At 37.8% G+C, this 576,716-nt stretch overlaps 28 protein-coding genes and 2 long non-coding RNA genes across 35 annotated transcripts; 14 read left to right on the plus strand and 16 right to left on the minus strand.

Annotated features, from left to right (window-relative positions):
* Positions 1-9,941: 9,941 nt before the first annotated feature.
* Positions 9,942-12,758, minus strand: LOC134805248 (protein archease-like). Its single transcript, XM_063778561.1, has 3 exons — positions 12,492-12,758; positions 11,270-11,294; positions 9,942-10,353 (listed from the first exon to the last, which is right to left on the minus strand). Exons 1-3 carry the CDS (start codon positions 12,553-12,555, stop codon positions 9,963-9,965), a joined length of 480 nt encoding a protein of 159 aa, XP_063634631.1. The 5' UTR covers positions 12,556-12,758; the 3' UTR covers positions 9,942-9,962.
* A 4,748-nt stretch (positions 12,759-17,506) lies between these two features.
* Positions 17,507-43,763, plus strand: LOC134804895 (uncharacterized). Its single transcript, XM_063778208.1, has 4 exons — positions 17,507-17,904; positions 21,039-21,128; positions 22,085-22,192; positions 43,339-43,763. Exons 1-4 carry the CDS (start codon positions 17,677-17,679, stop codon positions 43,477-43,479), a joined length of 567 nt encoding a protein of 188 aa, XP_063634278.1. The 5' UTR covers positions 17,507-17,676; the 3' UTR covers positions 43,480-43,763.
* A 7,993-nt stretch (positions 43,764-51,756) lies between these two features.
* LOC134805152 (transcription factor E2F2) lies at positions 51,757-79,735 on the plus strand. Its single transcript, XM_063778453.1, has 10 exons — positions 51,757-52,199; positions 52,568-52,773; positions 64,422-64,585; positions 64,690-64,886; positions 67,656-67,897; positions 67,974-68,079; positions 68,176-68,287; positions 69,284-69,465; positions 70,976-71,092; positions 79,279-79,735. Exons 2-10 carry the CDS (start codon positions 52,570-52,572, stop codon positions 79,404-79,406), a joined length of 1,452 nt encoding a protein of 483 aa, XP_063634523.1. The 5' UTR covers positions 51,757-52,199; positions 52,568-52,569; the 3' UTR covers positions 79,407-79,735.
* Positions 79,736-104,077: 24,342 nt separating this feature from the next.
* LOC134804866 (uncharacterized) lies at positions 104,078-122,383 on the minus strand. The gene is made up of 6 exons (XM_063778168.1): positions 122,229-122,383; positions 115,474-115,566; positions 114,364-114,511; positions 113,376-113,454; positions 104,765-104,948; positions 104,078-104,264 (listed from the first exon to the last, which is right to left on the minus strand). The coding sequence occupies exons 1-6, from the start codon at positions 122,341-122,343 to the stop codon at positions 104,113-104,115; spliced, it is 771 nt and encodes a 256-aa protein (XP_063634238.1). The 5' UTR covers positions 122,344-122,383; the 3' UTR covers positions 104,078-104,112.
* Positions 122,384-128,400: 6,017 nt separating this feature from the next.
* LOC134805309 (protein takeout-like) lies at positions 128,401-151,155 on the minus strand. Its single transcript, XM_063778626.1, has 6 exons — positions 150,996-151,155; positions 139,548-139,666; positions 133,620-133,741; positions 133,243-133,376; positions 131,463-131,612; positions 128,401-129,605 (listed from the first exon to the last, which is right to left on the minus strand). Exons 1-6 carry the CDS (start codon positions 151,057-151,059, stop codon positions 129,454-129,456), a joined length of 741 nt encoding a protein of 246 aa, XP_063634696.1. The 5' UTR covers positions 151,060-151,155; the 3' UTR covers positions 128,401-129,453.
* A 3,664-nt stretch (positions 151,156-154,819) lies between these two features.
* LOC134804686 (uncharacterized) lies at positions 154,820-158,092 on the minus strand. The gene is made up of 3 exons (XM_063777801.1): positions 157,976-158,092; positions 156,951-157,216; positions 154,820-155,998 (listed from the first exon to the last, which is right to left on the minus strand). The coding sequence occupies exons 1-3, from the start codon at positions 158,037-158,039 to the stop codon at positions 154,943-154,945; spliced, it is 1,386 nt and encodes a 461-aa protein (XP_063633871.1). The 5' UTR covers positions 158,040-158,092; the 3' UTR covers positions 154,820-154,942.
* A 4,179-nt stretch (positions 158,093-162,271) lies between these two features.
* Positions 162,272-166,214, minus strand: LOC134805339 (uncharacterized). Its single transcript, XM_063778670.1, has 3 exons — positions 166,032-166,214; positions 165,605-165,867; positions 162,272-163,342 (listed from the first exon to the last, which is right to left on the minus strand). The coding sequence occupies exons 1-3, from the start codon at positions 166,096-166,098 to the stop codon at positions 162,287-162,289; spliced, it is 1,386 nt and encodes a 461-aa protein (XP_063634740.1). The 5' UTR covers positions 166,099-166,214; the 3' UTR covers positions 162,272-162,286.
* Positions 166,215-167,443: 1,229 nt separating this feature from the next.
* On the plus strand, positions 167,444-190,630 carry LOC134804871 (uncharacterized). Its single transcript, XM_063778178.1, has 6 exons — positions 167,444-167,607; positions 174,459-174,601; positions 174,949-175,043; positions 183,804-183,937; positions 189,679-189,828; positions 190,377-190,630. Exons 1-6 carry the CDS (start codon positions 167,541-167,543, stop codon positions 190,526-190,528), a joined length of 741 nt encoding a protein of 246 aa, XP_063634248.1. The 5' UTR covers positions 167,444-167,540; the 3' UTR covers positions 190,529-190,630.
* Positions 190,631-195,740: 5,110 nt separating this feature from the next.
* On the plus strand, positions 195,741-218,566 carry LOC134804874 (protein takeout-like). The gene is made up of 5 exons (XM_063778180.1): positions 195,741-195,977; positions 203,291-203,382; positions 216,258-216,406; positions 217,430-217,563; positions 218,137-218,566. The coding sequence occupies exons 1-5, from the start codon at positions 195,911-195,913 to the stop codon at positions 218,433-218,435; spliced, it is 741 nt and encodes a 246-aa protein (XP_063634250.1). The 5' UTR covers positions 195,741-195,910; the 3' UTR covers positions 218,436-218,566.
* LOC134805061 (transient receptor potential protein-like) lies at positions 207,857-209,046 on the minus strand (the record flags this gene model as incomplete). Its single annotated transcript, XM_063778346.1, has 2 exons — positions 209,031-209,046; positions 207,857-208,989 (listed from the first exon to the last, which is right to left on the minus strand). Coding segments are annotated over exons 1-2 (1,149 nt in total), but the record flags the coding sequence as incomplete, so codon positions are not given.
* On the minus strand, positions 209,250-209,900 carry LOC134804926 (uncharacterized). The gene is made up of 2 exons (XR_010146185.1): positions 209,672-209,900; positions 209,250-209,587 (listed from the first exon to the last, which is right to left on the minus strand). It is a non-coding gene; the product is annotated as an uncharacterized LOC134804926 (long non-coding RNA).
* Positions 218,567-240,130: 21,564 nt separating the features above from the next.
* On the plus strand, positions 240,131-441,878 carry LOC134804902 (small ribosomal subunit protein uS14m). Of its 2 annotated transcripts, XM_063778218.1 has the most exons (4): positions 240,131-240,135; positions 440,729-440,800; positions 440,894-441,117; positions 441,693-441,878. In XM_063778218.1, exons 2-4 carry the CDS (start codon positions 440,735-440,737, stop codon positions 441,793-441,795), a joined length of 393 nt encoding a protein of 130 aa, XP_063634288.1. In that variant the 5' UTR covers positions 240,131-240,135; positions 440,729-440,734; the 3' UTR covers positions 441,796-441,878. The 2 variants fall into 2 exon arrangements, with proteins under 2 accessions (XP_063634288.1, XP_063634287.1); XM_063778217.1 differs by lacking the exon at positions 240,131-240,135 and having other exon boundaries at positions 440,643-440,800.
* LOC134805267 (uncharacterized) lies at positions 243,366-263,513 on the plus strand. Its single transcript, XM_063778582.1, has 17 exons — positions 243,366-243,606; positions 244,466-244,569; positions 244,895-245,031; positions 245,624-245,763; positions 248,415-248,558; positions 249,665-249,836; positions 252,597-252,818; positions 253,638-253,771; positions 255,234-255,377; positions 255,969-256,105; positions 259,465-259,695; positions 260,088-260,235; positions 260,318-260,407; positions 260,925-261,072; positions 261,961-262,094; positions 262,492-262,644; positions 263,323-263,513. Exons 1-17 carry the CDS (start codon positions 243,549-243,551, stop codon positions 263,472-263,474), a joined length of 2,448 nt encoding a protein of 815 aa, XP_063634652.1. The 5' UTR covers positions 243,366-243,548; the 3' UTR covers positions 263,475-263,513.
* LOC134805265 (protein takeout-like) lies at positions 264,480-281,538 on the minus strand. The gene is made up of 5 exons (XM_063778579.1): positions 281,102-281,538; positions 267,615-267,855; positions 266,231-266,364; positions 265,339-265,488; positions 264,480-265,044 (listed from the first exon to the last, which is right to left on the minus strand). Exons 1-5 carry the CDS (start codon positions 281,199-281,201, stop codon positions 264,893-264,895), a joined length of 777 nt encoding a protein of 258 aa, XP_063634649.1. The 5' UTR covers positions 281,202-281,538; the 3' UTR covers positions 264,480-264,892.
* On the plus strand, positions 285,330-286,119 carry LOC134804670 (uncharacterized). Its single transcript, XR_010146175.1, has 3 exons — positions 285,330-285,535; positions 285,581-285,833; positions 285,900-286,119. It is a non-coding gene; the product is annotated as an uncharacterized LOC134804670 (long non-coding RNA).
* On the plus strand, positions 290,860-301,255 carry LOC134804523 (MFS-type transporter SLC18B1-like). The gene is made up of 10 exons (XM_063777612.1): positions 290,860-291,263; positions 294,285-294,454; positions 294,977-295,124; positions 297,587-297,773; positions 297,997-298,112; positions 298,580-298,773; positions 299,072-299,167; positions 299,487-299,655; positions 300,245-300,399; positions 300,843-301,255. Exons 1-10 carry the CDS (start codon positions 291,153-291,155, stop codon positions 301,012-301,014), a joined length of 1,518 nt encoding a protein of 505 aa, XP_063633682.1. The 5' UTR covers positions 290,860-291,152; the 3' UTR covers positions 301,015-301,255.
* LOC134805268 (uncharacterized) lies at positions 306,731-316,355 on the minus strand. The gene is made up of 4 exons (XM_063778583.1): positions 316,335-316,355; positions 314,545-314,700; positions 307,517-307,952; positions 306,731-306,759 (listed from the first exon to the last, which is right to left on the minus strand). Exons 1-4 carry the CDS (start codon positions 316,353-316,355, stop codon positions 306,731-306,733), a joined length of 642 nt encoding a protein of 213 aa, XP_063634653.1.
* LOC134805271 (uncharacterized) lies at positions 316,432-319,461 on the plus strand. The gene has a single exon (XM_063778587.1). It carries the CDS (start codon positions 316,432-316,434, stop codon positions 319,459-319,461), a length of 3,030 nt encoding a protein of 1,009 aa, XP_063634657.1.
* Positions 329,617-391,273, plus strand: LOC134804708 (mucin-2-like). 2 transcript variants are annotated; one of them, XM_063777867.1, is made up of 7 exons: positions 329,617-329,783; positions 343,396-343,586; positions 378,550-378,915; positions 382,949-383,073; positions 383,850-384,140; positions 384,221-384,410; positions 384,718-391,273. In XM_063777867.1, exons 3-7 carry the CDS (start codon positions 378,572-378,574, stop codon positions 388,397-388,399), a joined length of 4,632 nt encoding a protein of 1,543 aa, XP_063633937.1. In that variant the 5' UTR covers positions 329,617-329,783; positions 343,396-343,586; positions 378,550-378,571; the 3' UTR covers positions 388,400-391,273. The 2 variants fall into 2 exon arrangements, with proteins under 2 accessions (XP_063633937.1, XP_063633938.1); XM_063777868.1 differs by lacking the exon at positions 343,396-343,586 and having other exon boundaries at positions 329,617-329,779.
* On the minus strand, positions 391,565-398,002 carry LOC134805291 (zinc finger protein 883-like). Of its 3 annotated transcripts, none has more exons than XM_063778607.1 (6): positions 397,711-398,002; positions 397,507-397,628; positions 396,161-396,370; positions 392,941-393,102; positions 392,747-392,818; positions 391,565-392,340 (listed from the first exon to the last, which is right to left on the minus strand). In XM_063778607.1, the coding sequence occupies exons 1-6, from the start codon at positions 397,827-397,829 to the stop codon at positions 391,655-391,657; spliced, it is 1,371 nt and encodes a 456-aa protein (XP_063634677.1). In that variant the 5' UTR covers positions 397,830-398,002; the 3' UTR covers positions 391,565-391,654. The 3 variants fall into 3 exon arrangements, with proteins under 3 accessions (XP_063634677.1, XP_063634678.1, XP_063634676.1); XM_063778608.1 differs by having other exon boundaries at positions 391,567-392,340; positions 396,161-396,366; positions 397,503-397,623; positions 397,711-397,832; XM_063778606.1 differs by having other exon boundaries at positions 391,568-392,340; positions 396,161-396,366; positions 397,503-397,628; positions 397,711-397,996.
* Positions 408,473-421,246, plus strand: LOC134804825 (thiamine transporter 2-like). Its single transcript, XM_063778087.1, has 7 exons — positions 408,473-408,855; positions 409,816-409,946; positions 410,554-410,698; positions 411,205-411,344; positions 411,716-411,907; positions 412,530-412,747; positions 420,359-421,246. Exons 1-7 carry the CDS (start codon positions 408,621-408,623, stop codon positions 420,597-420,599), a joined length of 1,302 nt encoding a protein of 433 aa, XP_063634157.1. The 5' UTR covers positions 408,473-408,620; the 3' UTR covers positions 420,600-421,246.
* On the minus strand, positions 423,325-424,639 carry LOC134805338 (single-pass membrane and coiled-coil domain-containing protein 4). Its single transcript, XM_063778669.1, has 2 exons — positions 424,502-424,639; positions 423,325-424,344 (listed from the first exon to the last, which is right to left on the minus strand). Exon 2 carries the CDS (start codon positions 424,335-424,337, stop codon positions 424,155-424,157), a length of 183 nt encoding a protein of 60 aa, XP_063634739.1. The 5' UTR covers positions 424,338-424,344; positions 424,502-424,639; the 3' UTR covers positions 423,325-424,154.
* LOC134805001 (polyisoprenoid diphosphate/phosphate phosphohydrolase PLPP6) lies at positions 425,700-429,056 on the plus strand. Its single transcript, XM_063778288.1, has 4 exons — positions 425,700-425,858; positions 427,108-427,254; positions 427,882-427,981; positions 428,498-429,056. Exons 1-4 carry the CDS (start codon positions 425,856-425,858, stop codon positions 428,890-428,892), a joined length of 645 nt encoding a protein of 214 aa, XP_063634358.1. The 5' UTR covers positions 425,700-425,855; the 3' UTR covers positions 428,893-429,056.
* On the plus strand, positions 429,894-435,480 carry LOC134804680 (uncharacterized). The gene is made up of 3 exons (XM_063777797.1): positions 429,894-430,106; positions 432,271-432,441; positions 435,317-435,480. The coding sequence occupies exons 1-3, from the start codon at positions 429,963-429,965 to the stop codon at positions 435,455-435,457; spliced, it is 456 nt and encodes a 151-aa protein (XP_063633867.1). The 5' UTR covers positions 429,894-429,962; the 3' UTR covers positions 435,458-435,480.
* On the minus strand, positions 436,124-440,380 carry LOC134805312 (gem-associated protein 2). The gene is made up of 4 exons (XM_063778630.1): positions 439,965-440,380; positions 439,486-439,810; positions 438,214-438,313; positions 436,124-436,863 (listed from the first exon to the last, which is right to left on the minus strand). Exons 1-4 carry the CDS (start codon positions 440,202-440,204, stop codon positions 436,755-436,757), a joined length of 774 nt encoding a protein of 257 aa, XP_063634700.1. The 5' UTR covers positions 440,205-440,380; the 3' UTR covers positions 436,124-436,754.
* A 1,761-nt stretch (positions 441,879-443,639) lies between the features above and the next one.
* Positions 443,640-446,170, minus strand: LOC134805241 (large ribosomal subunit protein P1). The gene is made up of 3 exons (XM_063778549.1): positions 445,984-446,170; positions 445,504-445,756; positions 443,640-443,747 (listed from the first exon to the last, which is right to left on the minus strand). The coding sequence occupies exons 1-3, from the start codon at positions 446,053-446,055 to the stop codon at positions 443,734-443,736; spliced, it is 339 nt and encodes a 112-aa protein (XP_063634619.1). The 5' UTR covers positions 446,056-446,170; the 3' UTR covers positions 443,640-443,733.
* A 6,389-nt stretch (positions 446,171-452,559) lies between these two features.
* LOC134804635 (small G protein signaling modulator 3 homolog) lies at positions 452,560-455,203 on the minus strand. The gene has a single exon (XM_063777744.1). It carries the CDS (start codon positions 455,070-455,072, stop codon positions 452,685-452,687), a length of 2,388 nt encoding a protein of 795 aa, XP_063633814.1. The 5' UTR covers positions 455,073-455,203; the 3' UTR covers positions 452,560-452,684.
* A 157-nt stretch (positions 455,204-455,360) lies between these two features.
* Positions 455,361-480,614, plus strand: LOC134804703 (uncharacterized). 2 transcript variants are annotated; one of them, XM_063777854.1, is made up of 16 exons: positions 455,361-455,466; positions 456,754-457,787; positions 459,314-459,452; positions 460,964-461,184; positions 461,956-462,540; positions 466,603-466,769; positions 469,285-469,815; positions 470,065-470,159; positions 473,128-473,437; positions 473,548-473,659; positions 473,801-474,652; positions 474,854-475,005; positions 475,638-475,858; positions 476,916-477,259; positions 478,256-478,402; positions 479,313-480,614. In XM_063777854.1, exons 2-16 carry the CDS (start codon positions 456,779-456,781, stop codon positions 479,438-479,440), a joined length of 5,013 nt encoding a protein of 1,670 aa, XP_063633924.1. In that variant the 5' UTR covers positions 455,361-455,466; positions 456,754-456,778; the 3' UTR covers positions 479,441-480,614. The 2 variants fall into 2 exon arrangements, with proteins under 2 accessions (XP_063633924.1, XP_063633925.1); XM_063777855.1 differs by lacking the exon at positions 455,361-455,466 and having other exon boundaries at positions 456,749-457,787; positions 462,178-462,540.
* Positions 480,615-487,043: 6,429 nt separating this feature from the next.
* Positions 487,044-489,319, minus strand: LOC134805182 (proteasome subunit beta type-6). The gene is made up of 4 exons (XM_063778491.1): positions 489,208-489,319; positions 488,787-489,052; positions 487,993-488,127; positions 487,044-487,364 (listed from the first exon to the last, which is right to left on the minus strand). Exons 2-4 carry the CDS (start codon positions 489,049-489,051, stop codon positions 487,087-487,089), a joined length of 678 nt encoding a protein of 225 aa, XP_063634561.1. The 5' UTR covers position 489,052; positions 489,208-489,319; the 3' UTR covers positions 487,044-487,086.
* A 35,909-nt stretch (positions 489,320-525,228) lies between these two features.
* LOC134805120 (protein hunchback) lies at positions 525,229-529,876 on the minus strand. Its single transcript, XM_063778419.1, has 3 exons — positions 529,788-529,876; positions 528,316-528,410; positions 525,229-528,211 (listed from the first exon to the last, which is right to left on the minus strand). Exons 2-3 carry the CDS (start codon positions 528,406-528,408, stop codon positions 526,436-526,438), a joined length of 1,869 nt encoding a protein of 622 aa, XP_063634489.1. The 5' UTR covers positions 528,409-528,410; positions 529,788-529,876; the 3' UTR covers positions 525,229-526,435.
* Between the last annotated feature and the right edge of the window lie 46,840 nt (positions 529,877-576,716).

Here is a 576,716-nt window from a genome sequence, read left to right on the forward strand (position 1 = left end):
ATCAATACCGGGATCCCGGTATTGATGAAGACAATCCCGGGATCCGGTACTAATAATCGCTTATTTTTTTTAAGTTTTATAAAAAAAAGGCTCACTGTAACACCAGATATGTATGTCCTTAGCTTAGGATAAAAACAATAATCGCCATCTGCAATAATTATCGTGAAATGATTGGCAATCATTTTATCCGCCTTGTTGACTTCACCAGTCACATTTTAAGTTCAACCCAATAAACCAGCCAACTAAATTCAAATTTGCCACCAAAAATTCGTTTGCCATACTACAATTCCTTGCTCATTTATTTCTACTTTTTGATATAATTTTAAGAATGAATTATATTAATATCATATCCTGAACATCAGAATTCATCAACAAATATTTCTCTAACGCATATGCATAGATCTTGTTTCAATAAGGGATATTACTACAATGTTCTGCCACCAGAGTGCAGCACTACCGACTCTAGTAAATTCATAGACTAACTTATACATACAGTGCCTTAAACTGTTTTTTGACAAGTTTTCACAGACAATTGTAATATGGCGATTGTCCACTTTTAGTGTTTAGCAGTAACACTTTGGTTTACTGCGACATAAACGCGTATTGCTTGTGTCAGCGCAACCTAACGTGTATATATAGGCAGGCATTTAGAGAATATATGTTCTTATACTATCACACATAAGGTGTTTCAATACATACTCCCTGCTACTGCTCGAAACAACATAACAAGATCTCTCTTGTTATTTGATGGCGACCCAGACCAGCGAACCAACGAACTAATACTCAAGAAAGAAGAAAAAATCTACCAAGACTACAACCCAGATAACCAATCACACTTTCAACGCAAGAATCCACGCAGTCAGAACCAACCACCATTAAGAACCAAGAAAAAAGAAGAACCACCCAACATCAAAAAACGGAAACCAAGTTAAGAAGAGAAATCAAGAAGAGCGAAGGTCGAAGAGCGTTGTCCAGGGTTTCCCGGCTCGCAAACCAAGAGGTGTCCAGGGTTATCCCGGCCCACCATAATCATCGGAAGCAGAGCCAGCCAGCCATATGAATCGTCAAGCGAGTGCCACGTGGAGGTGCCAGCTCGCCAGGCCGCGTCAACAGCTGCCAAGAATGCCGGTCGCGAACTCGCACCGGACCGGACGAAGACGAAGCCGAGGACGGCCAGCCACGCAGCAATAGGATGTAAATCCTACGTGTAATTTAGTATTTTATTTTATTTTCTCTAAAAGCCAGCATTTTTTTTTTTCCAATTCAGTAGCAGTCATATTTAAATCATTCATAATTATTAAAGGTTGTCGTTAAACTCAATTTCGTTTCGAGCATAAATAATTTTCATAAGAAGTCATAATATAATATAAAAATTAAAAGTGTCGAATAGTGTCCTCAATTATGTATGTTGCAATTTGCAGCGCGTGCCACACGTTGTGCGCACGTCGACAGAAAACTTAACTAGGCCGCGAGACTTTGCCGCGAGTTAGAATATTTTAATAAGCGATGAATGGAATTTGATACATCGCATAACGATTAAGTAATAAACAACTCAATTCAATAAAATTATTTAATTGTTTTTGAGTAATGATTAATACTTTAGCTACGTGTCGGACTGATCACCTGATATACAGCGAAAGTTTGATTTATTACATTTTTTTTTAATTTTGGAAGTTAAATAAAAGTGTTTATTTTATAAAAAACCTTACAGTACGGTACAAGTTTGAGAAGTTTTAAGGAGTTTAATAGGCACATTCGTACAATGTGACCTTATAGCTAGAGCACTAGTCCTTCGTACTTGATCATAGTGTGATATACAGTATCCTCCGTGAAAGTTGTAGGAGACTTTTAAGTCTTAATGTATTTGTGTCTCTAGGTACAGGCAGAGCCGTACAGCCTGGCCTGATATGCCGCTATTATTGTGTTTTAGGGTGACCATGCCCTCGGGTAGCCAATCCCGCATGTAGTTATGAAGTTCGGATACGCACGGGAGCGTAGCCCATGATGTATTGATTATAGGGTGACCATGCCCTGGGTAACCATTCCCATTAATTATGTTAGGAGCTTAGGACTCCGTCTTAATACGGCATTAGTTATTTTTATTACGAGATTTATAGGGTACCGTAACTATAAACAGCGAGAGTGAATATTTTAAAGTTGAATACCAAATGTTTTTAAATGTTTTAAAGTTGAATAGTAAATGTCTTAAAGATGAAGAATAGGTAAATGTTTTTAAAGAACGAGATTTATATTTTATGAGAAAAGGAAGTAAATTAATATATTAACGTTTGAGAGATGATAACATTTTAAGTGAAGATAATATTTTCTTATTAAAAGATAACGATAATTTTTTACAAGGACTACGACATTAATACGACACATAAAATCAAGCTAAATAAAGATTGTTTGCATTATACCTATATAATTTATTAACATTTTTTTTTATTGATTTCAGAAAAAATTGTAAACAAGTAACATGCGTTTAAATTTTTTCTTCTGCCACCCCGGCGGTGAGAGGAACTTTCGGGGGAGGTGTAATATGGCGATTGTCCACTTTTAGTGTTTAGCAGTAACACTTTGGTTTACTGCGACATAAACGCGTATTGCTTGTGTCAGCGCAACCTAACGTGTATATATAGGCAGGCATTTAGAGAATATATGTTCTTATACTATCACACATAAGGTGTTTCAATACATACTCCCTGCTACTGCTCGAAACAACATAACAAGATCTCTCTTGTTATTTGACAATAAAATATGACATTGATGCATCAAGGCGGTTTGTTAACAAGGGCCTACCGGTAAACTCGAAAATCGAAATTTAGTTATCTGCCTCTTTATCGCTCGAATATGCAAGAGTGTTAGAGAGGTTAGATAACGAAATTTCGATTTTCTTGTTTCGCGGTAGACCCCCAGATTGTGACAGATAGGGGTAGTGGCGCTACCTATGCAGAGTTTCGCGTAATATTTCCTATTAAATGATCTTCTTTAATTAAATGGGCAAGTAATCTTCTTGATACAGCCGAATTCAATCATTTTATTGGATTTTAAACGGTATAATCGGCACATTTTCCTTGTTTTTGAAAATACCGGGATCCCGGTATTGCATTAAAAATACCGGTATTGAAAAATGCGTTTAAACTGACGGGATCCCGGTATTGGAAGCCCTAAGGGCAAGGCCGTTAGAGTTGGTTTTGCGTGCACGACCACAGATAAGATAATGGCTTGAATTTTGTCCTTTCTGTACGGTAGTACTATTATTTATTCTGTGGCAATGCACAATGCTGAGGGCCTACCGCGAACTATGTTAGACATGTTGCCTCTCTGTCTCACTTGTACGTAAGTGTGACAGGGAGGCAACACTTCGAACGTGGTTCGCGGTAGGCCGTCTGAGCCGAACGGAGCCGAGTTTGCCCGAAAGGAGGAGTGTCTGTCCACTACTATAGTAAACTGTCACCCTATACATGAGAATAACAGCGCCCTCTTGACAAGGATCATTATTATACACATATTACTGGTTGTTACTGGTCAGGCTTTAAAAATTAAGTGTACTGCTGCCAACTTACAAAATATTCATTAGGTTGTATAAGTCAGAAACGCGCATGTGACACCCTTAATACAGCATCATCCATAGACTACGAAGACCGCTTAGCGTTTTTTGTTAGTCTCCATAAAACTTTCCAAAAATATAATTTAGCAAGGAGCAAGTACATAATTATATTTTTTTATAGGATGTACCTCATGTACCTTACCTATATTCCGAATCCAAGGACTATGAGGTATCAGTATCACACGTATTTTTAGGAGTATTATCTCTATTTTTCACCATTTTGAATTGGTCGACTAGACAGAGAGATGAAACAAATGATCATAAGTCTAAACCTAAGTTAGCCTGAGGCATTGTTCCCGACACTGGCCGCGTTCCCCCTCTACTGAGTTTTTGCGCAAAAAATGCGCCAGCCCGTAGGTCCCCAGACACCCAGACTAGTTTGGTAGAAATTTATTACTAGTTTGGTAGAAATTTATTACTAGTTTTTTTGGTGTTTGGACCGAAAGTTTCAATCGCAAGTGCCGCAAATACATAATTAGTTTTCAAAAATGCATTAGGTACCTATTTACGACACTTGGCTATTTGGGAGTCGTCAGAGTACCTACCTATACGTAGTTATTTTTAATGTATAAATTTTAAATACTTGATTTTTTTTCTGTGTTACTAAGTACCGTAAAATGGGGTGAGTAGGGATTGCGTGGAGAGTTGGGTTATGAATGGGGAGAGAAGGATGCCAGCATGGTACCTAAGGACATAGGACCTAAATAATGTATTCGTATTACAAATGGAGCTATAGTGATATTCATAAGAAAAAAAATCGATCCAACAATGTTCCAAAATCACCTTTGTATGAAATCCCATCTCACCCCAACTACGAGGTACTACGGGGTGAGGAGGGATTTTGTGTTTATCGGTAAAGTTATGAAATGAAACTACCCAAAATCATAAAAAAAAATTAAAATACAAATGTCCGGAAAATTTATCATATATACCATTCAGTTTACATATGTAAAAATAAAATGTTATCGAAGTTTGAATGTCAGTTTTGTCCCTACTCACCCCATTTTACGGTACCTACACCTACCCAAGTAACATTTTAGTCCTATAATTTTAGTTTTTATCGCTAAAAGCTTGTATAGACGTCGTATTAAGGTTTCAGAGGTGACCACCTATCGTATAAAAGCGCTTGGCAACACCTTTTTGCTCTATAGGCTTATACAGCTAATATATTCTATAAGCAATTGATGTAAAGGTTTATTTCATCATTTTATAGAGCCGTTATAGGCGTGTACTATAACAGGTTCAAATATAACCACTTTAGAGCAATATTACTGTATAATAGTATTTGGAATCACTTTTATGCAACTAATTTGCGCTATTAATGTTCCCTGCCAAGCCGCTATAGTTTTGTGTTTTAACAGTGACAAAAACCCAACTATACAACGATTTTAGGATATAGTGGCTTTAGAGATCACTGCTATAGTACATAATACTTTAGTAGTTTGCGCTATTAAGGTTCCCTGCAAGCCGCTATAGTTTTTTGTTTAAACAGTGACAAAAACCCAACTATACAACGATTATAGGATATAGTGGCTTTAGAGATCACTGCTATAGTACATAATACTTTAGTAGTCATATGAACACTATTATAGAACTGTTTTGCTCTATAGTAGCGTTTTTGGGACATATTTATAGCGTTGAAAAGCGCTTTAGTAGTTTTGATATAAATCCCTATTATATCTCATCGCTGTAAACGTCACAATGACTCTTTTATATCACAAAACTGTTGTATAGTGGGTTTGTTTTTTCTTTTAAAAGACAACAGCGTTATAGTTGAGTTTTTATGTCTTATATAAACCGAGTTAGATACATAAAGGTAGAAAACGACTACTTGTAAATGATAAATTTGATCTGTAATGGCTACTTATATCTTGCTTATATAAGTTCAGGCCTAAGCCATATAATGTGGTTCCGTACAAAATATTTTTATATTTTAATGAATTGATAAAAAAGACCCCAGTGATATTAGTGATTGTAGGTGAGATTTATCATCAATGATTTAATACAAGCATAAAATCGTGACGGTTTAGATATTTATCGACATCCATTATTAGCACATTTTTTTTACCAATCACACTGAAAAAGGAAACAACAGTAATGACTACATCTAAATTTAAAAAAATCCTATAGTTTGTAGGTGTAACTGGGTCACAGCAAAATTCTTTTGGAACCCTAATTTTAATCATGATGGCGGTGAATATTTCGTCGTAAGTTCTATAGTTAGCCTATAAAAGCGTCGGATTTACTTCTTGGCTGTATAGTAGTAACTATGGTAAATATCATAATATTTTATTAAAAACATAAATAAATCGAGGGGGCATTTAAAATTCCTCATTAAACTAATACTATTCTAACGGTAAAACTTCCGTCCCATATACTTTTTGCACTAAGGACCGAATTATTCGACATCTAAATGGCGCATATTAATATAAAGTCTTTACTTAGTACCGTTTTTGTGAAGTAAACACACAACAAAACCACTCACAACAGTTGATGGAAAACTTGATAGCAAATTTCGTAGTAAAGGAACTATGAATTCTACAATAGTATAAAAAGCACTATAATACAATTTCAAATACTACTATAGTATAAAACAAGCACTATAATGGAATCTCCAATGCCACTATAGTATAAATTAACACTATAATGGCGTTACTGACAACAAATCAGCACAAAAGTGATCATCACATCACTTTTATAGACCTAAAACGTCACGACTGACACTGCTACAGGTCTACTATATCACTGAATGGCACATAAGATGCGCCATTTCGGCTTTATACAATGTTCTTTGGTCTTTTATAGGACCTTAGGTGGTATTTGGGAAACGTTCTATCGACTACTATAGAACCACAAATTGTTACTTGGGTACTTTTTATGTGCAATAGAAAAGTGTGTACCTATGTACGTAATTAAGTATAACATGTTGTCACGCCCTAGTAGGGTCCATGACTGTACCTACTCATTTACTTTTAAGAACATCAGGTTATAATACCATGGTTTGCGACAAATAGGTAAATGATTATGAACAAAACTTCCGTGAGACACAGACATATTAAATATATTAAGAACGGGTCACTCACGTATTTTAAGTCGAAAAACGCTCGACATGTTTCACTCCGTACCGAGGAGTGTCATCGGGAGCTTGCGTTTACGGTGACGGACCGGCGCAAACTGCGGGCCGCAGCCCTCCGCGCCCGATGACTCGGCGCAGGCGCTGGTGGCGGCTTGGCAGGGGGAGCGAGAAACTACCCTCGTTTATCGCATTATTATTAGAAAAGTTTGTGATTCAGCGAAAAGTACGGGAGGCTATCGAAATTGGTCGTCATCCGAATTTTAACCGTGATTGTGGTTGGTCAGTGCCTACAAGCTGGAAAACTGTTTTGGGTACTACGTCGGTGGACAGTGTGGACGAACCTTTAGCGAATGACGTAGTGAGTGTTGCGTGCAATCCATCATTTGACAATAATGCGATAAACGAGGGTAGTTTCTCGCTCCCCCTGCCGCCACCAGCGCCTGCGCCGAGTCATCGGGCGCGGAGGGCTGCGGCCCGCAGTCTGCGCCGGTCCGTCACCGTAAACGCAAGCTCCTGATGTCACTCCTCGGTACGGAGTGAAACGTGTCGAGCGTTTTTCGACTTAAAATACGTGAGTGACCCGTTCTTAATATATTTAATATAAATGATAATGATACTAACTGGCGCAGACGCGTTTGACTGATTTTACCCACAATGGCACCTGCGCGCCCGCTCTGTGCCCCCGCGCCAGCTAGAGGACGAATACACAAATTCAAGATGTTGCCGAGATAGGGGGGACTGGGGTGCCAGGATAGCGTTTTATAAAACCGCCTTTTTAGGATTCCGTACCCAAAGGGTAAAACGGGACCCTATTCAGGGTGACCACTCTTTACTATAACCCAAATTTCCTGACTTTTCCCGGTTTTCCAGGCGTTTTTTCAAGTTTTTCCCTGACCATAATCTTAAATGTAATAAATATAAAATATGTAATTGGAATACATTTTTGAGTTTTTGCAGAATCTGAATTAGTCCAGTCATTATATCCAAAAAACCGACCCTACCCGTGAATAATCAGTTGTTGGATTTTTTTTAAAGTAGACTGAATCAGGCTCCTGTGTATATTCGAAAAACCGTGAGGACAAAAATTTTAGGAAATTTGATTCTCTACAAGTTTGGTCCTCACAATTTTTCTTCTAGGATCGATATTTTGGAAATTAAATTTGAAAAAAGAGACTAATTCAAAATATTTTCATCATCTACTAGATACGAGCGATAGAAATTGGGAATCTAGTGGTAAAGTGGTATTGACCACTCGATTTCAATTCTATTAGTAGAATTTAAACGCCAGATGGATTAAATGGAGATATCATTTAACGAAATACACGAAATCGAGTGGTCGAATTTCAAAAATCGGCCCCCTGGACTTAAATTTTCTATCTTTTTGTGTAGCTCCTCCGTGTACAAAAAAAAATGATCCACGCGGCTCGTAATGCTCTCTTTACGAGCCGCGTGGATCTTTTTTTTTTCAATATTTATTTTGTCTATACCGCCGTGGTAGGATATAGCGTTACCTATTATTAACCTATTTAGCGGCAAACGTACGACCCCAATTTCATAGAAAACCGCAAATCGATGTACGGGGTTAGCCGTTTGGCACACGCATGCTAGAGATCAAAATAAAATTTTTGACCCGCAGTTCCTAAAAAAAAAATCCATAGGAGGGGAGTGCTGAGTCATTGTTTTTTTTTATGAGAAAAAAAATTTTTTTTAGAAACTAATCGTGTATGGTAGGGTTAAAGAGGTATTCCCCGTTGGATATATGGATATTACGTATCATTTTATGATTAATATGCACCGTATCTGCAGTACAGTTCCATTAAGTCTCGTAGAATAGATACTGAAGTAGGACTGTATCACTTAGTATTATTGAAAAATTAAAAAAAAATACTAAATGAAATTATTTGCAAAATTGCTTTATTAGGGTTAGATATGAGGATATCACGTATCATTTGAGGTATATTGTACAAAAAAAATCAGCCATATCGTACCTGGAGAAGCCCAAACTTGGCATGTTTTGAAAATTATTTTTGCTTTAATTTAAAAAAAATGGCTGAAATGTAATGATGTGGTATAGTTTTAGAATCGCCTCAAAAAGCTTTTCTGAAAAAAAAAATTTCCCTCCCATACAAAAAAAAAACAATGACTCAGCACTCCCCTCCTACGGGAAATATTTTTAGGAACTGCGGGTCAAAAATTTTGTTTTGACCTCTAGTATGCGTGTGCCAAACGGCTAATCTGTACATCGTTTGGGGTTTTTAAAGTGAACAGGTTAGCACATTCACTGCCCCCGACGCAAATGTGCGTCCACCGTCATACAAGTTTGTTCCTAGGCCACGCCCTCTGGCAGTGAATGCGTTAGACTAATTATAGTAGATATATAATATTTGCAGATTATACATAGATTATAGATATATAATGAAGCGATGGTGGCCTAGCGGTAAGAGCGTGCGACTTTCAATCCGGAGGTCGCGGGTTCAAACCCCCGGCTCGTACCAATGAGTTTTTCGGAACTTATGTACCTACGAAATATCATTTGATATTTACCAGTTGCTTTTCGGTGAAGGAAAACATGATGAGGAAACCGGACTAATCCCATCAAGGCCTAGTTTCCCCTCTGGGTTGGAAGGTCAGATGGCAGTCGCTTTCGTAAAAACTAGTGCCTACGTCAAATCATGGGATTAGTACTCAAGCGGACCCCACGCCTATTACTTATTCTGTGCCCAGGCTCCCATTGAGCCGTGGCAAAATGCCGGGATAACGCCAGGAAGAAGAAGATATAATGTTTGCAGATGGTAAAATTAATAAATTTATTTTTATTTTATTATGTACATACAGAGACAATTTTTATTCCCTGACCTCCATTAAATTTCCCTGACAATTCCCTGACCTTTCCATGACTAGCGAAATTCCCTGACTTTTCCCGGTTTTCCAGAAAGTGGCCACCCTGCTATTACTAAGACTCCGCTGTCCGTCCGTCCGTCCGTCCGTCAGTCACCAGGCTGTATCTCACGAACCGTGATAGCTAGACAGTTGAAATTTTCACAGATGATGTATTTCTGTTGCCGCTATAACAACAAATACTAAAAAGTACGGAACCCTCGGTGGGCGAGTCCGACTCGCACTTGTCCGGATTTTTCATAAATGTGGTTAATTGTTGCAATGAGGTAAACCAATTACAGGACACAACCCTTTTTAAAACGCGACTCTGCTCATGAATAAGGATAAGAATTAAAAATTGTACAATTAAAAATAATGAAGCAATCAATATTTATTTAGTTATATATCTATTATAACAAATACTTCATATTTATTATCTTTTGGTTCATCAATAATTTGCATAGCAGAATAAGTTATAGCTTTTACTTCTGTCCCCTGGGGATGTTTGCCAATCTGAAACTCTTCACCATAACACTTGCAAACAATCCGAAACTCTTCCACATTAAACTCTGTGATCACCAGTTTTTTACAGATTAAAAATGGTTCAACTGAAAACAAAAACAACAGCTCGTCAAGAAAATGATACAAAAGACCCATCATGTCATCAGCATTGGCCTCGACGGTGTGCACCTCTCTGATGGTCACATAGTTCAGTTCCGTCATGTAGCCGAACATTGCCATCCCACACTGTTCAAAAGCTTCTTTCAGACTATCGCCCCACGCATGTAATCTGAAAATAATCAAATGATAGGACCGTACATTGTATTATAAGTTTTATACCTACTGGATATCGTTTTAGGAATTGTTCATGTTACTTTTTACTACTAAATTAATATAATCTACCAGCATAACTTATCAGTAGAAAAAGGTGTAGGCGCGAAGATCTATCTCCCATACAAATTTAGAATTTCGTGTCTTTTTCTACTAACAAAGTTGGCTTACCAGATATAGTTCATACAAAACTCTGATTTAGTTCAAGACAAAAAAAATCGACAAGGAGACCACTGCAATAAAATATTTGTGGCTATCCATTAGAGAAGGATCCTTAATGCCTCATGTGCATAAGGACCTTTCCATCAAAAGCCCGCTCCACACTCGTGAGCGAATCGCGGCGCGAAGCCGCGAACGCGAGTATGGAGTCGATTTCGCAGGTCTGCGTTCAAAACTCCACACTCTGTGTTCGCGGCTTCTCGCCGCGATTCGCACATGAGTGTGGAAGGCGCTAAAAGCTTTCAAAATTACCAACAAATAAATGTGGCTTTCCAATAGAGAAGGGTCCTTATGCTTCATGTGCATGAGTGGTCCTTATGGACATAAAGCATAAGGACCCTTCTCTATTGGAAGGTGTACTTTCGTTTGGGCCAAATACCTTTCGCCAAATTTCACTTCCCAACAAACTTATCGCAATAGTTTCATTTCCCAAAGGAACCCTTAGCAATGTTCTACTTGACATTAGATGTCGACTACGATGTTTTAGTAAGAAAACTGATGCACGGAGTTACCAGCCTTCTTTACTTATGGCGGAAGTGCATTATTTTTTATTTTCCAAAATATATTGGTAACAGGTCATAAAGTCATAATATATTATTAATATTATTATGCTCAGGCATCCATTTGGTAGATGTAAGAAGCGCAAATGTACTTACTGTACATCAGCAGTGTGGTCCAAATCTGTGAACAATAGAAATGTTTTGAACAAGGAGAATTTTTTAAATTGGACACTGAGAGCAGTTACCAATTGAGAATTGTCAGTTCAGAGTTGCCTGTGGTGCTATGCCAAAATGGTCTTAGGAGACAATGGCACAAAAATTAAAAGCTCCTTAGAGACCTACCTATGTTAGAAGAGCACTAAACAAGCTACAAAAATGACAAAATATTTTTCATTAAATCCATGAAATAAAATAAAAATAATTCACATTCTATATATTTCTCGCCTATTAAGTTTAAGGAACATGACACTGCAAAGTGGGATACATGAATGTTTGGCATAAACAAAAGAATTAAAGTACATAGATACAAATATAATTCTAATAAACCATTTAAAATGCTTCTATTACATTAGCAGCCTAAGATGAATTGCTTCCTAGGCAATCCCCCGGACACAGACTGTTCAATAGGCAAGGGTGTCGCAAAAAAAATTACAACACTCCAAATTAATCAAACATCCAATATATTCCACATGTCTCATCATATTGTTTTAATGACAATGGGGTAAACGTAACCTGATGGAAGGTAGTACTTGGAAAGTTCTGAAGGACCTTACTTTTTAAAGTGTTGCAACAGAAAAACAATAAAAATATTTATTGAATATTCTGCACTTTAACTGAATAATTTGGCCAAATAAAAACATAAGTATAATACTGAATAATTACTGAATATCGGCCCATGTCTAATATTGATATTTTCTTGGCACGGTGCGAAGTTAGTGGAGGGAAAAGTGGCACTGGTTGTCAGAAACACACATAATCTTATGAAATGGTACACATTAACGCTAGTGGCCGTTGGAACTAATTTTACTCCATAAGATTTTACATATAAAAGCCCACAAAAGGTGGGCAGCACCAGTCGTGCACCTAGGGAATGCAGATATGTTTAAAAAACTCTATGGGTTTGCACCATCTTGCAATTCTTGCATCATATCCTGTTCCAACTATGACATGAGGACAAACATTCAGCCAGACTAGTAAATGTCAAACTAATGTCTAGCCAATACCTAGCTGGTAGCTAATGCTTAAATTGAATAGGCAGCCAAAGTAAACAATATTTACAATTGCATATTCTGCCTACCGGTTTTATTTTTATACATTTGGAAGGTAATCTTAAGGGAGAAATGAAATCCTGTCTAGTTAAAAATAAACTGCAACTTACATTCGTATTTCACTGGAGGTAAATCATAATTCTCTTGCGTTACTTCTCCTAATTCTTCATCCATGACTGTTATTCAAATGTATCAGATTTTGACTTATTACTAATACAAAATGTATATAATATAATCTTTACTATTTTATTGCTGGATTGCAAATATTCCAATTACAATATGACCTGAGACAGAATCGGATTGAAACATGGGCATGATGTGGGCACTAAATTGACTAAAAAGAGAGATATAATCACAGAATAATTAATAGTACTACCGTACAGAAAGGAAACTTCCTACAAAAACGAAGTTTGACAGCGGTTCGGGGTCGCATCATGATGGCCCTTTCTAATATATGGCACTATCCTTTTCGGCTGTTTAGGGTTGCCAAAAATCAAGTGAATAACTTATCTGTGGTCGTGCACGCAAAAGGAAGTCAAGTGGTGCCAACCCTAACAATTGCTCGGAGCAATGCTGAGCCGAGCGGAGCCGAGTTTGACCGAAGTCAGGAGTTTCGCACCCCTGATATAATATTATTAAATATAGATAGTATCGACTCTTTTGACAGTTGACAGTTTTTTATTTTTTTTATTATAGCCAAAGGGGCCAAAGGCTAACCTCGGAGAGGCGCTCGGTATTTTCATTCCGTTTCCGTACGGAACATAGATAATTTTAATTTTAGTTCAAAGGTTTAACGATACCTAAAATGAACAAAAACGCTTTTATTCTTTATTGTGGTTATCAGATCACAATTTTATCCTCACGCCCCAGCAGGGAACCAAGGGAAAGTTCAGATATTTAATTAAAATACATAAATACCTACTATAATATGTGTTCCGCAATAATTGAATTATTTTATTATATTCTAATATATTTATTGTTCATTAGCATTTCAATTGTGTCTATGTTTAACGAAGATATTGAAGCTTCAATTAATAGCTATTTCGTTCCGCTGTGTAGCGTTTATCGATATATAACATGATTAAAATCGACTTTTCACATCCCTAAAAGAGCAAACATACACGTTTTTACGCACACATACACAGCCTGGATGCACCAAAAAAGGCAACACTTTGATTTGAAGTTCATCTTGTCAACAGTATGGTTGTCCTTTTTTGACAAATGGCATTTTTAAAAGAGCGAGGAGAGAGAAGTGATACTAGTTGCTGCGCCGTCAAAGTGAACAGACAACGTTGGGGCCTTGTTCCGTCCACTTGACGGAGTTGCCACAACTTTGGACTTACTTCGTATTGCGATCCTTAATCAGTTTTTATTTATTTTTAAGGCAATTCATCTGCCGAATACGTACATTTTTATGCATCATTTCATTTCACGCTTAATTTCAATTAGGTACATACATTTGTACCCCTCATGTGTATGTACAATGCATTTTTGGGTGCAAGTGCAGTGCAATATGCAGATGATGTCATTTCATAACCTTGAAATAGATGGACTGCGCCTCTGTCTCCCGGCAGTTTTAGCCTAACAACTAATAATATTACTTTGGTAGTGGTTACCGACTCTGAACTATATTCCGACTAGGGAAGAGGACTATATATAAGTAGCCTTGTAGTTGGTTGGTATTTAAGTTGGTAGTTGGTTCAGTTGGTTGGTATTTAAATACGGAAATTATTGAGTAGTGCTCTAATTTGGAATTTGGTTTCGTTTAATGCTCGTAACTACGCACACATGCACAACCTGGGTCTACCTAAAAAGGGGACACCTTGATTTGATGTCCATCTTGTCAACAGTATGGTTGTCCTTTTTTGACAAACGGCATTTTTAAAAGAGCAAGGAGAGAGAAATTATACTAGTTGCTGCGCCGTCAACTCTAAAAGTGGTAACAGACTATCGCACCGCACCAAGGTCATTGTGCGACGCACCCATAAGTAAGAGCGAGAAAGCGATATCTCTTTCTCGCTCTTACTTATCGGTGCGTCGCACAATGACCTTGGTGCGGTGCGATAGTGTGTTACGGCCATAAGCCTAAGCGCGCACCACGATTTTAGTTTTGGCGACACGATATTAGAATCGCGCTGTAATATATCGCAGAAAATTCACTGCGCGCACTGCGATGAAAAAGTCGACGATTTGTTCATTCTCAACATGGATTTCGTACCAGTCGTTTGTCATGAAACGTTGTCTTTAATATGTGATCGCTGTATGATTTTGAGTATTTATACCACAAAGGTGATCTCCTTCTATTTCCATAATTAAATGGTCAACATCTAGCGTCTTCAGCAGCAGGTTCCGACATGTTGACGCTTGGAGAGCGATATGCCGACTGAGGTCCGGGTGCGATTTTATTATCGCAGTGCGCGCGGGGCCATACAACTCCGTATGCTGCAATTCACTTTGCGACAGTCGCGTCGCGAGCAGTCGCGGAAAAATGTGACAAATCACAATTTTAAAATCGCTGCGATTTTTTTGTCGCATATGCGCGCACTGCCATATAAACACATACGTTACATTTCTGCGACTAAATTATCGCGCGACAAAAAGTCGTGGTGCGTGCTTGGCCTAATATCACTCTAATATCACCATAAATCTAAAATTGGAGATTGACGCCAATTTCATTTCTGATCAAATCAACCGATTTGATCAGTCCCGTCTGGATACCAATTTATACTTGGTCAAGCAGATGTTGTCAGTAGAAAAAGGTGGCAAATTTGAAAAATGTAGGCGCGAAGGGATATCATCTCATAGAAAATTTGAATTTCGCGCCTTTTTCTACTGACAAGATTTGCTTAACCATCTATAAAGGGTCCACTGATTAACAGTCCGCCGGACGGTATCGGCCTGTCAGTTGTTCGGAACTGTCAAAATTTTGTTCTAACTGACAGGCCGATACCGTCCGGCGGACTGTTAATCAGTGATTTTAATTCTAGTATTTTATAGTACTACCGTACAGCCTGGTAAAAAAGAGTAGAAATTTAAAAGTGGCAACACTGTAGTGTCGTCCCGTTCTCTTTAAAGGCCCCAGTACACAATGGGCCATCGCCGGCCACTCCAAGGGACGCAGCCATGAGGTAGAATGAGATAGCAATACCACTTGCTCCCTTTAACGCATAAATGCGTCCCTTGGAGTGGCCGGCGATGGCCCATTGTGTACTGGGGCCTTAATATTGATTGATTTGAAAGGGACGACACTCCAGAGTTGCCACTTTTTAATTTCTACTCTTTTTTGCGAGGCTGTACGGAGAAGACCGTGAAAGACACTTCCTACAAAACCGAAGTTTAACAGCGATGTCGGAGCAATGCTGATAGCCGTTTAAGGCCGTAACACACTATCGCACCGCACCAAGGTCATTGTGCGACGCACCGATAAGTAAGAGCGAGAAAGAGATATCGCTTTCTCGCTCTTAGGGATCATCCATTAATTACGTCACACGAATTTCTAGGTTTTTTGACCCCTCCCCCCCTCCTTGTTACACGTGGTCACATTTTGCAAATCCCTCCCCACGGCGTGACGTCACATTTTAGGCAATTTCGTTTTCAACGAAATCGGTAAGTAATAGTAACTCGGCATTATTTTTTTTAATTAAAAAATATTTTTGTTAAAAGAAATATTAGTAATTTTATAACACAAAACCAATGAGGAACGAAAATTAGTTCCAAAAACTCATTATTTAACTGTACAGCGAATAAAAAAATATAAATTAATTTTCGGTTACTGATGAAGTTAGGCCAAGCGCGCACCACGACTTTTTGTCGCGCGATAATTTAGTCGCAGAAATGTAACGTATGTGTTTATATGGCAGTGCGAGCATAAACGACAAAAAAATCGCAGCGATTTTAAAATTGTGATTTGTCACATTTTTCCGCGACTGCTCGCGACGCGATTGTCGCAAAGTGAATTGCAGCATACGGAGTTGTATAGCCCCGCGCGCACTGCGATAATAAAATCGCACCCCGGACCTCAGTCGGCATTTCGCTCTTCAAGCGTCAACATATCGGAACCTGCTTCTCCAATGGAGTTACAAGATGAGACGCTAGATGTTTATAGAAATAGAAGGAGATCACCTTTGTGGTATAAATACTCAAAGTTATACAGCGATTGCATATTGTTTCACGACAAGCGACTGGTACGAAATCCATGTCGAGAATGAACAAATCGTCGACTTTTTCATCGCAGTGCGCGCAGTGAATTTTCTGCGAACTATTACAGCGCGATTCTAAAATCGTGTCGCAAAAATTAAAATCTTGGTGCGTGCTTGGCCTAAAAGTGACGTCACAATGTGTGTGACTCCCCCCTCCCTCATGTCACAACATGACACATTTTCTTGACCCCTCCCTCCCCTTAAACGTGTGACGTAATTAATGGATGGCCCCTTACTTGTGGGTGCGTCGCACAATGACCTTGGTGCGGTGCGATAGTCTGTTACCACTATTACATTCGCGTGCGAGCCACAAGCCGAGCCATCTCTTCTCGTTCTCACCCAAGGTCGCGGTGCGGTGCGATAGTGTGTTACGGCCTTAAGCGGTGGGCTTGTGAAGGCATCTACAAAACTTTCAACAACGAACGATCGAATGCTGCAATGTATTTCATAGCCGGTTTAGACTCTCGCGCGAGCCACGAGACGAGCCGCGAGCCGCGCCACGAGACGCGAGTGTAAGCGGTGGGCTCGCGGCTCGTCTCGTGGCTCGGCTCGCGCTCGCCTGGCTCGCGTGGAGGAGCGGTTTTTTGGGCACGAGCCAAAGGGGCTCACGCGGGACGCGAGCTTGCGTTCACACTCGCGTTCGGCTTGTCATTCGATTATAAACCTTATTCCGTGCCGTTAGTGTTTAAAATATATTAGCTCGACGAGCTTACGAGCCATGAGACGATCCTCGAGCCGAGCCACAAGGCGAGAGTGTAATCATTATCTCGACGGGCTCATGCGCTCAAGGCCACTCGAGTCGAGCCACGAGACGCGCCGCGAGCCGAGCCGCGAGACGAGAGTCTAAACCGGTTATCAAATTTTATGCGATTATCGATGACGTTTGTATAGGACACCATAATGACTAGCTGGAAAACAAAACCCTACACTTTTTGTTTTTGGTTTATGTCAGTGTCAAATATTTAATTCAAGAAAAGAAATAAGAATTCACTGCTACTTTTATACTTATTTTATCACTTTACTTGCAGTCCTCGGTTTAACAAAATACTATTGGTTTAGTTTTTATTTATATTGAATTGTTTCGATAATTTCTGAAATGGATCCAATTACAGTTTTACAAAGTAGAATTGAACAACTTGAAGCAAAGTTAGGTTTAGCTGTGAGTTCGACTCCAGACGGCCAACAGGGAGATTCTGCTACCAGTCATTTACTAAACGCGGCTCAAACTATGAACAATGCCACAGTGGGACACGAAAAGCTCTCTGAAGCTGTGAATATGGCCAATGAACTGAATAATTACACCGACCCAAATTTCGTTGAAATGGTAAGAGAATTTTAAAACGTATAATTTATAACTCTCTCGCTTCTTCTTTTCAGTATATTAGCGTCCACTGCTGGACATACGCCTATTTCTTGGACATGTAATTTTGATTGTGGAGGTTGGATGACAGGTTGGCTCTGCAGTCTTTCCTAATGTCACCTGAGCCTCATCCGGATCGTCGCCACAACATGAAGTCCATTCAAGTTTTATCTGCCATCAAATATGAATCAATAGATATGGTTATTGGAAAGAATAGTAAAGTCTGTGCGGAAAGAGAAGAGTCGTGGAATTTATTGAGCCCCATACATTCCACGACTCTTCTCTTAACCGCATGGACTCTAATTTAGTGTAATGATCATGACCAATCAACAAGTTTCAGAGTTCTAATAGGTAAGACTGAAGTGAGCTATGGAATCAATATTGTGGTGGTGGTTTTGTGGGAATCTGTTGAATCCTACAGAATACAGGTGATGCAGCAAATAACTTGTCAACTAAACGATTTTTGGTCTCTTAGGGCCGATACAGACGGGCTGCAATGTCGGGGTGCAGTTCCCATACAAGTTGCAGTTGGGTTGCAGTCAGTCAGTACCAGCCCTAGGCCGAGGCGGGCGCAAGGAAATTGCCTCGCGAGTATGCTCGTTCTGTGTGGAACCGGCTAATCTATGTTTCTTTTAATGATAATAGGATTCATTATTATATTTCCTTATAAAAATTGGCCTTCTATTTCAAACTCGATTAATATTACACTTAATTATCTGAACAATTGCGATACTAAAAAAAAAGAAGAGTTTTACAATCAAGAAATAATTATCCAAGAAAACAAAACACCTATAGCACCAATAGACTGTAAGAAAATTATAGAAACTACTTGTAAGCTAAAGTCGGACAAAAGCCCAGGAGCGGACTGTATCATAAATGAAGCCATAAAGGTCACCCAGGAAATTTTAGCGGCACCGCTAGCAGTCCTATGCAATAAAATAATGGAAACACAGGAAACGCCCATTCAATGGTCAGAATCAAACATTATTCTATTATATAAAAAAGGAGATCTTAAAGACATAGGCAATTACAGACCCATTAGCTTGTTACCAGCAACATATAAACTTTTCTCTACAATTGTTAACAATAGAATATGTGCAACACTAGATAAGAAACAACCTGTCGAACAAGCTGGCTTCAGGAAAGGATTCTTGACCATGGATCACATACACACTTTAGAGCTGTTAATCGAGAAGTATCAAGAATTTCGACGCCCATTATACATTGCATTCATCGATTACCAAAAGGCATTTGACACAGTTTCTCACGAGAGCATATGGACGACTTTAAAAACTTAAGCATCCAGCCTTGAGTTTTTAAAGTCGTCCATATGCGTCCATATGTCCATATGGATACATAAATATATTTAAAAACATTTACAAAAAGGGCAGCAGCAGAGTAAAGCTGGAAACCATGGGTCCGGCCTTTCCAGTGGAAAGAGGAGTCCATCAAGGTGACCCCCTATCATCAACTATTTTCATTGCCATACTAGAGAACGTCATATGCAGCTTAAAATGGAAAAATCGTTCAAGTGCGAGTCGGACTCGCGCACGAAGGGTTCCGTACCATATAAAAAAAAACAAAAAAAAAAGCAAAAAAAACGGTCACCCATCCAAGTACTGACCACTCCCGACGTTGCTTAACTTTGGTCAAAAATTTGTTGTATGGGAGCCCCATTTAAATCTTTATTTTATTCTGTTTTTAGTATTTGTTGTTATAGCGGCAACAGAAATACATCATCTGTGAAAATTTCAACTGTCTAGCTATCACGGTTCGTGAGATACAGCCTGGTGACAGACAGACGGACGGACGGACGGACGGACGGACGGATGGACGGACGGACGGACAGCGAAGTCTTAGTAATAGGGTTCCGTTTTACCCTTTGGGTACGGAACCCTAAAAACCAAGGCCTATTTATCAAAGGGAAATACCTAAGCCACCTCAGATTCGCAGACGATCTGGTGCTGCTCGCGGAATCGTCCCTAAACCTGCAATCCATGATAGAAGGTCTTCAAAATGCAAGCAAACAAGTAGGACTGGAGATGAATATAAACAAAACAAAAACCATGACGAACTCAAAAAAAAATAGATATCATTGTAGACAACAAACCATTAGATTATGTTGAAAACTATATATACTTAGGAAAGCAGATTGGTTTCAACAACAAGAACAATGAACTAGAAGTTGACAGAAGAATCAAAAATACATGGAACAAATATTGGTCTTATAAAGAAATATTTAAAAGTAGCATGCCATTAACTCTTAAAAAGAAGGCTATGGACACGTGCCTCATCCCCAGCTTAACATATGCTTGCCAGACATGGAAATTCACTGAAAAAATAAAAAATAAAATTATTACTTGCCAGAGGGGAATGGAACGAAGCATGTTGAACATAAAAAAGATACAAAAGATAAGACATAGTAAAATAAAAGCAACTATAAAAGCAATAGATGCTCTAGAACACGCTAGAAAGCTAAAATGGAGGTGGGCTGGACATGTGGCTCGTCTTAAAGACCACAGATGGACAGCCATAGTCACGAACTGGAAAGGCCCAGACGGTAAGCGCCGAAAAGGCAAACCAAACATGCACTGGGAAGAAGACATGAAAAGAATGGCTGGTCCAAATTGGAAAAGAATAGCACAAGACCGTGAAAAATGGACGTCTTTGGAAGAGGCCTTCACCTAACTGGTTCCTACAAATTAAATTACCAAAATTATATTAACAAACTTTATGTATAATGAAAGGAAATAAAAGGCTTTTTATTTTTATTATTTATTTATTATCTGAACCATGAAACTTATTATTTCTTTAAGTCACCTCTATCTTTAAAATCACAATCTCTATGTACCCTAAATCTTGAGTTTAATGTAAAATGTCATGCCATGATTGGTAATCTTTCTATTAAGCAACAGCTCTGGAAAGTATGTAATGGGAAACAAATTGATTTTTTTTGATATATAACATGGTAGGGTCCTCAAAATAAATGATTTACAAAAACAATATTTCATTATTCTTTGTTTTAAGTTTCTTGTAACATTAAACAGAAGTATTGTAGCTGTTAAAAATGAAAATATATTATCTTTGTTTTTGTGTAGAGTGAGCAGAGCGACAAGCACAAGCAGGTGGTGGGAGCTGCGGAGCCCATGCTGCGCCACCACTGCTCCTGCATGCACCGCTGCAAACAGGTCACTGATCACATGCAACCTTCCTTTTGCACAGCTTGCATTATTAGGGTTCCGTACCAAACAGGTACAAAAGGAACCCTTATGGTGCAACTCTGTCTGTTCATTTGTCTGTGACATCGCTAAATATCCCGAAAACTACTTAAGCTTTGATTTGAAATTCGGAATAGTCATGAACAATGCTACTAAACCAAAGTGTTATTTTTTTGTTTATTAAATATGAAATATGTCCCATATGAAAGGGGGGCAAAATTGCAAAGTCTACTTACTAGTTAGGTCAAGTGGGGTATCCTTTGAAAGAGCTCAAATTGTACATTTCAAAACAATTTTATATATTTTTTTTCATAGTAAATAAAATTATTTATGAAGGAAAATGTAGAAATAAATTTACTCGCGCACCGTGGGTTCCGTACAAACTTACAATTATATCATGCAACTATAAAAACTAAAGATATTTGACCATTAAATTGTGTACATTACATACATTGTGTACATACATTGTCCCGTCCTCTTTATTGCACGCGTGTAATTATATTGCGGTCCCGTCCAAGCGCCGGCGGTCAATGGCAATGAGTCGACTCGAATGTTGACCTAAGTGTAATGTATGATACGTACTATTACGTACTATACAAGTAAACTAATGCTTGGTGCTAATGGTGATATCAGTTTTCGTCTATTTTAATATAATGCTCTTTTACCAAGTTTCAACTTCTATCCCCTTTTTAACCTTCTGGGGGTTGGGGGTTGACTTATCCTTAAGACCTCCTAAAAAGTACCTTATTTATACTACGAGCGCCTAAAATTACCTTACCTACGGGTATTAGGGGTTTTTTTAGAGCCATTTCACTCGCGTTTCAGATATAAAATATACATTGTTAAAAATTGGGTAATGTACGGAACCCTTGGAACGGGAGTCCGACTCGCACTTGGACGGTTTTTGAATTATTATTTATTTTTAGGCTGTTCCAGTATTAGAGTCTGAACCAATACAGCATGTTCCTGAAATGCAGGCAACTGTTGATAACATGCACCAAGTTGCAGCAGAAGTAAAAGCTGAAGCAGACGCAGTAAGTATATGTTACATTTGAGGTAGACTTTTAGGTAGAAAAGTATTCATTTCGATTAGGTGATTTTTAGATGGTAGCTGGGTTTTGGCAGATTGGATTATTTCTATCTCTTACTGTAGGTAGACAAATTAACCCACTTAGCGAACGTCGTACCATCGCCCGCACTGTTAACTGTACATCGGTGGACCTTACATATAGGAGTGTTGCTGTATGTACAGTCGCCATCAGATATATCGGAGCGGCCGAGGTGCTCACAAATATCTGAACACGCCTCTATTGTCAAGGCGCTAGAGTACGTGTTCAGATATTTTGAACATCTTGGCCGTTCCTATATATCTGAAGGCGACTGTACTAAATGTTTGGGACCGTTAACCCTTTACCAGGCTAAGGGATATAGGGTAATTGGCCAGTAACTGGCCACCTGTTAGTAACTGGCCACCTAAACTAAATTTGAATTCTATTCACCTATAAACAGAATTCATTTTAGTATAAGGTGGCTAGTTATTGAAGGCTGGCCAGTTATTGAAACCTTATACTAAAATGAATTATGTGTATAGGTGAATAGAATTCATTTTTAGTTTAGGGTGGCCAGTTATTGGTCGGTGGCCAGTTACTGGCGAATTACCCTATGCGTCCCACATACGGCACTTTAAACATGTGTTCTATTTTCGATCAATAAGACTGACATTCGATTGTCATTTTTGAACTGACAGCCTGGTAAAGTATTAAAACTTAATATTTTGGTTATTTCTTCTTTTATTGTAAAAAGTTATTGATGTGATTTTACTCATTGTGTACTTTAGATAATATTAGTTAAACGTTTCTTGATATCTTTAATATTTACAGAATAATGGCCTGTAAACACTTAACGATTAGGTACACCCTGTATGTATACAGGGCGGCCCAAAATACGTTGACAACGTTTTTTCTAATTATTTTATTAAGTACTTACGTAAGTAGTACAAAGTAAGTTAAAAATTAAAACTACAGTCTTTTTGTGCAACAAAAAATAATTGCCTTCAAAATATCCTCCTTTCGCTTTGATACACAAACACAAACGTTTGTTAAAATATTCAACGAAATGCCGCAGCTACTCCAAGGATATTTTGTCCCATTCTTTGGTAAGTGATGCTTTTAGAGCGTTTACACTTTTGTTTTTAGTAGCACAGGCCCTTGTCTCTAAGATTGACCACACACTATAATCCATTGGATTTAGATCAGGCGACTTGGGTGACCACTCTTTTGAACTTATGAGTCCAGAAAAATTATCTATGCACCACTGCTAATTTTCCCGGATTCATAAGTTCAAAAGAGAAAAAGACTGTAGTTTTACCTTTTAACTTACTTTGTACTAGTTACGTAAGTACTTAATAAAATAATTAGAAAAAACATTGTCAACGTATTTTTGGGCCACCTGTACTAGAGATGCACCGGATATTCGGTTAATATCCGGTATCCGGCCATTATTCTAATATCCGGCCTGATACCGGATAGTGACCTACTATCCGGCCGGATACCAATAGTGACATTGCTTGATTTCGGAGTAAACAAAATTAGATCTACTATTATTTTAAACTCCTTATTATTTTAAAACATTTTAAAATTTAAACATTCCACAGACATGCACGCGCACTCATTTCGAACCCAGAAATGAGTCCGCGCTAATGTTCACTACGGAACAGGTCAAAATCTGCCCAATGCGCACCTGAAAACCCGAAATGTAGGTATAGTTCCGCCGGCCGAGTATTCGGCGGCCGGCTACCGAATATTCAGCCGATGGGCAAGGCGAATATCTGATATCCAGTATCCGGCCAAACAACTATCCGTTGCATCTCTAGTATATAACAACATTGTACAGTTGTGTGCAATATAATAGCAGTACCTACATAAAAAAATGAAAATTAGGGGAAAACTATAACTTTAGATCTATTATATTGGATCTTTTTTTATAATTCTTCTGCATTACTTTACCTACCTTTACTTAAATAATATTGGAAGCAAAAAATAATAATCATGAAAACCGGCTTTTTTTACTAATTCGCGGAAATTCTTATGAAAACGTAGAAACCTACGAAAAAAAATACAATTGTGGACCCTGTCCGTCCCAGAAAAAAGCCTTTAACTGGCTTAGTCGTTTATCGAATAGCCAGAACAATTTGCTTTCGCTTTGAATTGATTAACCGTTCATTTTGCGTAGCTCTAGGAACTGAGGAAGGGGTTTCCCTTTCAGAGCTACCGCTACATGAAAGGGTATTCTTAATTCAAAAATGTATGACACCTGAGCTGTCAACGCGCTAGACACCCCCAGTCCTTCACTTTAAACATAAATTGTCACGAAGTTTTGGGAGGATTTTGACGCAGTGACCATGACCATACCAGCAAATGAGGAAATATATGTGGGAGGGGATTTTAATGGACATGTTGGAAGAATGAATGTGGGGTATGAAAGAGTGCATGAGGGTTTCGGTTTCGGAACACGTAATACGCAGGGTGAAGCATTGCTGCAAGCAGCTACTGCCTTGGACATCGCCAATACCTGGTTCCAAAAGAGGGATGAACACCTGATAACCTACAAAAGTGGCAATCACACCACGCAGATTGATTATTTCCTTGTGAAGCGAAATAAGATCAACTGCATCAAAGACACAAAAATAATACCAGGAGAACACCTCACTTCACAACACAGGCTGCTTGTAATCGATGTGAACATTAAAGTCCAGTCTCGTATGAGAACCGAACGCCCCCCTGCAAAGATAAGATGGCATATGCTAGAGAAGAATGAATGTGATATAAAATTTAAAGAACGTGTAATAGATAAAATGATAGAAATGAAGGGAATGGAAGGATTGAATGCAAACGAATGTTGGAACGAAATGGCAAAGTACATACGGAGCGTTGCAAAAGATGTTTTAGGAGAGACGAAAGGGAAAGGTGTGATAGATAAGGAAACGTGGTGGTGGAATGAGGAGGTGCAGGAAGTATTAAAGAAAAAGAAGCAGGCATTTAAAGAATGGCAAAGTGTTGAAACTGGGCAGGAAATTCAGAAGGAAATAAATAGGACAGAATATAAAGAATGTAAGAAGAAAGCAAAGCAGTTGCTATAGCCAGAAAAGCAGCACAGGACAATTTGTACGAGTCTTTAGATAGTCCTAAAGGCGAAAAGCAGCTGTACCGCCTAGCCAAAGTGAGAGAAAGAAGTTCCCGAGATATGTCTCATATAAAATGTGTGAAAGATGATGCAGGTAAGGTGATTACGAAAGATGAAGCCATAAAATAACGTTGGAAAGTCTACTTCGAAAGGTTGATGAATGAGGAAAATGAATGGAACAGGGTGCTACAGCACAGGCTGATAAATATGGGTGCAGTGAAAGAAATATGTATGGACGAAGTAAGAACGGCTGTGAGAAGCATGAAAAATGGGAAATCTGTAGGACCAGATGATATACCAGGAGAAGTATGGAAGTTACTGCGTGAGGATGGATGTAAGTGGCTGACTTTATTCTTCAATAAGTTGTTGTATGAAGAAACCATCCCCGACGAATGGTGCGACAGTTTGCTGGTGCCCATTTTTAAAAAGAAAGGGGATGTACAGGAATGGAACAACTATAGAGGAATATAGCTCATGTCACATAGCATGAAAATATGGGAAAAAGTGATAGAGAGACGCTTGAGAGATGAGAGTGATATAACACAAAACCAGTTCGGGTTTATGCCGGGGAGAGGTACAACAGACGGCATTTTTGCACTTCGCCATCTGTGCGAAAAATACAGACATGCCAAAAAGAACCTGCATATGGTGTTTGTTGACCTCGAAAAAGCATACGATCGAGTACCCCGAGAGGTTTTGTGGTGGGCTCTGAAAGAGAAATGCCTGGGAAGTATGTGGACCTAATCCGGTCAACACACGCGTCCGGTCAGCTGCTGGCACGACAAGTTCAGTGTCACGGTAGGCTTGCACCAGGGATCGGCTATAAGCCCTTACCTCTTCCTGCTTGTTATGGATGCTCTGTCGTCGGACATACAGGAGGAGGCACCCTGGTGTATGCTGTTTGCCGATGACATTGTGCTTGTTGGTGAAAACGAACTCGAGGTGTAGAGCAGACTTGAGAAATGGCGGCAAAAATTGGAGAATGTTGGCCTGGAGATCAGCAGATCTAAAACAGAACACATGTTCTGCGATTTTGGCGGTCTCTCCAGTTTTGCTGCCATAGAACTCGACGGCGTTACATTGCCGGTCTGCTCCGAATTTAAGTACCTCGGTTCGCTCGTACAGTGCGATGGCGACATTGACCGTGACGTGAAAAACCGGATTAGCACAGGATGGATGAAATGGCGGCAGGTCACGGGAACCATTTGCGACGCACGAATGCCTCTTCGGTTGAAGGGTAAAATTTATAAAACCATCATAAGACCTGTCGTCATGTATGGATCAGAGTGTTGGGCCCTAAAGGTGACGGATGAAAAGAGATTGCATGTAGCGGAGATGAGCATGTTAAGATGGATGTGTGGCGTGACGAGAATGGATAGGATAAGGAATGAGTATATAAGAGGAAGCCTGAAAATTGCACCCATAACAGAAAAAGTAAGGGCAAATCGCCTAGCGTGGTACGGGCATGTGATGCGGAGGGATGAATGTCATGTGACGAGAAAGGTATTACGAATGAATGTGGAGGGAAGTACGAGGAAAGGAAATCGAGGAAAAGGTGGATGGACTGTGTGACAGATGATATGAAACGAACGCAAGTGAATGATGAGATGACGGGTGACAGAGAGGTGTGGAAGAGAAAGACATGCTGCGCCGACCCCAAGTGAATGGGAAAAGGGCGAGAGAATGATGATGATTATGATTCTATTTTTATGAATGCGTTATAAGGGATACCCCTTCAAGAGGTTAGCGCTTAGGAACGGGTATCACTGGCATCAGACATTTGAAAAGAGAACTGCTAACCCGTATTATAGGCCAAGAAAGGTACGCTCGGCTAGTATGGCGGAATGGAAATAATTAGTAATAGCTGAAATTTTCGGTGTACGGGACAGATAATAAATCTAGTGATTACGTCGACACATAATCCAAATAAATATATTACATTTAGGTATTTAAAAAAAAATGTAAAAATATAAAAAATCACAGAAAATTTGTAAAAAATATTAATAACATTTTTTAAAATTATACTCATAGATAAATATTTGCTTTATGACATTAAGCATGAATCACACAAAAAATAACTCTGTATCCTACATTTAAAGTAAGTAACCTACGGTTATTATTAAATTCAGTATATTTCCGTCCTCAAAAATGGTAATAGGCAATTTTTTCTCTCATTATTTCCAAATTACAATAAGTACAAGCGTTGCAATTTAATCGTACACTAAATAATACCGTATGGTAGGTTTTATGGGGTTGTGCATTAATTGCCTGGTTAAAAATGGTAATAGATCAATATCATATGGGATTTTTATTATGAGTTCTCTTTCGTCGAATACTGTTAAAATCGGCTTGAAATATGATTCGTAACACAAAAAACCATCAAAAACGTTATCGTTGCTTTAAAGTTGCCGCGCACGAGCCAGCGAGCTAACGTGATTGGTCGTTGCATGGAGCGGGGCGACGGAACGATGAAACTTCCATCGCCCCGAGCGCGAATATTTAAAAAAGTATTTAGTATATTTACTATTTACTCGGTCAAAACATATGTACCAGTGAACGTAAAAAATATGAGAGACTAGATACGAACTAATTATCAGCTTTAATCTGGACAAGAGTGCTGTAAATAAGAAAGTAAATTTTACGTAATTGCAGGTTTTCCGTCTTTGCGTGCGCGTTAAATTTAATACAATAATAGGCCAATTATATAGGGCTATTATACTGACACACACCCAATTTGATAGCAGAAAAAGACGCGAAATTAAAATTTTCTTAGGGAAATCAAATCTTCGCGCCTATAAGTTTAAACCATTTAGAATTTCAATAGCGGTCATTTAAGTACCACCCCTCACCACTAAAATGTAATTATCAAAAACGACAGTTGCTAATGTTCCCCAAAGTAAGCATTTCTAGTTATTGCTGCAATACAGTGGTACCGGGCACCTTGCGACGCAAGGCCGAGCAGGAATCGCAAACCTTAAAATATTTGCACTAATTAATTGAGTTAGGATTTTGTTAGTACTCTTTAATTGAATAGCAAAAAATATAAGTTATGTATTAGAAATACCGTTTTTATTCGATTTTTAATTAAGTAATTATTGTTAAACTTATTTTTACCGTGTGGTGTCGGTTAAAATTTCACTAGTAACATCATTTGGCGACTAGGGCAATAAAAGTCGACACCATAACCAACAAATTAACAAACAACAATAACCAACAAATTAACAAACAACAAAAATTTGCAGTAATATTCCAAAACTCGACTGAACGCAAGCGCACCGAACCGTGTCGCTCCCCTGACGCGACTCAGTGTCATAAAACGTAAGGCCGTGGTATTAACGACAGCGGATAGCTGAGCGGCGAGCGGTGACTGCAGGCGGCAATAAGGTGTTCAGTTAATGTTTTTATTATTTGAAATGACTTCGTTTCCATGTAGAAATAACCAAACAGCCTTTAGAAGCATTTAATATTTTATTTGTGGCCGTATAAATTATGTTTTATTGGTAAATTAACTACAATTATTCATATTTGTGGATAAAACAATATACATACTATAATTAATACTAAATTAACATTAAATAAATACATTATTTATGACATAAAAATACATTGCGCTTATTTAACTACTTAGCACTGTTTAATTACGATACTTGCAAGCAAGTAGTAAAGTATATGGCTCCGTCCTATCCTGTACCACGATATACAAGCGATAACATTTTTGCGACAGTTTTGTATAGATAATGGATTTGTCGCTAGAAAATTACGATATCGAGATAAAAGTCAGGTCTCTGAGCGCTATTTAAACCTTAAATGCTTTTTACTCATACATGTTTTAAATTTGCCGCGCTTTTTCTAGTCAAGCTGAATGTGTTTCACTATAGAATAGTAATCGAATTGGTTCAGATTTAACGTTTAATGCATATAAATAACATAATTAGTAAATAACATAATTTTGGACTAAGTACATTATACATGACATCAGGCTATGGTTTGGCGCACCGTGACCCTGAACGGCGCGATAATGTGTTACGGCTGTTAAGTGAAGTCCAGACGGGATGATCAAATCGACCGATATGATCAGAAATGAAATTGGGGTCAATCTCCAAATTAAGCAACAATTAAACAACTGTACCGATATTTGGAACCTCAGAATAATATACCCGGCCGGATACCGGATAGTAACTTTGCTTGATTTCAGAGTAAACAAATTGGATTTAAGAAACAGTCACTGTCATATTGTACATTACTCGTTTATTATTTCAAAACAATTTAAACATCCACTCACTTGCACGCGTAGGTACCTACTCATTTCGAACATAGAAATGAGTCCGCGCCAACGTTCACCACGAAACAGGTTAAAACCTGCACAATGCGCACCTAAAAACCGAAATGTAGGTATTGTTAAATTTAGTTTGTAGTTAATTTTATTTATTTATTTATTGATCTTCTTATATAAATGTTAAAAACTCTACCATAAAATTGTAGTTAATTAGTTTTTTGGTGTAAGTGTATGAACCAAGGTCTGAAATAAATGATGTTTTATTTTTTTTATTGTTCCGCCGGCCGAAGATTCGGCGGTCGGATACCGAATATTTGGCCGACGGTCAGGCCGAATATCCGGTATCTGACCAAACAACTATCCATTGCATCATTTGCATCTCTAATTGAGAGTGGCAACACTGTCGTAGGTCGTATTGCCCTTTTCTAGCATATACGTCCCTCGCTCCTACACTCCCACCACACAGGCAGGTTGCTTTGTCAGTTATACAAGGCAAATTTTCAAGTCATTGGCTTGCTGTTTTTCCATCTGGAAGGTCGTGAAGCTAAACTGCTGGTGAGTTTTTGAATTTGTACCTCAGTTTAGCTGACTATATTGAAATAGTTATTTATTTTACAAGGGGGCAAAGTTGTTGTTTAACCGCTCGTGCTAATATTGATACTTGAGCAAGTAAAACATTCGAAACATGGAATCTTGAGCGTTGCGAGGGTTTCAAAGCACGAGGGTTAAACAAAATTTGCCCCAAGTGAAACACAAAATGTTTCACCATACCAACCCGAAGCAAATATTAAATGTAAAAATATCATACAAAATCAAATACAAATGAATGTTATTAAATATTTATGATTTAAAAGTCAATTCTACCAGCAAATATAAGAAAACAACTCAAAATTTGCATTTGATTCCTTTGCCTCACTTGTGAATAAAATGAAACTTTGCTCTCAGTTTTTGAAGCGCAAAGTAAGCCTTTCCGAGCTGGTGTGGTGAAAAACAGTTTCTAACGGCTTATGCCGCTCGAAATAAATAATTAAATTTTTTACGCCACTGTTCGGAAATGTGGCAATAGATGGTCTAAAACCAAGCTGGAAAGTAGGCAATAGCTGTAGCACCTGAACCACCACTACTACAATGTTTCATTGTTATCATCATCTGTCATTGGTGACAGTTCGCTACAGCAATGAGTATAATTTAAAACATAAAAATCAATAAAAGGTCTTTTTTGGCGCAACTTTTTCCTTCAAAAATAAATTTAGGTTATTTATAGGACCAATATCTTGTTAAAAAAAAAACGAAATGTCAAACTATTCATTCATTCAGTCAGTTCATTCGATTCACGCTTAAGGCGTTTTTTACTTTTGTAGCTGTTTGTGGTTTTTTAGCAAAAACGCTTCTAAGTTTAGAGTCCGTTTGAAGCAAACAACAGAAAAACGCCTCTTAAATGTGATAAAAAAGAAAAAAGGCGGGATCGGAAAATTCTCACTGAATTGGATAGTACTATAAAATATAAGAAACACGTATCTACGCTCGCTATAAAAATGAGTTCTTCTAGTGAAGAAAATGATATTCTTACGCTGACGCCTACCGAAATTCAAGAGACAGCACAGGCAGTGGCTAGTAATTTGCTACCAGAGAAATCGCGGGTTAGTACTTATAGTTATGCAAATGTTTCCTTATTTCCTCGCAGTAGTCGTGAAAAGCACTATGTAATGCCTCGGCCGGAAACGCTAAAGATGGAGTCGTATTATTAGAGGGCCTCCACCAACGTGTCGGCCCTCAAACTCACTCGTCCATCTTTTAGCGGTTTTACGTCCTCTCCTACAATGTACTATAGTTGTCCGTTAAATTATCTAGCAAATAAAAACGATCCGGAATAGTGATGTGAAAGTGCAAGAGGATATTAGAAAGAGAGATGCCTAAGAGTACCATACCATAATGAATACATGTGTCTTAGCTGTATATTGTATTGTTATAAATAATGTTAAAAATGTTTTATGTTGTTAATGTGTTCCAAATTGTGCAGTTTTGGCATTAGCTGTAAGGTGCAATTTGTTATTTTAAATAAATAAATAAATACAATAAATATTAATTTTACAAAATGTACCTATCAAATTGTATACTTTACTAAATATCTCTCTTCTCACAGGTGTTACAATAAAGGGTGTACGTACTACATAATTAATTAAACACTCATAATATAATTATATTACATACACATAATAAGTATATCATAGGATAATATCCTATACATATTATGTATAATCACATTGGTTTGGCGTCTTCCCACCACCAGGCGATAACAAACATGTTTCAATATTATTCGTAGGTTCCGAATATCGGTACAGCTGTTTAATGACAGCATTTACACAAAAATAAAACGCTAATTAAATAACTTATCATATCCGGAACTACAGATGCAACGGATAGTTGTTTGGCCGCATACAGGATACCGGATGTACGGCCTGACCATAGGCCGAATATTCGGTATTCAGCCGCCGAATATTCGGCCGGCGGAAATATACCTACACTAGATGAAAACCCGGCTTCGCTCGGGTAAAATAAATAATAGTAATAGGTAATACTCATTTTGAATTAAGTAATTATTTACTTTTAGACTTCATACCTTCATTAAGGCGGTTACAAACCTATCTCATCTCAGAAAACTTTAAATCCGTAACATACAATCATAACTCGAAAAATTTACTATTCCGATAATTATATCTAAAAACAAATATGTAATTAAAAAAACCTAATCCGCTTTTCTGGTAGCAGTTCGGTTCTGTAAGGATCACGGTTCTAACCTGACCCACTTTTCTGGTCGCAGATCGGTTCTGTGAAGGCCGCATTTATAACCTAGCCCACTTTCCAATCTCAAAAGAGGGAACCCTTTTGTACCTACCCTTCATGGCACTAAAGTATAAGTATGAAAATTATCACTACTATTTCATTCTTTAATATTAATGCCTATCCGTTAATATTAAATTCGTTTACAAAAAAAAAACTGAATAAGTGCGAGTCGGACTCACCCATCAAGAACGGAACACTTTTTAATATTTGTTGTTATAGCGGCAACAGAAATACATCATGTGTGAAAATTTCAACTGTCTAGCTATCACGGTTCATGAGATACAGCCTGGTGACAGAGGGACAGTGGAGTAAACTGAAATAAAGGTTCCGTCACACCGGCGCGATTTCAGAGCCGGGCCTGAGCGTTTTATATGAAAAAGCGGCGCGCCCCGCTCACGCGCCGCACGCGAAACGCGCCTGTGTGACGGAGCCTGAAATGTCAAACCGGGCAAGTGCTCGCGCACGAAGGGTTCCATACTTTTTAGTATTTGTTGTTATAGCGGTAACAGAAATACATCATCTGTGAAAATTTAGATATTAAATTTTAATATTAAATATTATTAAATTAAATTCGTTTACAAAAAAAAAACTGAATAAGTGCGAGTCGGACTCACCCATCAAGAACGGAACACTTTTTAATATTTGTTGTTATAGCGGCAACAGAAATACATCATGTGTGAAAATTTCAACTGCCTAGGCCTATCACGGTTCATGAGATACAGCCTGGTGACAGACAGACAGACAGACAGACGGACAATGAAGTAAAACTGAAATGAATGTCATATACCTACTAAGAAAAACCGGCCAAGTGCGAGTCGGAATCGCTAATAGGTTCCCGTTTTTTAGTTACCCTTCAGGTACGGAACCCTAGTATGAGTGTAATAGATTTGTAACCGGTCAGCAATGTGAGTCCCTTGGAGAAGCAGAGGTCTAGTCTAAACCCCCACTTACCATCGGCAGTAACAGCCTTGTATTCTTGTTTGCCACCAACATGTCATATTAAAACATATTAATAAAAATTTACTCGGTCAACAATGTGAGTCCCTTGGAGAAGCAGAGGTCTAATCTAAACTCCCACTTACCATCGGCATTAACAGCCTTGTATTCTTGTTTGCCACCAACATGTCATATTAAAACATATTAATAAAAATTTACTCGGTCAGCAATGTGAGTCCCTTGGAGAAGCAGAGGTCTAGTCTAAACTCCCACTTACCATTGGCATTAACAGCCTTGTATGCTTGTTTGCCACCAACATGTCATATTAAAACATATTAATAAAAATTTACTCGGTCAGCAATGTGAGTCCCTTGGAGAAGCAGAGGTCTAGTCTAAACTCCCACTTACCATCGGCATTAACAGCCTTGTATGCTTGTTTGCCACCAACATGTCATATTAAAACATATTAATAAAAATTTACTCATTTCATCAGTCATATCCAGCCTAGCATTGCATTGGCCCCGCTTAAATATTTCTTTAATTTGTTTTTAGTATTTGTTGTTATAGCGGCAACAGAAATACATCATTTGTGAAAATTGAAACTGTCTAGTTAATCTAGTTATCACGGTTCATGAGATCTTGAGATACAGCCTGGTGACAGACAGACGGACAGCAGAGTCTTAATATTTAATAGGGTCCCGTTTTTACCCTATGGGTACGCAACCCTAAAAAGTGACCAAGGCCTCCAGTGCCCTAGGCTGGAATCAAAGCAGCGTCCTCTGCTATTGCAGCAGGTGCCTGTGCCATTCTGCCACCGGGCCACCCACGGCGGCATAGGTCGAATTTTTCCAAGGATACTTATGCACTACTTACTGAAGGTTTATGGAGCCTCGCCATCCCTAAGCCTAAATTAAATATTTTCTGAAAATAATTTGTTTTGATCTAATAACATATTGGAGTCCTCGTAATAGGGGTCCCGTTTTTACCCTTTGGCTACAGAACCCTAAAAATCAACCTTGTTTGGTACTATGTACTATGCTTCACTATGACTCTGAAATTTTAGCAGGAATTAATATTTTTTTTGTTGTCACCTGTCAAATTAGAATAGAATAGAATAGAATAGCCTTTATTGACCAAAAAATTAAATTTCAGCACATATTACATTTAAATAAATTCACATTTCATTTATATCAATTAGTTTCAATATTTTTTCCTTAGTAACTTTATTAAATAATTTTTATGTCATTGCTTTTTAATAATTATTTCAGTCTGCCTTCTTGGCATAGGCCTCCCCCAGCTCTCTCCACAGCTCTCTATCCCTTGCCGTCCCTATCCAATTAGGTCCCGCATGCTTCTTTATGTCATCCGACCACCTCATTATTGGTCTCCCTTCTCTCCTTTTTCCATCTCTAGGATACCATTCCGCTTCCTCTCTATCCCACTTATCTTTACCTTCCCTTGCCATATGTCCAGCCCAACCTGTTGCAGTCAAAAGTGTGAACTGGCCAAAGAACTTTTAACCGACAAAAACAGGCAAAACTGCTTTGACTGAGCATGTTGGTCAAAAGTAGTTTTACCTGAAAATCATACCTATTTCTGGCAGCAGTTTCGTTTTTAGGGCGTAGCAAAAAAAAAATAACCCTAACCTACCTATCTCTGGGAACAGTTTCGTTTTTTGGGCGTAGCAAAAAAATAACCCTAACCTACCTATCTCTGCGAGTACTTTTGACTGATAGTAACAGTCACAACACAATTACTATTAACCAATGATTTTCAGGTATAACTACTTTTGACCAACATGCTCAGTAAAAAGCAGTTTTGCCTGTTTTTGTCGGTTAAAAGTTCTTTTGACCAGTTCACACTTTTGACTGCGACATATATACTATCTATATATCTTATTATATTTAATCTTATATTCAACTTACATTGACTCCGGAGATAACTTATTAGCTTTATGCAGTTGACTTTCCAATTCACCGATACACCTCAAATTTGATTCATAGTCTAAAGCACAGTTATTAAATATGTCCACAATACACTGTAGCTTTTTGCACTGTTTCACACTGGCAATGTACTTAATTAGAGTGTGTTACAGTCAGCTGGCACTTAACTCAAAGTTTCTTTGAACAACGTCATTTTCATCTCGCTCACTTATTAGTTTATCACAGCTGCTTCAAGGTTGCTTTCACTTGCATTTCCAGGTAGCTAGTAGTGCCTTGACATGTAAGAATATTTGGAATCATTCTGAAATATTAAAATACAACTGAGAGACCGATGTTTATACTAAACACAATACACCCATGGAACGCTTTGAAGTTCAAATCTCGTTACGTTACGATGGCGTTTGCACTTTGCACTATGTTCGGTGACTATTTTTTATTGTTAACACACACAATACACTATTTAACAGGTTTTTATCACGTCTGGAGTACCGGATAAAGTATTTTCGAATAACAGCCGTCGTTGACGTCTAGGCAGTGTTGCTATCGTCTTAAAAGCCGTAATAGACTATCGCACGTTCTGGCTTAAAAACTAATTTATGTAATAATTATACCCAGGGCCGGATTAACCCTAAGTCAAAGTAGGCAACTGCCTAGGGGCCCCGCCTCGGCTAGGGGGCCCCAGCGGCTCAGCGCGCACCAAAAAACAATTTTGTTCCATAGGGTCAAAATTCATGAGTACATTTTTTATTCTTATAATAATGAGTATGCTTTGTTTTTGTTTTTTTTCGATCCATTCTTTAAATTAATGAAATACTTACTGCAATAAAATTGAAGCAATACGTTACAGTTTACGGGGCGTATTCTGCGTACCTGTTGTAAAGTTGTAATAATAGGGGTTTTCAGGAAAAATGGCGTCACCTTTGGCCTCGCTGCGCCAAGCTCGGCCTGCGGTCTCGCTTTTTAATACAATGGACATTGGTTCGTGTCTGTGCTCAACTATTTATCCTGAAGCCTGATTATTAGCATTTTATATTCTGTACTAGTTTTATATTATATAGTATTATTCCAAGCTTAACAACGTAACGGTTTAATAAAACAATATGGCTAACAATATGACAGTGTACCAACACAAGATGATTGTAATATTAGTTATAATGAAGTTTGTAAAACCATCCAGGTACATCACAACCCTAAGCTTAGTGATCATGCGATGATATTGGTAGAGTTGTTAATAAAAAAACCAAAGAAACATCCTCAATACATATATAAACGACGTCTGAACCAAATAGATATGACTAAATTTAAAGTAGATCTGGAAAATATGCCTTGGTGGGAAATTAGGGAATTGATGAATATCAATTGTAAGGTCAACCGTTTTAATTGTCTTGTCACGAGTATATTCGACAAGCATGCCCCGGTTCGCCGAACTCAGGTCAATCGTGGATCTCTTCCCTGGGTTACCGACACAATTAAAACTATGATGCGTCTCCGTGATAACGCCTTAAAGAGAGCTCAACGAACTAAAAAAGAATCGCACTATAACCACTATAAAGACTTACGAAATTTCACTACGGGGGCCCTGGAACGTGAAAAAACGGCGTACTTCACCTTTTACGTCAATAAAAACAAGTCACACCCAAAACAAATGTGGAACTACCTAAGAAGCTCCTTAATTATAGGTGAAACCGAAGCACACTCAATTCCTCCACATTTATGCGACGCTGACAAGATCAATAATTTCTTTTTAACACTCCCAGGAACTCCCGAGACGGACCGTGACATGCAAGCGTTGTTTGAGCATAATAATCAGGAAAATGTATTTATATTAAAAAGCTGTACCGAAGACCAAATCCTCAAAATTATTAACTCAATAAAAACAAACGCTAGTGGCTTTGATAATATTACAATAGAAATGATCCGCCTCACGCTGCATGTTACCCTGCCAATAATAACACATATAATCAATGCATCTATTGCATCTGGTACCTTTCCGGAGGCTTGGAAGCTTGCTCGGGTAAAGCCAATACCCAAATCGAATAGAACCGAAGACTATAAAGATTTACGCCCGATTAGTATCCTCCCGGTACTTTCAAAAATTATTGAAAAAGCAGTCTGCGATCAACTCACAAAGTACTTGGAGGTAAACAATCTACTACCGTGTACGCAGTCAGGTTTTCGGAGCAAACACGGAACGGCCACGGCATTGGCCAAGGTCACAGATGACATCATTACAGCGACAGACAGGGGTATGGGATCTGTCCTCGTCCTACTGGATTTTTCCCGCGCATTTGACTGCCTTAACCCGACACTGCTGCTATCTAAAATGGATTACTATGGCGTGAGCGCATCTTCATGTACATGGTTTCAATCATTCCTCACAGGTCGAAAACAGTACGTAGAAATACCAACGGAACAAGGCAAGTTGATAAAATCGAGAACGGAAATAATCAACCGCGGCACACCGCAGGGATCAATTTTGAGTCCGTTGCTCTTCATTCTGTACACAGCTGATATGATTAGTAACCTAAAACACTGCAACGTACACTTATACGCAGATGACACGCAATTATATCATTCATTTGATCCAAAAAACCTGAATGAGTCCCTTAATAAGATAAATGAAGACTTACTAGCTATAGCAAAGTGGTCGCAGAAAAACAATCTTGTGTTAAACCCATCGAAGTCACAGTATATAGTTCTAGGAAATAAATGGCAGCGCGCAGCTATTAAAGAACAGAACCCAAGCGTACAAATTGGTAACGAGCCTATCACCCAAGTCGAAAGTACAAAAAATCTGGGTCTCGTTTTGGACGGCGAGTTGCGTTATGTAGAGCATGTTAATTTAAAAATCCGTAATGCCTACTACCGACTCAAGGTACTATATAATATCCGGAAATACCTATCAGTCAAAGTGAGAGAGATACTAGTGGAATCGCTGGTACTCTCTCATTTTAACTACGCAGATGTGGTGTACGGGCCAAGACTGTTAGCAGAAACTAAAAAAGCTATACAACGCGTACAAAATGCATGTATTCGCTTCTGTTATGAGGTGCCTAAACGAGCACACATCACCCCATTTCTTAATGACAAGAAACTACTAAACATGGAGAACCGTAGGCATCAACATTTGGCTTATACAGTTAGAAAGGTTTTGGATCTCCAGGAGCCCTACTATCTATATGAAAAGCTAAAATGGATAAAAGACACACGCACCAGGTCGCTAAGAAGCTGCACTAAACTTGCTATCCCTAAACATAAAACAGCACTCTTTAGAGGGAGTTTTAAATTTGCTGCTGCCAAAGTGTGGAATGACTTGCCTCCACCTCTCCGTGAGCCTATGCCGCTGTTTAAATACAAATGTTTAGTACACGCTCACTTATTAGACAAACAGAGTGGAACTTTCCCTCCCTACTAAAGTTTTTAACCACGTAAGTGTCCGCACATCACATACACATAGACAAACGTACAATCCCCCCCTCCACACACAGGCATATATATATAAATATATATATATTATATATATACACACACACACACACACACACACACACAAAGACACACACACACACACACACACACACACACACACACACACACACGCCGACATACAAACATAATCGCGAGCATGTGTATTCTCATAATATTATTTTCCAATTTATTATAAACCCAGTGTTGCAATATAGTATGACTGTTACTTTTAAGTGTCAAATGTAAGCAAGCGTATCATTTTTTCTCTCATGTCAATTCAACTTTTTAATATTTTTTAATGTATTACTGTTAACTTGTAACTTATCTGCTAAAAGCAATAGGTAATGTTAAATACATTCGAAATGTTAGTTAGTAAAATTTTAAATGTTAGTAGTAAAATTTTAAACGAGCACCAAAGTACTGAATTTGTCATAAATTATGTAACATTCTCCGACCGTCCTTAGTCTGGGACCGGTCTGAAAACCAGCGCCGGGCATCTAGGCCTGGCACACGCTGAGACTGGAACCCTTTGCCTAATACAAAAATCTTCTCACCTTTTGCTCTGTATAATTTGATAATTTAACGGTTGTATTTTATTATGTAAGTAATTCTAACTCTATGTTATTTTCATGTATGTGGCAATAAACCATTCTTATTCTTATTATTCTTATAATGACAGTTATCGAAAGCCCGCCAAAACTATACTTTTTAAGAGTGTAGGGCTGATATATGTTATCTGTGACTTTTAGCTTTTGCCTGTCAACTTGTGAAGTATTGCGGCAAAATGAGAAACTTGCTTTGTAAAACGAATATTAATTATAAACCTGTCAAGAAGAACATCGTCTTTATATTTGAAAGCAGCATAATAATCCCCGGAACAAGGCTCACAGGGTGGGCTTTCATGATGAAGCACGGCTTTGACTTCGCATGAAGGCTCGCCTCACTGGGGCACTTCGGACTTTTTATTTTAGGCTCAGATGAAGATCGATACCCGGCTTTTTAACACGCTTTCACAATTTGCGATATAGTTAAAAAAAATTTCGCGCTCGCTGCGCTCGCGTTTATTTTTTTTCCTTAGTTGACCCTGTATTATCTACCTACATGTTAGCTTAACTGGTGTACCAAATACTGGTTGAATAGAGGTAGACCAAAAAAAGTCTGCAATGATTTTTTGATAGCATAAGCAGTGCAAGTGTTATTTATACGTCATAATTGCATAGAAGTTTTGACGTTTAAATGACACTAGCACTGCGAGTGCTATCAAAATTGTTGCAGACTTATCCTGGTCTAACTCTAGTAATTTAAGCAATTTTAACATATGGAAATTCTTTATTATTAGGTTAATACTAATCATGTGGCTCGGCGTTTGGTCTTATGGTCGGACAATCGCTGTTCAGCCTCGCAAAATATTAACTATTGAGAAAATCAACTTTGCGGCACTAGTTGAGCTTAGCCTTTAGCCTCGCTTAAAATTTGCCATTAGAGGTAGATAGGAAAGTGACGCTGAAGCTCACATCTTTGGTATTCCACTGGGAATTGGCCTTAGGCCTAAAGGGCTCTCCCCACACTTGACGCGACGCGGAATCGGCAAAAACCGACAGAACAAAGCTTTATGTCCACGCAATAAGAGCGAAAAAGACATCGTTCGATTTGGATCGGCTCGGCCGACGCCTGAAGATTGAAATTAAAAACGCACTTATTTCCCCGTACTGAATATGTTGTGTGCAGAATTGACTGTAGGGGGCCCCGAGCCTCGCACTGCCTAGGGGCCCCGACATGCTTAATCCGGCCCTGATTATACCGGTATACATATCCATATGAAACGAAACTTAATGCAAATAATAACCATTATACATACCGGAAAGTCATCAAATAAACAGTAATATTCGTCTTGCTTTTTATTAAAAAAAAAACGACCAACCTAACTTGTAAGCATGTTTGCAGTTTCTAAACGCAACGCATAGCTGTCAAATGTCAACCAACAAATTGAGCCTTTAGTATTGTTTGTCGAAATTTTTTCACTTTTAAATGCAAAATACGCAACAATACGAATTTTGCGGATATATGTTCTCGATTCAAAAGTGATATTTTTTCAAGCTCTTTCGATTGAGCATAATTTAATTTGTTTCTACCGTCATAGCCGCTCGCGTTTATATATAAGGATTCCGGTTTTTCAGGTGCGCATTGTGGAAGTTTTGACCTGTTTCGTAATGAACTTTCGCGCGGACTCATATAGGTCTATCACTAGGTACGAAATTAGTGCGCGAGCTAGTGAATGGAACGTTTAAATTGTTTTAAAATAATAATCGAGTACGATTATATTCCGATATCAAGCATAGTTACTATCCGGTATCCGGCCGGATATTAAAATAAGGGCGAGATAGGATACCGGATAGTAACCGAATATCCGGTGCATCTCTATTCGGAACCTAAAGTTTTAATCCTGCATGGTGCAAATATGTATAATTTTGAGACAATGACTTGAAAATTTGTCTTGTATAACTGACAAAGCAACCTGCCTGTGCGGTAGGAGTGTGGGGGAGAGAGGGACGTATATGCTAGAAAAAGACAATACGACCTAGGGGCTGTCCATACATGACGTCATCTATTTTTGACGATTTTTGTCCCCCCCCCCCCCCTAAAATCATCCAAAAATCATGCTTCGAATGACACCGTTTCCTCCTGCGTCATGCTACAATCATCCGATGTCCAGACCCGCCCCCCCCCCCCAAATTTGAAATGACTTAAATTTATGAATAGCCCCCTACGACAGTGTTGCCACTCTCAATATTATTTATTCTTAGGTTCCGAATATGGTGCAAGGAGTAAGGTGCAAAAGTGTAAACATATATTTGACGTCGACTCTTATTATGCTATGTTATACTTATTATGGAACTTAGGAACATAAACTATGAATAGAAAGAGCACGAAATAGTCAATATAATACGTTTGTTGAAAAAAAAAGTCTACAGACGCTTAGGCGCGAAGGGTTATTGTCTCATAGAAAATTTGAATTTCGCGCCTTTTTCTACTGAGAAAGTTGTTGGATAGACGTTAATACATATCAAATGAAAGAGTGGGCCTACACACTTCGCTGTGACAGAATGTGAAAGTGTCACCAAAACTGTCAAATGACTACGATAATAAGTATTCCTTTTATAATGCCACTCCACACTATGCCATTCTGAAATTAAATAAGACGATAGATAGTCATTCGCAATTTTTATTTTTGTAGTGGGTCATAATTGACGTATATAATTACGAATATAATTTGAACATCAACCAATATTAAAATAATATTGGAAATGATATCAGTTATTTTTAATCAGCTATCATTCACGCGCGCGTTCATTTTGCTCAGACTTGGCCGCACAAATATTTGGTGCGAGCGAGACGCCCGCGCACGTTCGAATTGGCCTGTCACTTGTAGCAACTTGTAGGTAAGTACATACTTACCTACATACTATCCACGCGTCCTTGGCACGAACTCCCGCCACCGCTCGCATTGAAACTGTCCCCGCGCGCCGCTAGGAAATGTAATCCTTAGCATTAGCGCAAAGAGTTCAAATTTGGTAGTTTCATTTAGCGAATTTGTTAAAATGCACATATTTATTACATTGACCATATTTTTGTGTGATTATGTATTGAATATCACTTTGAACGTTATCAGAACAAAGTCTGCAAGAAATTATATCTATAACCATTTTTTCTAGCATGTTTAATGCGTAAATATATATACAAGTGATACAAATAATATTGATGTCGGATTCTCGGATAAATAGCTTAATGAGGTAGTTTTATGGTAATTCAATCAAAGACCTAATTATTACTTTTTTTTTATATCAAGTTACGACGTATATCCGTGAGGCCCCGCCATTTATTGAATTAGTTATTTTCCGTGTTAATATTTTGACTGATTCCATTGTCGACTTATTATAAATATTATTTTCGTCACGTTTACGAACTAAAAATACTATTACTATTTTTAACAAACAAGAACGGCTCTTTTTTTTAACTATTTTTTTTTACCTACTTCCGGACAGAAAGTTGGTTGGATTCGAAAATAAAGTATCTTAAAATGATCTAAAGAACAGGAATAAAAAAAGAATTGCCTATTACTAATTAATGTTTAACGTAACCGTATCTTTACTGGAGTATTACGAAGCGCTTTAAAAGCCGAATGAAATTCTTTAGAGAGCAACGGTTTTGATAAGCAAAGCCTTACGAAATACCAAAACCCTCGAAGGGGATACCGGACCGGTCCCTGTCCGATACACGGTTTTTTTTCATATTGTACGAAGGTACCATCTTCCACACTATTACTGAGAATTTCCACTAATGGTCAATTTGCTGTTAGAACGAAATCCTCCATTTGGTATGCTCCAACCTTCCAACACGTACTTAACTGTTTTTTTTCAAAGTTTTCGCTTAGATACATTAGAATCATTAAAAGCACAACACATGTCATGTACTTCCTTATTCAGTGTACTTTCATAAACGAGAGTTTTGATCATGATTGGTTTTGTGGCAGGTATCGCTTGGAATACAAGAAATAGCAGAGACGTGCGGCGCGGCTGCTGCGGCAGCGTCGGAGCAGCTGGCGGGTGCAGCGCGGCGCGTCGAGCAGGCCGAGCACAAGCTGTTCCCGCAGCGCAGGAACGGCCTGGATTAGCTCGGCTTAGCCCATCACTCGGTTCTCCACTTTCCATTCTACGCTCCACTACTGCTTTACTGCATTTGGTTCTTTATCTAGCAAGTCGATTATACATTTTTCCGGACTTCTTTCGGATTAATCCGGACTTCTACTTAATTTGTCTACATTCTAAATTTTATCACTCATAAATTTAAACTGTCGTGCTTTTTACGAATCGTTAAACTTTTAAAGTGGTTGTTTTTAAATTGTATTATTTTTATGTGATACAAAACTGATTAAATAAATTATTCTGTGACCTAAAATCTCTAATATTTACACGAATTTCCTGCATCACAAAGCCAATAGCCTGTAACACTAGCAGGGTCACGTACGACACATTCAGAAGTTACTCTTTTATGGGTGGAATATGACAACATTCATGCGATCGACACATGCTCAACCAAAGAGAATATAATCACTACGTAAGAATATAATATAATCAATAAGAGAATATAATAAACCAATGCGACCTATGACCAGTGTTACCAGTTTCTACATAATATTACTAGTTTTGTAGCTTTATTAAGATCGGACCATGACATCGATGTGTAAGTTGTAATAAGACATATGACTTGTACATGACGATAAAATATACATACATCTTGCAGAGTATGACGGCCGTTCTCGGCTTTTACCCTTCAACCATCAACATCATGTAAACGAGTGAAGGCGGGATTAGAATCCGTCACCGTAGGAGGTGTTGGTAGGAGAGCCGGTCGAACCGAAAGCAACCGTGTAAACTGCATTTTGTGATACATAGTTACTTGGCGCAGTGGCTTGGGTGGGTTACAATAGGTGTAACCCGAGCCACTGTGAGAGCCCTAAATAAACTTTCAAGACTGGATATCTCAAAAACGAATATTCAAGATACCGAAAAACTTGAGTGAATAAAACGTGTAATAAATTAAATTAACTTTAATTTTGTATATAAGTGGCCATGTCGCTAAGATGCATAATTTCCGAGATATAATCGAAAAACCGTAAAATGGGACCTTCAACGTATTCATATAACGTCATTCATTGCAAATATTAGCGCACGAGGAAGTATTCTAGCCTTCGAGCAACACCGGCTTCCGACATTCTAGCATTCATTATTATATGGTTTTTTTTTTCTAGAACTGGCATTGCTCGAGTGACTGTTAACCTTTTCCACGCCGTGCCAAACACAAAAGCTGTCACGCGGACGCCACGTCACCGAAGTGCATAACTGAAATTGAACTTTATGCATATGCACGTAGGTCTATGTTGCTCTGTGGTCTGTAACCGATTAATCAGTCTGGCGTTGAACCTGCGGTGCGGATATATCGGTCATTAGCGTCCAAAAGGTTAAGGCCACCCCAACCCCACACTAGAGTATTGAGCGTCAGCGTCTAGTCAGCGCTATGGAAAATGGCGTCGTCGTCGCTGGATAGTTGCGCCAACGTTGCGTCGAGCAGCAGTTGACTATGACGCGACGGTAAACGCTTAGGTCGAGCGAGCGCTTGTGGAGGACGGAGGAGCATCGAGGTCAGCAAGCAACGAAACCAAAAAGCAAAGCGCACACAAGCGGTCGAGGGTGTCTGCAAGTCGCCGAAGGGGCAACGAAGCGGGCCTTGAGCTAACCCGTCCCCTCCGCCCACCCTTACCGTGCCCTCGAGTCAAAAATAAGCAATCCAACATTTCAAAATATAGAGTCATACACATAGGTACCTAACCTACCTACGCCCAAATCATAGGTACCTAGTAGTTGTATAAAAGAAACAGTCGCACAATTTTTTAAATCTATCTATTATCTATCTATATATATAAATACACGTGTCCTGACTGACTGACTGACTGATTCATCAACACAGAGCCGAAACTACAAAAGCCAGAAAGTTGAAATTTGCAGACTAGGTTGCATTTATAAAGTGTTTAAGAAGTGATTTTGAGAAATTCAACCCCTAAAGGGGTTGAAAAGCCGATGAAAGTTTGTATGGTGTTCAAGTTTTATTTTAAGCTAGCAATTTAAAACTACGTAAAAAGATATATTATTAAAATATACGAAAACTAATTACTTACAGCGTTTTTGAATATTCATCCCCTAAGGTGGTGAAAAAGGGGTTGAAAGTTTGTATGGAGATCAATATTTTTTTCTAACGTAGGACTTGAAACTTTGTATATGGGCTTATTGTTAGAATACTGGAAAAGTACTTTCAGCGTTTTTAAAAATTCATCCCCTAACAGGGTCATAAAGGGGTTGAAAGATTGAATCTATTACAAATGCTTTGACACTTCTTAGAAAGGCATAATAGCCGATTACAAAATAATAGCCTAAGCAAATTAGAAAAATCTGCGGAAATAATTCGTGTAGTTTTGAAAATTGGTACAGGTATACCTTGTGGTGTGCAGACAAACATACTAAAAGTCCTCGGGGGTAGGGGGTGTGCTGGGGGTGTAGAGGGGGGTTGAAGGTACCTTTTTTCATATTATTGCTCATATCTCGAATATCTGTACGAATAGCACTATAATTTCTTTGATAAAAGTTTTAACATAAAATTTACTACAAATTTGGTTATGTTTATTTTTAGTCTGCGATCAATACTTTAGGAGCTACAGGCTGTTAAAGTTAAGTAAGTGATAAAAAATAGACGGTTTAAGAAAATGTCATTTTTTTGTAATTGTTCAGAATAAATAAAAAATTTAGCTTAGAGTAAGCAAGCTAAGCGACCTGCTGATAAAATATAAAAAAATAGGCTATGAGCATGTCGGACCATGCTCAAGTGTAGGGTTCCGTAGCTACCCGTCTGTCAAAATAGACTATTTGCCAAAACTCAAAAACAGCTGTACCGATTAGGTTCGCTATATTTTTCCTTAAAAGTCCTTACTAAGCTATATCTTCAAGATTTTTTTCATATTTTTTGGACCCATGGTTCAAAAATTAGGGGAATTAAAGGGTAAAACACAACTTTTTTTCCTTCAGATCGATTATTTCCGAAAATATTGAGTTGATCAAAAAATGGATTTAGAAGACCTTTATTCGTTTTAAAAGACCTATCCAACGACACCCCACACTATAGGGTAAAAGCGAAAAAAAATTTCATCCCCACTTTAATGTAGGGCAGCCACCATAAAAAAATATTTTTTCTAATTTATATTCTTTTTTTAGTAATTTATAGTCTTTCAAAACGAATAGGGGTCTTCGAGAACCATTTTTTGATCAACTTAATGTTTTCGGAAATAATCGACCTGAAAGAAAAAAAGTCGTGTTTTCCACTTTAGTTCCCCTAACATTTGAACCATGGGTCAAAAAAATATGAAAAAAATCGTGAAAATAAAACTTAGTAAATACTTTCAGGGAAAAATATAGCGAACCTAATTCCCATCGGTCTAGCAGTTTTCGAGTTTTTGCAAATAGTCTATTTTGACGGACGGGTAACTACGGAACTGAGCATGGCCCGACATGCTCTTGGCCGGTTTTTTATATTTTATCAGCAGGTTGTTTAGCTTGCTTATTCTAAACTGAAAATGTTATTTATGATGAACAATTATGAAAATACGACGTTTTCTTAAACCGTCTATTTTTTATCTCTCATTTAACTTTAACAGCCTATAGCTCCTAAAGTATTGATCGCAGAGTAAAAATAAACATAACCAAATTTGTAGTAAATTTTATGTTAAAACTTTTGTCCGAAGTAATTATAATGCTATTCGTACAGATATTCGAGATATGAGCAAACATATGAAAAAAGGTACCTTCAACCCCCCTCTACACCCCCAGCAACCCTACCCTCGAGGACTTTTAGTATGTTTATCTGGACACCACAAGGTATGCCTGTACCAATTTTCATAACTACACGAATTATTTCCGCAGCTTGCTCAAATTCGGCTTAATTTGACGTGGCTATAAACCGATTTCGACGTTTTTGGATATTCAACCCCTAAGGGGGTTAAAAAGAGCATGAAAGTTTTTCTTGGGGTGCAAATTTTATTTTAAGCTAGGAAAAAAATCATCCCCCAAGGTGGTGAAAAAGAGTTGAAGTTTGTACTTAGTTAGTTCAAACATTTTTTTAAGTGCGGGACTTGAATCTTTGTATAAGGCATATTATTAGAATACAGGAAAAGTAATTTCAGCGTTTTCAATAATGTATCCCCTAAAGTGGTTAAAAAGGTGTTGAAATTTTGTTGGGGTCCTAATTTTATTTTAAGCTAGGTACTTGAAACTTCGTAGAAGGATATTTAATTAAAAAGGAGAAAACTAATTTCAGCATTTTTGAAAATTCATCTCCCAAGGTAGTAAAAAAGGGGTTGAAAGTTTTGCTGCATAATATTCTATGCTCATGTAGAATATGTTAACCACCAACACACAAATCCACGCTTTCGAAGTCGCCGGCAAGAGCTAGTTTTCTTATATAAATAAGCTCCCATGATTATTACACTTTTTGTCGAATATTCTTAACCCCTTACCGCATACGAAGCCATATATGGCGGATATGATATTTAACTCTATTGACAGCTATTAAAGTTCAAATTTCAACAAATATTTTTTATTATATGCAGTAAGGGGTTAAGACGAAAGTGGAGGACCCGCGCGAAATCTCCTTTTCATCCAAACGTATAGTCCTCAGTTTCCTCTCTGGATATTAACATTATTGAAAATACTATGTCACAAATAGTTGTAGATATACCTAGCAACCACCGCACAGCTATGCCTCTACGTTTGATTTTTTTCGAATTTTTAATTATTATGAGAGTTAGGAGCATTTAAAAAATTGTATGAAATTTGTCTTATGCTCCAAATTTTTACAATAGTCAAATTTAAAAAAAAAAAGTCAAACGTAGAGGCACAATATACCTATGGTTATATACATCAAATCATGTAAATATACAGGGTGGGCCAAAAGGGTGTTGGCAGTTTGAAAAATGAATTTAAAAAAACTTCAAATTGTACAACATTTTTAATACTACTTTTAAAAACACAAGTTATGGAAATTTTATGACTCAAAATAAATATGTAGATTAGTGGCCCACCTGAGTTTCTTGGCACCCTTGAAGGCAAAGTCACAAATTCCGGATTTTTTTTTCGAAATATTCCCCTGGGGACATTGGCGGATTTTTGAGCTGGTCAAAATCTCTCGAATTTATGTCAAAGACTACAGATTTGAGGTAATCCTACAGAAAAAAAATCATACGGACCGAGATCGGGGCTGGGTGGTGGCCATTTGTTATCATTCTTTCGGAAATGAGATAAGAGCATCTGATTGGCAAAATGAAGTCGGTTATTCGCATCATTTGGTTTTAATTCATAAACAAACTCAATCTTTTAAACCTTAAGATGCAAATTATGCTTCAAAACTTGTCGCAATGTTGAATTTTCTATTGTCCATAGCCCAAACTCTCTTACGCGATGATTGTTGCGGATTTTGCCGAATTGAACGTCGAACTTGCTCCACAATGTCGGCCGTTCTCTCAAAGGCTGGACGTCCGCCAGGCATTATTGCTATGGTCGAGCCGGTTGTTTCAACCATTCTGATCAATTTGCGTATCACATTAACACTTGGAACCTCACGCCAATCTCGTAAATGGTATTCCTGTCGATACACCCATCGTGCAGTAATCACCGATTTAGGGTTTTGGTAAAAAGCTCATACACAAAATTCAGGCTCCGCTCCTGTGTACTGCTCTATGGCGATTAAATTTCCACGAAACGAGGCGTATAGCAACATACCCCCCCGCCGCACCCCGCCAAGCGGTTTCGAAAAATTCAAGATTAAAACTGCCAACACCCTTTTGGCCCACCCTGTATTTTCCAAAACATTTCCAAAATGTCAATATCCAGAGAGGAAAATGGGGACTACGTGTCATGGAGAAGCGGCCGTCACCTTTCCTCTTAAGAGTCACAACAACCGAAGCCGCCATACAATCTAGAGTCCAGATTCTAGACACGCGGCAGCGTGCCAAGCCAAGTTCAAAACAAGAGATCTGGTGACGTAGCGGCCGTGTGACACGAACACCTTGGAGCCACTTTTGACCCCCACGTAACTCAAAATCTATTAAACATAAACTGAAATTTGGTTCATTTAAGGCCTGCGCAAACAGGTGAAACTCATCACCGAGGAGGACTTACGCCGCGCAGCACTCAGCCGCTCACCAACGAAGTAAAATTCCCCGCCATACTGCGAGCGAGGCGCCGGCGGCCGGCGCCTACTGCCGCGTGTACTCTATCAAAAGGGATTAGTGACTAGTGTCGTCCCGGCGCTACCCCGGCGCACTCAGGAGGCCTCGTTGCATACCGGGGGATGCCAAGGCATACCGGCGCCTACCGCTTCCGTATCCTCTATCATGCCACGGAGTAACAATCCCCCGTGATGCTCCGAGGTCGGTCTCAGAGCATTCAAATTTATACCTGAATGTAATTGAAATGAAATAGGAATGAATATACATTGATAAATTTAAAGTTATTTGCGCTGCGCTCCGCCGGTTTGCGCAGGCCTTTATTAAGACCCTTAAGGCTAACTAGAACTAGAACCCCAAATTTAATTATATAGCTCAACTGGTTATTGAGATACATACATCTAAAATTCGAGATTTTTCTCACTTAGGTAGTTATTCACTGACTGACGTACGTACGTACTGACTCACCTAATATCCAAAACCTTACCCACTCCGAGATGACCTAGCAAGTTGAAATTTGGCATCCAGCTGGACAATTGTGCGTTTACGAAACTGAGATCAAGAAACAGTATTTTTTTACGATTTGTACTTTTTTTTAAATATTTACCTACACATTAATCGCCTATCGAATTTGTAATAGCAAATATAAATTTTAGTTTCGAAATATATAATGTAACATGTACCTACGTAAAGACTAACCAAATCAAATCCTGAACTTTAATTACATCCCAAATCCCAAGCGAACTTGGCAACCATATAGATCTCAATTATTTTTTAACAACGTCGCATATTCTTAATAGGTATTGAACTTGGCTCCTCACTTCACATTTATGTTTTGATGGGTCGAAAGGTCGACCCTTTCCCCTCCCTTTTTGGGGGGTAGGCACGGTACGATATCGTGGCTACTGCGCCAAATCAGCTTTGTTTGACCTTAGGAACAAGCGTGCCAAGCGGCATCGCCTGAGGCAAAAGTGTATACTCACTGCACTCACTTAGCTTATGAGCTCATTTTCAAAAAATCTAAATTTTGAAAGCCTTTATCTCGGAAACTATTCAATCTACAGAGACAGTTCTAATCTCGTATTGTAGCAAATTTAGTCTTCTTTAAAAACGTCTAAGGAAGGTACTATCAAAAACTAGGGTTAGAATCCCCCAAAACTAAACAAAAACCGAAATTTTCGCAGGTTTTTTCGATTTTTGACAAAGTTGCGTTCGGCGCTCGAGGTCATCAACTTGGATTATTTATTGGACCAACATCATAAATAAGTCTGCAAAAAATCAGAACTACCGGATTTGACGCAGAAGAGCCAGGTTACAACATTCTACAATTTCACTGGATTATCTCATTTTAAAACGACATGCTGGTATTCGTTTTCGTTTACCTACTAGAAAAGTAAACAAAGTTTTGCACGGAACACTAAAAATACCTACAAAGAAAATAGAGTGACTAGAATTTTTATATTTGGGTACTCTTTGGTACAGTACAACCCATCCCACGCGGACTACAGTACCTACGTGTAGGGTGTAGGTAAGGTATGCATATCTCAATCTTAAGGCTAAATACTAAAATGAGGTAGGTAACTACTATAAATTGATTAAGCCGAATTAGCATACCTATTTACCTATACCTATTTTTTTCAATAGGTTTTTGGGGTAATTTTACGTAGGAGAGCATAATAATATAAGGGATACCGTACAGGAGGAGTACCGTAAGGAATTTAATACATATAGTAATGAAAGGGACTTCGTAAATTAGTATCGTCTCTAGTAGTACCTCCTAGTGAGTATTATATTCTTTGGTACAGTCGCCATCAGATATATCGGAGCGGCCAAGGTGCTCACAAATATCGGAACACGCCTCTATTATCAGGGCGTTAGAGCGCGTGTTCAGATATTGTGAACACCTTGGCCGCTCCGATATATCTGATGGCGACTGTACCTAGTCTCAGTAATATAATCGAGTCAAACCTTTGCGAAAACTTAAATTATGAAATGAACTACTTAATTATCGTGCCAATGAGTTTTACAAACCCAACGAGAGAATTTAGCTACATTCGCTCAAGAGATGTAAAAAATCGTTGACTGTATTTTTTATTTATGGCTTCAAACGGCGTCGACGGAGGGGTGGAATTTCGTTTGGAGCGGATAGAGCGCGTCCGTTAGGGGCAGGTTAGGGGTTGCTTAGCTGCTACGCGCCTGCGCGCGTACTTCGCGCCACTCGGCTACGTCGCTTGCTAGCCAGTAGCCACACTAGCTAGCCAGATGTTCAGAAAAGCTTTCTGTCGATACTTTAACGCTCCTACAATTATTTAAGTAAAATGTGCATTTGGACTAATTTCATGTTTTTATTTCGAAGTCAAAGGTCCAAAGAATAGTTAAAACAATGTGTACTTTGTGAACTGTGCGTCTAACTGAAAATTATCTGGCGTCTTAATGTCCACGAGTTCGTTCGAGACTAACAAAGCGGCGGACATTTTATTTTGAGTATTCGATAATGTAGCGTTGCGTCGAAAACATTCATGTCGTTTTATGGTTATAACTTAAGATATCGTCCGCTTACACCTTTCGTAAGTATAATGCTTTTGTAAAGGTTTTAGTTTTGTAATATAACTTAATGAGTATACCGCTACTATAAAGCGGTTTTGCAAATGTATTACCGTACCTAAGGATGTCGACATTTTACGGAAAAAATGTTTTATTAAGTGACGTAGGCAATCTAAACATTCCATAACATAAAAGTTTTATATCTATTACATAAAGCTAATTTATTTGATATCGACCCACTCAGCTTCGGAGGTTCTTGTCAGTTATTTCCGCGCGCAAGGCGCCTCTAACCTCTACTCTAATCAAATTGTCACGATTACAACACGGTTCATCAAAAAGTAGGCTATGAGTTTGTATGTTATTCTATTTCCTTTTATTCCTTTTTAAATAGCGATGCCGAGGGGGGTGAAGCGAGGGTCGGCGGAGGGTGAGGGCGAGGTGGTGGTACGCGTTGGGGCGTCTCCGTCGCAAACTACGCTTTTGGATGACAGCCCAGGCCAGCCCATCAGTTACCATCTGCTTGATCACGGCTATGGCGCCACGCCACAACATCAGATCAGAAGGGAGGCACCTTCTGCACCACCAAAGACATCTGAAGTAAGTACCTTTTTATTACCTTGTTAATTTTTCTTAAGCACTATGACAGTGAATTTTACATTGGGTAAATTACACCCAGTTTATTACAATGATCATTATTGTATAAAAACATTTATATTTAAACAATAATCTCTTAGAGGAGGATAACTGACAATTTGCTTGGGATTTGGATACATGAAACAATATTGATTATAGCAACATAATAAATTGGTACAACAAAGACTGTTTAAATCAATTTAACTTCGCATGTTTACTATTTAATTACATATAGGTAACAAATAATATAAGTTTTATAATCTGACCAACTGCTTTACTATGCACAATAGTTGGAATTGTATGTTGTTGTCAGTTGGATAAATAAAGAAAAGCAGGTTTTTCATAATTCACTAAATGTATATTTTGCCTAATCGGGTGAACAAGTACTTGCTTAATATATAAATTAGGAGTGTGATTTCTTGATTTGGATATATCATTTAGTGTACTAGCTGCTGTGGATAATTATTTAAAAATAGAAATATTTTTATTCAAAAACACAAACAGTAATAGACATACATGAACATAGTGAGAATAAAGTGTCATGAAATGGCCTCATCTGAGCATGTTGCTGGCGACTTCCAGCGCTCATCTTCTGTTGAGATCATCAAGTGAGAAAAAAAATCTAATTATTAATATCAGTGAGGTCATGTACAGTCAGCACAACTATTAGCTTAGCCGACTGTACCTATGACATAAAATACAAAGTTTTGCTTAGTGTTTCTTTAGTATATCAATCAGCCATAATATTTTTTAAAGTAATTTTTTTAAACACAAAGACAGATTTTTCTAGCAGGAAAGAGGCAATGCTAATGACTTCCTTCTGATATTTAGCTTATTCTTGTTCATTTATTTCCAAATGTGGCCCTTGTATATTAAGATATACATTGTTATAATATAAGATAGGTATCGATAAACTAAACATCGGAAGTAAGTCAATAGCGTTGCCTAGTTTGTGCTAGAAAAATCTCTAAATATTAGTAACTAATCTACTAGCATTTTTTTGCTACTGGAATATGCAGTGTTAGATCGAATTGCAACTAGATTGAAGAAAGTAACCGAACCTATAAGTACTAGAAGGTTATATGAATATTAATATTATGTTAACTTGTAGTTATTTTACTAACTTGGATTAGTTTCTTATCAATGTGAGTACCGGTACTGTACTATACTGTCAGCATCAGATTATGCATCAGAAAAGTAACGGATCAGATTATACGTCAAAAGTATCTCTAAAACATTCTCTAAAGGCTTAACAAAAGTAAATGTCTATACCTATATGTAGATTATGTAGAGTAATTAGACTATACTTATTTTAATTAGAGTAATTAGACTACTTTTGAACCAGAACTGTAGAGATTTATCTCTGTTTGGTAAAGTTTTCCAGTATGGCAGATACTTTTGGCACATTGTTTCATCTACTACTATCGATGCTGACTGTACTAGACAACCAAATAATATAGGTAGGGCAATCCTCATTTATGTTCAGTGAAAACTAGTGGTTTCAAAGAAATCATTGATATTTGGCTTCATACTTTGATAGCCATCAGAACATTACAGTTTATAACTACATTCTGGTTTCCTGACCATTATCTAGTAAGGGCACATCAAAGGCACATTCATACTTTTCAAATTACAAAAGTTCATGTACCATGATTCACAGGAACACAAAATTAATGATTTCTCTGAAACTATTAAGGTCCTCTAGCATGGCATACTGAAAGTGACACCTTATCTACTACTACTATGAGTAAGACATTATACATATATGACTTACTGTAAGCTCTGCAGAATGGATTTGTGCACCAGTAACCATGGAAACATGTTAAATTTATGTTCTAATAGTTGAGATCAATAGTCCAATAGTTGAGTTGAGATAAAGAAGAGTAGGTAATATCATAAATATACTAAATATTAAGACAATGATAACTTTAATATTTATAGGAACATTAGTGTTTATATGTAAACGTGGCAAATAATATTTGCTGCTCTATGTACATATAATATAGGAAGCTTGACATGCAGTATTCAAGTGTTAATTGAATTTAAGTAATCCATTCTCAATTTAAAAATATAATATTTACATTAATAATATATAATGGAGGAGGACGCGCCGGACCGCGAAAAATGGAAATCCCTTCTGAGAGCCCTATATATGTCCCTGATGAGGGGTAACAGGATATCATCATCATCACTGTTAAACAGTGTTGTACAGCTTCTTAGCTTTCTTGACAATGATGTCAATGATATATGTAAAGGTACTATGTACTTAAATACATAGAAAACATCCATAATTAAGGAACAAATATTTGAGATAAACACACAAATAAATGCTCATACCAGGATTCCAATCCAGTACCCACTGCTTTGTAGGCAGGGTCACTACCGACTAAGCTAGGAGGCTGTTAGCATTAATCAATGTATTAGGGGAATATTCTAGTGGAAAGCAGTAGAGTCACTTTGTTAAGTATTATCCCAGGAGTCCAATGACCTCAATAATATTTGACTCCTGTACTGGACATACAGGTCGATTTGTGGTTGAAATGAGAGGTGATTTTAAGATACCTACATGTAAACCTGTATATTTTATAGGTGGGTGAGAAGGGGACGGAAGGCATTATGTCATTCATACTCGTACAAAAGTAACAATAAACATACAGGGTGGAACATTTCTAGGGACTGAGCTGAAAGGATATTTAGTGTTATCTAAGTGATCTACAATCGAGTTATTATAATCGTAAAGCTGGATTGAAAAGTATAACAATTTTTTTAAAATGAAATATTTTTATATCAGTGACAACCCTACAATAGTACATTGTGCAACATGGGGCGTAAGTTGAATATTGCAAACGAGAGTAAGTTAAATCGCGACGGCTTGCCGGAGCGATTTATAGACTCGAGTTTGCAATATTATTACGCCCCGAGTTACACACAACGTTTTTCATCACACTTGCGATACAAAAATTAAGTATAAAGACAAAAAACTGTTAATTATGGTACTAGAAACTTCAGGACGACTTCAGGAGAACGCTTTTTCTATAACTCCCGCTAAACCTGCGTGCAATTCCACATTTACAGAGCGAGTGTGATGAAAAGTTATTTACCACTTATTTCACTACACCTTATAAAACAAAGTCCCCCGCCGCGTCTCTCTCTCTGTTTGTATGTTTGTTCGCGATAAACTCAAAAACTACTCAACGGATTTTCATGCGGTTTTCACCTATCAATAGAGTGGTTCTTGAGAATCTTGAGGGAGGTTTAGGTGTATAATTTGTTAACCCGCGCGAATCCGGGGCGGGTCGCTAGTTTACATTTAAAATTGACCTATATATGTCATGTCATTCATCAGATCTACTTGCTAAGGTTGAAACAAACAGATTTTTGCACTAATGTTTAACAAACTGTATCTCAAAAACTGTTATAGTCCGTGGCGCTCACGACAAAAAAGTGCGATATACGGCAAATGATGATGATGGAATTTCCTTTTACACAGTTGCTCCTTTTGACTTACAGATTGATTTAGGAAGGGGAGCCAATCGAATTTTTGATGCAAAATTTTGACTTAAGGAGGGGTGCCCCCCCAAAATTTGTAATTAAAAAAGTTTTGCCTTGTGTTTTCATATAAAAAACTTAAAAAAAAAAAAAAAAAATTCTACGTTTCGATTTTTTTCAAATATAAGCCGATTTTTTTCAAATATAAGCCGATTTTTTTTTAATTTTAATATGTAGACAAAAAACAATAATTTTACGAAAAAGCCCTATTATTCCTCATTAAAAAAAGTATAAACATGAATATGTTAATTTGATAACTCTGGATGAAAAAAATATATATTTAGACCTACTTTCGAACACAAGCTCACTAAATAGGATACAAAGATGCGAGCTATGCAATTCATGGCGTTTGATGATGATGAGATCCCCTTTTGCATAGTGAGTCTTTAGGATCCTTAGGCCATTTTAGGAAGGGGAGCCATCTTGATTTTTGGTGCGGTGGGGTAAGGTGAGGGGGTGATTTGTCCCATAAAATCATAAATTATGGACGGCGGACTGGGGCTGGACAGATACCGGAGAAGTCTGGAAGCTTAGGTGGACCACCCAAAATAATAAGATGTGGCTGCAAGAAAGCCTGTAAAGGTCAATGTTCCTGCATAAAACAAGGCCTGCCATGCACACTTTTATGCAACTGTAGAGGATCCTGCGACAATTCCAGGTAATGTTTTGTTCACATAGCTTCTCAACCCATATAACCCATATAACCCATTTGAAGAATGGAAGGTATAAGCTGGAAAGAGAGGAAAACTAACACGGAAGTATTAAATTTGGTAGGTCAATAGAGATCTCTGCTGAGAACAGTTGAAAACAGAAGGGGAAACATGTTGGGGCACCTGATACGTCACGATACTTACATAAAATCTATAATTGAAGGCAGAAAAAAAAACAGAGGCAGAGGAAGACCGAAACGTGCGTATTTGGACCAGGCCAAAGAGAAAATTAACGTAGTGACGTATCAGGAGCTCAAAACAGTGGCAAAGAGAAGAACGGAATGGCGATTACTCCACCGACAAGAACCAGGTTCTTAAGAATTATGATGATGATGATGTAACCTATTTTCATTGCTCTTGAGTGTATTACTTATAACACTTATTTTTATTTCATTTGTTGCAGTGTAATAGACAACGGAACAGTCATAGATGATATAGAAGATGATAGCCAATATTAAGTATATATTAATATATAGTTACCAATTGTTCATTATAGTAAAACTGTTTTTTATATATATATTCATTCTAGTGTCAATTTACTTCGTATTATTTGTTCTTAAGTCCATACATACACAATGACATAGTTTAAACCATATCGTTGTTTCCTATTCAATGGAATTTTTGTCGAAAGTAACTCAACATTTTATTTTATTTTGTCCACATCTCTTGTAATGAGGAATAATAGGGCTTTTTCGTAAAATTATTGTTTTTTGTCTACATATTAAAATTAAAAAAATATTGGCTTTTATTAGAAAAAAATCATAACGTCGAATTTAAATTATACATTTTAAGTTTTTTTTATATGAAAAGGTATAAATTAAATTTCAGAAATGAATTCAGCATCCTTAAATTACACGAAAATGATACCAAACTTGACCACAAGGCAAAACTTTTTTTTTTACAAATTTTGGGGGGGCACCCCTCCTTAAGTCAAAATTTTGCATCAAAAATTCGATTGGCTCCCCTTCTTAAATCAATTTGAGAGACAAATGGAGCAACTCTGCAAAAGGAAATTTCATCATCATCATTTGCCGTATAATTAAGTGAAGGCCACGGACTATTACAAATTTTAACGTGATAAATAAGTGAAAAATAAATCACGTTAATCTTGAAGTCGCGAATATCAGCGGGTTCAGGCGTGGTTTGGCTGCAGATTTTACTCCCCAGCCGCACCCTTTTCAAACATTATTTTGAAACATTTCACCATTGTAACCTGACCGCAATCAGGCGAGGTGGTCCGGCTGTGGAGGATCACGCACAACCCTAGTGTGCAAAACGTTCAATTTGTTATTTTTTTTAATTTTCCTTCTCGTCTTATACAATCGACATACATGGTAATATAATCCAGTAACTTTGTCACAGAATAAATAATAGTACTAGGTACAGAAGACTCACTCTCTAACAAAACGCGTCTGTTACGATCAGGACAGATATGACCGCTAGGTGGCGACAGCGCCACGCGCGGCTTATGGCTAACCCCAAAATTGGTGTGGAACGGATGTACTTTTAGCTACCTGTAGCAAAGCGACGAAATCGCGGAGTGAGCCACGCCTGACTTTGTCTTCTGAAAGCACGGGGTTCGTTTGCGTCTAATCCGGTAGTTCTGATTTTATTGCAGACTTGTTTAATGTTTATGATATTGGGCCAATGAATAATCCAAGTTTGAAACCTCGAGCGCCGAACGCAACTTTGTCAAAAATCTAATAAAATGCGAAAATTTCGTTTTTATTTTTATTTGGGTGATTATAGCCCTAAAGCAGTGTTTTTCAAACTGCGGGTCGCCTCAAAGCCTCTGCCTGCCTTAAATCAATACATCGGGGGTCGCGTCATGAAAAAGTTTTAATAACACTGCCCTAAAGGACTAGTTTATGATAGTACCTTCTCAGGAGTCGTCCCTAACGTATATGAAAATGATATATGAATGAATGAATGAACAATATTTATTTCAGATTATTAATAATCCATATTCTTATTAGTTAACACAATATACCTACACATAAGTCAACAGCGTTGGTTAGTAAACAGTGTAAAAAAGAATACAGTACCTTAATTAAAATAAAAAAATAATTTAATAAGATTTAAAATTAAATTAAATCCATAACACTAATTCACAACAACATTTTTGGGATGATACAACTCGATGTTGTGTGTAGTACCTTAATTAAAATAAATTATATAATAAGATTTAAAATTAAATTAAATCCATAACACTAATTCACAACAATATTTTTGGGATGATACAACTCGATGTTGTGTGTAGTACCTTAATTAAAATAAATTATATAATAAGATTTAAAATTAAATTAAATCCATAACACTAATTCACAACAACATTTTTGGGATGATACAACTCGATGTTGTGTGTAGTACCTTAATTAAAATAAATTAAGTAATATAATAAGATTTAAAATTAAATTAAATCCATAACACTAATTCACAACAATATTTTTGGGATGATACAACTAGGGAATGCAAATCGGTTATAACCGTAACTGAAATATTCGGTTATAACCGAATATTTTGACAAAATTTCATAACCGAATATTGGAAACTCGAATAACCGGTTACGGTTATTTTCGGTTATTTTATTTATGACTTAAATTGTATGTTTTTATCATGTAATGACTACAATTTTTGGCTGTGACGCCTGTGACTATAATTTTTGTCATTCGTGGACTTTAATAACTAAAATATACCAAGTTTACTACCCTTATTTATAAAATATTTTTATCGAATATTGTATCACGTCCAAGGCCATATTTTACTTTTACTGTATTTGGTGTGTTTTATTAAAAAACAAAGACTTTTACTCACATTCCTTAATACTGTACGTACTAAAGTAATGATTTTTGTATTTTTTTAATTATTTCATTGTAAATTTAAAATTTTTCGTAGCCGACCGACCGAAAATAACCGTAAGCGATTATAACCGATATTCGGTTATTTTTCGGGCATAACCGTAACCGAAACCGGTTATGAAGTTTGGCCGGTTATTGCATTCCCTAGATACAACTCGATGTTGTGTGTATTTTCACCCAGAAAAATAGAATTGGGTTATCCCATCTATCAGCAATGGCTTCTTCTGGCTTTCAGAAAGCTGTTGGTGCTGTTCCATACCCTGTGCATCAGGGAGGCGACTCGTTTACGGATTATTGTATAAAAACAATCCGTTCGAGCCTCCGCAAACATTCCCGATGCACTGCAGTATTTATTCAACCCCATAACACAGTACAAGAACAGTAGTGAATCTTCATACAAATGTGCCGCTGCCGGCTTGAATGTGTGCGTGCGCATCGGGCGCCGTGTACGCACGCGCTGCCACGCACACATTAGCATAATATACGGGGGAATACGGTGGCGGCAGTGTGGGCCGTGCCGCGACCGCGACTGTGATCGCGCGCATTCGAGTACGCTGCACGCCCGCTCGCATTTGCCTGTTCTTACCGGCCTTAATTTTTTTGATCATGACTTCGAACAAAGGAAACAAATATTGTACTTAGTGTCTTTGAGTGTCACAATAACGACTCCTCAAACCCGGACTTGTCATTCTTCACAATACATTAATTACAGGAATTATGGTACAGATCGAAATTACTCAGAGTCCCACCGTCGTCGTGAATATAGAAAGGATGGAGAAGGTGTTTCGCAAAGCGTTTGAAAAGGACCACATCAACATTAAAATCGGCACGTCAATTTAGGAACAATTAAAAGACATAGAATTTACGATGCCCTGCCCATGCTTCCCTAAAACCTTTTTACTAATGTTATACGTAAGGATGAGAATTTACTTGACTTTAACCGCTAACAGTAAAGCGTTCCGAACATGCAGAAACCGGAGGAACTTTTTTTCAGTATTGAATTTTTTTTTTTTTTAATAAATGCCATTTCCTAATGTAAATATTTAATTAGCGTTTTATTTATACGTCATTTATGAATTGTTAGAACATTTCATTATATTATATAAATAGAAACCTAGTGCTACTCATAATACGCAAATAATATTTAACTAAAAATAAAAGTGACAACCCTAAGCGCCAACGCAAGAGTAGGTAAATAACTTGCCGAGCGGCCTTAGATTCACTACTGTTCTTAGTGTACTGTGCCCATAAGCACCCTGAAAGCATTATTGTACTGGACTCGGAAAGCACTGCGAGCTCTTCGCGTATATCTGGTCCACAGGGAGCAAGTGTACATAGATTGACAATAGGCCTTAAATAACGTCACTTTAACTTCTTTAGTACACTTTGCGAACCTGCGTGTCAACATATTGCAGCGAACGGCGCTCTCCGCTCCCTCTCCATGTCCAGATCATCTGTGAGATCGTCTGTGACCCAGTGACCCAAGTATTTAAACTTTTGTACTCTAACAAGCGGCCTGCCGTTTAAAGTGACTGGTGGAACCTTAGGGTATATTTTATTCCCAGCCTTAAACACCAAAAGCTCGCTTTTAGTTTCATTGTACTTGAGCCCATGTGTCACGGCATATCTCTCACAGATGTTAATAAGTTTTTGGAGGGCGTTGACCGATGGTCACAGCAGCACCATATCGTAGGCGTAACTTATATTGTTTACAAATTTACCGCCGATTGAGCATCTGACTCCGGCGCTGCTGAGCTCACCGATTAGTCCGTTCATGTACAGTCACCTGCAATAATATGTTACTCTTCGAAGGCCGCAAAAATATGGCTCTGTAGAGAGTGTTATTTAAGAGTTATTTGTAAATAACTCTTGTTCTCCTGTCCTGAAAGACCTATTAGTATTGAAGCCTCCGGAGGTCTAAATTTATCAAATTTCCTACAGACAGACTGACTTCCATATAAAGGTCCTAATCCTTAACCCCTAAGAACCATATTATATTTTTTTAATTAGTTTAATTTAGAGCGTTCATTAGATTATACTAATAAAATAAACTGAACACCGAGAGGGGTGTCTTTATTATGTGTTATCTTGAGGCCGTAGCGCGGAGGCACATCTGCTCTGATTACGCGCTCCACACATGCGCAAAAGGAACTTACGAACCAGTCAATTGACAATAGCTATCTGTTAATAATAATACTAATTTTAAGGCTAAAAAATGCCATTCTTTTGCTCGAAGTCCCTTCCGAGGGCTCGGTACCTTTTGTGTAGAATGTAATTTATGTACCGCATTGTTGGCATCGGGTCGCTTGCTCCCCACTTGCCTGGGTCGGCTCCAGCCCGCGTGGCCTACGAGTTGCATTTGTTGTTCACCGACTTCACTGACAATGCCCTGTGTGTTCTACTTCTAAGTGATTAGATAATCAAGTTCAAGCATTACCCTACAGTGAATTAAAATGGATTTGCGGAAGTGTTAAAAATGACAGTTTTCACGGTTACAGTAAGAATTACTTAAATTATTTACCTAAATGTATAATCATACAACATACTTAGATCTATTAGGGACGCTTCAGCTTTTATGGTAATTATTGTTGCCTGTGAAAATTTAACCTATCATTATCAAGTTACACGTTATCACGAAACTTACGGTGTCCTGGATCTAAGTTCTTGGTTCTGTAGTCTTTCGTTATACTCGACTTGTACTCATTACGTCACAATAATAGTACATTATTGTCGAGGCTCGGAAGTCGCTACTTGCAGGCTGAGGATTCGTTTTAAACGGACGACCTTGGGAGTCCGTTTAATTGAATCCGAAGCCAGCAAGTAGCCTTCCAGCCGAGTCATATATAGTGCTTTTCTCAAAAATGGTGCAAGAAATATAAATATCATAGAAATATTTTACAATAGCAACGTTCTTACGTATATATTTTCACAGAAAAAGTAGAAACAATTGAAAAAATTAGCTTTGCCGCCTTTTTATTTTTTTAATAAAAAAGTGAAGTGTATGTTTCTGCCGAAAATACGCCAACCTATTTGAGACAGCTAAATAGTCGCGGTACTAATCATCTGTTTGGCTGTTTAATGGGCCTGTGCCTTCATTTGATATGGCCATTTCAACTTTTAAAAAGTTTGGAACTCGACAAATAATGGAATTTGTATGCAACATTGCAGTCCCAAATAGGTTGGCGTATTTTCGGCAGAAAAATACACTTCTATTTTTTTATTAAAAAATAAAAAGGCGGCAAAGCTAATTTTTTCAATTGTTTCTACTTTTTTCTGTGAAAATATATACGTAAGTAAGTTGGTTTTGTAAAATATTTCTATGATATTTATATTTCTTGCACCATTTTTGAGAAAAGCACTATATATGACTCGGCTGGAAGGCTACTTGCTGGCAAGTAGCTACTTCCGAGCCTCGACAATAATGTACTATAAACGTATTAAGTATACCGTGTTTAAGTTTAATGATAAATGTGTTTATTTGTGCGAGTACATACTTACGATACTAATTCATTCAGTAATTATACGCAGTGTTAATGGTTTAATATGTAGTTTTGTTTCACCTGCCAAATTAAGTAACGTTATGTTCCCCTTAGGTGGATGGGTATTCTGCATCAGATATACATTTTAAACAGTATTTTCTTCTCAGAGTTATGTTATGAGTCAATAAATTCATGCCGTGAAATGTTTGACTGTGGCTAAGAAAGAGTGTCTTTTCAAGATTACCTATGTTCTCCATATTCTCATTAATTGAAATTTATTGTTTTAACGAATAGGCACACTTCCTTTCGTTTGCCATTACTTTTATCTTACCAACTACCAGTTGAATGTAATTTTCCTAAAATTACTAACATTCGGTTGCTCAATCTATCTGGCTTTATACTTAGATAATTACAGTTCGATTGATTGAGACATCCCTCTCCCATGTACGCCGAAACCTGGTGATATAGTCAAAGAAACCATACCATACCGTAATAAAGGCTGTTTTGGAATTCAATATATAAATCCCTACTAATAAATACATGTGAAAGTAACTCCGTCTGTCTCTCTGTTACTTCTTCATGCTTAAACTGCGAAATTTGGTATGGAGATAGTTTGAGGCCCGAGGCCTTCCTCAAGGGTACATAGGAAAGGTTTATCACTTTTATCAATCATCATCATCATTATCCCACGCAGACAAAGTCGCGGGCAGAAGCTAGTATTCTATAAATGTAAGCTTCTCTTACACTTAGAAAATAAAATGACATGCTTGCTTTAAGTTTTACTAATGGCATCTTGCCCTACATTTCCACTTGATGAGATATCAAAATGATTATGTATTAGCATAATTATTTTAGTAATTTACTTTATATTCTAACTCCATTGTATAGCCATCAATTTTATTTTTCGATAGGAAATTTATTTATTTTTTTAAATATGACGGATCAACATGACCATCAAAAGGGTTACAGGTCATTGTATCTCAAACACGATAACAACAATTGTATATTTTGCGCAGGCGGTGAAAAGAAGACTGAATTTGAGTGAGAGTAGTTCCGGTAGCCAAGGCCATGTAGTACCTATGAAGGCAGATTTCAAAACGCCGAAGCAAAAACGAGTCAAAGTTCTCACACCGTACAGCCGACCGTCCAGTTCTATGAAAAAGTACAGCGAAAGATCAAGGTATGATTTAATATGTACCTACATATATAATAATAATCGTTTAGATATTGTAAGGTCGTTCACCGTGTTGAATCTATTCATCACTGGGGAATAAATGTTTTCAGGTTCGACACATCATTAGGATTACTTACAAAAAAATTTGTTGCTTTGCTGAAGTCTTCCCCAAACGGTGTCCTCGACTTGAATATAGCCGCGGAGCACCTCTCGGTTCAAAAACGCCGCATATACGACATCACTAATGTTTTAGAGGGTATAGGAATTTTAGAGAAGCGATCAAAAAATAATATTCAATGGAAGTGTGGTGAGTTATTTTTTCATTCATAATTAACTCTCAAGGGGATACATCGAAAGTAAACTAAGTTACGAGAGGCTACTGCACGCAGTAACAAGTGAAAATAAAACCCATTTTATTTTCACTTGTTACTGCGAAGTTATATTTGTAACTTCCCTTTTAGAGTTATATTTACATCGTTGTTAAATAACGTGATTTCACTCCGTACGTGTTTTCATTGTGGTTCAAATATTGCTAACAAGCGATCGATCTATCCCCTTAATAATATTGAATGTTTTTAACCTCTCATGTGTGTGTGGTGGCAAAAATCATGGGTTCCAACCTTGGTTGTGATATACCTACGTGTAATAGATCAGAAAAAATCGTTCTCGTTTGAAAGGGTGTACCTCACAGTTCCTAATTGTTAACATGTCATGGATTTCAAACTGTGTTGTGAAATCGATTGTTTTTATTTATTATTATTGTTGGGAAGTTGTTGCTATTTTTGTAATGTACAGTATTAATCAAGTTCATGAAATTTCAAGGGGGCTGTTACACGCATTTGCTAATTACTTCTGGCTAGGGCTGTCTGTCAAACCGGCAGCCTGATTTCCGTTTTTGGGTTGATATAAATAAATAAATAAATATTATTAGACAATTTAACACAGATCAACATAGTCCCACAGTAAGCTCAATAAGGCTTGTGTTGTGGGTACTAGACAACGATATTTATATAATACACATATACATATATAAATATACATAGAAAACATCCATAACTCAGGAACAAATATTTGCGAATAACACACAAATAAATGCCCTTACCAGGATTCGAACCCGGGACCTCCTGCTTCGTAGGCAGGGTCACTACCGACTAGGCTAGGAGGCAGTTATAAGAAACATGGTGAACAAGCGTTCTGATTAGTGCCTGAGATATTATGCTGTTTTATTTTAATATATTTTAGAGAGGAGTAAATTAATCAAGAGCTTTAATCTCTATACAACGACAGTTGCGCCTCGTATTTGTTTTATTAGGTAACCGGGTAAGGTGTCTTCTGAGGCACGCGGTGGTGTGTTGAACTACCTACTTTTCAGTTTAGTCCAATTGGATCGTGTACTCACTGGTCGACAGTATTCCGTTGTCAGTCCTGTAGGCCAAGCACATATTGGCGCGACAGTATCTCGCCCGACTACCCGACTTTTTCTAACTATGTTAACAAAAGCAGTGGTGGCCGAGTGGATATGACGTCTGACTTTCAATCCGGAGGTCGCGGGTTCAAATCCTGGCTCGTACCAATGAGTTTTTCGAAACTTATGTACGAAATATCATTTGATATTTACCACTACCTTTTCGGTGAAGGAAAACATCGTGAGGAAACCTGCATACATCTGCGAAGAAATTCAAAGGTGTATGTGAAGTCCCCAATCCGCATTGGGCTAGCTTGGGGACTATAGAGCCCAAGCCCTCTCGCGCATGAGAGGAGGCCTGTGCCCAGCAGTGGGACGTATATAGGCTGAATTGATGAATGATGATGAATGATGTTAACAAAAGAGCGACGGGTAGTCTATCTCGCCGCGAGATACTGTCGCGCCAGTCATATGCTAGCCCGGCTGGTACTAAATATCAAACAATAGAGGATGTGCTGCAAGCTGTTACAATAAAGTTGATGTTTTACGCAGTGTAGGTACCGAATCCTCTTATTCTCAGGGCGCGTCGAGTTTCGTCGTCCATTATGTGATATGTCACTGAATGTTAATTCCACGAATGAAATATACCTACCGTTAAATCTTTGCTTTGCGAACGCATTTCTATATCTTCATAATATCTCCTAGGATTGAGAGGGGTAGGTATATTGTAAAACTAGGAGAAACTTACATCTAGTAAAATGTACTTGTCTATTTAAAACGAACTGTGAGTGGCTATCTAACTGGGAAACTTAATCAAACACTGTTAAATGCCATGCATGTTCTCTGCGGCAAAGCGAATGATTACTTGGCTTCTCTGCGAAATATGTTTTTACAAATCAGGTATGCGTATTATTTTTATTTACATCGTTATTTTATAGATTGTGTACTTTTCGAAATCATTATATTTGTCTGGTTCTGAAGCGGAATTACTTATCGGTATGACCCGCGCACTTGTACAATGCAACATCATCACCCAAATAGTAAGGCAGCATTGAACTAGCACTGCACCCTCTTCATACATATATACAAGTCTGTTGGTTTGACGAGGTGCCTTTGTCCGACAGCTGGTCACAAGTGTACCATACAATATGCGTATGTATCAGTGCCAAATGTATCAGCAAAAAATTAAGAGATCTTTGTCAAAATGGAATGACAATAGGTAGAAGTACGTCTAATCTAACAATTATTTGAGAGAACATAGTGTGCGAGTGTCAATATTAACGTCATAATTTCATAGAAATTTGAGGTTTATGATGACCACACTTTTGATACCTAGGTGGAGTTAGTTTGGTCCAAATCTAACCTATTTATAAGTATATATCTGTGATGTGGTTCAGTCAACTAAAATAAGCATTAAGTACAATCAACTATTTTGGGTAATATAGTAATAGGATTCTTATTCGTCCATTGTTTCCATTGGGGACTAACGGGCGGAGACAAATAGGAATAGATTCCGTTATCAGAACCGGACTTGTTGAACTGTGAAGGTACAACCCTTTCAAATGAAAAAAAAAAACAAATCAGTTTTAAAGAAAGCGACTTAAATTGTAAAAAAAGAAATAGTACATATTAGTAGTGTATAATGTGTGTGATGTGGTCTGTGTGAAACAGGGTCGGCGGCGTGCGGCGGCGAGCAGGCGCGCGCACGGCGGCTGCGGCGCGAGGTGCGCGCGCTGGCGACGCGCGAGGCGCGGGTGTCGCGCGCCGTGGCCAGCGCCGAGCTCGCACTCGGCCGCCTCTCCGCCGACCACGGTGCGCTCGCCTACATCACCTACGCCGACTTACGCTCTATTAAGGATTTCCGCAACCAAACGGTTATTCCTATTAAGGCGCCGCCGGACACGAGATTAAGTGTAAGTTTAACTCTAATTATATTCTTTCAGTTTTGCTACACGTATTTACAGCGGCTCAATATAGTTTTTTTTATAGGTTCCTCATCCTGATGAAAAGGGATATATGATACATTTGAAGTCATTATCGGGCGAAATTGAAGTGTATCTATGTCCCAAAGAACGACCTTTTTCTCCACCTCCACGTAAGTTATCCTATCCTGTTATGAATATGTATGAATATGCGTGCAAGTGAAGTGAAGTGAGAACAATACGTGTACACTGTGTTGTTGTGGTTGCAGCGCTGGGTCTACTGCCGGCGGACCCGCTGCTGGAGGACAACAAGGCGCTCCTGGCACCGCTCGTGGCGCAGATGCAGCCCGCGCCGCCCGCGCCCTTCGCCGCCAACTTCTCGTAACTTACATTTCTCTTTATTTAAACATGTAGCCCTAGTGTTGTTGCACTCGGAACCAGTGACCATGGACACTTGACATTTGGTCCAATACATTTCAACTGTACTTTTAGCTTTATAAAATAGGCCCCCAGGCTGTTCCATGTAACTCGAACGTTGTAGCTGTCGGCGTAGGCGGCTTGAGGCATACGCGGCTTGAAGCGTAGAAGAAGATATGTGAGCCATTAATTTCCGGAATGACACATTTCGCCAAAATTTGCGTGAAATGTTTTCGCCATTTGCGTTAACATAACTTCAGTCAAAAAGTTATTGATTGATAGAGATTAAATAACAAATACGTAGTAAGATCCTAGAGTACAAGAAGTGGACTTAATGGTACTATAAGGCATTCAACTGGTCAATGTTTATTATTAGTTAGTATCTAATATTGAAGACGTAAAAAATTGCATGTAATTTTTTTATACCTTGTTGGAGGCAAGGTGACAACCTTCTTCTTCCTCGCGTTATCTCGGCATTTTGCCACGGCTCATGGGAGCCTGGGGTCCGCTTGACAACTAATCCCAAGAATTGACGTAGGCACTAGTTTTTACGAAAGCGATTGCCATCTGACCTTCCAACCCAGAGGGGAAACTAGGCCTTATTGGGATTAGTCTGGTTTCCTCACGATGTTTTTCGTTCACCGAAAAGCGACTGGTAAATATCAAATGATATTTCGTACATAAGTTCCGAAAAACTCATTGATACGAGCCGGGGTTTGAACCCGCGACCTCCGGAATTACAAGTCGCACGCTCTTACCGCTAGGCCACCAGCGCTTAAGGTGACAACCGAACTGGACAAATATATCGCAACACATCCGTATTCCTATGGTAAGAAAGGTGTGTTGCAATATATTTAGCCACTGTAGGGTCCGCCTGATGGTAAGTATACACTGTAGCCTATGGGGCAAAGTATTTTTATGTGGAATATGAAGGCAATGAAGTTGTGTTGATTACCGCAGGACGCCTATTAAGCGGGAGCCCGGCGTGGAGAGCACGGGTGGCGCTAGTGGGTCGCGCGGGCTGGTGGTGTGCTCGCCGTGCGTGACCGACCCCACGCTGCCGCTGGCCGCGGCGGGCCGCGCGCGCGCTCCGCCCGCCGCGCCCGACGACGCGCCGCACACCCCTCAAACCACGCCTGACAGTGAGTATACACTGTATTCACACTTTCATCATCAACCCATTAGGAATCTATGACTTATCGATAACAGATTGATCGATGTTTCATTTTGTCAAACACTCGTTTTTGCCACAAAAACTCCTAATGTCTGGTAATGAATCTTAAATAAAATATGTACTTATTTTTACAGTTTTTAACAAACGTTTGCGTTTGTACATCAAAGATTAAGGATGATATTATTTAAAAAATAAGTTTTAATGTAGTTATGTTTTGTAACATTTGTAATATTCATTTTTAATGACAATTTGTAATATACACTCAAAGAAAAATTTAGAGGAACGCAAAAAAAAAGTCTAATTACTAATTTTAAAATTACTTTACGTGCGTATAATATTGTGCGTATAGAATTATTTTTCAATTGTATTTTTGAGCCACAATGTATTTTGCCCGCAGCCGCGAAAACCGCACTTAGATTGGTTGCGATTTGCGGCCGAGATATTTGTTCAAATAACCGGCTCATTGGGTATAGAAATTAAATCATTATCTGTTAAGCGTTGCATAAACGATCGATTACCTCCAACGATCACATTATAAGGTACCTATTATACCATACATGATTAAGAAATTTTGTACATTAATAAATACTACATATTTCATCACACTTGCTCGAAAAAGATCTTATTTCATGCCTTCATTACACAAGGACATAAGCCTATATTGTTCCCGAAGGAGTTATGGATTGTGAAAGCTATAACTTATATATTTTTAAATTTTGTTACAAATTCATACGAACCAAGTAGGTATAAATAAGTTATACTTTTAAAATACTTTTATAATTAAATATTTTTATTTATGTTTAAAAATATTTACTGAATTAGATTAATTTAATATCCATTTAAAATGTTTTTACACAATTTTCAATCGTGGCTAATTGCTGGATGGGTCTTCGATGCCTAACCTGTCAAAAATGACAATTTATGGCAGACGAATGTTTGGAGTGTCACCGTATCCAAGTGTGATAAAAACATTGTGTGTAACTCCAGGGGTAAGAATAGTGCAAACTCAAGTCTTTAATTCTCTAGCCTGCGGCTGTCGAGAATTATAATAACCCTCCCTCGTTTAAAAAAAATCACTTAACCCCCCTCACGTTTAATATGTAGCTTTTATTGGACCATGTGCGAGACACAGTTACTGGTGAACGAAATTTATATTCGGACTTTTCCGGACCGATCATGGAGCGCCAACAATTGTCGATCGGAAGTTGTTTTAGGAACACCACGTTACTTTCAGTTTCAATAAGTACACGTTCTCAGTGCGCCTCATTCACACACAACTGTCCACACCGAGTGTATCAAATGACTGTTTCATCTTTGAGTATGCATTGTCAAAAATGACAGTGATTCAACAAGAATGGATCGCGCGCGGTACTGTACTGTTTTGGACTACACCTCTGCAGCGGTCGATCGGAGTACGCTGAATCGTTCAGTTAGTTTCGTTTACCCGCATTTGTAGTGTTTCGGTTTTGTATTTGCAGATGGTACGGCGCGGGGCCGGCTACGCAACGCGTTAATTGCCGACAGCGACGACTTTGCACCCATCATGGGCGGCGGCCGCTTTCAGATGCAAACAGAAGACCAAGATACCGAGTCAGGTAAATATGATTTGTGCCTAAACACAAAACTCACGTTACTTGTGTTTTCACGTGTTTTTATAAAATTTTGTTAGGGCTTATATTCCAGATATAATTAGTAATTAACACCGTCCTTTTTCTACTGAGCATTATTATTGTGTAAAATTTTAAGTAGGTATAGTTTTTAACGAATAAAAGTTTACCAATAGGGAGTAATACCGCATGTTCTGCATCCAGAAGCAGCACTAGCAGAAACCGTAAACCATAGAGTAACTTATATACCTATACTATGCCTTTTAACAGTTTTTTGACAAATTTTCACTGTAACACTTTAAACTCTCGCGTTTTGTACAAATATTTAATTACACATGTTTTTGCCTTAAATTCCGACGTTTCAGCTGAGTTGCACCAGCTGCGGTCACGGAAAGAAAGTTTTCACTGATTATTTGTTACGAATAAATATTACATTGATCCATCAAGTCGGTTTGTTTACAGTTTGTGCTAGTGGCGCCCCCTACGCAGAATTTTGCGTAATATTCCCTATTGCAAATTATTATTTACTATCGCTTCATCAAGTGGGTAGGTAGGTATGAAGAGTAGAGTGGTTTTTAGCAGATAGGTGTAAGTATCTGCGCTGGATTGCATCATGGAAGAGACCGCGAGGAGGAGGAGGATCACGTCTTGTGGCTAGCCCTCAGACTGTGATTTGTGTGCTCATTCACATCACAGTCGGAGTTCTAGCTACACGGCGCAGCCCACCAGCCGCCCTCCGACCCCGACTCCGACCCCAGCCTTCCCCGGACACTACAACTAACAAGGCATGCTTATTGGGTCGTTACTCATTTTCATCATCTAGCTTCCATACTAACTTTATAGTAAAATAACATTTTCGAATCGATAATGACAACTAGTTTTGGCTCTGGATCTCTAAAAATAACGTCCTACGGGACCGGTTGCTTAAAAACTGCTTGGATATATTTTGCTGAAGTTAAATAGTAGTTATGTGACTGCTACATAATGAAAGGTATTAAAATACGAGTGTGGCCGTACCACACGAGTGTTTTAATGCCTAATAATAATTATGTGTAGTTATATATACTATTCTATCTACACGCATATTATAAACTCTCTATGATGTATTCACTAACTGCATGTTACGACCGGCATTGGGCCACCGTTGCTCTCTGGCGGAACTCGCGGATATGTCGCGGCGTCTCCAAAATATTTATCACACTTTTATTTATCGCTCATTTTACAGTTTTAAAGTGTCGATATAGTTAGTTTAAAAACCACAATACAAATTCATATTATACATACTTACATCCGTAGTTTTTGTGACACTGAGACAAGCTAGAGTCCGGAGCCGATTGCACGATTACCAAATCGATTGATACCAACTACCGTGCCAGATTTGTCAAAGTTGTTTGCAAATAAACAATATTTTTTATTTAACGATTGAGCACAATAATCATTACACTAAAAATACATGTCAAAACTTAAAATCTAAATTATCTAAAACCAAAACTTATGCACATAAAAAACAAAAAAAATTCAAACAAAGACACTAATTATAGTTTTCCGAAGAGTCAAAGATGCCAATTACCAACTTCGTTTTTTAAGTATACATGCTGAATTTCCTAGTACCGTGTCAAATTCATTTGAAACCGTCGTGTAAAATAAATCATTGTAAAGAAAAATTTGAGATGTACAAACTTTTACCTCCGAGTGTGCTTACAAGTCATTAATACCACCTCGATTTTAATGATTCTACGGAATTCCTATGTTCACCTTCGGTCGCCATTATTTATTATAGATGTGCTGGATTTACCATACCATTGCATTATGTCCTGAGTTACGTAAGTATGCTAATTTTCAGCTCAATTGTACACAGGTGACTGGGTATGATGACACCGGTACGGTCGGTGCCCCAACTTAAGTACCCACGTCGCCATACTAATTGTATAGAAAAGTTGATATGTATTTACGTTAGGGAACCGAATGTCACTGTACATTTGAATGAAAATTAAACCTTGTAGTAAGATATCTTCTTCTTCTTCTTCTCGGTCGTATCGCTCTTGACAGAGCGGTCGTGGTCACGTTGAGGCGTCCGCATCGGTAGTAGAGGCGGACACAGCTCTTCGCACGATCTCCCGCCATCTCTCCCTGTTGGCAGACTGTCTGGCACAGTCAGATACGCGGTTTCCCACTGCGGATTTTATTTGGTCAGTCCAGTGCATAGGTGATCTGCCGCGTGATCTGGTTCCCTCCACTCTTCATTGTACGACCAGTCGCTCTATGGAGTCGTTATCTCGCCTAAAGACATGGCCAAAGTACTGCAGTATGCGCGACTGTACTACGGTCGATAAACGCTGTGTGATGCCGAGCTGCTGGAGTATGGACACGTTGGTGCGGAAATCCGTCCACGATATCCCGAGCATTTTTCTCCAGCACCACATCTCCAGGGCATCTATCTTCCCCTTTTCCAACTCGCGCACTGTCCACTTCTCTGCGGCGTAAAGAAAAATGGTAAATACGAATGTTCGCACGAGCCTGACCTCAGTGGTTTTGGTAATGTTGCGATTCCTCCATACTTTCTTTAACTTCTCCATCGCATTTCTGGTAATAGCCATGCGCCGTTTCACTTCATCCACGCAGCCGCCGTTGTTTGAGACTAAAGCCCCGAGGTAAACGTAGGTCTGAACTACGTTACAGTTCGCAATCTGTGTCACTTCGGGCGAATTGTCGTTGACGCGATCCACGATCATAATCTTGGTCTTTGATCGGTTTATTTTTAGCCCAAACGTAAGGCTTACGCGCTCAATTTTGAGAAGTAATTCCTCCATAAGGTCAGCGTTACTGGTAAATAAGGTGGTATCATCCGCGTATCTCAAGTTTGCAGATAGATATACCTTTTGGTTTGAGTAAGATATTTTTTTTTTATACTAGCCTATTGAGGTGTCCCACTGCTGGGCAAAGGCCTCTCCCCTTGTCTTCCACGACTCCCGACATAGCCCCTGCTCTGGCCAGTTACTGAGAAAGGTGTCTAGGTCGTCCCGCCATCTCCGTCTGGGCCTGCCGCGTCCGCGCTCTCCTTCTGGCATCCACTTGGTAACTACACTAGCCCATCTGTCTGGATGCATGTAGCAGACGTGACCGGCCCAGTCCCATTTGAGCCTAGCAGTCTTCTCGCCGACGTCAGCAATACGGGTTTTTGCGCGCAGCGTGGTGTTCCGGATACGATCAGTCCTCTTTACACCTAAAATGCTGCGCTCAATAGCTCGTTGGCAAACCTTCAATTTGGCCTTCTGACTCTCTGTGAGTGACCATGTTTGAGCACCGTAGGTTAGGACGAGCAGGATACACATGTCGACGAGTTTTCGCTTCAGTGACAATGGAAGGCTACCCTTCATCAGCGCCTTCATGGACCAGTAGCTCTTCCAGGCGTTTTCGACACGGCGCTCAATTTCTTTGTCTTGCCTGTTCCTGAAAGAGACTAACTGGCCCAAGTAAATATACTCGTCAACATAGTGTATAGTCTGCCCGTCTACCGCAACCGTAACCGTACGGTCATCACTTTATTACCTGAAGTTCGACAGCGGAATGGGCAAAGAGAACGATGTCATCGGCGAAGCGGATGTTTGATAACTTCCTGTCGCCGATGACCACTCCTCTATCCTGCCAGGAAGCTGCTAGGCTCTTAAAGATTTCTTCTAGGGTGCTTGTAAATAATTTCGGAGACAACGGGTCGCCCTGCTTGACACCTCGCTGTATTTGGAACACTGGACCGGATGACTGTAGCTTAACGTCCGCTGTACTGTTGTTGTATATGGCTTTGATTAGGTTTATATAGATGGAATTGATACCTTGATTTTCGAGTGCAGTTACTATGGCGGAATGTGTAACCAGGGGCGTATTTTAAATTTTGGCGCCCCGGGCCAATACGTTTCGCCGCCCTAGAAGTCAAGGAAGAAAAACAAAATGCAATCCGCCAGGGGCGGCATATGCCGCCCCCGGGGGTTGGCGCCCCGGACCATGGCCCGGATGGCCCTAGGGTAAATACGCCCCTGTGTGTAACGCTGTCAAAAGCTTTGGTGTAATCCACAAATGCTAAGTATAGGGGAATCTTGTATTCAGTAACTTTTTCTATAATCTGGTTGAGGGTGTGTAAATGGTCGGTGGTGGAAAATCCAGGGCGGAAGCCAGCTTGATTTGGGGGTTGGTGTCGGTCGAGTTGTCCAGCAATGCGACTCTCAATGACTTTAATGAATGTCTTGTAGACATGAGACACCAGGCTGGTCCAGGCTGATAGGTCGATAATTGCTAATGTCGCCTTTATCGCCTTTCTTGTGTAGCAGTACGATATTAGAATGTAGTAGCTTCTGTGGAATCTTACTTGTTTTTAATATGTTATTGAATAGTTTTGTCAAGGGGAGTAGAAGACTAGCTTTGCCAAAAACGAGCGCTTCTGAACTAACACCATCTGCTCCAGGGCTTTTTTCGAATTTTAGACTTGATAGGACCTTAGCTACTTCATCGGTTGTAATTGGGGTGACGGTGTCGGTGCAGAGGCGTTGCTCGGTGATGTGTGTTTTGTACGGGTCTGAATATAAGGACGTGTAAAATTGTGTACATATATCCATTAGTTTGGTTCTGTCGCTGTATTTCTTACCATCTGTGTCTTTTAGGACGGTGATCCAAGATGTACCTTTTGGTATTCCGTTTTTGGCTACTCTGAGTGATCTGTTGTTAATTAATGCTGTTTTTACTATATTTGTGTTGTGGTTGCGGACATCAGAGCGGATGTTCCTTTTGGTTTCTTTATCTAATGTTCGGTATTCTATGGTACCTATTTTTAATTGAGTTCGTTTCTCTAATAGATGTAGGGTTTCGCTAGATAAAATGGTGCGTTTGCTTTGTTTTATTTTAATTTCATTACTTGCTGATTTGATGGCGTCAAGGATATTGTGGTATTGGGTCTCTGTATCATCCGAGTCTAAATTGAGGGCGCTAAACCTGTTTGTAAGTTCCATATTGAATTCATTGTAGTTAGCAGTCAATACAGATCTATCCAGCTTTTTAAATTGTTTTGTAAATTGTATTTTGCGGTGTATCTTAAAATTAAAGGTTACTTTAGCTCGAAGAGGTCTGTGGTCAGAACTAAATTAAATTTTATTTAGAGTACCTACGTTATTGATTATGTCGTTAGTGGTTGCAAGAATAAAATCTATAAAATTAATCAATAAAATTTTATTTTCATTTTTGTATTGGCCACCCGGTGACACCCAGGTCCATCGGCGTTGGGGTTTTTTGGGGAAGAAGCTGTTACAGATTTTCAAACTTTGCCCAAAGGCGAACTGAATCAAACGAGAACCACGTGTATTTCGGTCTCCTAACCCGTATGGTCCGAGAATTTCAGTGTTGTCCAGCTCTCGCCTAGGGCCAAGCTTTGCGTTAAAATCGCCGAGAACTATAGTCCAAGATCCTCGTTTCTCATCGTAAGCCTTATTCAATAGGTCGTAAAAGACTTCAACCTCCTCATCACTGTGCGTGGACGTAGGTGCATAAACCTGGATCACCGTTAGGGTCTGCTTCAATGTTAACTTAAATTTCAGAACCGCAATCCTGTCGGAGTAACTGCAGAATTCTAGGATGTGATTCTTCCACTTTTTAGCTACCAGGAAGCCTACACCACCTTGCCCACCAGTATCTCCAAAGTGGTAGAATATAGACTTATTTCTTTCCACAGTCTCTTCGCCTGATCTTCTCACCTCTGATAAGCCTACAACGTCCCATTTAATACTCTCGAGAGCATTCTCGAGCTCTATTAGTCGCTCTTCCTTTAGAAGGGTCCGAACGTTGTAGGTCAGTACGTTAAGCGTTTCAGTATCCGTTTTGCGTGCCTAGGTCGTTTGATTTAACATGGGTGTCCTCGCTCGGGGATTCTTAGCACCCCTGGCTCTGGGGACGCTATCCCCAGCACCGCCGAGCACTCGGGGCCTATTCGGGGAGTTGTACATTCATGGGGAGGTTTGGACCTTAATCCCCCCACGCTGGTCCAGTGCGGGTTGGTGGGTCGCCAGTTATGCCTCGTTTGCTGTTTGGCAGGGTGTACCACGGGCAGGGGAGGTTGGCTTGGGTTCCGTGAGATGTTGTGTGGAACCCCTTACACCCCTATTAGATAGATATACCTTTATTAAAAATTTTAACTGCTGTAATTTTGAAACTTTTTCCATACAATTTTGGAACTACGTACAGTCTAAACGCAAAGTGAAAATCATGTGCAGAATTAATTCACGAACCGAGGATCCTACAAATGAACCAATTACATAAAGTTGGATCTCGGTATACCTACGTTATGACTCATCTTTTAGTCCTGTTTCTAATGAACCAATAGTGCCTATACCCACAATATCGCGTCTATTAATGAACGAATGTTACGAAAGTACAATCAACTGAGTAGTGTTCATCCATAGCTTAATACCTACCTTCGATGGCAGTAAAATAATCTTGTATGTATAATCTTATAATGTGTTTTCGTCTTTAACGTGTGAATGCAAAATATCAACTCAACCAATAGGGGATACATCCGATCCGTGACATGTAGCGTCAGCAACACCCACTCGATCGGCATCAATAATAGTACATTATTGTCGAGGCTCGATTCTGAGGATTCGTTTTAAACGGACGACCTTGGGAGTCCGTTTAATTGAATCCGAAGCCAGCAAGTAGACTTCCAGCCGAGTCATATATAGTGCTTTACTCAAAAATGGTGCAAGAAATATAAATATTATAGAAATATTTTACAAAAGCAACGTTCTTACGTATATATTTTCACAGAAAAAAGTAGAAACAATTGAAAAAAATAGCTTTGCCGCCTTTTTATTTTTTTAATAAATAAATTGAAGTGTATTTTTCTGCCGAAAATACGCCAACCTATTTGAGACAGTTAAATAGTCGCGGTACTAATCATCTGTTTGGCTGTTTAATGGGCCTGTGCCTTCATTTGATATGGCCATTTCAACTTTTAAAAAGTTTGGAACTCGACAAATAATGGAATTTGTATGCAACATTGCAGTCCCAAAATCGAGACTGCAATGTTTTTAACTTTTTAATTTTGACCATAAACTACGCGCTTCGTGACCTATTTTTTAGACGGCAAAGTCGACTTTGCCGTCCATTTTTGAGAAAACTATTAGATGGTGCGAGGTGGCTAGAGAACGTTACCGTTAGTCATACATCATAGCATAGAGCAGTATTGGTAAGTATAGCGGGCACGGAGGGGACCGGGGCGCGCCGCGCGCTGTATCTCGTGCGGCTGCAGTCTCGTGGCTATCGTGTAGCACCATGGGATTCAGCTCACGGCGGCCCCACTAACATCAGACTCATCCACTAATACTTCGGTAACAGCGCTCTCATCTCTAACTATGATCACCTTAACCTCATAACAATTATTTTATTAGTTACTACCACCATGAATTTGGTGCTCATATGCTGCAGATACCTAATAAATTAAATAAGTATTGTCGATTATTACTTTAACCGCTTAGCAAGACTTGCGTTGTTGCGCGCAACTCTGTTACTCCTTACGTCCGTTGTAGTCGACACGACATCGCAAATGCTAAGCAGGTTGAAGTATGAGAAGTTTTAATTTATGTTAATGTTCTTGTGATTTATTGACTATTGTATTTGAAATGTGATACTGATAGGTCAGTTAGAGCGATAGGAGTACGATTATTTTGAGATACGGACTATCTCGAGTTTAAATTATATACATAAGTAATGTAATAAAGCCTTACAAACTAAACTGGGAAATGACGAAACTCAAACTTGAAGTAATCGTACTAATCGATCTAATTATTATACGATTTTTGTAAATGTGTGATCCGCTAAAACATAAGTGCTTTTGGATGGAAGTCTAATGCGTTTCACGGGTTTACCCAGCTCTTATCCCAAGTTGTTACCACTGGTAATAATTCAATTTACTGGGAATTTTGTTTTCGCAATAGTTATCACAGATAAAAAAGAAGAAATATATAATTCCCAGTAGTTGCAACCATAATCTATTTTTTTAATATATTTCTTAGAGAATTTTCGATAAAGCTAGTTTAGTATGTTATATATATATATATATATATATATATATATATATATATATATATATAGATGTAGCAAGTAAAAGGGGTTGAATGTGGGGTGGTACGTTGCAGAGCCGCTGGAGCTGGAACCGTTCCTGGCGTTGGAGCCGCCCATGTCGGCCACCGACTACGGCTTCTGTCTCGACCACGACGAGGGGCTGGCGGAGCTCTTCGACTTCGATCTCAAGCTGCCCGAGTGACCGCGCGTCACCGGCTCATAACAAACTCTCTTGTCTCATCTAAACACTTGTATCGAACGATCGATTAGTGAAAACAGCTCAATCTAGCTGGTTTGGTTTTATTATTTTCGTTTCGATATAGCCCACGCGAGAATCGACGAACGCGGCTTTGCTTTACGGTCGAGCCTGTTTTACACTGCGCACTTCCAATGGGCCGCTACTTAGTCCTACACAATCGTATTTCAGAATTGGACATAAATTGATTTTATATAAAGTAAGTTTACATAAAAATATGATTGAATGAATTGTAATATTTTCGTTAAAACGGTTATTAGGCATTAGTATTGATTTATGTTTTTGTTTGTAGTAAACTATACCGTTATTCGTACAGACGTGTCGAGCTATTATGCCGCTTGTTACTGGAGATGAATGTGCCATCGACTGTATTTGATTGCACTCCTTGTAGACGACGTTTATCCGTTCTAAATTAGTTGTCTCTCCTTCACTAAAGTATAACTGTAATTCGGCAATCAGGCCCATGTGAGTACTTTGCGAGGAAAATTAGAAAGTATTCCTCAATATAGCGGTGTTTTTGTTTAATTTCTTTGTTATCAGATGTGATAACGCGTTTCGTTCTAAATGTTTTGATCATGTACAGGATTTTATCGTTAAAAGTTATAGCCAAATTCTATTTTCCTATAGTTGTAGGAAAAGAAAGATAAGTACCTATAGGTATATCTACTTATGTTCATTTTAATCTATAATGTATATTTTATTTTCTACTCCACATTTTGAATCTGTGTCGAACGCCTGTTACAGATGTATATAGTGCATAATTCTTTACCATCGTATTTTCACGGAAACGCGTCATGCTCTTTCAGTCAGTTTCAGTACAAAAAGTACTGAGGTTGATTGAAGTAATATGACAGATTATACGGTGGTAAAGGAGTATGCACTACATCTGTAGTTCATTGGACACAATTACATGATAAATAACGGTCAATAACGTCACTTGGGGGTTTATAAAACATGGCTATATTCAGCAGATTTGTTGTAGGCGCGAGTGGTTGGAGTAAACTGGCTTAAGAAAATGTATCGTCGTTCAATCACAATACCTTAGTCAAAATGCTCAGGTTAGTTTCTCCGCACCAGCAATACAGATTAATAAATTATAATTATAGTTTAGTTAATTCTAGTTTATTCCAATTCCAATTACAACTATTGGTTACAATTAAAACGATTTATAAATTCTGACTGAAATATTAAAACTGTAATTTCGTGCCTCTTATTTGAAGGTAAGTGTCCTTGACTTTTTAATTTATTTTTATTTTACTTAGAATATTTTATTGGAATTACTTGAGTGAATATCTAAAAAAAACTATTTAAATAATTTTGCTGTTGATAAAACGAATGGCACATTGAGATGAGTCATTAAGCCCAAGGTCATCACTAATATTTGTAATTAATTTGAAACAAATTTAATTTTATTGATTATACGAGGCGTTGAGTGATCTTGTTCAAACTAGATTAAACATGGTTCGAGGTTATTGTCAATTTGGTAGTAAACGTTTAATAATTTTGTCACGCGAATTATTTCAATAATATTTTCTTTAGATTATTCGATAAGTACTTAGTCTACCAGTTGTAATACTTTTGTGTGTAGAGTCGTACCAAGCTAATTGTGCATGGCGTGTGCAACGATAAAGTGTGGCAATGTCATAATAATTAATGTACGTATATGAAAATATGTCGTATATTATGACATTAATGACACTCCCTCACTTTGTTTTGTTCAAATCGGTGCAAAGTTAGCTTAGACGGACTCTAGTTACGAAATTTACTTACTTACGAGTATGAACTGACCTTAAGAGGGTCAAGAGTTGGTACCGACCGTATTTTGACTACTAATTTGTTGTAGTGTAAGTGAAAAAGTTGCATGCGAACTTTTTCGTTCACAATTATTTTGAAAACTGTTCACCAACAAAGCACAACGTGTGCTAAGATATATTTTTTGTTGAACAGAATTAATGAATGTAGTTAGAGTCAATCAAATCAGACCCATGATGAAAATAAAATTAATTGTGATATGTGTAATCAACAAATCGTCAACAAAGGGTTTTCGTACAGTACCGGTCAAAAGTTAAGTTCACCCAGTATATGAGTATACGAAGCGATTTTAGGGAATGAGTTATTTAGAAATGTACGTAAATCGTGTCTGACTAATCAAACACATCTCTGGAAACAATAACGGATCAGTTGGAAACAAATTTGGGCATCCGAACTGCAAAAAAATAACGCACAAAAGTACTCATATATATTACCGAAAACAAAGGCAGGCGTGGCTCACTCCGCGATTTCGTCGCTTTGCTACAGGTAGCTAAAAGTACATCCGTTCGACGCCAATTTTGGGGAAAGCCATAAGCCGCGCGTGGCGCTGTCGCCACCTAGCGGCCATATCTGTGCTGATCGTAACAGACGCGTTTTGTTAGAGAGTGAGTCTTCTGTACCTAGTACTATTATTTATTCTATGACAAAGGGTGAACTTACACGTTTGACTGCTACTGTATTTAACAACTTTCCAGGAATACATTTTAAAGATGTACCTACCTCTTAAATATACCTAGTTTTTGGTTACTTTTATTGTGTCATTTTCCTTAATTTATGTAGTAAAACATATATTCGGTATTCGGCCGAATAGTATGCAGCATTCGGCCGAATACCGAATTGTTGCCGAATATTCGTGGCATTTCTAGTTTAAACTAATGTAGTCTATTGACTCAATTGTACATTAAAAAAAAAAATCTGTGAATATTAATAACCCCTTTCATACCGAACAATACAGCTGTGTGTGATAATGATAATAACATCTTATTGTAAATTTGAATCAGGTACATGACTCTCGACTTCATTTTTGGCACAGTCGTGTTGGGCGGTCTGAAAGGGGCCCGTTAAGGCAGAAGAAGATGGGGTAAGATAACTTGCACGCCGACAAGCCTTTACTGTCACATCTCAAGTGGTAGACTTTGAAATTATCAGTCTCATTGCGGTGTCTATCTGAAATTAGTCTCAATTCTCAATGAGCTTGCGGCCGCCGCGATGCACAAGCAATAGTGATCAAAGTCTTGAGTTGTTTGAATCATCAAGTGCTTCGTGTTGTGCCGAATTACATTGGCAGGCAGTTTTATAAGTTAAAATTTATAAACAACAAATAATCAAATTGGGTTTATTGATACCTGACATCTTAATAAAATATTTGTTTAGTATATCCTGCGTTAGGGTATATCTCCACATTACATAACAATATTACTGTTATGAATGGTAAGAATATACTTAACAAAAATTCTTACTGTTTGTCGAGGTTGAAACGTGGTGGCGTGCATTGCGGCGTGTTTGCCAGATCTTATTGATCAAAACTCTTCCAACAGCCTACATAACCTTATAATATTTCATCAAGGATATGCAACAACAAGGCAACAACCTATGACAAGCTTTCGTTTATAATTGTTTTATACTTATATAATTTGTTAACAAACTTTTTAGAATAATGATCATCTCTGACATGTGTGGTGCGGTTTAATATTATCAGTAGACTGTCATGCTCACCCAAAGCTCGCTTAGCATGAGTTGCGTTGTCGCGCGCAACTCCATACTTGGAAGTCACGGTTGACATATAGGTATAGCTTACTTTGAGGAGTTGAATATGCCTAAAGTATAGGTTGTGACCACTGTGACGCTATATTAATATGTATACTGATCTGGGGTGAACCGTTGGTCTACAAGCTACATGCGTATATAGTGTCGTTTTAGCGTGTTGTGTATAATTTATCGTCTATAAAGTTTTTCAAACTCGAAGGGTAGGATGACACCTGTCATTTCAATACAATTTTGCGAGATTTGGCGTTTTTAGGTTATAGTTATAAATAATATGGAGATGACAGGTGTCATCCTACCCTTCGAGTTTGAAAAACATTATACATTAGTAATATTTAAGCCGTTTTTCTTTCTCATCTCGGAGACGTCAGGTTTTAAGTTGAGATCTGTAAGCTGTTGAATTTGAAGGTATATAGATTTACATAATCACGTAACGTGTTATTTTTGCGATTGTGTTGAATCGTATATCACTATATTTTCGGTAATTTCATTAATAAGTATGTAATGTACTCGACAAGTCAAGTTGTGAGGCTTGGTAATGTCAGTTGTTTATGTACATTTTAATGTATATAATTGATGTAGTAAGCCGGGTAGATTTTGTAAGGAAACTTATAAAGCAATCCTTGCGCTGGCGAGGCTCTCGTTTTAGTGAAGGTGTGTATAATGATGGATAGCGGATTGTTTGCGCCCGCGGCCGCTTTGTACATAGACTCGCTCAAGCTGCGGGCGCGCTGCCAACCTGTATATATTACCTACTATTAATGAACAGTGATATTTTAGCGGCCTTCGATTTTATATGTAAAGCTAGCCCTAATGTTCTCATTAATGTAGACTCGTGCCACCGCGTAAAATATTTCACGGTGATTCTATATCAATGAAATTTCCAAAACGAGACATAGCACAATTACACTAATTTACATCCACTTATCTGAAGCCATTAACTCTCGCTGAACATACATTGGGGTAAAACAGATAGACCTTAAAACATTGGCTCTCATTTAATCCGTACTGAACACGACACTGTATTGATTACACATATTTATTATCCGCTTGAGTAACTACAAAAATCCCCTCTTGGGCTCTATAATATAGAGGAAACTCACCCGTTCCGATATATTTGGCCACTTTGGCCGTCACTGTCTATTTGATGATGACCAGACATAGGAATCCGCGGGACAAATTGTGAATTAAGACTTTGTGCACGTATGGTACTAATTACAACAAAATAGTTAAAAATTAGTTTTTAATTGCCTAGTTAATCGTTTTAAAACAGCCTAAATTTTGTTGTAATTAGTAGCAGAAGTCACTAAGTGGGCCAGGTGTTCAAAATGATCTTGACGCGACTTTATTGTTAAGAGAATAAGAGCGTGTCAAGGTAATTTTGAACACCTCGTCCGCATAGCAACTTCGCACTTCTGCTGCTGACTGTACCATAAGTGCACAAATATAAAGTCTTAATTCACAATTTGCCCCGCGGATTCCTATGTCTGATGATGACTATGTCAAATTTGTTTTTTTTTTCATACGTGTGGTATTCGATGCAAAATAATTGGCACGTGCAATGTAACTTCGTTACTTCGAAATCTGGGGTTGCATGGGTCATGAAGTGAAGGCCACCTGAACTGACTATCCCACAACTAGTGTGTCGGGCAGGATTACGATCTACCCATCCCGATAAAAGCGACTGTTATACGACTTCTGCGTAAAAGTATTTTATTTATTATTATCACAACAAGTGTAAGTGTGCTGGGATCACTGTGATTAATAAATATGTATTTCGATGCTAATTAAAACTATGAACCGAGCTGCGAAGTAACCGAATATTGCCAAATAACTTGATATACCTAATAGCAGAGTGTATTTGCTATAATTATGTCGTTTCAATACAAGTACTTTTGTTAGCTTTGTACATAGCGTTAAAACAAACGGCTGGGCGCCAGGTGACGTGTTGCACTTCCACTAGAATCACAGACGACGCCGGGGAAAACGGAAAATTTTAGGGTTCTTTATTCCAAACACCAAGTTGTGGCCATTGGTAACAGCGGAGAATTTTCTCTTAAGAGGCCGTTATCGATTTTGTCGCATAAATGTAAAATTGATAGATTTTGACGAAGAAATTCTACACTTTGTGCTACCTAATAGAAATAACAAGTACTGGTTTCTATTCGCACGTCTTCCCATCTTGCACTTTTGTAGATCATTTTTTTGAAAACAGACTCACTAAATTAGTGATGATTTTTTTCTGAATGATGTTTAGGTAAACGCGCGTAAAGCACTGATTTTGACGATCTTATTTGTAAATTTCGTAAAGTTTGGACTGCTAAAAATGGTAAATTTGTATTACACATATCCTGTACTCGAACTTCTGTAGACTACATTTTTGTTATTATTACTTTGAAGTAGTGTAAATGAAAGTTAGACGAAATCAATTTTCTTCAGAAATTACTTCAAAATAGGTGACAATTTCTTTGAAACTCTACTTAATTTCAACGTAATTTTGATACTTAAACAATCGACAACATTTCCTGAAACTGCTTTTATACATCATTTAGTATAATTGACTACCATCATTTTTTGATGAATTTTTAAAAACTGCCCCTTCTCGTCATGTATTACCGGTGACGCACGCTCGCGACCTCATTATTAAAAGCCAAGATGAGAAGACGTGCTAATAGAAACCAATACTTGCTATTTAGATATTACGTAACAAAAGGTGTACAATTTCAACGACCAAATCCATCAATTTCACATTTCTGCTCTAAAAGCGATCACGGCCTCTTAAGTATCTGCTACTTCTGGCAAATGTTGGTGTGGTGGTAACAGCTAACCCGAAAATTACATGCTATGAGTAATAGTTGTACGCTGTTTATATGCACATGTATATCCTTATCGTGTAACTTCATTCGCCATCTCCGTGTAGGTACAGTCAGCGTCATATAGTAGGTAGCATCCAAAGTATTCGAATAGTTCTGTACGCCATACAAATTATATGGTGTACCAAACTATTTGAATACTTTGGATGCTACCTACTATATGACGCTGACTGTATGTACTTGTCGCACTGGCGCCTCATCTGGATGCGGCGCCAGTGAAGACCGCCGCAATACAACACCCGTCCTCGCCCCGCCGTTTCCTCGGTGCGGCACAAATGTCAATGTAATAAATCTTAACTAAGAGCATATCAACATAATGTTAAATGTTAGACGTAAGGTATATAATTGCACGAGGATCATGTGGTGTAAAAGATGAGGACTTGTCGAGCTTTTTGCAATTAATGTGTAGACTTACCGTGGTTTAAGAATCTGTTTTTTTAAGGTATTGTGTATTTTTGTACATATACTGCGTTTCAAATAACATTAGGCCTGTTGATTTCGTGGTTTGTTTACTTGTTACATATGTAGTGCATAATTGTTTTCCATCGTATTTTCTCGGAAACGTTCGTATTTGTCATGCTAGTTCAGTCAACCTCAGTACTTTTTGTACCGAGACTGACTGAAATAGCAAGACACGATCGTACGTTTCCGTGAAAATACTAATGCATTATATCTGTACATCTCTTTCCTTAACATGTCATACCATCATAACAAGATAACCGTTTTGACAGTTTTAATATTATTTGGAACGCATAGTAATTCTTCCACAAAAGTTAACGGTTGTAGGGCTGTTTAAATCAGGATTATACCTCTACAAAGACCTCTGACGTTTTTTGATTAATTTTCAATTTATTGTTTACTTAATCGCTTAACGACAACCTTAGTAATCATGTGATAAACAAAATTGTTCATAATTTAAAATAAAAAGGTCGTTTATATAGCAAAACATTGAAGAAAATCATAAGCAATTACATACTTATATTAAAGCACATTGACAATACCTATTTACAAAGGCGTATCGGACGTATTATAGCGCCCATAGCCCAGATGTGACGTAATCTTCGTTTAAATAAACTGAAATCATGAAGAAATCAGGTACCTACTTACTCAGTGTCTATGCACTAGAACTAGAGCCCATTTAAGCTAACTCTACTCCGACATTAACACAACAAAGTGTGGGAGTGTCTGGGAATTTCTAATGAGAAATTACATATTTTGCCTAAGAAATTCGATTCATTTCCACACTTTATCTTAGAAAATGCCTTGCAGAGTTAGCTTGGTTAAACTTTATTCAGTATAAAGGGGTGTATATGTCGTAGGCCGATCGTACGTTCAGGCAGATCGTAATGTTCCTGTGTAATGTTTTGACGATAGTCACATCAAACCAATATATAGGTAGGATAGGTTCGTTAGGTTGCTTCAGATGCCCGAAGGGCAAACTGCCCAGAAATAGGAGCCCCGCGTAGCGGGGCTCCGTCGACTCAGGGAACGAGTCAAAGATTTTCACGTTTCACGATATGCCTAGGAATTTCACGATGTGCCTGATCTTACGATCGGCCGCCGACATATACAGAGTTTTAAAAGGGACACACCACACCACTCTTAGCCTGCCCTAGCAACTGCTTTCGTTCGGCAAGGGTGCACTGAGATGGGTTTGTTATTAGTATCATACATATTTACAAAATCACAGTAATCGGGAAACTTTTATTGCCGGCTTGTCGATTCTCAGCGAAACTTTCCCAATGGCTTTAGTGACGATATGGACCTCCCGGCAGTAATACTTACATACGTTAATATAGACTTAAAAGTTCTGAGGAGGTTTCTAAATTCTTTGTAGTGATGACCTGACGACGTGCTCGAACTAACGTATGCGGAATGAAATCTGGATACAATTCAATGTCGTATTAAATAACAACAGCTGTTTACTCCAATGCGAAATTTTTAACGGCAGTTGTGGTGCTTTATGGCCTGCATCGCTCTCGAAAACACAAATGTTGGCAATTTTTAAGTTCCAATTTTATCTTCCTTACAAAAACTTTTTTGGGAACTTCGTATGCTCGACATATTTCACATTCTCGTCCGTTGGACCATCGGTGTTCTCAAAATAATAATTACCTTGCCAAGAATTTCCATTTTAATTGACATATTATTAGTCACCCATAAATCCCATAATGCAAAATCAACAGCGGTTTTTGTATTTTTTCGGCTTTACTTTTCTTGAACGTTTGCCGATGTATAATGCCCATATTTTCAAGATAATATTAAACATTTTCACTGTCACGTTTAGGGTTACCAGATGACAGGAATTTTCCTGACATGTCAGGGATTTTGGCCTTTTGTCAGGAATGGGGACGGAACGCGAAAATGTCAGGAATTTTTTGAATTGATAGACTTTTTTATAAAGTACGGTTTTATTTACTTAAATTAACAGAAATAATAAATTTAATAAAACGCGGCTATCGGCTCAATCGGGTGGCCATCGCTAACGGCTAGACACCTCTCGTCGTCGGCTCGTCAAAAATATGAATGTCAGGAAAAATATTTGGAAATCAGGAATTTTGTCAGGAAATTCTAAATTTGTATCTGGTAACCCTAGTCACGTTTGAATGTTCTCGTGACCTCTCTGTAACATTTTGTGACTCAATGGGCCGTCATTTTCTTTAATCGATCTCTCTCAAAAAACTGGCTAATGTTGGAATGTTTCCCAGAACCACACTTTCTAGCGGTCGTTTTTGTAAAGAAAAAGGGCGCAAAAGTATCATAAACAGACCTTTAGCTCTAACTCGTTTCTACAAAATGTTCCACTATCCTTGCTTTCGGCCATAGGGAATTAGTACCCAAGAAATTAGGTACATACCGTTTTGCGACGTTGTTGTTCTCGGTTGACCATAATTTTAAGGGAAAGAATTCAATGCCCATGAAACTTACCGGCTTAATTAACAGATTATATAATAGACTTTTAATTAGCAGTTAGATATAATTTCAGTTTATTTATTTTTCACCTGTTCAAAACTTAGTCCAGATTTTTTTCCGCATACGTTATCTATGATTAGCCATGCATAAGGTTTTATTTTGTATCTGCTATATTTCGCATTTCTAATGGTTTTTTGTGTGAATAGGGAATATTACGAAAAACTCTGCGTAGGGGGCGCCACTAGCATAGCACTGAGGGCTAGCCGCGAAACAAATCGAAATTTCATTATCTGCCTCTCTATCAGTCTTGCATATTCGAGTGATAAAGAGACAGATAACGACATTTCTATTTCGCGTTTCGAGGTAGGCCCCCTGCAAACAAACCGATTTGATGCATTTATGAGCAATTCTCAAAAAGTTTGTACATTTCGATCACATCTTAGATTTCTATAAAAATTGGTATGCTGGTAAAGTACATGAAGCTGAACAACTTCCACCATATTTCCCAAAATGTCCCAGAAAGTTATTATAAAACTTTCCTGTTTTGTTACCAGATTTCCTTACACATTTGGTAACAAAAAAGGAATGTTTCTTAGAAACTTTCCTTTCTGGAGCATTTTGGGAAATGTGGTGGAAGTTGTTCAGCTTCGTATACTCTACCAGCATACCAGTTTTTATAAAAGTCTAAGATGTGATCGAAAAGTACAAGCTTTTTGAGAATTGCTCTTATTGATGCAGTTATTCGTAACAAATAATCTTTGAAAACTTGTCAATAAACTGTTTAAGGCATAGTAGGTATAAGTTACTCTATGGTTTATAATATTTGCTAGTAGTGCACTCTGGCGGCATAACATTGCAATAATATCCTCTATTAACGGGGCGCTGAATATTAGATTTGTAATTGCACCCGGCAGGTGGCGCTGCATTAAAGATGTTCGTCGTTATTGATTTAATTAATCGAGGAATTCAATATAATAGATTAGATGGTAACCTATACGAGTAGATTAAATTAAAACTGCGAAATGCGAATTTCCTTTTCGCGCGTGTATTGTACGTTTTACAGTTAGGTACATATGGCCCTTTAAATGTTCAACATACAGACGTAATTGCCAGTTAGGCAAATTAGCACCATATGTACTGTAATAGTACGTTACGATACAAGTGCGAACAGTAGGTAATTCGCAACGAGTGGCGATAAATCGACACAAATTGCGAATTACCTTTTCGCACGTATATTGTACAACGTTTTACAGTAGATATGGCCCTATAAATTTTCGACATATGCACGTATTGTGCCAATTACCGCACTAGCACTAGGGCGGCAAATTAGCACCATATGTACTGTAAAAACATACCCATCACACCCAAGTCCCAAACATAGGTTCAGTCGCTTAGAATAATTTGATTGGAGCGCCACCTTTTTAGTCAAATGATGTATAGTATCCAGTGATCGTACATTTTCCAGCATTTTTGGTGCAGCGGAGTAGTGTTAACGGAATTGGTATAAATAATTTCAACCCAATGATTAATTAGCGTTAATTACTTTAATATTAACCTTAATTTACCATTTCAGTTGAAATTATCTATACCAATTCCGTTAACACCACTCTGCTGCACCAAGAATGCTGATAGTATCTATGAACCGTCAGCGTCATTTAAATACAAACACAATCATTATAATATACCGGGTGTGGCCTGTAACACGAGCAAATAATTAAAAGACAGATTGTACTCCTCAAACGATGACATTTTAGTTCAACAACTTTTTAAAATTATGAAGTATTTAGACACCCTATTTTTTATACAAAATAAATATTATCTTCAATGGACGCCATCGCCACGCCATATCATGCCTTAAACAAGTGCTTAAACATAACAAAATTCGCGATACATTGCGTCTTAGAATAAACTTGTGTAGTGTATTAAAAAACAAACCACAAATAATTTTTAAAGTCGCTGAACAAATAATGTTGGTCAGTATGAGGAGTATAGCCTACAGTTTAATTTTTTGCCCGTATTACAGGCCACACCCGGTATAACATACAAGACGTGCTGTGCTGGTAGGAACTCTAGTGAGTCTTTTGAGTCTAAATGTAAAGAACTCGACTCGTTTTTAGCGCTGAGCTTAAAAACGCTTCCGAGACTTAAGTCCCGAGTAAAGTCCTTTAGTGAGTAACGGATAAAGATCAAATCAAAATACATTTATTTCAGATAACCAATCTATACATGTTAACCTTAGAGCATTTAGTAACTGGAGACGTCATGGCTGTCATTTTCAAAAACAGTCTGCCGATTTTTGCGGGGGAGGGGACGTCAAATGTATTGCTATTTCTACATGATTTGTACGTAACATACAAATAGCCATGTCAGTCCAGACAAAAGTTTGCACTATTGTCAACCGGTACTAATTTATTTACATCTATGTATTTTCACCTGAAAATCGATACAGAGGGGCTACCGCGAAAACCGAAATTCGCAAATTGCGGGGATCTTACTCTTTTACTCCAATGAAGGCGTAATTAGAGTGTTATTAGATCCTTCGTCAGTCACCGGGTTGTGTCCGTTGATAATAAATTTTAAATTGTTATAATTTAGAGCTTACTATTAAATTAGCGCGAATTAATTATCCTTTCAAACAAAATGTACCTCTATATGAATAATACGTTGTAATAAACCGAATGCAATAGAAGGATGTATTTATGAGAGACGTTACATTTTGATATATCTTGTCATAGTATTTATTATTCTTTCTACTTTCTACCAATATTAACGTTATATTAATATATGTACAAAAATGTCGAATAATGAATAATCGCCACAATGTTCCAGTGAATCGACACATTGAATGAGACAACGTTCATAATATGAATTATTTGGGCTCTACAGCCGCGACAAGTATCTTACACACAACGCAGGCTTCAAAATTATTCCTACACGCGTTTTCTTAAAATAGAGTCTGTACGAAAAGAGAAGAGTCGTGGAATGTATTGTATGGGAACCAATACGAACTACGACTCTTCTCTTTTCGCACAGACTGACGATGTAAACATGTAGAGCTTTTCATAATTTGTATGAAACCTAGCACCATTTGGCTGTCATCTGTAGCCTTTTCGAAATGTTTGTAGAATTCTGATTTAATATATTGATAAGAAATTAAGGTGCAATGTTATAGATACGTAAGTAGGTATTTATATTAAGCAAGGGGATATACAAATACGGCGAACCTACAAGGCCACGGAAAAGGCTCGACTAGATTGGCTCTGACATCTGTGCTCATTTGCACCAGTTGTTCTTGGTGTAAAGACTGTTTGATTTGTATTATTTGTGTTGGAAGACTGAGGTTTTACTATTCCAGTTTCGACAAACGTACGAGTTATTTGTTGTTTGAGTTACTTACAATATAATTGAATTTAAAGTCATACCTATATATAGTTAGGTTATATTTTTAATAAATAATAATAATATTGAAATATGTAATTAAAGCAGTTGTTTTATTTTCCGAATATAAATGTTGTAACATACAGCGAAGATCTGCAGACTTCTACCGTAGGTACGAGGCTAAGGGCTTTTATGTCTCAACATTACCTACATAATGTCAGGTGGGGTAAGAGAAACAGCTCCATTTGCTCGGCACAAAAGAACACGGTAGGGGAAAGTCTTTCTGCGTAAATATTTTGAAAGTTAATTTTATTATTTAATGTAGTTTAATATCTATAATTAGGCATTAACTGTTTATTTTCACGACAAGTTTTTTTCTTGCTTCATATATACTTAGTTTCTCTTGCCCCACCTGACCTTACCTATTTGATTTTTAGAAAAATCGACCATGAACATGTCGGGCCATGCTCAGTGAAGTGAGGAGAAGGAGTTATAGTTGGATATGTTTAACACCTTTACTGTCCGTGCTCCTCATGTGGGGCCACGGCTAGTCTCTATTACAAAGCCATAACGTTTACATGTCAGATTGAGACAGTGAACGTGTTACGGTACCTTTCAATTCAATTATTTTCTCCTTCGTTCTTTGATCGATTCGGAGCATCGTATTTTAGTACTATACAGGTGGCCCATTTAGATCGGTCAGTATGGAAAAATCTAAAACTATAAGACATACACCGATCTCTTCTTAGGAACCATATGTCATCGATTTTAGTAACAAGAAAAACTGCATTCATACATTAAAAAAAATGTGTACTCAGCTCGGGAATCGAACCCCGAACGTTTTGAAAAATAAAACTAAGAGTACTTCTATTTAGATAGGTATCGATTGTGTAGGTCTTAAGCAGTAAATGTTACTATGAAACATGATGTCTGAAATGAATAAAATGCATTGTTTTCATATTCTTTAATTTATTTTAGTAAGTTTTCGAAAAGACCACCTATTTTTCAATACATTTTACATACATTTTTTTAAATGTATGAATGCAGTTTTTCTTGTTACTAAAATCGATGACATGGTTCCTAAGAAGAGATCGGTGTATGTCTTATAGTTTTAGATTTTCCCATACTGACCGATCTAAATGGGCCACCTGTATAGTACTAAAATACGATGCTCCGAATCGATCAAAGAACGAAGGAGAAAATAATTGAATTGAAACGTACCGTAACACGTTCACTGTCCCAATCTGACATGTAAACCTTATGGCTTTGTAATAGAGACTAGCCGTGGCCCCACATGAGGAGCACGGACAGTAAAGGTGTTAAACATATCCAACTATAACTCCTCTCTTTATTTTGTTGGTTGGACTCATGATCCGCAAGAAAGGTGCCTCCTCTTCTGTAGATGTATGCGATAAAAACATCACTGCCATGCATATCTATCTATATCTATATACATATAATAAAGCTGAAGAGGGTCGAAAGTCTGTACATGGAAGATATTTGAAAAAAAGTTGGCTGGGGATACTTAGAATTGATAACAGAACACGTCCCAACAGTTTTTATTTTGTCTGTTTGTCTGTTTATCTGTTTATCTGTTTGTCTGTTTATTTGAACGCGCATCACGTGAAAACGGCTGAACGGATTTTGACGAAAACTTTACTAATCTGTCGAGAAAATCCCCGGCCAGGTTATAGGCTATAAAAATTCAACCCCTAAAAGGGGTGGTAGCCACAACACTCGATTGACTTAAGTTTGCCCCTGAATCGTATGGCGCTACTTAGGAAGGAGGGGCAAACTTTTTTCAAATATGTGCTAACACTATAGAGTACCCTGGTAAACTAACAGATGGCGCTGAATTTAATACGATGTGACATAAATAAGCCACCGAGGAAGGATTTTGCCAAATTAACTCTAATTTTAGATGACTCCTCTTCTAAAATTTCAATCAATCGTACGGATATCAACAAATTTAATTGAATAATTGTGTTGATTTAATAATACAACAAAATTAAACGACGGTAAATTAATTGCCCCTCATTGCACAGTGCCATCTTTTGGGGAGCTGAGTAAACATTAAGTAACCAAGAAAACTAAAAATGAGTTTACATAGTTACGTAGTGGTAAACTAAACACACATAATCAACACGCGTATAATTGCATAAAATTATTTAAAATTATTTTTTTCTCCGTCATGAATTATACCTAATCGTAATTATATCGCATCCATATCAAATCCATATTCATACGTATCGCCTCCTTAAGCACTTAATAATGGCCACGAAGGTGGGTACTTTGAAAAAAAAAAAACATTGACCTCTGTCATTTGCAGTGCCGGATTAACCCTATTAAGCAAAATAAGCACTTGCTTAGGGCACCATGTCTAGGGGGCACCAAAAATTATCGAAAAATTTACGCGTTCGCTTCGCTCGCGTTTTCAATAACTTTCTAAGATATGATAAAGGTGACATTCGGGTGGACATTCTGCAGCAGCATTAGGTATTATGTTGCAACGTTACTGCTGCGGCACTGTCAATTTTCGTGATAAAATGATGTGACTGATTTCCGTACTAAAAGTAAAAATGTACAACTGTCTATCAAATTGCGTTTGTTTTATCGAAAAATTTTCGCGCTCGCTGCGCTCGCGTTTTCAATTACTTTCTAAGATATGATAAAGGTGACATTCGGGTAGGGACTGCAGAAGCATTATTCTGTTGCAACGTTACTGCTGCAGCACTGTCAATTTTCGTGATAAAATGATGTGACTGATTTATGTACATACTAAAAGTAAAAATGTACAACTGTCTATCAAAATGCGTTTTTTATATCGAAAAATTTTCGTGCTCGCTTCGCTCGCGTTTTCAATTACTTTCTAACATATGATAAAGGTGACATTCAATTTTCGTGATATAATGATGTGACTGATTTCCATACTAAAAGTAAAAATGTACAACTGTCTATCGAATTGCGTTTTTTTATATCGAAAAATTGTCGCGCTCGTTTCGCTTGCGTTTTCAATAACTGTCTAAGGTATGATAAAGGTGACATTCGGGTGGCGTCTGCAGCAGCATTAGGTACTCTGTTGCAACGTTACTGCTGCGGCACTGTCAATTTTCGTGATAAAATGATGTGATTGATTTCCATTCTCAGCTGAAATGCAGCAATGAACGTCACTCAATTTACCAAAAAAATTCAATGTAATCTTGATGACCCTAAGGAGAGGGGGCACCATGGTCTAGAAATATTTAGGGCATCAAAATATCTTAATCCGGCACTGGTCGTTTGCGGAGTCAAACGATTTGGGACTCGCATTTTATACGCATTACCATGCCTTCCCGAAAAAAATCGAATCATTCGCGAAAGTTTCGCAACGCATTGAGGTTACAAGGGGAAGAGGAGTCTGAAGAAGACCACGGTAAGTGGCGCTCTAGCCATGCAGGCCGCTTCACTTTCGCTCGCGCGCGTATACCTTACTGTATCGTCCGATATACACCTACTACTCTGTCGTTTAAATTCTTAGAGAATATAACCAACGGAGACGCCGTGTCTTAGATAATTTTCGGTACAAAATAGTCTCGCGTTTTTTGCGGGGGATGGGCACATCAAATGTGTACCTACGTAACGTAAACATAGCCATGTCACCTAAACGTCGGATGACCATTTTCGACAGAGGGGAACGCCTGTTAATGACCACTCCGTTTGGTTATATTCTCTAAGTTTAAATCACGTGTAAAATTTGAATAAGGGCGAATAAAACTATTGATCTTGGAGTGTAGTTTTATTTAGTGGTACCTAATTGTAAAATATTTTATCTGGACTTCAGTACTCTAGCATATCCATATGTCAACTTTATTTCAAGTTCCGCCTCCAGGGGAGAGGGAGAGAAATTACTGACACAGACCGAATTACACGCGGGCGGAGCCGCGGGCACAGCTAGTACGTAATATGCTAACTGTTGACCATAGGAATGACGAATTTAGTTTTTACAACTTAGCAGAGAGGATAGAGTATACGGAGTTATATATATATCTTTGAACTTATTGTTAGTATAACCTAGCAGTAAACATCAAATGGCATTCCGCACAGGAGTAATCTAAGGAACGCCCACTGCGGGTTCAAACCTACAACGTCCTGTTAGAAGTCGCGCATACGCTACATGTGACATATCTTCAAAAATTATATAAACTAATGCGAAATTAACATAAATACAGAAGACACAAATTAATAATAGAAATGAAACCCAAAAACAATAAAAAGCTGTAGCTCTTTAGGTGTGTGCGACTGAGATTTGAACCCGCGGTCTCTGCTTTGAAAAGCAAATGCCTGTTACTGAGACCACAACGTGCCTTGACAATAGTGTCCGACCGAAACATGTTTTTTTGCCGAAACCGAAACCGAATGTTCGGCTTTGACTCTAGTTTCGGCCGAAACCGAAACTTTTGTAGACTTGTTAAAATCGTTGAAAAAATGTCATAAAACCGCTTTTACACACATATTATGGCCAGGGCCGGATTAACCCTAAGTCAAAGTAGGCAACTGCCTAGGGGCCCCGCCTCGGCTAGGGGGCCCCAGCGGCTCAGCGCGCACCAAAAAACAATTTTGTTCCATAGGGTCAAAATTCATGAGTACATTTTTTATTCTTATAATAATGAGTATGCTTTGTTTTTGTTTTTTTTCGATCCATTCTTTAAATTAATGAAATACTTACTGCAATAAAATTGAAGCAATACGTTACAGTTTACGGGGCGTATTCTGCGTACCTGTTGTAAAGTTGTAATAATAGGGGTTTTCAGGAAAAATGGCGTCACCTTTGGCCTCGCTGCGCCAAGCTCGGCCTGCGGTCTCGCTTTTTAATACAATGGACATTGGTTCGTGTCTGTGCTCAACTATTTATCCTGAAGCCTGATTATTAGCATTTTATATTCTGTACTAGTTTTATATTATATAGTATTATTCCAAGCTTAACAACGTAACGGTTTAATAAAACAATATGGCTAACAATATGACAGTGTACCAACACAAGATGATTGTAATATTAGTTATAATGAAGTTTGTAAAACCATCCAGGTACATCACAACCCTAAGCTTAGTGATCATGCGATGATATTGGTAGAGTTGTTAATAAAAAAACCAAAGAAACATCCTCAATACATATATAAACGACGTCTGAACCAAATAGATATGACTAAATTTAAAGTAGATCTGGAAAATATGCCTTGGTGGGAAATTAGGGAATTGATGAATATCAATTGTAAGGTCAACCGTTTTAATTGTCTTGTCACGAGTATATTCGACAAGCATGCCCCGGTTCGCCGAACTCAGGTCAATCGTGGATCTCTTCCCTGGGTTACCGACACAATTAAAACTATGATGCGTCTCCGTGATAACGCCTTAAAGAGAGCTCAACGAACTAAAAAAGAATCGCACTATAACCACTATAAAGACTTACGAAATTTCACTACGGGGGCCCTGGAACGTGAAAAAACGGCGTACTTCACCTTTTACGTCAATAAAAACAAGTCACACCCAAAACAAATGTGGAACTACCTAAGAAGCTCCTTAATTATAGGTGAAACCGAAGCACACTCAATTCCTCCACATTTATGCGACGCTGACAAGATCAATAATTTCTTTTTAACACTCCCAGGAACTCCCGAGACGGACCGTGACATGCAAGCGTTGTTTGAGCATAATAATCAGGAAAATGTATTTATATTAAAAAGCTGTACCGAAGACCAAATCCTCAAAATTATTAACTCAATAAAAACAAACGCTAGTGGCTTTGATAATATTACAATAGAAATGATCCGCCTCACGCTGCATGTTACCCTGCCAATAATAACACATATAATCAATGCATCTATTGCATCTGGTACCTTTCCGGAGGCTTGGAAGCTTGCTCGGGTAAAGCCAATACCCAAATCGAATAGAACCGAAGACTATAAAGATTTACGCCCGATTAGTATCCTCCCGGTACTTTCAAAAATTATTGAAAAAGCAGTCTGCGATCAACTCACAAAGTACTTGGAGGTAAACAATCTACTACCGTGTACGCAGTCAGGTTTTCGGAGCAAACACGGAACGGCCACGGCATTGGCCAAGGTCACAGATGACATCATTACAGCGACAGACAGGGGTATGGGATCTGTCCTCGTCCTACTGGATTTTTCCCGCGCATTTGACTGCCTTAACCCGACACTGCTGCTATCTAAAATGGATTACTATGGCGTGAGCGCATCTTCATGTACATGGTTTCAATCATTCCTCACAGGTCGAAAACAGTACGTAGAAATACCAACGGAACAAGGCAAGTTGATAAAATCGAGAACGGAAATAATCAACCGCGGCACACCGCAGGGATCAATTTTGAGTCCGTTGCTCTTCATTCTGTACACAGCTGATATGATTAGTAACCTAAAACACTGCAACGTACACTTATACGCAGATGACACGCAATTATATCATTCATTTGATCCAAAAAACCTGAATGAGTCCCTTAATAAGATAAATGAAGACTTACTAGCTATAGCAAAGTGGTCGCAGAAAAACAATCTTGTGTTAAACCCATCGAAGTCACAGTATATAGTTCTAGGAAATAAATGGCAGCGCGCAGCTATTAAAGAACAGAACCCAAGCGTACAAATTGGTAACGAGCCTATCACCCAAGTCGAAAGTACAAAAAATCTGGGTCTCGTTTTGGACGGCGAGTTGCGTTATGTAGAGCATGTTAATTTAAAAATCCGTAATGCCTACTACCGACTCAAGGTACTATATAATATCCGGAAATACCTATCAGTCAAAGTGAGAGAGATACTAGTGGAATCGCTGGTACTCTCTCATTTTAACTACGCAGATGTGGTGTACGGGCCAAGACTGTTAGCAGAAACTAAAAAAGCTATACAACGCGTACAAAATGCATGTATTCGCTTCTGTTATGAGGTGCCTAAACGAGCACACATCACCCCATTTCTTAATGACAAGAAACTACTAAACATGGAGAACCGTAGGCATCAACATTTGGCTTATACAGTTAGAAAGGTTTTGGATCTCCAGGAGCCCTACTATCTATATGAAAAGCTAAAATGGATAAAAGACACACGCACCAGGTCGCTAAGAAGCTGCACTAAACTTGCTATCCCTAAACATAAAACAGCACTCTTTAGAGGGAGTTTTAAATTTGCTGCTGCCAAAGTGTGGAATGACTTGCCTCCACCTCTCCGTGAGCCTATGCCGCTGTTTAAATACAAATGTTTAGTACACGCTCACTTATTAGACAAACAGAGTGGAACTTTCCCTCCCTACTAAAGTTTTTAACCACGTAAGTGTCCGCACATCACATACACATAGACAAACGTACAATCCCCCCCTCCACACACAGGCATATATATATAAATATATATATATTATATATATACACACACACACACACACACACACAAAGACACACACACACACACACACACACACACACACACACACACACACACGCCGACATACAAACATAATCGCGAGCATGTGTATTCTCATAATATTATTTTCCAATTTATTATAAACCCAGTGTTGCAATATAGTATGACTGTTACTTTTAAGTGTCAAATGTAAGCAAGCGTATCATTTTTTCTCTCATGTCAATTCAACTTTTTAATATTTTTTAATGTATTACTGTTAACTTGTAACTTATCTGCTAAAAGCAATAGGTAATGTTAAATACATTCGAAATGTTAGTTAGTAAAATTTTAAATGTTAGTAGTAAAATTTTAAACGAGCACCAAAGTACTGAATTTGTCATAAATTATGTAACATTCTCCGACCGTCCTTAGTCTGGGACCGGTCTGAAAACCAGCGCCGGGCATCTAGGCCTGGCACACGCTGAGACTGGAACCCTTTGCCTAATACAAAAATCTTCTCACCTTTTGCTCTGTATAATTTGATAATTTAACGGTTGTATTTTATTATGTAAGTAATTCTAACTCTATGTTATTTTCATGTATGTGGCAATAAACCATTCTTATTCTTATTATTCTTATAATGACAGTTATCGAAAGCCCGCCAAAACTATACTTTTTAAGAGTGTAGGGCTGATATATGTTATCTGTGACTTTTAGCTTTTGCCTGTCAACTTGTGAAGTATTGCGGCAAAATGAGAAACTTGCTTTGTAAAACGAATATTAATTATAAACCTGTCAAGAAGAACATCGTCTTTATATTTGAAAGCAGCATAATAATCCCCGGAACAAGGCTCACAGGGTGGGCTTTCATGATGAAGCACGGCTTTGACTTCGCATGAAGGCTCGCCTCACTGGGGCACTTCGGACTTTTTATTTTAGGCTCAGATGAAGATCGATACCCGGCTTTTTAACACGCTTTCACAATTTGCGATATAGTTAAAAAAAATTTCGCGCTCGCTGCGCTCGCGTTTATTTTTTTTCCTTAGTTGACCCTGTATTATCTACCTACATGTTAGCTTAACTGGTGTACCAAATACTGGTTGAATAGAGGTAGACCAAAAAAAGTCTGCAATGATTTTTTGATAGCATAAGCAGTGCAAGTGTTATTTATACGTCATAATTGCATAGAAGTTTTGACGTTTAAATGACACTAGCACTGCGAGTGCTATCAAAATTGTTGCAGACTTATCCTGGTCTAACTCTAGTAATTTAAGCAATTTTAACATATGGAAATTCTTTATTATTAGGTTAATACTAATCATGTGGCTCGGCGTTTGGTCTTATGGTCGGACAATCGCTGTTCAGCCTCGCAAAATATTAACTATTGAGAAAATCAACTTTGCGGCACTAGTTGAGCTTAGCCTTTAGCCTCGCTTAAAATTTGCCATTAGAGGTAGATAGGAAAGTGACGCTGAAGCTCACATCTTTGGTATTCCACTGGGAATTGGCCTTAGGCCTAAAGGGCTCTCCCCACACTTGACGCGACGCGGAATCGGCAAAAACCGACAGAACAAAGCTTTATGTCCACGCAATAAGAGCGAAAAAGACATCGTTCGATTTGGATCGGCTCGGCCGACGCCTGAAGATTGAAATTAAAAACGCACTTATTTCCCCGTACTGAATATGTTGTGTGCAGAATTGACTGTAGGGGGCCCCGAGCCTCGCACTGCCTAGGGGCCCCGACATGCTTAATCCGGCCCTGATTATGGCGCTGTCAACACCCTGTCCTTGAAATTGATGTTACTTAAGCAGTTTTTTAAGAAAATTACTAGAGTTAAACCAAGATAATTCTGCAACGATTTTGATAACACACGCAGTGCAAGTGTTATTTTAAACGTCAAAACTTCTATGAAATTATGACATATACATAACATTTGCACTAGTTGCACTGCGTATGCTATCAAAACCATTGAAGAATTTTCTTGGTCTAACTCTATTCATTCACCAGTCAAGCTAACATGTAGATACAGGGTCAACCAAAAACGCGAGCGCAGCAAGCGCGAAATTTTTTGTTAACAATATCGCAAGGCCGGGTACCGATCTTCACCTGAGCCTAAAAGTCCGAAGTGCCCCAGTGAGGCGAACTTTCATGCGAAGTCAAAGCCGTGCTTCAGGCTTCAGGATAAGTAGTTGAGCACAGACTTCAACCATTGTCCATTGTATAAAAAGTGAGGCTAAGGTTGAGCATTCGTATGAAAAACTGTACTGGGGACACTTTTAAGGGTTTTTTCTTCGTTTTAATCAATAGTCAGCCTGGCAAAATATTAACTATTGAGAAAATCAATTTTGCGGCACTAGTTGAGCGTAGCCTTTAGCCTCGCTTAAAATTTGCCATTAGAGGTAGATAGGAAAATGACTGAATAAGTGAGTGAATAAGAGCGAAAAAGACATCGTTCGACTCGGGCCGAGCTGATACTCGGACAACTGCTACGTGCGACAGTGCTATCCCATTCACTCCGATACAATTAGACAGTGTGCGCGTTATAGGTGTTGACAGCCTCTTAAAACTGCGTCGACCGTCCAATGGCCAGACCACAAAACAGAACCACAGACAGAACAAACAAACAGAACCAGAGACCACAAAAAAAAAGAAGAAGTCTTTCCGTGACCACAGCTGGTGCAACTCAGCTGAAACGTCGGAATTAAACTAATTAAAGGTAAAAACAATGAAATTATATCGCGGTAGATCCGTTTGTGTAATTAAATATGTCCTACTTATTCCCCAACTTTTGGTCTTTGTCCGAAGTACCATTTGTAGTCCATTTGGTAAGTTTCGGCCCGGCCGAAAGGTTCGGCCGTTTTTTGGCCGAAACCGAAACTACAGCCGAAACATGATTTTTTGGCCGAAACTGGCCGAAACCGAAACCGAAACCGAACCTTCGGTCGGACACTACTTGACAATTGGTTCTAAATTCGGCTTCAGTTAGCTTTCGCTATGTGTCATTCGTTTTGACGATTCTGCTAAAAGAAATAGTTTGTAGTAAGTTGACCGAGAGGCCCCTGTCAAATGGTTGAAGGGCAAATCGTGAGATAGATGTATGTGATGACAATACTGTACTGCTTTCGATGATTGTCAAAACGCTTTACCTGAAATTAGCATGGCTATTTTTCATTCAATATTCGGCCATACTTGTATGCTTTAAACGTCTATTTTTCCATATTGTTCAGATATATTTGACACGTTGACCGCTTAGATACCAGTGGTTTTTTGAGCTAAGGTATCAATGACTTGTTGTAAGTGTAGAAATTAATGAATAGCGACTGTTAAGATATTTGTGACACGTTGAGCGTTCAGAAGTAAATACTACCATGACAGTCAACAACTTTTTGACAGCTTAAACGTTTACCTCTCTTTGAGCACCTGGAGTGTATAGCGACTTCTGCTGCTGACTGTACAAAGCGCTGCAAAGGTACTCCCTTATGGAAACTACGAAACCCTACACTGACCATGGCCCGACATGCTCTTGGCCGATTTTATTTTTATTTCGGAGCGATTATTTCCGAAAATAGTCACTAAAAAAAAGTGGTTGTTGGACCCTTAATAAGGGTCTTATTCGTTTTGAAATGCCTAACGATATAGTTGAGTGTGCTCAGAGCATAAAAAGGTCAACCACGGCGTTGCATGAACAAGAGATTTTCTTTGGCAGGATTGGTCCTTAGGACGCAAGGATGGATTTAATTAGTCTCATTTTCAAGTAAATCAAAGATGTATACATAGATTTCATCTAAATCGGTTCAGCCGTTATTGATTCCCCATACAATCTTACACCTACCTTTTCACTTTTAAGAGATTTTTTTAAATAAAAACTATCCTATGTTCTTCCCCGGGACTCAAAATATCTATATACCAAATTTTATCTAAATCGGTTCAGCGGTTATTGAATCCCCATACAAATTTCCACCTCCCTTTTCACACCCTTAAAGGATGATTTTTGAGATTTAAAGTAGGCTATGTTATTCTCTGGAACTCAAACTATCTCTGTACCAAATTTTAACTAAATTGGTTTAGCGGTTTAAGCGTGAAGAAGAATTTAAAAATAAGTATTTTTTTCATATTTTATGTGTTTTTACTTCGGAATGGTGTCATTATGATATCAGAAATGAATTCGGCATCCCCGATTTATACGAAAACGATACCAAACTTGGCCTAGTAGCTTAAATGATATAGATATCAAGATCAAGTTTAGAGCGCCCCCCTAAAAATTTACATCAAAAATCTCGGTGGCTCCACTTCTTAAATCCATCCTTGGGTCCTAAGGACCAATCCTGCCAAAGGAAATCTCTTGTTCACGCAACGCCGTATTTTAGGCCCAGCACCATCCGCTAATACCCCACACCGATGGGTTAAAAAAAAACGTTTTGTATGGGAGGTAAGTACTACCTATTGCGGACTATCTATAAAATTACTGTAAGTATGAATGAATGTATGTAGGTACCTATTGTGTAAATATGTGGATCGAGCTGAAGTTAGTTTTTAATTAAGTTTTGGATATTGAAGTGCTTAAAGGATTCACTCCAGATATTGGTAAAGGCACTGCTTACAAGGTCATTGATCACAGGTCTGACTAGTCTGAAACCCGGTTTCCAAAACGTCTTGATCACACCATCAACTAGTTGTTCTGAAAGAAAGAAAACAAATTAATATGAAGCATGGTTGTTGACAGATTTTTAAATCCTCCTTAATAAGTTTCTGTCGAAAATTCTAATAAGTAAGTACCTAACATTTTTAGTATAGTTGGTCAAGCAGATCTTGTCAGTAGAAAAAGGCGCCAAATTTGAAAAATGTAGGCGCGAAGGGATATCGTTTCATAGAAAATTTGAATTTCGCGCCTTTTTCTACTGACAAGATTTGCTTGACCATCTATAACATATTTATTGTCGATTAAATTTGCCCTCAAAAATAAAACGAGTCAATAGTTATTGGTTTTACAAGGGAGCCAAGTTATTGTTTAACCGCTCGTGCTAATATTCATGTGAGAGAAGAACACGAACCTAGTGGGCCTTAACATAATTTGTTATCTATAGTTATAGATACCAAAGTACCAAATAATGTTAAGAGGCTCTAGCGCCTATGGACTTTAAGGTTAAAGATTATTTCATTTGAGAATTTCATGTTTACCTAATCCGGTTCCAGTAAATAAATTAGTGATATGCAGGTCCATGTCGCCTATGCGGTCGATCTGTACGCGGACGTCGACGGCGGCGCCGCGCCGCGCCACGCGCGTCGTTTGCGCGTAGTCGCGCAGCGTCAGGTTCCATCGACCGGAGCGCGCCGACTCTGCTCCCGCCCCCAACACACCGCTCTGCCAAATAACCAACACCGGAAGAAATGATTTTTAACCGACTTCAATTTCATAGAAGGAGGAGGTTCTGTATTCGGTTGTGGCTATGTTTTTTTTTTCTATGTACGTTCACCGATTACTCCGACATCCGTAGTCCGATTTGAGTAATTCTTTTTTTGTTTGAAAGGAGCTACCTCCAAGTTGGTCCCATATTAATTTGGTTCTGTTCTGATGATGGGATCCATGAGGAATTGAGGGAACTCCTCAATTTTTAAAGGCACGTGTAACGTGATTTCGGTGTTTTCTAAAGTAACTCGAGCATTTGCTTCCGAATACCACCAATTTGATGTAGTGCGACTGTAGCCTTACCATGAGTTTGACACTACCCCCGATCAGTAGCCTTACCACGAGTTTGACATTGACATATTCGCTACCCTAGTAGCATTTTCGTTGGGGCCCACGGTGCCAACGGTAGGGAAAACGTTGGGATGAGGTTTGTTCCGTAGCCAACATTAATTTTGTATTGGCCCACCATCGCATTTACCAACATTCGCTGTGGCACAGATGCCCAACAATGGGCCTTTGTGTATTTTGGTACCGTTGGCTAAACAACGATAATATTCGTTGGCCCAATGATGACATATATCGCATTTACCAACATTGGCAGTGGCAGTGATGCCCAACAATGGGCCTTTGTGTATTTTGCTACCGTTCGCTAAACAACGATAACATTCGTTGGCCCAATGGTGACGAATACCGCATTTACCAACATTGGCTGTGGCACGGATGCCCAACAATGGGCCTTTGTGTATTTTGGTAACGTTGGCTAATCAACGATATCATCCGATGGCCCAATGACGACAAATATCGCATTTACCAACATTGACTGTAGCATTGATACCCAACAATGGGCCTTTGTTTATTTTGGTAACGTTGGCTAATCGACGATATCATCCGATGGCCCAATGACGACAAATATCACATTTACCAACATTGGCTGTAGCATTGATGCCCAACAACGGGCCTTTGTTTATTTTGGTAACGTTGGCTAATCAACGATATCATCCGATGGCCCAATGACGACAAATATCACATTTACCAACATTGGCTGTAGCATTGATGCCCAACAACGGGCCTTTGTTTATTTTGGTAACGTTGGCTAATCAACGATATCATCCGATGGCCCAATGACGACAAATATCGCATTTACCAACATTGACTGTAGCATTGATGCCCAACAATGGGCCTTTGTGTATTTTGGTAACGTTGGCTAATCAACGATATCATCCAATGGCCCAATGATGACAAATATCGCATTTACCAACATTGACTGTGGCACTGATGCCCAACAATGGGCCTTTGTTTATTTTGGTAACGTTGGCTAATCAACGATATCATCCGATGGCCCAATGACGACAAATATCACATTTACCAACATTGGCTGTAGCATTGAGGCCCAACAATGGGTCTTTGTGTATTTTGCTACCGTTCGCTAAACAACGATAACATTCGTTGGCCAAATGGTGACGAATACCGCATTTACCAACATTGGCTGTGGCACTGATTCCCAACAATGGGCCTTTGTTTATTTTGGTAACGTTGGCTAATCAACGATATCATACGATGGCCCAATGACGACAATATCGCATTTACCAACATTGGCTGTAGCATTGAGGCCCAACAATGGGTCTTTGTGTATTTTGCTACCGTTCGCTAAACAACGATAACATTCGTTGGCCCAATGGTGACGAATACCGCATTTACCAACATTGGCTGTGGCACGGATGCCCAACAATGGGCCTTTGTGTATTTTGGTAACGTTGGCTAGTCAAAGATATCATCCGATGGCCCAATGATGACAAATATCGTATTTACCAACATTGGCTGTGGCACTGACGCCTAACAATGGGCCTTTGTGTATTTTGGTACCGGTGGCTAAACAACGATAACATTCGTTGGCCCAGTGAGCACAAATATCGCATTTACCAACATTGGCTGTGGTACTGATGCCCAACAATACCAGTTGAGTTTGCTTGTGGCGTCACTAGATGGCGTTACTGTCTCCAAACATCGAAGTTATAGTTATTTTCTCGATTATTCCGGATATAATCATAATATTTTTTAAAAGTAACTTATAAATCTAATAGCTATAACTAGAAAATTTATACATAAATTTAAAAAATTGTATTTTACCAACATTTTCTCAATTTAAATCTCAAAAAACATAAATCTCGCTTACGAAGTTTCGAAGTGCGGTTAGTATATATACAAATTAGAGTGTATAGTAAGTGTACTTGCTTCGGCAGTACATATACTAAAATTGGAACGATACAGAGAAGATTAACAACAACTGCTGCCTAGCCTAGGGCCTTCATGTGGATACAACCAATGCCTACCGTAGTGTAATTGTAATATTTATCAGCAAAGGCCCAACGTCGTATTACACAACCACTTACTTAACGTAGGGTAACTGTAGGACTCGTAAACAAAAGCCCATTACATAATTAGACTGTAGGCACACTATAAATTACACAACTATTTACCTACGGTAGTATTGTAAGAATCCTACACAAGGCCCAACGTTAAAGTTACAATGTTGGCCCTTTGTGGGACAAGCTGTGTTGGGCCTTCAACCTGGTGCACGACTACCTACCGACCTACCTGACTTGCCGTTGGGTAATTGTTGAATTTGCAAACAGAAGCACAACGAAAAAATTGCCCTTTTTTATTTTTTTTTGCAGTTGGCCCTACAGCAAGCCATACGGCCAAATGTAACAATTAACCAACCATCAAACAAATGTGTATAGGCCCAACCACGGCCCAACCAAAACCACCACCGTTGAATAATTGTATGATTTATTTAAATAGGCCCAACGAAAAAATTACTCTAATGGCCCTCTGTTGGGAATCTTCGGGAGGGCCTTTGTCGGGGGCCCTCCAGAAAATCGTACGGCCAAATGTAACAATTAACCAACCATCAAACAAATGTGTATAGGCCCAACCACGGCCCAACCAAAACCACCACCGTTGAATAATTGTATGATTTATTTAAATAGGCCCAACGAAAAAATTACTCTTATGGCCCTCTGTTGGGAATCTTCGGGAGGGCCTTTGTCGAGGGCCCTCCAGCAAATCGTACGGCCAAATATAACGGTTGCCCAACTAATACGTAAACAAAGGCCCAACAAAATCCCTACAAGAAAATGCTATTACGGTAACGTCTTCGTAACTTACTTTTTATGCATCTCGCTCGCACTAATATGCCAGTACGAGCGAGATGCAAAGAAAGTAAGTTACACACACGCTAGCGAATATATCAATGTCAAACTCGTGGTAAGCTGGTAAGGCTACTGATCGGGGGTTAGGGTTAGGAGTAAAGGGGTCAGGGATTAAGGGGTCGGGGAATGGCGGTTGAAGGGTTGCTGGTTCACGGTCGAGGGGTTCCTGGATCAGGGGTTGATGCGCTGTGAGGTTGAGTGATCGGGGCGTTGAGGGATTGGGTCAGTGGCGGGGCGGAGGATGGATTTAGTGTAGTGACAGGAATTATAATTTCCCAGACGGACTCGAGAAAATTCCTGATTACATATTTATTAAAGTATTAGGTACACAAATTTAGTGTTAAACATGATCTTGTTTTTCATTCATGCGTCGCGCTCTTAACAGTGCGTTAAAACTAAAAATAGAAAAATAAAAACTTTTTACAAAAAAAAATCAAACCGACTTCAAAACGGATGAAATAAAATATTATCCTTTTTGAAGTATATGCGTTACCAACTGATATGTTTGAAGTCGGTGCCAAGCCAAGTGGTAAATCCCATTAGAACTGTACTAATAACTATTATAAATGTGTAAGTAATTCTGTCTGCCTCTTTGTCGCCTTTTCATGGCTAAACAGTCTTGAATTGTTTTATATTTTCAAATGTATTCCTCTGGATAAGGGACGGGAAATAACGCAGTCCCAATCTCACACTTGCGTGCTATAGACTGTTCGAGCATTAGTAAGAAATGCTCTTTAAAAAATACGACGGAAAAAAAATGCATTGAATTTCCACTAATGTGCCGATAAACATGGTACAGACTGCGCCAAAAAGGTTTGATCGTGTGTTCTGAGGTGTGTTCTTAGATACAATCGACGTCAAAGATATGTTTACACTTTTGCACCTTACTCCTTTGTAATAAGGCGAAAAGTGTAAACATATTTTTAACGTCGACTGTACCTACAGAAAGTACGTTCATTGTCGTCGTGTAAGGCAATCCAACGTACATCCTTATCGAATCGCACCAAAATCATGGTATGCTTCAAAATTTGGCTTGGCACCGACTTCAAACATATCAGTTGGTAACGCATATACTTCAAAAAGGATAATATTTTATTTCATCCTTTTTGAAGTCGGTTTGATTTTTTTTTGTAAAAAGTTTTTATTGAATAATGCAATACCTATAGTTTTAACTTAACCTTTCAGTGACATTATTGAAGATGCGGGATATTTTAACGATTTTCGATAGTGAGGGCAGGCCCTCAGCAATGGTTTTGTCCATAAAGGATGACTCACGTTAGACCGGGCCGTGTCTGGACCGGAGCTTCCGGCGCATCGTTTTCTATGGAAAGCATCACGTGATTGCCTGTCATGTCATAGAAAAGTAAGCGCCGGAAGCTCCGGCCCGGACACGGCCCGGTCTAACGTGAGTCATCCTTAACGAAGAACTTCTCGTACTATACATCTTATTATTATAGCCTCATTTATTCCTTAATACATTAAAAATATAGTACATAACAATAACAATTCGTAGATAATTTCACATGCAAAATTAGTCTAGATTTACAATCCATTTTGATAGTAAGTAAATTTAAATATTTATCTAATCTAATTCATTATTTTTTTTTGTTTTTTATTATTAATATTCAATATATGTCATGCAGTTTAATTAAATTTAAATTATTTATGTAGAATTCGAGTTTGCATTAAGGACCTCTCTTCGAGTGAAGGCCTCCTCCATATTATTCCAGGATACATCTCTATCGTTAGCTTTGTTCATCCAGTCTTTGCCAGCTACTTTGTTTATTTCGTCTATCCATCGCTGCCTTGGTCTTGCTCTCTTTCGTTTATGTTGTGGTCCTGGCCAAGTAGTCACTTTGTATGTCCATTTCTGTTTGCTCATGCGTGCTACATGACCAGCCCATCTCCATTTCTGTTTTTTACAATGTTCCAAGGCGTCTATTACATTTGTTGTTTTTCTGATATCTGTGTTTCGTTTCCTGTCTCTCCTTTTAATATTTAAGATACTCCTTTCCATAGCTCTTTGGCATACTTGTAACTTATTGTTTATAGTATTATTGAATATCCAGGTTTGGCTGCCATATGACAGACATGGAAGTATACAGGTGTCTAGTACTTTTTTCTTAAGCTTTATAGGAAGGTTTGATTTCAACACTTCTTTATAACTCCAGAATTTACTCCATGTAATATTTATTCGCCTGTTTATTTCGTCGTAGTGTCTTGATTTAGTAAATGCTAATTGTTTACCCAAATAAATATAATCCTGTACATATTCTAGTTTGGTCGTGTTGACGTTGATGGGTATTTTTATAGAGTTAGTCATGATTTTAGTTTTTGTGGCATTTAACTCTAGTCCTATTTCTTGGCTGACTTTATGAAGTTCGCAAACCATTTTTTCTAATTGTACTGCTGTTTCTGAGAAGAGAACGATGTCGTCGGCGAACCTCAAATTGCTCAGAAAATTGCTGCATTGTTTAAACCTCTCTGTTTCCAGTCAAGTTTTTTCATAATACTTTCAAGAACAGTAATGAAAATTCTAGGCGAGAGCGGGTCTCCCTGTCTAACTCCTCTGCAGATTTTGATTTCAGAGCCTTTAGTTTCCATTTTTACACAAGATACACTCTTGCTATATACATATATCTTTTATAAGCTCTATAGTCTCGTACGGTACGTCACATTCATATAAAGCTGTCCACATGCTTTTGTGAGATATGGAATCGAATGCTTTCGCATAGTCGATAAAAGCTAAGTAAAGCGGACTTTGGTGTTCTTCATATTTTTCTATGATTTGCTCTAGCGTATGGATGTGGTCCGTTGTCGAAAAGCTTTTTCTAAAACCAGCTTGTTCTGGTGGTTGATGTTTTTCAGTGTATTTTGCTAGGTGTTCTTCGAGACAAGACGCAAATAATTTATACATATTCGGTTGTAAGCTGATAGGTCTGTAATTATTTATATTGGCTGGGTCGCCCTTTTTGTACAACAATATTATATCTGACTTTGCCCAGTCGGTGGGTATTTTTCTAGCATCTAGGATCTTGTTAAACAAGTTTGTTAAGTGAGGGGCTAGCAGAAACTTGCCTATTTTTATTGCCTCGTTTGGAATACCGTCCGGTCCATGACTTTTGTCCTGTTTTAGTCTATCTATTTTTTTCATAATTTCAGAATCAGAGAATCTGTCTAAAGTTGTAGAGTTATTGGCGATGGGTTCAATTTCCTCTTGGTAGTTATCTCGCGATGAGTAGAGATTTTTATAAAACGATGTGGCAGTCTCTATTATTTTTGATCTTGAGAAAGTCTTTTTATTGGTAGAGTTGGTAGAGTTTTCATTTAGGCAAGGAATCCATTGTTTGGTACTTTTCAGCGCTTTGTACCCTTTTTTCAAGCTGCCTGATGAGGTAAGGTGATTTTCTAATATTTTTATCCTATACTCTTGATGTTTTTTTTTGATAAGTCTATGTATATGTTTATATAAGTAGCTGCGCTCCTCCTTTTCTTCTTTTGTCAATTTTTTCTTAGTTGTTAGTTCATGTCTTCTTGTTATTAGTTGTTTTATATCTTCCGTAATAACACTGTATTTTTTCAAAGGTTCATTTTGAGTGCAGTTAAGGCTCTCTGATACATTTTTTGAAAATGTTATAAAAGGACTCTACATCTGCGCATTTGTCTAAGTTGGCTGTGTTAATTTTTTTACTTAAAGTTTGAAGGAAGTTTTGCTTATCTTCTGGTGTAATTAATTTAGATTTAGTACTTCTGTAGTTAGCTCTACTTTTCCTTAGCTTTGACATAACGATTGTACTTCTTATAAATCGATGATCGCTGTGGAATGATAGACTGTTTAATATTTCAATATTAGTGACATTTTCTTTGTGATTAGTCAGTATGTAATCTATTTGACTTTTTCGTTTTTTTGGAGATAACCATGTCCACATGTTTTTCGTATTTTTTTTTAATAGGCTATTTAGAATGAACTGGTTATTTTCCCAGCAAAACTGTAGAAGCCTTTCTCCTCTATTGTCTCTTTTCCCGTAGCAGTAGTTACCAAGGATTCTTTCTTCTCCAGCCAGACGTTGTCCGACGCGCGCATTGAAATCTCCTAGTATAATTTGGTGATGGTAGCATTGTCGACGGGCTAGTTGGAGTTGATTGTAAAATTCGTTTATTTCTTGTTCGGTTGATTCTGCAGTTGGCGCGTAGACCTGGATTATTGACAATGTTTCGCTGTCGAATTTAAGGTTCAAAATACATATTCTTTCTGTTAGTGCGATAAAACTCTCTATGTTTAATTTATACTTCTTCTTTATGAGAAATCCGACTCCATAATGACCTTTGGTCTCGCCATAGGAGCAGAATATATGCTCATCATCCTCTTCTATGTTATATCCAGTTCTTCTAATTTCAGCTAAACCGATAATATCATACTTAATATTTTTAATTGCTTGTTTAAAATCCATTAATCTTTCACTTGATAAAAGAGATCTCGCGTTGTAGGTACATATGTAGTGTTGTTGGAATGGAGGGTTTTGGTCTTTCGCCCCCGCGGTGACCGGCCGTGGTGGGGGTACTATACATGAGATCTGGTAAATTATAGTCTCGTCTTGGCAACATTTTACATGAATATGTTTTGGTGGGATTTCAGCTTTGGTTTCATTACACCGAAGTATCATAATTCATAATGCTATTATATTTGCCATTTATGTCCTAAAGTTATAATTGCTCCCAAAATTTTATATGAATATGTTTTTGGTGGGATTCTATTTATATTGCCAAGGATTACCAACTGTTAAAATTGTTAAAAGTATAGTAAGAGTCTGACCACAGAGGCGCGTCTGCGGCATTTGCCGTAAGTACAATGGTTGATTCTAATAAGTACAATCTCCATCAGATAGGTATATCGGAGCGGCCAAGGTGCTCACAAATATCGGAACACGCCTCTATTGTCAAGGCGTTAAAGTGCGTGTTCAGATATTTTTGAGCGCCTCGGCCGCTCACATATATCTGATAGCGAATGTACCATTTAAGCCTTCGGTGCAAAATGACAAACAATTTCGACGACAAATTACAGCGCAGCAGTCAAAACTTTCATTCTTATCGCCTCCGTTGAAATGTCGGTAGACCTAGGTATCTACGATCTACGAGTGGATATATTACATATAATTGGTTTTAACCTTACCTTGAATTCATATTGCCCCTCTAAGTACTTTTCTGGGAAATACTGCGAATAGATAATGGATGCGTTTGCCCAGTTAGTCCTGAAACATACATGATGTTAGTCACATAAGTAATATAAATATGCAGAATGACTTTTCATTTCTCATGCTTTGAAAGGGGGTAATGGCTGATGGCTTCACTGAAAAACAGCGTCACGTATTGTGTCCCAGGATTCACTTCGGGACATCAAATTGAGTGAGGACCTTTTAGCACAATTCTGTTCTGTTTTGTTAAATGAATTTATGTAAGTAGTACCTATGTTTTATTTTGTGCTAATAAATATTTCTTAAAAACAGAAACTGATACGTTTCTGCACAAGAGCATTTTACTTTCCAAGTACGATTTTTTTAACATTTATCGATAAGCAATTGACATTTGGGTTTAAATGGATTTATTATACAATTCTGATATTTAACTCCATAAATTCCAAAAATAACGATACTTACTTTTACCTAAATGGTTAATTGAAAGTACCTACCCTCAAGAAATGCTTTAAAAAAATAAAAATCATACTTAGTCATGTTTTTTACTTTCCTCGTATTCGAAATGAAAAGTAGAGTGTTTAACTCGGGTGAAAGGCATCATTTCATCCCTTGGTTAACAATCTAGGTACTATTGTATTACGATGTTATCACAACTATTGGCATATTTATTATTATTTATTAGGGAAATCGATAAGTAACAAAATTTTATAATAGCACTTGACGATTTGGCACAGTTAGCAACAGAACCAGCAATATATATGTAAATACCTATGTATGTACGGTAAGTGCCTACCTCTGAGTAAGTACCTACTATAAATACTCACATGAGATTATGTTTAGCATTTCAACCGTGCACTTAAATTATTACCTACTAGATACTTCTACTGTTTAATGTAGGTAATCTATCCAATAAATAGTCCGTAACAGATTCACGACAGCTAAAAGTAACTTGAAATTGGTACTCGCTTGAATTTAGTAACGGTAGATTGAGTCCAGCCATATTCATAAACATCGCGCAAAATGATAGTGTATTTAAGTCCAAGTATTGTACGTGTTTGCTTGACTTCCTTCGCCGTGTGGGGATCAAAGGATGCGACGCCAATTTCCGGTATACCTAAAATAAACGTGAAGTAGTTAACTAACCAATATTATTTTTGTCTTCTCCAAGACCACGGGGACAACGCCGTCCTCGAAACGTCGGAGGTAAATCTTAAAACTTAAATACGCGATTAAGTCCCGTTGTGCAATTGAATACTTAATTATTTTTGTGTTATTAGTTTTTGTACGAAAACTCAGATTTCTACGCCTGAATGCCCTTATGGTGTTAAAGCGACAAACGGCACTAAAACTTAAATATACAGGGTGTTTGGTACTTCGTTTGCTAAATCAAAACGGTAGATAGGTCGAGTCATTTGCTATCTTCTCAGGCCTAGAAATTTTTAATTTCGCGCACGTTTTTTTTCAGCTCTATGCCAGTTTTTCGTAAATTTCAAATTTTTACTTGTGCAGTAGTAAAAAAAAACATTGCCAATTTTTTTTCTAGGCATGAGAAGATAGAAAATGACAACCTATATGCCGTTTTAATTTGGCAAAAGATGTACCAAACACCCTGTTAATACAGTAAAATTATACATTTAGCGTTTGCGTCAAATCCGGTAGTTCTGATTTTTTGCAGACTTATTTATGATGTTGGTCCAATGAATAATCCAAGTTGGTGACCTCGAGCGCCGAACGTAACTTTGTCAAAAATCGTAAATACTGCGAAAATTTCGGTTTTTGTTTAGTTTTGGGCGATTCTAACCCTAGAGGACTTAGAATCGCCCAAAACTAAATAAAAACCGAAATTTTCGCAGGTTTTTCGATTGGATTATTAAGTGGGCCAACTTCATAAATAAGTCTGCAAAAAATCAGAACTACCGGATTTGACGCAGAAGAGCCACGTTACAAAATTCTTCAATTTCACTGGATTATGTATATACTTACTTACGAAAATTTATAATATCCATCTGACAATGACAATACTACATCTATTCCACCGAAACGAACAATAATAATACAAGCATTTCTCCAACTCACCTCGCTTAAAATAAGGTCTCAGATCATTCAGAGCCTGTTTCATGCAAGCATCGAATTGTGCCGATTGCTTCTTGCACTTTGTAAATATTTTTTCTGAAATACATAATAGGCTAGATGACAAATTTTCATTTATGATATCAATCGATCAGGTTTGTTTTTAGCATCAAATGTCTATATGAGACCCATTACATTAAAGCAATACAAAAGTCAGAAATGATAGTCAAAGTCCGACAGTCGTTCTTCACTCGCCAAACGCCCCTAACAAAACGATAAGTGAACGTGACGTCAAGGTCACTGAGAATCCATCTTGAATTATAGACAAAACATGAAAATTGTGTTTTTGTCGGTGAAATATTGCGTTTATGTATACAGGTTGACTTCAAATTGGTAATACAAAATGAATGTTTTAGATACATCTTCCCTTAATTAAGCCCCTCAATTAAGTCTCATGCTTTTAAAATAATCAAAAGTATTTTTTTATAATTTTTTTATTTATCCCATTTTTTTAGGCTTTACATATTCTTTGCTTTATATCTTCGAGCAACACCGGCTTCCGACACATCGGAAGGGAGGGGCCCAAGCGATATCTCACCGTACAAATCTTTCTGCCATTTTTCGCGGGGGGAAAGGTGCACACAGTCGCACTTCTCACACACTTACATACAAAATCCAATCTGTAATGACGACACAAATACATAGAAAATGACACACGTCAAAGACAAATCTTGCAAACCTCGATCTCTTTTTGTGTACGGACGAGTGACAAGTCTCACAACACGCACACTAACACATTTTCGTTGAAGTATGTTATTGTATTCTGAGAGATGAGAAGTCGGATTTGTCGCTCGACCGATCCGCAATTTGTACTGAGCGAGCAAAATCGATAAATCCAACAATTACATGAGACTAAAATATAATAATGGTGTTTGAATGTAATTAAACGTATGATATGTAAAAAAAATATTACATGTGAAATGTAACACTTTCTTTTTGTAAATTTGATGTCCTCGACCTCTTTTTATAACAAAAATCCGAGCAAACAGGCATTTTTGTGCAGCAGTGTTCACGCGCGCGTCTGGACTCGGTCTAGTGAAAAATCCAAGTGCAACGAGTTTTATTACCCGCGCTAGATTAGATTGACGCGCTAATCTTGTACCTCGGCAGAGGGGAAATAGTGCGAATGCCGCCTCCCTTCCGTGTTGCTCGAAGCTTTACATGGTTATCTTAACATAATGTTTAACAAAGAAGGTTATTATAATTTCAAAAGAAAACTTTCCGCTTTGGTTATCAATCACCTGTCACAGTATTTATGAAGTAAACGTGTTTTGATTAGTAATTGTCACTTGTCAATCGAAAATTAGATTTTCCGCAAGATTGTGATTTTACAATAAATTTTTAAATAAAACAATTCCTGAGAAACGTGTTACCGATTTTGCTACAAAAGGTGCCGGAGCAAAATTTGGAGAATCTCCATTTCTAGCAAGATGGTGCACCAGCACAGTTAGCTCCAAGTGTGCGATATCATTTGGACCAAGACTTCCCTGGCAGATGGATTGGACGCAACGGCCCAGTCGTATTGCCGCCTCGAAGTCCCGGTCTTCGCATGGCCGACTCGACTTCCTTTGTAGAGCGAAATTAAAAGGAGAGTGTACTCACGGGAATCAAATACCCTCGATGAACTTCGCCAAAAGATAATTGAGGCGTTCAATTCCGTGAAAACCAATGAATTTACTCTTGGCAGACTCAAGAATCTCAAGAGTAATCATATGAATCAGACTTATGTGTCCAGAAAAGCGGTGGTCATATTCAACAGCTCTTAAAATACGTTTAGTTAAAGTAGGTGCACACTTATCTACTTATTGAAAGTATTGAAACATAGGTATTTTAAGATTGTGTTACAAATTATAAATGATTTAATTTAAATTAATTCGCTTATTATTTACCATAGATTGTACAGTCGACTTCAAAGATATGTTTACACTTAAAACTAAACAGCTTAACCCTTTGACCATTATTTTTTTATAGCAATGAATCGAGAACTTTAACGATACGCACAGCATGAATTATTTTTTAATGATTTTTGAGAAAGAGAAATATATATATTATTTCGGGGTTTCCGAATTATAAGACAGCAATATGTTTGCCGCTCGCGCTATCAGCAGGGCAGTAAGTGACAAGACCGTCATGTCAGTTTGCCGGGGGAACTACGGGTGGCATGAATTATCTAAAATGAATAAATTAAAAACCAAGAATGATAAGATTGATAAGAAATAATTAAAACGTTTATTTAACTTATAAAGATTTGTTTATTCTATTTATAATATTTTTAATATATACTATTATATGTAGGTATTGTATATTATTTTCAAGTAGGTATTGTAATCCCAGCAAAACTGTGGATAGGTTGCTAGCATGTAATAATTTGAAGTATTGAATTAAGCTATTGCTCCATATATAAACCAATAACAATAGTAGCCTAACCTATCCTTTCCTTTAATAAACACCAGACACTTAACGGATAGTGGCAAATATGTTGCCGTCTTCATTTTTTTAAATTATCAAATAACAGATTTTTTTTCATTAAACTTTATATCGCCAAACTTGTCTCTGAAACTAGAGAATTGTGCCTATCGGATAAATTCAGCAAAAAAAAATTTATTTACAAACATTTTTGATCAAATTTAGGCAATAGTTAAAAATCTAAGTTCAGGGGCCTATACCACGAAACTTACAATTACAATTTACAAATATGTATTTAGTACAACTGGGCATATAACAAAATTTACAAATGCCAAAATTGTAATGGAAAATTTATACAAATATGTAAATTGTCGCGACAAATCTACAATTACGCGTATCACAAAATATTACAATTTACAAGCAATTTCCCGGAAAATTTGACAGTTTTGTAATTGACAATTGTACGTAAAAGATTTGTGTTACAACTAATTGTAAAAGAAGGTATACATATTTGTGGAAATGTAAATACAAGTTGACAATTCTCTCGGCGTGAGTCAAGAGATGCAAGAGCATAATACAATTATTGTAGATCCATTCTACCGCAGAACTTTTTGTTTCGTTAAAATGTTCAGTACCAGTGATAGTAGTAGCGAAGAAGAATTAGTTGTTAGGCGTCATAGGACGTACAACGATCGCATAAAAAACTTGCATAAACATTTTCAACCAATTTTAATGATAATGTAATAAGATATGCTCCTATCAAAATTTGCTCCTATCTGTGCCATCTTCCTCTTCCAAATTTTATAATTGCTCATTTACTTTTCAGGCCATTCGACTATGGAACTCTCTCCCTGTTGAGTTAAGACGTTCACAATCTATTACCTCCTTCAAATCAAACCTTAAGGAATACTATCTTTCCCTACCTTAGTTTTTATTTTTATAATATTGACACTGTTGTTTCTTTATTTAATATATACTTTTTATGTATGTGTGTATGTCTATGTATGTTTATGGTTATACGTATTTAAGTATGTTTATCTATATTAATGTTTTGTGTTGTTTAGTTATATTCAATTCGACTTTTCATATTTTTTCTTTGCGCCACCTACCGTATATTCTAATTCTTATGTCTCCGATACCCAAAGGTTGTCTGGAAGAGATCGCTCTTAAGCGATAAGACCGCCTGTTGTTACCTCTATTGTCTTTGTTTATGTTATTGTTCATTTATTGTAAACTACGTGTATGTGAGGCGTGCAATAAAGAGTATTGTATTGTATTGTATTGTATATGCAATTTATGCTCGTAAGGTATTTTTAACGATAAAAATGAAATACTCTCAGCATAAACTAAGAGAGGAATATTAATACATACCTATTTGTCAAATTGTAATAAATACAATTCTACGTATGTCACTATATTATTACGTATTTGTCAAAAAACTAAATTGTAATAAATACAATTTTATATTTGTCACAATACCCTCTAATATCTTGACATACCCTGTATGTTTTGTGTTACGGGTCCTCAAATGCAAAATATTTGTGAATTGTAGAATTGTACATGTGACATAAGTAAAATTATTGTGGTACGTATTTTTCTTTACAATGTAACAATATTGTCGAATTGTACACTTGTAAAGTTTCGTGGTATAGGCCCCAGGCCTAAGAATCATCATTTAACAAGGGATGGAATAACGTTTATCAGCTCTCCTTTTTTTCGTAGATTAGTACGGTGAGTATATTCTCTTAGGCGAACCAAAATTTATATTAACTAACAACACGTTCATTGAGAAAAAAAATAAAATATCCTAGTGGTATGACGGCAAATATCGTGCCGTTACCCACTAAAGGGTTAAGGCCAGTCCAGGGGGCCGATTTTTGAATTTCGATCGCTCTATTTCGTCACTCGAAAATCTGTGGGAAACGGCGAAATGCTAATTTTTGAAATACGAGCGATAGAAATCGGGAATCTATTGGTATTGATTGACCACTGGTTTTCAATTCTATTAGTAGAATTTAAGTGCCTTGTAGTGGAGATATTATTGAACGAAATACACGAAATCGAGCGATCGAATTTCAAAAATCGGCCCCCAGACGGGAACATGCAGTTTTGCGCCAATCTGATTAAATTGTCTGATCAAAACAGGTGGTGTGGTTGCAAACTCCATTTGGCTCGCCGGTTCCCCTTTTATTCGATTGTAAGAATGATCGATAAAATGGTGGTGCGGACGCAAGAATAGGTACTAATTTGTGACGCGCATACTCGTTTAGGGGCATTATTTTTAATTTAGAGCGGATGTCACCATAATTCCCCCGCCCGTCTGCACTGTCCTTTACACGAGTGTCACTCAGTGATATCGATAATTAGGGCTTGTGCACAAATCACGCGAGGTTCGATGGGGGAGGGGGGTCACGAAAAAATCACGATAGATCACGTTGGGGGAGGGGGGGTATAAGAAAACCTCACGTGTATTTTTCTACAGTGAACGAAACTAAGAAAAAAAAACCTACCACATGAGTAGATACTTTTTCTCGGTTTCGTTAAACATAATTCTTCACTCTGCACTTCAAAATAGCGAGCCTATTTAACGAAAATAGAAAAATAAACAAGATATTCTATATAAATTACTATTTATCATAAAATTAGGTCGAATTAAAAAATTTCAAAAAAATACACGTGAGGTTGTGTGGGGGGAGGGGGGTAGCCAAAAACCTCACCAAATATCAACAAGGGGGAGGGGGGGTCAAAAAGTAGCCGAAAACACCTCGCGTGATTTGTGCACAACCCCTTATTAACTTACATTGATAACATCGAGTGACAGGTATGATAGTTAGGTATTTAATGTGGGGTAACCACACTTCGGGACTTTAATTATTTGTTTTATTAGAAAATTAGCGATAATTAAATACAGATAATTTTAACACCGGAGTTACTGTGGTATACTATTGGGCATTAACTGAGTCCCAATCAAGTGTTTTGTATTACCAATTTGAAGTCACTCTGATAATAGGTACTGTACACCGTTGTACGATACATATGCGAATAGGTAATTCGCGACTCGTGTTGATTTAAAACACTCCCTTCGGTCGTGTTTTAATTTATCGCAAATCATTGCGTATATCCTATTTTTCGTACTTGTATCGTAATGTACAATTGTTGTACAATGTGTTTGTACAATTACTTACCTCTGAAAAAGGATATGTTCATTCTTTTACCTCTGCTCTAACTCGAAAACTCTTTAAGACGAACTAAAGCCATTACATATACATTCTATAAGACGAAAACTCGTTAGCACGAACTTTTTGGCGTTTCTTTTGAGATTCGTGCTACTTATCGAGGCTCCACTGTAATACAATTTAGTTAGAAGATTTATGCGAAGCAGTCTCTTAAAAACTTATTAAGCTTATTGTATTTAATAAAAACACAGGATCATAATATATATATACATATAACAACGCAGTTCTACTATTTATCTCCATCAGAATCCGGATATGACACTTTCCGAGAACAAATAGTTGCGTCAGGTAAGCGACATACCGCAGACTGCACTACTTACCTATAGGTACGTACTATAGTACCTACCTACAGTGATAGTGATAGCACCTAATACCCATCATTCCTACAGGTTTTCACTATATTTTTGTATAGTATATACACCGTGTTTTTTTTTATTTCCGTTAATTTAAAGGGTGCATTGCTGACCTTAAATCAAATACCTTTCTCAAAGACACCGGTATTCTATTTAACTCCATTTTGGAGATAATTATGCAATATTTTTTTTCTGATAAGGCCCCTACGAGTGTGTACACTTGCCTTAGGGCCTGTTTACAATGTATGAACTCGTACTAAATACTAATCAATAATATTGATTAGTAAAAACTGTAATGTCAGCAATATATGTATATTGATTAAATATACATATATTGCTGACATTACAGTTTTCAATTGTTTGGTTGAGTTAAATGTAGGTAATGCCCGTGTTACAAAAACGCTATATGCAACATTTAATTACTTTTTATAAAAAAAAAGTTTTTAGAAAATTCACTAGGTATGCATGCCATATAGTTTTCTTAAACGTACTTACTTAACCATACCCTGAAGTTAACGGAATTAAAAAATAACATGGTGTATACTTCTATATTAATGTGTGTGTAATTATTAGTTACTTGCGATACAAGTGCGAAAAATAGGAAATACGCAACGAGTGGTGGATTTTACTTTTCTTGGTCTAATTATATTAAGATTAAGTTAATATGTGTAGAATTAGCTTAAGTACCTACTTTAAAAGTACTTACCGATGTCTTGTAGTTCGTGGTTACTTTCCGTCATACCAGTAAGTACACAGATAATAATTAATATTCTTTGAAATAGTGCATAATATGCATCCATGTTTATTTTAAATACTGGCATTTAACTATTAATTTCTTGCCTACAACGTATGATAACTTTAAAAAAATTGGTTATTCGATCTGTAAACCTAGGTGCGCAGCTGCTTAGGGTTCTACTAGTCAAGTGCGAATGCGATCCGTGCCGCCGTCCGTCCGTCGCGGAAGGCGAGGCGCGAGGCGCAGCGAAAGTGCCGCAGATATGCGCACATCGATGTGACCTCTACCTACTCCAAAACTTGTTCCACGAAGGGTCCTAGGTCCTAGTATTGTAATAGAAATAAGTTGTCAAAAATTTCAATTTTTAAACACACCTTTTGTTGACGACAGTTGGTAGTAGTTAGTACATAGGTACAAAATTATTACGTGTCAAAATATTCATAACAAAACTATGCAAAAAAGAAAAAAAAATCATGGCCTAGAACAGAAAAGTGCCTTTTGAGCCCTCTTAGCAGGGAAGAAAAGTGCCACTTTGATCCCTCTTAGCAGGGAAGAAAAAACCCTTTTCCGAATAGGTGATGTGAAAAAGTAATTATCGATAGGTCATACTGCTAATGACATAAATAAATACCTATTTTGATTTTAGCACTTCTTTAAATACAATGGTTCAAGTCTCCCGGACTCCCCCTACTCGTAACTAATTTACTTAGCTCGACAAGTGATCGTTTATTACTTCATTATAATTAGTAATAAAGTATGAAGGTACAATATATGGCACTGCGCAAGATTGCAATGTGTTTATTTACGACGACGTTTCACCACGCACAGCGATTATGGGTACCTATTATGACGCTACAAAATAGGTTGCAGCCACACTTACACTCCGCAGGTATAAGGTACCTACTCTAGTAGGAGATCCCACATATGGTCGACCTTCACCAATCTGTTTGACGGATGAAACTATGAAAATATGAAAGAAAATATGTTCCAGAACATAAATAAATAGGTTTGCCTAATGAAATATGGTCAAGGCTAGTTTTAATAAATAATAAAAAAAAATCGCCAAATTTCACCGATTTGTCTGACGAACGAAATAAGTTTAAATGGAAAGTATACAACTTGTACAACATAAATCAACTAGGTTGCCTATCTTTTTCCGGTCACTATTATGTGGTTGCCATGTTTAAAGAGGTGATTTTATATCGATAATTGCACTCATCTGTCTGACGCATGAATTATACATCAAAATGATGGTAATTTTATTGCAATTACAATGGTATAGGGTTGCCTGCGAAAATCCGGTCATAAATAAGGGTTGCCAGGCTTTTCATTAAAATAAGAAGGGAAGACTTTTAGCGATAACTCATAAACGGCTTAACTGATCAAGTTTATTTTAATTTTATTTGGTTGAGTTTTTTAAGCACAATTTTCATGATTTTTTCCATATTTTTTGGACAGATGGTTCAAAAGTTAGAAGGAAAAACCTTTTTTTTTCTTTCTAAACGATTATTTACGAAATGATTCACTTTATCAAGAAATGTTGTTTAAAGACCCCTATTTATTTTAGAAGGCCTATCCAACGACACCCCACACTATAAGGTTGAAACGATAAAAAAAAAGTCACACACATTTTGTTTCTTTCAAAGCGATTATTTCCGAAAATATTCACTTTATCAGAAAATCTTCTTCTAAAACCCCTATTCATTTTGCAATAAAATGTCAACTTTAAGCGTCAATTTTTTGAGTTGACATCTTATTGAAAAATTAATGTGGGTTGACACATTATTGCTTAACAGCATCCATATGTGGGATCTCCTACTACTCGTATTCTAATCGTGCAAGATTCGTGACTGAAACTCAAACAACGTAACGTAGTAGGGAGTTGCGTCGGTGCCGTCGGTGGATTATTGTTTATGGTATCATGGTATGGTATGCATATTTCATTGAGGTGTCTAAGGCGGCAATTATAAGTAGACTATCATAGAAATGATCATTTATATTATGTGATCCTATTTGAAAGCAATCCTACAATTATGATCATACAGGGTGATTCAGGAGACGTGAGCAGGACTAACCTGCGCATTTCGTAAATTATAAGCAACTGCTTCGTATCAGTATTAGTGATGTTAACGCTAATTTTCTAGTCGTGTAGAAAAAAAAGTTAATAAATTATTTACGACATTCACCCTAAAATTAGAATACTAAACTAGGTACCGATATTCTGTGTTAAATTGAATGTCATCAACTCATCACTGTCATCACGGTCTGGTTAGTTTTGAAAACTCGTATCTCACTTTACAGTTTACAGTTTGACAGTTTATTTTCTTCGTAATCAAAATGCTGTCATTACGGTTAAAGAGGTTTTATGTTTATTAATTAGGTCTTGTCTTGTAGGGTGACCACGATTGTAGAGAATTAAATTTGCCCTCACAAAAAGTTCTATAATAGGAAAAAGTGTGGATGTTTCACGGTGATCAATCAATTATCAGTTACTGAGTGTGCAGGATTAGTCCTGCTCACGTCTCATGAATCACCCTGTATACGCAAAATTTGTTAAAATTGTACAAATTTAATATTTTTGCCAGACCATAGGTACCTACGTTATTAGACATTATGAAATGTCAGTTGTAACGTTTGTTATACAATATACATATAAATCATTTAATGGTGTTAGTTGGTATATAATACATATTTGAACACAACACTCTGAATCATCTAAATTCCAAACAGACCCAGTTGTCCCATTCGTAACTAGGGTTTGCAATCCGGATCCGAAATGTATGAAATTATCTGGATCTGGATCCGGATCCGCGGATATTCCCATACATTTCGGATCCGTCGTGCAAACCTTATTCGTGACGCTGCCTAGGGTAGGGCCTAGTTAGCTAAGGGCCTTATTATATCCTTTTTATTGTATTGTCCTAAGACAATATTAAACTTAGTGTCTGGAGAGTAAATAAGACTACCTTAATATTTTTAAAGGTTTTATTGAACATAATATAATATAATACGTAAATTATATTAATTATTATTAGCCCTTGATCTGATGGTACCGAAGTGCCTGATCTATTTTAGATAAGACGCTATTCTTGCACACATATCATTCTTATTACCTAAAACATACGACGTATGTTAAATGCTTAGTCTCTCCAAGATAAGTTTAGATACTTAACTCTTCACCGACTCTCTCTCGTCTCAAGCACCTACTTGTCAAAAGACAGAATGTGGAAGTGCCAACAGCATAGACGTCAAATTACTGTGAAAATAATATAACGTTTCTACTTAGTAGGTTCCTATGCAAGTATCACTACTGTCGCTGCGCAGTCGGTGCAGAGTTAGCTTAGACGGACTCTATTAAAATTAACATACAAACTCGGTACAAAGTACAATATTCCACATGTAAAATCTTGGATTTAAGGAATTGCTCTCAATTACGTATCCATATAACCGTAAATAATGCTATTTAATTAGGTTCCAATACAGTAATCGATGGTCAATCAATAACTCACTTTCAAAAATGTAAAATAACAAATGTTTTTGTGTTATTAAACATGTATTACATTCGTGTTGCTAGCGAATCCATTTCCATTACAGCAGTGGTTCCCAAAGTTGACTGGGCTCCGACCCATCTAACAAAAACTGCCAAATTCGGGACCCAATATCCCTTATGGTCGGAACAGATAGCCCGATCGGTCGGAACGTAGTCATACGACTGTTTCAGGGCCCACTCAATATTCGCTCGCGATCCACCAAGGGGTCGCGACCCATAGTTTGGGAAATGCTGCATTAGGTACAGTATACGTGTCCACCTTCTGCAATGTTTGTTAGTCAGTCTTAATGGTACACATATACAAGTTTGGGAAAACTTTTAAATATACAGGGTGACCTTAGCCATTGGACAAACCCTGAAATCCCACGTAGGGTTACTTCTCAGAAATGCTCTAACGGTAATATTTTTTTAATTAGAATAAAAGATACAAAAATAAATTACCAAACAAAAGTTATTTCCAATAATCGACAACAAAAAGAAACACTGTATTAATCGTTGGCAGTGCTTTTAACAATTTGTTTGAAAATGTGCGGCAATGATGACATTTGTCAAAAGTCAGAATCTTATTAATGTCATCACAATGTCATAAATAAAAAAGATAATCAAAACGGTCGAAGTAGGTTTCATACTATTTATTACCTCAGGAGCTACTAACACATACAGGTTGCTCCAAAGTAAAAAACCGGCCAAGTGCGAGTCGGACTCGCGTTCCAAGGGTTCCGTATATTACCCATTTTTTAACAATCAGTGCCGGATTAAGATATGTTGATGCCCTAAGGATTTCTAGGTGCCCCCTCTCCCTCGGGTCATCAAGATTACATTGATTTTTTGGTAAATTGAGAGAAGTTCATTGCCTCGTTACAGCTGAGAATGGAAATCAGTCACATCATTTTATCACGACGATTGACAGTGCCGCAGCAGTAATGTTGCAACAGAGTACCTAATGCTGTTGCAGTCGCCACCCGAATGTCACCTATATCATAGCTTAGAAAGTAATAGAAACGCGAGCGAAGCGGGCGCGGAAATTTTTCGATATAAAAACGCAATATCATAGACAGTTGTAAATTTTTACTTTTAGTATGGAAATCAGTCACATCATTTTATCACGGAAGTTGACAGTACTGCAGCAGTAACGTTGCAACAGAGTAATGTTGCTGCAGTCGCCACCCGAATGTCACCTTTATCATACCTTATAATTTTATTCAAAACGCGAGCGACGCGCGCGCGAAAATTTTTCGATATACAAACGCAATTTTACTTTTAGTCCCAACCAGGCGCGAATCCAGGATTTCATACAGAGAAGGGATGGGACAGTTTTCTATCAGCCTAGCTTCGCATAGGGCTCGATATTTCTTAGGCTTCGATATTCGAGGTTGTTTTCATGCATAAAATATGCAAGAAAGCAGAGCTTGGAATTGAATTGGCGAAGTGTGAGAAAGGCAGTAGGCCTAGCTGCGAAAGAGGAAAGCTTGGATTTGGATCCACGCCCAAGTGTAATTAAGGCAGAAGGCCTCGCATAAGACCTAACGCCGAACCGCAAAAGAGTGGGTTGAAATCGAATCTATGCATGTAATCACGACTCTTCTACTGCTACCGATTATTTCCCAAAGAATTACGCGCCATTATTTTTGCAAATTAGCTTTTGGACAGCTAAAAAAAATCGTGTGGTAAAAACGATGTGTCTGTCCCTAATTTTAAAATTTGTTCACCTTTTTCAACCTGGCATTTTGGTGCCCCTCCTGAACGTGGTGCCCTAAACACGTGCTTGTTTTGCTTATTGGTTACAAAGTCTTTATTAATTCAACCATTAAAGTCGACGAGTACAAAAAACTTTAAGCTAGTTCTCAATTTAACATTTTTTTTAAACATTATTTTTAATTTGACCTTACAATTACTCGTAAGTAGGTAAGACCGTTAAATATTTAAAATGATTATCTTATCAGAAAATTATCACCAATTACTCTAAGAAAACTACTACTCTAAGTAATCCGGCACTGTTAACAATGTATTTTTTATGTGAAACGTGAGTGAAATCTCTTTAAAAAATCCGTAGGGGTCGGATTAAAAACTGTAATTAAGTCTGACTCACGCTTGACTGTACATTTCTAATAGGTTTTCCTGTCATCTATAGGTATAGACCTATTTTATGTATTTTTTTCAAAATTTTAGACCTAGTAGTTTCGGAGATAAGGGGGGGGGAATGGTCATTTTTTGCCTATTTTCTTGAATAACTTCTAAACTGTTGATTCGAAAATTATAAAAAAAAATATTTGAAATCCTTACAATAAGCTCTTTCATTTGATATGTAACATGATATAGTTTGAAAAATTTTTTTTTTCATTTTTTCATTTACCCCCCAAAAGTGGCCCCCATGTTTAAAATTCATTTGTTTACGTTACATGTCCGTATTCGGGTCACAAACTTACATATGTGTACCAAATTTCAACTTGATTGGTCCAGTAGTTCCGGAGAAAATCGGCTGTGACAGACGGACAGACAGACAGACAGACAGACAGACAGACAGACAGACGCACGAGTGATCCTATAAGGGTTCCGTTTTTTCCTTTTGAGGTACGGAACCCTAAAAAATGAACTTAATTTGTTAATTTCTTCGTAACCGCTACACCGATTGTTATGATACTTTGTATATTGGTTCTAAATACCCTAATGCATATGTATATTTCGGCTTTGTCCAATGGCTAGGGACAGCCTGTATACAAGGGAGGTTGGTAAATCCCATTTAGTATCTATACTTGGTCAAGCAGATATTGTCAGTAGAAAAAGGCGGCAAATTTGAAAAATGTAGGCGAGACGGGGGTATCGTCCCATAGAAAATTTGAATTTCGGGCCTTTTTTACTGACAAGATTTGCTTGACCAGCTATACTTCTACGACACAGCCAAGAAAACTATTGAACTTTTTACTTTAGATAAGTAAATTAACACTGTTTGGATACAATCTTGATTAATGGTAGACATGAGTAAATTAGAAGTAGGTACCTAAGAATTAAAATTACCTACATTAAATTATATACATAATTTTAACATCTAATCGGCAGTGCCTACAGTCTGCACCGCATATTCATAGCTGTCTACAAAGAAACGGAGTGATTTCGGCGTCTACTTTTAACTAGTCTACTAACACCAACGTTCCCTCAGGAACGCGATACATTTAGTTCCTGGTGTTTAGTAACAATAAAAAATAATTCTGTGTAAGTAAACACTGGGGATAACAAAAGAACTCACTATTGCCTACTTCATTTACCGAACTATTAGGCGATTTTTTGAATTTGTTTTTAGGATACTATATATACCTAGATACCTTCAGAATCAAGCCCTACCAAAATATTTCGGGTCAGACTGTCATTGCTTACGTAGATATCTAAGTCCCTAGGTAGTAGGTACATAGTGGGAAGTGACACAATTCGAATTTGTTTACAACTTTGCTCTTTTGTGTACAAATAAATAGGTAACGTCAAAAGTAGTGAATATGTTTTATGTTATGAACTTTTACTTGGTGAAAAAACACTACCCATGACAAGATAATGTTAGTTTAAATAAATGGTAGCCTTACAATTAAAAACTAGTTTTCAACAAGTTATTAAAATGTTGCGAATAGTTAAGTTTGGAGTTACAAGTAAGTGCGGTCAGTCGAGGATCCACTCGTCGTAGGGGATGTGGTCGAGGATCCGCGCCAGGAAGCGCGCCATCTTGTCGGCCAGGTCGCGCTTCAGCTCCGGCTTCATCTCCTTCAGTAGCTCCTGCGCGTTTGTGTTGATGAACAGGTTCAGCGCCGCCTCTGTACATACCAAAACATTACATTACATTACAGGCCGTGACCTTCGGAGTGGTCATTAACAGGCGTTCCCCTCTGTCGAAAATAGGCGGCCAATGGTCAACGACATGTCAACCAAATGTATGGACTGACGTTTATCTGACATGGCTATGTTTACGTTACGTATACCTTTGATGTACCCCTCCCCCACAAAAAACGGCAGACTATTTTGTACCGAAAATTACAGACATGGCGTCTCCGTTGGTTATATCCTCTAAGGCCGTGACTCTGCAATGCAATGGCGGACGGTTAGAACGTGTGCGTGTCACGAATGCAGCAGTTATGCAGCAGTCCCTGGCCGGTAAGAAGTCAATTTTGACAGTTATGTATTGACTCTTATGTATATGACACTAATCTATCAGCAGGCTATCAGTTACACGGTAGCTTCGTAAATATAAGGGTGAATTCATACTTAGGTAGGATCTGTGCGGAAAGAGATTAGTCGTAGAATGTATGGGCTCCCCTACATTTCAAGACTCTTTTCTTTCCGCACAGACTCTATCAAACACCTTTCTAGCTCGGTGATAAGGTTCCATTTAGTATGGAAAAACAAGTGACAGCGCTTTCCACTTTAGGTAGAACTTCATGGATTAATATCGCATTTTGTAGAGTCGCGGAAAGAGAAGAGTCGTGGAATGTATGGGGCCCAATACATCCCACGACTCTTCTCTTTCCGAACAAACTCTATTAAATATTGTTTTATCGTGATAATTGATTAACTTATCTATGAACATTTATTCTCTCTTTTTTTCTTTCGATCGGTATAATTTTTGCAACATTTGACCACGCATGTTGGCGTAAGTATTGAATGTTTTTCTTCGAACAATTTACAGCACTGACGTTTCAATCCGACTGATAGTGTAGTAAATGAAGCAAGTTGTTGTATGGAGACCCATGCATTAATTTCTCAGTCGATGAAATTTAGCTTGGTTATTGTATAGTATGAGCCGAGACTAACATTATAAATATCCAAAAAAAAAAAACACTCCTTAACAAGTTAGGTAAAAACACAAATGTGATTATATATTGAACCGAGTAATTCCCCAGTCCAAAATTATTTAAAAAAATAAGTTATTTGTATCAGTATATGATACTAGAAAAAAATCTAAAAGTTTTGTCAAACATGAGAATATTTTTTTATGATACTTCCTTTTTTTGACGCTCATTTTCATCGGAAAATTGCTCTGTATTTTTTTTTCTTCTTATATGATCTTAGAATATAATTTGGCGCAGTGGGTAAAAAAATCCAAAAAAAATGCGTATCGAAATGTATGTATTATAGAACTATTAAAAACTGAGAGTGGAAAATTATTAGATTTTCATTTTGTAGGTATAAAACGGCAATAAAATGGCATTCCAGTGAAAAAATTAGACTGAGCAATTTTCCGGTCCAAGACACGCCAAAAAATTTTATTTTATTAATACTGGTATTTCTGCTGGGATATTTTTTTGATATTTCATATATTGTTGCAATACGTTACATGAATATGTCTGGTGAAGAAAGTTTGAACGGAGCATTTTTCCGTAAAAAGATATTAACGATTTAAGACTTTAGGTATTTACTTTAATTCTATTATTATTATTCTTTGGAAATTTATACAATACTTTTTATTTATTGATACTTTATCATACTGTAAAGTTTTTTCTGGCTGAGGAATTACTGCGGGGTCCACTACCTTTATTTACTACACTATGACGGCAGATTGCTGGATGAAGTCATAGAGATAACTGTCAATGTGTGTGTCTCGCATGGCATATTTATCGTCAAATATGCTATACCTATAAGTTACAGGAAATAAAAAAACAGGAAAGGCATCTTACGCAGTACTGCGTTCCCATTCTGCAGGTTCTCGACGCCCATCTGGATGTCTTTGACGGAGAAGTCGAGCTTGAGCTGCTGCAGCCGCAGGTAGGTGCGGCCGTCGCGCTCGTACGGCGCCCCGCGGAAGTACACCTTAGCCTTCACGCCGTCTGTAATAGGTATTATCGTCTAATTCCAAATTTAAACCTATAAATCTTTTTTATCACACTTATTTCATGCAAGTGTACTGAATCACAAAAGCTATGACTCCCTAGGGAATATTTCTTTTTTAATCTGATTTATAATCATTGTTTTAGGAAGGGTTCTTAACAACAAAAAATATATGGACGTTTAAAGATCGACATTTGTATGGAACTATTTAGCCATTTGTAAGGCGCTTTTGACATGTATAAGGCATTTTTTCGACATTGTATGGCAGTATCAACATGTATATGCCACTATTTATTATTTTTGTTGCATTTATAAGACCCTGACGACATTTGTATGGCACCTTCTCGACATCTGTATGACACTATGTCGACATTTGTATGCCACAATCGACATTTTTACGGTCAAAATAGCCGTATAAATGTCGCCATACAAATGTCGCGACATGTCTCCAATAATATATTTAGCGATATTACCTACACAATACAACCTATTCACTTATTTATTTTACTATACTTTTTAACACTATATTTGCAACTATTATTATAAAATAAACATTTTTATTTCAACTATGTACCAACGTATTAAGCGTCCATACAAATGTCATTGTAGTCGTACCAAAATATATCAAAAGAGATTCTTACTTGTTTTTAAATAAATTAAACTGTTTCCGCGTCCACACTTGATGTCAATCGATGCCCAACTAACCGCACTATTGCGTCGTAAATTTAATCTAACCGTTATTCAATAGACAAAGAAGATTATAGGGGCTATATTTAAGTCATAACTAAACAGGTGCCGCGCGGGACAGCGATAAAAAGGCTTCCCTTCACCCTTGTTTTATTAAATAACGCATTAATTTATCAATATGATTAAATCAATTCTCTACAAAATGCTCTTTATAAAAATACAAAGTTGTTTATAATAAGTTGCCTACATCCAAAGTTATGATTTTTTTTATTGCGCTATGCCGCCACTGGGACACGCGAAAAAGCGGTATATTTCGCCGTTTTTGGAACTTCAAATGCGATTTTGTCAGAATCAAATGATATTTTAGATACAGTTGTGCATGATTTTTAAAGTTTATAATAAGTTGAATGAAAATATATACATACTCAGTCTTTTAGTCCTATGGACCTCGAGATTTAGCCGTGGGACAGCAAAAAATGCCTATTTGAAAATTGACCCTTTCAATGCACGAGAAATATTAGCACGAGAGGTTAAACAACAACTGTGCTTCCTTGTAAAACAAATAACTATTAAAGTGCCAACCATATTATTACGATAAGGTATTCCTATGGAAAAGCGGCGTAGGTCCCCACGGGGGTAGTAATTCCTAGGCTCGGTACCAATGTTTAAAAGTGAGACGAGCGATAGCGCGCGCACTGATGTGCGACAAGTACGGTTACCATCAGTTTGTCACTGACGTAAACGCCGTCGAGAACGTAATTTACTTTCTATACATCCCGTTTGCACTAATATGCGAGTGCGAGCGAGATGTATAGAAAGTAAATTACGTTCTCGACGGCGTTTATGTCAGTGACAAACTGATGGTAACCGTACAGAACGGCATCATCTCGAACTGTCTGTATTGCAAACATAAAAAAGTACAACAGGCGATTCTGTACTGACCGTACTCGCCCCAGTAGTCGCCGCCGCCGGAGGCGCGCACCAGCAGCAGCACGCCCGAGGAGCGGTACCGCGCGCGCGCGCTGATGTGCGGCCCGAACAGCGTCAGCTGGAACTGGTGCGTCTCCAGGTCGGACCTGCATTTTCAAAAGTCTGTTGCATGACTATATTTATAGACGAAACTTTCTAACTATAGATGGTCAAGCAAATCTTGTCAGTAGAAAAAGGCGCGAAATTCAAATTTTCTATGAGCCGATATCCCTTCGCGCGTACATTTTTCAAATTTGCCGCCTTTTTCTACTGTTTAGATCTGCATGACCAACTTTATCTCTCCCGCTTTTTTTTAGAATGTTGTATGTACAGTAGATTAGATACAGCACCTGACATTAGTGATGGTCATGTTGGAGACTCCGGTGGCATGTATGTCTTTGAAGGTGGCTCGGTAGCCGTCGGGCCCGCCCCCCAGTGCTATCGATAACTCGTCGATCACTATCGGCTCGTCCTGAAAACGTTAAACGACCATTTTGAACCAAGTTAAACGGTACATAAATATTCTATTGGTTATGTTACACCTACTGAAATATGTATGTAAGTAATAATATTTGCTTAATACTACAGTGGTTCTTTAAGAGCCCAGAATTTCTCTAAATCTCCAAAGCAGGTAACTACGTACCTACCTACAAATTGGATAAATATTTAACATTGTTTGTTCTATAAACACGGGACATATTAATACGCAGACTGAACAGTAAGTAAATATTTGATAAGTAGGTACTCGTATATTTATGTACACTTGTCCACGTATTTGTTCCGTGTAGGAATATTTTGGTTATGATACAACATCCGGGTCGAGTTCCCGGAAGCGCGAAGAGCCATTTACATCAGGCAGAAAGTGCCTACATGGAAATAGATACATCATATTTTCAGAGAACACATCTTTGGAGGAAAAAGTAGGAGTTGGATCAAACAAAATCTGTCCAAGAATAGGTATTATATAAGTAAATGTGTTATTGGCTGGTCCCTTGACCCCCAAGAGCCCTTGAACCCAATTTTTACAGTACTGTATTCTAACCTCTATATTGTAACTCCTAGGAGAAAATCCAGATGAAAAAGGTTGAAAAACACTGTTGTGATGGACCCCAACTATGTCTCGCAGGATAGCTGGGCTGGCCAGCGGCCGATGATCAGGTCACCCTCAAGGAAATTCGCGAGCGAGTTAAACCCGCAGCAGGCATGATATGGCCGAACATTTATGTATTTATTTATTACTCAAATACACAGCATTACAGTAAAAACCGGACAAGAGCGAGTCGGACTCGCCCATCGAGGGTTCCGTACTTTTTAGTATTTGTTGTTATAGCGGCAACAGAAATACATAATCTGTGAAAATTTCAATTGTCTAGCTATCACGGTTCATGAGTTACAGCCTGGTGACAGACAGACAGACGGACAGACGGACAGTGGACTCTTAGTAATAGGGTAGGTATATACCGTTTTTTAGGGTTCCGTACCCAAAGGGTAAAACGGGACCCTATTACTAAGACTTCGCTGTCCGTCCGTCCGTCCGTCCGTCCGTCCGTCCGTCCGTCCGTCCGTCCGTCCGTCTGTCACCAGGCTGTATCTCACGAACCGTGATAGCTAGACAGTTGAAATTTTCACAGATGATGTATTTCTGTTGCCGCTATAACAACAAATACTAAAAACAGAATAAAATAAAGATTTAAATGGGGCTCCCATACAACAAACGTGATTTTTGACCAAAGTTAAGCAACGTCGGGAGTGGTCAGTACTTGGATGGGTGACCGTTATTTTTTTTGCTTTTTTTTCGTTTTTTTTTTTTGCATTATGGTACGGAACCCTTCGTGCGCGAGTCCGACTCGCACTTGCCCGGTTTTTATACCCTTTGTGTAGGCACTGTGAAACTATCCCATATAACCATTCCAGTCGCAGAATCACAAAGTGGTAACTAAATGTCAGATGTGTCGTAACAGAGTCCACACAATGTGTCTAGAATTGTTTCGAAACAAAGTGTCGTCGCCGTGTGTACACTTTTCCGTAACAAGGTGTCGACACATTTGTGTGCACTTTGCGTGCGGTTTGCGACTAAATCTGACAGCAAATTTGTGACAGCAAATGTCAATATAAAATACCTCTTGAAAACCAAGGTTTGTCAAACTACTATTAGTGTCTCGTGTGCTCGTAATTCTAGTAAGTCATCATGGGCAATGCAAATGATAATAATCGACCGAAACCATATAAACACCCAACACCCGTCAACCTTTTACAGAAAAGTTTTTAAAGAAATTCAATAAGCTACTTAGGTCAGGCAACGAATGCTCCAAAAGTTGTAGAGGGAACACAATTTTTGACTCCGTAACTCGGTTTGACAAGTTAGGAGGTGAACATATCAAAAGTCCCCGGTCGTAGCCCTTGAGCGGGGGGGAGAGAGGGGGCTTTGAAGGTCCCATTTTCCCGTTTTTCGATTATATCTCGGAAACTATGCATCTCAGCGACATGGCCACTTATACAAAATGAAAGTTAATTTAATTTGTTACAAGTTTATTCAGTAAATTTTTTCGATATGTTGAATAGTTTTTGAGATATCCGCTCTTGAAAGTTTATTTAGGGCTCTCATTTTTATCTTGATATATCTATATCAGGGAAGGTGCTAGGCCGTGTTTGGTATCGTTTTCGTATAAATCTGGGGTGCTGAATCCATGTAAGATATCACATTGACACCATTCCACAAAATAAAAATAAATCTTTTTAGGGTTCCGTACCTCAAAAGGAAAAAACGGAACCCTTATAGGATCACTCGTGCGTCTGTATGTATGTCCGTCTGAATACACAAAATAGTTCTTTACCTATAGATGACAGGAAAACCTATTAGAAATGTGCAGTCAAGCGCGAGTCGGACTTAATGTACGGAACCCTTAATACGCGAGTCCGACTCGCACTTGGCCGGTTTTTTTGAAACTCTTCTTGACGCTTAACCGCTGAACCGATTTCGTTGAAATTTGGTATAGAAATAGTTTGCGTCCCGGAACAGGACATAGGATAGATCTTATAACCAAAATCATCTTTTGAAGGTGTGAAAAGTGGCGTGGAAATTTGTACGGGAAATCAATAACCGCTGAACCGATTTATATGAAATTTGGGATGGTCTACATCTTTGATTTAGTTAAAAATGATGAAAAAACATGACTTCAAACCTAAACTTAAACAGTATTAACTTCAAGAAGTCAATTCTGAATTCCCCCCTACACCTCATTTCACACCTTTAAAGGATGATTTTTGAGATAACTTATTATATCCTGTCTCGGGACTCAAAATATATGTGTACCAAATTTAAATTAAAACTGTTCAGCAGTTTAAGCGTGAAGAGGAGTTTAAAAGAAAGTATTTTAATAAGTTTATATGATTTTACTTCGGAATGGTGTCAATGTGATACCTTAACTAAATTTGGTACTGCGAATTTATACGAAAACGATACCAAACATGGCCTCGTAGCTTTACTGTTGTAGAAGTCAAAATAAAATTGAGCCCTAAATTCTTATTACTTGGCCAAACTTGTGTAGAAGGAAAAGGTAAAATAAAAGTCTTCGGCAGGAATATAAGACACAAATATATTTTTTTTTGCGTTACTATTTCATTCATCAAATATAAACATACCTTGATTATACTATTCTAGTGAGATCCTCATAGATAAACAAAAACATTTACTTAAAAAATTACAAGGTCGAAATGTCACGGAACTTGTAAGAGTAATATGTGAAAAATAAAAACTTTTATGACAAAAAAAATCTGGACACAATTTAAGAATCACCCAATTGCGTCGAGGAATCATCTGTATTTTTGCTTGTTTCATTACCTCCTCGCTTCTTTTTTGTCCTTTGTATTCTGTAGCAATTTGTTAGATCTGAAAATAAAGATAACTTGCGTCGTCACGGATGTCGATTTATAGGTTTTAGGGAGTGCAGAATTCGAAAACGATGATCATTTTATAATCCAAGATGGCGGCTACGTATTTTGTCATAAAAGTGGAATCCAAAATAGTCATCATTTTCGAAATCTGCGCCCCCTAAAACCTATAAAACGATATCCATGACGACTTTTATAACATAGTGCATTGCCGCCATTTTAAAATTGAAAATGTTATCATTTTCGAAATCTGCGCCCCCTAAAACCTATAAAACGACATCCATGACGACTTTTATGACATAGTGCATGGCCGCCATCTTGGAATCCAAAATAGTCATCATTTTCGAAATCTGCGCCCCCTAAAACCTATAAAACGATATCCATGACGACTTTTATGACATAGTGCATTGCCGCCATTTTTAAATTGAAAATGTTATCATTTTCGAAATCTGCGCCCCCCAAAACCTATAAAACGACACCCATGACGACTTTTATGACATAGTGCATGGCCGCCATTTTGGATTCCAAAATGGTCATCATTTTCGAAAGCGGGGCCCCCTAAAACCTATAAAACGACATACATGACGACTTTTATGACATAGTGCATGGCCGCCATCTTGGAATCCAAAATGGTCATCATTTTCAAAATCTGCGCCCCCTAAAACCTATAAAACGACACCCATGACGACTTTTATGACATAGTGCATGGCCGCCATTTTGGAATCCAAAATGGTTATCATTTTCTAAATCTGCGCCCCCCAAAACCTATAAAACGACACCCATGACGACTTTTATGACATAGTGCATGGCCGCCATTTTGGTTTTCAAAATGGTCATCATTTTCTAAATCGGGGCCCCCTAAAACCTATAAAACGACATCCATGACGACTTTTATGACACAGTGCATGGCCGCCATTTCGGATTCCAAAATGGTCATTATTTTCGAAATCGGCACTCCCTAAAACCCCCACACCCATCACACACCCATCTCACCCCACCACACCCACCCATCCCACCCACCCATCTCGACTTTTATGACAAAGTGTTTTGCTACCATCTGCATGCAAGACATTTCTATTATTTTTACGTACAAAAATGGCCCCCTGTCAACTTTCAATCGAGATTTAATCGATAGTTTATTCGATTAATATTCAGATTAATTCAATTTCAATCTATGTTAGGTCGACTAAACTAATCGCGATTAAAATTTGAGAATTAACTTTTTTTATTCCATTAATTAGTCGAATAAACAGTTAATCGATTAATGCCCATCTCTGACCACGGCATTTTTACACTTTGAGAATATCTGAAAACAAATCAACACAAGGAGCCATTTTGCAAATCCAGTAACATACCAGTGACTTTGTTATTACTTTTGACAGCGCGTGTCATGTGTCAACACAGAGTCGACACAAAGTCGAAACATTGCAACTACTTTGTGACTGCAATATTTCTCAGCCTTAAACCATATTTATACATCATAATTAACAAGTTTCGTAGTATGTAAAGCGTTATTTCTGTTATTTAAGTATAGTATACGCATCGAAGTACTAAAAATGCTTCAAATAATATAGTTATGAACACAGGCACTGAGAAGTAAACAATTTCATTTCCGGCTAAACTAAAACAATGTGGTGGCGCGTTGATTATATTACACTTAGTTTATCAAATCACTCGAGCAGTTTAATTCCCCATAATAATTTAAGTCCTATTGTAATATAAATGCAAACAATATATAATTACGTCTTGTAATCCGTTTTAGAGATGGCGTATTAATGTCACTTATTTTTATTTAAGTATTTTTCCATCTGACAGTTTCCATTTGACAGGAACAAAATGAACGAATGAACGAATGATTTTGGCATAAAGTAGTCGCAAACCCGAAACAATGTGTGCACACGGCGACCACACTTTATGTCACTTTGTGTCATGTGTCGACCCTTCCCCATTTCTGGTAACTGTGTCGACACGGCGACGACTCTGCGACTGGAATTGTGACCGAAACAGACGGTGTCGACACAAGATGTGTCAACACCGCGTCGTAACGGCGACTGGAAATGGTTGTATGGGTACAAAATAAAAGAGAATGCAAGGAACAAAAAAAAAAACAAAAGTGCAAAGCAATACATCATCTGTGAAAATTTCAACTGTTGACAGACAGACGGACGGACGGACAGACGGACAGCGGAGTCTTAGTAATAGGGTCCCGTGTTTACCCTTTGGGTACGGAACCCTAAAAACTACAAACAAAACCAAAGACAAATAAAACATTATATTTGGGCGAGGACATAACAGCGTGGCTCCTTTGCGTCGCCTGACCGTGTACCTAGGATTCGGCAGATTGCCCCAGAACCGAAACCGAAAACATGTCGGAGAAACAGGCTCACCTCTTCGATGCCCAGCTCCGGCGCGCCGCCCTTCAGGTGCTCCGCGAGCGAGTTGAACGCGCGTAGTAGGCAGGCGTCCACGGCGGGATCGCGCCGCGAGCAGCGCCCACCGAACATGTCTGATACAACAAAAACAAAATTATGTTATTCTCCTCCTATATAGGATTTTTGATTTCTATGACGTAGCAGATAAACCATATGGGGTATGGGGCTCCGAGTGCAGGGTAGCGGTTGGTAGCGGGTAGCCCAACTAGCCCAGTAGTAAAATGATTACTCGAGCAGCGAGCTCTTAATATAAACAATCAGACGATGTCAGCGTGCGGTAAGGAAAAGGGCGTAGTTATCACATGGATAAACAGTTTATTGAACGCGTCAGAATTTTATAACCACGGATCACATTGACTGTATTATAGTTATGCATGTTGGACAGCTGACTCAGTGAACGTGTAATGTGGCTTTCGCATGCGGTGGCGAGTGCGCGGCATCAGTATGCAAGAGGGTCCTCCGCGGCATAACGGTAGAGGCAGTGCGCCGTGCCGGCCGCAGCCGCGGCGCTTTCGCGGCTTCGACCACGGCGCACAATGCTTGCACCCGTCACGTGCCAGCGATAACCTTTCATGATTAACCCGCCTCGAGGATAGCCTTTGTCTCTTGTGTTTAGGACTGTGATTTACTCATCTTTCCATATTCATAATATGTTAATTATTTATGAGTCTTTGACTCCTTTATCCTTCTTGAATTATAATGCACAGTTATATCCCCAATGATAGTTATTATAGGTATCCTGGTGATTAAGGTGAATAATCGTCATTGTGTACCAGATACCGTCCAGTGCTTTTCGTCCCATAGATATAATATAATATACTTAAAGATTACGTCTAAGCGAGCTGTCACTGTAACCACTTATGTTTAGTGTACGATTAACAATGTAACTCCACCTTGCTGTAGCCATGTCGATAAAGTCATATCGATAAACTATCGACATTTCTTGCAATTTTAATTTTACAGGTTTAACGATACCTAAAATGAACAAAAACGCTTTTATTCTTTATTGTGGTTATCAGATCACAATTTTATCGTCACGCCCCAGCAGGGAACGAAGGGAAAGTTCAGATATTTAATTAAAATACATAAATACCTACTAAAATATGTGTTCCTCAATAATTGAATTATTTTATTATATTCTAATATATTCATTATCCATTAGCATTTCAATTATGTTTATGTTTAACGAAGATATTGAAGCTTCAATTAATATTAGCTATTTCGTTCCGCTGTGTAGCGTTTATCGATTATAACATGATTAAAATCGCCTTTTCACATCCCTAAAATAGCACACATACACGTTTTTACGCACACATATACAGCCGGGATGTACCAAAAAAGGCAACACTTTGATTTGAAGTTCATCTTGTCAACAGTATGGTTGTCCTTTTTTGACAAATGGCATTTTTAAAAGAGCGAGGAGAGAGAAGTGATACTAGCTGCTGCGCCGTCAAAGTGAACAGACAACGTTGGGGCCTTGTTCCGTCCACTTGACGGAGTTGCCACAACTTTGGACTTATTGCGATCCTTAAATCAGTCTTTATTTATTTTTAAGGCAATTCATCTGCCGAATACGTAAATTTTTATGCATCATTTGAATCATTTCATTTCACGCTTAATTTCAATTAGGTACATACATTTGTACCCCTCACGTTTATGTACAATGCATTTTTGGGTGCAAGGTGCAGTGCAATATGCAGATGATGTCATTTCATTACCTTATGGATATAGATGGACTGCGCCACTGTCTCCCGGCAGTTTTAGCCTAACAACTAATAATATTACTTTGGTAGTGGTTACCGACTCTGAACTATATTCCGACTAGGGAAGAGGACTATATAAGTAGCCTTGTAGTTGGTTGGTATTTAAGTTGGTAGTTGGTTGGTATTTAAATACGGAAATTATTGAGTAGTGCTCTAATTTGGAATTTGGTTTCGTTTAATGCTCGTAACTACGGAACGTATTTTACATTTATTTTAAATATACTATTTTACATGTTCGAGTGATGTTACGAGGCGTGCTGCGCGCTTGGGGCGGGCTCGCCGTCCGCAAGCAACTGTTCGCATAGGTAGTCATATTATTATGAGAGGCCTATAGAAAGGTATAGATGGTCAAGCAAATCTTGTCAGTAGAAAAAGGCGCGAATTTCAAATTTTCTATGAGTTGATATCCCTTCGCGCCTACATTTTTCAAATTTGCCGCCTTTTTCTACTGACAAGATCTGCTTGACCAACTATATATTATTAAATCCTATTTTGAATTTTTACCCGATTTCAATTTCATAGAAGGAGGAGGTTCTGTATTCGGTTGTGGCTATTTTTTTTTGAAGTGTAAACTTCTTTAGCGGCGCTGAGCAGTTTTTGAGGTGGGGAAAAAAATGATAAACTCGAGACAGCGTAAGGCGTAACGCGTAAGGCGTCTCTCCTCTCTTTCTACCGCACGGCGAAAATGTATGCCTGAGCCTGCTGTTTCATGTAGGCGGCGCAGGGCGTTTGCGTGACTTTATGTTATGTGTGACGGACAATGTTATTCACCAAAGAACTTTAGTCATAACGTATCATAATCAGGTCAGTTATTTAAAACTGGACTTTTATATTAAGCAATAAAGCTCAATGTTCTAATCTTGTACGGGCTGAAATACGAGGATCTCGCAGTTACATTCTAACTTTATATCACTCCAATATAATTCAATAAAGCTACATCTTGATGAAATCGCTAATAAAAGTGAACTCTAGTACTGGTGAATAAAACTCAAAATATCATGACCAAATATATTTAGATGCGAGGTCTGCAAGGTAACTTTTACAATATCTATTCGAATTTTAAACAATTAACGCTACAAATTTAAGTTCACTGGCCAGCAATTTCGGAACTAAAGTTTTTCAATAGAAAGGAGGATGGGTCAATTATACATACTGCTGCAGACATTTTGGACTAGTTATTGAGTTTTCACTTCTGTCGGCACTCCCGGAGTGCAACCCGTTGTTTTTTGAAGTGAAAACTTCTTTAGCGGCGCTGAGCACTTTTTGAGGTGGGGAAAAAATGATAAACTCGAGACAGCGTAACGCGTAACGCGTAAGGCGTCTCTCCTCTCTTTCTACCGCACGGCGAAAATGTATGCCTGAGCCTGCTGTTTCGTGTAGGCGGCGCAGGGCGCTTGCGTGACTTTATGTTATGTGTGACGGACGATGTTATTCACCAAAGAACTTTAGTCATAACGTATCATAATCAGGTCAATTATTTAAAACTGGACTTTTATATTAAGCAATAAAGCTCAATATTCTAATCTTGTACGGGCTGAAATACGAGGATCTCACAGTTACATTCTAACTTTATATCACTCCAATATAATTCAATAAAGCTACATCTTGATGAAATCGCTAATAAAAGTGTACTCCAGTACGGGTTAATAAAACTCAAAATATCATGACCAAATATATTTAATTGCGAGGTCTGCAAGGTAACTTTACAATTTCTATTCGAATTTTATAGTAGTTTATGTGACTGCTACATAATGAGAGGCATTAAAATACGAGTGTGGGTTTAAGAAACGAACGTTAGTGAGTTTCTTAATAGGATCACACGAGTGTTTTAATGCCTAATTATGTACAGTTACATACACTACTTTATCTAAACACATACTTAAAATAAAACTAACTAAAAGATAAACTGTACGTCAATTGGCGGTGAATGAAAACTTTTGTACGCATGTCACACATCCGTAGTTTTTTTAAATTCCTAGACAAAAGAATGAAGTCTCTATTCTCATGTCACTCGTGATCAAATATCGTGCGGTTTATATTTAAAAAACATACTAAATTGACGTTTCGTATCGATAACTGTTTTAATATCTATGGATACTAGAATAGAGACCTACTTGAGTTTTGACTGCTGTTCCAAATTTAAACTCATAACCTACAAAAATCTATAACGTTATGTACATTAAAGTACAAATTTTCCTACTACCACAGATAAGAAAATTCTCATAGTAAAATTGGTTGTAATAAAGCTTGTCATTTCCTACGGTTTCTGAACGCATTATAGAGCACTAATGACATGTGTGTAGATAAAACAATTAACGCTACAAATTTAAGCTCACTGGCCAGCAATTTCGGAACTAAAGTTTTACAATAGAAAAGAGGATGGGTCAATTATACATAGTGCTGCAGACATTTTGGACTAGTCATTGAGTTTTCACTTCTGTCGGCACTCCCGGAGTTCAACCCGTTGTTTTTTTTTTATGTACGTTCACCAATTACTCCGGCATCCGTAGTCCGATTTGAGTAATTCTTTTTATTTTGACAAATTTCCATAGGATATTAAGTACTAAAGAACTTTACAGAAAAACATCGGATGCGATGTGGATTTAAGTGTTATTTTTCGGATATTAAATTATTTTTCTGCTGTAACTACTAGGTTTGATTGATAGTAGTGTCCGACCGAAACATGTTTATTTGCCGACACCGAAACCGAATGTTCGGCTTTGGCTCTAGTTTCGGCCGAAACCGAATCCGAAACTTTTGTAGACTTGTTAAAATCGTTGAAAAAATGTCATAAAACCGCTTTTACACACATATTATGGGGCTGTCAACACCCAATGTCCTTGAAATTGATGTTACTTAAGCAGTTTTTTAAGAAAATTACTAGAGTTAGACCAAGATAACTGCAACGATTTTGATAACACACGCAGTGCAAGTGTTATTTTAAACGTCAACACTTCTAGAAATTATGACGTATAAATAACATTTGCACTAGTAGCACTGCGTATGCTATCAAAATCATTGCAGAATTTTCTTGGTCTAACTCTATTCATTCACCAGTCAAGCTAACATGTAGATACAGGGTCAACTAAAAAACCAACCAAAAACGCGAGCGCAGCGAGCGCGAAATTTTTTGTTAACAATATCGCAAGACCGGGTACCGATCTTCATCTGGACCTAAAAGTCCGAAGTGCCCCAGTGAGGCGAACTTTCATGCGAAGTCAAAGCCGTGCTTCAGGCTTCAGGATAAGTAGTTGAGCACAGACTCCAACCAATGTCCATTGTATTAAAAAGCGAGACCGCAGGCCGAGCTTGGCGCAGCGAGGCCAAAGGCTAAGCTGCAGTAGAGGACATGTGGAACACAAACCAATGGTAAATTGAGGTAAAAAGTGAGGCTACTGTCGAGCATTAGTATGAAAAACTGTACTGGGGACACTTTTAAGGGTTTTTTTTCTTCGTTTTAATCAATAGTCAGCTGTTCAGCCTCGCAAAATATTAACTATTGAGAAACTCAACTTTGCGGCACTAGTTGAGCGTAGCCTTTAGCCTCGCTTAAAATTTGCCATTAGAGGTAGATAGGAAAATGACTGAATAAGTGAGTGAATAAGAGCGAAAAAGACATCGTTCGACTCGGGCCGAGCTGATACTCGGCCAACGGCTACGTGCGACAGTGCTATCTCATTCACTCCGATACAATTTAGACAGTGTGCGCGTTATAGGTATTGTCAGCCTCTTATATAAGACCAGCGTCGACAGTCCAGTGGCGCCCTAATTTGTGGAATTGTGTTTTATAATAAACCAATTAATTTCTGTACCTATAAATAAATAATAATAAATAAATAAATATTATAGGACATTTTTAGGGTTCCGTACCTCAAAAGGAAAAAACGGAACCCTTATAGGATCACTCGTGCGTCTGTCTGTCTGTCTGTCTGTCTGTCTGTCTGTCTGTCCGTCTGTCACAGCCGATTTTCTCCGGAACTACTGGACCAATCAAGTTGAAATTTGGTACACATATGTAAGTTTGTGACCCGAATACGGACATGTAACGTAAACAAATGAATTTTAAACATGGGGGCCACTTTTGGGGGGTAAATGAAAAAATGAAAAAAAAAATTTTTCAAACTATATCATGTTACATATCAAATGAAAGAGCTTATTGTAAGGATTTCAAATATTTTTTTTTATAATTTTCGAATCAACAGTTTAGAAGTTATTCAAGAAAATAGGCAAAAAATGACCATTCCCCCCCCCTTATCTCCGAAACTACTAGGTCTAAAATTTTGAAAAAAATACATAAAATAGGTCTATACCTATAGATGACAGGAAAACCTATTAGAAATGTACAGTCAAGCGTGAGTCAGACTTAATTACAGTTTTTAATCCGACCCCTACGGATTTTTTAAAGAGATTTCACTCACGTTTCACATAAAAAATACATTGTTAACAGTGCCGGATTACTTAGAGTAGTAGTTTTCTTAGAGTAATTGGTGATAATTTTCTGATAAGATAATCATTTTAAATATTTAACGGTCTTACCTACTTACGAGTAATTGTAAGGTCAAATTAAAAATAATGTTTAAAAAAAATGTTAAATTGAGAACTAGCTTAAAGTTTTTTGTACTCGTCGACTTTAATGGTTGAATTAATAAAGACTTTGTAACCAATAAGCAAAACAAGCACGTGTTTAGGGCACCACGTTCAGGAGGGGCACCAAAATGCCAGGTTGAAAAAGGTGAACAAATTTTAAAATTAGGGACAGACACATCGTTTTTACCACACGATTTTTTTTAGCTGTCCAAAAGCTAATTTGCAAAAATAATGGCGCGTAATTCTTTGGGAAATAATCGGTAGCAGTAGAAGAGTCGTGATTACATGCATAGATTCGATTTCAACCCACTCTTTTGCGGTTCGGCGTTAGGTCTTATGCGAGGCCTTCTGCCTTAATTACACTTGGGCGTGGATCCAAATCCAAGCTTTCCTCTTTCGCAGCTAGGCCTACTGCCTTTCTCACACTTCGCCAATTCAATTCCAAGCTCTGCTTTCTTGCATATTTTATGCATGAAAACAACCTCGAATATCGAAGCCTAAGAAATATCGAGCCCTATGCGAAGCTAGGCTGATAGAAAACTGTCCCATCCCTTCTCTGTATGAAATCCTGGATTCGCGCCTGGTTGGGACTAAAAGTAAAATTGCGTTTGTATATCGAAAAATTTTCGCGCTCGCTTCGCTCGCGTTTTCAATAACATTATAAGGTATGATAAAGGTGACATTCGGGTGGCGACTGCAGCAACATTACTCTGTTGCAACGTTACTGCTGCAGTACTGTCAACTTCCGTGATAAAATGATGTGACTGATTTCCATACTAAAAGTAAAAATTTACAACTGTCTATGATATTGCGTTTTTATATCGAAAAATTTCCGCGCCCGCTTCGCTCGCGTTTCTATTACTTTCTAAGCTATGATATAGGTGACATTCGGGTGGCGACTGCAACAGCATTAGGTACTCTGTTGCAACATTACTGCTGCGGCACTGTCAATCGTCGTGATAAAATGATGTGACTGATTTCCATTCTCAGCTGTAACGAGGCAATGAACTTCTCTCAATTTACCAAAAAATCAATGTAATCTTGATGACCCGAGGGAGAGGGGGCACCTAGAAATCCTTAGGGCATCAACATATCTTAATCCGGCACTGATTGTTAAAAAATGGGTAATATACGGAACCCTTGGAACGCGAGTCCGACTCGCACTTGGCCGGTTTTTTTATTTTACACAAATTGACTAAGCCCCACGGTAAGCTCAAGTAGGCTCATGTTGTGGGTACTCAGACAACGATATATACAATATATAAATGCTTAAATACATAGAAAACAACCATGACTCAGGAACAAATATCTGTATCATCATACAAATAAATTGCCCTTACCAGGATTCGAACCCGGGACCAGCGGCTTCATAGGCAGGGTCACTACCCACTAGGCCAGACCGGTCGTCATCAATGAATCAGTATATGTGGGTATTAAATATTGTTGTTCTATTTATTCTCCAACTTTTGGTCTTTGTCCGAAGTACCATTTCGTAAGTTTCAGCCCGGCCGAAAGGTTCCGCCGTTTTTTGGCCGAAACCGAAACTACAGCCGAAACATGATTTTTTGGCCGAAACTGGCCGAAACCGAACCTTCGGTCGGACACAAATTGATAGTAACTGGTAAACCAGTTCAATTTATAGGTATTCACTTTTAAGAAGAAATTCCTATAAGTTGTACCAGGTAAAGTGTAGGTTTTAACAGACTAGTAGTGACGGTCAAGATATCAGATAGACAGAAATAGGTATTACTACTTATATTAATAGGTTTGCGGATGCTGTAGCTCCGGAGAGTTCTCGTCAGCTTATATTGCGCGTTGTATTTATTACCTAAGCAAGGCTTAATTTTAAAATGGACGTGATAAAGAGTGATGTGATGAAAGGAACTGGTTTATGATGGGAGCGCATCATGCCCGCAACGCGCGTCGAGAGCGATGACCCTCGCCGCAGCCGGCCCGGCCCGCCAGTTCCTTCGGCACCCGCAAAAACACTTTACTGTTCGACAATACAGTTAATTCTTTGCACACGCTAGACGCGAGGCTTGGGTGTAAACTGGAACAGGTGAAAAATCTGGATGCGCTTGCGTTGTTCTACCAACTCCCTACGTCGTATGACAGGAATGCATTTCCTTCCATGTTCAGGGCTACCCGCCGCACTATCTACCCGCGATTATCTAAACCCTTTTGAACTCTAATTAATTAGTCGGTGTCATAAATCATGAAAGAGATCCTTCACGGATAATCGTATCTTTACTGAACTGGAATAGATTACTTACATGTGAATTGCACTTGCAAAATGTGTGTATTTTTGTAAAATACTTGACTATCATTTCATTTTGCTAGGTAGACAAATCTAGTATTAATGTCATATCTACCTATTTGCTGTTTACTTTATCATTATTTAGTTTCCAAGAACAGCGTGATTTCGGTGACTATTATGTACTTAATAGTAGGTAGGTAGAGCAGGTACGTACTTATAATGTGTTAACACGGAGCTCATCTGATGAATCTGCTGGGAACGTGGCCAAAGGAACGTCTCGATATAAAACCACATCGAGTTTAGTCATAACAAAATCATAACAATTTTATTAATATTATTTTAATAAATATAGAAGACAATAAATATAGGAGTAAATTAAGTATCTAAAAATTAAATATGAAAGTATCTATTTACTTACTTATTGCTAAAAAAGAGTTTGCCGGAACTTCGGTAGTAACTTGTACGTAGGTACTTAAATTGAGCATGTTCCCATTTATGAGATTAGTAGGCCGAGCAGAACTCAGGTTCCTTCTTATTTATACCTACAACCGGGAAAACGCTAATGAGAAGGATGAGGAATTACGTATACATAATAGATACCCATTGTACTTATACATATAAGAACTAAATTGCTGTAGGTATCTACTCATCCAAAATTTGAAAATTAGGTGGGGACAAAATAAGTTACTTGGCACAATAAGACGATGGTCTAGTCGACGACGGTGGAGTGGCCTGGAGACCGCGCGGTGACCGGCGCGGCGGCGGCGCCTGTGCCTGGCTGCGCAAATGTGCTTGGGCATCGCCATTTCCCATGTTACTCAACTTCGTGTCCACTTTTCACATGCGCGAAATGCGTTTTCTACATTTTCCACTCTTCCGCGTTCAATTTATGTAATACCTACAACAATTTCAGAGTGTCTTGCTTTCAAGTGTGATTGCTAAGATAGGTATGTACAATCTAACCGTCTATCTCTGTGTTGTAGTCGCTTTGTCATTATTATGTTATTTATGTTAAGTTCCGCGTGTAGAAAGGTATGCGAATGACCTAATGTATGTATTTAGTTGAGATAATCAGAGTATAATTAATACCAAGAATACCGTCTGTTTTTATATTTCTAAAGTTGTAGGCTGCGTCAAATAGTTAGACACATGACATAGGCGACATAAGCATGTACCTACCTACGGTTAGGAACCCTATGTAGCAATGAAGTCTGTAAGATTGAAAATACATATACATATGCACAACTTGATATCGACATTCGTGGCCCACTTAGATGCATAGTGCCATCGGAGTAGGTAAGTAAACATGTTCAATGCGATGCCATAACGGGGCCAAAATGGAAGAAAGTGGTAAGATTTAATTCAGTATTGGAAGTGAAAGGTATCCGTCGGGTTTTCGCGGTACACTTTTGAGCTAAATTTATTCTTGTTTGATTCTTCAATGACTTATTTAGCTTAAAGTTAGAGCCGAATGTGTTTAGGTACCATCTGATTAGTCTATGTTAAAATTGAAATCGTACCTTTAGTCATTCAAAAATATATATATTAATATGACATCAAATTTATACCGCGTCAACTACCTTTGATGTCTCATGTTTACTTCGACAGAGTTCTGTCTAATCCTATAAAACTAGGTATTTTAAAAGCATAATTTATTACGAGTTCAGATTTGTAATGTTTACTGCTAGTGTTTTACACGCGATGATGGAATGAGCATTTAAGGAAGCATAGTTTGTTTAATTCTCATGGTTTGAAACCCTCGCAACGCTACGCTCAAAATTATACTTTTTTACCACTCGCTTTGCTCATGAGTCGTATGTCAATTTTGAACCTTTCGCATGCTCAGGTCTCAAAATAAGCACGAGGAGCAAACAATAACTTGCTTGCAAATACCTGAATCACGTAATCAAGCTTAAAATATATTACCCAAAAATGTTTCTCTGTCATCAGGTCTCTTTGGCTCTCGGGCAAGTAACACAACCCGCGGATAACCGCCCTGATTGAAGACAATACGGAATAGAACACGACCATCGACACGTATATCATGTAAGTAGTTTCGAGTGCAAAACATCCCAGAACTAACTAATAATGTTAATTTCTTTTTAACCGCCTTCCAAATCTCAAAGAAGGAGGTTATCAATTCGGTTGTATGTTTTTTCAATGACAATTATCCAATGAAACAGATTAACATGAATATTGCTGGAAGATCTCTATTAGTTGGCACAGTCGTAAGTCGCAGTCTTATCTTCATAAGGTGGCTGCTGGTATCTAGAGAACAATGACCTCGTGGTATGAATTAAATACCAAGCGCTGGCTCAGGTGCGGCCGGTAAATAGGGCGGCTCCGTCAGGGTAGATCTCGCGAGTGCAGGATAAATTTACTTAACTGTACAATGCAGGTGTAATTATTACCTATGATGAAATATCACGATCAAATTTATTCCGTGATTTTTTCATCGAGTTGAATAGAAGGCGATGTGTTTATCGAAACTTAGTGACAATGATATTTGTTTGGAAATTAATTGCACTTATCATCTGTTTAGCTTAATAGCTAAAAGTAAGATCGTTAAAAATTGGCAGCCGGTAAGTGTAGTCCTAGGTTTGATACACATGTTTTCGTAAATAATTTATTTAAGGAGATATCAGGCTGATGTTAGCGTTTATTTACCATAAAAAAATATATGGGTATCGGGATAGGTGTAATAAAAGTAACAATGTGCTGCAGTGCACCATACATAGAGAAAAAAGAAAGTCAATGTTTTCCTTTAAGTACTTATTAAATACGTTTAGTACTTACTCGTGTTACAAGTTCCTGATGCGAGCACAGCAGCAAAAATAAGAATATTTTGTAGCTTGTCCATCGTCTTGAAGTATATTTGAGGTTACGCGTACGAGGTGCCCATTAACTCAAGAGAGGAGCGCGTGCGCCGCGATCTGCAGCAGCTGGAGCAATGCCGGCGGCTCCGGCGCCGGCGCGCCACCACCACTCCCTGCCCAATGATACAAACCCCGGTGATGGAATTTTCATTCTTCCTTACTACTACTGTTTATCAAGTAAGAAACGAGAATCGCATAATAAATGTAGGTCCTATTAATATTCTAAGTACCTAATACAATGCATTCTAGGTGAGTTTTCTAAATGGATCAGTTGCTAATGGATCCCGTTGTGCCGCTACATGAAAATAAATTTTCACCACACCAGCTGGTAAAGCCTCTCTTGATTGTTCAAAAACTGATGAGAAAGTTGCAGTTTATTCACACGTGGGGCAAAGTAATCATATTCATGCAAATTTTGTATTGTTTCCTTATGTTAGCTGGTTGACTTCTAAATGATATTTAATTTCGTGCATTTGGATTTGATTATGGGTTGATTTTGTTTCATATTTTACACTTGATATTTTCTTCGGGTTGGTGTGGTGAAACATTTTGTTATTCACTCGGGGCCAAAATTTGTTTAACCCTCACAATGCTCAAGATTCCACTTTTCGCACCACTCGCTACGCTCGTGGTTCAATTATGAAGTCTTTCGCTTGCTCGGGTATCAAGCACGAACGGTTAAACAACTTCGCCCCCTTGTAACACAAATAACTATAGATGGACTATAGATGGATGGATGTTAAGGATTGATTTTTGATGCCTCATCCAGGACGTATTTAGAGATCTTACATATATACCTGTCTTGTGTCCGTAGAAAGATACGCGAAATGCAAAATATGTATAAAAGATCCACCCTTACTGCCTATATTTTTCAAATTACTGCCTTTTTCTACTGACAATGTTGCTTGACTTGTAAATTATCCGTATTTTTTTTACTTTTATTTTAATATGTACCTACCTACTATGTAGGTATGTATCTTATCTACATTATTTTTAACCATTTACGCCCATGAAGGTAGTGTGTCTAGTGTTAATTAGTGTTATTAGGATGACCTATCAGTTATCAATGTTATTATTAAATAGTAGAATTAGTAGGTCAATCGGAAGTAATGTGAGTAGGTAGGTGCAATAAGTTCAATCGTACTCTAACTACTCGTCAGTTAAAATTGTACCGTTGGCTCACTTCGACCGGTTCCAATGAATTCAGTCCCATCAAAAACAAAAGAAACAAACCGTTATTTATACTATAGGTAGGTACCCACTTAATACAAAATTATATGTTAAGTAGCCTGACAAGGTCTAGGTTTATTGTTATGTACATACATTAATGATACTATTTTAAAAATAATTGCTTCTTCACTCTTTGACGATCATCAAAATTCTTAGCGTACTTCCTGAAGTCCTAGAAAGCTGAAATTTGGTATGTAAGCTAGTGTTAGTACACTGAGAGAAAAATCACCACCAGGAATTAATAAACAGTTCTGTACTGGGGGAAAAAATGAAGTTTTAGTAGTAATCATGGAAGTTTCACTATTTCTGTAAAATTTATTTATTTCTACAAACAGCTCAGTAATACTAAATCTAATTTCAGCAAACAGACTTTAGTAAATGGAGCATTAAACAAAGTTCAGTATTTGTTACAATCCATTTTTATTACTACTAAAATTCTCCGATTTTTACGAGTAAAGTTTGTGATTTTTGGAAAAAAGCATCTGTGATTTCAAGTTATGATTTTAGTAAATGTCTCACTTACATAGTTTTGTAATATCTAAAAAACGAGTTCGCGGGAATAACATTACCCCATTTAAAATAACAATTCAGTTGTTACTATAGCGACATTACAAAGTTTACTGGTATTTAGTAGATAGACTTGTTGTGTTTATGTTCATTGTTGTACCAATCACTAAACGAGTTTTGTAATACCAACACAGCTACTTGCTACGTTCATTTGGTTAGAGTTAGTATTGTGTCGGATGTCGGGCGGGCGTGTCTCGTGTCTTCTTTGTTTAAAACATACTTAAGTTAAATAATAAATTTAGGATATATTGTGGGCCATGGACATATTAACCCGCGACCTACTGTGTAGTTGGGGTCTACAGGAATATATTGTTCTGCAACTTCGAGCTAGCTGTTGTTATTCTAGTGATAATGACATCAAAGGTAAATCTAAACTGTTTGCAATTCCAACCTCCCTAGCACAGGTGCGCCGCGAGAGCATGTTGCGCGCGTAATAACTACTAGTCTCTTTCTGACTGTATGAATAAGAAAGGAATGGGTAGAATATCTCGACAGGCTTTTATAGTGCCTCTTTAGTACAGAGATATACTACCAAATGCTTTTTTATTCATACAGACAGAAATAGAGACGGGTAGCTACCACGCGCGCGACATGCTCTCGCGGCGCCCGTTTGCTAGGGGCGGAGGAATTGCAAACAGTTTAGTTTTTGCCTGTGACGTCATTATCTCTAGAATAACAACAGCTAGCTTGGAATCGCAGTACAGTTTAGTAAAACCTATGACGTCATCGTCTCCGATATTGCTAAAGCACGCTTAGAATTACAAAACGGTTAGTTTTCACCCATGACGTCATCACCTCCGATATTGCTAAAGCACCTCTCGGAATAACAAAACCAAATTTCTGAAATTACTCTAGCATACTTCAAATTACAAATATAGAAGTTGTATTTCCTACTAAATGGAAATTGCAAAAGTCAATTTGTTCCTATTAGTTGACTCTCCTTGTCCCCGGATTAAGTTTTATTTTTGTAATTCTAAGTGTGTTTTTGTTAGTTTTTTCTCTCAGTGTACATACATAACAAAATATCCTAAAACATGGAACTTTTACCCCCAGCCCCTTAAACTGGGGGATAGAAGTTTGTATGAGATTTCTGCAAATTTTGATGCTAGAGGACTGAAATATAGGGACTCCTGTGTTTGATGTTTAGTAAATCACCCCCCATACTTTAAATTAGGGAACGGAAATTTGAATTGATTTTCCCATACCTACAAAATTAATTTCATGAAGATAAAATAATAGATGAGAAGCAAAGATAAAGAGTGGGCTATCAAACAAGGCAACTCTGATGTGCAATAAGTACACCCCAAAAAGAAATAAAAAATGAACGGAAATAAAATATTGTTATATGCAACTTACAAAAAGAAGTAAAATCCCACCATAACATTTTCATGTCAAATGTTGCCAAGACGAGAACATAAGGCTCACACTGTCAAAAAGTTATCAGATCTCATGTGCAGCCAAATTTATAACTCTCTACACGACCTAACTTCACAAACTCTACACCTTACTTAAAATAAGTGGCTTGGCCGTTTCGCTACCGTCATATGGAAGTAGGTACCTAAAGTGAAACATTTATTTACTGTTCATGACTTTTCTGATATACAATAATAGTTGTTGTAGTAACGACAGGACTCTCATACGCCTGCCGTCTGGCCATGGGCAAGGAAAAACTGAATTTTATTAGGTACATACTTTCTACAGTCTCGAATGGGTCAGGAGCCGGCGTATTCGAAATTTACAATCATGATTTGGCATTGATTACAAGTTACTCTCTGGCACCAACCAAAATCATTGCGAGTTAAGTAGATACCAACGTTGTAAAGTTGTAATTTTGAAATTTGAAATCTAATTTGAGTTGCACTGAATATTTTATTGATTACAGGTACATCTGGTAGTCACTATCGTGACTGATGAGGCAAATAATATTAATGTGTTTATGTAAGTAAGTATTTTTTTAATTATTTCTAGGCATTTTTGAATAATTTAAATAAAATAATAAGTACACACTAAAACTAATAATTTTTCGAATTTATACACGTATCTACTTAAATTACTTTAGGGTGTTATCCATTAAAAATTAAAGAAATCATCTTCGTCGTATGATTCAGCAGTAGTGGGAGCGCCTCTTATAGCAGATAACTTTAAGCCTTGTGCCTGCATTTTGTCCAACTCTGGTAACTCCTGTTTAATAGTTTCTTCGACGTTTATTTTGTTTAGTTCTGCCTGAATCTTTTCTTTTATAGGACCTTCTAAGGCATCCATAATCTGGTATCTCAGCAGATTAGGCAGTATATTGACAACGAATTCAATAAGGTAGTCGAGAGTGCCGGCACCATTGCACCGCACCTGAATGTTACCGACCTCTAGGTCCACGTTTCTGAATTCGGGTTTCTCCCTAGTGTCGAGCGGCTGTGCGACGACGACTCGCCCGATGATGTACTCCACTGAGAAGGACGCGGTGCCGGCTCTGGACAGCAGACCGCCGACGGCAGCTATATTCCATTGCGTCGTGCCTTCCAATTTTTGAGTGCCTATTTCAAAATCTGCTATGACAGTATTGTTCTGCATCTTTAAAGTAATATTTCCGACGCGATGAAACGATGATGCACCTGTCACCCAGGTGTTAGATAAAGACACAGAAAATATACTAACTGTAGCATTATAATCGTTTACTTTGTATGGGTCCATTTCCATCTCGCGTACTTTTCTTCTCGCATCCGCTATCACCATGTCTAACGGTGATATGGAGTTAGGGAACTGCATGTCTCCCGCGACTTCATCTAATTTTTTATTTATTTCAGCCCTCGCTTTAGTGTAAGCTTCTTTAAGAATATATGGCTTGATGGAGTCGAATAAAAAGTTTCCGACAGAATTTACTATTCCTTGGAACATGGCTCCAAATAAGCCTAGGTTCTGGAAATTCATGGATATCGTGTTAAAGGATATATCCATGAGGATGTCTTGAGCCCTGAGCTTGCCGTCGCGCTCCACGCCAAGGTTGGCCTTGGCGGTGAGGCGCAGGCCGGTCACGTCCACCGTGAAGGGCCCCTGCGCCTTGTTCACCCACGTCGACATGGTGTAGTTGCCCCGGGCCTGTAGCTTATCTATCAACATAGCCGCATTCACCTGAAATACAATAGAATGCAACTGTGTAAGTAACTCTACAACGAACTACGACTGTCTCGATCACCACTCAGTGGTGTTCAAAAAATTAATGCATTTAACCATTTTTGGCCATTAACCATTAAGTATAAATTTAACCGTAAACTGTAACCGTCCGTTACGATTTACGGTTCAATTTATAATGGTTAATGGTTAATTGCAATTAACGTTCGGCCAACACTGCGCCACTGCATGTTGATGACTGCAAAATATGCATTGATGATGTTTCTCAAGAGTTGACGTTCTCTAAGCTATCTCTACTATAAAAGCTCTTACATAGAAGTCAAATAAGTAATATAGGTATTAAAGTTTTGGAAAAATATGCCTCTGGCTCTATGACAACACATTGGGTTTGCATTCTGGGTAGCAAAATCCAATGAGTCAATAAATTAAGTTAGTACGCACAGGAAAGACTCATAAGTCTCATAACCTACATTTTTCACTTTATACGTGTATACGGTCGGTGCCCCAACCACGTCGCCATACTAATTGTATAGAAAAGTTTTCACTTATGTTAGGGAACCGACTGTACATACCTAGAAGTTTGTATGAAAGTGCCATTATAGACTCCCTCGCGGACGAATTCGCGGGCATTTGTTAGTGAGGGTAAAATAAAAAATTCTGGGTAGCAAAATCCAATGAGTCAATAAATTAAGTTAGTACGCACAGGAAAGACTCATAAGTCTCATAACCTACATTTTTCACTTTATACGTGTATACGGTCGGTACCCCAACTACGTCGCCATACTAATTGTATAGAAAAGTTTTCACTTATGTTAAGGAACCGACTGTACATACCTAGAAGTTTGTATGAAAGTGCCATTATAGACTCCCTCGCGGAAGAATTCGCGGGCATTTGTTAGTGAGGGTAAAATAAAACTAAACGAAAATGTCGACACTGTGCTAGCTTACTAACCTCCATAGCTCCAATTTCAGCGTCCACGTGGAGTATTCGGAATTTGCTGATTCCGTAGACTGCCGTGTTCGTGAAGTGGAGAGTGGTCCCGAACGAGATCGTCTGCTTCATATTGGGCACCGGGTAGGGTTCCGGGATATCGGCGCCCGGGATCCCAATCGGGTCCGGCTGTTTGAAGTGTTCTAAGATTTGTATAATTTTTTTGCTTATCCTTTCTTCACCCTCGGCTAGCATTTCCGATGTATTATCATCTGGTATGTCCGCATCTGAATAAAACACAAATATTTAATAGAGTTTTACTTAAGCGTAAGTATTGCCTCCTTATTGAGTAGGAATACCTATGAGTTATTTTCACTACTGAAAGATAAGACAAAGCAGTATACGTATTTTTATTACATAATTATACAAGAAAAAACTATGAATGTAAGGTGCAGTTCAGAAAACGGAGTTATTAAAAAGTCGTAGCGCCTTTTTGGATCGCAATACGGCTGCCATAAATTTAATTACCAATATTGAGACCTTTCTTATGTTTCTTACTGTATCGATTCGAATCCTGAGTTTTTGACTTTCGCTTGATAGAAAAAACTTGTAACAAATTATGCTCAAAAGCTAAAAGTATGAAAATTGCTAGTAAAAATCGGCAGTATGTTTAAGGGAACGCATAATTTGGTACTTTTTTTTTAAATTAAAATGTACAAAAAATAATTAAAAGAGAAGATCTCACTTACGCTTACGCTCAGTGTGAGTGAGAGAAGAACACGAACATACTGGGCCTTAAATCCGTTTACTTAATTTTAATAGTTAATATAAACTTTATAATCTAAATTGATTAGATCAAAGAACAGATCATACAATGTATAATAGTTATACGAGTAAGTAATTCCGTTCGCATAAGCCGACAAACAACGCAAATGGACAAACAAAGGTACGCAGTGTGTTCTTAAAGTTAGTGAAGTCTCAATATCACGATTATTGACATGTTTAACAGCATGTTGTTTTTCAGAACAAAAATAATAAAAATGTACCTTGAGCGAGATCGCAGCGGCAGTAGCAGCTGAAGACTGCGATGAGCAGCGCGCGCGCCCACATCCTCGCTTCCCGTCTAACGCTCTACTACTCGCCATCCGTCCGGGAGGGGTCACAGTTTATCTGTCTGCCGCGTCACATTTTGCCTTAGTTTGTTATCATAGGGACTCAGTACTAATGATGTCTCGTGGTTATTTTGATATGCATTAGTTAATGCATTGCTGACAATAACATTATCTTTAAAATGTTTATGCGGCGCTTTGTTTCTTATTTGCTTAATTCCTAGTTACTGACGGTGGATTAGCATAACACGAAAAATAATGCCAATAAATATCATTAAGTGAAATGCTTATCTATGGCAACAAGTAGGTAATATTTCAAAGTACCTAGCTAAATAATTACATACATATGTAATAGCCTAATAGCATACCGAGGGAAACAGTCCTAAATTAAACGTGATAAAAAAATCTGTTTATTTTTCAATCGAGAGGTTAGTTGTACAATCAGTCTCAGTTACAATCTCTATATTTGGAGATTATTTAACCTAAGCTTAGCCTTAATTATATATAAACTTATATTGTTTTGTTACAGTTAGTTAGTGCTTACATGTTAATACTAGTTATATCTTACATTAATTCATGTTAATCAGTGCTTTCTTAAGTGTACTCTTTGCTTTATCAGGATATTTTTCTAAAGTTTCTATTATTTTGTTTGGGTAAGCTGTTCAGGATATTAGGTAGGTATATTGGCCAGAGCCTTTTCCCATACTCATTGGTGCTTTTAGGTATTTTAAAGTATGGTTCATTGGTTAAGGTCCGGAGGTGGGATGGTCTTTTATACCTGTCCAGCAGCCCCAATAAGGGTTAGTTTTGCTTTATCATATACACTAAATATTCTACAGTATTTAAACAATTTATGATAATTATTTTTATATTGAAGTTTAATTTCAGAGGAACTATTGTTTTTAGTAATCTTATTTGAATATTGTATATTTTTTGTAAGTATGTATTATATGTTCTCCCATAACTAGAGATAGGTATAAATTTTAATAAGGGTTAGGTATAAATTTTAAACAAAAGCTTGAGATGGAATAATAAGATTAATAAAGCTCTTTGTGTGAATCATTTTAAATTGGCATAAAAAAGTGTGCCTATACCTACTGTTACTGTACCTACCGTTACTGTACCTACTTACTTTAAAACTAATTTCCCATAAAAATTACTTATTATAATATTCACTTTATCAAAAATATTTGTTTAAGAACCCTATATAATTCGTCTTGAAAGACCTATCCAATGACACCCCACATATGGGGTTAAATCAAAAATTAAAAACTTACCGGAGAGGTAGTTACCGTAAGAAAATATATTTGCAATCAATCGTGAAAATGAAACAAAACTTAATTTTTTTTATTGGTCAGTGTACACATAAATCAGTTAATATCAAAGGTTTCGATTTGTAGTACAGAACATGTCGCAACATTTTTTTAATCTCAGAAATCTAAGGTATTATGATTTGTAGTCAACTACTTATGTTTTAACTTACTTCAGGAACATAGTTATAACGTGGCTAAACTTAAAACGTCTCTGTCCTAAAGTTGCTCATATTACCGTAGACCGGGGTGACTTTGGAAAATTTGGGGTTACTTTGATAGATTTAAAACGGCCATAGAATTACCATTATTCATTATTTACTGAAAATGTTCCTGTAACTAGTTACATTACTATATGTTATATTCATATTCACCTACTGTAAAAAATCTCGCATAAATATATATTATGGCTTAAAAACTAGAATTTTAAAGTCGCCCCTGCATTTGAAAGTCACCCCGGTCAATGGTACAACATTATTTTCAAAAAATAATATCTCCGTAACTACACAACTTAGGAGGTAGATTTTTTGTGTTATCGATAGCTTATTTATTGTAGATTACTGGGATAAGTATGCATAACTCCATACCAGCCATAAGGTACCTTCAGCTGTGGAACGTTACATTTATATGATACTTACAATATAGATATATTCAACCCCGTTCAGTATTGTGACTTGTGACGGACGGGTACGGAACCCTATACTTCGAACGAACCTTTACTTATATGGCCCAAAGTGTCTTGGCCGGTTTTTGTAATATACAGCCTTTACAAGATGGTGAAGTAAAAAAGTCTTCTTTTGATTAATTTGACTTTTTTTTTTATCGAAATACAATCCAGTTGCAGGACGCCATCTAGTAATCTTTACGGAAATCATAATTTAGTGCGCCCATATTCTATGAGCGCTGCCTTATTGTTACTGGCACTGTACAGTTAACACGCAAGATGGCGTTATGTGCAGGTTATGACACATAATTGACATAATAGTACATTAGACCTGTGTAGTATTCATGAACAACAATCGTAATGAACAAGTGGGTACATAGTTCAGGGTGCTTAGCCAACGTGATAATCGTTAACGCTCAGTAGCGTATCGTAGTCACCTCTCTATCACTCTTCCATATTAGTGCGACAGTGACAGTTGCGTTTCGCTACGGAGCGTTAACGAGTGGCACGTTGGCTATTACTTACGCCAGAGCAGGTGGTCTAGCCTAGGTGACAATCGCTTGTGCTTCGCCATCGAATCGCTTTGTGTCTCTCTATCACTCTTCCATATTAGTTTGATATTAGTGTGACAGTTACGTTTCGTTCGCTACGTAGCGTTAGCGATTGGTATGTTGTCTACGGGGCCGTAACCGCTTCCAAGATTAGTATTAAAGTACCAACTTCTTTTATATATATTACAGGGCGTTTCGCTAGTAGGTATATGTAGGTAAAGGTATATATATGTATGTATATATATTTTTGGTGCGGCATCGGCACCTACATAGGCAAGCCCGCTTGAATTTTTCGCGCCAACGTTTTGATTTACGATAACTCCTTAGACATTCTTACCTCAACTTACCTCTATTTATATATAAGTCGCTGGTTAGGTCACAAATAGAATATGCCGTGTCAATATGGAATCCTTTCTATGATAAGTACAAAAGCTCAATAGAGACTGTTCTAAAGAAATTCTTGCGTGCCATGCATTTCCGATGTTGCCGATCTCGTTTAAGTTACCAACAGCTTCTTGATAAGTACAAATTACTCAACTTACAAAACCGATGCCTCCTTCTGGACGCGATGGTCCTTTATAATCTATGTCATAACAAATTTGACTGTCCCAGCCTGAGCGGGACTATTTGCTACCGCGTACCGACGAGGGCGCGGGAGCGCGCTGCACGTAAGCACCAGCTGTTTGCAGACTCGCGCTGCCGCACCCACACTGGAGAACGTGATCCCCTATACAGGCTGGTTAAATGTTACAATTTGTATTTTAATGAAATTAACATTTTAATGTTCTTTGATAATGTGTATAAAAAAAATTTGATTCGGTTGCTTCAAACAAAACATAATTAAAAGTTGCTCCCATGGGCCATGCTGTTTTTACTGTTTTTACTCGCTCATTAAAATGTATTAAATGTATAAGACTACTTCTGCCAATATGTATTTGTAATTGCATCCATAAACTTATTTTGTAATCTTATCTTTGTTAATTTTAGTTTTACTTACATCATTTATATTGTTACCTTGCGCTATATACATTGTAGATTTATCAGTAGGTAATCTAGTAATCTGTGGACGATGTTGTTGGTCTCACACCTTATTATCCTTTGTACTCTATTTCTGTGTGTTACTGTTTTTTGTCCCAAATAAATTGAAAAAAAAAAAAAAAAAAAAAATTTATAGCGTAAAGGGTCATTATAATCTGTATGAAACGCACAATGTAACTAACGTTTTTCATTTGATAATGATTAACTCTGTATATTCGTGTAAATAGCTTTGCAAATGTTTTTAGAAGTTATTAAGAATGGGTATAGTAAATGTCGCGGACTTATTTGTAGACCAATTAAATAGAGACAATCCGACCATACATTATGTTTTTATATCTCAAATGGATTAGGCAGCGTTTTCCATTAAAGCTCCTAGACAGCGTGATTTTTTCCGACATCATTAGCAAACATCGTCATATTTTAACACTTCCTCAAGAATCACTCTAGTGATAGGTGAATACCGCATGAAAACCCGTTCGGTAGTTTTTGAGTTTATCGCGAACATACAGACAGACATACAAACGCGGCGGGGGACTTTGTTTTATAAGGAGGATAGATAGGGTCAACCGGCTTGATTTTATAGATGTATCTATTAGGAGTAGGTTAGGGTAGATAAATAAACTACCTACAATAATCAGAAAGTAATATATGTAACTCAGTTAAGTTTTTTAAGGTAGGTACTTAACTAAAAATTGAAAAAATCATCTTCATTAAAAGATTCTGCCACAGAAGGTACATCTTTTAGAGATGATAACTTAAACCCTTGTTGCTGAATTGCATCCACTTTTGGTAATTCCTCTTTAATTGTTTCTTCGACATTGATTTTATCTAGTTCTTGTTGCACTTTCCCCTTTATTAGACCTTCTGAAGCATCCATAATCTGATAACGTAATAGATTGGGCAATATGTTGACCGACAGTTCAATGACGTAGTCCAAAGTGCCTGCTCCATCACAACGAACTTGTATATTACCCAATTCTAAATCTAAGTCTCTAAATTCGGGAGTTAGTCTTACGTCTAGTGGCTGAGCCAAAACAATTCTCGCGTTCAGATATTCAACTGAAAATGAGGCAGTCCCGGAACGCTTCACCAGGCCTCTGATGGCTGAAAAGTCCCATTGCAAAGTACCTAACATTCTCTGTGTGCCTATTTCAAAGTCTGCTATGGCCGTATTATTTGCCATTCTCAAGGTAATATTGCCGACACGGTGAAAAGACGATATACCTGTAATCCATATGTTACTCAAGGACACAGTGAATATGCTGACTGTAGTATTATAATCCTTAACTTTATATGGATCCATGCCCTTATCCTGTACGATCTTTCGGGCGTCTGAGATCACCATATCCAACGGCGACACGGAATTAGGAAACTGCATATCTCCGGCTACTTGTTCCAGTTTTTCGTTAATTCCATTTCTGGCTTTGGTATAGGCTTCCTTGAGGACGAATGGTTTGATCGAATCAAATAATAGAGTACCAGCTGAATTTATGACACTTTGAAGCATGCTGGCGAATGTGCCAAGGTTTTCAAAGTTGGCAACCATTGAGTTGAAGGACATGTCCATGGCAATGTCCTGAGCCCTGAGCTTTCCGTCTCGCTCTACCCCAAGATTGGCTTTGGCGGTGATATGGAGGCCACTGACGTGCACTGTGAACGGCCCGTTGTTTCTGTTTAACCACGTCGATAACGTGTAGTTTCCTTTAGCTTGCAGATTTTCTATCAATAAGGCAGCAGTCACCTGAAAACGTACCATATTACGGTTATTTTTGTAGAATTAGGGGAGATGTGGACATAATGATCCCTCGGAGTAAAATGATCCCTCGGAGTAAAATGATTCCCCATCGTATCTGAGCAACTACTGGTGCCATCTATCTAAATATGCAATAAACGTATGCCCTGTGACCCCGCCAGTTGCCTCTTAAAGTGTCATGACGGTACGAGCATGCAGCGAGATTTTATTAGGAAATAATTAAAAAATATATGTCTAATCTACGGTATGCCTATTTTCCGAATTCCATTACTTTTAGCATGTTGCGTTTTATTCAAATTATGTTTCACTGTCGGATCTTAATGATGTTTATCTACTTCTATTTTAAGGATGTTTATACTGAAGCAAGTTGAATTTGAAAGATATATTTTTGTCGATATTTCAAATTTGGTGTTTGAGGTCAAATGATCCCTTTACGTAGGCGTAAAATGATCCCTGGAATCATTTTACCCCCTAAGTAATTTACTATGAGCATTTCCTGTACAGGCCATAACATACCACGTCGGGAATTTATGTGCGCAAAGCCACTTACTACCTAAAAAAAATCCCTTAGGAAGAAATGCTAAGGGCTCTTAATGCGATTAAATTATTGATTGCCTTTTAAAATAACAAGCAGAATCTGTGCCTCTGATGGTGTTAAAAAGAAGGCCAAAAGAGAAAAAAAAACAGCATTTATCTTCTGAAAATAAAAAAACACTGTGGAATCGACCGGCCTAAATGATTTAGAGTATTTAGACAAAGAAATCCTGATATCACAAAGGCATCATCTGTGATCATTTTAATCCTACCCTAGGGATCGTTTTACCCATGCATATGTATAAAATGATCCTTTACTAGACTTTAAAAACATAACATAAATAATAAACTACATGCAAAATATGAGAAATGAGTATGCAGTTACTTAGATAAGTAAATGGACTATTCATAAATATCTAAATGTTGTGTTTATCTCTTCAACTTTGAACACAGTTAAGTTTCTCCCTTAAGGGGATCATTATACCCACATCTCCCCTACCTTCTATACTTTATAACTAGTTCTGATTAAGAAAAGACGTCAGTTCTTTACCCTCGACCCTTCCCTAACCTTCCCACCCTTATGCTCCATTTTCTGATCTAGATGCAGGTATCTTATCGAGTTCTTTCTTACGTTGCTGACGACTTAGGAGATGTTGCAATTTATATTTTATTTTTGTCATCACATTTTTATTCAAAAAGATAAATTTCCATTTTCACTCTATTTGTGTGTCTGGTTCTGATGATAACAAAAGCTAGAAAATAATCTGAAAACTATAAATTCATATATAAATAAATATTAGGAGCATTCCATGAAATTGTTTACCGTTTGTCCCGTACAAACGCATGAATTTTCTGAAGATTTGCAGGTATGTATAAGAGTTTCCTTTTCTATGACAAATGGTCAAAAATATGCACAGAAAAATAATCGCCTGCTTTAAATGCCGAAAAAAAAGTCGCAACGCAACAAATAAAAAGAATTATTTTATTATTTTAAACTCAGAGTTCAGCAAGTAGACCAAGTATTCAGTTAAGTTAATTAAACCTTGTAATATCAAGCTACTGTGGGAGCATATTCCAAGGTCGTAGTTTAAATTTGATAAGATTTGAAAGAAGTAATGAATACACTGTAGGCACATAACTTGTAACTATAATTACTTTTGGCACGTCGCATTTCAAACGTTTCAGATTATAAAATGGAATCGATAAAAATTAAACAAAAATCAAGATTACCGATGTGCAACGAAGGTAGGTAGGTTACGCTTTTTTGGTGGTGCTGGTGGTAAAACTACTCTCTTTGTTCTTTTTTAGAGTTGCGTAGTCAACTAGGAACCCTTATAGTTTCGCCATGTCCGGCTGTCTGTCTGTCTGTCCGTCCGAAGCTTTTGTAATTGTACCTACTTATCATTTATGTTATAAAAGTATGACATCTTCCATTATGTCTGGTCTGAAACGCACTTGACAGGGTTTTTCCTTATTTCATCTTTATTTTACTACCCTCCTGTGACCTCCGGTACAATTATTTGTACATATTCCACAAGTTAAGGTTAAATTCAATAACAAAACAACTGCTTCTGGGTCTCGGTACAGGAGGCTTCGGGTACTATTCGCTATTATTATTGTTGTATTTAGCATATAGGTATTTCTGCAGAATAATCACACAGAACAATCTAGAATTTTGTCTATTTAATACAGTTTGTTACGGAATTCTACTCATACCTCCATGTCTCCGATTTCTGCATTGATATGTAAAATTCGAAACTTGCTAATGCCATAGACAAGAGTGTTTTTGAAGTGCAGCGTGGTTCCGAACGATATGGAGTGCGTCATATCAGGCACGGGGTAGGGGTCGAGCACGTCGGCGCCGGGCAGCCCCACCGGGTCCGGCTGCTGGTAGTGCTCCATCGTCGCCAGGATCACTTCACTTAATTTTTTCTCGCCATGCTCCAGGCCAGCTTCCAGTGATTGATCTTGACCGACTCCTTAAAATAATAATAAAAAAACGTTTGTTCGTTGAATACGACATTCATGATGTAAACGTACCTCGTTTATCTGACTGGGTGTAATAAGGTACACATAAATGTCATATTTAATTATACATAACATGCTACTGCCACATAAATATATTGAAAACAGTGTGACGCACTTTGCGCGGCGACGGAGGCGGCGGCGACAGCGGCCACGAAGAGCACGAGCGACGGTGGGCCCCACATCCCGGCGGCTAGGGCGCTACTGCTCAACTCGCTCCCATCTCATTGTACCACTATCACAGGTCACATTTTATCGCACATGTTTTTTACGCAGAATTGATTCATATAATACTTATATTTCTGAATCTCTTATCTATTCCATGAATAGGTGTCTAAGCTTGAAATAAAAATAACATTTTGGGTTATGCTTAGTGAAGGCTTTGTATGAGGTAAAGTGTGATTTTCAGATATACAAACACAATATTTTAATACACCGGTTTATTTTTTTGAATGAAGTTATATTAGTTTCCCAAAGGAGACCGTCGCTGATTATATGATACCTACATATTTTGTAATAGTATCGAATGTATGTCATATGTCAGCTATGACACTCTAACAGTTATCTTAGACAGTGGCAGTATTTGGGCAGTATGGTTGCAGTAAGAGTCAAACAAGAATACCCTCATGTCTAGCGACCATAAAGTTTAACAGTCGCCATCAGATATATCATATATCGGAGCGGCCAAGATGCTCACAAATAACGGAACACGCAACGACTGTGTACTCGTACATAGGTGGTGCGTGCCGGTCCTTCTGTAAGATAATGATATGATCGGCACTTAGAAAAATTACATTTTCCTTTCCTTTGTTTTTGTGTACCTACCTGCTTATACCCCAGGGATGCTTTTTTGCATTAAATGGTAGCAGGTAACATATTCGTAGAAGATTATCACCGTCTGCCTATACACCCTCAACCTCATATCATGGTGTAGGCAACTTTATGTTACAGGTACTGGGGTTTACAAAACCAAATAATTAATCTAGCTGGGAGAAAGTTTATATTTTTTGGAATTCCGCTTACCTCTCGCTTAAAATTTTGTTTGAACAATTACGACGAAACCGACGTTCGTCGGTTATCCACAGTAAAGTTTATCTTGATTAGGCATTTTGAATGAGATACCAAAAAGACAACGGTTAACGAATGACAACACTGCAAAAAGGCAATAAACTTAATTTTTACCTCAGCAACTCAAACAAGGGTGTTATGATGCATACGTTTATGTAGTTACACGCACGCGTTTGTGAAGTGTTCATTGAATTCAAAGATTAACCTATAATGCATGATGGGTTTTTCACTCGTCATCTCATATGATCATTACCTGGTACCGCCGGTATCAGTCGGAGATTTAATACGAAGTCTTAAACATGTTTGGTGTACCTAAACGATTCTAATAATATTGTGGGGGACCCCAAACGTTAAGTGATATTATATATCTATAGGTACCTAAATTCATTTCAATGAATGATCTCGAACTTTAGCAATGACGTAGCAGTTAGATTCCTGTACAGTACAGTATATAACTCGGCAAGGTCGGCCCTAGCTCTTAGTGGCGTGAGCACCGTTGGCTGCCTCTTGCCTATTGTCTTATGGCCTCGCAACTTGTGATTAGCTCAGTTCTGGCAGAATGACTAAGTCTCTCTCGGTAATCATTTTCTTGCAAGTCGTTAGCAGTGTTTTCCCGAAGGATTTACGTAAGTGATCGTGTGAGTCCAGTACTCTATATCCAACCATAATGTGCACGTACCGCAGGTCAATAATTATTAACCGTTCATTAAATAGTTGTTTTATTTTATTATGCGTCAAATTTTACGTTAAATAGAACAATTGTAATTTTAAAAGTATAAGTACAATAGTAGAACAGAATACGTCACACCGTCATAAGGGCCGTTCAACTTCACCCCTATAACAAAACACATACCTATATAAAATACTAACTGTAAAACTTTACAAATCAGATTTAAATGAACGTTATTGAATAGGTATTTATCATTCAAAATCACTCAAAACTGACTTTTTTAATTGACATTTTGATACAAGAAAGTAGTTCTTGGCCCGAGATCTATAAAAGGTACAAGACATTTTAATTTTTGGACGAAGACATTTTCGAGTTTCCTTATATCGAAATTCGAAAAGAACTTAGTAACAAATAATTCTTTGTTTAAGACCTATTTTCTATAGGTATAAGGTATAGGATAGGGGAATAGCTAAGTTTTTTTATTGCAACGTCATTAGTAGCAGGCAATATATATATTTTTTTAATATTACATTCGATTTTTAAAGACTTCTAGACAAGTAAGTAAGTACTTACCTACTTGCTTTATTTTTATTTACGTAGGTCACTCGATTTTTGAGATACTTACACAAGATTTTTTTGAGATTTTTGAGATACAGAAGTTTTGAGATACAGAAAAACTATTCAAGATATAAGTACAAAGTTCTATTCGTCTAAACCAATTTTGAAAACATTTTTGCCAGTTTTGAGCCTATAGGGCAGAAATCGCAACTTCATCAGTTTGTTAGAGCAAACGCAGGATCTAACGACAACAGAGCTTCCAGACTCCAAGATGTTGAAGTAAGATGATATTAACGCTCACCGAACTAACCCCTAGGATCTTTTCAATGTCCGTATATGTAATTTGTGGGTCTTCTCGGACCAACATTTCAGTAATAGACACGTTTTCTACAGTTACTGCTGTTTGCGGGTGACCGCTCCTTTGGTCATCTTCGAGGTTAGTTTTACCCCTTTTAATTTCTATAACACATCTAAAAACTGTTACTCGGGATGGAACGGAGTCCCCTTATGCTGATTGTAATCGTTGTAAACTTAGTTGTTCGGTAAAACCAAATTTAAAATCATAAAATATAATAGCACGCATATGTTCCAAACTGAAGTTCCCCCGTTTCAAAGAAAAACCGCGGGAGCGGTCATAGTAAAATGACTGCAACAAGATTGTTTTTTTTTTAATTTAGCTAATCGACCACTTGTGTTCTATTTTTGAATAAATTTGCTTTTTATAGACATAGAATACAAGTGCGGGCCATTTTTAATTTTCGAGCATCTCAAAACTTATCGAGTGACCTACGTAGTAGTTTCCGACCTAAGCCAAACTTTAAACGGATATCTTCGCGCTACCAATTGCAATTAAAAACAAAGGGAATCCATTCGCGTGACCACAGTACAACATATGAAAACATCTGTCTTTTTACTTTAAAATCTTGACTATCAAAACTTTATGTATGTAAGTACTTACATTATTTTTGCAAATTCATTTCTAGCATGATAAGGCAAACCTACAGGATGCAGTGGTGTCTTGGAAAGGCACAGGGTAAATTTAAACAATAAAGACTTATGAACACAGAACAAAAATTCGAAAAGCACTTTACAGAAAGTGTTTTAAGTTTTAAATGCCGCCATAGGTACATTGCTGTTAAATAATAGCCTGTGTAAGCTGTGTTCAATGAATCGCTCCCGCAAAATCGTGACAATCGTAATTAGGCAGGTCGACCCCGCCACGCCACGCCACTACAAATCCACTGAGAATCGCATCAAAATTCAATTACTAATTATCTCTACAGGATGTTTTTTGAATTCGTTAACCCTTTACCAGGCTGACAGTTCAAAAATGACAATTGAATATCAGCCTTAGGCATCGAAAATAGAACACAAGAAAGTTTGTGGGAAATATATATACCTTAGCCTGGTAAAGGGTTAAGGCCCAGTAAGTTCGTGTTCTTCTCTTACTCTCACTGAGCGTAAGCGTGAGCGAGATGGAAGTGCATGTCCGGGAGCGCGGATATCATTTTTTTAATTTTAATTTTATGTACCTACGTGTAAATATAAAAAAGTAATCTATACTTCCCCTCAAACATGATATTTTAGAAAGCAATTTTCATAATCACAAATCACAAGCTATTGTGTGCATAATTAGTCACAAACTTTTAAAGTGCATTTTAGACCGGTCTATGTTCGTGATTTTTTTCCTATCGAGCGAAAGTCAAAAACTCACGATTCTAATCGATAAAACCCCCGAGAAAGACCTCAAGATTGCCAATTAAATTTATGACATCCATATTGTGATACAATAAAGTGCTACGACTTTTAATAAACTCCGTTTACTGAACCTACTGCACCTTAATTTCGGCGATTTGCTAAGCATATTTAAGGAAACTAACTGGCATAGTTTGTTTTCGTAAATGTGAGTATTTATACTTTTGAATTATTCTTTCATAATTATATTACATACATAAATATATTACCTAAATATAAAAAAATATATAAATTAAGACTATGATCGCATATCAAATTCATTATGTTTCCTAGTAAAATAACCACAAAAAAAGACTTTGAGACCTTTTTTCATAATATCTCTTACCCTTTATGGTAAGAAATCTTATGAAATAAATACTATAAATGCATAAAACAAGAGAGATAGTTTTGGGGCTAGAGTTCACCCAGCATACAAAAAACAAATTAGAATGTTCATTTCATGAAAATGTATTATCAACTGATTGAATAACTGATAGGTGCAGAAATTTATAGCGGTATCTTACACTATAAAAGTAATCTAAGTGCAGAAATGCTTTAACATTATTGATTATCTTTAAAATAGAGTTAATTAGAGTACCTGTGTCTTTAATATTTAGTTGCTCGATATGCAATATTTAGTCATCTATCAAACATTCAAGATTTGAAACGAAAAGGCGTTTGAAACATGTGTTTGAAACGCGCGTTTGAACCGCCTATTTTTGACACTAGGGTATCCGGACAACGAGGATTCAATCGTAACTAAACAGGAAATCATTACTCATTAGGACATAGGTACATGCCATTTTGAATAGTTATTTGTACAACAAGAGATCAAAGTTTGATATTTCTTCGAGTGCTTATTTTGAGTCCCGTGCAAGCGAAAGATTCTATAATAGATTCACGAGCGTAGCGAGTGAATCTAATTTAGAATCTTGAGCGTAGTAAGGGATTCAAAAGCGCACGAGATGTAAGTAAATAACTTTGATCTCGTGTAGTACACAAAATTTTTCACCCTAAGCAGTGAGAACATACCTAGAGGGACAGAGATAATAAAACCCAAGTATATCGAACTTGTATTAGACCCCGCATGTTGAAATGACATTTGACTATAAAGGTCACTTGAATGTCATTTTGTCTCACTCAGTGAGCAAAATCGCATTTTGCTCACTGTTTTTAAGAAGCAAAGTACCCTTGTTCGAGCTGCTGAGGTGAAAAACATTTTATTGTACTTAAACCTTTTTACTAAAGCCATATGGTTGTAATTCGTAGAAAACGCTTTCGCGTAACGCCCAGATATTTTAAGGACTGCGTTGCTAGGGCTGGGGGTGGTGTCACCCGCTTCTCCCCAGCTGTTTTTTACATTAGGCTAAATTTATTCAACCTAACAAAAATTTAATGCAATTAAGTTTTTAACAAATTACATCATCCAGATGACCTGCGTTTCGTCGCTAGCACTCGTGCAATAGACAGTGTGTGTGTGAACTTTGGAAAACTCGCTGACACTAGTTTGCTGCGGGGGATCGCGGGTAGGTACCTCACACTCACAGTGAATGTTTCGTTTTAATTGGGGTATTTTCATCAGTTTATTAAGGTACGGTATACTCGACTCTTTCGATATCCCCACAGAAAAAAAACGAAAGATGTAAGGTCTGGGCTTTTTGGACGGTAGAAGAATGTTACTTTTGCGAGAAATCAATTTGTTGGAAATCATTTTTTTGACTGCTAGTAAATTCATGTTCGTCGTATGGTATGTTGCTCCATCTTGTTGCATCCAAGGCCTGATGTTGTATCCTTCAAATTCATGCAACTGTGGACCCAAATCTCTCACGACATCTTCACGTATTCCACTGAATTTGCAGTACCTAATTCTTTATTATTTTCAACTTAGGCCCAGACCTTACACCTTGTGATTTTTTCCGTGGGGATGCCTGAAGAATCAAGTGTGCTTTAGTAAACTGATGACAATACCCCAAGTAAAACAAAACATTGACGATCAGATAGCCACGATCCCCCGAAGCATGCATGTGTCAGCAAGTTTTTCAAAGTTTATATAGTCGATTTCAGAAGTGCCAACGACGAGACGGATATGATGTAATTCGATCCATCTGCATTAAATATGCATCTGCAAAAAAAATTGCATCAAATTGTTGTTAGAAAGAATAAATTAAATTAAGAATACCTTGTATAGTTTTAATCCCATCGATGTTTTATTTAAAAAGTTCAAGAATTCATGGCCCACCCTGTATTAAGTATAATTATTTATCAAATTACCTACATGTACCTATTTGATGAAGTTAAACTGGCTTTATTCATTTAAATAAAAAATACATGATTAAGTCATTCTAAACAAAAACCTCAGTATAAACTAAAATAAATCTAAAAATGGCCCTCCCTTGCCGCATAGTGCCGAAGATGTAACGAATACCACAACCAATATAATTCAGTTAGTAATTTTTTACTCTTGGTTTTGTTTCAACAAAAAATGCAATCCTTTTTATGATGATGACGCATATAAATATTCCGATGTTTTGCATTTAGTAATGCTTATTTTGATCAGGTAATTTTCCGCATATTAGCAAAAACGCTATACCTACTGTTAATGAATCGAGTAGATAACATCCTGAGTGAGTAGGTAGGTAAGGAAGCTTAATTATAATTAGTTATGTTATTAAAAAGAGCGCAGAGCGCGGTGATGGCCTTACGGCGGCGGCGGATAAACGCTGGGCTCGAGCCAGCGCGGAGCCGCCATTGTGGCTCGTCTCCGGCCACATCCTCCATTGTTGGCTCATCTCACATAATCACTTGGTCAGTCATTATTAGCCATAAAGCTAAGATTGTAACCTATTCTATACCATTACGTATTCACTAGCATATAAGTAATGCTTGTAGTTTACCTCCTGTTTGAGTAACAATGGGTAACGATTTTTTTAACCAATTATTTTCGATGAATATTAGATACATGTATTATTAGTTATTGCGCAAAAGATAAACTAATTGAACCGGAGGCGAACTTAATATCATGAGGCGTTCTCTACTAGTCAACCTTAGGGCAAAGCAAATAGCAAAATTAATGTAATAAGTAAATACTAAGTAAGCTATCAGCGTATTTCTGTGATATTTTGTAATACATATAAGGTAAATCATTTATTACTGGCCACCCCCAATAACTGGAAACCTTACACTAAAAACAGGATTCCTTGTAATATTTACATAATCCAAGTATTTTTTTTATAAGGTGTCCAGTTATAGGAAGGTGGCCGGTAATAGGCGATTTACCCCATAAGGTAGACGTTCGAGTGCTCGTCAATGTTCCAGTACCTACATCTTTAAACTGAAGTAATTGTCAATAGAGATGTCAGCAGGCCCCTGTTTCACCACGCTGACAATTGCCGCCTAAGGGCCATCACACACTAGCGTTTTTTGAGCGTCGGCGTCTAGTGAGTGCTATGACTGCTATGGTAAATGGCGTCGTTGTGCAGTTGCGCCAACGTTGCGTCGAGCAGCAGCCATAGAGTTGACTAGACGCCGACGATCAGGAGACGCTAGTGTGTGGTGGCCCTAACATTGACAGTATACCGCGTACATTGCTGGTCCAACAAGTAAACTTTGATGCTATGTTCTGACGTTACTTACCGACCCATAAATATACAGTAGGTACACATTAGAAATGCATGTAAGTAGCTATATGTACCTACATACATGCAGGTCTACCATAGTTAGTAAACATTTATTGTGGTTATCTACAGTCAGGTTATAAGACTTGGTTGCTTAGTTGCTTACGACTAAATAATTTGTTTTATTGTAGGTATTTTATTTTTATGACAACCTAACTTAAGTTAAAAGAGAAATAAAGGAAATAAAACTATAATAATTACTTTAATAATTTTAAAAATCAGTCCCAAAACTAAGCTATACTCTAGAAAATTAACTACTTTACCAATCGCTTTTATCATTACCCTCCGGAGACTAAGAACTTAAATAAGATGCGGGGGGGGGGGGCAATTTAGACTGCGGGATAATTTAAACTAATCGAAATATCTTATTATTAACTAGAGTGCCATATCTGTCCAGATAGCGAAAAAGATGTGTTGTGTGTGACTCTATGTAGTTAATAATGTGGATATTTCGATTAGTCTAAATTACCCCGCATTCTAACTTGCAGGGGGCTGCACCTTACACCTTTACCTGTGTATCCTGGATAAACCGATATATGTATAATAAACATTTACTACATGACAGGAGCATAATATCATTAGTTACCAACATAATAGTTATTTACGATACAAGTGCGGAAAAGAGGAATTTCAAATCGAGTGGCGATAAATTAAAACACGACCGAAGGGAGTGTTTTAAATCGACACGAGTTGCGAATTACTTATTCGCACGTGTATCGTACAACGTTTTACAGTACATATGGCCCTTTATCCTTTTGACATACGAACGGAAAGTGCTGTTTCCCGCACTAGTGCGGGAAAGTAGGACCATATGTACTGTAAACGTATTTTAACATTACAGCTGATTACATCCAAGTATGCAAGCGCGATCAGAGCACGATCAATTCGTGCGTTCGCAAATCCATCGAGAGGCTGCGACCCAAACTAGCGGAGGGCATACCGGAGTTTGAGGTGCCGCCCATAGAACCCTTCTACATTCCCGAGGTACGTTCGGACAATTTACGCGGGATTATGTTTGTTTAATAATGAACAACTCCATTCTTTAAGATTTTCTAAAACTTTTTTAATCTAGCTCGATAATAACTAAAGTGGGTACCTACAAGTTCGTAATTAATTGTTATCTTTTCAAACGTAAAAAGTTTAACGCAGCGGACATTCATGGATTTTAACTTTTATTTATATATTTATGTTCACTACGTTAAACATGAACATATTTCTCATTTATACAAAATTCAAACCGAAGCTATGGTTAATTAATACAATAAATAAATATGTAACGTATTAAATATCTAGTTTGTAAATAGTATGAAATATAAAACTTTGATTTGAAGTTGATCGTGGACAGCGGCAACCTCATCCAGTTCCACGCGGTCGGCAAGGACGTGCAGGTCTCGGGCGCGGGGAACTTCTCTATTAAAAATGTCGAGTGAGTACCTATTATACTTCCCTGTTCTTTCACCTTCTCCTTACAATCAATCAATCAATCAATCAATCAATCAATCAATCAATCAATCAATCAATCAATATTTTTATTTGTTAAACATCACTCAACTTGTATCACTATGTCTTACCAGCATTGGGTATACAAATTTATTTGCGTTGGTAAGTTTAACAATAAACTGCATGCATAAATCTTACCTTACTCTAAACATTAAATAAATATTCACACACATACACTCTGAGAATATCATTCAGAATAAGATGTAAGTACATAATATACAAATATACCCTCATTTAGGGTTCCGTACCTCAAAAGGAAAAAACGGAACCCTTATAGGATCACTCGTGCGTCTGTCTGTCTGTCTGTCACAGCCTATTTTCTCGGAAACTACTGGACCAATTAAGTTGAAATTTGGTACACATATGTAAATTAGTAAACCAAAGATGGACATGTAACGTAAACTAATGATTTTTAAACATGGGGGGCACTTTTGGAGGGTAAATGAGAAAGTTAAAAAATAAAGTTTTTCAAACTATAGGTATCGTGTTATATATCAAATGAAGCTCATCTTGAGAATTTCAAATATATTTTATAATTTTAAAATACATAGATTAGTAGTAAATTAGATTTATTTAATAACATTTTTACAACATAATAAAAACACTAAAACTTATAAGTAAAAAATGTGCCCTAAGCCATTTAGAAGTTATTTACCCTTTGGGTACGGAATCCTAAAAAATAAACTATCATTCATAAAATTATGTGTAAAAATACTCAGTCATCTCGTGTCAAACATCAGTTTACTGTATCTTTTCGGAACAAGTACCACATAGGGCTTGTGCACAAATCACGCGAGGTTTGATATGGGGAGGGGGGGTCACGAAAAAATCACGATAGGTCACGTTGGGGGAGGGGGGTATAAAGAAACCTCACGTGTATTTTTCTCTTCTTCTTTCAATTTAAGAGCTGGGCTCTTGTCGGTGCAGCGTGATGAAGTTGTCTCCACCTTGGTCGGTCCAAAGCCAGCCCCTTAGTGTCCTGGTACGACACGGCCCCTACATGCTCCTTTACTTGGCTCATATAACTCTTCCTTAGTCTTCCCCTCCCTCTCTTTCCATTTATTTTCCCTTCTATGACGTTTCTGATGAAGTGGTCGTGTTGTAGCAGGTGGCCTATCATTCTTCCTCTTCTATTTTTAATAACACTCATTAGACTTATCCTTTCTTTCACTCTGTTTAGGACAGCTTCATTCGTAACTCTTTCAGTCCAACTTATTCCTTCCATCCTTCGCCAACACCACATCTCAAATGCTTGTAGATATTCTTCATCTCTCTTATTTAGCGTCCATGTCTCACATGCATATAGTGCGATGGACCATATATATGTTTTCATAAATCTCTTCCGTATGTTTAAGGATATACGTGATTTAAAAAGGTTTTTCTTCTTATAAAAAGTCTGCTTAGCCATTGCAATTCTTGCTTTTATATCTGGAGTACATCTTGTGTCCTCTGTTATGATACTTCCCAAATATTTGAAGTTCTTGACTTGTTCTATATTTCTTCCCCTTATTTTTAGCTCAATCTTTATATTACCTGTCTTAGACACTTCCATGAATTTAGTTTTATTGTCATTAATTTTTAGTCCAAATTCTTGAAATATTTTATCCATTGTATTTACCAACTTTTCTAAATGAGTGTTGTTATTGGCTAAGGCTGCAATATCATCCGCAAACCTAACAAATAATACTCTCTTTCCATTTATTTGAATGCCCTGCTCTTTTACTGAATCCAAAACCTTTAGGATGGCAGCTTCAATGAACACGTTAAATATGAGTGGTGATAATGAGCATCCCTGTCTTACCCCCTGTTTTATTTTAGCCATTCCCTTTTCATTCTCTACTTCTATAATTGTTACTTGTTGTCTGTATAGTTCATATATTATCTTCCGATCCCTGTAGTCCAATCCTATTTCTTTAAATCTGCCCATCATCAGCTTCCAATTCACCTTGTCGAAAGCCTTTTCCAGATCTATAAAGGCTACACTTGTATTATGGCCTATATCTAATCGCCGGTCTAAGGTCAATCTCAATGCCAGTATTGCTTCTCTAGTACCCTTTTGTTTCCTGAATCCGTATTGGTCCTCTCCTAGGTTGATCTCAATCTTATCTCGTATGCGATATTGTATTATCTTCAGTAGGATTTTTGAAGCTTGTGATATTAGACTAAGCTAGCGTTCTGTGTTCCTCACACTTCATGGTGTTTGCTTTCTTTGGTAACATTACTGTTTTCGTCGTTGTAAAGTCTTTGGGTACTTTTCCTTTTGCGTACATATTCGACAGCAGCTTAAAAACTTGTTCTATTAAGATTGGGTTGTTAGCGTATTTTATCATTTCTATATAGATTTCATCAGCACCTGCGGCCTTTCCGTTTTTTATTGATCTTAGTGCTCTATCGAATTCTCCTCTAATTATTTCTGGCCCCATGTCATCTTTAGGCACTTCCCCTTCAATCTCAATATCATTTTTTTGTACAGATCTTCTACATATCTTATCCACCTTGCCAGAATATCCTTGCTGTCCGTTATTATATGTCCATTCTCGTTTGTATTTTTCTACAGTGAACGAAACTAAGAAAAAAAAACCTACCACATGAGTGTATACTTTTTCTCGGTTCCGTTAAACATAAATGTTCACTCTGCACTTCAAAATAGCGAGTCTATTTAACGAAAATAGAAAAATAAACAAGATTTTCTATATACAATACTATTTATCTTAAAATTAGGTCGAATTAAATAAATTCAAAAAAATACACGTGAGGTTGTGTGGGGGAGGGGGGTAACCAAAAACCTCACCAAATATCACCAAGGGGGAGGGGGGTCAAAAAGTAGCCGAAAACACCTCGCGTGATTTGTGCACAACCCCATAGCACTCTGCAATCAATTTGAAAACATGTAGGTATTTGTCACTTTAAATATAATCTTAGCGGCTCGACTTAAGACTCTAATCGACTTAAGTAAAGTTTTAAAAATACCTTTTCAATATTTATTATTCATCAATTTCATCATAGCTGTATAAAGTACCAACTCACAGTGTTCGATTTCCCTCAAAAAATTTCCCTATGCTGTTAATTGCATAAATCAATCAAGGAATGCATTTGAAATGCAAGACTAGAACACCCAGAAGTCTATTTCAAATACTTTTTTTAATAAAAAATAAATTATATTTCATGACCTTGACATCGAAAAACTACTAAATAAATTCTACAAAAGTATCTGATGAAGAAGTCGCTTTTTAATCAATGTAGTTCGATAAAGAAGCCTTTGGCGCATATTTTCTGTTTCTTAGTTTTGGAATTTACCCTCTGGTTACCGAGTTATTCATATAAATAGAGATTTTTTATTTCATTTTTTTCTCCTAAATAACTCAAAAGTGCGACTTGTGACTAGCACTGACAGATTGCTCTTAACTAGGTCAACCACTGGTAAAAAAATCACGTTCCACTATCGCGGCGTTTGGGAGTTATCGAATTTAAAAATACAGTGTTAGGGTTGACCCTCAACTTGACCTTTAATTTTTAGTCAGTATTAATTCAAAATTTTCCTCTATTACAAAACTGTATATTGTTTAGACATACTCCAGGTACATAAATAAAAATACAGGAACACTGGATTGACGGGGGCAAAAGTGCACCAGTGCTAGTGATTAATTAAAAATCGACTAATCGTAAAATAGTTATTTGTACAACAAGAGATCAAAGTTTGATATTTCTTCGAGTGCTTATTTTGAGTCCCATGCAAGCGAAAGATTCTATAATAGATTCACGAGCGTAGCGAGTGAATCTAATTTAGAATCTTGAGCGTAGTAAGGGATTCAAAAGCGCACGAGATGTAAATAACTTTGATCTCGTGTAGTACACAAAATTTTTCACCCTAAGCAGTGAGAACATACCTAGAGGGACAGAGATAATAGAACCCAAGTATATCGAACTTGTATTAGACCCCGCATGTTGAAATGACATTTGACTATAAAGGTCACTTGAATGTCATTTTGTCTCACTCAGTGAGCAAAATCGCATTTTGCTCACTAAGTGAAACACGCTCAGTGAGCAAAATGCGATTTTGCTCACTGAGTGAGACAAAATGACTCAGTGAGCAAAATCGCATTTTGCTCACTGTTTTTAAGAAGCAAAGTACCCTTGTTCGAGCTGCTGAGGTGAAAAACAATTTTATCCATCATTATCAAAATGGCTAAGTTTGAATACATTTAATTGTGTGCAAACCTCTTTCATTTATACTTATCACAAGTATAAACAACCGATATCTGACATTGACGGTGTCGAGTCACTTGTGATAGGGAACACCATTGCCGGAAAATGAACAGGAGAAACACTATGATAGATCTCTTTCACCGTGCACTAGAATCATCAGATCCGTTCGTGTCTATGGCACACTACAGACAACGCCAAAAATCGTCCAGTAGGATTAGTCTACCAGAAGCAGTTCGTGAACTTCTGAAGCCGATTCATGAGGAAAACTTACAAGAGGCTGAAGTCGATGATGAAGATCTAGCTAATGATGGATCTTCGTTAATAGACGGTGATGAAAATCCATCCCATGTTGACGACTGCACGCTAGTTCTCGAAAATGAAAATGATTTGTATGAGCCACAAAATACATAAAATCTGAGACCAACTTGCGAAAAGAAACTATAACTTGACTTCTGAATTTCTTTCTTTCTTTTCTGAATTTAATGACTTTATTGTTTAACAAAGTGCACTGCACTTAAAAGTTTCTGCGTGGCCCAATGGTTGACTGGTAGAGAATGCCTTTTGGCAAGTCTGCCATTTGTAATTTCTTGTATTGTGCAATAAAGGTTAAATAAATAAATATAAATAAAGTTTCTTATGTTGTTCCTTAATTTAATTTAATCAGATTTTTTAATTACTCCGACCTTTCATATTTGTTTGACCTTTAAGTAACAACCCTAAAAAGTATAATTTGACCTTTATACGTAACTCCCAAACGCCGCGATAGTGGAACGTGATTTTTTTACCAGTGGTAGACCTAGTTAAGAGCCATCTTTCAGTGCTAGTTACAAGTCGCACTTTTGAGTTTTTCAGGAGAAAAAAATGAAATAAAAAATCTGTATTTATATGAATAACTCGGTAAGCAGAGGGTAAATTCCAAAACTAACTACATTGATTAAAAAGCGACTTCTTCATCAGATACTTTTGTAGAATTTATTTAGTAATTTTTCGATGTCAAGGTCATGAAATATAATTTATTTTTTATATAAAAAAGTATTTGAAATAGACTTCTGGGTGTTCTAGTCTTGCATTTCAAATGCATTCCTTGATTGATTTATGCAATTAACAGCATAGGGAAATTTTTTGAGGGAAATCGAACACTGTGCAACTGTATCATGTTTTTTTTTTTTTGCATTTATGTACTTTTTATTAATATAAATAACGAAAATTAAATTCAAGTGGAAAGTTAATACTTCACTCACAATAATTGGTAATAATAAAAAAAAAACATTAAAACTAACTATGAATTAAAGATTTAAAAAACTGAACTAAAATTTTAAATTTTGTAATTGGTTTATTAGTAGGTATAGATAGATATTAAAGCGTGATTAGGGGAGAGACTATGTATTCCATTGAGCCGGAGGTTGAAATTAGGGTTTCTAATAGGTAGTACACTCAAAATACATATTTGTAATTTGTATAAAAGTGAAGCACGAATAAAAAAAAGAATAATGATTTTCCACCTACAAATTTTTAGGCAATCTATGGAGGATATTCTTCATTGCTTAACATTTTTGTAGGTACCTATCTAAAATTTTAGTAGTTATGATGTTATGATCTACGGCCTAGTTTGATTAATGTACACATTTAACAGATGGATAAAGTACCTACCTCCGTTGTACCTAGGGTTGCCAGATCGAAAGGCGCTATTATCGGGAAACAAGATCAATCTTTCGGGATTTTGGGACTTAGGTCGGGAAAAAAAATACATTCAAATTAAAGTAATTGTATTAAAAACCACGATATTTTACCTTATTGCCACTTCGTCAGCTCGCTCGCTTGACGACAGTTCGGAACTTGAAATTATTGTTTCATAACTTGAAGCTGTTTTTCGGGACAATTTTCACTTTGTCGGGAATCGGGAACACGTGCTAAAAATCGGGAGAATCCCGCTAAATCCCGACCATCTGGCAACCCTAGTTGTACCGGAGCGGAAGTGAAACTAAAATAAATATGTATAAACTTCTAGCTGTAATTATTTACATTCGTAAATTACCTCGACCGGACATAAATGACTTTATACTTAATAAAATGACTTCAAGATATATTTTTTAAAGATATGTAAAAAATATATGAGTTCCTTTGCTCCGTTGCACCTAAATATTATTGCACGTACGAGTAATAGGTATTTAGTACATACTCTAGCTAGGCAGGGATAAATGTACTTATAATCGTATCTCTCGTATAGCGCCTACCGCTATTGAAAGCAACTTACATATTTTTAATATGAAGCCAGTAATTGCTATGTTCGTTGCCTAGGCAATGTTAGTAAGTATGTGTAAAAACTTAGTTAGTCCCTTTTGTTTGTAGTGATGTCTTCGGATAGCCATTCTATATTTGTAATTTGTAATAAACGTAACATTTACATAACGTGCAGGGGGACAATCTCGACTGCGGGTTAATTTCAACTAATACAACTACGGGATTCATTTTAATATACTTAATTATAAATTTACGATAAATCATTACATAACTTGACGGCCTCCTAGCCTAGTCGGTAGTGACCCTGCCTACGAAGCAGGAGGTCCCGGGTTCGAATCCTGGTAAGGGCATTTATTTGTGTGTTTATCAATTATAATTTGTTCCTGAGTTAATTATGGATGTTTTCTATGTATATAAGTATTTATATATAATTAATATACCTTATATATCGTCGTCTAGTACCCACAACACAAGCCTTATTGAGCTTACCGTGGGACTAGATTGATCTGTGTAAAATTGTCCTTTAATATTTATTTATTTAATATTTAATTATATTCATTAAACGAACAAAACTATATGTATATAAATAGTAATTATCTATATCTATATTATAAGCGAAGATCTTGTTAAAGTTACTAGTAGTCTGGGTATTTTAAAGTTAGGATAAATCTAATTTACAACTTGGTGGCAACAATGTATGTTCAAAATCAAACTTGGTATCATTTGGTTTATCCTAACCCACTTTTTATATTGTAACCAGCGTAAGGGAAGAAAAACAAGCAACGTGGCTAAAAAGAAAATACTTTAACTACCTAGGAAAATAGGTACCACTTACTTATCTCTTCCTTTGCCTGAATTACAAACTTTAGGCCCTCAGAGAGTACGGCAACATTCCTACTCCTTAATAGGTTCTTAGAATTAGTTCATCAAATCATCACTTTTAGCTTAGCGTCATCGTATGATAGCAGTGGTTATTATTATAATATTAGCGCGCTGTCATAATGTAGCTTGCGTAAGCGTTGCGTTACGGTCTAGTGGCAGTGCGCCGCCGGCACACCGGTGCGGCGTCCGCAATATACCCTCCCTCCCTACATCACCTACCTACGAGTACATGCTTGCATTTGTTTTTATTAGCTACTGTGTACTGTGTAACGTGTGTAGGTACTTGAAATACGTTTCATCATCATCATCATTTCAGTCCTTAAATGAATAAATCTGATTCATAGGTACTTTATTTCGAATTCCTACGTTAACGTATCAGTAAAAAGAAAACGTTAACCTACTAAGACCCTGCGTACAATTTTTTGTATATAGGGACCTATTCTGAGGTCTATTTTGAATTTTTAATGATTAACTAAGAGTTCCAAATTCGAGTACAAAACAAATGCGTTTGGGTCTCAGGAGGAATGTCTAAAATACGGTCCAGTTTATGATGGCATCGGTGCATTCGGGTTGAGAGCCTTCCTGGCCGCCACGGCATCAGACGCAAAAGGAATTGTCGCCTTGTCTCCATCCAAAGATAAAAAAATAGTGACAAGGTCCACAACCCCCTCTGACGACGCCAAAAAGGACGGCAGACTGATATGCATCCCGTGCACGCCGTATGCCCAAACCTGGCCCAAACCACCGTTCCGTATGGACACAGATGCCAAAGCCCACAGATCTGGATTGAGGGAGAGATAAGCTAATTACTTAAGCTGTAATTATATTCACTATATATTATTTATTTATTGCTGCAAGCTTCCGTAGGTATAAATATATATCCAGAAATTACAATATAATTACATAGCCAATTATAGGTTCTCACTGTTATAAGATCGATTGTAGATCCTAATAACTTCTTCAATTTCCCACAATTTAGGCTACTCTTTTATAAAGTTATCGTATATCTCCAGCATACTGCTCAATATTCAACCCCCTACCAAACTATCAAAACAATATCAAATTCGTATTAATTTGCGCTTATCGTTCCGTTTCAGTCTTACGTTAATGTCGAAAAGTTGCTGCTAGTTATAGCATCGCTGCCGACTGCATTGCTACAGGAAATGTCAGTTATCCAGGACACGAATATTTATTTTGAGATTTGTAGGCAATAGGTACTGCCGACGGCATTGCTGTGTATATTTTAGCGAGTTGTAATGTATCACGTATATTTTTGTCTAGCTGATCGTCGCATAGCATATGTTTGGTGGATGTGGTTGTCTACCACATATTAAGTTGTAACATGAGTGTATTGCAGCGTGGACCTGGAGTCGCTGCGCATCAGCGCGCGCGTGCGTTTCCCGCGGCTGCACTTCGTGGGCCGGTACGTGCTGGACGCGCGGCTGCTAGTGCTGCCGCTGCACGGCGCTGGCACCATCGTCGCTGATGCCAGTATGTTTTATTTTATACTTATTTTATATTTTTGCTTCTATTCTAACCATAATAAATGTCCTGTCATCCGTCCGTCTCCTAGGGTTCTTTTTAGGGTTCCGTAACTCAAAAGGAAAAAACGGAACCCTTATAGGATCACTTGTGCGTCTGTCTGACCGTCCGTCTGTCCGTCTGTCACAGCCTATTTGCTCAAAAACTACTGGACTAATGAAGTTAAAATTTGGTACACATATGGAAGTCTGTGACCCAAAGACGGACTTGTAATAAAAAAACCGGCCAAGTGCGAGTCGGACTCGCGTTCCAAGGGTTCCGTATATTACCCATTTTTTAACAATCAGTGCCGGATTAAGATATGTTGATGCCCTAAGGATTTCTAGGTGCCCCCTCTCCCTCGGGTCATCAAGATTACATTGATTTTTTGGTAAATTGAGAGAAGTTCATTGCCTCGTTACAGCTGAGAATGGAAATCAGTCACATCATTTTATCACGACGATTGACAGTGCCGCAGCAGTAATGTTGCAACAGAGTACCTAATGCTGTTGCAGTCGCCACCCGAATGTCACCTATATCATAGCTTAGAAAGTAATAGAAACGCGAGCGAAGCGGGCGCGGAAATTTTTCGATATAAAAACGCAATATCATAGACAGTTGTAAATTTTTACTTTTAGTATGGAAATCAGTCACATCATTTTATCACGGAAGTTGACAGTACTGCAGCAGTAACGTTGCAACAGAGTAATGTTGCTGCAGTCGCCACCCGAATGTCACCTTTATCATACCTTATAATTTTATTGAAAACGCGAGCGAAGCGAGCGCGAAAATTTTTCGATATACAAACGCAATTTTACTTTTAGTCCCAACCAGGCGCGAATCCAGGATTTCATACAGAGAAGGGATGGGACAGTTTTCTATCAGCCTAGCTTCGCATAGGGCTCGATATTTCTTAGGCTTCGATATTCGAGGTTGTTTTCATGCATAAAATATGCAAGAAAGCAGAGCTTGGAATTGAATTGGCGAAGTGTGAGAAAGGCAGTAGGCCTAGCTGCGAAAGAGGAAAGCTTGGATTTGGATCCACGCCCAAGTGTAATTAAGGCAGAAGGCCTCGCATAAGACCTAACGCCGAACCGCAAAAGAGTGGGTTGAAATCGAATCTATGCATGTAATCACGACTCTTCTACTGCTACCGATTATTTCCCAAAGAATTACGCGCCATTATTTTTGCAAATTAGCTTTTGGACAGCTAAAAAAAATCGTGTGGTAAAAACGATGTGTCTGTCCCTAATTTTAAAATTTGTTCACCTTTTTCAACCTGGCATTTTGGTGCCCCTCCTGAACGTGGTGCCCTAAACACGTGCTTGTTTTGCTTATTGGTTACAAAGTCTTTATTAATTCAACCATTAAAGTCGACGAGTACAAAAAACTTTAAGCTAGTTCTCAATTTAACATTTTTTTTAAACATTATTTTTAATTTGACCTTACAATTACTCGTAAGTAGGTAAGACCGTTAAATATTTAAAATGATTATCTTATCAGAAAATTATCACCAATTACTCTAAGAAAACTACTACTCTAAGTAATCCGGCACTGTTAACAATGTATTTTTTATGTGAAACGTGAGTGAAATCTCTTTAAAAAATCCGTAGGGGTCGGATTAAAAACTGTAATTAAGTCTGACTCACGCTTGACTGTACATTTCTAATAGGTTTTCCTGTCATCTATAGGTATAGACCTATTTTATGTATTTTTTTCAAAATTTTAGACCTAGTAGTTTCGGAGATAAGGGGGGGGGAATGGTCATTTTTTGCCTATTTTCTTGAATAACTTCTAAACTGTTGATTCGAAAATTATAAAAAAAAATATTTGAAATCCTTACAATAAGCTCTTTCATTTGATATGTAACATGATATAGTTTGAAAAATTTTTTTTTTCATTTTTTCATTTACCCCCCAAAAGTGGCCCCCATGTTTAAAATTCATTTGTTTACGTTACATGTCCGTATTCGGGTCACAAACTTACATATGTGTACCAAATTTCAACTTGATTGGTCCAGTAGTTCCGGAGAAAATCGGCTGTGACAGACGGACAGACAGACAGACAGACAGACAGACAGACAGACAGACGCACGAGTGATCCTATAAGGGTTCCGTTTTTTCCTTTTGAGGTACGGAACCCTAAAAAATGAATTTTAAGCATAGGGGGCACTTTTAGGGGGAATATGAGAAAATTAAAAAACAAAGTTTTGTAAACGATATCGTGTTACATATTAAATGAAAAGGCTTATTTTGAGGATCTCAAATATATTTTTTCTATAATTTTATATGAAATAGTTTAGAAGTTATTTAAGAAATTAGACAAAAAATACCACCCCCCCCCCCCCCTTAACTCCGATACTACTGGGTCTAAAATTTTGAAAAAAATACACATAATTGTTCTTCACCTCTAGATGACAGGAAAACCTATTAGAAATCTACAGTCAACCGATGGCCCGAAGCGTCCCCTAGAGACTTTTTGAAACGCACGGCCGAAGGATGAGCTGTAGGGGTTAGTGCTCAAACACAGAACAATTATAGTACAGTAGTAGTATAGTAGTACAAGTGTCTGAACGCGAAGGTCGAAGGCCCTGAAGGGCCGGGGCCTCCGACATGTCCATGCTTCCTGCAAAGGAGATCGTCGATTTTGTTCTATCTTTTGTTAAGCGATTGGGCCCGATACCTATAGATTACTGGAAAAACGTATAAGAAGTCTACAATTAAGCGTGAGCCGGACTTAAGAATAAGAATTGCGGATAAGCTCTTGCAGGGCCACAACCGCAATTGTTTACGTGAAACGTGGTGTGGACAGCTAGTGCGAAGGTCGAAGCCCAAGCTCTGCATTGGGCCGAAGGCCTGAATCATCCGAGAGAGGTGCGCCTCCACGTAAGGTCGAAGGATGAGCTGTAGGAGGTTAGTGCTCAAACAGAACAAATAATTGGTTTAAATACCTACGAGTATCTAAATGAGAAGGCTGAACTGTCGTATATCAGAGGATCTACCGCGAACACCGAAGTTCGCAAATTGCGGAGATTTCTCTTTTACTCCAATGAAACCGTAATTAGAGTGACAGAGAGAAATGCCAGCAATTTGGGAACTTCGATTTTCGCGGTTATAGCCCTGTTCAGGGCCGGATTAACCCTAAGTCAAAGTAGGCAACTGCCTAGGGGCCCCGCCTCGGCTAGGGGGCCCCGGCGGCTCAGCGCGCACCAAATAAAATTTTGTTCCATAGGGTCAAAATTCATAAGTAATTTTTTTATTCTTAAAATAATGAGTATACTTTGTTATTGCTTTTTTTTCGATCAATTCTTTAAATTAATGAAATACTGTAATAAAATTGAAGCAATACGTTACAGTTTACGGGGCGTATTCTGCGTACCTGTTGTAAAGTTGTAATAATAGGGGATTTCAGGAAAAATGGTTCACTTTTATTCGAACAACCAACAACTTTCGTGTTATTTCGACTCAGAATCACGAGGACTATTGATTAAAACCAAGAAAAAGAAAGAAGACGAACGTGTCCCCAGTTTTTCATAGGAATGCTCGACCTTCAGCTTCACTTTTTACCTCAATTTACCATTGGTTTGTGTTTCACATCTCCTCTACTTCAGCTTAGCCTTTGGCCTCGCTGCGGCCTGCAGTCTCGCTTTTTAATACAATGGACATTGGTTCGTGTTTGTGCTCTGAACTATTTATCCTGAAGTCTGATGAAGCACGGCTTTGACTTCGCATGAAAGCTCGCCTCACTGGGGCACTTCGGACTTTTAGGCCCAGATGAAGATCGATACCCAGCCTTTTAACACGCTTTCACAATTTGCGATATATTGTTAACAAAAAATTTCGCGCTCGCTGCGCTCGCGTTTATTTTTGGTTCTTTAGTTGACCCTGTATCGTCTACATGTTAGCTTGACTAGTGAATGAATAGAGTTAGACCAAGAAAAGTCTGCAATTATTTTGATAGCATACGCAGTGCAAGTGTTATTTATACGTCATAATTTCATAGAAGTTTTGACGTTTAAAATAACACTTAAACTGCGAGCGTGCTATCAAAATTGTTGCAGGCTTATCTTGGTCTAACTCTAGTAATTTAAGTAATTTTAACATATGGAAATTATTTATTATTAGGTTGATTCTAATCATGTGGCTCGGCGTTTGGTCTTATGGTCGGACAATTGCTGTTCAGCCTCGCAAAATATTAACTATTGAGAAAATCAACTTTGCAGAACTGAGCTTAGCCGTTAGCCTCGCTTAAAATTTGCCATTAGAGGTAGATAGGCAAGTGACGCTGAAGCTCACATCTTTGGTATTGCACTGGGAATTGGCCTTGAGCCTAAAGGGCTCTCCCCACACTTGACGCGACGCGGAAGCGGCAAAAACCGATAGAATAAAGCTTTATGTCCACGCAATAAGAGCGAAAAGAACATCGTTCGATTTGGATCGGCTCGGCCTACGCCTGAAAATTGAAATTAAAAACGCAAACTTAAACTTTCCCTGTACTAAATATGCTGTGTGCAGAATTGACTGTAGGGGGCCCCGAGCCTCGCACTGCCTAGGGGCCCCGACATGCTTAATCCGGCCCTGGCCCTGTTATCTTGAAATTACAGAGATACGCCTAACCAATGCAAAAAAAAATTAGGCACTATGCTTAACACAATACTTGAACAAAATTTAAAAAAAATATTGCGTAACTATCCTCTGATAGCTCAGTTAAAAAACACGGAAAAGCCGGGGTGTGCCCCTAGCCAGCCGTGTGTGGAACAATTGAATGAACAGTTGAATGTACTTAAGAACTTCCCTTTGCTCGCTCGTTCGAAAATGTGTGCAGTACGGAACCCTTGGGACGCGAGTTCGACTCGCACTTGACCGGTTTTTTTGCTGTGACGTTGCTTCGATATGTCCACTTAAGTTTAATGGGAGAATTGTGGTTTTATTATATTTAAAAAACCGGCCAAGTGCGAGTCGGACTCGCAAACGAAGGGTTCCGTACCATTATATATAAAAACGGTCACCCATCCAAGTACTGACCCCGCCCGACGTTGCTTAACTTCGATCAAAAATCACGTTTGTTGTATGGGAGCCCCACTTAAATCTTTATTTTATTCTTTTTTTAGTATTTGTTCTTATAGTGGCAACAGAAATACATCATCTGTGAAAATTTCAGCTGTCTAGCTACCACCAGGGGCGTATTTTGAAATTTGGCGCCTCGGGCCAATACGTTTCGCCGCCCCGGAAGTCAAGGAAGAAAAACAAAATGCAATCCGCCAGGAGCGGCATGCCGCCCATGGGGGTTGGCATATGCCGCCCCTGGAGGTTGGCGCCCCGGGCCATGGCCCGGATGGCCCTAGGGTAAATACGCCCCTGGCTACCACAGATCACGAGATACAGCCTGGTGACAGACGGACGGACGGACAGCGGAGTCTTAGTAATAGGGTCCCGTTTTACCCTTTGGGTACGGAACCCTAAAAAACGAAATTTATTGACGAGAAACAAAATATGTATCTAGGTGTAAGCGTTTTCTTTACATGATTGGGAAGTCTAGATTTTTCTGTAGGTAAAGATATTTTGAAATTAATAGGTAATTTACAATTGAGAATGTACCTGTATGTGTTGTGTAGGATTCGTATTCGTACTCGTACCTAGATTTTATAATATTTAGCATATTTGATTACTTATTTTCATTAACATCGACCTAATTATCCGATGTTATTTCAGTAAAGTGCGACACGGAGATAGTGCTGCACTCGCAGCTGGTGGAGCGCGATGGGGTGGAGTACTTGCAGTTCTCGGCGCTGGACGTGCGCCTGGACGTGCGCGACTACCGCGTGCGCCTCGACGGCCTCTTCGACGGCAACAAGGCGCTCGGTGCGTGTCTCTGCCTCACGAGCTACTACCAATATTATAGGTTTTACTTTAAGCTTGGAAGTGCTCTGCAGCTCAAAATTATTTGTCTAGTGGGTTAAGAGGAGGTTGAAAGTTTGGAACGAGATCTAAAGAAATTTTAAGGGGCCCACTGATTAACAGTCCGCCGGACGGTATCGGCCTGTCAGTTGTTCGGAACTGTCAACTAACTGACAGGCCGATACCGTCCGCCGGACTGTTAATCAGTGGGCTCCTTTAGTGAGTGAGGGACTTTAAAATTTCTGAAAGACATTGTGACAGACAAATGTGTCGCGTTGTTTAATTAATAAAGCAGCTGCTATTTTTTGCTACAAAATATTTGTATAGAATTCAAACAACTAATATAAAACTCGCGAACGAAGTCGTGGACAACAGAAGAGAAAAATCGCATGAAAATTATAAATACCTACTATTAAAGGCGTATATACCCGAGTATTATTAACAAACTTTTTATTTAAATTTTACAATACGATATATAAAGAAAATAAAAAATATATTATATTATTTTCCAGGCGATGCGGCGAACGAAGCCATCAATCAAAGTCGGGAGGAGATCCTTCGTGCCACCAAGCCCTACGCCGAAAGAACCGTTTCCAAGCTCTTCCTTGACACTGCCAATAAGATTGCTAATATCTTCCCCTTCGATCAGCTGATACCGCAGTAGCGGAGTCTACACTGCACGGAGGATTACCTAAATTACTTTATGGAAAATGTATGAAATGAATGAAAATGTCAATGGAAATTTTCTATTAAAAACAAAAGTCTTCTAATATATAATTTGAATGACAAATTCTTAGTATTGGATCCTATACTTGGTCAAGCAAATCAGATCAGTAGAAAAAGGCGCGAAATTCATTTTCTATGGAACGCTAACCCTTCGCGCCTACATTTTTTTAAATTTGCCGTCTTTTTCGACTGACAAGATTTGCTTGACCATCTATACTTACTAAATCTAAATTTATCTAAATCCGCTAACAAAGCCACTAAATTGTACATGTGAGCCAACAGGAGTGGTCATTCCTCCATACAAACGTAGGTAGTCCACGTTTTCCTCCGTGGTTTTTGAAGCTAGAGCAATGATTTTTTCAACACAGATTAATATAGTCAATATCTGTGTCGGACCGTTTTGCTTTTTTTGATATTTTTGTTTTTTAAGGCGCTAGAGCCCTTAAAAAATGGCCAAAATGGCCTAATTGACTATGCCGCAATGAGAGGCGTGGTATTCAAAACTGATATCAATTAGCCAAAAAAGCAAAACGGTCCGACACAGATAATTTCATCATCATCATCATCAACATTCAGCCTATATACGTCCCACTGGGCACAGGCCTCCTCTCACTCGCAAGAGGGCTTGGGCTATAGTCCCCACGCTGGCCCAATGCGGATTGGGGACTTCACATACACCTTTGAATTTCTTCGCGGATGTATGCAGGTTTCCTCACGATGTTTTCCTTCACCGAAAAGCAAGTGGTAAATATCAAATGATATTTCGTACATAAGTTCCGAAAAACTCATTGGTACGAGCCAGGATTTGAACCCGCGACCTCCGGATTGAAAGTCGGACGTCATATCCACTCGGCCACCACCGCTTCCGATAATTTCATAATCATTTAGATTGCCAAATTTGGTTACAATTGGTTAAGTTTTGGAGGAGGAAACAGTGGAGTACGAAACCTCGATTTTTGACATTTTTACGCAGGATTTTTCGCCTCAGCTGCAGTTGTCCCTATCGCACTAATTTTAGGGGCGGAGTCAAGTTTCTAAATACGTACACCGCCAGAAAAGTGATGGGCAATATCGACATTTAATGTCGATAATCTAGTGATGTAAGAAGTTATCGATAAACCGTCTTGTGTGAAAATATATAGATCCTCCTAAGACACAAGGGGTTTTGCGTTGAGAGGGAACACATTTTTGTAGCTACATATACAATCTATTTTGAACTTTTTGATTCTAATATTTCAAATTAGAAATCAAAATCAAAAATATTTTATTGCATGGTTATGGGTTTACAAAATTTTTAGGTACAGTCACGCTCCGTGATTGTCGAGCAATTTAAGGTCCTAGCTAGGGAATGCAATCTCGCACCAAGATTGGCAATTCGAGATCTCGCACGAAAAATCCGAATCGAGATTGGGTGTTTCGAGATCTCGACAGTCAGATTTTCGGGATCGAGATTAATCTCGACGAGATCGAGATTTGACAAAGTAACTAAAAATGTGTTATTTTAATCAAAAATCTCAAAGAATTCCATATATATGTCGGCGGCAGATTGTAAAATCGGGTATATCGAGATATTCCTAAACGTATCATGAAACGCCGCCATTTCATGATCTTACTAGCGATTACCAGCTATATCGTTCAAACCTCAACGTTTGACGATTTGCCTGGCGACGTTTAGGCATATCAAATAAGTATATAGGGTGTGATATTCCTAGGCAGATCATGAAACGCCGCCATTTCATGATCTGCCTAGCGACCACCAGCCATATCGTGCAAACCTCAAGGTGTGATATTCCTAGGCAGATCATGAAACGCCGGCATTTCATGATCTGACTAGCGACCACCAGCCATATCGTGCAAACCTCAACGTTTAGACATATCGGAACTCAAAAGGAACGTAGGTATAGTGCGAGGTATTAGTCAGATCAAGAAATGGCGGCGTTTCATGATCTGCCTAGCGAACTCCAGCCATATCGTGCAAACCTCAAGGGGTGATATTCCTATGCGGATTATGAAACGCTGCCATTTCATGATCTGCCTAGCGACCACCAGCCATATCGTGCAAACATCAAGGTGTGATATTCCTAGGCAGATCATGAAATGCCGGCATTTTATGATCTGACTAATACGTCGCACTATACACACACCCTACTTTAATTGATACGCCTAAATGTTGAGGTTTGCACGATATGTCTGGTGGTCGGTGACGCTACGTTATTTTAGTACGCATGCTACTCAAAAGGAACGTATAGTGCGACGTATTAGTCATATCATGAAATAAATCATGAATAACCAATAGCAAAAAATGTTTTATTACATGAATAATTTACATAAAATTTCCTACAAATAAGGTTATTCAAAAAATCTTTTTCGCTAGGATCTATATTTAAAAAGGGGACCTTAGAATTTATTTTCTCTCTTTAATATCGTTTTCAATTTTTGATCCTAGCGAAAAAGTTTGTATAACCTTTTTTGTAGGAAATTTTATGTTAATTATTCGTGTAATAAAACACTTTTTGCTATTGGCCATCGTTTACGAGTTATTTACGAATGACTAAAAAAGGGGACCTTAGAATTTATTTTCCCCCTTCAATAGATTATAAAATAATCAAAAATAGTCTTTTTTTTAGTCTTTTCTACTTTATTCTTTTTTTTTTGTTACCAAGTGCATTGTTTTTGTTCTAAAATAGATTCCTCATCCTCACTTTATCCGAAAATGATATATTACATGCCCTAATAGGTATAGTTTTAGAGAAATGTTGCTCCAAGTGAAGCGCCGCAGCGTCGAATTTCTTTTTTATAAAATAATTGACGAGATAAAAAAGAAATAAAATAAACATAATACAGAAAGATTACGGCTTACCACAGATACAGTTTCTGGATGTAAAATATGACACGGTAAGTATTCAGCAACAAATATTGGTAATAAAATATACGGTTTTAAACAGACATAACATAAATTAAGGTTACATCCGGATGGCTACTGTAATAGCGTCGCTGTTGCAGCGTTAACGCGGGCGATATCACTGAAGATTGTTTAAGGCCAGTCTAAGCCAGCTAAGTAGTACCTATGGAATGTCACTTCTCTGCCATAATTAAATAAATAAATAAATATTGGACATTCTTACAGACCTACACCTAACGATTTTGCTGTAATTGATGACTATTTCCTTGGGCAGATTAAACTTGTTAAGTCTAGCCTTAAGTAAAAGACTAGACAAAAAAAATCAAAATCGCTCTCCTTCTTGATGCGACTGGCAAATCATATTACTTTTAAGCAACCGGGTTTTTTAACCTAATTAGACCCCGCTGAATCCGAATTTGCCGGTTGCTCGATCGAAATCTTGACCGGAAGTGAGATATTTGACATTTAAGGTCCCTTTTTTTAGTTTTTCGTAAATAACTCTTAAACGGTGGCGCATAGCAAAAAATGTTCTATTACATAAGTAATCTGAATAAAATTGCCTACAAGAAAGAATCAGTACAATTTTTGGCTAGGATCAATATTCAAAGAGATATTAACGCGGGAAATTTAATTATAATCACTTCTGTCCCTTTTTTTAGTTTTTCGTAAATAACTCATAAACGGTGGCCAATATCAAAAAATGTTGTTAAACGTTATAATATACACAAAATTTGAACAAAAAAGATTCAGTACAGTTTTCGTAGGGATCAATATTTAAAAAGATAATAAAGATGGAAAGTTAATTATAATAAATTGTAAGGTTCCTTGTTTTTTATTTTTCGTTAATAATTTGAAAAGTATGACTCATAGCAAAAAAAATCTTATACATAAATAATAAACATAAAACTTCCTACAAGAAACATGTAGAACACTTTTCGCTAGGATCAATATTTAAAAAGACAAAGTAGCGGGTAAGTTAATTATAATCAATTTTAAAGTCCCTTTTTAGTTTTTTGTAAATAACTCGCAAACGGTGTCCCATAGCAAAATAGGTTTATGAGAATAAAATATCAACATAAAATTTCCTCCAAAAAACATCTGGAACACTTTTCTCTAGGATCAATATTTAAAGCGATATTAATGGAAGAAAGTTAATTACAATCACACACACACACTCACTCACACAGGTCACTTTTTTTTTTAGTTTTTCTTAAATAACTCGTAAAGGGTGGCCCGTTGCAAAACAATATTATACATGAATATTAAACATAAAATCATCCACAAAAAAGGTTCTGTACACTTTTTCGCTACGATCAATATAAAAGCTTTGCTTAGTTTGGGGCTAGGTCGGTCTTTGTAAGATTGTTTATTTCATTGACAAATATTTATTTATTTATTTATTTATATTTATTTAAGTAGGTACTTAACCAGGTATGTAGGTACTTATATGTAAGTATATTTTTATTTTTAAAATTATTTCTCTATTTAAGCACAAAATCAAAACAAATAAGAATCGTAGACTGTATGAATGGCATTATTTACCATATAATATACATAATTACATATACTAGTGAAACATAATAGGGCTAAACAAAGATGTAAAAATAGTGCAAGGTAAAAATTAGAATATTTTTATGTTAAACTATTGCAACCAACTGAAAAACGGAATATACTAACATGTGTAATAAGTATACTGGAATAAATTATATGTAATAATAACAAACAAAATGAAAACAAAAAACTAAACGTTAAAATTAAAACTAAAATATAACAAATCTTAAACTAAACTTATAAGTAAAAAATGCTCCCCAGGTCACCTTCATGCGTTATGTAATGGAACACATATAATTAATATACCTGCTAATACAATATATCTTAAGTAACTACATATTTAATAAAATGTTGAACGCTGGTCGAACTCTTGTTTCAGCAGATACAAATACAGAGATTTTGCTATTGTCCCACTAAATATATAAATATATGAAATATTTAGTGGGACAATTGCAAAATGCGGAAGCTGCGCAACGTAGGTAATCACGCGCTAAGATCGGAAGAGCTTGCGCCGCGCATCCAGGATAGCCGCAGGCGCGTAGTTCCCCCTGGCGCAACCGACGGAACACATCAATCCGAGCACACGATTCTCTACAATATAACCTTCAGTGGGGAAGTACATAAGGTATCAGTACCTATCTTGCTCACACTCGGTGTATTGTGAGCGGAGTAGAGCTTGAAGTCGACTCGAATCCAGAATAGCAGGGCGGTTGGACAATCACGCGTGTCCTTAGGTCGAGTGGTGGAGAGGTGGCCGGCACGCGGTGGGCGCGCACAGTGCCGGCCGTCGACGCGACTGGGCTGGCTGAGACCGCGTCCACTCCGGCGCAGCTAACGGAGCCCGTACCTACTTCAGCACCCGTCACTATGGCGATCGACATGTTGCCCGCTGCCGTACTTTTACTGGCGCTGCATTTTGTAGCGGCTGAAATTCGTAAGTACTTAGGTAGAGCTCATAAATATTATACCGGTATTTCAGTGGTAACATACATACGTGTAGCTCTATGTAAGGCGACTACTTTTACTTACGTATTTGGATTGCAATAGAATCATGATTGCTGAAAATGAAGAAATGTTAATGTAAGTTGATTTGATTTCAACAAAGCGTCTCACATGTTTATGAAGGTACGTTTAATTCCACATAGGCAAGCATTACCTACTGTATAACATGCATGTTGGTGCGAATTGATTACTTATATTTTTAATTGTTTAAAAATAACTTGTAATTTAAGTTACTTTTATCAAAACAGTTATGACATTGACTTTTATCTATCTTACCTACACAAAAGGCGAAAGTATAATGTTATGTATGTGTTACTTTACGACAGCAAAATTCAGATATTCCGATTTGTCTCTGGTTAATTATTTTATGTACTGCCTGATTACTACAAATAGATCACCATTATTTTCTATAATTTATTGTAAACTAAATAATTGTCTCTCTGTTTTCAAAAACCCATTGTTGTAACTAACCGATTGTATACTATATTATTTTCACTGTAAGCCGCATTATTTCTCCCACGGGACAGGCTATGCCTAGTGTGGGAATCAGCATAACTGTAACACTGCTATTTTCTATTTCAGAAATAAAGAATTTATTATTTATTTATTTTATTATTATTATAGATAATAATATTTGATGTTAAATAAAACTCTCTACCGGCTCTTTTTTGCTATAAAGGCAATCAGAAAATCGACCCGTAATAGCTATTAATTATGTAAAAGATTTATAATAGTTACGAAGCTAGGTATTTTGTTATCAATCTATGTTGGATAAAAGGTAATTGTTGTAGTTTGAGAATGCGATTGTCCAGCGTGTTTAAAATCATCCTATATACCGGGTGTGGCCTGTAACACGAGCAAATAATTAAAACACAGATTTTACTCCTCAAACGGTGACACTTTTGTTCAACAACTTTTGAAAATTATTAAGTATTTAGACTCCCTATTTTTCATACAAAATAAATATTATCTTCAATGGACGCCATCGCCACGCCATATCATTGTGATTGACGTTGCTTGTCACGCCTTAAACATAACAAAATTCGCAATACATTGCGTCTTAGAATAAACTTTAAAGTGTATTAAAAATCAAATCGCAAGTTATTTTTAAAAGTCGCTGAACAAATGTTGGTCAGTATGAGGAGTACAGGCTACAGTTTAATTTTTTGCTCATATTACAGGCCACACCCGGTATGTAGGTGTACCGGTCTATACAAGCATAACATTTGATTAGTCCAATATTTTTAACAGCAATAAATTGTGTATCAAGTCAGGCTCTGACTCGGGAAAACATAGGTCGTGACCTAACCGGCATTCTTCAAGCGGGAACTGGCTTATTAGGTACATTACTGTTCTTGCACTAATGCAGCGAATGGGTTAATCTTCTTAAGATTAACTATTTTTGCCAGAATTTTCGGAACACGAAGCTCTCCCTGGATCCGGATAGATTTTTGCGGTATGAGTTCATTACCTTAGACATGTAGGTAGTTATCTTTGGTATATTGTTTTTACTTATTAGTAACGAATAACGGGTATTTACTATCCATAGGAAATAGGTATATGTATTTGTTTACATATTACAATTTAAATAGCTTAAAATAATGGTCACGGAGCGTTAAAAATCATGCAAACCCCTATTGCCCTCGTCTTGTGCCACATAATCGATCTTGCTTCTTCGTCTTTTTTAAGACATCTATAGACACTAATAGACAGCTATTGACAAAGACCTTCAAATTAACGTTAAGTACTAAAAATGTCATATTTGAGTAGGTATTACCTACTGTAGTAATGTAGGTAAATTGACGATTTAACATTTCCATATAATCCTAAACTTCGCTGAATTATTAATAATTAATAAGCCATATTGTTGCTTTCAGTTACGAAATCTTAGGCACTTGGCATGTACTCGTATCAAGGAGAATCCATGCATAATTAGGTATGTTGAGTGGCCAATCGGGCGATCCCGATCCTATTTATTCACGTCACAGGCTGTTGAATGAACGTCGAGTACCGCTCCTGTTAGACATGTGCCCGAGAATATTTGACTAGTTTTCCTGGTTAGTTATGCGGTAGTTGGTCCGGTGTTAGTGTGTTACGCACCGATGACATAATTCCCTTCGCGTCTCTCCCGCCACCGCATCACTACTCTCATTCAGCGAAAGTGGGCGTCTTAAATAGTTATACCTACTCCCGATTGCCTTAACCGTGACATCATTATGAATCTGCTTTAAAAATATATAGGTAGGTACTTGAGAGTTATGTGGATATCGCCATGAGGTTTATAGCCGGGTATTTATATCGAATCCACAGAGACCGATTTTGAACATGATTCAACAAAAAATGAAGAAATTCAAGATGGCAGCCACCATTTCCAATTTTGTCTGAGGTATCAGCCTCACGGATCCAGATATTAATGTTGACCATGATGATCTGACAGAGTTCAAGATGGCGGGCGACTCTAGACACTCGACCATCTATATACAATATCGACTCCGCCTATTTTCCGCTTACTCCCAATCCATAACCCATTCCTATGAGAATGACCGAAGCAACGCTGTGACCATTTCCTTCCTTGGTATTGACCAGGGGGCCGATTTTTGAATTTCGACCACTCGATTTCGTGTATTTCGGTCAATAATATCTCCAGTACCCGGCATTTAAATTCTACTAATAGAATTGAAAACGAGTGGTCAATACCACTCGATTCCCAATTTATATCGCTCGTATTTTCAAAAATTAGCATTTCCCTGTTTTCCACCGATTTTCGAGTGACGAAATGGAGCGCTCGAAATTAAAAAATCGGCCCCCAGTACTTATATCAAGAACCTCGATCTTAATTCCATAAATCATGAATGAATCCAGCACATGTTATACTAACATTTAATTAAACATTGTCCCAGATATGCACATGCCAGATGTGCCCACGAAACTATCTGTGGAAAATACCAGGACATAGAACCGTACACTATAAAACACATTAACGGAAAAGAAGACACACTCGATTCCTTTATCAAGTACACAAAATATATAATTGACACCTTAAAAACCTTTAATAAGACCTAATAAAATTGCTTACCTGAGTTACACCATGAAACCGCCAATCCCGGCGAACACCTGGAACTTAGGGCAAGGCAAGGCCACCCGTATTCGCTGAGGGGACCGATTGACTCACAAAAATGATACAAATTAAAAAAAAAACAACGGGTTGCACTCCGGGAGTGCCGACAGAAGTGAAAACTCAATGACTAGTCCAAAATGTCTGCAGCACTATGTATAATTGACCCATCCTCCTTTCTATTGAAAAACTTTAGTTCCGAAATTGCTGGCCAGTGAGCTTAAATTTGTAGCGTTAATTGTTTAAAATTCGAATAGAAATTGTAAAGTTACCTTGCAGACCTCGCATCTAAATATATTTTGGTCATGATATTTTGAGTTTTATTCACCAGTACTAGAGTTCACTTTTATTAGCGACTTCATCAAGATGTAGTCTTATTGAATTATATTGGAGTGATATAAAGTTATGTAACTGTGAGATCCTCGTATTTCAGCCCGTACAAGATTAGAACATTAAGTTTTATTCCTTAATATAAAAGTCCAGTTTTAAATAATTGACCTGATTATGATACGTTATGACTAAAGTTCTTTGGTGAATAACATTGTCCGTCACACCTGACGTCAGCGCGTTACGCGTTACGCGTTACGCTGTCTCGACTTTATCATATTTCCCCACCTCAAAACGTGCTCAGCGCCGCTAAAGAAGTTTTCACTTCAAAAAAAAACTCCATTCCAGATAACATTAGACTAAAGTGACAAGATCAGGGATTCTAAGGGTCGATTGCACCAAACTGTCTGTTACCTAACGGTGACACCTAGCGTTCGCTCGTAAAAACTTCAACAATTGTACAGTCAAATCATTATGAATAAACTTCCAAATACACGTGTGTGCCCTGAGCTGACGTTAGTCTCTAGTACACTGTTAAAAATTATGTAATTTTACATGCAAAAAAATTACATAATCCTTTAAAATTCCCGAAAAATCTGGGAAATTTACGGAAAAATATGACATTTTACGTAATTCTCGTAAAGGTCGGTCTTAAGCGTAAAGTTCAGAAAAAAGTAGGTATTCAGTGAGTAGTTTGCTTCAAAATATGCTTAATGTTTTTTAGTAGGTATGCCCTTTTGCTATATATGTAGGTACTTGTATTTTATACAAAACTTGTAATCATTTTTTTTACCACACCAGCTGCTAAAGGCTTTCTTGATTGTTCAAAAACTTATTAGAAACTTGCATTTTACCCACATGTGGGGCAAAGTAATCAGATGCAAATTTTGAGTTGTTTCCTTATGTAGAATTTAATGATGTACCGACTATTGATTTGGCCGACTAGCCGACTAATCGGCGCTCGAATGGCCGATTAGTCGGCCGACTAGTCGGCTAGTCGACCAAATCATTAGTTTCGTATAAGTTCAGGTGAAAAATAGTTTGGCTCCTTTGGTTGCGCTATTCATCATAATTTAGCTAGGCTAAAAGGTGTTCTCTACAGTTCAAAGACCTATCACAAGAATCCTCGTTAAATTTCTATCTTTAGTCCTTTTATTTTGCGATCCTGAGCAGACCGTCAGTACAGCTTGTAGGAGGTATTTCCAAGGCTCTATTTCCCGTACGTAGTCGCCAGTTAAGAACCTATCCCCTGTGGTCAGCGTCTTTACGAGCAACGTGCCCTGACTAAGTCTCAAAATTTTGCAATAACATTAATAGTCCCTCGTTCCTCATGACTCCACCATAAAAAAAAAAACAAAAGCTAAATAATAAAATAACAAAAAAATAACTATCGAACTTGCATATGAAATTACACGACTTTACGACGAATTACAAACTAATTCCTTCGAGCAACACCGGCTTCCGACACATCGGAAGGGAGGGGCCCAAGCGATATCTCACCGTACAAATCTTTCTGCCATTTTTCGCGGGGGGAAAGGTGCACACAGTCGCACTTCTCACACACTTACATACAAAATCCAATCTGTAATGACGACACAAATACACAGAAAATGACACACGTCAAAGACAAATCTTGCAAACCTCGATCTCTTTTTGTGTACGGACGAGTGACAAGTGTCACAACACGTACACTAACACATTTTCGTTGACGTATGTTATTGTATTCTGAGAGATGAGAAGTCGGATTTGTTGCTCGACCGATCCGCAATTTGTACTGAGCGAGCAAAATCGATAAATCCAACAATTACATGAGACTAAAATATAGTAATTGTGTTTGAATGTAATTAAACGTATGATATGTAAAAAAATATATTACATGTGAAATGTAACACTTTCTTTTTGTAAATTTGATGTCCCCGACCTCTTTTTATAACAAAAAACCGAGCAAACAGGCATTTTTGTGCAGCAGTGTTCACGCGCGCGTCTGGACTCGGTCTAGTGAAAAATCCAAGTGCAACTAGTTTTATTAGCCGCGCAAGATTAGATTGACGCGCTAATCTTGTACCTCGGCAGAGGGGAAATAGTGCGAATGCCGCCTCCCTTCCGTGTTGCTCGAAGACTAAATCAGTTGAGATCGACCTGTAGAGGAAAATACCAGCCCAGCAACATACGATAACGATCAAACGGTCAATTATATGAACCATAGACTAAACTCTAAATCTTAATTAGATTCCAAAAAAAGTAAGACAATGTTGCCACTTTTTACTAGCGCGTCTTGTATTTATGTAAAAATAAGTAAATAAAAGTACTTTTTTAAATCGTAGTAGTAAAATTACCAATAAATAAATTATCTTAGCGTATTTATTTATAAAAAGGAATTTACTATTTTACAAACAAATTATTGCAGTGGCAACGTGGCAAAAATACGGGGGTGCGGGGGACGAGGTCAGCGAGTTCCCGTGCCGTGATTGGTTCGTCCAAAGACACGGACGTCACACAAAGACACTTTCTCGACTCGAAAATGGAATAAAACTACCGTATTTGTGGCAGAGGGGGTAGAGCTACTATGCTCAGTCTGGAGGATGTCTTGTCTGTGATATCAACAAAAGTTTTCGTATGCACCCTTCGAGCAACACGGAAGGGAGGCGGCATTCGCACTATTTCCCCTCTGCCGAGGTACAAGATTAGCGCGTCAATCTAATCTAGCGCGGGTAATAAAACTAGTTGCACTTGGATTTTTCACTAGACCGAGTCCAGACGCGCGCGTGAACACTGCTGCACAAAAATGCCTGTTTGCTCGGTTTTTTGTTATAAAAAAGAGGTCGGGGACATCAAATTTACAAAAAGAAAGTGTTACATTTCACATGTAATATTTTTTTTTTACATATCATACGTTTAATTACATTCAAACACAATTATTATATTTTAGTCTCATGTAATTGTTGGATTTATCGATTTTGCTCGCTCAGTACAAATTGCGGATCGGTCGAGCGACAAATCCGACTTCTCATCTCTCAGAATACAATAACATACTTCAACGAAAATGTGTTAGTGTGCGTGTTGTGACACTTGTCACTCGTCCGTACACAAAAAGAGATCGAAGTTTGCAAGATTTGTCTTTGACGAGAGTCATTTTCTATGTATTTGTGTCGTCATTACAGATTGGATTTTGTATGTAAGTGTGTGATAAGTGCGACTGTGTGCACCTTTCCCCCCGCGAAAAATGGCAGAAAGATTTGTACGGTGAGATATCGCTTGGGCCCCTCCCTTCCGATGTGTCGAAAGCCGGTGTTGCTCGAAGTATGCACCCTAAATAGGTATTTTAGTAAAATAAACATAAAACATATCGTAAATATTTTATTTTTCTGTTTTTCTTTCACTAATAAAGTGCCGACTAATCGGCCATTTTTGCCGACTAGTCGCCGACTAATCGCCGACTACAAATGTGGCCGGATAGTCGGCTTTCCCGACTAGTCGGCGACTAGTCGGTACATCCCTAGAGAATTAACTTTTAAATGATGATTTTGAATGATAAATATACAATGACGTTCTGTATTGGTTTGGTTTGATTTTGTTTGATATCTGACAATTAATATTTTCTTCGGGTTGGTGTCGTAAAAAATGTGTGTTTCACTCGGAGCAGAATTTGTTTAACCCTCGTGTTTTGAAACCCTCGCAACGCTCGGGTATCAATAGCACGAGCGGTGAAACAACCACTTTGCCCCCTTGTAGAACAAATAACTAGGTATTGTTTTATTTTGAACTTAATGAATAAGTTGTATACGTACTAATATTTGTTTCAGCATCTTACATAAAGATATGTCAACGTAACGACCCCAACGTGGACAAATGCATCATGAACTCAGTGGACGAGTTGCGCCCGAAAATATCCAAGGTAAGTTATTGTGACAATACTTATCGCCCACTCATCAATAATAACACAATCATATTTATAAACCGAAATAAAGGATGACTCACAGACCGGGCCGGGGCCGGGGCCGGGCGGGAGATTCGGGCGCTTCGTTTCCTATGGACAGCACCACATGATCACCGATCAGCCGTCGGTCGTCGTCGTCATAGAAAATGATATGTCGGACGCCTCGGCCCGGTATAGCGTGTCGTCGTTAAATGTCATATACGAAGAAAAAGTAACCTAAGTAAATTGCATAATTGCATACTTGAAAAAAATCCTGCAGTAATATCAGAGAACACTGGTTCAATTCCAGCCCTGGCCAATACTGGAGCACATAATTATTCGATTTTTAGTGGATTAAATTTGCAAGTTCTCAAAAGTACCACTATCTTATAATCTCAAATTCTACATAATTTTAAAATAGCCCCGAAATAATAAGTACAAAATAAAAATAAGGTTGAATAGAAGAATATATATTATCGAGCAAGAGGTTCGAATATTTTGACTTTGCTCAGCGGCTTTGCTCTGTGATCATTAGTGCCAGAAAGCTGCAATTTGACATGGATATATGGATCAATCATATCGACAAAGTGGTAAAGTAACAATTGATTCAGAAACAATCGCTCGGAAAGAAAAAGAACATGCCCCTCCCCCCTGTAACTTTAATTTAGCGTCAAACATCATCCAAATTAATGCTGCATAGAAATTGACCTTATTCAATGTCAATACAGATCTTTAACACACTATCTACTGAAAAAATTTGCACAATAATAATAAGTTTATTAAAAAATTAAAATCATACTTAATAGAAAAGTCATTCTACAGTACAGTGTAAATGTAACTAATCCCATGAATATCTCTATGTTTGAGCCATCCATTCGTTCGTTCATTTCCAACAACCCACTGGATATGCGCAAAGGTATTTATAAATTGTCTGACCAACCGTTACTGCTTCTAATTAAAGATTTAGACAAATTGGGAACCTCCTCCTTTTTTGAAATCAGTTAAAAATGTTGAATAATTCAAAGAAAGTAACAACAAGAAATCGACGTTCAGAATGTACGAGTACGATTGTTGAATTTCCGTAGTACTTAAACAAGGAACCCTTACCCCTTATAACTCAGCCGTTTCCGTCTGTCTGGTTGTCCTTCCGCTCCTTTCTTAACTCAGAGACCAGAGAAAATTAATTAGTAAGTACTAGATATGTTATGCTTATGGGCATGGGTATAAATGTTAAATATAAGTACTAAAATAAGGTCTACATGTGAAAACACATCGAAAAACTGATTAAAATCTAAATAAGCGCTAAGTTCTGTAGATAATCAAATTAAGAAAAAATTAAGCTCAAGACGTGTGTGATGCTGATGTAACTTTACAATATAAAATCAATCAATAACAACCAAGTTGTATGTGACTCTGACCATGGAGAGACCGGATCTTTTTAGCTCCTTCCTTTTAAATTTGATCCGTGTCATGGCGGGGATGCATAAATTATGAAAAGATGAAGAAAACAACAAATAAAACATTTTGAACATGATCGGTTTAATTTTTTCATATTTTGAGTTTGAGTTTTCGTAAAAAAATATGCCTATTTTCTCACGTAGACGACCCCGGCACAGATTAATAAATAGTTACTACGTACCCCGGCGCCCATCGGTAAATCTCGTAAGATTCTAAAGAATAAATTTAAAGAATAAAAATAAATTTTGTCGTATAGCGGTTTGTCCATTTTTAATCTTATCTACCAGTGGCGGAGTGTCCTTTCCCATACCCTTCGGTTAATTTTGACTGTGAGTACTTTAACTTCGTATCATGAAGAAAGGGGAACCCAAATTTTCTTTGGTAACTGAACGTAGGTTATATATATCTAAACTTGTTTAAATTTCAAGGCATAGGTACAAACAACAACACTCTTAACTGTCCATCGGTGGACCTTATGCGTTTTGTAATAACTGTAATGAGGTTTACAGATGGACAGTTAACAGTGTGGGCGATGGCATCACAGTTATATTTTTGATAATACATATTGATTCGTTTGCTTCTTCTAAAACCATTAACAACTAAATAATGATAATTTTCATCGCACTTGCTAGTAAAGCGTGGTATTCCACGCTAGTTTAGCGGGAATTACATCCCCTATTCGGGCGTAATGGATTTCTTAAACGAACCAAGAATAATTTATAAATCAACCATTTATTTAACATCAAGCTACTTATATAAATGAGTTTTACCTACTTTAACACAATATTCACTTGTGACTGTATGCCGAACGGGTAAATGGCCTTGCACGTCTTTATGTCAAACATTAAACAAAATGGCGTACGATATCTGCTGCTTGGTGGGATGATGCAAGTGGCCCTTAGAGCATTAATGGCAGCGCTGTCTTTCTTCGCTGGCCCGTAATCACCTGAGTTGATTCGGTAAGGAGATCGAACCATACTGTTTCAGTAGGGATGACCAGGGGGTGCCACAAGCCCTCAGGAAATACTTGGAAATTTCGACCCATGACACCGTGACTGGATAGCCGAGCGTCCTCGGCATCGGACGCGTAAACAGAGAACACTGGTTCGATTCCAGCTCTGGAGACCTTGGTGATTTTTTCCTACTTACATGACATTATTTCGGTTTACATTACATATAATTAAAATACACCTCTAAAAGTATTAGGTAAGTATGTAACATTGATTGATATTATTATTTTATAGATAATTCAACCTAACGCACTCGTTGGGGATCCAGAGAACTTTAAGCAGCTACTAACTACTATTAACACTGCATCCTTCGACGCTTCATCACCGGCAGGTTTTGTCTCATCATTGGTCTTTATTTCTTTTGACTCATCTTTTTTGTCAGCTGGTTTGGACGAGTCTTCTGGTTTTGTATCTGTAGATGATTTGTCACTAGGTTCATTTTACTTTTCACTTTTTGCATCACCCGCGGTCTTTGCATCCTTTGATGTTTCATCAGCGGCAGGTTTTGTCTCATCACTGGTCTTTATTTCTTTTGACTCATCTTTTTTGTCAGCTGGTTTGGATGAGTCTTCTGGTTTTGTATCTGTAGATGACTTGTCACTAGTTCCATCTTTTTGTCCACTATTAACACTATCCGGGGTCTTTGCATCCTTCGATGCTTCGTCACCGGCAGGTTTTGTCTCATCATTGGTCTTTATTTCTTTTGACTCATCTTTTTTGTCAGCTGGTTTGGATGAGTCTTCTGGTTTTGTATTTGTAGATGACTTGTCACCAGTTCCATCTTTTTGTCCACTATTAACACTATCCGGGGTCTTTGCATCCTTCGATGCTTCATCACCGGCAGGTTTTGTCTCATCATTGGGCTTTATTTCTTTTGACTCATCTTTTTTGTCAGCTGGTTTGGATGAGTCTTCTGGTTTTGTATTTGTAGATGACTTGTCACCAGTTCCATCATTTTGTCCACTATTAGCACTATCCGGGGTCTTTGCATCCTTCGATGCTTCATCACCGGCAGGTTTTGTCCCATCATTGGTTTTTATTTCTTTTGACTCATCTTTTCTGTCAGCTGGTTTGGAGGAGTCTTCTGGTTTTGTATCTGTAGATGATTTGTCACTAGGTTCATCTTTCTTTTCACTATTTGCACCACCCGCGGTCTTTGCATCCTTCGATGCTTCATCACCGGCAGGTTTTGTCCCATCATTGGTTTTTATTTCTTTTGGCTCATCTTTTTTGTCAGCTGGTTTGGATGAGTCTTCTGGTTTTGTATCTGTAGATGATTTGTCAATAGGTTCATTTTCCTTTTCACTTTTTGCACCACCCGCGGTTTTTGCATCCTTTGATGTTTCATCAGCGGCAGGTTTTGTCTCATCATTGGTCTTTATTTCTTTTGGCTCATCTTTTTTGTCAGCTGGTTTGGATGAGTCTTCTGGTTTTGTATTTGTAGATGACTTGTCACCAGTTCCATCTTTTTGTCCATTATTAACACTATCCGGGGTCTTTGCATCCTTCGATGCTTCATCACCGGCAGGTTTTGTCTCATCATTGGGCTTTATTTCTTTTGACTCATCGTTTTTGTCAGCTGGTTTGGATGAGTCTTCTGGTTTTGTATTTGTAGATGACTTGTCACTAGTTCCATCTTTTTGTCCACTATTAACATCCTCCGCGGTCTTTGCATCCTTCGATGCTTCATCACCGGCAGGTTTTGTCCCATCATTGGTTTTTATTTCTTTTGGCTCATCTTTTTTGTCAGCTGGTTTGGATGAGTCTTCTGGTTTTGTATCTGTAGATGATTTGTCAATAGGTTCATTTTCCTTTTCACTTTTTGCACCACCCGCGGTTTTTGCATCCTTTGATGTTTCATCAGCGGCAGGTTTTGTCTCATCATTGGTCTTTATTTCTTTTGGCTCATCTTTTTTGTCAGCTGGTTTGGATGAGTCTTCTGGTTTTGTATTTGTAGATGACTTGTCACCAGTTCCATCTTTTTGTCCATTATTAACACTATCCGGGGTCTTTGCATCCTTCGATGCTTCATCACCGGCAGGTTTTGTCTCATCATTGGGCTTTATTTCTTTTGACTCATCGTTTTTGTCAGCTGGTTTGGATGAGTCTTCTGGTTTTGTATTTGTAGATGACTTGTCACTAGTTCCATCTTTTTGTCCACTATTAACATCCTCCGCGGTCTTTGCATCCTTCGATGCTTCATCACCGGCAGGTTTTGTCCCATCATTGGTTTTTATTTCTTTTGAGTCATCTTTTTTGTCAGCTGGTTTGGATGAGTCTTCTGGTTTTGTATCTGTAGATGATTTGTCACTAGGTTCGTCTTTCTTTTCACTATTTGCACCCCCTGCGGTCTTTGCATCCTTCGATGCTTCATCACCGGCAGGTTTTGTCCCATCATTGGTTTTTATTTCTTTTGGCTCATCTTTTTTGTCAGCTGGTTTGGATGAGTCTTCTGGTTTTGTATCTGTAGATGATTTGGCACTAGATTCATTTTCCTTTTCACTTTTTGCACCACCCGCGGTCTTTGCATCCTTCGATGCTTCATCACCGGCAGGTTTTGTCCCATCATTGGTTTTTATTTCTTTTGAGTCATCTTTTTTGTCAGCTGGTTTGGATGAGTCTTCTGGTTTTGTATCTGTAGATGATTTGTCACTAGGTTCGTCTTTCTTTTCACTATTTGCACCCCCTGCGGTCTTTGCATCCTTCGATGCTTCATCACCGGCAGGTTTTGTCCCGTCATTGGTTTTTATTTCTTTTGGCTCATCTTTTTTGTCAGCTGGTTTGGATGAGTCTTCTGGTTTTGTATCTGTAGATGATTTGGCACTAGATTCATTTTCCTTTTCACTTTTTGCACCACCCGCGGTCTTTGCATCCTTTGATGTTTCATCAGCGGCAGGTTTTGTCTCATCATTGGTCTTTGTTTCTTTTGGTTCATCTTTTTTGTCAGCTGGTTTGGTTGAGTCTTCTGGTTTTGTATTTGTAGATGACTTGTCACCAGTTCCATCTTTTTGTCCACTATTAACACTATCCGGGGTCTTTGCATCCTTCGATGCTTCATCACCGGCAGGTTTAGTCCCATCATTGGTTTTTATTTCTTTTGGCTCATCTTTTTTGTCAGCTGGTTTGGATGAGTCTTCTGGTTTTCTATCTGTAGATGACTTGCCACTAGGTTCATCTTCTTTTTCACTATTTCCACCATCCGCGGGCTTTGCATCCTTTGATGTTTCATCAGCGGCAGGTTTTGTCGAATCATCGGTTGTTTTTTCTTTCGGGTTATCTTTTTTGTCAGCTGGTTTGGCTGACTCTTCTGGTTTTGTGATTGTAGATGATTTCTCACTAGGTTCATTTTCCTCGGTGTTCGCATCCTTTGACGTCCCATCTTCCGCCTCGTCTTTTTTCTCTACTGCTTTGGTTGGTTCTGGTTGTTTGGGTAAAGGAAACATAGAAATAGGTAGTTGAACGTATATATTAGTTTTGACGGGCCTGCCGTTGTATAGAGGCAGTTTAATTCTGCACTCTAAAGCAGATCCAGATGTTGATTTTTTTGTTTCAATATTATCAGATGTTTTACAGTAGGGATAAGGTACCATTGTACGCGGCGTTTGCTTGGTACCTTGAGAAGGGTATTTCATTTGGTTTCGAATTTCCAATAGGCGTAAGAGTGTCTCAAGAGAAGGCCCTTGTTGTTTACAGCTCCGGTTTTCACTATAGTTGCACTGTAAATATGAATTTGTTGCGGTTATTACTTAACATTACGTACCTATAGGTGCATATTATTTTAATTAAAATAAAGCACTTACCAACATCAAACAACCGTAGGCTATAAATATGCTAGCTTGGAGCCACGACATTTTGAACAAATACTCATTCGGAAACTATAACACGCACTTTTATACATCGTTGTGGGCTAGATAGAACAGTTTTGGTGATATGTAGGAAGCGATTATTTGGTGTAGTGAAGAACCGAACGTTGGTTGGGCACGTAGACCCTTTGTTGACGAGCTCGGCGATAAGGCCAGCTTGCCAGGTGCGGTGGCCGCACACATACCTACAGCTTTGTTATTTCTCTCACTCAGCTGATGCAATTCACACGTGTTCCGTTTATTGATTACGTTTACTTATTAAAAGTAGGTATCTACGGACTTTCTACGTCATTATTAATTCCAATAGATACGATAATATAAATTCAGCATCCAGAAGGGCTAAGATGGCCGGCTCTTTATCATTTGTCACCATGTCTGTCATGTTCTAACAAGTATGTAAGTGTGAAAGTGACGCATGACATGACAGGTAATAAAAACGCGACCTTGATACCGCTGAAGCATGATCTATGATTTTAGATAATTTTTTCATGTCTCCTCATGCCATTAAGTATACCATTAGATACACATATGTGGTTTCCTAGTCAAGAGATAAATATTCAATTACTTACAATCCTCATATTTCTATAACTGCATTCATCATTATTATAACTGTATTATTATATGTATTTGTTATTAGCAACAGGCACTACTAGCATAATTCATTTAAGTAGTACCTGACGCCAATTTAGATTATTCTCGCAGTAATTCCACTTCTGAACTTTAATTATCATACAGTATCTAATACCTACTTCGGCATGGACAACAACGGTTGTCATACTTAATTAAAAAAAACCGGACAAGTGCGAGTCGGACTCGCCCACCGAGGGTTCCGTACTTTTTAGTATTTGTTGTTATAGCGGCAACAGAAATACATCATCTGTGAAAATTTCAACTGCCTAGCTATCACGGTTCATGAGATACAGCCTGGTGACAGACGGACGGACGGACGGACGGACAGCGGAGTCTTAGTAATAGGGCCCCGTTTTTACCCTTTGGGTACGGAACCCCAAAAATATCCGATAGATTACGGGGACTTGAGCCCGCCGTTAGGGTGAATGGAAGGGAAATTAAAAAAAACTATTTTTGTTTGAAATAAATACTATAATATTAATATTATATACTTACGAAGAATAAGTGACCAAGGCCTCCAATGCCCAGGGCTGGAACTGAACCATCATCCTCTGTTATCGCGGCAGGTTCCGAAGCCCCTCGGCCACCCGGGCCCCGGCGGCATGGGTGGATGGAAATATAGTTATTTGTACAACAAGAGATCAAAGTTTGATATTTCTTCGAGTGCTTATTTTGAATCCCGTACAAGCGAAAGATTCTATAATAGATTCACGAGCGTAGCGAATTTTCACCTCAGAAGTGAGAACATATTAGACAACCCGAACCTGAAAAATGTAGGTATTAAATCCTTCTTCATCACTTATTCACTTATGTTTTCTGAAGATATTCTAACAATTAAGTTTAAATACCGCAATCAAATACAAAAACAAAACGAAATAAATTTCAGTAAAATAATATGGAAGTAAGAAACATCAGTTGACACTTCAATAGACAACTTTTTTTTGTAAAAAAAAACTTTGCAAGATACGATCCGAATTGTGGATTATATTCGTCAACCATAGTAGAGATTGTTAAAGGTAAAATTATTTATATTTTGCGTGATTTTCTGTGCATTTTTTTGAGTTCATATTTTAGTTGTACCTACCTACCTCACCATACGTAAAATATAGTGTTTTTTTATCAAATTTCAAAGTTTATTTTCATTCATTAATTATTAAGTATTCATGCTCGTACGTGATTTGGAACGATGCGTTCTGACGTTTTTCGGGGGTCGGTTTATAAACTGACCATATACCGTTGAATGTCGTTTGTACTTTTTTTGACTCTTTCTTTTTGCTAACGACGTGAAAGGGACAGAGAGAATAGAATCCAAGTATTTCGAACTTGTATTAGGCCCCGCATGTTGAAATGACATATGAATATGAAGGTCAATTGAATGTCATTTTGTTTCACTCAGTGAGCAAAATCGCATTATGCTCACTGTTTTTAACACATTCGCTGCGTTACGGGAAGCATTTGGCCGTATTAGACTTTCCGCCGGTGCGGCAGCTATCTGCGCTTGTCTTACCCCCGGTGCGGCGGTGGTTTTTTTATGTTCTCGTGTGAGTAAGAAGAAGATGACTATACTCCCGATATTCTTACTTCAAGTATATTCTATTTCAAAAGAAAAAATGTACGGGAAGTATTTTTGCGTAACGCACTAAAAGGTATTTTTATTTCTTTAGCGCGGCACGGGTACCGCACCGAAAGGTGGGTACGCAGCGCTCAGATAGGTCATAGTGCTGCGCATTTTTCACGTTTCCGCATCGATACGACATACGACTCTAAAAGTCCGACACCTTTTTAAAATTATATGAGGATGAATAATGTTTAGTTTGAACACAGTACAGTCACGATAACGATAATAAATATTTTATTTTAGTATTTATTTATTTTATACTTTATTGCACAAAAGAAATAACTTAGTGTACAAAAGGCGAACTTAATGCCATGAGGCATTCTCTACCAGTCAACCTTAGAATATTTTGTCGATTATAAAAGTCGTTATCGATTCCTTAGTATCCCATCACTAGTGTTATATACGGCCTGTGCGGCAAGGGAAGTATATTCCCGTAAAATTAAGGGTTTTGAAAAATGCATATATCTTTTAGAATTTTGTACAGATCCGCGGGCGACAGCAGCTGTATATACACAAGGATCTAGTCTATTGATCAGAATGACTTTTAGTTCAAATAGATAACATTCCAGATCTGTAGGGACCTTTAAAGTCAGGACATGGTACGGGAAAATTTGCCGTGCCGCAAATTTGGCTTTTTCAATACGGGAAGTATATGACTCGTAACGCACTGGCAGTAAGTTTGGGTTTTGCGCTGCCGCACCGAATGTGTTAAGTAGCAAAGTACCCTTGTTCGAGCTGCTGTGGTGCAAATTTAATTTGTTCTAATTGTATTTCATTGGTATTTAGGCAATGAACCTCTTCAATGGTCGTTCGTCGTCCTGCTTAGGAAAAGGGAAGGACTATCAATATGTAGGTATTGGACTGGTATTGAATGAAGATGGTTCAAGTTCTATAAGTACATTAGGTTTTATCTGTATACAAACTGCTTACCTATAATTGTCCATATGAATAAATGACATTACGTCCATTACTACCTATATATCTACAATAAAACATATAAAGGTTTTTCATTGCAAGGAAGGCTAAATACCATTCGTTTTCCTATCAACACATCCGTTACAACAACATCCTATGAATTGCCGGTGGCTCTTTACATTTAAGTATAATAGAGGCTAAGTAACATGTTTATTTATAGTGTAGCTTACACTAATACCCGCCCAATAATTGTAGGTAGGTACTCGCTGTTATGTGAACTGTTTATGTCCGTGTCCGTACACAGACAGACCCACGAATTATACACATTAGCATGGAAAGCTGCAGTTACCGTTGTTGAGGCGCAAATGTTCTCGAAAACAGCGTACCTTGTAATGCCTATAATAGTGCAGTCGGGAACCATTATTCACTGCGATTTGAATACTACAGATGTATTGCATAATTGTTTTCCATCGTGATTTCTCGGAAACCCTCGTATTTGTCATGATACTTCAGTCAACCTCAATACTTTTTGTACCGGGACTGACTGAAATAGCGTTCACGTTCTGTACCTACACGTTCGCACTTTTCCGTGAAAATACGATGAAAAATGTAATTATGCACTACATCTTACGTAGGTATTGGAAATTTGTATTTATTCGTAAATTCATCACACTAGTATAAAGAGTACAAAAATTTCCATAAGCACAACAATTAGATTCTAGACCAGAGGATCATTTAACATAGCAACTAGAGACTAAAGAGTAACATTGAAAATACCATTTATGTTGTAACCTTCGTAATACGTAGGTACGTACTATTACATGCAACTACATAGGTAATAAAAGAGAGGTATGGAGATATTTGCTTTAACAGCATGTTGAAAAGTATGTCATTGTCAAGAGCGTTTTGCAATAAGTTAATGTCAAGATAAATGGAATCTGCAAATATTTGATGAGTTCAAATTGCCTTCGGTGGATTATAACAACAGAAAGAATTGAACGGCTATTTCTCAAAAAAGTGGCACCGCCACCAGAAATAGGTTTAAGTTACTTTTTTTTAGGGTTACGTACCTCAAAAGGATAACCGGAACCATTATAGATAGGATCACTTTGTTGTCCGTCCGTCCGTTTATCCGACCGTCCGTTCGTCCGTCTGTCTATCAAGTCAAGACCCTTTATCTCAGGAACGCGTAGAAATTGGTATCGAGTTAAAACTCAAAACAGTGTTGTGCAATGTAATAGCAGACAAAAAGAAAATGATAATTAGTCGAAAACTATACTAGGTCAAGCAGAACTTGTCAGTAGAAAAAGGCGGCAAATTTGAAAAATGTAGGCGCGAAAGGATATCGTCCCATAGAAAATTTGAATTTCGCGCCTTTTTCTACTGACAAGATTTGCTTGACCCTCTATTATATAACTTTCGATATTGGATCTTTTTTTATAATTCTTCTTCATTACTTACTGACATTGTTTCATAATTAACTGTAACCTTTACTTAAATAATATTGGAAGTAAAAAAGGACATATAAACCGCCTTTTTTACTGACTCGCGGAAATTCTTATAAAAATGTAGAACCATATTCATGTAAGAAATACAACAAGTTTCATCATCATCATCATCAGCCTACTCTGGTCCACTGCTGGACATAGGCCTCCGCCTTATTTTTTTTAATTTTAATTTTAATTTTTTTGACTCCTTGTCCATCTCGTGGCGATAGGGGTGGGGGGTGGGGGGGAGAATTTGGCCCTACCCACTAAACCCACTCCGTCGTTTCACCCTCTTTGCCGTTCGTGAGGGCGCACTGGGATCGATTACATTCCACCACAGCGCCCTCCGATTCGTGAGGGCGCACTGGGATCGAGTTTGTGAGGGCGCACTGCCTACAACAAGTGTACAGCACTATAATTGTAATTTTGTATCCTGCCTATTATTTCCAATCAAAGCTACATCTAAACCCATGTCATCTAGCAAAAAAAATAACTTTTCTATAAGATGATCTTCTTCCCAGAGTGTACTAGTAGCCCATCATTCGGACTTTGTTTTTGATTGTGACCGACTACTTGGTTCGTCATGGGCGGCAGTATGCTATAGAGCTTCAAGCAATCAAACAAAACCAAGTGACCCCCAATTTTTTATTTTCTTATTGACTGCTGCTCACGCACACAACTGTGCTCAGATCTACAGCACCTTGAAGCTGTGAAAAACCAAACTTCTAAGTTAACGTAAAAATAAGATACGGCCGTTTAAGCCGCAAAAAACGTATATTTCGACACTCCCAAGGGAATCAAAATTTATAGGGTACTTCCCGTTGACCTAGAACTATAAAATTTGGCAAGTAATATATAATATATCGTCTTACACTATAAATACTTACAGGGACAATCTGATACTATTAACTTGTAAAAAACAGTTTAATTTGTACGGAACCCTCGGTTGGCGAGCCCACTCGCGCTTGACCGGTTTTTTCACTAAGTACAATTTATAAAAATAAATTATTAATACATATTTTCTACACTTTTTGCTTTGAAATAGAATCAATGAATATTTAGGTAATAGGCACCTGTCCAAATTTTCGTTTGAATTTTTATAATAATTTCTCGCTAACCTGCCTCTATTCTTGATATCTTTCATACGCCTATAATCTTCTTAAACAATTACCTATAATGTATCTTCCCTTCAACATTTTCAATGGTTTAATTTGCATCCAGCAGTGGGACACAGTGGGCTCTGAATAATAATATCCCAATTAAAAAGATACGAAATGCAACTTTTTTTGTGAATATTCAATTTTTATTTCACGGTGGCACATTTTTGAGAACGAGCTACACATTAATTTTTAGGGTTCCGTACCCAAAGGGTAAAAACGGGACCCTATTACTAAGACTCCGCTGTCCGTCCGTCCGTCCGTCTGTCACCAGGCTGTATCTCATGAACCGTGATAGCTAGGCAGTTGAAATTTTCACAGATGATGTATTTCTGTTGCCGCTATAACAACAAATACTAAAAAGTACGGAACCCTCGGTGGGCGAGTCCGACTCGCACTTCTCCGGTTTTTGTCTCTCCTGGGGGCCCAGTCAAGTGATAATTGTCTATAGACAATGCCAATCAAATCTTGAATACTGAATATATATCCATATTATAGAAATGAGAACTTGACTTTTTATCGCATGTCTTTCTTTCCTCATTGTTTTGCTAGGCCCGGAAAGTTAAATTTTCATATGTGTAAATAGCCAACTAGAAAATCGTTTGATCCATTCCAGGGCTGGAAAATATTTATTTCTTAGGTATGTATCTATATACCACTTATTCTGTAATGATTTATGATTCAATGAATGACAATGATTGTTTGTAACCGTGCAGGGCATTCCCGAGCTGGACGTGCCGGGCATCGAGCCACTGAGCCTGGGGCAGATAGCGCTGGCGCGCGGCCCGCAGGGCGCCAAGCTCACCGCCGTCGTCAACGACGTCAAGGTGCAGGGGCCCAGCAACTTCATCATACAAACACTCAAGTCAGTCTAACATTTAATACTACCTTCTGCCAGCGACTTTGTTTGTCTAGAACAGTGGTCAGTGATTAGAGACAAGTCGTGAAAAAATATTGCCAGGGTGTACCTACTCTTACCACCTTAGGAAGTTATTATGTGGAACCGTAAGCATATATCTTAAATAACTCTTGTGACTTGAATGTGTAGGTAATCATAAGTTGTTAGAGTTAGACCAAGATAAGTCTGCAACGTATGAGGAAATTAAAAGACTGGCACAAGAAATAAATTATTGGCGATTACTCCACCGACAAGAGCAAAGTTCTTAAGTTATGATCTTATGATGATAATGAAGTCTGTAACGATTATGATAGCATACGCAGTTTAAGTGTTATTTATACGACATAATTTCATAGAAGCTTGACGTTTAAAATAACACTTGCACTGCGTGTGCTATCAAAATCGTTGCAGACTTGTCTTGGTGTAATTCTAAGTATGTACCTAAAAATTTAAGTTGCAACTTGAAACAGTACCTACAGCTGACTTTTAAACCTGTACGAGTATCCAACATGTGTCGGTCAGTTAACCAATATGAGCAGGTACCTACGAGTGGTTCAGTCTGGTCCTTAGATACGCGACTAAAATACGTGATTAGATTCATCATTGCTTCATAGCCACTGATTTGTATTCTACCAACTAGACCTCCTCTTACAAGTAGGTAGTTAGTATGCATTATACAATATATACATATGTAGGACTAGGTATATATTTATAATCAAGGTCTGGTTTTAGGTTTACCTGCTTCTGACCTCCGGCCTGGGTCTGCCGGGCAGGCAACCTAGCCTGACAACCTCGTTCTGCATTATGTACTAAGAAATCATGAAATCCATTACATTATATAATTCATAAATTATAACTAGCGCCGCCACTTATTTCCGTTGGAATAGGACCTATGGAAAACCTCATTTTTGTACGCATTTTTTTTATGAAATCACTTGATAACCTTGCAAAATCACTTGTAACATGCGCTATTATTGTGTGTCGTTTCAGGTCTGATTTAAACAAGAACCGGTTCGACTTCAAGTTGCTGCTGCCGCGGTTGGACTTCCACGGGAAGTACAAGATGGACATCCAAGTGTTGCTGCTGCGGCTGCAGGGCCGCGGCAACATCACGGGCACCTTCAGTAAGTAAACACTATTATTTGACCTTCTTATAATTATAGGGTATATTGTTATGTTGGACCATATTTGAGGCAACCCCGAAAATGCGAAAACGTCTTGCATTTCGGCGACACATATCGTTAATTATAAGCAACTGTTTCGTATCAGTATTAGTGAGGTTAACGTTAATTTTCTAGTCATGTTGCAAAAAAAAAGTTATTAATTTTTTTACGACATGCATGGTCACGCTAAAAACCGATATTTGGTGTCAAATTGAATGTCATTACTGTCATCACGGTCTGGTTACTTCTGAAAACTCGTATCTCACTCAAGTTTGATAGTTTATTTTTTTCGTAATCAAAATGCCATTACGGTTAAAGAGGTCTTATGTTTATTAATTAGGTCCCGTAGGGTGACCATGATTGTTGAGAATTAAATCTGCTCACGTCTCATGAATCATCCTGTATATCCAAGTACTTAATTGAACACGTCAGAATTATTAAAATATAAGAAATTAAAGCGAAGCGAACCTCTTTAATTGTTAAAAAACTTGCATTTTTAGTGTAATATAATACGTTTGTTCGGTATCCTTGCAGAAGACTACGCGTGCAACGTGACGATGCGCGGGCACAAGGAGACGCGCGGCGCCGACGAGTATCTCAAGTTCGACCCGTTCAAGGTGAAGCTGCGCGTCGGCGAGTCCTCCATCTACCTCACCAACCTGTTCGACGGCGACCCCGTGCTGGGGCCCGCCACCAACCGGGTCATCAACGACAACTCACAGCTGTTCCTCGAGGAGATCCGACCAGTGCTCGAGCGCTCCCTAGCCGATCTCTTCACCGAGATGGCCAACAAGATCACTTCCAAATTTACCTACAAGGAGCTGTTCCCATAGCAGCGCTGCCCACTCTCTAACCGGAGGGCTTCTAGCTAAGTAGCAATATCAAAGATGTGATGTATCTTTAATTATATTTAACGTATTTACATAAATAAGTACCTATAGTGACTCGGGATCGAAAGAAAGTTAGTTTAAGTAATATAAAATAAGATGAATAAAATTTAAGTTATACACGTCCTGTACATTAATCTACGGGACAGTTGCACCAACCATTTTGACAGACTGATCAACATCAACCAGCAGTAAAGTTTGAAACATCCCAATTTATCGAACGTTTTAACAGCGAGATAGCTGGTTTGTTAGTGCACACCGTTGTATGGGGACCTTGCACTTTGAGACTATGCGCTGAAACTTGGCACAGTTGGTTCTTAGCTGGTCTTGAGCAGATACAGACCGGGAGACATCGAGAGCCACCTCTTATTTAGTGGGGGGAGGGGGGAAGTTCGACGCTGCCGCGCTTCACTTGGAGCAACATTTCTCTAAAACTATATCTATTAGGGCATGTGATATATCATTTTCTGATAAATTAAGGATGAGGAATCTATTTTTAGAACAAAAACAATGCACTTTCTAACAAAAAAAACATAAAGTAGAAAAGACTAAAAAACGCATTTTTGATTTTTTTATAATTACCATTTTTTTTAAAGTGTTGCAGGAATCTAAAAACAAAAAAGATAGTCGTAAAGCTACACTTATTACGTTTAAAAAATATATAGTTTATTATAAAAATCTGTTGATAAATGGGAGATAAAAAAGAATATTAAGCGTGGGTAAGAGTAATCTCATATGAAGGTGGGAAGGTTACTTATAATTTGTTCTACAATCTTTATTTTTTTTTAGTTTTTCGTAAATAACTCGTAAACGGTAGCCCACAGCAAAAAATATATTTTACGTAAATAATCTGTTTCAGATTTCTTATAATATAAGTGCTCCTTTTTTTCGCTAGGATCAATATTAAAGAAAATATTGAAGGGAGAAAATAAATTCAAAGGTCCCCTTTTTTAGTCATTCGTAAATAACTCGTAAACGATGGCCAATAGCAAAAAATGTTTTAATACATGAATAATTTACATAAAATTTCCTACAAAAACGGTCATTCAAACTTTTTCGCTAGGATCAATATTAAAAACGATATTAACGAGAGAAAATAAATTCTAAGGTCCCCTTTTAAAATATTGATCCAAGCAGCGTCGAACTTCCCCCCCTCCCCCCCACTAAATGAGAGGTGGCTCTCGACGGCTCCCGGTCTGTATCTGCTCAAGACCAGCTAAGAATCAACTGTGCCAAGTTTCAGCGCATAGTCTCAAAATGCAAGGTGTCGTGCACTAACAAACCAGCTAAGAGACGCTTTGGTGCAACCGACCCTAAGCTCGGTCTAACTAAATACTTACCCCCTTATTCTTACGTGCTACAAGCCTCTATTAACTAATAGGTAATGGTTTGTCTATATCTGTCATTTTGACTTGGGTATTTGTAAGAAAGGGATAAAATATAATTTAACTAAATCAGGCCCGTAAAGTTTTATGAATAAAGGTGACAGTCCATTTCCAACGACAGCAGCACTACCATTCATTTTACTATAGAAATTGACAATAACACCGACGCGTTCGTACTAGTATGCAGCTGCGGTCAGAAATGGAATGTTACCCTAAGGGGGTTACTCGAGTATGCTATAAGTGGAATCCATTACTTTGCACCGATTACGAAGTTGACGTACTTGAAGCTTAATATTTACTTAAACTTACCTATTTATTGAGGTAGTTTATTTGGTGGTTTGTAGGTTAATTGTTTAAGTACCTATGTATACGATAGAAGCAAATCATGATTCTATTATTTTTATTTAATTTATCTAGGAACTTATAATAACAGTCGTATTCATAAATATGTATGTATACATTTGTACCCAATTGATTAAAATGAAGAAATGTATACATATTTATGAACTCGACTGTACCATCAATCTTGTAAAAACTCAAAACAATTTTACTAAAATAAATGCAGGAATTTCTTAAAATTGGAAATCATTACCATTCCGTAAATGAATGGTACAAAAATATAAAGTTGAGTATGAGTATGATGAATGTTCCCTCTCCATAAAGTCCTTTTTGTCTATACAAACATAATTCAATTGTGGTCTAAATCGGAAACCTAATCATGACATTGACACTTTGCGACAGTAAGTTACTGTTAGCAGGAGATCTAAGGTCCGGTTTTCTTAGGGGACCTTGCATTTTGGAGACAAAGCAAACCGCTTGGAACAGGTGTTCCTGGGGGTGACCTGAGCTGATTAAGCCCGGTTGCCAAGAGGTTCCCCCCAGCAGGTGGGCAAGGGAGGGGGGGGGGGGGGGGAAAGTGACTCCGGCGCGCCTCACTCTAAGCTTTATATCTGCATACATCTCGCAACTATATCAAGTTTGGTGTCATTTTCGTATAATTCGAGGATGAAGAATTCATTTCTGTGACTAAATTTTCACTCACCCATACAAAAAATACGAAAAATTCAAAATTCAAAAAAAATCTCTTAATTTTTCTTGTCGAAAATCCTGTACAAAATTTATACTATGAGGATTTGCTCTAGAAAAAAAATATCTGTGAATAGCCCAGTTATCCTACTATACAGAATAGTAAACTGGTCAAACATTTTTTTTCATAACTCTGTTAAAAAAAATGTTTTGTGTCGCGCGGCGTACCTGCATTGTAAGAGCGGTATGCAACGTTTAGGATTTTTAAGTATGTTTAGATGATTTCTGATAAGTTGTTATTCTTCTGGTGGTAGATTACATTAATAAATTACTTCTGGACGTGATATATATACAAATATAAATTAAATATATAAATAAAGATGTTGGGAAAACTTTCGCTAATAAAGTTAAGTATTATAAATGTGATAAAATTAACATAGGAGATGTTTGACAAAAAATGCGGGTTAAAATAAGACATATATTGTTCGTAATTGCCATTACATGCCCATGGGACTGTGCATTTTAGGTTTTTTTTAACGCAGTTGCACCTCCCTGCGCATTTTGTTTTGCAGCGGCAACGAATAAGCTCTAAACAAGCAGCAGCCGCCGCAGGTAGGCTTGTCCATATGGGCTCCGAATAACCATGTTGTTTGGACCAGCCCCAGTCAGCAGGGCATGGTGGCTGTTGCTGAGGGGCTATAATCTGTCCCCAAACATAGACCAAATCCTACACCGGAACATGCGACACAACTAGGTCCACACACACACAACACAACAGGTAGGTCTAGGTAGGTATATGTCTTTTTGTACAATAAAGAGTTTACTACTACTACTACTACTACTACTACTAGGGCTTGCAAATATTCGAAACTTCCAGGTATTCGAATATTCGACTTTTACTGACGAGATATTCGAATATTCGAATAATTATTCGAATATTTTAAAAAAATAAGAAAAGGAACGAAAAATCGGTTTATTATCGTTTTATTCAAAAGCTTTTTTCACATATTGCTAAAATTAATGATATTTTGCAGAAATCCACTTATTGACTAGATTTTATCATCCTACTCTGAAATACCCACGTTTATAAAAGCAAGTAAGTACCTAAAACGCAAAAATTAGACATTTTCAATATTTCTTGATAAAACTTTTTATTATAAATGCGTCGTTGCGTGAATTAATATAACTTTAACCATCCAAACACGTATGTAAGAGAGAAAACATTTTAGTACGTAATCACTAATCATTTTCTGATTTAAATTAACTTCTTGTCGTTAAGAAGCCTGTAAAATGGCCTTTAATTCCATTGTATTTTGAATCTTTATTGACTTTATTAGTCTTGGCAAGTTTAGTTTTGATTCCTAATGGTCGGCTGTTATATAATAAGTTATATAATTGATATTGGAATATTTAAGAGAAAAAGTTGGCTGACTACGGGGTGGATTATTCGTTAGCTAAAGGTGCATGGTTAGATTACCTAGTTCGGTAGGTTTGGTATGATCAAATTTGTGAATTGCGATAAAGGGCAAGGTTTAGACTTCGAATATTCGCTTAAGGTACGCTTTTACTCAATAAACAAAATGATCCTTTATCTTAAAACTTACGTAAAGTTACTTGTACCTAGAAAAAGCATTAGCCGCACCGTAATAAAACATACTTTTTGATTTCGTTTCCTTTTGAAATTGAGTTAGGTTCTTAGGTTTAACTGTATTCGCGAAGCCTATTGAGAGGAATACAGTAAAAACATTATTTCCTTCGCATTTGAGTACCTACGGTTCCTCATTCACTGTTAATACCCGGCAAAATACACAGAAACTGTAACTATAACGGATGAAAATAGATTTTACCTAGTAATAAAAAATATTCGAATATTCGAAACCTGAGCGGCCGAATATTCGAATATCAAAACAGGTCGAATATTCGACATATTCGAATATTCGAATTGCAAGCCCTAGACACAACTGAAAACCGCCGTGTCGCCGAAATGTCAACCTGGTTGACAAGGTGCAGAAAACCCTAGAGGAAAAGCAAACCGCTCTATGTGCGTTCCTTGATGTTGAAGGTGCTTTCGACAATACACCCACAGAGACCATACTCAATGGTATGAAATCAAAGGGAGTAGACGAAACCACCAGATGGGTACATAGCATGCTCTCGAACAGAGTAGCCACTCTGACCATCAATACTATATATAGAGCATGAATTTTATACCACTAAAGGGTGCCTACAAGGAGGCGTTTTATCCCCACTATTATGGACCCTAGCGGTGGACCAACTTCTTGCAATCATGTCAGGCCAAGACTTTGATACACAAGGATATGCCGACGACCTTGTAGTCATCGTCAAAGGCCCTTGCCTCAACACAATATCCAACCTAATGCAAGGAGCTCTAAACACAATATTCAAATGGTGTAGAGAAAATGACTTGTCCATTAATCCGAGCAAGACTGTAATAGCCATTTAACCATTCACAAGGAAACGGAAGCTCGATAAACTCACAAAACCAAGACTTAATGGACAAATAATACCGTTCTCGGCAGAGGTCAAGTATCTAGGGGTCACCTTCGACCAAAAGTTAACTTGGAACCCTCACCTGAGAAACATTATACAAAAAGCGAAAATGGCCATGTGGTCATGCTGTCGAATGGCAGGAGCAAGATGGGGCTTAAGACCTAAATTGCTATGTGGTTATACACAGCGGTAGTGAGGCCAATTGTCACCTACGCCTACGCAGTCTGGTGTAACAAAACCAGCCAAAAGACAGCAATAGACACTCTAAACAGCCTGCAACGCACGGCTTGTTTAACAGTAACAGGCGCCTACTTCTCGACACCGGGAGCGGCCCTAAATGCACTGCTGGACATCATACCACTCCACTTTCAGGTGCAAAAGGAGGCCAAGTGCGTCTACAGAATATGCACGCTAAACAGGCCAAAATGGCGCTCTCAGGCATTAACCGATCTAAAGGCCTGGGTTTTTGCGAATAGAACTCTTAGCATACCCACTGATGACACGCGCACCGAATGTCACCTCACCAAACTGTACACAGTAGAAATACCTCCTAGAGACAAATGGATCAACAACCAAATGTACGTCGAAAAGGGAAGCCACATCTGGTATACAGATGGTTCCAAGAAAGGCAATGATGTAGGAGGTGAGAGATCTAAGCTCAGAGCGCTAGCTAGCATGGGCACACTGGCCTCAATCTTGCACGCAGAAGTCTTCGCCATCAACAAATGTGCGGAGATCAATCTGGATAGAAACCTAAGACACCAGCATTTCTACATCAACTCAGACAGCCAGGCTGCTCCGCTGGCACTAGAATCCCTTGAGTCAAACTCAAAACTAGTCCAGAACTGTAAAACAAACCTAAATGCACTGGCTTACTCCAACAAAGTTACACTTAGATGGGTACCAGGGCATTCCGACATTAACGGAAACGAAGAAGCGGACGAACTTGCTAGAAAGGGCGCAGACACACCCCTGGTCGGCCCAGAACCGTTCTGTGGAAGCACAAAACGAGATGCATATTCTCTGCTCAGCAACTTAGAAAAAACGAGAGCAATCGATTGGTGGAAGTTCGTTAAAGGACAAGAACACTCGAAAGCTCTGATCAAAGGGTTCAACAGCAAAACTGCTAAGGAGCTTTTAGGACTCAAAAGGCACAAAACCTGCGCGGTGACCAGAATACTGACTGGACACTGCAAGTTGAACAAACATGTTTCAAATTGGCAAGAAACAAATGCGACATGCAGGTTCTGTCAGGAGTCAGAGGAGACTGCAATGCACATTCTCTGTTCTTGTGGACCACTAATGTCAAAAAGAAGTACCTACATAGGGCGACACGTAGTGCAACCCTATGAGGTACAAAACATTACGGCCCAAAGAATCTGGAACTTTCTGGATGCAACGGGCATTAGTAATGAACATAAAGGGCCGTCACAATAGATCAATGCTGGTCAATGCATCACTCAAAGGCCCACAACACCACAATAATAATAATAATGTCCCGCGGGGGCAGCTTGTTGGGAGCTGACGGTGAGTGGCGACACCGCGGACCCCTATTCCAGAGGGCCCTGTCATCTGGCCCTCGCCTCTGTGCTGACCTTGATTGGCCGGCCAGAATGGAGTCGCAACAGCGGGACCTATGCTCCAGGTTGGAAGTGTAAAATGTCATAAAGCCGGCGGCCTGCTGAACGGATTACCGGGATCTGGCTACCGCAGACTCACATCTCGACAACCTCACAGCCACTCCAAAGTGTTGCCCTGTTGTCGCATTGTGCGTGCGGCCATTGCGGGGCCCACTCAAGGAGTTGGCGAGTCACCACCTGTCATTTACAATTTTGAGACTGATTGTCACGGCAGGTGTCCGCTAGTCTCTCCCATAGCCCATTATCCAGTCCATCCAACTTTCAAATCTATAGCCCATGACCTTAGTTCCCATCGCAGCACAAAATTGCTGCACTGCAATAGTCTTTGCACCTGGCGGGGACCATCTCCGGATGTATCACATTGTGCGTTCGGGGATAGTATCCACCACATGTATCCCTTGCTTTTAGATTAAAGTGCCTTAAAGGGACTCTGCGCTGTTGGCTTCGGCCCCACGTACGCCTCCCAAAGGTCCGGGACCCCATGGTCCCGAGATATGGAAAAGACATACAAATAATAATGTTAATTTTATCACATTTATAATACTTAACTCTGTTGGCGAAGGTTTTCCCAACATCTATATTTATATATTTAATTTATATTTGTATATATATCACGTCCAGAAGTAATTTATTAATGCAATCTACAACCAGAAGAATAACAACTTATCAGAAATCATCTAAACATACTTAAAAATCCTAAACGCTGCATACCGTTCTTACAATGCAGGTACGCCGCGCGACACAAAACATTTTTTTTTAATAGAGTTATGAAAAAAAATGTTGGACAAGTTTACTATTCTGTATAGTAGGATAACTGGGCTATTCACAGGTATTTTTTTCTAGAGGAAATCCTCATAGTTTAAATTTTTTAGAGGATTTACGAAAAAAAAATTAAAAGAATTTTTTTGAATTTTGAATTTCTCGAATTTTTTGTATGGGTGAGTGAAAATTTAGTCACAGAAATGAATTCTTCATCCTCGAATTACACGAAAAAGATACCAAACTTGATATAGTTGCGAGATGTATGCAGATATAAAGCTTAGAGTGAGGCGCGTCGGAGCCACTTTTTCCCCCCCTCCCCTGCCCACCTGCTGGGGGGAACCTCTTGGCAACCGGGCTTAATCAGCTCAGATCACCCCCAGGAACACGTGTTCTAAGCGGTTTGCTTTGTCTCCAAAATGCAAGGTGGTGGACCTTAGATCTCCTGCTATTATGTACGATTTAGCATTTATCAAACTGCACAACGGGACTTAATCGCGTATTTAAGTTTTAAGATTTACCTCCGACGTTTCGAGGACGGCGTTGTCCCCGTGGTCTCGGAGAAGACTGGCTCAAGTTGACATCAACATCTTCTAGCCGCGCGAGTTTTTCGAACTACCCGCACTTGGTCTTGTTTATCAGTTTGAACGTTTTGCGCACTAGGGATGTCACTCTGTCGACACACAACACTAACGATATTCGATTTATCGACTGTTCCTTAACTCTTTCTGCTATGGTGCGCTTAGTTTCTCCGATATAAGCGCACCATAGCAGAAAGAGTTAAGGAACATATCGCAGCTGTCAAAAATCGTCAGGTCAACAAGTCTGCGGTGGCTGAGCATTTGCTGGAGTCAGGACCAAACCACTGGATTGAGCTGCATAACCCTAAAATCCTCTCCACGGATCGCCATTTCTACAGTAGAAAAGTGCGGGAAGCCATTGAAATCAAAAAACATTGCAATTTTAATCGGGACGAGGGTTTTAAGATCTCATCCACATGGAATCCAGTCATTAGTAAATGTAAGCGGAAACGAATATCGACAGTCGATAAATCGAATATCGTTAGTGTTGTGTGTCGACAGAGTGACATCCCTAGTGCGCAAAACGTTCAAACTGATAAACAAGACCAAGTGCGGGTAGTTCGAAAAACTCGCGCGGCTAGAAGATGTTGATGTCAACTTGAGCCAGTCTTCTCCGAGACCACGGGGACAACGCCGTCCTCGAAACGTCGGAGGTAAATCTTAAAACTTAAATACGCGATTAAGTCCCGTTGTGCAGTTTGATAATGTTTAATAATCGTGAAAGTTTAAATCAGTGATTTAGCATTTGATATTTGCCAGTTGCTTGTCGGTGAATGAAAACATTGTGAGGAAACCGTGCCTAATCCCAATGAGGCCTAGTTTCCCCTCTAGATTGGAAGGTCAGATGGCAGTCGCTTTCGTAAAAACTAGTGCCTACGTCAATTCTTGGGATTAGTTGTCAAGCGGACCCCAGGCTCCCATGAGCCGTGGCAAAATGCCGCGATAACGCGAGGAAGAAGGGAGTAGTATACCGCGTGTGGCCTGTAATACGAGCAAAAAATTAAACTGTAGGCTGTACTCCTCATAACTGACCAACATTCGTCCAGCAACTTTTAAAAATAACTTGTGATTTGATTTTTAATACATTTTAAAGTTTATTCTAAGACGCAATGTATTGCGAATTTTATTATGTTTAAGGCATGACGTCAATCACAAATGACATGCCATGGCGATGGCGTCCATTGAAGATAATATTTATTTTGTATGAAAAATAGGAAGTCTAAATACTTCATAATTTTTAAAAGTTGTCGAACAAAAGTGTCATCGTTTGAGGAGTACAATCTATGTTTTAATTATTTGCTCGTGTTACAGGCCACACCCGGTATATATAGTATTGCTTATTCTAATTTTATTGTCTCCGCTAATACCCAAAGGTTGTCTGCAAGAGATCGCGCTTAAGAAACACCGCCTGTTGTTGTTACCTCTATCCAATTGTCTTTATTTGTTTCTATACTTTTATTGTAAACTCACCCACGTCCACCCACAAGATGGACAGACGACCTTGTTAAGGCCGTCGGAAGTCGCTGGATGCGGGTCGCTTCCAACCGGTACGAATGGAGGTCCAAGGGGGAGGCCTATGTTCAGCAGTGGACGTCTTATGGCTGAGATAATGATGATGATGATTGTAGACTGTGTGAGGTGTGCAATATAGAGTATTGTATTGTATTAGAAACAGTAAACTTGCTCTTTATAACTTCAATGAAAAATGATCTTAATTATAGTAATTAAATACTTTTCCTAGGTACGTCTTTAGTACCTACGGAAGATCGAACATTCGCGCCTACATTTTTCATTTGCCGCCTTTTTCAACTGACAAAGTTGGTTTGCCAAACTAAATATAAATGAAAAAGTTAAAGCTTTTCAGGTTGTGTGTCATGTCGTAGTGTCGTAACAACACCAAGATGAGTAAATGTAGGTAGAGTTTGCGAGTGTTATAATTATAATATAAAACTAGACCGTCAACTAACGTTAAATAACGTCAAAAGGATTATTTTTCCAGTTTGCTGAGAAAGTAAGTATATCAGGTAGGTTAAAACAAGAGCCTTAATATTAATAGTACCAAAGAGAATAGATAGTATAGAGGGGTCCTGTCATAGTACATTTTGTAGTCACAGTAAATTTACTGCCATCTATCGACACACGACTAAAACTCAAAATGAAAACGTATAAAACTATCGAAAAAATTTATATATATGGATAAATGATTTTATTATTTTTATATCATTTTGACCCATGTTCATTCACTGATACCTATGTGTTAAAATTGTTAAATATGAAACAGTGTCGTCAACGCCATCTAGCCGACCATAGGCCAAAGGTGTGTGCGCCATCTATCCGAGAATGACATTTTCTTCATTTCCGAGGCACGTTTTTTTCTTAGACTTTATTCATCTTATACGGAGTTACATATGTCTTTGATAGTACTTACCTATCCAACCCAATACCGATAATTACTTATATGGTAAAGGAACAATCCAGTGTAAAGTAGCAATTTTTTTTCGTACGTGATTTTTTTAGATAATAGCTATTTTATTACGTATAGGTAGCTTAGATTAAGGGCTACGGATGGTGCGAGCTATAAACATATAGGTACAATACCTATTCCAAAGTAGTAGTTCGTAATAGTTAGGGGAAGTCTGGGTATAGTGAACACCTTAAGCTTTGAAATGACATACCTAACAGAAAAAGTTAACGAGGAAGAAATGAAAAAAGGGTCAATAATAAGTCTTTATTTAATAAACTTTAAATTTAAAACAACACTGGCTAGTGTTGTTTAATAATTGCTGCAATTTTGACCAAAACGTAAAAAAAGATATGTTATTCGCTTTGTCCAGGGTGCCGGGCAAAGTGAAACAGGCCACCGGGCAAAGCAAATATCACTCATAAAATCTTAGTGAACTTAATAACTAAGTGAAAATTAATCAACATTTCAATAATATTAATTAGAAAAAGCTGTCACAAGTAACTTTTGATATATTTTCACTAATTTCATAAGCATAAGTCTTCATGGCATCTCTGAAGACATTTTAACACAGCCAATCCACGTTTTGATAGCCATTTCCATGACGTCTGTTAGCCAGGAACCATGATCGATCATTTTTTGATATTTATATACCATCTGTAACAAAATATTATCATAAAATAATTTACCTAATAAATTCAAAGTGAACACGCTATCCGCTTTGCCCGATCCACTTTACCCATTCAGTCAGTTAATGAAATTAAGAATTAAAAAAAAAATAACCGTTGGGTTATTTTAAAAGAAATGCGTTGTAAAAGGAAGATACTTTAATAAGCAATAGAAGCATCTTGAATTAAAATTCGAGATAATTACTATGACAAAATAACATACAATGTACTTACCTTTCAAAATCGAATATTTTGGACTAAAAACACTTTATGACTCGTCACCGACGACGCTCGCAGCGACCGCTCCCTGTAACGCTTGCCGCTCATAGAGCGAAGGATCCTGAACATCATATAGGCGCGTGGTGCGTGCGCGATTGGGAGCCCGACTTCGCTTTGCCTGGGGTGTTCGCTTTACCCGATCTTCCCCTATAGTACCTATATTAAATAATGAAATAAACGATAATAAAGAAAAAAAAAAAACTCGCCTACGTAGTAGAAGTAGTAGGTCGAAAGGAATAATTAGTTATATAAGTGTTATAACAATGTCCTTATTTATTTATAAGTAAATAAATAATAATTATACTTATGAAAATAAATCTTAACCACCTAACCATTTCACTTAGCTGTTTACTCTATTGGGCATAATATAAATTCTACATAAATCACTAATTTGTAGCTAATCGTAAAAATACTCGTAAGGACATAATGAAGAAACTAGGGAGTAGGGATGTAACGATACCGATACCGATATATCAGCCGATATAATCGGCAGGCCGATATATCGGCATCACCCATTTAAATTCAGCCGATACCACAGTTTAAAAACCGTGCGAGATACGAATGACGCTGCTAATAATTTGAATAAACTTTGTTTCCATAGCAAAAAATCTACCTAAGGTGAACTATATTTACTGATTTGGATTTACTTTTGCATTGATTGCTTGATGGTTACCTAAATAATTGTTTTCTTTGATTTTGATTTGGCATTTTTCTTTATTTGTTTTACAGTTTTTCACACTTCACAAAATCGAGTGCCTATATTATACATAAGTATGTTCTATGCATATTACGTATATAATTCCTTATTTATTTTATTTATTAACTAACTAACGTGCCATTGATATCGGTATCTGTATCGGTATCGCCGATTATTTACTTCAAAAATCGGATTCGCTTATCGTATCGGCAAAATCATGTATCGTTACATCCCTACTAGGGAGCAAAAACAGTGTACATTACATGGGTATTCAAATTCCCTATTAAATACATAGGTACATACGGAATAACTTTAAAGTTTCAAATATTTAATTAAAAAACTGGACAAGTGCGAGTCGGACTCGCCCACCGAGGGTTCCGTACTTTTTAGTATTTGTTGTTATAGCGGCAACAGAAATACATCATCTGTGAAAATTTCAACTGCCTAGTTATCACGGTTCATGAGATACAGTTTGCTGACAGACGGACGGACGGACGGACAGCGGAGTCTTAGTAATAGGGTCCTGTTTTTACCCTTTGGGTGCGGAATCCTAAAAAATAGCCTATTCTATAAATTGCATACAGTAATTTTATACATTTCGCGTTTGCGTTAAATCCGGTAGTTCTGATTTTTTGCAGACGTGTTTATGATGAAGGTCCTGAGAAGGCACTATCAAAAACTAGTCCTTTAGGGTTATAATCGCCTAAATCTAAAAGAAAACCGAAATTTTCGCGGGATTTTCGGTATTTGACAAAGTTGCGTTCGGCGCTCGAAGTCACTAACTTGTATTATTCATTGGGCCAACATCATAAATAAGTCTGCAAAAATCAGAACTACCGGATTTAACGCAAAAGAGCCAGGTTACAAAATTTGACAAAGTTACTGGATTAAGTAAGAAAGAACCCTAAACACAAAAAACCGGCCAAGTGCGAGTCGGACTCGCACACACACGAAGGGTTCCGTACCATAATCTATAAAAACGGTCACCCATCCAAGTACTGACCCCGCCCGACGTTGCTTAACTTCGGACAAAAATCACGTTTGTTGTATGGGAGCCCCACTTAAATCTTTATTTTATTCTGTTTTTAGTATTTGTTGTTATAGCGGCAACAGAAATACATCATCTGTGAAAATTTCAGCTGTCTAGCTATCACAGATCACGAGATAGGTACAGCCTGGTGACAGACGGACGGACGGACGGACGGACAGCGGAGTCTTAGTAATAGGGTCCCGTTTTACCCTTTGGGTACGGAACCCTAATAATAGGGTCCCGTTTTACCCTTTGGGTACGGAACCCTAAAAATGAAATCAAATATGTTTTTTCTTCTCTTAATGACATTATTCTACATCTACGCATTGACATAGATATCTAGGGACTGGCTTTACGGACAACAATAATGAGGCATGACAGGGGCCAGTACAGCGGTGTGACACCGGTACAACGCTGATGAGTTGGCATCACGCGAGCTATATAGGTCGCAACTAGTTGCGTTAGACTGCACGATTGGCTGGAATTCGTTAGTCACACCGCTAAACTAGTACCATTTTTAGTGCCCGTAAGGCCAGTCCATAGATATATACAGGGTGTCCCTAGCCATTGGACAAAGCCGAAATGTACATATGCATTAGGGTATTTAGAACCAGTATACAAAGTATCATAACAATCGGTGTAGCGGTTACGAAGAAATTAACAAATTACGTTTTTTTACTCTGGAGCAACCTGTATGTGTTAGCTCCTGAGGTAATAAATAGTATAAAACCTTCTTCGACCGTTTTGATTATCTTTTTTATTTATGACATTAATAAGATTCTGACTTTTGACAAATGTCATCATTGCCGCACATTTTCAAACAAATTGTCAAAAGCACTGCCAATGATTAATACAGTATGTTTCTTTTTATTGTCGATTATTGGAAATAACTTTTGTTTGATAATTTATTTATTTATCTTTTGTTCTAATTAAAAAAATATTACCGTTAGAGCATTTCTGAGAAGTAACCCTACGTGGGATTACAGGGTTTGTCCAATGACTAAGGTCACCTGTATATGCATCTACGTATCATTTATCTCATGTCGAATGTTCTTATATTCTTTAATCTACACATATATCAATTGAATATCATATACCTTCTATGATGCGTTCAAAAACTGCAAATTACGGCCAGCATAAAGTTGAAACTGTTTTGGTAGAACAAATTTCTTATTAGTGAAAATGTTATTATTGCGTAACAAAAACGAAGGATTTTGATTTGTCCTCAGTCAATTGCAATGGCGGTCGTAACACACGGTTTCTTAAAACATCATAGAGAGCTTATAATTGTGTATAAAGCAGTGTATCTAACTGTTCATAAGTAGGCATTAAAACACTCGCTTTCAGCTTGTTTCATAAACTCACACTCGTATTTTAATGCCTTGCACCAACTACGTACTATCAAGCACCATCTTTTAGCCCTCTACTGAACCTCCTACATAAAAACGTTCACTTTTTATTTTGATGATTATCACCGCTCTATATACACTCAATTAGGTATCTCGGCGGTAGGTTGGTAGATGTCGCCGAAGTATACCTACTTAGGTACTTATTGACTTCCGGCCTAATATACTTACTATACTTTTTGCTTCCGGCGCAAAAGTAAATTTATTGATCATATAATAAAAATATAAAGAAACAGCGAGTTTCATGACATTGCGATATTTGATCGGTCGGCTCATCGGCTGATTTGGATGTAAGCTCAATATTCCGCAATGTAACTAAAACTTGCATGCGAGTTCACGCGCCTACAGGACAGGAATAACTAACTAAAAATTGTTTTTCCTAGGTGCCTAGTTATTTATATTATTCGAATAAGTAGTTTACAGTATTTCCTTAAAAAAGCCTACTTAATTATAATGTTACTTTATTATATTTATTTCAGGTAGCTACCATCTACAATAAAAAGAAAAATAAACTAACTTATCTATAAAATAAAACTAAATTAAAACTAAAAACTAAAACTAAATAAAATTAAAATACGTCTAAAAAATTGGGCCCCTTTGTAATGTTTATATTCATAAATTAATGTCATCATCATCATAACTTAAGAGCTTTGCTCTTGTCGGTGGAATAATCGCCAATCATTTTCTTTCTTGTGCCAGTCTCTTAATTTCCACATACGACGCATTATTTTTTATTTGGCTGAGATAAGTGATTCTAGGTCTCCCTTCTTCTCTTGTCTTTTCAATCCTGCCTTCCAGGATATTTAGGAAAAAGTTATCATGCCGTATAAGGTGTCCTAACATCATGCCTCTCCTATTTCTTAATGCATTTAACAAGCATCGCTTTTCTCCTATCATTCTCAGGACCTCTTCATTCGTCTTCCTTTCAGTCCAGCTAATCCTCTCCATCCTCCGCCAACACCACATTTCGAAAGCCTCCAACCTCTTTCTATCTTGTTGTCTCAGTGTCCATGTCTCACTTGCATACAACGCAATGCTCCAGATAAACACCTTTATCAATCGTTTTTTGGCTATTTTTGAAATGCGTGCCTTAAGCAGATCTTTTTTGTTATTGAAGGCTCTTTTAGCCATAGCGATTATCTGTTTCATGTCCTCGGTGCATCTAGAGTCATTGGTTATTACGCTTCCTAAATATTTGTATTTATGTGTCGTGTAATATGATGGATTTGTAAACTTTAGGGCGTTTAGATTCTGTCATGATGCTTTTTGATACTGTAAGAGTTTTAGTTCTTTTGCAATTTATTTTAAGTCCGAATTGATTGAAAACTTCATCCATTTTTGAAACCAATTTTTGTGATTCACCCCGGTCATTGGCAAATGCCGCGATATCGTTAGCGAAACGTATGAAATGAATTTTGTGCCCATTTACCTTAACCCCTCCCAAATCTGACTCTATTATAAATGTTATGGCTTGCTCTATGAAAATGTTAAAGATGAGTGGTGATAATGGACACCCCTGTCTCACTCCTTGTTTGATTCTAGCTTTCCCTTTTTCTTCTCCTACTTCGATAATGGTCTCCTGGTTCTTATATAGTTCGTAAATGATCTTCCTGTCGCTGTAGTCAACTCCAATTTCATGCAGGATACCCATCATCTTCTTCCAATCCACCTTGTCGAAAGCTTTTTCGAGATCTATAAAAGTGTGTGTCTAGGTTTACCTCTTAGTCGCCTGTCAACTAAAACTCTAAGCGCTAGTATTGCCTCTCTGGTCCCTTTATTTTGCCTAAACCCATATTGATCTGATCCTAAATTTCGTTCAGCTATTGGTCGTAATCGATTCTGAATAATTTTAAGTAATTTTTTTTATGCTTGTGATAAGGCTTAAGGTTCGATGTTCTTCACACTTTAAAGTGTTAATTTTTTTGGAAGAGTTACGGTTTTACTAATTATGAAGTCTAGTGGTAACGGTAGTATACATTAAACCTATTAATGCAAAAATCTCTTGTCTCGTGGGTTCGCATTCTACATATCCAGGAGCTGATTTAAACACTGACCATAACCTGGTACTAAGTAAACACAACTTTTATAGTAGAAAACCAAAAAGGAGACAAAAGACAAAGAACCTCGATCTCAAGAATCTTAGTGATAAGAATAGCAATACAAGAGTGCAATTTAGTAATAACGTAGGAGATAAATTGAAAGAGTATAAGAATGCAGATTTATATAATAATTTAAGTATAAATGATAAGTGGAGTAAAATAAAAGACATCCAGATATCTTCAACTGGAGAATGTATAAAAAGGGAGAAAATAGTACCGAGGAAAAACTGGATGACCACAGAAATTATCGATTTAATGTAAGAAAGAAGGAAATTCAGGAATGGAAGTGATGAGAACAGTATAAACCAGTATAAAAGATTGACTAACAAAATTACAACGAAGTACCGGGAATGCAAGGAGAAGGATACTTTGGAAATGTGCCAAAAAATTGATAAATTTATTCAGAAGGGTCAAATGGACAAGGCCTACAATACTATAAGAACGGGACATAAAAAGCACACAACAAGAAGTACGTCAATTTTGGACGAACAGGGTAACATATTATTAAATAATAGTGAAATAGTAGAGAGATGGAAGATATAGGCTTTACATGATACTACTTGATTTCTGAATGTGGATTTAACTAGTATATAATCTAATTGGTAACGTCCTATGTCCCCGGGCATTTTCCATGTGTATAGCCGTCTCTTTGGTAGTTCAAAATAAGTATTGGTGATAACTAAACTATTTTCTTTACAGAACTGTACCATTCTATCCCCTCTGGTGTTCCTCTTTCCCAGCCCAAATTTTCCAACTGTATTATCTTCTTCTCCCTCTCCCACTACTGCATTAAAATCCCCCATTACTATAAGATTGTCTTTTTCTTTAACAACATCTATGATTGAGTCTAGCGAATTATACATTTCTTCAATTTCGTCATCACCATGGCTTCCGGTGGGCATGTAAACTTGTACTATTACTATATCTACAGGTTGAGCTTTAATCTTTACGGCAGTTATTCGGTCACTGTGATGAATCGTGTTATCTACCACCTGGTCCCATTTTTTGTTTAATACTATTGCCGTTCCTCTAGCACTTTGTACCTCTTCTGTGTATATAATTCTATAATCTCCATCCCAGTAATCTCCACTGCCTCCCCATCTTACTTCGCTTAATCCCACTATATCTATGTTTAATCTTTCCATCTCCATCTTCATTTCCTCAATTTTTCCATCCACTAACATCGTCCTCACATTCCACGTCCCTATCTGGCAAGGATTTCGCAGGATGACGACCGATTCAGCCTTGCGTCTGAGCCTGCCGGACTTGGACCGCCACGGCATGTTACTTCGTGGAAGCCCGTTGTCAAGAACCATATTATCATTATTTGTCATTCCTATTACTCCATTTTTGAGGAAGTTCAGTGCGGTAGTATCCTCATTTGCTTTCCGCGCCGCAGTTCAGAAGCCGACTGGTCGCCCTCTGATGTCTGGTTACAGAAGCCCTTCCGGAATCCATTTCTTCGGCCTTCTGCCAGTACTAGTATCACTGCTGCCTGATACTAGGGGAATGCTTATTTAATGGCGGCATTGATTCGCCATGTCACAAAATTGTCTTGGGATTCCAGTGTTACTTTAGTAAGTATAGGTAAACCCATCCCACTGGGTTTCCCATCACATCCTGTTAATCTTGTCGCTGTGTGGTTGGGAACTGCTTATTCAACATATTCGCAGCTAACCACCGTATCTGGTGGCCGTTCACTATCCACCGCCTGTGACCCCGTAGGTAGCCTACAGCTCAGCCCCTACTTTTGATATATAAATTAATTAAATTAAAAATATATAAATTAATGTAAAACTTACAATACATTTTCGTGTTATATTTGGTTATATTAAGAATTAGTTTCAAATGGCAGTATGTATTTAAAAATTGGCCAACACCTAGTCGCGACTGATCACCTCGCGACTGGTCACCTAGTACTCCGTACCATCGTAAGCATCGTTATGATTGGTTAAATTTTAGTCATTTGCCTGGCTAGAGACAGCGGCTTGTATATCAAAAGTTCCAAAGATACATCGTCAACGTGCTATGCTAAGCACCCTCTCGTTTTCTCACTCGATCCTTCTACGAGATGTTGGAGAGTGAGCCGAAGACAAGGAATTCTCGTTCCTGTTTGGCAGTGATAGGTACATACTCGTACCGTAGAGTTTCGTATCTTTGCCTGCGCTACCTATTTTCGCCTAGTTTGACATAAGTTGTCATTAACAAAATGTTTCTAATGTAAGCCTTACATAAAACTGCTAAATACAAAGTATTTTTTACGGGTGTCAACATTATTCGAACAATCTGCGGCTAACTTCACACAGTTGACCTTTAGTGAGGTTTTTTCGTGACACCGACCACACGTTTTTTTGAACCAGTGTTTTAACTTCAGTTTTAAACGGTGATTTGGACCCGGTAACCGGTAATGATAAACTTTTTACATGATTATATCCTATAACTATTTCTTTTTCATATGAAACTATTATTTAATGGCTAGCTTACGTTTAGAAGTCACAATTGGATAAAACATTGGTGAGGGTACTTTGCGTCCATCTTGTTGCCAAATTTCGCCTACCCCTAGGGTTGAATTTTTTGTACCACATTCATTGGTGGATGACATTACTTGTTTCCAAATTTTAATATTATCTTATGTTTGGTTATTTTAGTTTGCGCTATATGCAAATGTTTATTTCTACTCTTATCGATGTTGAGTAGGTACCAAATAGGTATTTTTATGTCTCACTTTGTGTAAATAAGGTTGATTTGCTGTCAATTACGATAATAACAACAATTTTGCAACAATTATACAATTTTGTTAAAAATAATATTTTTTTAACTTATAAACCATTACTCCCCTTTATTTGGCATGTTGGTTAATTTTTGGCAGCCCTAGCTTCATTATAGAAAATGTATGAAAACAACTTCACACCGTTACCAAACTTTGCCTACTACCCCGTTTTTTTAAAATATGCCTAGTCTGGTGTAGTTAAGGTTCATAGTATATTAGCACATTCCAAGGAGATACGACTTAACATGTGTAAGTCACAGAAAAGTAAGTATTAGCGGCAAGGCATGCCATAGGCGAAGATGGGGAAAAATACCCAAACATCGCCTATTGCCTTTGGGGCCATTTATTACCAACTCAACCAATGAAATTCTAAGTTTTAGTGGTGTATACTGATAGTTGGGAGTACTAAAAAACATTTTTTCGTCTTAACGGATTAAAATGCTTTCAAATTTGAGAGATTTTTTGGGAAAAGTGTCAAAATCCAGGCGAAGATAAGAAACTCTACGGTATTCATAAACTTTGTCTTAATTGACAGTTTAGAATTTGGAGGAATGAGAATCTGGGCTTGGATACAGGGTAATTGGTGGCGCTCCTGTATACATATTTAAATTAGTCAAATAGTCATTTATAATCGGAAAATGACATACCCTGACTTACCCCGTTTGGTCCGTATCCAGAACTTGCCCTCGTCAGTATGATTATTTTCAATTTCCGCATTACGAGTATTCTTGAGCGTGATGCGGCGATATATTCAACTACAAGCGGAACTTAACTAATAGCGGATAATAAGTAGGTATAATGCTCCTTAGGATATTCACTAGCAATATTTAGTAGGTAGATTTATTAATTGAGTTTTTTTACAGTGCTTCGTAACCTTGTATAAAAATTATTTGGGTGGCGGTCGCTTCTCAAATGTTCTCTTCTTGACAAACTAAGGATGTTGGTACCTAACCGTTATGGCTCCTCTACACGATGGGCCATCATACTGGCCCACTAAAATGGGCCAGCGTGTAGAGAGGGTAGTGGCCTCGGATGGCTTGTGGCGCGGCGGGATGGCGATGGGATGGCCGCGGTGTCGGTTTATCGTCCACACATCAAAGGTAGTGAGTGGGCCAGCGTTTGGTGCGAATGCACGTTGCCCAATCTCGCTGGTCCAGCGCTGGGCCACTGTGTAGAGGAGCCATTAAACCATTTAATACCTATTAGGAGGATGCTAAAATACAAACATGTTTGCAACATGGTGAATATTTATAAATACATAGGTAGTTACCTAAGTCTGAAGGTTATGTAAGAAATATAAAGATAGGATATTACCTACTTGGAATATTTATCAGATACATATAGGTATGTAGGTACATACCGAATGCGTTAATGTTGATCCATTCGTTTACTTAGTACCCAGTGTAAAATGTTCCTGTTATGCGACCGTGGACCGGTCGAATCTTTACGCCTAATTTTTCCTAGAATTCTGGGCACCTACATGCCATGCTCAACCGAGAAGAAAACTCGCCACATATAAATATGACGTTGAGATTCCTAACAAGTACCTAAGTTAAACACCCGCCAACGGTCGAGCGAGTGAGTGAGTGATGGTCTGATGGTAATTCGTGGAGCCAGTTTCATGTGTAAGTAAGTAAGAATGTAAAAACTATACATGTAAGCCGCCTTCAATTCTTATGAATGACAAATACATATTCATAATCGTTTATTGCAGTCATGTACTCGTACCTAACACATAATTTATAATAAAAATAATCAAATATTAATATTCATAATACATTACAGAATTTACTTACACGCTTAGCATAAAATTATTGTTAATGGTTTAAAGTCAATATTTTTATTAAATACATCTTCAATTCATGATTACATTGTACTGATCTGATGAAGAAGATCGGAGTTGGCCAGTGGCTCTCTGTGCTAACAACGCAAACTAATTGAGCTTGGGTTCGCTACAATCGTCTCGAAACGTATGTAGTTGAAACAAATAGAAAAGTACAATCAGTGATAAAAGCTTGTATCAATATTTAATTATGTATAAAAAACTTCCTTGACATGTAAAGACTATTCCTTGTATTAAAAGTTAACCTTTTATAAAACGGTCCCCAGCCCTACTGCGTGTGCGCGTCGGATATTGCAGCATAGTTCTACTTCACTTAACCAGCCAGGTCTTTGCAATGAGATTATTCTTAACGCGGTTATATAACCTGATCCATTTCACGTTCAATACGATTGCGCGATTTTATATTAGTTTTAAACAAACATAATCATTATTCTCAAACCCAAACAATCACACCGGACCTACCTATTAGGTACAATTTTTTATTTTGTTCAGCTAGACAACATTAAACACAAAAAAATTAATAAAACGTTGTAAAAAGTTTGCCATTTATAATTTTTTGCATGACTTAGTATCATGTTTGTGTAGAGTACCTACATATGTTCTTGAAATTTTTACGAAAACAAATGGAGACGATTATGCTGTGTGACATGAAAATCAAAATTTAACGACTCACTGATATACATAGTAGTCAACATCTCCATGTTTCGAATTTATACCTTATTACTTTAATTAGCAATCAACAGCTATGGAAGTTCTTTTCTCGGACAAACAAAAGTCCAGATAGTAAATATAAAAATTAACGTACTTACTTAACAGCCGAGGTCTAACTGATGATTGATGATTGATAAAAACAATCTTATGTCCTTCTCCGAGCCTCAAACTATCCGCATACCAATAGATTGATTCTTGAGGAAGGTTTAGGTGTATAATTTGTTAAGGTTTTGTGTATCCCGTGCGAAGCCGGGACGGGTCGCTAGGAGAATTATAGATCTAGTCTTAAAATTCAGTAAGTTAGTTAGGTACCATATTTTTCAACAACGAATATGAATCCTCTGCCCATTCAGAACTCATTATGTTGATGCCCTCCCATTCCCATTTCACCCCGTTGGAGATGTTTCCCGGGTCCAGGTTATAAAGCCATATGCCAAATCCCATCCAAATCCATTCAATCGATTCGATTTGTTTTTGCCTTATAAATATTCTGACTTGAAAGTTGATTTGAATAAGGAAGTGTTCTATAGAATCAACTTTCATGTCTACCTCGCAATAATGCCAAGCTAACAAAACATATAACAGAAAAAAATTGATGTACGTCGCTGCAATTAAATAATATGCAATTTGACCAATAATATACACCGTGTTTTTTTTTGATTTCCGTTAATTTCAAGGGTGCATACCTGAGCTTAAATCAAGTAACTTTCCCAAAGACACCGATATTCTAATTAACTCCATTTCGAAGATAATCAATATTTTATTTGTTTCCTATAAGGCCTCTACAAGCTTGTACACTTGCCTTAAGGCCGGTTTACATATTGATTAGTGTTTAGAATGAGTTCATACATTTGCTACTAAACTTAAGTAAAATCTCGGTCGATCGATGTTCGAATTGACATTGATATGTCACAGATTTCAATTGTTTGGTTTAGTTAAATGTAATGCTCGTGTTACAACAACGCTATATGCTACATTTAATTACTTTTTAATATTATTTTTTCTGAAAAAAAAAGCAAAAAAAAATTTTTTTTTTTCAAAATTAACTATGCCATTTAGTTTTCTTAAACGTACTTAACCATACCCCGAAGTTAACGGAATTCAATAAAAACACGGTGTATAACAGCTTGAAATCAAAATAATTCATGGAAGCCTGGTAGGTAGCTCTTTAAGGATTACTCACGTTAGACCGGGCCGTGTCCTGGCCGGAGCTTCCGGCGCATCGTTCATCATCGTATTGAAAGAATCACGTGATCGCCTGTCATGTCATAGAAAAGTAAGCGCCGGAAGCTCCGGCCCGGACACGGCCCAGTCTAACGTGAGTCATCCCGTTATTATGTATTTTTGTAAATTGTCTTAATGAATCGTAGACTCATAGTAGGTAAATTTAATAACATTTCGTTTCAATTAACTCACAGGTATGTAGGACTCATGGTATAGCTACAGTTTACATTTTGCAAATTTCGGTTGTGGTCACCTGTATGACGTCATTATTTGGTTCTAGGGCACTATACCGAAAGATGGTCTCCGGGCAGTTTTAGGATCCTGGTCATATTACTAATAATATACAAAAAGCATATGCAGAAAATGACCAATTTGGATTTTTAATCCAGAAAAATTAAGGGTTTCACCTCGGAATGAGAGTTAATAAGCTGGAAACTCGTACACCTACATCTTAATTATGGCGTTCTTAAGGTTCTCTTAAAATAAAAGTCGGCGCTCCGCTCCGACCCGCTCCGGTCCGCTGGCTGCTCGTCCAGTCTGCGGCTGTGCAGTACAGTACAATTATCTAACCAGAACACAGTAATTTAATATAGGTACCTATTTAGATTTAACTATCAGGTATTCATTTCCGATAAAGCTGTAAAATAAAATCTTGAAAAGAGAGCTTTTTAGGTAGGTACTTACCTAGTACAGGTGAAGTGAAAATTATTATTTGGCTTCAACCCGATGGGATGTCTCCAACATAGTGTGTAGTAAGTAGGAGTGTCGATGCTTGGATAGATCGTTCAATAATGTTACGGGTGCCTGAAAAGCATTTTTCGATTCAGGGGTCTGTTGGTCGGTCACTGCAATGCAATGTATCTAGTCTAGGGATCAAGGGTCTCCACCTGCACTCCATTAAGTTATTTTTGGATATGTAAGGTCAGAGAAGATATCACGTGTAATCTTTTTTCAAAGCGGGAAAGCCAAAAACAACAATATTAGGTACTCAAAAATTAATCAGATCAAATAATCATAATTATCACGTGATCTTGTTGCAGGGTGGGTGCGTTAAAATCACCTAATATCACCAAGGGGGAGGGGGATCAAAAATAGGCCAAATATAAAAAAAAACATAGAAATACTCCATCAACAGAAATCTTGGGTTTTTTGAGCTTTAAAAGGCCAGGAATTATGATTTGGCCTGTAACCATGTACCTACACCTAAACGATTTTTTTTTCGAAATTAGAAAACCCGCAATTGTATCCTGACAGAGCCGCATGCGGTTTACGAGTCGCGATTAGCCGACCTCTGGTATAGTTAGTAGGATAGTAGGAAACAGAGGGCCTACCGCCAACACCGAAGATCACAAACTGCGGCCATCTTTCTCTGTCACTCTAATTTACGCTTTAATTGGAGTACTTAAAAGAGAAAAATGTTCGGTGTTCGCGATAGGCCCTCTGATATACTTGTGGAATGTTTTGCGTCTTGTGGTGGATCGTGGACAACAAGGAAGATACTTCATAAAATTACTAAATAGAAAGATAGGTACTGATAATTCACTGTCTCATAAAAGAGCAACCACGCATAAAAATCGTAGTTAAGTGATATTGAAGAGTATAAATAAGATAATAATAACAAATGATTAAGTGTGTGTGTAATTAAACGTGAGCTGAAAATCTACACATAACTTTATTTGAACTTTTCTTGAATAATAGAAGGTACCAAATAAAAAAAATTGCTTCTGTAAGTGAGGAGTTTCAAGGATAGTAGTGGGTGCACATCCCCCGAGGAGCAAGGAGCCGCCGGCGGGCGCGGCGGGCCGCTTGTGGCGCAACGCAGGGTCGGCGCCCGCGCCCGCGCCGCCGCTCCCTCGCTACAAATAACAGAAATTTCGGCGCCGCCGCACATTTACCAACAGACACCCAATCGATGCAAACTTCGCAAATAAACTCTGCATCTAAATAGATCACAGCCTCACGTGCGAAAATGAAGGTGTTTCTGGCTTTAACGATCTGTCTGGTTATGACACAAGGGCGAGTTACGCGTAAGTTACATAATTTGCTTATTGTGAGGATTATTTACGAGTATTATTGTGTGCTTCGGTATATTTGCATATCACGAATATATTAATTAAATAGATTAGTACAGACGCCTCTGCAAAGTGTACGATTCACCTAAAATAACAATTGCTCATTGCTTAGGTAAAGTAGTTTGGCTTTGTTGTTTATAGATAGTTATTGTTTTGATTACGTGACACTGTTATTTTTCCTTATGACATGAGATTGGCGGGAGTGGTTGTGCCTAATACGGCTATATGATTGAGGAAATGCAACGGGCCCAAGGTGTTTCCGCTCACCGCTCCCCGCGCCGGTCCGCTGTCCGCTGCTCGGCACCGGATCACCATGAACGCATATTTCTGTTAAATAATTCTTACCATAATAATGTATTTGATGCTTTTACAGCGATGCACATTTCTTAAAATTATTCATATCTTATTTACTGCAAAGCCGGTTTACTATAACGAACCATTACATTTTTAAAATAACTACTTAGGTACATACTCAAATCTAAAGAATTACCATTACTTAAAGGTAGGTAATATTATAATATTTAACAAGTGCTGCTTTTAAGCCACATACATAATATCTTAAGGGGCCCACTGATTAACAGCCCGCCGGACGGTATAGGCCTGTCAGTTAGAACAAAACTTTTGTCCGTCCGGCGGACTGTTAATCAGTGGGCCCCTTTAGGGTTGTACTGTTTGTAAGTTGTTAAAAACCCCGAAGTTCTCCACCGAACGCCGTCAACGACAAAGGACATGTGTGTTTCATATGTTATGTATACCATACCGTCCGCATGGCCTAGGTCCATGGTATATACTATACACTAGTATTTGTTCGCAGCCGACTACTTTCCGCAATGCAAGAAGAGTGACCCAGAAATAAACAAGTGCATCATGCAGGCCATCGAGGTGATGCGGCCGCGCCTGCGCGAGGGCATTCCTGAGGTAGGTCCTGTTGACAGCATACTGACGGCATGTTTGTCATCTAAGATGGCTAAATAATGGAGCAATGTCTACCTCTGGGAAATTTACTTCATCATATATAACTAAATTGCCTATCCTATTCCTTGTGATAAAGGTAAATATGAGAGTTTGATTTTTGGGTGTCATTTATTAAATTCTTGCTATCGGGCACAAAAGGGGAAACGTAGACTTTCTTTAATTCAAAATGGCGTTAACAGCAAAATAAGTTGTGCAAGAATTTTCCTTTTGGAGTAAATCGCTCCAACAGCCTGACCAAATTCTCGTAACCCTTGTGTGCATATGACAGGTGCACATCCCAGCGCTGGAGCCGTTCGCGGTGCCCACGCTGAAGCTGGACCGCACGCAACCCAACCTGCGACTAAAGGCTGTCGTCAAGAACATCCGCGCCGTCGGCGGCTCCAACTTCGTCGTTGAGAAGCTTAAGTAAGTAACGGCCTGGCCTCAGAATAATAATGCTCATAAGTAACATTTATTTATTCGGCTCATTGAAATGAAAAGTTACCTGAATCAATCTATGGCTAAAGATTGGCAGTAGATTTCAAAACCTTTGATAACCCTAAATTCCATCAAAAGGTGTCCACGAAGGTAGTGTCGAAAACACATTCATATAAAACATATAATAATATAATGTAATGACTTATAGACTCAAAGTTTGCTAACTTAATTCCAGTTTGCCAATTAATTAAATCCTTATTAACACTTGTTTATTGCTACGAATTTATAAGACAAGTGTCAACCAACGATATATGTATGTATATAGTATCGGATCACCCTATTTTCATTATTACTGGGTGTAATGGTTTCAAATTGTTAGTGATATTGGTTAGAATGGTTCTAAAATTCTCTTAAGAGGATTGCAATAGAATCCTATTGAATGGAAAGATTCCCAGCAGGTAATCAATGGGATTTTGGCTGCTATTTTTATATATTACTTTAGAAGTCTGTCAAATGCAAATCAACTATAGTAGGTAGGTAGTTTGTTACCTACTTGTAAGTTTGTATGGTGTATTTGCAGGTTGAACCTGAACAACAAGTACGCGGCGGAGGTGCGGCTGTCGCTGCCGCACCTGGCCGTGTCGGCGGACTACGACGTGCGCGGCTCGCGCCTGCTCGTGCTCGAGATCGACGGCAAGGGCAAGCTGCGCGGCAACTTCAGTGAGCCAAACTTTCATGTCCAGTACACAGTTAATCCCTTAAGGACATCAAACACTTTCCGCAGATACCTTTGTTTTTATAAGTACCGTTTGGCCAGTACACGACACAAAGACAAATAAACATTAAGACCAATGAAATTGTTTAAAAAACTAAGTACATAATTCTCACCCTTCGGGTATACGAGAGACCGAATTCTGCTGTATTGGTTGCGGTTCAGCCGTCGTACGTTAATATCAGATCAGTGTTAGTAACGTCGAACGTCGCTCTTAGTAAAGATAAAGCTCGCAAGTAAAGATGTTAGAGGTTATCCAAATCAAGATCCTTGTATACTTGGACGAGGCACACTCGGTTAAAAGCCTAAATACATGAACTGTAAAATATCTCATACAAAAACTGCGCTCTTTTCTTGAATTTACATATTATTGTGCCCACATGCGCTTATTGCAATGCTCGCAATATGTTGCATTATACTCGTAGCCGCAGGCTACGTACCTACATTACGACAAAAGTAATTCGTGAAGTGTGACAACCGTGTTTCAGAAACATTACGGCTAAATGGCAAATTAATTATGCAGGAATCATGTTAGGAAACCCACGCCAATTGCATCTCATAATACTGATAATACATGTTCCTATTTGTTACTCGACGTATGTAGGTATTACCGACTGATCGAGATCGGAATATGAAATGTTCCGTAATGAGGATAAACAATTGTTAGACAAAGGGCCACTATAGTGAATCAGAATTAATAATGTGTCATTCTAAACATAAATATATGCTTCATTAAAATACGACTTGGGTTAACAAGTAAGAATTTAAATCATTGTGCACGCGTTAAGCACAGTAATATTTATTAAGAGAACAAGCAAGTTAACAAACAAGTATTTTATTAGTTTTTTTACTACCTACCTAACTATTCATATGTTAATTAAGTATATATATTGTAAGATGGGTTGGTACAATATAAACAATACAAAATATTAGGTACAATACACAATACACATAATGTACCTACTAGGGCTTCCAAATACCGGACTTCTTTCAATACCGGTATTAATACCGAAACTGTCTTCATAAATACCGGGATCCCGGGATCCCGGTATTTACTATGAATCGCTTAAAATTTTTGAGTTTTATAAAAAAAGGCTCACTGTAACACCAGATATGTATGTTAGCTTAGGATATTAAACAATAATCGCCATCTGCAATAATAATTATTTCACCCTCCAGATTGGCAATCATTTTATCCGCCTTGTTGACTTCACCAGTCTCATTTTTAGTTCAACATAATAAACCAGCCATACTATAATTCCTTGCTCATTTCTTTCTACTTTTTGATATCATTTTAAAAACTAATAACATATCTGTTTATTCATATATTATATATATTACAAAAACATACCAAAATACAATAAATAAAAACAGGAACCATATAAAAGAACTAATGAGGAGGCACACTGAAAGGTTAGGACAGATGTCTCTGTGATCCGTCATTGTTTACGATTTGTGACAAGCGTATGGTTGCGAATTATTTACTAATACTTGCGATTTATCAAGAAAAATGTATTCATTTATGACTGTACGGGAACTACAAACCAAGCTTCGAAGGAGAAATGCTACAGTTGGTGGTAAAAACTAAAAAGGCTGATTTGATACAAAGATAATCACTTAATATATTTCAGGTTATCTTGTGTATTTTACCATTTATTCAAATTTTCGAAGGCTCACGTGCAGTTTTTCCTCTTATATTTATACAAGTGTTCGATCGAAAACAAACTTTGGTGTATACCTGGATCACCTGGGTGTACAAGAAGGCGTTTCATATACGCCCGCCCTACGACACAACAGATAGGTACACAAAGTCGTGATGCGTATGGAGTACAGCATGTGTAGCCAAGCCATATGCCCTAAATTATGTACTACTTCATTAAAACTAAGCTACCTGTGTATTTACTCTTTCCAAAATATTTATCTTCCTTAAAATGCAGCCTATACAAATGATACAAACGGTCTTTGCATATGCCTTATGTTTTGATACTCAAAGCTTTTTCTCACCGTTTTATGCATATCGGGTCCTTGGGAAAATAGGGAGATCCTATATTTCCACAATTGGTTCGCGGTAAGCCCTCAGACTGCAACAATGACAGTTTGCCTCCTCATTATATTAATATCATATCCTGAACATCAGAATTCATCACCAAATATTTATCTAACGCATATGCACAGATATTGTTTCAATTAAATGATCTTTAAATTAATGGGCAAGTAATGTTCCTGATACAGCCGAATTTAATCATTTTATAGTATTTTAAACGGTATAATCCGCACATTTTCCTTGTTTTTGAAAATACCGGGATCCCGGTAATGCATAAAAAAATACCGGTATTGAAAAATGCGTTTAAACAGACGGGATCCCGGTATTTCGGGATCCCGGGATCCCGGTATTGGAAGCCCTAGTACCTACACGATAGGTTGGTACAATAGATATAAATTTTATTTATAATTAGGAATGGAAATGATACGTTCTGGATCCAATTGAAAACATATCTCATGAAAATAGACCAACAAAGGACTTATTCCTGAAATATGCCAGAAGAATTGTAGAGAAAGGTAAGATAAGTACCTACTACAGTGTGCTTGTTTTTTACAGCTGGAATATCTGTGATCGCTAAGGGTGCGGCTAAGGTGGTGGAGAAGGAAGGCGTCCGCTACCTGCAGGCCGACAAGATCGTCACGCGCGTGAAGGTTGGACATGGGCAGGTGGCCTTCGACGACACAGAGCGGCCTTTGGCAGGTAACGTCTTCTAACAACATCCCTTGAGAGCAGCTAGCCCAGCGGTGAAGTGTGCTGCGAACGTGGGCTTTATTTTTGGCTCTAGTATCTTAGATATCATGTTCATACGAAATATAATTATTTATCAGTTGCTTATCGGCGAAGGAAAAAAAGCTTAAGGAAACCGAACTTATTCATTGGAATTTTAAATTGAAATAACTAACCTAAGGCTTTTGATTTATTTTCGTAAAATATAGTAAAACAACAATGCAATCCATGGCACGCTGTGTATAAATAAGAATGAGAAATATCCCTAGTTAGAGTTAGACCGAGGTAAGTCTGCAACGATTTTGATAGCACATGCAGTGCAAGTGTTATTTATACGTCATAATTCCATAGAAGTTTTACGTTTAAAATAACACTTGCACCCCATGTGCTATCGTAATCGTTGTAGACTTATCTCGGTCTGACGCTACCTATATTGCGGTGTAAAATATTTACGGTGTAGTTCAGTAGGTAAGTATGTTTCTAATACAATCTGTGACCTTGGACCAGTATTTAGTTTCGTATTTCTAGTATATCGATCAAGAACGTGCGTACAGTAATCGGAAAATTATTCGGTAACCCCGTTGAGAAAACAACCGTAACACTTACTTCGCATAAACGACTAATGCGAATCAATGTTGTAATGCATACTAAGTATTTAGTTGCATGATTCGTATTATGTTAGTTACTTACTTCATTTGTATTAGTTCGGTTATATTGAAGACATATGTATTATTAAAAAAAATCTATTTATATTCTCTCCTTTCTATAAAATTACATTTCTCAGTTGAAATCGTTAAATTGAAGATTATTTAAATGAGCATTAAGGAAGCATTTCAACTGGTTTACTGCAATACTAATTACTACTCGACGATTGGTCTTCACTAAGAAGAAAATTGCTTCTTTTTTATAAAGAAACGATTAAACATTTACATATTATATAGATTATTTTTTATATAAATTGTTAATGTGTTTAAAATAAAAAACTCCTAATGATTTTAAGAAATTTACAATAGAGAGAGTATTTTCTGGTAATAAATGTCTTATGCATCCAAAGATTTAAATATAAATTTGTTTGACAGCGGCTTCGGCGGCGAACTTCTTCAATGCCAGCCCAGGCGTGGTGCTGGACATCCTCAGCCCGCTGGTGGACGAGACGGCGGCGGCGGTCCTGAAGGCCTTCCTCAACAAGGTGCTGGCCAAGATCCCTCTCCACGAGTTCCTGCTAGAGGACGACCATGCGCCCTCCTCTTAGTTCAGTTCCTCCTAAAATTAAACCAATCTTAAAATGAACGCGCCGACACCGCGGTTTGCAATCCAGATCTAAATTGCACAGAAGATGCTAGCATGTATGTACTTGAATCCAGATTGTAAGACCTTCCCTCCACTGGTCGACGAAATATGAGCGTGAACAACTATTGGAGGAGTGGGATGCCATTTTAAGATTAATTTAACCATTACCTACTAACATTTACAAATTAACACATAAGTTATTTGTAGGAATATTTTAATTATGAAATTTTCTTTGTCCTTTTCTTAAGGACACCAAAGAGTTCTTGTGTACCTGCTATTGTAGGATAAGATTAGAAATTAAATAATAAATTTACGAATGTCACTGTTTTTTTTTATCCTTGTGTTAACTAACTCTCTTCACCTGTGTAAAGTGATTGTAAGAAACATTTCATGTCGTGTAAGAGTAAACAAAGCCTAAAAAATAGATAGTGGTGAGTAATACCAACCTCACATTTAAATTGGTATGAACACACATATGTATATTAGATTAGCTATGTATCTGTGAATAACTTGATTCAAGATGAATGTACCTAAAGGATGATTCACGTTAGACCGGACGGTGTCCGGGCCGGAGCTGCCGGCGCTTACTTTTTTATGACATGACAGGGGATCACGTGATGCTTTCCATAGAAAACGATGAGCCGGAAGCTCCGGCCCGGACACGGCCCGGTCTAACGTGAGTCATCCTTAACCCTTCATTATAAAAGTATGTGAATTAGTACAACTCTAATTAACTAACCCTAGCGGCTGTGTGAGTTGTAGGTCCTGCGATCCCACACGACTGCGCCATTTTATGAAATTTCGAAAAAGTGATTCGACAAAAGAAATCTACATAATTATCCAACCTGCTCACAAAATTTCATGAGAATCGGTTGAGAAATGTTACGTGTTGAGGAAAACATCCGGACATACGAAATCATTTTTGACCAATCTAAAACGGAGACCTGGGGCCAAATTCGACATGTACAACTGTCGGATTTCGCGTCAATTGAAATTCAACTGTTGAAGTTCATTTGAAGTTCATCAAGTGCGGAAGTTCATTTGGTACAACCAATAATTTAACAAAAAACAACTTTGTTTTATTATTACTTTAAGGTTTATAATGGTTTGGTTTGGTTGTCACCTATTTAACTGTAGATTGCTAATGTCAAATTTTGAAAAGTAATGATTCGATTCAACGGAAGTTCAACATGCGACGTCAAAAGTGGCATGTCGAATAAGCCCCCTGCGCTCCGCTTAATCAATAAAAATACGCAGTCTGTCAGTCTATCCCGACCAGCCACTTTAGGTCATAAGAGGAAAAACGCTTGATTGCTGAGGTCGCCGTCATCGAAATCGATGTGAAGGAGTAACATATCTAGGTATATTATATGTAAGTAAGTATATAAATATTTATTGATTCATCATAGATTTATGAAAAGTAACAGTGATCTTTCTAAGGGTACAATGATCTTCTCTACTAAGTACTTAAATTAAACAAATAAATGAAATACCTACCACTATATCTAATTGTGATCTTGAACTGTGAATTGAGGTCAATGTTGTGCCTTGCATATAAATGGCTTAACTGTGGTAACACAATAGATTCAATTAACTTTAGACTAATTATGTACAGGTGCTTAATTAACTATGTAATTTTTTTTTGCAATTCACTCGTTTGTTGTTCAGCTGATGGTCCTGGGTCAGAAGGAATGTATGATAGGTACCTACCTCCGATCGTCTTGAAACTGATCAAGCATCGGGGCCAAGTTGAATCGGCTTGTCGGAGCTTAAGATTCTTCGTGTAGCTAGGGAGGAAGTGGCATGAAAGAGCCACTTGCATTATTTTGCGCAAATATTTTAAGTAAAATTTTCCGTCACTCTACAACCATTTGATCATACAAAATACGCTCGGAAACTACCGAAATAATACAAGTGGCTCTTACAAAACCTAGGTGTCACTTGAACATTAAAAAAATATAATTATATTAAGAATATTACAGTTGTCAAGTTCCGATTGTATGCATGCAACTTATTTATTGATTTCAATCAAGTTGCCTTAGACCTTAATGGCGAGGTTGAATCCTTTCCACATATGGCATATCGCACTGTACTTAAACTAGTTTTCTTCTTTTATAAATACCGAATCCTTCAATAAATGTCTTAGATCAGGTTTGAAACCACATAGGACACTACGTATTAAATGAATGATGGGGTTAATATTGAGGAAGTTAATTTTACTCGCGGTGTGTGCTGTATGTGTCAGCGGGAGGCGCTTGCCGACTGGCCGAAACGACACCACGGAAACTGAACATCAGAACAACCCGTTATGTAAGTTAAAACAACAACATTACTTATATTGGATACAGTATTTATTTAATTCAAAGGCTTTTGTTCTCAAAGAAAAATTGTACCTAATAATTATAATACAATAATAACCATCAGACCATCACTAAACTTTACCGTAAATATTCAATTTCGTAGCGTTGTATTTATTTGGTGTAAATAACTTTCAAATTTTACGTAATTTAGCCTTAGGTACTCATTTTCAAATATAGAATCTACGTCAAGTATTTTCCTCATAATCCACTTATTCAGATTTTTAGTTACCTAGGTAATAGGTATTTGACGCAAACAAAGTATTAACCTTTCTCGAGTGACTGGGGGAGTCCAGGGATTAATTATACCAAAATACAAAGTACCTACTATGTTTTTTATTTTGTTAGCGGAGTGTCACTACAGCGACCCGGCGGTGAGTAAGTGCATAGAGCGCGTGGCGACGGCGGCGCGCAGCGTGCTGGCTCGCGGCGCGCCCGCGCTGGGCGTGCAGCCGCTCGAACCACTGCGCGTGCCCAGCATCCGCCTGCGCCAGCACAACGTGCCCGCGCGCAGCTTCAAGTACGACGCCTGGCTCGCCGACGTCACGCTCCACGGACTCACCGACTACTCTTTCAACCGATTAGAGTAAGTGCCCTGAAAACGATAATCTACTTACATGTCTGTGATTGTGTTTTTTCAATATAATTACCTAGCAAAAAGAGATTAAGTAGGTATCTCTAACGCTGCCAATATTTTCAGTTAACCCTTTTCCGGCTGCACCAATCTAGAAGGTTTTCCCAAAAAATCCAAATATATTCCAATGAATCCAACTGCATATAATGGTTCATTTGAAGACATTTCCCGAAAGTGCAATCTAATTTAATTAAGGTTTAATCGGAATGCTAAAGTTGAAATTCTATTGGCGCGTATGTGGTCAATAAATCATACTATGCCTGAAAATAGGTTAATTACCACCCTCAATCTACTCGTAATTCCTATCAGTGTCTACAGGTGACAAACAGGCTGTCTACTCCTAGGATATATGTATACCTTGTTAAAAGTTAGAATAGGTACCTAACTAATATCTCAAGTAGGAACCTATAAGGAAAAAATATAAGCTAATAGCAAAGCAAAAAATATCATATACGAGAAATATAGGCAATAATATGTATATCGTCATATGATATTGTTTTGAATTGCGAATCCGAACTGCCTTTGCGAAATTTGATATATTATTCTTTGCTGTAATTTGGCATCATATTTATTATTTCATATATAGTTATTAAGTACCTAGTAGGTATGTAGCTAGTTAGTAGTGGCGATTAAGCAAACGCAAAATCCGGCATGTCGTCATCATTTACAATATCGCCAAAATATTAAGTAAGAGGTCGATGTTGACATGCCGGAGCCCGCAGTCCGCACCGGCACGGCAGTGCAGTAATAAGTATTGCTTCTCTTTTATAGTGTTTATCCAGAAGAGCTGAAGATCACCACGAACATCAGCTTGCCGCTTCTGGCCATGTTCAGCGAGTATGTGATACTCGGGGAATTCCAAATGCTTCCAGTTGAATCTACTGGGAAGATGTCTGTCAATTTCAGTGAGTATTCCGAATCATGCGAATTACATCTACTTACATTTGTAATATCTGTAAAATAATCACTAGCGGATGGTGCTGGGCCTAAAATACGGCGTTGCGTGAACAAGAGATTTCCTTTGGCAGGATTGGTCCTTAGGACCCAAGGATGGATTTAAGAAGTGGAGCCACCGAGATTTTTGATGTAAATTTTTAGGGGGGGGGGACTCTTAACTTGATCCTTGATATATATATCAGGTAAGCTACTAGGCCAAGTTTGGTATCGTTTTCGTATAAATCGGGGATGCCGAATTCATTTCTGATATCATAATGACACCATTCAGAAGTAAAAACACATAAAATATGAAAAAAATACTTTTTTTTTAATTCCTCTTCACGCTTAAACCGCCAAACCAATTTAGTTAAAATTTGGTACAGAGATAGTTTGAGTTCCAGGGAATAACATAACCTACTTTAAATCTCAAAAATCATCCTTTAAGGGTGTGAAAAGGGAGGTGGAAATTTGTATGGGGATTCAATAACCGCTGAATCGATTTAGATAAAATTTGGTATAGAGATATTTTGAGTCCCGGGGAAGAACATAGGATAGTTTGAGGAAGGAAGGTGTGAGATTGTATGGGGAATCAATAACGGCTGAACCGATTTAGATGAAATCTATGTCTACATCTTTGATTTACTTGAAAATGATACTAAACTTGACATAGAACCTAAACTTAAACAATTATTAACATCAGACGTCGCCGACGCTTAAAACCCCCCCACCCCCCACCTGCATCAAAAATCTGGGTAGCTCTACTTCTTAAATCCATCCTTGGGTCCTAAGGACCAATCCTGCCAAAGGAAATCTCTTGTTCATGCAACGCCGTGGTTGACCTTTTTATGCTCTGAGCACACTCAACTATAATACCTCTACCAGTAGGTAGGCACTTATTCAGTAAGTATTATGCGATATGCTAGATTGTAGGTCAGCGCCAATCCAGATAAGTTTTTAAAAGGTGAATTACTTCTAAACAATCTAAACAATCAGTAAAGTATATATTTTACAAAGTCGAAAGAATAGGCAGTGTGAGTTAACCATAAGAGTTGCTGGTGATCTGGATAATGATTCAGATTAGATTCAGAAAATTAATCTTTTTTTAACATCCCCGCTAATATTGTAAATGATATGATGATTCACTCTCTCTTTAAGTTAGCTTACTCGCTTAACCGCTGACTCGATTTTTAAGATGAAAGTTGGTATGGAGATGGTTTGAATCCCGGGAAAGGTTAAATTTTATCACGAAAATCATGATTCTACTACGAGTATATGATTAGTAGGTACCTACATATTTAATATTTTGAAATGAGATCTACGTTTGTATGGAAAGCAGTTGTTCCCTTTCCTCTTATTTAAGTATTAAATAAAAGGCTGATAGTAATAATAAGCTGATATTGACGGATATAAACTTTTCCTCCTGTTGATAAGCAGCTCAGTGCACGGCGTCGATCGAGGCGGTGGGCGCGCGCGCGCACAAGCGGCTGGTGGTGCGCGACGCGGCCGTGCGGCTGCGCTGCGCGGGCCCGCTGCACGCAGACCTCATGGACGCGCACTCCTCCACCGGCGAGATGGGTAACAAATAATCACTGTACAGTACAGTGTGTAGTATAGACTAAAGTAAACGTCGTATCTACAAACCCCACAGAATGTCTGCATTGAATAAATATTTTTAACCGCGAAGCAATTATTTCGGTACATCAAATGTATTTATTTATATTTTTATCAGGTAGGTAGTGCATAAATGACTTTTTCTATCAGAAATGAAAAAAAAAAACGTTCAGTATATTATAAATATATTTTCCACCCATGTCGAATCAAGCACTAGGAAATAGAAATCTATACCTTATACCTTCTTAGACAAAGACATTTCCGTTTTGTATACGATATATATATGAGATAAGTAGATGATAGTTATGGTTCTACAAGAGTAATGCACACAAAATGTTACGCAACGTTATTACACCCGGAAGGCAAATACAGCTAACTTCCATGAAACAAGAAAATATCGATTATACCTTCTCAAGAGTACAATCAAAATTAATTTGACGCGCTCTCTAACTCTCCATTATGCAACCTCAACCTACAATTCAAAACAGTTTAATACCCAGTACTTATTTAGAGGAAATTTACATTGATGCGCACATATCACGTTGTTGTTTTCAGAAATGATAACGGAGCACATAGCGCGCATGCACGCCGGCGACATCGCGGGCGAGGTGCAGCCCGCGCTGGAGACAGCGCTGGCCATGGTGCTGGAGGACGTGGCCAACAAGTTCCTCAAGCACCTCCCTGCCGACTCCGTCTTCCCCAACTAGCACTATTGATTTACACTGGTACCGCCTCATTGACACCGTGCTACAGCTTTCACCATTTTTTTTCTAATAATTGTTATAAGCTCTGTGGCCGTTCGCAATCTATTACGCCGGACAAGATAGCGACCTAGGCCTAGTGAACCGGGGCGATGTGCGCCGTGGCGGGCTGTAAAAATGTAGGTATTGGTAGGTGTACCTACGTATATGCGTGTACCTAGGGTAAACCCTCCAGTGAATGAACACCCCCCAGTGAATGAACAAAATCACGTTTTTTGTCTAAAATAAGAAATACAGCAACTTCCACCACTTGTCGTATTTTTTTTCTTATTAACAACTCTATTTTCTATGCAATGGCAACCCGTGATAAATTTATTTTCGACCAGTTTGAATGTGACTGGCATTTGAAGTTTACAGGTTTCTGGTTTTGAAGTTTTGTAAGGAAAAATTAGATCCCAGGTAAGTACAGTGTACGTTTGGAGCAACATATGAAGTGCTTATTTAATGTTTACCTGTACAAAGTTGAGTTATTTGGTTTGATTAAGAGTTAAACCTTCTATAAATGTACACTTTGTCGGCGTATTATGCTATTAAGTCTTTATTTTTTATAGTTCCATTACTGGCTTATCAAATGTTCTGAAACCAGTAAATGAACGGTGTGTTCATTTACTGGTGTAGTCTAGATTTACATTTTTTTCAAAATTTATATGTAAACGAAATGGTATTGAGCTTGTTTTTTGTGATTCTGCATAGAAAACGATTCTGATTCATTCAGCCAGTATTGGAACAAACCAAATTTCTATAGTCCATTTACTAGATTTTTCATGCCTATGTATGAACAATACAAAATTTGGCTTGTTCATTTACTAGATTTCTACTAATTCTATGTATGAACAATATAACCACGAATAATGCAATGACAAGTTTATTATTTTAAGCATTACTTGCTGAGCCTGACCTATTTTCATCAAAATATGCACGTTATTTCTTGTTTTAAAAATTGATTCTCTTTTTCTTATTAATATGTAACGGTTGCTGTGTTATTGGTGAATAACCATCATTTTATTGAATTTAAATCAATATGAAGGGATAAAAAGATATGAACGCTTTAGCTATACCTACTAAAATAGAGCTACAAACGGTTTCTATGTTAAAAATGTTTTTTAATTCAGATTAAAAATATGTAAATAATGTTCATTCACTGGGTTTTGCGGTGTTCATTCACTAGTTTTTATGTTCATTCATTAGGTTTTTGGGTACTTTTTGATAAATTCTGCTATAACTCAAAAACTATGAAAATAATAAAAAATCGCAGAAATTACTTTCTTGTTTATTAAATGAGGATTGATAAAATTGCAGTTAATTATTCCAATTATTAATGAATGCTGAGAAATGATTTTTCAAACTTGGATATTTGCTTAAGTGTTCATTCACTGGAGGTCTTACCCTATAATGAAACAAATCTTTTATTTCACAAAACAAATAACAAACAAACAATTATAAGGCTAGATAAAGTCAAAGTTACGAATTTATTCATGTAGGCCAAATAATACACACTACAATTAAAAAGTCAGTGCATTTTTTAGTATTATAGAGGTGTCGCTGAAACATTTGGATGACTTTGAGTTTTCTTTCTAGAGAAGGAAAAATAGCAAATGTATGTGTTATATTAACAATGAAACCTTTAAATTTCGTATAGGTATACTTAGTACATATCGAATTATAGTGAGGAGGTATGTATTATTGAACTTTCGATTAAACATACGCAATTTAAAACAATATTTTAAGGCTCCACTTTAAGTGTTTAACATAATTTATTCCTTGTATGTAGGTATCTATTTAATTATTTATTCATATACATTTTTTTGTAATGTTGATCTATGAATTTATGATTTGAATAAAATGTACTGCAATAATTATACGACAACAGTGTATTATTTATAATGTTAAGAAATTAAAAAAGATAAGACAAAAAGGCCATTACTATAATTTGAAGCTAAATATGCCCTGAGTTTGACGTGGCAAAATATTTGAGTGCCAAAATTACTGACATATTTTCCAATGATGGCACTTCAACAAATTTTTATTGAAATAGTGTGCAGATTTCGCTGGGCAGGCCCTTATGACAGTGGTACACGACACCACGACAACGACTTCATACTTTGTATGATCTAAACTACATCGACATACATGACAGCGCTGTGTGTACAGTTGCCATCAGATATATAGGAACGGCCATGGTGTTGACAAATATCTGAACACGCCTCTATTGGGAAGGCGTTAGATCTAAGATAGTCTAGTCGACAAGTTCAAAATGGTGAAAAATAGAGATACTGCTCCTAAAAATACGTGTGATACCTACCTCATTGGATACCCCATGATCACATCATACAGGTTAAAAATAATACGTTGTTTATAATATTTTTTATAAAGTTAACATGCAAGAAAATGAAAAACCATAGTAAGTAGGTAATATTATAAATAAAGCAAAAAAATATATAAACAAAATACGTATTTTTAGGGTTCCGTACCTCAAAAGGAAAAAACGGAACCCTTATAGGATCACTCGTGCGTCTGTCTGTCCGTCTGTCACAGCCTATTTTCTCCGAAACTACTGGACCAATTAAGTTGAAATTTGGTACACATATGTAAATTTGTGACCCTAAGACGGACGTGTAACGTAAACAAATGAATTTTAAATATGGAGGCCACTTAAATGAGAAAATTAAAAAATAAAGTTTTTCTAACTGTATCGTGTTACATATCAAATGAAAGAGCTTATTGTGAGAATCTCAAATATATTTTTTTATAATTATTATAATATTATTAAATTATTATTATAAATTATTTGAAGTGTTTTAAATACACTAAATATTTATCAAATCTTTAAATTAATATTTAACACCTTAAAAAATATTGTAAAATCATTTATTTACATACAATATATATACAATGGTACTACTAAACGAAATTAAAAAATATTGAATGTTACGTACTCGCTTTTGACTCCGCGTCATTATTGAAATGCGCGAAAATGACGCGCGGGAAGGTATTTTCAGCGTTATATAAAATAATTACTTAACTAAATTAAGTTTTAATTAATTTAGTTAAGTACATAAATATTTTATTTCGAATTTCCTCCTCTTTGTTGTTTTGTTTTAATTTCTTAAATGTTAATAGTTTATGAGATATTGGCCATAAACTAAATACCATATTCTTTTTATAACTTTTGCATTCGAATACATTTTCCTAGACATCATTCCGAATCCAATGAGGTATTCAAATTGTTAATGGGACAAGGTTATATTAAAAAATACAGAAAAGCGTTGCCATTGTCGTTCAACTGGCAGGATCAAACTCTAGCAGGGTTCAGTAGCCCGACGCATCATGCAAGAGTGAATCAAAATGAGATGTTTTTAGCGCAGCCAATACGACGCAACGTAACGGGGGGTGACGTAACCGTGCCGGTGCCGGCGCGGTCGCGGCACACTTCTGCAACACGGGGCAAACAAATAGAGCGAGTGTTGCATGGACACGGGCCCTCTGACGCCACAGCCACACCGGGGGACAAACTTACCGATGTAAGTTTGTCCTTCCTTCCTTGAACATCCTACTACGATGACCTCTTTGACCTTACATATTCACTCGACCAGCTACTATCTACTCCAATGGGGGTCCATCATTCAGCGTCATGGTCGGTAATTAAAAATAAATTCATCAGGTAGGTAGGTAAAGCTCGTTACCATATTCAGTCAATGAACCACGTTTTATTTATTATTAATTATTAATATGACACACTTGATTTTTGAATAATATGTTTCGGACAAGTCGTAATATCAATTATAATTTCAAGAAGTTAATCTCTTTTATTGTAGATAATAAAACGTGATGAGTTTATCATTTCATAAGATCTAATGATAGTGTTTCCATAACTATTACTAAATTGCAACTTATATTCAGATAAATATCATGATTTATCATCACGTTTCCTTTATTATTTATTAGCTTGAGCGAAGAAGTCCTGATTAAACAAACTATTTTTATTAAAATGTGGAAAATAATATGTCTCTTTAGTGGAGTTAGTTCAGTATTTGCAGCAATAGACAAAGGCTTCGTGAACTGTAATGTACAATTTAATTAATGAAGTTGTAATAAGTGAAGTTTTACCGTCGACATGACAAGCAATGCTTGTGTGTGTTTCAGTCGGCGGGATCGTGTGTCCTCGCGAAGAAAAGGCACTCGGGCGCTGTCTGCGTGATGCTCTCAACGCCTACATACCGAAATTAGCTACAGGTAATAATAGTACCTACCTACTTCGATTTAAATCACCTACTATGTTTTAATCATGTAATTTCATAGCAAACAAATATAATTATAATTATGAAAACGGCATCTCGTTCACAAAGACCCTCGCCTGATATGTTTTACTCTGTGTTGTGCCAACAAGGTGTAACAAAAATAGCGGGGATTCATTTAAGGGCATATTCGGTATCGTGTCCTGATTAGTAAAAAGTAGAAGTAAAGTAATGGCCTTTGAATGGAAGGTTGGCCAACATGGCTAACCTATAACACTTTAAACTCTCGCATTTTGTACACATATTTAATTACACAAACGGGTCTACCGCGATATAATTTCATTGTTTTTACCTTAAAGTACGACGTTTCGGCTGACCTGACCCAAACAAAAAGAAATGCGTCACAATTTTTTTTATTCTACTTTTTCCTAATGAGAACATGATACCGAATGTACCCCTAAACGGATCCTCGCTATTTTTGTTACATGTTCTAATGAGTCGGCGTGTTGGCGCAGGAGTACCGGAGTACGGCGTGCCGGCGTGCGAGCCGCTGGTGGTGGGCGCGCTGTCGGTGCAACAGGCGGCGGGCCCGCTCGCCGTCACCTCCTCCTACACTAATGTCACCGTGCGCGGCCCGTCCACTATGCGCGTCAAGGACGTCCAGTATGTACATATCACTTCTAACTTCGACTCTTGCCTTACATAACTTTAAGTCATCTCGTTTCGAATTTGCCTGCATATATGCATTACCTACAACTCATTACATTATATATCCGAAAGAAAAAACTGCCGTGTGTCTGGTATGGCGCAAGAATTCGTACAGTCTAGCAATTATTATTAGCTTAATGACAAAGCGCTAATTTAAATAGTACCTATTGATTGATTAACAACACACGGCGTCTATAAAGATACTATGTAGTAAGTAGGTAGGTATAAAAATATGTATAATTTTATTGCGGGAGTAGGATAGCGGAATTTTCATAACATTATTTTGTTTTCACCATTTACATAAACGCCCTTTCGGTCTTTTTTTCGGTAAATGTTATTTTAAACTTATGTTGATGTAACTGTCTTAAAATATTTAGTTCAGACTCTCATCATAAATTCAATTTAATATACATTTGGAATTACAGGAAATTAATGGGATGTTTAAAGGTTGGATTTTGAAACAGGAAATAGGGGCCTCCGCAACGCTAAAACTTGGTAATGTTTTGGCTTCACTTATATTGTACTCTCCAGTTAAGTATGCATAGGTGTCCATTACCCGTACCAGATTACCCGAACACAGCGCAAATGCGCGTGCAGCGCGTGCGCACCGAGTGAGCAGCGCATTCGGGCAATCTGGACGCACCTTAGATCAATTTTAAGTACCTATCTACACTTCTGTAGGACTGGTAACCATAACACAATTATAGATAAGTAGGAACATAATATACTCACACTCGCTGACTTGCTCGCTATTCGAGTATAGTATGTTACTTAAGCTATATTATTATCCCCATAAGAAACTCACACTTGTTTGCTAAAGGACCTGTTATGTTTTCATTTTAGAGTAGACTCTAAACAACATAAAATAGTGTCAGAGTTGTACATCCCCGAGCTGAGGGTGACGGGCAACTACAAGCTGTCGGGGCAGCTGCTGATGCTGCCTATCGAAGGAGAGGGACAATTCTCCGGGAAGTACGGTAAGCACTGTTCGATACCGTTTTGTTGAAAAAAAAGATACTTTATGTCCAAATTCGACAAGTCTCGTAATAAAAACCCGCGTGGTTCATACTTTACAGGCAACAAATGTAATCAAACATGTCAGCTACATGATTAAAATAAATATTCTATTGCGATGATAATTGTTAGTTGGAGTCGGTGAGAATTCAAAACATTATCTACGTAACAAATGTTTAATCGAATTTCATTTCAATAATATTACATGGACCTACTTTATTTTTTGAATAAGAATATCGGGAGAGTACGCCACGCTGTAGACAAGCTAGGATTGTTGTAGGCTAGCGGGGCTCGACTACCATTCCTCAGAATCCAAGAAATGTTCGAGTAAGTACCTATAAGTATCGTGTTGGCTTGCAGCGGATATCGATGCGGTGGTGTCGATCGCGCTGGGACGCGCGCCGCGGCGGCGTGCGCCGGACGCGCTCACCTGCGAGAGCTTGGCCGTCAAGTTCCACATCGGCCATGCGGAGCTGCAGCTCGACAACCTCTTTGGTGGAGATGGGGAGTTAGGTACCTACCTACGTTTCTACAATATATTATTAGTTTTTTCCTAAAGGTCAGGGGGGCTATTTTGTAGGTATGACAAAGAGCTGATGGCTGATACCCTAACCTTAGTATCTATTATGTACTACTTACCCGGTATGGTACGTGCATGATCTGATTATACCGGTTATATCATCGATCATAAATGAATTAGTCTCTTAAAATATGCAGTTTATAGTTACACCAGTTTATTGCTTTCTTGCATTTTCATATAAATGTTAACGTTGAATTTGGATTATATAGTACCGATTTCGTTAGAGCCGTTTTCGAGATCCTCGAAATATATAAATATAAACCTATATGTACAAGAATTGCACGTTTAAAGGTATAAGATTTTGCAGTTTCGGGTGTAAATGAACATGCGGAGTAGGTCACTTTCGAGTTAGGTCACGCTTGAGGATGTCACTTACAATGTAGGTTATTTTTTGAGAACGTCACTTGATGTTCTCATTAAGTAACCCACTCCACCTTAAGGATTTTGCCTATGTAACATTAGGTAGTTAATTATACCTAGGTAACTACGAGGAATCGTGTTATTCAAAATTGAAGTTAGTTAAGTATACCTAGGTAGGTACCCTACGAGGAATTGTGTTATTCAAAGTTGAAGTTGGTATCTTGTAGTGAGCCTTTGAGTGTGTGTCGCAGGTAACGCCATGAACAAGTTCTTGAACGAGAACTGGCAGAAGCTGGCGGAGGAGCTGCAGGCGCCGCTGGAGGAGGCGCTGCGCGACTTCCTCAAGCCGCTGGCCGACCACGCCTTCGGCATGCTGCGCGCCGACGACGTGCTGGCTCCCTGACACCCACACCCACACCCACCACACCACACCTTCATTAAAAGTCTTGGCACTCAGCACTGTCACTTTGCTTTAACCCATTTAGACAAAATTAGTGCTCAAAGTACCTACCGTTAATTATCCTTAAATTATTTAAGCTAAGTAAAGTTGGGTCACCAGCCTAAGCCGAAATGGGCACCTGATAGCTCTGACATAAGTTGGACATAAGCCGTTACTTTATAGCTTACTCAAAACTTGACTCTTAATATATTTCAATTTGTATTTAACATTGTATTAAACTTAATTAACATATACATTAAAAGTACCTGTTTATTTATTATCTAGGTTAAGAACATTATTTATAAAATAAATGGTGTGATCTATTTATTTCTTTATTCGTTTATTATTTAGTTATAACAACTAAACCTACTTTTATAACAATTTGCAGACAAACGAATAGGTACGTTTCCTTAACAATTAAATTACATATACTTAATACAAATTTTCTTTATCCAAAACTGTAATATATGCACTACACTTATACGAGTATAGGTATTCACTAGGATACTATAATAAATAATACTTAAATCCAAAGACATGACATGATGACAGTATGTCAACGTCTTTCTTAGAATACAGTCAATTACCTTTTTAATATTTTTGTGCCCACAATAAACATTAAAATTAATAAAACTGTTTGCAAAATTGAAAAATATCAAGATATTAACTAAAAGTTTTGGCCATGTTCGTAGTAATTGGACAATAATATGAAAGTCTAATAATATTTTGTAAAGTTAGATATGTAATTTAGGTCTTGGTGTACTTATTCATTTAAATGCATATAAATAAACGGCTTATCCGGGTTAAGCGTCACTAGTCGGAGTCACCCTTTTGTAACCAACCGTGTTTGTATTTTGAGGTTGAGTGATAGAGCTCATGCTCTGAAAACCCGATATTTATTCCAATCACATTCATTAGTACAAAATAATCAATTTACATATGTAGGTACATATTTACTAATTAAGTATGTTTTGTAAGTGAATAGTTTTAAGTTCTGAAATAACGGCAGATAAAAATGCAAATCTGTTGTTGTTCTGTTTAGAAGTAGGTACTTACAATACTAATCACATATTACGAAAAGATATAAAATCATCTTTGGACTAGCGTCTACAGAAAATTTCTCAGATTTCAATAGTTTTAAATCTGTAAATTTCCATTAGCATATGAAATATTGTAAAAAATAAAGGAGAAAATATTCTCATCCAAAGCGATCGTTCGGTATTCTTTACAGAACATTGCTCCTTGGACACCTACAAAATTACAATACAATAGGTAACTAACTCATGTCATGCCCCCTTAAAGCCAAATAACTGAAGCCACTTCAGTCACGTGAAAACTTAAAAACAAAAAATGTCGTTCTATTGACATAATTGCGTCGCTCATTAAGGTTTGAGCCAAACGTCGATGGGCACCTTGGTGAAGGCGGCGTTGAGGAAGGCCTGGAAATGCTTGGCGATGGACACGCTCGCGGCCGGGCGCATCTCCTCGATGATCTCCGCCGCGTTGTTGTTCAGGAACTGGTTCATTGCTTCGCCTGAAATATAGCCACAAACTTATAAGTATTGTTCAGAGGATAAAAGGCTGAGGCTATTACGTGACCCGTTGTCTGGGGTTACAACCGGTAAAAGCGATGAGATGCAAAGCGACGCATTAAAGACCGGTGACCCGATACCAAGGGACTAGTACTTACCTAATTATGACAGTTGTCTTAAATAGATACGATCGCATAATTACATCGAGACGCTTTCGCCACTCACCCGTTTACTTTATTTTGGACAACGAGTAAGAAAGATCTTTACAAGCTGAATATTATATGTAGATTTCATACCAATGACGCTTCCATAATTGACGGTGTCCCGCACTTTGAATCGGGAGTTCCGCAGCTTGAAGTCCACCAGGAGCCGGTCAGCCGCCATGTACTTGACGTTGTCTCGCTCAATCTCCTTGCCGAACACCTTTGCGATGGCGGCCACATCGACTATAACAAGTTATATTACGAGCTTATGGTAACTTTTTTTTGTAGGAAGGTTTTCCATTGATACTTACTTAGTAAAATAAAGATTCAGTTTAAAATGCCATCATTTTATGGTCTTCATCAGCAGTTTCACTTTACTCGACTACTTTACAAAACTGTGCTTTCTGAGAATAATTACGAGTAGGTAAGTTATTTAAAAATTACTCCATTCACTTTAAATAGCTCTGATAATCCCATTACCTACGATCTTGACCAGATATATACCAGATTACAACGGGACCAACTGTGAAGCTATCCCCCTTCAAACAAATAAATAATTTTGTTGAAGGTACATAAAATACGATGAGACGAATAACCGACGAATTCGGAACTTGCTCGATCAAAGTGTTTTTTTTTTTTTTTTTTTATGAAATAGGAGGCAAACGAGCAGACGGATCACCTGATGGTAAGCGATTACCGCCGCCCATGGACACCCGCAACACCAGAAGGGTTGCAAGCGCGTTGCCGGCCTTTAAGATGGGAGTACGCTCTTTTCTTGAAGGTTTGTAGGTCGTATCGGTCCGGAAATACCGCTGGCGACAGTTCATTCCACAGTTTGGCTGTGCGAGGCAGGAAGTTTCTGGAGAAACGCACAGTTGAGGACTGCCAACCATCCAAGTGATGAAGATGGTAATGTTGTCGCGTAGGGCGATGGCGAAAAGAAGCGGCAGAATTGAATGCCAACTAAAAACAAGTAATTGCTTACTGAATGCAGCCCAGAAGTCTCCTTGGGAGCGCACAGGGAACAGCAGCACCTGGCCCGACACCTCGTAGCGGCCCGTGATCTCGATGCGCGGGAGCACCAGCCCCATGTCGATGCGCAGCTTGCTCAGGTCGGATCTGAAAACAATTTTATTATTTTCTTATATTGTTCTAAACAATATAATACCGTTATGTATGGCAGACGCATGTAACAAACCGATCAGCTCAATCTTCATAATCCACTGTTGATTTATCCCTGAAAGTTCGCTCTCACTAAACAGGTGCAGAAAAAATAAATGTACTTACATATTTTAGTATAGTCTTTCTAATAGACGGCTAATCCTATTGTCTAGTGTTAAGTAAAACCGCACGTGCTACTTACCTGCAAAAAAGGGTCTTAATTATTCTATTTGGCACCTGAGCGCGGACTAGTCCAACGCTCAAAAAACCAGTGTAAGTGCACTCTCCGATAACGCGCCTTTGTTACGCATCTCGATGACACATTATAGACTGGTTATGTAGCGTTCGACTCGCCGGCACGAAGTACTGTACTTTTTATGCAGGTGTTTGTGGCACGTGGCACGAGCGGTTTTACATAACAATAGACAATAGGATTAGCCGTCGGGCTCTATTAGAAACCTACCTACTGCACATTCATAAATGCAAATCACTGTGACTTACGAAAATATTTTAAATAAGTCTGGTACCAGAAATGTATGGTTAGGTAAAGGACTTAGCCATTATACATCCCCTTCCCAAGCCTAATTAGTAAGATAACTTTAAGATTGCGTATGCGTTGATAGTTTCGGTGCGTGCCCGTCCGTGATTAAGTCCCTAGCGTTGCAATCGCTCAAGCCATCTTACGCGCGATCTCGACGTTTGCGCAAGCTCGACAGCTGCGAGGATTGCATTTCAACGACCCAAATGCGCAAAATATGAACGAGATGCGTTAAGACAATGCTGACAGATTAATACAATAACAAAGGTATTGTCATGTCAAATATCAAATTGCTTGGGAAATCGTTTGGACGTATCTCATTATTTTACAAGTAGAATAAACATTCTAGTTTACAAAGAAGGTAAGTACCAGATTATGCGCAATGCAACATATTGCAGAAATCAAATCGCAATTGCAAACTTAATATAAAGCATGTAGATAGTAGATACCTATAGGCAAAATAAACCTGAAAATAATAACAATGTTATTGGTTTAAATACCTAAGTACTTATATTATAACAATTTTTTTTTGTACCTAATTATAAAATTCGATTGATTGTATGCTCCAATTAAGCAGTTTTTAGTAGAATTAGTTATTTTGATAGTTACGAAACTCGAGAGTATGCTCAATGTTCGGGCATGTATGTGGTATGGTCTATTTAAACCGCACCTTATCTTAGTGACGGTGTAGTTGCTGGGGCCGAGCACGGTGATGTTGGTGAAGGCGGCGGTGACGCGCACGGGCCCGGCGTCGTTGGCCATCACGAGCCGCTCGATGAGCAGCGGCTCGACGGCCGGCACGCCCAGCTCGGGCAGCCCGCGCGCCAGGTACGGCCGCAGGTGGTTGAACGACCGCTTCACGCACGAGTCCAACTGCGGGTCGCTGCGGCTGCACGGCAGTATGTACTCCGCTGGAAATATAAGTACTATAAGTAGTGATAATAGTGAAACTGGAATTATTTATTGTTCATCCATCACAGAACTATTTAGGTATTTACCTACAAACAGGACGAACAACGAACAAGCGAAGTTTACTCGCAAGTAGGGTTGCCAACCGTACTATATTATATAGTATTGTACTATATTTTGGCTCTCTGTACTATATAATTTTGGAAAAATATATAGTACGCTAAAATACTATATTTCCGATTAAACGTATATTACACTCATGTTTAGTATTTTATCTAAAAGTACTATATTTTTTTGAAATGTACTATATTTTTGATGCCTTATTCTGGAAAATACTATATTCCACCAAAAACAAGTTGGCAACCCTACTCGCAAGTGTAAAAAATTCCTCTGTACAATCTTTTAATCGCGTGTTTAGCAAGCTTCATTTAAATACAAAGCCTTTTTATTTCAAATAGCGCGCCTTGCACTGTGGGCTTTATAACCAAAATGTCAAGTTGCACCACACTCCATTTATAATGCAATTTTATTGTTAATATATTTCGCAAACTAGGGCACAACTAATCTATACGTTGACCCTGTTCCCCATCGGTCCCGAACAGTCAGGATCAAAAGTAACGTATCGGACTATGCGTCAAAAGTAAATACCTATAGATCTACCATTCTGTAATAACTAAACTTTAACAAAAATATTTATGTCTCTACGAGTACATGTTGAGCAATTATACTGTTAACTGTAGCGATACATGATTACTTGTAATAATATTCCAGGGTGGCAGATACTTTTGACGCGTTGTATCATCCGTTACTTTTGACGCTGACAGAACATATTATACTTCGTTATTTTGAACTTCGCAGAAGTAAGCTTGAGATTCCAAATCGGGCACTATTTGCGGCAAAATTTTAAAGTAAATTATATGTATTGGCCATGCTACATCAGATAATTCCATAATTATTAACAATAAAAGAGCCTGATAAAAACTGCACCCTTACTTGTGTGAAGTTCTTTCTAATGCTAAGAAAAACGAAGTATAGAAATATTTTATAATTAGACTGATTCGAGGATGGCATTCCTGCCGACGCAACATTTAGCATGTGAACAATGGCTAAATCAGTTAATCAGCAATCAATGTATTCGCAAGAAATGATTAGGTACACGTGGGGCGGTTATGTAAGGCGCGAAGTGTGCCGCATGCCGTGACGCAAGCGGTCAGCGGTGGCAAGGTGAGTCGAGACATGCTGCCCGCCGCGCCGCCGCGCCCGTGATATACCTTGCATCTCATTTTGCCATCTTTCGTTTAGGTTAACTAGACCTTGAAATAGTTTTGCACTGCATTCGAGACCAATAGAAACTGTTTTGACAATATATCACCAATTAATCGACACTTTGATAACTCTCGGGTCGCACGTATTTAATGTCACGCTTTTAAAAAACTGATTAATTGATGAACAACCATCTTTAAATAAATAGTTAAAGTGTAAGTAAGAGTGAGCTACTCCTGTTTCAAGCCAATGATATGTCTTCACTTGGTACCTAACTACTAAAAGATGACAAATAATGTTTACTTAGTTCTCTATATTTACTTTGACATCGATTAGTAATCGTTAGGTAAGGTTTATAAAAATAACGTTGAACTTGAACGGCAATGGTCATTTCGTATACTATTAAGCTCTTGCACAAGGTCAGCGATTACATAAATCTGGTTATGTAAGTGGCAATACCGCGGCGACCTGCAAACCCACTTTATAGCATTTCTCGGAATATTCTCACATTCTTTCCTCTAATCCAATACCTAAACTTCTCCAATTGGCGATTATTATCATAAACAAAAACCACATTCAACCACTTTTACTTGATGTCATGAAGCAAGAAAAGAGACGATATGAGAGTAATTAGAAGTAGTTAGGTAGTTCGAAATTTGTAATTGTCAAAAAACAAAATGTTGTTGTCAAAAAAAGAATGTTTATGTTGTATGAATTATTGGTACAACATAAACAAAACTTATGAACGCGCTTTTACAAATGTTGTATAAGTATGTAGGTACTTAATCAATAGGTACTCTGATTTAATCTGCCATCGTAGATATTGGTTAAGTTGAAATGTATTTTATTTAAAACAAAGTATTGATGAATGTTTAATGTTTTAAGTATTAAAGGTTGGCGATCCAACGATTATGTTAAAAATTAAAATGAATAGGTAAGTAAGACGAGGAATTCTTAGGAAAATTATGATTTCCGATTTTTTCTCGGTCATACATAAAATTATATCTAATATTGTACCCTCTTAGGCTAGGTAATAAAGGCAATAAATAGTGCAGATAAGTGCATCATTTATTTGATAAGTGATGTGATAAAGGCAGGTCGTTTGACGCAACATTATAATAGTGTAATCCGAGCCGAAACGCCGCGCCGCCCCCCGGGCCCCGCCGCTCTCGCGCGCAACTAACGCTCGTTGTGAAACTACTTGAATGAGGCTGAAAGATGGCTCCAGCATTTCATCCTATCAATTATTCACATCAGTTTCTAATCTATCATATATAATACTAGCGAACCGCCCTGGCTTCGCACGGTTTAACAATTTATACACCTAAACCTTCCTCAAGAATCACTCTATTGATAGGTGAAAACTGCATGAAAATCCATTCAGTAGAGTTTATCGCGAACAAACATACAAACACACAAACAGACAGATGCGGCGGGGGACTTTGTTTTATAAGGTGTTGTAGTGATTAGCAAATAAGTACGAGTAGGTACATTTATTGCATCGTGATACTGAAGTAGGTCTCGGTACCTAGCCAAAATGCAAAAACCGGCCGATGCAGATGGCCCCGGACAACGCCAATCGTCATCACGTCTCATCACATGCCAATCATTTGCGCCGTAGCGAATGGAACGCTAATGTCTCTCTGTCGCTTTAACATGGAAGAATGATAGAGAGAGATTACCGTTTTTTCGCTACGGCGCAAACGATTGGCATGTTGACTAGGCCCACTGACGTGACGTATCACAACATAAAAAAATATTTTTATTGGTGGAGCTTTTTTCTACTTGCATGTATCGCCGTTAGATGTTGTCAACTTGCCATTTCTATCTGAAAGCGAATTAAGACAAATTTAATATACCGACAGAACTTACTGTACTCGTAGTTAGATAATAAACGCATTTAACTACCTACGATTCATCGATTTTGTCATTGGTACCGCAGATCATCATACAAGGCAAAAAAAACAATGTCTATTAAGCCTAAAGCACCGTACTAGCTAACAACTCGTAATGCTCTTGACCTGATCTAACTGATCAGTTTATTACGTTGTCAAAGGCATCTAATTAATCTGAAACGATTGTAATCATGTACCAATGTTAATGTGCACCATTAAGCATTATTGTCGCCAGGGATGTGCGTATTTTAAAGCTCATTCGTGCCAAGGTCAGTTTGAACGATTACGTTTGGGCTAGTGGGGCTACGCAACACCGCGCGAGCAAATACTCGTTCGCCGGCGCGGACGTCTGAGCAAACTTCAGGCGCATATATTTAGCAGGAAAAACTAACGTAGGTACTTACCTACCTACACACAACTCATTGATCAAGGTCTTAGCTAAACGTGTACATCGTTTATTTACAAAACCCAGTCATTTATAATAATAAACATCTGAAAATCATATTAATGACAAACCTTAACAGAAAACCACAACTGAATCAGTTAAACCGTTTTGGAGTTTTGGACGTTTGGGAAATTAGTTTATTAAGGCGAGGTATGCCCGAGAAAAATTTTCAGATTCTGTCAAATTACCCCATTTCACACACAAGCACACTTCACGCACACTACCTCAGTTTACTGGGACAGGTCAGTAACCCATCCTGTTTTTTTAAAGATGCAAATGAGAGTATTTTGAGTTTCGTGTTAACCACTAGCCTCCTTTGAGGACGAGAAACTCTAAAAAAGTTCCATTGAAAGAAGGAAGAGAAACAATATATTTTATCTTACTCTCCTTGTCTGTTCATGTCACATGTGACGTATTTAAATGTAAATTAACTAAAATCGAATTCATTAGATACGCGTACTAAATAAACCGAATAAATACAGAAGTCGTCAGATGAAAAACGTTATTTAGGTACTACTCTATTCAATAGGGCTTTCGATAAGGCGCAAAATTAATTCAATGACAATTTCAATGAAATCATATGTGTATTCCGATGATGTTATTATTATATAACTTACTTACGTTAGCTTAGCTTCAATCTGTATATATTTAGTTGTAGTACTTAGCTAATAAGAAAATTTTGCATGCTTTTTCAAGTGAAATGTAGGGGAGAGCGGGGACAAACGTAACGGCGGGTGGAAAGGAAAGTAACTATTGCTCTGTAAGTTTATCTAATAGTCAAAACACCACTCCGCTGCTATTAGGTGATAGACAGTGGCGCCCCCTTCACTTGCATTCAGTCGAAACGGGCGCCACGTGCTATTAGGTGGTGTGAGAAAACGCAACGTGATTTTTCTAATCAAAAGTACGTTTTTCGACTTTTAGTTATTTGATGTTTACGTTGTATTAAAATACATACATTTTCTGAATAATTGCATATCCCCTAGGGTGGCATTGTCCGGCTCCCGGTCTCTATGGTGGCGGGGAGCCGGGAGACGGACAGACATAACAAGCCGTTGAATGGCGGCGCCTCAGATTTAACGGTGGGTTGAAGTTGAGTGGCGCGGCCATTTTGGAAAAATATACGTCAAGTGGCGGGGCCTCCAGGGTGGTCATCGCGAATTTGGCGCGTGTTAGAAATATGACCGTTTCTCAAAAAATATGTATGAATGATATATATTACCTATGTATTATTGAATTCAGCATAAAGTGGTTTATTTGATTGTATACCAATGAATTACATTCTATTTTATGTGAATTATGCTGGACTTGATCAAATCTCATATTATTACCAATTTTTTTCTACTTTCATGTATAAAAATACGTATAATTAGGAAATAAAACAATTGATTGTAGAAAAAGCAGTTTTTATGACAAAACAATACATTTAATATGATTCACACGATAGTTCTAACAAACTTTATTTTACGCGGGAATTCGACCGTTAAGGAATACCATCCTTAATAATTGTTTATTGACGAATGCATCTTGCAAGAGTGGGCAAGCAAGGCATAGGGTTAACGGTTTTATTTTAGGCGCGAAATACGATGTCGCACAGAGGCCGGGAGACGGTCTCTGCCACTCACGGGCTTGTTATGACGGAACCGTCTCCCGGTTCGCCGCCAATTAGGGAAGTGTCCGGCTCCCGGCCTCTGCCAAGCAGGGGCATATTTAAAAAAATGCCCGCGTCATTTTTCCTACCCTTCAACCGGAGGCCCTGCCACCCGAAGGGATATTGATTATTGATTCGATTGATTGCAATTTATTTTCTCGAACACGTTCCGTTTCAAAGATATCTTTCATGTTTTCAGAAAAATGCGGTCGGGTACAAAAGTAACAAAGCCGTATAGGTACAAAAGTAACATTTACATCCCATACAATATATACCTATTGAATCTAATATGGGGTCACATGCTTAATGCGTCAATGATGATTTAAACGATGTATGCCATATTTATGAGTGAAGAAACTCTGAACCTGAATTATCTGAGTATGAAACATGTTTATAACAGAATAATTGATCTCATCACTTGAAATAAATTACAATTTCTAACGAGGACTTAATATTGATTTGTTTTCTTAAAATGCTAATGTTTATGTAGTTAAAATGCAAATATTAAAGTGTGTGATCAATAATAATTTACATAGTTATATAGTACTTTTTTGATTTGATATGTCATATTATATTAATTACAGCCCACTGTGTCTTGTTACTTTTGACCCACATGTGTTACTTTCTGCACGCCAACGGGGTCATAAGTAACAACAGACGATTTTTTAGTCACTCTAGTACTTACATACAAAATACACAATTATAAGATTAATCAAGATGTTAATTTACAGAACATGCAATGAAGTTATATATGACTACATTAATTTCATCAAAATAATAACGGTTAGCCAGAAACTAAGGTCAAAGTACAAAGTGTTGCGTTTCTCCCCGCTCTCCCCTACGCATCCAAAATTACTGTCCACCTATGTTCATCACTATATTTTTGCAAATAAACATATCGTTATCTTTATCAATAAATAAAGTCCTGGCAGGGTGGAAATTTAATTTAGGCGGATTGTTTTTCTCTGCATCTGACTGTACAGCTACGCCAAATTTTTGGTAAACTTACGGTTATATATTCAGAATCTGAATCTGTGTAGTTATATAGTACGAAAATACTTAAGATATATGGACATTCCTCTGGTCCTTGAACTACGTCCAAAAGAGAGGTATGGCCACTGTGAATTACATCTCGCTTTGTGTGGTAGGACACAGCACAGCAGATGTCATTCCAGATCTAGAGCAGAGCTCAACCTTACAGAAATCTGCAGCCAAATAACACTAGATCCTACTCATAGTATTGTTCCTGCCGGTGAGTATGCTTGCCAGTTATCAACGAGGGTGCGGAGGGTTAGGCACGGCAACGCGCATGTACCTAACACCTCTGAAGTTGCAGGCTATATCAATAGGCTACGGACACTGCTTACCATCAGACGGGTCGTATGCTTGTTTGTCATCGACGAGGTATAAAAAATAAAATTATATATGCACAGAATATAATTGAACTAAAAACTTTGTTTTATTTTATAGTAAATTTGGATAACAATCGATACATAGACAATCCCAGTAAACCAGTCCGCAGCCTGTAAGCCTCGTAGGCAAGTATATCTCGGCCTCACGAGCCGCAAAAACTCGCTAGGACTGAAGCTAGACCATAGTCGTTTATTTATTCTTGATTTCATGAAGGTTTGCAGAACAGCACGTAACCGCATTATACATCTAGGCGGACCTCACAGCAACAAAATAGATGTACCGCTTCAAGATTTTCAAGTAGTACACGAAATATTTACATATCGTTCCGTATTAATAGGTAATATTTGAAGATCAAAAGTTCTCTAACATAAATACAAGATCACAAAATTGTCATCACAATCAGTTCATTGACGTTGACGTACAGAAGTCACATGGGTACGTTTTTAAAATGACGCAATATTAGGTAATACCAGCATAATGAAAATTAACTCCAATCAGTAAGTATGAGTTTACAAACTTTTTTCATTTTCAGCGGGGTTTCAAGGAGCAAATTACTTAAATGATTTTGGAACCGTATTGTTTTAAGATAGTTTACTGCGTTTTTTAATAAGTATGCCACGTAAACAACAACAAATCAAATTTAAGATAAGACTCGAGCTCGATGTGATGATAATTTAATTACCCTATTTTTTTAAATACAATTTGTCTACTGGTATACTTTTTCGTATACGTATATGATTTAATGTCAAAATAATTGCAAAACCCAACTGTCAGTTTAGTGCGCCCCGCGATAGGACCGCCTTCGTTCAAGCCCAGCGGGCATCTGATCAAAGAAGTTGCGTGCACGGGACCGCTGATATCATGTTTTTGAACTTATTTATTTAATGTTAAATTTAAAAAAAAAGTAATCGCGGAATTCGCTCAAGCATAAAATTGCGCGTTATTAGAAGCAGTTTTCATATTTTTATCTTTTGTGCACAAATTGTTACGAATCTTTAAAGTCCGTTTTAGACCTATGTTCGTGATCGTTTTCTATCGAGCAAAAGTCAAATAACTTAGGATTCGAATCGCGGAAGTCACTAGAAAAAGCCCTCAAGATTGCTAATTGAATGTATGGCAGCCGTATTGTGATCCAAAAAAGAGCTACGGCTTTTTAAAAACTTCGTTTTCTGAACCCACTGCACCTTAAGCACACTAAAAATAACCTCAAGTGCCATGAGGTCTACCGTCTACAATTCGTCCGGGGTAAAATAACTCTTTAAAATTAATACTACCAAAGACATATGTAACTCCGTATAAGATGAATAAAGTCTAAGAAAAAAACGTGCCTCGGAAATCAAGAAAAAGTCATTCTCGGAGAGTATATTATTATACCATGATTCTCGGATAGATGGCGCACACACCTTTGGCCTATGGTCGGCTAGATGGCGTTGACGACCGTTTTATATTTAACAATTTTAACACATAGGTATCAGTGAATGAACATGGGTCAAAATGATATAAAAAGAATAAAAAAAAAAAAATCATTTATCCATATATATAAATTTTTTCGATAGTTTTATACGTTTTCATTTGGAGTTTTAGTCGTGTGTCGATAGATGGCAGTAAATTTACTGTGACTACAAAATTTACTATGACAGGACCCCTCTATACTACATACTACTATTCTCTTTGATACTACCTAATTATGCACATGGACAATCTCTTTCTCTACTATTTTGCACATAGCTTGGGTACGATGACAGCTGTCATGTGTGTGACAGCTGTCATCGTACGTATGATGCGTTTTATTTTAAAGTTATATAAGTTGTATGTAGATGACAGCTGTCACAGTATCCAAGCTATGTGAAAAATACGATAGCGCGCATAAAAAAAAGAAGTGCGTGGCGTGCCAGGGGTGTTGGATGAATAAGCAGGCGGCGAGACACACTGCAATCATGCCATTTAACGTTTGCTGTTATTTTTCGACAATAAGTAGCGTTTTTACATATTCTTAGGTATTTCCTTGCAAATAACAATTTCATCGCACTAGCCTTATAAAGGCCTATAAAGAATTATCATTATTTGTAATCTTGAAAATGACAGTAAGTAAAATGAAGCAAATTAAAAAATGTATCGTTGTGAAAGGTTTTGTTTCTTATTTCTTCTTGGTGGAATGTTTAATTCCACTCAGAAGAATTCCTCCTAGTAGGTATTCAGATCGAGTTTAATTTAGGAGACCATAATTTTTATACGAGTTTAATATCTTATATGATAGGTATTCATTATTGCATCATTTGCATCGCACGATGCTCACATCGTGCTAATGGAAAAGCTAAGCAAAATACCGGGTGTGGCCTGTAACATGAGCAAAAAATTAAACTGTAGGCTGTACTCCTCATACTGACCAACATTTGTTCAGCGATTTTTAAAAATAACTTGTGGTTTGATTTTTAATACACTTTAAAGTTTATTCTAAGACGCAATGTATTGCGAATTTTGTTATGTTTAAGGCGTGACAAGCAACGTCAATCACAATGATATGGCGTGGCGATGGCGTCCATTGAAGATAATATTTATTTTGTATGAAAAATAGGGAGTCTAAATACTTCATAATTTTTAAAAGTTGTTGAACAAAAGTGTCACCGTTTGAGGAGTACAATCTATGTTTTAATTCTTTGCTCGTGTTACAGGCCACACCCGGTATACACATACATTATATTGAGCTGAGTGACCATTCGAAATGAAAAGAGTGGATGGAAGAAGGTGTAAGTTGGAAGTAACTTGTGCGGATGATACCTATTTGGATGCTATCAATCAGTGACTCCGAGAACTGTTAAGAGGAAAGGGACCGGCCGCTTCTCTATATAATACCTACATCATTTCTCTCTCTGAATATTATAGAAACATTATAGAAAGTATGTTTACACAATTTGATGTATATTGACCATAGCTATAGCTCCTTCGTTTGACTATTTAAATTGTTTGATTATTATAAGAGTTAGGAGCGAAAAACGAATTCCATACAAACTTTTAAATGCTCCTAACTCTTGTTCTTAATAATTAAAATCCGAAAAAATATAAAACGGACATAGCTGGGCCGATATACACCAAATGGTGTCAAAATATTATCAATAATGTTAATATCCATGAAGAGGCGGTATCGGGGCGGTCGTCCACTTTCGTCTTAACGACGCTGAAGCACGACACGACACAAACAGTGCGCGCGAGCCTGAGCAGAATAATATTATCACTTTAGGTGTCATTTCGGGCAAGAGATGGCCCGTTTCAGCCTTGACGAACCTTACGCATGGACTCTTTAAAATATAAATGGTCTCATAGCGTGCGTGACTCACGTCAGGACGCTCTTGTTGGAGGTCACGCCCTAGTGTAACTAGGTACCCAATCGAACAGGTAGTCAATCACGAGTCTTCTCTCTCTTTCATCTTTTCCTATGAAAAGTAGTATTCATATTTTTGACCGTATAGTACTGATATCGTAGGTATGTTTGAGCACAGTAAAACAAAGTAAAAAACAGACTTAACGTTAGCGTCAAGCATATAACTCCCCTCTTTTTGCGTCGGTGGTTATAAACAACAAGCTCCATAAGTAAGTTTTTTTAAGTAAAGGACAAGTCGGTAGGTACTACATGGTACTTTTAAGTTATGTAAAGAGGCAAATTGATTAGTGCGGCTGTTACCTTTACACTATAATTGATTAGCAGAAACTGCACTGAGATGGGCAATTTCTGCTAATTTTAAGGTACCTACTTAAGGAAGGTATTTATTCTGCCCGACCTCTTAATATTTAGGTTTATAATCTAGAATTCTAGATGACTAATGTGTACATTCGTAATTCGTAAGGGTTTAGCTTAGGCCGCGACGGGGTCGGTGATGAACTGTGACGCAACCTTGACACCGCAGTTGCGCAGACGCTGGTGAAACTATTATTTTTGTAGTAACCTCACGATCGCGAGCCCGTAATTAGGGTATGACGCTAACTTAGCTACTTAGCTATTATAATGATGACGCTAAGTGCCTTTGACGTGGGCTTTTCTGAGCATTCAGTGCTTCGTCCAAAATAGCCGCCTACGGATGTTTTGTTTGTAAATGTCTTTTGAAAACATAACATATTTATGTTTAAGTACCGACTGCTACATGTTATTTTATTAACGATCTATCGACAATCCAAGAGTCATGTATATTTACTGGAAATTAACTATCACACCCGTGCTCGTGCACAAATAAATATACTTACCTACATAGTAGCATGGCATGGTACCTATTTAGGTAACCTATGGTAACCTATTTTCTAAATGTACGAATAATTTACCCTCTAAATGTGTTATGATTGATTGGTATGGTGTTTTATATTTATGTAGTTTGTATGTAAAGGTAAACTTTTTTTATTTAGTAAATGATTTAAAACTAAAGCTTTAAATCATTTCTTGTTCTGTGTTGTACATATTTATTATTCATTATTTGCAAATAAAATAATTGATTGATCTAGCCAAAATAGATTAAGTTGCATATTGTGAATAATGCAGTATAAATGGTCACCAACATACTGTATCTATAGTTCGTTTTTTTAGCATTAGAAAGAACTTGAAAGAAGGTAAGTGATCTTGACATGTCTTTTAATTGAAAAACGCTTTTTATAAATCAGTAACTATTACTTATGAAAGCAGAAGAATATAAATGATCGTATTAGATTCGTAATTGTTACATATTTGCCGTAACTTATTTTTAAAATGTGTTTTTCAATTAAAAGACACGTCAAGATTGTTTACCTTATTTCTAATGCTAAAAAAAAACAAAGTATATAAATCTACACCCGTGTGTGTGGAAGATTTACGACACCACACACCACCACATTCACCACACCACATTATAATTAATAGCAAAATATGAATGGACTCCTCGCTAATAGCATTACTAAATAATTGTACCTATGTACCATGTACCCACATCAAGTGATCTATCAGCGTCCATCAAAACATCTTTCAAGTGCTGTTTGGTATGGCACACGGTTTCCCGCAGTCAATGGTCAATGTTAGTTCAATGGTGTTTGTCAACAGCACACAATATATCATAAAAAATTAAATGCACTGATGGCTATTTAAGTATTTATACTTAGTGCTTAATTTAGATTTCTATACTTATCACTACTGGGGGGCGATTTTTGAATTTCGAGCGCTCGATTTCGTGTATTTCGTTCAATAATATCTCCACTACTAGGCATTTATAAAATTCTACTAATAGAATTGATAACGAGTGGTCAATACCAATTGATTCCAAATTTCTATCACTCGTATTTACAAAAATTAACATTTCACCGTTTTCCACCGATTTTCGAGTGACGAAATCGAGCAATCGAAATTCAAAAATCGCCCCCCTGTTGCAGGTAACGTCAATAATGATAAGTACCTATGTATTAAGTACTATATGTACCTACAGGAATTGAATTTAGAATTAGCTTATTATACAGGTTTTATTTATGTATTCGAAATATACAGTTAATAATAATGTCAAACAAAAATAAATTAAACTACTAACTAAACATACTAAACTAAAACTACCTAAAAAGTTAAACCTACAAATAGGTATCATTTATAATATTGATAGAAAAATATGTCTTATTGCGCGATTAGCGACTTGTTGGTTGTTTGAATGGATATTTAAAATAACAGTTTATTTTAAATATCCCTTATAAAAGTTGAACTCGATTAATATTCTCTCGAATACAGTTGCCATTATACAATTATGGATACGTTTGTTACGTTTTGCTGTTTACTACTATTACTGTTTGTATACCATGTTGCGTATACCCATTATAAAGCAAAATAAACTTCTGATTCTGATTAAGTATTTATTAAAACCTAACCCTATGCCTATTATAGTTAAAATTTAATCTGTGAAAATTACTGATGATAATATTAAAAACCCCGTGCCACTTCCACAGCTCTGTTATGGATGATTCCACTTATAATAAGCAGCCGGCAGGCAACTATCTACAAAGCTAAGTTAGTCTCATATTGTTTTGAACATGTTTATTTTCATTTTTTCCAAAAGCTATTTAATAATGTACGATTTAGATTTCTTGCAAAATGTAGGTAATTAGGTATATATGTATATTAGGTATTGTACATCCCTATACCTTCCTTGTGCAGTCAGCATTCAAAGCAGAGGATGAAACAATGCGCCAAAAGTAGTTAAAGTGGAAGTGGAATATTTACTTTTCCTACTAAAGATAAATCTCTACAGTTCGAGTTCAAAAGTATCAGTTACAGTCTGTTCTACATCCTACAGAAACATAATTATCTCTGTTTGTTAAGCTGTTAGAGAATGGTAGATATTTTTGACGCGTAAGTAGTCTCATTCGCTACTTTTATTGCTGACTATAAGAGTTGAAAAAAAAAATTCAAAACAAATAAGAGGGTAATAATGGGACATATTAAGTAAAAATATATGGTTTGGTTAAAAACATTAAAGATCCATTTTAACATAAACCTTATACATTAAATTTAATGCATATTATTATTATACAATAATATGATAATAATTATGCATGAAAACATACAAGTGTTACAAGTTAGGACTTACGAGTGGTGAGGGAGTTGTCGCTGTCCGCGGCCGTCCCGCTGCGGCACACGCCGGCCAAGCTGCACACCACCAGCAGGCTCTGCAGGAGGTGGCCCGCCATGGTTTTTTTTACAAATACTATATTACGTTTAAATGCGTGTAATATTCCAAAATCACAAGATCACTGCTTTGTATTACGATTTTTTCAGGTGTCGGTAACGTCAGTGGAAGTGGTGTGTGTGCTGGCGAGTCGCTGGGCAGATGGCGGGCGTGTGCTCGAAGGGGCCGCCGACTGGCGCGTGTTTCATTTTGTTTGAAGTGAAAGCCCTAGAGACGATGTGTTTTATTCTCGCGTAATTTTCGTCATCCCTCGCGGGCTCCCCACCTCGCTGTCAAACAAATTACAAACACCACGTGCTCACCGCAATCATAATTTGAATCGGAGTCAAATTTGCCTTTACACATGAGATAATAATAAGATAATTCGTCAGTCGAATTATGTCACCAGATACAATAGAGGACACTCCTCCCTGTCTTCTTAATAATTACCACATGAATTCAATAATCGTTTTGCATTCAATTACTTAAGTAGATGGGTAAAGACCCCATTATCTTGTGTAAAACAATAGAACTACTCTCTGAAAAAATATGAAAAATACCTTAGAAAGTTTTTATTTTTATTTATTGTCAAAGTTAAAAACAATCGCATTCGCTTCTGACCATAGAATACAAATACTCTCTTCTGGCCCTCGCCAGAGTGATAGGTGGTAACGTGGCCAAATATGCTCACGGTTCATGAAAATATTAAACAAATTGACATGATTACATTACACCCCTTTATAGTAAAAAGACGTACAGCCACAGGTAAACGTTATTACTATATTAAATGGGTTTTAAAAGTTATTTGGCATTATGCATGTAAATAAAGTAAAATGTAGGATAAAAATTGCTTATTTTACTCATTCCATTGTTATTTAATATTTAATAGGTACCTCTAAAACAGGTTCATTATTGGTTGAATGAGTAATGCCGTTACCTATTGGCAGTTTTAGAACGAAAAAGCAATAGTAGGTATAATTATAGTTTATGTGACTGCTACAAATCGGGTTTTAATGCCTTTCATTAGAAAGGCATTAAAACCCGAGTGTGGGTTTATGAAACGAACGAAGTGAGTTTCATAATAGAATCTCACGAGTGTTTTAATGCCTAATTATGTACAGTTACATACACTACTTTATCTACACACATATTGTAAATTTCCTATGATATATTCACTAACCTCATATTACTTACAGCCGACATTGGGGCATAGTTGCTCTCTGGCTTTTCATACTTTAATTTACAAATAATTTTAAAATTACTGCAGTAAGTAAGTACCTATACCTACCTACATTAAATTGTTGATGTGTTTTTTTTTTGCTTGTAAGTAGAGTCGCACCAAGAAAAGTCTGCAGCGGATTTGATAGCCCACGCAGTGTAAGTGTTATTTATACGTCATAATTTCATAGAAGTTTGACGTTTAAAATTGACACTTGCACTGTGTGGGCTATCAAAATCGCTGCAGACTTTTCACGGTCTGACTCTATGTAAATTTCATGTTCACGTCTAATAAGTGCCCTTGTGGCCTATTTGCTGAATAAATGTTGAAGTTAGAAGTTTGACTTCTGTCACAGTCTTTTAAATAACTATTCTACATATGGGGCTATTCATAAATTACGTCATTTCAAATCAGCCCCCCGCCCCTAATTTGAAATGACGTAATTTATGGACGTAATATCTGGACATCGGATGACGGTAGCATGACGTAAGAGGAAACGGGATCATTCGAAGCATGATTTTTGGATGAATTTAGGGGGAGGGGGGTCAAAATTCGTCAAAAATCGATGACGTAATTTATGGACCTATGTAAATATGTCTCTTTTTTAAGCCATTACAGAATGGTACAGATGTAGGTAGTGCATAATTGTTTTCCATCGTATTTTCTCGGAAATGTTCGTATTACTTCGTATTTGTCATGCAAGTTCAGTCAATGTCAGTATTTTTTGTACCGAGACTAACTGAAATAGCAAGTCACTTTCGTAAGTTTCCGTGAAAATAAGATGTAAAACAATTATGCACTGCATCTGTCCTACTATTTTTATTTGTAATTAGTACATTACGATACAAGTGCGAAAAGTGGGATATTCGCCACGAGTGGCGATAAACGACCGAAGGGAGTCCGACCGGCTACACGCTGAGGGTGTTCCAGCTTCGATCGCGCCACTACGTGCACTTCAACTCTTTTGTGGTGCGTGTGCCGCGTCCGCTGCAGGGCACCACCGAGTGCGCCGACTTCTGGCCGAACGGTGTCGTGTAATTTCGGAGGTTCCAGAGTAAACTGCCGAATCCGACACAAGAGGAGCCGTAGCAACGGAGCCACGCCGTTTTGACGACTAAATAGTGTTTAGTTTTAAGTTTATAAAATACATACCGGGTGTGGCCTGTGGGCTGTAACACGAGCAAATAATTAAAACATAGATTGTACTCCTCAAACGGTGACACTTTAGTTCAACAACTTTTAAAAATTATGAAGTATTTAGACTCCCTATTTTTCATACAAAATAAATATTATCTTCAATGGACGCCATCGCCACACCATATCATTGTGATTGACAAGAGGAGCCGTAGCAACGGAGCCACGCCGTTTTGACGACTAAATAGTGTTTAGTTTTAAGTTTATAAAATACATACCGGGTGTGGCCTGTGGGCTGTAACACGAGCAAATAATTAAAACATAGATTGTACTCCTCAAACGGTGACACTTTAGTTCAACAACTTTTAAAAATTATGAAGTATTTAGACTCCCTATTTTTCATACAAAATAAATATTATCTTCAATGGACGCCATCGCCACACCATATCATTGTGATTGACAAGAGGAGCCGTAGCAACGGAGCCACGCCGTTTTGACGACTAAATAGTGTTTAGTTTTAAGTTTATAAAATACATACCGGGTGTGGCCTGTGGGCTGTAACACGAGCAAATAATTAAAACATAGATTGTACTCCTCAAACGGTGACACTTTAGTTCAACAACTTTTAAAAATTATGAAGTATTTAGACTCCCTATTTTTCATACAAAATAAATATTATCTTCAATGGACGCCATCGCCACACCATATCATTGTGATTGACGTTGCTTGTCACGCCGTAAACATAACAAAATTCGCAATACATTGCGTCTTAGAATAAACTTTAAAGTGTATTAAAAATCAAACCACAAGTTATTTTTAAAAGTTGCTGAACAAATGTTGGTCAGTATGAGGAGTACAGCCTACAGTTGAATTTTTTGCTCGTATTACAGGCCACAGGCATCCTATATGTTAGTCTGTAAGGTATTTGTAATATGGGCCTTGTTGCCTGATTTAAATTTCTAAATAAATAAATCGACACAAGTTGCGAATTACCTTTTCGCACAAGTAAGTATTGTACTACGTTATACAGTAGATACATATGGCCCTTTCAATTTTTGACATAGGCACGTATTGTCCTTAATCCCGCCCCCTAGGGCGGTAAGTAGCACCATATGTAATGTAGGTACTGTAAAGTATAAAGAAATCTTATTTGTTAAGCAAGTAGGTACAATAATTGTTTAACTATATGGCACTTAATGGGATGTCGCTTTTAGCGGGCATTATTATTACTTATCTAAACATCTTAATTTAGATAAACATCAAACACATGGTATAATAATATACTCCGCCTGGTACTCCATTCCCGTCTTTTCTAGGTCACCTAACTGACACGGGCCTACGTCATCATGCGACAGCGCTATATGATAATATGCGATAGCGCTATATATAGCGGCCATGTTGTTGTGACGTAGGCCCGTGTCACTCTGGGAATGGAAGACCATGTTTTATTAGACTATGATCAAACATACCAAACAGGCAGCACGGCAACGCCCAATACTTGCTTGTTTTGTTCAATACATACGTAGGTACGCAGGTGTGGATACTCATAGTCATACATACATACGAAGAATTAGTAAAACAGGACGCAGAAATCGCAGAATATTAAAAGTTGTATCTTGCGTCCCCGAAAGTTAATCATAACCTAACCTAACCTTTCTGATTGATGTGACCGCCCGAAACCGGTTCGTGTACCATTGTATGTATCTATGAGTAAATAGTCTATAGAGTACCTAAATATTCTATAGGTATGTACCCAGTTCATAAGCGTACAGCTCGACTGATAACAGCCTTTTTTTTTTTATTAGGGGGGAAAATGCATTCCGCATACCACCCGGGTGCGGGGGTGACCCGAGTGGTTACGTGGGACTCCCGTCTAGGCTAATGAGGCCCACGGTATACCCACTAAAAACCCCCCATATGCCGCCTCGCCGCCCTATTGGTGGGGTTACAGGAACGCTTTCGTACTCATCCGCGACCCCACCGGCGGCAGCCGCCCACGAGCGGTTCCTTCGCAAATGCCCGAAGGCCCTTCACGCTAGGCGCGCCAGATGGTTCGACGCGCCTTCCTCCTGGGCCTCCGTTCTGCACTGTAGCGGACCCCCCCAAGCCCGCCACAAGGAAGCTACGGGTGCCAGAAAGTTCTCCGGCGCCCGGCGACAGATCAGGTCTATGGTTCTGTCGCAAAACCACAATTCGGCTGCAGAGGACAGGGAGAACGGCGCATCGTAACACCGACACTCCTCTTCCTCTGCAGCCCCACCAACGCCGCTACAGCGGAACGGCCCCGCCAAGTTCGCAGAGGTAGGGCGAGTGGCGATCGTAATACCATCACGCCTCTACCCCTGCGATCCCACCTCGGCCGCCGAGGATAGGGAGAACGGCTCACCGTAATACCGACACTCCTCTTCCTCGACGGTGCACCTCCAACGCGTCACAAGCGGGCTTAACAAGCCCACTTGGAGCGACCTCCTCGGGCCAGCCCGCCCCTCAAACAGGCCGGCCCTGGTTGCCTCTTCGCTTCACCGTGGGTGACCAAGCCACGGTTACTAAGCCCCTCGACCACGACAAGGTACGCAACCCGCGGGGGGGACTGATAACAGCCTGCTGTAACTCTAGGTATGAGTTGAGACTTCAGACTAGTTTGAATTTCATGTTTCATGTACCAGGCAACAATAAATAAATGGATTTTTACACATTTTGGACACAAGGAGAGAACACGGAGAGAATGAAGTCCGGAGGCCTCTCGTCGTCAAAACGTCAAATCTTTACAAGAACTGGCGAAGAAATTAAGTACCTATAGTCTGTCAAATAGCTTCGTCAGTAGAAAAAGGCGCGAAATTCATATTTTCTATGGAGCGATAACCCTTCCCGCCTGCATTTTTAAAATTGCCGTTTTTTTTCAACTGACGGAAATGGCTTGACAGTCTATAGGTAAGTTAGTAGGTAGTATTCTTTGGTGTATCTTCTTTTATTCACTTATTACCGCTAAGTTCAGCTGTCGTGAATATGATAAGTAACAATAAGAACCCAAGTAACACAAAAGTAGCTGAATATTGTTTGAATAATAGAGCATTCCGTACTGTATGCTGAATAAGGTAGCTGTATAACGTCTGTATAAGCGCTTATACAGACGTTGTACAGAAGGTTTGGGCGCAAAGTGGGCTAGCCCACGCCGCTTATTACTGAATAACAGTAATGTAATAGCTGTATAAGTGTGTGCCCACACATTGAATCGCTGAATAACACTTGTATAGAGGCTGTCAAAAGCTTCTAAGTATACCGCTTTTAAACCAAAGTTATCCAGCTTTGTATAGAATGACTCAGTAGTCACACGTTATGCAGCTTTTGGTTCAAAAGGGCATTGTTACAGAAAATATATTCAGCTATTTGTGTATGATTTGTCTTCTATTTTAATTTCTGAACTCGTGTCAAAGTGTAGTGTCTGAAATGAATACAAAATAAGGAGGACATTACCCATATATTGATTTGATGTTTACATAACATCAATTTCATTGCGCATGCGACTTTACTGTAAATATATATATATACATTTTATTTAAAATTTTAAAGCGCCGCGTAAATAATGCACTGTTTAGAAAGTAAATATAGATAATGTAGTACTCCACTTTTAAATTTGTAATTTTTTTGCGGTGTTTAGATGTTTTAGTGATAGAAAATGTACTTTAACAAGTTATGCTACGATAAAACTAGTTTTATAAATGAATATAAATGGGTTTTTCAGTTCATTTTAAATTTCTATTTAATTTTAGAGGTTACAATATGAGCAACCGTAATGGCGTCCGACTGTGCTGAATATAAGCTGCTGCCACAGCTATTATGTGCTAAATTTCTGAATAGGCATTCACATTATTCGCGTTACTAAGCTACATGTTAGATAATAATGGTTTTAGAACAACAAGTTTTGAATAACATCAGTATAATAGTAATTGTTTTCTCAATCTTAAAGCCTATTAGGGTTCTGTACACAAATAGTAAAAACCACATAGATCCTCACTAGTTTGATGAGAAACATTATAGGTATGTAACACGGGCAATATTCAATCCTACTTCCTACTAATATTATAAACGCGATATAATATTTAAGTTATATGATAAATCTGGGGGCACGGCAGACTACACAGTTATTTTTTCCGTTATCAGTTCCGACAAATATGTAGTAGGTAAAGGTATACGCAAAGATGTACGCAGTGAGTACGAAAATGTGTATAGTATGAGTATGGTGTGGTTACGAGTATGGTATGAATATGAATATGGTATAGGTGCGAAGGTGCGGGTATATTAGTAGCGGGTATCACGGGTATGAGTACAAGTATAGTTTGGTATGGGCAGTATTGTTTAGGTATGAGTACGAGTATAGTGTGGGATGGGTATGAGTAGACCCACTTGAAACCTAAAAACAGTCTGTTCAAAATCGATTGATCGATTGTGGAGAATCGATTTCGCTATATTTTAATGGGGGTGATTATTTAATTTTTCTCATACCCAGTCCAGTCTACAAGTTTTTAATGCAACAATATCAATAACTAGCATTTGCCACCTTGTTTGCCAACTAGCAACAACCTTAAATGGCCATTGGTAAACTTTATCTCGTTGCAGTAAGGTATGCAAATGGTCAGTTAACAGTGTTTACGATGGTAGCTAGCAATTGTTTTAGGTCATTAAAACGACAATGCATCTTGTGTAAAATAACCAATCGAAAAGAATTTAAAAAACTAAAGCTCGATTTTTTAAATAATGGTTGGATTAAAGAATAAATACGCAAGATGCGTTTAAAATAAAATAAAAACACGCTCAAGTTCAAAGCAAACAGGCTCAAGTAGCACTGTTGACCGTGTATAAACTTATAAAGCTACGGAACCCTCTCCACCGCGCATTTGTTGATACTAAGCAGTAGTTTGAATAGCGCTGCTCATTGCGTTCATTTTGCAGCTTTTAGCAAGAAAAGATAGTATATGTGTACTAAAATCGCTATAACTTAAGTATAAGTGTTGTTTTAGTATTTATTATTCAGACGTTATGTCTATAAAAGCCATAACTAACCCATATATGCAGCTACTAAATAACAAATAATATGTGGATTTCATTACAGCTTCCAGTAATAGCGTCCACCTTTATTCAAAAACTAGAATTAAAACAGAAACTGCAACCGCTTTTATACAGTCGAAAGTCTTCACCAACGCTTCTTTTCAGCATTTAGTAGCCACTATCACATTTTTCTTAATATTGTCTGCTTAATATCTCACGACACAAAATATATACAGCTAATTGCTGCTAATGCTGCTATTATGCAGCTTTTAGTAACCACAAATGCTTTAAGCTGAATAATGTCTGAATAACTGTGTAAGAAATAAGTATTATTCAGCTTTAATATGCAAAACCGATACTATGCAAAATTTATTCAGCATTTATTGGTATATAGGCCCCACTAGGCCCACATATTTTCTTATTCCGAATTTAGTAATTACCACCGCTTATACACAAAATTTATGCAATCTTAATTTGAATAAGATGTTAATTTTACTCTATTATCCTGCTTGTGTGTTACTTGGGAAATAGTTACTTATCTTATAAACCTTCAGCAATAAGTAAGTCAATTACACGTCTTCCTTTATTTGCTTCTAAAAACCTGACTACCATCAACTGGCGGCCTATGAAAAGCGCTTTCTCGTTTGCATCATAAAGGAGTAAGTATCAAGACTGACGCAGACACCGATTTTTACAAAATGCGTCTTTTGTCTTAAACTACGACGCCTACTGCCAATCTAAACACAACTTATATTTGCTTTAAGTAGAAAAAAGTTCAACGCTTCACAGGCTACCATACAAATTAAATAAAACCAGGCAAGTGCGAGTTGGACTCGCGCACGAAGGGTTCCGTACCATTACACAAAAAACGGCAAAAAAATCACGTTTGTTGTATGGGAGCCCCACTTAAATATATATTTTATTTTGTTTTTAGTAGTTTTTGTGATAGCGGCAATAGAAATATATCATCTGTGAAAATTTCACCTGCCTAGCTATCACGGTTCATGAGTTATAGCCTGGTGACAGACAAACGGACGGACGGACAGACAGACGGACAGTGGAGTCTTAGTAATAGGGTCCCGTTTTTACCCTTTGGGTACGGAACCCTAAAAACTAGGATTCTAAGCAGGGGCGTATTTACCCTAGGGCCATCCAGGCCATGGCCCGGGGCGCCAACCCCCAGGGGCGGCATATGCCGCCCCTGGCGGATTGCATTTTGTTTTTCTTCCTTGACTTCTGGGGCGGCGAAACGTATTGGCCCGGGGCGCCAAATTTCAAAATTCGCCCCTGATTCTAAGCGATTATTTCCGAAAATTTATTAATCAAATAATTTTACCAAATAATGCATAAGAAGGGCCTATTCGACTTCGTTTTCATGAGCTATCAAACGAAAAATCGATTCTTAAGACGTAAACTCAAAAAAATATAATTCATCTCCACTTTAGGTGGGAAGTACCCAATTATTTATCCAGTTTTTATTTTACATCTTTGACGGCTTGTTTGATTTATATACCCATATCAAAATGCAGTATTCTAGCACTGACGGTTCCTCGTTGCGACGGTACTCTAAAAACGAACCATGCATTTCGAAATACACAAGTCCATTGTGCTGTTGATAGATGTTTAATGAGTTTGACATTTACTCTGGAGTATCATTGTATCAAAGCTTACACAGTTGCCAAATTTATATAGTAAACGTTCTCAGTTACATTAAGCAAACAATGAAAACATGTCAAGACCTTAGAACAAGCTTTACTAGATATTTCCTCTGCCTGCATAATTAATATGTAATAATAATATATAATATTTTTAATCAAACTTTTTCTTTCGTCGTAAGAATCGTTATGAATGGAAACTTGCTTTAAATTCTCATGTAAGTTTCCAGGAACTTCCGAAAATTTCCCTGAATGTTTGAGAATGTTCTACAACTTGCACGTTACTACTCTGGGGGGTAAAATCAGACGGTTACACAATACCTTCCTACTTACATTATTTTAGTGCCTCTGTATTTGTAATTGTACAATAATTCAAAACCTTTGAAGAAGAAAGAACCTTAGTTAAAACATTACTATTCCTACTCAAATAATGATAGGTATGGTAAGTAATTAACTTACCCAACCATGCTTCCCTTAAAGTCTCTCGATAAGTTTCGAGATATGCAGCCAATGTGCAGTAATAATATCAAACCTATATTTGAATGAACAAACAAGGTCAAAAATGCATCGAAATACCCATTACTTTGGAAAAGAAAACATAAGTGCGTGATAGCAAGTTACCCTAATGAAGCGAATATTTGGTGAAGCAGCTAATACGGGCAGAGTTCACCCGCGGGCGGTTATCACTCCGCCTCCTTATCTAGAACAGTCAGTGGCCTAGCCGCCTCCCAGATACATAAACGTCTCATTTATTGATTTCTTTTTACAATTAACTTGTAGATACGACAATTCTATTGTTTAATAGTATTACTATCCATTATGGAATCAATTTTCAAATACAGAAGCTCTATACTTTTAATAAGTCGTGTTTAGTCATTTTAGTACTAAGTAAGATTTTTTAAAATATATTTTATAAATAATGGGCTACGTTTTTTCTCGAAGGCAGTGGATGACGATAGTCGTTATTTCAATAGCAGACTTTTGTAATGCAATATGTGTAGCCCTGCAGGCGCCGTTCTACCCTCAAGAGGTCAGTATCTGCTGCATGTCAATAGTTTTAGGAACTACATCTTTACGGGCCATTCCCTCCGGACTTTATGATTCACTGTGAAACGTCTCGTCAATCAATTATAGACTAATTGACTATGATATACCTACTTGTGATAGTGACAAAACATTGTGAATGTAACTGAAAAATTCTTGTTGTATTGTAGGATCAGGACTTTGGTTACATAAGGTGTGTGCATGTACCTCAGGTTTTTTCAACGTCCGACGCAAAAAGAGGGGTGTTACAATTTCTTTGCTTTTTTTTTCAATCACGGCTTAATTCATCCATGTTTGATTTTGTTTAGTGCTTCACATTTATTCAAATTTTGAAATAAATATATTTCCACGCATGGCGCATAATTTTTTAATCTAGAAAAATATATATATTATACTGCCACAGTATATGTATAAGGTGCAAAAAAATGACAGCTACCGATATTTTATAAGATAGCACTGGCACTTTACATTAAAACAATTAACTTTCAATATAAATTAAAAAAACTTTTCATATCTTTTTTTTATTGTTTCATTCACCGAACAAAAAAAGTACTTATAATATAATTTATACCTAGAATAATCATCATGTGCATTTAATTGACTGTTTAACACTTCTGACCTTTCTGTCATTTGAACAACTGTTTGTCTTAAATGTCATTATCAACGTGTCATTTGATTTATCAACGTGAATTTGCCAGTTAAAGTCAGAGCGTGAAAAGTCTGCAGCGATTTTGATAGCCCACGCAGTGCAAGTGTCATTTTAAAAGTCAAACTTCTATGAAATTATGACGTATAAATAACACTTACACTGCGTGGGCTATCAAATCCGCTGCAGACTTTTCTTGGTGCGACTCTAAGTAGGTTCGCGAGCAGTTATTGTGGTGGGCTATGGTGTGGTAGTAAGTCTGGCTGTCAGTATTTCCCTGTTAGTACTTTAATTAGACTTTGATCTCAAACTAAGCTACATTGACTAGGGAACCACCACGCCAGTCAACCACACGAACTATAAAAGAGCCATAATCTACGAAACTGTAAGTGAAACTCCTGAGCATTGAACAATCCATTATATTAAGCTTAGCCAGAATGGCCATACCCTACCGCGCAGGCGCTACCTAACGCTATATCGAACAACTGCCTCAACATTGTTGTTTGCATGACTTACTTCTTTAATTAAAATTACCTTCGCAATCAAAAAATATTAAATACGTTTTTGCATTCCCCAACTGAATTAGGCACCTAAGAGAATAATAAAAAATATGCATTATCTCTTGGTTGTAACAGGCAGTGTTAACCTTGTTCGACAATAATCCCCTTATTCATAATTATTTACAAGCTTCAATTAGTTAATTTATGTTTTATCCCTTTATATCGACTAATATATGACCGAATCCTATAATATATATAGCCATGAATCTTTATGTATATATATTTTTTATATATATATTTATATATATATATATACTTGTAGCACGCTCATGAATTACGCCAAAAAAATCCTTAGAAATTGTAGCAATTCAAGGTTTATAAATATTTATTGATGTTTTTTTTTACTTTGATATAATTGATTTCTCTCTCCTACGCATATAAACATGTCCTATGTAAAAAAACCTAATATGTGGCAACAACCCTATAGTGGATTGAACAGCCTCCATTTACGGATGTATGTATCGAGTAGGTAGGTACACACACCTCCACACACACCATTTCATGAATACCGTAAACCGGAGTTACTAGTTATATAATAAATAAGTATATTTTGAGTCAGTGCAAGAGGAAGAGGATGTAAAATTATAAGTTTGTATGTAGGAGTTGTTTTACCCTTTTCTATTGTATGGAATTCACTTTCTCGGTGGAAATTGGCTATATTTTATCCTGCGGCTTTGATTTAGGGTTTTTATCATACGTGCGCGAGGCCACCAGCCCACCAGGGTATTAATTCTACGATAAATAATAATGCATATTCTTTTATAGAAACAATGCCAGAGATTACAAAAAAAAATCGAGTAACGAGACTACAAAAAATACCAAGAAGTACTCAATGATGCACTCGCAAACATAGTGGCGGGCTCAAAATCTATTCGTGCCGCATCGGAAGCATACAATATTTTATATAGAACTTTATACAATAAGTATAAAGGCAACATATCAAAATCCAGGTGCACAGACCAAATTTACTGAAACGGAAAACCTTGCAAATCAAAAATCTGTTGCTAAGTGCGATGATAAGTTAAACTCCCACGTTATTTATATTAAATGATCTAATAAGCGCTTAAAGTTATTAACCCCACACCTTAAAAAATATATACATATAACTTAAAAATCGGGCAAGTGCGAGTCGGACTCGCGCACGAAGGGTTCCGTACCATATAAAAAAAAAAAACAAAAAAAAAACACAAAAAAAAAACGGTCACCCATCCAAGTACTGACCACTCCCGACGTTGCTTAACTTTGGTCAAAAATCACGTTTGTTGTATGGGAGCCCCATTTAAATCTTTATATTATTCTGTTTTTAGTATTTGTTGTTATAGCGGCAACAGAAATACATCATCTGTGAAAATTTCAACTGTCTAGCTATCACGGTTCGTGAGATACAGCCTGGTGACAGACGGACGGACGGACGGACGGACGGACGGACGGACAGCGAAGTCTTAGTAATAGGGTCCCGTTTTACCTTTTGGGTACGGAACCCTAAAAAGTACTTAACAAATTTTTATTTTTTTATTTTTTACGGGCTTATTAGCGGGTCTACTTTAGATTGTCAGCAAAAAAAGTAGTGGTTTCAAAGTAAGCCCATTCTCAATATAACTTTGATCACGTTGTTTTTATTTTTTCCTGAAAAAATTATAAGTCCTAATTTTTTTTTATTTGGCAGGCGGAAAGAAGAGAAAAAACCGATTATTATATTTTTATTTCATATTTTTACGTATATTAGGATCGTCAAAAAATGGTCCAAAACTCTAAAATTGATCAAAGTATCCCCGGTTTACGGTAGCGTTGTGTTGTGCAGGCCGAGAAGAAGCAATGCTCGGCGACGGAGTACGGGCTGGTGTTCGGCGTGTTCGAGCTGGTGGTGTTCCTGGTGAGCCCGCTGTACGGCTCGCACCTCAACCGCATCGGGCCCAAGCTGCTCTTCAACGGCGGCATCCTCACCACCGGCGCCTGCGCTATTCTATTTGGGTAAGCTCACTAAACTCTCCATCTGCAAAGCTTCGCTGCATGGGCACACGTCTTTACCCGCACTGTATAATTGTATATATAAACACAAGATAATGTTAACAAACAAACCAAGTACTGACTACTAATTAGTACCGAGCGACTCTTAATGAACAAGTACTTTGATAAAATAAATATTTTCATAATTTATACATAAATTACTAACAGGAAGATCTTGTATGTAAGTAAATATATAGTTATTACTTATTTCGTGTTCGTTTGGTGGCGTCTAAACTGATGTCCTCAGAGATATGTATGTCGAAATGCAAGTTCAACGAAAACGGGTCACTTTAAACCGGTGACCAGGTTCCCTCAAGTGGCACTTTCGAAAACGTGATAGTTAATCTGTTCCGAAATAGATAAATTGACCCGACTGACGATACCGTATATTACTTGCATGTACCTTCGGAATGTGACTCGCGGCTAAGGCTGCAGTTGTACTGGGAAACAAAAGAGCAGAGAATTTAAGAGCAGCGTTATCAACAGGATGTTGGACAAGGTGGAGGGACACGGCGCGTTCATCACGCTGAGCTTCGTCATCCGCATGGTGGAGGCCATGGGCAACGCCGCCTTCCTCACGGCCTCCTTCGCAATCATCGCCAAGGAGTTCCCTAACAACGTCGCTGTCATGTTTGTATGTCTGCTTAATTGCTAGTTATATTCAAGCATAGACATTAATTCAACATACTAATAGCGTTACGTTAAACTATAATTCTGATCTGTAAATGGATATATTTTACTGAGATGAAGAATATCCATGTGGTTACCGTTACCGCTAACCGTTCACGTTCTAAAGAAAAGTTGCGCTATTCCCTTACAATGTTCAGCAATAGACAGTGTAATTATGTATTCGGAGACGCAATTAATTTATATTCTAATAATAATAGGTAAGTACCTACCAATCCTACCATTCTATTATACTAGACCAGTTACTGCAATGCGAATAGCAGGTAATTGTTTGTGGATTCAGTATTGTTTACACTCGATAAAAAATCTAACCAAAAATATTACATTTCGCTTTGCCTTATATTAAAAAACTTTTTTTCTAGAACGTAATATTGTAGCCATCCCATATAAAATCAGGTTACTTATTCATTAGTTCAGTTAATCAGTTTTGGCAAAGGTCAATATAATTTTCTGCTTTGCGTCTTAGTAATACTTGGGCCTTTGATAGGTAGTTGTGCGATTGACATTTCAGAGAGACAATTGATAGCATTGCTTATCTTATTGTCGAACCTCGTTAATTAATCACAAGTCGATACGAGTACATTGCCAGCACCGAATACGATAATAAAGTGTATTGCGTATAATTTAATACTCGTAGTTACAATACAATGTGATTGCTACGAGTGCGCATGTTCCTTCACGTGGCGCGCCTCTTGTTAGCTGTTCCATATCTACAACTACTAAGCACATTAATAATGTGCATATTTTCTTTGATGGGGCTAGACAAAAATAATATTAGAGACACCAAAATGTGAAAATACTAAACGGGTCAAAAACATTCTGTGTTCGCGTCTTTCCTGTAGACATACACAAGAGTTAAGGGCTATAAAGGTTAATTTTCTTATTTAACCCTTATCCACGTGAAAAGGTCCTCCTTTTATTCAGAGAACTGTGATAAAATCATTACTTACATGCCCACAAGCTGTTAACTATTGCCCACAGAAGAGAAAAATGTACTGTTCGCGCGAACACGCTAGTTTTCTCTCCTGTGGGCAATAGTTAACAGCTTGTGGGCATGTAAGTAATGATTTTATCACAGTTCTCTGAATAAAAGGAGGACCTTTTCACGTGGATAAGGGTTAAATAAGAAAATTAACCTTTATAGCCCTTAACTCTTGTGTATGTCTACAGGAAAGACGCGAACACAGAATGTTTTTGACCCAAACTTACCAATTAAATTGCCATCGTTCACTTTATAAACATTCTATCATTAAAAAGCATTCTTAGGGCTTATTCGACCTCTTTCAATAACAGCTGGTGACGTTGCATACACCGCCGTTTTTCAAAAATAAAGCAATGGCTATTAAGTGGGAAGTATAGCACGTTATCGTGCACACAAAAAGAGAAAACGTTTATCCACTTCTAAATATTTTCCACAATGAAAACCTAGCATTAAAGTTTTCCGTTTATCAAAATTTGCAACACAATTTTTTTTAAGCGAAACCTATAAACCTAGAATATATTATGCTGAAGCGATCGACATCAAAATCAAAGTGATATGTTAATATTTATGATTCGTTAACTTCACTGTACATTTTCGAATTGTGTAAATTAGTTAAAAAACTGACGCCATAGCTTTTATAAGGGAGGTGGGACGTAGATTTAGGGAGAGGACCTCTGATGCTCGCGCGGGTTCGTACCTGGTGCAAAGGCTGGCCATCGCTATCCAACGTGGCAACGCGGCAAAGTGTCATCAAGTGTCACCTTTGCACCCGGTACAACTCGCGGAGGTCTTTTAGATTAAAATATTTTAATATTTAGATATATTTAAGTTATTTTTGTATGATTTTTTATATACCATTAACCTTTTGTATAATAAATAAATTTTGAACTGTTTAAGACCAAGTTAAAAAACAAAAACATTTATTTGAGCGAACAAGAGATAACTTTCCAAGGAATCAAAATCTGCGGAAAAGAAACAAATTAGCACTTTCACAAATCTAAATATAGTCAATTCCGGTCCTTACCATATGGCAGTCACTGTATTAACAACATACCGCCAGAACTAAAACATATAGAGAAAGATTCAACATTCTTTAACAAACTAAAAAAGTTGTTGGTTGAAAACTCATTTTACAATATCAAGGAGTATCTTAATTATAAGTCTTAATAATGTTAATTGCTAGTGCATGTGTGCTAGTTTTTAAGTGCCTATTAGTTTTTAAGTCTTTATGTATATTGCTGTGCCCCAACGGGGTTTATGCTGGAACATGTAAATACTTTAAAATCTTGTAAAACCCATAAAAGCAATGAATAAATTATGAGTTAGTTAGTGGAAACCGTTTTCTCCCGAAATGGAAATTGTATGATAAAGTACCTTTTGTCAGTAGCTATACTTCCCTCTTAACTATTAGGGTTTTGCCGTTGCAGGCGTCGTTAGAGACGTTCTTCGGGCTGGGGCTGATCGTGGGCCCGGCGCTGGGCGGCGCGCTGTACGCGCTGGGCGGGTACACGCTGCCGTTCGCGGTGCTGGGCTCGGCGCTGTTCTGCGCCGCCATCATGAGCTGCGTGGCGCTGCCAAGGGGCAACGAGGACGAGGACCTGCGCCCCGGCGGACGTAACTATACCAACATATTTGCTATAATTTTAATTGCCATTTCTCTTTTTTTTGAACCAAACCAGAGTCTAGACAATTTTAACGAGGTGGAGTCGATTTAGGAAAGGCTACCTGATCGTGGCAATCTAGTAAGTTACCTGAGGATATTAAATGTAGGTACTTGTATTGTATTTTGTTACCGTTTTGATTATTGTTGCCTTATTCGGTTGTTGTTGGTGTACAGCGAGCATCTTCACGCTGCTGCGAGTCCCGGGCGTGCTGCTGGCTGCCGTGAGCATCATGTGCACCAGCATGAGCATCGGCTTCTTGCAGGCTACGCTCGAGCCGCACCTGCGACAGGTACGTGTGCCCGCTCCTTATAAGACCTGTCGCCTTGGTCTCAAGTAGACGCTGTACATGTAGGTACACGTTCAGCGCCAAGTTGAGCGGGAAGACAGCAACATTCGTAGCGACGGTAGCGTACATACATATATCAACAATGGCACGAACAGAAGAGCTACAACACATATAATAAAATACTGTTAAACGGTATTGCAATATGAAAAAATAAGCTAGCCCTGTAGGTTTGCCGTAGATATCGCGCTCACCATATAGGTAGTACAAGATCTTCCCTCATAATGGCTAACATTATATCGGGCAAATTGATTTCACACGCAAATTTAGCAACGACATCTATTAGTGTAACGATATCTATAGATTGTCTTACTTTAAATAAAACATTTACCGCAATGCACAGCGTCACCAAGTTCCGCTGTCTAAACACTAAAATTGACCTTGTACAAGTATTTTGGGCATGATGTTTCCAGTTTAGTTTCTCGCCCATGATCCTGGGGCTGATGTTCGTGATCAACGGCGGCGTGTACGCGGTGTCGGCGCCGGCGTGGGGCTGGCTGTGCGACCGGCCCTCCATCAAGCCCAAGTACATCACGGTGCTGGGCTGCGCCTTCATCGCAGCCGCCTTCCTGCTCATAGGACCGGCACCCTTTATTTATGATCAGACGTAAATATAACCTTCTTACACTTTACTAATTCATCATTTTTACCTCCGCACTGTCGTGCAGGCAGGCAGATCTAAAATGCGACTTTTTTAAATAAAACTATAGCAAAGGTCACCTTTTAGTTTATCACGTCACGCGCTTTTTACCCCGCAAACGCATATTTGCCTCTGGGATAAAGAACTATTGAAAAATAAAAACTACCACCCAATCACCAAAAGCCCCTTTCGGGTATGAGTTTATAATATTACGATTTCTTAAATATTAGTATTACCTGAATAATCGGAATATTTGTATTTACAGGTTACTGTGGGTAACAGTGTTAGGCTTAGTACTACACGGATTAGGCATGGGGAGTCAACTGGTAGCATCCTTCGCAGACGCGCTCGGTACTGCTATGTAAGTATTTTTGCAACGATCTGGGACCCATTTTAGGCATTTTATTATGCAACAAGCTATAAGTAATTTTAGAGCGACAGGACTAGGTAGTCAAACGCCCGTCGTACTGGTGGAGCGAGTCAAACATATAAATGTTGCCGTTTTAAGTAAGTACTTACACCAGTAGTAACTTTATGAAATGGAACTCAGACATTACCATTGTCTTAGTTTATTAAAAAAATACAATAGTGTTATGCACTACGTAGATAATTTTAAAAATCGAATATACCTAGGTATAGGAATAATCTAGTAATAATAATGTAATATGCTTGTATTTCAGTGCGAGTGGGCTGCCCAATTCTATTGAGACGTATGGACTGGTTTCCGGCATGTGGACGTCCACCTTTGCGCTGGGAGCATTCATCGGGCCTACGGTGTCCGGTCTCCTGTTCGATTCCATCGGCTTTAGAAGCTCTACCATGTTTGTTTTCATAATGAATCTGATAGTGGTGAGTTCGGATATTGATTTACAATGCAATATGCCCAAATCAATTCTTTTAAGCGTTTCTGCCATAGTCTCGTTTTATTGTCAACATACCAAATATAATAACACCTAAAGAACTGCAGATGCAGGTTAAAGTCTCACTAACATTTTCACGCGCATATATCGCATTAAGAAAGATTTCCCCGCATATCGTATGTTACACTTAATATAACTATTCCATTATGGAGGGTCTCTACACAGGTACCTCTACCTTCCATATATTCCATGCCTTGATACTTGACACGGTCGCCATCAATACGTTGCCCTTTTTAAGCTGTTTTTAGCAAAAGAGTTGACTTAGGGGCTGTCATTCAAAGACTACAAAAGTTCATAGGTACAGCGAGCTACAAAATTGCATGGACACATTATGAATGGAATTCATTCATAAAGTGGCCACGGACTTCTGTAACTGGGTTGTACTTTTTACCAAGTTTCACGTCAATCCGACCCGTGGTTGAAAATAGACTTGCAAGCAGCTTGCAAGTCATAAATAGGTAGGTAACGTAGTTCATTCATTAATTTTTAAAGCTTGTAACGAATATGATCGCTTGCAGATGTTAATGGTGGTGGTGTTCTTGTGGACGTCGGACCGCGCGTCGAAGCTGGACGTGTCGGTGTCGGCCGGCGACCTGCTGCAGGTAGACGGCACGCTCGACGGCAGCGTGCTCATCGGCGACGAGTACCCGCCCGCCACTCAGCGCGCCAAGAGGTTACACTTCACTTTTACTCTGGAGACAACTTATGGGACTAGCCTGCTTAGGAGGGCTGGCTCATGTCATGTTAAAATACTAACAATACCTACAGCTCCATGGTAGCAATCACCTGGGCCATATTATTCAAACTATTCATAGATTTTTCATCATACAAAGTCTATGTAAATCGGTAACGGTATATTGCCGGCCGAATCGCATGCTGTAAATTGGAATAACTACCTAGAGTTTAGTAGGACCATTCGACTATTTATTTTTTGCCAAGTAACCATTAGCTGTTTGGAAAATGTTCTGTTGATAATTTCACGGACCGCTTCAGGCGTCAGTTAACAGTTTCGGTGCCAGGCGCCCCGCTTCCAGTACAAAATGAACACACATACCTACGTGTTGTTGGCAGTGAATGTGTTAAGAACCACTATTCAGTTATGATTGGTATTAGCAGCCACCGGCGCGGCATCAGCGTGGAGCAGTCCCGGCCGCCGGCCATGAACAGCCTGATCGCGTGCTCCAGCTACAAGAACCGCCGCACGCCCTGGAGCCAGCGCACGCCGCGCTACCGCCCCTCCTACGGCAGCCTGGACGCGCGCTTCCGCGGCGCCATGTCTGTCGTCTGACAAGACAACCCCTGAGGGTCTCGCCAACTGGCAATCGCTTATTATAGAAAACATCAATCCAAATTTAGATCGTACTAACCCCTTATCACACGATACCGGAGTCTGTTGTTGTCAGCAAACCTTAGTCTTACTTAAACTTATCGAGTCTGATAATATAAATAGGTATTGTAGGTATTATCTGAAACGGTATACCTATCGGTAATATCGGCATACAAATATGTACAAACCGACACTGCTTTTAATCTCCGATCTGATATACTTAGAACATCGTCGCAGACATGTGTGTACCGTACATTATTTATCTGGTTTTGTTATGTCTGACCATACTCATAGGGGTGAATATGTAGGTCAACATAGTCATAGGCTACATTCCTACTAGTCAAATCAGCTTCTTTTTAGGGTTCCGTACCCAAAGGGTAAAACGGGACCCTATTACTAAGACTTCGCTGTCCGTCCGTCCGTCCGTCCGTCCGTCTGTCACCAGGCTGTATCTCACGAACCGTGATAGCTAGACAGTTGAAATTTTCACAGATGATGTATTTCTGTTGCCGCTATAACAACAAATACTAAAAACAGAATAAAATAAAGATTTAAATGGGGCTCCCATACAACAAACGTGATTTTTGACCAAAGTTAAGCAACGTCGGGAGTGGTCAGTATTTGGATGGGTGACCGTTTTTTTTTTTTGCTTTTTTTTGTTTTTTTTTTGCATAATGGTACGGAACCCTTCGTGCGCGAGTCCGACTCGCACTTGCCCGGTTTTTATTTAGAACTGTCAAAACGATTTGCTAATATGGAATTTATATGAAAACGAATGAAGTGACGTCACGGTAAACTCACCTACTTTTTATATTTCAATCCGATATACTAAATACAAATTGTGTTTAAAAATAGCTGCTATCTATGTTTTTCTAATAATTATCTGGTGCTTTATTTCGTGCACGGTTTGAAATAATTTATTTTAAGTACAGGAAACATCCCTATTAATCATACCTCTAGGTACTTTACAACTTTTACTATGGCGACCCCGAAATAACAAAAAAAAATGTTGTAGCCTAGCCAAGATGACAATCGTTTGCGCCGTAAACGAAACGCCTCTCCCTCACTCTATCGCACTAATATGAAAGAGTAATACAGAGATATTATAATACGGCACAGACAATTGTCGTATTAGCTAGGCCCCCCGTTATCTTCGACATACTTATACGAAATGTATAAGACCGCCGGTTTATTTTTCGCGTTTTCAGGGTTGGCTCGTCCATAGTAAAAGTTGTTCTGTTGACCTACATATTCACCCATAAAGGATGACTCACGCTAGACTCTCTCGTTTTCTATGGAAAGCACCACGTGATCACCGGTCAGCCGTCATAGAAAATGACACGTCGGACGCCTCGGCCCAGGTTCGGCCCGGTCTAACGTGAGTCACCCATAAGAGTCTGGTCAGCCATAACAAAATCACTCTGGACACAGAGTGTTTTAAAAGACTTCCGTACTGCTCGGTCATAATGAGTTACTTATACTATCGTACCCGGAATAGATTTCGGGGTTGATCTTACAGTAAAAGTTGTCTAATATATAATATATTCGCCTCAAGAAGTACGGCTACGGCCAAATGTCAAATGCACACCCTGGTGCATAGTCCGATACCGAGACTATGATCCGATACTGGTTGCATATTGAAGCTCCGGACGAATGACGATTTGTACGGCGAGCAGAGCTTTTAGTTATTTTTTAAGTGCGTCAATGTAATGTTACCTTTGCATTTTGAATTTAATTATGTACTTATGGTTAAAAAACGTTGTCAGTAGAAAACCCTTGGCGTCTAAATTTTTTAAATTTACTGTGATTTTCTACTGACGGAAACGGCTTGACAGCTATTTGGCTATAGGCTATAGGTATGTTATCTTTTATTTTTGTAAAAGCAGCATTCGACTCGTCAAATTAATAGGTGTGATATGACTACCTCAATACATACTAAATTAAATGCCATAAGGCATTTTGAATAGGTATTTACGTACAATAGGTACGTACATGCCTATTATTCACATAGGTAGGTACGTACCTACGAAACTACGAATAAATAAGAAATCTCTTTCAGCTTGATGTATGGTTGTAATTATTTTAAAATAAATATTGATGCATATTATCATTTTGTATTTATTTTATATCGGACCAAGCTAACTCTGCATGCTATTTGCAATGATGCAAGATGTAGCATCTTCAATAGGTATTACTCATAATGTCAATTTCTATGGAAATATGTACACACACAAAGCTTGACGGATTCTGTTCTGGCAGAATAATTCATAACATAACAGAGGGCCTGCCCTACATCGAAAAATCGAAAAATGTTATCTGCCTCTGTCGATTTTCGGTTTTTTGGATGTTGGAGGTAGGTAGATCTCATTCTACGGTGATGTTGTCCCCCGAATAGAAGTCAATTTTAATGTATAAGTACGCCGAAATATTCTTGACCAAGAGTTTTTATACTTAACGTGTAACGCCATCTGTTACAAAACTAGATAAATAATATTCTACCTTTCGCACGATCGATGCGACATCATACACCGTGCACTAACTCGTGGTTTTCTTTGCCGATTGACATTACCCTTGCCGTTGTACTTCTCAACGCAAAATTCAGATGGCGCTTATAGTGGCTGTGACTAAATTTTCTTATAGTGGCATTAGATGTTTTAGATCCAACAATTTACATGAAAAAAGAATCAAATCAATACGAGTGTTTTAACCTCCATACGACATCTCGTGCCTCATAAATGTTGTAGATATAGATAGCGCCATTTATTTTAGCGCATTAGATTTGTGCGCAAACAAAACTGGCTTTTTACTGCCAGAATGCTACTTTAGACCTAAAACTACAATGAAAGCATAATAAAGGCATTTTATTTTAAGCATAAACATTAAAGTATTTCGACATTTATTTTAACCCTCTCAATGTCATCGCTAGATGGCGCTGGCACACACATACTTACTTACATAGGTATACACACTAATACACAGACGTGTAACCAATAGATGTATAGCTATATTAACGTTATAGCTACATATATTGATTATAGATGGAAAGAGTAAGGCTGGAAATTTATTTAATTATTATTTATTTAATTTTTGTGTAGGTTTGCTTGTTATAATTTACTTGCCTTTTTAATTGACGAGAAAAATAAAACAAAACATATCAAATGTTGGTTCGGGTTTAATATATGAGGACTGCACACGAATAACAAAGGCAGCTTATGTATGTATACACGGTGGCTAATAAATAACTGCATTCCCGTTGCCAGAGAGATTTTGGGATTATACTGAGCAACTTTTATTATGGGGGAACCCCGAAATTTACCCTCCCATAGAAAATGGTATAGCCAAAATGTATGAAACAGCCAATTTTTTTTTCTCATATTCGGGGTTGGTCTCATTAGTCTCATAGTAAAAGTTGCTCAGTATAATCCCAAAACCTCCCTGGCAACGGAAATGCAGTTATTTTTTAGCCACCCTGTATATTTATCAGAATGTTGCACAGTAAAGGAGATGTTGTACACAATATACCTGAATCGTATCATTCACGATGAAGCGCAGATTTGTCAAATCTAACCATTAATAGTATTAATACCATGACAATACGAACCAGAGCAAGCGTCTTCGTGAATGACACGATCTATACACGCCCGCAAATGTCGAATTAACTCGAATAATTCAGAATATTATTATACGGCTCACACCTTCAGCTTATTTTAAAATAGATGGATTTAAGATAATCCAACAATTAGATTTATCACCTCTACAAAGTTAGGTACCTACTTGTAACTTTTCTCAATTTTTTCCTGGTATAATTGAATTGTGAGCCTTATTATTTTGTTTAAGTGTACTTAGCGTACCTACTGAGATTTCATTTAAGCACACTGCACAAACAATGACCTAAGGTGGTGACAACTGTATTGGATTAAGTAATCTTATTGGTTTTAATGAAACATTTACATTAATGAGATTTTCGCCTTATTCCGTTGCTTCGAAATTAGCGTAAGTATACTGTACACTATAGTTATATGTACAAATGTATAGGCCTTTGCTATAGATGTAAAGGTAAGTACTTTATTTATTAGGTAAGATGCATAGGGTGTTTTAAAAGGTTACATTCCGCAAGCGTTTAAGAAAAGGTCAGAAGCGGACCCTGACTACGAAGACGCACAACCTTTGACGTGGTAACATCTAATATACTTATATTAGGTACCTATACCCATTTCGAACTAAACCAATAATAGGATAAGCTAGGAGGGTAACCTGTTATCTGAATATTAATAATTTTAAAATATTATAACCGTCTAGATATTTACGTACACAATAACTTTTCCATCACACTTGCTCGAAACATACCTTATGGTGTACCTAGTGAAGGACAATTAAAGGCCTAATATTGTTCCCGCAGGAGTTATATCTAAATCTAAATCTAAATTCGAACGTTCCAGTATTTGTAACGGCTATGGATTGTGAAAAAAAGCTATACCTCCTCTCTCTCTACCTATTTAGGTCCTGAAAAATGTATCCCGCCTGTTTGGGTGCAGCGTAAAAATTAACGTTTGATTCTCTTACTTATTCATAAACGCGCTACAAGCCTCGATTAGCTTATAATCGTTTGTATTTGTATGCCATATGGCGAAGCATAGTGATACTTTATTATACATTTAAGACCTACTGTTGTACGAGTACCTATGTTTAACAAATAAATAATTTGGAATTTGGAAAAAAAAAACTTTATCTGTCATTTTGACTTTTGTATTTGTAAGGGATACGAACTGCATCGCAGCCATAATTGTGTGTTTTTAGTTTTAAAATATATTTTATAATAATATGTATGCTAGTTTTAAGGTATTTATCTATGGGCCAATAGTTGCCTGAAAATAAATATTTTCATTTCATTTCGAAACATAATTTAAATAAATTTAAATCAGGCCCGTAAAGTTTTATGAATAAGAGGATTAATCTATAGACGGGAACTAGTTAAGTAAATGTACAATAAAATGTGTATGACACATTTCTTACATAAGATTTCTGTTCTATTATGAATCTTATTATCTTTTAAGCACCACGCAGCGGCGGGTTTAAAACAACTCCGAGGCTATAATGTTACTTTTAAACATATGTACCTATGTGTATTAATATTCTGCGTAAAAACTTGAAACTTTTCCTGTACAATATCCAAGCGGTTTTCCCTTTTTTTTTTCAAGGTTCTATCATCGCCACCTTGGAGAAGAGCGCGAAGGTTGATTTCGCAGTAGGTAGGCAAAGGCAAGTATTTATTTCCTTAATCACTCTAGGTTTACCTACATCCAAATGGAGGTTTTCTTGAGAACTAGATGTGAAATAGAAATGACTACCCAATATTAATCGATGTATTAAAGAAGTAATCTTTCAGGTGTACCAGACAGTCAATGCTTTGACTAACTACCTAGGTACCGTACGGTTGGGACCACTTACTTTACTTTGACTACTTAGGCACTCTAGGCAGCATGATTAGGTATATGTAGGTATATAGAACCTCGTAAGACCCAAGCCAATTATTGCGTTTTTAAATTTGGAACTTTCTATTATTACTATAAGAGTTCATATTTAACTCGAATTTCGAATTTAATTTGTAGTTACCTGTACAAGTAAATACGCGAGGACTTACGAGGTTATTACAAGCATCGTCTGCTCTTGGCCAAGCCTACGTGCCGTACATATTGTTCTTCGATCCTGTTAAACAGAAGGAAAACATGAGTAGGTAATTTTATCAATATCGGAAGGCCACGTTCAAATGAAGGTGTAAAAACCGGCCATGAACATGTCAAGCCATATGCTCAGTGTAGGGTTGCAGAATAAATAATAGTACTAGGTACTACTACCGTACAGAAAGAACACTTCCTACAAAACCGAAGTTTGACTGCGATTCAGGGACGAATCATGCTATCCATTTCTATTGTATGGCACTATCCCTTTCGGCTATTTCTTCTTGATCGCATCCATCATGACTGATGATCGTGGTTGGTGGGTTTTGTTCGGGCACGAACACACTCTCGCCATCGATTCCGGTCCATCGCTTTCCTCACCACGTCATAGAATTTCTGAGATGGTTCCTCGCCTTTGAGTTGGTCAGTCCATCGTGCTGGTGAACGGCCCCGTGACCTTTTGCCATCAGTATTACCAACAACGATTAACCTTTCCAAACTTTCGTCTCCCCTTCTCATTATATGGCCAAAGTAACTTAGGAAGCGTTGTTCACAGATTGTGGACAATCGCACTTTCACGTCGAGTTCCAACAGTATGGAGTGATTCGTGCGCTTAGCTGTCCATGGTATTCTCAGCATACGCCTCCAACACCACATCTCAAAGGCATCGATCCGTTGTTTCTCTCTGCTTTTGATTGTCCACGTTTCGGCTCCATACATAAATATTGGAAATACAAGGGCTCGTACAAGTCTCATTTTAGTGTTTCTGGATATTCCCCGATTACGCCATATTTTCTGAAGCCGCGTCATGGCATCTTTAGCCATTCCTATGCGCCTTTTGATCTCCGGAACACAGCTGCCATCATTACATATCTTTGACCCCAGATATACGAACTCATCAACAGTGTCTATACCCTGGATTGTAGGAGCTGCAGACAGGCGGCCGGCGCGATCCACAATCATCAGCTTGGTTTTGCTTCGGTTGATTGCAAGACCTAACTTCCCGCTCTCGACCTCCAGTCTGTTGACAAGTTCTTGCATGTCAGATATTGAAGATGCCAAAAGTACAGTGTCATCAGCATATCTCAGGTTATTAATTCTCTTCCCACCAACAGCAAACCCTTTGTGCCATCCTTCAAGAGATTTACGGACAATATACTCGCCATAAATGTTAAACAACATTGGTGATAGTATGCATCCCTGTCGGACTCCTTTTTTGGTCTGGAACATTTTGGAACATTCTGATCCAATTCTAATGTAGCTTCTGTTGTCAGTATACAATTCGGCTATTTAGGGTTGTCAAAATGCATGTGATTATCTCTGCGGTCGTGCACGCAAAAGGACGTCAAGTGGTGCCAACCCTAATAATTGCTCGGAGCAATGCTGAGCCGAACGGAGCTGAGTTTGCCCAAAAGGAGAAGTGTCTCTCCACTGGTAGAGGGTTCTGACGTTAGCCGACCGTCACATTGTTCTCGCGGGTATGAGAATAGTTACGTTCCCAAGCAATACAGAAGGAAAGGAAAATATTACCATCTGTCCTTGGCGGGCCCAGATGGGGAGAAGTCATTCCCATTTGTCTCCGCTCCATGTGATCGAGGCGGGGACAGATGGGAATATACCGCTTAAGTATCAAAAGGACACCACAAATCATGCAAACTCTAAACTTCCCAATAATTATAGGTACTTATTCTAATTTTAATAGCGTTTGCTTTGAAATGTAGGTACGAGTACAAATGTAATGAGCTTATTTTTATAAGCAATTAAAGCCTGGACCTACTTATTAACTATTAACTCGCCGTAGGTACAGTATTATGTGTAATTTTTAGCACCTATATGGTATTAACCAAGAGAGCTTAAATAGTTTAACTTAGCTGATGAAACAAAGCAAACTAACAGAATAACCATCATTGCCTTGGTCGAGATATGAAAGATTAATCATTTGGTTGCAGTGTCTGGCTGGTTTGGATGCAGTGAAAACAATAGCCATGAGTGTATTTACATTAGGTTTAATTTTGATAAAAAAATTCACAGATTTCGTGCCTCACACGACTATCGAGCACATTGGAAATGAATCTACGGAATTCGAAAAAATATTGTCGCTGAGCGACGAGAAAGTCTGGATAAGGAAAAAGTTACAAAATAAAACTACAAGGTTGAATGATAATTATTTTATTCTTAGCTTAACACAAGTATCCTGGACATAACGCATGTGAACAAACAAATTTCAAAATTTCCACACGCGTATCGAAGTTTGAATAATTGTCGCCGTGGCGCATAAGTATAGGTACATATTTCATTTTTCCATTATTAAGCAGGATATATTAATGTTCAAAGTACATACAAGAAAATTATTACACGGCAAATCCGTAGTCAACTCGAGAAGTGGTAGCCACATCGCCGTTATCGTCACTCGAGTCCTGATCGGCAGCGGCCCATTTGCTGCAAGATATGGAATTTTCTTGACAGCAGTTTGACGCGACGAGAGATGACCATAACAGCGTTTGTCTATGTTGCACCAAACCTGAGTTCCAATAGGTACTACCAGGGTTCAGCATCAGCTATCTTGGGTAATGCTCTACCATGTGATCATCATGACGAATCGGATGTCCAAAACAGCGCGTGCCTATGTTGCACCAAACCTGAGTTCCGCTAGGTACAACCAGGGTTCAGCATCAGCTCTATCTTGGGTACTACTCTCCTAAGTGCTCATCAAGACGAGTCGGATGACCAAAACAGCGTGTGCCTATGTTGCGACAAACCTGAGTTCCTTTAGGTACAGCCAGGGTTCAGCATCAGCTCTATCTTGGGTACTACTCTCCTAAGTGCTCATCGAGACGAGTCCGATGACCAAAACAGTCAAAACTGCCAGGGTTCAGCATCAGCTATCTGCTAGCAGCCGCCAGCAACATGCTGAGGTGAGACCATTTCGTGGCACTTTCTCTTTTTTATGTTTCTCTGTATAAGTTTTTATTTTGTGTTTGTGCTCACGAATAAAATTATTTCTATTTTTATTTCTACCTCTACCTCTACCTCTACCTCTACCTCTACCTCTACCTCTACCTCTACCTCTACCTCTACCTCTACCTCTACCTCTACCTCTACCTCTACCTCTACCTCTACCTCTACCTCTACCTCTACCTCTACCTCTACCTCTACCTCTACCTCTACCTCTACCTCTACCTCTACCTCTACCTCTACCTCTACCTCTACCTCTACCTCTACCTCTATTTCTATTTCCACCACCACAAGAATGCATAGATTGTCGAATAGTGAACACGTTATCTACGCCCGTCTCAAACAGGATAGATAGAGATAGACCAAGAAAAATCTGCAGCGATTTTGATAGCCCACGCAGTGCAAGTGTTATTCTGCCGTCATAATCCCGATAATTCACAACAAACACCGATAACGAACTCTGCGAAACATGAAGTCATAAATGTCATGTGAAAAATGTCGTTCCGACTTTTTGACTATTTTAAGGTTAGGCTACAGGGCAAACCCTTAACCCGATCGTCTTTGTTTTAGGCTCAAATTGTAGCTAACTAAATTGTCCAGAGCCGTTTTTCTCAAATTTTTGATATCATTCTTCGTTTCCAAATTATCGAGCACCAAAATCAAAAATTCGGAATAAATTGAATTTTATTTTCACTATTTCGACCATAACTTTTTTCGTTTTTGACTTTCTCGAATAATTATTTTTGCACCTTACAGCTCTCATGATTATGCGCAAAGAATATAATACTCACTAGGAGAAGAACGATAACTCCATACAAAATAATGTCCCTTTCAAAAGTTCGTTTATACTACTAGCGCTCTGGTAGGATACCATTGTAATTAGAATTGACAACCCGTTTAGCCTAGCAGGTATTGGCAGTAATCCAGTTCAGGAAGCTACTGGTCCTGGGTTCGAATCCCGGAGAGGGAATTTCTTTTTGTATTTTTTTCTTTTTTGTTGGGGTCAGGTTTTTAAGAGCCCATCAACGAGCACACTAACGCCACTGCTAAATAATCGTGATTATTTAAATTTAACGACGGGTATTTAAAATAGGGGGCTGCTACGGACTGTATTGTGTATTTAAGTACCTTTTGAATACATCAAACTAGTTTTTATGTTGCTGGATTCGTCGATCTATGAGCTCAAAACAAAAACGGCCGTTTTAACTTTGGACGCGTAGATTGACGAATCCAGTAACATAAAAACTAGTTTGATGTATTCAAAAGGTACTTTAATACACAATACAGTCCGTAGCGACCGCCTTTTTTAAATACCTGTCATTAAATTTAAATAATCACGATTATTTAGCAGTGGCGCTAGTGTGTACGTTGATGGGCTCTTAAATTGGCATAACACAAATAAATAAAAGAATACGTTAAAAGATAATTAGGTACTATATTTAGAAATTCGTCAAATTTAAAAGGTAACAAAAAAGTTACGTATTATTAAGATATAAATATTTTCATTCCTATTAGGATTACTGTATATATGTTAGGAGCAATACATATGAATACATACATTGATATGGCAAATGGTTACAAGTTGTTATTACATCTATCCGGTTATCGGACATTTTCTGCTTCACAGCTCCGCGCAGCGTTCTTGGTCACCGGGAAACTAGTCTGGATATGCGGCAGATACGTGCCCTTTGAGCTTTATCCAAGAAATCATATGACGGCCCAGGATTATATTATTATCTCACGCTCAAGCCATCTGCTGATTTGCTCTCTAAAACAAAACAGTCACAAATTAAACAATATAATCTAACTTCCTATTTCCTAATTTATACTAACGTCGCTAATTGCTACGGGTCTAAATTTACCAGCTTAAACAATGTGAGGTTTTACATCTATGATGAATTTTGATTATAATTTCGGACGCGATATAGCGTCCGTGGGACTTACGGGGATAGTAAGATTAAATTATTACATTTGAATTTGGCAATTAGTACGCTCATTTTTATTTAAAGATTAATATATTTCTTACCTTGAAATTATCGCTGTTTCTGGTTTACTACAACGGTTTGAATTTAACTACGTCTGTGCGAAGACGCATTTAGATATGTTGCTCGTACATATGAATAGTTTTTATTTTTAAAATTAATAGGTAAATAAATATATTTCAAGATGATTTCAAGTGAATAAATCGTTTTATATGAAAACTGATATTTTTGCGTTAAATGACTTTAGTGACATCATTGACAGTACAGACTTTTGTCTTCTCTATGTTCTTACCGGCCAGACCCAAATCAAGGCCTATCAAAGAGGCCTATTGTCAAAGATTTTTTTTAAATTTTATCAAGGAGGGTAGAGGCACGTCTACCCTTCATAGATTTTATGAACATAGACAAAGACAAACTGAAATAGATAATATTTAAAATAAATAATACTTTACATATGACTTTGAATTACGAATCACAATATATTTGATAAAATTTATTGGATTTGTTCCTAGAAATCGTATAGAAAAAGCCAGTTCTAGCAATGTTGCTGTAGTAAAATATTTTTATGGTAATTACTGGCAATCTTGCTCTAGGAACGGAGCACACATGTACAATTATGAAGGGTCACGTCATTCCAAGGAAGTCAATAGGCCTTGATTATGCGTCTTTTGAGCCTTTTTTTATATCATATCTTCACAACTATCCGAGATATAAGGGGATCGCACTTTTTCGTGAAATCGGACCCTATACTGGAGCGAACGAAAAGACATTTCCAATGTCAAAATCAATCGGAGAATAAATTTTATACCATTTTACTTACTTTCTTCTTAAGGTTTCATTCCAAATTCGCCATCGGACCCTATCACTAAGCCTACATGTTCCCCGTTCGTGCGTATTTACCTGTACGTCCCCAAGACGGTTAATCGCAGTCAAACCTGCTTGAAGCAATTTCAATAAATGAGTCAATGTTTTGGGTTGAGTTCCAAATCGAGAGAAGACAAAAACGATACAGTAATAACCGGTTCTCAATCGCACAGCGAAACAATAAATCAGAGTGGCGTCAATCGCTTCTCGCACTCGCTTTTAATTGTCAATGGCGACTGTCAATCTCACGTGCTTGAAAATAGCGGTTGATCATCTCGGGACTTCATTATATAATGGCTGTATGTTTAGTAACTGTTGTGATACACTTGAATACATTTGTAATGTATTTATATTTTGTAATCCCTCGCTATAAGTATATACTTATAACCTTATAAGTATAATCTCTCGAGAAAAAATTTAAACTTGGTTACATTCGGATGGCGACTGCATTAAACGGCTGCGACTGCTTCAGCGCTCGCAAGCGATGTGACTGTCAATCTCCTTGAATAAATAAGTGACAGATTGAACCTTCTAATCGAGACAGCAATTCAGCAAAGGTAGCAACTCAATGTAAAGCTGCAATAGCAAAGGTGACACTCGGATGGTGACTACAGCTGCGTTGTGGTCGGTGATTTTATCCCTAAATATAATAATATTTAATAAACTATAGTATTATTTTGATTAATACATATATTTTCAAAACTTTGTTTCGGTATTGTGTCCAGAACTATAGTCAAAGGACCAGTAAGAGAATGACGTCACGAATCCTAAATCTGATTACACAGATTTTGCCTTTTCTTAGTCATTCTGATTGCTATCTTCTTTATATTATAACTCCTCCGGTTATTTTTTTGGTTTGGTACTGTTCAATTATGCCATTCGTACCTTTAGAATAGTTGTTGCGTTCACTGTGGCAACACTTTGTCACAGTTAAAATTCAAACATTTAAAAAAAATAAACTGTTGCTCTGTCATACAGTTGACAGAGCCAGTGTGTCAAAAACCTACCACCAGTTCACATCTACTCTCGTTGCTCTCGTTTATTTTCGCACTTTATTCAAAGCACTACTACCATTTAGGACATTAATTCATTAGTATCAGTGTTGTGTACCGGAGGAAGCCGAACTCATCCGTGGAAGGGAAAATCAGAGGTCTAAGTTGGGCGACTGCAGGTAACGATTTTACGCTTCCTCTAGCTTGCGACAGAAAGCCAGAATCACCACCAGCGGTCTTCAACGGTGACCAACGATTTGGCTCCCACAGTCTCCGGATCAAAGGTAACTTCGTCTACACATATACACACTTTAGTTTTAACTTTCATACTATTTATCTCGACTTATCCCAACTTTCTTGCTCCATCGGCCCTAAATTTCACCTTACTTTCGCCCCTTTTTTCGTTATATACAGTCCACCTTCGCTATCGAACATTTTGGCCTTCGATCCGCATATTTTGATAAAGTACCTATGGTTTGTCGTTTCTCGTTTTGGTACTCATAGTTGCTTAGTCGAAATTGTGTTGTCATCTTTTACATTCAAAATTTAGGGTAGACTTAATAAAAAGTTCGAGGGTAAGCAAGAAAGTTGGTCGTGTAGTGGTGCTTTAATAAAATCATTCGGTCATTTATTTAATTGCGCTGGCAACATTTTTCATAATTGTCAAGTGTCAACTGTCAGCTGTCTGTCATTGAACTCATTGAAGTTGTGGAAAGTGAATTGCAGTTTGTTTTGAACATTTTTTGTGTAATTACTGCAATTTTTGTGTAGTTTTGTGTTTATTAATATGGGAGGTGGTGATAAGTCTGGCGAGAAAGATGATGCTGGTGTAGACACGGTGATGATTGCTCGTGATTATCAGGTAATGAGAATAGAGTATTTGCAAATGTTGTCGGATGCTGAATTAGCTTTGTGTGACGAGAGTGAATTGTGTACAATTGCGAAAAACTTTCATGAAGCTCAAATAAAGCTTTTAAGTACTGCTCCGCGAAGCGAGCACCGCGAGATTTGTTCCCATACCGCGATGTTCGACTCGAAGGTTAGGGCAGTGAGATCGCGTTTGCAGAATAGGAAGCAGGCTTTTGCTGCGGCTTCCGGGGTGTCGGGGACGCCGCAGCCGGTCTTGCCGAAGTTGCCGAAGTTACAAATTAAAGCTTTCGATGGGAAAATTGAAAACTGGGTAACGTTCATACAGTTGTTCAATTCTTTAGTAGATAAGCGAACAGACATTGCCCCTGTTGAAAAATTACACTATTTACTGTCGAGTGTGCAGAATGAGGCATATGACCTTATAAAAAATTATCCTGTCACCGATGACAATTATAAGGTAGCATATGAGGCGCTGTACAAGCAATATAATAAAATTAGATTAATTGCTACAACTTATTATGACAAGCTTGTTCAGTGTGAACCTGTGAAGGCATCCCGGGCTAGTGACTTACAGCGGGTTCATCGGGTTTTCACTGAAAATCTGTCCATTTTGAAAGGTTTCGACTTGCCGGATAAGAATTTCTTACTCATTCAATTACTGTGGTCAAAGCTGGATAGGGGCACGAAGGAGCAGTTTGAATTAGAGCATAACTCAGATGATATCCCGGAGTTCAGTAAATTGCAGGATTTTGTTGAAAAAAGATACCGGGCGCTAGATGCTGCAGGGTCAACAGGCTTTGTTGCTAGTACTCCTCAGCCTAGTAGTAGTAAGTCTTCTAGTAAGCCAAAGATGGCCTTGGTGGTCACTGCTCCAACGTGTGTAGTCTGTAAGCAGGCTCATAGCCTTGTATCTTGTCCAACTTTTCTAAAATATGACCCCGCTGATCGGTTTAAATGTGTAAAAGAAAATAAGTTGTGTATTCTATGTTTGTCGGGGTCTCATTCTGTCAAGTCCTGCAAGTCAAAGCAGCGGTGTGAGCAGTGTCGTTTCTCCCACCATACGCTGTTACATTTCAATAATGCAAATGTGCCTGCCTCCCCGGCTGTGGATGTAAATAGCTCGAAGCATCCGTCTGACACATCTAATCCGCTGGTAATGGTGGCAAGTAATGTTGCGGCCTCTTCTTTGTTTGCAACTGCCAAGGTTTTGGTGAAGAATGCCCATGGCGGCTTGGTAGAGGTAAGGGCTTTGCTCGACTGTGCTAGTGCTTGCAATTTTGTAAGCGAGGCATGTGCAAAGAAGCTTGGTCTCCGGGCAGAATATGGAAAGCATGCCGTGACTGGTATTGGTGAAGTGGTGTCTAGGCCCGGTGGCACATTGTCATGTACCGTCTCATCCAGGCTTGGAAATTCTGATAACGCTATTTTAGTAGAGGCTTATTTGTTGCCAAAAATTTGTCCGGAAATGCCAACGGATCATGTTGATGTCTCATCATGGCGCCATATCAGGGGCTTAGAGTTGGCTGACCCTCATTGGCACATTCCAGGACCTGTTGACTTGCTCCTGAACGTTAACATTCTCGCTTCTTCGTTGCGCCCTGGGTTAACCCATGGGGCCCCTGGCCAGGCGACTGCCCTCAACACCATTTTCGGGTGGATTTTGATGGGTGACGCAGGCGACTGTGCTACGGACATTTGTCGTCCTCGGTTCCGTGGTAACAATTGTCAACTGGTCGTGGGCAGGTTATCGATTGACGACTCTATTAAGAGGTTTTGGGAGTTGGAAGATGTCAGCTCTCCGAACACCGTCATTTTGTCGAAGGAGGATCAGCTAAGCGAAATTTATCCAGCGAAGAATATTTTCTCGCTAACTTTCGTCGCACAGAAGAAGGTAGATTTGTCGTTCCTCTACCTTTCGCTGACCATTCCAATAAACCCACCTTTTCGGGCTCTCGAGCCATCGCTCTCAAGAGATTTTCGTCGCTGGAGCGGAAGTTACTGAGTAACTCCGACTTCTATAGAAACTATGTAGCCTTTATGAAGGACTACGAAAGCTGTCGCCACCTTGAGGAGTGTGACCCTCCGGGGGTGGATGTGGGGAAGTTCTTCTACATTCCCCACCATGGAGTATTGAGGCCCTCGTCAACCAGTACTCCTCTCCGGGTCGTTTTTGACGCCAGTGCCAAGGACAGCCGAGGCATCTCGCTAAATGATGCGCTACTGCCAGGCCAGAAGCTGCAAAACAACATTTTCCACTTGCTCCTTCGTTTTCGGTGGCATAATGTTGTATTCACGGCCGACGTCAAGCAAATGTATAGACAAATTTTAGTGTCCCCGGAAGATGCTGAATATCAGCGTATCCTGTGGCGTCCGTCTGTCAATGAGCCTGTCCGGGACTATCGGCTGCTGACCGTTACTTACGGCGTTTCGTCCGCTCCTTACCAAGCTCTCCGCACCATTGCCCAGTTGGCGAGGGAATCAAGGGAAGAATATCCTTCTGGTTCAGCAGTTTTAGACCGCGACATCTATGTCGACGACGTGGTATCTGGAGCGCATTCTGTCGAACAAGCACGGAAGCTTCGTTCGGAGTTGTCGACGATATTAGCTTCTGGCGGTTTCCATTTGCGGAAGTGGACGTCGAACCACCAGGAGTTCTTCGACGGTGTCCCCTCCTCAGACTTGTATTCTGAGGACTTTCGGGAGTTCAACTCCATTGGGGACATCTCTCTAAAAATTCTTGGCCTCTCGTGGTTACCTCAGGCGGACGACTTCACCTTTCAAGTCGCTGTCGAAGATCGTCGGTGCACTAAACGTACCATCCTCTCAGAGATTGCTCGGATCTTTGACCCTCTGGGCCTGCTCTCACCTGTGACATTCTTCGCGAAGTACCTCATGCAGCTGCTGTGGGTCTCAGGTGTCTCATGGGACGACGACGCGCCAGAGAACCTTGCATCCGAATGGCGAGAGTACAAAGCGCAGCTGCCCTCTCTGAAGTCTGTGTCGGTCCCGCGTCGTATGGTCAAGGACTTCGTTTCGCTCGAAGTTCACGGGTTCTGCGATGCCTCAGAGCGAGGGTTTTGCGCGGTGGTTTACGTCCGAACGACAGGCGAGGACGGAACGCAGTACGTCCAGTTGGTCTGTGGTAAATCGAGAGTGGCACCCCTGCGTAAGTTGTCGATACCGCGTCTGGAGTTGCTGGCCGCGGTACTGCTTGCAGACCTGGTGGAGTCGGTCGCAACAGCTCTGGAGCCTCTCCACAAAATCGATAAGGTACAGGCGTGGTCTGACTCTAGCGTTGCGTTGACTTGGATAAAGTCTTGCCCTTCAAAGTGGAAAACTTTCGTGGCTAACCGCGTGAGCCACATTCAGGAAATTATTCCTCCCGATTGTTGGCGACACGTGAGGACTGGCGACAACCCAGCCGACTGTGGGTCGCGGGGGCTCTTGCCGGACGACCTGGTCCACCATAGTAACTGGTGGAAGGGTCCATCTTGGCTCGTGCTGGACAAGCCTGACTGGCCTAAGTCAACGTTGTTAGTCGACGTGGATGTTCTACATGAAGAGCGTAAGGTGACAGTCCTCACTGTCTCAGTGCAGGAGACGTGGACAGACAACCTTATGACTAAGTTCTCGGCACTGACGACACTCCAACGTGTCCTTGCCTATTGTTTTCGTTTCGTGCACAACGTGAGAAATCGAAAGACGCCCAACAACTTGTTGGACGGCCCTTTAACACCCCTGGAGATTAAACAGGCGCTCATGTTCCTCGTGCGTTCTGTTCAACAACACCACTTTGCTTCGGAGATCGAGAAAGTGAAAAACAATCTTTTGAACTCTCTCCCGAAGGCATTTAAGAAATTGTCTCCATTCCTCGATGACGCGGGTCTCTTGAGGGTGGGCGGACGCCTGTCGCGAGCTTCTCTCGAATTCGATGTTAAACATCCCCTGTTGCTACCTCGCGACGATCGTCTTACCTCCCTCTTGATCGACGAGTACCATAAGCGTTTCATGCACCCAGGCGTCCAAACGCTTCATAATTTGCTGGCGCAGCATTTCTGGATACTGTCCCCAAAGCGAGCTATCCACGCAGTCACGTCAAAATGCATGAAATGCTTCCGTGTTCGACCACTCGGTGCTCCTGCGCCGTTCATGGGCGACTTGCCGTCTTATCGGGTAGCCCAGCTCAAAGCGTTCTTGAGTGCTGCTGTCGACTTCGGTGGACCTTTTGACATAGCTCTGGGTCGCGGGCGAGGCAATAAGACCTACAAGGGTTACATTTGCGTTTTCGTGTGCACCTCGACGAAGGCTGTACACACGGAGCTCGTCACTGAGCTGTCCTCAGACGCGTTTCTCGCCGCGCTTCGCCGCTTCGTCGCGCGTCGTGGTCGGTGTAATCGGTTGGTGTCCGACCAGGGGAAGAATTTTGTCGGTGCGAGCAATATTCTGCAACGTCTCGTAGGAGATGCTGCTACGCATAGCGAGATTAAATTCGAGTTTAATCCGCCAGGCAGCCCTCACTTCTCAGGTCTCGCTGAGGCCGGTATCAAGGCTGTCAAAACACATTTAGCTCGAGTCATCGGTAGCCAGAGGTTGACGTACGAGGAGTTCCTAACAATCTTGACTCAGGTTGAGGCTCTTCTTAATTCAAGACCCCTGACTCCTCTTAGTACCGATCCTAATGACTTATCGGCCCTCACTCCGGGCCATTTTCTCACGACGGAGCCCTTATCTGTCGTACCCGAGGAAGATCTCTCGGATGTTCGGCTGGGCCCACTTCAACGGTGGAAGTTGCTGCAGAAAATGCACCAAGACTTTTGGACCAAGTGGTCAAAAGAATACATGCATACTCTGCAGCAGCGAATGAAGTGGCACGACAAACAAACCGACGTCCAAATCGGTACTCTCGTGCTCGTAGTCAACGAGCAGACAGGGCCCATGAAGTGGCCTCTGGGTCGCATTGTCGACACTCATCCCGGGTCCGACGGGATTTGTCGTGTGGTGACGGTGCGCACAGCTACCGGACTGTACAAACGACCCGTGGTCAAGCTGTGCCCCTTACCCGTTTAATCGCTCTTCGAGCGCTACCATTGTGTCGTCTATTTCTGTATAGTCTTAGTATTATTTTTTCTAAGTTTACTTCTATCGTCTTTGTTTTCGTCTAGTCAAAATACTAGTGTATTTTGGTGGGCGGAATGTTCAATTATGCCATTCGTACCTTTAGAATAGTTGTTGCGTTCACTGTGGCAACACTTTGTCACAGTTAAAATTCAAACATTTAAAAAAAATAAACTGTTGCTCTGTCATACAGTTGACAGAGCCAGTGTGTCAAAAACCTACCACCAGTTCACATCTACTCTCGTTGCTCTCGTTTATTTTCGCACTTTATTCAAAGCACTACTACCATTTAGGACATTAATTCATTAGTATCAGTGTTGTGTACCGGAGGAAGCCGAACTCATCCGTGGAAGGGAAAATCAGAGGTCTAAGTTGGGCGACTGCAGGTAACGATTTTACGCTTCCTCTAGCTTGCGACAGAAAGCCAGAATCACCACCAGCGGTCTTCAACGGTGACCAACGATTTGGCTCCCACAGTCTCCGGATCAAAGGTAACTTCGTCTACACATATACACACTTTAGTTTTAACTTTCATACTATTTATCTCGACTTATCCCAACTTTCTTGCTCCATCGGCCCTAAATTTCACCTTACTTTCGCCCCTTTTTTCGTTATATACAGTCCACCTTCGCTATCGAACAGGTACTTACATATAATATAACAGGTCGGCATTAACTATAGTACAGTCAACGTCAAATAGATAGTGGCTGCCAAAAGTGGCTAAATTTATTGTTGAATACCTGTTTACCATAGAAATAAAGACCTGCCTAAACCTATTATTAAAGTCCCAAATATAGATTATTGAGGTTTACACTGGTTGATTTTGAAATCGAGAATCATTAACCACGTTTTCAAATGTGATTTCTTAGTGTTACACGGAGGACCAGTCACAAATAATTAGCTCATTAGTTAATGCTCAATTAATTAGCGTTACTTAATCATGTGTGGACACCCTATCACGAGACCTAATAACCAGTTAGAGCCAAAATCTTATATCCAGAGGGCCTACCGCGAACCAAGTTCGACGTGTTGCCTCTCTGTCGCACTTGTAAATTCGTACGTAAGTGTGTCCGGAAGGCAACACGTCGTACGTGGGTCGCGGTAGGCCCTGTGACATTAAGTTTCTCAATAGATGAATATAGCCGGAGAGCTAGCCACGTCAATAGGTATGCAATTTATAGAGCCACGAAATCCCTCTAGTTAGTGTGCCATACTATCATTATTAATTAATCCGGGCGCCTGGCAGCTGTTCAGCGGTGGGTGTGGGAGTGGATGGGCAACAAAGGAGTTTGTAAAATCAATTGAAGGTATGCAATTTATAGAGCTCTGAGTTTGGTGTGATAAAATAGCTAATTATGTATTTAATTCAAATACAACAATGCCAGGCGTTTTATTTGGTGGAAAAGTAGTACCAGGTGATAAAAATACACAATCACTTGTGCGCCTGCAGGAAGATCACGCCTAGGTAAGTGTTAGGAAAAAGTAGAAGACATACAGACAGTGCAATTTGCTCGTGATCTTCCTGCAGGCGCACAAGTGATTGTGTATTTTCATCACCTGGCACTACTTTTCCCACAAATAAAACGCCTGGCATTGTTATATTTGAATTAAATACATAATTAGCTATTATACCACATCAAACTCGGAGCTCTATAAATTGCACACCTTCAATTGATTTTACAACCCATCCACACAACAGCTGCCAGGCGCCCGGATTAATTAATAATGATAGTATGGCACCCTAACTAGAGGGATTTCGTGGCTCTATAAATTGCATACCTCTTGACGTGGCTAGCTCTCCGGCTAATATGTTCCATGTTCGCATGGGTAAATTGGCGTCCACAAATAAAGGTGTGCACGTATCATCAAACACGAAACCTTTCTTACTCATCAAAATAAATGTGCTCTACTTTTATTAGTAACTACTGCTGTATTAATTTAGGTACATATGTAACTTGTAAGTACACTACTTATTTTAGATTTTAATTTATTTAAGATTTTAGTGTTATTTATAGTTTTCACTTTTTTTATGGGGTCCATTTTGTCAATTAGTTTTATTTTCGGACGGATCAATCCATCAACATGTTCTATTTGTGTTCGGCAAATTATAACAAAATCTTTAATATATAGGTTAATCCAGTAGGTATCATTTAGGCTTCATACTGAAGTGTTCAACTCTGTTTTCTTTGTTTTGCTTTAAGAAACAAGTCAGTTTCCTTGTGCACCGGTGACCGCACGAATGGAGATTTCAGTGAATCAGTCGGTTGAACAAAAGCTACCTCGGGGTTACGTCAGCGAACTGGTTCCGCGAGGGTTCCATGACACAAGCAAAACCCGCAGAATTCACTTAGTTAACGACTCTTTAGGTATTCTAAGCTTGATGTTAATGTGTAAACGTGTTAGCGGAAAATCATAACCATCAGCGGATAAACCTCTAAGAATTATTGATCTACTTATATATAGAATATCTACATAATAATGAATGAATCACACTACCCACAACTTCGACATTGATAATTGAATGTGCCTATTATGAATTAATGAAAAAAGCATGTTATGCATTGTTGCATTTCATCAACAAAGAGTTGGGTGCAATTTGTCTCGGTACCCGGTTAGACTTATAGGTATAGGAAACCCGCCAAACGGGCCTGAGTCACGCGCGGGATCGGGTTTCGAGCCGCGGGTCGCGGGTCCCACCGATGCTTACTTAATAAGGTAACTTTCTGACATTAGCCCATCATAACATCTAGACCTGTTGACTAATGGGTGTGCTTTCCGACATGGCATTAGGTATAATATAACATTCGAACTTTTTCACCCTGGACCTTATGAGATCTAGCCATTCTGATACTTGGACATATTATGCCCTCAAAGGGCACATCATTCGATAATTCTTGAAAAAGAGGTTGGTCTAATTTAATTGACTTAATGCTTAAATTGTTATCATTTATCAAGTAGGTACCTACCTATTTATGTAAAGAATTACATTCTAGACCACTTCGAAAGTTGAAAAATTAAATAAAAACAAGTTTCTATCGCCTAATTACTTTGCATTATAGGTACCTACAGCCTTGAACTTCTTATTTAGTACAGTAGACTTTTTGAGTCCATTTTTAGACAGGCTCAATGGTAATCGTACCACATAATATATGTATTGCGTGTTTACGCAAAGAGCCGGAATTGTGCCGTGCTGCATAGTATTGCGGTGCAGCAGAAAAATGACAGATTAACATTGACATCGCCCGCTTCACCGCTGCAGCAGTAAGTAAGTATCGTTGTAACAGTAATGCTGCCTCAGTTTCCATCCGTCAGTTCCAACAGTCACATCGTCAGTTAACATTTAACAACAACGCTGCTACGCTGCGGTCGCCATCCGAATGTAAACTTTACTTATACACGGTGTGTGGCCTTAGGGTGTTTACCTATGTACCACGATAAAACTAAACAAATTAACAAATTACCAGTAGTGTTAGAAGTTTCATTATCATTACATAAGGTGGCATTAGCTAAAAGTAATGTTAGCGAACTGCTTTTCACTAAAACTACTAATCATAATCAGCATCAAGTATATTATGCAATGGGCCATTCCAAAGCTAGAATTTTAATGAAGGAGGTGCCACAGTTACCTACCTAATGAATGTCTTAAGCGCTGAGTACAGTTGACTATTATGCTCACCCGACTGGTCCAACGGAACGGCGCCCGGCACTCACCTTGACATATTATACCTACTGTTTTAACAAATGTCACACCGGCCATAATCATTATTATATCACATACCAGTTTAAGATGAAATACAGCGTCTAGTCAATTTGGTCAACAACTTCAACAAGGTGTTAAATTAGATAAGCTATATTATAGCTTATAGTGTTGTTAACTGAGTAGGTACTTATAAATAATAGTTTTTATAACAAACTAAGTATTATACACGAAATTAATCATAGTTATCGATATCCAAAATATTTAGACTACTGATCAAGGCAAGCTCAATATACGAGTGATCAATTAAATTTTCAGTTAGTTGTGAAAAAGTTACCAACGGAACGACTCTGAATAACTTTTGAAGAAAATAAATTTAATTATAATCGGGTTGAGGCCCACTATTTGGAAGCCCTAAGGCCCACCATGTTCGTAACTAATTACATTAATTAAATTACATACTTCACTTAGGTACAAAATTACGAAAGTACCTGTGTGACTTATTCAGGTAACTATACCTAGTTAGGTGTTTAAAGCATGTTTTATTATAGCCTAATCTAGACTAGGTGTTTGTTGTTTTTGACAGCTCATAACATCGCAAATGTTGTGACATGGCCGTGATATCACGCAATACCCATTCACTTCCACCGTCCATTTCAACTTTTTTAAGCTTAAATAATAGCTATACTTCGAACAGGTATACGATATTGGTAGGTCGTCCGTATTAAAATCGCTGCTCTTGACAAAAATGGGCTTAAGGTCACCATGTCACGTGTGGTTTTTGAAAAAGTAGAATACTGCTTTTGTAGCGTTGCACGTTGGAACATCGCATTGTCTGTAGCAATTGAGGCAGGAATGCGTTATGGAAGCTCGAAGCCGTTGCGCCGCGGTGAGTCATAGTCGCACGCGCAGTGCGCGTTGTCGTCGCGAGATTCGCGAGCAAAGCTCGTCAAACGGTCGCCGCGCTTCTTTTGTCTATTGTTCATAGCGAGCGTTTCACATCCCGACCGATTCACATAGGTATATTAATACATTTCATATATACGAGTATATTTTAAATTAACACGCTAATAACCCATTTAACGACCAAAGGTTTGAAACGTAGGGTCATGGGATGGGTAGATGACCCAGATACATATAACAGGCTGTCCATAAAAATCGATGGACACATCGAAACCACTGGAAGACCTTCATGAAAGTGTCAATGAAGTCGACGTCGGCATAGTTATGTACATTAATATCGATGAAATATCGACAGGGTAGTAACAAAAATATTTAGGTAGGTACCTAGGTACACACTACCTTAATAAAGGATGAATCACGCTACAACGGTCCGGGCCCGGGCCGGGGCGTCTGACACTTCAGTTTTCTATAGAAACTATTAGAAAGTGTCACGTGATCACCGTCATCTGTCACAGAAAACCGGGCCTGGACCGTTCTAGCATGAGTTATCCTTAATGTAACGGTAATAAAATTCGCCTAACAGGTTGTTAGTACAAAAAAATTACAGATTTATATTATTTTATAGACTTACAGGTAAGATGTTCAATGAGAACAAGTTAAACGTCAAGATATTTACAGAGGTTATAGTTGAGTTAGTGTCCTTGTATGTAGTAACAAAGACGAATGCTTGGAATACTTCGCCCGTGATATCATTGTGTTGTTTTAGGAAGGATTCGCTCCTCTGCACACATCCTTTCATTCATGTGCTACCTACTCAGGTAGACAGAGGGCCTACCACGTTCGACGTGTTGCCTCCCTGTCACACTTACGTACGAATTTACAAGTGCGACAGAGAGGCAACACGGCGATGGCGTGGTTTGCGGTAGGCCCTCTGATAAGCAAACACAAGGGAACACTTAACGGCTTACGGGATACTTAATTTACCCACTTTATCATATTTTCTAGGTTTTTTACGACATAAATAAAAATCATTCATGTTTAGTTTGTTATTATCATCTATTTAGGTACTTTAAGTTTGTTCACCTGCCTCGGGGTCTGTTAGGTAACGGTCGTATCGTAACCCGCCGAACCAAATATGTACAGGATGAATTTGTGCAAACATACATTGAAATAATCGTTTTAATTGCTTTGAATGTAGATTATAAATGTGTAAATTGCTCAAATTAGCCGTTTTTTGTACTCTTGATTTCAGGATTTAGACAAGATCTAGCGACCCGTCCCGGCTTCGCACGGGTTACACAAACCCGTATCAAATTATACACCTAAACCTTCCTTGAATCACTCTATTGATAGGTTACGTAACGTTACGTTACGTTCAGTAGTTTTCGAGTTTATCGCGAACATACATACACACAAACAGACAGACGCGGCGGGGGACTTTGTTTTATAAGGTGTAGTGATATCAATTACATTACAAGTAAATAAACAAGTAAATTGTAACTACAAGTACATAACTGATAAGTAGGAGGTTAAATAAGTAGGTACAAAATGTATACTTGCAATGCAAACCAAGTGCCCCGTTCAAGCTTCCGCTTTTACTCCTGTTGGCCTTACAACGATCACTTTCGCTTCGTATTTGTACGTGGTAGACCTTGACAATGTTAGATACTATTCTAACTTAATTGGTATTAACAACACTGAATTTTACCTACCTACTCCTACGAAATTGTAATAAAAATAAATAAAGCATTAAAAACGTTATGTTTCAACCTTTCAACTGTCCCAAATCTTCGTACGTACCTCATATTGGTATTTCGTTTCTATGTAATGTAGGTACCTATATTCTTATTATTTATAAATCAATGAATATAAAATGTTAGTAGCAATTTAATCGATGAAAGATGCGTGTAAGGTGTAATGTGAAGGCAAGAAGTTGGTGGTAGTAAGGTGTAGGGCCCGGTCGCGCTCCGCTGGCGGCGCCGCAGCCCCACTTGCTCGCCACCCTCGACGCTTCCTGCCGCGCTGCATTGCGACGCTGACCAAGGTCAGACGCTCAAGAGAGATCATGCGTTTTGTATTACAGTTTTCTATCCTGTTCGTCAATGTAGTTTAACGATCATAACACATATCGCTACACTTGTTAACTGATTTTTTGCGAGTGTGCATCCTAAAATCTGAAGTACTCGTACTTTTACTATATTAATACGCAAAATTTACATTACTTAATGACTTTACAACAGGCACATTAGAAAAGTCTTAAAGTAGACCGCGCGTAACTAAAAAAATTTTTTTTAATACCTAATACATAGTTAGGTTTATAGGTGCAAAGTTTGCGAATGGCCAAAGTTAAATGCCATTAATTCACTTAACAGTTTTTATACTTTATATCGCGTGATATGGCTGCACCACTTTCGTTTACCGTATTGCCAGGAAATCCTTATTAGATCCTACAGTAATTTAAAAAAAAACAACGGATTGCACTCCGGGAGTGCCGACAGAAGTGAAAACTCAATGACTAATGTCCAAAATGTCTGCAGCACTATGTATAATTGACCCATCCTCCTTTCTATTGAAAAACTTTAGGTCCCAAAATGCTGGCCAGTGAGCTTAAATTTGTAGCGTTAATTGTTTGAAATTCGAATAGAAATTGTAAAGTTACCTTGCAGACCTCGCATCTAAATATATTTGGTCATGATATTTTGAGTTTTATTCACCAGTACTAGCTTCACTTTTATTAGCGATTTCATCAAGATGTAGCTTTATTGAATTATATTGGAGTGATATGAAGTTATGTAACTGTGAGATCCTCGTATTTCAGCCCGTACACGATTAGTACATTGAGCTTTATTATTTAATATAAAAGTCCAGTTTTAAATAATTGACCTGATTATGATACGTTATGACTAAAGTTCTTTGGTGAATAACATTGTTCGTGACACATGACGTCAGCGTTACGTTACGCGTTACGCTGAATCGAGTTTATCATTTTTCCCCACCTCAAAAAGTGCTCAGCGCCGCTAAAGAAGTTTTCACTTCAAAAACGATGTAACTATACCTATTGTAGTTACTAAAACGAATCCTTATCAGAATATCACACGCATAACGATGAAGCCTACGGCTTGGGCATTAGGAGTATTAGGACCAATTGGCAAGCTCGATGATTCGCATTCTCAGTTCCGAGTAGCGCGGCGCCGCGGGCGATAACAGCGCATACCTGCGCCGGTGCAGGCTGTGTTGTTCCCGTCGCTTCCCGCGCGCATTAGCCCACGACAGGGCACGCATTAGTGCGGCCTCTGCGTCCATCATAACCACGCACAATCAGAGAAAAAACATACTGGCGCATCTGAGACGTCACATTTGTAACACTATGAGAACAGCACAATCCCTGGCGCAGCCGCGCGCCGCGCCGCCGCCGCCGCTCTTCGCGGTTATGACACGCAGGCTTTCTTCATAAGTTGTCTCCGCAAATAAAACGACCATGTGCATAGAATAGTGTTTTTTGCAGCTATAGTAATCTATGCTGCCTATAGGCGGTAAATGAAAGTTATTTAAGTTAGTATAAGTACTAACTTTAACAGCGAATGCCCTCTTAAATCACCTTATCTCAAATGACTAGCAAACAGTGGTATTTAATATACAAATGTATAGGTATTTTTTATAATTAATTTCAAGCTGATCTTACTAGAAATAAAATTTAATCACTCGTATTGAATACGAGTGATTAAATTTTATATTTTTGTGTTATATTTTTGTGTTATATGGACATAATAGGTAAGTAGTCCTAATACCAATAACATTAAAAAAACCCTTAAAAGTCACAAACTTGTTAAGCTGGAGAAGTTCGTCAAATAAGTACTTTATTACGTATCTTGGTAAAAGTCGGTCGGCAGCAATAGTCGGTAGGGTAAATTTATAAAACATACATAGTTCTGCATTTTGAGGATGCTGTTGCGGCTGCCGAAGCACTGTAGTGCGTCCGGCATGTTCGCTGAGGCGCGAATAGATGACTTTTTCGCCATTAGGCGGAAAAGAATCGCCTCCATGCTGAGGTGGGTGCGCGGCAGCAGCAACAGTCTTCTCAGGGTGTTGGCCGAGCGCCTCGACTGCCCGATTACAAAGTTTTGGGTGGAGGTGGCAATTGGGAGAGCTAAATAGAGCATGGCAACCTGCGCTCCTCGTCTCGCAATGGCCACACATCTGCCAAATACTAGTTTTTAGTCATTAGTTTTTATTTTTATATTATAGTTTTCATTCGATCTTTTATTTTTAGTAATTAACATAGTTTTTAAGTTTATACCTACTAATAACGCTATGGTCAATGATCTGAAATAAACGATTTTTATTATTTTATTTTTTTTATAGTTGGTAGGTATTTGGAATCTAGTGGTATTGACCACTCGATTTCAATTCTATTAGTAGAAATTAAATGCCTAGTAGTGGAGATATTAATGAACGAAATACACGAAACCGAGCGGTCGAAATTCAAAAATCGGCCCCCTGTTCTTCGCTCCTGGTTCATTTTCATAACACAATATTCCTACGTAAATTAAACGCGCCTATAAAAAATAAATTGAAACAAAAACGATCAATTTAAACAAAACTCTAACCTTGCGCACCTCTAAAAATAACGCTGCTTAATTTAGCAAATAAACGATTTTAAGAGAATGTGCCTCTCAAGTGTATCCTTAAGGTAAGAAAAGGTAATTAAACGGAACGGCCAATTTAAGCACCGACAGAGGCAGTGTTTTAATTAAATACGCAGGTGAATTGAATTTTATGCTTTGCCTACTGTTGAACGGGTTATAGACAATTATATACAGAACTATAATCATATGGATTATCTCTCTGTCTCTCCATTCGCGTACCTATCCTTACCTTGTGTGAATCGCCGTAATTGCTGTCAGGCAGCTTGGTGATAGTTAGATTTAGTTAGTTAAGTACTCTAGCCACAGTCTATATACAGTCGTTCGACGAACGTTCGGAATTTTAATAGTCTCCACACCCTAGAAAACAATAATTACCAGAATTCTTATTAGACGTTGGTAGGTATTATAAGTAATATTTCAGAGGTTAACCAGCTTAGTAGCTTAGCACACAATCTTGCTGTAGCATAACTTCCGAGTTCCTGGTTCCGACCACACATGTGTACAGATATTAAGTTAAATCTGTAAAAAATACTATCGCTTACCTTCTTGGATTCTGTACGGCTTTTTTCCCAATCGTCATTACCTCATTACTATCTGTCACTTTGCTTTTAACTTGTTACGCCGCGGAAGGAGCTTTCCGTCTGATGATGCTTTGGAAGGATTTAATATTTTTTAGTGAAGTGTGTCATGTTATATAAACAATGCTTATTACCAAAATTATCAGAAAGTATCGTAAAAATGGTTATTGTTGAAGTATTCAGTAAACAGGAGGAAAGCACAGGAGGGCTCCGTTGTAGTGCGCCGGCGGCGGGCGCGGGACAGCGGGCCGGCGCGGCGTGGCGCGGCGGGCCGGCGGGGCGCGCGGCCGCCATTCGTGTGCGCGCCGCCGAACACGTCGTGCCTTCGTCGCCCCTGACCGCAACCGTTGCTCATTTCAAATTTCAATATTCGGTTAGTGCCTGCGTAACGAACTTTTAAAGGATTTCTCTGTGCACGTGTGATTTCTGTGGTGCTTCTTCGACAGGTTGGTTTTATTACATTCATGAATCATAAGATTTATTGATGGTTGTTTTTTAATTTATATTCGCCTTTTATGTTTTATCCGTTCATGTTTTAGTATACTGAGTAATAATACCTTTTTTAATTTAATCGCTGATTTAGCCCGTGCATCCTTTATTCATTCGTGGTCTCCTTACAGTTGAACATTAGGTACCTACTTAATTTCGGTTCTGTGCCTACAATTTACGTAGAATAATAGTGTATTCCTGAAGTAGAGTATATATGCCTTATATCCTTGGTTGATAATTAGTTACATCCTGAATACCAATAGTTTTTGACGATACAAAGATGCTAAAGGATACCTTCTAGTATCGTTTGCGGGACAGTCGTGATCAGTCATTCGTCTTAATAAAAGACTTCAACGAGTGTCGATTCACAGAAGTGTTTCGCGTCAACTTTTCAGACAAGCTCAAGCTTAGCCTTCACTTAACTTAAAACGTTGACTTATGTACTCGTACATACCTACATTTGATATTATGTTATATATCTCAACTATCCTAAAAGGGTGCGACAATCATAGTAATGTAAATGCCTCATTTTGATTACCACCAAATTATTAACACTATTTATATTTCTCTGTAGTTCCTACAATGACTACCTACAATTAAATCTTATTTGGCACATTCATATTAATCGTAGTATCTGCAATGTACAATTGTACAAATTAGGGTGGGGGGTCTGGACATCGGATGATTGTAGCATAGCATGACTTAGGAGGAAACGGGGTCATTCGAAGCATGATTTTTGGATTATTTTAGGGGGGGGGGGGGGGGGGGGTCGAAAATCGATGACGTAATTTATGGACAGCCCCTTACTACCTACATAATATAAAAAACTGTAACGTCAGGTCCAACGGCGATTCTACTTTAAGAACTACTAAAACTATTCAGGTTTTTTGAGTCCCGGCTTGTAACGTGTATCCCACAGTAGCCCTCGTGACCTCACATCGCCAACTTTGCGACTTATAGATAATTTATACATTGTCAATTTTGTATATTGGTGGCTTAATTAATTACGTTATCTAAATAGCATACAGAATGCCTTTTACATCACAATCATATCACAACATCGACGATATAACGGGTTTAAAAGGCATCAAATCCGCTGAATACCCCTACTGTGTTGTGCCGTGCCTGTAGAGGCGGGTAAAGTTCCGCGAGCTTTTCGTGGCTCGGCGGCGGCGGCGGCGGCGGCGGTGGCGGCGCGGACCCGGCGCGGCGCGGGGGCGCAGCGGGTTGCGTCACGCGCGGCGCGCCGCAACCTCCTTTTACTTTCCGCGCGGAGGGTGGCTCGCCGCGACAAGTGCTCCTGCGACTGTCAGCCACAGCGATTTTGCATTCCAGCGAATGTGCTGCATGGCGACTTATATTTTTTGTATTTACATATTTATTTTATTCATAATTATGACCTATTTGTTTTAATGCAAGCTTTCAGTAAAATATTAGAGGTTTGAAATAGTATTTAATATAATAGGTGTGTAAATCTTCTGATGTAGGGCAAGATGTAGTTACTTATTTGTTTTATAAGTGGGAAAAGTTGTTGTTTAAACGCTCGTGCTAATATTGATATTGATGCCCGAGCAAGCGAAAGATTCCAAAATTGAACCAAGTTGTTCGAAAAATGGAATCTTGATCGTTGCGAGGGTTTCAAAGCACAACAACGGTTAAGGAAAATTTGCCCCCGAGTGAAACACAAAATTTTTCACCACTCCAACCCGAAGAAAATATTAACTGTAAGATATCAAACATAATCAAACTCATTACAAATGGATGTTATTTAATATTTATCATTCAAAATCATCATTGAAAAGTCAATTTTCTACCAGCAAACATAATAAAACAACTCACATTTTGCATTTGTTTACTTTGCCTGACATGTGAATAAAATGCAACTTTGCTATCAGTTTTTGAACAATCTAGAGGGCCTTTACCAGTTGGTGTGGTGAAAAATATATTTGAGCTTTGGCATAGATACATACATATATACCTACATACAAGTTAAATTTTAACTCGAAACAGAAGTCGGTACTAGGATGGGTAGGGGTGAGTATTTACTGGGTATTTACTCAAAGCACCCGATAAATACCCGTATTTACTCATTGAGGTGGGTAAAAACGATTGCTTATAAAATATTCAAAAAGTGAGATTTAAGAACAAAATTGTCTTTTATTGAAGAGTGCTAACGTGTATTAACAATATCTATAAAATAAAAAAGCATATGGGACGATTAATTTAGGAAAAAAATGTAATTATTAGTGAGAGGCAAATTGTGATAATGCATAGTTAACAATTTTGTTTTAAATAAGAAGGTATTTACTTTAAAAATATGGTACTTAAATCCAATCGATGTTCTAGATAACTGCATGTCGCGCAAAAGTGCGTGTTTACGCGGCACTTACGACCTTTTATTAAGGGTTTTTTAATGAAAACTCAAAAATGGCTCAACAGATGATGTTCAAAATATTGTTTTTTTGTACTCTATTATACGGCTAATCTCCCGATATGTTATCATATTTTTTCTGAACTTTGGTTCTAAAGTTATAGAGAGATAAACATTATTTAAGCCTTTCGAAACGGTTTTTTTTCCAAAAATATTCAATTTATCCAAAAATGTTCTTAGAAACATTCCAGTTATTTTTAAAGACCCATTTAATGATGTGCAACACGTTGGTGGTTTCTGAATTTTTTTTTGTGACAATTAGTTACATGTATGGAGTGGCCTTCTTAAAAATACATTTCTTACAATAGGCCTGATGACAAATTTTGAAAACCCTTTTAATATCGTCGGTACACTTGTATTAGTTCCGAAAAACACTATATTTCAGTTATACTCATAAGATTTAACATAGATAATTGCATTTTATTATAGCTAGTTTAAACTTCGCGCGAAAACGCCTCGCATGCCATTTGTGACGTCATCATTTAGTTGGTGGTAGGGTGGTAGATATTGTTTACATACTTACAGTTACGAATTTCCCTTGAATCCGAATGATATTGTTAATTCAGCACCATATATTACGATTAGGGATGATAAATACATTACAAAAATTTATCACAATAACTCATTTTACACAAAAACTCTCACAGGGTTGCAGTTTAAGATGAATTATTTAGATACATGTAAATTTTGAGTGAAAATCACCGAACGCCGCTTTTACTTTTTAATTTTTAATTTTTTCTAGTTACGACAGCCAACATGGCAATGATAGTTCAATTCAGCCAAATAATTAAAAAAGTTTGTTGTTGAAATATCGTATTATTTAGCATTTTATTTAAATAATAACAAATAGATATCTACTTTATATCGTGTAATAATATTTTTTGGACGTAATAAATGTTTAGTGGCGAAATAACATTTTTTTTGCACCTTTCGAACTCTTTGGTGCCCACGTATAGATTTCGGTCAATCAGGTTGTCTATGTTGCTCTAAGAAATATGTTATGGATTGATGACGTCACTGTTTGGAACGTTTCTGATTGGCGTTTCAGTAAAAATGGCCGATTGGAGAATTTTGCACTTTTATTTTATTGAATATATTAATAATCCTTCAGTTTATACTGAGATTGGGCCATTTTTTAGAATCATATTAACATATATGTTTCGTTGAAACCATTATTTCCATGATTCTTTGTTACTTGCAACAGGCCTATTTTGATACTTAATCCAGTAGCGGCTTACAAAATACACCTATATTTCAAATGTATATGCCCTTTTCGGCACTCTAAATAGTTTATACCCACCAATTTAGGTATAAACGAGTAAATACGGGTATAATGAGTAAATACTGAGTATTTACTCGGTATTTACCCGTGAGTATTTACTCACTACCCATCTCTAGTCGGTACATATTTCCAAACCAGGACTAGTAAAATAAATTTTACGAGTAATGAACCATCGTAACGTAACATCTATCTATAATTAAATATAAACAACGACTACGCAAATATTTGCCAGTGATTGCAATAGGTACCTATACGAAATCCTCTACATAGTGTACAACCTCTATAATAATAAAAATAGGCACCTAAACAGCCGTTTTTGTTAATCAGAGAGTCATGCAGTACTCGCCATGCTCCACTAAGCATTATTGGTCGAGGCGACGCATACGCAATATGATGCACCGGTGTGGCGTCTTTCCGGTTTGTACACCTTGCACTTACTTTTAATTACATACCAATTACCTTATTAACACTTGGGAAACATTTTGCAATCTGTTTTACCTCACACAATTTATTGTTGCTAATTATGATAGCAGGCAACACTAAACACACTTTAATCTGTTAGTAAACATTTGGGTTGTTTTGAGTCGTTCATATTTTCTTTTACCCTCTAGTCACTTTTCACATTTCATGTAGGTAACAGCTTTAAATATTTATAATCCTTCTTCGTCTGGATAAAGGAATTAGTACAAAAATACAACATATATTAGTTACAATATATTAGGGTATATTGTGACCATAATTATATCTGTTCCGACGGAGTGTGGTGCAGACGGCAAGCAAGGCCACAAGTAATTCCGGGTTCTGATTACTATAATAGCATTTTAATTTAAACTGGCCTTTCCTGAAGTTGTCTGACTCACATTAAGTACCTTTAGATATCGCACATTGTAGTATCAATATCTGTCTAACGTCACTACTAATTTAAGCTTTCGTAATGAATCGTAAATTAGGTAGGTATTTGACATTCAAGTGTTTGTCATACAGAAAAAGTAACAACCTGTCCACTGAATACTTCGTAAACTAAAGTTGTTTTCATAAACTTCTTTAATCGTAAATCCGCTTGCTTATTGTAATTGAAATCAGCCAGTCTAAAGTCGTATCACATCTACTAGTTTAACAGGTAATAACGCAGATGTTAGTATTAATCAACTTCCTTTTGTGTGACCATGAACCTGCATACGGATCTTCTTTATAATTAAGCAATGTAATGAATAATGATGTTCTCATCAAGCTAAGGAATGAGGCGTACTATTCATAATTCTAAAGCTTGGCTATGTGCAAAGTGCACAGAAGTGAACGATCGAAAAGCAATGATATTTTTTTACTAAACTGCCTATTAATGCAGCTGAAAAAGCTAGCTATAGGCAAAGACATATATAACTTCGTATAAGATGAATAAAGTCTAAGTTAAGGAAAAAACGTGCCTCGGAAATCAAGAAAAAGTCATTCTCGGATTAGATGGCGCACACACCTTTGGCCTATGCTCGGCTAGATGGCGTGACGACACCGTTTCATATTTAACAATTCTAGCACATAGATATCAGTGAATGAACATGGGTCAAAATGATATAAAAATAATAAAATCATTTATCCATATATATACATTTTTTTGATAATTTTATACGTTTTCATTTTGAGTTTTAGTCGTTTAGTAGATGGCAGTAAATTTACTGTGACTACAAAATTTACTATGACAGGACACCTCTATACTATCTATTCTCTTTGCTATAGATAATTGAAGCTGTAAAGTTAACGTAAAAACAAGATAGGGCAGTTTATGCCACACAAAACGTTTATTTTGACACTCTCAAGGGAATCAAAATTTATAGGGTACTTTCCGTTGACCTAGAACTAACCGAAAACTAAAAATTTGTTAAAAACTAAAAAATATAAAAACATAAGTTAAATTTGTACGGAACCCTCGGTAGGCGAGTCCGACTCGCACTTGTCGGTTTTTCAATACCATTAAATATTTATTTATGACATAATAAAAACAAATGATTCAGTATCGTATACACAGTGAATATGAAAAGAACGATACTGACCATTTATAGTGTCATTTGTGTCGTCATATTGAATTGGTGAGTTTGATCGGGTTAGTCTTATACTCGTATTTTGTATTTGTTTTTATTTAATAAAAAGTATTTCATTTGTACTCGAATCCCAGACTGAAAGTTATGTAGTACCTTGTTGAGGTTAGTGGTTCCGAAAGCACATTATTAATGTCAAGCTAGTCGAGGGCCATCAGCGTCAGAAATTGGAATTATGTTGCCATGGGGCTATTCATAAATTACGTCATTTCAAATTAGGGGGGGGGGGGTCTGGACATCGGATGATGGTAGCATGACGTAGGAGGAAACGGGGTCATTCGAAGCATGATTTTTGGATGATTTTAGGGGGGGGGGGGGTCGAAAATCGTCAAAAATCGATGACGTAATTTATGGACAGCCCCCATGAGTAACTAATATGTTTGTAAAGCTCTATCCAAATGTCGTACAAAGTTTAAACAATTCCACCCCTAAGCTCTGACGTGCTATTAAAAGCAATAAGTATAAAAGCTTTCGTAATAACATTAAGAACTGCTCCCCTTTCGCCAGATATAATTCCCCGGTGAAGGCGATAGGTATTGAATAACTAACCGTCGTCAAGGCAACATGCATTCGTATCAATTTAAAGCAATTATCATAGAGTTAAATTGATTGTAGATATAAGTAGATAACTAAGAAAAAATCTTGCCCTCGAGTTTGACAGCCGAACTGACACTTTATAGTTCCTCTTCTACTAGTTATTAATATAACTTTTTGGCAAATAGGATAAAAGTCAATACGTAGGTAGGTACCTTCTACCTTCTTTAAAGTTAACTGTATATCATTGTTAACTTTAAGGAATTGATACCTATCAAGGCTATAAAATATTTATTGTAGATCGTGATCTATTGCAGTCATGTCACCGACTTGATCTAAGAAAATGTTTTGTTAGTGTTTCGTACTTATACATATATCCGGCATACTATTTATCCACAATCAGTAGGTAGTTAAAACAACGGACTTACTCGTACCTAATCTAGTGAAGTTTCGTTATAATTCACTTGTTAAATTCGTTATTATAATAAGTAGTGCTTTGGTATTTAGGTATACCAACCGTACGTTTTGTACGTCTAGTGTGTTAAAATTTCTTCTTAAATCTTAATATTTCGCAAAGGGATCGCGGTAGAGAGGACATTGTCCCAGACCCAAAACTTCAGAATTGCATAGGAGTTGCATAGCGTCTATCAGTGAATAGGTTCGTTTGTCGTTGTCGTGGTCGCTCATTCCTTTCATCGTCAGGACGTTAGACAAAAGCGCTCGCCGGCCTTCGGCCGACCGGTCGCCTCGCCTGGCCCGCTTACTTTCGCATGCCTTGCATGCACCTACACTACAGCACTGCGCGCCGCCGCTGCGCTGCGCGGCCAATTGCCGACATGCCGACCACGCTTACGATAACTCACCTTTAGTCGAACGCCACGGTCATGCACATTACTTACACTCTTGAATAGTTTCTCAATTAAGCTCGTTTCTGTTTTATTTAGAGCGTCAGGAGTGGGTACTTCCTCGTCTCAATTAGAAAAGATAATGTTTTAGCTGCTTTCCGCAATTGGCAAACTATATGAAAACACATACCTATTCCCAAAAAAATATCTCAACCAAAAATATATTTGTAATCAGCACCAATACGGATTAGTAGTACCTACTAGGTATACGTATACAAATGTAACAATTGTTGAAGACGTATTGCAAATATTGCAATGTCTTGCTATTGAAATTTTCCCGAGAACAGAGAAATCTATCGGAAACGTTCTCGGAAATTTCTCGGAAATGTTCTCTGAGAGTTTAAAACCCTTTCGTCGCAAAAGCGATGAATTCTTTTGTTGAATCGCTTAGTGTAGGAGATAAGACAAATACCATGACAGCTTAAAGGCAAATACTTACATTCATAGCAATATAAAAAATAATACTAATAAAAAAAACCAGGAGTAAAACACCACAAAATTGCCCAAACAAGTTATTTAAGCAAAAGGTATATACATATACACTTAACAAAAGTAAATATTGTCATTCCATTAAAAAAATTAAGTTTAATCATAACTTATAGTGTGTTACCGGCATGCGGGCTTTTATTAAAACTGGTAATAATATGATCCATTAGCAGTTATTTGCGTGTATTAGCAAATCATAATTATGTAAATTAACTGCTCAATTAAATTTCCAAAATTCGCACACGCAATGTAGTGGGTGTACTGCGTAATTGTCGTTACTCATATCGCTAACGCACGTGGTACAAGGCATGTCGTGGTACGAGGGTAAAAAACTGAGATAATTATATCGTAAAATTCCTTATCATTGGGTTCATGTATGGAGGTTTTAATACATTATTAAAGAGTTTTTTGTCAACTTTGACATAACAATTTCAAAAGTCGTCAACACGTCGGATTGTCAAAACAAACCAAAAAATATTAGAAAAGCTGGTATTAGCTTTTCTTTAAAATGTGTTACAATGATCGAGAGTTGTTGATACGCGTGGAACTGCAGGTCAAGGCTTAAGGCTTTATAGGAAACACTTCCCAAATTGACGATATCCACACAATGCTCGATTGATAATAGCGGCTTTTCAGCGAGTTCGTGAGAATAGGCCAATCGCCCCTGGTCAGCCTGAAAGGGCCATGCACGGGATCATGCCAGTGCAAGTTGAGGAAAGGATTCTCGAGCACTTCAGACAGGGGGCCGATTTTTGAATTTCCACCGCTCGATTTCGTTCGAGTTTCGAGTATTCCGTTCAATAATATCTGCAGTACCCGGCATTTAAATTCTACTAATAGAATTGAAAACGAGTGGTCAATACCACTCGATTCCCAATTTCTATTGCTCGTATTTCAAAAATCAGCATTACGCTGTTTTCCACCGATTTTCGAGTGACGAAATCGAGCACTCGAAATTCAAAAATCGGCCCCCAGGTACCAAACCAACGTCAAGTACTCGTATTATGCGGGGTTAATGGATTATTTTATTAAAATGTGGGGTTTGTATTTAAGTTTAATTTAGTTGGTAGTACAGTCTTTATCAATGAGACCAGAGTGGCTTTAATTTGGTGTAGTTATCTTAAGTGCATCTTGAAATAAATTTCGTAATAAACAAAGTATGAAGAGCTGTCATTAGCACTTACTTATCAATTTACTGTGCTGTACATTGCGGGCAATTAAAATTTTGTTAGAAAGTTAACGAAGTCTGAAATTTAGTTTATTAATTAAATTAATGTCATGGTTACATTATAGATATACGATATTTTAACCTCCCTTAAAAAAAGCCAGGGTCCTGGTAACACACTGTATAAAATATAATAATATAAATTCTGCTTGATTAACTTTTTCATCTTCCAAATTTGAACAAAAAACCCTAATTTGCATTTAACTTTCTTTCTTCCTCGCGTTATCCCGGCATTTTGCCACGGCTGGCATGGCATCGGGAGCCTGCATACTTGCATTTATCTAAAGAAACAAAAGTACCTATACTAGTACAACTCATATAGGTACCCGAGGTTGCCATATGCTGCTGACGAACTAGATATTATTGCTGATAAATTTAAATTTTATGCTGACTAAAGTAAAAAATGTTGCTGACCGATTAAACGCCACTTATTACTATTTAGGTCGCCCCTTATTTACTTACTTACGCAAAATCGACGTAGGTATCGAAGTGAGAAAAAATCATTTTATGAATCAATGTGAATGTGAAAACTTAGATCATTTTACACATTCATGGGGTGCACTCAATTGAAGGGATGTTTACAAAAACAACATAACTGACTACACTGGTTGACACCTGAAACGATTAACAATGTTCTTAAAAAAGTGTCAACCGCTCTAATAATACAGTAAAATTATACATTTTGTGTTTGCGTCAAATCCGGTAGTTCTGATTTTTTGCAGACTTGTTTATGATGTTGGCCCAATGAATAATCCAAGTTTGTGACCTCGAGCGCCGAACGCAACATTGTCAAAAATCTAATAAACCGCATTTTTTTTAGATTTGGGCGATTATAACCCTAAAGTACTCGTTTTTGATAGTAACTTCCTAGGGCGTTTTTAAAGTAGTCTAAATTTGCTACAATAAGACACTAGAATTGTCTCTGTACATCTAATATTCTCTGAGATAAAACCTTTCAAAATGTATTCGAAGTCACAAACTTGGATTATTAATTGGTTTATTTTCTGCAGGTTGCAAAATTCCTGAACTTGCACTAGACACTAAACCCAAAATCATATAAATAATATATTAAAGCCAAATGTGTGATAGCTGTAAGAATCAATCAAGAGGCGATAGTTGCGCCACGTGCGAAGAAGATACAGCACGCCGCGAGCCTCGGTGGATCGCGCGCATGCCGCGTCCACTCTACGTTGCATATTCGTAACCGACATTACGCAAACGGCTGTCGGTAATCAGAATCACCGATAGGTGCTGCAACCGATCACCGGCAACTGACGAGAGAAACATGACAAACGACTCGACAAACTCTTTAATTAAAAAAACAAGCAGTTTTTCTCCTAGGTAACTAGTAGCTCGATTTTGTTTCATATATTTGCCTGGGACAGCTTTTAATCGGAGTTAAAAAGTAACACCTATTATTAAATTGAGAACACGAACATATGCTGCCATAATGCTATCGTTCAACAAAATATTTACATATTCAGGTACAATATTTGGACAGCTATTTATATTTGAGCCGTTAATAATGATTTTTTTGACAAATCACTCCCAAACCCTGTTTTTAAACAATTTTTAAATTGCAACCTTTAAAATTGTATGGCACCTAGCGCGGCCGCACTTGGAAATTACCTAATCATTATCTGTCCAAATACTTAAGGCGCCGTGAGATTAATAAGTTTAGTTTTTACAAAACAATAATCAATCATTTCGATTAATGTAATAATAAAATTCCGCATTTTTAAAAGTACCTAATTTTCGTATTGTAAGGTTTTGTGCAAAATTTGTTACCTACAAATATTCAATGGTGCGTTTTAGACATATGTTCGTGATTTTTCTAGCGAAAGTTGTTTCTGTCGGCCTAGCCAAGGTGACATCGCTTGCGCTTCGCCATCGAATTGTTTTGTGTCTCTCTGTCACTCTTCCATATTAGTGTGACAGTAACAGTTGCGTTTCTTTCGCTACGGAGCGTTAGCGATTGGCATCTTGTCTACGGAGCCAGGTTTCGAAGAGTTGAAGTTACTAGAGAAATGCCCAATATTACTATTCATATTTTTTGACAGCCGTATTGTAAAATGATCTAAATATTCACACCATTTTAAAAAAAACTACTGGCTGAACCCACTGCACCTTAATTATTTATAAAACGAGGTTGGTGACCTGTAACTTTTTTTGTTAACACAGCATAATATTCGTAAAAATTGACATAAAAATCATAACGAAAGCTGGAGTACACGATCAACAAAATCCTCTGTAGTAAGCCCTCATTAAAAGTAAAGCAGCATTTACGATGTAAAAAGCATTCCACAGCCTGTAATAAAGGTGCGTTGCGCATACGCTGGTACCGCGTCCCGCGCCAGTCGCCACGATGCCCGTCTACGTTCATTCAAATTAACAACCGACTTATACCAGTCTTACTAGGCAAGATTGCACATTAATATTCAAATGATAAGCACAAGGTCGTATGAAATAATTCCAACATGATTTTCTATAATAATATGCACATTATCACCTATATTAAATGTTAATTTATTCGCTATATACGAACGGGTTCTTGGATTTGACGCAATAATCAAGTAAACATACACCTCCACGGGCCAAGTCGAATGTAGATTATTAAAGACTTTAAGGCACATTAGGGTGTGATTGAAGAGTCAATGTCGTTTAGAAACTGGGTATTTAATATCCGTACCTATTCTAATATTCGTAATCAGCAGGGCTAAAGGCTAAACATTTTAGTGCCGATGACGCCAACCACACATAGGAAGATTTCAAATGTTCTTTAACTTAAGTGGTACCTAAACATTACCTAGATCTACACTAATTATCAATGTCTCTAATTAAACGATATCGCCGCATAAAAAGAGCAGTAGGTACCTAACGTCTTTGACTGACATTGTCATTCAGATTAACTAGTAGATTGTGTCACAAGGGGGCAAAATAACATATTTACGGCGTGGGCGTAGTGAGGGATTCAAATGTTAACGCCCAAGGTGGATGTAGGTCATTTGGCTACCATGTCGTGCATACTGCTTTTCACATCACCTATGAGGAAATTATTATATTTCATAAGCTAAAAAAATGTATGACGAGTTCAAAAGAATGACTTTTTAAAACGTTTTCTGCACAATAAAAAAATATGATATGTAGACTGCGTTTGACGTTTTTCGCTGCGCAAAACATAACATATTTACCTACATCAAGTTTTGACAAAAACATAATATTGGCATGTGCTTATTATTGATAATGTATGTTGTATTATATGTTGAGGGAGTTATGATTACCTAAATATGGAGGGCCCCTTTAAGGTTTCGTAACCAATATGACAAAAAAGGAATCCTCTTAGTTTCAGTTTTGAATGGTTCACGGTTAGTTTCACTAGACTTATATATAAAAAAAGTTGTTAAAAGTTAAAGGTAATCACGATTCATATCCCGGTCGATATAAGCCCCTTAGTTTCGTCAATTATGTCATGTCTGTCTGTCCAGATAACTTATACAGACATATTAGTGCGAATGAGATGCACTGCGAGTGAGTTTGTGCAGCAGGTAACCTAGCGAATAGTGACTCATGTTAGAGGTGCAGACAGTGCGCGCTTCGGAGTTCCAAGTTCCGCGTTTGAAGGAGCGCAGCGACTATTGCAAGTAGGCTATACAATGATACAAACAAAAATTTTACACGTCAGTTTGTGTGTGCTGGAACTCTTTTGTACATCAAGCGGTTTAGGTAAATAACACGAATCTCCCGAGTGCTCTCTGTCTGCCCGGGCTCAATGGCGCGACTGGCCGGCGGAGCGGCCGGCGGTCACATCGACAAACACGGGAAGGTCATGTTGCTAAACTGCTGACCGTCTGATAGTTTTACCTAGCATGATCGAAATAGAATCGTTGTTGACATGACATACCTACTCGTTCATTACTATGTAGGTTACAAACACTCGTAGATTTGTCAGATGTTTGATAATTAGTCTATAATCGTGCATCAGTTAGCGATTACACATGTAAATTAGAGTCCGTTTCACGTCACTAAGTCACGGTTGGGAACGTACGAGCAACCTTACTAACAACCAGGAAGTGTAAATTTTTGTTAACGTACTACACTTATAATATTATAGTCTTGGGCACTATTTCTGACAGCGTAAATAGTTGTATCCTGACAGGAGATGTAATTAAAGGAGATTCCTGATGTTAGAGAAAATTTAAGTATTTTTGATACTTATTTCATTCGTAGGTTAAACTTAGGTCAATCCTGTAAAATTTTCATTGTTTTGCGCGTTAAAAGTTGTGCTTATGTTCAACTCGTATTTTATGTTTTCGATGGGTTAAATGAAAGTTAGGTACTGCAATTCGTTTCAACATATGGAGGTAATTAACAAATTAAAACTGTGTTTATTTTCTCCAGTCATGGGCAGTATGGCGCCATATATTTTAATACAAACATAAATTAATCAAACGTCAAACTAAGCAGCTCTATAATATTGCCGGTGAAAAGTGATGTTAAACACTTATTATACAGGATTTGTGGTAGTTACACATAGGTACTCATCTTATTAGGTACTGGTGCCACGTCCATTAGGTGTTTATTATAGGTACATAATTAAAGATGAACCTTTTTTTGTTTCAGTTACTGGCCAACAAACCAAGAATAGTAGCCTAAATCTAATAGATAATTTACTGGTACCAATTACCACTGGTAACACTCGTGTGTTGTGAACATTTCATATTCACGTGACTCTCACAGAAACCGAAAGTTGTACGAAAGTGCTCATCGACTATTGGGCGACGCTCATCTGTTTGGGGCCTACTTTAGTATTGGTAAGTGTTTAGCTCCACACGAATGGTTTAAGGGTGTATAGTTTTTACATCTTTGTCGCCCAAATAATAGTATTTAATCAATAGTGATTGAGTGATTTAGGTAGAACGTCAGTAGGGGTTATTTCTTATATTAATATATGTAATACCCACGTCGCCATACTAGCTGTACTTATATAAAAATGGATAGCAGGGGCCTATACCACGAAACTTACAATTACAATTCACAAGTGACAAGTTACAAATATGTATTTAGTACAAATGGGCATACCACAAAATTTACAAATGACAAAATTGTAATGGAAAATTTATACAAATATGTCGCGACAAATCTACAATTACGCGTATCACAAAATATTACAATTTACAAGCAATTTTCCGGAAAATTTGTCAATTTTGTAATTGACATTGTACGTAAAAGATTCGTGTTACAACAAATTGTAGAAGAAGGTATACATATTTGTGGAAATGTAAATACAAGTTGACAATTCTCTCGGCGTGTGTCTAGAGCATAATACAATTACTTACCACTGTGCGTCTTTTCTAATTTTGGTGTCTCTTAAATACTTCCAATTCTTATCCAATATATCTAAACTTTTCAATTGACTTGCTATTTCTTTCCATTTCTTAATTTTATCATCGTGAGTCAATTTACTACTAAAATATTATTCGGGATAATATTTCCTTGTGTTCCAAAATTAAATTAAAAATTGGAAGTTTGTCTTGCATAAACATTTTCAACCAATTTTAATGACAACGTAAAAAGATATGCTATTTATGCTCGTAAGGTATTTTTAACGATATACTTAAATGAAATACCCTCAACATAAACTAAGTGAGGAATATTAATACATACATATTTCTCAAATTGTAATAAATACAATTCTACGTGTCACTATATTATTACATATCTGTCAAAAAACTAAATTGTAATAAATACAATTTTACATTGGTTTCAATTATGTATGTTATCTAGACATACCCCCTATGTTTGGAGTTACGGGTCCTCAAATGCAAAATATTTGTAGACTTGTACGTGTGACATGTGTAAAATTATTGTGATACGTATTTGTGTTTACAATTTAACAATATTGTCGAATTGTACACTTGTAAAGTTTCGTGGTATAGGTCCCTGTACCTATGTTAGGGAAGCCTACTTATCTATATATTTCTTATTAAATTCAATCATCGACGTCTGTTAAAATTACTAACCAAGCTATTCAAAAATTTTACAAAAATGCGCGATAAAACGAATTACGATAACGTTAAGTAAAAAATCTAAGACGTCTAAAAACAAACGTAAAATGTTTGTAGACCTAAACTAATAAACATATTTATTTGAATTGACAGTAAAAAAAAAAAAACAACACAACACATAGTGGAATGGACACCAGTTTGGCACTGACATAAACGCTAGCGTGAACGTAACATACTTTTTATGCATCTCGCTCGCACTGACATATTAGTGCGAGCGAGATAATAATATAATAATAATAACGTAGACGTTGGCGTACCTATATATATGTCAGTGTTGACATTGTCAGTGACTCGTGGTACGGGTACAGTTACAGATTAAACCTTTGTTGTTATGTACAGTCACCTGCAATAATATGGTACTCTTCGAAGGCCGCAAAAATATGTGACACGCTCTTATGGCTCTACAAATAAGATCGTGTCAGATATTTTTGCAGCCTTCAAAGAGTAGGTAACATATTATTGCAGATGACTGTACATACATACTATAATTCAATTTGGTAGAAAATTTACATATGTACAAAGCGATAACAGCAATTTAACAGTTGACATATAATTAGACCTAGTACTGCAGAGTTGATGACAAACTAAAATCGTTTCCGCGTGATGGAAAATCATAGTCCACGGCCTTGACGAGAACCACATGGTCGAATCATTGCAGGCTTTACGTATCCACATAATGAGGCGGTCGTCATTAGGGCACATTTTAAACTCATTACACAATCCAATCGGCGTACACAACGTTTAAATAATAAGTGGCATCTTAAAAAACACATAAATGGTATATCTTCACATTTAGCTGTGCTCGGAGGCCGCGAGGCCCCCTGCCCGTGTCCAATGAATGACGGCAAAGCGCATGATAACAATCAAATCTGCTCTAAAACAAGATCTCCATTCATTCTATTGACAGCGGTTATTTATTTACTAAAATAATTAGTTTTCTTTTTCTGCTAGTTCAGTTGCTTCATTTATAAAGAATCGTGTAGTGTTGTTATCAAAGTAATATTTTAGAGTCTGTGCGGAAAGAGAAGAGTCGTGAAATGTATTGGATCCCATACATTCCACGACTCTTCTCTTTCCGCACAGACTCTACTAGTGCAGACCACTTTGAAATACGAATGAAGCACAGTTATTATGTCCGCATAAGAACCTATATACTTTGTAAAGATTTGACCCTGTCACCATGATGAGCTGTTCCGGTAGCCATTTCCGACGGCGGATGTGAATCTGGCGACCTGTGATCAACGTCATACCAGCATATAGGTACTATATAGTTAGGTACATATATGTAAACAGTAATCATCAGTGCTTAGGAGGACATTACAAAAGTCCTTTTTCTTTATTATGGGATAAGACACGAAAGTACAGTGCTGCTTTTGTGTTAGGAATGTACTTATTTGTTATTGTAAATAGCCAGATGGCGCTCACCTGTTTAGTTTGCGTTATGTCGTATTGTGGGGTTTCGGTCATGGTTCATGGTACTTATTCGCAGATAGGTAGTTATACGACAGAGGTCCGCAGTGGCGGCAGCGCGTGCCGGCCGGCGCGGGTCGGGGACCTGCGAGCTACGTCTGCGTGGAAAGCTGCCCGACCCAGTTTTGATCCCACCCGGACCAGTTCCCGCGTTTTACATAATTCCAACTCTCGCTGACTGCATCCATCTTAAGCTGAAATGTTTTTATCGAACACGAGGTTTTTAATCGATCTGTGAAAATAGCAGCATAAGCTATCGGCGGCCAGTAGGTAGGTTAACCTACCTTCACGGCTTATAAAATAATTCGATAAGCTGTTATTACAAGCGTTGACCCCGAGCCCGCCATCGCCGCACAATCATTGGTCGCCTTCATCCAAGACAATCTATCTGATCAACTTGCTCCACTGATTTTAACTGGATTTCAGAATTTTTATTTGATTTGCATTTGCTTTGTACCAATCATTTGCACAATGCAGTTTTTTAAGTTTTGTAGCTACTTTACAAATATTACAATAATGCAGTAAAAGTGCATGTTTTAAAATGGTCCGGGGTTCAATGCATCTAATGTCACGAGAAACGAAATCCCAAGATAGGCGAGCACTGAAAGTCGTCAACAGTAACTCCCAAATAAGGCAGAACTGCTTTCGCAACAGTTCCTCAGCCAATCAGTCTGTGCCTGTCCATGCGGCTCGCCGACCATTCACACTTATTGATCGATTAACAACCCTATCAAATAAACTAAATTGTACTATAGGTTCTTAGAATGTATATAAGTACTTAGGTAGATACGTTATTTATATTGTAAGTTTAAAAATTAAAATTAATATTGTACCTAAATTAAATATGTCAACTAAAACATTGCAAAAACTAAGTAGTTATAAACTATACCTACCTACGACGAGCTTGTATAAGTTGTGCCAAGTATAAAAATATGAAATTGCTATAGTCCTCGTCAAGCCATTTCATCCTTGTCATAATATATAATAATGAACCAAATTCGAAGTATCGTGCAGTAGTCATTATATAGTGTGTCTCAATCAATAGTTACTCAGTTACGTTCATGCCAAAGCACATATTCTTAGTGAAATCGCAAACATATCTGTAGGTCGCGCTGCGCCCGCGCCCGCGCACCGTCTCGTGATCGTCTCACCTTGTGTCGACATCTTTCAACCAAGTGCAACCTGAACATATCTTTCACGTCACGTAACATCAAGTTTACTTCGTCGAGACTAAACCGTCGTTAATAAGTAATTTTACAGACTAATTCAAACATATGGCATAGGCAGTAGGCTATGCGATTAAATAAAAAACCGGACAAGTGCGAGTCGGACTCGCCCACCGAGGGTTCCGTACTTTTTAGTATTTGTTGTTATAGCGGCAACAGATATACATCATCTGTGAAAATTTCAACTGTCTAGCTATCACGGTTCGTGAGATACAGCCTGGTGACAGACGGACGGACGGACGGACGGACAGCGGAGTCTTAGTAATAGGGTCCCGTTTTACCCTTTGGATACGGAACCCTAAAAAGTACATAAATGGTATCTATTTGGAACGTAATCCCAGAGTTGCACAGATAAATCAGTGTATGTAATTACCTAACAGAAAAAAACCTATGAAGAATTCACGTTATTCACGTATCATCATATCATAATACTTACTATAATAATTATTATTATTGGAATATAAGTATATGTGGTATTATCTATGAAAAGGGACCTTATTGTCGATGGCGCTTACGACACTAACATCGATGAGCACTAAACGTAGTAGTTTAAAATTGGTGATTCTGGCCCATTTTAGTTATTTTGATTTCCAATTTAGCAATTAAGTTTCTTTGATTACTGGAACATTCAATGTTGCTGTCTATCCAATGCGGAGGTCAATTTATGTTATGTGACGCTGATGAACTGATCAGTCATCGGGTTTAAGGTCCCTTTGTAGTTTTTTATAAATAACTCGTATACGGTGACTTGTAGCAATAAATGTTCTGACACATAAGTAATCTACATCAAATTGTCTACATTAAGGCGCGGTGTGTAGTAAAATGCACTTTTTTGTCACCATATTTACAGACTTTTACAAGGATTTCATGCATTATTTTCTAGTATGTATAACTTCAGTCCTTGAACTACGTTATTGCTTGTCAGAAACACGACGGCTCATTATTTTCTCGAGAATCTTACGTTGAAAACATGCCTAACACTGTCTTTATTTCCTTATGTTAGAAGTACTAGGACGAAAATGTATATGAAACTTACTTCAGTCGATAGCTTTTAAGTAAATCTTCATTATTGCTTGTCCTTTTATCGATACGTTAATTTTTTCATTCATCATTTGATGAATTCAACATTTTGCCTACTAAATTACACCCTACGCGGCAATACCTTGCGCCTATTCCTCACGCCAGTACGCCCGTGACCACTGTCAGCGTCGGACCTGTGCTAGTTTAGCGGACGTTTCATAAAATGGGTAATCACAGTATAAATATGCAAATATGTTATACACACAATGTTTTTCAACATACTTACGAAGAAAAGCAAAATAATTCTTAAATACGGTGACATTTCAGACATTCGTCCGTCATATTGTGACACGGCACTTTGCATGTATGATTCAGTTTAACGTTTTTAGGATTGTCTCGAATATAGTATAGTTTTGTTTTATGGCAAGGAAGTCATTGATGTAGCAACAAAACAAATGACAACCATTTGGCCAATTAGAAACTAATTAAATCTGATGGTGTTGCTACTTCAAATTAAATCCTAAATTGATGGAATAGTATTTATTAAATATTTAAATCAAAACTTAATTTTTAAATACAAAAAAGGTGGAAATATGTTTAGATAATTAAACATGATTTATTTCTATATGTTGGACTTACATACAAAAATTATTCCAAGAATTTCATTAGTTACTGTTATTTTGATTGTGTTATCCCAGGGACAGTTAGGTTGAGATCATTTCCTGGTTGGCTTTTGCCCTGGATGGGTATCTTTTAATTTAGAAAGTGAAGCTAAATACATCATGCTATGGTAGCATCGATCCGAGTCTTGATTAGGCAGCAGCCGCTGCATCCATGAGCTAGGAAGCTCATGCAGAAGTTATTTTGCCACAGACAGTAAGTAGAATATGATAATATATAATTGTCTTCAGGTTTGACTCCTTGTTGAATCTTTGTCCCTGCTTATTTGACCATTCGTTTTGTTTCCAGTCTGCTGGCGAAACAATGTGGTGGGATGGGTATCAGAGCTGTGAGATGAGTCCACTGTAGGAATTTCCAGCTGGTGAGAAACTTAGATCACATAATGTCTCTTAGGTTAGCAGAGCACATGCTTCTAGTTATTAATCTTGAATTGTTTCTTTCAGCTGACGGGGTTTTTCGTTTTTATGTTACTACGTATGTGAAATCAGTTCGCATATCAGAGTATGGAAGTCTGTCCATATTCCTAAAACTTCAAGTGTGTATGGTGAGCAGTTCGCCATAAGAATTTCGCTCTTCTGCTGGATGGAGGTGACGTCGCCTTCAAACTGAGACCTTAGTCCTTCGGTGTTGCTCTGCGGTGTCGGGTCAGATTCCCGCTGCAGCAAATCAGCTCCGGCACAGCGGAGGATCACACGTCGGGCTTGAACTGGTGGAACATTGTTATGAGGTTGGTGTACGCTTTCCTTCCGTCCTAGAAGCATTTCCAAATTTAAAGTTAAAGAATTTAGTAGAATCATATGTGATGGCAAATGATAAATTAGGTACTAACAAATTTAGATAGGTCTGCTTGTAAATCATTGTAGAACCATTTTTGGCACGACCCGGCTCTATCGTCTGACATTATAGAATAAGGTGCTTAATGCTAGCTTAATAAATGATTTACTTGTAGAACAACTTCCTCAGTGTGAGAATAGAAATAAATTATGTGTCACAAAACTAACATTTCATTTTGACATCCTTTAGAAACCCCTGAATAGTTGATGGAAATAAGTGTAAGCACCTGCTTGAGTTTTTGGTTAAGATTTAGATTGGTTAATTTAGTAACTTTAATTGTCCGTGGGTTTCCTCTGGGCAAAGCCCCAGCCGGGCTAGGAAAACCCCGTGACAATTTCGCGCCCATTAAAGAGATTTCTTTTTGTTTTAAGCTAAGTATTTCTATCAAATTCAGTTTATATCATTGCCATTACATATTGATGAGAAAAGTTTTGCAATACTTACGGTTAAGTATTAATTTTGAGCTTGTGCTTTGGCTTTGCAGACTTTGATACCATCCAGGTTAAGCTTTAGCTGTTTTACAGTTAGTTTTGTCCAATTTGCTGCACGAAATTCAGAATTTCTGGTGAAATCCGTAAATGAAATGCTTTGATTTTCAGTTAGTAAAATTTGTGCTGACATTTTGTCAGGAAGTTGAAAGTGTCAAACTTTTAGTACATTTTGCTACTTTTTATGCTTGTGAGCTAGTCTCTAAAGACTGAGACCTAAGATATTTTGCATTTTGAGGATTTAAAAAGCATTTTCTTTATAACTTGGTTAGTTATAGACAAATATTTGGGCAGAGCTTTTATAAGTACTGTAATTGAGTTGTATGTCATTTTGTTAAGGTCAAGTCAATGATCTTTTAGGTCAAGTTCGAAAAGCTATTGAGCTTGTGCAGAAACTGTTAAGAAATTTGAGAAGTATTGTTTAAGTGTAAAATTTTAACTCAAAATACCTTTTAACATTAGATATTTAGCCACAGATGGAAAGCTTAAGTTACAATCCAACGTTATTTTGGGCTTTAAGAACAAAGGAAATTGTTTTTGGTAAAATGTATGAACATACAGTGTGTACATACTTGATTTTGGAACGTTTTTTTTCTAGATAGACTTCAACTTGAAAGCTTGCAATTTTAGGACAATTTTGTGTAGTAATTTAATTTAGTTAGTGGCCTGCTTTCACGGTTATTCATAACTTTGATATAAAATCTTGTCTATGTGAAATATGTAAGATACTTACACAGAGCTAAAAAGGGTTCATTGTAGTAAAAAACACAATAAATTTAGCATTGTTTATTATAGTGCCACATCAAATTGTAAGTCTTTTGCCATCATATTTAAATGTTTGAGTTAAACTTATTATACAACGGCGGTTTCAGTACACTTTTAATGTTTAATGCCCGTTGAACTTATTTATGAAGGTGGATCAAATCTGAGGCGTCGCTGGCAGTAGTTGGAAGTTGCAGGAACGGCAGAGAAGTGGAAATATTTGAGTGTCCGGCAGCAGCAAGATTGATAGTCTCCGGCAAGTGACTTCTGTTGTGTTCCTGATTAGTAAATGACTTCGATTTCTGAAGATATACTTCTTCAGCGCACTGCCAGTGCCTATGTTCTCATGATTTAACATTGTTTGATTTTCAAAGTTGCAAATTCCTGTAGTCCGGTGTCCAGTTATAGGCATAGCTGGATATCTATTGCTTTTATGGTGGTCTGTTGTTCAAATTTAGCACAGTTTTATAGTAATCTGTAACAATATCATTAAAATTAGAGTTGAATATACATACTAGTTTGATTAGTTTATAAAATACAGGGAACTTTACAGAGGTTTTGCGTTCAGTTTAGAGTGTGAGAACGAAAGTCGACTCCGTTTCTCATTATTTGGTAGATTACCTGTGTTTATTAGTAGATTTAATTCCATTCCAAGACGCATTTTGACAAACTAAATATTGAAGTTCTAAGTATTGTTCGAAGTTTGATAACCCTCATATTTAGTTTTCCAATTTGTTGTACTTTAAAGTGGCTAAAATATGGATGAATCTAGTAATAAATGATAAATGCGGTGAAAGTTTTTTTTGTAGGTAAGGTTATAATTCGCAAAATATCTCAGTGACATTTAACTTTTTAAAAGCATAGGCGCTATACCATAGAGTAAATAAATAAGTTCAACAAAGGGTGCGTTCAGAAACATGATATTTTTAGGGTCCAAACTTAAGTCGTAACGTGTCAGCGTTTAATAAACGCTCGTTTTTTTTGAAGTTATTGAGTAACTTGGTTTATCATTACGGTTTGTTTCAATACATTCCATTTAATGATGTAACGTTACGATGATGTTTTTTAGCACCAAGTTTAAGTCAAATTGAAGTTTTTTGTATGGTGCTAGGTGAAGTTTCGTTTTGGATTTTGGACATGGAGTTTGGATCGTGGCGTATTAAGGATTCGGACACAAGGTTTTTGGTAGGTTTTGGAGGTGGTGGTTTTCTTTGGACGCAAGGTCCCGGTTTTTTAGCTTTCACCTTGCCGCCAGAGTAAACGCCCTCGCTTACGCTATAACGTTTCGTTCTACGGTTGTTTCGTTTGGAGTGTTGGATAATGTGGTAAAAATATTCAATCACGACTGTATGTGCGGAACGTGGTGAGCAGCAATGTCTGTTTTCACTACTATTTTTTGTTGTGTGTGATGAATGAAAGGGTTCTTGGAACAGTTCTCTAAATGCGTGGAGTATGAAAGGGGCGTTACAATCGAGCTCATTTTTTTAAGTTTTGGAGCGATCCTTAATACGGCCAGGGTTTTTTTTTTGTGAGAAGTTTTGGGTGCTTACCACACCCGAGCGCCGTGTTGGTGCGTTGGTGTTTTGGGTCGACAGGGGTCCACACCCAGGAGATTTTGTGAGGTATGGCGGGGCGCGCACTGCATACCACGGACGTTTTGCGTTCTTTTTGTGTACTCCGATGGGTTCTTGCTCTTTTCAGGCGTCGACTTGGTACTCGCTGGTGGGTATCTTTTTGTGTACGTGTTGCCCATAAGTCCAAGCCATAGAGGCGTTGGTGAGGCACACGATTTTTTGTGTTCGCGCTGCCGATACAACGAGAAATATTTTGTATGCGAAGATGCGACACGCGGTATCGCCGCCAATCATGCCTGGCGTGCGATACTGTTTCAGTACTCAACCTCAATGGTTGAGATTTTTGGGCATGTTGCAACCTCAGAGTTGTGTAAGGTTTTGGTCGGTTTGTTTTGTGATCCGGAGAGTTGGGGGATAGGTTACTCTCACCAACTCGAAGGGCCCAGATGTTTTGGTATGGTTTGGTTAGTTTGGTTTAATGGAAGAGTTGGCACAGTTAAGATGTGTCCAATTCAACCGTTTGTTGTTGGTTTTTTTTTTAGGATGGGTATTTTGTTGGTTTGGGTTTGCTGTGGTTGTCAACCTGAAGGGTTGAGACAATTATTGGTGTCCTCAACCCGTAGGGTGGCGACAATTTTAGGATTAGAATGGAAATTTCGGAATTACTAATTATATTTTGGATTGGATTTTTATTTAGCTTCTCAAGTTTATAAAGTAAACTTCGAAGTAGGAATTATTTCGGAATTTTATTTTGCCCGGTCTAGTAGAGATAGGTTTAGGAATGCTGATCATCAGTCCTGGCAGTTGGTTTGGTTTTTCCAGCGCAACGACGCAATGTTGTGCTGGTAAAACCAAGGAATGTTTACTAGTTAGTTAAGAATAATGTGGTGGATTTTTCTGATGTGTTCGGATACCACATTATTTTTTTAGTATTTAGTGTTACGTGGGTTCGAGAATTGGTAGTTTCAAAAATTATTGGTATAGCGGTTTTGTTGTGAATGTGAGTGGTTGAATACTTTGGTTTTTTAAGGTTAGAGTTCTCGGGACCTGCAGCAATCATCTTGGTTGTTTTTTTTTTAGGTGCTCCCATACTAGGTATGGTCGAGGTAGTTTCGTATTGTTTTGTTTACTTTTCTTTGTGACACATGTTTTGGATTTAGGATAGTCGCTGAGGACAGCGAGCGTTTTACCCTTGGTAAACCGCAACAGCGGGGAGAGGGGTATTGTGACACGGCACTTTGCATGTATGATTCAGTTTAACGTTTTTAGGATTGTCTCGAATATAGTATAGTTTTGTTTTATGGCAAGGAAGTCATTGATGTAGCAACAAAACAAATGACAACCATTTGGCCAATTAGAAACTAATTAAATCTGATGGTGTTGCTACTTCAAATTAAATCCTAAATTGATGGAATAGTATTTATTAAATATTTAAATCAAAACTTAATTTTTAAATACAAAAAAGGTGGAAATATGTTTAGATAATTAAACATGATTTATTTCTATATGTTGGACTTACATACAAAAATTATTCCAAGAATTTCATTAGTTACTGTTATTTTGATTGTGTTATCCCAGGGACAGTTAGGTTGAGATCATTTCCTGGTTGGCTTTTGCCCTGGATGGGTATCTTTTAATTTAGAAAGTGAAGCTAAATACATCATGCTATGGTAGCATCGATCCGAGTCTTGATTAGGCAGCAGCCGCTGCATCCATGAGCTAGGAAGCTCATGCAGAAGTTATTTTGCCACAGACAGTAAGTAGAATATGATAATATATAATTGTCTTCAGGTTTGACTCCTTGTTGAATCTTTGTCCCTGCTTATTTGACCATTCGTTTTGTTTCCAGTCTGCTGGCGAAACAATGTGGTGGGATGGGTATCAGAGCTGTGAGATGAGTCCACTGTAGGAATTTCCAGCTGGTGAGAAACTTAGATCACATAATGTCTCTTAGGTTAGCAGAGCACATGCTTCTAGTTATTAATCTTGAATTGTTTCTTTCAGCTGACGGGGTTTTTCGTTTTTATGTTACTACGTATGTGAAATCAGTTCGCATATCAGAGTATGGAAGTCTGTCCATATTCCTAAAACTTCAAGTGTGTATGGTGAGCAGTTCGCCATAAGAATTTCGCTCTTCTGCTGGATGGAGGTGACGTCGCCTTCAAACTGAGACCTTAGTCCTTCGGTGTTGCTCTGCGGTGTCGGGTCAGATTCCCGCTGCAGCAAATCAGCTCCGGCACAGCGGAGGATCACACGTCGGGCTTGAACTGGTGGAACATTGTTATGAGGTTGGTGTACGCTTTCCTTCCGTCCTAGAAGCATTTCCAAATTTAAAGTTAAAGAATTTAGTAGAATCATATGTGATGGCAAATGATAAATTAGGTACTAACAAATTTAGATAGGTCTGCTTGTAAATCATTGTAGAACCATTTTTGGCACGACCCGGCTCTATCGTCTGACATTATAGAATAAGGTGCTTAATGCTAGCTTAATAAATGATTTACTTGTAGAACAACTTCCTCAGTGTGAGAATAGAAATAAATTATGTGTCACAAAACTAACATTTCATTTTGACATCCTTTAGAAACCCCTGAATAGTTGATGGAAATAAGTGTAAGCACCTGCTTGAGTTTTTGGTTAAGATTTAGATTGGTTAATTTAGTAACTTTAATTGTCCGTGGGTTTCCTCTGGGCAAAGCCCCAGCCGGGCTAGGAAAACCCCGTGACAATATTGTCATTTTATAACAAGTTGGGCAGCAAAGGCACACACCCATCTAACCAATCCGGAATTCAGTCACGATTGATAAATTGTGTAAACATATTTTAAAAGGCTATAAAATTAATCAAATTGAATAATTTAGACTGGTCACATTTTTGTAAAAATCGATTTCTACTGGCAAAACATATTACTTTTTGGCAACCGGGTTTTTTAACCTAATTAGACCCCGCTGAATCCGAATTTGCCGGTTGCTTGATCGAATTCTTGACTGGAAGTGAGATATGTAATATTAAAGGTCCCTTTTTTTAGGTTTTCGTAAATAACTTGTAAACGGTGGCCAATATAAAAAAAATGAACTAATAATCTACACAAAATTTTCAATAAAAAGATTCAGTACATTTTTAGCAGGGATCAATATTTTAAAAGATAATAAAGAGGGAAAGTTAATTATAATAAATTCTAAGGTTCCTTGTTTTTATTTTTTCGTTTAATAATTTGAAAAGTATGACTCATAGCAAAAACAAATCTTACACATAAATCATCATCATCATCATCATCATCTCAGCCATAAGACGTCCACTGCTGAACATAGGCCTCCCCCTTGGACCTCCATACGTGCCGGTTGGAAGCGACCCGCATCCAGCGTCTTCCGGCGACCTTAACAAGATCGTCTGTCCATCTTGTGGGTGGACGTCCTACGCTGCGCTTGCTAGTCCGTGGTCTCTACTCGAGCACATTTCGACCCCATCGGCCATCTTCTCTGCGTGCAATGTGGCCTGCCCATTGCCACTTCAGCTTGCTAATCCGGTGGGCTATGTCGGTGACTTTAGTTCGTCTACGGATCTCCTCATTTCTGATTCGATCACGTAGAGAAACTCCGAGCATAGCCCTCTCCATAGCTCGTTTAGCGACTTTGAGTTTTGAGATGAGGCCGATAGTGAAAGACCACGTTTCGGAGCCGTAAGTCATCACTGGTAACACACATTGATTAAAGACTTTCGTCTTGAGGCACTGAGGTATGTCGGACGAAAAGACATTACGTAGTTTCCCGAACGCTGCCCAACCGAGTTGGATTCGGCGGTTGACCTCTTTCTCGAAGTTGGACCTACCTAATTGGACTACTTGTCCTAGGTAGATGTACGAGTCAACAACTTCGAGTACCGAGTTCCCAACAGAGACTGGGATGGGCACAACATTGGCATTTGACATAAGTTTCGTCTTGTCCATGTTCATTTTCAAGCCCACCCGTTGTGAAACTCGGTTGAGGTCATCGAGCATCATGCTGAGTTCCTCCATCGACTTTGCCATGACTACGATATCGTCGGCAAACCGAAGGTGAGTGATGTATTCGCCGTTGATGTTGATGCCAAGTCCTTCCCATTCCAGGAGCTTGAAGGCGTCTTCCATTACGGCAGTAAACAGTTTCGGAGAGATAACGTCTCCCTGCCTTACGCCTCTTTGCAATGGAATCGCCCTCGTGCTCTGCTCCTGTACTCGGACCGACATGGTGGCGTTATTATACAAACACTTCAACACTTCGATGTACCGATAGTCAATATGGCATCGCTGAAGAGACTCAAGCACCGCCCATGTTTCCACCGAATCGAAGGCTTTCTCATAGTCCACAAACGCTAAGCATAATGGCAAGTTATACTCTTCGGTCTTCTGTATAACTTGCCGCAGCGTATGGATGTGGTCTATGGTACTATAGCCTTTTCGGAAACCGGCTTGTTCGGGAGGCTGGAAGTCATCAAGTCTGTGTTCGAGACGGTTCGTGATGACCCTTGAAAACAGCTTATAGACATGGCTCAGAAGCGTGATGGGTCTGTAGTTCTTCAATAGGTTGTTATCACCTTTTTTGAAGAACAGCACCACCTCGCCTCTATTCCATGTTTCAGGCGTTATGCCCTCGGACAAGGCGGAATTAAAGAGCTTCTGGAGGACTTTAAGTACCGGTGTTCCACCCGCTCTCAGAAGCTCTGAAGTGATTTCGTCTTTGCCCGGCGCCTTGTTGTTCTTAAGCTGCTTCAGGGCCATCCTAATCTCGTACAGACTGATGTCCGGGATATCTTCGGTATAATGTCGGGACAGCTTGGCTCTTGGATCTCCTACCAAGCTGTCAACGGGCTTTGCGATCGAAGTGTATAACTGTCCATAGAACCTCTCGATCTCACCTAAAACCTCCGCTTTGCTCGACGCTATGCTGCCATCTTCCCGTTTCAGCTTTGTCAGCTGGCTTTGCCCAATAGACCCTTGCTTTGCTTGCGTTGCTTTGTCCTTTGCGAACACTTTGGAGCCTTGGTTTCGCTCAATAGTCTCTTTAATACGGTTAGTATTAAAGAGACGCAAGATCATGTCGCAAGGACTTAGATATACGTCTATTGAGCTGCCTATATGACTCCGCGTCATCGGGAGACTGCAACTGTAGCGAGCGTCGTTCAGCCATGAGGTTTAAGGTTTGCTCGGTCAATTTCTGAGGTCTATCTTTACGGCGGGGTCTAAAAAACTTAGACCCTACTGTGTGGACAGTTTCCACTAGCCCGTCGTTGATTTCGTCCACTGAAGCCAAGTTCTCTAGGCAAGCAAAGCGGTTAGAGAGCTCGAGTTGAAAGCTTTCGGGGTTTTGAACATGGGCTCGAGTAGGTCGGAGCGTAGACTTCATCAGGCTGGACCTTTCAAGTTTAATATTGATATTCAGTGTGCCTCTTACGATTCGGTGATCACTACCGGTCTTTACCCTGTTGATCACACATAAATAATAAACATAAAATTTCCTACAAGAAACATGTAGAACACTTTTCGCTAGGATCAATATTTAAAAAGACAAAGCAGCCGGTAAGTTAATTACAATCAATTTTAAAGTCCCTTTTTAGTTTTTTGTAAATAACTCGTAAACGGTGTCCCATAGCAAAATAGGTTTTATGAATTATAAATAATCTACATAAAATTTCCTGCAAAAAACATCTGAACACTTTTCTCTAGGATCAATATTTAAAACGATATTAAAGGAAGAAAGTTCATTACAATCAATTCACATGTCACTTTTTTTAGTTTTTAGGGTCCCGCCTCAAAAGGAAAAAACGGAACCCTTATAGGATCACTCGTGCGACTGTCTGTCTGTCTGTCCGTCTGTCACAGCCCATTTTCTTCAAAAGTACTGGACCAATTAAGTTGAAATTTGGTACACACATGTAAATTCGTGACCCAAAGACGGACATCTTACGTAAACAAATGAATTTTAAACATGGAGGCCACTTTTTAGCCAAGGGGGGTTAGTTAACATTAAGAACCTATTTTGCTATGGGCCACCGTTTACGAGTCATTTACGAAAAACTTAAAATAGGGACCTGGAAATTGATTATAATTAACTTACCCCCTTTAATACCTCATTAAATATTGATCGTAGCGAAAAAGTGTACAAAACCTTTTTTGTGGACAATTTTATGTTCAATATTTATGTATAATATTTTTTGCAACTGCCCCCGTTGCAACCGTTTACGAGTTATTTACGAAAAAAAAGCGACCTGTGAACTGATTGTGATTAACTTTCTTCCTTTAATATCGTTTTAAATATTGATCCTAGAGAAAAGTGTTCAGATGTTTTTTGCAGAAAATTTTATGGAGATTATTTATTCATAAAAACCTATTGTGCTATGGGACACCGTTTACGAGTTATTTACAAAAAACTAAAAAGGGACTTTAAAATTGATTATACTTACCGGATGCTTTGTCTTTTTAAATATTGATCCTAGCGAAAAGTGTTCTACATGTTTCTTGTAGGAAATTTTATGTTTATTATTTGTGTAAAATTTGTTTTTGCTATGAGTCATACTTTTCAAATTATTAACGAAAAAATAAAAACAAGGAACCTTAGAATTTATTATAATTAACTTTCCCTCTTTATTATCTTTTAAAATATTGATCCCTGCTAAAAATGTAAAATCTTTTTTTATTGAAAATGTTGTGTCGATTATTAACGTTTAACATTTTTTTTTATATTGGCCACCGTTTACGAGTTATTTACGAAAAACTAAAAAAAGAGACCTTCAAAAAGTGATTATAATTAACTTTCCCGCCTTAATATCTCTTTGAATATTGATCCTAGCGAAAAATTGTACGGAATCTTTCTTGTAGGCAATTTTATGCAGATTACTTATGTTTAAGAAAATTTTTGCTATGCGCCACCGTTTAAGAGTTATTTACGAAAAACTAAAAAAAAGGGACCTTTAATATCAACTATCTCACTTCCAGTCAAGAATTCGATCAATCAACCGGCAATTTCGGATTCAGTGGGGTCTAATTAGGTTAAAAAACCCGGTTGCCAAAAAATAATATGTTTTGCCAGTCGAAATCGATTTTTACAAAAACATGATCAGTCAAGTATACACTCATATTGTATACATATAATTAATAATTATTTAGGTACACTCACCGACCTCACCGTCTTACCTACCATTTTTAGGGTTCCCTACCCAAAGGGTAAAACGGAACCCTATTAGTAAGACTCCGCTGTCCGTCCGTTCGTCCGTCCGTCTGTCAGCAGGCTGTATCTCACGAACCGTGATAGCTAGACAGTTGAAATTTTCACAAATGATGTATTTCTGTTGCCGCTATAACAACAAATACTAAAAAGTACGAAACCCTCGGTGGGCTCAGTGGGCGAGTCCGACTCGCGCTTGTCCGGTTTTTAATTTCATTAAGTACTCATCAAAATTCGAATTTACTAATAAATATTTTTCAATATTAATTGCCGAACGAAAAATCTCGGAACTGACGATTCAGAATACCGATGTCGTCAGAATAAGGACGTAGACGTGCTGCGCGGGAATGGTGCGGTGCGCCGCGCGGGGCGCCCGCCTGCCCGTTCTACCACTCGTCTGCTTCACCCCCTTGAAAACGTAAAACTCGAGTATAAGAGCGCCTTAAATATTCTATACACTTTTTCACTAGGATCAATCTTCTTCTCCTTCAACCTAGCGTTTTAGCTAAGCGTCCGGTCTTCAGCATCCTCTGGTGTGAGTAGATTTTAAGTAGATTACTTATGTATCAGAACATTTTTTGGTACAGGCCACCGTTTACGAGTTATTTACAAAAAATATTAACAATTGATCATATTTAACTTTTTACCTTAAATATTTTTTTAAATACTGATCCTAGCGAAAAAGTGTATAGAATATTTAATGTAGACAATTTTACGCAGATTACTTATGTATCAGAACATTTTTGCTACAGGTCACCGTTTACGAGTTATTTATAAAAAACTACAAAGGGACCTTTAAACCCGATGACTGATAAGTTCATCAGCGTCACATAACATAAATTGACCTCCGCATTGGATAGACAGCAACATTGAATGTTCCAGTAATCAAAGAAACTTAATTGCTAAATTGGAACTCAAAATAACTAAAATGGGCCAGAATCCCCAATTTTAAACTACTACGTTTTGTGCTCATCGATGTTAGTGTCGTAAGCGCCATCGACAATAAGGTCCCTTTTCATAGATAATACCACATATAACATTTGATCATAAAAAAGCGTGAGAAGTACCTAGTTGGTTAGAAATAGTTAAATGTATGTATACCTATTGGCAAGTTTACTCGTAAAACAAGTCTGCACTCAAACAACGTAGGTAATATAGGTACGCACTTTTAGTGATATCGATTTTCCTTCTCGTTATGGACTTAATTATTTGATATTCGTTTAGTATCCTAACGAACTAAGCTCAAACATCATTAGTATATAAGGCTCTTTATCTAAAACTATCAATGAAAGTGAGACCAAACTGTACAACCCTATAAATCTGTACTACGGGTGATTCTACGAGCTGAAAAATAGCTTTTGCGTGACTTCCTATATTTTTAACCTACTGGGGATCTTGAGGTTCTTGACTTCTTGCCTACCTAACCTTACTACCTAAAAATCTAATTATTATGATCTCCTCTGTGCCCTCAAATACTTGAGGTAAATTACAACTCCGATACATATTAGAATTAAAATGGAGAGTTGTTAAAATAAAATAAAGTTTATGTCGGTATTTACCTTACGAGTATATGCTAAAATCTTGCTTAATAGATTTGTGTAAATTTATGGCCATGTTAGTTTAAGAGCGGGATCTACCTACTCGGCTGCTTTTATTTGACATGGCTAATATGCTTAGATACAGAGAAGATGTACATAGGTAATCATGCGGATTTACGTACTTTTCAGGAATCCTCGGTCACTTGACACAACTTTAAAGCACTAACTCTATATAAATAAATTGCTCCACCGATTTTCCAAATCCACCGAATGACGAACAATAAAACCGCTTTGTTTCGTAAGTAATAAAATTGTCCAGTCCAATCGAAAAATTCCACCAAAATCACCATATAGGTTCTTCATTATAACTCCAATCTAAAGCCCTATCCTGAGTAGGTACTTAATCATTTTTTACTGCATTTGTTGCAGGACGCTCCCACCTACCATAATTTTTCGTTTTTTTCTATTAACATTTTTTTAAATAGGTAAACGCTTGAGTTTATTTAGACATATTAAACAGTATATTCAATATTTTTTTGCCCCGGACACGTAAAAATGCCGCTCCGTGGAAATGCCCCTATATGGTAGCAAATTTAGTTACTATAAATTTAACGAGTAGAAGAACTTAAATTTTGCGTGTTGAACTGTTAATTGATGAATGCCTTCTTAAAATATCACACGAGAATAATAGTATGTTGAGCCAAGAGTCATCCGACGCACAAATATTCACCAGTTGGCATGCACTTGCCTATCAATCAGGCTAATGGGTTATGTAATTCAACATCTTCATGTGGTCCGCTCGGGCTCTCTCCCGCCGAGTGATGTAATGCAGTTAGCAGTTCAGGTAACTTTCTACTTACACCGGTGTCTTCAGCTCCTCTTGCTGAATGCAATTTTGGTGCAATTCTCGAAATACCACGATATTTATTATAAATATCGTAATTGTACACCTCAAAAGAATAGAATTATTACAATGCCCACATAACTACATATGTATATTATATTATATGTAGTTAATACAGCCTACTTATACATCTGGCAGTGCTAGCAAAGGAGATACAGTGTAGCTTAAGGAGTTTCTCAAATCAAGCTACCTATAAGTATATTGAGCGAACCTAAATTTAGATACAGAGACTCCCAACGCCAAACCGCTAGAAAAGTAGGTACAACATAGAGGACATAGAGGTGCATAATACAGAAGTGACAATGTAGAGATATAATAATAAACGCATGTTGTTCTTATCCTATGGCATCCCTGAGGTGCAGAGGGCTTTCATAAATTCTGGCCACGCCTTCCTACTCTCAGCAACACTTTGAGCCTTGTAACTATTACTTACGGGATAGAATTTTTAAATTAATGCCGATTGTCATTTCGCAAACAATTTTTCACATAATAAGTTTATTTCACCGGATGACCACTTTCTCGTAACACCATGAGATGTAGGCACCTATCGTTTCTCAACGTATTTAGTTCTTTGTTTAGACATTGATATGGGAATGGTTGTACCTAACGGTGCAGACCTCATCAACATTTTCATATCATTAAGAAATAAAAAATAAGCTTAAATCTAGAATCACTTCCCAAAAAGTAACGACGTAAGTTGGTCAGGGCAAGCCTTTTTTTGGTTCTTTCTTCTTCTACACTACCTACTGAACTCTCCACAGTCTCCACACTTTATGTTAATGTTTAAAGCGTTGTTAAGTAAACTTTTATTTAATTTATTCTTAACAAAGTTTCCTAATCAAAAGTAATCGCAATGACACTGCGCGTTGATTGTTTGACAAACGTACCTCATCGAAACAACAACGCAATTTACCTTCTGTGACAACTCTCTAACGATCAAATATAATATGTATAATGAAATATTTTTGTGTGTTTTTTACACGGCTACATTGAGATTTGTCTGAAGGAGTCTTATGTAGGTAGGTAATATCTAACTTATGACTTGATAATGATTTTTTTATGACGGAAAACTTGCTAATACCAAAACGTGCACAAGGGGCTATTCATAAATTACGTCATTTCAAATTAGGGGGGGGGGGGGTCTGGACATCGGATGACGGTAGCATGAAGTAGGAGGAAATGGGGTCATTTGAAGCATGCTTTTTGGATGATTATAGGGGGGGGGGGTCAAAAATCGATGACGTAATTTATGGACAGCCCCTTTGACATAAAATGCAAATTTTAGTTAAGTATACATTTATTTAAAGCACGTTGCGGAATATTTCTGATATTTCTGGAAACTTCACAAGAGATACTTACCTAAAGGAAATTTCCACTTTGGCAATGTAAAGTTTCGTTCCCCATACAAAAAAGTGAGGTACTTATAATTTTTTTCCATAAGGAAAATTTGCAATTTAGTGGATATATAAATTAACATTAATTGACCTTCAACGTGGTCAAAGCTGGGTTCAGGTCAGGTATTCTGTTATAAAGTGATTTGTTTTACCTACGAAAACAATAGTCAAAACGGGTTAAATATATTTTGAAAGTTTAACATACCTATCTGCGTAATTTTTAGAGCAAGGAAGCTAACGTGTGGTAATTAAATGTAACATAATTATAATATCAATATTTATGACATGGATTCAAAAACAGTAAGTAGGTACCTCTAAGAAGAAGGACCAAAAAATTATTTTTAATTTTAGGGTTAAGCTTAGGGTTCCGTACCTCAAAAGGCAAAAATGGAACCCTTATAGGATCACTTTGTTGTCCGTCCGTCCGTGCGTCTGTCTGTCTATCAAGACCCTTTATCTCAGGAACGCGTGGAGGTACCGAGTTGAAACTAAAACCATAATATAGAAACTATCCGGAGATAAACGCGCGCGGCGCCCGAAATCATTCGCTGATGTTGTAACGTTGCAAATATTTGTTCATTTTATTACTTACCTCAATTTATGTCAAGCATTAAACAACTTTCAATACCTACCGTTTCAAAATGTACTTCCAACTCCTCATTGATTACAAAATATAAGTTGAACCAGGTAGATAAGTAAATATGCTGATTACGGGTAAAGAACGACTCACGCTAGACCGGGCCGAGGCGTCCGACATGTCATTTTCTATGACAGCATTGACGGCAGGTCGGTGATCACGTGGTAGTGCATGGTGCTTTCCATAGAAAACGAAGCGCCGTATGCTCCGGCCCGGTCTAGCGTGATTCATCCTTAAACCCTCTACTACCCTGAATCAGACAACATGTAGGGTACCTACCTACAAATATTCTAGCTGTTTAGTCTCATTATTTAGATGGGTAAATAATTATAATTAGTATTAGGTAGTAATTATTGTGAAACAAACAAAGATTTGTCTTTTCAGCGGGCTCTGGGTGGACGGTCGAAAATATGTAGGTACCAATGAGAGCAATGAGTCATTCTTAACGAAAAAACAAAATATTATAAAAGTTGTGTGATGCTACGGAACCCTTAGGGCTTGAATCCTAGAAGCACGTGGCCCGTTTTAGGGTTCCGTACCAAAAAGGTTAAAAGGAATCCTTATGGTGCAAGGTGCAACTCTGTCCGTCCATCTGTCCCATTGCTATATATTTTTTCTATGGGTAGCACTTAATTTCTAGTTTTATTTTGTTGTTATAGCGGCAATAGAGGCAGGTATACACTCTCTGAGAAAAGTTTCTGTCTAATCAATCACGGTTCTTGAAGAGATATAACCCCCTGGCAAATAGACAGACGAACGGACAGCGGAGGATTAATAAGGTCCGTTTGTCACTTCAGGTACGGAATCCTAAAACTGATAGTAGCATATCCAAAACTACCCAGCTAAATATTAAAAAAAAGCAATCGATTATAGTGTTTTCACGCCACTGTTTGGAAATGTGGCAATAGATGGTCTAAAACCAAGCTGGAAAGTAGGCAAAAGCTGTAGCACCTGAACCACCACTCCTACAATGTTTCACTGTTATCATCATCTGTCATTGGTGACGGTTTGCTACAGCAATGAGTATCATTTAAAACATAAAAATCAATAAAAGGTCTTTTTTGGCGCAACTTTTTCCTTCAAAAATAAAATACGGTTATTTATAGGACCAATTTCTTGTTTAAAAAAAAAGAAATGTCAAAACCATTCAGTTCATTTTTTTTAACAATTATCCATTCAGTTCACGCTTAAGGTGTTTTTTACTTTTGTAGCTGTTTGTGGTTTTTTTAGCAAAAACGCTTCTAAGTTTAGAGTCGGTTTGAAGCAAATAACAGAAAAACGCCTCTTAAAAGTGATAAAAAAGTAAAAAGGCGGGATTTGAAAATACTTATTGGATAGTGTAAATTGTGTTTGACTAAAAAATACAAGAAACGCGTATATCTACGCTCGCTATAAAAATGAGTTCTTCTAGTGAAGAAAATGATATTCTTACACTGACGCTTACCGAAATTCAAGAGACAGCACAGGCAGTGGCTAGTAATTTGCTACCTGAGAAATCGCGGGCAAGTACTTATAGTTATGCAAATGTTTTCTTATTTCCTCGCAGTAGTCGTGAAAAGCACTATGTAATGCCTCAGCCGGAAACGCTAAAGATGGACTCGTATTATTTGACGGCCTCCACTAACGTGTCGGCCCTCAAACGACTCGTCCATCTTTTAGCGGTTTTCCATCCTCTCCTACAATGTACTATAAAGTAACAACTTATACCACGCTCAGGTTTAGTGACCGAACTAGTAAAGCACGGTTCACGGGCCATAATTTCACGGAGTGTGGTAAAGAAATCGCTGTGATGATTAATTTGCGAACCGCTTGGGCAAGTGGTTGTTTGTTTTAGGGTTTTTGGGTGATGTAGTCGTGGCGTCGGCTTTCTGGTGGTCAGCTCCATTAAAGATGACTCACGTTAGACCGGGCCGTGTCCGGGCCGGAGCTTCCGGCGCTTACTTTTCTATGACATGACAGGTGATCACGTGATGCTTTCCATAGAAAACGATGCGCCGTTAGCTCCGCGCCGGACACGGCCCGGTCTAAAGTGAGTCATCCTTTATAGGTATACTTACCCAAATCACTTTATATCCTTGCGTATCGAGATATGAGGCCAGGCGTGATGTAATTTGTAATCCTACTGCTATTTACATAAGTTGAAATGATTCGCTTTTTGTAAGCCGGTCAAAGGCAATAACGGGTAAAGCCATAAAAAAAAAACAATGAACAGTATCTCGAGCGAGCTTGATAGTAGTAAAGACCTGTGAGAGATTGGATTGATATTGGTATGAATATCCGGTTGCAGCGGAAGTAACGGTGAAGGCGTCGCGTGCGCAAGCCGTGCGCGCGCGTGATCTGCGCTCACTCCGCCCGCAGGTACTTCATCAAAACTGACCGGACATTTATAGCAAATCATGTAGTACATGTAGTCAAGGTGTATGATACATTAAACGCATTGACATTTTATATCTTTGAGCTATATTTGTAAGAACTGATGCGACGAAAAAGTTCGGTTTTGTTGCCCGCCGCCGTTTAATTAATGGTGTATTTGGAGTATTTGGACTCCCGTCATTTCAAATACCTACTGCCAGTAAACAAAAAAAGACTAGTGTCACTATTGTCGCTATTCATAATCGTCTGTCAAATCTATCCGTAATTTTGACATTTCTGTTTGTTAGAAGGAGACATAAAAAAAGTTGTAATAAGTTGCAAAATTTTATGAATAAGGGGGTAGGAAGGTACCTATGTACCAATAGCAACTACTAGTAGTACCTTCGTAGGTATGGTACCATTGTTACATTTACATTACACATAAGTAGGTATATACATAGGAAACAGTTGAAATTTTTTAACGTGTCCGAATGTTACTTAAGAGCTCTTTCTACAATTTGGTTAAGTATCTTAAAAAAATATATTTATACACTGCGACTGAGAATAAGCGATCCTTAATTTGCCTTATTAACAGAGGTGCGCAATGTGCGCATATGTGTACTGCATTAGATACATAGATATAATGTATCGTGCCCAGACTGTTATGACAGGCGTCGTGCACTCGAGGCGTGACTGTTCTCCAGGTTTGCTTTGGCGGTGTGTGGCCGACTCTTGTGCCAAGCACAACGAGCCCCATCTACCTCCTGACAGGCGCGACTTACTTTGCATTTTATATTGTACTACTTCAAATACATGTACCACCTAACTAGTTCGGTCGAATTTGTCAGCGCACGAGCAACTGTGCTCCTGATCATTTGTTTTCGTAGTAGAGCGGATAGCTATTATGCTATGCGGCGTATCAGAAGTGGATATTTACATTAATGGTTGGGTAATTTGGTAAAAATAAGTAATACCTACATTAGGTATTTAACGATACCTAACAGTTACTAATCCAATGCTGCCTAGTAGAGTAACGTTCGATTAAATTGTCATTGGTCTGATCACGAGCTCGATTATGTGAAATATTTCATCAGCCGCCGCAGGCACGCCACGCCGGTTGGCCTTGCATTGCTCTGCATTGTTTCGTATTTTGTCGCGATCGATTCGCGTACACTAGCCTAACGGATACCTAGTGGCAAGTTACACTTCTATAAAATATAATAATGTCCCATTTCTAGACACTGCCTCATTACTTGGCATTTGATTCATTTTCATAGCAATAGTAAATCTTATTCTTGAAAAACAACGTAGGTAAGTAAATGGGTTTGGTTTTTTGCTTCTCAATACAACACAGGGTTTTCAGCAAGGTCATTATTTTAGTAATGTAATGTAGTTGACTAAGCCAAAATCAATCGGAAAGTGATGTTGCGTAATGTAGGTACAGGAAGTTCCCTAACGTAAGTGTCCACTTTTCTATATAGCTAGTACGGCGACGTGGATGTGGGTACTTAGGGGAGGGAGGCCAAATTGGGTATGGGTACTTAAGCTAACGGAGAAGACCTAAAAGTTTTAGTTTTGAGTTATTCTAATATTCGAATAGAGCCTCTCGCGATTGTAAACCAAAGCAATTGATAAAGCTCTCCCACGCGGTCAGGGTTCGTTTACCTCCCGACAACTGTTCTCATTAAATGCGTCTTATGTTTCCGTTGGTCGCTGACCATTAGTTTCACAGTTACACTATCTAAAACGGCCAATACCTATACCTATCTAAGATCGATCTGCTAATCGTTCTAGCTACGCTTACCGTACCTATGTTCCCGCAGCTCATAATATACGTTCTTATAGGGGCATTTTATTTACGAGTAAATTTTCGTGTACCTAAGGCTCTTCAACTCCCGCAGATTATATTCACTATAAAGGGCTCTGCTTTACATACATAAGTGCATAGATTTTCAGGGAAACATGGGTCTACACACGGTAACAAGTGCCTGAGACAGGCTTTACATTTTGTGATTGAATTGCCGCATGAAGTAAACACTTATTTAATAAGGTTACGGAGGTTGCGCGGAATAGCTAATAATTGAACCTCCGCGAGGTCGTTGTGGGGGGAGGGGGGGATACGTAACGCGTTGCTGGCGCGAAAACAATCGCATGCTGATCCCACGCACGGGGGGCCGCGCCGGCGCCGTGGCGGCACTCGCGCACTGCCGCTGCGCTGAAATGCAACAGTACCTACCAACTCATCTACCATAGCTAGTCAGTCAAGCAGGGAACTTTGTTAACCCTCCGGCCGCCAGTCTGAGGATGGGTGATGATGGATACCGAAGGCATAAATAAATATATAATACTACTTCATAAAGTTTAGGCTCGTTGCAACGGTGTTTACGCGAGTAGTTAATGACTGCTTGAATAATTTGTCGACATAAAAAATTACTTGCAAGTGGGCACCGAAAAAGATAATTAGCCGTATATAATAGAGAAATAAGTAGGTAAGCTCTATGACCGAACTCATTGAGTAATTGAAAAAAAAACTTAAGTAATTTATAAGGTACCTATTTATAAATACATATTTGCTAACATCTTAAAACCGATTTTTTTGTTTCGAACCAACCTATTGGCCGGTGTAACACATAGTTCGCAAGTTGCATTTTTTGTGTAAAAATAGTAACAAAATATTTGGTTACTGTTATGCAAACATTTCTTTCAATGTACTAATAAAAAAATACAAAGACGGTTAAATTGTCATCCTTCTATAAATTAGCAATAACATACGTATACCTATCTACTTTTTAATACAGGATGTTGAGCTGTGATGAGGTGCCACTAATTACAATCGAAAGCAAATCTGCTTTTACACCATCATTATACATGTAATACCAACAATATTCTAAAAACAATATTCTTATTTATGTTATGAATTTAATACATTTTACTAACCAAACATATAAATGTTTGTTTGTTTTACGATTGTAAGTAGTTTACAAACTGTAATGAAACGACGAGTTCAATATCTGTTGTTGATAAAAAGTTATACCTAACTTATGTATAGACAAATGTCTAATTTCTTAGTAGTTATCTAACTAACCTAATCTAACCTAACCTTTTCTTTAAGTACGTCAAGGAATGCAGTTACCTACGGCGTAGGTTCCTACGCATTTCGCTTAACCGGGGAACTAGGAACGAGTGTCGGACTCACAGACATGCACTAACTGACTAAACCATCCACGGTATGCCCGTCTTGCAGCGTTGGTGACGGTGAACACTAGATCGGGAGCATTCAACCGCGAATATAACCTGCTGCGACAGCCGAAGCTGTCCCCTCTGAGGTCGAAGCCCCTGAAGCCGAAGCTCTCCCTCACGAAGGGAGCGTGTAGGGCAGCGGTCGGCAACCAGCGGCCCGCGAGCCCCCCTGGCTATTTTGTATGTAATAGGTATTGTCAAACATATTAACAAAAGTGCGGCCCGCGTCAACTTCCTTAACTACTATGTGGCCCTTGGCTGCTAATAGGTTGCCGACCGCTGGTGTAGGGCAACACCACACACTGGTCCCTCGTGACAACCTCCACGCCGGGAGCGAAATGGAAAAACCCCGGGTTCCACTCCCTCGGGTTGTCTTAGCAAGAGAGGCCCTCTGCCTAGACAGGTTACGGGGTCCGCAGTTTTATACAGGACATGCAGCAGCATTCCTGGCCGCCAACGTGCCAATCGCTTACGCTCAGTAGCGATCGAAACGCAACTGTCACTGTGGCACTAATATGGAAGAGTGATAGAGAGACACGAAGCGTTTCGTTGTCGAAGCGATAGCGATTGTCACCTTGGCTAGGCCGGCTGTTCCTCGCCGCGGCCGAAGCCACCCGAAGGCCCCCTCCAGCCAACACTCGGGATTTCTCTTCCTCGTTGAGAGTTCTCCCTGTAATTTAATATTTGATGGTATTTCATACCCCTTGCAGCTCGCATTGCTTGCAATAAGTCTTAAACTGCTAATAATTAATGTTATTTTTTTTTCTTTTACTGGTTTTATAGAATTTCACAATGATACTAAACGGTAGGCGTTTATCAACTTGTTATCTTAACCATAGAGCATAATTTTGTATGTAAATGATAAACGAATTAAATTCTACAGTGTAGGCACAACCTATTTGGATTATCTGGTTGTTGTTAAATGACATTGCGGCATTGCGGGCTGTCGTGCATGTGCTGCGCAGTGCGCACAGTGGATGAGTATGGGCGCGAGGGCGGCATACGGTGACACGATTGTATGCAGATCCCGCGTGTTGCCTCACAGCAATCAGCATTCGCGCGACCTGATCGGAATTACCTAATGTTGAAAAGGGCTATAAAGTATTCACAACGCTTACCGAACGAAACGCTGCATCAAATAAACGAGTATAAATGTGATCTCTGTTAGGTACCTACACACTATTCACCAGCTCAAACCGATTACCAATGTTTCATGCCTATCTATGACGTAATGAGTCCTATGGAGAATCTCTGATTGTTTCGTGGTCACTTAAAAAGTAATTTATATGACAGTATAATTATTTGAGGTTCATGCCAACATGGAACGTATGACCTTGAACGTCGTCGGTCAGAATACCAATTTAGCGGAATAAAATGACGCTCTCTGAAGATTCTTTAAATTCCACTTACTTATAAACTTACTTATAATATGTCTACCTACCACACAATTAATGGTGTTGTTTTCTACGACATTTTTTTTCTTTCATCACTAATATAACGTATGGTTTTCAGAACCACTAACTTTAATTTTAGTAACATTTCACTAAGTTAAAATTGGTTAAAAGAAAAATAAATAAAAAGAATAACTTTTAAACTTTGTCGAATTATGAAGATTTTTATGCGTATTAAATTAATCATAATATATATACACACCAAATTGAGAACATCGCTTAATAAACTCAAACACCGGGTGATGTAAAGGTAGTTTTGCAAGTAAATTAGAACTTTAGAAACTTGATATGCTTTAATTTAGTAACTAATTAAGTAAATGAAATGGAAATTCGATGTTTCTTGTAAAACGAAATGGATGCGTCACGGTCTATAAGGCAAGGCAACATCGCTTTATTTTGTTGTTTGTTTTGTATCAGTTAATCAAGTTACAAGTAGGTACATCCAGTGGCGGCGCGTCCATAAAAGCCGATTCCCATCGGCTTGCCTGTTTTTGGACGTTTGAGCAGAGTTGTAAAAGAAATATGTAATCCAAATTAGCCCCGGCTTGCCTATGGATATGTTTGACGCGCCGCCACTGACTACATTCAGACCTAATTAAGAGGGTTTCCTAAATTTTGAGGCACTTTAAGCTTGTGAACCTTGTGATAATATATTGCGACGAGAATGAGGAACTCGTCACATGACCCGAGAGAGAGGAGATAGAACAAGAGCCAAGCGTTGTTATTGTTATAAGGTTTAAGTCATACTCGGAAAAAACAAAAAGAATCATACAATATGCATATTTACTCGTATTTACTATATCGCTATTGTATACAATACTATTTCTATGAGTTAACTAAAATTATACTTATTGACATCACCTACACCTTCTAAAACCAAGTCCCGGCTTGCCTATGGATATGTTTGACGCGCCGCCACTGACTACATTCAGACCTAATTAAGAGGGTTTCCTAAATTTTGAGGCACTTTAAGCTTGTGAACCTTGTGATAATATATTGCGACGAGAATGAGGAACTCGTCACATGACCCGAGAGAGAGGAGATAGAACAAGAGCCAAGCGTTGTTATTGTTATAAGGTTTAAGTCATACTCGGAAAAAACAAAAAGAATCATACAATATGCATATTTACTCGTATTTACTATATCGCTATTGTATACAATACTATTTCTATGAGTTAACTAAAATTATACTTATTGACATCACCTACACCTTCTAAAACCAAGTCCCGGCTTGCCTATGGATATGTTTGACGCGCCGCCACTGACTACATTCAGACCTAATTAAGAGGGTTTCCTAAATTTTGAGGCACTTTAAGCTTGTGAACCTTGTGATAATATATTGCGACGAGAATGAGGAACTCGTCACATGACCCGAGAGAGAGGAGATAGAACAAGAGCCAAGCGTTGTTATTGTTATAAGGTTTAAGTCATACTCGGAAAAAACAAAAAGAATCATACAATATGCATATTTACTCGTATTTACTATATCGCTATTGTATACAATACTATTTCTATGAGTTAACTAAAATTATACTTATTCACATCACCTACACCTTATAAAACAAAGTCCCCCGCCGCGTCTGATGTTCGCGATAAACTCAAAAACTACTGAACAGATTTTCATGCAGTTTTCACCTATCAATATAGTGATTCTTGAGGAAGGTTTAGGTGTATAATTTGTTAAGGTTTTGTATAACCCGTGTGAAGCCGGGGCGGGTTGCTAGTGTAGTCACTCGGGCATGCTTGAATGCCTTTCTATGCCATGAATAATCCAGAATGAACCTCCCACAACGTGGCGCTAACGATTCCTCACTCGTCTAACAACTTCAGACTTTTGCTGACCTTTCCTAGCAGGTTAACATATCTGCATCGCGAACTTCAGCCAAGACAAAATGCAATACCTACTCACTCCAACCATATCAAAAAGAACACGCCGTACCTATGTACCTATAATTCAACATACAAAACCTATCTGTATCATCTGCTTACTTTGGCAACGTGCTAATTGCTAAATCCCGCTTGCTTTGCGTAAATCACAGCAATTTGCTAAACCGATCAGGTATTACAAAACAACATACCACCTACCAATACATACTTGTAACGACTTCTGAAAGAATTTAGATAAATATGTATATCATGATAGCAACAAACAAATAGGTATACCTACGCATTTAATTTTCATTACATCGCACTGTTTCGGGAAGCCTGCAATATCCCTGAATCGCGCTTTTTAAACTGTTTTTACTAGTACATAAAGTACATTGTACATATACTGTAAAAAAGTTGCTTATTGGGATAATAACAACAAATAAATTGAAGTCCACAGCCGACGATAGCCGGTGGACGGATGTCTAAAGCAAGTCTAAAGACTGTTAAGGTGACGTAAGGCCACCTTATGGGCCGCTTAGCCTTTCACAATTGGATACCAAACATTCCACAGTAAAATATAAAGGTGGGCCGACTAATTCCTAAATAGGCTAACCTACATAACTTATATATCTATACAGTGACACAAATCCAATTTTATTAATTAGAACAAATAATTAAATAAGTATTAAGTTTGCTTTATTTACGTTAAATAAACACGTTGTTTCTTAGATGTAGGTATATTCTATAATTATATATTAGTGACAAAAATGAGTCTAACTTGCCACTTTGTAGTGATGCAATCAGGCGGCGTAGCACGGTCGCGTTTTTATCCCTTGTCACCATGCCTGTCACGTTCTAACAAGTATGTAAGTGCGAAAGGGACGCGCATAGTGATAGACGATAAAAATGGAACCGTGCTGAGCCCACAGGGCTCGGAACCGGTTATTTTTTAAAACCCTAGAAATAGCCCAATATTTTGAATTATTTTATGCTCTTTACGTAGGACTGAATCATGTATTTAGGTAACAACTTCGTAGTATTAGATTGAGTTATTAGAAATGAAATAATAAACAAAAGAACGTATTAATACTGGTATTTTTTGTATGAAGAAAAAGCCGGTTCCGAGCCTTGGATGCAATAACAATTATGCATAAATAATACAAGCGGTATAGTACAGGGTGCACAAATAAAATCGGCAAAATAAAGAAATAAAGAGCATTTCAATTCTATTATTATAAATACTTAAGTAAAAAAGATATAGGTAAGTAAGTATCATATTTTTAGAGTCTGTATATGGCCCCATACATTCCACGACTCTCCTCTTTCCGCACAGACTCTCAATACAAGATCTCAATCGACGATATACCTAAGGAGGAATCTAAATCTATTATCTATTTTTCACAATAGCCTAGTGATACAAGAACATTTATTGAGCAGCATCAAAAAGTTGAATGTTAGTTTTTGAATAGGCACATATATGTATTTTATTGATTAAAAAAGAAACACCCCTGTAATACATTGTTTACACAACAGAAACAATATTGTTGTTTGCTTTGCTCTGTAGAGATTCATTCGCACGTCATTGCGCGCTTCGCAGGCGATTCGGCTTACCTGCGTTACATACTTGCTCAGTTCAATCATTATAATAAAGTAAATACGGAGAGTGTTAGCTTTACAATATAGACAGTTATATATTGGTGAAGTGGCGATGGTAGTATGATCAGCTAACGATGATGCCGACAAGCGGAAGGTTCCTGCGTAGCGAGCGCGGACGCTACAGGGTGACGCCTCTGCACGGAGCCGGCGGCGGCGCCCCGTGCTTGCACTACTCGTGGTCGCACGCCCCCCAGCCGCGGCCCGGGAAGCGCCTGCGCCACCGAGCCCGGTGAGCCCGTCCTCCTCAGGAGGCCGCTAGCCGAGATGACAAAGAAACGTAAATAATGTATGGTAATAGTCACGTGACATTTCGTAGCATCTGTCATCCCGATACATTTTTTCTTTTCGTTTGGCGTTTGTCGTTGTACGATTGTCATCTTGGCTAGGCCCCCACGTGTACTCAGGTGTAGTGTCGTGGAGACCTTCCTTCTGAATGGCCTACCTCTATTCGCCCTGTAAAGGCGGGATTCCACCAGTGTGCGGCACAAGGCACAAGTATTCAGTACAAAAATGCTTGTGCCGCACAGTGCCGCAGACTGGTGGAATCCCGCCTTAAGAGGCACGCTTTTGGGGTTTATTCCTACTACTAGTTACCACCAACTCGCTTTGGTGGTAATAGTGGTGGTGGTTTGGTTTTTTTTTCTCACAGCTCTCAGCTGAACAAATAATCTCAGTAGGTACCTAGTTAAAGTATGCTGGGATTAGTGCGGATCTGGGATAGATGCGGATATTTAGTCATGTATAAAACTAAGCGTTATTTTCGTTTGAAAGTCATGCATCCAACACCATTTTCTGGTACAAGGTATAGTGTGATGTAGAGCCCACAACACGAGGAACCCGAGGATTTTGAGTTTTTTTTAAATTTTCTAACACGTATTTCAAAAATACACTACCTACTAACTAATATACTGAGTAATAAACTAAGGGCCTTACATTACTTTACAAAACTACTATTAACTACTCATATACAAATTTCAAATTATTAAAATATCCGCGAAAAGTCGGGATGTAATATAGATAACTTATATAAATATTGTGACGTGGGTTCAAAACATCCGGGTCCATTTGTCCAATACTACTATACTATAGATACTAGAATCAGTGTTATTTTTTGGTTTTGTACCTACTAAGAGCAAAACAACTAAACGTAGAGCTTATGAGACTATAGGTACTTCGGTGGCCGTTTCTCTATCGTTGTTTGACAAATTAACGTACATAATCATTTGTCTCATCATTTCATAGACAATTTAGGAAGAAGTCCTATGTTATGTTAGGCCCAGTTTTGGGATAAATAATGTAATTAGCAGAAGTTGATGGGTAATAATTTACTAAAGCTATATGTGTTATCATGTTAGCTCCGTTTCACATTCACATGAACTTTATGTATAAGTAAGCGAGAGAAATGACTAGTGTTTGTGACATTACGTCACAATTAGGCAAGGAACGGCTGCATGGTCCGTGGTAAGAGGCTGTTTGCCTCGTCAGCGCCACTTCGGTATTGGGATTAAGGACGGCTGCTGCGCGCGCGCCACTACCTACTACTTATTTATTGCGGGCTTGATCGTGCGCTTTGGTAAGGTCACGAGACCTTACACACGTCACTATTTACTTCAGCCTTGCTCTGTTCTACGAATACCTACATACAATTTTAACTCTAATTGTGAACTGGAATGAAACTTTATATTTGGTACAAAAAAAACCGGCCAAATGCGAGTCGGACTCGCGTTCCAAGGGTACATTACCTAGATAAATATTAATACTTAATGTATTTTTAAATGTGAAACGCGAGTGAAATGTTTTTAAAAAACCCATATGGGTCGGATCAAAAACTAAGTAATAATCCGAGTCGGATCCGACTATCGACTAATCCCACTCACGCGCTTCACTGCACATTTCTAATAGGTTTTCCTGTCATCTAGGTAAAGAACAATTTTGTGTATTTTTTTTATTCAAAATTTTAGACCCAGTAGGTAGTTTCGGTGATAAGCCAAAAAATGACTATCATCCCTCATAGTCATTTATTGGCCGTTTTCTTGAATAACTTAAAAACTTTTTTTTTCAGATTACAAATGAGCTTTTTCATTTGATATGTTACACGATATAGTTTGAAAGACTTTATTCTTTAATTTTCTCATTTACCCCCCAAAAGCGGCCCCCATGTTTAAAATTAGAGATGCAACGGATAGTTGTTAGGCCGGATACCGGATACCGGATATTAGGCCTGATCATCGGCCGGATATCCGGTATCCGCCCGCCGAATATTCGGCCGGCGAAATTATACCTACATTTCGGTTTTTCAGGTGCGCATTGTGCAGGCTTTGATCTGTTTCGTAGTGAAAGTTCGCGTGGACTCATTTCTAGGTTCGAAAATGAGTGCGCGTGCAATAGCGGAATGTTTAAAATAATAAACGAGTACGATTATGACCGTCACTGGTTCTTAAATCCAATTTGTTGACTTCAAAATCAAGCAAAATTACTATCCGGTATCCGGCCGGTTAGTAGGTCACTATCCGGTATCCGGCCGGATAGTAAAAAGAGGACCGGATAGGCCGGATACCGGATTGTAACCGGATATCCGGTGCATCTCTATTTAAAATTCATTTGTTTACGTAACATTTCCATTTTTGGGTTACAAACTTACATATGTGTACCAAATTTCAACTTAATTGGTCCATTAGTTTTGGAGAAAATGGGCTGTGACAGACGGACAGACAGACACACGAGTGATACTATAAGAGTTCCGTCTTTTTTTTTTTCTTTTTGAGGTACGGAACCCTAAAAACCGTAAAACAAGTACAGTACAAAACCTAACACTTACTGTAGCTAATTCGAACATATAGGATTGTACGTTGTACCTACTCGTAATCATGAACACACCGGTAGGTACTTAAATACCTACATTAAAAAATATGTTTAAGTACCTAATATGTATAAAAGAAACCATACCTACTTACAGTACTTAAGTATTAAAGAATTAGAGTTTGCTCAAGGAAAGAAGAACACGGGGTGAGGATATATGATGCTACGTCATTTTTGCAGAAATATATATGTAGGTGCAGTGGCGGCGTGTCCATAAAAGCCGATTCCCACCGGCTTGCCTGTTTTTGGACGTTTGAGCAGAGTTGTTAAGGAAATATGTAAGCCAAATTAGGCCCGGCTTGCCTAATGGATACATATGTTTGACGCGCCGCCACTGCATTAGTACCTACTAAATAAATAGTTCGAAACGTTAGTCTTAAATTAATTTCAAATAACTGTATTTACTTTATTAAGTTACACTGTTTAACTAACTTAGACATAGGTATAGACATCCTTTATTGGTACTATTTAGATTGCTCATATTGCATAAAAGTTAGTGGATAGGTACCTACTCAAAAGTGATACGTATTTATAATAGATTATTTATTGTTTTAGATGTCAGTCAGCACCTTGGGTAATGGATAGCCACAGTCGCTCCGCGTCGCCAGGCGCGCCGGCGCGGCCGCAGCACCGGCCGCCGTCACCGCCGACGCCGCCCGCGCCCGGCGTCGACAACCGCGCCTTCCAGCCCGACGACCCCAACCACAACGACTCCTTCGCCTCCAACCACACGCACCAGAATGGCCACACCAAGGAACTGAACGGCGACACGAAAACTTTAGAGGCGGTCAACTTGGAACTCATCAATTTGCAACCTAGAAATGGAAACACAAAAAAGAAAGATGTCGAAGTAGACATGAATGTAACGAACCCATATGATGAATATTTTGTACCAGTCAACGAGCACAGGAAGTATATGAGGTATGTTCATTTACAATCGACTACAATTAAGTATCTAGTTTTGTAAATATATAGGGCAAACCTTGGCTATTCGGTGATATGTAGTTATTCGGTGATAGTCAGTTTTATTGTCTTCTAGCCGAGTTGCCCGGTAATTTTATTGCTTAAAACAATGTTTAAGAGATACCATGGATGTGACTAATGTGGTGTAATATGGTTTCAAGTAATATAATTACCAGGTAACGCGGCTAAAAGACATTAAAACTGACTATCACCGGATAACTACGTATCACCGAATAGCCAAGGTTTGCCCTATGTCTTCTTCCTTCTTCCTCGCGTTATCCCGGCATTTTGCCACGGCTCATGGGAGCCTGGGGTCCGCTTGACAACTAATCCCATGATTTGACTTACACTGAGAGAAAAATCATTAGTAAACTAAACCAGCAATCAAAAAAACAATAAATCTAATTTCAACAAACTGATAATAGAAATTGCAAGAACTAATAGAAATTGCAAAAGTCAATTTGTTCCTATTAGTTAACTCTCCTTGTCCCCGTGTAAGTTTATTTTTGTAATTCTAAGTGTGTTTTTGTTATCCTTTTCTCTCAGTGTAGGCACTACTAGTTTTTACGAAAGCGACTGCCATCTGACCTTCGAACCCAGAGGGGAAACTAGGCCTTATTGGGATTAGTCCGGTTTCCTCACGATGTTTTCCTTCACCGAAAAGCAACTGAAAAATATCAAATGATATTTCGTACATAAGTTCCTACAAACTCATTGGTACGAGCCGGGGTTTGAACCCGCGACCTCCGGATTGAAAGTCGCACGCTCTTACCGCTAGGCCACCAGCGCTTATAAATCTATATGTATTTCTAACTAAATACGTATGTCCTGAGTAACTCATCAACGCAGAGCAAAATTATTACAAAAAATATAAATTTGATATTTACACATTAGGTTCCTCTATATTGTGCACGTGAAATAAGAAGCGATTTTGAAAAATTCAATTCGAGGGGGTTAAAAGGGAGACGAAAATTTATATGAGGTTCCAGTTTTATTTTAATCTAGGAAAAGACATTTTAATAAAATACAAGAAAAGTAATTTCAGCGTTTTTGAAAATTCATACCCTAAGATGGTGAGAAAGGGATTTTATTTTTATGAGGATTATGAAACTTCTTACAATTAGATAAAACAATATTTAAAAAACAAGGAATGCAATTTCAGCGTTTATGATAATTCTTTCCCTAGAGGGGTTCATAAAAGGAGTTGAAAGTTTGTAAGTACAAGGTAAAGTACGAATAGGTACTTTTTTAAGTGCGAGACTTGGAAAGTCTTAAAAAAACATATTATGTACCTATTAGAAGACAAGAAAGAGATTTTAGGGTGTTTGAAGAGTCATGCCTCAATACCTCTTCAGTCTCAAACCGTTGCGTTGTACCGATTTACGACAATGTTTAAGTAAGTAGGTAAGTCATAATTACTTAATGCCAATATATTTTCATACAAATACCAGTAGCGATGCGCTGACGTACACAACTCTATCTCATCCGGAATGGTCAGTTGTAATGTAAGGTTTTTGAACACCTACATCTTTCGACTAAATAAGAAAAGACCCTCTTGTTTACAAAACGATCGCCACGGCACTGTTCATACATATACATACCTATGCCTGATTTATCGTACCTATATAATATTTGAGGCGTAAACGTGATCCGGATAAACTCATCTCTTGCATGCATGTTGCGGCATGAAAATACCTACGGTATTTTAGGTTAACAAGTGTTTCTTTTCTTTTAAATCCGGCAGAAAGTTTTCGAACTAAGAAGTCATCAGCATTCTTTTATGTTTACTAAGCAATTGTGTCTAAACAACAAATAAGTAAGTCGCGTTATATTTTAAGTACCTATTTCATTTTGTTTTGAGAAAGTCTCTGCATATTTATGAGTGCGGCGGATGGCACGAGACAATAGCAGAGATCGACTGAAACAAATTCCAAGCATAATACAAATAGAGCACGCGGTGGGTTCCATTATCTCCTGACCATTTTTATTTGTGCAGTATCCAGACCCCGCTCGCCCTCTATACTCACGCTAACTACTTTTATATACCTACACTACACATACGTCACATAACATCCGATAGAACAAAAATAAAGATCACGTAAATATAACTTACAAGGTATAATTAAATATATAATTGTTTCAATTTATTCAATTTACATATGACATTTTAGGTCACGGTGAACTAAATAGAGTCATAAGTTGCGCAAACATTGACATTAGGATCCTATCCTAATATAATACCGTATATTACCAATTCACTCTGTCCTTAAAAATAAAGAATAACAAAAGATAGGTATGCGGTATGCAGAGCCGTATTTGGGAAAATACGGTAAAACATAGGTATACATTGCCTTACCGTAGAGAACTGTGGAAATAGATAGGTAGCACTTGTTCAAAAATCTATAGGTACATTCAAATAAATCGGTAATGGTTAAGATAAATAACTCAACAATTATTGGTTTTCGTGTTTGATGATATTGTACGGTTAGTTTACACGTACATAGTTGAGCTGTGGACTCACGTGCGAGTGTGCTGAGGTTGGTGGTATGTTATTGTGTTAGAGCCGGGCAGGAGCACACAATGCGCGGCCGTCGACCCCGCCGCTCACCTCCAGAGTCTGCACTCTGCAGCGCGCCCCTGGGACTCGACCTCTGCCTTCCATCGTGCATTAAACGCGCACAACTGATGTAAACTCATCGGTGTTACGACGCGGTTCCCTCAGTCCCTTGCGAGCTTATTTTATTAGGATTATAGGAAAATTAATATCCATAGGTTGAAGTTAGGGCATTATTTATTCGATCAGTAATACTTAAACTTAGTCTCTTTACGATCAGCAACCAACATTACATTACATTACTTATGACCAACAAACATTTCTCATCAGCAAAACAAGGTGCATTGAGTGAAGCACATTTAATGATTCACTTGATATGATATTTTGCAGTTGCAGCTGCAGCCTAATTTTTATTTTATTATTTTAGCCTAAATTGTATTTTTCTTATTTACTCGTAATGCATGTTAATTATAAGATGTAATAATGTTTTTAATATGTATACTCGTGCTTACCTTAAGTACTTACCTAAGCTTGTACTAACTATGTATACCTATAGGTATGCATGATATCTAGTAGGTATTACCTACTTATTTGATAATGCCGCTTATTGTCTGCTATCAAAACTCTTGTTAAAATCTGAATAACTTCCTATTTGATAAAATTAACCACACTGTTACTCATACCTATGTAGTGCCTATGTAGAATAAAACGGATTGTAAGTATCAATAGAAAAAAAATGCTAGAGCCGTAACAGTCGGATCCACCGATGACAACACGGTGCCGCTGCACAATGTTATGTTATCTATTCATTGAAAGCGACAATTGTTTATTAGGTAAGCGTGTTCGACAGGCTTAAGTAAATCTAGTTGGCATTGACGTGCGATCCAAATCCGAAGCAACGCGCGAAGTCGTACCACCGACATTCCGGAGTCATTTCAAAAAGGTTTTGTAACTCAGTTGCCCTAGTTGTTTAGATTTAGGTACTATACTTATGGTTTTAACAACGCCGGCGATATGTATCTTTCTGAGAATAGTAGTACATATTTAATAAGGTACCTAATTTTTTTTAAACAATAATTAGGCGGACGTATTGGATTAATCAATACAAAGCTATAACATCAATTTTAGCAAACCTATATTCCCTAAATATTTATATAAGATTTAAAATAGGATTCTCATAGATAGGTAGATACATAATTCTGTATTTTTTACATTTTTATAAGTATAAGTTAGCTAGTAGGTACCTACTATTGCGTTGCGATTAGGGTAGGTACTTAGGTAACTAGTGAAAAGCTGAAAAAATGTATGGTTCCGCCATTTTGAAATATAATTAATTTGGGTTATTTCTGGGGGTAATTATATAATGTAATTGTAAACAAAGTGTTTTCTCTCAGATCTCCTTTTGTTAAATATACATTTTCCATTTGTGATTTTCAGAGGGGAGAAGCTGTACGTGACAGCAGACAAGCGTGGCGAGAAAGGCGGCTGCAAGCGGCCGCTGTGCTGGACGCTGCTCGGGCTCGTGGTGGCCGCCGTCGTCGCGCTCGTCGCGCTCGCCGCCAGTCAGTACCTCCTCATCATGATCAGAACCACCTTATACAAAATGACATTAGGCCATTGTTATCGTTCATATCACATCTTTTGTAAACCAACGTTATATACCTACTCGTATATCGTCACGTATTTGACAAGATCGCTGGACTTCTGTGTTAAACTTTGGATTAGAGCGGCGCTGTTACAACCGACGATATCGAAAGACGGAATTAATGATTAAATTTAATAATCATTGTGAACTTGTCTCACATATCTACCTACTAACAAACAAACTTGTACTCGTAGCCTTCAGCCTCGCTTAGACATGAACAGTGCTTCGGTTCGATTCCTAGCTCTGCAGAAAAGCACTGAGAAAAAATTAGGCTTTTGTGTTTACTTCATGGGACGGCAGAGACCCACTGGCACGGGGCGCTAAATATTAAAATACGCCTCTGTGTACAGCTCCTTTACTTGGCATATTCCCTCATAACCATGCACTTCTCAAGTGTCACCTGTGTACCAATACGATACAATATGTATTTAAATCCGAAAACAGCATCAGGCTGTTTGTTACCTAATAGTCGTATAGTTACCGACACGACATTGATTAAATTTCGCATGTAGGAAACTTATGCCCCCTTATAAAAAAGCTATATACATTCCACTTTAGCTTCGATGTGTCATAGGTCAAACCTTAGAAGAGCTTACTTTATTTTTTGACATTTAACCTTGCTATTCTGGTTCCGTAAGTATTATTAAAGTTTATTGAATGAAACATGAATACATATAATATTATCTGTTGCAGCTGGTGTTTTATTCACTAATTCCCCAACACCGGTGGAACAGTACAACGCGTCCGTCAGCTCAGCACGGGCGCTCGGCGGCATCGGCCAGGCGTCCCACCGCGACCACGACCATCACCACAATCACGGTCACGACCACGATCACACACACCACGATGACCAGACTCTGGACGCAGAAAACCCTTACGATCCCCAACAAGTTGGCCACAGTCACGATGAACCAACGACTCACGGAAGTGATGAAGAATACGACCAACCCGATGTCGAAAATAATAATGATCATTCAATGTATGGTGTGTATCAAAAGTCACTTTCTATTTAAATAGCTTAAGGTAAGGTAATTAAACAAGACGATAACAATTTTTTTTTTCAGTACCTAAAGTTTTGGAGGGCGAATTAAAAATAGACAACGAAGAAATCCCAGCTGCGCTTTACGATCCCGGAAGTAACGAGTACAAACAATTTACAGAAGATTTTTCCCAAGCACTTAAAGAAGCCCTATTCGGGGTAGACTCGATGAACGATAACAGTAACGACGTTCTAGTAGAATTTATGAAGCTCAGGTAATCATTATTTTATACCTACAACCTACGCAGGACATCGTGCTGTGATTTCTACACGGTCGTCACAGAGGCATTGGACAAAAACCGGAGGCAAATCATCGGCTCCAGACAACCCTGATACTGATCACAATCCTCAGATACGAGGGACCGACCCGAGAGAAAGAGAGAGACACCTACCTACATGAGTTACGACACACTTGCCTAGCTATTAATTCGCCTTAGCTGTCCGTCGTTCTTTTTTAATTAACCTTATAACTTTTATTGTTTTTATTTGATATAGAAGTTGAAATATATTAATCTGTTTCAGGGAAGAATCGGGCATCATAATGTACAGAATACATTGGAAATCAGCGCTTAATAACGAGCCAAATAATGAGTTAGGCCCTAATGAACTGAAGGCTAACTTGGAAAAATATCTCGTGAGACACAATAGAATGATAAACCTTTATCATGTCGCTAAAGACGGAATAAAAGCGAGACGAGTTCTGGATCTTTGTCAAATCAATAAAAATAATTGTGAATACGGCTGCGAGTTCGATGAAAGTACCTTAGATTTTACATGCTCTTGTCCCCAAAATCAAATGCTTGATATCACAAACCCTCACAGGTGTATATCAACCGATGAACCAAATTCGGCGGATGACTTAACTCATAATCCAATTAACGCTTTCGCAAATTCGGATTCAGACCACACCACGACTAACATCAACATCGAAAATAATATACATAAGACACGCCATTCAGATGACAATGTTTTCGACTGGAAAGAAACTCATACTGTGATGTTAGAAACGACCACCGCCACAGATCCAGATCTTAACTTTTCGCACATATTTGGTCGTGAAAACAACGCTGGGGATGAACAAAACACTGCGAATATGGATTCAAGTACTGAAAGTAAAGTCACAAACAAACCTGTCATCCAAGCCGAGCCCGAAGCTTCATCAGTACCAGAACCAGAACCCACATCCGAAGCAGAACCTCGCGAACCGTCTCCTGAACCCTCTTCTGCACCGTCGTCTGAACCTGTTCCTGAACCGTCGCCAGAACCATCTTCTGAGCCATCGCCTGAACCGTCGCCAGAACCATCTTCTGAGCCATCGCCTGAACCATCGTCAGACACAGAAGCAGAACCATCTTCGGAATCGGAATCCGAATCTTCTTCTGAACCAGAGGCCAAACAATATTTGGAACTGAACCCTAAACTATTGTCAGAACCAGAACCTGAGCCGACTTCAGCATCGGAACCTTCTTCTAAACCAACATCTGAAACAAAATCGGAAATCGAGCCTAAACCTACATCGGAACCGGAACCGGAAGTTTCTTCCGAGCCAAAACTTTCAGTGGTAGAACTTGAAACTCCTCCTGTGTCAGAACTAAATACAACTTCATTACATTCCGAAGAAGAACATACCTCTGAACTAAGAACAACACCAGAACCAATTGCAGTATCTAAACCAGAACTCAAAGTAAAAATAGATACGGGACTAGTTTCTGAATCAAAAAATGAACATGAAACAGTAAAAGACAGTAATGCCAGTATGAATGATCTCACAACAGAATCTAAGATAGTTTCAGATTCTATAACTGAACCAAATCATATCGTAAAACAGGGACAAGGAGAAGAATCAGAAACAAAAGAAGAAAGTATAACTAATTCCACAATTCTAACATTAAATTATAGTCCAACAGTTGAATCTAAGTCAGCACCACAATACGAAACTACAACAACGGAAAATACAGAAGAAATATCGACTGAATTAACAGTTAACCCTAATTTGATATATGAATCCAAAGCAAAATTAAATACGGTGGAAAGTAGCACAGAAAACAATTATGAAAAGGAATCTGAAACAGGACCTACGAAAAACGGTGAAAACAACTTGTCTGATGAATCCACAGATGTCACAAACGTGATGTTCTCCGCTATCAACGATTTAGGAAAAGTTAAACTAAACGACTATGATAATAACGTTGTTACAACAACAGAACCCTCGTTAGAAGCTAATACAGACTTATCAATTTTGAAACTGAACAAACCAAAAGAAAATAACTTACAATTATTAAGTTCCAACGGTGACAATGATTGGCTTCAGTATGATAAGAATAAAGTCACAACTGAAAATGATAACTTAAAGGATAATAAGACTAAAAAGATAAATTTAGCCGACCTAGGTGCTACCAAGCGTCCTAATGCAACCGACGACGAACTGTCATTCGAATACATGGCAAAGAATAATGAAGTTCCAAGCGAAATGGGTGACGAGGAAACTAAAACTACAGTAGCCCCTGCAGTGCACGCTGATAGTGAAAATACCACTGATGTTAATTCAAACCAATTGTCGACTTTTCAAGATGGTACATCTGAAAGTGAAAATCGGGCCGAAACACAGGACGTCCAATTAGATCAGCCAGTAACAGAATATTTACACGATGACAGTTTGCCTCCAAAAAACGAGCAAATCATAGAAAATAAGTATCTGATGGACCCACTTGACAAAAAATCACATGATTCTCAGACCAATGGAGAAGAACCATCAAACGAACCTTCCGATATTTCTTTTGATTATATCATTAACCGTTCATCAAAGTCTATTGCAGAACAAAGTAGTACAGCTACAGAACATGTGACCCCAAAAGCAACTGTTGAACAAAGTACTACTACAAACGATTCTGATTGGGTACGTGTATCAGTAACTGAAATCAATTATGCAAAAACGTTCAATAAAATCCCGGAAGGTGCCGAAACTACAACGGTCAACGAATTAGAAGATATAATTAGTACTGGGATGTCAAACGAAGATTTTGAACCAGATTATTTAAACAATATGGATAAAACTACCACTAAAGCACCAGAACAGTATGTACCAATGTATGTTTCTCATGATTATGACAATGAGGAATTACGCGTGAAACGAGTTAACGTAGAAGCAAAAAATAATACAAATCTTCCGGTTACCACGGAACCGATGGAAACTTCAAAAACGAGCGACCGTAATGAAACCACCAATGTTAGTGACTACATTTATAGAACAACTGAACAATATTTCTTAAGTAACAGCGCCGACATAAAAAGTATTTCGAAAGATATAAACAAAACTGAACCAGCTCCCGTTTGGGAGGAATCCGATAATGACATACACTTACTTAACATAGAATCTACAATAAATAATACGTTACGCACCTTTAATCAGCCACACATGAACGGAAGTACAGAAAGTATACCAGACAACACAACACCCGTAAATAATTTCAATGTTACGATATATGAAATATCAGCCCTTGACAATAACACATTTCCTACGACAAAACACATGAACTCCCATTCTTCGGAATATGATGACCATGAAACAGAAATGAACCCATTTTTACCAGAAATAGAAAATAATAAAAGTCTCGTCAAAAAACTACAAGAAGGACACGATTTAGAGCCGACTAACCTCAACGATAAACAAAATGAGAACAATGATGATCATTCTATACCAACTGAACGCCAAACAAGTGCAAAAAGAAATTCTAGCGAGAACTTAAATGTAATAAATAAAGATTACACAACTATCGGACCTGAAGTAATGTCCGCCGATAGTAAAAATGTACATTTAAATACTAGTAACACTTCAGATCTTACAAATAACAGCAATCTATTTAGCCATAAAAGTGTATTTGACAAATCAGGGAGCCAAAACGAGGATATTCAACCTATTTCAACATTCCTAATTGATACTGAAGACTTAGGCAAGGAACGCACTACTATTTCTAATCCTATTATGGTAAAAAATATTTTAGAAAATGATGCGTCTAGTCCAGCGCCTGCAGGTGAGAAACGAACATTAAGCAGAATAAATTATGCAGATGACAGCAATAATATGGAATTATTAAGTGTTCTTCCTCTTCATAACCAAGATGAAACAAAAGTGCCTGAGAAAAACTTTACAAGTGAACATATACTGGAACTTAATGACATAAGGACATTAGATTTAACCAAATAGAATGGCATGCTCACATACGCAATATAAGCGAATCGGTGCCCGTTGTCATACTTAGGTACATAGATATAGTTGCTTATTGACCATAAGTAAATGACAAATGGTTCATGGATTACACTACTCTACTCTTGTATGTCTAAAACAAAAGCTTTTACCACGAACATACAGAACCGCGGGTCCCTTTGGCAATAGGGAACATTACGCAAAACTCTGCGTAGAGGGCACTACTAGCACAAACTGAGGGAAACAGACTCTCTATAAACAAACTGATGCATAAAAGTCATAGTGAAAACTTGCCAAAAAACTGTTTAAGGCATAATATGTATAAGTTAATCTATGGTTTATAATGTATGCTGGACTCTGGCGGCAGAACATTGCTGTAATACTAACTATTGTGCCGATTTTATGGTACGATAACACTTAAAACAGGAATCGGATTTGTAACAAATCCCATGTTGTTGTTTAATAAAAATTTAATCAATTATTAAAAATAACAATACTGTACCCTCCAGCAGAAAACGTAAAAACTGATAAACATCTAGGTATATTTTATATACAGAAGAAATAGAAGCTATAGTGGAAAAAAGTAAAATGATTTTTTTCTCCGCCTATTGTGAACCGAATTGCAATTGTTCACATATAACTATTTTTGTTTCTATAATCTTTTTTCATGCTTTCTGCTGATGCAACCACATTTGAACCTAAAAACCTAAACTTAAGTCCTTCAGATTTATAGGGGATTTAGTTTTTTACAAACGTATTGATTTAAAGATACAACTGACAGTCATACCTACAGCTATAGTTAGCAATAAACAACAATACTTGAAACTTGAATCTAATTCTGCCCAATGGTTTCTTCCGTATCAGTCGACTTTTTCGGCTTTCGATTTTATTCTCCATGTCAATGAAGGAATCCGAGCCTAACGGGCATTTCAACACACGAACTGTGCGCGTTGTACCCGTTCTAGGTAATATGTTAAGAAAGAAATGAACTATTTGTACATTAGACTAGTCACATTTGAAGTCAATCTAGCAAAGTATCGTTTATGGCTGACATGGGATTAAATGTCAGAATAGGAAGGAAGCGCGCTTTTACGTCACCGATAAATGATGCCTTGCTAGCCCTATTACGTAGGTACGCTGTAACATGGTGATGGTCCCTAATATGGACGCGTTGTATTATCTCTGTAAGTCTTGTGCCTACTCTCACCCTTCAATACTTGTGGGAGCGTGAAAGCGGTTTTTACCACCCCGTTAGTAGATGGGCATTTTCAGCAAAAAGTGTACCGTGTGAGTCGAATCAACCCAATACCTATACTTGGTCAAGCAGATCTTGTCAGTAGAAAAAGGCGCGAAATTCAAATTTTCTATGAGACGATATCCCTTCGCGCCTACATTGTTCAAATTGGCCGCCTTTTTCTACTGACAAGATCTGCTTGACCAACTTTAGTTATAAGATTTTTGAAAAAAAAATGTACACTTTTCTTAAAACCCCCAGACACCTAATTATTGCAAAATGCCCTTTTTCCGCATATGCAGCCTAGCAGCCTAGCAGTTATAATGTTCAACTTTATTGATAGCTATTAAAGTTAAATTTTAAACAAATATTTTTGATGACATAAAGTAAGGGGTTAGTTCGGTGCCTACATTATAAGTTACCATACGCCTACATCACACTTCCCTAAGTTGTTTCAGCTGTGCCTACGTAATAAAAGGTAACCTAATTACAATTAAACTTTATGATATCTGATCAAGCATGTATATTATGTATTATGTTTTTGAATATATTTAACCTATTTAGCGCTAATCACGACACGTCGTTTTGCCTCTACTAAGCATTTCCGCTACATACCGGGAAATCCATGTTGTCGGCTACGACGTAGCGCTACGACCATAGCTCAGCGTGTTAATCTCGTGATAGTATGTGGATGCTGCAATAGGCGTCTCGTAAAATAAAACCGAAATAAAACCTTAGGTTATTCATCAAGAAATTCGTCGCTTTTGTCTAGCGCTTATATGTAGATATAATACTTAATTGTATTTAATTTCATTTAATTTCATTTCATTTCAATAGGTACCTACCGCAGTCAACTTAATTGGTACTTCAAATTCCTTGGATTGTAATAATATTACCTAAACTTTATCATTATCACCTACGTGTTAAAGTGTAGGTATTGTAATCAATAGTATCTATCAAAATTAGTTTCAAATGCAGGCTGTTCCCTACACACTTCCTGGGGGAGGACACCTATCCTTGTTACAGTCAGTCAATGACCTCGCCAATTAACTTAATTAAAGTCTTAAGGTGAGGTGGCGAAGGCCCATACATATATTATGTCATGTGTAAAAAATGTAATCCAATTTTCATCGATCAAGGTTTACGTAGGTAGTTGTAGTCTAGGCGTTTATATCTTGTAGCACCTGAAAAATTGCTAGGGCTGCCACTGACCCATACATTAATGCAATGTCACCGGTACGTACCTATATGTATATGTTTGCACGAATATTATAAAGTTCTCTCGATGGAATATCGAATCAAAATCCTACAAATTTATATTTTTTCTGGGATAGTATTCATTTGTCGAAACATGCTGTTAAAAAGATACCTATGCGTGAATACTATCTCTGCCATTTCGTGATGTGATAACTTGCGCGGTAAATTATTATATTATAGCGGTGACAGACGCCGCCACATGGATAGTAGCTGGACGTAGCTATAGGTACCTACTACTTTTATTGTATTACTAAGTGATATTGTGAGAAAGTAAGGTCCGACTGTAATTATTATTATAGTATTTGTTAACGTAGATATATGTTGTATAATATGGTTGAAATTGTAAAGAATTATGTTGTAAATAAAACTAAAGTTAGTGAAAATGCTATTTTACTTCACTTTCCATTGTTTCTTCTGAGTGTAGGTATGATAAGAAGATAAGTAAGTTCATTATGATTCGGTCTAGTTATGTTCTAATGTAATGTATGGGGAAGACAAACAAATTATAGCCAGCATGAAATTAATGTACGAGTAGTATGATACCTTTGGGTATGGTGCTTTATGCACACTAGCGTTCCCTCCCCTCCCTTTTATCGAGGTTTATCTGCCTATATTCTACTCACTAAAGCAAAATAAAATGCAAGTTGTTTATAAAAAAAATAGATATATATTTTAGATAATGGTCACATTTGGTAGGTATCACAGATAATATAAATACAAGGGCATCTTTTCATACGGCATACAACTGAAATTAAATAATATGCTCAAACCCATAACGCATGTGGATTAGGGGTCAACTCTTCTATTTCTTGAGAGCTCACTTGTTCGTCGACGAGCATTTTTGCACAAAGACACCCCTCTCCGACGCTCCCGTCATCACTGACTATGCAATTTCCTAATACCGCTTTGCAGCTGTTGTAAGGTACATCTCTCAAATCGATGGGTTCTATTTTTTCATTAGATTTCTTTTCTGCTGGTACTTTGTTTACTATTATGATATCTGCGTCAAATGTCTCTTTGATTTTGATAATTCCATCTTTTCGATATTCTAATTCTGGCATATTGTTAAGTTTAAAAGTATCTAACATCATGGAAGTTTTGTCAATAGCATGGGAAGGCGGAGCTCGACCATCAAGGCATCTACACCCAGCACACCCGGTCCTTGCTTTGTCGTCATCACTGGCAGCAAAATTACCTTCAAGCCCCGTAGTAGATTTATGACTTATTTCATTAATTCCTTCCTTTGCAATATCCGCATAAGTACCTGGAGTTGCCTGATCATAACTACTATCCGAAGAGTTTCGGGGTACTGGGCCACTATGGTCGATAAATACATCTTCTAATGTGTTACATGTAGTAAGTTCTTGAGGTGCCGCAGTACAATTCAGAGTGTGATGTAAGTAATGAAGGCGTGTTATTAATTTTCCGCAGGTTATACATTCAACATTCTCTGCAACAATTTTATTTTCTTAATAAATGCAGTTAGTTATAATAACACTATTCAGTGTTATAATTATGAACCCTCCAATTTTCAACACAACACTTTTCTAACACCAATAGTACCAATACCGTAAAGGTCGAATTCAGGAATTTATACCACTAGTTTCTGAATAAAATGACAGACTGACATGACGAAACCGTAGTTTTACTAAACTTTAGACATGTGATGATTAATATGAAATATTATAGTTTACACTTCTGGATCATGGTTGTGCTTACCATAGCTGGAAGGATTAGGACCGGAACATTCATAGAGTGACAGGATTTAGAAGCATTAAGTGATTTTTTACTAAGAATAATAAATTAATCATCATCATGCCTTTAAAGTAAATAAATACGAATATACGAAAACTCACCTGTAACATTTTTTCCGTGCATGTCCTTTGCTGGACTAGAATCGGACGAGATGCCACTATCTAATTTTGTATCTATAACAAAAATAAATATATAAGTAGGTATGTATATTTTACCCTTTAAGAATAAACACAAGCATAATTCAATTTTACCAAATTGTCAGTGCTATAAGTAGATATTGTGAGATATGAATTACCTGTACGATTGACATCCACATATTTGTTATGTGTGGACATATGCTTCTTCAATGCATGCTTTGAAGTAAATTTACTTTTGCAATCAGGTATAATACAATATAACCGATTTTCTGGGTGGTGAGATTTAAGATGTGTTTTCAAATGATGGGACTGAATGAAACCTGAAACATTAAATAATAAAATAATAATATTGGTAGAACTAGTTCCGTACAGACTTTGCACGAAGGAAGGTGAGGCAGTGCCTCCTTAAATGTCAAAATCCTATCCAACTATGACATATCAAACGTTTATAATGTCACCACCACACTTTGTCACTTCAAAGTCTGTGCAGAGTCAGCTTTTTACGGACTCTACCATAGATATTGCAGTTAAAGCTGGCCATACACACTAGGGTATGCCTGCACAGTTTTACCTGTGCAGTTAAACTGCGCAGGTAAACCCTAGCTGGGTGGAGCACACACACGGCAGCGGTAAACCTGCACAAACTCTCAGTTGTGTAGCCATAGCCATGGCACCATCGTCAGGTGTGCTTGATGTTGACGCAGGGTTATTCCCACTAGTTACCACCAAGTTCTTACCAGTGGTAACTACTGGGAATTTTTTTCCCACCTTTTACCACTGGTAACTACTGGGAATAAAAATTCCCAGTAGTTACCACCAAGCCGAGTTGGTGGTAACTAGTGGCAATTTTTATTCCCAGTAGTTGCCACTGGTAAAAGGTGGGAATTTTTTTTCCCAGTAGTTACCACCAAAATATTGTTAGAATTCAATACTAATAAAAAAAAATTGTATAGTATAAATGTAGCGTGCTGTAATAAATAATTATGTCTCAGTTAGTGATTCAGTAAACTGCTTTAAAAGTGATCAAAAACATTAAAACAATTACCGGTATAAGTGTAAAAACTCAAATAGAAGAGTTTCATTCTAGTTAAGTAGAAATTAACTTATTATCCGGATTGAATTTATCTTATTAATTGTAAATTGAATTACATATATTTTATACAAACGAACAAACAAATCAGTAAAAAACCGACAGAACTGATTTCGTTTTATTATTTACAGCTACTTCATTTCGTTCTATTATAACACGACGCAGAGCTAGAATATGTAGGTATTCATAATTTGTAGTCAGGCAGGCAGGCAGGATTTTGTGTTATTACCATCCCGCTAGCGTGGGTGTTTAAGCAATCGAGCCAACCAGCGTAACATGACCGAGCGATGTACTACCCGAGCGTAATTAGAATGCGAGCCTATGCTGGTTAGTCCGAGCAGGCAGCCCATCCGAAGCGCGCCCTAAGCGGTTTTAATAACAACCATGCGCTGTACTTAAATTATGAATACCTACAGTTTACTGAATCACTAACTGACACATAATTATTTACTAGTGGCTCTGTGAGCTGTAGACCTCGCGAGCCGAGCTTTAAATTACATGGTGCTAAGAGCTTTAAATATAGTAAATAAAAAAAAACAATACGAAATTAAAGTGTAAAAAAATATAAAAAGTTATATCCCAGCATACAAATACTGGGGATCGAACCCAGACTCTCTGTGCAAACATAAAAAGCTAACGTTTACAAACTGAGCCAAATAGTTCTTAAATAAGCTGAGGAAATTTAGCTACTCATTCTCAAGTTAAAATTAGTTAAAATTAAATATCTCAATACCTCCGAAACCAGCGAAATATTTTTTTCTGAATTTTTGGCCATTTAATCTCACATATCTCAAAAAGAAAAAACTCTTATGATAACGATACGACTATTTGTTTAGGCGCGAGGTATCACGACTCCGCCATTTTTTTAAATTTCCAAGAACTGGATTGACATAAAAATTTTATTTAATCATAGAATCTGGTCACAAAATTTCACGAGAATCGGTTGTGAATTGTGACCTGTAGAGGAGAACATCCGGACGGACATACGAAAGCAAAATGCCCGAGTCAAAACGTAGACCTTCGCTACGCTTCGGTCAATTACAGCACGATACATGTATACTATACTATTTATACTGTTTTTATTAGTATTGAATTCTAACAATATTTTGGTGGTAACTACTGGGAAAAAAAATCCCACCTTTTACCAGTGGTAACTACTGGGAATAAAAATTCCCAGTAGTTACCACCAAGCCGAGTTGGTGGTAACTAGTGGGAATTTTTTTTTCCCAGTAGTTACCAGTGGTAAAAGGTGGGAAAAAAATTCCCAGTAGTTACCACTGGTAAGAACTTGGTGGTAACTAGTGGGAATAACCTTGACGCAGCACTATTCACCTTATTGTTTTTAATTATAAAGTGCAAGAAAGACAAAGCAAGTAAGAAACAAAATAACCATAAAGTGTAGTGTAAGGAATGGCTGCTAAAAAGAAATCAGTTAAGCCATGTCAATTTATTGAAAGAATCCAAAATATATCCAGAAGATTACCGAAACTATCTAAGGATGTGTGAAAAAACGTCAAGAGCTCACAGGTAAAAAATATCTATTTTTATATTTGCACAGGTCAACTGTGCAGTCATAGAAAACTGCACAGTCGAATGCCACAGACGCTCCTTTTTTTCTGCGCAGTTGAACTGTACAGGTAAAACTGCCCAGGCGTACCCTAGTGTGTATGGCCAGCTTAACTGTCCAATCGTAAACTCGTTTGCAATAAGATAAGGACCGCCAACTATCACTTAAGTGTGTAACTCTTACGTAGTAAAAAGGGTTCATAAATAGTCTATGTATTTCTATACTTACATACAGAAAACCGCTTTTACTCATGGAGTAATAAGAAAAATATTTTGGTTTCCAAGCTTTTGAAAGACATCGCCATACAGAGTTCCAAAAAAATCAGCGAGGTCTCTTTATAGCACAATGAATAAGGCTGGCAGTATTACTAAACCAGCCAGTGAGCTTTATCTAAGGCTCTACTATCAATTTTACTATCAATTTCCATCAGGGGAGACTAAGGTCAATCGCTGGTCAGTTTATAAAGAAAAAATAGAGAGCTAGAGAACTACCATGGATAAGCTAAAAGCCTTTAACAAAATTGTTCTATCAGGAACCCAACCCAAAAGGTTGTGGTTAATGTTTCTTTGAATTTGGCATTCCTACCTAATTAAACAACGTGTTTTTCTTTTAAACGAATGCAGCGCTATTTTCATTAAGCTTTACGCATTTATCCTCATTTAGGGGGTTGGTCTATGTTTATAGCTTAGAATAAATTTATTAAGAGCAAATGATGAATTACCTTTCTCACAAACATAACAAAAGTGCTGCTTAGCATTGGTGTGGGTGAGCTCGTGGTGTTTCAAGTGATGGGGGAAGTTGAATCTTTTCTTGCATCCCGCGAATGCGCAACGCAACCTTCGCTCCGACTCGGGTTGATGTGTCTTGGAGTGCGTGCGCAGCGCCTGCTCGCTGCTGAAAGTGGCCGCGCATTCGGGGCAGCTGTAACTTCCTGCCAATTGTCAAAAACAATATCTTTAACAATACACATATATACAGAAACTGTAGCAACGATATCCACACTTGTAGTTTTTGCCAGAAGTTAGTCGAGTAAATACATATTTAACACAAATAATGTTTAGACTATACCACTATGGATAACTTCAGGCGGCCAATGCATATACGGTTTGTTTATTTTCTTAATACCACTAATTTTGAAGTATTTGTTACCATACCAAGGGCTATTAAAAGATAAAAGATAAAGATAAAAAATAGTTTATTCAAGTAGGCATATTACAATGCGCTTATGAACGTCAAATCAATAATTTTATTACTGAATAATTCCCTGATGGAAGAATTACTTTGTAGTAATTGTTCCATCACTTTCAGTGTCTTGAGGGTATACAAATACATATAACCTATGCAACTCTCCACTTTTGCAAACATCTTCATCAGGAAAAACTAATTTTCAATATTTTACTGAATAGTAATTCCTTTGTCCTTCAAACTTAATGAAATTTAAGAATATCCATGTTGAGACTGGTAATTTATATAAGTGTAATAAACAAAACATCTTGCTGATGTAAAACTGTAAAATGTGAGATGCGGGGCTCTCAAGTACCTATAAGAACAAAACCTAGTCCTAGACAAAACTTTATGTATTATGATAGAAATGCATTTTACACCACAAGCATGATAATGTTTATGCCTATTCTAAGCATCCATCCCTCCCCACTTCCATACTAATTAATAGACTAACACTTCTTTAGGACATAAAAAAGATCATACTTTTAAACTAGGAACTGGAATGTGCTTCGGGCAAATGCATTTACAAATTGATATGTGCATTACCTATTCCTGTTAAGCTAAACTAAACAAAATTAACATCACTAAACATTAGAAAACATAAACAGTGTAAGTCATGTTGTTAATGTCAACAAAAAAATAAAGAGTTTAGACTATGATATTTGATTGTCAATAAAATACAAACGTAGGTGTTCTTTCTATTGTATGAGACGCTATTACTATGTAGTCTAGCTTGAGATTAATAAACATTTATTTGGTGTTAAAACAAGTTTTTCTTTCCTGATTGGAGCCCTAATCCTAACACATGTCTAGTGTCATTTTTATAACAATAATAGTACTTGCCTTTATGTGCATATTTCATGTGTCTCTTAAGTAGGATATCATCGCGGAAGCAGCCACCACAATCACAGCATCGCACAGAGCCCTTCCTCTCATGTTGCTTTTGATGCCTTCGCAATGCTGACCTACAAACATTTATTTAATTAATTAAAATTACGCAATGAATAAAACAAGAAACAGAGTGTTGACTACAGAGCTAGTACTTACAAAAAGCTAAATTTTTTTGCACACACTATACAACTAAACTGAGGGAAATGACTTTCCTGATGTCTCTTACGCTCACTCTCGTACTTGAACTTCTTATCGCAATGAGCGCACTTCAACATGATTTTTCGTAATTTTCATCACTCTAATCGAAACTCATATTTCATGTCAAGTGATGAAGAATAATGTGAGTCATAAACTCAGCAGTTATAAAATAATTGATAATATATTATTATATAAAGGGAAATGGCACCGTCCGGGGCCTTTGCAAGAGTAACTATTGTAACTAATTTTGTGGATAATATCAACAATATTAACAGTATAGAAATAGCGATATAATATGGTACGATATGATAACATCACAATCTATCTGCAAAAATGCTGCAAAACAAGAACTAAGAAGTTCAACGTCAAAGTTAGGCTTGTGTCGGTCCTGAACTAAGAACTATTAAGAATGAAATCCCATCAAGGACCGAAAGGAACTAAATCTTTTTGCACGCTCTTAATCGGTCTTTAGGTCCTTTAGTTCAGTAGGATTCGAGAGCGCTTGACTGAGTGAAACGTAAAATGGACGGAACGAAACGGTTATCAATGTCGCTGGCACGAGTGTGAACGAGATGAAAGAACGACGTGACACTCCTAAGCCCGTAAAATATGAAGGAAAATCAAATATATTTCGACATATTTGATATTTTTTAATTATGTTAAGGTGTTTTAATGTTTAATACCGACACATCGTATCGTACAAGTTGAATTGTATTCAGTTACCAAAGATTGGAAAGAAACCAATGAAAAATCGACTCCTATTCATTCCCGGCTCTCAACGACCGAACTGAACTAAAGGAACTAAAAGACCGAACTAGTTCGTTTGACCGATTGACCGAGAGCGGAGCGCTCTCTGTAGTGACCGAGCAGGCACAAGCCTAGTCAAAGTACTCAAAGTCAAAATGACAACTATATGAAGCATAGATAATAATATAAGCCCTACAGCCGTAACAGACTACTGCACCACACCAAGGTCGCGATGCAGTACACCTAATATTATACTACTCTTTGGCCAAGGTCTATGTATATGTCGCAGTCAAAAGTGTGAACTGGTCAAAAGAACTGTTAACCGACAAAAACAGGCAAAACTGCTTTTGACTGAGCATGTTGGTCAAAAGTAGTTTTACCTGAAAATCATACCTATTTCTGGCACCAGTTCACACTTTTGACTGCAACATATATATAGACGGTCAAGCAAATCTTGTCAGTAGAAAAAGGCGCGAAATTCAAACTTTCTATGAGACGATATCCCTACGCGCCTACATTTTTCAAATTTGCCGCCTTTTTCTACTGACAAGATCTGCTTGACCAAGTTATAATATTATACATTATCACGATTGTTACGTCACACGGTTTCTCATTTTTTCGCGATAAATCGTTCTGAGTCGCGCAGATAAAGACCGACAAAAAGTAATTATTTTAAAAAGTATGAGCTGCTGAACGTACCGTCGTCGGCACGTCTTTCACTTTCAAGTCAATGTCAATAAAATGTCAGATTCAGATACAGTTTGTCACCATGGAGTTATAAGAAGGAGTGAACTGTCACTTTTTTTGCCATACTAAATTGAACCTTATCACAGAGCCAGAAAGACGTTCGTACCAGTACAGAAAAAACGGTCCACTTGAGATAGCAAAGGTGGGTCGCGGTGTCTCACTCGCACATGTTGCCAATGTTAAAAATATACCATTGTGGTAGTATTTATATCAATATACTACTAAAATTAAATACCTTCTTATATTATTTAAGTGCTATATTCAGAGTACGGTTCTGATATCTTTTAGGAAATTTGTAAATAATTATGATGTCAATATTATTAACTGATTTAACCAAGCATGTGCACAACAATAAAAAACACTAATTTTGATATGGTAGACATTGTAGTAGTAAGTTTGAATATTAATTGGTATCCCTAACCTGATGACATATTTACAAAACACGTGAATGCAAAATTTCTTAAAAATGGTGAAGAAATGTTGCGTTAAAGGTTGTGGGAGTGAAATAATTTCTAATTGTGTAAAATCGTTTCACAAGGAAGCCACAATTATTAGATTTTACGATAAAAATACAAGTTAGACATTGTCAAACTCATTAGGGTGACCATGATGTCGGCACGATGTGAACCAGTTTTACCACTTCCTTTATGGTTTTACACAATTCTTATTACGTACTTAAACGTAAGTTTTCATAAATAGGTATGTATTTATTTCGGCATGTTTAAATTGGTGAAATGAGAGCCAATACAGAATAAATAATTGCAAAAATTGAAATCCAAAGTCCTTAAACATTACAGACACATTTATAAATTGTTATATATAATAATAATAAAACACATAGATAATAAAAGAAAAATAGAAGTTTATCGTAATTTACTGACTTTTGGGACGATACCAGAAACGTTACTGGGAATTTAGCCCTCATTAGCACGAGCGCTTTTTCAACGCGCGTTACAAAAGGGGTTGAATCCGTTCACACGCTAAATTCGATTTAACGACCAACGCTTAAAGTCGAAAAAAAAAACAAGGCTTGATAAAAAGCGCCACCACCATCGTGTGAACAAATACACATGTTTCCATTTGTTTCATTCTAACGCGCGTTGAAAAAGCGCTCGTGCGAATGAGGGCTTACCCTCTTTGGACTATTTACTGGGAACGGCACATCACTAGTTTCTTTACATTTCACGACTCTTCTCTTTTCGCACAGATGGCCTACCACCGTGAACACCGAAGTTCGCAAATTACGGGCATCTTTCTCTTTTACTCCTATAAAGGAGTAATTACAGTGACAGAGAAAGATGCTCGCAATTTGCGAACTTCGGTGTTTATGGTTTTCGGTGATGCCGAAATAATTATTAGCTTCTAAGATTTTTACTATTGTACGTATGTTAGTTTGTAAGGTATGTATCTATGGGCCTTAGTCGCCTGATAATAAATGATATTTATTTTTTTAATTTAATTTTTGCTCCAGTGATAAGCGTCCTAGTTAAAAATTATAACAAACGGGCGTAGCGGATCCACGCGACCCTGAGGCAGTGGCGGATTTGCTCTAAGGCCGAGTAGGCCCGGGCAGGGTGGCAGTCTATATGATGGGTGCGGAGAAAGGGGCGTCTAGTGCTTGCTACAGGGCCTGGGGCCTAGGACGGCAAATACTGTAAATCCCCCACTGCCCTGAGGGCCTACCCCAAACCCAAACCACTTTCGACATTTTGTCTCTCTGTCGCACTTGTAAATTCGTACGTAAGTGTGACAGAGACGCAACACGTCGAACTTGGTTCGCGGTAGACCCTCTGGTTCTGTCACCATATCTGTCTCTCTATCTCTCTCACTCATACCCGTGTTCTTGACAGACGTTACAGCGGACCACATTCCTGACGATCCACCATGTTCGTGGTCCAGTGCGCCTATTAGCAACAGCTTTTAGAACAACTAAATTAAGTGCCTAAGGTTGTGTGAAGCGTTTTACAGAAGAGAAAAAAAACTATATCCATCCCTTTTCAGGCCATAATACTAGTACAGCGAAAATACAGTATGATTCTCTATAACTATGCACGAATAAGAAAAGATCCTGGCCAAACTATATATTCAATGTTATCCTAATATCCCACATACATATGACTTATGGTCACCCTAATTAGAAAGAGATGCAACGGCCCACCTTGACTTCTCATGTGGACACACTTTTTGGCTAATGTACTCTGTCCGGTTTACTCTCTAGGTCCGTGTTTGTCACTCACTTCAGTTAGTTTCAGGGGTGCCAACTTAGTGGTTTTACCACTAGATCTAGGGGAAAAAAAACCAGCTAGGGGTTTTTTTAGGGGCTAAATATTTTTAGTGGTTTTTTTGGGGATTTTTCTATACCATGTTTGTGTAATATGGAAAAAGTGTTCACGATGTGAGAAGCTACATACTATACTGGGAATGAAACGTTATCGATACCATAGTGTATCCCACTCTGTGTTGCTTGAACTCGCAAGTTCGACTGAGAAGGAAATACATGGCTGAACGTTCGGATTTACGCTATACAGTGATTTGTAAGGTGGTTGTATGATCTTTCGTCGCTTTAAAGGCGGTTTAGACCATACTTTTGGTCGGGCCCCCTTGTCGGGTCGGGAGGTGATAGGCCGGCCACATACATACGGAATTTTTACCCGGTTTCCTTACGAAATTACCTGTGTGAACGGGACGTGGGACGTCGCTATACACATTCGTAGAGCTGTCTCGTTTGCACATGTCATTTCATACGGAAGACGACTGGAAACTCCGTATGTACCGGTACATATATATATATATATATATATATATATATATATATATATATATATATATATGTCGAATAACGGATGGTCTTAAAGGGCGGTGGGCGCGTGGGGTAGTACGATAATGTATTACTTCACAGCTAAACCAGTATGCTACCATGCTACCAGTGCATGAAATAAACCTTAGGACTCGTTAACCATACTAGTGCCTACTATACTTCAGTACTAAATGTTTAAAAGAACTAATTGCTATGTTTAACTCAAGGGAGCGATATGAAAGTAAAAAGAAACCGTTTAAATCTTTATTCAAGTCAAACTAGGCCGGCTCCAACCCTACGCGTCTAGCATGAGAAGATTTAGCCCTATATGGGACCGGCAACAAACTCAGAGGGACAAATCTTTTCAAAACAAGTTAAAACAACACATAACACATCATTTCTTTATTTCACAAAAGTAAGCTTCTAATGAAACATAAGAAATCAAAATAACACTTGAAATAAAACACTTAGCTAAATGGTTAAAGAACGCGGGATTTTATAAGCTATCATAATAATCCTTTAGGTATAAGCCTTCAGGAACGTAGCGAGTTAGGCACGAGGTTGGCTAACGAGTACGTCCGATCTCTAGCGCGGTCCGATCAAGAAGAAATACCAGCGGCGGAGCCTCTCCGCTCCCGCCTCAGTCAAGTTGGTAAACCTGCTCGACCAGTCTACCAACATACCGACAAAAATACCAACTCGTGCCTACGCTCACTCGAGAGAAACCTCTCGACGTTCCAAAGCCTTCTCCCTGTCATTTTAGTTCAACAACACGCCAATAGATGGCGTTACTCTCTACGCGACTTTATTTCAACAATGCGCCAATAGATGGCGTTACTCTCTACGCAACTTTATTTATTTCGTTACAATCAAATAACATGTAGCTCAACATTGCTAATCGATTTTATACAGGCGTCTAAAATAATGAACTATAACGCTGCAATACGTCTTTCTGGTGTCAGGTTCCGACACGGCCGTCCTGCGCTACACACGTCCTCGTGTGTGGGTGTATGCATTTGATTCTGTAACAAAATACTCAGCACAGTATCTCATCGCTCGGTCATTCCTGACCCACAATTTGGGTCTCTCTCAAATTACTATTAAAATCAAACTTTGTTATCAATCCAACCAGAAAAAAATATTGTTCAAAATTACTTTAACAATCCTCAATTCTCTAGTCAAAAATAGTCCATCGAGCAACGACTTAATAAAAATAATCAGTAATCATCGCCGCTATCTAGCGGATACACTTCATTAATCATCGCCTCCATCTGGCGGATACTCTCAAATTTATGTGAAAACAGAACAATCTCAAACATCAAAAACACAAATCACAACAGCTCTAATTCATTGCTCGACAGTATCACTACCATTGTCATCAATATCAATTTACGGGGAAATTATCTGGCATTAAAAAAAAATCTTTGGTCATATGTGATCTAAATTTTTGTAAGACATCTTAAAACAAATAACATTCTGATTTGATAATGCCAATTTTACTCATATGAACACAGTACATAAACAAAACAACACCAGTCCTTCGGTGCATAGCCAGTCCTTCAGTAGATACCAGACCCTCGTCAGAAGTAACCATCTCAGCCGCGTAAGTGCTACTCCTCGCAAAGAGCATTCTGCACATAAAAAGCAGACCACGTGCACCTCTTACATGCTCCGGCACTTCTGATGCGGTCACTAAACAATACCCAGTCCATCTAAAGCAAAACAGTAGTGCCCAGTTCATCGGGCGTGCCTTCAGTCCATCGAAAGCAAAACAGTAGTGCCCAGTCCATCGGGCTTGCCTTCAGTCCATCGAAAGCAAAACAGTAGTGCCCAGTCCATCGGGCTTGCCTTCAGTCCATCGAAAGCAAAACAGTAGTGCCCACTCCATCGGGCTTGCCTTCAGTCCATCGAAAGCAAAACAGTAGTGCCCAGTCCATCGGGCTTGCCTTCAGTCCATCGAAAGCAAAACATTGCCCAGTCCATCGGGCTTGCCTTCAGTTCATCGAAAGCAAAACAGTATTGCCCAGTCCATCGGGCGTACTTTCAGTCCTTCGAAAGTACAAGCTTTCAGTCCATCGAAAGCAAAAACAATGTTAAGAGTGAATTCCAAAAAGAAAATAAAAACGGTTCTTTAAATCATGTTACTCAGAACCATTGGTACTATCAGCGTCAACTGATCAACTGAAACTGAACATCACTGATCAAAATCACTAAAGATAGCTTTCTACTTTAGCTTTTACAACAGAAACTCAGCTTTCTACTTTAGCTTTAACAACAGAAACTCAGCTTTCTACTTTAGCTTTAACAACAGAAACTCGCTCAAAACTTCTATGCAGAAGTAAATCCTCTCAAAATAATCCCAACAAAATGGGAACTGCTCACCAGATTAATAAAGCACGATGCACGCGTCCCAGTCAAAGGTGGTGGTGAAGTCCAACCCAAGCACGAAGGCTGATGCTTTCCGCCTTGCAGTTGCCGTTGCTGCGGCAGATAGCGAGATGCACGATGTAGTTTAACATAGCTGGCTGTTACTGAAATCATCATTAGCACGGCATCAGGTTTATCATGTAAGTAGGATAAACTCAAAGGTTTATTAAATGCAATGTAGCAGACAAAAAAAAAAACATGTTTCCAATGTATACGGGACTTCAAAAATCTCAGAATAAAATTTAAACTTCAATGAGTGCGTTTTATTTCATTCTATGAACAAAAAAACATGTGTTCCAAAAATAAGTAACACGGTAAAATGGGCCAATACGAAAAGTGACAGCTAATTAGTTACGTTAGACTGTTATGCTTCGCCATTACACTCATAATAAAATTCACTAATAAACAATTGGAACGAAACCTGTCCTTTTATTTCCAAATCTCCAGAACAGACGATACTGCACAGCTGCTTCTGTGTTACAGGTGTGATGGCGTCTGTAAGTTGTCCCTGCTCAGGTTGCAGCACACTGTAACATTAATTTTCATATGCGTAGCTCATGCTTTCATAGTATGCACGATTTGTGATCTATCACGGCATTACGGGCAATAATTTGTAGCAATTTTACTAATTACTAAACAGGATTACAGGAGGAATTACAGGATCAATTTCTAACGGTGAATTGTATTTTCAAAAAAAATATTTTTGAGGGTAGAAGCACAAGTGAGCGATGAAATAATATCACGTCGTGATAGCCGATATTTGGTTGTAATTAACAACATGGATTTCACTTCAAAATAACTTAAGATCACTTAGATTTAAATGGATTATAAAAATTAATTGGATTTTCATGAAAAATCAATTATTGAGGGTAAATTCACAAATGCGCGATGAAATAATATCACATCGTGATAGCTAATACTTGGTTTTAATTAGCAGTATGGATTTCAAATCAAAATAACTCAAGATCGCTTCGATTTAAATGGATTACAAAAATTAATTACAAAGAAACGTAACGATCCCAGAGATGACGTCACGTCACAACCGTTATACTAGACTGCCTCAATCATAATTCACAATTTCACAATAATTCTCACCAAATAACATAATGAATTGCACTCACCTTTCAATGAAGGTTAGACACGTGAGCTTACCATTACCACGTGTCCAGATTATGGAATGTAGGTCACCAAAACACACGGAAATACACCACGCTCCCAGGTGGCTGTGCAAGCAATACATCAAACTTTGCATTCATCCCACTTCTGATGTCGAATAACGGATGGTCTTAAAGGGCGGTGGGCGCGTGGGGTAGTACGATAATGTATTACTTCACAGCTAAACCAGTATGCTACCATGCTACCAGTGCATGAAATAAACCTTAGGACTCGTTAACCATACTAGTGCCTACTATACTTCAGTACTAAATGTTTAAAAGAACTAATTGCTATGTTTAACTCAAGGGAGCGATATGAAAGTAAAAAGAAACCGTTTAAATCTTTATTCAAGTCAAACTAGGCCGGCTCCAACCCTACGCGTCTAACATGAGAAGATTTAGCCCTATATGGGACCGGCAACAAACTCAGAGGGACAAATCTTTTCAAAACAAGTTAAAACAACACATAACACATCATTTCTTTATTTCACAAAAGTAAGCTTCTAATGAAACATAAGAAATCAAAATAACACTTGAAATAAAACACTTAGCTAAATGGTTAAAGAACGCGGGATTTTATAAGCTATCATAATAATCCTTTAGGTATAAGCCTTCAGGAACGTAGCGAGTTAGGCACGAGGTTGGCTAACGAGTACGTCCGATCTCTAGCGCGGTCCGATCAAGAAGAAATACCAGCGGCGGAGCCTCTCCGCTCCCGCCTCAGTCAAGTTGGTAAACCTGCTCGACCAGTCTACCAACATACCGACAAAAATACCAACTCGTGCCTACGCTCACTCGAGAGAAACCTCTCGACGTTCCAAAGCCTTCTCCCTGTCATTTTAGTTCAACAACACGCCAATAGATGGCGTTACTCTCTACGCGACTTTATTTCAACAATGCGCCAATAGATGGCGTTACTCTCTACGCAACTTTATTTATTTCGTTACAATCAAATAACATGTAGCTCAACATTGCTAATCGATTTTATACAGGCGTCTAAAATAATGAACTATAACGCTGCAATACGTCTTTCTGGTGTCAGGTTCCGACATATATATATATATATATATATATATATATATATATACAGGATGTCCCAGAAATCGACGTCAAGCCGTAAACGGATGATAGACCAAGTCATAACAGTTATCATAAAAATACAAAAAAAAATCCAACTCATGTTCTTTAAAAATTATGGTCACATAAAAATTCACAAAAAAATCCACATCCTGTAATTATTCAAGATTACATAATAATAAAAAAATTAGAATAAATTATGGAATTTGTAGTAACAAGAGTTAAAGAACCATTACAGGGTGTGGATGTGATAACTGTTATGACTTGGTCTATCATCCGTTTACGGCTTGACGTCGATTTCTGGGACACCCTGTATATATATATATATATATATATGTAAGCTGACATGTAATTACCTATTACCAATAAAGAATGAGTATGAGTATGAGTATGAGTATATAAGCAATAATTAAAAGCAAGCAAGTACGGCGGAGCAGGGAGAGGCAGGGTACTTCTATACGTGCGGTAGTCTATTACGGCTATAAGTGTTGTGCTCCACCAAAAGTGTCGTGTAATTCGTGTTATCTTGCGTGACATTTACTCCAACCAATAAAATGTTATAGTTAATAGTAGATTGTTAACCAAGGGATGAAAGGCACTCATTTCCGCCGAGGTAGTTTGGCTAATAGTCCGAGCCTGAAATGACGCCTTTCACCCGGGTTAAACACTCTACTTTTCATTTCGAATACGAGGAAATTAAAATGCATGTGTTTTTTTTTAAACATGACTAAGTATACATTTTTATAGTATTTTTTGAGGGTATTTTCAACTAATTATTTAGGCAAAAGTATCTTTATTTATGGAATGGGGAGTCAAATATCAGAATGGAAATTGTATAGAGTTATTCATCGACCGCCATATTGGTCGCGTCGCTTCGTGATTCATTTCTTTGTTTTTGCTCATTAATGTTGTTTAAAGTGTAATATTGATAGCGTATTTTTTTGCAGTAAATTAATGTGGAAGTGTGCAGATAACGAAAAATTGATCATGAAACGCATTTAACCACCATTCTGGCGTCAACGTCGGGTAGCTCACGCCGGTCCTTGTAACGTCCAGCTATCGCCTTACAAGATCCTCAAAACTCAACTACCGAATAAGATTTGAATGAAACAGAATGAGAATGGATGTTTAATGGATATGACCAAATAACTGGAAGAGATACAGTACTTTGAAAATGAAGACTACTGAAGACATTACTATCGGAATTGACTTAATATGAATAGCATTTACTGAAGACGTTTATCGGATTGAACTTACTGAAAAGACAAAAAATCTACTTATGACAAGGCAGTATGGCTTAGAGCTAGCCCGATGGACGAAAAAAAAAAAGGAAATTGTATAACAAATTCCAAATTTTATACCTAAATTTCAATTGATTATCGTAAAAAACTTAATAAAATCTTACTTGGAACCTAAAATGCTCTAATGCAGAAACGTTTCATTTTCAGCACACCTTTTAGAACAACAATGATCCTCTTTCAGAGCAAATAAAAAAAAAATTAACGTTCATATATAATACATAACACAAAACACATAATGATTTAATGTACGAAATTCTGGAAAATGGATAAATAAAGAATTAATTTAACGTATAATTTCTTTTATTTTTTATTTAGTGGTTTTTCCAAAACAATAGTACAGTTTTAGGGGTTTTTAAGTTGAGCTCTAGGGGTAAAAAAAAATTGGAGTTGGCAACCCTGGTTAGTTTCAGTATCAGTAGGTTCAGTCCATGTTCAGTCTTCTCACAAGTTTACATATGCTTTACATAAGTAGTTGCATTTAGCGCGAACCAAAATTGAAATGGTTCAGGACTTAACATTACAGTCTACTGACAAGTTGTTCTTTGAATGAGTGACTTTCATTCTCTGCTGTTTACTAACTTATAATAACTTATTCATTCTACTTTAATATTATTTAAAATGTTGGAATGGTTTAAAATAACTCTTATACTTTGCGCTTTTGGGACATTACGTGAGATTAGGCCATCTGAACCCTTCGTTACAGAATTTTTAAGTGGAGAATGGCGAAATGTAACCTCCGAGCAGTTGTTCCGTGATGTTTACCCAGTAGGAACTTATTCTTATATGGCAGTCCTAATAGTGATATTTTTAATAACTGATTTTCTACGATTCAAACCCGTGATTATTTTATCAGGTTAGTATACTTTATTTATTTAATTGACATTATACTTTTTATTTATTTTATTTTTTATTTTATATTGCATAAGCTCATCAAATCAAGCCCAACATATCACTCCAGCTAGGCTGAGTGGAAGCATGCCCTTGAGGCTGTTGTATGTTGTATAACTTGTCCATGAACCTCATAGCTTCAGATTATAGAGCCTATGATGAGTTATTTGCTAATTATCTGGTAGCCAAGGAGAGTGTGAGACTTCCGGGATCCAGAGGTCACGGGCTTAAACCCTGGCTCATAAAAAGGGAGTTTTTTGGACCGTATGTATGATATATAGTCATCAGCAAGTCGCTATTAGTGATTAACATGTATTTATAACATGGTATATGTACCTATTAACATCTATTTGCATATAAATAAATGATTTAATACAGATTTGATCCTCTACTTATTATTGTACAGTCAAGGTATTATAATAAATATCGACATGAACAAATGTGAAAAATATGTACACACTACCATGTGTAGGCAACATGTATACATATTTTTGGCACTTTGTAGGGTAACTGCTATGCTTATTAGCCACACTCCTAACAAATCAGAAAGAAACATTGTTAAGAGTGGCCAATTACTATGTAGTGGCCAATAACTAGAGCAGTCACCCTACATGCTGATATTTAATACCGTGACTGCAACTCCAATAGCACCAATTAACTACAATTCTCTTTATCTTGTACCTAAGAGTAAGCATTATATTTAATGCATGCAATAGGCACCTGCCATATAATTCATCACTAAGTACACAACACAAGTATGTGATAAATCCTAATCTTACTGTAAAATATTACTGAAGTAATGAGAAATGGAATCATCTTTTCTTATAAGACCCACAAACCTCCAAACATACTAAAAATTTCCATCAAATATAAACCATTTTCGACAGTAGGTAACATAATATTATCATAGTTTAATTTATTTCAGGACTGTGCGGAATATCAATCTATGCTATACTGCTATGGACTACAAGCATAGAATGGTTGTATGTGAGCCAATTCTTGTATGGATTATATATGGCTACTGAAGTCGCATATTACACATATATGTATGCAAAGGTAATTTGATATGTACTTGTAGTGACTATGGCAGTGGTGGGCAAAGTACGGCCCGCGGGCTATCTCCGGCCCGCAAATGGATTTGATCCGGCCCGCCGCCGGTCCTATGAAATAATTAGTATATGGCATTGGCCCATGATTATCGCAAATCATAATAAATTTTGGCTACAATTCTGGCCGTCCACTTAAATTTCCTAAACTTTCTGGCCCCCCATGAAGAAAGTTTGCCCACACTGAACTATGGTATGGTGCTAGTGGTGTCTAACTCTTCCGAACCTTGAGAGCCGAATACTCCTGACCTGAAGTATTAAGCATTGTAAATGTAGTATACACAACTTGTTACGTACTGTGTGAGCGAGATTTCCGCTGCACCTATTTAATTTAATTAGTACCTACTTTTTAAGTTATAGCTTTAATTTATAAATAATATTTAGCATGTAATTATTATTGTAATGTAATGGGTTCATACCTAAATAAATAACATTTTTATTTATTTATTTATTTATTTATTAAGATATAACAGTGCTACTAGGCCAATGATTTTTAAGGCAACTGGTATATTTGCAGCGACATGAGATAACGAGGCTAACATTCGTCTTTGTTGTAGGTGGAGACATCGAAGTACGCGCGGGTGACGTCGCTGGCGCGCGTGGCGGCGCTGGCCGGCCGCTTCCTGTCCGGCGTCACCGCGCAGCTGCTCACGCACCTACACCTCATGGACTTCCGAGAGCTCAACTACATAACATTCTCTTGTAACTATCATGCCTTTTACTATATAGCTCTATTGGCGAAGAAACTTCAAATAAAAATAATTGACCAAGCGAGAGCGAATCATCTTCATTTCAGCATGGCATGGGCAAAATGCGATTTGCTAGTGATCCAAAGTCGCAAGTTCGAGGCTCGCCCGAGACAGTGAATTTTTCCACTGTTCATTTATTTCTAAGCTTTGCGGTATCGCTTGCAGACGTTTCTGCTTAATACAAAATATAATTTGAGCAAAAATGTTAAAAAGTCTCTTGAAACTTTCGATAACTAGGTATATAGATTTTTACTCGATAAATTTTATATAATTGACAGACAGCTCAAGCTATTATCACGAGTGGTAAAAAAAAATACTCTCCCGTAAAGCTTATTTAGGTATTACATGCCTAGTCCCTGATACAAAAAGTAATGAGCGTAGAATACTCTGAATAGACGTACATTTTATAGTGAACTATTTATATTTCTAACAAACTTTACATTATTATTACCATTTCAGCTCAGATACTGGCTACGATATGGGCATTTTGGTTGCCGTCCGTAGACTTCGGGATCTACTTCCACCGGCGCTCCTCTATCATAAGCAACTTTCAGGAGAATCTCCACCCGCCTAAGGATCAGATTTTACCAAAAGTTAAGGTACCTACTGTTGTGTGTTTCACACGATCAATGCAAACGAATGCTCCCAGACTGTTATGATTATGATATAAAATAAATCTGGCCTTGACACTCGGGCTATTTTCAAATACCTAACTTCCTTGAGTTTTAGATATAAACCGACTAATCGGCTCTTGGGTGGGTGAGTCGGCAAGTCGGCCAAATCAATAGTACCGACTCACTATTATACATATCATTATATATATCATAGTCGGCCAAATCACTATTATACATATATTATTTCGATAGGAAAACTAATAAATGTTCATGATGAATTTTGATTATTATTTTTTTTTTAATCTACGCTTATGTTGATGCATCTGACCATGAATACAGTAACTATAATCGATTAGCAGAAGCAGTCGCTGACGGCGAACGTGTCGAGGGCTGCGCGGCTGCTGTCGCGGCACGCGGGCGCCGCGTACTCGCGGCCGCGCGTGCTCGCGTGGTCGGCGCTCTACGCAGCCGCGCTCGCGCTCTTCACGCACGCACAGTACTACATGCAGGTGCTCTGGCAGCAGATCCAGCAGCACGACGAACACAAGGTCAGCTTCTCTTGGGGTGGGGCTCGTCTATTCGTAATATCGTTGTTACGTTAAAAGGTAGTATGATAGTATCTAATAATACCAAGTCATTAAGTCTAACATAATGCATTATTTTTTTGGTCAAAGTCTGCTCATACAAATGTAATCTAGTATGGGTTAATTTTTTATGACGTTTAGGTACTCTTGATTACACGTTAGCCCCATATTAGATCAGGTTTGATTTCGAATATCACTTCTATCAAAACGCTAAGATTCAATAACGTCACATCACAAGTCAATAACCGTTGAATGACGTCACAGTTTTTATTAATTTTAATTGAACCAATTACTAATAATCACATTGATCGAAGCTGCGGCCTTCGTCGTTACTATGCTTAGGTCCACCCCACACTACCTTCTTTTGAGCGTTGGCGTCTAGTCAGCGCTATGGATAATGGCACCACTGCGCAGTTGCGCCAACGTTGCGTCGAGCAGCAGCCATAGAGTTGACTAGACCCCGGGAGACGCTAGTAAACCACTAGATAACTACCGACTTGTGTTCTTGAGTTTAAATTTTATTGAGAGAGAGAGAGAGAGAGAGAGAGAGAGAGAGAGGAGGCGTGTATAACATGATTTGGTGCAGGTGGATTACAACGGGGCAGTGGAAGCGGCAACGACGCTGGCGGGCGCGGCGGGCGCGCTGGCGGCGGCGAGCGCACAGCGGCCGGTGCTGCCCGCAGTCGCCGCCGCCGCGCAGGCCGCCGCCGCGCTGCTCACCGCCTACGTGCCCGACATCTACCTGTCCTACGCCTGCTACGTTCTGCTCGGGACGCTCTTCCACTTCACCATCACCATGGCCAGGTTGGTGTCGTTAACCGTCATCAGATATCCCCTCGAATAACGTATGACGAGCACACACGAGTTTCTGCTTTTATTTGGTATTAGATAAATTTGGCACATTAATTACATTTCGCAGCTAAGTAAAACGTAGGTAAGTGACAGACGGGCAACTACGAAACCAAGTAAAGTTTACTGTCATTCTGACCGACGTACTTAAATGTAAAAGTAAAAGATGGCAATAATCATATTTTGGGTTTACTGAACAGGTGATTTTAAGGTATTTTTTTCCATCATGTAATTCTGGTTCATTGGATCACTCCTCAAAGTAGGTACCTACTTGCGATGACTCGATACCGAATATACTCCAGTAAAGATACGGTTACGTTAAACATTAATTAGTAATAGGCAATTTTTTTTTTATTCCTGTTCTTTAGTTCATTTTAAGATACTTTATTTTCGAATCCAACAAACTTTCTGTCCGGAAGTAGGTAAAAAAAAATAGTTTAAAAAAAGAGCCGTTCTTGTTTGTTAAAAATAGTAATAGTATTTTTAGTTCGTAAACGTGACGAAAATAATATTTATAATGAGTCGACAATAGAATCAGTCAAAATATTAACACGGAAAATAACTAATTCAATAAATGGCGGGGCCTCACGGATATACGTCGTAACTTGATATAAAAAAAAAAGTAATAATTAGGTCTTTGATTGAATTACCATAAAACTACCTCATTAAGCTATTTATCCGAGAATCCGACATCAATATTATTTGTATCACTTGTATATATATTTACGCCTTAAACATGCTAGAAAAAATGGTTATAGATATAATTTCTTGCAGACTTTGTTCTGATAACGATCAAAGTGATATTCAATACATAATCACACAAAAATATGGTCAATGTAATAAATAAGTGCATTTTAACAAATTCGCTAAATGAAACTACCAAATTTGAACTCTTTGCGCTAATGCTAAGGATTACATTTCCTTGCCGCGCGCGGGGACATTTTCAATGCGGGCGGTGGCGGGAGTTCGTGCCAAGGACGCGTGGATAGTATGTAGGTAAGTATGTACTTACCTACAAGTTGCTACAAGTGACAGGCCAATTCGAACGTGCGCGGGCGTCTCGCTTGCACCAAATATTTGTGCGGCCAAGTCTGAGCAAAATGAACGCGCGCGTGAATGATAGCTGATTAAAAATAATTGATATCATTTCCAATATTAGTTTAATATTGGTTGATGTTCAAATTATATTCGTAATTATATACGTAAATTATGACCCACTACAAAAATAAAAATTGCGCATGACTATCTATCGTTCTTATTTAATTTCAGAATGGCATAGTGTGGAGTGGCATTATAAAAGGAATACTTATTATCGTAGTCATTTGACAGTTTTGGTGACACTTTCACATTCTGTCACAGCGAAGTGTGTAGGCCCACTCTTTAATTTGATATTAACGTCTATCCAACAACTTTGTCAGTAGAAAAAGGCGCGAAATTCAATTTTTCTATGAGACAATAACACTTCGCGCCTAAGCGTCTGTAGACTTTTTTTTCAACAAACGTATTATATTGACTATTTCGTGCTCTTTCTATTCATAGTTTACGTTCCTAAGTTCCATAATAAGTATAACATAGTATAATAAGAGTCGACGTCAAATATATGTTTACACTTTTGCACCTTACTCCTTTGTAATAAGACTAATAAGGCGAAAAGTACGTCATTAAAATAACAGCGTTTTACACAAAAATAAAACGCTAATTAAATAACTTACCATATTCGGAACCTAAGAATAAATAATATTGAGAGCGGCAACACTGTCGTAGGGGGCTATTCATAAATTTAAGTCATTTCAAATTTGGGGGGGGGGGGGAGCGGGTCTGGACATCGGATGATGGTAGCATGACGCAGGAGGAAACGGTGTCATTCGAAGCATGATTTTTGGATGATTTTAGGGGGGGGGGGGGACAAAAATCGTCAAAAATAGATGACGTCATGTATGGACAGCCCCTAGGTCGTATTGTCTTTTTCTAGCATATACGTCCCTCTCTCTCCCACACTCCTACCACACAGGTAGGTTGCTTTGTCAGTTATACAAGACAAATTTTCAAGTCATTGTCTCAAAATTATACATATTTGCACCATGCAGGATTAAAACTTTAGGTTCCGAATAGAGATGCACCGGATTTTAATATCCGGCCGGATACCGGATAGTAACTATGCTTGATATCGGAATATAATCGTACTCGATTATTATTTTAAAACAATTTAAACGTTCCATTCACTAGCTCGCGCACTAATTTCGTACCTATTGATAGATTGATAGACTGCGCGAAAGTTCATTATGAAACAGGTCAAAACTTCCACAATGCGTACCTGAAAAACCGGAATGTAGGTATATTTCCGCCGGCCGAATATTCGGCGGCTGAATACCGAATATTCGGCCTATGGTTAGGCCGTACATCCGGTATCCTGTATGCGGCCAAACAACTATCCGTTGCATCTGTAGTTCCGAATATGATAAGTTATTTAATTAGCGTTTTATTTTTGTGTAAATGCTGTCATTTAACAGCTGTACCGATATTCGGAACCTAAGAATAATATTGAAACATGTTTGTTATCGCCTGGTGGTGGGAAGACGCCAAACCAATGTGATTATACATATCCTATAATATACTTATTATGTGTATGTAATATATACTTGGTCAAGCAGATCTTGTCAGTAGAAAAAGGCGGCAAATTTGAAAAATGTAGGCGCGAAGGGATATCGTCTTATAGAAAATTTGAATTTCGCGCCTTTTTCTACTGACAAGATTTGCTTGACCATCTATAATTATATTATGAGTGTTTAATTAATTATGTAGTACGTAAACCCTTTATTGTAACACCTGTGAGGAGAGAGATATTTAGTAAAGTATACAATTTGATAGGTACATTTTGTAAAATTAACATTTATTGTATTTATTTATTTATTTCAAATAACAAATAGCTTCTTACAGCTAATGCCAAATAGGGAATGCAAATCGGTTATTTTCGGTTATTTTTTGTATGGAAATAATCGGTTATTAACCGAAACCGCGGTTATTTCCATACAAAAAATAACCGATTTGCATTCCCTAATGCCAAAGCGGCACAATTTGGAACACATTAACAACATAAAGCATTTTTAACATTATTTATAACAATACAATATACAGCTAAGACACATGTATTCATTATGGTATGGTACTCTTAGGCATCTCTCTTTCTAATATCCTCTTGCACTTTCACATGACTATTCCGGATCGTTTTTATTTGCTAGATAATTTAACGGACAACTATAGTACATTGTAGGAGAGGACGGAAAACCGCTAAAAGATGGACGAGTGAGTTTGAGGGCCGACACGTTGGTGGAGGCTTAGAATAATACGACTCCATCTTTAGCGTTTCCGGCCGAGGCATTACATAGTGCTTTTCACGACTACTGCGAGGAAATAAGGAAACATTTGCATAACTATAAGTACTAGCCCGCGATTTCTCTGGTAGCAAATTACTAGCCACTGCCTGTGCTGTCTCTTGAATTTCGGTAGGCGTCAGCGTAAGAATATCATTTTTTTCACTAGAAGAACTCATTTTTATACCGAGCGTAGATACGTGTTTCTTATATTTTATAGTACTATCCAATTCAGTGAGAATTTTCCGATCCCGCCTTTTTTCTTTTTTATCACATTTAAGAGGCGTTTTTCTGTTGTTTGCTTCAAACCGACTCTAAACTTAGAAGCGTTTTTGCTAAAAAAAACCACAAACAGCTACAAAAGTAAAAAACGCCTTAAGCGTGAATCGAATGAACTGACTGAATGAATGAATAGTTTGACATTTCGTTTTTTTTTAAAAAAGAAAGTGGTCCTATAAATAACCTAAATTTATTTTTGAAGGAAAAAGTTGCGCCAAAAAAGACCTTTTATTGATTTTTATGTTTTAAATTATACTCATTGCTGTAGCGAACTGTCACCAATGACAGATGATGATAACAATGAAACATTGTAGTAGTGGTGGTTCAGGTGCTACAGCTATTGCCTACTTTCCAGCTTGGTTTTAGACCATCTATTGCCACATTTCCGAACAGTGGCGTGAATAATTTAATTATTTATTTCGAACGGCATAAGCCGTTAGAAACTGTTTTTCACCACACCAGCTCGGAAAGGCTTACTTTCACTTCAAAAACTGAGAGCAAAGTTTCATTTTATTCACAAGTGAGGCGAAGTAATCAAATGCAAATTTTGAGTTGTATTCTTATGTTTGCTGGTAGAATTGACTTTTAAATCATAAATATTTAATAACATTCATTTGTATTTGATTTTGTATGATATTTTTACATTTAATATTTGCTTCGGGTTGGTATGGTGAAACATTTTGTGTTTCACTTGGGGCAAATTTTGTTTAACCCTCGTGCTTTGAAACCCTCGCAACGCTCAAGATTCCATGTTTCGAATGTTTTACTTGCTCAAGTATCAATATTAGCACGAGCGGTTAAACAACAACTTTGCCCCCTTGTAAAATAAATAACTATTTCAATATAGTCAGCTAAACTGAGGTACAAATTCAAAAACTCACCAGCAGCTTAGCTTCACGACCTTCCAGATTGAAAAACAGCAAGCCAATGACTTGAAAATTTGCCTTGTATAACTGACAAAGCAACCTGCCTGTGTGGTGGGAGTGTAGGAGCGAGGGACGTATATGCTAGAAAAGGGCAATACGACTTACGACAGTGTTGCCACTCTCAATTAGAGATGCAATGGGTAGTTGTTTGGTCGGATACCTGATATTCGGCCTGACCGTCGGCCAAATATTCGGTATCCGACCGCCGAATATTCGGCCGGCGGAACAATAAAAAAAATAAAAAATCATTTATTTCAGACCTTGACACTTACACCAAAAAACTAATTAACTACAAACTAAATTTAACAATACCTACATTTCGGTTTTTAGGTGCGCATTGTGCAGATTTTAACCTGTTTCGTGGTGAACGTTGGCGCGGACTCATTTCTATGTTCGAAATGAGTAGGTACCTACGCGTGCAAGTGAGTGGATGTTTAAATTGTTTTGAAATAATAAACGAGTAATGTACAATATGACCGTGACTGTTTCTTAAATCCAATTTATTTACTCTGAAATCAAGCAAAGTTACTATCCGGTATCCGGCTGGGTATATTATTCTGAGGTTCCAAATATCGGTACAGTTGTTTAATTGTTGCTTAATTTGGAGATTGACCCCAATTTCATTTCTGATCAAATCGGTCGATTTGATCATCCCGTCTGGACTTCACTTAACAGCCGTAACACATTACCGCGCCGTTCAGGGTCACGGTGCGCCAAACCATAGCCTGATGTCATGTAGGTATGTATAATGTACTTAGTCCAAAATTATGTTATTTACTAATTATGTTATTTATATGCATTAAACGTTAAATCTGAACCAATTCGATTACTATTCTATAGTGTAACACATTCAACTTGACTAGAAAAAGCGCGGCAAATTTAAAACATGTATAAGTAAAAAGCATTTAAGGTTTGAATAGCGCTCAGAGACCTGACTTTTATCTCGATATCGTAATTTTCTAGCGACAAATCCATTATCTATACAAAACTGTCGCAAAAATGTTATCGCTTGTATATCGTGGTACTGGATAGGATGGAGCCATATACTTTACTACTTGCTTGTAAGTATCGTAATTAAACAGTGCTAAGTAGTTAAATACGCGCAATGTATTTTTATGACATAAATAATGTATTTATTTAATGTTAATTTAGTATTAATTATAGTATGTATATTGTTTTATCCACAAATATGAATAATTGTAGTTAATTTACCAATAAAACATAATTTATACGGCCACAAATAAAATATTAAATGCTTCTAAAGTCTGTTTGGTTATTTCTGCATGGAAACGAAGTCATTTCAAATTATAAAAACATTAACTGAACACCTTATTGCCGCCTGCAGTCACCGCTCGCCGCTCAGCTATCCGCTGACGTTAATACCACGGCCTTTCGTTTTATGACAGGACTGAGTCGCGTCAGGGGAGCGACACGGTTCGGGTGCGCTTGCGTTCAGTCCAGTTTTGGAATATTACTGCAAATTTTTGTTGTTTGTTAATTTGTTGGTTATTGTTGTTTGTTAATTTGTTGGTTATGGTGCCGACTTTTATTGCCCTATTTTATTATTAAATATTTTAAGGTTTGCGATTCCTGCTCGGCCTTGCGTCGCAAGGTGCCCGGTACCACTGTAATGCAGCAATAACTAGAAATGCTTACTTTGCGGAACATTAGCAACTGTCGTTTTTGATAATTACATTTTAGTGGTGAGGGGTGGTACTTAAATGACCGCTATTTTAACCTTAAATGGTTTAAACTTATAGGCGCGAAGATTTGATTTCCCTAAGAAAATTTTAATTTTATATAATTTTTTCTGCTATCAAATTGGGTTTGCGTCAGTATAATAGCCCTATATAATTGGCCATGGTATAATAATATACTCCGCCTGGTACTCCATTCCCGTCTTTTCTAGGTCACCTAACTGACACGGGCCTACGTCATCATGCGACAGCGCTATATGATAATATGCGATAGCGCTATATATAGCGGCCATGTTGTTGTGACGTAGGCCCGTGTCACTCTGGGAATGGAAGACCATGTTTTATTAGACTATGATAATTGGCCTATTATTGTATTAAATTTAACGCGCACGCAAAGACTGCAATTACGTAAAATTTACTTTCTTATTTACAGCACTCTTGCCCAGATTAAAGCTGATAATTAGTTCGAATCTAGTCTCCCATATTTTTTACGTTCACTGGTACATATGTTTTGACCGAGTAAATAGTAAATATACTAAATACTTTTTTAAATATTCGCGCTCGGGGCGATGGAAGTTTCATCGTTCCGTCGCCCCGCTCCATGCAACGACCAATCGCGTTAGCTCGCTGGCTCGTGCGCGGCAACTTTAAAGCAACGATAACGTTTTTGATGGTTTTTTGTGTTACGAATCATATTTCAAGCCGATTTTTACAGTATTCGACGAAAGAGAACTCATAATGAAAATCCCATATGATATTGATCTATTACCATTTTTAACCAGGCAATTAATGCACAACCCCATAAAACCCACCATACGGTATTATTTAGTGTACGATTAAATTTCAACGCTTGTACTTATTGTAATTTGGAAATAATGAGAGAAAAAATAGCCTATTACCATTTTTGAGGACGGAAATATACTGAATTTAATAATAACCGTAGGTTACTTACTTTAAATGTAGGATACAGAATTATTTTTTGTGTGATTCATGCTTAATGTCATAAAGCAAATATTTCTCTATGAGTATAAATTTAAAAAATGTTATTAATATTTTTTACAAATTTTCTGTGAATTTTTATATTTTTACATTTTTTTTTAAATACCTAAATGTAATATATTTATTTGGATTATGTGTCGACGTAATCACTAGATTTATTATCTGTCCCATACACCGAAAACTTCAGCTATTACTAATTATTTCCATTCCGCCATACTAGCCGAGCGTACCTTTCTTGGCCTAATATCCGAAACAAAGCAGCTAAATACAATGCATAATGTTATATCGTTTCAGTGCTAAAATAGCGAGTCAGCTGACCGACGAAAGCTGTTTCGGGCTGATATTCGGCATCAACATGTTCGTGGGCGCGGTGCTGCAGTCGCTGCTCACGCTGGTGCTGAACCAGGCGCTGGCGCTGCAGGCCGACGCGATGTACGCGGCGCTCGGCGCGCTCTACCTGCTGCTGGCGGCCGGCTGGCTGCTGGGCTGGGCCGCGCACACCTGCCGCCAGAAGAAGGCCGCCGCCGACCACTAGCACCACTACCTGACGGCTGGCTTGTAACAACTTCCGCAGGCACAGTACAGTTTTTGGAAAACCAGTAATATTCCCAAAGAATATAACGCTGGAGCGTTCGATGCCAATGAGAGGCCGAGGCTCACAGTCGTAGGCGTTGGTATTGTCACGTTCATTGAAGGCGGCAGCGCAAGTTACATTTGTGCCTTTCCATGCCAGTGTGCATTTCATGGTTTCCAATCTCGTCTGTAATTATGATCCTAACATTAGGTATTCGTTGAAATGAGTTAGCCAAACTACAATTGGTTAGACATGTTTTCGTGACTTTTTTCTATCGTGCCAACTTTAACCTTTTAAGGTAAATTGCAAATATAGTCTAGTCTCTGTATGATTTTTGACTTGACATGGCATTTGACTTTGTAAAAACGTGTTCTTAATTAATGACTCGGTTTACCATGTTACACATACTCGTTTTTATCACACTTGCAACAAATCTTAATTAGGTACAGTAAAAGTAAAATAGACTGATCTGCCATGTTATTAGTCAGCATTTACATACGAGTACGTAGGACGTTCAATCCTAAGTTATCTTCATTTTAATGTTGTATGTAATTATTCTAATTATGTTATGAACTTATAACAGTTATATCATAAGGCATACCTAGCATAAAACGCCAGCACATGATTGGCGCGACAGTATCTCGCGGCGAGATAGACTGCCCGTCCCTCTTTAATTAACAGTTAGAAAAAGACGGGTAGCCTATCTCGCCGCGAGATAGTGTCGCGCCAATCATGTGCTAGGCCTACTGATGATGGTCAGTTGATAGTGCTGCTATTACCTACTCACACAGGCTTTTATGTACAGTCACGGAATTTTAAGGGTTTTCACTTTTCGATTCCAAACCTTCAAATTTCGTGACTGTGCTTCACCAAATACCTACCTGTGTAGATAATTAGATATTGTAGATCGAAAAAACAACACTGTGATAGAATGTGATTTTATATGTATACTACTTAGCTAATAGCTACCTACTAGTGCTATTGTAGAATCTACAAAGTAGATGTAAGGTACCATACCAGACCGGCTAGCATGGGTTGCGTTCTCGCGCGCAACTCCATACATCTAGCGCGACTTCAAGTATGGACTCGCGCGCGAGAACGCAACTCATGCTAGACCGCCAGAATCTAGATGTAGTAGTGTATTTATTTTGAGTCGAGATTTGACCTGTATGGCTTTTCATTTGTGATCCATTTGATTATCTACCCTTAGGTTGCCTTAGGGTCAGGACACGGGTAAAAATCGCTAACCTAACCCAATGTATGGATAGCTTATTACAACTGTACTTACTATTGTGTACATTTCGCTCACACTAATATGCTAGTACGAACGCGAAAGTAAGTTACGCACACGCTAGGAAATATGTCAGAGTCTAAACTGGTGGTAGCCGTAGGTCGCGCTACGATAATAACTATATTGATAACTGAACATAAACCAGTGATTTATAACGTTTAATTTTAATGGTAGTAGAAGAATTTCCCTGTAGATTTTTGACTTCGTTTTAGACATTTAAGAATATGCATATTACATATAAATATAACTTATTTTACTCCTAATAGGCAGCGGAATCTATATCTATTATTCGCCCATCTCAAATTAACTCAATACAAACACGACTTTTAGTCTGAAAAAGTTTATAGTAACTAACAGTTATTATACCTATTTAATATTCGATTGTAACAACATACCTAATTACCGATCTATAAAATGTACAAAAATATTTTTTTTAATTTATAATAGGTATATTTATGTAACACAGTACATCTGATGTATTACAGTTGATAATTTTAATAAGAAAATATAGCTAGATTTATGTTATATTGCAGTGTTTTTGTTTGTGCTAATATCGATAGGCACACTTGGGAGGAGCTCGCGTCAGATCGCGATGGATGGAAAGGAACCATCGCGAAAGGTCGCGAAATCCACGATAACGCATGGTTCCAAGACCCTGCCCGAAAACGCGCAAAGAGGCACAATCTGCCTAATGATGCCGATATGGCTCCCTGCTTCCGCTGCCATAAATGCCGGTCCCGCATTGGCTTATACAGCCAAGAGAGAAGTTGTTCCTCGCTTACAGACGCTGCATAAATCATCTGTCAAGATGTTAAAGGCCTGAAGATGATGACATCATCATCTTGACACACATGTGTTGACCGGTATGGTTGTCTTGTCTGGATATACTACATAATCGAATGAGGGACGAAAGAGCTTGTAGACGGCCTTCCCTTATACAAGTGTTTTGTTCCTTTAACTCATGCGTTTGTTCAGTCACCTGCAATAATATGTCACGAAATAAAGGCCGCAAAAATATCTGACACGATCTTATTTGTAGAGCCATAAGAGCGTCTCACATATTTTTGCGGTCTTTGAAGAGTAACATATTATCACAGGTTGCTGTACACATACTCCACTTACAAAATGTTGGTAGAGCAGAAGGAGTGAAGATCTACCTATCCGACTGTGTCTGAGCGACGTACGTACACAAATATGAGTGTTCTTGCCCTATCGCTGGCCCAATATTACAGGGTTCTATGTTTCACTTTTATCAAACTGAAATTTGAACATTGTCATAGTGACATTAAGTTGAATTTCAACTATCTTGAAAATGTAACATAGAACCCTGTAATATTGAGCCAGCGCTATGTAAGCTTAAATTCAGAACTTGTGCTCTAAATAAAACTAAGCCTCTAGGTTCTCAGAAAATATATTTTCATTAACATTACATCAAAAACATTGCTTCAATTGATATTCTAATTTAAAATCATTGGAATGTTTTATATATGGAAGGAATAAGATTAAATCACTTTACTTCATTAAAATACTATGGATTGCTTAACTCACAACCTGTCAGATGCCAAATAAAACTCTACTTTGTATTTCCTTACTAAATCCCGACATTAATGCTAATGATGATAATATTGTGCCCTGGGGCATTTTTAGGGACAGACAAAAGATAACAAAAGTTGACATTCCTCTTCCCAAAAGTTAGGATAGTGGAGCTTAACTTCCAGATGTTGCTTATACATATTGCCTAAAAGCCGTCCCAACACAGTTTTGGCCTATACGGACACAGTGGACATTTGTTTTAGCGTTTTTTTTTAACTTTGGCAGGCATATAATAATTACAAATTATGTTAATGAAACATCTATTACACATAAGTAGGTACTAGGCAGAATGTGACAGATGGTTTATAAACACCAATATCCATTTTATCTAAATGCAGTTGTCATCCTCATGCATGTGATAGTTAAAATACGCTCCGACATGGCTCGACCGGGTCATGCCGGAGCGTATGTGCCTATACATTATGTATGGCAGATGTGATGGATGTGAAATGTGCTCTGACTCCACCCATTTGGTACCATTTGTCCCCACCGGCCACATATGGGAATAGGTACATTCATATGAATCATTCCCATGTCCCCGCCTCTTGTATGGTGGCGGTTACGAGGTGTGGAGACAAATGGGAACACACCGTAAATTGTCAGGATATAGTAGAAATTGCAACTTATTCTTATTAAGCATATTGCATGGAAGCAGGCCTGGTCTTGAAGTAAACATATATACAGATTAACATGAAGATCACTGCAAATGTGGGCAAAACAACTGTGTGCAACTGTTGTCTTGTTTTGGCGAATTCTTGCTTCCTCTCACGTTTTTGTTTAGCCGTCTCTTTAACTGCACCTTTCAGCTTTCTCATGTTGACTCTAATAAACAATAAAATCGTAAAGTTAAACTTCGATCCACAATAATGAACACGAATAAAAAAAAATTATGATGTCCAAAACAATGTATACTTCGTTGAATACGGTGACGATTATGAGGTGCAACTTAGTGAAATTTGGAAACTATGTAAATAGCTACCTTCTCTTAAAAAGATATCCAGAAAAAAAATATGACAAAAGCAGAACTTCATAAAAGTTCTCCTGCGAACAGTGCGAACATGTAAGTATTAGCCACGTAGATGGTGTGTGTACATTTTTATGTTATGACTTCTGACAGTGACAGCACTAGCAGAGTTGCCAGACAGCCGACATGAATAAAATGACACATTTCACTAAAAGGCTCTAGAGGCTTTAGAACCAATCGCTTGCGTTGACGTTAAATAGAAAATTCGGTATCTGCCTCTCTATGGCTCACACATTCGAGCGATAGACAGGCAGATTAAGAAATGAAACTAAACGGCGTGGAAGGTGGTTTAGGTTCACGTACGACCGGTAAGTAGGCTTGTGTCGGTCATGAACTAAGTACTGTTAGGAATGAAATCCCATAAAGGACCGAAAGGAACTAAATCTTTTTACACGCTCTTAATCGGTCTTTAGGTCCTTTAGTTCAGTGGGATGGGTGAGCGCTTGACATGAGTGAAACAGAAAATAGACTGAACGAAATGGTTCACAATGACGCTGGCACGAGTGCGAACGAGATAAAAAGTGACAAACAGTCTTAAACCCGAAAAGTATGAAGAAAAATCAAACAGCTTTTCTATGTTTTATTTTATTTTATTGTGTCTAGCTTTTTGATGTTTTTAACAGTCATATAGTATCGTACAAGTTGACTCGTGATTCAGTTGCCAAAGATTTAGAAAAATACTACTGTAAAATCGATTCGTACATTCCCAGCTCTCAAAGACCGAACTGAACTAAAGGAACTAAAAGACCGAACTAGTTCGTTTGACCGATTGACCGAGAGCGGAGCGCTCTCTGTAGTGACCGAGCAGGCACAAGCCTACCGGTAAGGATGCAGCTGTGAGTGGGAGCGAGAAATACGCTGACTGAACCAAGGTCACGATCCGGTACGACCGTCTATTATTGCCTTAAAAATAGTATACAAGTTGTCACCAGATCTTTGGATACTTAAAAATAACCGCGTTAATATAAATGTCTCAAACACTATACACAAAAAAATGACGTTTATACGTCAAATCCAGTGATTCACTTTTTACCGTGTTCGAGTAATAAAATAAGCTTAGGTTCTTTTCTTATTCTTACCGAAGGTACCTTTCCCCAAGAAGCTATCTAGCTGTGCTTCGCTTAATAGTCATAATATATTAACTAAATAGATTCCGAGTCTTGTAGACATAATTCAAGTAGTTGTGACAAATTGCACCACCTTTATATCATTGACAATGCTATGTTAAACTAATACATCATCTTTCAATCCCTTTGTTTGCTTAGGTGTTTTAATAGCGAAGGCTTACCGTTCATTTTGCGTCATCAGCATGGTAAGATAATTTATTATAATTACTATTTTTACCGCCTATGTGTATGTGTGTAATAGATGTGAATTCTAGTACATACCATACCTATTAAGTACATGCCTACTTTCATACCTACATATCGACAATTTATCAAGTGCACTAGGAGTGCCCACGGCTTCGTTCACCTGAATTCGGTCTGTGTGGAAAATGCCCCTCCCTTCCAAGGGCTGGTTCACACACATTCTACATTTTATTTTAAAATCCCTTCCCTCAATGCCCACAGTCTCTATTTTGAAATATTTAAACTCATTAACAGGCGGGGTTTTTATTGCATGGTAAGATTTTAGTGATTTATGGAGGCAATATTAACATTACCTTCCTCACCAATTATTTGTTTTATAAAGGGGTAAAGTTGTTGTTTAACACATTCGACACTGCGTACCCGACTCTCGGGCACTCGTAAACTTTACTCAGATGCCGGCATTCCCTCTAGTCGGGCAAGAGCTATAAACCTACACGCGACGCCGAAGTGCCCGACAGGCGGGCAAGCATTGCATCTTCACTACCTCAGGGCTGCCACTGCCACTAACAGAAAAAATTGTAAGTCTTCTGATTATTATGTGGTCGAAAAGTTGGTACAGTTGATTATTATATTTTATTACTTCACTTTGTATTTTTATTTACTTTACCTAATGCGATTACAAAATAAAAATTCTTATTAGTTGGTTATGTGAAATTGCATACACGGGTATGTATCAATAGGAGTTAGAATTAGGAGAAGAACAAAACGGGGAGCCTAAACAGATGAGACAGCAGATTTAATTTTACCACGTACTTATACGAAAGTTACTTGCCACAGCCCTGAGTGTCCGCTGCTTGCCCGACTAGCGGGTTCGCGGCGTGCGGCATTGAGTTGCACGTCGTTGCCCGAATAGCGAGTACTGTCGGTTTCTGGGGTATTGTTTGAAATTTTGCCTGGTTGCGAAAGTGTTAACTCTTCATGCTAATATGCAAGCAAAATATTCCAAAATTTAAACACAAGGGTAGCAAGTCTTTTGCAAAGTGGAATCTTGAGTGTTGAGTTTCAAGGCACAAGTGTTAAACAAACTTTGCTACCAAGGGAACCCAAAATTTTCACCACACCACTCCAACGCTTTTGATAATATAATACTAACTGTAAAACATTACAAATCAAATCCAAATAAATGCTATTAAAATAATATTCATCCTTCAAAATCAGTATACCTAAGTGTTTGCTTAATCCATTTTCCAGTTGGGAGTAACAGAAGAAAAACGTCAAGTACCGAAGATGTTGCAAAAAATTTTGCAGTATGATATTCAGGTCACCAAAAAGTTTGTTGATGGTGCACTGCAAAACACAGCTTTGAGGTCCCTGCGCAATCATGCCAAGTTTCTTGAGGTAACACTAACAAACTATTTAAGGCATATTCTTCTCTTTTCTGACCTGCACCATGAGTTGTGTTTTGATGACACATCTAGCGCAACTTCAAGTATGTTGTCGCGCGCAAGAACGCAACTCATGCTAGCCGGTCAGGGTGCATAGCCAACATGCAATTGTTAACACACCATAGCAAACGAAACGCAACTGTCACTGTCATGTCATGACTACAATATGCTTTGGAGCGTTAACGATTGGCACGTTGGCTACGCGCCCTGGTATATATGTAGATAGCCCTTCCTTAAGTAATGATAAAGTTACAAGAATCTTGTACCTTTCTCATTACCTAAGCACCATATATGCCTTGCAAACCTTGCAAAAACATTACAATTTTATTTGCAAATAATTTCTATTGTGATTTTTATTTCTTACAATAAAATAAGATATAGAATTAATAGCAACTACTGTCATTAAAATAGGTGTATCCCCATTTGTCCCCTCCGGGTACAAATGGGAATAGGCGCATTCATATAAATCATTCCCAATGTCTCCCGCCTCGTGGATAGCGGCCACGGGGCAGCGACAAATGGGAATACACCTCATTTGAAAATAAGGCTCCATTTATGAAATATATGTATTGTTTTACAGGTGTCCTGCCATGGAATAGTGTGGCTTGCTGGCTGGCTTAGTTTTATATGGTTATTTAATAATAAAGACCTGTATCAACTGCAAGTGAATATGTTAATAGGTAAACAGATAATTATATTATACCCACAAAATGTTTATCTTAGATTACGTTAAAATCAAGGGAAGAAAAGATACCTTTTTTATCCTCCTGAATCTTGAATTAAACTCCCGACCAAGTGCGTGCCGTACCATGCTTAATGTAAAGTTCCGTAAAATTAAATAGAAACATAAGTTTTGCAGCAAAACAACTATGACAATTTTGTTTTTATGAATGTATACATACAGTACGATAAGGTTGCCGGAGTTGAGTTACTTTGATTGGCGGGGAAAAATTGACCTTCGATTTTTGAGGAATAAACAGTTGATTTTTGAACGCGAACTTAAACAATTTATGACGTGGTTGGCATGCTTAACAGAAATAGAAGGTGAAGGTATTGAGAAACGAATTCCTTATAGATTAAAAATGATCAATGTAACCCGTATCAAAGTAACCCCAGTTTACGGTATATATAATGTAATGTATGTGGCTATTAAGAGCTGTATTAGAATCAATTAACGCCCGAATTGTTTGTTTCAGCTCTTATATTGGATATTGTTATAATAGCGGTTCTAAAAGCTTTTGTCCGAAGGCGAAGACCGGTACCCATGAACAAGCTGTCAGACCTTGGGCCTGACAAGTACTCGTTCCCGTCGGGGCACGCCAGCAGATCCGTGCTAGTTGCCTTTACCCTCATGTACTTAAGCCCCGTGTCGATCATATTCTACCCGCCGCTCCTCGCTTGGGTGACGTCCGTGTGTCTGTCGAGGGTGCTGGCGGAGAGACATTACTTCCTAGATGTATTCGCCGGCTGTGGCCTCGGAGTCTTGGAAGGGCTGCTAATGGCCTTGATTTGGTTATCACAGAGCACTTCTGCCAGCATTTTGTCTTCCCTTTCTGATGAAAAACTTGACGGGGGAGAATATCATGTTTAAATATCTGAAATGCATTTTACCAAAGCATCACTAACGAAAGCTACATACCTGTGTCATTTAACCGGATTATAGCTAACCAGTGTTTCTTTTACTTGCTACGTTTAGTAAATAATTTAACTACTTACCTACTTAGAACATTTTGAAAATAAATAATATGATTTCAAAGCGAAAAATTATTTTATACAGATTATTTGTGTTGGAAATTCTGTGACATGTAGTAATAAAAATAAATAAATTTTTTAACACTAGTATTTGTGATTACTTTGTCATCACTCATCATCATCATAATGTCCTGACACAATGTGAAAAAACTAAATTTTTTAAAGTAAAATGAGCATTTTTTTATTAGGTATAGTCCGTTCGTTTTTCTAAGATCAAGTACGCCATAGTAAATGTATGGCGAACTTAGGGTGTGGGGTGGCCCACACTAGCGTCTCCCGAGCTTCGACGTCGGCGTCCTCGGAGTAAATAACAATGGAGCGGCGACGCGCACTAATTTCTATCTGAAAAATTCTGACGTTTTTTTGCTCTGCGTCTGATCAAATCTATGGCCGGTGTGCTCGACGCAACATCGGCGCAACTGCGCATACGACGTCATTTTGCATAGCGCTGACTAGACGCCGACGCTCAAAAGACGCTAGTCTGGGGTGGCACTTAGGAAATCGAACAGGCCATATCTTATACCTTATAGTTTAAATACCTAAAATGATCTTGGTCCAGAAGTGAATGCTTACCACGAAATTTGCTATGTATGTATAATGCAAACGTTCAAACTACATCGCAGATTGTCTAATATGCTAAATAAGAATGTTAGCCACGAGCGTTGCGTGTTTAAAAGTGGAATCATGAGCGTTACAAGGGTTTGATCCCGAGTTAAATAAAAATTTTCACCACACCAACGCGTAGAAAATACTTCAAATAAACCATGATTTCCCGCAGATGGATTTGGCCGCATCGACTTTACCTATTATACTTTTTGGTCTGTATTTATAGGTCACATAATTCAGTGTCAATGTCAAAAGTAACAGTTTTTAGTGCAAGGAAATAAGCTTTCTCTACAAAAATTTACAATGGAATTTTTCGGATTAACCTTGTATGGTCCACAAAACTATATAAGGGATCTTATAAATGAAGGATATAGGGAACCAGAGTGTAAGGAAGAAGTTGAACCTCTGATGCAACGCATAATAAGTCAGTCTACTTGCCCGGAGAAGGTAAGGCACCTCAGTGTATGGATTTTTTACCCGAAATATACAATTACACAATTACCCAAGTATCAAAGGCAGGGAGCACGGGAGGTAGGTTTAGTTTCGTCAGTTACCTTGTCTCGAAGAAAAAATTTGAAGCTCTCGGTTGGACTAAAGCAGCGGTCGGCAACCTTTTTTTGCGTAGTTTTAGTAGCGTAGTTAACGATGAGTAAGTTGACGCGGGCCGCACTTTGTTAATATTTATGACTTTATCAGACATTGTCGTTTCTCAATATTACATAGGCAGAGAGGCTCGCAGGCCGCAAGTGACAGTTTCACGAGCCGCATGTGGCCCGCGGGCCGCAGGTTGCCGACCGCCGGACTAAAGGAAGAGCCAGCCACACTTGAAAAAGCGCCCAAATGTGGTACCTACTCGTACCTGTCATTACGATACCCATTGTTATGGTCTTATTGTGAAGAATGCACTTATTGTAAGTTATGTATGGAAAAGTTGTCCATACATAACTTACAATAAGTGCATTCTTCATTTCATTCCTAAAATATAAAGTGACCGAAATGTCACACTCGGAGCACCCTGCAAGGTCCGTTTCGTGTGTTAGGTATCTCTTGGCGGTTTCTTCTCCTTCCTTCACCCCTCTTAACTCATTATCACATTGTACTTATAAGGACAGTGTTTTATGACCTCATGACACACTCAGCATTTCAAATTATTAATATGGCTAATAAAACAGGATTTTAGGAAATGAAAAAAACAGTATACAATACTATAGTTCGTTTTTTAGGGTTCCGTACCCAAAGGGTAAAACGGGACCCTATTACTAAGACTTCGCTGTCCGTCCGTCCGTCCGTCCGTCCGTCCGTCCGTCCGTCCGTCCGTCCGTCCGTCCGTCTGTCACCAGGCTGTATCTCACGAACCGTGATAGCTAGACAGTTGAAATTTTCACAGATGATGTATTTCTGTTGCCGCTATAACAACAAATACTAAAAACAGAATAAAATAAAGATTTAAATGGGGCTCCCATACAACAAACGTGATTTTTGACCAAAGTTAAGCAACGTCGGGAGTGGTCAGTACTTGGATGGGTGACCGTTTTTTTTTTGCTTTTTTTCGTTTTTTTTTTTTGCATTATGGTACGGAACCCTTCGTGCGCGAGTCCGACTCGCACTTGCCCGGTTTTTTTTAGCATTAGAAATAAGGTAAACAATCTTGAAGGGTCTTTTAATTGAAAAACACATTTTAAAAATAAGTTACAGCAAATATGTAACAATTATGAATCTTATACGATTATTTATATTCTTCTGCTTTCATAAGTAATAGATACTGATTTTTAAAAAGCGTTTATCAATTAAAAGACATGTCAAGATCGCTTACCTTCTTTCAAGTTCTTTCTAATGCTAAAAAAACAAACTAGAAAATTGAGGTTAAAGATTAACAGAGGGCCTACCGCGAACTACGTTGGACGTGTTGCCTCCCTGTCACACTTACGTACGAATTTACAAGTGCTACAAAGAGGCAACACGTCGAACATGGTTCGCGGTAGGCCCTCTGTCCCTGCAACCAAACAGTGTTATTTTATTTATGTACCTATTTTATTGTCAAGTCTACACGGTGAAGCGAAAATCTTAGTCGCTTGGGAAGCATTAGGTTTTACTGATTCTTTGAAGTTTCTCTCACGATTTAGTTTAGCGGACAACTGTTCACGTTTACGCTAGTTACGGTAAATATTTAATTTTGTAATTAATTCTGCTGAATCGGTCAGTAATTTCATCAAAATTAATTTAACCGTTTAAGAAGCAGAAGTAACCCGATCGCAACTAAATCTAAATACCTACCTAATGCAAGGACCCGTCTAACTAAACACACAAATTTCGACTGAAACAATAGAGCTGGATTGTTTAACCGACTTCAAGATTTCAAAAGGAGGAGGTTCTCATTTCGGTTGTATGTTTTATAAGTTGAATTTTGCCTTTTTATTATAATTTTAAACGCACAAATCTCGACGAAGATGGCAGATGGCGCTGCAATCGAATAGGACCTAAGTGCCAGATGAGCTACCGTGTTTAGAATTTCAACTTACGACTTCAATATTATCAATTCCATATGGAGTTAACTCTAAATTCACGGCAAAACTAGCCCCAGACAAAATCTAGCTCAAACTTGTGTTTACAGATTGAAAGACCTGATGTGTCCGTTATCAGATTAATAGATTGTTATATTGGTCGGGTCAACGGCTTCGCATACGGTTCTATACAGAGGTTCAATAAAATGAAACGTAAGGGAGTCATAAAACCAGCTGGTCCTGCGGATATTTACCGAAGCCCACCTACAACGTCTTTCGAGGTGAGTCCAGGGCTAATAGCCGCGAACACTCAAAGTTCGCAAATTGCGGACATCTTTCTCTTTCACTCTAATTGAAGTAAAAGACAAAGATGCCCGCAATTTGCGAACTTCGGTGTTCCCGGCAGGGTTTCAGCTTTAACTTACTGCCGTTAGCTAGAATAAGGTGAAGGTACCTACAGTTTATTAATTCGTGGTACCTACCCACTGATATAAAGAATCAAGTTAGTCGTCCAATCTTGCGAGTATACCTACTGACGTATAATTTAGAATTTTAGACTTCTAAATTAGATTTGAGTCAAGTTTTAATACAATAAAGTGGATATTGATCAGACAATTCCAATAATATTCGTTAGGTATACTTACTAATAAATTTATTAACCTAGAATTTATTGACAATAGGTACCATTTAAAAAATTCTTGTTGCGAACAATTAGGTGCCCCACATACCTACGTAGGTGCTTTTACCCGCACGGAGCGGCACGAGTACACAACTACCATAATAGAAGTAGCATCCTATAGAAGTAGTGTACGCGTGCCTCCGTGAGGGACAAAACATACGCAATGCGACAATATTAAAAACACGTTTTAACATTCCTGACAATATACCAAACGCAATCTACGTAATTCGGTCGGGTTATTTGTTGCCCACCATAGCCCATACTAACAAAAAGGTGGGGAACAAACAAAAAGTGACTGTGACAAGGACAAGCAATAGTACCGCTTTCTCTGCTACTCCTACTGAAAGTTCTATAAGTGTATCTCGTTCGGTCATTTGGCCCCTCCCCCGTGTCTTCTCTATATTATTGTACCTCTATGACAACTACACACACGGTAATTTCTACTTTAAACCCATACAAAAAAAAATAGTCGATATTGAACGTGAATCTACTAAAATAGGTAATCAATATGTGACGTTCCACGGGAAAAGGTACCTTATGAGGGTTTCTAGTTTCGGAGATATTAAATGTTTTGTAAAGAGGTGAAAAAATGCTCAATTTTTTTTTATTGTGTGATCTGAAACCTTAATGCGTAACGTTTGTTTACCTGTTTTTATTTTTGTTATAAGTTAGTTATAAGCCTAGTAATGTCGTCTCAGAGTTTAGTAGAAAAGGTACCTTATGGAAAAAAGATTGAAAATTCCCAAAAAAACTAGTCAATACGGGAAAAGAAGTTTGGTAGAGAACTGTATTAGCATTCTGCAAAACTAATTTGATAATTTCAGTTCTGGTTGGGGCGCCTCGCAAATATTATAACCGTACATAGACCGACATCACAAATCCAAGTAGACTGCTATTATACCACAGTTACTCTCGTCAAGTCTTTCTTAACTAGAATAATCTTCATTTGGTTTGGTCGCATGCAGTAAATCAGCCATTGGTTTGCTGAAAAATGCCAATACCCGACGCATTACCTTATGGAATATCTGAGGTCATTGAACCTCAATGCCGCTTATCTTCAATAGCAACCGAAATATATTATTGATAAGAAATAGACGATTTATACCATCTTAACCCCAAAATATTATTAGTTTATCCTAACTGTTCCATCATCATCATGCCTCATCATGTAACTTGACCACAAGGTACCTTTTCATTACATACAAATTATTGGTCTTTATTAAGATTATTATGACGAAGAACTAATTAAATTGGGGGCAGTTTAATGTAAATTAATATTTTCTATTCATAAAAGATAAACTATAATATGATTGATATTTTGTAGTGATGTATTATTAGATTTATTTCCATAAGGTACCTTTTCGTAAATGTATGGAGCAAATACTGTTATTGTTATGTAAGTTTAAAGTGGCATAAGGGGTTAAATATAGTATTTAGTTGGGGTTTTAGGATTTATTTCATTTGAATGACAGAATTTCTTTCATATGTGCTCAGAAAAATTGATTGTGTGTCACATTAAAAGTAAAAATATTCAATTTTGTGATTTTATATGAAAAAGTCAGAAAATACATTTTCACCTCTAAATCGGTATTGTTTTTTGCTTAAACTGTCTGTCAGTGTCGTTTTCTAATAGATAAAATTTAAATCTTGAGAGCTCATTGCAATCAATCGTGAAAATGAAATAAAACTTTATTTTCAAGAGATTGGTTAGTATACACATAAATCAATCGATATCAAAAGTTTCTATTCGCATTACAGAACAAGTCGCAATATTTTTTTAATCTCAGATATATAAGGTATTATTATTTGTAGTCAACTATGTAACTTACTTCAGGAACATAGTTTTTTAGGCGGCTAAACTTAAAACTTCTATATCGTAAAGTTGCTCATTTCACAACATTATTTTCAAAAAATCATATCTCTGTAACTACGCAACCTAGAAGGTTGATCTTTTGTGTTATCGATAGCTTATTTATTGTAGATTACTGGGGTATGCATAACTCCATACCCGCCATAAGGTACCTTTGACCGTGGGACGTCACATATACATATGAAATTATCTATGACTTTCATGTTTCATCACTTAGAAAATCTGAATTTTAGTACATTTTTGGAACATCTGAAAATAAAGTGAGTGCTCGTGACCCGAATAACTCTAGCTAGATCATAGCTAGATGGACTCTAGACATCGGTCGCGAACATGCTCGCGACTGTCATTCGAATATGAAATTAAGCTACAGTATACAATTTTAAGTGAAATTCCTATCCCCCAACTCGCATCTCCAGTCGCATGATGTGCTTAACCTACCTATTCACATACACTAGAAAAAATCTAAATTAAATACCCACATTTCCCTATGTATGGCGCGATGTGCAGTTCGTACCCAGGTGGAGCAGCGGTTTAACGATCTCTTAACCATTTTAGCGGTGTCAGCCATACCGGAATGCCATTATTTTATTACATATTATATTTTCAGATGGGCTGGTTCCAATGCGATCCGGCATTAGCGAATCAAACTTGGTATGAAACCAACCCAAGATACCCCGCATCGATGTCTCCCATGTCTTTAATCTACGACAAAGTTCGGAAAAATGATAAATATGCAAGACTGTTTTGAGTGAAAAATAATGCATTTGATCATTCGTTTGTAATACCTAGTACCTAGTTACTTCAGCATCGGTGCGTTTACCGATTTAGGGTCTCCCCAGAATGGCCCAGATATATCGACGCGCATTCGGCAAAAGCCGAATTGGCGGTAAGCCGCCAACGACAAAATCAAAACATTTGAAAGGCAAAAGTGTGGAAAAAGACGGATGTGAAAATAATACTTCACGAAAATAAAGAAAATCATGAAATCCGACTTTATGCACTTTCTGTATATCGGAAACTAAAAATTATAGAAATACCAGAGTCGGTTTGATAGAAAAATAAATCATTACTTATTTATTACCATTATGTTAAAATATAATTTTGGTCGGACATTCAAATCCGACGTTATGGAATTGGTGTCGAGATATGTTATGGACTTATGGAATAAAATAATCGTACCTACATTGTAATTTCGATCGATCACAATAAACCGATCAAATTTACCTACTTAAATTATATTTTGTTTAGAAAAAAATACTTTTTATATTAAACTAAAAAGTATATTTTTCTAAAAAAAAATATTTTGGGTAGGTAAATTATTTGAAAATAACCACTCACGGGCTTAGTAATGGTCAATTGTTTAAACTTTTGCCCCATACTGTATAAAAATATGAACAAGCAATTTATAATTCCTTTTTATTAATAATAAGTAAAAGTATGCTAGCAACAAACACGTCATAATTATGAAACATAAATTACATAAAAAATTGTCGACGCTGTATTCCAATGAACAGACAAACTCAATGATTTAGCCGTCTGAGTCGTTGCTTCACCCACCCACCTTGAAATTACGATCGCCTTGTTGTCTCGTAAGGGCCGATACAGACGGACTGCAACCCGACTGCAAGTTGTATGGCAACTGCACGCCAACTGCAACGTCGGCGTGCAGGGCTATAACCGCGAAAATCGAAGTTCGCAAATTGCGGGCATCTTTCTCTGTTACACTAATTATGCCTTCATTGGAGTAAAAGATAAAAATCCCCGCAATTTGCGAATTTCGGTTTTCGCGGTAGGCCCCCAGTTCCCATACAAGTTGCAGTCCGCCTGTACCAACTGACAAGGAAACAACTGTTGAAACTGCAAAACGACTGCTAGGGCGACTAACTTTCATGTCCTTTGTTGTGCTTTACGGGAGGCTACATTTTCGCTTCCTTCAAATGGACAGCAACAAAATACAAAGGTTTCCAACATGCATGAAGTAGGTACCACCGATTGGTCATCGTGTTTGGGGCAACACAATATTCCAGGTTCATATTAAAATAAAATTAATCTGCTAAATCATATTGTTCAAAGTACCTGGCAACTATGCAAATAAAGAGGTTCATGGGTGCTGCCTTCATATACGCATCTTCTTCTTCTTGATCTATACTCGATCTGAAATAATAGTACATTGTGATGTGCAATCAATAAAGCTAAGGAAATAATGGTACATTGTGATGTGCAATCAATAAAGGAGCTAAGGGAATAATAGTACATTGTGCAATAGTTAGAAGAAATTGTTAAGGAGTGTCAACAGAATTTTTTTTATTTTTTTTATGACGCGAGTTTACAATATTAATACCTTCTGCCTTCTGTGTTACATACAATGTTTTTCATCAATCATCACACTTGCAAAGAAAAAAAATAATGTTGCATTGGAAATAAGTGTTAAATACGATAGCATTACAGATATCGTCCACCACAAGGCAGGAAAGGCAGAAACCCATTCAGCCATTAAAAATTATCAATAAAGGAGCTAAGGGAATAATAGTACATTGTGCAATAGTTAGAAGAAATTGTTAAGGAGTGTCAACAGAAATTTTTTTATTTTTTTTATGACGCGAGTTTACAATATTAATACCTTCTGCCTTCTGTGTTACATACAATGTTTTTCATCAATCATCACACTTGCAAAGAAAAAAAATAATGTTGCATTGGAAATAAGTGTTAAATACGATAACTTTACAGATATCGTCCACCACAAGGCAGGAAAGGCAGAAACCCATTCAGCCATTAAAAATTGTGTAAAAAATTACCTATGATGACAGTTCATTTTTAGGGTTCCGTACCCAAAGGGTAAAACGGGACCCTATTACTAAGACTCCGCTGTCCGTCCGTCCGTCCGTCTGTCACCAGGCTGTATCTCACGAACCGTGATAACTAGACAGTTGAAATTTTCACAGATGATGTATTTCTGTTGCCGCTATAACAACAAATACTAAAAACAGAATAAAATAAAGATTTAAGTGGGGCTCCCATACAACAAACGTGATTTTTGACCGAAGTTAAGCAACGTCGGGCGGGGTCAGTACTTGAATGGGTGACCGTTTTTATAGATAATGGTACGGAACCCTCCGTTTGCGAGTCCGACTCGCACTTGGCAGGTTTTTATATGGATACGTTATGAATAATATGATATATTATATCAGTTGAGGTTGCAACTGTGTAATACAAAATCGCGATAAATATGGCCCCCACATTTGTTGCTATTCTATTTCTTTATGGCACTGCAATTCTGTTATTTGCATCAGTGTGAATCCGGAAGTGGAAATCCGGCCTTCACCACTGGAGGGCTTCGTCACTTATTCTTTAATATCGTCATCTCATCTTCCTCGCGTTATCCCGGCATTTTTGATACGGCTCATGGGAGCCTGGGGTCCGCTTGGCACTTTTTGTTGACATATATATATTTGAGTTTATAATCTAACTGTCACATTCAAGTAACTGAAAGAATATGGAACAAACCTTATTTCAGCACATGTTCTGGCAAGATCTCTCAAGAGACTAACAGTTTCTGAAAGTGCAGGGTGTCTTAAACATGCCAAGAAAGCGTAGATCCATTGACCTGCAAATTGTAATTCATAATTGTGGTTTAACCCTTTGACCATTATTTTTTTGTAGCAATGAATCGAGAACTTTAATGATACGCACAGCATGAATTATTTTTTTTATGATTTTTGAGAAAGAGAAATATATATATTATTTCGGGGTTTCCGAATTATAAGACGGCAATATGTTTGCCGCTATCAGCCAAGGGCAGTAAGTGACAAGACCGTCATGTCAGTTTGCCGGGGGAACTACGGGTGGCATGAAGTATCTAAAATGAATAAATTAAAAACCAATAGAATGATAAGATATAATTAAAACCTTTATTTAACTTAAAAAGATTTGTTTATTCTATTTATAATATTTTTAATATATACTATTATATGTAGGTATTGTTATATCATTTCCAAGGTATATTATTAGGTATTAGTAGGTATGTTATTTCCAAGTAGGTATTGTAATCCGAGCAAAACTGTGGATAGGTTGGGGCATGTAATAATTTGAAGTATTGAATTAAGCTATTGCTCCATATATAAACCAATAACAATAGTAGCCTAACCTACCCTTTCCTTTAATAAACACCAGACACTTAACGGATAGTGGCAAATATATTGCCGTCTTCATTTTTTTCAATTATCAAATATCAAATTTTTTTTCTTTAAATTTTATATCGCCAAACTTGTCTCTGAAACTAGAGAATTGTAACTATCGGATAAATCCAGTAAAGAAAATTTTATTTACAAACATTTTTGTTCAAATGTAGTCAATAGTTAAAAATCTAAGTTCAGAATAACGTTTATCAGCTCTCCTATTTTTCGTAGATTGGTACGAGTATATTCTCTTATGCGAACCAAAATTTATATTAACTAACAACACGTTCATTGAGAAAAAAAAAAATATCTGAGTGGTATGACGGCAAATATCTTGCCGTTACCCACTAAAGGGTTAATATATTATGAAAATAATAGTTCAGTTTGGTTTGCATCACAATAAGTTTCCTCTTCAATACTATAGAGAGCCAACAAAATATTAAGTTGCAGATTATCTTATCCTCTAGCTGCCCAGACTTCAAAACTTGCCAAGTAAAATGTAATTTTGATTTGTCAAAACAAAGATTCAAATTAGAATGGAACAGGAGACCTTTTTATAGGACTCTGGGCGGCTAGAGGTTAAAACACTGACTCTTCTTACCTATTTTATGATCAATTGTGTCTCCAGGTGGAACCTCCTTCAATATTTCTGTAAGCATTTCTAAACCTGAGTGCAACTGTTCGGGGCTAAAGCCCAGCATACACGTAACAGTGGAATCATGGTCTTCAAAAAACACTTTCCAACCTTCAAGTGATTCGTCATCAATTACTATTGGTTTCACTCTTTTTTTCCCAATTCCTTTCTCTAAAAGGTTAGCCTTTATGTTAGACATAGATGACCGGACTTCTGCGAAGTCTGACATTTGAATTTTTTGCCATTCAATAGTAGTTTTGAGTTTATCGGGTGCGATTTTCGCCCCAGGAGGCTGAAATGTTTTAATATGTGTTAGAAATAGAGATATTGTGGTAGTTTTTGTCCACCTATGGAAGTTTTTCAGTCGATGTGATAAAAGTAACATTGAGGAAATATGTAACAGAATACAAGATAAGCATAATGTAGACAACGAAAATCTCTCTTACCTCTTTGAAAAATAGTGATTGGTTTTTAGCGAACTGTGTAATGTCTTTATCACACACAGTAACTGCAGCAACGTTAGCACGTTCAGTCATAACTTTTAGAAGATATTCTTCACCTGTTAGGGGGATTTCTTTCATTTCCACATCTGAGCCGATTTCAAAACACTTTGTTATTAAATCGTCATGATCTATTTTTTTCTTGTCGTGAGCTTTAAAAATTACACGCCTGTTCTCAGAACCCATTTCTGAGACGATTATAGTTTGTTTATAAACAGAATTAATTTCATTGCTACACTTGTTTAGCTCAGTATTTTGACATTCGTCGTTCACCCCAAACCTCAATGTGGTGGGGGTCGGTGTGGCCCTTCCATGGACCTATTTCATATTTCAGTGGGCCCTTCACACTCCTAGACCTCCTAGTGATGTCGTAGTGTCATCACAGAATAAGTAATTATAGATAGTACTACCGTACAGAAAGGACACTCGCACCAAGGTCGCTGTCCGGTGCGGTAGTCTAATGTGGGTTTAAAACAAACCAAAAACGATCAATGAAATGCAGCAATGTATTGCAAAGACGTTTGAAGAGGCCATAAACGTTTTCTATTGTATCTCAAACAAACTGAATAATCACGGAATGATCACGGACAAATTATTTGACAGAACATTTTGTTGAGGTTATGAGGTTATAGAGGTTTCTCATAAAGTCATAATCTTTTACAATAAACAATTTAGAAGGAATTAATTAAGCTTTTGGTCGTATATTACACAAAAATATGAATTTAAACATTTCTAGTCTTGCAAATTTTGTCTGGAAGTCACAAGCAGTCGCTGGATGTAATGTAAGCATTCACAATGTATATTTCAGTAATTTATTATCAAGCAGTTGATTGTAATAGACATAATATATCATGAGACGTATGTTTATTATACAGTATCAACAAGTCAGGAACAAATGGGCAAATTGGCTTATGATAAGAGATGTAAAGCGGCGTCGCCTGAACGCTGAACACTACCTCGAGAGGACCAGAATCAACGCTCTGAGGAAGAACGATGTGCTGCCTGTGGAGATAAGGGAGATGGCAGATAAAGAAATCAACAAGTTTGAGCTCAACTCGACTCCTCTAAGGATCAACAACAGATGTGTCATTACATCTAGGTAACATCATGGATGTTTTTACAAGCTTTTATTTAGTTTCACCTGTCCCGTTGTCTGTCAATCTGTAATCAAATCTTGCAAGTTAAATTTGATCCACTTCCCGGTTTCCGATTGAGCTGAAATTTTGCATGCATGTATAAATCGGATGACAATGCAATATTATGGTACCATCAAGCTGATCTGATGATGGAGACAGGTGGTGGCCACAGGAACTGTGATGAAATAACGCAACCTAATTGTGTTAGGGGTTTTTAGAATTGTCTCAATGAGTATTAGTTGTCTGTCGTAAGAAAAGTACAGTCAGCGATAAAAGCTTGTACCAAAAATTAAATTTTTGCCAAAAACTTATTTATCTACTTTCATTTATGTGGATGTAACTATTAGTACATCAATTCATATTTATTTTTAGTCCAATGCTAACACTATTTACTCTGTGATAATTTTTATTTGGAGAATAACATAGGGACTTTATGACATAGAAAGCTCAATAAGAATTGTACTAAGATTTTAAACTACTTTCTTCTGAGTTAAGAGATTTTAATTCTTATATCTATAATTGTTATTAATGTTTTTAGGCCTCGTGGAATTGTAAAGGAATGGCGTATGAGCCGTATTGTGTGGAGACACCTTGCAGACTACAACAAGCTTTCTGGAGTACAGCGAGCAATGTGGGGCTAAATTATACATAGTTCTTAGTCATCATAGTGTTAGAAATATATGTATGTCATTCAAAATATAAATTATCAATCACTTTGTTCTCATATTTTGTTTTGCTTACACGCATCCTTTCAATGACCTAATTACTCAAATACTAAAAATGTTTAAAACTGATCCAGGTGTTCAGGGAATTAATAGAGACGTCATGTTGTCTCATGTCCACTTTGAATTGTGCAAAGTCACATTTTATAAAGTTCATTTTGCCTCTTTAACAAATAACATACTTGCAGCAAACACAACCCTGAACCTACTCAACTCATGCATCAAAAATCTCACAATAGTAAAATAAGAAATTATTTTACTAATAAATATATATTATATTAAAGCTTAGCACCACATTGTACATGACAAATATATCAAAAATCAAAATATATATTGTTGCTATCACAAAATTCGTTGCTGTCCTAGAGAGATATAAAGTCGCGTCAGAAAAGGAACACCTCTGCCTGAATATATCGTAATATACCGAACTATAATATATGGGAGACGGAGCATTGCTCGGAAAACATAAAAACTCGAAAATGCGCGTTTTCGCAAAGATAAGACCTAGCTAGATCGATTTATCGCCCCCGAAAACCCCCATATAGCAAATTTCATTGAAATCGTTAGAGCAGTTTCCGAGATCCCCGAAATATATTTATAGCAAGGTATAGATAGATGCTTTGTTATATGATATAATTCGTAATATATCAAAATTTATATTATAGAGCTGCGTGTGCGGGCTCTGTTCTAGTAGTCGTAAAACATATCGATATGCTTGTTTATCACCAACGTAGTATAAAAAAATACCTCAAATAACACGTCTGTGACGGGCTGTCCACAGATTTTGTTGCCTCTACTTTTAAGATTGTGATTTGTATAGTTTTCTGTTAAGGTGTGCAATAAAAGAGGCAATCATTATTTGACAAAATAATCGTACTAAAAACATTTCATGTACAATTGGCGGCCAAGATTCACTAGCTTTTACTGTAAAAAAGTTGTCTGATCTCGGCAGAAGCCAAGCCTAAGCCCTGCTTTACTAATCCTACACCTTAACTATGTCTTGGACGTTTCACTTCTATAGCATTAACACAATATTGAAGACAATCTTCTTACCATATAATAGTTACAACTTTGTATGTAAATAAATCCTAGGCTCCATACTAAACTTCAGCTTAGGACATCGGGCAGTGTCCTAGTTTTACTATGTATTCAGAACTGCACCCCCTTTACATGGGTGAAAGTTGATGGTTTCTAGGTTTTTCTGTTCTTTGTATGTAAATGCCAGGCTCCATGACAAGTTTCAGCTTTCTAGGGCATCGGGAAAAGTAACCAGAAGTTTGCATCTATGAGTGCCTCGTCATATTTAGGGATAGGGATATCTGGGAGACTTAAGCTTTGCTTGGAAAAGATATAAAAACTCAAAAATGCGCGTTTTCCCAGAGATAAGACTTAGCTAGATTGATTTATCGCCTCCGAAAACCCCTATATAGCAAATTTCATCGAAATCGTTAGAGCCGTTTCCGAGATCCGCGAAATATTGTATATAAATAAACAAGAATTGCTTGTTTAAAGGTATTAGATAAAATCGAAAGGCTCTGTATTTAGATTAATATAGCAGTTAAAAATTTCAAAGTATTAAAACTATTTCAGTGTATTCCCATTTGTCTCTGCCTCATGTATGGCAGCAGTCACGTGGGGCTGGGCCAAATGCGAATACACCACAATTTTAAGATATTTCACCAATGATGGAATATGGTAATATGATATGGCAGGCAATATCTGAAAGTGGTTACTATAAAAAATAGGAAATAAAAATATATAAGTTTGTTTCAAGTTTTTATGTTATCATTTTGCCTTACAACTATACAAGCTTAGTAAAGCTCTTGATGGAATAAAAAAACTTCACTATGAAGCTTCTTAGTCGAAGAGACCTGAAACAAAATGAAACAATGTTAATAACATAATTGAGACAATTAAAATTGATACATTCCTTTATCTTCCTCAAGTTAACCCTTTATAAGGCAGAGACGATTTGGAAACCACTTAGTTAATAAACATTTACGGAGAAGAACATCCTCTTTATTATTTAACTATAATGGTATTATATAGCGAATATATCAGGCTTTCTTTCCTCGTTCATACTTTTTCGGTCAGTATTTAATTTTTGTGTAATTAATTAATCTATAGTATGTGGTCAATTTATGCACTATGCCTGTCAAGGGAAGCAAGCTATCGTCATTGTTTCCATTATACTATTAAAAATATACACGTCGCTGTATCTAATAATTTGAATTATAGCTCTTGCAATTCACGATGGCGAGTAGCGAGACTCTTATTGGTATGATGACAAGGTCTAATTTTGATAAATCCACTCTCCATCGTGAATTGCAAGAGCTTATAATTTTTTCAGTGATATTCGTATATTAATCCTACCCACTACAAGATACACAATAATGTTCGATTTACCGTATGTAGTCAATTAAACGCCAGTCTGTACAGAGCACCTTATGTTTGTTATGTCAATGTCAATGAATAGGGGTATTGGAAACAGATCATCTGAAAACTCAAGTGCACTAACAGGCTGAGTGCATATATTGACCACATGTTTTTCTTAATGATTTCGTTTTTTTTTTTGGCGTAGATGTGTTCCCCAGTGCATTAGAAACATGGTAGTGTATTTAACTTTCACGTAGCATATCTGTATAAATGGGGCCTTATAAAGGGTTAAAAACAAGTTAGTCTTACTGTCAAAAAAATTGTTGTGACACTTTTATTGCTGACTGCACTTCTCTTTTGCTTGTAAGTACTTCTCTAGACCTTTGTAATGAGCCTAAACTCGATGTGTTTGTATTTTTCAATTGAGGAGTTCCTTCAGTTAGATTCCGACTGCATCATCAGATCAGCTCCATGTTAGCATATTCTCACATTATCATCAGAGTTATGATATGATAGTACCCCAAATTTCAGTTAAATCAGATACCGGGAAGTGGTTCAAATTTAAGTTACAAGATTTGAAGCACTATATGTATATATTATACAAAACAGTGATATATGCAGTGAAACTAAATAAGTGTGTAAAAATGCAATTAACATAATAGTTACTTATAAATTTTAACACTACAGAGTAATGTGTTTGACATGTGAGAAATGAATAAAATTGAGTTTAGTTACTGTGACTTGCTCCCAATACTGGCTATACAAAACAAGTACCAAAAGCATGCACCATTTGTACAATTATTTAAATCTAAAAATATAGTAAATTCAAACCTCATAAGGTCTAGGCCATAAATGTCACACTAAACAGCCATTAAAGAACATAGCCATGGCTTAAACACAAATCATGATTTTTCTCACAAGGTTGATAAAAATGTAAATGAAATTTAATCCAGTCCAGCCATAATAGCCCTGTGTGAAGACAATAAATCCTATTATAACGTTTTAGATAAAAAACATCCTTAACATGTCAACAAAGTAACAATGTGGTTATAAGATAGTGCCCTGTTTATCAAAAGCTTGTAACTTGTAATACAAGTGCAAGTCCCTTTCTAACAAAAGCTGTCAAAAAGGGACTTCCACTTGTATTACAAGTTACAAGCTTTTGATAAACAGGGCATAGATCATACAATAGGACATCCGTCTTGTAAATAATACTGCCAATGCCTTTTACTAATTGCTCAGAACACTCACCAAAGCCCATATCGTCGTCAGACTCTTCAGGCTCCTCCTCCTTCTTCTCCTCCTTGGCGGCCTCGGCGGGCGCCGCGGCACCAGCGGCGGCGGCTGCGGGCGCGCCGGCGGCGGGGGCGGCCCCCACGCCGGAGCCGATGTTGGTGATCAGCTCGCGCACGTTAACGCCTTCCAGGGCCTTGGCGAACAGGCCCGGCCAGTAGGGCTCCACGTCCACGCCGGCGGCCTTCAGGATCGTAGAGATCTTCTCGCCCTATAAATATAGCACATTTGTTACCACTGGTAAAACATTCGCACATGGGTATTTATAACACTAAACCAAGAAATATGACTGTTTAGGTAATATTGAACACGCTTAGCAACTGTTCTAAATAAATTAAATCGTAAATTCACCGCAGATTACGAGATTAAAATGGATAAATAATACGCACATAACCTACGACACAGTGACTAGATAAAACAATTTATTGAGAAACTTACGGTGACAGCGACATCATCATCGACCAAGATGAGAGCGGAGTAAACACAAGCTAATTCAGCCTTTGATGCCATTTTATTTAATTATTTTGTGCAAGTCGCCTAATGGCCTTAGCTCGGAGAGAACAAGCACGTTTGACTTCTCGATACAAAGAGAAAAAGAAGGAAGAATGTTTGCGGCACTATGCCATTGACATTTACTGCAATGTTGCCAGGATAACGTTACCCCCACCACATTTAATCCGAATTTAAACGCCCAAACCGTCTAGCGGACCGATGTTAAAAGCTCCACAGACGATACGGAGCATGCAATTTTCAATAATTGCCTACTAAAGGGTAGTCCAAACGGGATTTTTCACATTTAATAAGTCGTATTTTGTGGATAAAATAATTTATAATAGATCGCCGATCTTTGTAAGATTGTGACCGATTAAATCGGGAGGTGCGGTGCGTAGGGTACATGAATCTAGTATTTTAACTGGATAAGGCATGATCGGTGGGGGAAATGAGTGAACGGGATAGTCTTATGTATCTTTCAGTAGGAGTAGCAGCGAAAGCGCTATGTTTGTCCTTGTCACAGTCTCACATTTTTTTTTATTCCCCGCCATAAATTAGTATGGGTTATGGTGGCAACAAATAAATTCGTCCAATCATAGTGTCGCATTGCCTTTGTTTTGTCACTCACGGAGGCACGCGTATACCACTTCTATAGAATCCTACCTTCTATGGTAGGGTAAAATCGAAAACATTGGGGGCATTCTTTTTTCTACGCTCTACTGTCACCATAAAGGCGTATCCAGACTAGTCAATTTTTCCCAAATCTGATTAAATTGCCCGTTCGAAGGTGCGGACGCAAATACCAATTTGGCTCGCCGTTTTCAACCGCCGATAATGACCAATATTACCGATAAAATGAGGTGCGGACGCAAGAACACCAATTTTTGACGCCAGTATTGTTGTAATTGATTGGACAATTTAATCAGATTGGCGAATTAATTAATTTGATTTAAAATGGATTTAACCGCGAAAACCAAAGTTGGTAAATTTCAAGCAACTATCTGTGTCAATTGTCATTCTAAAGGCCATAACACACTATCGCACCGCACCAAGGTCATTGTGCGTCGCACCCATAAGTAAGAGCGAGAAAGCGATATCTCTTTCTCGCTCTTACTTATCGGTGCGTCGCACAATGACCTTGGTGCGGTGCGATAGTCTGTTACCACTATAATAACGCCAATCGGAGTAAAAGATGCCCGAAATTTGCGAACTTCGGTGTTCGGATAGGCGCTCAGACTTCGAGCAACACCGGCTTCCGACACATCGGAAGGGAGGGGCCCAAGCGATATCTCACCGTACAAATCTTTCTGTCATTTTTCGCGGGGGGAAAGGTGCACACAGTCGCACTTCTCACACACTTACATACAAAATCCAATCTGTAATGACGACACAAATACATAGAAAATGACACACGTCAAAGACAAATCTTGCAAACCTAGATCTCTTTTTGTGTACGGACGAGTGACAAGTGTCACAACACGCACACTAACACATTTTCGTTGAAGTATGTTATTGTATTCTGAGAGATGAGAAGTCGGATTTGTCGCTCGACCGATCCGCAATTTGTACTGAGCGAGCAAAATCGATAAATCCAACAATTACATGAGACTAAAATATAATAATTGTGTTTGAATGTAATTAAAGGTATGATATGTAAAAAAAAATATTACATGTGAAATGTAATACTTTCATTTTGTAAATTTGATGTCCCCGACCTCTTTTTATAACAAAAAACCGAGCAAACAGGCATTTTTGTGCAGCAGTGTTCACGCGCGCGTCTGGACTCGGGTCTAGTGAAAAATCCAAGTGCAACTAGTTTTATTACCCGCGCTAGATTAGATTGACGCGCTAATCTTGTACCTCGGCAGAGGGGAAATAGTGCGAATGCCACCTCCCTTCCGTGTTGCTCGAAGCGCTCAGACAACGAAATATCGATTTTTGAAGTAGTTCCTCTATCTAAAGCCCCCTCCAGACTATGCGCGTGAATCGCGGGCGAAGCCGCGAACGCGAGTGTGGAGTAGATTTCCCACTTCTCAAAGATCCCCGCAATTTGCGAATATCGATGTTCGCGGTAGCCCCTCAGAGAACCTATATCGTCGACGTTCTTTCTATTTATATTATATAGGTAATACATATACTTGCCGTGGACGACTGCACGGGCGTAGCCAGAGGGGCTACCGCAAAAACCGAAATTCGCAAATTGCGGGGATTTTTCTCTTTTACTCTAATGAAGGCGTAATAAGACTGACAGAGAAAAATGCCCGCAATTTGCGAACTTCGATTTTCGCGGTTATAGCTCAGGTTTTAGTATCGGTGGGGGGAGGGTTCAACAAAACAAAACGACTAAAAGTACATAAAATAACCCTTACACAAGAAAAATATTAGACACTAGCTGTGCCCGCGGCTCCGCCCGCGTGGAATTCTGTCTGTGTCAGTAAGCGGCTAATTTCTAATCCTAATTTCTCTCCCTCTCCCCTGGAGGCGGAACTTGAAGTAAAGTTGACAGATGGATATGCTAGAGGACAGTAGTCCAGATAAAATATTTTTCTCAAAAATGGACGGCAAAGTCGACTTTGCCGTTTAAAAAATAGGGTGCGAAGCGCGTAGTTTATGGTCAGTCAAAAATTAAAAAGTTAAAAACATTGCAGTCTCGATTTTGGGACTGCAATGTTGCATACAAATTCCATTATTTGTCGAGTTCCAAACTTTTTAAAAGTTGAAATGGCCATATCAAATGAAGGCACAGGCCCATTAAACAGCCAAACAGATGATTAGTACCGCGACTATTTAGCTGTCTCAAATAGGTTGGCGTATTTTCGGCAGAAAAATACACTTCTATTTTTTTATTAAAAAAATAAAAAGGCGGCAAAGCTAATTTTTTCAATTGTTTCTACTTTTTTCTGTGAAAATATATACGTAAGAAAGTTGCTTTTGTAAAATATTTCTATGATATTTATATTTGTTGCACCATTTTTGAGAAAAGCACTATATATGACTCGGCTGGAAGGCTACTTGCTGGCTTCGGATTCAATTAAACGGACTCCCAAGGTCGTCCGTTTAAAACGAATCCTCAGCCTGCAAGTAGCTACTTCCGAGCCTCGACAATAATGTACTATTAGGTACCACTAAATAAAACTCCACTCCAAAATCAATGGTTGTTTTCGCCCTTATTATAATTTTACACGTGATTTTAACGACAGAGTAGGTGTATATCGGACAATACAGTAAGGCATACGCACGCGAGCGAAAGCGAAGCGGCCTGCCTGGCTAGAGCGCCACTCATCGTGCTCTTCTTCAGACTCCTGAGGAAGAGCGCGTGCCGTTTGTAACCTCAATGCGTTGCGAGACTTTCGCGAATGATTCGATTTTTTTCGGGAAGGCATGGAAATGTGTATAAAATGCGAGTCCAAATCGTTTGACTCCGCAAACGACCAGTGCCGGATTAAGATATTTTGATGCCCTAAGCATTTCTAGACCATGGTGCGCCCTCTCCCTAGATCTCTCTCATCAAGATTACATTGAATTTTTTTGGTAAATTGAGTGACGTTCATTGCCGCATTACAGCTGAGAATGGAAATCAGTCATATCATTTTATCACAGTAACTTTGTAACAGAGTACCTAATGCTGCTGTAGTCGCCATATGTTAGAATGTAATTGAAAACGCGAGCGGAGCGAGCGCGACAATTTTTCGATATAAAAACGCAATTTGATAGACAGTTGTACATTTTTACTTTTTAGTATGGAAATCAGTCACATAATTTTATCACGAAAATTGACAGTGCTGCAGCAGTAACGTAGCAACAGAGTAATGTTGCTGCAGTCGCCACCCGAAAGTCACCTTTGTCATATCTTAGAAAGTAATTGAAAACGCGAGCGAAGCGAGCGCGAAAATTTCTCGATATAAAAAACTAGTGTCCGACCGAAGGTTCGGTTTCGGTTTCGGCCAAAAAATCATGTTTCGGCTGTAGTTTCGGTTTCGGCCAAAAAACGGCCGAACCTTTCGGCCGGGCCGAAACTTACGAAATGGTACTTAGTACTATGAAACTAAACTATGTGACAAAGACCAAAAGTTGGGGAATAAGTAGGACAACAATATTAATATGTACCTACATATACTGATTCATGTATAGGTACAGAAATTAATTGGTTTATTATCAAAACACAATTCCACTTATGAGGGCGCCACTAGACGCAGTCTTAAGAGGCTGTTAATACCTATAACGCGCATACTGTCTAATTGTATCGGAGTAAATGAGATAGCACTGTCGCATGTTATTGGGCCTGGGCAAAGGAATAATAAGTAAACTCATCATCTTCCTCGCGTAATCCCGGAAATTTTGCCACGGCTCATGGGAGCTTGGGGTCCAATTGACAACTAATCCCAAGAATTGGCGTAGTCATTAGTTTTTACGAAAGCGACTGCCATCAGTCAGACTAACCTTCGAACCCAGAGAGTAAACTAGGCCTTATCGGGACTAGTCCGGTTTCCTCACGATGTTTTTCCTTCATCGAAAAGCAAATAGTAAATATCAAATGATATTTCGTATACCTATAAGTTCCGGAAAACTCATTGGTACGAGCCGGGGCTTATACCTGCGACCTTCGGATTGAAAGTCGCACGCTCTTACCGCTAGGCCACCAGCGCCCAAGGAAATATCTCGCTTTTTAATACAATGGACATTGGTTGGACTCTGTGCTCAACTACTTATCCTGAAGCCTGAAGCACGGCTTTGACTTCGCATGAAAGTTCGCCTCACTGGGGCACTTCGGACTTTTAGGCCCAGGTGAAGATCGGTACCCGGCCTTGCTATATTTCAACAAAAAATTTCGCGCTCGCTGCGCTCGCGTTTTTGCTTGACCCTGTATCTACATGTTAGCTTGACTGGTGAATGAATAGAGTTAGAATAAGAAAATTCTGCAATTATTTTGATAGCATACGCAGTACAACTAGTGCAAATGATATTTATACGTCATAATTTCATAGAAGTTTTGACGTTTAAAATAACACTTGCACTCCGTGTGTTATCAAAATCGTTGCAGAATTATCTTGGTCTAACTCTAGTAATTTTCTTAAAAAACTGCTTAAGCAACATCAATTTCAAGGACATTGGGTGTTGAGTTGACAGCCCCATAATATGTGTGTAAAAGCAGTTTTATGACATTTTTTCAACGATTTTAACAAGTCTACAAAAGGTTCGGTTTCGGTTTCGGTTTCGGCCGAAACTAGAGCCAAAGCCGAACATTCGGTTTCGGTTTCGGTTTCGGCAAAAAAACATGTTTCGGTCGGACACTATTAAAAAAACGCAATTTGATAGACAGCTGTACATTTTTACTTTGAGTATGGAAATCAGTCACATCATTTTATCACGAAAATTGACAGTGCTGCAGCAGTAACATAGCAACAGAGTAATGCTGCTGCAGTCGCCACCTGAATGTCACCTTTGTCATATCTTAGAAAGTAATTGAAAACGTGAGCGAAGCGACCGCGAAAATTTATCGATATAAAAAACGCAATTTGATAGACAGTTTTACATTTTTACTTTTAGTATGGAAATCAAACACATAATTTTATCACGAAAATTGACAGTGCTGCAGCAGTAACATTGCAACAGAATAATGCTGCTGCAGTCGTCACCCGAATGTCACCTTTATCATATCTTAGAAAGTAATTGATGCGATCCGATAATCGACGATGGCGGAGAAATCCAAAATCCAATCCATCGTATACTATAGGTAATAGTTAGTAATCAATGAAATATGCCGCACGCCTGTTCTTATTTTAATTCTATGAATGTTAATATTCTGAACTTTTCGGGGGGGGTTTGAACCCCCAAAACCCCCCCCCTGGCTACGCCCGTGGACGACTGGGTAGCATTTTCATCATCATATTCCTCGCGTTATCCCGGCATTCTGCCACGGCTCATGGGAGTAGTTTTTACAGAAGCGACTGCCATCTGACCTTCCAACCCAGAGGCTAAACTAGACCTTATTGGGATTAGTCCGGTTTCCTCACGATGTTTTCCTTCACCAAAAAGCGACTGGTAAATATAAAATGATATTTCGTACATAAGTTTCGAAAAACTCATTGGTACGAGCCGGGGTTTGAACCCGCGACCTCTGGATGAAAGTCGCACGCTCTTACCGCTAGGCCATCAGCGCTTAGTCACCAGGCGGTCTAGCATGAGTTGCATGTTCTCGCGCGCGCGAGTCCATTCTTGAAGTCGCGCTAGATGTATGGAGTCGCTCGCGAGAACGCAACTTATGCTAGCAGGGCAGTACTGGATAGCATTTTATAAACTACAGATTACACAAATTTGTTTTCCTCTTTTCCTTTAACTTTAAATGATTATAGTTGTCCCCCTCATTCCTTATTAAAACAAACTAATCAGTGCATAGGTATGATAATTTATTCTTATATTTTGCTTTTAAAACTATTACATGATAATGATAACAATTAAATTTAACCATAGTATAGAGGCAATGTGTAAATAAATTAACTTAGGTATTTAATATTGCTACTTAGATTAGTAGAAATTATACTTAAATATTACTTAAACAACACATGTAAAGCTGATAATTTATGTATACATATAACATTTGCTTAGGTACCTTTTCATAAACAAGTATATTTAACAGTCCTTCATAATTAGAGATCCCAAGAAAATAAGTGGTGCTTTACTAACATATCTCGAACACCTTCTTTTAATGGTTGGTTTTGGGTGTCTTTTTTTAGTGGCAATTCCCAGTCTGGATTCAAGTTAAACCCAAATTGTGATAATATTCGAAGTTCACACTTTATTTGTACCCAACCAGGTGAGTTAATGAATGACCAAGGATGGTACCACTTCTGAACTATATCAACACACGAGCACAGAACTTCAAGCCATAAATGCAAGGCTTCTTCATTCAAACCCATACAAATCAATGTACGTAATTTTACATCCATCTGAGCATGTGCATTATCATGTGATAAATTGATGGCCTGAACACATCTATACAGTAATTCTTCTGGAGTCAAAACTTTGCCATCTTCATCTAGCCGATATGTTTTACACAAGACCAGCCTACTGTAAACAGAATTAAAATCTTTTTCTACCTCTCGAGATGAGGCTTCCTCAATAAATAACCAGGGATGGCAGGGACCATCTAGAAAACTTGGTCTCTTTATACCATGTAAAAGAACTCTTTTAAATGCAGGAGCCAGAACTCCTCGTACCAAGTGAGCTGCCTTTTCGGTGACAGAATCATCTCCTGCTCTGCTATACTTCACCCCTTTTTCATCCAGCAGCTTAACAAACCTTGCTGGGAACCACCCTCGCAGGCCATTTAATTCACCAATCCAACAATGCTCATCTCTTGAGCTGATGACTTCAATCACATCATTTTTTCTGAATCCTAACTCATCACCATCTCTTCTTTCAAAATCTAAGAGTGCCTTAGCTCGTCGCCTTTTACTTCTAGACACATTTACATATCTTTCTCGGTCTGCTGCATGACTTTGCATGGTATAATCTGCTGTCAATTGAATTTCAGATGCTAGTTGTGGTTCTAAGGCTAAAAAATGACGAGCAACTTGTAAGATTGCTTCACGAAGATCAACTAATATTTCAGTTTGCTTCACATTTTTAGAAACTGCATCCTCATTATTGCTGTCATCTCCAAACAAAATAGTTTGTATAACAGATTTGCTTTTTTTAATTTGCCGCCTATGCAGCTGTTGCTTAGGCAGGTTAGGAACTGCACTGGGATTGCCCACTAATGCTCCTTGGTCAGCCATCAGATATGCCAAGTGTCTTCTGCGATGTGTCTCTATCAATGCTGGACTCAATGTGTCACCACATACTTCATCTATTGTTTTTATGAGCATTTCTACATCATCAATTTCACCTGGTATGTCTGATAGGGCATTAAAGATCTGTGCAGAGTTTGATATTTCAGTAAATCTATTTTCTTTAATTTTTAACATGGCCAAAGTAACTTTGAAGAGTATAATTGAGCCATCAAGGAAAAACAAATCCCAAATCCTTAATAAGATTTTCATATGGACAACATTAGCATATAATGTTAAAAACCAATGCATAGTAATCAATGAAAGTTCTATGTCATGGGCATTCAAAACTTGGTCAATTCCTGGCAAGTATGTTGAAATAAGACTTCTTAACACCTTTTGATCTGCCTGTATGCCGATCAATGTTGAAGAATAATATGATGCTGGCAAGAGGTCTTCCACCGTGGTGCACATGATCCAAAAAGCATCCTCTTCTTCCATTAGTAGTAGAAGTGAAGCAGCAATCATACCTGTACCCTGACAATACCCAATATCAGGATAAAGCCAAGCTAGGGCTCTGAGGATCCTGCGTAATCTGGGCACTCCGGTACTTGTTGGGTGGGAAAAACAAACATTATTTGGAAGGATTTGAACCAAATCTTTTTCAATTTGTTTACTTGTCACTAAACCATCATCACTTGATGCTCTTACAATTTCATGGTAAGTAATTTCAGTTGAAGATCTTTTTTTATTAGCCCCACATAAGTTCATCCAAACCTGTGGTCGGAGAGAGTGAGGGACACCATCTTTGACCATTCTCTGTAATTTATCTGTCTTATCTAGTTTGCCACCTTCTGCGAAACTAATTTCTTTGCTGAAGAACTCCCACTGCAGATGATGTTGATCATCTTCAGCCAATGTGTTAGGCTGCACTTTATTGGGGTTTTGTTCCATTTCTTCTTCCTCGTCAACACAGAAGCCAAATTCATCAAATCTGTAGTTTGGCAGGCCATGTCCGTGGCCTTCTGACTCCGGTTGGGCTAACTTAACCATTATATCTTGAGGTACCATGCTGAGTGTGAGAGCAGAAAAAGCTCCTCCTGGTATAGGAAACAACTCTTCAGCGACATTTAAGTCATGGATTGCATTGATTACATCTTCTGGATCGTCATCTGCTAGGGCCGAACTGATTTTCCTTTCGTGGTCTTCACGCCCGACGTAGCCATCATGGTCACGCGAACTGAACAGAGCTTTAGCTAGATCCATACTTTAGAACAAGCTGTAAAAACCTTTATTCGACTTCAAATGGTGTTAACTTTCTCTTCCTCGACGTCAATGTAAATAAAGGTCACTGCTCAGCCAACCGACACATTTGTTTCGTATTCGCACACAATACAATAAACGTCAAAGTAAGGATGACTCGAGAACACAAAATCGATTTTTACGTCACGTATTATCGTTTAACGAGATTCATGTTAATCATGCTATATGCTGGTAAGTCTACTTGAACTTGAGTATAGGGCTGGCAACATTAGTACTACCTAGTGTCAGAAACGAAAAATGGCGCACCAATTCTTTGTTTAGATGCGTGAAATGGCGTGATAACCACTAATCTTAATCTCGTTTATACAAGTTTCAAATGCAGTTTCTCTTTAATTAGGTAAGTCGGTAATCTTCACAATATAGCATATTGTTTAAAAGTAGAGTACGCTCAGATGTGCTTCTATTCTGTATAATTTCCGATCGTGGTGCAATCACTATGAAATGCCGCCCGTAGATATTTTGTAATCGCATGTCACTGGAAGCGAGTTCAGTTGGTTGTTGCTTATCATCTTATCTTTTGCCACTTAATTCATATTATAACGCAAACTTTTTTGTATATAGAAGGATTGGAGTTAGGTAGGAATTGTACAAATTAATTATTCGCGCCTAGTGCTGAATTTTCAGTAACCTAAACATTTAAAAAATACATTAGGTTACTAATATGTTATATGTAAAGCGATGAGTATAGTTTATTCATTAGACGCACTGCAAGAGTCACTGTTCACTTCAAGGATTCTATCTGTTGTGTTTATTACTCAAAGTGTATGCTAAGCAAGCTAAGCGGATGTCAACATTTCGTCAAAATCCTCATTAGATCCTTGTTTAAATGTATTTCTTCAATTTGATGTTCGAGAATATACTGTTTACATACATCGGGGTTTTTGGTGCGGGAATGTTTTACACTAGCCAAATAACAGGTAAAAACTGTAAAAAACGATACTAATTTAACATTTTTAAGCACATTTGGACCTTACTACCTACGTTTAATTCATAGCTTGGTAATTATTTTACAATAAACAAAGTTATAAATACAAGAAAACATTACCGCACCGAAAACCCCGATGTATGTTTATCTATTAAAATTGCTTGTGCATGCAGTTATACTAAGTTACATTAATGAAAAACTGCAGGGCTGAGCCGGTGTTTGTATCTATGTGGTTACTAGTACCTACTTTATGTACAATGATGTGAAGTGTTCATGTCTAATGACTAGTAATGACTTGTGTAGACCTTCCAGTACTATTGAGCTATTAATGTAATTTAATTTATCGGTCTAAGCTTGGCCAATGCTATACATATACATGATATTGTGTAGAAATAACTTTTATTGGGCCTTGTAATATATTAGTTGGCTTCTAAATGTTTCACAATAAATTAAGGAGTTGCTTGGGCGAATTGACTTTATAATTATGTAAGGGCTAATTCATAAGTGAATTTTCATCTCAACAAGCTTATAAAAATAAATAAATTATTTTTTATTTTATTGATGTCATCCATTGTTAACATGGATGATGTAAAAAATTGTCTTGACCCAACTATTAATGTTTATTTATAGAATAATACCATCTAAGTCTGTATTACAGACATTTAATGGATATTAAACCTGGATTTAAATGTGTTTCAGATGTAAAGTCATATCAATTATTTTTATGGAGATGTCAGACAAAGAAGTAATAGAAATGGATAGAGTAACCCCTACTGTCAATACAAGTAAGGAACCAGAAGCTGAAAATGTTGATGCAATAAAAAAATATATGGAAGAGCAAGAAAGTTTTTTAAGGTGTTCACCTGACAAGGATGTAGTGAACCAAATAATAAAAGATAGGTATAAAGGAGATAATCAAAACAACTTAGATTTAGAACTTCAACTTACACTGTCCAATAATTCTGGTATTGCCGAAAAGGATTGTGAGATAAAACAAAAGACCTACAAGATTGGTTCTGAGTCAGTGTACAGTGAAGAAACAACAATGTCAGCATCTCCAAACCCATCATCAAATGATTCCTTGTTAGAACTAGAGAATGAAGAAACTCTTGCTAATCAAGCAGCTGCAAATTTACTATCTTTGGGCCAAAACTGTCTAAAAATGCATATAAATATAAAACAAAAAAAGTGTTCAGATGAAATCATAACCAATGCTCATGAATGTACATTCAAATCCAATGTAATAATTGGTAAGGATGATAATAAAGAGTTGCCTGATAATTTAGAACTGCATCAAGAAGCAGATGAACAAAATGAGGAAAATGATATTGAATTAACAAGTACAAATATAAGTCCAAAGAATTCTAATGATGATTTACACCTGAGCAAAGAAGAAAGAAAAATACAAAACTTAGAAAATCAAGATGGTAATCAAAAATTGCTAAACACATCTGACTTAGACAATAAAAATAGGTGTACTAAATATGAGAACTGTCAACCATCCACCTTACTGCATAAACTACTAACTTGCACCAGTAACTCAAGTAGTGAAATAAACAAGTCAATTATCTTGGATAATGACACCAAAACAGTACAAGAAAATAGAGAACAAGGTGAAGAATCTTTGTCCATAGCAACAAGTGTAATGGATATGATACTTAATAATGCTGAAGTGGCCATAAGTAAGAAGAATGCTGGTGTGTTATCTAAACAATGTTTTAGTCCTGAGAAAGGTATGTTATTGCATTATTAATTGCTCATTTTTACAAGATTTTATTTAAATTGCCCTGTTAGTATGTATGTTAGTGTAGGTCAAAACTTGCATTGATAATCATACCCCAATCATTTTGATGCATCAATGTTTGATATTTGCAAAAAAAAAGATGTAAGGTCTACTGATGAGCAGTTACAAGTGTTGCTGTCAGTAATTTGTTAGGTAGTGTGTCTGTTATTAGAGAACTAATACACAGTAAGTACCTATATTATACAATTTGTAGTTTAGGATTAATTCTGTAAATAAACAAGTTTAATTAAACAATAAATCTCATCAACCAATTTATAATTTTTCTCATAAATGGACGGCAAAGTCAACTTTGCCGTTGAAAAAATAGGTCGCGAAGCGCGTAGTTTATGGACAGTCAAAAATTAAAAAGTTAAAAACATTGCAGTCTCGATTTTGGGACTGCAATGTTGCATACAAATTCCATTATTTGTCGAGTTCCAAACTTTTTAAAAGTTGAAATGGCCATATCAAATGAAGGCACAGGCCCATTAAACAGCCAAACAGATGATTAGTACCGTGACTATTTAGCTGTCTCAAATAGGTTGACGTATTTTCGGCAGAAAAATACACTTCTATTTTTTTATTAAAAAAATAAAAAGGCGGCAAAGCTAATTTTTTCAATTGTTTCTACTTTTTTCTGTGAAAATATATACGTAAGAACGTTGCTTTTGTAAAATATTTCTATGATATTTATATTTCTTGCACCATTTTTGAGAATAGCACTATATATGACTCGGCTGGAAGGCTACTTGCTGGCTTCGGATTCAATTAAACGGACTCCCAAGGTCGTCCGTTTAAAACGAATCCTCAGCCTGCAAGTAGCTACTTCCGAGCCTCGACAATAATGTACTATTATTAGGCCACTTTATGAATATTGGAATTTAATATGTTCATTTTCATATTGTATAATAACAGGCTATACCTCGTTTTTTTAGCATTAGAAAAAGGGTAAACAATCTTGACATGTCTTTTTATTGAAAAACGCTTTAAAAAATTGTAACTATTATCAAAGCAAAATTTATAATATAAATGATTATATTATGCTATGTAATTGTTACATATTTTAGTATTTTTTTCCTTACTCTCTATGTACTCGTATTGTATAACTGTGTACAGTCAGCAGCAATAGTTGCTAAGCAGGTGAGGTGTTCAAAATGGTCTTGACGGGACTTTATTGTTAAGAGAATAAGAGTGCTCCAAGGTAATTTTGAACACCTCGCCTGCTTAGCAACTTCTGCTGCTGACTGTACATATACTGAAATAAATGATATTCTTTTCTATTCTATATTTGCTGTGACTTTTTTTCAAAAGGCTTTTTCAATAAAAAGACACGTCCAGATTGTTTACCTTTATTCTAATCCTAAAAACACAAGGTATAGTGTGACTTAATCTCATGTGATGAGCCCTATATGATAATATAATTATTTTATAAATTGCACAGACATTGTTATGGTGTAACTTATTGTTTTATTATAGCAAACTCCAGCGTTTCTCTGGCGATTGGATCAAAAGTAGAAGCCAAAGATTTCTGTGAGCTGTGGCATCCTGCTCAGATAGTAGAAGTGGACTGCGAAGAAATGGAGGTCCTGGTACAATATGACAAACAACCAAAAATGTTAGTAACTTATCTGTATTGGTTTCTTAACACATATAATAAATGGGTTGAATTGAATTAGTACATATTGCAGATGAAATTATTTTACATTGTGTAAACTCTAAATCATAATTAGATTCCAAAAAATGTTGCCACTTCAATAATTTGTTTGTAAAATAGTAAATTCCTTTTTATAAATAAATACGCTAAAATAATTTATTTATTAGTAATTTTACTTCTACGATTTAAAAAAGTACTTTTATTTACTTATTTTTACATAAATACAAGACGCGCTAGTAAAAAGTGGCAACATTGTCTTACTTTTTTTGGCTTTCAATACAATTTAATTTAATTTTCCTAAACATTAATCCTTCACTAAAATTCCCACTGACTTGATATTAGGTCTGCTGCTGTTGTTATTAGATTGGTGTGGCTGGCAAACTCTCTAGAGCTAGATGATGCTTGGTGTAGAAGGCTTGTCAAGTGCAAGGTCCTTTTTAAGTACAACCTACAAGACTAATCTTGATTGCCTTCCTCTTTGGATTGTCATGTCAAATAATGTTAATTTGTGATAATTTCACTTTTTGCCAAAAAGTATGAGGGTTTTTTTTAGGATAAGATAAGATACATAAAACAATCAAATACAGTGTGACCTTAGCCATTGGACAAACCCTGAAATCCCACGTAGGGTTACTTCTAAGAAATGCCCTAACGGCAATATTTTTTTAATTAGAACAAAAGATAAAAAAATAAATTATCAAACAAAAGTTATTTCCAATAATCGACAACAATAAGAAACATCCTGTATTAATCATTGGCAGTGCTTTTGACAATTTGTTTGAAAATGTGTGCAGCAATGATGACATTTGTCAAAAGTCAGAATCTTAATATTAATGTCATAAATAAAAAAGATAGTCAAAACGGTCGAAGAAGGTTTCATACTATGCTCCAAAGTAAAAAAATCGTAATTTGTTAATTTCTTCGTAACCGCTACACCAATTGTTATGATACTTTGTATACTGTTCTAAATATCCTAATGCATATGTACATTTTGGCGTTGTAGCCAATGGCTAGGGACACCCTGTATAAAATAACCAGACAAAGGATTCTATGGGGCAGAATTTATTGACAGCTAAGGAGTTCCTATATCGATAAACTCAATTATCGATGTTTCTCTCATGTACTAGTGATCGCTCCAAGTTTTGTTTGTAAAAATATTTTTTTATTTAAATTATTAACATGAAACAAAATAATAACTAAATTCCAGTTTTCTTTATTTTGAAGGGATTTTTGAAACTTCACTTTTCGTATTTTTTTTTATCTAGCGGTCATATAAAATAGGCTTTGTGTAAACTTTATCATTGACCCCAAAATAATACTATTAATAATATACATTTACAAACGAAACTGGAGGCGGTCACTAGTATTAGGGAAAAGTATCGATAATTGAGTTTATCGATAAAGGAACTCCTTAGCTGTCAATAAATTCTGCCCCATAGAATCCTATGTCTGAAAATAAGTATTATTTTTAGGCATAATGAATGGATAAGCATAAGCAGCCCAAGATTAAGACCTATAAGCAGTATAGTAAGAGAGGCAACATCGCCTCCGCATACACCAGTTTCAGAAGCGCTTACGGAACCTAAAGCAGAAGACAAAATGAAAGTGACCTTTGCTGTAGGAGAACGATGTTTGGCTCGATGGAGGGACAACCGCCGATTCATTGCAACAGTACAAAACGACTTGGGAAATGGTATGTAGAAAAATTGTGACAAAGTTTATGGCTTAAAAAATATTGTTGAAATGACATCAATTTGGACGCGTAGCCAAGGTGACGATCGAAACGTAAAAATGTTCTGGGATCACAGATACATAAACGTAAAGCCACAAGATAATTTTCATACATTATTTTATATTAGATTGGTGTTAACATTTGATTTTGTTTTTCGATCTGTCAATTTTGGGAGTAAGTTTGGTGCACAATGTGTATATCTTAGGCGAGTGGTCATAAGACATCGGTTACACGCTAATTCTGGCGTCAGTTCTGTCCATCAGTCTGGTCAGACTGACGGGAGAATTATCGTGTAACACGTGGACTGATGGACTGATGGTCTGGACTGATGAAAATTTAAATTTTTAGATAATATTCGTCAGTCCATTTTGAATGACAGAAAACTGATAGGAGACTGATCGTGTAACCTGTTCGTGTCATTCTCGCGTCAGTCACCATATTAGACAAGACTAAATGACTGTGTTGCGTTCTGTGTCCAAACGGCGACTGTGTCGTAATTTTATCAGTCTGTTGTCAGTCTGTACTGATCGTGTAACCGTGTCCATTTTCCATCATTCTGGCATCAGTCAAAACTCGAATGGACTGATGGACTGAACTGACGCCAGAATTAGCGTGTAACCGATGTCTAAGAATAACCTTTAGCGAAATAATACATTCCTATTTTTCTTATTATTATTTTAATTTTGTTTTGGAACATTCACATTAAGCATTTATTTTCTTTTTTTTTAACAGGTAATTATGAGGTTATGTTCGATGATGGGTTTCAATGGAAGTGCACTTTATCTAGAATGTACAAGCTAAAGGAAGCCAACGGGCACCAGGATTACCCTCGGTTCGGAGCGGGGGCCGCGCCGCTGGCAGCGACACTGGACGCGCCGCCCGCGGCCCCCGCGCCCGCCGCGCCGCCTCCCTTGTACCACACTCACCTGTTTGACCCGACCCGTGATTACCTAGGATCCAAAAGCGAAAGGCGTGAGATGAAGCGCAAGCTAAACATCAAAGAAATATTCAATATTGGACAGAAACGAAAAAAACTACCAACACTAGACAAAGAGTCCAAAAGTACTGTTGCTTCTATAAAAGTAGAAATTAAAAATGAAATAAAATCTGAACCTGGTACTTTATCACATGAAACTGCTCCAACAGCAGAAGCTCCCTTAAAGGAAACTATTTCTGATTTACAAGTAAAAAAAAATATAGCAAAGAAGCCACCTGTCAAGAAAAAAACTCTTGGAAAGAAAAAAATTAAATTGAAAAACATTGATGGCAAATCGATAGTTTCTTCATCAAATGATATCAAGAAAGAAAAAATACCAGGTATGTGTTTTCTCTATAGTCTTTTTATTCAGTCTGGACATACACGGTCCGACGAGTATGTGAAAGCGGCAGTAAAGGTTATGTGATGTGGTAAAAATGCTATCAGCAGCCTGAATCTCTTTTTACTGAACGGATTTTCACGCGGTTTTCACCTATCAATAGATTGATTCTTGATTAATAGTGTAGTAAATGAAGCAAGTTGTTGTATGGAGACCCATGCATTAATTTCTCAGTCGATGAAATTTAGCTTGGTTATTGTATAGTATGAGCCGAGACTAACATTATAAATATCCAAAAAAAAACACTCCTAAGTTAGGTAAAAACACAAATCTGATTATATATTGAACCGAGTAATACCTCAGTCCAAAATTATTTTACAAAATAAGTTATTTGTATCAGTATGTGATACTAGAAAAAAATCTAAAAGTTTTGTCAAACATGAGAATATTTTTTTATGATACTCCCTTTTTTTGACGCTCATTTTCATCGGAAAATTGCTCTGTCATTTTTTTCTTCTTATATGATCTTAGAATATAATTTGGCGCAGTGGGTAAAAAAATCCAAAAAAAAAAATGCGTATCGAAATGTATGTATTATAGAACTATTAAAAACTGAGAGTGGAAAATTTTTAGATTTTCATTTTGTAGGTATAAAACGGCAATAAAATGGTATTCCAGTGAAAAAATTAGACTGAGCAATTTTCCGGTCCAAGACACGCCAAAAAATTTTATTTTATTAATAATGGTATTTCTGCTGGGATATTTTTTTGATATTTCAAATATTGTTGCAATACGTTACATGAATATGTCTGGTGAAGAAAGTTTGAACGGAGCATTTTTCCGTAAAAAGATATTAACGATTTAAGACTTTAGGTATTTACTTTAATTCTATTATTATTCTCTTTATTTATTTTTCGTCTTAAGTTAGGTATTTTTATAATATGAATATAAAAGCAAAATATAAAAACACTTACAAAACAATAAAAAATACATATAAACACATTATAAAAAAACCTAACCTAGGGTGCCGCCGGCAGCGGGGCAGGGCCCAAGCTGCCGGTGGTCAGGGCCGCAGAGTGAGGAACCGACGTACTATACGCGCCGTGTCCAAAATTACCGCCTTCTGCATCTGACCCTTGATCCAACCACCCAGCGAGAGTCTCTCTAGGTGTTGGTCGAGACTCTTTAATTCTATTATTATTATTCTTTGGAAATTTATACAATACTTTTTATTTATTGATACTTTATCGTACTGTAAAGTTTTTTTCTGGCTGAGGAATTACTGCGGGGTCCACTACCTTTATTTACTACACTATAAGGTGTAAGTGTATCATTTGTTAAGGTTTTGTGTAATCCGTGGGAAGCCGGGGCGGGTCGCTAGTTTAACACATCTGTGAAAGAACATGAGTCAAATAGCCATATGTTATTTCAGTTTTAGTCCTGTGTCGAAAGATGGCAGTAAAAGTTGACTATAAAATTTACTTTGACAATACGCCTCTATACTCATTACTCAATTCTCTTTGCTAGAAACTGTGTATTTAAGGTTATTTAATTAAGTTTTATATACTTAGTAATAAATAGACGAATAACAAATAAAAAATGCCTAATGATTATTCCATGTTATTGCAAAGCCGGCCTTATTTACGCACCACGTGGGCAAAAATGTCAAGTGAGCCTATTAGTACTAGCGATTGACCAAAATCAGCTGCAAATGGTGTTAAAGGTATGAAAATCTGCACGATTAATCTTTAGGCCATTTGGATCAATTTCACCCGTAGCACCAAAAAAAAAAACAAACGTAAAGGAGTTATGACGTCATCTTTTTTTTTGTATAGAAAATAAAAAAAAAATGTTCAGAAACCTATCGTGTGTGGTATTAAATGAAAGGGCATTTTGAGCCGGTTCTAAAAATATATCACATTATTATATTTCCGTCACTTGCATTCAATTAATATAAAAATAATTTTCAAAACATACCAAGTTTGGGCTCCTCCAGATACGAAACCGTTGAATTATTTTTTGTAAAATATACCTCAGGTAATACCCAATATCCTCATATCTAACCCCATCAAGAAATTAATTTCGAAAATATTTAGGTTTAGTATTTTGTATGTCTTTCCCATCACGGAACAATGGTGTTCCGGACCTTTGGGAGGCGTGCGCGGAGCCGAAGCCAACACGTAGAGGCCCTTTTGAAACTTTAATGAAATGTAAGGGGTACACCGAGCGGAGGCTGCCCTTGCCCGTGTCATGGGACGCACGCAGAGGCAGCACCTGCCAGGGTGTAAGGACTATTGAGAGTTGATGGAATCTAAAATGAACTAGGTTATTGGGTGAAAGCGATGGACTAAGAACTGAGCTATGGGGTAAAAAACCGGACGCCTGCCTAATAAAACGGTATGCAATTTTATTTCCGGCAGACGGTGACTCGCCCTCACAAGATGGGCCCCCACAAAAAGCGACATCTAGGATGGCTCAAGGGCAACACCGGTGTGAGCGGCTCAGGGGTGTCGAGAGGTGTGCGCCGCTTTCTACCCAGTGGCTGTTAACAGCCACTGTGCCAACTCGCGTCTTATGCATATTTCACTTCCACCCCTGGAGCTTATAGCTCTAACGACTCCACTCTGGCCGGCCGGCTAAGGCAAGCCAGAGGCAGAGAATCCTTAGTATTTTTATTATTACAAATTGTGATCTATCAATCTAAATCTAATCTATCAATGAAACGGCCTCCTAGCCTAGTAGCTCCTAGCTAGTTCGTTTTTTTTAGCATTAGAAATAAGGTAAACAATCTTGATGTGTCTTTTAATTGAAAACCACATTTTAAAAATAAGTTACGGCAAATATGTAACAATTATGAATCTAATACGATCATTTATATTCTTCTGCTTTCATAAGTAATAGTTACTGATTTTTAAAAAGCGTTTTTCAATTAAAAGACATGTCAAAATCGCTTACCTTTTCTTTCTAATGCTAAAAAAAACGAACTATAGTCGATAGTGACCCTGCCTATGAACACACAAATAAATGCCCTTACCAGGATCGAACCTGGGACCTCCTGCTTCATAGGCAGGGTCACTATCGACTAGGCTAGGAGGCCGGCGGCCGTTTCATTGATAGATTGAAGAATTTCTTGGGGTTAGATATGAGGATATTGGGTATTACTTGAGGTATATTTTACAAAAAATAATTCAACGGTTTCGTATCTGGAGGAGCCCAAACTTGGTATGTTTTGAAAATTCTTTTAATTTTAATTGAATGCAAGTGACGGAAATATAATAATATATGATATATTTTTAGAACCGGCTCAAAATGCCCTTTCATTTAATACCACACACGATAGGTTTCTGAACAATATGTTTTTTTACTGCCATACAAAAAAAAGATGACGTCATAACTGCTTTGCGTTTTTTTTTTGGTGCTACTGGTCAAATTGATTCAAATGGCCTAAAGATTAATCGTGCCGATTTTCATACCTTTAACACCATTTGCAGCTGATTCCCGAATTTCAGGCTGTACCGCTATCACTATATGACATGGACAAACTAACTAAGTATTCTGAAACTGTTATCGACCATCGTATAGGAACGTAGTGTTGCTAGAGAAGAAATCCTTGCAATGGTTTAAAGCAGCGGTCGGCAACATTTTAGCAGCCAAGGGGCTATTCATAATTTACGTCATTTCAAATTGGGGGGGGGGGGGGGGGGTCTGGACATCGGATGATGGTAGCATGACGTAGGAGGAAACGGGGTCATTCGAGGCATGATTTTTGGATGATTTTAGGGGGGGGGGGGGGTCAAAAATCGTCAAAAATCGTCAAAAATCGATGACGTAATTTATGGACAGCCCCCGCAAGGGCCACATAGTAGTTAACGAAGTTGACGCGGGCCGCACTTTGGTAATATTTGTGACTTTAGCAGACATTGTCGTTTGTCAATATTACATAAAAAATAACCATGCCGCATGCGGCCCGCGGGCCGCTTGTTGCCGACCGCTAGTTTAAAGAAGTAGTCAAAATCATGTTTAACAGCTAAATGATAAGCATTGGATGTATTATTATGTACAGAAGCCGTTGCATCTATTATTGGCACAGTGTGTGCCGACGAACCTGAAGCCGAAATCAAGATGGAGCCACCTGATCTGGAAGTCATGGATTCTAATGACATAAAGCCTGACGACCTGTCAAACGCATTGGACACATGTAATGCAGTAGTAAAACAAGACCTCGATGTCGTAAGTTTATTACTTTTTGTTAATTAATAGTACATTATTGTCGAGGCTCGGAAGTAGCTACTTGCAGGCTGAGGATTCGTTTTAAACGGACGACCTTGGGAGTCCGTTTAATTGAATCCGAAGCCAGCAAGTAGCCTTCCAGCCGAGTCATATATAGTGCTTTTCTCAAAAATGGTGCAACAAATATAAATATCATAGAAATATTTTACAAAAGCAACTTTCTTACGTATATATTTTCACAGAAAAAAGTAGAAACAATTGAAAAAATTAGCTTTGCCGCCTTTTTATTTTTTTAATAAAAAAATAGAAGTGTATTTTTCTGCCGAAAATACGCCAACCTATTTGAGACAGCTAAATAGTCGCGGTACTAATCATCTGTTTGGCTGTTTAATGGGCCTGTGCCTTCATTTGATATGGCCATTTCAACTTTTAAAAAGTTTGGAACTCGACAAATAATGGAATTTGTATGCAACATTGCAGTCCCAAAATCGAGACTGCAATGTTTTTAACTTTTTAATTTTTGACTGACCATAAACTACGCGCTTCGCAACCTATTTTTTAAACGGCAAAGTCGACTTTGCCGTCCATTTTTGAGAAAATTCTTTCTTTGTGTATGTAGATAACCAATTCGACCAGCAATTATATTCTAAATCATCTAGCGTTTTCACCACACGTACACAATTTCATAGTGGGATCGGCAAGCTAATGTTCTCGAATTACATTTTTGCATTCAGACCTGCTTTATGTACCTTAACTCCATATGTGACGTTCCACGGGAAAAGGTACCTTATGAGGGTTTCTAGTTTCGGAGATATGAAATGTTTTGTAAAGAGGTGAAAAAATGCTCAATTTTTTTTTATTGTGTGATCTGAAACCTTAATGCGTAACGTTTGTTTACCTGTTTTTATTTTTGTTATAAGTTAGTTATAAGCCTAGTAATGTCGTCTCAGAGTTTAGTAGAAAAGGTACCTTATGGAAAAAAGATTGAAAATTCCCAAAAAAACTAGTCAATACGGGAAAAGAAGTTTGGTAGAGAACTGTATTAGCATTCTGCAAAACTAATTTGATAATTTCAGTTCTGGTTGGGGCGCCTCGCAAATATTATAACCGTACATAGACCGACATCACAAATTCAAGTAGCCTGCTATTATACCAAAGTTACTCTCGTCAAGTCTTTCTTAACTAGAATAATCTTCATTTGGTTTGGTCGCATGCAGTAAATCAGCCATTGGTTTGCTGAAAAATGCCAATACCCGACGCATTACCTTATGGAATATCTGAGGTCATTGAACCTCAATGCCGCTTATCTTCAATAGCAACCGAAATATATTATTGATAAGAAATAGACGATTTATACCATCTTAACTCCAAAATATTATTAGTTTATCCTAACTGTTCCATCATCATCATGCCTCATCATGTAACTTGACCACAAGGTACCTTTTCATTACATACAAATTATTGGTCTTTTTTAAGATTATTATGACGAAGAACTAATTAAATTTGGGGCAGTTTAATTTAAATTAATATTTTCTATTCATAAAAGATAAACTGTAATATGATTGATATTTTGTAGTGATGTATTATTAGATTGATTTCCATAAGGTACCTTTTCGTAAATGTATGGAGCAAATACTGTTATTGTTATGTAAGTTTAAAGTGGCATAAGGGGTTAAATATAGTATTTAGTTGGGGTTTTAGGATTTATTTCATTTGAATGACAGAATTTCTTTCATATGTGCTCAGAAAAATTGATTGTGTGTCACATTAAAAGTAAAAATACTCAACTTTGTGATTTTATATGAAAAAGTCAGAAAATACATTTTCACCTCTAAATCGGTATTGTTTTTTGCTTAAACTGTCTGTCAGTGTCGTTTTCTAATAGATAAAATTTAAATCTTGAGAGCTCATTGCAATCAATCGTGAAAATGAAATAAAACTTTATTTTCAAGAGATTGGTTAGTATACACATAAATCAGTCGATATCAAAAGTTTCTATTTGCATTACAGAACAAGTCGCAATATTTTTTTAATCTCAGATATATAAGGTATTATTATTTGTAGTCAACTATGTAACTTACTTCAGGAACATAGTTTTTTAGGCGGCTAAACTTAAAACTTCTCTATCGTAAAGTTGCACATTTCACAACATTATTTTCAAAAAATCATATCTCTGTAACTACGTAACCTAGAAGGTTGATCTTTTGTGTTATCGATAGCTTATTTATTGTAGATTACTGGGGTATGCATAACTCCATACCCGCCATAAGGTACCTTTGACCGTGGGACGTCACATATACCTACCTACGTCAGACAAACATTGAGAGTGAATATAATAGTATCTGCATATTATATTAAATCACATCCATACTTTTCATTCTCTAATCAGACCATCCATTTTATTTATCTTTTCTGAATAGGTAATAGAATCGCTGTCAGGAATAAGAGACTATGTTATACTAAATAGGTATAAAAGGATGGGTCTACATTGATGTATGTTTGTTTTTAAAATAAGGTAATGGAAGAGGAAACAAAACCATTTGAAATTCAGGATGGAGTCAAGCACGAGGAAGTCATCGGTAAAATTAAGGAAGTGATCACAAAGTTGGAAGATGGCATAAACGAAGTGGAAAAGAAAGAGATAAAACCTGAAGTAGTTAAAGAAGAAATAGTACTGGAAGACATGCAGCCGGTCGTAAACCCGGTAGAAACCAATGACAAAGAAAAGCAAAAGAAATCAAAAAGTTCATCTAAAGTAAAAAAAGGAAAGAAGCTGAGGTTGATGCAAGAGAAAAAGGTTAAAAAGCAAGTGGAGAAGGTGAAGTGTCAGTTGGAGGAGATGAAAAAGCAGGTGGAGGCGATGCGGCAGGAGATCATGCTGAAGACGGAGGAGCTGGCGAGCTCGCGGCGCGGCGAGTGTGCGGCGCCCGAGGCCGCGCTGCTGCCCGGCGAGTGGTGCGCGCGCTGGGTGGACGGCCAGCCCGAGGGCGCCGTCAGCGAGGCGCCCGCCACCGGCGACTCGCCGCTCCCGCGCCGCAGCGTCATGGTACATACCTACTCACTCATATCACAATACTTTTTACGACATTAAAAGAGAATCCACTTCTTTTATATGAGTTTTTGCGAACTATAATCATTTAAAATAAAACAATTTGTTTTATCTTGTTGTTTAAAGTCTTTTTGTAAATTCGATTTCTTGACTGCTGTGATTAAAAATTACTTCTTTATAGGGAACTTATGAACCACACTTACAGTTTCCACCTTGTATGTTAGTAACTGGTGCCGCCCATTGCAGGTAGAGGACAAGCGGCTGCCGCCGGGCTGGACCAAACACATGGTGCGCCGGAGCCTGGGCAGCTCGGCCGGCAAATGGGATGTAGTTTTAGTAAGGTCGGTGTTTACTTATTATTATAACTATTATGATATACAGGGTGTAATCGTTAAGTGTAGCCAGGCTATAATTCCGTAAATATTACAGATATCAGAAAACTTTAAATTGATATCGAAAGTGCGTTACCCAATGAGTAAATTTACATTAATAACTTTTTTTAAATAAAAGCAGAAATATCCCAAACATTAACTTCAAACCCTCCCATACATTTAGTACGACGACTCACCGCTCAAAGAACGTCGGTGTCGTAAGAGGTAAAACTGCTTGAGATTAATTATTTGTGATAATAAACTGTAATAAAATATTAAAACTACCGTTTATGAAATAATAAATCTAACATTTATTTTTTAAGTTATTCATTTTTTTGATTACAGTAGTTGCTCGAAGTGACGCCCTTCTTGTGCGATACATTGACGGGTCCTCTTAAATATTTCTAAATGAACAATTCTTAAAATTTGCGGTGTAGTAAAAAAATAAATGCCAGATTTATTATTTCATAAACAGTAGTTTTATTATTTTATTACAGTTTATTACCGTAAATAATGAATCTCAAGCAGTTTTATCTCTTACGACACCGACGTTCTTTGAGGGGTGAGTCGTCGTACTAAATGTATGGGAGGGTTTGAAGTTAATGTTTGGGACATTTCTGCTGTTATTAAAAAAAAGTTATTAATGTAACTTTACTCATTGGGTAATAGGGTGGAGCGAAATCCAAAATTCTTGAATGTAGCAATGGAACCCCCTAAAAGGTTGTCTAATTTTTTATTATTTAAGGGAAAAATAATAAAAAAAAAATTGGTATATACTTTTAGCCCTCTACTATTCGATTATATATAGCAATATATGTATTTTTTTAATAAATTTAATTTATGCTTATTTTTTTCATAACAAGTTTTATTCATTAAATAACATATTTCTCTTACAGATATACTCGATTCCTATACTTATTTTTGTTTATAACGTATATTTTTATGACACGGTAAAACCACGTAAATTAGGGGTTTTATGGAAAATGCCCTTTAACCCAGATATTGTGCACAAATTGGAGTTTGCAACCCATAACAGAATCGTGAAAACTATTTTGAACATGATAAGATAATAAAAAGAATACTAATATAAGTATATATATGCCTAACATACGTGTGAACATGACCCAAAAAGGGCGTAAGCGACGCCGAAGGGCGAAATTTTACGCTTATTTAAACATATAAGTAACCCTTTTTTTGCAGTAAAATGATACTTTTCGTAATCAATAACATCGTTACTTTGACACAAGACTGTCTAAAAAAAATAACTCATATAATTTTTTTACACTGTAGCATTTTCCTTGTTTTGCATGAAATTGCTGTTTAATATGAAAAATTGAAATTATATTATTTCATAAATATTGAAAAATGCACTAAAATTTTGGTAATACAGTGGATTTCGGATATAACGACGATGAAGGGACCACCGAAATTTCGTCGTTATATCCGGAAGTCGTTATAGGCAAAAGTAAAAAGATAAAGACATATTATGTATAAATTTAAATCCGAAACGTTCAGTACCATCGCTCACACTGTTAACTGTGCATCGGTGGACCTTATGCCTTTTGTAATAAGGTCCACCGATGTACAGTCAGGAGTGTTGCTGTTTGTACGTTTCGAACGAGTGAATCTAAATAGTCAATATCTACCTATAAACAAAAGGTCACCACATTTGCTAACCATCTGTCGATGTAAACAAAAGATAAGAAAGTAAAGCTCTATTGTCCTTTGACGACCGACTCCGGTCGCAATATCTGCATGGGATTTCTAAGAACTTGTTACAAATGGTTCATTAAAAATCGTCGCTACACCCGAATTCGGCGCTAGACCCGAAGTCGCTATATCCACATGAATCTTGTACTAAAATATGCTTTAAATTCATGGGACTTGGATTTTACGTCGCTATAGCCGAATGGTCGCTACAACCAAGGTCGTAATAAATGAAATCCACTGTAACTTATTTTATTATATGCTTATTAAATATCATATTATTTCAATAAAATGTACACATATTAGTGAAATAGTATATTTTAATAATTGATGAAAATTTACCTTTATTAATTTCTTTAACGGCTGAGTAGAGGGCTAAAAGTAGTGTTGATTTTGAAACTTGATATAATTACTATAATCTACATGGCAAACTGCAACTTTTGGTACCGGTTCCACATCGATAATCAAACTTTTATTTTTTTCCATACAACGACGCTCCACGCGCTGGGTAACGCACTTTCGATATCAATTTGAAGTTTTCTGATATCTGTTATATTTACGGAATTATAGCCAGGCTACACTTAACGATTACACCCTGTATATTATACTATCATATTAGGTATGTTACAATTATGTAACATATATACCTAATACCTAGTACATATAGTACATATTTAATTTTTGAAGTATTACATAATGAGGAAAGTTCGGGAAAAAATTGTAAATACTAGACGAGGTGTACACTTTTAGAATAATCGTGCCTGAAATTCAACAGCTGAAATAGATTTCGCTGTACATTATGCGGGAGACATTTCAGTTATATCACAAAACATGTCAACTTACTTCGGCGGTCAAAGTCGGGGGTGCGGTTTTTACTTAGATATATGTGAAATCACCTTTGTGTAATCAGTAACTCTTTGCTATTATAAAAGGATTACATGAGTTGAAAGGTTGCATGACGAATATGCACTTGGATTGGATACTAGTTGGACTTTTTTCCGTGGTAGGCGTTATGGAAATTTTACCCGCGGATCTTGTAGACCAGTCTCATCTCTTATTTGTTTGGTCCATGTTTAGTGTGTTATTTGCGAGACTCAGAATATCTCTCGGTAAAGATCTGCGTGCATAGTGCATGTATTTGTCTTGTACCTGTAATAAATTGTCGACATTGCGTTCCCTGTTGCACTGCATAACAGTACAATGAGCTTAATGGTATAAATTTATTTGGCAGCCCGGAAAATCGTAGGCTTCACACAAAGAACGACATGCGGATGTACCTAGAAAACAACCCGCAGCCGGAGCTGAAGCCCTTCGAGGCCGCTCTGATGGACTTCGGCATCCACCTGAAGTTGTCGCGGCGGCTCGGCTGGGTGCGCTCCTCGGCCGAGGGCGCGCCGCCGCCGCCGCCGCCCTGCCGCGACCTGCCCGCCTCCTCGCCGCTGCTCAAGCGATCCAAACTGAGCCTCAACAAGAACCACCACAAGTTGATGCACCACAAAAAGCGACCCAAGCTGAAAATCAAACCTCTGCGACCGCCCCCGGTTAGTTTACAACTGATTTATTCTTATTATTTATGACTCTTGTAATATTGTGAGTTTGATGGATGTGTGGTTTTTTTAATTATGTGACCTAGCCAGTATTTTTTTTCTAGGTTGCAGCTGCGCCTGGCTTGCATCAGAATTCTAAGGAAACCAATATGTGTTCTGAGCCAAGTGTAGCAGAGGAAGCTGTTCTTGACGGCGCCAGTATTAAAGATGGATTTGGTGAGCACCACTTTCAGATACTGAACGAGTGAACTATTCATTTATGTAACCGACTTGGCAATAAATACAATTTAGTAAATATTAATGTTACTCTTTATTACCTCTATGGTGAATCTTAATGTCCTAATGATTTATTTTCAGTTGATGTTGGTTCGTTAAGAGTCCAAGTTATTGCGACTCTGCTGCGATGTCCCGCCGAAGGGTGTTTTAAGAATTTCCGAAATACTACGTTACTAAAAATGCATATCAAACATTACCATAGGGAGCTCCGAAAGACCATGGGCAACACTCCTAAGGTTCTAGATTTAGCTTACGCCAGGACCAGACCGAGCGAAGCGGAAATGAAACTGTTAAAACGTGAAGCGCAACAGAGGATCATTAAAGTGAAGCTGCCGCGGCTACAGAAGCGGGCGGAGGCGCCGGCGCCCGCCGCGCCCCCGGAGCCCGCGGTCGCGCCGCCGCCGCCGCCCGCCGAGCCCGCCGCCGCCGACGCGCCGCCCCGCCCCGGCGACTCGCCCAAGCTGCGGGACGCGCTCGCCGTCAAGCCGGCCAAGCGGCCCCGCGTATTACTGCCGGTGCGCACTAAAGAACCGGAGCCGACGTTGGAACCCGAGAATGTCGCGGCCGACCCGCCTACGCCTCTCGTCAAACTAGAAAACGCCGAAACCGAAGACGATCTACTCGTGCCGAAACAAGAGATACCCGATTGTGGCGCCTTGGACTTTGAAACCGCGATATCGACGCACACCGTAGCGAAAATGGTGAACGGCAACAGGATTAAAAGCGAGAAGAGGCGTAAGACTTTCGCTTGTATAGGGAAACTGGCGAGCGAGGACGAGGAGTGGGCGGGGGGCTCCTCGGACACGCGCTCCAGCTACCCGAGCTGCGGCACGCCCGACTCGGCGCGCGCCGACGCCGACGACCTCGCCCCCGCCCTCGTCGGCGGCGACGACAACCACTCCGCCGCCGCGCACCTCTACATGTACACAGAGAGTAAGTACCCTACACTATAACACCTATATTCAATAGAATATTGACTGCGTTACGAAAACCTAAGAGGTATTTTGAACATCGCCCAAACAAGTTACATAGTATGGGTACGTTCCTTTAGTTGAAGCTATTATTTATACAAAATAAACAAATAGTTATCATCATCATTAACACCCATAAAATAATGAATGTCGTTTTGGTCAGACGGTGAGCGCATCAAGCTGGTCCGCATGAAGCGCGAGGAGATCATCAACTGCCACTGCGGGTTCCGCGAGGAGGACGGGCTCATGGTGCAGTGCGAGCTGTGCCTGTGCTGGCAGCACGCGCTGTGCCACAACATACAGCGGGAGGCCGAGGTGAGTACCGCGCCGCGCCGCGCCGCGGGAGATCACCTACTTTGTGCTTTAAGGGGCCCACTGATTAACAGTCCGCCGGACAGTATCGGCCTGTCAGTTAGAACAAAATTTTGACAGTTCCGAACAACTGACAGGCCGATACCTACCGTCCGGCGGACTGTTAATCAGTGGGCCCCTTTACTGTTATTATCTAGTACACGAATAATGTAGGGACGTCGTTGACCTTTTTAGTAGATTTTTTTAAATGTTGCTTCTAATCTACTATTTATTGCGTGAATAATGATTGTATTCAATCAACCTACCTACCTACCTACCTTTTGTAGGTACAAATGGTGGGAAATAAAGGATTTCCAACCGAATGTGGTAGTGGTATACAAGATCGAGGCCATAATCATGAACACAAGGCTGGTGATTCTTATCTCGGCCGAGGTATTTATAGTGCAATGCTTTATTATTTAAAGCCATTTGTAACCTAAAAGGTAATGTACGGCGAGGCGCGTGACCCGCGCTAACGGTCGCTAAGACTGGCAACTTTGTACAAAAATCCATTGCCGGCTAGCCTGTTACTAATTACAAAAACATAACAAAATTTCCATGCAATTGATCGTTTGAATGTAATCGTTTGTACTCAGGTACCCGAGAAGTACACGTGCAGCATCTGCCTGAACCCGCGGCGCGGGCGGCGGCGGCAGCGGTTCATGCACGACCAGGACCGGCTGTACGAGGGGCTGCTGCCGGGCCCGGGCGGCGGCCGCGCCTGCGACGCGCTGCGCCGCGCGCACGAGCTGTCCGGCAACCTGCTGCGCATCGAGGACGCGCTGCACGCCGTGCGCGTCAACACGCGCGTCGCACAGTACGTACCGACCGAGACACCCTCAACACACACGCCTTATTCATAACACTTAACAGACAGGCAGTGGCAGAAAGAACAAACCTCAGAGCAACAATACTGTAGAGGAGACAAGGGTGAAGGGGGGATGACCGAACCATCGTGTTCGGTCTTATGGAACTTTCAGTAGTAGCAGAGAAAGCGCTATTATTGTGTGTCCTAGTCAAAGTCTCATTTTTCATTTCTGTCTAATTCTAAAAACTCCTCAGTTACTACTTCAAACGTCAAACGTTAGACATATTGTTGGTAACCACGAGTGCTTGTTGCCCACGAGGGCAACAATTAACCCGACTAAATTACGTAGGTTGTTTTTGGTATGTTGTCAGGAATGTTAGTGTTTTTAATTTCGTGCCATTGCGTACATTCAGTCCCTCACGGGCGCCCTCATGTGGAACAATACTTGGTTACTAAGTGTAAGATAATTCAATACCTATTTATGTCACTATGTTCATGATTTTAATATGTTTTATTGTATATTGTTCTTTAAATTAGTATATTATCTCTTTGCCTGAGATACAGGATTATATTCCTAGTTCAGGCGCACGTAACAATGTACGTAAAATGTAAAAGTTCACGCATAATGTAACATTAGCAATAAGGTTTTCTTAATAAATTATTCTTATTCTTATACAATGCCGAGTGCCTCATCATCGGATATCTATGCTTTTTACCTTCGATGGAGTTAATAACGCCAATAATGTATTGTTAACATTGTTGTCTGGAGATTACTAGTTAACTCTTGTTTGTTGGGTTCAATATTTATGTTCGAGTATGATTCGACCGAATAAGAATTCAGGTTAATAAGATATTGGTAGGGGCGACAAAAATAAGTGCTTCAAGGGAATTCGGTTGACTCTGATCTGATGTGTGGGTTATTTCGATCTGGTTCGAATGTCATACATTTTCCTTTACCAGTTGCATGGCGGTCGACGGTGCCAGTTGTAATAACGTTGTCCCTGATTAATATTATGCATCTTACTAAAATGGTGCCTTATTAATTTGAAATGATTTTCTTCCACAGGACAAAGAACCATCCGAAATTGTACCTGTGGGCCAGAGATTGGGAATCTGTTGAATTATCCTTCGCTCAAGAAAAACTAAACTCTGAATATTCAGACCTGAATGTGATCATCAATAATTTGGGAAAGGAGAACTTGCCTATTAAGGAGGAGGATTTAAAAGATTTGGCCTTAGATATGAAGACTCCTTCTGATGAACCGGAGGAAAAACATAGCCCAATGGAAAAGGAGAACCAAATAGGATCTCAGGCCTTACTTAGCGGGTTGTTGTCGAGTCCCGACGCGGCGTCTCTGGAGCTGCCCATCACGGAATCCGAACTAGACAAGCTGGCCAAATCTGTGCATGGTAACATTACATATACATTTCTAAACATTTTTTGGATTTCCTACAACTATTTATATGGGTTGCATACAAATCTGTGCTGTAAGTTTGTAGTGATGATCTACTAAACTCAGCGCAACTAGGTATATCAAAAAGCATTTATAGGTTTGTGAAAAATAATTAACACTAATTAATTTAAGCATGCTATTTGTAACTTTCGAACTAAAGTTTCGAGCACATTGCAACTTGTAGCAGTGCAAAATATGTCATATTTTGCTGTGTCATAACTCACATATGTTTGCCTTTTCGTCGTGGTTGAATTCTAAAAGCCGCAAGAGAGCACCCTCAATGTTTTGCGAAATATATTTTAATGGTCATAATTTTAACTATCGTTTATTTAAAATCGACGATTTAGTGCCAGTTGCATCATCCGAATTTGATAGACTGATCAACGTCACCCGGCGCGGCGCGCCGCGGCGGTTTACTATGAAACTTTCCATACAATAAAATTTAGTGAAGTCTTTACAAACAGTTTGGTGCAACCGACCCTTAGAGTGGTATTTGTGTATTTGGTAATCGGGATAGTGACTGTAGTAAGTAGCTACTCGCAAAACAAGCTCGGAAAGATTTGTGTTTTCGACTACGGAATTCAAGTCATCAATCATCATCCCTAATAAGAGATTAATATAACCAAATATAACTATTAAATTAAACTAAATTAAAAACCCCCCATTATGCCAAAAAAATCAATATTATGCCAAAAATGCTTTACGTTATTATGGAAAGAGCTGATACTCTTCAACAGCTCGATCGATTTTTATCAAACATAGCTAAGAACCATCGCAAGAAAACTCGCTTTTACGTAATAAAAACCGCATCGAAATCGGTATATCCGTTGTAGAGCTATGATGCCACAGACAGACAAACAGACATTGGCGTCAACCATATAATACCCATCTTTTTGCGTCGGGGGTTAAAAAAGACGAGACGTAACATCAGAGGTTGTGTGTGTGTGTTCAGAGCACGAGAGCAGGGCGCGGGTGCGCGCGCCGCAGCCCGAGGCCGCCATCGAGAACAGCGCGTGCCGCGCGCGCCTGCTGCGCCACATCCAGCGCTGCCACGCGCTGCTCGACCAGCGGCTCGACTCCATCGAGGCGCAAGTCGCAGGTAACCGACCTACTTATGCTGCCCAAATGTATGTGTACGGTCAACACTCATGTAAACTGACTTTGTTCAGATGTTGTACGTTGTGCGATGTTGAAAGCTATAGTTCGTTTTTTTAGCATTAGAAATAAGGTAAACAATCTTGAAGTGTCTTTTAATCGAAAAACACATTTTAAAAATAAGTTACGGCAAATATGTAACAATTATGAATCTAATACGATCATTTATATTCTTCTGCGTTCATAAGTAATAGATACTGATTTTTGAAATGCGTTTTTCAATTAAAAGACATGTCAAGATCGCTTACCTTCTTTCAAGTTCTTTCTAATGCTAAAAAAAACGAACTATACAATGGCATAAATTACACTACACTTTTATAACTTGGGGGGCGTCCATTAAATGCGTGAGGTGATAGAGTCTGTTCGGAAAGAGAAGAGTCGTGGAATGTATTGGGCCCCATACATTCCACGACTCTTTCTCTTTCCGCACAGACTCTATTTGTCGAGGCCCTTCGACAAACCCTTCCTTCCCTCCCGCGACCCTCTACGAAACCCGGCCCTCGACGAGAGGGGCCTCGGAATATCAATTTGACGTATGCCGAATGGGTAATATAACTGCCTTGCATGCGCTTCGCGTCGTGTTTCTATAGACTCGTTAACAATTTCGTTCATACCTCCCTTATTGCACAATGTACTATAGTTTGCTTATCGTCGAGTTTTATAACCAAACATTTAACCAAACGATTATGTACGATGATTAGATTGATTAATATAGTCGTATAGGAAACTTGTGAATCTTTAGTCCGATTAAAACAATGTAACCATGAATGCGCTAAGGCGGGGTATGCTATATATTGCTCTGCCCAAACCATGTGTCGTTTCGTCTCGATTAAGCAATTTATTTTTGGCCCCAGAGCTAGAGTCGCAAGACGCGTCGCTCGAGGACGACGAGTCGCCGGAGTTCTGCCCGCGCGCCAAGCAGGCGCTGGTGATGATCGCGCGCGACCTGGACGCCATGGAGGAGCTCGGCATCGTCACCTAACACGCGCCGCCCGCGCCCCCCGCGCCTCTCGCGCCCCTCGTGCCCCTCGTGCCCCCAGCGGCCGTCTGCGCGGGCTAGACCACATGCGCACTAGCGGGTTACCGCACCAGCGGTTTGGCGACATCTAATGACAGGACATTATTAATTTTGAATCGTTTTCATTTCGGTCAGTGTTGGGTCATACGAATCAGTGTAACGATTTCCAATTGGAATATTAATAGGACGTTTTTATTACGAATATTAACGTTAAGGTGTACGTTGTTTTCCATTAACAATACGAGAATGAGTATACACTAAAACAAAGTGTTGACCCTGTTGAAGAGGCCGATCACCGGCGCAGCAGTGCAGCGAAGACCGGCGGTGGCGGACCCACAGAACCAACACCAAACGACATCATCGACTATATGAGTTTGTTTTGCGACTCTTGGTGTAAAAAATATGGATTATTAAATAAAATGTCTCATCGAACATTTTAACTCTGCTCACACTTGGTTAGGGTATTGTCGTATTTGTAGGAATTAGAAACTATAGTTTGAAATAAATCCTCTGCATCAAATGCAAAGACAAGTGCTTAGCAACCAGCTGAATTGTCAGCACTGAAATTAGCATGTGATTTAGTTAGTCTGTAACAGGCGCTAAATTAACCAACATTAGGCATTAGTAGACACAACACAAAGGTTACCTGTGAATGTTAATAATATAAGATAAATTCTGTATCATAAATGTTTTCACCCAGTGGATGAAGTGAAGTAGTTGTTAGTCGTTGCTGCATATTTTTGTAAAGGCCATAGCCGTATTATGATAAGTTAAGTGGTCGTCCCCTAACCTTATGAACTTTCAGTCCGTAGTTTATTATTCGTCTTGCGCGGGTGCACGGAGCCGGTAGAGCGCCTATTGAAATATAGTATGAGTAACGCAAACAGGCGCGGACGTGTGCGATGGATTTTGGTGTACTTTCGTTTGGGCCAAATACCTTTCGCCAAATTTCACTTCCCAAGAAACTTATCGCAATAGTTTCATTTCCCAAAGGAACCTTTAGCAAAGTTACACTTCGCATATAATTTATTTGGTCAAATTATCATTTGGCAAGATTTTACTTTGTCAAATGTTATTAGGATAAAACCTTATTTAGCAAACGTTTTGGTTGGACTGGAGCAAAGGGGGGGCTGCGACTTAAATTTTTTTGACAAAGTGGTGTCACTATGACACTATTTTTGAATGATTGTAATGTGTAGATCACGTCAAAATAAGCATCTTTTATTGAAAAATATTTTCTCAAGAACAAAAAAATGGCCGAATTAGACTCCTCCAAAGATTGATGTTTTAAAGGGAGCTGGGACTTTGGACTGGGAGATAGAGCGTTTAACATAACACTCTTACAAGGCAGGTCGGTGTAGGTACGACGACGAGCGAAGCGAGGAGTGTTAGGTAGAACTGCGACCTTACAGTGCGCGAGCCGAGCGAGCGAAGCGAGAGTGCCGCGGCAGCGGCCGGCGAAGCGCCAGAACCAGAACCGACTTTTTTATAATAAAGTCCCAGCTCCCTTTATGCAAGTAAGTTATGCATAATGATACATTTGACTAAATAATACTTGGTAAAATGAAACTTGTCCAAGTAATTATTTGCTAAACAATAACTTGCCAAAAAAGACTATTGCTAACTGAAAAATTGCGATAAGTTGTTTTGCCAAACATTTTTTTGGGAAATGATAATTTGGGAAACATAGTTTGGGATGTGATACTTTGGGAAACGTTTTTGGCCCATTCGTTAGTAAACCATGGATTTTACTTGGTACCCGCTGGCACGCACACGCGCAAGGCAGCGGAGGTACACAGGGATAATGATTTTTGATAGAAACTGACGAGGCCGCTCGCGTGTGAGATCTTGGTCTCAGGTTGATGCCTTACGCTATGTAGAGTCACGTTCTAAACAAATGTTACTGTATCCTCTATTTGTCATACAGTCAGCATCAATAATAGCGTATGAAACGACGCGTCTAAAGTATCTGCCACACACGAATACTTTTCTAAATAGACATACATTTTGACAGTTCTAATTTATTGTCAGTTTTAATTTTAATACCTTTAAACGAGCAATTCTTGTATATATGTCGTAGTCAGATCGTATAATCCGCCGTATTACATTACGGCTAGCCGTTTTCAAAAACAGGGGCGTTTTGAAATGCGGCGGTTCGACGATTAGCCGGATTGTCATTGCGACACGTTCTTCAATAAGGCGGCCTACGTTTAGCCGCATCGTACTACTATTTTAGATTGTAGAGTGACCAGTTCTTTCGGTCGCCTACGTAACCGGAGTTTGACAAATGTTTGCAATTTAATTTATTTTTACCATGGTCCCACCGCTCTACATGTGTTTCTTTTCCAAAACATTTCCTTCACAACTTAAATAGACGGAGCCCCGCAAGCGGGGCTCCTATTTCTGGGCCGTTTGCCCCTCGGGCATCTGAAGCTACCTAACGAACCTAACCTACTTACCTACCTACGCTTTTTTCCCCAAAGTGTAATGTTTTCACGGACGTCTCACTAAATCAATAGGTAGGTAGGTTAGGTTCGTTAGGTAGCTTCAGATGCCCGAAGGGCAAACCGCTCAGAAATAGGAGCCCCGCGAAGCGGGGCTCCGTCTAGTTAAGTTGCGAAGGAAATGTTTTTTGTAAAGAAACAGTCCGACGAACTTCAGATTTGATGGACACCCCAGCGTTTGTCAGGCAGCGCCACGAGTGTTAAAAATGGGAACTAAAAACTGTCAAAGCGGCGGCTAATGACTCGCTGTATTACATTACGGCTAGCCGTGTTGAAGAACGTATGGCGTCGAATACATTCCGGCGGATTCTTATTCAGCCGCATTCAATCCGGCTAATCGTTAAACCGCCGCATTTCAAAACGCCCCTGGTTTTGAAAACGGCTAGCCGTAAGGGGTCATCCATTAATTACGTCACACGAATTTCTAGGTTTTTTGACCCCCCCCCCCCCCCCCTTGTCACATTTGGTCACATTTGGCAACCCCCCCCCCCCCCTAGTGTGACGTCACATTTTTTCTACGAAATCGCCAAATCGAATTAAGTAAGTACCTAAGTATTATTAATATTTTATCAAAATATTTTTGACGATATAAATATTAGTAATTTTATAACCCAAAACTGCTTAGGAAAGAAAATTAAAAGAATAAAAACGATTATCGTTTTAAAAACTTGTTATTTCAATGTACAGCGAATAAAATAATTTAAAAAAACATTTCGGTTACTGATGAACTTAAAGTGACGTCACAAAGTTTGTGTCTCCCCCCTCCCCCATGTCACAATATGTCACATTTTCTTGACCCCCTCCCTCCCCCTAAACGTGTGACGTAATTAATGGATGACCCCTAATGTAATACGGCGGATTATACGATCCGACTGCGACATATATATTAATTTATATATATATTTCGGGGATCTCGGAAACGGCTCTAATGATTTCGATGAAATTTGCTATATGGGGGTTTTCGGGGGCGAAAAATCGATCTAGCTAGGTCTTATCTCTGGGATAAGGCGCATTTTTGACTTTTCATGTTTTCTGAGCAAAGCTCGGTCTCCCAGATATTTGTTATAAATATGATCCATATATGTTTTTGCTAAGCTATCAGAGATGGTAGATACTTTTGATGCTGACAGTACAATGTAACAATGTACGAACCATAAAGCGTCAATGGGAGTCCAAGACTTAAACTACGTAATCAACGGACTGGGGGTTTGAAACCAGTTTTAATGTTTAGTATAATTTGAAAAGTACAAGTACATTTCCATATTTTTATTTTATGAAAGATTCTTTTGATTTGTATTTATTGAGTTTATGAAATAAATAAGCGACATTTAACTGAATATAGAAACTTACACCAAAAATATTGAGTATTATAGTCGTCGAGATCAACTGATTTCTTGTATTTAGTACGACCGTAAAAATGAAATAAATTATATTGTTAGATTTGTTAGACAAACATTCTACAAATTTAATTGTTACATGTGCTGTTTAATTATACCCTATTGACGTGGTGTCGTTTAATGGTTTTAGATGAGAAATATCAGAAAAAATGTGTGTATTATAATTATTTCTAATAACGAACTGTTTCGTTTATATGAGAAAGCTGACCCCCCTGCAAAGTGCAAACACATGTCTATGTATTAGTCATATTTATCAGCAGTCGACTATACACTGGCGTTCTAAAGTGCATCGACATGTTTCAATCGTAGGTAATATTAAGGCATTACGGTCGACATCTGTCCATGCACTTTTGAACGCCACTGTACATGCCGACAAAGGAGTTAAGTAACGGAATTAAAGAAAAATAGGTACTATGTGAAACACTAAATGTAATTAGCCATTTTAAGGCAATATGAATGTCTAAGTAATGTTAAATTACTGAGTCGATATTATATTTGGTATCCTAACAAAGGAACACCGAGTTTTCCTTAAAGGTGGTAATCATGTAAAGTATATTCAGGCTTATAACTTAATTTTCTTCAACATTAACAGATATATTAAAAAGAGGTGATACACGTGTTTGTAGCTCGTGAGTTCATTTACACATTACATACAGTACAGCTGTCGATCGTTGGCCTAATTGAATAAATAAACTGCCGAACATTACACTACGTGGTACAGCGGCCACATGACTAATCCCATGGTATAATAATATACTCCGCCTGGTACTCTATTCCGAGATTCGCGTATGACCTAACTGACACGGGCCTACGTCATCATGCTGTTTACAGGTTCTCAAACTTTAAAATGTGGGAGAATATTAACCAACGGTGAAAATTATTTTAACGGCATTAATTTTAAGTTATTCATGTAGAAACATAGTAAAGTAAAACAAATCTAATGTATTAAATTAAACTTTATTTATCTATACAAGACAAACGTTTGAAAAACTAATTCACAGTTACACATTAATTACCAAGCTTACGACGTGAAAAGTTTGGAAAACACTGCGACTGCTGACACTGAGCGAGAAGGAAATAACAATTAACACGCGTTCGACAAGGACGACGGTCAGGGCATGAAGTTATCTAGATCCGAATTGTCAAATGTGACAGCGCTATCCTGTGTTGCCAGTAATGTAAACAGAATTACCCGAACGTCTGAAATTTCTTTCGTGAATCGGAAGATATTGCTAACGAATAATTAAAAATGACGTGTTATTGTAAAATTTAAGATAAAATACATACGAGGGGTGTTCAAAATATTCTCGGTATGAGAATGAAAACAAACAAGTACGAAAAGTTTGATATTTTTATTTTTCAATATACTCCCCCCCTATGTTAATCCCCTTAAATGATCGATCAATTTTTTTTTTTAATCCCTCATAAAAATATTTTTTATCTTTGGTGTAAAAATGCTCCTCCACTGCAGCCTTCAATGCTTCATCGTCAGAAAAAAAAATTCCACGCAGATCCTTTTTAAGATTGGGGAACAAAAAGAAGTCGCTGGGGGCTAAGTCCGGACTATACGGTGGGTGAGTAACAGTTTCAAACCCACATTCAACAATAGCTGCCTTGGCAATATGAGCAGTATGGACGGGGGCGTTGTCACACAGAAGCAGAACACCTTTGGTTAACTTTCCTCGCCTCTTTTCTTTGATTGCATCCTTTAATTGACGTAGAATGTTAGCGTAGTACTGTCGTGTGATATTTACACCTTTTTCTTTATAATCGATTAGTAATATTCCTTCACAATCCCAAAATATCGTGGCCATGACCTTGCCAGCTGAAGGGACGACCTTGAACTTTTTGGGATGAGCTGAACCCTTAATGTGCCACTGCATGGACTCTTGTTTACTCTCTGGGTCATAATGATGAACCCAGGTTTCATCTCCAGTAACTATTCTTTGCAGCACCTCATTAGGATTTTCACCGCACAGGTCAATAACATCGGAACAACACGCTACACGCATGTCTTTTTGAAGCCGAGTCAGCATTCGCGGAACCCATCTTGCACTTACTTTTGACATATTAAGATGGTCATGGATAATATCATGTACGATACCAATAGAAAGATTGGTTACTTGAGCTATAGATTTTACCTTCACTCGACCATCTTCCAATATAAGTTTTTCCACTTTATCAATATTTTCTTGTGAAGTAGCTACTACAGGCCGACCAGGTCTAGGGTCATCTTCAATACTCTCCCCTCCACGTTTAAATTCGCTTGACCACTTTTGAATGGTAGATAGAGAAGGAGCAGACTCACGGTAAACACAATCCATTTCCTCTTTTATGGTTTTTTGATTTTTACCCTGTTTTGTCGAGAATCTTATGACGCATTGATGTTCTAATTTAGTTACCATTGTCAATTCGCACATGATGTTCATGTTTGTTCAGCAATTGCAGAAAAACAAAAGAACATCTCGGTTCCAATTATATTTTTTTTTAATGTCAATGAATAAACCTTAGCGGCCAGTAACGAAAGAAATTTAAGAAGAGGTTGTAAGATATCAATACCGAGAATATTTTGAACGCCCCTCGTATAAATGAAAATTATAAAATTATAAAGAAATATTTTAAGTTATTAACCATAGGTATAATGTACCCATGTAACATGTTATGTTGAAATAAAGTGGCAATGTTATTGTGACGTAGGCCCGTGTCACTCTGGGAATAGAAGACCATGTTTTATTAGACCATGACTAATCCTAAGAAAAACCCCTAGCCACGTGTACCGCGTAATTGTACCTCTACCCTAGGGCTCACTAATGTGAACCCGTTCGCTGCATACACGATACCACGTCCCCGACGCTGAACATGTTGTCGTCGTAAATCCAGACTTCATTTGACGAAACTAGTTAATTTGTAGAAAACTCTTTTAGTGTAAGATTTAATTATAACATGTTAATACAATAATAATAATTACCTACATTAAACTATTTTGATAAACATTGCTATGAATTTTATTACCTACATTTTCAGTAATAGCAAACGGTTATTAAGACGATGGTGCACTTTTAACGTAAATGTAATCACTTACATCCAGTTAAAACTTACATGATGATATTACATAGGTATTATTTACCTTTTTACAAGCTTTTATTTAGTTTCACCTGACCATTGTTTGTCTGTCTGTCTGTGTGTAATCAAATCATGCAAGTTAAATTTGATCCACTTCCCGGTTTCCGATTGAGCTGAAATTTTGCATACATACCTAAGTCGGGTGACAATGCAATATTATGGTGTCATCGAGCTGATCTGATGATGGAGACCAGAGGTGGCCATAGGAACTCTGTGATAAAACAACGAAACCTAATTGTGTTTGGGGTTTTTAGAATTGTCTCGATGAGTATTAGTTGCCTGTGGAAAAAAAGTACAGTCGGCGATAAAAGCTTGTACAAAAATGAAACTTGCTAAAAACTTATTTAGCCATATACATGTCTTGGACCATCGTTATTTCTTTTAATTAAAATTTAAGATTTTCTTAGAAGTATACTCAAATTATACAAATTAAATTATTAATAGCATAATAGTAGGTACACCAACTGAGCAAGTATTCTCCCTGTCTTATGAAGAAATTAACTTAGGGAAGATCGAGAAGAAATAAAATAAGTCTAGAAATAGAATATTTCACAAATTTATTGAGTAAAAAATAGACACAAAAACTTTAGCCCTCATAGAACTTGGGTAGGTGATCTCCAAGGATAACCGACCGCTTCACGCCGGCTTCCGTGATGACGCCCAGCCGCACCACGCCGCCGGAGGAGCCGTCGCGCAGCATGGCCAGCGCCAGCGTGTTGGTCACGAACTTCACGGCCTCATCCTCCTTCATGTTGGGTTTGAAGTTGGCGTCCACGTAACCGTACACATAAGTAGAGCCTGATCCACCAATAGATACAGCTTGCCGTTGCATCATACCACCTATTGGTACACTGTAGATTTGACCTGAAATAAACCAATTTCAGTATTAAATATTTAATATTTAAAAAAAACCACTTAACATAAGCTCTCCAGGAAATAACATCCACAACAGCTCTGTGGAGGTTTCTAACTAAAACTACCTCCTATACATTTATAGGTCTGGCTCGCGAGGCAGCCGCGCGCAATGGATACCGGGTTGGCTCACGAGCCAACCCGGTATCCATTGCGCGCGATAGTTTGCCGCGCAATATGGAGACAGGCCTTAACAACAACAAGATGTTTTCAGGTTTGTATTATTTACAGTAATTTTTAATTAATTTCTTAATTATATTAAATGTTGTAACCCACAAATGTCTAAAAGTTTGTGCTTTTTAGGGTTCCATACCCTAAGGGTAAAACGGGACCCTATTACTAAGGCTCCGCTGTCCGTCTGACCGTCCGTCTGTCACCAGGCTGTATCTCACGAACCGTGATAGCTAGACAGTTGAAATTTTCACAGATGATGTATTTCTGTTGCCACTTTAACAACAAATACTAAAAAGTACGGAACCCTCGGTGGGCGAGTCCGACTCGCACTTGTCCGGTTTTTTTCTACTGCTATGCTTAAGAGAGATGTACTATATTATGTGAACCTGCATTAGGTTTGCATTACCTCCTTTCCTTTTGTCCCAGCCAGCGACCAGGATCCCAGCAACAAGTGAGTCGCGATAATTGTAACAAAGCTCTCGGAAAATAGATGCTGCAGTTTCCACTAGCGGAGCATCACCCAGCTCCATCTTATGGAAGTCTGTGGACAAAATAGATGAATGCAAAAGTGATTATAATGAATTGAGAATGTAGAAAAAGCTCCGTTTAAAGGTTAGAAAGAGCTTTAGTTTTATTTAAACCATAGATTCTGACTCTCAAATAGAGTAGATAAAGTATTTAATTCCAAACCCATAATTTTATCTTGTTTTTCCGTAAAAAGAATCAACTGGAGCCATTATATATATTTTTGTGCAATGGAGACAGTGCTCATTCATGCTGCCTAGCTGTACTGTCAACCAATTTGATTCCTAGACCACTACCTTGCTGCTTTAACTACTAGATACATGACATACAATCACTTAATAAGCACAGTCATAAAAGATAAACAAATCAATTAACTATATGACATGGCGCCATAGTGGCCTAGGAATCAAATTGGTTGACTGTACCTGATGGTTGTGTCTGACATGACTGAGAACAGTACCCTGCTGCTTACGGACAAAATACACCTCTGCTTTATGTGGCTTTGTGCGATTGATGTGTTAGTTGAGTGTTGCTGGGGTGTTGTCATTTGGAAAATATGGATAGCTCACTATAAGAAGGGGCGACCTGAAGCCATTATGTTATGTTAGGTTAGCTTTTGCAATGTATGCGTATAAGCATAATGTCTTAACAAGTTAACAAGATGTAAGTACTTACTAAGATGGTAAGAAACAATGTCTGCGATGGCTTGAGTGTCGGCCGCGGAGCCAGAGCGGCAGCAGTAGATGTGGTCCGTGATCTTGGTGAGCTTGTCCGTGACTCTGTTGGCGATGTAAGCGCCGGTGGTGGTACGCGAGTCCGCGCCGATCACGACGCCGCCGTCAAACTCGCAAGCCATGATAGAGGTGCCCGTGCTATGCGGGGCGCTCATCCATTCGGGCATGCTGGGGCCGGCATAAGTATTGATCACCGAAGTCGCCATTCTGTAAATCAAATACCTTTAGTCGTTCTGTCACAATGGGGTACTAACATATATTATTATAACTCATGATCTAATTAACCGTAACTACAATTAAAAGACATTTACAATTGTACAAGGAGGTATTCTCTATCGAAAACATTATTATATACAACTTACTTTAACTGTATTCTAAGTATGCTTCTCACTTATTTTTTTGAAAGTCACGGTTTCGATGACTTAGTATTTTAGTATTCCGCTAATTGTCAATGTCACTCTCGCACAGCATCACTACAGCCGCTACAGCGCGGCGCTTCATGGGTCTAGTCTGTGGTCGCATTATTAAGGCCAGTCCAGACGGGATGATCAAATCGACCGATTTAATCAGAAAACAAATTGGCGTCAATCTCCAATTTAATCAGAAATTTTAGATTTATGGTGATATTGAGCCCTCTAAATTATAAAAATGCGCCCTAAAGAAAATACTAGCGTCACAAATTGATATTCTTGGGTAAGCACAGTATGCACCTCCATTTTATGGCTCCTCTTCACGTTGGGCCAACGCCAACGAGGGACGCATTTATGCGTTAGAGGGAGCAAGTGATATTGCTATCTCATCTACCGCATGGCTGCGTCCCTCGTTGGCGTTGGCGTTGGCCCATCGTGAAGAGGAGCCATTATCGGTTTTTTTTTTTCTGTTTTATTGAGAAACAAACAGTCTTAGAATAAACATATGAGCAACTTAGCTAGTAGCTACAAATGAATTTCGGTATAGTTCCCTAATTTACAAAGATAATTTACAAATGTATAAAATTAGTGTAAACTTATAGTACCCAATTACATAAAAATAGAATAGATGTAAAAGAGAAAAGACTCAAATTACAAGTATCCGGTTGCTTGCAACATTTCACACTTTTTTTACTTCAACAAAGAATATACAGTTTTCTTAAACAGACCTAATGAACTGCCAAACAAGTCTGCGTCCATACAGCTTACATGCGCGCCCAATATATGAATGCTGTGCGTGTTTCGTTCTGCTGTTAGGAATGCTAAATAATGCCTTACTACGACAACTACGTTCATTCCTACGGGGAACACGGAAGCCAATTTTATGTAATAAGTCGGGGGCATCTACGACATTATTAATAATTTTGAATAAAAATACCAAATCTGTACATGACCGCCTAAGTGAAAGCGGCTGGATATTATGATGTGTAGCCGAGGAAGCGCAATTTACATAGTTCCGACCTACTCGAAATTCCAGTCCTTTAATAAACTTTTTCTGGAGTCTTTCAATTCGAGTCTTATGGACATTATAGAAAGGATTCCATACTACAGAGGCAAATGTGGGTTAAACGTTAGTTTTGCATCCATTAGCACCCCTAGGTCACGTATACTATGCTGTCGTGTTAGAGAACTGCCGCAGAGCCGGTAACTGAATACAATGGGATCCCTTTTCCGAGTGAAGGTAATAACTGAACATTTGTCACTATTTAAAAACAGATTATTTTGCACACAATATGTTTCAAAGCTAGTTAAATCATCCTGCAATAGAGCACAGTCAGCGTCTGTTTTAATGACTCGAAATATTTTAGTATCATCGGCGTATAAAAGGACTTTAGAATTTGTCAGACACTCCGTGATATCGTTTATGTATAAAATGAATAATAAAGGGCCCAAATGGGACCCTTGAGGGACACCTGAAGTGGTTATTTTGAAAGCCGATGAAAAACCGCCAAGTACAACACTTTGGGACCTATTTTCTATATACGATTTCACCCATCGAAAAATTCACAGATTTCGTGCCTCACACGACTATCGAGCACATTGGAAATGAATCTACGGAATTCGAAAAAATATTGTCGCTGAGCGACGAGAAAGTCTGGATAAGGAAAAAGTTACAAAATAAAACTACAACGTTGAATGATAATTATTTTATTCTTAGACTAACACAAGTATCCTGGACATAACGCATGTGAACAAACAAATTGCAAAATTTCCACACGCGTATCCAAGTTTGAATAATTGTCGCCGTGGCGCATAAGTATAGGTACATATTTCATTTTTCGATTAATAAGCAGGATATATTAATGTTCAAAGTACAAGAAAATTATTACACGGCAAATCCGTAGTCAACTCGAGAAGTGGTGATCGGCAGCGGCCCATTTGCTGCAAGATATGAAATTTTCTTGACAGCAGTTTGACGCGACGAGAGATGACTATAACAGCGTTTGTCTATGTTGCACCAAACCTGAGTTCCAATAGGTACTACCAGGGTTCAGCATCAGCTATCTTGGGTAATGCTCATCATGACGAATCGGGTGTCCAAAACAGCGTGTGCCTATGTTGCACCAAACCTGAGTTCCGCTAGGTACAACTAGGGTTCAGCATCAGCTCTATCTTGGGTACTACTCTCCTAAGTGCTCATCAAGACGAGTCGGATGACCAAAACAGCGTGTGCCTATGTTGCAACAAACCTGAGTTCCTTTAGGTACAGCCAGGGTTCAGCATCAGCTCTATCTTGGTTACTACTCTCCTAAGTGCTCATCGAGACGAGTCCGATGACCAAAACAGCGTGTGTTTATGTTGTATTAAACCCGAGCTCCACTAGGTACTGCCAGGGTTCAGCATCAGCTATCTGCTAGCAGCCGCCAGCAACATGCTGAGGTGAGACCATTTCGTGGCACTTTTTCTTTTTTATGTTTCTCTGTATAAGTTTTTCGTTTTGTGTTTCTCCCTCTCCCTCTCCCTCTCCCTCTCCCTCTCCCTCTCCCTCTCCCTCTCCCTCTCCCTCTCCCTCTCCCTCTCCCTCTCCCTCTCCCTCTCCCTCTCCCTCTCCCTCTCCCTCTCCCTCTCCCTCTCCCTCTCCCTCTCCCTCTCCCTCTCCCTCTCCCTCTCCCTCTCCCTCTCCCTCTCCCTCTCCCTCTCCCTCTCCCTCTCCCTCTCCCTCTCCCTCTCCCTCTCCCTCTCCCTCTCCCTCTCCCTCTCCCTCTCCCTCTCCCTCTCCCTCTCCCTCTCCCTCTCCCTCTCCCTCTCCCTCTCCCTCTCCCTCTCCCTCTCCCTCTCCCTCTCCCTCTCCCTCTCCCTCTCCCTCTCCCTCTCCCTCTCCCTCTCCCTCTCCCTCTCCCTCTCCCTCTCCCTCTCCCTCTCCCTCTCCCTCTCCCTCTCCCTCTCCCTCTCCCTCTCCCTCTCCCTCTCCCTCTCCCTCTCCCTCTCCCTCTCCCTCTCCCTCTCCCTCTCCCTCTCCCTCTCCCTCTCCCTCTCCCTCTCCCTCTCCCTCTCCCTCTCCCTCTCCCTCTCCCTCTCCCTCTCCCTCTCCCTCTCCCTCTCCCTCTCCCTCTCCCTCTCCCTCTCCCTCTCCCTCTCCCTCTCCCTCTCCCTCTCCCTCTCCCTCTCCCTCTCCCTCTCCCTCTCCCTCTCCCTCTCCCTCTCCCTCTCCCTCTCCCTCTCCCTCTCCCTCTCCCTCTCCCTCTCCCTCTCCCTCTCCCTCTCCCTCTCCCTCTCCCTCTCCCTCTCCCTCTCCCTCTCCCTCTCCCTCTCCCTCTCCCTCTCCCTCTCCCTCTCCCTCTCCCTCTCCCTCTCCCTCTCCCTCTATCACTATTTCTATTTCCACCACCACAAGAATGCATAGATTGTCGAACAGTGCGTTATCTACGCCCGTCTCAAACAGGATAGATAGAGTTAGACCAAGAAAAATCTGCAGCGATTTTAAAAGCCCACGCAGTGCAAGTGTTATTCTGCCGTCATAATCCCGATAATTCACAACAAACACCGATAACGAACTCTGCGAAACATGAAGTCATAAATGTCCTGTGAAAAATGTCGTTCTGACTTTTTGACTATTTTAAGGTTAAGCTACAGGGCAAACCCTTAACCCGATCGTCTTTGTTTTAGGCTCAAATTGTAGCTGACTAAATTGTCCAGAGCCGTTTTTCTCAAATTTTTGATATTATTCTTCGTTTCCAAATTATCGAGCACCAAAATCAAAAATTCGGAAAAAAAATAATTTTATTTTCACTATTTCGACCATAACTTTTTTTGTTTTTGACTTTCTCGAATAATTATTTTTGCACCTTACAGCTCTCGTGATTATGCGTCTTTTGAGCCTATTTTTTAATATCATATCTTCACAACTTTCCGAGATATAAGGGGATCGCACTTTTTCGTGAAATCGGACCGTATACTGGAGCGAACGAAAAGACATTTCCAATGTCAAAAGATCACCATGGATACCAAGTTTCCAAAGTTTCACCAGAAGTATTGTAAGAAATTTTGTCGAACGCTTTAGCGAAGTCTGTGTAAACTGCGTCGACTTGATACTTATTATCCATTGCATCTCGTATGACTTCACTAAAGGACAAAAGATTACTCTCCACACTTCGACTCTAAGGCTAAGCGCGCACCACGACTTTTTGTCGCGCGATAATTTAGTCGCAGAAATGTAACGTATGAGTTTATATGGCAGTGCACGCATATGCGACAAAAAAATCGCAGCGATTTTAAAATTGTGATTTGTCACATTTTTCCGCGACTGGATTTCATCACCAAAAATTTCACCATACAAAAAAATATTTTTTTTTAATGTTTAATTTAACACGATTCTAGCTGGGTAAAGTAATAGGGGGCTATATATTGAGGATATTTATGGTATTTATACAATCATTTGTGGCTTATATTTGAAGTTATCGCTTTCGGAAAATAAAAACGCAAGATGGTGATGACAATCATGGTATGGTAATGACTCTTTTATAGACGGTAATGACACTGCATGTACGGTAATGACGATTTGGGAACTAATTTATATATGTATTAAAAACGTATTAAAAAAAACCAAAACTTTTTTTAATTGTAAGGCTTTAGAACTTTAATAAACATTACAAATAACATGTTTTTGAACATAAGACTAGCTACATAAATTATTTTTAGAAAATTATAAAAAATACATTTTATTCATATAAATAAATATATAACAAGTATTTTTATTGTATAATTTTAAATAATTTATATTCCGAAATAGGCAATTTATGTATTCATTAATTTTTTTGGGTTTTTTCAATGTTAAATCATATTAATAATATTGTGCTCTTATTATCAGTTTAAACCCGCATCTTCTTTTATCTACTGCATAACTTGGTATTTATATCATATTATAAAATTGCTGGCTTACCAGTGAGCTTAATTTTTATGATATATTACTTTTTTTTGATAATTTGATTCATTGCATAAGTTTGTATTTTTGTTGTTTTATAAATTAACTTTAAAAATAGCTATAATGATTTAAATCCATATATATATTGTTTAATAGCTAAACATTAATATATAATCAGTGTTTTATAAGTTGCAAGACCCCTACTTGTAATGCATGTCATACGTTACAATATGTTAGGTATTGGGTCCGGTGACTACCCAATGGTATAATTATTAATTGCTGTAATTATATACATCAATTAATATAATATTATCAAAAAACATAAGGCCATTACGATAGTGAGCCAGTACCGTAGCCTATGGTCGCTTAAAACTTAATATAGGTTGCTTGTTTAAATACTTTGTTTTAACACGACTAACATGCAATTACAGACTCTAAGTTGCACGATTTCCATTATTAGATAATAAAAAATAAACATTTGTTCTAAGTTCTAAGTGACCTAAATTTTGCCTACTTCAGTCAAAATGTTATTTAAAACTAACCATCCTCTAGTGTGAAAAAAATAGTCATATCTTCTTCTACATTTATTCTACATTTATAAGGTAGACATTATATAGTGTTAGAAGACATAGAGAACGTTTTTCAAACATACAGCTTAATTTCATAATGAATTATAGCAAAATAACTAGAAAAGTTTCTGAGAACCGTCATCACCATACACATGAAATCATCACCGGTCGTCATTTTTTCCCGGTGATGATGGGTATGGTGTTGACGATTTGAGAGTTTCTTGTTTTTTTTGCTACACAATAAACTTCATGTAGTTTGCCATTCATTTCAATAATTATTTCTAATATATCATTTGTAACTTTTTTAAGCCAAAGCATAACGGTGATGATGCTCTGTTGTGACAAACTACGTTTTACAAATTTGTTCGTAATATTTCTCACGATTCAATGATGTGACTTTATAGTGAAATCATTTTTAAAATAGAAATAGAAATAGTTTATTCGTGGCATAAAAAATTGTAATGCATGTGTTGTGTTGTGTTGCATGCATTCTATTTTGGCATTCTATATTAAAGTGAAAAATAGGGCAAGGACCTTTAGCGGTATTTCGTTGTTCATACACCGAGATAAGCTCACATTGACATTACCATGACGGTGTTGACGAATATTCGTGACAAAATTTTAAATATTTTTAAATGTACTTTCTCGGTGAAGGAATTATCGCATATTTTCCCATGTGTTAAACAACAACATGGAAAAGATATAAGTAAAAGAAAAATCGCAATCGTACGATAGGTATGCTATAATTTTCACTGCAAACAATAAGGTTCAGGTTTTTCCGGTAGACGGTGATGATTTTAGACACATAAAACATTTTATATAAAAAAAACTATTAAGTTATTGGAGATGGTAATTGAAGGAACATGAAGATAATAGTTCTTAAAAACATATAAAAAAGTTGCAACTCGCACAACCTACTAGTTTTTTTTATAAAGACCGAACCATAAGTTTTCGCAGGATTTTGAAATCCACCCGACTGCTTGCGACGCGATTGTCGCAAAGTGAATTGCAGCATACGGAGTTGTATGGCCCCGCGCGCACTGCGATAATAAAATCGCACCCGGACCTCAGTCGGCATTTCGCTCTCCAAGCGTCAACATGTCGGAACCTGCTGCTGAAGACGCTAGATGTTGACCATTTAATTATGGAAATAGAAGATCACCTTTGTGGTATAAATACTCAAAGTCATACAGCGATCGCATATTAAAGACAACGTTTCATGACAAACGACTGGTACGAAATCCATGTTGAGAATGAACAAATCGTCGACTTTTTCATTGCAGTGCGCGCAGTGAATTTTCTGCGATATATTACAGCGCGATTCTAAAATCGTGTCGCAAAAACTAAAATCGTGGTGCGCGCTTGGCGTTATAGAACCCGTGCTGACTCGGATTGATATGACGCCGTACAGCGTTTAATAATTGGTCTGTGACAATTTTTTCCAATATTTTACCGAATTGGCACAACTTAGAAATAGGCCTATACTTTTCGACGTCTTGACTTGACTTATAGAACCCTTAATATCGGTCATAATCCCCCGATTAGGCTCCCCAGCCTAATTGGCGTTTGCGTTCGCTCCAACAGATTTGATCAGACAATTTTAATCAGATCGGCGAAAAATTGTTCACGTCTGGACTGGCCTAAGCGCTTAAGGCAAAGAATATAATCTCTATATCACTAGGAGAAGAACGATAACTCCATATAAAAAAATGTCCCTTTCAAAAGTTCGTTTATACTACTAGCGCTCTGGTAGGATACCATTGTAATTAGAATTGACAACCCGTTTAGCCTAGCGGGTATTGGCAGTAATCCAGTTCAGGAAGCTAATGGTCCTGGGTTCGAATCCCAGAGAGGGAATTTCTTTTTGTATTTTTTTATTTTTTGTTGGGGTCAGGTTTTTAAGAGCCCATCAACGTGCACACTAGCGCCACTGCTGAATACATTAAACTAGTTTTTATGTTATTGGATTCGTCAATCTACCCGTCCAAAGTTAAAACGGCCGTTTTTGTTTTGAGCTCATAGATCGACGAATCCAGCAACATAAAATCTAGTTTGATGTATTCAAAAGGTACCTAAATACACAATACAGTCCGTAGCGGCCCCTTTTTTAAATACATGTCGTTAAATTTAAATAATCACGATTATTTAGCAGTGGCGCTAGTGTGCACGTTGTTGGGCTCTGAAATTAGCATTTCACAAATAAGTAAAAAAATACGTTAAAAGATAATGATTAGGTACTATATTCAGAAATTCGTGAAATATAAAAGGTAACAAAAAGTTACGTATTATTAAGATATAAATATTTTCATAATACATATGAATACATACACTGATATGGCAAATGGTTACAAGTTGTTATTACATCTATCCGGTTATCGGACATTTTCTGCTTCACAGCTCCGCGCAGCGTTCTTGGTCACCGGGAAACTAGTTTGGATATGCGGCAGATACGTGCCCTTTTGAGCTTTTTCCAAGAAATCATATGACGGCCCAGGATTATATTATTATCTCACGCTCAAGCCATCTGCTGATTCACTTTCTAAAACAAAATAGTCAAAAAATTAAACAATATAATCTATCTTCCTAATTACTATACGTCGCTTATTCCTAGGGTTACCAGCTTAAACAATGTGGGGTTTTACATCTATGTTGAATTTTGATTATAATTTCGGACGCGTCCGCGGGACTTACGGGGATAGTAAGATTAAATTATTATATTTGAATTTGGTAATTAGCACGCTCATTTTTATTTAAAGATTAATATATATCTTACCTTGAAATTATCGCTGTTTCTGATTTACTACAACGGTTTCCACACACACATTAGGGCTTTCCATAATCCGGATAAGAATTGTTGATAAAGTCGCCATTGCCGGATACTACAGCAAGGAAGGAAGAGAGACAACGGTTTAAATTTAACTAAGTCTGTGCGAAGACGCAGTTAGATATGTTGCTCGTACATATGAATAGATTTTATTTTCAAAATTAATAGGTAAATAAATATATTTCAAGTGAATAAATAGTTTTATATGAAAATTGATATTTTTGCATTAAATGACTTAAATGACAGCATTGACATTACAGACTTTTATCTTGTCTATGTTCTTACCGGCCAGACCCAAATCAAGGCCTATCAAAGAGGCCAATTGACAAAGATTTTTTTTTATTTTATCAAGGAGGGTAGAGGCACGTCTACCCTTCGTAGATTTTATGAACATAGACAAAGAAAAACTGAAATATAATAGATAATAATATACATATATCAAAAAATAAATAATAATTTACATATGACTACTTCATAAAATACAAATCAAAATAATTTGATTTGTTCCTAGAAATCGCATCTATAGACAAAGCCAGTTCTAGCAATGTTGCTGTAGTAAAATATTTTGATGTTAATTACTGGCAATCTCGTCTGGGAACGGACAACACATGCACAATTTTGAAGGGTCACATCGTTTCAAGGAAGTCAATAGGCCTTGGCTTAAGGCTTCTACAAACGTTGAAACAAATGTCATGCGATTTTAAAGAATAGGGATGTTGACAATTTTTTAGAACTGTTTTCATTTTATAGATATAGATGGTCAAGCAAATCTTGTCAGTAGAAAAAGGCGCGAAATTCGTATTTTCTATGGGGATACCCTTCGCGCCTACATTTATTAAATTTGCCGCCTTTTTCTACTGACAAGATTTGCTTGACTATCATAGACACGTAATAATTACAAAAAATATATATTTAAAATTTATTTTCAAAAATTATAAATAAAAAATAGAGCTTAATTAGTTTAGTGTTTAAAGTTCGAGCCTAAACGCTCCAAGCTGTCACGTGATCTTGATGACGTCACGAACTTATAAATAAACAAACTGCTGCCAAACTGTCAGTCCTAGCGTAGATCAAAAGCTGTAGTATTTAATTTATCTCTCTTACTAAAAGATAGTGTGTTACGGCCTTTAAGATGAATTATTTTGATACAACTAATAGCCATAACACACTACCGCACCGCACCAAGGTCATTGTGAAAAATTCGTTGAAAAACACTGAAATATGGGACACTTGGCAACACTGGCGCACGTGTGCGGCACTCTGTAAAGGTCCCAGTACACAATGGGCCATCGCCGGCCACTCCAAGGGACGCAGCCTTGCGGTAGAATGAGATAGCAACATCACTTGCTCCCTCTAACGCATAAATGCGTCCCTTGGAGTGGCCGGCGATGGCCCATTGTGTGCTGGGGGCTTAAGGCCGTAACACACTATCGCACCGCACCAAGGTCATTGTGCGACGCACCGATAAGTAAGAGCGAGAAAGAGACATCGCTTTCTCGCTCTTACTTTTGGGTGCGTCGCACAATGACCTTGGTGCGGTGCGATAGTCCGTTACCACTATAAGTATAGTATTATACACATGGCTTAAGCCCCCTCCAGACTATGCGCGTGAATCGCGGGCGAAGCCGCGAACGCGAGTGTGGAGTCGATTACGCTGTCTGCGAAAATCGACTACAAACTTGCGTTCGCGGCTTCGCCCGCGATTCACGCGCATAGTCTGGAGGGGGCTTTAGGTAAGATGACTGCTATTCTATCGTCTCTATACAATTTTATGTTTTAAGGCGTATCCAGATTAGTAAATTTTTCGCCAATCTGATTCAATTGCCCGATCGAATCAGGAGGTGCGGACGCAAATACCAATTTGGCTCGCCGAATTCAACCGCCGATAATGACCGATATTACCGATAAAATGAGGTGCGGACGCAAGAATACCAATTTGTGAGGCCAGTATTTTCGTTCTGGGGCATTTTTTCAATTTAGAGGGCTCTAATATCACCATAAATCTAAAATTGGAGATTAACGCCAATTTCATTTCTGATCAAATCGACCGATTTGATAAATCCCGTCTGGATACCACTTTATGAAGTTGATTTCAATTTCACTGGCATATCGGGACTCAAAATAAGCACTCAAAAAAATATCAAACTTAGCTTTAGCTGCTCTGGCTCTTCTGATGATTATTTGTACAGTAAGAGAGCAATTACTGTACAAATAATCATCAGAAGAGCCAGAGCAGCTAACACCTTTCGGGGCAGATCTCGTATTGTTGATACCTAATTAGCAATACCTACCTAAAACAAACACAATTTATTAAACATAGGGAGACCGAGGTGAGTTTTGACAGAGGAGAGTTGTGACATAGTCGATCTTTTGGAATCTATTAACTAAAAAATATGTCGCAATAGCGCGCGTTTGTTAGTTCAAGTTACGAGCTAACAAACGCACACTGTTGCGAGCTCATGGTATAATAATATACTCCGCCTGGTACTCCATTCCCGTCTTTTCTAGGTCACCTAACTGACACAAGCCTACGTCATCATGCGACAGCGCTATATGATAATATGCGATAGCGCTATATATAGCGGCCATGTTATTGTGACGTAGGCCTGTGTCACTCTGGGAATAGAAGACCATGTTTTATTAGACTATGTTGCGAGCTCGCTAACAGTTATTAGATTCCAAAAAATCGACAATGTCACAACTCTCCTCTGTCACAACTCACCTCGGTCTCCCTGTTTATAAAATGATAGTATCACACACGGAGTTTTAAAAACTAATCCCCATGACCCATGACTGTTGGTTATAGGCTTCAAATACGTTGAAAAAAAAACAAGGCATTTTCTACGAATGATTTTACACCACCTCTATAAAAATACTGCTAAATCCCACAAATACACAATGGTATAAAAGCTCTATAAAATAATATTCAAATCACATGTGTAGAACCGGGGCAGCTAATAACTTTCAGACCTAATTTTGTACTAATATGGAGTCAGTGCGTAATCAGTATGCTTTTTAGGGTTTCGTAGTCACCTAGAAACCCTTATAGTTTCGCCAGCTCTGTCTGTCTGTCTATCCGAGGCTTTGCTCCGTGATCGTTAGTGCTAGGAAGCTGCAATTTGGCATGGATATATAAGTCAAGCATTGCGATAGAACGGTAAAATAACAAGTACAAAAAGAAATTTTTAGGGTACCTCACATATAATAAGTATTTTTTTGTTTTTTTTTTTTATTTGTCCCGATAGCACAGATAAAATAATAGTACTAGGTACAGAAGACTCACTCTCTAACAAAACGCGTCTGTTACGATCGGCACAGATATGGCCGCTAGGTGGCGACAGCGCCACGCGCGGCTTATGGCAAACTCCTAAATTGGGACTCCTAATATCGCGGAGTGAGCCACGCCTGCCGATAGTGTGGGGTATCGTTGGATAGGTCGTTCAAAATGAATAAGGGTCTCCTAAAACCATTTTTTGATATACTTTATATATTCGGAAATATAATAAATAAATAAATATTATAGGACATTTTACGCAAATTGACTAAGCCCCACGGTAAGCTCAAGAAAGCTTGTGTTGTGGGTACTCAGACAACCATATATATAATATATAAATACTTAAATACATAGAAAACAAATATCTGTATCATCATACAAATAAATGCCCTTACCAGGATTCGAACCCGGGACCATCGGCTTCATAGGCAGGGTCACTACCCACTAGGCCAGACCGGTCGTCAAATATGCGCTCCGAAAGAAAAAAAATATGTGTCCCCTCTAACTGTGACAGGGAGGCAAGGGCTTGTGCACAAATCACGCGAGGTTCGATAGGGGGAGGGGGGTCACGAAAAAATCACGATAGATCACGTTGGGGGAGGTGGGGTATAAGTTTCCTTATACCCCACCTCCCCCAACGTGATCTATCGTGTATTTTTCTACAGTGAACGAAACGCAGAAAAAAGCCTACCACATGAGTAGATACTTTTTCTCGGTTTCGTTAAACATAAATCTTCACTCTGCACTTCAAAATAGCGAGTCTATTTAACGAAAATAGAAAAATAAACAAGATTTTCTATATGCAATACTATTTATCTTAAAATTAGGTAGAATAAAACATTTCAAAAAAATACACGTGAGGTTGGGTGGGGGGAGGGGGGTAGCCAAAAACCTCACCAAATATCACCAAGGGGGAGGGGGGTCAAAAAGTAGCCGAAAACAGCTCGCGTGATTTGTGCACAACCCCTAACACGTCGAACGTGGTTCGCGGTAGGCCCTCAAGGGAAGAACATGTTTACAGTCTGGTAGTTAGAAATGTTAAATGTCTACTTAATACTTATACCTACTAGATGTATACTATATATGCCTTTACAACATGTAAGTATATGAATGCACACTTTTAACGGAATAACGTACCTACTTAATTATTAAGTCTTGACTAGGAAGTAATAAAGCCCTACAGAAAAATCTATCTATACTGCAATGTCATCCTAACGTGGGTGTCCTCTTCGTACTCATTAGCAACCCTTGTCCAAAGAAACCGTAAAAAAAATATTTCGCTACACGCAATTTTGCGAAATACGAATGTTTATTTAAAACTTATAAATGACTACCCAGCTATCGGCCACGGACGAATGAATAGATGTTTTTGATAAATCGTCTTTTTATTCGACATTTTTATTCAAAAGGAATATCGAATTTATATTTATTCATGAACTTTGCGATTCGCCATCGTTGTTCAAACGGACACAGCAGAGGGACCCGTCTTACAAAATATTTTTTTACGTAACAAGTCTTGGTACTTGCTGATACATACTCGTATTATTTGTTTTGTTAAAACTGAATGCATATAGGTACCTAACAATAATGTTATTGAGACGTCGTATAGTATACATACGTAAAATATCTAAAAATACGTTATTTGAATGTTAAGCATTTATATTCTTAAATATTGTTATTTCTGTAACATGCAAATGTTTGTAACCTACACACATAAACAAGTTAGGTACATTATGGAGTTGTATCATATGTTAGGCTAGTTCATGATCTTCGTGAAAAATTGCCAAAATTCTGAAGAGTGTGACTTGTCGGAGGTGGAGGTAATCCTTCAGTTGTCTAATGAGCAGTAGGTAAGTGTAACATTATAGCGATGCAAAGTAGATATTAAGAAACAAAAAAAAAGGAGGCGAGGCAGTATCGCAAGCGTTCTTTGGATTTGGTAAACTTGGTAATCATTGATTGATAGTGTAATGATTATTTTTCCTAAAGATCAGAACTTTCTATAAATTTCTTAGTTCTTCGTCTTTGATCAGCTATCTCTTAAGCGACCATCATACTCGTACATTTTAGACCTGTCTGTCTCTTCTAAGTTAATTAAACATTTTAATTTTCATTCACTAGTAGTTAGTACATTTACTTTTAATTCCATATTTATCTAATAGTTATATACTTAACCAGTCGACATCATGGTTGCGCTTTGATCCTTATTCTACAATAATAAGGTGTTCAAATGTGCCGGCTCTGTTGTTGATTTTGCTTTTTTTAATTACTTGCATGTGGTGTTTACCAGTAATTAGTTATACATTCAGAATGTTGTTATTGTTTGTATAGATGTAAGCTTCAATGTAATAACTGGTGGTGAACCTTTAAATAAAATTAAAAAATATAAAATTTATTGTTTAATAATATATTCATTATAATTAGTAATTTTATTTCGGTACTATAATTTTCCATAAAAAAGTAATCGTATTTGATAGTTTACCGTTGATATATCTTTTTCGGAATTTCGTACCCAACGAGTGATAGGGAACCCTTGTTGAAAATTTTATAGAACGTATAGGTATTTCTATTGTATTTACCGCTAAAAATAAGCAAGGAAAAAAATCTAATAAAATTAAGGGGCTTCAACGTGATGTTAGATATTCTAGTACCGCTATAACGGATTAACTTGATAACTCTGATACTTTAGATAGAACAATGTACCTATTGCATAGCAATATTTTGCCATTACAAATCTATCTTCAAAAAACTTGCACATTTAATGTGTTTAGTATTACGGCAAGTATCAAGATGGGTAGACCGGGACGTTCTTGTAGGTTGCTCAGCAGTAATAAGTAGGCGTATTATTGAGCCCGCGCGCACGGCGCGCCGCCGCCGCAGCCGGGCCCGGACGGAGACCCATGGAAGTGGCTGTCAATCGCACTTGAATAATGACGCGTGCGGTGGCGACATTTTGTTATTTATTTATTTTATAGCGACTCCCCCGCGACCCCTAGACAATGGCCAGATGTTGATATTTTTTCTATATTACAATGTATTTTAAGTTTCGACAGTCCTGTGCTAACCTTTGTGATCAACTTGTGCAGTTTCCGTTGGGTGAACAATCAAACGATCTCTGAGAATTTAGACAGGCAGAAATCGTTGAATATTGACTCTCTGAAAAAATTACTCGTCTGACGTTTTTTTAACTTAAGTTGTTAGTAAAATTAGCGTAACTAGTTATCCACTTATGTACCTTTAAAGAAGATGTTGATATAATTCCTCGCCAGTCTGCCTGTGACCAGGAACGTAACGTCACGTTCGAAACGTCAGGCCATATAATAAACGTAAGTTTACACGATCACATCCCGTATCAGTTTTAAAATTATTAGTGACAAACAGTTTTCTGAAAACCGCTTCAAAATCGATTCAGCCAAACGCGAGATACTCGCGGACAAACATATTGTACATGTGTTTATGTTAAAGTCTCCGCTCACTACTATTTTTAGGGTTCCGTACCTCAAAAGGAAAAAAAACGGAACTCTTATAGGATCACTTAGTTGTCCGTCTGTCCGTCCGTCCGTCCGTCCGTCCGTCTGTCTGTCAAGACCCTTTATCTCGGGAACGCGTTGAAACCTACACGGAGGTATCGAGTTGAAACCATATATGTACTCAGGTCATAGAGAAATATAGTAAGAATAGAGTGCTCACTCCATACATCAGTTTTGGTACCAAAAAGACTATTATTTTCACAGTCGACATCTAGCATCGAGTAGCGTAATTATCAGTACCGCTACTTGATACTAGAATTCTCTAGTGTCGCGACTCACGAAAATTGTATTGAACAACAATTTAAAACTAATATTAAAAGCAAAAGGTGTTGAGAATAAGAGTTCCGGTTAATCTGGTTATAATATGAGCTGAAAATTGTCGACCGTTCGATTTTTCTGTGTTTTGGTACTAAAACTGATGTATGGAGTGAGCACTTTATGTAATTTTTTTTCTCTATGCTCAGGTCTTCGGTCCCTTGAAGCTGTGAATAAAATTGTAAGTTAACAAACTTCTAAGTTAACGTAAAAATAAAAGTTACGGCAAAATTGATATCCTATCTACCTAATTGGTACTTACCTACGTTCCGTTGACCTACAACTATGAAATTTGGCAAGTAAGAACCTAATTTATAACCCTTTTATTTAAATATTGCATTAATCCTTTCTAATCAAAAGTTTCTGATAAATAAATTACATCGAGATCTTTTCCTTCATTTTGCAATACTATACCTATACTGGCGATATTTTGGTGAAGTACATACCTACCTAATACAAAATTTGTACGTAGGTTATTAAATGCCTCATACATTTGCAAATTTGTTTAATTTAAATAAGTACAGGGAGGCATAATAGTACATTATTGTCGAGGCTCGGAAGCAGCTACTTGCAGGCTGAGGATTCGTTTTAAACGGACGACCTTGGGAGTCCGTTTAATTGAATCCGAAGCCAGCAAGTAGCCTTCCAGCCGAGTCATATATAGTGCTTTTCTCAAAAATGGTGCAAGAAATATAAATATCATAGAAATATTTTACAAAAGCAACGTTCTTACGTATATATTTTCACGGAAAAAAGTAGAAACAATTGAAAAAATTACCTTTGCCGCCTTTTTATTTTTTTAATAAAAAAATAGAAGTGTATTTTTCTGCCGAAAATACGCCAACCTATTTAAGACAGCTAAATAGTCGCGGTACTAATCATCTGTTTGGCTGTTTAATGGGCCTGTGCCTTCATTTGATATGGCCATTTCAACTTTTAAAAAGTTTGGAACTCGACAAATAATGGAATTTGTATGCAACATTGCAGTCCCAAAATCGAGACTGCAATGTTTTTAACTTTTTAATTTTTGACTGACCATAAACTACGCGCTTCGCGACCTATTTTTTAAACGGCAAAGTCGACTTTGCCGTCCATTTTTGAGAAAAATAATATTTGTTAGCTGAACGGTATATATTTTGTTTCTCAACATTTCAATTACTTATACTCGTACATGCATTGAGAAGGCCGTGTGATACCTATACCATGTCTGTCTCGCATTGGTCTTTTCAGCCACCAAAAACGGTGTCTCTCCGGAGTTACACCATAAATCGTCTGCAATAGACGCAAAGGCCATGATACCTAGAGAGGTAGGTAGAAGTACATCTATGTTGTGAAGAACTTTCTGAAGTAAATGACGTCTTATATTTTTAATTCATTTGTTTAAGTAGAAGTAGAAACCATCAACCTCTAATCTACGGTAATTTCCGGATCTGTCAATATTCGTACCTACTTATATTGAATAGCAATTTTTTCCCATACAACAAAGCTACTTCCCACTGAATACATTTGATACGATATTTTATAGCGAGTATTGTAAGCACGCGCCGGAGCGGGTAGCGGATAACATTTTTATATGATTTTTTATAACGTATTTATGTGAATATGTGCGAGCATGAGCGCGGACTGCGGAGCCGCGGAGGCGGTGGGACGGGGCGGTGGCAGGGGACCGCAGGGGGACGCCCGGCCCCTAAAAAGTTATGTATTTTTTCTCCTCTCGTTTACCGATGGACGTGATGAAAGAGCGAACGATATTGATCCGCAGAGTATTGATGAAAGTTAATCGCATATCAGTACCTACAGCATTATTCTGGAAGAAGTCTAAGGTACCAATCAAGCCAAATCCCTCTTTATACAACTTGTGCTGAATTTCGTTTTAAAATAATATGAGCTAATTATAATGTAACGTAATTATGTACATACCTACTATGTATTCCTACTACACAATAGTTATTGACATAGTCTAATAAAACATGGTCTTCTATTCCCAGAGTGACACAGGCCTACGTCACAATAACATGGCCGCTATATATAGCGCTATCGCATATTATCATATAGCGCTGTCGCATGATGACGTAGGCTTGTGTCAGTTAGGTGACCTAGAAAAGACGGGAATGGAGTACCAGGCGGAGTATATTATTATACCATGGTTATTAAGAAAATGAAACTTAAATAAAAGATACCGGTTACACTAGACAAGCGTTTGTGTTAATTTAGGCAAGTTGTTTGAAATAGGATCTAGGCCAGTTGCAATATTGGTTCGGAGCATTTTTTACATGAGTGTGGAGCAATAAGCAGGTGTGTAGGCAACACTGCCGAGCGACGGCGGACGGCGCGCGTCCATCCCTTTAGGACAAGCTGTGCGAGTGCGTGCGCTTGCCCGGCCAGCCACGCACATTGCACCCCCAGCTACAGGATGTTTCATCTAATACATATAATATAGTTTATAATTTTACCAAATATGTACCTACCGATACTAGATTAATGTTATATTTATTACGCAGTCTTACCGGTGTAGGCTACACTTATCCTAAAAAAACTAAGAAAATTGGTAAATTTGGGTTTGAAAGCCATAAAATCCTAAATAATCCGGCCAGGTGCGAGTCGGACTCGCCCACCGAGCGTTCCGTACAAATTTAAAAACTTTTTATTTTTTTTACAAGTTTACGAATTTAATATTAATTCCCACTACCAGAGGGTCATAAAATTTTAAACGATTTGATGGACACCACTGACTTAGTAGTAGTTTTACGTGGTGGAATGGAACACAAGACGCAAAACAAACCCACATACACACAGACTACAACAATAAACTCTTTTTGTACCTAGCCAAGTAAAAACCAATAGTGTCCCGGAACAGCGAATAAAAATAGTCGAGTAAATAACGACTTCGTGTTGTAATGTCTCGTTTTAGCTATCCAAACAATCTTCTGTTTTGTTTCTCAATACATATTTAATATTGTGTACGTCATAAACCGAGTACAATACTAGTAGTAACTCGAATTACACTTGTGACAACAAAGTGTTACTCTGAAGTACTTTTTTTGTAACACTACCTACCAGAATAAGTATTTTTAAGTAGAAATATAAAAACGATTACAAGAGGGAATATTACGCGAAACTCTGCGTAGAGGGCGCCACTACCACAATCCATCACAATCTGGGGTTCTACCGCGAAACAAGTAAATCGAAATTTCGTTTACTAACCTCTCTATCATTCTTGCATATTCGAGCGATAAAGAGGCAGATTTAATAAATTTCGATTTTCGCGTTTCCGGGTAGGCCCTTGTTAACAAACCGCCTTGATGCATCAATGTCATATTTTATTGTCTGTGAAAACTTGTCAAAAAACAGTTTACAAACAGTTAGTTAAGGCACAGTACGTATAAGTTACTCTATGGTTGACTAGAGGCGCTAGTGCTGCACTCTGGCGGCAGAACATTGCAGTAATACCCCCTATTATAAAAATAATTGTAAGCTTCATTAAGACGGTTCAAGAATATTGCTAATATTCGGTTTATTGCTAACTACAGAATACATTAGTGTGCTGAGCCAGACAACCGATAGCGGCGCACATATTCCCTTAGCTGAGAAATGCACGGATCTTGGGCGCGGATTGTAATCAATGTGTGTAAAATATTTAATCAGCTTTCATTTGATACTATACTCGTAACACACATATGTATATATGTGCAATCAACTGTTCGGGTGGAACTTGCATTCTTTGTAATAATAAGGCGCCAGGCTATTGAAAACAGTAACTTTGGGCAGCTGTATAGTTCGTTTTTTTTAGCATTAGAAAGAACTCCACAGAAGCAAGCGTGCAGTTTTTATCAGGCTCTTTAATTGTTAATAATTATTGAATTATCTAATGTAGCATGGTCAATACATATAATTTACTTCAAATTATTACCGCTAAAAGTGCCGGATTTGGAACCACAAGCTTACTTATGCGAAGTTCTTTCTAATGCTAAAAAAACGAACTATAGGTATCTTAAGACGAAAAAAGAGAAAATTCTAAAAATAAAAAAAGTTTCGAATATTTCATGGATTTCAAGTATTTGACTATGACCCGGCGGACTTTCGAGGTCAGAAACTTTATTGAATTTACAAAGAGCATTTGTCACTATTAACATAAACAAAAACCAGCCGACCCTTACCTTAAATATTTAGATATCAATTAAATAGGCTACACATTGTACAATGTCTAAGTAAATAAATCATTATCCTATCTTATCTTATAAAATATGCTGTAGTATAGGTACTATATCATTAACATAACAACTTCGATGTAAGCTTGTGTCATCACTAGTGTACGGACAAGTGGTGGCATTTTGAACAGAGCGGGAAATGGAGTCGCCTAGGTGCATTTTATGATTAAATGAATAACGATTAAATGATTTTTCGAAAACATATTTATTACACTTTTTAATTCTTATTCAAGTAGTGCCAAAGTTTATTTATTTATTTATTCAAGTATCTGCTGCGATGTTTACCTAATTGCAAATGGCGACTGGGATATAGGATTCAAAATCTTACTCATCGTGCTCACTTAAATTGGTGTCCATGTTGTAAAATGAATGAATTATGGCAACTTGTTCGTGCTGTTTTAAATTATTAGCCTAGCGTATTACAACAATAAATATAGCAAACAGTTGTCTAAATTGACAACATTAAATTATTTTGTCGTATCTACAGTTTATAAAGTTTATGGCCAGTAATTAATTAAGGTTGTTGTATATGGTTCAAAAGTATATCGATTGAATGTGAGAGAGCAATAGAAATAGATTTTATAAGTATATAAAGTAAAGATCATATAAAATTTGAACTTATTCATTCAATCATAAAAAGTTAGTAGATAATAACGACTCCATTTCCCGCTCTGTTCAAAATGCCACCACTTGTCCGTACACTAGTCATCACCTTTCGTAGGAGTAGGTAGCAGTAGGATGAAAAGTCTGCTTGATTAAAAAAAATCTGGCCGAATGCTTCAAGTTCCCGTAACTTTATTTTTTACTAAGAAAAAAAAAAGATAAGTATAAAGTCGTTTAGAATAGTAATACCTATGAAATTTTCCCTGGTGGTAATCGTAAGAACTCCGAACATTACAAGTTTCGAAGTGGCAGCAATTTACACAAACGAATATTATTATATAAACTTGAACCATGCTGTATAAGTGTGCAGAATAGTTTGGACAAATACACGATTAGATTTTTTTTCGAAACACCGCTGCCGTTTTGTCCGATCCAATGGGCGGCATTCACGGAGCACAATCCCAAGCACTCTTTGGGGTCACTTTTTGAAGATTATTACACATTGTCGGCCGAAGTCGAAAAACCGAACAAAGGGCTAAAATCCTTGTTGACTGACCGTAGAGCTTTAGATTTTTTGTGCAACGGATAAAGTAACGGTGGGTCAGTCAAAAGCTGCGTAGCTACCTACTTCAGCAGATCGGTTACATTATATCTTGATTTGAGATTGAAGTTGAGTTGCGGATCTGTAAAGTAATCAAGATATCACGAGGTTATGAGCTGTAAAATTGGCTTGCACACTCGATTGCAGGAGAATATAAGCACGCGATAGGCCTTGCATAATCATAACGATTTCATCTGATTTGTTTTTTTTTAATAAATATAATCTCCTATTTTGTGTAGCTACCTACCTATAAGTACATACATTTATTACATAAGTAAGTTGTAAATTTTATCATGTATTTATAGGTAGTTAAAATTACCTAAAAACCTATTATGTTCTAAATGACGCACTAACAAACTTAAGACGAAAGTGTAAGAGCCGCGCGAAATCGCCTTTTCATACAAACGTCTTATTTTCCTCTCTGGATATTAACATCATTGAAAATATTTTGATTATTATAAGAGTTAGGAGCATTTAAAAATTTGTAGAAAGAAATCTATTTTTCGCTCCTATTTATTACAATAATCATATAATCGAAAAAAGGCAACAAAACAAAAACGTAGGGGCATAGCTATGTTTAATACCTATACATCAAATTTTAATTTTTTTTTTCCGTTATATCAACATCCAGAGAGGAAAATGAGGACTCAAAGTAGTCCTCATTTTCTATGGACTATGGAGAAGCGGCCGTCCTCTTTCCTCTTAACATAAACTTCGTAGCTTTCTATTTTACATATTCTGTGTATCTACACTTACAGCTACTCAAACTTTTTAGTACAGTCTACTTGACAGTAGACAGTGACAACCAATGTAGCCAAATGTATCGAGACAAATCCTTATTTCTGTGGTAACATAGTTCTGTTCCGATACCACGAAAAGTGGAACTGCCACTTTCACCGTCACTATCTTTTTGATACTGACTGTACCTACCTTCAACTGTCGCCCATTAACATATGTTTATTGTACATAATATACATATTTATGTCAGGACACTCCTCCTATTTTATGAGGTGAAAGCACATATCACTCAATAAACAGTAATTGAAGCATCAACAAAACGTGACTCAATAAAAAGTTCACGGTAAAAAACGCTCCCTCGATTTTTATCACTAGAGGGGTAATTGGAAGTTTTTTGGATATGGGGGACTTTTTTGTGTGTGAGAAACAATTTAAAAGTAAAGTGGGCAAGTGCCGGGTCAATCCCGATTCCCGACAGATTAATTTATTGCCAGTGTCTGCTCTTTCACATGAATGTTAGGTACTTGAAACGTCTAAGGTATACCAAGTGTAAGAATTGCGCCGCTTTTTAATAGTTGTTGAACATATGATGGGTAGGTATATTTTTTACAATTGAAGAAGTCGGCAGCAACGAGTACATACTTTAAAGAAAAGTAAAGAAAGGAAAGAAGAATAAGGAAAACGAGGTTTAAGACAAATGCCTATAGAGGCGAAAGCTACGTATACAGGGTGGCTAAAAAATAACTACATTCCCGTAGCCAGGGAGGTTTTGGGTTTATACTGAGCACCTTTTACGATGGGACCAACCCCGAAATCGCGAAAAATAATTTGGCAGTTTCATACATTCTGGCTGGTCCATTTTCTATGGGAGGGTAAATTTTTTTTTGCGATTTCGGGGTTGGTTCCATAGTAAAAGTTGTTCAGTATAATCCCAAAACCTCCCTGGCAACGGGAATGCAGTTATTTTTTAGCCACCGTGTATAAAACAGACGGAATTTTAGTCACGTAAGAATTCGTTGCTATGACTACGCTTAACTTGTCATATTAATTCAATCAAGATGCCTAAACTATACATAGATCATAATAAAAAAGATCATGTAGCATGTTCCTATGTCCCCATATCAGCGGTAACTATTAAAAAGCAGTATTTATTTTTTTAATTATCAAATTACACGCTACTTTTTTAAAACCACAAAAAACGCAAAGGGCACGGCACGCGCTGTTGCTTCCCCTTATGAAGGGGCTTTAAAAATATAAAATAATTTGCGTTTTTTGACGTTCGCGTGCGGTGCCGATCCACGCTGCCGGGGCCGGGCGGGCAAATGTCAAGCAAGCACGCTTCCGGTATTGTGCGCAACCCTCCTTAAGATTTTACCCTCGGTATTTTTTTTACATCTAATTGTGTTCAAATAAATCTTACTTCCAATCTTAATAGGGCTCCCTTGCGCAGAGACTCTTCATAAACGAAATATATTTTAGACAATTTATTATATGTGACATATGTGTGTACCTAGATAAAAACTACACTGATAACATTCTTGTGGAAACAAACCACATTTAATAATTTATAGTCGTGTGTTATCGTATATATGTCGTAGTCAGATCGTATAATCCGCCGTATTACATTACGGCTAGCCGTTATCAAAAACAGGGGCGTTTTGAAATGCGGCGGTTCGACGATTAGCCGGATTGTCATTGCGATACGTTCTTCAATAAGGCGGCCAACGTTTAGCCGCATCGTACTACTATTTTAGATTGTAGAGTGACCAGTTCTTTCGGTCGCCTACGTAACCGGAGTTTGACAATGTTTGCAATTTAATTTATTTTTACCATGGTCCCACCGCACTAGATGTGTTTCTTTTCCAAAACATTTCCTTCACAACTTAAATAGACGGAGCCCCGCAAGCGGGGCTCCTATTTCTGGGCGGTTTGCCCTTCGGGCATCTGAAGCTACCTAACGAACCTAACCTACTTACCTACCTACGCTTTTTTCCCCAAAGTGTAATGTTTTCACGGACGTCTCACTAAATCAATAGGTAGGTAGGTTAGGTTCGTTAGGTAGCTTCAGATGCCCGAAGGGCAAACCGCTCAGAAATAGGAGCCCCGCGAAGCGGGGCTCCGTCTAGTTAAGTTGCGAAAGAAATGTTTTTTGAAAAGAAACAGTCCGACGAACTCCAGATTTGATGGACACCCCAGCGTTTGTCAGGCAGCGCCACGGGTGTTAAAAATGGGAACTAAAAACTGTCAAAGCGGCGGCTAATGACTCGCTGTATTACATTACGGCTAGCCGTATTGAAGAACGTATGGCGCCGAATACATTCCGGCGGATTCTCATTCAGCCGCATTCAATCCGGCTAATCGTTAAACCGCCGCATTTCAAAACGCCCCTGTTTTTGAAAACGGCTAGCCGTAATGTAATACGGCGGATTATACGATCCGACTGCGACATATATATTAAAAGGAATGTAATTAAATGCATTAAAATTATGACACTTACATACAAATCGTTATTTACGGTACACGTGCGAAAAATAGGAAATTGGCAACGAGTGGCGAATTTTAAAACACGACCGAACGGAGTGTTTTAAATCGACACGAGTTGCGAATTTCCTATACGCACGTGTATCGTACAACGTTTTACAGTTCATTTGGCCCTTTAAATTTTCGACGTAGTTACGTAATGTGCTTAATAGCACCGGTGTCGTAATGTAGCACCATATGTACTGTATATAATATTAAATCATTCCCCTGTAAAACATGGCCTTATTACGAATGAGAAAATATCAATACTTGTTTCAATATTTATTGTAGATACATGGGTAAAACAAAACAACAGAGTGATACCATTATTTGAGTAACCAGTATCAATGGAAACTTTAGCTAGTAAACAACATTTTTAAATAAATACGTTTGTCAACCTATTTTAGTATAGGTACATACTTATAAATACAATTGTATAGCCCTTCCACTAGTTCGTATTAAGTAGCTTAGTTAGAACTAGATCTAGTTTAAACAGTTTATTTCTTACTTGCCTACCGACGACTAGTCGCTCATAATTGAATCGTAGCCAACGTACCAAATGAATTTTCGTATGGTAGTTCGTGGAACATCGGTTTTTATTTTAGGTTGTACCTATTTCGACGCTAAAACTTCGTGCGACACTAACTAGCAGACCGTGTGTGATATAAGTAAAGGGCCATTTTATGACTACAAGGCCGGCAAATAATTATTCTGGTGGGTATAGTGCCTATCTCAAAAAAGCGTGTTAATATAGGTAACCAAAAACCATTAAATAACCTAGAAGTTCTAACGTGTCGCTTGATTAAGAGGCAAGGGAACACCGACTTCTCCGTGCAAACGTAGTCCCCATTTTCCTCTCTGGATATTGACATTATGGGAAATGTTTTTACATAATTTGATGTAGGTATGTTAACTACTTATATAGCTATGCCCCATCGTTAACCGTTTTTCGATTTTTTGATTAAAATGTAAGAATTAGGAACAAAAAACAATTTCCATACAAATTTTGATTATGCTCCTAACTCCTAACTCTAATAAGCTGATTGTGTAAAAATTGAAATGTTTTCATTAATACCACTTCGGATTAAGATCATTTTGCTGGCCTAGTCCAGCAAATTTATACCAAAATTCATTGCGGATGCCGGTGCATATTTCCACGCATGTTTGCGAAAATATACATATGTACCTTGGTCGGTGACCGGGATGGGAATTGCTGTACTCATATTCCCAATACGGCTGCGCTTTTATATCACAGTCGGCCGGCAATTTCCTATTTCCCGACCTTTGTAGTAATGTACTATTGTCAGGAACTCGACTACTATGTTTGGAAAATTATTTGCTTAAACTAATAATCGCAAATACACATTAGGTTATCTATAATTTTAATACCACTCTTTGTCGGCTAATTTAAGTTATTCGGCCCATTTCCCGTTATTCTCTTATTATGTAAACGAACACAAACTGCAGTACACACAATACACCGAATCTTAATGCCATTGTCTATTAATCAAGTTAAAGGGATTTGGCTGGCAAGAACCGGCCGCCTTTGACAGTCGGTGACGGGCAACCCTTTTTTAATGCGGCCGCATGGAAGTGCCGTTAGCCGGTAATATTTGGAACAATCTATTAGGCGATTTTCTAAGCTTTTTATGACCGTGAGCACAGTCGGACGCCGCGCATTGTTCTCGCTGAATACAGATAGATATTTGCATATACAATGTAAACTTTGGCATTATTGCCATCGGCGGACACTTTTTATGTAGGTACCTAAAGTAATTGTTTATACCTACTGTTTTAAAAAAAGGGGCAAATACAAAATGTAAATTAAAAGAAAATACACTAGTTTACATGACAATAGTGATTCTAAAATAACGTTCTTGTCAGCGCTGTGAAATCCTACCGCTGTTTTTGTGTGGGTTTTATTTTTATTACCTACTAACAAATTTCATATGAATGGCAAGAGGTAGGTATTACTTACGTCATTCGCTTTCTAAACTTAAATACTCATGGGTGAATTTTGTTAATAATCGGTCAAATGTTGGTTAAATACTTTTGGTAGGTAATTACGACGACGAATGTAACGACATTCAGATTTATTTGCGTTTAGTAGACGTACATTAAAATTTAAAACAGAGTAGCTTAGTACCTACTATTTACAATTATTTAGGTTATTTACTTAAATATTATTTATACAATGAATATCAGTTCCTAGGTATGTATATAAAATGTTAATGGTCAAAGGTTAGGTAGGTACTTACCTAAACAAAGAAATCTACGTTTACTTATTTCTATATTTATTTATTTAGGTACAAAATATGACATTAAGTATAAAAAGTACAAAAGTGCATTGGCAAAATTTTGATATGTATTGGACTATTTATGAAGGAGGAGTACAACATAAGTTTTAATTAATTGCTCGTGTTACAGGGCCCACCCGGTCTAACAACAGTGTTGTATAATCGTACTTAATTTATTCAATACCTAATTACCTAGCTAGTGTTTTGTGTGGTTATCTATAGTTATTATTATCAGCATTTTGTCTACTTTCCAGCATCAGAAAAAAATACACGTTATAACAATGACAAAATGTAGGTACCAAATAAATTTATTTACTTATTGTTTTATTCTGAACTAAATTTACCAAAACAAGTATTTAACCCGAGTGTGTACTGTGAACTGTTCTCACAAACAGCTTGAAGATTCATGGCACACTACAAAAGGGTAAACGTATGATTTGGGCACCTTTTTTATTAAAATCCATTTCAATAAATAACTGAACAAAGAGTTTGCAATCGTTATTATTATAACGTTTTTGCTTAAAGATGCATAACTCGCCAAAGGTATTTTTTTGACAAGGTAATATCTGGGATAACATTTGAAAAAGGAATGTGCATGTGGCTGTAAAGGGACAGTGCAGGTACCCACTTGCGTTTTTGCATTTCCTTTCCATATTTTTTACAATAAAAACTTTCTTTTAAATAAATAATCCTGACATTTGCTTGACAGGGATTCATCTTAAAATAATAATTGCAAATGTTGCAGAAGTTGGATCTTTTTAAAGGCATATGTCTATTATATATATATACCCTACCCGTAAACTACTTTAGTTTTCATAGGCCCGGCGGCGGAAGTATTCGTTTATTGTTATTATTATTTAACAACTATGTTCAGTAAGTATAGGTACTAGTGCCTATTGCATTTTATTTTATTGAAAAATGTATGTATAATATTATAAAAATACGTTAAAATTCCATGAAATGGAGAATTTTCAAGTAGGATCAGTATCACCATGTTAATTAATCGTGACTGTGTAACCAACAAATAAATACCTACCGAATCTGACGTTCGCCAACCCCGCTTGTCTGCTTTGACTTATCTATTACTGTGAATCGAATATGCAACATTCCTTAGGAACCACTAACAACCGACAGTTGAAGAGGCTGCGTCGCTAAGTCGCTATTAATAAATCAAATAAGTAATGCTTGTTTCAATTTCCATTTAATACAGAGTAAGTATTAACTCACATTTATAGACGGGTCTAACGCGAATTATATTCAATTAATTACGTTGATTTACCGACGTTTCGACACAGGTTTCACTAGTCGTGGTCGCGGCTGACTGATGTCCCAGCAAAATTTCAATGTGCGTTAATATGTGTTCAAAACGCGAAAGTTTAAAATATTATACAGAGTAAGTATACCTACTAGTCCTACTACCTTCAAACAAAGATTTACTCGTGGGACGAGTCTAAAAAAAAAACAACCGGTGCAAGGTACATACACTACGCGCACGCCACTCGTTACATGTGCCAACTAAGGTGACAGCACCAGTCATGGGACATTTAAGAGGAAATTTGGAGTATTTGTGGTATTTCCCTGATACATGTAAATGGTCTACCGCTTAGCGTGTTACAAGATGAATGTCCTATCCGTCTTTCATGTTTCAGGCGTGTTGTATCAAAGATACTGCAATAAGTTTCCACATACTTAACAAATTAAAACTATTTTTTTTATTCTTCAGTCATGGACACCAAAGCTCCAGTAATGGAACCCCGGTAATGGACGTGGATCCAGTAATGGGCCCCCTATAATGGACATTGCTCTATCAGTATAAAATATTGAAATAGGGAATAAGTTATGGCAAAAAAATCAATTATTGTTATAAGCTTTTATCGCTGAATGTATTTTTCTTTCCACAGACAATTATTATTGTATTAGACCCATCGAGACAATTCTAATACACCCAAACACAATTAGTTAGCGTTTATCGAAGAGTTCCCATGGCCACCTCCTGTCTCCATCATCAGATCAGGTCCATGTTATCATAATATTGCATTATCATCCGATTTGCATACTTAATTAATTAAGTCAATCGGAAATCGGAAAGTGGGTCAAATTCAGCTACCAAGATTTGACCCACACTAACTAACAGGGCAAGTTAAATAAAAGTTTGGAAAAACGATATTAATTTATCCGAAGTCCGAGCATACCTCCTGGTTGACATATTTCGTAACTACATTTTACTTCTGTATTGTTTAAACATGAAATTATGGCATGGCAAGCATCATTATGTAAATTGTCCCATCATAGGAGGTATGCAGTTGTACAGCTCCTATAATGGGATTGGGCCAAATACCACTATTTTTTTACATCTGTGGAGTCACAACATAGTGTGTTGTATACCTTATCTCATGGTAAATGCAATTAACAAAACACATTCTAGTTTTCATCAAGTATTAATTAATAAAAATTTAATAAATTAACTCACCTCTTTTAGCGAAGTTGTTAAGAATTCTTAGTGGTATTTTTTTTCAGTGACACGACAACTTTTGGGCTGACGCCAATTTCTTAAAAAGTAACCGAATTTATTAAAAATTCAAACTGAAGCAGCTCTAGGACTCTTATTTATGATAAAATATAGCCAGTGTTTATAAACTACTTTTAGGTACTTATTTTAGAGGATTTGTGGTTTTTTGTCCCATTACCGATTCCACGTCCAGTATAGGGTATAGTACATTATGTAGTACCTATATAAGGATTCACCTGGATATGTGAGGTGTTTTTTCAAGTCTTATATTCTGCGAGATGAATATTATTTAAGAATCTTTACTACGGTGTCCACTGTCCACTCCCTACATATTCAGCTTGCCCGCTAAGGTTGGAAAAAAAAACCCTCTACTACTGTGATCAACTGCTGATCAAGCGCATAATTTTCGACGTGTAACCATAACGCACGAGCAACGAAACTGTTGAACAGGACGAGGAGATTTCTCTATCGCTACCGACATCAAATGGGGTGATGCTTCAGATTTTAAATCGGATTAAGAAATGTTTTATGCTAAAGTTTAAGCTACAGGTCTGGGTGTCGATTGCGTGACTGATATTGTCATACTCGAAAAGTGTTTGTATGCCCAACTTCTCGGCTATTGACTATTCCCCATCGGAGTATTGATATTTTAATTAATGAATACTTAATGTTAAGTTAACATAAAATAATTAAAAAAAACAGTCTAAGGTAGGTACCTACTAATCCGGTGGTCATGTTTTCAAAAGTTGGGAAGGGCATTTATTTGTGTCACGATGTGTATCACGATTACCTACCGACTGATCAGACTTTAAAAAAATCCGGCCAAGAGCATGTCGGGTCATGTAGAGTTCCATAGTTACCCGTCCTTCACAATAGACTGCCTTGCACGGGGGTTATTAGTAAGTATCATGTACAGCCAATGAATTTTATTTCCGTACCATTTAGCACCTTGTCACTGTGACAATTAACATGAAAGTCGCTATTGACCTCATAATATTGTCACTGTGACAATGGAATGGTACTGAAATTAAATTCCTTGACCGGACAGCATACAAATACGTATGCAGGGGTGCTAAGCTAATAGTTTTGCTGACTGTACGTAACAAGTAAAAGTGCATCCGCAGCGCTTTAAAGGTGGCCACTGACGAGCCTTCCAACAATCCAAATAGCGTGGCTGCAATCCAAAATCGGTCCGTGAATGTCAAAAACGTACAATGTTTAATATTAGGATGCCGTCCATTTGGATGAATCTATCAACTGCATCCATTTGGAAGGCTCATCAGTGGCCTGCTTAATACCTACGTCTTTTCACTAAGAAAGGAAGACCTTTTGCGATAAATCAAAACTGGCTTAAGGTACAGTCTCTAGTCACTTCATTGATTCGAAATCTGATTAAACAACTGTAACTCGACAGAAAAAAATCACGTATTTAAGTCTAAACGCACTATTAAAAAAATATTATAGTTTTTGCACAAAAGCTAAAAAAATGAAAAATGCGTCCAAAAATGCGCAATGTTATTTTTGATCTAACTCATCAATAACTTTTTTATTGTTAAAAGTAACTAAAAATAACAATTCGAAAACAGTGATATACTTACCCGGGGCACGCACAGCACAGCCGTTGCACTCATGCTCATCAGTGAGAGGAGAACCTTAACTATCCTATATACATATATTTATTTCATTTATAATATTTATAAATTTGTCCCCTGGATGGTCCAATTATTGTTACGATAGGTACTGGTGATAAAATCCATGTAAAGTCTAAAGATCGGTTTTCCTAGGATAGCGGTGCCGTCATATAGCGGCCGTCTCCATACTAAATAAAATAATACGCTATACGCTAAAGATGGATGTCGTAGTATTTGTATGGAGACGGCCGCTATATGACGGCACCGCTATCCTAGGAAACTAGAGCATTATTCTTCCTTTCTATGTATTACCAATTGAGAAGCCTATTAACCGATAACAGCATGGCTTGGAATAAATTGTTAGTGGCAGATAATATGTACGTGCTTTTTTTTAAACACATGAAAAATACTGCAGACGTAATAGGGGATATTACTGCAATGTTCTGCCGCCAGAGTGCAGCACTATCCACTCAGTAAATTCATAGACTAACTTATACATACTGTACCTTAAACTATTTTTTGACAAGTTTTCACAAACAATAAAATATGACATTGATGCATCAAGGCGGTTTGTTAACAAGGGCCTACCAGTAAACGCAAAAATCGAAATTTAGTTATCTGCCTCTTTATCGCTCGAATATGCAAGAGTGATAGAGAGATTAGATAACGAAATTTCGATTTTCTTGTTTCGCGGTAGGCCATGTGATTGACGTGACGTGTGATGTGACAATGTGGTTTGTTTACTGTATGTGCCACAAAGGTGCCACCTACTCAAAGCTTTGCCTAATATTCCCTTCGTGGCGGGCACAGGAAAAATGAGTCGTTGTCGTTTAAAGAACAATAAAATATATGTAAACGAACATGTAGATAACATTTTATATGATAAATGAATTAAGAAACTGTTGTCAGTAGAAATTTCGGGTTATTCCCAATTCCCAACTGTCCACCAAGTTGATTCCAATAATAATTTTGTCTAGTTTTACCACTGGGAACAACCGTATACAATACTAATAAAATAGCGTTCTATACTGACCTAACCTAACTTTATTTACATACATACCTACCTATATCTTCACTGCTGACGTAGGTAGTAACTACGTCTGCAAACTGAAACGGATAATTGGGCTGACTGTTACCATCTGCTACTTGAATGGCTTAAAATCTTTTCTACCGTGGTTTCGTTTAGCAACGTGACCGAATAGTGGAATAAAAAAACTGAACACTATGAGTGGTCATCAAACAACAGCTGTCCTGACCGAGAAAAAAGAGCAGGTTTTGAAAAAAATCATACGTCTAGTGGAGCGTGCCGCCTGAGTTGAACCCCGCCTCTTATCAACTCTGGGTTTCATTTATTCAGAGATCTGCGGGCTACGGGTGGCCGCCCGCGCGGACCACACTACAATTAATATTCTAGAGTGGACGCTGGATGCCAAGCAATCTCATATCATAAATATTTTTTTAGAACTTTCCTAAATGCCTACGTATGTTATAATTAATTGATATAGTAAAATAAAATTAATCAATACAGAGCTTAAAAAGATTATTAAAGTAGGTAAACATGAAAATAGTTTCATATTTACCTACTTTAATAATCTTTTTAAGCTCTGGTATAGACCTATCTACTACTACTACAATAAATGTATTCGGTATACATAAAGCTCATATTCTAATGTTTAGAATATATAACCGTTAGACGGTAGATCTAATAATCTCTAAACTATAAATTAATCTTAGCTGTGAAAACATATTATTTTTACATGGTGCTATTATTATATTTTTAATTCAATTTCATTCTTAATAGCTGGGTGTGTGTGAAAAATCACAAATTAGCCATTGATTGTTGACGGATGTTTAAAAAACTTCTAGGCGCCGTTTTTGTACTATATCGACAATTAATAACTAAACGTCTAAAAAGGTTTCACGGAATCTATTAACTACCTTGATATTTGACTACCTAGTTTAAGGAATTCTTCTCAGCAATTCAACCGTGTCGACGTTAATAGTTTGGCAATGAATAGCATTAACACATTTTATTATAGGAATCTTTATCTAAACTGTATAGTCAATATGTCAATATCATTACCAGTTAGGTTCTTTGATTCTACTTATATTTAATTTAACCAGATAAAGGTAAGAAAACAATCTAATTTGCCTTACTTGTTTAAGTGATTGATAAGATAACCTATATATACGAATATAGATTCAATTTAATTGCAATGTAACTACATAAGATTTACTTAAAATATAAGTGTCTGGTTAACTTTGTGGTTTTTGTGCGGGTACAATCGCATTTTACGCAGGTCCCCGAGTTTTTTGCGCACCAAGTAACCACCTGCGCGCGCACGATCCCGACAAAAAAGTGTGCATTATTCGTTGAGGTACCGATTCATAGATTACTCGAATACGTGTTTAAAATTTATTCTTCTAAGGGCAGTAGTGCTCAGACTATAATTTTTGGTTTATTTCAAAAGACAAGAAAGAAAGTGCGTCAGCGGTTTACTAGATAAAAATGATGAACTCTGCTATTAAAATGCAAATCAATGATTGATGTAGCCCTCAAACAACGAACCTGTACAGAGGACTATTCAAGGCATTGGTCTAAATAGAACACTGCTTAAGGGGGAAAGGGGGCGACTGCTTCTCCATACAACCGTAGTTCCCATTTTCCTCTGTGGACATTGACATTTTGGAAAATATTATTACATGCGGAAAATCAGGTATTTAGGTATAAACATTAAGATGACTCGGCGATCTCATGAAATACACGGCCAATAAAACGTATTACCTAACTTAAATTACACGAATAACTTCTCCTCGGATGTCACTGTTCCAAGCACTTCTTATTCAAAGTTACTCCGAATTCTTTTGAAACGTTTTTTATTTGCCATCTATTTACGTGAAAACTGCAACATCCGCTGGATTTGGGTCAGGCGTCAATTGCTTACGCTTAGTCAGTGCTCCGTGGAAATGATATTGTGACTATCTACATTGTTTATAAAAAAATCCTATTTGTGCTTTAAATATTATGTCGTGTCGGAATTATGGGATAGGTACATAAATGGTCATTGGCCAATAATCTTAATTTGACAATTTCCTTTACTTGAGCTAAAAGACAATGCCCCTTGCGAAATTTCCAATTTCTTTGTCAAAGAACGTTTTATGATTCCCTTCTTCTTCTTTGTCCAACCCATGTTCCCAGTTTATCTGGGGTCGGGTCTCTCTGTACATTTGCGCCAGAAAACTCTATTCTGGGTTGTCTGAGTAGTAAGGTTGTCCTGGTTCATCTCTTTCTTAATGTTATTCCACCAAGTGGCGGGTGGCCTGCCTCTTCCCCTGGCCGAATTTGGTGTTTTGAGTACTTTCTTAATCACATAGTCGTCTTCGCGTCTTTGATTCCCTTGTTAGTGCGTTCAAAATTTTATGATTCCCTTGTTAGTGGTAAAATATATACTGCAAAACGGCCGTAGGTATAGCATTCAAATCAAAGCGTGCACTTTGGTGCTGCTAACCTTTTGATGAACGTAGGTAACTAACTTGACCAAGAACTATTAAATCCATTCCAAGTCATTTAGAAGTTTACAGCACAGCACAACACAACTACAAGGGATAGAAAATCTACCTTCACGGTTTAGAGCTGAGTTAAGTTGGAAGGCCACTTTCGTTAAACCTAGTGTCTACTCCAATTCTTGGAATTAGTCGCTGAGCGAACCCCAATCTCTCATGACCCGTAGAAAACCGGCCGGGACAAAGCCATGAAGATGATGACCTTTACATTTTTTTTGTGAAATAGTCTTGTATCTATCGGCTGGGCCGGGACAAAGCCATGAAGATGATGATGATGCCCTTTACATTTTTTTTTGAAATAGTCTAGTACCTATCGGCTGCAAATGTTTTTGACCATCTAGATCATCTTCTGAACAGGGGGTTGACTCTCAAATACTTACTCGTCGTACATAATGTTTGAATTTAGCTCGATGTCTGGTCATAATTTAACAAGCAAGCAACGGTGACCATTAGATAAGGTATATCAATAAAAAATATCAGCATACCTTCTTAGTAGAAAAGTGAACCTACGCCAAAATAAGACTTACTTAGGTACTTGTAAAAGTTAACTGGTAGCAATCGCAGGTACCTCCGTTAAAGCGAGTCCAGTACGGTTACCATCAGTTTGTCACTGACATAAACGCCGTCGAGAACGTAATTTACTTTCTATACATCCCGTTTGCACTAATACGCGAGTGCGAGCGAGATGTATAGAAAGTAAACTACGTTCTCGTCGGCGTTTATGTCAGTGACAAACTGATGGTAACCGTACAGCTCACCGACGCGTCGCGCATTTTCAAACGAAACACTTACTTATTTTGAAACACCATTTAGCCCATCGCAGGTTTTATGAATATTCATATGAAGTTTTTACCCGTAACGGTGACATAAAATTGTATTGTTTGGTAAAAAATAGCCACTTCATAAATAACAATCATGTATTGAAACAAAAGAATAAGTTATTTTTAGAAAATAGCGACTCGCCGTACTTATTCTATTGTTAATATCTTTCTACACGAAAACTAAGGCTATTCGCAGGTCTCTGCTGGCATGTACGTATCATATGTTGTATGTGACAAGCAATATCGCGTGATCGCAGAACACGTATGAGGAAACAACTCAAAATTTGCATCTAATTGCCACTCTTGAGGATAAAATGCAACTTTCTTAGCAGTTATTGAAGTGTCAAGAGAGCCTTTACCAGCCGGCGCGGTGAAAAAATAAACCTAGGTAATAACAATGCAATTAACTACATAATTACTTATTATATAAGTGCGCTAAATTTCAATAAATACCGTTAATCCGGTTTTGCGGGATTACTGATTAAGTATAAATATTCACATTTAATCTATTATATTATAACACTTATTATAATTTTGTTGTGATTTGGATTACAATCAATCGGAAGTCGCAGAAAAAACATTTTTCATCTAAACGATTACCTAAGTGAACAATAGTGCTTTAAAATCTTTTTTCCACTGTTTGCTAATTGCTAATAACAAATACAGACCATAGCCTTGAAATAAAGTATTACACCCATAAATTAAAATTTAAAATCGCCAAAAGCCGCCTTTTTTTTTAAATTAAAAGTAAATGACACCGTGCAGTCAATTCGCGCTAGCGCATAGTGCTTTGCCTTACATGCACACTTCTTGTCATAGGTTCTTAGGTATCACAATTATGTATTACCTATATAAAACCTGGAGGATATGAGATCCTTCACCGTTAAGTAATTTTATTTCTTAGCATAGCAATAAATACATACACAATGTTTAAAAAATAACAAGCAATGTCATAACACTATTTAACCCTAGTTGGTACCTATAAATTGTTGTTTTATTTCAGTTTATAAATTGTAGTTTTAATAATTAATTAATAACACTCAGAACATCGACAAAACATTTTTATTTTATTAATACACATTTTCGGCACACAAACAAAAGTTTCCATACAACACAAAACAATTAAATTCGTGTCAAATATACACAAAAAATGCGTGGATCGCATGTATATTATTATATAGGATAGATAGCGGCTCATCCGCTCCCGCTGTCGCTCCATTCCCCTCGTCGCTCGTCAGGGCCTTGAGCGGCGCGGGGCGTTCTACCAACAGCTATCCATTTATTATCAAGTCATAATTACATGTCATTAGTGACTCTAAAGCGAAAGCTGTCCTATGTAATAATATTAATAATATACAATGTATACAATGCAAGATACTGTCATACAATGTAAAATAGGACATTACGCAGCTACCGATTTTTAACCACATTTTACACGAGATAAACTTAATGAGGATAAATAAATTAAATAAACTCTTTTAAGGTTAATATAAATAGGTACAATTTGTCACGGTCATTTCCGTACATGCAGCCTACGGAAATATACAGTTATAATTAACTTATTAATATTAAATTAGGTAGGTACTTGGGTAAATAATTTACACTTATGTATTTCAGAGCATCACGCTCGTTGTGTGCGTCTGATAGGTAACTTTACCGCGAATGTACATTTTTACACATTTAAATGTAAGTTAAAGTAAATGCCTAAAACATGCACGTTGAAATTAGCTAATGCTATTTCGTTTTGTACTTAACCAAGATTACAGTCTTGTTTACAAATTGGTCACTCTAGATTCTACTCGAATTCAAATCTATACCCTATCTAAACTAAATATTTTAACACAGGGTTTTACGTAACTACAGCTATGCTCTGTATAATACTTACTTTCACAACTTAACTTGCATTTGCCTACTACCTACCTACAAGCACGTTAATATGAGTACCTACTTAGATTTTACGGAACATTTATTAGGTTAAGAGTTGTACAATGATTAGGTACAGCTGTTCTTTATCGTCGTACCAGTTCACATAATAATAAATAAGAATTCTATGTTCTGACCCGTAGACTTATTTGTAATCCGTAAGCATATTATTTATCTTTGGTTTTATATCTATACAAATTTCCTATTGATTTACAACCCATAATACCTTCATTAGAATACTAAGAATAATTTATATATAATTTGAAATATATCTAATCGCTACAAGTGTTACATGAAATCGTGGACTAGGAGGAAATAATATAATTTATTTCTTAGGAGTGTTGTGCGCGGCCTAAGTGAATGAAAAATGCCACACGATCGGCGCTACGCTCGCCGCACTTGTTGCACATGAAGGGATCGTTGTAGCCATGAAAACCCATGTGGATAGTGTGCATTGTGAGGTCCCCGAAAGTGATGTCGCAGTAGTGGCAGCTGTAAGCGGGGGCACGAGCGGGCGCGGGCGCGGGCGCCGCGTCGGTGGAGGCGTCCGACTCCGAGTCGGAGGGCGGCGCAGCTCGGCGTTCGTCCTCGTGCTGCAGCCGCAGTGCCGCAGGTTGCAGTTTGAAAGCGCGCCCTTTTCTCCTGTTTTTCAAAGCCGTGGTAGGAGTGACGGGCGTCGGCTGTTCAGCTGATGGCGGCGGCGATTCACTTTCGGTTGTTTTTGCATTAGTGAGATCGAGTGCATCGTTACTTTGAAAAGTAGAGGTGGTTTGATCTATTGTGGGTGTTTGCGGTAAACCGTCTGGAGACCTGGCAGGTGGGGTTGTCATTCGAACATCCAAATTTGACTCCCCGTAAGACAGACGTTGATGCAAGATTGAAGGAAGTGGTGACGGTGGCCGCTTTTCAGTCGGCGAGATGCCTGCTGATTTGGGCGAAGTTCTTGTTTCGTAGTTGTTATTCGGTGGAAATAAGAAAGAATGAGGTAGAAGAGGAGGTAAATAAGGCAGATTAACAGGGAAATGAGCGGCTCCGAATAAAGAATGTGACTGAGGAGCACAAGGAGGTTGATTATTGTTGTTTATAGTAGCATGTTGATCAAACATTTTTGACATCGGTTTTTGCTTCGGCCCCCGACGAGTTCCGTACACGTCAATTATTGGCAAAGGATTTGGTGTACCGTCCATGTTTAAAACCATAGCCGGATTGTGTTGATACTTGCGCAAGTGTAGTTTTAGAGAATGACAATATTTGGTAGCGTAATTGCAATCAGCGCATCTGTACTGATATACATTCGAGTGTGACTTGAGATGAGAGTTGAGCATGGACTTGTTAACGCACGAATATGAACATTGACTGCATTGGAATGGCTTCGAACCCAGGTGGTTTCTCATGTGGTATTCCAGATGATGTTTGTATTCAGTCACAAAAGGACATTTTCTGCAACATAGCATTTTTTCTGGTTTGATATGCTCTTTACTATGTTCCCAGAAACTGAGTTTGGTTACCGCAACAAACTCACATTGTTTACATTTGAATGTTTTAACTTTTCCGTGAGAGTTTACAGCGGGCACCCGAAGTCCAGGCTCATCATCAAAATCATCTTCTAAACCTGAACCCTCCCGGCCATCGTCGCCGTCATGTTTTATGCCTTGAGGCGCGCCGTCGAACCCGGAGTCATGGAAACGCTCCTGTTCTCTGTCGGGTGACGACGGTGTTTCGGGCGGAGATTTTGGCGGCGTCGCGTCGGCACGCATTAGAGGCGTCGACACGTGCGTCAGTGGCGCGAGACTTCTTGGCGAATATTGAGACGAATATCCTGGCGAAGCATCACGCCCTTCGGCATTTCGGGTTTCGAAACCGGGAGGCGTAAGCAAGCTGTAGGGGACTCCGCTACGATAGGATTCTAAATGCATACCGAGATTAGCTTTAGCTTTCAGAGGCATGTTATCATAAAACGGCAATGGTTCGCCGCCGCTGCCAACACTGCGAGGAGAGTGCCCGTTCGAATCTTTGCTTGACGAAGGAGAGGCACTGTGGAAACCGTCAGAGTAGAAACCGCTAGTCTGTTCCTTCGAGAAACTACCATCTTCCATAGGTTCAGATTTCTGTAACAAATATATTGATTTTGTTGGTAAAGTTGTTAAGTATAGGTCACACATTTTTCAATACGGCAAAAGGGTTCAGATCGAGTATGTATTAAGCTACGTACCACGATAGGAGGCGGTTGCAGCAATGCGGCCCATGGTTGCGCGTGCGGGGCGTGGGCGGGCGGCATGCCGGCGGGCGGCGCGCAGCTCAGCATGCCTGCAACAACGCCATCGTTACTACCGTTACGTCCTGCACGTCCGGCTTCTACTTATCAACCCCAACCCAACCCAGCTCTCACTATTAATATATATATAAAAAAAAAGATTTGTTCATCGCCAAGTATTCATTTTCTATTCTATACATTTTTATTTTACTGTGTCAAATCACAAGAAAATAAAATCTTAAGCTTTTAATGCACTAGGTTCGGTTCTTACTGACTAATTAACATAATAATATAGACTTTCATAAAAATTTTATAATACGCTGCGAATATCGAACTATTTAATTCAAGACGTCAAATATTATTGTGAGATTATTTTATAAAATACTTGAAAGACAAAGAAAGTCCAATGTACCATTATCTAAATATAAAAAAAAAAACTTGATCTTGAAATTTGAATGCAAGTTCATTTCGAAAAGTAGTCATTTAGAAATTCGTATTTTTTAAATACCGTAGGTAGGTATTTATTTAGTAAAAGTAGGTACATATACATATAATAAGTATGTTAAAAAGACACATAACCTAGGTGTGTATAAAAACAAATACCATACCATACATATTATCGGTAGGGTATAGATAGGTAAGTAAGTACATACAATTGATGACGACGTGTGAGTGTTTTCGCGTGAGAATATATTTTCCCGCAAGCGTTATGTTTACGAGTATAGCGTAAGCTTGATTGCGTTCTGCTGATGAGGCATCCTTGCTTATAATATATAATGAACCAAACTGCCGCGCTGCAAACACAGTCTGTGTAATACTTATTGGTGAGTCTCATTAGATAAATTAGATAATAACTGTCTGACAAATATGATGGTCTTATTTGGCTTCAAATGGTAACGATAGTGGTTTTTAAATAATGGGGCCCACGTTTAATGGACGTAGGTGCCTATATTCCAGTAGACATACCTACCTCCGCTCTCCTATACACCCTATGGGTAGGTATCTACATACGTATTTAGTAGGTACCTATTGTTAAACTTAATTGCAGGGTGCAACTGTTAATGGTACCTAAAATGGAGTTGACTATGTACCCACCTAATATGTACATAGTACACACGTAACACGTACAGTTATAAATTGAAGCACAAATCTAAAATTCTGATGGTAAAGTCTTAAAGATGAAAATATTGTTGTACAATATAGATGAAATAAACTGTAGATAACTTAATATATTTAAAACCTTATATCGATATGCGTTAATTTTGATTTGATGTTCTTTATATTCATGAATAAAATATGTAGGTAGATTTAACCCAAAAAAAGCAAACCATTTATTTCTCATATTTCTAAAAATATATTTAAGTCAAATGAGCATGAGATAAAGAAAGTAGGTACATATATTTAGTAAACAAATAATTTTCATATCATACCTGTCTCACAGTCTCGGATTTCGTCAAAAACACAAGGCACTATAAAAAACTTGTAAACATTGGATTCACTACGATGTGTTAATGTCGCGTGAGTACTTAAAACGGTCAAAAATGATTGTAGGTATAAAGAGTACCTAAACACTTTTTGGGACAACCCTTCGTTGCGGTGGCCGGGAGCGGTGTGACCGCTTCGCCGTGCTCCTTGCAATACACTGAACAAAAAAACTGTCAATTTTTATGCCCCAAACATCGATATTGTATTCTACATTCGTAGGCGACGAGTTTTCTTGAGTGAAAGAGACACATGTATGAGCAGATACGCGTGTTTCTTTCATACACCCTCAGCCTATTTTATTTGAGCCAATACGATGCGGTCGGAGTTTGCACGGGGAGGGGATTAAGTTATTAAGTTATTGTTTATACGACATTTATAAAAAATAACCGCCACTCGATTAAACACATATCGACACTCGACAAAGATATTCTTGCGTCAACTTTTATCGCTTATTGTTTGTTAGTTAGGCCTTTAGGTAGAAGGTAGGTAATAAAAACGTCAGGCGGGAATGAGTAGGTATGACCTCAGCAATATTATTTATATCCATAGGTAAACATAACAAGTTACATGACCTGTGCCTACTAATTACTTTATGACAAATATTGCCGGACGCGTTTATTATTATAGATATTGTACCTATTTACATATTTACATCCAACAAAATAAATTGATATTAAATACATATTTATAAATAAGTTGAAGCATTAAATAAGAAGATACATATTAGCAGGACTGGAGTTATGGGTTGATACGTCTTATACGTTTAAACGAGCAATTCTTGTTTACTAGATGTAAACAAGAATTTAACGAAATAGGTATATGTTTTTATAATAAATAATACAAACGTAATACTTAAGTACCTTATAAAATAAAATAATATATCTATATAAGTATTTACATTTCGGGGATCTCGGAAACGGCTCTAAGGATTTCGATGAAATTTTGCTATATGGGGGTTTTCGGGGGCGAAAAATATCCCTGGGAAATTCTCCACATTTTTGTGTTTTTATGTTTTCCGAGCATAGCTCGGTATCCCAGATATTGCAGTTTACGTAATTTATGTAACAAGTTTTGTCAGTAACAGTAGAATAAAATAATTATTCTCGTAAGTCATATTTATAATATTTATTTATTATGATTCGCCATACGACAATATAACGTAATGGCTATTTTCCTACCAGTCAAATTGTTTGCTTTGTTTTTAGAACTGTCAAAACGATTTTCTAATATAGAATTTATATGAAAACGTGTATAGTGACGTCACGAACTCACCTACTTTTTATATTTCAATCCGACTAATTAAATATAAATTATGGTTAAAAATAACTGCTATCTATGTTTTTATAATAATTATCAGGTGTTTTATTTCGTGCACAGTGTGAAATAATTTATTTTAAGTAGAGGAAACTACCCAGTTATACTGAAATACATCCAACTTGTCAGTAGAAAAAGGCGCGAAATTCAAATTTTCTGTGGGAAGTCAACACTTCACCCCTACATTTTTAAAATTTGCCGCCTTTTTCTAATGACAAGGTCGCTTTGCCAGAGTATAATAAGAAAAAGCTAAATTAAAAAACACCGGCCAAGTGCGAATTGGACTAGCGCACGAAGGATTCCGTACAATGGTACGGTGGTAATGGAGTGTAATGACACTAAAACGGCAAAAAAAAACACGTTTGTTGTATGAGAGCCCCACTTAAATATTTACTTTATTCTGTTTTTAGTATTTGTTGTTATAGCGGCAACAGAAATATATACTGTGAAAATTTCAACTGTCTAGCTATTACGGTTCATGAGATACAGCATGGTAACAGACAGACAGACGGACAGTGGAGTCTTAGTAATAAGGACCCGTTTTTACTCATTGGGTACGGAACCCTAAAAAAAATTTAAGTTTTGTGGGCCAAATGGAAAACTATTTTGGTAAATATACTATATACCTGCAAAACTGCAGTCCTAAATGTTCAAAAATAACCTAGATGTAAGATTTATTTGCAATGCCCTAACAGGGTGCCATGTGTTTCCACAAATCTTTACTGTAACAACGATATATACCATGGTTTCGCAATAAAGAATTATATTCTATTCTATTCAAGACGACAGTTTTTAGATTTTCACGTTCCAATAAAATCGCGAAGTCTCAACCAAGCCACATAGGTATTTTGACTAACGTGTAGAGATTGCGAAGGCTGGTAGAGTTAAGGCGTGTAGAGTTTGAAGCTTGGCTCTAGGCACACGAGATCTGATAACTTTATGACAGTGCGAGCCATTATGGTCTCGTTTTGGCAACATTTTGCATGAAAATGTTTTTGAGAGATGTTTTATACAATTTTAAGGAAGATAAATTTAAAACTACGTACATATTAAGAAACCAGGCGAAAATTTAACACAATTTTGACACCATTGGATATTCCACCACCAAGTACATATCAAACCATTAGATGATACAGATGTTGTGCATAATTGTTTTCCATCGTATTTTTACGGAAACATACGAACGTGTTTTGCTATTTCAGTCAGTCTCGGTACAAATAGAAATAGTACTGAGGTTGACTGAAGTAGCATGGCAAATACGTACGTTTCCGAGAAAATACGATGGAAAACAATTATGCACTTCTTGTAATAGGTTAAACAAATGAAATGTGGACAATTATCCGTTTGCCCGACAACGATAGTATAAAAACATTTTGATCACATCTAATATGTATATGTACCTAGTTACTAAGCTACTTGAAACATGCCGTGTAGGAAAAAATACCTGGCTCTAAATATTAACGTCTGCGGATGCTTTTCTTTCACAGTTTTGCTTCCATAATAAGTAATAGACATATTATACCAATTTTAAATAAAGAAAATATAATAGATTTATAAGTAAGTACATAGCAAAGAACTCAGCGTTTATATATTACGTATTTTGGTATTATAATGTCTAAATATTCAGGCATTCAAGCCAAGGGCGTTTCGGAGCGTAGAGGGGCGCGTTGTGCTTTTTACGCCGGCCCACCGACCAATCACAAAGCCGCTAAAAAAGGGAACGTGCTTTAAGTTTTTTATACTTATTCGCTACGTGCTATACACATATGCTCAGATTCCATTACACATTCATACATTTTTGTTTGAAGTAGGTATGTACTTACGTAAGCTTTGTGAGTTTTATTTATATTAGTCATAGGTTGTATCTGGAGATTTTGTTGATACTTATTACTATTTAATTACTATAGATGATCAAGCAAATCTTGTCAGTAGAAAAACGCGAAATTCAAATTTTCTATGAGATTATATCCCTTCGCGTCTACATTTTTCAAATTTGCCGCCTTTTTCTACTGACAAGATCTGCTTGACCAACTTTACCTATGTTTTTTAATATCGCCATAAACCGGCCATTAGGTACATTGCTTGAGTAATGTGTAAATATAATTTTCTACGGTACAACTTAGTTAGGTATCACTTTATCATGCCGTCACTTTACAGCGACGGTGAGGCAAAGTGCTAAAGTGAACAGGAACTTACAAGGTCCACTGATAGCGATAATTAATTTAATTAATAAATATTACTCGTGGCGTGTCTCGATCATACGAATAGGTATTTTAGTGTCTTGAGAAAGCCTCGAGGTTATAAGTAGATATAGTTTGAATATCTGAATGAATTCGCCTCGTGGGCCTCGTGGGCCTCGTGGCGGTGAGGTAGGTATACTTAGAACGCGCCGAGCGTGTTTTCTTAGTATAATTACACGAATACTTAACGGTACTAACTCGATGGCTTCAAATGTCGATTTCAATTAATCGCGGCGCCGTGTACCTACATGGTTAGTGTTTTTATAATTACAAGAATTTTCTTAGCGTCTGGTATTAATGTTCTTTTAATACTCCTGTGATTCAACGGTTAAGGAATTTGTAACTAAGTAACGGTACATTATTAAATCAAATATTGCTTGAGATTTAAACCTGCGCTGATCTATGATGATGTTTAATTATTATTTTCTTTAGGTACTTATAGGTACAATGCCCTTTAGTCTGTTATGTTCTGCTTATTACTTTTAGCGGGTTTACCTATAGTTATTAATTCGATAAAGCTCGTGATGTTAATTCCTAGAGTCGGTAATTGTAATCTTGACTTATTGGATTTGTCTTAACAAGCGCTCATTAATACAATATATTTTGAGTGGAACGGGTTCAATTGGCTAATTAGTGATTATTACCTAAGCTTAATTTAAATTAATAGCAATTCTTGGTTGCTTATTAGGGTTCCGTACCCAAAAGGTAAAAACGGGACCCTATTACTCTCCGTCTAAGACTCCAGTGTCCGTCTGTCTGTCTGTCTGTCACCAGACTGTATCTCATGAACCGTGATAGCTAGACAGTTGAAATTTCCACAGATGATGTATTTCTGTTGCCGCTATAAGAACAAATACTAAAAAGTACGGAACCTTCGGTGGGCGAATCCAACTCGCACTTGTTTTTTTTTTAAATATAGACAACCTACATGTAAAGAGGAAGCAGTTTTAAATTCATTGAACGCTATATGTCCTGTCCTGTTAAAAAAGTCCTAGAACAATATTATAAAAAACCGGGCAAGTGCGAGTCGGACTCGCACACGAAGGGTTCCGTACCATTATCTATAAAGACGGTCACCCATCCAAGTACTGACCCCGCCCGACGTTGCTTAACTTCGGTCAAAAATCACGTTTGTTGTATGGGAGCCCCACTTAAATCTTTATAAATAAATAAATCTTTATTTTATCTTATTCTTTATATTATTTTATTCTGTTTTTAGTCAGATCACGAGATACAGCCTAGCCGAGACAGACGGACGGACATACAGCGGAGTCTTAGTAATAGGGTCCCGTTTTACCCTTTGGTTACGGAACCCTAAAAATGAAATAAAACTAATATGTATTATGAAACAAACAGAGACAAACGAAATTAAGTGTAACGCTCATTTAACTGATATAACTATCACCTATTTAGCTATAACGGATTTTATATAATGACATGGACTGTCCTAATTAGTAAGTACTCGTTCAGATAAACTTCACTGCATTGTTAAACGTTGACAATGGGTAATTATGTAAGTACCAAGACTAGTTCCTTTTTATTGAGTACATAAAATACGTTTTACTTAGATATCATTCCATTTTCCATTTTAAAACGATGTAAATAGATGCTTATGAATCTACTCTATAGTTCTCAGTTCAGGGGGCCGATTTTTGAAATTCGATCGCTCGATTTCGTGTATTTCATTACATAATATCTCCACTACTATGCATTTAAATTCTGCTAACAGAATTGAAAACGAGTGGTCAATACCACTCGATTCCAAATTTCTATCGCTCTTATTTCAAAAATTAGCATTTCGCCGTTTTCCACCGATTTTCGAGTGACGAAATCGAGCGATCGAATTTCAAAAATCGGCCCCTAGGGCGAATTACTAGTTTATTAAATTTTATTAGCCGGCAATGTAACGAAATTCGCATACGAGTTGTCTCACCGTGTAAATCAGCCTGCAGAAACGCGCGGCGTGGGGCTAAAATGCCTTCTCGTTCATCGCGCACTGAAAGTGCCCTCATGGAAAGCATCAAGTAAAAAGTAATGCCCCCAGCTTTTATGGCTGTTGCGAGTCATGGCCTTTATAGCAGAGGGGCTGAGGTCCAGATGATACTGCCCACGAATGACTACAATTGATATATTATAATACAAATAAACAATGCATTACCTATCTCAAAAATATTCGTAGGCATTAAATACCGTAACAATATTAAGAATTTGGTAATTTGTTGGTACCTGTAATAAGTTTGTTATTACCTAGAAAAAATTAGACAGTGCATCGCTATATTCTCATTATAATAAAATAATAAATAAATATTATAGGACATTCTTACACAGATTGACGAAGTCCCACAGTAAGCTCAAGAAGGCTTGTGTTGTGGGTACTCAGACAACGATATATATAATATATAAATATGTACTTAAATACATAGAAAACAACCATGACTCAGGAACAAATATCTGTGTCATCACACAAATAAATGCCCTTCCTGGGATTCGAACCCAGGACAATCGGCTTCACAGGCAGGGTCACTACCCACTAGGCCAGACTGGTCGTCAAGTTAGTTATTCTTCATGATGTACCATAACTGCCCAGAGACTATAAGTACCTACAAACTGAGGCCCAATAGGTATATCGACGCTTATCATGAACAGTGGTACAACTAAAGATGAAATGCTATTGCATTTAATATTCTATCTTTTACAGGTAAGATTTAAAGTCGAATGGCATTTCATTTTGTTTTGTGTCACTATTCATGATAAGCAACGATATGTATAAATATATCGTCGACTCTACTTTGGCAGTTCTTCGTCCAGAAGACGGTTGGCCCCCTCGCATAAAAAATGATTGTACCTTCAAATCTATCCCGAGGCAGGGTCGCTCCCTCGCAGCCTCCCACGCACCCTCCGGCCTCCTCCTCGGTAATGTGCTGCTCCCCCGCGTCCGTTACGTATATGAATAGCTCTGCCTTGTGAAAATAATTATTTCGAGTGTGTCTCGGTGATTGCGCTTACGTGCTGATTAGAGACAAAAAAAAGGAATCATAATCATATCATCCGTTTGTAACAAGATCGGCTTATATAAAATGTAGTTACCTGGTTGAGTACCTACCAATTTTTCTTTTAAATAAATTACTGTAATGTAGGGAAGTAAAGATATGTTGATTGTATACCTAGATATAAGTGAATAACTATTTGTAATGTTTGAATTTGTACATACCTACGTCAACTTGTTGTTCATTGCTCTAGGTACCTACCTACGTGCCCCCAGATTACTAGGTACCTACCTAGTAATCTGGGGGCACGGCAGTGCCCCCGCCAAGTCGAGCGCGAAGCAAACACTGCCGTACCATCCTTTACTGGAACCATTTCGCCGCATTTTCAGGCCCCTATTTGAGAACCTCTGGATAAGACCAGAACGCAGAAATTTTGGTCATCCAGTAAGCTATAATCACATACTTAAAATCCAAAATTTCAAGTCTGTAGGTCATTTAGTTCCGAAGTTAAGCGAAAGCAAAGTTTCGCATTTATGACACTCACTCACTCATGATCATCAGAATAGAACTAGTACTTCCCATAAACTCAGAGAGCTGAAATTTGGTACAGAGTTAGGGTTTAATGGCAACATAAAGGGAAAACCTAAAAAGATTGCAATATCAGTCACGTTTTAAAGATCTAAGAACTGCATAAGTAAGTTTGTAATCCCATATCAATATATGATATTACATAGTTACTGTTGCAGTTTCTACAAATAGTAGGTAAAGTAAAGGTACTTACACTACGATGTACGATGTGAGTATGAATGAAGATATGTTTAGTTATGATATGTGTATACATAGTATGGGTATGAGTACCCGAAAAGAAGGACTGCCTACAAAAAGAGATGAGATCCCATCAAAAACATTACATGTAAAAAGGTGCAAGTCTCGCAACGCTTTTACTACAAAAAAGTTTTGAGATGTAATGTGAAACCAAGTCGGTTATTTTAATCAGTGCCAGGGGGTGTTAAAACCGTATCAATAAGATATCTTTAATTTGTAATACATATAATGACTTGGCAATCGCACATAATGCTTTACCGTACTCGTAAATATGTGTAATGCTCAAACTGCAATTAGCGCTAGCGTTATGTTCAATTAGAATTATTTTTAATAGGTGACGATGATCCTTTTGTCATTATGCAGCCGTGCGATGGCCAAGTCATTATACGTATTACAAATTAAAGATATCTTATTGATACGGTTTTAACACCCCCTGGCACTGATTAAAATAACCGACTTGGTTTCACATTACATCTCAAAACTTTTTTGTAGTAAAAGCGTTGCGAGACTTGCACCTTTTTACATGTAATGTTTTTGATGCGATCTACTTTACTAGAGTCAGACTACTAGACTCTATTAGTAGAGACTAGACTCAGTCTAAGCTAACTTTGAAACGACTTGAACAGAACAAAGTGAGAGAGTGGCATTATAAGCGTCACATTTTCACAGAAATTAGACATTAATGATGACATTGCCATTGCAAATGCCAAAATGCCATGCACGGATTGCACGGTTAGTTTGGTCCGACTCTACAGTCATCGCAGCTGAACTAACTCAATATGTTATTATATACACGTGTGTGTATGTAAGAACACGCACGAAAGACAGAAATAAAAAAAATATGTAATAAGCAAACATATGACGGAAAACGTATGTTAAGCAACAATATAACCAGGTATTTATACGAGGACAATTCAGTTGAATAAACATTTCCGCTTCGCAATTGAACTTGTACTAAATGTATCCGTACCTAGATTGCAAGCGAATAATGTACCTACCTTGTTATTGTTTTGGTATATGTTACTAACTGGTTTTTTCTGTACGATGGTAGGTATAGTATACCTAATCTGTACATAGGTTAAGTACTTATTTGACAACTTGTCGACGAATGGGGCAAAATTGTATTAAGTTTTTCTACGCCAGCATTTCAATCTGCCACTGATGTAAATTTTATTGCTTTTTGAATATTTTAAAACTGTGTTTTCATTTTTACTGGCGTAACTTTTGATAACGATATAAAATATAGATTTGTAGATATTTTAGTCTAAACTGATGAAATTTTTGAGGTTTGGAATCTAAAAAAATAGACATAGGTATATCAATGCGCTTTGTTGGGCCAATTTTTAAATGTTTTTTTTTTAATAGAAATCCTATGATATTTAATATCATTCAATTCAAGTAACATTTTCATATTATTTGTAGTTTCCTATTTTGCCTTCTAGTAAGAGTTCATTTGAATGACCTAAGTTACACAAATGTCACTGAAAGTAAACGGAGGCAATTCAACACAACTTAGGGATTCAATTATTTTCTTGAACAAAGCACACGTGGCGCGTTTTCGCTCCAAATCGCAAACCGGAAGCAAAAAACCAGTGGCAAAAAGCGAGAGTGGTCTTAAAAGCGCATTCTGCAAAAATAAGATAATTTATTGCTGAATGCTAAAATGAAGTGAGTCCGATTGTTTCCCCTACGGTTCTTTATTCAGTTTCGCCACGTTTTGTGATCGCTACTGAGCTTTTGTCAATTACCGGGTAAACTAGGTAGAAATTGTTTTGGTAAGCTACAGGACGGTTTAAAAATAATTATGTACCTACTTTAAATATTATTAATATTTGTTATGTATGAGTACGAGTAGTACAGGTAACTATTAGGAAGGTATGAATAAAATTAAGTACCATTTTAATTTTATCATTCTTATTTCGCTTCGCGTACCTACTAAATACTTACGCTCTACACTATTATGACAGACAAGATCATTTTACATTGATACATGCTTATGAATCTTAGCATGTCTATATTTAAGTACATACCTACTTTAAGAACTAAATATCTGCTAACATTTAAAACGTAAATAAAATAAACTAAATAACATTTTTAATAAGTTAAAAATCAGCACTCCAACTGCATATAATATTCAGAAAGATATAAAAACTACGACATATTATTTTAAAATACATCACCCTACAAAAAAGCATGCCGAGTGCCGAGTAACCTATGAAAGTGAATGTATGGGGTTTTTAGTAAAAGCGTGAAGTACGGCGGCGCGGGCGCGGCCCCGGCTCATCAGCTGCGCCATAAATCACGCGCCGGACAACGCATGCTGTCACTGGCCAGCAGGCCCCAGCCCAGCCCGTGCGTTCCCACTGGCTTGCACGAGCTCCGGTGACTCGGCCAGAGGGTGAACCAGTGCAAACTGACCTCGAGAACCGCAATACATATGTGCATTATTGGAGATCGCTCGTGTGGTGCTTCAGACGAGCCTACTATTCCGTTTTCAATATGCGATTGTCGAAGTGGAAATGTGCGAAGTGCGATACTAGGTTGACATTGTTATAAGCTAGCGACTCGCAGTTTCGAACATATGAGTACCTGTATTGCTTACTAACAGTTCTTTGTCCGTACCTAGTGTGCATGAGCGTACATCACATTTTGGGACTTACGCCGGTTTCTCTTAGGGTCAGTTGCATCAACCGTAGTTAACGGACTGATCAACGTCACACAGTAGAGGTCTATGAAACTTCCCATTTAACAGTGACAGACGGTTTGGTGCAACCGACCCATAGGTACGATCTACCATGGTCGGCAGGTAATAGGCACGCGATTGAAACAGCAAGCTGTGTATCTAGTTATTACGAATATGTACTTCAGAGTGTCAGGTAAATTAAATAATCTGTTGGTCTTTTAAAGTCCGTATCGAAATGTTTGCTAGAAAGGGGTAAAAACTAACTATAGTTAAATAAAATAAAGTCACTAACTGTGCGGTTAGTTATTATACCTACATATATGTACCTTATAATAAGTGTAAAATGAACTTCGTGAATTTCGTGATACCACTTGCGACGTTTGCGACGTCTGGCATCAGCAGAAGTAAAAACAAAATGAAATGATGGGTACAAGTGGAACGGGCACACGCCGCACTGAGGAACGTAGACGCAGCTGCCGAGCTTCCACTTCCGACCGCGCAAAAACACCGCCTGCGCTGCGCCTGCCGCCGACGGCCACGTCGCCGCGGCCCGCCGGCCCGCCGGCTCGTGTGCGCTGCCGTTATTGCCATTACAGCCAAATTACATTTTTATCAAAGGTTTTGTTTTATTTGGTGTCTGTATTCAGCTATAAGCGCTACAACCGCATAATTAGGAGAAGACATCAAAGTACGTATCTGTCCAGTAGGAAGGAACCTACTCGTATTAGTAAAAGTTTTGTTTTGTCGCAAAAACATTTATTCGCACATTGCCAAAATTGGACACCTCAGCGCGGCAATCTATTTTCATAATAATTATTATTCTCTTGCCCTTGTCCCACGCTTTCCATGTTAAATAGAAATATGTAACTATGAGTAATATAAATATGCATAATTTTTGAGGCGCTTTACTATTGTTTTGTACATATGCTAACCTATGCCTAAATTAATTTGATCCGCCCTTCCTAATTGATTGATATATACGCAGAATCTCCCCATAAAATTTAAAATAAAATTTTACTCTTAATACCCTCGTACTTTAACATACATACATCTTGTATCTTAACATCTTTGGAGGCGTAATGAGTAAATAAAATGCCATTATTGGCCACTCAATAAAAATGTAATTAAGTTACTATTTGTCATCAATTTTATTAAGGTTCAGTGGGTTCTGAATAGCGATCTTGAGGCCTGTCTCTAGTAACTTCATCGATTCGAAACCTGATTAAACAACTTTCGCTTGATAGAAAAAAATCGCGAACTTAGGTCTAAGACGCACCATTAAAAATTGGTAACTATTTTTGCACTAAAGCTATAATATGTACCACATGAAAATTGTTTCTAAAAATGCGTAATGTTATTTTCTTTTTTCGTTAAATTAACTAAAAGTAATAATTCAATAATGGGCACGGGCACGCACGGTCAGTGCTCAGACTGCTCAGCGAGCAGCGGAGAAGGATTTAAAATAAAATCACTGCACCTTAACTCGTCGTTATTAAATTTACATTAACCTACTCATGGTCTAGATTTGTTTCTACCTTTCACTACCTACCTAAGTACGTATATTCTGTTAAAATATCAATTAAAGTAATACGTACCACAACGACGTTAACATTTTGCGGCAAACGCGACCTTGGTTAAGCCCGGGAGCTTTATCTGTTTGTACAAATTCTCGGAAGGTCTACTTACAATAAATATTTGCAACGAAAGAGAAATTTTGCAGGTAGCCTTAATAGTTTTTATTGTAACCATAAAAATTATACATTAGACAAAAGTTTATTAGTTCGATTTTACATGCTTTAAAAACAATTATTACAACAAAAAACTTTCTGCCCAGTTTATCACATTCGTGTTACGGGAGTCGGCAGGTTCATAAAAAAACGGGGAACTTTTTTGTGTCGGTACTTTAGCTGCAATACCGCGATGTAGAGCCGCGACGTGTTTGTTAATAGCAGTCAGGTTTCCTTATTCAAAATAAACCATCGCTTTGTGTTGGTACGATCTTGCAATTAATGAACATTACTTAATTGTAAGTTATTCACTAATGATACTTTTATGTAAGTATATTTACGTATTGCATTTACGTTAAGTATTGAATTGTTTTCATTTTTAAATTAATTATACAATTTATAGTTAATAGCTATTTAAGAAGTTGAGCTGAATAACGAAATTTTGGATCCTATATCTATCGAGATTCCTAAATATTTTTCTCCTATTCTGCATGATTGTCCTACCTAACAGCGTATGGGTTATTTTCTTGTCCTAAGGTATTGTATCCTAATATTTATTCTTCTCTAACAGCAACTTGAGATAAATATCCTTTGTCCTAATATCCATAAAAATGTGTTACTCTGACGTAACGTACTTTGTTTTTCGGGGAACAGTTCAGTTTCATGGGAGACGTAATTCTAACCTAACCCACTTTTCAGGCAATAGTTCTTGTTCGTGGAACCCGCAGCATTAGGACGAAATGTCTATGGCAAGCGATTTTAGGTCAAACGTTTTTAGGAAAACTGATGTTATGGATAATAAATTGATTCTGATGACTACTGAGCATTAGTTAAATATTAAATATGTAAGTTTAGATTTCAATACATGTCGTTTGTAATAGGCGCCTACCTTAGAGGCGTATTCTGATTTCCACAAACAAAAACGTTCCTTTTAACATTGACAGATCATATCCATACCAAACCCAGATCAAATTTATAACGAACACGAACGGAAGAACGGAACCCACCTTACGCTTACGCTCCAGCCACGGATGTCTCGATACTTATATTTCGACGCGGTCGTGGCGATATCGCGGAGGGGCGTTATTGTGATATCCATCTTTTTCACCTTTTTTAATGCTTTTTTATTAACGAGTGGCGTGTGGCTCGACTGATTAAGTCGTGTTAACACGTGTTTTTATAATTTTTTTAACGCAGGTACTTTTTAGGGGAGAGTGTTATCAGTGGGGTAGCTGTTTTTTTAGTTAAAGAAGGATATTTAATATCGTATGTATAATATTTTAACATTGTATATGTTATTGTAATTAATATTATACCTATTAGTTTATCAAATCATGTGAAGGCATTTTAGTTAGTGTTTGAGAGATTGTAATTTCGTGACTAGTAAATAAAAAAATGTCAGCCGACATCCGACCTTCATCTATATCCGCGATAATGATATCTGATCTGTAATGTGAAAGCCGACGTGAGCCAATGCTTAGTGCTCATGCCTAGACTAAGCTAGGTACATTAGAGGCCTGACACTGTACCTAATAGGTACAAGAACTTCTGCTGATTCCTTACCAAACTCATCAAAAAATATCATTTAAAACATGTTAACTAAGTCTTCTTCTTCTTCCTCGCGTTATCCCGGCATTTTGCCACGGCTCATGGGAGCCTGGGGTCCGCTTGACAGCTAATCCCAAGAATGTTAAGTATAAGTAATAATCAAATTTAAAGAAAAAAAACTTTAACAAACTTAAAAAAAACCTGCGGGCTCAGCACGGTTCCATTTTTATCGACTATCACTATGCGCGTCCCTTTCGCACTTACATACTTGTTAGAACGTGACAGGCATGGTGACAAGGGATAACAACGCGACCGTGCTAAGCCGCCTGGTGTTTAAAATTAAAATTATGAAATATATGTTATAATTAAGTATATTTATGATTCTTGCAACATACCCTTACATTTGATAAGCCGCATGATATACATAGGAAGGTTACAAACCTACCTATTTTTAAAATTCTAATTGTCCCCAAACATCTTCCCTCTAATTAATTTATGGCCGTTGATGATGGGTCATACGAGTACGAAATTTCAACTCAAACCGGTGAGAAGTTTCCAAGCAAAATTGCTGTGACAGAATTGTATTATTTGTGGTATATATTTTGAGCTTAGGGGCTGTCCATAAATTACGTCATCGTTTTTTAACGATTTTTGACCCCCCCCTCCCTAAAATCATCCAAAAATCATGCTTCGAATGACCCAGTTTCCTCCTACGTCATGCTACCATCATCCGATGTCCAGACCCCCCCCCCCTAATTTGAAATGACGTAATTTATGAATAGCCCCTTAAACACTAATTATTTTATTAAGAGGAAATGAAAAGCCAGATAAAACGGTAATTAGAAGAAAAAAAAAATACCCTCTTAAGGTTTTCCTCAATGAGGTACTTATTACCTATCTGAAAAATAAAAACATCTTCTGTTTTCAATTTTGCTCGTGACGTCCCTTGGCTAGATCACTAGTTATTGTATACCTACTAAAATTATACTATGTACCTACTATCGTACGAGCCCCAATGTTATGTTGGTAATTGGTATGTACTGTTCTCGTCTAGTCAAAGCATTTTCAGAGGAACTTCCATTAGTACAAAAATAACGTTTTAGATGAATATCAACATTGTATTAGTTTAATTTTGTATGGTAATACTTATTCTACAATAGCAAAAATTATTTAAATACATATAAGAAATACCAAAAATACCAATATCGTTTTATTTTTCAAATTATTTATCAGGTAGGTATATATCTATGCCAATAGGTATACATACTGACAATGTTGTTTTAGTCCATAAATGCAGGAGTCCAGTAAGAGAGGTCAATATGAATTGGAAAATGTAGTTTAAAAGATTTTTTCAACAATAAAAGCCTCATGTAATATTAGTTATCGATCAAAATAAACTGTTTTAACTAAGAATAATAAAATAAATAAGTATGATTTTTCTGTTTCACTGGACGAACACGTCTGGATCGGATAGTATGCAGGGTAACGACACATAACTGAAATTAAATTAAAATTAGATATGTTTTGGTATTCATATATTCATATTTTTTTCATCTAGCCAAGTTTTACTTCGTAAGGTTTTGGTTAGAGTCGGCCCTTGCAAATATGTATAATCTAGTTTCCGTGAGATTCTCACAGCATTCTTGATTTTTTAAATTAATTACCCAATAATGACATTTATAAAGTACCACAACTTTGCGTTGGACCGCTCTTAACGTATATACTGTTTTTTATCTAAAAAAATTACAGATCGTAAGAAAAGAAAGAGTTACAATAGTATAGACACCTGATATACTTACCTAATATATATTTGTTTTAAAGATAATAAATTCGTATCTATTCCTTAAAGTAGGTCGTCATTTTACTCTCGCAAAGTGTATCTTTCATGTTACTGTCATTAAAACGCAAATGTATAATAATAAGTTTTACACAGGGGTCAATTGTGTTGTCTGTGCAAAATTTATTTTAATTTTTATTAGGGTCTTTTCACTACTTATAATTTATGTGATCTCAATAAGCTCAGTAATTGGAGTTATTATTACGGGTCAAACGCCCTAAGACGCCGCGTCCCTTTGTTAGGGGGTCAAAACGGTTAGGGGTCAGCGATTTATTACTGGGTTTCACAAAAGTTACATCCGTGTCATTGTTAGAGAGCGCATAGATATTTACAGTGACCTACCACTGTTCCGAACGCATACCTACTAATAATATTATATAAATAGATAACGTTTCAATGAGTGCCAGGTATGTACATCTATTAATATTTTAAGTTTTCAGATGATATTAATACATATTTTTACATTTACGCCATTCTTCTTCCTGAAAATGTTGATATCATTACAGAGAAGGATACGTAAATAATTTTAAACCATTAGGTTGCCAGTATGATTATTACGAAAAGGCATACGGTTGGGTACTGTCGGATGCTGTCGCCAAATACATAGTCGGGTAGTGTACCTACAATTTCATTACATATAAAAAAATACTAACAATTAAATGATGTGACTACACATATACGAAAAAATCTAAAAACAAAATAATTTAGGGTTCGCCCATTACTGTAAAAAAAAGATAATACCTATTCCAACTAAAGTTCCAAACTATACTGTACTGTATATATATCTGAGTAACATGACCGCGGTAACGCCAAGTCTTCTGTCATACCTTAGAGTTCATGCTAAGCAAATAAGTTTACTTAAATTGTCGGACATAGTGCAAGATCAATTCAAGCATTGACTCTCTTTCTTTCCGTAATTTACGCCCTACCACTTATTGCTTCCTTGCTTGCTGAGCTCACGGCTGCTCAGACTTGGTGACCGTTAACCTAAACGCACCTGAAGCCCACGACCTATGAACCGTTGTGCAATTTATAATATCTTTGTATAAAACACCAATTGACCCGTAACCTAAACATCGTCCCCTATAATAAAAAAAATAAGCCGTCTCCGATTCTAACATAAATCTAAAATCGAACATAAGACGTTCGACATTTGAAAATGTGTCAAAATCGAAAGCAACGGTCACTGAACAATAGCGGCCACATATACGGTTACATTTTATTTTATTTTTGTCAAAAATGTAACAATGTTCAATTGTTATCACGGAAAAAGGGTAGGTTTTAGTAATCTTCTTAATGGCGTGTGTGAAAAGATTATAAATTAAGTTTCTGCAACAAATAAAAGTGACCCCTGGCCATTGTCCGGGTGTCAATATGTGTGACCGGCTATTGTGCGTGACCCCTGCAGGCTTAGCGCCAATTGGGAGCTCTTCGGTACAGCGTGATCGCTTCAATGTGCCAAGGATTTTACATCATTTACTATACTTCCATTGTATTTACGATTAATCGATCTACTGGCCATGTATCTATGTACTGTCTCTTAAGCTGCCAATATCTTCATTAAACTTGATTACATTTAACTAGGTAGGTACCGGTGAGTAGGTACTCACCGGTTGTCTTTCAACTACCTATCTATGTATTTTAGTTAAGTAGGTAAATGGTAAATTAAGAGCTGTAGCTGTTCTTGATGATCAAAATCCAAAAGTTGCTAATTAGTTAGAGCTAAAACTCGTATATGCCAAAATATGCTTAAAATATACAAACATATACATATTATGTAGGTACATAACCCAGTCATGTGCACCCTGTAGTCCAGCAATAAAATACACTCCGAGAACGCACATTAAAATGGCTAAAGTTGCATTGTAATCTTGACCCCCTCGCAAAAATAATGGCTGGGGCCAGATAAATTAAAAATGGCTCAAAAATACCCCTTGACGGCTGTCGATTTATAGCTGGATATTCAGTGCGCGGATTTCAGATCACATCGTTGTAAGGGGTGGGAAAAGTAACCGATTAGTTAGTTTGTTGCTGCATTCATCATAACGTTGGTATTAGGTATATAGCAGATAGTAGAGGCGGGATGTTCTTAGAACTCGATTGCCACCACCTTGCCTATGTCTAGACAAAACTGGCCGTCTTAACCGACTAGTGTCAAAGACACAGCAAACCGGGCTTCGGATTGCCCAAATGATATCTACGGCGTGGCAACTTAATATGTACTACCTATATAAAAAGTCGTTGGAAGTTTGTCTGAGCAACGTTTCACTGTTAAGTAGGCATATAGGTTTATTATAATAACTTATGAAAATCATAATTGAATGTATATATAGTATTTTATTAAATTTATTAGAGATGCCTAACTATTATACTTCATTTTTGCCGTCTGCCAAGTAATAAATGTCTTGTTCTGATGAATGCCTAATAGTAGGAAAACAAAACAGCATAAGATCTTGCTTGTTGTTGTTGTTGTTGTTATGTACTTGCACTTAAGTATCATAAATAATATAGAAACTTAACATTTTCTATGAGATTAAAGCGCTTTTGTTCAGCATGAACATATAAACCAAGCGCCTACCATGTCGCCTATTAATAGATTTTTTAAGAATGGTACCTATACAAAAAAAAGTGACACTACCGGCATATTTTTTAAAATACGCTACAATAAAAATTCTCCTCAAAAGAAGTTTTTTATAAATCGCTATTGTAAGTTAAAAAGGACAAGGCGATTAGGAATGTCCATTTTGTAGGATTTTTTCGCTTACCATTTGCAAACGGCGGTAAATGCCACAATTGATCGATGAGCTGCATCGCACCTGCAGCGGTTGGAGTTAGACTGGTACTCAATGATTCAAAGTTTTGCAATAGGTTATCTCTGGAAATATTTTATATTTGGATTTTTTTTGAACAATATTATGACTATGACTTACCTACATATCGTCGGTGCGAATAATAAAATCGCTATGTATTTTTTAGCTACCTACTTTTCAGGAGACAAAAAAAAACTGTTTATTTTCCTGTTTGTAATATATTTGTTGCACCGGTATTTTATTTCTGGTAGATCAATGGTTTTTAAATGATACTCATAAAGAAAATAAACAGTTTGTTTTGTAAATTATTACAATATTAATTATTTTAACCAGAATTTTGCTACATAGCGACTTAAATTTGGTTCACTTAAAATTGTCATGTGTAAAGTTTACAGATAGCGATTTGTTGCCAAAGTAACGTAGTACGATAAATGATACCTACATAGCGGATTTTAAGGTCAATAAATCGCCATGTGCAACATTATCGCCATCACACTCGACGGAAAACAAGGCATTTAATTTCGTTATGTGCTAAAAAAATCACATAGCTATTTTTTTGTGGAAATTTTGTGTTATTTTCAAAACTAATAAAGATATAAAAAAAATATTTGTATAGGTCGACGGGAAATTGAAAAAGGAATTGAAATATGCCAAAATCAAAAACTCGTAAAGAAACATAGCGATTTTTTTATTCGCACCGACGATATGTACCTACCTAATTGTAAACTAAGTGGAGCTTGTAGGTAGAATAACCTAATGGTTCAGGCGGAGTATGTCACTTTCTTAGGACGTCACATTCTGAGGACGTCACATTCTGAGTTCGTCACTTTCTGAGTACGTCACTTTCTGAGAACGCCACTTTCTGAGGACGTCACTTTCTGAGTTCGTCACTTTCTGAGTACGTCACTTTCTGAGAACGCCACTTTCTGAGTACGTCACTTTCTGAGAACGCCACTTTCTGAGTACGTCACTTTCTGAGGACGTCACTTTCTGAGAACGCCACTTTCTGAGGACGTCACTTTCTGAGTACGTCGCGTTTTTTAGCATAGGTACGATTTAACAGTATAATATACCTGCACGAAAAATGTATACTGCCAGCAACCAGATTAGCTGTTCGACATACGGTCGCTTTTATATCCTACATACCAATACCAATCTCTGTTTGCCTTACGCCTGACTGGTAGAGAATTCCATTTGGCAAAACGTCCTATGTTTCGTGCAATAAAGTGAAAAATAGAGAAATAAATAATAAAAAAACAATCTAATTATGTTTAAATCATTATTTAATTCAGAATACTTAGAAACTACAAGCACCAAAACATTTAGCCACAGATTGGAGTTAGGCCGGCAACAGCTTCGATTCAATACACATAAATGTTTCGCACAGTAGGAACCATGATTTTATCATTCGCCGCTGTGATTAGCTGGTGAAGGTATCATGGCAAGCTCGCTGACACCAGTAGAAGGTCATTCCCACATATTTCCATTTAAACGAACTGCCGCTCCTTTCGTGACAACATATTCTTCAACATACCGCGTCTTCTGTCATGTCTCCATAAACTCACGTCTTTTTTTCTGATGATAGTGTAAATTTTGGATATCTGCGTATAAAAATCAGCTCTTGCAGTTTTGGTTCAGACAATATTTCTTCTCGTGTCACCTGTGGAGAATAGGCGTCAAAGGATTTTTTCTTCATATCGGCAACGGCATATCCAGAATATATGTTCAGCCATCAATCACTTCTGCGTATGGAGTGATCCATACTCTCATAGTTCTCATGTTCTGCATATATTTAATGTAATTTATTTGTTTGTTTTCTTCCTATATAGGTTACACGATGAATTTTTAAATTAATATTACATTGTACTTTTAGCCTGACAATAAAAATCTATCATGTCGCCGATTTGATATCGCTGATTTTTTTCTATTTAAAATCCGAAACTACAAAAAGGTTATAAAGTTTGTCAAAGGACTGTCTCATTTCAAACATAGACAGAGATAAACATACTATCTTTGTCTTACACTAGTACTAGCACCCAAAAGAAAAGGATGAGTGTATCAGTGTAGTTTTTATTGTTCTTATTTAATGACAAATTTGTTTGACCACTTACAGTCCGTTAACTCTCAGAATGAACTTCGTTTTTCGGGTAAAATCGGACGTATTCGCGTAATAGAAAATGACAGCGTCGTACTGATTTAGTTGCAACTTGCAATCCAACACTCAAAACTATACAGGGTGGTCTATACCACGACGTCCAATTTTTTTTTAGATTCCTCAATTCAATTATAGAATATGTTAGCCGGTTTTTCGTAGCTTTCGAGTTATGAATTTTTGAACTTTTAACTTTTGTTAAGAAATTCCGTGCCGAACCAATTAATTTATTTAAAAAAACTATTGAACTTTTTTGAATGTTTCTTTTTATAACATAATCCTTTACAAACGACGCAGTTGCTTAAAAAAATCAGCATCCTCACTTGGCTGCGAGTTGGAAAAAAAGACAAAAGTCAAAGTTTTACGTTCAAGCAGGTCAAGTTTAGATTTTACCTAATTAAAAAAAAACACGTGAGTTCAACGACTTTTGGTTATTTTAGAGACTGCTAGTCCCTAAGTTTTTTTTAAAGGTAAAAAAAAGTGACAATAGTCATAATTTGACAGAGTCACCGCTCAAAGGAATCGAGGTGGAAAGTTCCCAAATTAGTAATCTGATAGCCCACGTAGTGAAGAATCTAAAAAAAAAACCAACGGGTTGCACTCCGGGAGTGCCGGCAGAAGTGAAAACTCAATGACATTGTAACAGTTTTTCGATCAGGTCACGTGTCCGTCTTACGTCTGACGAATCTTACGGTCACGTGACCTGTCGCGAGTTTAACATTTTTTCCCCATCACAAAAAGTGCACAGCACCGCTAAAGAAGTTTTCACTTAAAAATTTTGGACATCGAGGTTTGTACCAACCTGTATAGAGTAGGTAAATATTTATATTCATATTAAAATATGCGACTTTTAATACTGTAAAATTATTTACAAATTAAATTTAAAATTTTTGTTTTAATTTACTTTTTTATGTTAAAGTAAATTTTAATTAAAACTAGAGATTAAATAAAAACAAACACAAACTATAAAAAATATACTTACCTACAAAAAAATATGCCTGTTATTATTACCACTCTGTATAATTTCAGCGAGAAGTAGTAAATGACGGTGTGACGTTCTGCTTTCAAATTCTGATTCTATTTTATTTAGATTATGACAAAAAGTCAAATCGCAATATAGTCATCAACCAAATATTAAGCATAACGTCATTAAATTAGGGCTTGTTTTACATTGAGACAATAGGTATCCCTAACTTTTTGCGAGTGAGTAAGAAAGCAGAACAACAGTATCACCTTCGCGTGCTACCGCCGATACCCGATGTATCTTTCTAAAATCCGAAGGTCATTCTGAGAGTTATGGAGAGATTTATATCTACGGACTGTAGATAATATGTTGCGCAAGTTCGACCCGCGACTTCATCTGCTTGGAAATATGATGATGATGATGATGATATAGTACCTATGCTAAAAAACGTGACGTACTCAGAAAGTGACGTCCTCAGAAAGTGGCGCTCTCAGAAAGTGACGTCCTCAGAAAGTGGCGTTCTCAGAAAGTGGCGTTCTCAGAAAGTGACGTACTCAGAAAGTGACGAACTCAGAAAGTGACGTACTCAGAAAGTGACGAACTCAGAAAGTGACGTCCTCAGAAAGTGGCGTTCTCATAAAGTGACGTACTCAGAAAGTGACGAACTCAGAATGTGACGTCCTCAGAATGTGACGTCCTAAGAAAGTGACATACTCCGCCTGAACCAACCTAATAACCCGTAGCAATTGAGTGAGTACCTGTACCTACCTACCAGGGGAGCGATTTTTGAATTTCGGTCGCTCGATTTCATCACTCGAAAATCGGTGGAAAACGGCGCAATGCTAATTTTAAAAATACGAGCGATTGGAATCGAGTGGTATTGACCACTCGTTTTCAATTGTATTGGTAGAATTTAAATGCCTACTAGTAGAGATATTATTGAACGAAATATACGAAATCGAGCGGTCGAAATTCAAAAATCGGCCGCAGCCCCCAGCTCGTTTTAAAGTAAGAGCCGAAGATCATTGAACAGTTTCGTCAGAATCAGAATATTCAGAATATAGCTATTTTTTGCTCTAAAGTGCGAAGAACTAACAGATATCCGTATTAGTAAGCCAATAGATAGAAAATGGCCAGGTTGAGTAGGTACCAAAATAGGAGCAAATAACAAAAGATTTGATCTGAATCTGCGATACGTTCACGAGTGAGGTTCCGTTTGAACGCATCATGAATAAAACATGGTCGTTTGACAGGGGGGCGGCGGGCGGGGGAGCATGCTGCCCAACCCTTTCCCTCGGTTACCGCCAATTTAATAAAAGTGCTCCATTCGCCCTCTCAACCCCTCAGTTTTTTGTGACACTTCACTTGTAAAGGGACTGTTGATCTTTCCATAATGAGAAGAGAATCATCGGCTACATCGATTTGAGTAGCACAATATGGTATATATATGTAATATACATTTTTGTCTTTTATATATAATAATTATTTCAATTGTTTGTATTAACATGAACCTCACCTCCTCAACACTCTGACGGGACAAATCCCGTCAACCGATCTGTTTTGAAAGTATATGTACATCTGCATCATAGTGTTTCTTAGTATTTCTGTTAAATAGAAGTACATTTGTGTAGAAAAACTAAAATTAATTAGACCAGAGAAATTTGCGCGCAATTGTAACAAAGTGTGCCAGCATCCACTAAGAACACTATTTAAGACGTTTTCAACTAAAAGGTATCACATTGTCGGTTGTCGATTAGGTTGATTAAATTTTGAAGCTTTATTGAAATAGCGTCTTATTGGCAACCGACCCGTTAAGTACCCGTTTCGTTGAAAACACCACATTTGTAGCTGAAGATTACCGCGGTGCAAACATAGTAATTTTAATCGTTACCTATTGTATCTTAATAATTACCTATAGGTTTGTGGACTAAAAATCTAACGAATCGTTCCACTCATCTCGCAAGTACCTAATAGTCAACTTGAACTAAGATGTAAGCTCGGGATTTAGCTTATATAATAGCCCAAATCCAATATATAGCCAGATACCAAGTGACATTGATTAAAATACATAATATTCCAGCATTGATATTACGTAGGGGTAGCGAACACAATGCTATAATTATTTTGGATGTGAACCCTTTCCACTTGCATGATGTCATGTGAGTCACCCTTTTCTATTCCAAAGCTGAGCATACAGTTGGGTTGATGTTACTGTTGTCAATTTTAGCCTATTTTCACGAGGGTTTCTTTACACAAGTAGGTAATAAAACAATATATAACATGTAAGCATAAGAAGAGCTCAACGAAAATGACAGTACTTTTCGCCGTAAACAATCTCATCAGCAAAAGACTGACATGATTTATGGAGCCAAATGACTACCGATTCCCGTTTCATATAACGACTAGGAAACTTTCCCTCTCCTCCCTACAATTTTAGATTTCCTTCGAGGATATTTTTTCCTGCGAAAGTTAAAAAGGGAGAGGCGCTGTTAGAACGGGACATGTATAAAATCCATACTTATAATATTTGCAGGCTCCGCACTCAGCACTCACACATGTTAGCTCCGATTTAGCACTCCTCAGAGAGTTTCGGACGTTGTACATGGTGTTCTCATTTTTAGTTTATAGCCAGTAGCGGAGGAGGAACCAGTAAAGGCAAGAATTGTTGGAGATGCCTAAATAAAAAAGAAGAAAACTGTCTTTGTACTCTTTGTCCGAGAAAATGATGTAGCAGGCAATTAACATAATTTGTGTTTACGAAACCAATTGCTTTGTATGTTTAAACGATATTTTTAAATTTAACGAGCGGTATGTGGGTTCGCGAGGTCTATAGCTCACAGAACCCTAACCCTATTAACCTTTTGTAAGTATATATATAGTTATGTAGGTACATTTTGTATCTTAGGTACACTTAAAGTGTGAATAAAACGGAGTGTGGTAGGTATGTCTTGCGGCGCGTTTCGGGAAATGAATTAGACATTCACTAGATATGAAATAGTAACGATATGTGACGTTCCATGGCAAAAGGTACCATATTTACGCTATTATTAACGCCGCTCCAATATTATTGCGGCCATAAGGTACCAACGTGGAACGTCACATATCGTTACTATTTCATATCTAGTGAATGTCTAATTCATTTCCCGAATCGCGCCGTTGGTTTCAATACATTCAAGACATGTCATAAATAACACTGCAAATACAGGTTGATACATGTACCTATTCCGTTTAGTTTGACTTTGATGATGACGTTTTTTGTGAATCAAATTTTTATCTACCATTGGAAATAGCATCATGCTGTATAGCCGCACACTAGCGTGGACCCTCGGCGCGGCCGGCGCTTAGCGTCGCGGCGCTGCCGAGGAAAAAATGTACGATGCCATAAAAAATCACCGTCCATTCGCTCTCACAATTTTTACCCGTTTTTTCCCCTCGGAGGGTCGCCGTCGACATGGCAACGGGGAGCGCCCCCACCCCCACTGTGGACCACTAAAAGCTGCGTCAATAATTTTTATGGCAAGAGAAAGCGTCGGATCGTTCAGATTCTCTGGACATCGGTATTTCAACCTTTCGTTATTATGAAACATCCTATTAGAAATCTTCGGATGAATTTCAAATTAGTTAAGATGATAATTGCAGATATGGAAATTAAACAACGTTAGAAAAGACAAAACTGCGTGTCAAAGCTTAATTTTCTAATAATATTTGAAACATCTTGATTGATTATAATAACTACTTTTAAGTTATTTTATAATAACGTGACAAACATGAAGATATAATATCATGCTGTTTCCATTAGGTTGCACAGAGACAAACAAACGATTCCCGGTAACTTAATATTTGGAAATCAATTATCCTTAAGAACCGTATATTTGCGGTTGCCGGAAAATAACGGGATTAGAGAAATAATATACTGGCTTCCATTTGCAATTGCTGCGAGTTGTTCAGTATTCCATTTCGACCTGGCTTTTGACTAACATTACGGCCAGGGGGCCGATTTTTGAATTTCGACCGCTCAATTTCGTGTATTTCGTTCAATAATATCTCCACTATTACGCATTTAAATTCTACTAATAGAATTGAAAACGAGTGGTCAATACCACTCGATTCCCAATTTCTATCGCTCGTATTTCAAAAATTAGCATTTTGCTGTTTTTCACCGATTTTCGAGTGACGAAATCGAGTGCTCGATATTCAAAAATCGGCCCCCAGGCTCTGCATTTACTCGTATCTATGCGTACCTACCTATAACAGAGATTCAGTATTCATTGCGATGTTTATACCTATCGCTGTTACGTTACCTAAGCAAGTTTACAAACAAACACGTAACGTAGTGGGAGTCTAGTGTCCCTCTACTGTGCCATTTTTTAATCTAGCTTTTTGCTTTTCAAAGTAGTGTTAAGTATTGTAGCCGCAACTTTGGCATCTGCAAATTAATTAGTATCTAACTAGCACTTACGGGTACTCTGTAATAGAGAAACTTAAAAACTGACTTGAGTTTTTCTCTCAATTCTAAATTTTTACTGTTTCCTGGAAGATCTCTATATCATTTTGTAAGCGTTTGAGCCGTAGGTAGGTGCTACCCAAATACCAAAAATAAAACCACACAACATAACCACATAAGTAGTCGCTGTCAGTTGCCTAAGGACTACGAATAATACAACCTATAAGGTGAATGTGTAGGTACCTACTTAAATATAGCCGGTCCAACAACTTTGTCAGTAGAAATAGGATGGAAGAAGGACGATTAACCTAGGCGCCTAATACATTTTTTTAATTTGCTGCTTGTTTCTACTGACGCTATGGCTTGACTGACTATACAGGTTGATTGAGGAGACGTGAGCAGGACTAACACAACGCATTTCGTAAATTATAAGCAACTGCTTCGTATCAGTATTAGTGAGGTTAACGTTAATTTTCTGGTCGTGTTGAAAAAAAAAGTTAATAATTTGTTTACGACATGCATGGTCACCCCATAATTAGAATACTAAACTAGGTACCGATATTCTTTGTCAAAATGAATGCCATAACTGTCATCACGGTTTGGTTACTTTTGAAAACTCGTATCTCACTCAAGTTTGATATTTTATTTTCTTCGTAATCAAAATGCTGTCATTACGTTTAAAGAGGTTTTATGTTTATTAATTAGGTCTTGTAGAGTGACCATGATTGTAGAGAATTAAATTTGCTCCCACCAAAAAGTAAAAAAATAGCAAAAAGTGTGGTTGGTCACCTATTTAAATACGACGGTGATCGATCAATTATCAGGTACTGAGTGTGCAGGATTAGTCCTGCTCACGTCTCATGAATCACCCTGTATACTACTTAATTAATTTTTAAAAAGCAGAAACGTCTACGAACGATGCTAGTCATCTTAGAATAAATTCAAAATAAAAAGATTAAGCATAAATAAAAAGGGTCCCTTAGACTCATATAGTGGAATAAGACTCGCTGGCTATGGATGAGGTCTTGGTGGCTCAGTTGGCAGGGCGCTGGAGTATCGACCCAGAGGCCGTGAGTTCAAGTCCCACCTAAGGCAGTAATTTTTCCACTTTAAAATTTATATATACTTGTAAGCCAGATTTTGCTTTTTAACCAGGTGGGACGATAATTTGGAGGCAGAGCTGCATTTTGGCCGCGCCGAGTCATAAGGTGCGTTGAGGTAATTAATGATGCTACATGCACTGGCTGTTATAAAATATTTTATTTATATAACATCGTTTGACAGGGATATTTTTATTTACTTATTTAATCTTTATTGCACTAAAGAAAAAATACAATCGTACAAAAGGCGGACTTAATGCTACAAGGCATTATCTACTAGTACATTTATTAAATTTAAAATTTGACCTTCTATTCTTTTTAATCATAGCACCTAATGTAATGACTGTTATTGGCCTTCTATTATGTAAGCATTAATATGTCTTAGTTTATATTTACGGCTGTTATTATCCCGAAATAGAGTAAATATATATAATTAATTTACCTATTTACATGTACCTAACATAAAAAGACACCGCCTACTCTATAAAGTATACGCCTCCAAGCTAAGCCCAAAATAGTAATATAAAGAACAAATCGAAATAAAAAACTCCCCTTGAGTTTTTTAGTGGCAACGCGCACTGATTGGCTGCGCGCCCCTTAAAAAAGATAAAGACGCGTGTTACGCGCGCACGCTCCACCATTCAAACAGGGCCGCACGCGCGCGCTGCCGCTACAGCGGGGAGTTGCCTCCTATTATTATTACAAACAAACCAAAATGAAACAACCCTCCGGTTGCCCTCCGCCGCTGCCCAAGCGCGGCAGAAGGAGATTGAGCGCCGAGTTGTTTCAGGGATCATTTTAAACTGGATCGGGTACGTAAAAATACTCGCGTGCTGAGAAAAACTGTAAAAGAAACTATAGGAAGTATTTTAAAAATAGAAACTGGTTCCCCTTTTACGTTAGGGGAGTGCGGGCTTGATATATTACTAGAGTTACTTGGGATTTTAATAATACACAACGTGTGTTGGTTCACTTAGGCCGTAAGATTTGTCAATATGGCGTTTGTGGGCGCTATTTTAGGCGGTCACGTGCCGTCTCGCGCCCAATGCTTTCCCTAAGCAAGTCTGAAATGCTTGCCGGATATATGTATCTAGTACAACTCAACCAAACCTACGAGAACTAGCCTGCTCAAAGAGTGATACTTCGTTTTTGCAAACTACTGTTTTTACAAGATTTTATTTAACCTGCCCTGTTAGTAACTGCTTGTGCAGGCATAGTATGTTTGTATTGTATGTGTAAATCTTGGAAGCTAAATTTGACCCACTTTCCGATTTCCGATTGAGCTGAACTTTTACATTTCTAATTTGTTTAATTTTATTTCTGACCTGAATCCACACATCTAAATCAATAAGTTCCTATGCACAAATCTGACTTCTTACGTAGTTTCACATAGAATATGAACAAAAAATATCAAAAGATTGAAGTATTGTCCAGTAACAAATCCTGGTTTGAGAAGACAAAATATGACAATTTAATTATCATTACTCACCCAGCCCTGAGCCCAGTTAAAACCGTCAATTTATTATTATGGACCCGTATCCAATTTAAAACAACGCGCGGCCGAATGGAGCCATTAGACACGAGGGGGAACATACCTACTTACATTGTTTTGAAAAGGAGAACATAGGAGGGGAATCTTTGCGGAGTAAAAAAAACAGTTTAAAAATAAAATGAAAATTTATAAAAGGGAGGGCGCGGCGCGTGTCATGGCCGCTTATTTATGCCGGTGCCAGTTGTTCAGCTGCCGTTTGATTTGGACGCCTTTCGCCCGAACTGGTAGGCACATAGTGACATATGGTGTACTTAAAAAAATATGCATACCGCAGGACAAAAACTACGCCTATTGCTGCCGTCTATTGAGCGGCGCATACACCTGCTATTAGATTAACGTTTCACTCGATTTTAAGGTAAAGAATCATACACCTTCGATGTAGATAGTCCAGCAGGTAACTCTTAGTTGCCTAAATCATTCGCGGTACGCGGTATCGATTATGCTGCTACAGTTTCGATTTGACATGTTATAAGTACATATTTGTATTCATAGGTAAGACCTAGCTAATAAACATTGAGTAAGGCTTCGGTTTAGGTAACATAAATTCGTTTAATATCTACAGAGTACAGATATATGATGGTCGTTCTTGTCTAGATAGAGTCAACATGAAAAAAATCAATTGTTGATTCGAAGTGGATGCGAAATCTGACAGTTGTACATGTCGAATTTGGCCCCAATAAGTATTGCCGCTCCTAATAAAGCTAATCGTCTATACTTAACGTGAAAATAGATCTTATGATTAGTAGAGATAGATATATTTAGTTGCATATCAGTATATTACATTGGTACATAACGGACCCTGGAAAGGGTGTAGCAAAACATGTTGTTCACAATATAATATTAATATCACCTTAATTACAACTCTTCTAAACTTACACTTCAAACCAAGTAACAAAAAATATTTCGTGACTACTTTGAAAAAAACTCGTATCTTGTTCTGTCAATCAAAACAAAAATGTGGTAACAATGTATGGGATGCATGCAGAGTTACTGTGTTTTAACTTTGAGTAGCAGTGCGAGATACGAGATTTTTTCAAAGTAGTGACGATTTGTAAGTTATAACAAATAACATATATCTAGGAATAGTTGAATGTTTGCAAACGATTGTTAATCGAGCTACAGGCGTCGTTAAGTACCTAATGACGTTGACGGTTGACAGGTTGACACGAATGATAACATAAGATTGTGCCGGTAGGTTGAAGTCATTTCGTGTGACGACCTATCAGAATCTCCGTTTTGTCCAACGGAAAATTTTACGCGTAATGGCGGTCTAATTACTTGGCATATCATCACACCTATCAAGTTTTTTGTAGAATTCTATATGATTTTATTGCTTTTTAATTGATATAGAACACCTCTAAATTGTGGTAATATTAAGAGCGTTCTGCCCCGCCTCTTTCAGACCAAGGGCGGGGCTTTGGAACACATGCGATATTATAAAAGGAGCCTTTCATGATATTAACATATTTTGATTATGTTCATAAATTCGGAACTCTAAATGTTAATTCCTTGCAAATTAAGTACGGCACTATCACTCATAATATATTTAATTTAATTGGTTTTACGCCCGCATGAGTAATATTAACCAGTGAGAACTATCTGATGCTTAGTGAGAGTGTGTCACAAAAGCATTGACGATTTATAATTAAGATAACAACTAAGCGATCTCGGTTCACATATAACCAGATGATGAACTGGCCAGACAACAATCCATTTGGTTGTAATAATTGTCTCATAAACTGGTTACCTACTGCTTTCAACAAAACATATTGTTTTTCCCTTAAAGGGAAGAGTTCCGCCATTATGTTGATAGGTATGTGTTATTCGTCCTGTTTAATTTTTTTGTTATTGTTATTTTTACGTGATGTCAGCAAGTTCCACAAGCAACTGCAACATGAATGAGCTAAAAGTTTCTTAAGGAACTTAGCATAAATATCATACATTAAAATCACATTAACTGATTCGTCTATTTGCAATAATATCAATCTATATTTGATCTATATGAAACTGTGTAGTAGATAATGATTCACGTCTTCACTCTTGCTTGCGCTTATACTGGTTTGTTACAAATAAAAAAAAATTAGTTGCACACCTCATTATATCAACAGAAAAAAAAATCAGTTTTAAATTCCATTTAAATTATTTACCACTAAATTGCATCTTATTTATAATATTCCATTTCACGAAATAGAACTTTAAGTAGTTGATTTGTAAATAAAAATACAAGAAAGGCTATAAGTATTAGGTATAAGATTTGAGGAGCTCCCTCAATTCCCCATGGAACACGTCATCAGAACTAGACCTTAACAAAAATGTTGCTTAAACCCAACAGAATTCAGAACCCTGTTCCTTTTCAGACACAGATGTCGGATGAACTTAAAATAGTTAATTGTGATGTCGATTCTGCTTTAAACTTTGTTCGAGTGGTTTGTTAAGAAAAGTACCTGATTAGTTAAAATTGTATTGATTTTGTTTTAGCGAGTGTATTTAGGGGTGCAATGAAACCAAAGCAAAATTTATACGCTCTTTCTACTCTCTCTCTCTCTCTCTCTCTCTCTCTCTCTCTCTCTCTCTCTCTCTCTCTCTCTCTCTATCTTTTCAAAATTTGTAGACATCGATCTTTCAAAGTTTTTTTTAAGTAAAAACTGATTAATCCGTGTTTCACCAAGCGGTGAATGATCCTTTATTACCATCGTATTTTCACGGAAACGCACGAACGTGTTATTCTGTTTCAGCCAGTCTTAATACAAAAAGTACTGAGGTTGACTGAAGTAGCATGACAAATACTAACGTTTCCGAGAAAATACGATGGCAAAGGATTGTTCACTGCTTACATCTGTATTAATATGTTACAGCATCAGTCCGTTTAAGGTACCTATGTATGTACGGTAATACGGAAAGTTTCTATAATGAGCCTCTTAGAGGTCAGGCAGTGACAGAAAACGTTAAGTGATTGAAAATACATATAATATAATTCAATTTTTTTGGGCGTGATGGGTATTTTAGGAATGCTGCCAGTTTGAAACTCGAGCGTAAATTAATATAATTTTAACTCGAGAAACATTTCGTGTTACTATTTAATACGACACTCAATAGTTTCATGTGCCTTCAGTCGATAAGAAAAACTTATACCAGGAATGAGCATTTTTTGTACCTAGTACGTTTTATAAATTCAGTCGCTTTCTTACGGATGATAATCGAGAAGCAAGTTACGCCTTTCAACCGCGACGACGTTTTAAACTATGATCACAATCGTGTGCTCAATTCAGACTCAGACAACCTCAAAATCCAAACGTCCTCCAATCCTCCATCCACCCTAAAAAAACCACTAAGAAAGTAAGAACCCAAATTTTCACACAAAAAATGAGCCGTGTATTTTTCGGTTAAAAGACAAAACGTTATATAGGTACCTAATGTGGAGTTACTTTTAGTAGGGGTTAGTTTTTCCGATATCATCACTTAAAGGGGTTTCAAGGGGAATGGAATTAACTAAGGAAGTGTCGGACAGAAGCTAGTATTTTAATAAAAGCCTCAAAAGGAGTAAAACATACGGATACCAATAAACTGTCATTATTAGATTAGAAGCATATGCATAATCGTTGGTAAAGCGTGGCGTGGCGCTCTACTGGACTACACTACCCGATCCGCAAAGGGCAGGAATAACTTCAAAAAATACAAAAACTGCTATTCAGCTGTGCGCCATTAAGCAGAAGGGGGACTTTAGGGACACATCTTTTTACAATAGCCCCTAAAATGACCAGAAAAAAAACTCTTACTACGTACAATGGAGCTCATGATGCGAGGGTGGACGATCAATGATCGACCATTAAAAAAATGTCCTAAAATAATTGTAAATTTTCTGGAAAGAGATTTATGTAGTCAGTAGCTATTGTGGTGGAATGTTATCGTCCACTAAGCAGTGTCCGGTTGCAGATGCGATTCGGTAAAAAATGCCCGGTTACTTCTTCCCCTGCAACGTGTTGCGCCGCCATATATTTGCACTGATTTCTTTTTCTTCGGTTTTAGGTAAACAGGGTAAAAAGCCAGTTATTCAAGAAATCACTTTCATTTATTTACATGAGTTCCTACAGGAAAAAGGTTTTAAATGACAATATTGATTGTATGTTTTTAAACTTCGTAAAAAAGCCAGTGGCACTTTCAAAGCTTATCCTTATTAGAAAATTACATTCTCCTAACACATTTTTTTAACTGCAATAACCCCTTGCCATGATAGTTCAAAACGCTAATATAAATAAAATAAAATGAGAAACTCACTCCAAGCAATATTATATTTATACACATAAGTAAGTTTCCCTAATTTATGTCTTGCTAAGGCTTTTTATGATTTAAAAAATAACCTAGGTTTTTGCGTATGCAAGAGTTAAATGCGTAAACTGAACCCTCTTACCTATTAGTAGTTTTGTAGGTACAGTTTACAAAAAACGCATTGAATAATTTACTTGACATTTATTTTTGATTTTTTTTTCTAGCCTTTGTGAGTGTCTAACGGCTGGGCAAAGGCTTCTCCCCTTGATATCCACAATTTTGATTAATTTGCATAAAAAATACTTTACAAGTGGACAGGGTTAATGGCTAAAGTAAATAAGGAGTAGATTATGCAAAGCTAACGTCATTAATATTACAAAATTTAAATATGTACTGTGTAGGTGTCCAAACATTTTTACAATAGAAGGCGTTAGCTAAGTTCTTTACACATAAATAGGCAACTGTGTTAAAGTGCGGCACATTCCTATGAACACAGCGCGCAGACAGAGCAGGCGCCCGAACTGACGAGGGTGCCGCGATGACATCTCGAGCGGCGCACATTTCACCAAACCTCGCTCTCGTGGTGCGAGGACGTGTTGCATACTGACCGCATTCTTGTAATATCAGACGAAGCAGACCTGGGGGCCTAGCCAAGATGTCAATCGTTTATAGAAAACGTCAATCAAAACCTAAATAGAGTTAGACCGAGAAAAGTCTTCAGCGATTTTGATAGCCCACGCAGTGCAAGTGTTATTTTAAACAGCAAACTTCTATGAAATTGTGACGTATAAATAACACTTGCACTGCGTGGGCTATCAAAATCGCTGCAGAATCTTCTTGGTCTAACTCTTTCTAGCATCTGTCAGCCCGATACAATTTTTCTTTGAGTTTGTAAAATAGTCCGCTATTCATTGACCGAGCCAACGAGAGCGAAAGTCTAAGTTTCAGTTTTGGGACAAATGCTTTCCTATTATGGTCTAGATGTCGTGCTGATGCTAATTTCATCTTCAGGTCGCATTTCTGAACCGATTCTCGTGAAATTTTCGCATGTTCGATGCAGTTTTTTTTTTATTTTCATAATAATAGAGCCATGGGGGTTCGCAAGATCTCCAGCTCACAGTGCCACTAGTTCTTGAATCTTGTATTGCAATGTCCCATTCGATAAAACTAAAACAACTGAGTAGGTAATTAAGTAAGATTTTTTTCTTTAGAGATATTATGACACAATTGCATCAAGTCTCTTAGCTTAGATGACTTGGATTACATGCATTAACCATTCAAAGAATCAAATGAATGTGCAAATACGCAGGTAATGTTACATGGTGGGATTTTTTAGTCCTTGAACATTATCTGATCATTAGCTGAGTCGAGCTTGTGCACCGAGGATTCCGTACCATCTCATTTCTTTATTGTTTTTTTTTTGTTTCTTAGACCGACTAACGTTTGACTGGTTTTTATTATTTGGCACTAAATAGTAGTAGGTACTTTTATTTAATATGTACTATGACTACTCAAAATAATTAACGGCGAAGTTACTATGGTTTTCTCGTATCTAAAATACATCCTCCTATTGTTTTTTTATATAGTATTCTTATTAAAACCATAAACATATTTGGAAGTCAATTAAAATGTAGCATGTGTCGCCTGAGTTATAATAACGAATATTTGACACCTCATTCATCGAACTCGACTCAGTTGATTGGTCGCTACTTTGGAACACGCCGCCCAAACACAACTACAAACTACATACATAAGTACCTAGTAGTGAATATCTGTATCGATTTACTATGTATTTTCAAAATATGTTCTATTTTTATTTTTTTGTCACAGCTTAGAAGTTGGATTACGTTTAAAAGTAAATGAGACTAGAAGGGTAAAGACCCTTCGCTCCCCATACATGCCAAGTCGTATGAAACGAACTCCACTGTAAATCGATAAATACTGATTATAAATAATATAGTAATATAATTCAATGGAATAATAAATGTATTAAAAAAACTCTTCCACAACATGTGAAACTTAGAGTTGAAGTAAATAAATAAATAATTAGAATAATACAATGTACAATTTATTAAAGAACATTCTAAACAAACTGCGTGTTTTGCACAATCAGTTAATAACAGACCAGATCTGAATTTAAATAATGCCATATGCAAGTTCCTTAACACTTGCCAGTGCTGCTGCAAGCTTTTTATTTGCTTTTTTGTCGGGACTGGACTCAAAAAAAATCTGTAGGTAGGCACGAATCACGTGCGGTATGCGGATGTCACGAGAATGGTTTAAAAAATCCCTTAACTCAAATGTATCTTTATAACTATTCATTGACGGGGTGATGTTATTTATTTAAAAGCGCGATGAATAATTAATTAAATTGGTAATACTTTTTATAAATAATAATTAATTATTTTTTGTAATGTTTTGTGTTTTTATATTGTACTTTTATACTCACATTGTAAAACCCTAACCTAAGACCCAAGTTAAATAAAAGGATTAAATGTATTAAATTGGTTTTTAACTTAAGCAACCGGGAACTCGCAATGTAAACAGTACTTGCACTTTTATAACATCATAAACTCTAACGCATTTATTTCTAGTATCAGTCGAGATGACATTTTAATTTTATTGAGTACCTACATCTGATCAAATGCCGCAATGGCCGTCGTAATATGCGGTTCCTGAACACATCATTGAAAGCTTATAAAATATGTGTAGACTAAACAGTGTAATAATTAGACATTAAAACACTCGTGTGATTTATGAAACGTAGTAGTCACATAAACTACTGTTACATATACACAGAAGGTAATCGCGTTACATATGATAAATATGTAGGTATTAGACGTGTGCGCCGCGCCGGCGCGCCGCCGCCGCCGGGCTTTTTTGCCACGCCGCCGCCGCCGATAACTGATCGGCGTGAAATCGGCGTGACCTTGAGTGTTATATTTGGATTACAATCTGGATTTTTTTCATTATATATGTTACCGTTGTCAAATTTATATCAATTATTTATTAAATGAAACAGAATAGCCAGTGACTAAAACTATTTGACACACTGATTAAGTAATCCTGTGTTCAGTGTCAAGAAAGATGAGGGAGCGATACATGAAGTAGTATTTTTTCCTATTAATTGTGAATTCACTTTCAACTCTTTAATTTGAATTTTTGAATGAAATACATCGTAATGGCGGCTCTTCTGATGAAAATTGAAGATGAAAGTTCTAAAGAGGTCTTAACATCAACCATTCCAAGACCAAAGTAAGAGCAAACATGCTCCCAGTTACCGATGCACTCGGCGATTACAGAAAAGTGAGCTAGTATATCTTGGGATTATAACCAGTGACGGTGGTTGCACCGCCGAGAGACGCCGCAGAGCTGGCATGGCCAAGGGTGCTATGGCTAACCTCAACATGATCTGGAAGAACAGAAGTATTCGACGTGCAACTAAAGTGCGCTTGGTACGAGCTTTTCAATATTTCAGTATGGTGCCGCAAATGGGAGCCTCAAACATGTGACGTGTGAGGCTTTTGAGATGAGATGTTGACGAAGACTGCTGCTTCTACCTAGGACAGCTAGAAGAACAAACCCCTTAATTCTTAGAGAGAATATTGCCACACGGCTCTCCACAACATGCCATGGACGAGCCCTTAGATTCTTCGGACATATTATGCGGTTTCCAATGCATGATATATGAATTTAGGCCGAATGAATGGCAAACATGCTCGGAGTGGAGCATGTGTGAGATGGTCGGACGTTGTGAAGAAGTGTGCAGATGTGCAGTCCACACGGCTTATGACCGCACAAAATGGAGACAAATTTCATGTCGTGATCATCAGCAATGCGAAAACGCAAAAAAGCAAAGAAAAAAAGAGAAAGAAGAAGATCTCAGTGCATGAGCCTGGTGCTTGTACACCAGGAATAGCAGTCCGCATGTCTAGCAAATTTAAAGGATATCTGGAGTTCTATTTTGTTACAGTACTTAATTTTTAATACGATAACTCATGGAAAGCAAGAAAACGGAGAGTTACAGATCGGATCGTAGGTCATTGGGATCAGGTGACCGCTTACAGCAAGCCAGTTACTAGGGAAATCAAGTTATTATACCTATCCTATATTAATTTACAAACTCTATTTTACTCACAGCCTATTCAAAACTATACGTAGATTACGTAATTTACTTACCAGCAACCTGAATTGATCAAATTTTCAAGAAAAACAACAAATTAATGATTTTTCCTACGAAACCTGAAAGTCAAGGTCACGCCGAAAACACGCCGCCGCCGCCGATTTTTTGGCAAACGCCGCCGCCGATCATTTTTTAATCAGCGCACACGTCTAGTAGGTATTTTATATAGGTTTTTAATTAGGTAGGCAATGTAACTTTGTTTTTCCTATTTTTAAACTGAAATAACTTTGTGGGCGTAGTTTTTTCATGAGATTATTTTGCCGAAGTCAATAGCAAACACATGGCAAGTATAAAACAATCTGGACAAAAAAGTTTCGCATCGTTTACAAAGTCGGTCGTTTAGCATTTTTGCTGGTTTTTTGGGATTCCTTCAGGCCCGTTGCGAGTTCGCTCTACCAGGAAATGATGTTCTGGAATGAGGATATATTCTCGTTAATTTGCGCCATAAATCATCGGAAATGTACAGTTTTTGGCGGGTCGCTGCGGTTCGAGGGCGTCGATTGGACCTTTTTGTCGCTACATTTTAGAAAACGGAACATATCAAATTTCAAACGAGACGAACATTTCTGTTGTTAACTAAGAAAGTGCTTACTTAGTGAACTCTTTTTATTTGACGGTGTATATTTGACGAGTAGTTAAACATTTATATACCTAATTATAATTATATTAACTCATAGGTAACAGTAATTGTATGACCTCTTTATAGTGCACGTAAATACCTTACTCTTGTTTATAATATAAATAATATAATATATTATAATTCAATTTATTCATGTTTAATTTGATCGAGTAACTTAATAAATTAAATTAAAATAGCAACAATCTTGCTATTGGCTTACAATCAACAATAAATTAAGATTGCATCTTAAAGTGGCATATTCAGGATGTACGCCTACTTACTTACTAGAATTACTAGACCTTTTAAATATGTATAGAAGGGCTTCGGGCTTCGCTACCAAAAACTCATCAATGCAAATTAAATAGGTATTTTGTATATGTTTCAATTTAATATTCACAATATGCAAAGCTACATAAATAACAGTCCACCAAAGTGTTTCCGCTAAATATTATTTTTACCATGAAAAAGTAATGTTTTAGAAGGCACGGATAATATTACGATTGTTTTGGGAATATGCCAAGCGTTTCCCGATTTCGTGACTTATTCGACCCCGGGGAGCACCGCCGCCGCCGGAACTTCGACGTTTGCTAAAGTGCTCATACAAACAGTTCGTTTTTAAGAACATTGTAGTAACTAAACTAAACTGACAAGCACGACATTTATGACATGTGTAACTAAATTAAAACGTTGATATGCACTGAATATGAGCTGTCACTAGTGATAATTTTAAACAAGTGTGAGTGTAAAGTAAGTTTTTTTAAACTTCTCCGAGAGAAAATGTTAGTATGTACTTACCTAAGTAAGGTTGTTTCCGATTATTGTGAGTTGTCTGTTTTTAATTATAGTGTCTAATGCCTATAACAGAAGCTTCAGCTCCTGGTAAGGTAAACGTACTAGTGCTCGACATGCTAATGCCCACTAGATGACACCTTGCTGTCACCTATATTGACAATGACTGACTTAAGTTTCAAGATGACAAGTACCAGTACCTTTACCTTACTAACTTAGTTCGGTCATGTAAATTGTTGTCTCACACATGTTCCTACATTATTATACTAAATTTAATACCTATACGTACTTACCTAGGCTAGATAAAAGACGTGCACATAAATTATTATAAGTACGTACGTATTAGTTTCATTAGGAAATTGCGAAGTTGATTGATGAAGAGGCATGGTCTTCAGGAAATGCCTATCGGTTCATAGTTCACGTCCCGTGGGAGCCTCCTCGTTAGCTCGGCTGGAAGCCACCTGCGCCCGCACGTGGACGTCCTACTTGAAACTTTTTGCCGCCAACGGACAGGATTTCACACTTTCGAGAACATTATCTACTCGATTGTTCACACTTACAGGGGTTGTTCGGAAAGGTCGTCTAGGCGTCGAACCCAACAACGAACTTTCATCCTAAGTGCAGCCAACATAAAGACAAAATTGTGGGTTTATAGTTTATAACAGTAACTTTAAATTTCTTGCCCAGAGGTAATAGAGCTACGAAAGTAATCTAGTTATTAATTGAATAAATATTAGTGTAATGTACTAAATTATCACATAATATTAGTACATTTCTACCCCTTTATTTTGACTGTTCGGCAATATCTATAATACCCATGCCTATACCAATCTACCTACCTATGTATTGGTAAAAAGGTATATTAAAGTAAGCTATATGGCAACCCACTTGTAACTAGACTAGCGCAGCTTAACGCATATGCAATATGTATACATTTTGGAAAGTTCTTCTGATTGAAAGTACACAATGAATTTGTATAGTGAAATGTGAATTCTTTAATGCATCTGCCTGTCAATGCTTCTGCGTGTTTTTTGCACGACCAATTTTAGAAAGGGTTTTTGCATAACGTTGTATTGTGTCCTGCCGTCTTTGCAATGTGTAGGTAGGTTAAAGAGGTAGAGCATTTCTCGACAGTAATATGAAAAAGCGTTTACGGTAAATAATACTAGGAAATTGGATTTGGGATATATAATTATGTAGTGTGTGTGTTGTTACAAATATTTGTTCTCGAGTTATGGACGTTTTCTATGTATGTAAGTATTTATAATATATATACATACCTATATATTATCTTATATCTTCATCTAGTACCCGCAGTACAAGCCTTATTGAGCTTACTGTAGGACTAGGTCGATCTGTGTATAATTGTTCTATAATTTATTTATTTACAGAATGTTACTTAATCTCTATTTAAAAATGAAATAAATGTTTTAACAAATACATAATAACTAAAAATTACAGTTAATGTATTGTTATATTTTTGTTTCTATGTCTACATATAACTCTTTCTTTGAGAGGGTTGGGTTATGGATTGGATGTCTATTTATGTGTTTATTATGTTTGTATCTTAGGCATGTTGCCCCTCGAGCCTCACTTTTTTTGGTAACTATATTTTCCAACCGTTACTATAATTTAATACATAACTAGGGCATCTAGGCATTGGAGTTAAAGAAAAAATAAAGCAAGCGGTTGGTCATAAGACTCGTTTTTATAGATCTTTGCATGCCCGATTAAATCGTGTTTTGTCTGAAGTGCCCTGTCATACGAGTATACTCTCTTGTACTTACCGACCGACGTTTTCATCGATTTTATGTTTAATTTTGAGTGGTCGTTTTATCTCTTTTAGTGATTCTTCATGACTTGCCATGGCTATCTATGATGGCAACATAGATAATAACCTAAACAGGATGAACTTGTTTAAATAGTAGTTACTTATTTTGTCCATCTCACAATAATTACTAAGTACTAAGTATGTTTCAGGATTGCTGGTATGTGCTTTTGATTCTTATACGAAGCGTCGCATCTTATACGAAGTTACAATAAAAGTAGGTACCTATGTAATTTGCTCCACATTTATCCACAAAAAATGCACCTCTTTCCCGAGCAGGTAATTTTTTTTCGCAAAGAAAGAATTAAGTCACACGGACTTGGGGGTCGGTGAAAGTTTTGTACAAAAATTGTTACCGAACAAATACTTCGTAAGATCTTTTTTATATTTACCAATCTGGCAAAAAATCTTCTGGACCTTTCTCCGAATCATCCATAGGGTGAAGAATACCACAAAAGGGTTTCGAATTTCACAAACAGATGTGTTTTTTTTATGTCAGTATATGGCGAATAGGTTGATTGTAGATTGGACATGGATTGATTAGCGATTGTATGATTCGAGATTATGAATTTAGGAACTATTTAGATTATATTTTTCACCACACCAGCTCGGAAAGGCTTACTTTGCACTTCAAAAACTGATAGCAAAGTTGCATTTTACTCACATGTGAGGCAAAGAAATCAAATGCAAATTTTGAGTTGTTTTCTTATGTTTGCTGGTAGAATTGACTTTTAACTGATGACTTTGGATGATAAATATTTAATAACATTCATTTGGATTTGATTTGGTTTGATTTTGTTTGATATTTTACATTTAATATTGGCTTCGGGTTGGTGTGGTGAAAAATTTTGTTTCACTCGGGGGCAAATTTTGTTTAACCCTCGTGCTTTGAAACCCTCGCAACGCTCAAGATTCCATTTTTCGAACCACTGGCTACGCTCGTGGTTCATTTTTGGACTCTTTCGCTTGCTCGGGTATCAATATTAGCACGAGCGGTTATAAAACAACTTTGCCCCCTTGTCAAACAAATAACTATTATTAATAGGACCTATTAAATATAAGTGTTTAATACTTTTCCGAATAAGACAACCTGTCGTGGTGATATGACCGGTCCATCAATGACACAGAAATTTGTGACATACAGGTAGGTAGGTACTTGTAAGATTAAATTTTTACTACCTCTACTTACGGGATTAATCGCGTATACTTAAACTTTAAAATTACCTCCGATGTTTCGAGGACGTGAGCGAGATGAATGTACGTGCTCGGGACCGCGGATATGTTTTTGTATTTAAATTTGTTGTAACAAAAAAGTAATCGATGAGTTCCCTCGAAAATAAAATTCCCCATTTCTAAAAGCAATTTTCATATTTTCAGCTTTTGTGAAAAAATCACTACAAATTTTTCAATTTTCGTGTTTCTATCGAGCGATAGTCAAAAAATCAGGATTCGAATCGATGAAGTTACTAGAGAAAATCCTTAAGATCACCTATTAATTAAATTTTTGGCAACCGTATTGTGATCTAAACAAGCGGTAAGATTTGTCACAAATATTTACTAATTCGGGGATACTGTGTAAAAAAATCATGATCGTACTAAACCACTACCGGAGGCGCAGGCCCAGCTCACACTTGTTCAGTTTTTAATTAATTAATTTTTAAGTATAATTACGTAGCTTCATACTTACGTGGTATATTTTTATGTAACTATCCTAAATCAAAAAATATTATTGTTTCATACGTTTGTCATATCTCGATTTTTTTTAATAGATTTTGATTTTAAAATCTCAGTCTTTGAGTTGTTTGGGTAGGTAACTACGTATTACCTATTGTTTAAATTTCAGGATGGTAAGTACAGAACGATCAGTGTTTATTTTATTAATGTACCTATTTGTATATTTTTTCGCGGCGTGCACTCCGTGACAGCAAAATGCAGCTCTGACAAGAAAATGATTGCGTGTGACGCTTTGATATTTGATGGACACTCACCTTTACCAGCCCTTTGTACTTGCCCTGTGCCCGGCCCTGGGCACGAGCGCCTTTTCGGCGCATACAATATGTATCACAATAATTTGCTTGTCAGTTACGCGATAAGTGGATGGACAAAAAAAACGTAACCCTCTTTGGCCGTTAACTTACATCTCATGAACCGTGATAGCTAGACAGTTGAAATTTTCACAGATGATGTATTTCTTGTTGCCGCTATAACAACAAAACTAAAAACAAAATAAAATAAATATTTAAGTGGGGCTACCATACAATACAACAAACGTGATTTTTTTGCCGTTTTTCGCGTAATGGTACGGAACCCTTCTTGCGCGAGTCCGACTCGCACTTGGCCGGTTTTTTTTCGAAGAAGATACTTAGGTAAATAAACTTGAAAAGTAAGACGTAAACTGACAAAATATAGGTGGTGAAGACGTCCACTATGAATGCTAATCATCAGCTTATAGCCCCTATAAGCTAGCATAATTATAATTCAAATTTTACGTTCATTACAGGTACGTTAATTAACAATTGTAAATACCGGTATGAAATATTTGTAATCTTACTTATTGTTATTACCGTATCGCGATGAGAATTTGATTGTTTTTTTTTTAATAGTGACACAGTTTGGTCGACATAGTGACCAGAACCTGCTTTTTTTGTGAAAGGATTGGTGTCGTGGCCCTTTCGGCCACGACACCACCAAGGATGGAAAGGAAAGGAAATTTACAGAAATAAGGATAGAGAAAAGGAAGAATAGAGAAGAGAAGTTAACTTGTAGCAGAGAGTATAGAGGGTATAGAGGCGGATTGTCAAAGTAACTTTTGTAGCTGACAATTTAATTTGCTCTCAGATCACTAGATGACCCTAGTAGTTATTTTTTGTGGAGTTACGACCTTTTGGATTTTGCGTTTTGCGTTTAGAATTCACATGCGTTCACCACGTTACGGTAGCTTTTTACCTAGCCAATTATTGACAATGAGTCTTGTCAGATGGCGCTAAGTTTAAGATGTGATCAATTCGGCTGCTCTAAGCAGAAAACAAGTATCTCGAAAATTAAAAAAAAGGGTTTTTTGGATTTTCGGAATCTACAATTTCAGGTACATCTTTCACCAAAAAAGTAATTGTAAAATAATGTGCAGTTTTCAAAATATTCATGTTTTTTAAATCCAAGTATCTTTTTTTGACCCTGTATTCTACGCTAAATTCAAGTATATGTCCCATTTCTACGCTAAAGTCAAGTAACTAAACAGAGATACTTGTAATTCATATAGTTGACTGAGATACTTAAGTTTAGCGTAGATGTTCGTAACAGCGAATTAGTTTATTACAATGGTAAAACGAGTATCTCCCAACACAATCTGCAATTTAGGTTAGAAATTAGTTACATAGTTATACAGAAGGTAGTTATATAGAAATCAAATTTGCTTAGCAATATTCGTGTCAAAGGCTAACACGTGAAGAGTCTGTGAGATTTAAGTATGTATAAAGAAAAAGTGTTGTTATAACAATTAAAATTATCTGTTTTGTCTACAGTAATGAAAACAGAACACTAGAATGCATGAGATATACGCCTACGCCAAAGAAAGAAGAAATCATAATTATGCTGTATCCGTGCCCGTGGATTCACTTGACCAAAAGGGAAATATTTAATCCAGAAATAATGCAAAAAATTTAATTTTTATAAAGACACTTATTATGTGGTAAAGTGAATCATCTGAGGTCAATCTCGAGAAGTCTATTAGTAGAGTTAGACCAAGAAAAGTCTGCAGAGATGTTGAGAGCACACGCAGTGCCAGTGTTATTTATGTCATAATTGCATAGAAGTTTAAGGTTTAAAATAACACCTGCACTGCGTGTGCTGTCAAAATCTCTGCAGACTTTTCTTGGTTTGATTCTAGCCACTAAAGAGATCCACCAATTACTTACCATATTAATAGGTGTATATCAGCAAAATTTCAGATCGATATGGCTTTATAAGAAATAGGTAAAACTGACTTGAAGGATTTAATTAGATTTTTACTTTGTTACAAGTATAGTTAAATAGTAAATAAAGTAACTAGTTATGTACCTAAGTATGTATTTATCTATACAAGTATGTATATCGTCGCCTAGTATTCATAGTACAAACTTTGCTTAATTTGGGGCTAAGTCAACCGGTGTAAGATTGTTCCCAAATATTGAATTTTATGAACTCACCAGCTCGCACCAGCACCAGCACCAGCCTCATTCCTATTAAACACGTCTGTCAAATAGGGCTATAAAAAAATGCAAGTGCAAGTCGGACTCGCCCACCGAGCGTTCCTTACAAATGTATAGTTTATTCCCTGTACTTATAGTGTAAGACAATATTACTTGCCTTTCATAGTTCTAGGTTAACGGGAAGTCCCGTAGCTACCTACTACTTACCTACTTAGGTACCCTTTAAATTTTGATTCCCTTGAGAGTGTCGAAATATACTTACGTATTTTGGCATAAATGACCGTATCTTTTTTTACGTTAATTTAGGAGTTTGATTTTTTTCCACAGCTTTAAGGGAATGTAGACCTGAGTATATGGTTTTTTTCACAGCTTTAAGGGAATGTAGACTTGAGTAATAAGTCCCCAATCCGCATTGGGCTAGCGTGGGGACTATAGTTTATATACGTTTCCAAGATAAAGGATTTTGACAGACAAATGGACGGAGGACGGACGGACAACAAAGTGATCCTATAAGGGTTCCGTTTTATCCTTATGAGGTATGGAACCCTAAAAAAGAAAAGTTCGGAAGCAGGATCCTGTAGCCTTCGTGGATGGGTGGTACCACCCATCCACGAAGGCAGAGGGTTTGTTGAAGGAATGGGACATCGTATCACAAAATAATCTCTGGCAATAAATAAAACCGATGAACCTTCTCGATTGGACCTTCTGACACATGGTTATTGGTATAGGTACCAAGGTACCAATAACCATGTGTCAGAAGGTCCGAGGATGGCAACATCAATTACTAATTTAAAAAAAGTATATTTTCCAAGAGAAAAAGAGTTTTAAATATATAAAAAAAATATTTTTTTTTTCAAGCGTTTTATTATCTAACAGGGATTTTGAAGTCGACAAACCTGAAAGAAATATTAATGGGTTTTCGGTAGCTTATGTTATTAGCTTTTATTTGATACCATTTCCTTCAGAATTGCATGAAAATTGGAAAAGTTATTGAGCGGAGAGCCAAATATGTTTAGTATTTAAGAAGCTTAAGTGCTTGCTATTTCAAAGCTAAACACAAGATACTTGAATTTGTGTAGAATGGTTCTGAGATTTTCGGGCAGTAAACTACACAGAAAACATTTTATGCCTGTACAAAGTTTAATATACAAGAATATCAAAAAATTAAGTCTGTATAAGCTCAATTTTATCGCCCTTAACATAATGGTATAAACTGATATTACATTTTAGACCGAATACCTAACAAAACTGACAAAAAACTGCAAAAAACTGGGTTACTTGTTTTCTGCTTAGGGCAGCCGAATTGCATAGATTATAAAATATGATTTGTTAAATTTGACGTTAGGCATTAAGACACTAAGTGTCATCCTGTTTTTCCATTGATTTTCCTGTTTTTTCGCAAAAACCAAAATGCCATCAAAATGTGCTTACATCAATATCGACACTACCAAGGAGAGATTTCAATGTTCCGATTTCCGATCCAAGATGAAGATCGGTTAATGTTATGGATTGTCAACTCAGGTACACCTACCTTAAAAACATTCAAAGGCTAGAGCCGTTACGCACTCTTAGTCGCCGGCCGTCTCTCGGCAACCAAAACATAGGCAACTATGGCCAGGAGACCAAGCCACTCACTAAAACATCTTGTGTTTTTCACAACTATGATCGAAAGAGAGACGGATACAAATTTGTCGTCTCGATAGGTTCTCGCAGTGCTTCCATTATGAACCCGTGTTCTTAGTGATCGCCGCCGGCAACCAGCAGTTGCTTGTGCGTCGCCACTACGCAGCGAGTCGCCAAGTTGGCCGGGCGATCGGCGATTAACGCCCTCAGCACACGAGGCGTAAGCGCAAAAGACGCGTAAGCGTATCGTAATACGCGCGTAGAACGAGAGCGTACGAGCACGTACAATCTCAAATAAGTCCGCACACGAAGCGTAGTCGTATTAGCGGAGCGTAATATGAGATCTCGGATTTGTTGTCATTATACGACAGGCGAAAGCTTAAAGAACTTGTATGGAAACGGAATGATTACGCGTACGCGACGCTTGGTGCCCAGAACTCCACGCGTCTCCTACTCGTAACGTTTTTACCATATGCTTACGCCTACGCCTTGTGTGCTGAGGGCCTGAGTCGCCGACGACCAGTCGACAGTGCGTATAAATAGCTCTTAGGTAGGTACTTACGTGGGTCGCGCGTGAAGTTCAAGTTCGAAGAAGCGAAATGCCCGCTCTTCTCCGGAAAGCGAAATACCCTAAACGTGCCTAAACCTATATACCCAATCTAATACCCGGCGCAGCGCATCGCTACCTATGGCCCGGAACCACGGTTTCGTTGAAGCTATGTAATCAGTCATTTAAGGGCATGAACAGATGACAGTTTTTTATTAATTCTCGTAGTAGGTATGTATTTCAATATGAAAAGGTAGAGGTATATATATTATATACCTTATTCGTTTTGTTTGCATAAAACTAAAGTGCTTTAGACCAATTTAAAATGATTATTTACAGACAAAAACAATATTAGGAACTGACCGACATATTTTCAAAGGAATACGACTGTGGCCTACCTACTTCCGTGAGAATCAGACATACTATCTCCGGATAAAAATTTTATGTTTACAGAATCAACGTTTGTAATTCCTACATATTTAAATTTATCTTAAAAATAATAAATCGGTAGGTATAGGTACAAAAACTTGTCAAGTGACAACCCCGTGCCGACACTCACAGCTCGGTCATAAAACTGCGGCGCGCAAAGAAGATTCACGGTTTGTGCGCGGTTACGTAGGTATATAATAGGTATAATTAGGTTTCAATT

This window comes from Cydia splendana, chromosome Z (assembly GCF_910591565.1).
Source record: "Cydia splendana chromosome Z, ilCydSple1.2, whole genome shotgun sequence".
Lineage (NCBI taxonomy): Eukaryota > Metazoa > Arthropoda > Insecta > Lepidoptera > Tortricidae > Cydia > Cydia splendana.

Excerpts from the sequence above, each read along its gene's own strand:
- LOC134805182 (XM_063778491.1), bottom strand. The coding sequence starts at position 489,051 with ATGGCGACTTCGGTGATCAATACTTATGCCGGCCCCAGCATGCCCGAA. Across the intron at positions 488,128-488,786 it reads CATTGTTTCTTACCATCTTA|ACTTCCATAAGATGGAGCTG; the intron begins GTAAGTACTTAC and ends TTTTGTCCACAG. Across the intron at positions 487,365-487,992 it reads CTGGGACAAAAGGAAAGGAG|GTCAAATCTACAGTGTACCA; the intron begins GTAATGCAAACC and ends GGTTTATTTCAG.
- LOC134805339 (XM_063778670.1), bottom strand. The coding sequence starts at position 166,098 with ATGTGGGGCCCACCGTCGCTCGTGCTCTTCGTGGCCGCTGTCGCCGCC. Across the intron at positions 165,868-166,031 it reads CGCCTCCGTCGCCGCGCAAA|GAGTCGGTCAAGATCAATCA; the intron begins GTGCGTCACACT and ends TATTATTTTAAG. Across the intron at positions 163,343-165,604 it reads CAGAAATCGGAGACATGGAG|GTGACTGCTGCCTTATTGAT; the intron begins GTATGAGTAGAA and ends GTACGTTTTCAG.
- LOC134805001 (XM_063778288.1), top strand. Across the intron at positions 427,255-427,881 it reads ATCATGCCAAGTTTCTTGAG|GTGTCCTGCCATGGAATAGT; the intron begins GTAACACTAACA and ends ATTGTTTTACAG. Across the intron at positions 427,982-428,497 it reads GCAAGTGAATATGTTAATAG|CTCTTATATTGGATATTGTT; the intron begins GTAAACAGATAA and ends TGTTTGTTTCAG.
- LOC134804523 (XM_063777612.1), top strand. The coding sequence starts at position 291,153 with ATGGGCTACGTTTTTTCTCGAAGGCAGTGGATGACGATAGTCGTTATT. Across the intron at positions 298,113-298,579 it reads TCGAGCCGCACCTGCGACAG|TTTAGTTTCTCGCCCATGAT; the intron begins GTACGTGTGCCC and ends TGATGTTTCCAG. Across the intron at positions 300,400-300,842 it reads GCCACTCAGCGCGCCAAGAG|CCACCGGCGCGGCATCAGCG; the intron begins GTTACACTTCAC and ends TGGTATTAGCAG.
- LOC134805309 (XM_063778626.1), bottom strand. The coding sequence starts at position 151,059 with ATGGACAAGCTACAAAATATTCTTATTTTTGCTGCTGTGCTCGCATCA. Across the intron at positions 139,667-150,995 it reads ATCAGGAACTTGTAACACGA|ACATGTTCGGTGGGCGCTGC; the intron begins GTAAGTACTAAA and ends TTGTTGTATCAG. Across the intron at positions 133,742-139,547 it reads CGGAGCTGGGCATCGAAGAG|GACGAGCCGATAGTGATCGA; the intron begins GTGAGCCTGTTT and ends TAACGTTTTCAG.
- LOC134805248 (XM_063778561.1), bottom strand. The coding sequence starts at position 12,555 with ATGGATGAAGAATTAGGAGAAGTAACGCAAGAGAATTATGATTTACCT. Across the intron at positions 11,295-12,491 it reads ACCTCCAGTGAAATACGAAT|ATTTGGACCACACTGCTGAT; the intron begins GTAAGTTGCAGT and ends TATTGTTCACAG. Across the intron at positions 10,354-11,269 it reads GACCACACTGCTGATGTACA|ATTACATGCGTGGGGCGATA; the intron begins GTAAGTACATTT and ends GATTATTTTCAG.
- LOC134805241 (XM_063778549.1), bottom strand. The coding sequence starts at position 446,055 with ATGGCATCAAAGGCTGAATTAGCTTGTGTTTACTCCGCTCTCATCTTG. Across the intron at positions 445,757-445,983 it reads ATGATGATGTCGCTGTCACC|GGCGAGAAGATCTCTACGAT; the intron begins GTAAGTTTCTCA and ends CTATATTTATAG.
- LOC134805152 (XM_063778453.1), top strand. The coding sequence starts at position 52,570 with ATGCCGAGGGGGGTGAAGCGAGGGTCGGCGGAGGGTGAGGGCGAGGTG. Across the intron at positions 68,288-69,283 it reads CCCTTCGCCGCCAACTTCTC|GACGCCTATTAAGCGGGAGC; the intron begins GTAACTTACATT and ends TGATTACCGCAG. Across the intron at positions 69,466-70,975 it reads CCCTCAAACCACGCCTGACA|ATGGTACGGCGCGGGGCCGG; the intron begins GTGAGTATACAC and ends TTGTATTTGCAG.
- LOC134804680 (XM_063777797.1), top strand. The coding sequence starts at position 429,963 with ATGGAATTTTTCGGATTAACCTTGTATGGTCCACAAAACTATATAAGG. Across the intron at positions 430,107-432,270 it reads AGTCTACTTGCCCGGAGAAG|ATTGAAAGACCTGATGTGTC; the intron begins GTAAGGCACCTC and ends TTGTGTTTACAG. Across the intron at positions 432,442-435,316 it reads CACCTACAACGTCTTTCGAG|ATGGGCTGGTTCCAATGCGA; the intron begins GTGAGTCCAGGG and ends TTATATTTTCAG.
- LOC134805120 (XM_063778419.1), bottom strand. The coding sequence starts at position 528,408 with ATGCTGAGCTGCGCGCCGCCCGCCGGCATGCCGCCCGCCCACGCCCCG. Across the intron at positions 528,212-528,315 it reads TGCAACCGCCTCCTATCGTG|AAATCTGAACCTATGGAAGA; the intron begins GTACGTAGCTTA and ends TATTTGTTACAG.
- LOC134804871 (XM_063778178.1), top strand. The coding sequence starts at position 167,541 with ATGACTAAGTCTCTCTCGGTAATCATTTTCTTGCAAGTCGTTAGCAGT. Across the intron at positions 167,608-174,458 it reads TGTTTTCCCGAAGGATTTAC|CTGATTACATCCAAGTATGC; the intron begins GTAAGTGATCGT and ends TTAACATTACAG. Across the intron at positions 183,938-189,678 it reads CACCATCGTCGCTGATGCCA|TAAAGTGCGACACGGAGATA; the intron begins GTATGTTTTATT and ends ATGTTATTTCAG.
- LOC134804708 (XM_063777867.1), top strand. The coding sequence starts at position 378,572 with ATGGATAGCCACAGTCGCTCCGCGTCGCCAGGCGCGCCGGCGCGGCCG. Across the intron at positions 378,916-382,948 it reads GAGCACAGGAAGTATATGAG|AGGGGAGAAGCTGTACGTGA; the intron begins GTATGTTCATTT and ends TGTGATTTTCAG. Across the intron at positions 383,074-383,849 it reads GCTCGTCGCGCTCGCCGCCA|CTGGTGTTTTATTCACTAAT; the intron begins GTCAGTACCTCC and ends TATCTGTTGCAG.
- LOC134804866 (XM_063778168.1), bottom strand. The coding sequence starts at position 122,343 with ATGCCAGTATTTAAAATAAACATGGATGCATATTATGCACTATTTCAA. Across the intron at positions 113,455-114,363 it reads TCTACCGTTACTAAATTCAA|GACTAACTGGGCAAACGCAT; the intron begins GCGAGTACCAAT and ends TGTATGTTTCAG. Across the intron at positions 104,265-104,764 it reads ATTTACTGGAACCGGATTAG|AACAACTAGTTGATGGTGTG; the intron begins GTAAACATGAAA and ends TCTTTCTTTCAG.
- LOC134804703 (XM_063777854.1), top strand. The coding sequence starts at position 456,779 with ATGGAGATGTCAGACAAAGAAGTAATAGAAATGGATAGAGTAACCCCT. Across the intron at positions 459,453-460,963 it reads TATGACAAACAACCAAAAAT|GCATAATGAATGGATAAGCA; the intron begins GTTAGTAACTTA and ends TATTATTTTTAG. Across the intron at positions 478,403-479,312 it reads CATCGAGGCGCAAGTCGCAG|AGCTAGAGTCGCAAGACGCG; the intron begins GTAACCGACCTA and ends TTTTGGCCCCAG.
- LOC134804902 (XM_063778218.1), top strand. The coding sequence starts at position 440,735 with ATGAATTTAAACATTTCTAGTCTTGCAAATTTTGTCTGGAAGTCACAA. Across the intron at positions 440,801-440,893 it reads AAGCAGTCGCTGGATGTAAT|TATCAACAAGTCAGGAACAA; the intron begins GTAAGCATTCAC and ends TTTATTATACAG. Across the intron at positions 441,118-441,692 it reads AGATGTGTCATTACATCTAG|GCCTCGTGGAATTGTAAAGG; the intron begins GTAACATCATGG and ends TAATGTTTTTAG.
- LOC134805338 (XM_063778669.1), bottom strand. The coding sequence starts at position 424,337 with ATGAGAAAGCTGAAAGGTGCAGTTAAAGAGACGGCTAAACAAAAACGT.
- LOC134804825 (XM_063778087.1), top strand. The coding sequence starts at position 408,621 with ATGTTGGAATGGTTTAAAATAACTCTTATACTTTGCGCTTTTGGGACA. Across the intron at positions 409,947-410,553 it reads ACACATATATGTATGCAAAG|GTGGAGACATCGAAGTACGC; the intron begins GTAATTTGATAT and ends TCTTTGTTGTAG. Across the intron at positions 411,345-411,715 it reads AGATTTTACCAAAAGTTAAG|CAGAAGCAGTCGCTGACGGC; the intron begins GTACCTACTGTT and ends ATAATCGATTAG.
- LOC134805268 (XM_063778583.1), bottom strand. The coding sequence starts at position 316,355 with ATGGCTCGAGAGCCCGAAAAG. Across the intron at positions 307,953-314,544 it reads CCTTCGAGTCGAACATCGCG|ACCAAAAAAGGAGTCCGACA; the intron begins GTATGGGAACAA and ends AAAATGTTCCAG. Across the intron at positions 306,760-307,516 it reads GCGGCTTCAGAAAATATGGC|GATCGAAGAACAATATGTAC; the intron begins GTAATCGGGGAA and ends TCTGTTTAACAG.
- LOC134804686 (XM_063777801.1), bottom strand. The coding sequence starts at position 158,039 with ATGTGGGCGCGCGCGCTGCTCATCGCAGTCTTCAGCTGCTACTGCCGC. Across the intron at positions 157,217-157,975 it reads CCGCTGCGATCTCGCTCAAG|ATGCGGACATACCAGATGAT; the intron begins GTACATTTTTAT and ends TGTTTTATTCAG. Across the intron at positions 155,999-156,950 it reads CTGAAATTGGAGCTATGGAG|GTGAATGCGGCTATGTTGAT; the intron begins GTTAGTAAGCTA and ends ATTGTATTTCAG.
- LOC134805265 (XM_063778579.1), bottom strand. The coding sequence starts at position 281,201 with ATGGCGGGCCACCTCCTGCAGAGCCTGCTGGTGGTGTGCAGCTTGGCC. Across the intron at positions 266,365-267,614 it reads TACACCGTCACTAAGATAAG|ATCCGACCTGAGCAAGCTGC; the intron begins GTGCGGTTTAAA and ends AATTGTTTTCAG. Across the intron at positions 265,045-265,338 it reads CAATTATGGAAGCGTCATTG|GCGAAGCAATGAACCAGTTC; the intron begins GTATGAAATCTA and ends GCTATATTTCAG.
- LOC134805267 (XM_063778582.1), top strand. The coding sequence starts at position 243,549 with ATGAAGGTGTTTCTGGCTTTAACGATCTGTCTGGTTATGACACAAGGG. Across the intron at positions 245,764-248,414 it reads CAAGCTGCGCGGCAACTTCA|CTGGAATATCTGTGATCGCT; the intron begins GTGAGCCAAACT and ends TGTTTTTTACAG. Across the intron at positions 259,696-260,087 it reads CGGGGGACAAACTTACCGAT|TTTATCATCACGTTTCCTTT; the intron begins GTAAGTTTGTCC and ends TAAATATCATGA.
- LOC134805312 (XM_063778630.1), bottom strand. The coding sequence starts at position 440,204 with ATGGGTTCTGAGAACAGGCGTGTAATTTTTAAAGCTCACGACAAGAAA. Across the intron at positions 439,811-439,964 it reads AATCACTATTTTTCAAAGAG|CCTCCTGGGGCGAAAATCGC; the intron begins GTAAGAGAGATT and ends AAAACATTTCAG. Across the intron at positions 436,864-438,213 it reads AGAACATGTGCTGAAATAAG|ATCGAGTATAGATCAAGAAG; the intron begins GTTTGTTCCATA and ends CTATTATTTCAG.
- LOC134805271 (XM_063778587.1), top strand. The coding sequence starts at position 316,432 with ATGAAGGACTACGAAAGCTGTCGCCACCTTGAGGAGTGTGACCCTCCG.
- LOC134804895 (XM_063778208.1), top strand. The coding sequence starts at position 17,677 with ATGGATCCAATTACAGTTTTACAAAGTAGAATTGAACAACTTGAAGCA. Across the intron at positions 17,905-21,038 it reads ACCCAAATTTCGTTGAAATG|AGTGAGCAGAGCGACAAGCA; the intron begins GTAAGAGAATTT and ends GTTTTTGTGTAG. Across the intron at positions 22,193-43,338 it reads TAAAAGCTGAAGCAGACGCA|GTATCGCTTGGAATACAAGA; the intron begins GTAAGTATATGT and ends GTTTTGTGGCAG.
- LOC134804635 (XM_063777744.1), bottom strand. The coding sequence starts at position 455,072 with ATGGATCTAGCTAAAGCTCTGTTCAGTTCGCGTGACCATGATGGCTAC.
- LOC134805291 (XM_063778607.1), bottom strand. The coding sequence starts at position 397,829 with ATGTTGAAGTGCGCTCATTGCGATAAGAAGTTCAAGTACGAGAGTGAG. Across the intron at positions 392,819-392,940 it reads TGTGGATGTCAATCGTACAG|ATACAAAATTAGATAGTGGC; the intron begins GTAATTCATATC and ends TTTTTGTTATAG. Across the intron at positions 392,341-392,746 it reads GCACGGAAAAAATGTTACAG|AGAATGTTGAATGTATAACC; the intron begins GTGAGTTTTCGT and ends AAATTGTTGCAG.
- LOC134804874 (XM_063778180.1), top strand. The coding sequence starts at position 195,911 with ATGGCGATCGACATGTTGCCCGCTGCCGTACTTTTACTGGCGCTGCAT. Across the intron at positions 216,407-217,429 it reads TTCATCATACAAACACTCAA|GTCTGATTTAAACAAGAACC; the intron begins GTCAGTCTAACA and ends GTGTCGTTTCAG. Across the intron at positions 217,564-218,136 it reads CAACATCACGGGCACCTTCA|AAGACTACGCGTGCAACGTG; the intron begins GTAAGTAAACAC and ends GTATCCTTGCAG.